Below are 576,716 nucleotides of genomic sequence, written 5' to 3'. Positions count from 1 at the left end.
AAACAACCACCATCTGATGTCTTCTTCCAAATTTTGGGTGGGGTCCCTTTCGCTGCAGGATTGGAGTTGGAGGGGGGTTGGTCGGTGTGGATGGGGGGTTGGGAGCCGTCAAGCGGCAGCTTAAACGAGGCTGAGCAGGGGTTGTTTTGCTGGCCTGACAGTAAACTGTGCATGGGAATTTTGTGACAAGTTGAGAAAATCACACTTCACACGTTACCAGCTGTACAATAAAGGAGTGGGACAGTGTGAAAACATAACATCCTGCACAGCATCTGCTTTCATCCAGAAATTGTCTCCTGGGAAAAAATCTGACTCACACGATAGATCAAATAGTCTCACCCTTCATGCCTGGTTGTTTTGCACTCACTAACCCCTTTTTGCAGATGAGGCTTGATTTCACTGTACTTTTTTTTCTTCCTCTTTTGAGTGATGCCATGGGTAGGCGTGCCCCCACCCTGCAATGAGGGTCACCAGCCACGGCTGCTGTTTATTTCACTGTCACTGTGCATCTATCAGACGAGGACACCATGCTCAACAATGGGTACCCTCAGGGGCTAAACTGAAAATGGCTCTATGCTTGTACAGTATCAATACATTGTTGTCAAGCCTTCAGTGCTTGCTCTTGGTGGAAACTGTAGCAAATAATAAAGACTATGGTATACATCTGCTCTTTATGAAGAGTTCCCACAGATAACTTCTGCTATGATTAGGGGCTATAAAGTGAGTTGACTGTATGTTATGCTGTGTTGTGTTGTGTTGTGTTGTGTTGTGTTGTGTTGTGTTGTTTGGTATTGTGTTGTGTTGTGTCGTCACACAGCTTTGTTAAATACTCAAACTCTTCGGTCAATAATAGCATTCTATCGTCTGTTATTTCTGAATAGCAGACCGTTGCTGTGATTAACAGGCAGGTTGTTATGGGAGCAGTTCTGATCACAGACTCTGGAGGAAAAATAAAATCATTTAAAAATCAATAAAATCATCTTTTAATTAATATTTTGGGACTTCATTTCTTTTTAAAGTAAGTAGCTGTGTAATAAGTACAGGACCCCTTATTTTGCAATAATGAATTGCTCACTGTACACTAGCCCTTACTATGCTATGTTATGTTATGTTGTGCTGTGGAAGACGTATTCACATCCTTTATTTAAACTTTATATAAATAAAATTAGAGCCATATTCTCTGCAAAATGTATGTAAAGTATGAAAAACTAATTTTGTAAAAGGCCCCTTCCAGTATTAAGTTATTATACACATGATATTTTGCATTACTATTAAGACTAACTATATATATATGTGTGTTAGATACTGATATTGGGCAGTTTCATCTTTAACAATATCTTAGAAGCTGATGATAGGCTTTGTTTGGGAATTCATAAACTGCAAGGGCACTAGTAACATAACCGTAGTGGAGTAAGTCAAGGAAAGTAAGTACCTCATAATTGCACTTACATACAATACTTGAATAAATGGATATGTTATGTTACAAATATGTTTATGTTATAATAAAAGTAGAGCTGTATTATCTGCAAAACGTATTTAAAGTCTCAAAGGTAAAAGCATTGGTTTTGCAGATGGCCACTGTTACAGATTTGCATTAGTAACACAGCAGGAATACAGCATTTTAATTTCATTGTTGACTGTGAAAATATGTTAGACAGAAAATCAGAATCTTGGGGATAAAGGTAGCTGTACAAGATAGTGGATTAAAAAAATACAACATATTTATCTCTGAAATGTAGTGGAGTATAAGTATTACTTAGAATAACATGATAACATCCAAGTTAAGTAAAAACTGCAATTGAATAAAAATACTTGAATAAATCTAGTTATTATTATCTGTAATAATATTTCAATGACACGTTTAGACATAAAAAACAAAGAACATAACGTGATGGAACACTGTCATGTAGGCTACTGTATGTGTGACAACTGAATTTGTGAATCTGTTTGTTGCCTTGACAGTACACAACCCATCATCACACAGAACCCCAGTAACTGGGTGGGTACAATCAGTCTATCTCGCAGCAGCTCCCAATCAGCTGAGCTGAGCACTGAAAGCAGTCACATGTCTTATCTGGGTTTGTGTTTTTTCCCCCTACACGTGTCAAGATACACGAAGCAGAAGGCGGGACCAAAACAAACCATCTGATTGGTCCACGGCGTGTCACCAGCTTATGGTCGCGAGGAGGACGGTTCTCTTAAAGGGCCAGTAACATTTTTCTTTTCACCTCAACAACAATACAGTATGAGCTCAACATCAAATGCAGACACCGGTTTAGAGCTACAGTAGCTTTTACTATACATTTCATATTTATTTATTTTTTTATTTTCACTTTAAATGATAAAAGTTAGGCTCCCAAAATGGAAAATATTTGATGAATTTTGCAAAAGATTACATCAACACATTTGCAGTGTTGGGGTTGTAACTTAATATATCAGTACTACACTAAGTACAAATTTGAAGTACTGGTGCTTTACCTGAATATTTACCTTTATATTTGATAGCCTACATTTACCTCTACTCCACTACAACTCAGAGGGAAACATTATACTTTTTCATTTTCTTTTTCATTTGACAAAATGTGATTTTGCACACAAAATGCAAAATGAGCATCTGAGATGCATTACTGTGTATTAAAACACCCAAAAGTATATTAAATACTTGAAATTAGTATCACTTTAATAAACTATAGCAGTAAACTGTTACTTAGTCTACATATTATCAGCTTAGCAAATATGGAGCTTTTCTGCAAAGAGTGCTTTTACTTTTACTTTTACTACCTCAACTGGATTTTGCTAAGAATATTTTACTGCATAATACTCAAGTAGGCTAACATTTCCAATGCAGGAATTGTACTTGTAATTTGTCATGTTTAGTGTGCTATGCAACTTTTACTTAAGTAAATAGGCGTAACACTTGCTCACCCACTGACCATTTGCTAAACATGCCAATTTAAATAGATTTTTAGAGAAATGACTTCATTTTACATCCTTTCGGTGTGTTGTATTTGCATAACACAGTGTAGCTGACTCTCTGTTCCTTTCACATTATTAAGAAGGGGCGGGTCCCAGCCGTCGAGGCGGACCGTTTTGACACAGGGAAAAAAACAACCCCTCTCTAGTCAGCAAACATCGATGAGTGGTTGTAATGCAAAGAGGGATACGATTCGCATCGACACAGTCCGTAGGAAACAAGGTAACAGCAAGTTGTCAAGATACCACCGATCACAACGGAAAACGCGTTTGCTGGCGGTGAGTAACGGTCGTGTGTTTCAGAATTCAAAAAATCGTTCTATTACAACTGTCGCGTGCTTCGCTGTCCGTGGGAGTTTGTCAACAAATGTGCGGGGCAGCTCGGGCATGCCCGGGCAGAGACGGGCTGAGCGGACTTACCGGAGCGTTGGCATATGGAAGGGAGCCTTTGTAGATGTGTTTCTGCCCCGTTCTTCACATTAGCGAGGGTTTCTTTTCGTGTTTCAACGGGCGAAGTGAACAACTGACGGACTGAACGTTCTATCACCCACGTCTCGCGCGTGGAACGTCCCGGCTGATGTTGCCCGGTGTTTGAGATACAACCGTTGGTCTCTAGTTTGTAGTCATTACTCAATATTAGCGTAGTTTAATACTTGGCAGGTATTGCACACATTAAAATGACTTGACTTGTTTGTATTTCATGCATCAGTGACTAATTTACGTTCTGAGTGACTGAATTGTCGAATCTGTTATCTAAGAGGTGTTTGTTTTGGGGGAGAGTTGTCAGGCAAAGTGAGGAGAAAGTGTTAACGGAGGATAATGGAAGCCACGCTGCCGTTACGCTGTCCTAAATATTTGTTACCGCTTTTACGAGTAAAAAAAAAATAGAAAAAAAAGTTGTGCTCACTTGTTTGAAGCGAGATTGTCAGACAGAAAATCCCTGAGTTTAAATCCACAACTTCGGCTGTGGTTATTATTTTTGGTTAGCACCATGTGCCGCATCCAGTTTCGGCTGATTTGTTAGCTAGAAGATGTTGTGGCTGACAGTTTGTGGATGTTTTGTCTCCAGTGATGAGCGGTCGGACCTCCCGTGTTTATGCGCCGAGCTGCCTTGGGCAGGGTGCTTCTGATGCGGATAATGATGCAGCACGTCCCCGGTGGTCCCCCGGAGTTCACTTATAAACAGTTTGAAACCGCATTAAAATGCCAGTTATGACAACTTTTTTTAACAGCAGTTTTGCATTTCAGTGGTAACTTGTAACAACAAAAATGTCAGTCACCCTACAAATACAAAACACTTGACTGGCGCTCGCCCTTTTCCACTGATAGGTTAAGCAGGGTTCATGAGTTTATTGGGGGTACAGTAGGGTTCATGACTTTATTAGAGGTAAAGTAGGGTTCATGACTTTATTGGAGCCTGTCACTTACATGCTGATAGCCACAGGATATATATTCCTAGTTACACGAAGGCAGCAGGAGAAATAGCAGCAGAGCTCACCTTGTGTTTACCCCCACCTCCGGGCCGTGCATGGAGGAGAGCCCGGTGCACAGATGGTGCAGCAGAGGGAGCCACTTTCTGCTGCAGCTTTGAGCCTCTGACCAACACTGTGGTGGCTGCCAGGCCTCCCCTGCTGCCCCAGGCAGTGTGTATCTCTGTGTGTATCTGACTGTTTGTGTGTTATGTGTCTCCCTGTCTGTGTTTGTTTTTTTACGAGTCTGACACTATGGTAATCTTGCCAGTCCTCTGTTGACTGCCAGTGGAAATTCAAGACAGGGCTCGCTTTGCCATTGACACACAACACAAGTGCACATTTGATCTCAGTGAAACTTGCTGCACAGTCTCAAATTGCTTAGCATTAATTACTGTACTGCTTAATTTGCCTAAGGGAAAAGTTAGCACAGATTAGGGCTGTTTTGAATTTCTGCAATGCACAACTAATTAGTGTGCATTGGCGAAACAGATAAATGCCGTTGGAGCAATGGAGGCCAGAGGGTGTGTGATATATTTTTTGTTTATGAAAAAATTAAAACAGACACTCTGATTCAGAGACAAACATCTTACACTAATAATGTGGCCTGGCTGTGTTTTTCCACAGCTGTTCAAAATGTAGTTTCCTCCTTTGACTCCATATGATATGACATCATGCAAAGGGACACTTTCACAAAGAGATACACGGCTGAGGCCGCCTCACTCAGTAAACACAATACCAGTATATCCAGTTTCAACTTTTGCCAGTCAACCCAGCCCATGTCTCTCCACTTACACAAGAAAAGGCTAAGACATGCACCCTCGACAAAAAAGATGAAACAGTTCAGAGCATGACATGTGGCCAAAGAGGAAGAGGGTGTGAGTGTTTGTGTTCAGCGGCAGGCACAGTTGAGGATGGAGTGAAACTCGTTATCTCCCTCATGAAACAGCGGCTGCACACAGCACATGACAGTCTAGCCAGAACTTTGGTTTCACTGAGGTTTCACTCTTTCTGTGTGTGTGTGTGTTAGTGTAGACAGCCAGCTATCCAGTGATTGTGTGGTTGAGAGAGAGAGAGAGAGACAGGGGGACAATGAGCATAGGTCTTAATGTTGAGCTGCAGAATTGTGCAGGAGGAAACTAATCCTCTGACTGTGCTCTGCTCTGTGGCACACTGTTCCAGATTAAGGTAGTTCTGAGGGGGGAAAAAAAAGCCTCGTCGGTGGATCTTTTGGCACTCAATTACAATTTGGCTCATTATCAGGAACAGCTTGGCAAAATCTGCTGCGGGAGGGTGGCAAATCTGGCGTAGCATTTTTAGCCGCCCACTGGGTCCCCCTACACAGGGTGTTTCCATACGTTTGGCTCCTGTTGCTGCTCATCATCACTATATTATAAGAGATAATCGGCTCAGCTACAGCTGGCCTCTTGTATATTTATTACATTTCTTTACATAGAAGTTTATGTTGGCAGATCTGTGCTTCTGAGATGATCCATCTGTTTGTTTTCAGTATTACCTCACACAGCATTAGCCCCTGACTGTGCACTATAATGGCTAATGATTTCCATTTAATGTAGACGGGGTGAGATAGTTTTCTATGTGCCAGAGGGCAAAGTTTCCACTGATAACAGGATGATACTTGGCACTTTTTGTTTGGTCTTGCAACAAATCACACCCAAATTACCTGTGAGGCAAATAGCATAAATACATAGGTATGAGTCACAGTCTTGCAAATACATTTTTATATTTACTCTGACTGCAACTACAGATTATTTTCATCGGAGAATAATTTGTCAGTTACCTTTTTGATTAACCGTTGAGTTGTTTGGTTCGTTAAATTTCAGAAAATGGTGAAAAATCAGGTGACATCTTCAAAATGTTTTGTCCATTACTGAGATATTCAGATTACTGTCATAGAAGAGAAACCATAAAATATTCATATTTAAGAAGCTGGAATTAAAGAATTTTGCCTTTTTTTCTTTAAAAAATACTCAAACTGATTAACCGATTATCAAACTAGATGGCATTTAATAGTTAACACTTAATCGATTTATCCTTGCAGCTCTAATAAGTACCCTCCTAAAACACACTTCAGACACTTGTCATCTTATTCTGACAGTTTCCATCTTGTGTCCACCCTTCTTTTCTACAGGGAGTTTACCGCTGAGGCGTCGGATGGATGATGAGGAGGAGGACATGTCACGGCCCATCTCGCAGCTCTGGGGAACGCCCTTTAGGGACGTCAAATACGAAGACCGAGCCACACAGATCGCAGCTGGACAGGCCCTCGCTGCCGTTACCGCCGCTGCCGCTGCCACCGTGCCCACGCCACAGAGCCACAACAACAACAGCATCGGCATCAACACGCTGCCCTGCAGCTTGTACCGGCAGCCTCGCATACCCTTTCACGGTAAGGAAGGAGGGAGCGAGATAATGTAATGTAAGCCTGCTGAAAGTGACGTGGGCTTATAGTTTTAGAAACTGAATGCACAGCATTGAATGTTGCAGCCTCACACTATTAGTCATTCCTTTTATCTGGTAGATTACTAATTGGGAACGGTCCTCAAAGACTCAGGCGATTAAAACTGTCAATCTGATTTGATAAGTGTCAGATCAGATGAGAAGGGGAGGCTGGTGTTGTCTTTTTTCTTGGGCTGTTACACAAATTCATTTTGAAGAATTACTTCCAAACAGACAAGAAAACCTAGAAATGAATTTTCCTTGATGTTTGGAGTTCCCCCTGTCCTATAATACTCTTGCTAAGAAGTTACGAAACATGCCATTCTAAGAAAGTGCATGTATTTTTATTGAAAGTACTATTACTACTAATATGCTATTAACCCAAACCTGATAAATGCTAAACACATTCTAGCTAGTTTTGTTTTTTAAACAAGCATTTCTTGAAACAAAAAGACAACATTAATTTTATCCACACATAAAGGCACATACCCACACTAATATGTCCCCCAGTTTTAATCCAATATTGTTTTCCCATTTCTAATCAAATCAGTGTGACATCACCCTAATTGAATTGAACGAATGTTGAAGAAGAATGTTGTTTGTTTGTCGACTCAGTGTCAGTGTGTGAGAGGTGCGTTGTTCAGGGTTTAAAGTCATCAATACACAAACACCACTGACTATTATTACCTTGTCATTCATTGTAAACTAACCAGTAATGGATGTCATGCACTTGGACCACTGCCAGTTCCTGTCCAGGCCGGGCGCTCAGTTTCTTAGAGATATTATTATAGTCCTCTGTGAGGCAGAATAGCAGGGCATTCTGCACACATGATAACATAAAAAAAATTGTTTTCCCTACAAGTGGTATGACTGCAGAAGCGCATGCGATGAGTAAACTCAGTGACACATCCCACAGAGAGATTGCAGTTCACTGAGGTTGTTGTTGATTTAATAAGGTGTTTGAGTTTTTCACTTACCAACACTCTTGTTTGTGGACTCTTCAGTCGTATGTTGAGTGCCTACCTTGTAATTTGTCCATCTGAGAAGATGTGATAAAATGTGTTTGTGTTTCAGAAAGCAATATAGCAGCAGTATAAAGTAGATACTGTATATTTGACTTAGCTGTTCAGACACAGCTGTGTTTGAGACCATTAATAAATAACTGGGCTTATCTTAAAGGCATAGTTTGGATTATTTGATATAGGGTTGAGTGAGGTACTTATCAAGAGTCAGTGTATTTGCTTCAGTAGATGTTGGTTGGCACGCCCCTAGTTGGGAAAAGCAGAGAGGAGTACCTGCATGGAAGGTAAGCAATGAACTGTGGACAGGGTCAACAACAAAAGCTTTTTCGGCCACTTAAAAAAAAAATCCATCTGAAAAAAATCAACTAGTTTAAGTGTACACTATATTTAGAATATTTTTACCACTTAACTTTGCCATCAGAAGGCTTTTTTTTATGGGAAACTGAGGTTATATAACCTAAATATCACTTTCTCCATACCAACCAAAGTCCATAAACAAAATCAGTAATTTTATCTTACGGAACAAAGCAGTTGCTGGTCATCTGCTTGATACTGATTGGTTAGTTAGTTTGTGTTATTGTGTGACTTTTGGAACTATCCTTTTAAAATGCAGATGTCACACAATAACACAAACAAACAGATAGAGGCATCGGTAGGCCATCAACTAGTGTGTTCTGCGAGGTAAAATGACTATGACTTTGCCTTTGGAGTTTGGTTGGTTTGGAAAGCGATATTTGACTAACATAACGATGGTTTCCCATCAAAAAAAAGCTTTCTGAAGGTAAAGTAAAGCGCTGAAAATATTTTAAATAAAGCGTACGCTTAAACTAACACTAAATTAACTTTTTTAAGTGGACCATTTTATAAGTGGTTAAAATCCATTTTGTTGCTTAGCATCCGTGCTGCCCTCTCTTTGACTGACTGCCATCTACTATTGCTAATGCACTGACTATCAGTATGTACCTCGTACAACCCCACATAAAATAATCCGAACTATCCCTTCAAGGCTGTCTGCAAAATGTTTTCTGAGGCTTTATTCACTGTGTTACTGAACTGATATCAGTAATGTCTTTTTGCCTCATATTCGTCTTGGCACTGACACTTACATCAGCCTCTTGGTATTTTCAAGATCCAACAACAACACAAGTTTTTAAGAAGCTTGATGTTTTCCTTTTAGGCAACGCTGGATTACGCTCACATTTCCCCGCGCGCTTTGAGCCCATGGAGGACCGGGGAGAGAGGCAGATTGAAGAGGAGGAGGAGGAGGGCAGAGGGGAGGAAGATGACAGGATGGCACAGGGGCCAGAGGAGCAGGCAGGGGTGAGCGTGGAGGCTCAGATCGGTCGTAAACTCCGGGAGATCGGAGACAAGTTCCAACAGGATCACGTTGAACTGGTAAGCCTCACTCCCCAAGCAGTGAAGTGGATCCTTAAATGACCTCCCACTGCAGAGCCTGCATGCAAAACTTTTCAGAGTGTAAACTATATGAGCACAAGCAAACTTGGATTGCTTCAAAGAAGAAATGGATGCTACCTAACTAAATGCTGTATTTGCCTGTTGATCATCTATTTGTTGAGACAAGTCTGTAGCAAGGGACAGTGGATTTCATGGGCTGCTAGGACTTAAACTACATGTTGTTGACGCCAAACAAAAAGTTTGTGTTTGTGTGTTACATGTGAACTATTTACGCATGTCAGCATTTACTTGATTAGAGACACAAAGCTACCTTGTGCCAACTTGTGGTTCACTCTTGGGAAGAAAGGGGCTGAACATTTTGCCAGCTGGATTGGCCACAACCCACACTGGATAAAAATAGCCTGCGTAGTGATTCAACCACTTTCTTGGCATTGCTGAAGGAAAAAATCCCAAATCACTAATAAGGCACGATTTAGTAACTTCATACAGGATGCTAAACCTACAATACCAATATGTATTCAGTCTTTGGCTGCTAGACAACTGATACTGACATAGACACCCACTTTCTCCTAAATCTAATCTAAATATTGATTCTTAGTTTGGCACTGTGGTCGAGGTCAACTTTGTCGTCTAAACTACTGAAACAGCACCCTAGTCTGAGCAGAGGATTATAGACTACGCTGCCAGTACTGTGTCGGTGGCACTGATACCATGTCATTACAGTCAATAAGAGTATTAGGGATATGTTTCCTGGTCTACAAAGACTGAAGAAAAGAAAACAAACTAGTGAAATCCATGCCCTCATTGCATGAGTTTCAGGAGAGCAGATTAAATGACACCCTCCCATTTCTGACCAATTATCCCTTTGTCTCCACTCTGTCATTTAAAGACAAAGTCAGCCCTCTGTTTACTACTTGTGGCCTTTACCTGAATGTAGACAAACCTCTTTTTGCTCAAACGAGTTCTTTAGTCTTAACACACCACATAAAAAGAGCTGCACAATTAAAATTATATCAAGCTTCTTAAACGTAAGGATTATTGCTTTTCTTTTACATTTGTGATAGTACATGAAGATTCCCTGGGTTTTGGACTGTCACAATTTCAATAGTAAAAAAATAGATCAAAATAAGCTTTAAATTTCAGTAACTGGATCAAAAAGACAGAATCAGCAATTCTCCAAATATTTTTTTCCCCACTTACTTGCAGCGCCTGGCGCATATCCGAAGGAACACACAACACTTAAAAGACAACACAGTGTAGCTTACCGCCCATTGTATCACACTTGATACCATATGAGCTTTGTTTTAAAGAATTTGGAAATGTAAATGGTAGTTGTCAGGGTGTGAAATCAATGATCCGCTGATCTTTACCAATCAAGACTCGGTAGCCCAACAATGTTGTATGTTTAAGTTAAAAAACTGAATTGAATTGTCATCTTAAAATCAAAAGTCAAATTGAAGTATGGGGATTTAGTTGCAGCCCTGCACTTGAAGCATGAAACAATTTGAGACTAGTGAAGCCTTTAGAGATGATGAAGGGAACTGAGCGTGGAGGCTCGCTGTTTGCAAAGCTCCCAAGGGAACAGTTGAACACACATACCGCATGTAGTTCATGATATGTAGTTAATTGTGCGTGTTAAGAAATGAAATCCACATGGAAATGTGTCACCGTCTTACAGATGTCTTAATACTTATAGGCTAAGTGACAACATGTTCCACCTCCAGTCTGCTCTCACACAAGATTCAGTGTCAGTGTACTTAATAACAGGTCACAGGGTTTCTTGTATCAGTGTTTGTAAAGCGGTTACTGCTCTGACTGAGAGTTTACAGGAGTCACATGACCCTGAACTTAGTTAATAAGTACAAATATCCTGGGAGGGGTTTCTTATTTGCTGCTGCGGCTGTTTTGCCACAGGGGAGAAGAAAAAGAGACATAAAACAAGAAAAGAGAAGTAGAGAGTGAGAGAAAGAATGAAAAGAAAGTGATATATTGTGAGAGACTTTGATAAAGCAGGTGAGATCGATGCGACTGTCACAAGCAGGAGTGAGCCGCATGTCTGTGTCTGGGTAGACTTGGCCGGCTGTTTATACACTCGTCTAAAAATAGAGTCTGACTCACGGCTACCCACAATACCTCAGTTGTCCCGCTGACTGCCTCAGTGTGTGTGTGTCTTTGTGTGTGTTTTTTTGGTTTGCGTGTGTAACTCTGTGACAGAGAGATAAGAGCAAACGTTTTCTTCTTTGTCTGCTGTCTGCACTCGAGCTGGTTTTTATCCTGCAGGATCTGATACTGCTGTTGTAGGAATATTCCAAAGGGAGAGAGAATAATCACAAGTGATGCTTTATGATATCCACACTAACTCTGTATTGTCTCTGCTGCTATTGTTAGACTTTTTCACTCGCTTCTCCAAGCAGAAGTTGCCGGCGTGGGCTAACGTGTGGGTTTTTGTTTATGTGGAGTGGATTGTATTTGTGGTTTGAGTCTTTTCCGTCAGTTTTGACTACTTATGTGGACAATAAAATGCTCATGCTTTCAGGGAAATGTATGAGGTTTTTATCTATAGTCAGGGCAATACCTACAGTAGCTTGGAGATGCAGAGAGGAGTACCTGCACAAAAGTTAAAGAATGCATTGCTGAACAGAATCAGCAGCAGAACAAATTGTAGCCACTTCATAAAAGTCCACCTAAAAAAATCAGTTCAAGTGTACACTATATATAGAATATTTTAACTGCTCTTCTTTCCAGTCAGACAGCTTTTTTGATGATCCATCCTAGGGCTGTAACTAATGGTTGTTTTCGTTATTGATTAATCTGTGGATTGTTTCTTGATTAACAATTAGCTGTTTTGGTCTATAAAATACCAGAAAATGGTGAAAAATGTAAATCAGTGTTTCCTAAAGCCCAAGATGACATCCTCAAATGTCTTGTTTTGACCACAGCCCAAATATAGTTTGTTTACTGTCATAATGGAGTAAAGAAACCACAAAATATTCACATTTAGGAAGCTGGGATTTAAGAATTTTGACCTTTTTTCTTAAAAAAAGTATTTAGTAAAAAAAAGTTATCAGAATTGTTGCCAATTAATTTAATAATAGATTCATAAATTAATAATCAATGCAGCCAGATATCGCTCTCTCTAAACCAACCAAACTCCACTGGAAAAATCAGTAATTTTATTTTGCAGAACACAGGAGCTGCTGGTCTACCACTTCCTTGATTAGTTAGTTAGTTTGTCTTATTGTGTGACTTTGGTGTTTGAAAAGGATAGTTTGGATTCACCAAAGACCACAAACAAACTAACAGATGGAGGCAGCGGTAGATGAGCACCTCAACAAAATTACTGATTTTGTCCGCGGTGTTGGATTGGTTTGGAGAGAGAGATATTTGGCTTATATAACACAGGTTTCCATCTGAAAAGACGCTGTATTGGAAAGGTAAAGTGGTGTAAATACTCTAAATAATAGCATAGCTGATTCTGTCCACAGCTGTACATTGCTTAACTTTGATGCTGTTGCCCCTCTCTGCTTCTCCAAACTGGGAGCAGCCCAACCAGCATCTACTGTAGGAAATACACTATCAGCAAGTACCTCGTACAACCCCACGTCAACTTATCCAAACTTCTTCAAGTGAAGGAGAAGTTTTCTTAATTGTTTGTATGCATTAACCTAAAAAGGGCAAACAAAGTACACACCATTCTCCACTACCCATGCAAATGACAGCACAAAGATGAGCCTCATGCGGAACAAACCAGGGTACTGTTTAAATAAGCCTGGCAGTGTAGAATTAAGGCAATTAAAGACAATTAGGGTTACATTTAGCGGTGCTGGTTCAATTCAGTTCAGCCTGCTAGTTCTGCATCAAATAGCCTGTGGCAGGCTCTGATTGCTGGGCTGGTAGGGACCTTGGTGGAGCAGGAGCAGGGAGGGAGATCGAAACAAGAGTGCTTATGCAACAGGCTGCAATATCTGAGCGCGGCTGTTCAGAAAGCCGGTGGGGAGCTGTGCGGGATCAGAGATGAGGAGGGGGAGAGAGGAGATTGCAGGCTGCAGCGGGAACCCCTTCATCTGTCTGTGGTGCACGCAGGCTGCACACCCCAGTAGAACATGACAGAGCCGGGAGAAGGCAGCTCCATAGGAGGGAGCAGTTTCTGTTTCCTCCTGCTTTGTTTTTGATAATTATTCAGCTGACTTTTCTGTTACAAGAGAGCTGTGATGAAATAGGCAGCGAGTTCTCTGAAAGCATTTCACTTTGAGCTTCTTGTTTAGAAGTCAACAGTGCAACGTTTAATAAGAGGGACTGTTTTGAACCTGAGGGAGGAGGGATACAGTGGTATTGTTAGGATGAGTGGCAGCTCCTGGGGGTTAAAAATGTCTTGTTTTACAGTTGCTACCGTGGCCATTTTCGTCCTTTCAACAACTTTATTTTACTTAAGAAAACAAGTAAATTAAAGGGATGGTTCACCCCAAGACCTTGCCTGTAGTGTTATTTATCCATCTAGATTGTTTAGGTTCAAGATGTAGAGTTTTGGCGATATTGTTCATAGTGATATCTTCGTTTTTCTTGGATATAATGGAACAAGATGGCACTGGGCTTGTGGTACATTTAAAAAATACATTTAAAAACTCAACAGAAATGATGACCTGATTACTCCGCAAAGAGAGCAGTTTTATGTAGGAACTATTTTCTTTCTACTGAACTACAACCGCCAGCTGCATCACTGCCCAGAAGTAAAGTGTGCATCTACTCATGGACGAGAGGTTACAGCTCAGGGGAGGAGGATGCCATCAGCGTTTACACCCTGCTCTGTCTGTTGTCCAAAATATCAATACTTAAATACTTTTTCAATACCATTTTTTTGGGGTGAACCATCCCTTTAAGTATTACAGTTATAACTGATGTCTGGGAAAAAGAGTAACAAAGAAATCAGAGATCCACTGCGCCTGATACCGTACACTCTGCTGTGGTATCGGGTAGGATGTGCGTGTGACGGACATGTTTTCTAGACACAGGCTCGTGTTGTGGAAACACTCAGTCTACTTGTTTGAGCTCACAGGGTTTACCACAGTTCACACAAGGCTTCACCTCAATAACCCGCTATGATAGAATCAGTTAATTAATCATTAGTTTCTGTGACTGAATTGATGAAATGACAAACATGATTCTGATTTAACATGCTCCCCTGATGGTAACAACCTAACTTGTATTTCTTTTGCTTTGTTGCAGTTCATGAGGCATCAGAGACAAAACCTGCCTGCCTGGATGCGCCTTACCATGGCCCTGTTCGGCTTTCTGTTCCCAAGAGAGGCTCTGTTCCCTCGCCTGAGAGGAGAGCAGAGATGAAGGGACTTCCTCGACGTCCTTGCCTCAGCCCTTGCCCCCCCACTCCCCCACCCCCCACTCCCAACGGGGACAAGGGACCAGACTTTTAAGAGATGGCACTGTAAGATGGAACACGGGTTTGGATTTTGTTTTCTAATTGAATATGAAGATGAGATGAAGAAAACACTGGTCACCGCTGGACGGAGACTGATTACAATTTTTTTGTTCTTTGTTTTTTTTGTTTTTGTTTTTTCGTCTTTCCAAGAAGGAGCCATTGTGTTTGAAGAGATATTTTCGAAATATTTGTAAGATTAACCTATTTTGTACAGTAAACTGCTCTTTTTATTTGGTATTTCAAGTCTTGAAGGACCTCCATCAGTCCAGGGAATGCCTTATTCTCTCCTGCCACAGTACAACTCTTTTTGCATCAAGGAAACATGAGAAAGACATCAATTTTTATGATTAGGCCGCTGTTTTTTTGGCAACAAACTGTGGACATGGACATTTCTGTGCTGAAGTTACTGACTTAAAACCTTGAGGACTTGAGGCACATTTCTAATTTATTCTCAGAAAAACAATAAGCCCTGAACTTTATCCTTTCCTGTTCCACACTGGCTAAGTTGAAAATGGTTGTCATGACGTTCTGGCGGTGTTACGCACCGGTGTTGCACTGTTGGTCAGTTTAATGCGTGTTTTACCAGCTTCCACTGTAGACGTAGGGACATTATAGCAACCTGTGTCATCCCACCTCCAGTACCACTCATGTTGTTCAAACGAGCCACTGTGTAGACTCAGATCCTGTTGATTTAAAGGATGAACACGTGCATACTTGAATTTAGATGTACTGAAGATATTTTAGTCAAGAAACATCAAGATTGTGCTTTCAATTTGTGATCATGTGTATGTAGGAGTGTGTGCTTACTGTTTCTAAAATCTGCAGTAATTTTGAAGCCAAATAAGCACAAAGTCAAACAAATCTCCTTCGCGGGATTACGATCAGGGAACTGGAAAACAATCAAGACACCTGAAAAGCTTTGGATAGATTTCATCATTTTCTGAAGCTTTTCAGGATTTCTTTCTTTGGCTGGATTGACAATCGCAATCTCGCCCTTTGTGGGACGCCTGCGAGAGAGATCAGCTTTTTTAGGCGTGAGCAATATTCAAGCCAGTGGAATGGAAGTAAAATCTTAGGGATCTGTTGTATTTGCAATCAAACTGACATCCATAGACGGACATTTCCCAGAATATGGCTGTGTTCTCAATGAAATACAAATATCTGTGTTACAGAAACATTTTGGGTTAAAGTTACAGAGATGCATTTTTATTTTATTTCACTCCACGTCTGAATTTTAATGTCTCGAGCACTGATTCAGTCCTCATTTGCTGATACATGCAAGTATCAACCTTTCATTCAAGTGCTTTCTTTCACCAAACTGCCGGTGGTACATTGAGCTTCACTGAGAACTTTGTGAGAACAGCTTCTGTACAGTTCAAAAGACCATTTTTATTAACCACACAGACACATCTGGAAAGCTTATACATCCTCATGCGACACCTGCTACATTAGCACACAGCCACTGCTTCTCAACATTAAGGTTTATCAAGTAAAACGTCTGTAAGGACTTTAAATAAGATGTTAAAAATTCATCATTTGATGTATTATTTCAGTCTGTTGCAGATTCATATGAACTTTTGAAGACACTGATGGGTTTATTCTCCTTTACGTTTTCTTCAGGGAGTAGTTAATATCCGTGTTAATTACCTGATGCTTATTACGAGTTGCTGAAATTCTGCCTTTGAGTGAGGACCGCATGCATCGATGCTGTTAGTCCTTCATGGATGTAGACGACGCTGAACAAGCAAAGACGTTAATTTTTTTTGTTTGTTTTTCCATTTTCACTCAACATCAACATTACAGATTGTTACACGGTTTTTCTTTCTGTAATTTCACAAGGAGCTGTACCAAACGTTTGTTTCCTGCAAACACTGAACGCTGAGCCAATTCAGACAGTTGTGACGCACTCTTCAGTCCAAAGTTTCATACTTCTTTCGCCGAAGGTCACGTTTAACTACTCCCTGTCCTCACTGAGGACAAGTTTAATTTTGTTTTGGTTTCTTTTTAGATAATTTATTCTAATTTATTTTGTGTATATTTGCTCAGTGCTACTGTATAGATGCTATCTCAGTGTGTACAGTCCTTTTCTGCTCATCGTTGACGTGCATTCAGTTGTGTGTTTGATGCCTGTGTGTGTGGGGAGGTTGGACTAAAGCCATGTGCCTCGTGCGTTCTCACACAAATGGTGTGAGTCTTTACAAATCACGTGAACAACAGACAATCAAATGTACAAAATGTGCCTTGTGAGTAACAGACCTGCCACATCATCATTGACACTTGGCATAATTACCCCAAAGTCACTGGCCACTTGTTTCACTTGGGCTCTGTGAGATCAACACACTCTCATAGAAAAGAGTTGGCACAAACAGTACAGCGTTGTGCCTTTGAAAAAAAAAATCATCAGTTTGGTTCCTCGCATCTGCTCACGAGGCACAGGCTCAACCTTTGACATCTCTCAGCACGAACGGCGAGTTTCACCACGCAAAACCTTCTCAATACCAGAAACGACTGTTTGCAATCAATGTGCACTGTAAAAAAAAAAAAAAACCCAACAATTTCTTACCTGTATACTGTATTCTGCGCCTCTCTCTTTCTACTCCTGCGCTGAACTTCCCCTCTAGATTCCTGACACTTTTTAAAGATCTGTCATATGCTGGATCGGCCCAGCTCATCTGGGTTTTTGTGCTTTATTATCTACAATCTAGTAGGGCTGTGGGTTTACATTTGAAGGAGGAATGAGCCACCATGGTGCCCAGTATTATTTGTACGTGAGATGGGTTGAACCGCCACTCTGTCCGTGTGTGGCGTTGATCTGAGCCTGTCGTTACCAACCACTGTTGTAACCCTGACTCAAGTGAAACATTTTTTTATTTGTTCAACCTTCAGTGTCTTTAATATCAAATTTATTCGATCCGTTTTTTGAATATCCAAGAACGAGTGCATCTTTACTGTCAAGTGCTGTGATTTGGTGTTTTTTATACATTAGACATGAATTTGACACGGCTATCGTTGCTATCTTTATAAAACTTTTTAGAAGATATTTTCCATATCTTTTTCTAAGAAGACGAAGAAAGAAATACAACAACAACACAACGTTTTTTGCTTTTCTATGATTGCTTTTTTTTTTCCAATGTTGTGGCATTTTTCATTTTGGATATTGCCAAGTCTGCTGTGTCACTCTCAGTTCAAGGGCTTTTTTCGATATATGTAAATGGAGTAAAAATGCATGTCCAACATTCCTGAAAAAAATCTGTATCTTAAGGGTTTGAATGTAATTTAATGGAGTGAAAACCACAATATCTCTTTTAATACATGAACTGAACAGTGGAACTTATTTCAGACTCCTGTGTGGTGTGCACAGGGAGTTTGTATTGTCTTCACATTGCTTTCTTTATGTTCAGAGTGGTCTCAAGGATTTCACATTCATGTGTCCTTTTGAAGTGAGACCCAGGCCAGATGTAGCAGTTTTTTTTTGTTAAAGCATTGGCTGTGTTATCGTTGGGACTGCTCTGTGTCTGCCGCACAGTTTTCAAACAGCGCAGGACATGGAGCAATGGAGGGAACCAGAGGAGGAGGAGGACGGGGGATGTTTGTTCTTTTTCTAGTGCAATATGCTGTACATAAGAGCTTGGCTCTCGAAATCTTACAATTTCTCTTAATTTCTTTTGTTGTTCAATGGGTACATTGCTGTTTTTTTTTCATTAAAACTTTATGGACAATTGAAATGGTTTGTGCTTCATTTATTTTACTAACTACAAACAGCAAGAAAACCACAGTAATAATTCCGTCTTGACTATGAAACTCTATGAGAATTATCTGGGACTGGTTATATGTTTTCACAGTTTTATAGACTTGGAGTATTCCAATACTGTGGCATATAAATACCTTATCCTGAGCTTAATGGTCATTCTTTGCCATGTTTGCAGGTCTGTCACTGATGGAAGTTTCATAGACGATAGTCATTGATAGTAAAAACAAACAAAACATATAACGATGAACAATGTAATGATGGTCTAAGTTATGAAAGTCTGATAGTGGCAGAGGAATTTTTTTTCATCTCTTGGGTCTCTTCTCTTACTAATGATTAGATGGAGTAATTAATCCCCAAGTGTGGTAAATTAAATCCAGGTAGCCAGAAGTTAAAGCAAGTTCATACCCTTGTTTTTAATATCTCAGTCCATGCATAAGTTATTTATGTATATAGCTCGGTGTGAAAGAGTCAGAGACATGCCTGTACAGCAACACAATCAAAAACACAAATACTCTTATAATCAGATAGGGAGCTGAATAATCAGCTTTCCAAATATGATCAAAACCTGGCCTAAGATTTCAAATTATGATACTAATGCATGTAATCATACTCAATGCAGCAGCAAGATAACATAAGTAAATGTCTGAGTCATGAAGTAACCTTAGTTGTTTTGTAGACATCCAGTAAGAAGAGAGTCTAGAGCCAAGCTAGCAGCTCTGTGAGGCTACACATAGGCACAGCTGTGCTTTAAACTTAATACTAATGCATCTTAGGTTAGTGTGTGAGCATGCTAAGAAACACACCAGATGAAAATTCAAGAGGTCACACTTATTAAAATGCATCCTGATTTGAATGTCTGACAAATTTCATGGCAATCCACTCAGTAGTTGTTGAGACCTTCAGTCAAAACCACAACTGTCAATCTCATAGTGGCACTAGACTGGGCTTGTCAGTGGGTGTTACTGGTGTTATAGTGTTTGGGCATCAATTGCCCACTGACCACATCATCTAATCCTGTTATCAATACTTAGTGGGACGACAGATGCTACAATTATAAACTAGCAGCATCAGATTTCACACATAACACTGTAAGCTATTCACAGGTCTTGCTTGTTTGTCAAAACCTCTTGTCATTTTCAACAGAAGTTGGCGACATGAAAGCAGAAACTGATGTTCGACATTTGTTGCTGCATGTTGGGTGTGAGGCGCCACAAATCAAAGTTGAGCTGACCTCAGCTTTTTTCAGCATTCCAATGATGCGGTGATGCGTCAACCAATCATATGTTTCACCACTTTGCTTCCAGAAAAACAAGCACTAAGCATCTCGTCTCCTGTGACTCGTTGACTGTGAAGCTGGCCAACATACTGTACGGTCAGGCTAACTTGGCTAAACCAAGCTAGCCTTGACAAAGAGCTGACATTACAACTAGCATGTACTTAACAGTAGCGTTACTTTTATAACTGGCTTGTGGACGTCAGCTTCAGCTGTTTGGGTCAGAGTGGGGGGATGTTTGATAGACCTGACAACTCGAAATTTACTGAACCAACATTTGAAGCATTTGGGGGGTAGATCTAAACATCTAACATTAAAATATCAAAGTATGTGCTCTAAAGTTATAGAGGAGCATCTTTTCCTGTGAATTGTATCATGTAATTAGTAACGTACGTTTTTTTTAACTAGTTGTGGGAAATTTTCCTGAGGATTCATCCTCTGAGACTTAAAGTAAAGGTTGAGATATTTCTTAGGATGAGTGAAAACTCTGGCCTGCTGATGGCACTATAGAAAAAAGTCAGGGGATCACCAAAGTCTTTATGGTTCATGCTCTGGAGACCATGAATGTCTTTACATTTTTTTTAAATCTCAGTCGATCCAACAATTGTTCAAATATTTCAGTCTGGAACAAAGTTGACATCCTCAGAGCCATTCTGCTAGCAGAGCTAAAAATCCCTCAGGATCGTGTTAATCAGTCACGTGTGCATCACCTCACAAACTTCTGCTGCCACAATGAGACACAAACTCAAAAAAAAAATTGCAGTCACTGTATAAAAATGTCTTCTGACTAGACACCAGTGATTTAACCGCTGAAAATCCCTAAAAAGTTAATTTAGCATGAACAAGAAACATTTCATAAGCCCTGGAGGCAAAGTTGGAGCTCAGCACATTTTTTTTTCTTTTGCATTCTCAACCCTCTGCAGGGTTCAGGTGTAACCTTACATAAACAGTGATTCACTTTTCTGTCACCGGCTTTCTAAAGCAGTCTCCCTCAGGCAGCAGCTTTGTGTAGACGGGGGCAATGAGGAGCATTAAAAGGAGTGTAATATGTGTGTGTGTGTGTGTGTGTGTGTGTGTGTGTGTGCGTGTGTGTGTGTGTGTGTGTGTGTGTGTGTGTGTGTGTTAGGGTCGTGCAGAAACACATGGCCTCAGGAAAGTAGGAGTCCTGACCTGAACCCCATAAAGATCAACACATCACAGTGTGTCATGCTGCAGGGCAATCTGATATCAGTTGATATATTAATGCTTCAAAAGCAGTTACAGATGTCACGTTTTGGGGCAATGTCATATTTCTGTTTTTATTTCTTAAACAGAAAAGTTCATGCTTGTTTGAGTTAGAGACCCTGTTTGTTTAAAGGGACAGTTCATGCCAAAATAAAACATTTTCTCTCAGGTCTGTGGTCCTATATATATATGTATGTATATATATATATATATATATATATATATATATATATAAAAAAAAAATCTAGATGGATAAGCAGCACCACAGGCACATATGTTTTTGTTTTGTTTTGTTTTAATTTTGGAGTGAACTGTCCATTTAAACATAGACACTCAACAAAAATCATTGCAGACAAGCTGCCTGCCCTTGATCTGCACACAAAAGTGTGCTTAAGAACATTTTGGTACAAATGACTAATTTTAGAAGTCAAATACTTCAATAATGCCATTCGATTGTATTGCCAGAACAATACACTACACTGTGCATGGGCCTTATGAGATGCTGAGGTGTTTTAATTTTCAGAATAATTTGAAGTCCTGATTAATGTAAAACATCTTCATTTTGCCTGAGCAGTAAATAAATCAGGACTCATTCAAATCAGTTTTTGTTTTGTTTTCTGTGCACTCTTGGCACAATTTCACTGTGAAAATTGCAAGCAGACCACTAAACACAGAGTGTGTTGTGCACAAAATGTAAGTTATTTTAATCCTCATAATGCTTTAGAGATGAAGAGCAGACATGATGCCAGACAAAAAGACATTTCTCTCAAAGCAGATTGAACTTTAAACCCAGACGAGTGAGAAACTCCTTGCAGCAGGTTATATTAAAGCTTAACTATGCATCCCAGAATGCAATGCTAACATATCCAGTTTTAACCACAAAACAGGCTCTGTTCCCCTCCTTATAACCTCCCACCAGCTGAAGTGAAAGCCTCGTCCCCTGGGACCACTGGTAAATACAGACAAGTGTGTGTATAAGCATCTGAGTGTGTGTGTGTGTGTGTGTGTGTGTGTGTGTGTGTGTGTGTGTGTCTTCAGGGAGAAAGAAAAAAAAACGTCGGGGTTGGAGGGGAGGAGGGGGGAGGAAGGGGGTGAGGGCCTGCTTGGCTCAGCACTTTTTCGCACACAGCCCTGACAAAGGCCTCTCTGTTCTCCCGGCCAGTCACTCTGGGAGACGCCCTCATGATAGCCCGGTGCCTATCTCAAGGGTCACGCCTCAACTTAAGCAGCAGGGAGAAGCTCCAGTCCCTCGTTCTTTTTGTTTACTTCTGCCTCTCTGCCTGGGAGCGCCACAGATTAACCCTTCGGTGTCTGACTGTGTCCTGAGCGGTGCAGCAACAAGGACAGACTCGGCGTTTGATTTGGAGGTTATCTGTTCAATAATGTAATATTACAACCCTGGGCTGAGTCATAGCTAATCAAGCTAAGAGCAGTTAGCTGTTGGCTAATTTACTTTGGAAACAAGTAAAGCTATATTTCCATCAGGAAACTTTTTAAATGACCTTAGTACTGTATTACCTGTTGGTTTTGCAGGTTGTGTTCATCCCTGTGAGCAGCTGTGATCATTGGGAGGCTGATTAAGCCTGGTTCTGTTGCCTGGTAACAGCAGCCACCAGCCTACAGTTAGCTGCTTTAGCAAGAGGTATGCTAAAGCTATCAGTCCATCTGTAAATAAATAACCACCAGTTGTGTTTGAGCAGCTGGATGACATCAGAGGGGAAAGCAGATTTTTTTCCTCATAAAACATAATCTAGTTTCACTCTAATCAGTGAATAAAGTTAGAAAGCTGTGCTTTTGTACAGACTGGCCCATTCCCCAGAAACACTTTGTTGCACTCTAGTGAACAGATATATTCTCCTTCCATGTTCTGCTGTGTCATAAGTGAGAAAGCGTTTAATTGGACACAAATTTAGTATTTCCCCTAAGTGCAGTTTTTAATCATTTTCCAGAAAAAGACAAATTTTGAAATACCATTAAAAATACCCAGGAATATCTACAACACAACTTTTTTGCTGTTGGGCCAGTTAATGGCATATAGGTAATATATCATGCAAAACACGTGACAAAAACACTTAGACATGAATTTCATGGGAATGACTTGTGTTTAATAAATGGTTTGTATTTGTGTCTAATTAGCAATACACCTTTGGCAATTTGGGTAAGCCAATTAGCCAGCTTGTTAGCTGAACTAACAAGGAAGTCAGGTCAAATTTTATTTATATAGTCCAGAATCACAAATCGCACTTTACCTCAAGGGGCTTTATAATTTGTACAGTGTACAACACATTCTGTCCTTAAAGTTAGACCCCCATTGGCATGACAGACCACATTAGCGTGACAAAACTGAACTGAAGGCGCTCATTCATATTAGACTTGGAGTGTTTTGATGCAGAAGGCAGCTTGGTTGACCTTCTTGACCATGTCGGCAGAATGCTCTTCTATATTCCTGACACAGTCCCAGCTGTGCATCTTCTCATGTGTGGAGGGTGGCAGGTACAATGCGTGCATACCATTAATTGTTGCTAAAGTAAGGTAGCTAACCACTAACTGCTGTTAGCTTGGATCTGGCCTGCTGGGAGCCAAACCCAGCAAGAAAACCACCTCATATAGCCTATTTCCTGTTGTCAAACTGGTCTCATTGGTGTCTGAGGCTGTTTTAGTCCTGGTCTGGCTGAGTTCATTGGGAACTCTCAGACTAAGAAGAGTCAGCCAATAGGACTGCTCTCCGTTGTAGCGTCACATCCCTGGACAGCTTTAGCTGTATGGCAGGGGGTTGTCAGTTGTGCTGGCCACTGTACACGGCAATCGATGTCTGCAACACGTTCCTCACTGGCCGCTGCCTGTTTTACAGGAAACACCTAACTAATAAGCACCCTGTCAGCCATTTCAGAAGAACTTTAAAGACAGTTTTGGGGATACCACCAATTACTCCCCAACCCTGTGTGGTATCTAGGAGTCACATTCAAGCTTCTGTCATGTCTCTGTGTAATTTTTTTTCTTATCACTTTGCTATACAGTCTGGTTTTATCATAACATTTCTTCACCCTATTTCTTTGTTCAGTTGTTCCATGTTTTCCCATTTGTTTTTGTGCTGCTGCCGTAAAGACAATGAGCTTACAATATCTGCTTGGTTTATGAATCCACAGACCAATCCCATGACATGTATCATAGAGTGATGACATTTCAATTATCACCTTCTAAAAGTTGTCTGTGCTGCTGTCACAGAAACAGGTCAAGGGAGGTGCATCTTTCTGCACTGTGAATGTCAGAAACATCCATTTTCACTAGAAGAAATAATCGATCTCGAATCTTTGTCAACGCCTACAAGGCTGTTCTCAGTTTGTATTGATGCATATGCTCCTCAGCTTCAGCTACATTATGCAGAAAGAGATAAAAACATTAAAGTTCAGTGGGTTCAGAAACACAGCAGAAAAAGAACAGAAATAGGCTTCATTTGAGGGGAAAAAATAATAAAATGGCATTATAAAATTCAATAGGTGTGGCTCCATCCTCTGAGGAAATGAACTTCCCGTCCACAGAGAATAGGTCCTGCCGCTCTGAAAGGGCACACATGTCAGGTGTAGCACTTCAGCGGGGTGTTGGGTCAAAACACGTTGGTGCAGCTGCAGCTGAGGGGCAGCTCTGGGGAATAGCATGACTTCCTTCATGAGTCTCTGCTCTCTGGACCATGTTATAATAACTGACTCGCATCCAAACACCTACCTGTGTTTTGGAGGTGACAATTTATTTGTGTGTGAAAAAAAAAATCCTGAAGATTAGTAGATAAAAAGCAATGGGATTAAAGACCAGTCAGACAATCTCACAATTTAACATGTTGTGAATGCAGTTATACAATGCCAGGAATAACTACATAAGTAGTATCTACAAATAAGTACATATTTGGTCAAAATTGAGCAGAATCTGACATTTTGGCAACCGTTTTACCAAATTAAAACTAATTATGGCATAAAAATGGACAATTCTTTTGTGAAAACAGCATGTAAAATCTGCAGTGACTACAAAACAGATCTAAAAACCAAACACTGCAATTGCAGCTCTGTGGATTGGGGGTTCTTAATACCCAAAGTTGAATTTATTGCACCGTCTCTCATAGAGAAAATCAACTACTGCTACAACAAAATAGCCTGATCAAGTCAAAGCTAGCAGGGGCGGTATCCACAGCTAACCTGAGCTAAAGTTTTTCTTTTTCTTTTTTCTTTTTAAGTTCTTTATGTTTTTGAAAAACAATCTATTTGGTTAATCAACATGGTGACAATTAATGACAGTAACTAAATCCTGTCAAGTTTAAGAAAAAACACCAACACACCACATATTTGAATGTATTAAAGATAGCTATATATTTTATTGATTTAAATATAAATTTTAATAGTAGGTAGACAGAAAGACAAAGTAAAAGATACATATTTTATGTTACAACAATAAGCTATATGTTATAACATGAAACTTCTCATACTATAATAAGATAGTATATTGTTATAACAAGAGAGGTTTCTTGTTAAAATGTGATGAGAAACATCTTGTTAATGTTTCATGGATCCATATTTCTTTTACTGACATGGCAGCAACACACATTCATAGATTTTTTTTTTTTTTTTAGAAAACTCTTTTGCACTTAAAGGTCAATAAAATTCATCTTGTTCAGGGACCCTTGCATACAGTGTGGTAGGTATATGTTTACCAATATTGCATTTTGGTTCCCCCAACTGTCTTACCCTGGGCTTTAGAGATGCACATATCACCTTTTCCCAAACCTGCAGAGCCACAAGTTGCTGTATCATGACAGAATTAAAGAGTATACAAAAATAAGAACACAAAAACAAAATTAGCCATGAGTCATCCTTTCTCGAAGAGCAGTTTTTCCAAATTGGTGGCAGGGCTCCTCAGTTACCTGGCTCCGCTCAGACTGCATCACGCTGCCTTCACTTTACAATCACGGCCCCTCGTATACACACACCGCACCACCAAATAAGGGTGGGGAGCAGCCAATCCATCTCCTTGGGTAATAAAAGTTAAATGCAGCCTGTGAGTCGAGACATGCCTCCAGGGGGACTTGGTGCAGTGGGCGTCCACTATTGTCTCTGTCATCTCAGGCCTGTATCATGGGAGGATAAACTACTGAGATGATAAGTGGGTATTTATATGATGGTTACTGCTGTCTAATTCAAGACAGATGAGAGGACGGGAGCAGCTGGCCAAACAGTCTGTGGAGGCTAAAGAAAAACCTCTTTCTCTTGTTTTCTAGGTCTCTTTGGGTTAAAGGGAAGATATGATAATATAGAATAAAATTAGAATATTTTCTACATTGTGTATAACCATCAGACAGTGTCTATTCATATTGAAAATCAAATTCAGCGCTGTTTAGGGGGCGTTGAGTGGGTACCACACCCTGTACTTTTAAGGGTAGCCTGGCATAGGTCAATACTGCTGAGCAATCATAAAGCCACCTAAAAAGCCTAAAAATGGTTGATCGTTGAGTCTCATCAGAGTTAGGTTTCATTTTCTCCATCCTCAAGCCCTCCCACCAGACAAGCAGTGCACACTTCATGCACACACACAACACTTTACCAAGACAATCGTGAGCCAGCGTGAACTGACAGACATCAATTACGTGTGATAAAGCAGATACCTGAAAGTACAAACAGCGACAGAAGAAAGAAACTACATTTCAAAGCATAAAGATTCAGTGTAAAGCTACAGAAGTACTGAGAGCTGAATATAAAGAGACCTTTTTCTCTTTGCTTTCCTGCTCACACAAGCTCAGTTCGAGGGGGAGAAAAGCAAGCTCATAATGGTTTGGCTCCAGTTGGCGAGACGTTACCACAGTCCGCTTGGAAGCGAGTAGGGCTCACTTTGCCCTCGCTCCAGAGTCACTTGACCTTGGGCGCAGCCTGGCATGATAAGTGGTAATGGAATTGAAAGACTCTAGTCTACATCCGACCCTCTTTGATTTAAAATATGCTAAAAGCTTATTATGAAATTATTTCTCAATGATGCCAAAATAATGTTGCCTACTCCAGATTTAAATCAGTTGGTACCAAATTTTGGTACCTGAGAGCACAGCTGGGTCCAGTTGTGCCATGTGATTTTATTCATTAGTCATTATTATTGCAATATACAACTATACAAAAAGTTAAGCATGTAATTTACTATATCAGTACTTTGTATACACTCATGCCATTACTGCCTTAACTTTTTTCACCACCTGCACTCCAGAAACTTTGCTTCAGTTTGGCTAGTATTCGTTGTCTCCATTGGTTAGGTTGGTTATCAAAGCCATTTTAAATGGATATGAATTCTGCCATGGTCTGTCAGGTCTGCCGTGAGATTTTAGATTGGCCTGTAGTGTGACTTGGGCCCAAACACTTTGAAAACCACACTGTTAAAATAGACAGAAAAAGACAGAGAATGACATTACTCCTGCAGCTTGTTTCAGTCACATTGAGTCAGGGCAATGGTGAGCCAAAAATGGTCACAAGTGTGGTTACACTTTTAAAAACTTGACACTGACATCACTCACTGCAGTATTTTTAATGCGAAATGCAAATCTAATGAGGGCAACACGTCTAACCTGAGGAAACACCTGGTCAAACACAACAAATTTAAAAGCTGAAGAGTAGGAATATACTGTGTTTGATAGCCTGAAAGGCAAGTCGCCCACAGCAGCCCCAGATAACGATCAATACATGGGACACGGACATGAGATGTCATGTAGGCAGAGTGAAGCAGGGTTTCTTTTTACCTGTTACACTGAACTCAGTCTTTAGTGTGTGTGGTTTTGTGCCAGCTGTGCTTTCTGAGGGGATTTTAAGTAGGATACTCATAATGATGCAATTAGTTAGGCAGGGTTTGGAAACGTAGGCTTTATTAACTGGTACTGAATTAATCAACAAGATTGTTTTATTTCCAGGATCATGGATATACATTTGTATTTGATTTGACTGATCAATTTTAATGTGCAAAGTATAAACACTCATAAGGTGTCTCCACTGCATTTCATTGCCTCGGGCAGAAAGAGATATTTAATTTAATCATTTTAGACAGATTGTACTTGTGTGTAGTTTTTACTTGTTTTACAATTTTGACAAGTTTGTATTAATTCATGTTGAGTTGAACAAACCTTTGTTTTATAGACATGTCTAAAATAATTCCTCTGTGACCTGAATGGAAACGTTGGGGATATTATAATCAGTTAAGGTTAAGCTGTCAGCTGTCAGTCAGTGAGCCGACATAGTGACCAGACACCGCTAATATTGACTTATCGGCTATTGTGAGGCTTAATGTTGTCTGTAAATAACAAAACCTCCATCCTCCTGGCCCCGGAGATCCAGAACCAGAGATCATGATGGGTTTGTATGTTTATTGATTATAAAACCTGCTACACAGCAGCTATTTCAGCATTTTCTCATCTCTCCCATTATATGAAACCGTGAGTTGTCCCACAGAAGGGGGCGGTGCCTTGCCGACTCCAGCTGGATGACGTATTGCTGGTGTGATGTATCTATCTCAACTTAGAGTGAAAAAAAGGTACCGTTGGGTCTTATTTGCCAACCTTGCCAATTTTCCCGGTAGACTGCTGTTTTTCTTCCCTCTCACAGATTTCTCTGGGGATCACACTTCTCCCGCATTTCTCCATCTTATGACAGATTTTCACACCTTTTCTTTCTTTCCCTTATCACATCTTGTTTCTGGCACTATATCGTGTGTAATCCCTACAACTATGAAAGTCCTGTTTTTTTCCTCAAGAAAAGTTGCAGCCCTGTAAATTTCATTTCATTAGTTTTAAATGTTAAATTGAGTTAATTAGGTTACAAACATGTTACCAGAGGTAACACAACGCTAAAGTAACGCACTTCTGTATCACTACTTTTTCCACCTGCACACACGGCGAATAATGTAACACTACAGTACTTGAATTATAGCTATTATTACCTGCAGGTTATTACCTCTATGGGTGTTTATGCTGCTATGGCCATGTTAGGTTTGAAATAGTTGTTATTATTTTAAGAAACAAGTAATCTTCTAGTTTTTGTTTTTGTAAGCTATACCCCAGCACTGTGTGTTTCAAGGCAATCTTTCAGAAATCGGTTCAGTAAATAATTGCTGAGCATGTTAATTCTGTGTGTTTGATTTCATTTAGTGAAAATATTTTGTCTCATTTTAAGACTGACAAGCTAATGATAACAACCCTTGAATTAAGAATTTTTTATTTATTTATTTATTTTTTTTAAGTAGCTCTGTTTTTTAAAGGCCCAATGTGAAATATGTATGGAGATATATTTGTAGAGTTTGGCAAAAATGGACATAATATTCATAAATATGTTTTCAATAATGTAGAATCATCTGAAAATAAGAGCTGTTGTGTTCTCGTTAGCTTTGAGTGAGCATTTCATATCTACAGGGGGCAGATGTTCTTCCATGGAAACTGCCATGCTAACAGGTTCTACATACTTGTGAGGGGAGGCTGAGGCGAGGTGTTTGCAATCTGACAGTTCACTGCTAGATGTCACTAAATCCTGCACACTGGTTCTTTAAATGTCTGTTCACTCAAACTAAAGAAACAAAATTAAAGAACTGAGAACCAAGATATTTCTCATTTTTATTATTTATTTTAACAGTGCCAGTTAACCGAAGCTCCACACAGTCAGGTGCAGCTTTCCAAGTGGCCTCTGAGGCTGCTTTCAGGCCGCTCCCATCCATGTAAGGTGACAGTGCTAACCACTGCACCGCAGTGATGACCTGTCCGCCCTCTTGTTTAATCTTCTCCTACTTCGCATTCCTCAGGATTCTCTCCAGCTGACATCAATGACCTGATGCTATGATGGGCCAGTCCCTGGTGGATGAAATGTCCAGGAGCCTGTAGAGAAATATACTTCTTATTTAGCACTTAAGTGTACGAAGCTAGTAGTTAGATAGTTAGATAGACTATCTAGACTATCTAGACTAGATAGTTATTTGCATATCCATCAATCCATTACATACTGGTTTAGGACAAAGCACAAACTGAACAAAGAGAATAGAGAAAACCCAGAAATAAGAAATAAGCATGTCAGTACTTCCAGCTCCCTCATTCCAGTGTCAATGGGTTTTTCATTAAATGCCTGAAATAAGGTCTGTGGTTCACACAAACAGATTTTCATGAAGCTTTTACATATCTTTAAAAAGGTGGTTGCTAAAGAGTGGCTAAATGAGACCACAATGTTTGTTGTGAACATTAACATACTCCAAGTTCATGTATGGCCTCATGTCAGCTTTTTACGTCTGGCGATTGCATTTACACTTCAAAAATCATAAGGTGATGTTCATTTGTGAGGATTATTTTGTTGAACAATGTATTATAAACTTTTGTTTGTCATAGGGCTTTTTTACCGCACAAATCCAAAATCCAATGGATGTAGCGATGCTAACTTCCTTAAAAAATTCGTCATCGCTGCAGAACTCCATTTTTCACAGGAGACACAAACAAGACAATCATTACATCATACAGTTCTGAATCGTGCAAACTGAATGCACAGTTTGATAACTTACCTGACTTCAGCAGCTGCATCCAGAGACATCCTGCTGACAGCGATAAGGAAGCGCTGGGTGGACGCCTTCCCTGCTGTTAGGAGTGAATCTGCTCCTAATATGTCAGCCAGTAGGTGGAGCTGCTGAGCAGTGCTGGCCCTCACTGCAGCGCTTTTGTGGCTACCATTCCTACCAAGCCGGAACACACCAGGCTCGACTCATTTAATCAACTGATTTCAGACTTCAAACAGCTGATTAGTCGAATCAGGGGTGCTGTAAACTGGTTGGAACAAAAACCTGCAGCCACTTGGCCCTTTATGGAATAGTTTGGACATGCCTGCTATAGAGAGACAAACAAACAAATGCATTGTCTCTGTCTCATTTCATTTTCCACTGAATGCTGCTGCTACTAAACTTCACCTCAGTCCTGTATTCAGCAGAGTGTTCAGGACTCGACCTGGGCTGCAGTTCTGCACCATGGCCTGCAGGGAAACGTTGGCCTGCTGCTGCATGTAGACGTTTGCAAATGCCTGTGCGATTCTCAGCAGCAGAGCACGTCCTGTCCTCTCTACCTGAGTGTCCATGTCCCTCTTCAGGTAGGCATACAGATAAACCATAAGAAGTTATTGCCTTCAGAACTCAGATTTTAGCCTAATCATTGTTAAAGCACAAGTTGTTGGCACTGCAGATCCTGGGTCCTGGATGTTTGGTCATTGTCGGTATAAGCAGGTTCATGTTCAATAGGTCTGAGCTTCCTTCCTCGGACAGAAGACTCAGGCCTTCGTCTGGGATGAGCTGGTGGCTGAGGTGAAAGGAGGGGGTTCTGCTGGATGGACAGCTTCTCTGTTTGACGGATCAGAGCCTCTCTCTCAGTCCTCTGTATGTCCAGGATCCTGGACTCACTGCTGCATATACTAGGAGTCTCTTGTTCATGGTCGTTCTCAGTACTCTGTGATTTAAAAAAAAAAAAAAAAAGTCTTTTCAGCATTGAAGTCAGTTGAGTTCAGTTAATAATTTAGTCCCTTGGGAAAGTTGCAATTGTGCGATTGTAACATTTAATGCAAATTCAACCAACCTCAGTGAATTCTGCATGACCTTGTAATTTTGTCCTAACACTGCGCTCCTTTCAGTGCTGGAAATTCAGTATTTTCCTACTGAAATCAGAAAAGAGCTCTAACATGACTGCATAATGTAAAGCTTTTAAATCCTTTTTAAATACTCAATGTCAAACCCAAGGAAACAGGTAAGTTAATGTAACTGCAAAATAAAGTTGAGAGATTTGGTTTAAATATTATTTATTTTCTATTATATGTTTTTAGGCCTTTCCAGCTGTATTACATTTCTTAAAAAACACTTAGAAAATAATTAAAAAATAAACAATAACATTGAGTAATTAAAATAATTACATTTATTCTAACATTTTAACAGGGTAACAGATTTTCTTGCAAGTATAACATGTTAGTTTCATGTGTAAGTACCCTCAAATTCCTAATAGCATTAAACATCGCAATTCATCTTGTTTGTCTTGTTGTTGTTGAGATATTTCAGTCTGGACGATTACACTGACGAGGCCACAGGCTCAGGCTACACTGCTCGCATAAATAACAGTTTTTTTACACAGATATTTTAACTGATTCCCTCCTATATGTATTATGTGAAAGAAAGAAATGAGGACTGTTTTGAATTTCACTGTGTACTGTGGGTAACTCTGCCCACCAGGCAAACACCAGTAATACTGTGATGGTAAAACGTCCTGTTGCTCAGTCCGTAAATATTCAAATACTACTCACTTTCTACAATCATTACATCTCAATTGCGCTACTTTCTAGTGTCCAAACACAGGTTTCTTTGAATCTGATATGTCTCCACTCTCTCATGCTATCTGAACGAGCATCTTTTTCTTTCTGGTGTTTATAACAAATCTCTGGCGTGTTCCTTCCCGGAAGGTTTTGTTTATGACAGTCTGTCGGCTGGATGAGGGTCAAACTCTGATGATTGTGTTTGTTGACTCTGCAAACAACCATGAATACTTCCAGAAACTTGAGTTGGTGGCAGTATCAGTTTACACAGTCACATAATGAGTTAGTGACACGACGCCCTGCGTGTCAGGTACATGTGTGATATGTAACTAATTATGTAAGAGCAGCGGAGTAACAATATCCAGCCTGCAGTCAGCCTTTGAATTGTGGACGTGACAAATTAGCTTTGTAAATGACAGAAAACAATTACATGTGTGTTCACAGAGGTGAATTATGTGCAGGTAGTGAAAACACCACATAGATTTTGCCTTGCTTTCAAGCGGCGCATGTTGACAGACAAGATATTTATAGAAAGCCTCATGGAGAGGTTGAACTATGGAATCAGAACAAAGGCACTGACCAGTTGACTTATCGCAGGATAAACAAATATCCACGGATTCTCTTTATTGTATACGGTAGTTTTTTCCTCCATTCCAAGTATACTTGTGTAGAAGATTAACATAGAATAGTTTTGTATGAACATGTTTGTACGTCCTTAAATTGTAAAGACATAAGATTCAGGCTTGTTTGTGCTTCGCTCTTCTGCTATTTTTGTTTATTAAAGGAGCACTTTACACAAGAAGATATGTTTATTTGTCATGGTGGGTACAAGTCTGAGAAAACAACCCTGATGATGTCATAGTGATGTCAATAGCCTTTCCTTGGTGGGGATGCGTGAAATTTGAATTCACTATTACCACTGAGGTGCCCCTGAGCAAGGCCCTTAACCCCAACTGCTCTAGTGGAGCTGTGTAGAAAATTTAGTGCTTATTGGTTATGTGTTTTCTGTAAAAGAGGCAGATGAGGAGGGATTTGTCACAGACCTTGGTTTGTGTTTACAGTAGACAATAGCACTATGCTTTACACACCCCAGCATGCTGCTAAAGCGGCCCACAGATGTAATGCTAGGAAGGAAAGTGGCCCTATTAGCTGATTCTTCCTGTACTGAGCATCCAGTGATGGTCGGACTGGGACCAAAACAGCCTCAGAGACCAACAGAGGCCAGTTTGACGACAGGGAATAGGCTACATGAGGTGGTTTTCTGTTCTGTAGCTAATTTAAAAAACTGAGAATTGAAGCTGAGGAGCTGTAGGACATCAGAGCGGAAACCAGAAAATGTTTTTTCCATAAAATGTGATCCAGTTTCACTCAAATCAGTGCATAAAGTTGTGCTTTCGTACAGTGAGGCTCACTCCCCAGAAACACTGCAGTCTGGTCCAATGAACAAATGTATTGTTCCATGCCTCACTGCATCATAAGCAAGAAACTATTTCATTGTACGCAAATTAATTAACATCCCAAAGTGCAGGAAGAGTCACCACCAGTTTTTAATTGTTTAACAAAGTGAGGTTTTCCCAAATCTGATCAGTGGTTCAACTAATATATTGCACATAAAGGACAGATGGATAAAGAAGACACCAAAACAGCTGTGAAGGCATTAAAAGAAATAATCAAATCTGTAATCCTTTTAAATAGATCTAAAGAGCATTTATTTCTTACTGTATAGCTCTCCTCCACTGCCAGCTGGAACAGAAGAGGTCTATTAATACTGTAATATGATGTGAAGGGCAAACAGCATGAACAGCCATTATGTCTTCCCTTAAAACACAGATCCTTTTCCTCTCAGTGTTTTCATTTCAATTACTCAGCCCCAGTATAATTTCCTCTGAGTGCCCTGAAAAATCTAAGGTCCCCGCATTAACTGCGGCCTTAAGAAGTCCATTGTAAACTTAAAAGAAAATAAATTGGACTCTCTCCTTGTTTGGAGCAGTGAACGGATATGAAATGTAACTTCAGTTCTCAGGGGAATGTGTAGAAAAAAGAGCTGAAACGTCTGGGAGGAGTAACCGGTGAACTCTCAGGCCAAGTTATTGTGTTTTATCAGTGTTTATATCACAAGGTAGGTGAATGTAGCAATGGGTGAAGACAGAGTACATTAGAGTACATCAAAGTACAAAATTACTGAGCTCTTAAGCTAACATGAACTAAGCATTTGCTCACTAACTGTAGTTGTTGCGTCTCCATCTGTAATTTTTTGGGGGGGGTTTTCCAACTGGTGCTCAGTAACGCTTAACTTAAGGTTGTCCCAACTCTGAGAAACAGCCCGTAACCTTAAGGGAGACCTTAAAATACAACTTACAACGCACGTAGCGCTACGAAGGCTCTGGGAAGCGGGGCCCAGGATGACGAGTGTTTTAAAAAATTTAACAGTAAGTAATAAGACCAGACTGGCCTTTTTTTTTATTTTATATGTCTCTCGACTTTAAAAGAAAACTTAATTAATAAGGAAAATAGGTGTGACAATCTTTCCCTTTTTTTTGACATTTTGTGAGTTCATTTTGTTTATTTTGCCACAGGTTGCAGACATTTTCCAGCTTTCATCTTATCATGTTTAATAGTCGTCTCTGGGGGGGTTTTGACTGGCAGTGGCAGCTGGTATGAATCTGATAAAACTTGAGCCATTACTGCTTCGATTCTGGCACCCAATAACACAGCAAGAGGACATTTTAGCTTGGTAATGTGGCGTACTACTCCGAGGTGATTTGTGTTTGCTTCCAGTTTTTCCTTTGTTAAAAAAAATGTAAATTATGAGCCTTACCATGAAGGTAGTCTTGCTGCTTGTGTTTTGAGTTGTGGTGAGGTGTCGAATTCATGTTGACACATATTCTGAAAATCTTACTTTGCCCGAGAGTGAAAATCAAACCCAGAAAGAGTGTGAAAGAGGTTAGGAGTTCACACATACTGCTATTACCAGCAGCTCGCCCCCTGAACACAAGCCTGGATGTTTTGTGTGTCCGCACACCCCGCTCTGCAGCTGGAAGAACACGGGATAGAGGCATTGTTTTGTATGTTAACACAGTCTATCCCGCTGAGGTAAAAATAGTTCCCAGCTCTATTCTATCGCAGCAGCGCCAGCGATGGCTCAGCCAAAAACAATATTTGGACATGGCAGCAGATGTCCCCAAACAAGCCCAGGAGGACAGGCCTGCGAAGGGAACTTTTGGCATCGGCCGACTCCAGGGAGAGGGGAGAATAAGCTGGAAACAATGTTGTTTTATGAGGACACTTGAGGGAGAGCATAAGTGCTAGCTTGTGTCTCAACTCGAGACACTCAATGGGAGGCTCAGATTTATAGATGATGAAGAACCTGCCTCTTTAAATGAAGTGTGGTTCACAGAGTTTGCCAACTTATTCCTGGCCATGTGTGTCTGCACTCAGTCAGGGAATCTTTGATTTGAAGGCTGAGAAAGAGGTCTCTACATCTTTATTTTGCTCGTGTGATTGCTTTGGTTTTATGTGGTGTGATATCTGTGCGCTGAAACAGAAAATTACAGGAAATTAGCACTAATGCACAGATAGGCTGATCGCTGTCAGTTTTCCCAGGCAATGAAGTCCTTCACCGGCTCTTTTTGCTGTTTATTTATCTGTGCTCTTAAGAACTTCATTTGCCATGGTGTTTCTCCACTAGAAGATCATTAAATAGTGTAGCCTTACATGCAAAAAAAAAACTGCTCCACAGATTTCATGGAAAAACAAAGTAGAGCCAAGACAGACTTCCCAACCCAGAGGATCTGACAAGTAAATCACTTTCATACATTTGAAAAGTATAAAAACACACTTTTGTCCCAAATATACTGGCCACTAGTTCTAGTGATCTGCTTAATGTAATGCTCATATCTTTTTCCTTATGAGGACGAACTTTGTTCTTTCTAAGTTAAAACACTTAATTAAAACTTCACAGAAATCTATATGAGAACTTACATATACTATACAATAAAAAAAAAAATTTGGACTGGATTGGACTGGAATGGATTGCATCACTCTTTTGGTTTTTAATTTGAAACACAATTGCTGCTTGGAGTACGGTTACTGGTAACATTTTGTTGAGTGAAGGAAGTGCTAAATTTTTTTTTAACCATATGCAAGTAACAGCAGGACTCAGGCCAGGCTTCACATCCCGAGTCTTGCTTGTGGTGAGGTTTAGGCAACAAAAGCACTTTGGTAGTGAAAGATTATGGTTTCAGTTGTTTGTCTCCTGCTTCAAGTCACTTTCGCCTTTCACCAAGACCACAATCTTTTCCTAACCTTAACCGAGCGTTGTGAGCGCCAAAACATAACCATAAACACATTTTTATTAATGCTTCAGCTGCTGCAAGCCAGTATGGTTTTGCATGAGATGACATTGTGCAAAAACAAATTAAAGATTGAGACTTGGAACATTCAGTCATTAACAACATTTAACAGCATTATGTTTCTCTCAGTGTATTATCTGTAGCAAATTAGTATTGCATAAATGTAATTTCTAAGATAGGTGTTGATCTTGGCCAGTTTTCAATTTTCTACTGTGAACTAAAGTGTGACCTTGGAGGATTTCTTACAGTATCTGATCTGATAATGATACATTGTATTCATGGAGAACTTTTCTAGATTATCAGTTGCTCTTTAAAGAAGAAAAACAAAGCAGTTAATCAGTAGCAATTCAATGGGAAAATGGTTGGAGGTCTAAAACAAATGTATCTCATTTCTCCATCTAGCCTTAACACATCACACAAAGGCCCTGTTTTATGTACACAAAACCAACTCAGTGGTAATTTAGTATTTAATGCCAATACATAAACAGTTTTGGTTGCACGTTCAGCTACTGTAGATAACAGAAAGTGATATCCAGTGAAGGTCAAGATGGATTCCAGACATGCAGCCGGATCCTTCTTTACGTACAGCTTCATCCACCATTTGTCACGTCTTTTCTCATGGACTCTGGAGATACTTCAACACCCGTACGAGCAGCGATGCTGATTTTCCATCTCAATCAGCAGTATCAGTGTGAGAGGAAAACCTACACCACCTCCAGAGACCCTCAGACAATGGCCCTCACATCAGTTTCTACTTCCCCTCCTCAACCAGGCTAACAAACTGTGACCTGGATCTGGCACTCTGACATGGAAGCGAGTCAAATCGACAAGCTAGGAGACACGAGTGCTACATGATCCTGTTTTACTCTGGCAAGCTCATAATGCCTTCAACGCCGTGGCCGAACTGCAGAGACAACAGGGACTGTAGGTTTCATTCGCCTACAGATACTGGTGGACTCTGGAGGGGAGCACGAAGGAGGGGGGTTTACCTTCTTGGTGCCCCCGTGCTTGTAAAAATGCTGCAAAAGTGCCCTCCTGGATGCCCTTGTGTAGTAATTGCAGTTTAAGTCACTTAATCAAACTACTTTAACTAAAGCAAGGATCGGGACTGCTCACTATAAATGCATCATGACTTTCGGCACCCTGGTACCCCACCACATACAGCTGGTGCTCCTTTTATTTTTTCACCCCTGCCCCTCAGAAAGCCTGCATCCACCACTGGTTAAAGACATATAATATCCAGTGGCTTTTTTTCAGTTTTCAGGGCTTTTGTTCTTCAAAGAATAAACACCTTAATCACATGAATGTTACTTATCTGCTTATACAACATGTTAATGATAAACCGTTAAATCAGTGTTTACCTTTGTCATTACCAAGGCAATAAAAACACCTGAGTGTATATGTTCTGGCCCTAATGAGCCTGTTTTGTAACATGGGTTTGCGTGACATGAAGGGTAACAGAGCTGTTTTTCAGTCATCAACAGATCTAACCAGCTGAACCAGAAATACATGAGGGTATATTTGAGGTTTTAAAATTTTGCCCAAATGACATAACACAGCACAATGATCCTGTCGTGCAAGATTGTGACAAGTAACACAATGCAGGGCCAGCATAGGTGGGTTCTCCCCACAGCAGTTACATTTAATTACACGGCTGTAAAACCGACAACAGGGGTTGAAACACAATGTAGTCCTGTTCCACAGCTGTGTCCTACAGTGGCATCAGGAGAAAGGGAGAGAGCGGAGGGGAAGGAAAAAGGCGGCGGAGCAGCAGCTCTCATTGTCACCATGCCTGGTTATTGTTCACACTCCTCCACATGCGACCGTCCGCCTCGGGCTTTTTTATCATGTTGTGGCACGTGAGCAACAGCTGAGAGGTCCTTTCTCTATCTGAGGAAAACGCCACTTGGCTGCCGCTGAATGAAGGTGAGGAAGGAAACGGTGACAGAATGGTCATGCGTTGGACTTCCTTAGATAGAGTTGGCTGCGTATTGAGTTTTTTAAGGACAGATGAAGGCTATAAAATGTATGATCAACTGGGTTATAAAATGTATAATGTACTTAGACAACTACACTGTGATGTCCCAGAGCATTTAAATATGATTAATGGTGGTATAACATTTAAATAATTATGAAACAGTCACTTTGCATTAAATATTTTGGAAAAAATATGACACTTGTCAACAGCGAGAGACAAATATTTTTAAAGGGGTGGGTCCACAGACAGGCCAGCGCTACCATTCATAGAGCCCTGCCACCGGTGCAGCTAAATAGCTAATGGTTTGGTGTTGCTGTGAGTAAGAATTATTTTATAACCCAGCTGATCAGATTTTAGTGCAGAGCCACAAATCACCCAAGTCATATGAAATTAACTCACCTCCATCTCTCTCCACAGTTGACAGTCCTGCTGTTCTCAACCCTCCACCCAACATATCATCCAAATCTAGTAAATTGACGAAATTAATGGGAAGGAAAAAACTTTTTTGATGCCTGTCCATTTCTTACATTCAAATGCATGTGATACCTCTGGATTTCAGGGCTGACCAGGTCAGTGATCCCCAACTTTTTTGCCTTGTGACTTTTAAAACAGTACAAATTCAACTCACACACCTTTATCAAACGTTAGATATTTGTATGAGGTGTGAGCTCTTCAACCAAACACAGATTTTAACTCTCTCAGATTAGTTTAACTTTTTTTAGAGGCCTGAAGAGGTAAAACTATTCAGTATTACCTGATCTGATTATTAAGACTATTAAGACTGCATGTTTTCATGAATATTTGTGTTGTTTCAGGTTTTTAGTCTGATTTTAAGTTTCTGCTCTTTGAAGTTATTTTTCAACCTTTTTGTTTGGTGTTTTATGCAACTTTTGGAGACCATCCACCAAGTTGTACTGCATTTTTCTGACTGTAGTGGAAGAGTAGCAACACCATGGAATTAAAGCATAGTTCAGTTTATTAGGGTTAGCTGATTGATTGATTGATTTGATTTATTTAAGTGTCATGCACTAAGTGATGCCCAGCCCATATGAGCTTGCAAGACAACTAATGTTAATAATAGTGGTAGATGGTGATTTGGACGGCCCGATTTAAACGCGACACATCATTATTAGATTCATTCTGTTTCCGTGGGCCGCAACTGAACCGTCACTTCACGTGAGACTTTTCTGAAAGACGCCACATTGCTGGGAATACAATCCTTGTTATGATCTCCAAAAGTTAGAGCCATTAACAATAATCTACCAGATGAATTCAGAATGGTCCAACCACTGGCCCAGATGTTGACAGTCATACAGCACATCACAGCTCTGGTTTGTTTCAGAGGAGACACAGTAGTTTGGCCTGCCTCCAGAGGAAACAACATCTGGATTTTTGCTCTTAATGGGCTTTTCTTAATGGTAAAAGCACCAAGTGTGATGGACTGTGTCTCCTTGAAAACCTAAATCTCAGTCTAGTGTCCATCAGCTGTGTAGTGTTACAGTTTTAAGATTGGACATGCTGTAATAAAAGCCTGTGAAATTGTTCCATCACACTTTGGAAATTAATTTACTTGATATCCGTGTTTTTGTTTTGTTTTGTTTAGTTTTTTCAGCTTTTTCCTCTTAATTTTGTGTGGTGTCACCAGTTCTGTGAATAACACTTCTAAGAAACACCCGTGGGTTTTTGTGTACCTCCGTGTGGCTTCTCTCAGTGGTTAGTGTGTCTCTCAGATGATTGAAAGACTCATGTCTCTCATTATTCACACCGCTGTTGTTTTAGTCAGGGATTATACTGTAGTTTAAAAGCCAAACTGAGCAGAAACACAATGCAACCAGGAAGAAACATGACTGTAGACTGTAGTGTAGAAAACTACCACACAGGCTAAGGGCAAAATTGCATTTACAGTAAAATAAATCAACAGTCCCACACTGGGCATCAATTCATTTGCATAATTTCTGTGTGATGCAGTCTGATCTTTGAAGAATATGGTTTACTGAAAACATTTGCCCTACATAGCACTGTGCCTTGAGCTCTGTATAATGAACCATGCAAATTAATTTCTTGTTACACCAATATTTATTAGAAACAGAGCAGCTGTGGAGGCAAAAGTTGCTATTATTGCTTTGAATTTCACTGGATGGAGAGAGAAAACAACAGTTCTTCAGAGCTCAAGTTGTTTAAACACTGCTCTAATCAATATTTTTATACACTGTAAAAAAAAAAAAAAAGAAAAAGAAAAAGAAAAGTTGACAAAAAGTAGCTAAGGTTTAAGGTCTAACTTGTTGTGTCAACTTAGGTTAAGAAGTTCACTCAAAGTGCTTTCATAAGTTTGTCAAACTTAACATTACTATTAAGAGATGTCTCAACAGCTGGTGGATTCAAACCCGCAATGTTTTCTTATTGTGAGGAGACAAATAAATCAAATATGGATTTTTATGCAATGTCTTTAATGTATGTTTTCTCTATAAGTACAAATCTTAAAAAGGCTTTGCTACTTGGTGTTTTGCTTTTTTAAATCTCCACTTTTCTCTCTCTCCTCTTTCTTCATTTTTACAGTGTACTGACAATGAATCAAATTACTTATGTGTAAAGTTAAAGTGATAAAACTACGGGTGTGTTTAAGCATCTTGAGCTCATTGTTTTGGTTTTATGTCCCACAACTTTACTGCTATGTTTCACTCTCACCACTCTCACTCTCATCAGCATTGCTTTCAGCTGAAGCAGGCAGCTGTTTTCTAAGAAAAAAAACAAAAAAAAGGTGTGATAAACACACTGTACTCTACCTGCTCAGCACCAAACAGCAGACAGATACTGTTAGCATCTAAATGGTGAGTTTAGTGGAGCATTCAGCTGCTAATGAACTAGACATTTCCTTCAGGAGCTGCTACCAATACCAGCTGGAACCCAACACAGAGGTGAAATAACTTATTTTGAACCTTTCTGTTCTTTATATGGTGATAATGCATCAATGTTGTGTGGCAACAGTTTACAGTTTGTTGGGCTGCCACCTAGGGGCAAAGAAAATAATAATTAATGCAGTACAATGACTTGAAGCATTATTGTTTAAGCTGCATTAAGCCAGTCTTGTCCATTAGTTTCCACGCCTATTAATCACTGCCCACTTCAAACAGGGCTGGTGTTGCTCTAACTGTTACAGTCTGTGTGCTAAGCTAGGCTGGAACATGTCCCGATCATTTACTGCATTTAAAGATGGACGACATAAGAGCTCCCTTAAAGTGAAGCCAAAACATCTTGGTTGCCCCCTGGTGGCTGGCTGCAGTAGAGGTCATAAACACCGCCCCCTCCATGTTAGCAAATGGGACATGGGCCAAATCAATTCCCAAAGAGGTTTTCTGTTATTTTAGTTACTTCCTGACACACTGATGTATGTTCAAGTGTTCACTTCTTTGATAAGTTTGTTTTAATTAGCTATTGGATGCTATAAAAAAAAAGGGCTTTCGTGTCATGACTGACAGCTGAGCCCTGTTCACGACTGAGCTGGTCAGCTCTATGGCTGCACAAACCTTTGTAGACAAAATGATACAGTTGTTGTGTTATTCACCCACTCATAGTAAGTCTTATCTTTTGACCTCTTGTTTACCGTGACTAGAAGATGGCAACAGACATTTCATCAATATTATCTGAGTCTCATGATCTTTGAGATAAGGCCTCTTTCACACTGAGGATGTGTGGTCATAATTAGAGTGTGAATTGCCGTTCCCATCAGACACTTTCCCACAGCTTGACAGACATGGCAACCTCGTGTCAGACGCTGACTGCTGTTGATAATGCTGTGGTTTAAGACATTAGCGTCTATAGGGATACAGATATGGTTAAAATAAACCCACATGCACTGCACATGTCCTTGCACATGTTGTTCTGATCATTTTCACACACACGCAGATAACAAACAACACAGGCATTGGTTTCACTACCAGTCTGGGTCTTCTCTTTCCTCTTCGAGGAAATGTTTGTTTCTGTTTCATGAATGTTCCCCTGTTTGGTTATGTACTGTTATATCATCAAATCTAATGAGAACAACATACTGCATGCAAAGGAAATATGTTAAATAGTTATGTTAAATAATGTGATGTAAAATTAAGATGACATGTTTGTTTATTAAGTATTTTACTTTCACAGCTTCAGGGCATAATTAATATAAATGCATCAGAATGTAAACTGTAACCATCACAACCTCTTTGACCCTATGTCTTATCTAATACCTTTTTTAATCATGCTAGCAGCATAGTTATGTCGGTCTGGGTAGACTGAAATATCCCATCAATTACGGGATAGACGTTATGAACATTTGCATCAACACTCATGGTGCCCAGAGGACAAATCCTTATGATTTTGGTGTTGCACTGACTCTTCCTCGAGCACCGCCAGTAGGTTAACAGTTGTGTGTCAGAGTGAAATGTCTGACATCACTGGACCAATTTGCAAATGTGAATTAGTCTGGAACCCCTCAGTTCATTCAGGGGCATTACCAATGGATGCAGACCAACGTGCCACCAGCTGCAGTTGAATAGACTGAGAATAAAATGTTACATAGCATAGTTGGTAAATTAAACTCAAAAAGTCCCGCTGGAAGTACGTCAAGCACATCTTTCTTATCAGCAAAAGCGTTGCAGTTGTTTGTTCCACGTCAGTGGCTGTCATTGTGTTTTGTGTATTAAAATGCCTCAGAGGCTAATAAGGTTGTGCTTCCCAGAACGGTCATCATATCAACCCCATGTCATATTAGATAAACAGTTGGCTGGATATTTGTCTGAGTGGGAGGGGGCTCTATCTTGCATCATCATTAGGTCAGGATTTAAATAATTAGTCCAATAAAGAGGCAAAGTCCCTCCTCTTTCAGAGTGCCTCATGGAATCTTAAAAAGTATGAACAGTGGTTAACAGCGAGAGGCAAATAAATATTTGTTCCCACTTAAATTATGCCATGAATTACACATATGTTTGTCAACCTTAAAGATAATTTTACATGACAGTAAAGTGTGTTGTAGGTTTTCTGATAGGACCATTTAGTTTTGTGTGAGACCACTCAGTGATCTACATCTCTCTTCACACCATAAGTGTTTTCTCCAGCGACTCCTGGTGCTGTTATCAGCCTGGAAGAGACAGAATGAGCAAGACCTGTTGCTTGTGTGATGCAACCAGGTCTGAAAACACACAGACATCTTTGCTTCAGATGTTATCGTTAGCTTGTGGAGATCATGATGTCGCCTACCCGACTGCTGGGTGCGTAGTCTTCCTGTTAACGTATCTTAACAGTCTTAAGGTTAATTTATGGTTACTGCAGTGTGTGTGCAAATTTCATGGCAGAACCATTCTCTTTGCAGATGTAAAGCATTTTATGGTAAATGCGGCATCAGTGTGGAATTGCGTGAAACCGCTGGAACCGCTGGAACAAAATTGTTGTGCATCACCTGTGTCATAGAGCAAGAGACACAAACAGAGTGGCAATCCAGTCATGAAGGCGTTGCTCCATAGGACCACAGGTGGGCAAACTTCGACCTTAGGGGCCTCCATGGCGTGGTTAAGGAATGGACTGGTTATACTGCAAAACCACTACGAGATCATTGATTTTCTCGCCTTTATTTTCACTTGCACTACATGAACCTCACACATAATTGGTTAAGAAGTTTCCAAGGTCATAAACAGTCTTGTCAAAAACTGGACATCTTCCTCATATGTAACTTTTTAATAACCCCCACGGTTCTTTTCTGACAGCTGACAAACACAGAGCTCCTGATTTGAAGGATTTCATTTTCAATCTAAAATACACCAAAGCCAGTTTTTCCCAGTGTGAGTCGGCTTTATTAAAAATTTGCCCTGACTGTCACGACACTGAGTGATGGGGAGCTTGTTCATTTTGGCACAGACTTAATTTCGTGTGGAGAACATTAAAACTTCTGGTTGCTCAGCAGTGCACAGGGAAACAGCATTTTGGCTCCACAGACACTTACAAAAGGCCAAAAGGGGAGCTGAGCTGAGCACACGCAAACATGAATAATGACATCCAGCTGCTGGCGCACACACTCACACACGCACTGTTAGTGAAGCAACACAATTCAGTAGCCTGTAGATTCAAGAAACAACATTATGATAGCTTTAGTCTGGGCTGCACCAACGAGGATTAACATTTAAACCCAGTTAAATCAAGGCTTAACTTCAATTATGAGCCACCAAAACTTAAAACTCTAATTTAAAATGTGATCCAGTCTTAACTTTACACTTAAGGAGGTATAACTTTTGAGATGGCTGCCTTTTTTAGATGCATTGAAAAAAAAAATCAAGTTAATTGAAGAAAGCTTAAGGATAAACTCAACCCAGTTGAGTTTTATGACACGTCTCCTCTTTCTTTCAGCTGATATATTAAAACAGTCTGCCAGTTGCTGCCAGGCAGTCTCTTTTTTCCTTCTTTACATAATCTTTTGTAAACTTTTTTGTTAGCAGAAATGTAATATTTTGTTGACTTTTGGCTAGCTAGCAATATAACATTTTGTTATGGAATACAGAGAATTAAAAAGTTAAGGGTTTTAATGGGTAAGCAAGCATTAACTTTGGTTCACCTAAAAAAAAAACCTTGGCTCTACTAAAATAAGAAGTCAGATTTTTTTAGTTAAAACTAAACTGTACTTTAAAGAGAGGTTTAAAAATAAACTTTATTAATTTAAACCTAGTTTTGTGCAACCTAATTTAAAGTTAAACCATGATTTAATCAGGGTTAACCAGCCTTATAAAACCAGGCCATTTCTTGTGTGTGACAATACTGATACTGAGTACTGTTTTGCTTTACTTCTTATGTGTCGTGAGACACAAGACAGTCACGTACCCAACACCTTTTTTAACCTCTTTATTTTCCCACACTCACTCAACTTCGCGCATTAAAGACTATCTGCAAATGCAGACACCACAGCCTTCCTCATCTGGTTGAAAGTTGTGGGTGGTGAGGTTTTTCTGTGCAGATGCTGTGCTGGGCCCATGTTGTGGTTGCTAATGATCACACTCATCTCTGCATTGAAAACAGACATATGAGAAACTTGAAGCCATTGCTCTAGTGACTCAGGTTAATGTTCTGTTTACACACAGTGGTTTAGAAAGAGGTGGGGCACTAAAAGGCCGTATGCAAGCAAATTTCATTTCAAGGAAGCAGCAGCCAGTGTGATAGTGTGTGTGTGCGTGTGTGTGTGCGTGCGTGCGCGCGTTTGTTTGCTTTCAAAAGATGACTACAAACAGGAGCAAGAGGAGTTTTCTTGATAAGAGCCCTCACTTAACCAGTTTCATAAATGAGCTCGGACAGTCACGCACAGGGGACTTTCCAGGCTCTTATCTAACGCTTGGAGAGGTGACATCACTGTCCGTGGAGACTGTCCTAACAGTGACGCTTATAGCACAGCATGACACTTAAAGAGTTTGTTATGAGCTCGCCAGAGTCTTAAAGTTTGCGAAGTGAAAGCTGAAATGTATATATATTAACCTGCTTTTTCTTTAATAAGATATTTCAGTATTGGTCAATGTGGGTGTTACTCTCCTATTTTTATCCATTATGGGCTTTAACTCAGTACCTCTGTACCTCTGAGACACTGGCTCCAGCAACAGTGTGAGCCTCCTGCAGCTTAAAAGAAATATTTCCAGCAGCGACAACAGAAAAATCACTTTGTCAAAACTTGTTTTTGAGTCTGAGCGTAAACACAGAACGTAGTCCCCTGGAAATCCCTGTAATTATTGTAGAAAACTGCATGACATATTAAATCCACTTCTTGGAATATATGCACACATGCTAGACTGATTAAATTAGTGTGTGGCTGCGGCTGTTTTTCAATGTAGCTTGTGTGCATGTTAGAGAGAAATAATAGCAACCCAAGAAACCCCAGGAACAGGACGATTTTAGCTTAATGCCACAGTTTGAACTGCAGGTCACATGATGCCCACCTCCCCAAAAGACTCTTTACCAATACACCAACATTACAGAAGAAATGTCTGTGAAACAATGATCTGTTTGAACCATTAGGTCAAATAAAAATTCAAAACTTCAAAACACATTTTTTGCACTGCACAATAATTCCATAATAACCTGTAAATCAGTCCGAGAGAAAACTTGATTTCTGCACCTCCTCGTCTCTGTTTTGAGGCTTTAGGAAATCTGGCCCATGACGGGAGACTCTGACCAATCGCAGGTCATCTCAGAGACTGGGCATTATATAAAAAAATGACAGAAGTAATCATGCAAAGATTTGAAAAAAGAGGAGAGAAGTTCAAATCCTGACCCATTAGCTCCACCTGGCCAATCGCTGTGTGAAGTGGGTGTGATTGATGGACTGACCCACCCAATTCCAGCGTTGGTAAGACATCAGGGAAGGGTTTCAAATGCTTTTCAACCATATGAAAACACAGTGGTTAGTGAATATTAACACCTTAAAGGAGCAGTCAGTAGGATTTACTGGCATTTAGCAGTGAACTTGCAGACTGCTCACTCTGAAGCCGAAGCTGAAGATTTTTATTTTCAGGTGATTACACACTAATGAAAACATACTTATGAATAATATATTCAATTTCTGCCATGTTTTGCCAATAGATGAGCCACAAATCTTACGCATTAGACCTTTTAGGTGCACACTGTTGCACTGTGCACCATGCCGCTGCACAATCAAGGGAGACTCCAATCATAGCTAACTGCTGTGGAACTGTAATGTAGTTTGTTGAGACAGCTACAGTGACTTATGTTTTCTCCTCAAACTCTGGCGTACAACATTATTTCAGTGAAATTAAAGTTTTTTTGGAAAGCTCTTAGGAAGCTCGTGTTCCTTACTCTTGGGAAAGTCTGTTTTTCTCAGATCTCCAAAAAAGAACTGGTGAGATAAGACTGAAAAAAAAGCTTGAATTTTGGTTCAAGTGTTGAAGGACAGACTTTATCCCAGTGTACGTTTGTTGAAAAACCTTTGGAGAAGTCAGCAGTTCATCACAGGACACATCATCATCTTGGGTGTATATTAGCTTTAAGTGCCAGAAACTAGGCCAAAACCATCATGCATCAATTTTTGATTGTCCTTGTGCTCTGCTTTCTTGAAGTATTTACAGTGTTTACAGTCCAACAATATAAAACTACAGACATTCAGCATGTACAGGACCAGGGTTTGTTTAGATAACATGATCTCTCCTATCTGTATAGTGAAAAAATATGGGAATCAGGTGGGAGCAGCTGTCAGATTCTGCAAATCTGTAGTGCTAAAAGTACAAACAACATATTATAAGACCGTCACCAAACCGTGTTCATGATTCACATTCAAAAAGCACTTAAAGTCTGATTCTGCAGCTCACATAAAAAGGCTGTGGCAGGTTATAATTTCTGTGTCAGCTGAGGGAAACACTTTGGGGTTTGGGGGCACCAGCTGTGTCTCCCTGTCCAGGCCAAAGAAGTCTCAGCTGGGAATTTTTCTCTTTTACAAAGCTGACAGCAAAACACAGAGTCACCGTAACCTGAGATCAGAGATGGAGGGAGCGAGATGGAGGGAACGTGGAAAAACAAATCCTTTCAATGCTGCCAGTGTGTGTTAAAGAGAGAGAGGGATGGATTAGTGCAGGGCGGGGTGGTGGTGGAGGAGCACCCCCCCCCTCCTCCTTGACAGATTACTCCACACTTGCACAGAGAGGGAGACACAAAGGAGGAGGGAGGAGGTGAAAAAAGAAGAGAAGAAATATGCCATGATGATAAAAAACACATAATAACACGTTACAGAAATGAAAGCTCAAAATGGGCTGAAAACTAAATAACTGATGTGATTTGTGATAACGTCAGGGAACATTGTGGTGCCATGACTGTTTGGTCCGTCTGCATTATGAAAAAAATTTGTTGAGGACTTCAAGCTTGAAAAACTAGAACAAAACTCATTTTGTTCTTTAACTCAACACCATTCATTATTTCGTGCTTAAATACAGATAATAATAATCAGTCCCTGTACGTGAGGCAACTGACAATCAGCAAGCAATTTAGAAAAGTACACTATGAGGATACTTGATAAGTACTGTGAGAGAAGTTTCATTAAAGGTCCAGCATGTAAGATTTAGGGGATCTGTTGGCAGGAATGGACTATAATAGTCATAAGTATGTTTTCATTGGAGTCATTAGAATCATTATATTTTATTACCTCAGAATGAACCAGTTTTATCTACAGAGGGAGCAGGTGCTCTTGCAAGGAGGCCCAGAATGGACTAAGCAAAAACACCGGCACATTTCAGAGTCACCGTAGTTTTTTCTACACACGTGAAGTGAGCAGTATTCAGCCACTTGCAAATTTAAAACCTCATCACTAGATGCCACTAAATCCTACAAACTGACCCTTCAAATAAAATGTCAGCAACACTTTACAATAAGGGTCCTTTTATTAATATTAGTCAATGCAGTAATAAGCAATAATAACAGGTAATTAATAGTTAACTAATGTTTCTAGCACTCATTTACTAATGGTATTCAAGTTAATCATGGTGTTAATTCAAACATTATTTAATGGTTTAAAAAAGAAGCTATTAACATTAGTTAATCATCATAAGAATTTATTAACAGTTAATTAGCGCTACAATAAGCAGTAATATTTACAAATGTCTCTTTATTAAAGTTTTACATGTTAATCAGGGTATTAACTAATATTAGCACATGGTTGAGAAAAATCTTAATTATTGTGTGTATCATGAAGATTCCAGTCAAGCCATTAAGAGAACATTTGGTAAATAGGCAAGTTAAAAATACAGGACTTGTTCAGAGTTATGTGATGTTGATTATTGATGCAAATAATTGAGCTTTAGAGGTGAATGTAGAATTTTTCAACCAAGCTTGCTGTTAATGCTAAGATACAGGAATACTGATCCTCCAAAAGTAAATAAGTGTATTTCCAAAAATGTCAAACTATTTCTTTGAAGGACCAGTGTGCAGGATTTACTGGCATCTATCTGTGAGCTTGCAGATTGCAAACACCTGGTCTCACTGTTCCCTTCCAAGCGTGTAGGAGAATCTATGGTGGCTGCCACACTCATAAAAGACGGGCAATGCCCTCTTCAGAGCCAGTGTTTGGTTTGTCTCCTCTGGGATGCTGTAGGAACATGGCAGTGTGACCTGAAGAACTCCATGGAAGAGGATCCACAGTCCACATAAAGGACTGATCCTAAGGTAACGAAAACACCGTTATTATTTTCAGGCGATTACACAGTAATGAAAACATGCCCATGAATATTATATTCCATTTCTGCCATATTTTGACAATAAATTAATCTTATACAGTGTACCTTTAATTGCCAACAAGTCTTCGTATGATGTAGCTGAGCACAGACACTGATGTTTGCATCAGAGTTAGCAGTGTGCAGGGCAAAGTACAACGGAGAATCCAGGATATCACAGGTTCAAGAAAAAATCTGACGTACCAGATGTGTGAATTCCTTTGAAACCAACACTAGCATTGCAAAATGACAACAGCATGAACAAAAAACCCGCCAAGATCATTAACAGCATCTCGCAAATTGCCTAAAACATCAGATTCTCAAAGTTTAATGCTCCAGTCAACTGATTTTACTTGCTAACATAGTTGTTAGTTGAATCCAGCAAATCTAAATTCACTTAATCTGTGTATTTGTCTTTTATTCTGCTCTTTCTTTCTCTGAGGCTTACCTTTGATCTCAAAGAGTAGTATATAAATAAAGATTCACATATTTACTTGGTTCCATAATTCTCATGAGGCTGTGAGGAGAGAGATTTCTTCATATAGACATCGAGAGCAGCAGCTGTAACCCCAGGCTTGACCCCTATAACCCTCTGACCTACATCCCAATCTGCTGACAAGGCAGGGTGAAAAAATGTGCAGTAAGAAATGTGACTGTATGATACAACCCATCGCTATCACTAAGAAAGCTAAAACCAAAAAAAAAGAAAAAATATTGTTGTAAAGACATATAAAAAAGATTAAAAATTTGTTCTGCACAAAACAACTAACACCAAACCAAAACAAAGGGGGGTATCCTGTTTTTCCAGAACCCACTCCTCCCAGAATAGCACAGCATGGCAGGGAGGTTGTTATCGCTCTTATCACAGCCTGCATTATAATGGTCTGTGTGGCAAGGAAACATCCCTTATTGTTTTCTCACAGGCTTCCTCTCAGATGAGGGCTTGAAGTGGCCGAAAGGGCCCCATACTAATGGTATCACTGTGGCTCTCCTCCTGCCCCACTCCCCTCATTAAGACATCATATCTCCATTAGTATTTTCAACTAATGTTGCACAGCCCTCCTCGTCACCTACCTTATCTTAAGTTGCTGGAGCATATGGAGGTAATGTATAACACAATCTCATCGTCTCCCATTTTTACTGCTACAGTGGCATGCAGAGTTAAGACCAAGTCATTGTTTTGCAAGTCACAAGTAAGTCACAAATACAGATGTGGAAATATAAATACTCTGAACTTAAACTACTACAACAAACTTTCGTATTGTGTTGATTTTAGATGCCCCTGTTGACAAAATGGATATATATAATATATATAATGTGAAAATTAAAATTATCATTTTAAAGTACCTGTACCTTTTCACTTTTACTTGAGTAAAGAAGCTGAGTCAGTACTTTTTTTTTACTTTTTATTACACAAGTATCTGTACTTCTACTTGAACCAAGAATGTGTGTACTTTTGCCATCTCACCCAAGTCCCAGGTGATGTCCCAAGTTAAGACTGACAAGTCCCAAGTCAAGTCCCAAGTCCTAAACTTTGAGTTTCATGTCCTAAAAAAGTCATGATGTGCTCAACATCATGTCGAGATCGCACCTGCATGACGACAGCATTCACACCACAGTTAGGCATCTGTCTATAGGCTCCATATTGTCCAGTGGCAAATGAGTAATGCATTTCTCAGTAATATATTACTGTAATATTACTACTTTACCCAGAAATGAGTAGTGTAAGGGATTACAGTTTGACAAATTAAATTATACTACAGTACAGTAAGTAATTAGGGGAGGGAGAGGGAGTGAGGCATACTTTGCATAGGTGGAAGTATTGTCATTATTTTGAGATTGTTTGGATCCTTGAGAGAGAATGAGTAACGTATCTAACGACTTTTAATACAAAGTAATAAATAAAGTAATTTTATTACTTTTTAAAGGAGTAAGTAAAAAGTTATTACATTTCCAAGTAACCTGCCTAACACTGCATATGACAATATCTCTGCTATGGCTACACAACCTCTAAACATTTGACAACCAGTGTACTTGAGTTGCGTCAGCAATGTTTCAGGAGCTATAAGTAAATAGCATAGCAATACACGAACTAACATGCCCCTTGTGTACATGCAGTACATATCTTAGCAAGAATCCCATGCATCTATATGCACTACAGATGGTTGGTCTACCATAAACACACACACACACACGAGACACATTCACACATCAGTTACACCCATATCCCTCCCCTGAGTGTGCCACTTCTCATATCCACACTCACTGATGGTTTGGTATGTGAAAGTATCACAGGCTCATAACAAGCAGCTTTACACAGCAGCTGCTGCTCTGCTGCTGGCACACCTTCCTCCATAAGTAAACCCACGCTCCACGTATTTGTGGCATGCGATCCGGCCCAAGCCAAGGGCATTGTGCACTTGTGCAGGGGTCAAGGCAAACTTCAGCAGGGGTCAGAAAGTCAGCAATTTGAACACCAAGGTTAAAACTTTCAGTTGGAGGGCAGGTTTGGCCGAGTGTTTGTGATGGGATGGTGCTGCAGCTTCATTCCTTCCCAGTGGAGGATCTCTGTTATTAGGATTATTGTGGTCTTGTTAAAATGTGCTGAACATGTTCGAAAAGTACTGATAGAAAGACTGAAATCATTTCATCAAGTTTTATCCTGAAAACCTCTCAATGATTTGAAATTGTATCATAACCTTTGTGATATCAATGTTTTGACTGATATGTAACAACAAACAGTAGCATATATAATTTTGTCATGGTTTATTGTAAAACCGATCATTTTGCCCAAGATGTAATCCATCACCATGGCAACCAGACTGGTCAACATCATTAGCATGGAGAGCAATAGCATGGATATTAGCACAGATAGCAACAGTGATCATTCTAATATAAGTTACAAAGTGGAGCATTTCTCTTAAACTTTTTCACCTGAAACCGAGGACAGTGAGAGGCACCCCGCCTAGAGGAGGTGACTCTCTCTCCATCTGACAGGTGAGATGAATGAGGGGAAGGTGGTGGAAGGTGGGAGGTTCTGGTGTCCTGATCACTGCTATCTTTCGCTCACGGGCAGCTCTAGGACACCCATCAGCAAAGCGAAGGAAAGGAGCAAAGGAAGGACAGCATTGACATTAACAGCTGATTAGCCACTGCCATGATAACATCCCCGGCTGACTCACACAATAACCCTGTTCCACTGTGGCAGGACAGCTTTAAGCATGAAGTGCACTTAAAACTCAAATTTTAATTATTCACCATTAGCACAAAGTCACAAAACACAATTATCCTCATGGTGATTTGCTATCTGGTTTGTGCCATGTCAGCTAAAAAGGTTAAAATTATGACTTCAGTTAGACTCCATAGTTCTCTTTCAGCCGCAGCTTTTTTTTTTAATACTGAGAACAAAATTAAGTTATTTGTCAGAAAATATTTGGTCGGTTGTGTGGTTAATCAACATTGTCATGAAATGACTCAAAAAAATATGAAATATGATTAAAAAATTCTAAAATACACTGCAGTGGGGCTTTAAACTGTGTCACTGTCAAGGTGAAGATGTGTTAGTGGGTTTGTTGTGTTGTTAAGTTAGTTCTGGTGGGACAATAGAGGCTGTAGTGTTTGCTCCATTTGGCTCATATGGTACATTTTCTATTTGTGGTGTTATCTGCCCTCTGGTCTAGTAGAACTGTTGATGCCAAATTGGACTGTTTCCAATGTTCGTATACACACAGTGTCCTCTAACCCTGCGTGCAGACTTGTGCAGCGGAAACACACCACAAACCACAAGTCAAAGTGTCCAAGTATCACTTGTATTTCAAAAACACTTTGTTTTGCTTCAGGTTGGGCTCTGATGGGCTACTTGCATCACTACAACTCAACACAGAAGAAAAAATAGGACAGGATGCTATTTTCCAGCCAGAAGCATCAAACCATAGCACCAGGCAAAGCAGCACTCTCAGCGTGCGTTTTGTTTTTCATTTCAAAAAGCAGCCAGTGATGGTTGATGATTTGATTTGTGGTCTGTAATGTGTTTCAGCTGTAAATGTACGAACATAGAGTGACACATAACCTCATTAATCTAATCCACATACAGGAGCACAGTAAATACTCTTTGTTGTATTTGTCTCTCAGTGCAAAACTGAAGATTCTGAAAAACACACAACAACAGCGAGTGAACGCCTCCACATGCAGACTCTGTACAAACAGACTGGTGTAACGACTGAATATGCTTGTATTTATTTTTCAGTGTAAATATTAGTCAGTTTAACATTAGTGTCTGTAAATGCAGACAGAGAGGTGCTGCCTGCTCATTTATAAGTCAAGGTCATTATGGTGGAGCGACGCTGACACCGAATGCACAGCATAGTGAAAGATGAGCACCTGTCTCGCTAACTGTCAGGGCCAACTGTCGAGGACAGACGGTCGTGGGAAAACTCGGAGCACGCTGTGCTGTGATGTTTTGTTAGTCAGTCTCAGCTGACTGAAGAGATGATTTGCCAGCTTAGGGAGATGAGCTAAATTTACAGTCCAGTGGAGCACTTGACTTGCCAAATGTGCCATAGCAAGAATTATATTCTAATCTACGGAGAGTATTTTTAGAGGAACTAATTTAATCAAAGAAGAGCATCAAAAGAATTACTGATAAGCACGTGTCTTTACAAAGTGTTTTTACCTGCCAAAAGCTATCAGATGATCATTATAAGGATCATATAAGTCTTGAATGAATTAAATGTCTGCACTTTTATTCTCAACTTGAACAATGTTATGTGATGGAAATCCATGTTACTGCACGCTGCATGTCTGTTCACTTCCTTTCAACGTTATAGTAATGTTACCCTTGTTAATGAACTTCGTGGCCAAAATCTCAACGCACGCCTGTATCTATATCCACACAAAATAGCCAGCCTAACCAAAAGAGGTAACAAGTAGCCTACTAGCCAGTCAGGTTCCTCCTCAATCAGTCAAGGCCTTTGATGTGCCACACCTGAAGAATTCCCACCGTCTGGCAACTGCATGAACAGCAAAAACTGGTGTTCAGTTTGACAGGAGTTTTTTAAAGGTATTTTAAGGTATTGAATATTCCTGTGTATACAAAGTACTGATATAGTGAATTAAGAATTAATTTATAACTTTCTGTACAGTTGTCTATTGCGATAACAATGTATGATTGTCAAAAAATCCCACGGCAGACCTGGACTTTCCTCATGGCACAACAGTGTGCACTGTCTTAGATGACTGTTAGCAACCTTAACTAACTAGCTAGCATGGTCATCTTAATTCAAACTCGAGAAAAGACAAAATGAAACTCACCAAAAAAGTCTGGGTTCATCTTTCCATTGCTCCAACAAACACCAACTCTGGTTTGATTGAAATAAACCCCCGAATTCATCGGTGTAGGTGTTAAAATTTGCGAGTGAGAGGGAGAGCAAACATTAAAGAAGTAGCAGAGAGAAACAATATTTACAGCCACGGTATTTTCATATCTAATGCTGTGAGTTGAGGATTTATTTCTTCCAAAGCTGAGTTGGTGACAGTTGAAGCAGTGGAAAGACAAGCAAAAATGTTTTCAGTGAGTTTTATTTTGATGCTAGCTAGCTAGCGAAGGTTATCAGTTTTCTGATGGTGATTATCCAAATGCTCAAAAACACTTTTTAAATAATAATCACTAAGTTTGTAGGCAAAGGTAACATTACCAGAACATTGACAGAAGTGGCAATAAAAAAAGGTTTTGGGTTTTTTTTTTTTTTTTGCACTTTTACTGTCAATGAACTATATGTGAGGAGAATTTCTAATAAATTATAATATAAATGTTGATAAATTATAAGAAAATAAATTATTTAAAGTTTGCCATGCAAAAAGTACCAATGGTGCAACTTCCTGTTGTGTCTGATATTAAGTACTATCTTTGCTGTGGTTCAGAGGAGACAGCTGACATGGTTTGGCACGCCATGTCTCACACATCATCACCCACACTGTCTGAACTCAGGCAGACTGAATCTGGTGGCACGTGGTCCACCAAACTTTCAAGTGAATTGTTTACATCTCAGCAGTGACGCGGTTTGAGGAAGTTAAGAGAAATTTTAAGAGGCTTTTATATTAAGCAACCCGAGCATGCACATGTTTAGGATGTGCAGTACTGTGTGTTTTTAGGGAAGTAACCTATTGTGTGGTCAGCTGTGTGTGGTCATGCATAGTCATTTATTTTTTATCATACTGCACTCGACAGTCTCACTCTCACATTACAGAGCAAGTTATAGTCATTCCTCCACTATAACCAGATTATGTCACTATAGAGTGATTTGACCCGACCCCCTTACTGTTGCTGCACATGTCAATCATTCATATGTGGCTTCACGGTGGCAAATTTACCATTTTAATTCATGGTAAGTTTTCAAACAAAGAGTCTTTAATTTCAGACAGAAGTAGACAAATACAGCTTGTCATTTGTAGCCAGCAACTGTTAATTCTGCCAGCTGAAATGGCAGCTGTTGCCGGCAGATTTGATCAGCTGTAGCTAAGTAGCTAATAAAGCTGATTTAGCTACATAAAGTGGTTGAAAATGCTGCATCTGGCTGAGCTTTAATGTTTCCAGCTGACTCGTTTTAAAATGAGAATCTTGTGCAAGAGTTTTTAAATATGCTGGCAACATGCTAAAGGCTAAGGCTAGGCTAAGTATAATGAGGGAAAAAAAAGATTTAAGTTTGATGTTTGGCTGTTTTTGTTACTAGTACAGAGTATGGTTTCACTACTGTTACAAGAGAAAGGCTTTTAGGATGAGGACTGATGAGCATGAAGGACCAGCTTCCACGCAGTGTGAAAATAAGAGGTCTACAGAGTGGCTGTACTTGTCATGAAGTTGCCACAAACTGTTGTAGTTAATGATGATACTCAATCTGTTACTACTGTAGGTAGTAATTACTACCTGGACCACAGCCTTTTACTATTATATCAAACACACTTGAGCAGATCAGGCCCAGTTATGTTTGATCTCATAGTCTTATTATATATGGACCAGATTTGGGCCAGAGAATCAGGTTTATGGGGTAGAGTAAACAAAAACATGTGGCTCAAACTGGGTCAGATTAATGTTGCCATCTGCGAAGCTGGTTAGCTGGATGTTTGCAGTTTATATTACAATAAATAAACACATACTTAAACGCACAATATGTCATCTCTGCAACCAGGGGTCTCTCTCACATTAAATCAATAGCAAAAGTTGTAGTTTGATGAAGTTGTGAAGTAGTGTGGGACCATGGGAGTTATTGTTGTTGTTGTTCATTGTTTAACAAACTGCCACTGCCGATGAATACCTGACATGACTCAGGCAGACAGCATGTTCACGGATGAGGTAATATTAAAGTTTTATTCAAATTATGTTTAGTCGCATTCACTGACTCCTGTCCTCACTCTCCGATGTATCCCGTGTTGACCTGCAAGTTTTTAGCAACAGCCGACCAGACAAATGCACTACAGATTTTTCTGGGATTGAACATGATTGGAAACATTTGGGATAATACATTAAACAAAATATGTAATGTACCATAAGTCTAGTCATATTATATGTTTAAATCCATTCCTTATGTTGGGCTCTTGTGTTTTTAGTTCTGAAAACTAAAAATACAAAACAAAACATTTTAAATTTGTAATATCACACAACTTCAACATGTGACAAAATCCAAAACTATTGTGGTGATGCTCTGATTGGAAAATTAATGTTCAGGAGAAGAGTTAAGCAAATGGTCAACTGTAAATCCAGTTGTTTGTTTGTTAACGGACCAGTGTGTAGGTTTTAGTGGTATCTAGTGGTGAACTTCCTCACCATCCCCTGGTGATGCAAAAGGCCGTCTCAAGAGCAACATGCCGACCTCCACAGAAGAGGACCCCCACCTTCTGTAGATGTTATCGTTTCATTCTAAGGTAACAAAAACACAACAATACAACACTTTTCTTTACATACAAGGTGAACTAATTGGTCTGAAACTAAAACAGCTTCAGTGACAGTTAAGGTTCAGGCCAGTCTTGCAGCATTTGAGACGCCTGCCTGAGCTAACTTCCTGACTTGCGTCACACTGCTTGCTTTCAATGACACCTGACACCATTTATAACTTTTTTGTGGCGGGAAAATATATTTCTCTAACTTTATGTTAAGTCAGGTCTATTCACAAATCAGTGAGTCAAGGAGTCAGTTCTGGCAGGAAAAAGGTGAGAATTTCAGTAACTATCTATCTAAATAGCTTCATTAACACCAGTTCTCTCCACAGACCAGACTGAAAAAGTTTAATCATCAGAACCAAAGGTTATCACTCTGACGTGGATTCAGATTTTTTTTACAGTATCTCTTAATTGGTCAGGGCGTGGTGCCAGGACTCGATGTGAGAGCGAAGAAGTGAAGCGATGCCAGCGGAATAGCCAGGCCACAGGAGGAAGGAGTATTGTTCTTGGCATGGATTGAAGCGACCAAATCCAAGCACCCAGATGGACTCCAACCGGCTCCAGCAATAATACACACACCGAGAGAGAATAGAGGTCACCTCAGGATACACACACAATAAATTCATTGTGACTGGCTGTCTCTTTTCAAAGATATTTCACTGCTCGCAGACCTTATTTACCTCGGCACACCGAGGAGAACTACTTGGTGAACAATTAGTTTCAAACCAGGCACTTATAAACAGCACAAGTGAAGGTTTTAAAGTGTTAAGTGAGCTGAATGCATCAATGTGCAGAGCCTTCATTTATATGTGCACCACAAACACACAATAACCTCTGCATTTGGGCAATCTATTGCCTTCTTTCACTCTTTGTAAGCATTGTTGAGATTCAGTCATTGTTAGGCTCTTGTCCAAATCTACTTCAGTGCCTCTCACTAAAATTCATTATGTAAGTACACCAGCACTGCACTGTCTGGAGCTGAAAAATGTCTCAGTACACTGTTAAAGGAACTGGTGCATTAAAGAGTCTGTAAAGAAAAGACTAACCAGAAGAGTGCAGTCAGTAGAGTGCAAATCAGGCAACAGATGGTGAAGCATCTACTGCAGAGGCTCCACAATTTCTAAATGCAACCAGCTGAAGTTTTTTTTTTTTTAATATTGTAAGTTTTCTTTTCTAATATTTCCCAAGTGCTGTTACACAGAGCAAGATTTTTTTTTCCAAACATCCTAGTTTTATTTTGGATGCTTACATTATTTTACTTTGCACACAGAAACAAAATAATTTCACAAAAACCAAAAACTACCAGGGTCAAAATTATTGCCCCCCTGATGCTAATAGTCGGTTGTGTATCCTTTTTGCTGGATGACAGCCTGCAGTCGTTTGTTGTAGTTTTCAACAAGTCTCAGACACGTCTCCTGAGGAATCCCAGCCCATTCTTCTTTGGCGAATCTCTCAAGCTCCTCCAGATTTGATGGTCTTCTGGCATGGACCCTGGTCTTCGGTTCACCCCACAGATTTAAATGGGATTCAAGTCAGGGCTTTGTGTAGGCCAGTCAATAATGTTCACTTTGGTCTTCTGGAGGCAGTTCTTTACCAGGAGCGACGTATGTTTTGGGTCATTGTCATGTTGGAAGACGACGACCCAGACCCAGTTTTTCTGCTGACTGCTTGAGATTTTCTTTCAAAATCTTCACATATTCTTCTTTCTTCATGATTCCTTCCACTTTGATGAGATTCCCAGTTCCACAGCATAATACTGCCACCACTGTGTTTCACTGTGGGGACGGTGTTCTTTGGGTTATACGTTTCTCCCTTCTTTCGCCAAACATAAGCAACGTCTCTATGGCCAAAGAGCTCTAGTTTCATCTCATCTGACCAAAGGACACGCTTCCAGAATGGAGCTATTTTTCTCCAGGTTGTCCTTAGCATACTTTGGTTTGGTTTGAAAGTGTCTCTTCTGCAGAAGTGGAGTTTTTCTTGGTCTGCAACCTCGCAGTCCATTCCTGTGTGGGGCTCTAGTAATTGTCTTCCTTGAGACTACAGTTCCCAACTCGGCCAAGTCATTCACTAATGTCTTGGCAGTTGTTAGACACGTCTCTCACTAGTTCTTCTAGTAATCTTCCGCTTCCTACCTCTGCCAGTCTTGTTCTGTACTGTGTGGCTCTCTTTGAATTTCTTGATGATACTTCCAGTTCTTGACATTTGGAAACGCTGTGATAACTTTGTGTATCCTTCTCCTGCTTTGTGAGCATCAACGATTCTTTTTCTTAAGTCTAAACTGATTTCCTTTGTTTTTGCCGTGATGCTTTCTCAAGTGACAGCTGAAACCCTTACTGAAGTTTTTATACTGTGTGTAAATTGGAAGATAACCCTCATTTTTAACTTGATTTTACAAACTTTGAGCATTTCAAAGTTACAGCATATCATTTCACAACAGTGGTTTGTGCTATGGCTCAATTAAAAATCAGTTCTTAAGGGGGCTAATAATTTTGACCCTGGTAATTGTTTTTTCTGAAATAATTTTGTCATTGTGTGCAAATAGAAATAATTTATGCTTCTTCTTAGAAATGCTAGGGGTTTTTTTTCTTCAAAATCAGCTTTGTATCTAATTTTTTGTAATTCCAATACTGTTTATGGACACTGGTGTGCAGAAATATTTAAACACACTATTTTTAGAAGAAGTGAAAATAACACATTTGCACTGCATGCAAAAAGTGGGGATGTGTGTAAAGGGGAGACTCTTGGGAGCCCATAGAGTCCATTTTCATTCAGATAACTTGAGTTGAGAGGTGAAGGGCACCCTTTGAAAATGGCCATGACAGTTTTTACCTCACATAGTATGGCATGACATGGATGCCTTAGGTCATCTAGTTACATATGATACCAGTATCTTCACTCTAACTTTAAAAGTGAGCCCCTTACAGCCTATGAAAGCCAGACTGATATAACACTCAAATACTTATACACGCACAGAACCATGATAAGAACACATGACGTGCCGTAGTCCATATTTGAAATGTCAGTTTGAGTGTATTCTCTGTAGGACACAAATGACGTAAGCCAGTTTAACTTGCAAATCTGACTTTCACCATTAATCCAGTGACTAATTTCACAGTTTATGTGCCATCACTGCAGGTATATACTCTCACACACCAACAACTGCTGCCTCTAATGTGTATCTATGCAAGTAGGACAGTGTGCAAACTCTTAACAGGTTGCTGTTTACTTAGATGACATGTGTATGTCAACACATTAGCAGACTAATGTGATAATAGTCAAATTATCATATCCCACAATATCTACTTGTGGTACTGATGTCTAGACAAATGCAGACGGGCTGACTGACACGTGCATGCAAATAGAAAACCGCAAAATAAGAAAGGTGCCAACACCACCCACAGAAAATCACACGTTTATCCACACGTCATCCTCAAATGTAACTTTCACATTCATGCACAGAGTTTGCTATAAACCAGATTTAACTATACATGTGTGTCTTAAGAGTGCTCAATACTGAGTATTTAGCCTGTGTAAACTGAACTGGACTTGAGAGAAGTGTTTCTTCTCTTTCTCTCTCCATCTCTCTGTCACTCTTCACTCCCTCCATCTCCAGGTTTTTCTCTCAGGAAAACAAAAAAATGCAGCAGCCATAGCGACAGAGAGCAAAGGAAGACCTGGCCCGGGCCTGTCACCTTTGGAGCGTCCTGATTGGTCGAGGCCTGCTGTGTGAGCTTTGTTGCCGTGTGGACGGCGAGGCAGGCAGTTCTCTGAGCGTTGCCGTGGACGCAGAGCTATCTCAGCAGTCCTGTCAGGGTGGATTTACACCGCAGGCTTAAAGCTGATATTTTCACTCCTGTGACACATTTTGTGGCTGGATAAAAGGAAACCTCAGTATAACAGTTCAATTTCACTGACAGACAAAAGATCTGCTGACTTATTGACTGTTTATTGACATAGGAAATGTCAGAAAGCTTTTTAAACCAGAGGAAAATCAGACTTCCTTCTGTTTTTTTCACATAAAAAGCACTGTGTTGTGAAATTGTTGGTCTCGAGAATGCTCTTTATGCACATATGCATGACAATAAACTTAATGAAATGTCATTATTTCAACTTTTATTCTTATTCAGGACGACACTTTTGAGAGACCACATATACACAAGATAACAGTTAGTTAGTCACAAAGCAGTCATCACAAGGACAGACACAATTAAAACAATCAAAAATATTGTTTATTACCAATTAAAGCTTTTAAGTCCCCTTGGGGTGGTGTTTCAGTTCATTCCAGTGGTAAGATACTGTTTTAAAAAAAAGCAGTGACCCTTCGCCAAGCACCATCCTCCTTAGTTACCACTGCATTAGTTACTGTTGCAACGCCTGCCAAGCTTTCCATTCTTGCACAGCATATATGCAGTTTACTGTGATAACAGTGGCAGATTTAACATCAAAGTTGGAAGTAATTTTTTAAACACGAGGTCTTTGATTCCACGGAGAAGTAAACAAAAGCAGATTTCAAATGTAGCTGGCTAATGTAAGCTAGTGCTAATTCCTTTAGTCAGTCGAGAAGTCCTGCTCCAGCTGATGATTTAATGACACATTTTAAACAAGAAACCTGTGAAAGTGTAAATATACCTAGCAGCTGTGTACATGACATGATGTTAATGCTAAAACATTGAAGCTAAGGCTAGCTTATACCTCAGCAAACATTGGCTGGACAGTGAAATGCAGCAGGTATATCTACACAATAGATGACAGAAATACACTTATTAATGTGGAAAAAGGAAGTGCAGGAACTCGGTTAGTGCAGCGGACTTTGAGAGGGTCACAAAGCTAGACCAGCCAGACCAGCCGGACCGTGATCGCCCCAGGAAGAGAGCAGGGATAAGAACTGAGCTAACCCGGCTTAGAACTGAGACAGCGCCACAGAGTGAGATGCACTGTCGTCCTGATTCTGCACGTCCACATCCTCCTCCTCAAACCCCCCACATTACAAATGCAAATGCAGTGGTATCTAACAAGTTTGGCTGGAGGTAAAGTTACTGCAGCTTGTAAGTTAGCATTAGTTAGCCAGACATGCTAACATTTGCAGCCTACGTTAAAGCAGATTTAATCTATTCCTTACACATGTGCAATGAAATGTAGAGTATCACTCTTCTCAGAGCCCCATGCACCCTACTTTAATATGGAGAGATAAGCTAAAAGCCTGACAGGTCTGCAGTGCCCTAGTTGCGCCCAGTTGCTATGCTATGATTTGACAGTTGCTGTTTGGAGGCAGGGCTTAGCGATGGGTCAGCTGACTACTCCTAAGTCCCACACCTGTCTGCTCTGTGCTCCAATAACAGTTGAGCAAGCTTGGTACCTGGCAGAACCTCCTCCTTCCTGTTTCCTTCCTGTTTGAGTGCTAGGCTCATACATGTTCAAAAGAAAAATAAATATTGAAGATTGTTAAAAGATGTCGTTGGGGGACCTGTAAAAGTGACACATAGTCACATCTTAAGTTAGCAAATGTTAGCTCACTATTTAGCTAGTTTTGCTTACATGAGCTGACAGTTGTAACAAGCTGGCTAAGGATTGGTGTAGATAGTGTTTTGCTAACATTAGCTAAATTAAGATGTTATGTTGCTTTTACAGGTTCTCCAGAAAAATCTTGTACGCATTTTCAAAATTTGTTTTTCTTTTCAACATAGACTAACCTAGCTTAGCATAGCATATGTACATACAGGAAACAGGAAAGGAGCAAATTCCCCAAGAGTTCAAAAGGGGCAGAACACCATATTGAAAGTCAATTTTAAAAAATAACAGCTGTTAAATAGACTATAGCTGATTTAATCAACTGATGTGAGAAAACCTAAAAGCTGTATTAAATGGAGCATTGGAGCAAGCTGTAAACTCACAGACATATTATCCCTTGTTAGCAAATAGTTGCTTATTTACACATTCAGCGCATTAGCATTCATTTGGAGTTGTGTTTCATGGCTATTAATATTAACAAACTTCCTCTTTTAGCTCCCTTCACAACTTGCTGGCGAACATATGAAGCACTGTCTGCTGTTTGTTTATGGGACGGTAGCTTCCTGTAAGTTTATCAGAGCTATTTTACAGAAAACAGCTTCGTGTTGTGGCTGAGGTTGAAAACAATAGTGAAACTGAAACAAAATAGTAAAGCTGTGGGAATATATAACCGAAACGATTAGATAAAAGATGATAAAACGCTCTGTGGTGCTGAGGGAGACTACAGAGTTGGGTGATCATTCTCTGAGGGTTCGTCAATACACGCAGTCTTTTTCATGCCACATGGGGTATTTGACCCATTGTTGATTTAAAAATAATGAAGAAAAAATACAAAATTACCCTCAGCCAAACAGCTAACATTAATGCAGTGTCAGACTGAGTGAATTCAGACTGATTATCAGTGGTGAGACTGTAACAGAAACCAATCTTTCCCAGGTCAGTGATGGTATGGAGAACTTTAGCTAACCTATGTTATGTCATGGCATCATAACTTTGAACTGAACAAATGATGTTAAAATATCTATTATATTAGATATTTAACATCATTAACATCATCTAAGACACAGGTATGCTAGTACCTTCTAGATGTCACTCAGTAACTCACGGTGATGACAATAATGACTGACCAATCAAATGGCACCGTGGTAAATACTGTCCAGATGTTTCAATGGAAGCAGTACCAATTTTTCTGTTCTGGTATTAGGAAATAGCAAATTGAATCTTTAGTTTAGTTTCCATCCTTTTTTCATACCTGTGTTTCCTGTTCAGGGTCACAGAGTCTGTTGGTGTTAATCCCAGCATGCACTGTGTCATCAGTTCATCAGTGCTGTCTTTTATTCTCCCTCTCAAGTTCAGGTAGGAAATGGTGCAGATGTGAATCTCCTTTCATTACCATTGTTAGTCATCCTACTCTCATTTGTTATTGCCCTGTGGCAATGTGTTGATAGATGAGGTTAAAATACAGTGAATAACTACCGACAGTTGTTTCCTCCATAGGAAGAAGACGTACAATGAGTTCTCTGATTCTGTTGTTCCCAGACTGGGTCCAGATTGAGGTGATGACTTCCTATGACTCCTCTGACTCACTTTTGTCTGCATCGTGGAGCTACAGTATGTTCGTCCAGACACCATGTGTCTGTGGCAAATAACAGATTGTGGATGAAATGAAAAGAAAACTCAGAACCTTCACCCTGTTTTCACAGTTTTTGTTTTCAACAGTGCAGATATGATGTGTACAAAAAGAACAACTGCTCCATGTTGACTATAAATTCAGAAATGACATTACTGATTAAGTTTTCGTCTTTCGTTTTCGTTCTCACCGCATAAACTTTCCCAGGGACAAGGAACCTTTGCCTTTCCGCTGCATGGACCAGGGCGTAAATAATCCTGTATTCATGTGATGTCAGAATAATCAGTAAAATTAGTTACCAACTGTGAAAATTCAACTGAACTGTAAAGTCGGAACAGCACCTCAGAAAGTTAGAGAAAATTTTGTCACAATTTTGTTAAGATATAGGTTGATAATATGTCAATAAGTTGTAACTGTTACTTGGTGTCCATACAAAGTGACCTAAAAGTCATGCATTAACCCTGATAACAAGTCAGCATAAATAACATATTCTACTCTACATCCTCAGTAAGTTTCTGACTTAAAAACTCATGAACACACTGTAATCAGAAATTTAGGAGGTAAGGTTTGCAGCTCAATCGAGTAGACCATCTTATTTCAGCCACCATTTTAAAAAAATCTGCAGTTGCAAACCAGTTTGTTTTTTGTTCAGTGTGCTTGGACACATCAACATGGTGATACGGAAGAAAGTGTGCAACAGATGGGCTGACAACAACGATCTAATGACATGTAAAAACTGCTGCTCATTTTTCTTACATCAGCAGTCTAATTTCCCTAATCTTTAGACTGTGGTGGAAACAGTCAAAAACAGTCTCAAATAACCTTTTAGTTCCTTGAAAAGTCGTTCCTGGGACGAAATTACCAGGTACCTTGGGTGGAAACATTGCTCTAAATTCATTCTTCCTCTAAAGTCAGTGCTATTTTTGAAATAGGCTGAGGACAAAGGCAAATACAAGCAACACGGCACAAAAAATATGGTCATATGGTGAAGTGAGTAATCCCAGACTGGCTTGGCAGACAAAGCCAAACATGATAAGAACTGAATGTGCAACTTGAAGGCCATATCAAACAACACTTCTCTTTTTACCTTTCTTATCAAAGACCACAAATTACATGTGCACCACTCAAGAATATAGCACATTCGTCCACAGATAGTGTTTGTGTATATGTTTTTGACATATACATCTTTTTGTATTTGTGGAGACGAATGTACACAGGCAACAAATACTCTATTCATGGCCAGTGATAAATGCAGCTGTAATTGTGTGTTTTTGTCTGCATGCACAGGCATGTTTCATACAGCTGCAGAGAACGTGGCCTGTAATTACCTGCTAATGTGTCACAGCATTAGGCAGAGCTGTGACCCCTGATGGTTGTTAGATTCCCCAGAGAACAGCCCGAGGCGTTCTCACACTGCATTCAGGCTGAACTTTAAACTCACATCACTTACACAAAGGATAATGGCCACACACACACACACACACACTCACAGCCATACACACACAGCCATACACAGACACATATATACGGGCATGTACAAAGACTCAAGTACAAAAAGCTAAGTAATTATGGCAATAATAACAAAAATAGTTATTGACTAACTGGCAATAACTGTCTTTGGCCACTGGGGGCAGCAGAAAAAATGTGTGAACACAACATTGACATTGCAAACAGTTGCCTACTAACACATCCAGCAGTTATAAAGCAACTTTATGTCATGTTTATGGCCACCTGGCGAATGTAAGTGCAATAATCACTCTCCTTTACCTCTGTTTTTGGTCTCCACCACCTGAGGAAAATGTCTCTTCAGCTGCTAAATGTTACACTATGTTCAGCTTTTTCTCCATAAATAGCTACCTGCTGCAGCCAAAAATGACACTGTGAAAGCAATGACAGTGACCCAAACAGTAAAGTTACTACTAGACCACGCAACAGCCTGAAAAATGAAGCCAGTGTTGAAGTGCCATAAACTGCAGACCCTCACACGGCCACTTGAGGCAAAAGAGAGTCAGATCCCATGTCAACATTTCCAATTTACAGCAGAAATAAACATGTTTACTGGTGGAAAAAAAAAGTTTAAAGCTTAACTTTAAGCATACTTGAGGGTGTGCCCACTTGGAGTGATAGGTGGGTTCTGTCACAGATGGCTAGCTGCGAGGTAGTCACTTCATTCATCTCCATTCACGCCCCACCTCTAAGCCCATTTTTGGATTAGATGGGAGTTAACTGAGTCATGCACTGCCAAGATGGCAATGACCGAAGCCACCACACTGTGAGCTTCACAATGGTTCTTCAGAAACCTGTGTGTGATGTCACTGAGACTACTTCCATGTTTTATGCAGTCCTTAAGATGGACAATTAGATTATGAAGTGAAACTGCAGATTCGGCTTTAAAAGGATAGTTTGGCACATTTCTTTCATGTAATGAGTTTCACAAATGTACTTGTAAAATCTGGGTCTTGCAGCCAGCTGGTGGTTTGCCAGACAAAACTGAATGGCAGCTACACAGCCCAAGCTGACAGAAATTGAATCATCTTCAAACTCAGCTCTCAAAAATAAGAAATTTGGGCACTTTATGTTTGAAAATAGATCAGTCTGCTTCACCATCACTGTGCGCATACAGTATTTACGTGTGTCCTTTACATTGGCATGGATGTTAATCAGTACATCCACTAGAGAGCGCTGCTCAGAGTCAAAAATTACACCCAAGAAAAAGAAGAAGAGTCAAAAATTTCTGACAGCAACAAACATGGTGACTAAAACATCAACTAACCAAAACATTAAAGTACATATCAGATACATTTCCCCAAAGATGGTTTCTGCAATTTCAGGTTGTTCTGCTGATGTTTATTCAAGTGCCTTTTTCTGATTTTTCTGATCAGTTTGATTTTAATTAGTTATTTGATGATAAAAAAAAAAAATGATTGACAGATGAGCGATTGAGTCACCAGCTGTGTGGGTGGGAATTCAAAAGCGCGTCTCCAACGCTGGTCACTACCATGCAGATTCTGGCTCCAAATAACGTCCCCAGTGCAAGATGGGATATTTTGGCTTCAGTTTTGTACAGTGGGAGGAAGTGGAGCCTTGGTGCCCATATTTAATTTATGTCAATGTTTTTAGAGGCAGCTTGCGTCCAAAATGTTGCATTACCACCTTCAACTGGATTGAAATGAGACTCGGTTCTTTTATTTAATCTAAATTTACAAAACAAAAAGAAAAAAATAAAACTTCTTCCCCATCCCTCATCCCATTCTCTAATACAAAACTAGCCAATTTATGCTCTGAGAGGTCCTGAAAGCCTCTCTCTACAGCCCCCTGCACTTCCTCTACAAGAATTCCCACGATATCCAAAAACTTTCTTGCAGCATCAACAACTATTTCTATTCTCTCTGATTTCTTTTCCCTCTCAGCAACATAGTTAATCACCGTGGCCAGGAACGCTAAGAACTTAATCTTGTCCTTAAAAAAGCATCATTCATCATGCTTCTCACCTGTTTTTTTAACAGTTAAAACCAGAAACACTGATCCACATTTGAACTTTGAATTTAAACATGTAGTATCAAGTGAAAAATTGCATTGTTTTTTTTTTTTCCGCATTCAGAAGGCACCACCCAGTGCCCCCACCAGTGTTGGATGAAAATGTGCTTTGGGAAGCAGTCATAGCTTTGCCTACTAATGAGACACTTTGAATTGCAGCATCTTGCAGTATCTGAACGCAGGCACAACAAAGACATAAAGGATTTCACAGTTCTTAAAATGTTTGCTTGCTGTTTTTCCATTTTCAGACCTGCTGGCTAGCAGATTTCCAATTTAAAGACTTGTGGGCTCAGCTATTATTGTTCATGCTTTGACACCCAAACCAGCGAATAGTATCGCCCTTTTTTTTTTTTAATCTAAAAACTATTACTTTAACATAAGGGGCTTTTAATGCTCTAGCTATCCATATTCAGCCAGAGCAGGTATAATTTATGTTAGAATTACTTGTCACACGCTAATGAAGGAATTCCCCACTGAAGTCCTTTAAATTGATTAAGCTGAAGAAGATTCCTGGGGCCGTCCCCGGGGGATTTCTTTCAGAGCATGAGACCAGGAGCGAGGAATAAGTGCGACATTAGAGGCATATTTCATGGCCCTATATGTTTGATTTTGTTGTTTAGAAGTGGCCCTTTGTAATAAGATTAGAGAAAATGTCAGAGCATATCAAAAATCTGACAGAAAAATCTTAAAAATTGCATTTGCAAAGGGCAGCGTGTATAGTTAGTTTGAGCGTGACATGCTGCCAGGGTAATGGAATATTTTTAAAACATGTCAACAAAAATAGAAAAGATCCAGAGCACAGAGTCATTCTGTGATTAAAACCCTGACAGATTTGAGGTTGTGTCTGTTCATTTGGCTGCATAAAAAGAAATGTCACTTCCCTGTGAAACCATAATTTCTGCTGTTCATTAAAAATAATCACTCACTATTTAAAAGCCTGTTAAAAGCATGACCTCCATCAGGGAGCCAACATCAAATTTGATTAGAAATCCAACTAAACAGCAACTATTTTTTTCCATGTGATATATCAAGTGGAAAAAGAAAACCTTCTATACATGTCATCAGACTCTGTTCCTCATCATTTAGCACCCGTAATCTCCGCAGGCTTGTCTAACCCTCTGAGATAAGTCAAGCTCCTCAGCGTTAGCCTCCCTGCTCCCAGCCGTCAGGTGTAGTGTGTCCGACAGCTTTATTCATGCAGCAACACCAGCAGTGAGGTTCACGCAAAGGTAATTAATCTGGAAACCTAAGGCTGCTCCCCATTCACAGAGCACTCGCTAGATAATTATAGCTACAGGCCTTTGGGGGTACAAGGGCAATGAAAGTGCTGAAAGACAGGCTTAAATGAGAGGCTGAAAAGTTATATTTAAAGTTTTTTTTTTTGTTTTACCCTGCAGAGCTTCATTTGCTCCTTTAACCAGCTGCTCTTTGGGGAATGGGGAATTATCATAGTGCGAGGATAGAATGTAACAAGAAAGCACTAAATGAACATTTTGAATTTATTCAGAACAGAATATAAAATCAATTTTAAAGTCAGGGGGAAGTTAAAAGAGCAACATGTAACAGTTGTACACCCAACAGTTTGCACTGTTGTCCAAATAGTGAACTGGAGCCACAGACCGTACATTAAATAGATTGAAATCCTATTGAATATACAGTCTATGGTTGAAGCAAGTTGTTTCCTCCTGCCCCCTCCTCCCCAGACTTGATTAAGCTCAGGCAGGTTGCAAGAACACTGCAGGAGTGCAAGACAAGCATAACATTGTAATTTGCAGTTTATAATGGCCAGTTGTTTGTGAATGTAAAGTTAAACTGGTTGTTCTGCAAACAAAGGCCCACTGCTCTGAAAAAAATCTACTCCTTCTAAAAGATTATAGAAGGAGATATTCTCTTTCAGGAAACATTCAAGAGTTATCTGATGGCATATCATGGTCATTGTATGATTTATTACAGTAAATATATTACAGGTTTCTTCTTTAATCACCATATTGCTCCTCCTGTCTTTGTGGTGGTGCAGGTGTGGAGCTGTTTAAAGGACAGAGCTGATAGATGAGTTGAGAGGACGAGTTCACAGTTCAAACCTGGAGGCCATGACAGCAAAATAAAGGAACTTGTTGTTTGGACAGTCCACGACATCTGAGGGATTCCAGATCAGCTTAAATCCATCTGAAGAGTCCAGATCTCTCTTCTGATTAGGTAATTGCTTAAATGACTCATTGCAACCATTTCTCCAGCAGAATATAGTACCAATGTTTGTGTTATTGACATCTAGCCATCGCTGCCTTCGCAGCATCTTTCCATCTGCTCTGTCCGTCTGTTTAATGCCCATAAACGTATGGTGAGGCCTGACAGGAGATGATCACTGTGAAACCGCCACTGTACAGCTCTATTAGCTATAAATATTGAATGAATAGAGCTCATCAAATGCTTCTCCCAGTCGCACCAGAAGATATTGGTTTAATTGGATCATGTGGGTTTTTCCTCCATGGTCATGTGTCTACTTGTGGCCAGTATGTTAAATGCTTTTTATTACTACAAGTGGGTAATGAACTTTAACGTAGAGGAGGAAACTGTGTCATGTTTTATGTGAATGCATAATTTATAGGCTACTTCTGAATACATTTATTACACTGAGTGATTTGTCAAACGTGATGCTTTTCTTTTTACATTTCCTCTTATGTTGCCAATCACGCTGGAGGGATCAAATCACAATTCAAGTCACTGCAGCATAAAAATGACATCACATTAAGTGTTGCTGTCACCTTCAGTCGAAATTGCTGCCTTAAAGCGCCACTCTATTTTTTGTTTAATGTTAACAGACCAGGTAAAAACGGAGATATGATCCGATGCATTTAATCAGATTTTATGCATTTTGGGGTTTTACATCCAAATATTATTCACTGCTTTGCTGGCAGAGATCCGCACTCTACCGAGTGACGTCTTCAGGTGCATGTAGTTATAATATACATGCTCTGGCGCTTGGCATAAAACACACGGAAAAGGTGATTATCAGACAAAAAACAGCTACAAACAGCTACATTCAATGTTTCTACAACAATGAAACCATATACTGCTCAGTGTGCACTGCTTCTTGCTCAGTTGTGGAAGTTTGCAGAAATGTCTGTGTATTCACAGTGAGTCACTCGCTCTAAGAAACTTCACACCCACAACTGTCTAAATTAATATTTCCTGTTGCAGGGAAAAGTCCTTCATGTGGGTGTGAAGTGCATCTCCATGTGATTTAGTGTTCAGAGTGTCACAGGTCAGGATGAGCAGATCAGCTGCAAATAAAACATAAATTATAGGACATAATAAACCTGTCAGATGATCCCATCAATTGAAACACAGTAATAATAAGACTAAGAATAAGAATAATAAGAATAATAAGAATGAATCATTTGCCAAACCAGCAACAATGGTCATATTGCAGACAAGAATGATCAGACCCCATACCTTTAACCATGAACTGAAATATAACCATCTGTCTCACAGCTTAATAATGTCTCCTAATGTATTCAAAAGAAACATGTTAATTATTATAAGATTTTCATTGACTATCATATCCAAACATTCATGGGGGAGATTAGTCTTATCATCATCGGTGATAAACGAGCTCTGCAGGGTATCTCATTGTGAAACTTCTTCCTCCTTTGGTCCTCTGATGAAAAGCACAGCTCGGCATCCTGCTAATACTCTAATTAAAGCCAAACAGCCGCACAGCTTGCTCCACCACATAATCAGTCAACCCCCTCACCAAGATTCATTTTCACAATGGCATGCATTATCTCCCTTATTCTGTCTTTATAAGAAGATTATTAGTTAAAATAGCCTGGACGTGATGTGCTTTATAATGTAGGAGAAGGAGGGGGTTTGGGGGGCGACTTTGTTCAAGAAGGTCAGAGAAAACCTTTGGCTTAACATCTCCTGGAAAAATAATCTTAATAGCTACACTAGATGATGATGTTATTGGAATAATTTCTGATGTGTTATTTCAGACTCTTATTTTGTGTGATTTCATAAAATACTGGGAACCTCGGGACCAAATGTCAGGACCTAAGATGAAGAAAAGTGTTATTGAAAGCTGCAGTATAGAGAAAAACAAGGGCTTGAACCTCTTTGCAAACAAAGAGACTCCACATATGTTGTCTATTCAAATGGGAAAATGCACTTGTTGGAGCCAACCAGCTGCAAATGCAATCAGTGGAGGTTGTTACACGACTCGGTGAGGCATGCCAAGATGTGAAGGTTTTTAACAGGCTTCAGCTGAGAAGTGTCTTGAGTAGCTGCAAACTAAACCTGTCATTGCCATTGATTCACACTGCAACATATCCTCAGCAAATGCTCAAGTAACTGTGCAGAAGTCAGGCTTGTAGTGGTGAGACCGGGGTCACGGCAAGTCCCAGAGAGAAGAGCATGTGGAAGGTTAATCGACTTTTAATGCTGTTACAGAGAATCAGAGGCGATCAGTCTGCGTCTTTTGCCAGTAGTGGAAGATGTAATCAGATCCTTTACTGAAGTAAGAGTACTAATAACAGCCTGTGAAAATACTCCACTAAGTAAATATCCCACATTCAGTTTGAAAAAGCTGGGACTCTGTTTAAAATGTAAATAAAAACTTAATGCAATGATTTCTTAATACTTTTCAACTTATATCTGTTCCAAAAAAGTTGGGACAGGGGCGTGTTTACCACTGTGTTACATCACCTTTTCTTTTAACAACACTCAGTAACTGTTTGGGAACTGAAGACACTAATTGTTGAAATCTTGAAAGTGAAATTCTTTCTCATTCTTGCTTGATATGCGACTTGCTCAACAGTGCGGGTTCTCTGCAGGGCCTTTCTGTGCGGAGTTTGCATGTTCTCCTCGTGTCTGCGTGGGTTCTCTCCGGGTTCTCTGGCTTCTCCCCACAGTCCAGAGACATGCATGCTAGGTTAATTGGTGACTCTACATTGCCCGTAGGTGTGAATGTGAGTGTAAGTTGTTGTCTGTCTCTGTGTGTCAGCCCTGCGATGAACTGGCGACTTGTCCAGGGTGAACCCCGCCTCTCGCCCAATGTCAGCTGGGATAGTCTCCAGCAGCCCACGACCCTTCAGGAATAAGCGGTTACAGAAAATGAATGAATGAATGAAAATGCACCACACATTTTCAGTGGGAGACAGATCTGGACTGCAGGCCTGTCAGTCTAGTACCTGAACTCTTTTACTACAAAGCCACAATGCTGTAACACGTGCAGAATGTGTCTCGTCATTGTCTTCCTGAAATAAGCAAAGACGTTCCTGATAAAGACGTTGTCTGCATGGCAGCATATGTTGCTCCAAAATCTGTATGTACCTTTCAGCATTTAATGAAGCCTTCACAGATGTGGCAGTTACCCATGATGCCATGGCACTAACATGACCCCATACCATCACAGGTGCTGGCTTTTGAAGTAAGTGCTGGTAACAATCTGGGTGGTCCTTTTCCTCTTTATCCTCGAGGACATGACGTCCAACGTCTCAGATGAGCTCAGGCTCAGAGAAGTCGGCAGCATCTCTGGACGCCGGCTTTCACTTTGCATGGTAGACTGTTAACTTGCATCTTGCAGTCTTTTAATGACATTATGGATTGAAATTTTGTGTTGAGAAACTGTTGGATTATTTCCTCATGCAGTTTTTCACAGTGGTGATGGGAGCTGTCTGAGTCTGTTGAGGACTCCCCTTCAAAACCCAATCATGATACTATTACCTGTTACCAACAGACCACCTGTTGAATGTACACATTGCAGGCATCAAATTCAAAATTAGCATAAATTAACAAAAAACAATCATGTTAATTGGACTGAACATTAAATATCTTGTCATACTATATTCAATAGAATACAGGTCAAAAGGTTTTGGCAAATCATTGCATTCTGTTTTTATTTATGTTTTACATATGTTTTGTCCCAACTTTTTGGAGTTGGGGTTTTTATTGTTTTTGGATTATTATTATTTCTGCATTAATTTGTATGCTGCATTTTTTGTCAACCAATAAATTAACACTTAATCATTTAGTTTACCACAAACATTCAAAAGCATTACATTTGGAGATACATGGTTTTCACTGGGCAGGATTGGTTTGTAACCTAATGAGTAACTAAAGCTGCAGACAAACGCAGAGTGAGAGAGAGAAAGTAGAGTAGAAAGTCCAATATTTGCCCCTGAGATGTAGTGGAGCATAGAATAGAAACACTTGAGTTAATCTTGAATTTGTACTTATGATTAGTACTTGGGTAAATGTACTCCTTTAAATCCCACTACTGTCTTTTGCAATGAAAAGCTCACAAAGTAATTAAAAAAAAATACAAATTTAGGCATTAACTGATAGAGGGGTGGTCATACCATACAGAGACCCAGACACTGCAAACTTTGAACAACTGTTGTCTATTTTTGGAGAAGCAATAAAAACTGAGAAAACCACATGGTGAGCTTTAACCCACGGGACTCCTCCTCCATTTTCCACACATCTAGGTCAGACAGGATCTTTTGGCTAGGTTTCGATCCTTGTATGCAGTAGGCATTGATATTACTGCTGTCATCAACCAAGATTACACCTTTTTGTTAAAAGATTCATGGTAATATAGACCCTAACTGTCTGCTCCTCAGTTAACAGCAGCAGTCAGCAGAAAGAAAAACAACGGATGGTGAGAAAAATATGTAAAAACGTGGTCTGGTTTCCCATCAAGTCTAATTAACATGTGTACTTAAAATTACCAGAATTTTCACACCCTATTCTTCCACGTAAATATACATGCACCTGATGTTTTCATTTTCACATTCAGACTTGATGTGGGTTGCATCTGTAAACTACTAGATTTACATGAATCAGAGTTGATTTTTACTCTCTGCACTGTTGTGCTCCCACGCATTTCTTTTGACATTTTGTTTGCATGTTTTGCAGACTTTTCATTTGGTATAGATATGTGCTTACATTTTCCTCCTGCACATAAAAGTCTTGATCCATAGCACATAATCTCTCCAAAAATGGTGGTTAAACACATTTTATTGGGCCTGCAGCGTCAACACAAGCCAAGCAATAAAAAGAAAACCACAGATCTATTGTGCAGAAAAAATGGTAAAATCAGAAGATCAGGAGGACACATTTGCTTCACGACAGCTGAGAACTTGCTCTGTAAGCTTCCAGTTTGTTTGGATGTTAAAGGACTAATTCAATATTTTGGGCTAATTCAACTTTCAGTCTTGTGTTAGTTGAGTGCTAGTTAGTTTAGCACAGAAAAAAATGGAAAGGGGGTCAAACAGCTATCCTGGCTCGGCCCAACAAAACCCACATAACCCCTGAAGAATTATGATTATCATGCACATTTTGGTCCTGTTTACAAATCCATCTTGGGTGATCTGATCATAAGCGGATGACTCCAAGTCCAGGTGTGAATGAACCCAAGACACATTTAGGACACACTGTGGTCCCATCACTTACACCACAGTCAGAGGTGGTCTGTGCATGTATGCAGCATGTCCTGGGCCACATTTAAGGACCACCAACTCAACTGATGTCCTCAACTGATTTCCATTTGGATCACTGTAATGCAGGTTACACTCTCTCAAGAATCAGCTGATTTCATCATAATAGCAGCAGCAATATTTCCAGTCTCCCACACAATTTTGAGAGTTGTTGCACCAGAAAAGACTCAATAAAGTTTGGGAAACGTCTAGGCAAACTCTTAATTGTTCATGCCCCCTAAATTCAGCATTAAACATAATTTATTGTTTCTTTCCCTTTAAAAAACATTGTGTCAGCTTGTCCAGAGATTACTCTGTATCTTAAGGATGTCTTACCAGCCAACATTATTACGACTATTACTTCTTACAGCAAGGTGTTTGAACACATTACACTAAATTTCTATTTTATTGATGGTATCATTTTTTTTTTTACATATAAAGTAAACACTGACCGATAAAGGTTACTTTTTAGTTGCAAGTGGAAAAAGTCCCCAGACTTCCTTTAAAAAGTGTGCAGTTATAGTTTAGAGTTCTTGAGTCAGGAGAAACTTTGTAAACTTTATGAAACCCTGTCTATTAAAAATTCTTAATTATTTGAGCCCCCTTGTAAATTCTGCAAATGTTTCACATTTTATTACTTTTTTTTTTTTTGTGTGTGTGTGTGTGTGTGTGTGTGTGTGTGTGTGTGTGTGTGTGTGTGTGTGTGTGTGTGTGTGTGTGTGTGTTTCTTTCTGGTTACTACTGGTTGGCTGCTGGTTAAAAAGAAAAACAATGCATTAGGTCTTTGCAGACAGGAATGATGTAGCTACTTATTTGCATGCAGAGCAGGAAAGTGAGATCAGATTACAAGTGGACACTCAATGTAATGCCAGATGTGAACACACTCAGAGCTGTCCAAAAGACACATTTATACCAGGTGCCAACAGGCTCCAAGTTACCTCTGGGCAGAGGCAGTTTAGCTCTTTCCCCCTGTTTCCAGACTTTCTGCTAAGCTAAGCTAACTGGCTGTTTGTTGTAGTTTCATATTTATCATACAGAAAGTGGTATCAAGCCACACATTAATATGCCTGTATTTCCCCAAATGTCAGAATATTCCTTTAAATAAGTAAAAAAAAAATTTCTCCAAGTCCTCAAGCAACACTCACATCTGTAGTCTGTGTAATACAACGTATGATTTATGTCCTCATATGATGCAGTAAATCCCCTTTTTCTCTGCTCTCAGATCATAATGATGTTAAAGAAGAGACTATGTTGGTTTGTTCTCAACAACCAGCTCATATCTCTTGAAGAAGCTACCAAAACATACCCAGTCTGTGTGGGTGGTTTGTGTGAGTTTAAAAAAAAAAAAAGGAAGAGGGTTCATACGGACAGAAACAAAAATATTCAGTCCTCTCAAATGATGCTGCTCTCCTGAGGGCCAATTAACAATAAATTTCACATATCCCAAAGTTCACATATTACAGGCTGCAGTTCAGAGTTGACAAAGTTCCTTAAAGTAATAGTTTCCAGGTTGTATAATTCTCTGAGTATGCTGTTAAATATAAAATCAAACCTTGACCTGCACTCCTACACAACACAAAGATGATATTTGAAAATGTTTCCAGCTGTGTAACCCGGACTCATCCAGACTCAGTGCCGGAGAGCCTGCAGTGACCCACTGAATCCCTCCACTGAACCTCCAGCAGGTTTGGCAACAGTGATTAGACCAGCTGTAAATCTTAGTATGCTTTCACTTCCCTGCCAGACTAATGAGTGAAAGCTTCACCACTCGAATGTCGTGAATCAAAACTAGGTTAACTGTTTAGCATCTGGGTGTAGTCAAATCTTGTCCTCAGTCAACCTCTCAGGATTTCCTGACTTACTGCACAAAAGATGGTTCAAGGGAAAATAGATACAGTTACACATTTAGTTGATGCAAACAAGCTTTGATTGAACTTGTGACCGATTGCATGTTTTTGTCTTTGCAGCAAACCAACAATTTCACTGGAGTGTTTTTGACATCACATCTGTCTCAGTCTACTCGAGTTGCTCCATTAAGTTAAACAACACATTTTTTTAATCAAAGGAGGAGAAATCAGAGCTTCTCTGCAGAACCATCATGAATAGGTTAACTAGGCTAACTAACTTTTTAGTTAACTCAAAAATAATGCAATATTTTGTTAACTTTTTGGCTAACATTAGCTAGCAAACAATGTAATGTTTTGTTAACTTTTAGGCCAACGTTAATAAACAAACAATGTAGTATTCTGTTAACTTTTTAACTACCATTAGGTAGTGAACCATGTAAGGCTTTGTTAACTTTTAGACTAACATTAGCAAGCAAACAATTTAATGTTTTGGTAACTTTGTAGTTAATGTTAGCTAGCAAACAATGAAACATTTTGTTAACTCTTCAGCTAACATTAGCTAGCAAACAATGAAATGTTTTGTTAAGGAATACAGAGCGGCACTACTCTGTTGTACTTACTATACTTACTAGGTCCCAACAGCGCTCAGATTTGTTTGTTGTTGTTGTTGTTGTTGTTGTTGTTGTTTTTGATTGTTTTGGTAAGCAAGCATTTCAATATTGATATTAACGCAGAGCAATGCTTCATTTTAAACATGGAATTAATACATTTTAAACCTAGTTTTGCAGAACTCTGATTAGAGCTAATGTTAGATTAAGTCAGTCTTTGTTGGTGCAACCCACTCTTAAGTGTTTTTGCACAGAATCTGAGCAGCCATTCCACCGTGTGACTCCATGCAAGTCTTTCTTTCTGTACGAGTGTGTGTGTGTGATATGAAAATGTGATTGTGTGTCAACACCCAGCTGCAGCAGCTTCATTCATGCAGGTGTCATCTTGTGCAGGAAAGCCTGTATTAGGTTTCTGGACATTGTTAGAGCAGGTGCAATGAATTATCTCTCTGTGCACGTCTTTGTTAAAGCCATTTTTTTCTGTGCTCTTCTTCTCTTTCCATCCTTTCTTTTCCCTCTTTCCAGCCTCAAGGCAGGATCTTGACTTATCCAAACTGTAACGTGACACTAAGAGTATTACTTTCCCTAATGGTGGACAGGTTTCAGACGCATAATACAGCAGCGTTTCAGCGTGTCTCTGGGTCAGAGGACTTGGTTGCAGAACTAACGTCACTGCGGCAAATGCGGTTCAAGAATTCACGGAAGTTTATCAGCTGATTCACAACTGAAGTCTCTTAGTTTATGACAACATTTCACAGAAAAGGGAAGTAAAATTACCACAGCGCTCTGTGTAGGTGTGGGGGGAGACCAACGGCAGCCACAAGATAGCAGATTTGCGGTCACATACACACAGTACAGATGTTGACTGAATGTTTTGCAGTTGTAATGAACATCAAATTTCTCAGAAGTGTTTTTCATACTGCATTCTTTTCACGTGTTGTAGCTACAACTGGTATGTTGGCAAAATTTCCATGCAAATGCGATGCTTGTTACCTTGAACACCGAAAGCCAGAGACAAGTACAGAGACAAGGCAGGCGTGCAAAATATGAAATAGTCTTTGAAGTGGTCATACATACAGTATCGAGGTATCAGAAAATGTTTACTGTAGCTGTGAAGTGCAGCACAATCATCCTGTCTTGCTTTTGTTGTTATTTGTACAGAAGATCTACCAGTTGTCATATTTTCAACAGATAATCAGTCAACTTTCTTCCTAAACACTGAATCAAAGTATACTGAATTAAAATTACATATCACAGCACAGATACATACAATAGAGGCAGCTGGGCTTTATTACAGAAACATAGTATTGCAGGTCCTATCTTAAGTCTTTGGTAACCATGGTAGTTAGGGTCATGACCTGATTTTGGTCATCATAACTTCCCAAAATCTTAAACAAACTCTCCCGACTTTAGACTAACCATTAAACTGTCCTAATTTTCTCTTTTTCAACTGTAGTAGCTACTTGCTGATGTAGTAGCTAACACAGTGGCTAATGGTGTTAGCAAGCGGTTGCTAATGGTAGAGTTAGCTAACAGGAGATAACAGCAGGGTTAGCTAAAAGGAACTAACAGTAGTGTTAGCTAACAGTGGTTATTACACAGCATTGTTAAATGCTCAATTCTGATTGGTCAATTACAGAATTCTAATGTCTGTTATTTCTTTATAGCAGACATTGCTATGAATAGCAGACCGTTGCTATGGACACCACTCTGATCAATATGGAACTGGCTCAGTTCCAACTGTAGAAACAGACTAATTTTTCAAGCTGAAGCAATGACATATTTTCTAAATCAATAAAATCATATTTAGATCAACATTTTATGTCAAACTATTGATTTCTTTAGTAAGCAGCTGTGTAATAAGTGGGATAATGTAGAGTAATGCAAGACCCCTCCGCTTCATGTTGAGGTCCTGCATCACCCTGTCGAGGTTTATTTCTCTTTAGCGACACACTCACTCTACATTATCCCTTATCTAATGGTGGTGTTATCTATCAGGAACTAATAGTAGTGTTGGCTATCTGTTCCTAATGGTAGTGTTATTAGTTAACAATAGCTAATAGCAGTGTTAGCTATCAGGAACTAATGGTAGTGTTAACTAACAGGAGTTTTTTTTTTTCTTTTTTCTTTTTTTACACTGTGGATGCTGCTTACAGTTAAGTGCCCTTCATTGTTTTTGGTCAATTTTTTGTTTGTTTCTGTATTATTTAAAAAACGTCATAAAGTTGTTTAGCTCTATGAGATGAGAAAATGAAAGCTGGTTGCTAAGCAATGTTGGATTGATTATTGGGGGGGTGTCTTGTATCTTAGACTCTACCTATCTTGATTTAAAACTTAAAATACATAGATTTATGTAGTCCCCCTGACTCATTAAAATGTGGCTCTAAAGCACCACGAGTGGTCAAAAACTCAGCACGTCGTACCTTTAATCTTATATTTCCATGTCATGTTTTTGTTGTCAAATGTCATGATAGAGCAGCAACACTCAGATGATATTAAGTACAAATGACAAATAGCATTCCTCAGTGACCTGCCACTTGTTAAAGCAATTGTTCAGCATTTTTGGAGCTATAATTGATTACTTTTTTTCAAATGTAATGTGGAAATTGACACCAATCTTATGCCTCTGCAGTAAGTATAATAAGTATGTTTAGACTATAATCCATCCATCCATCCATTTTCTTCTTCTGCGTATTGACTTGTAGTGGCAACGGGCTAAGCAGGGTATTCCAGACGTCCCTCTCCCCAGTAATGCTTCCCAGCTCCTCCTGGGGGATCCTGAGGCACTCCCAGGCCAGATGAAATATGTAATCCCTCCAGTGAGTTCTAGGCCTACTCCAGGATCTCCTCCCAGCTGGACGTGCCCAGAAAACCTCAAAAGGAATGCACCCAGGAGGCCTGTTAATCAGATCCCCAAACTACCTCAGCCAGCTCCTCTCAACATGAAGAAGCGCCTCATCTTTAAGGTAGTGCGCGGCGAGTGTGGTGCTGTTGCACTAACTTTCCTTAATTAATTAGATTGGTGAATTAAGGAGGTCTGACACCAAGAAGGCGCTGGCAGTGTGTGCACTGGTGACAAATCATGTGTGTTTAATTAACTGTCATATGATTTGAAAGGTACACTTTAATGTTGCTGTGTAAGTGTGTATCACAGATGACACTGTAGTAGAGCAAACATAAATTACAAACTAAAGCTCCTCCCTCTAAAGTGTGATGGGTTGGAGCCCTAGAAAACTGCTGAAACTGCAGAAACCTGAGTGCCAACATGAGGGGAGCTCACGATTCATAGCGTATAAAAGAGGACCCCCCGAGATCTTTCTCTTTTGTCTTCTGCTGTCCAGACCAGACCCCAGTTTACTGTCCTTGTTTGAGTCACAGCAAACCGTGCGATTCTCTGTATTTTCTAAATTATTCTAAAAGTGGTTTTGAATAGAGTACAACGTTTTGGAGGACCTGAAGAGATTTTTCTCCAACAACAGTTATGTGCTGTAGCCATTTCTTGACAAACAGATTATCAGGGCGCCCAGTCTGTGCAGCATCTTCAGATACAGCGTGGGTTGCAGAATACCATTGGTGAGCTGAGGCTTACACAATGTCTACACAGCCCACCGAGCAGATCAGAACATAAGCAGAGCCGCAGCAGGTCCCGTCCTACGTCAGTGTCTACACAGGATATGTTCAGGCTCAGTATTGAGTGTGGGTCACCTGTGTTTGGCAGCACTCACACCAACACACAATTATTGTACTTTCTCTTGTTAAATGTAAGAAAATTGTCAGACTTTAAGCTTAAAAGTACACTTTGGTTGACTGCACAGGTGAAACACAAGCATATTGGCAGTCTTTATGAACAGCTGGATTTATTTAATTGAGGTGTATCTTTTCCGTCGGGTGTGCGTGCGATGGATGCTTGACACGACTGACACGACACAACTTGTGTGGGTAAGCTATAAAGTAAAAGGGACAGATCAGACAGAGATGCATCGCTTCAGGTACAGACACATCAAAAACACCTTGGTTAAGTATGTTGGGCAAAATAGTTGTTGCACCTGTAAAGCGGGGGCTGCGTGCACAACCGAATGTTCAAATATGATTACAAACACAAGCACTTGAAAAGTTGAGAATGTTTTAACTTTTATGTCTGCCTAAAAAATGCTAGAAAAGCTTGATGTGTGGTGCAAAAGAGGCAGTCACTGCATTCCATATGAAAACAATGGATCTGCTGGCAACGTGTTTCTAGCCATATATCTTATGATTTTAATTGCTCCTTAAAGCTAATGATGTATCATTTCTATATTAAAATGTCTAAAAATGCTAGACATAAGTTATATTATTCCAATTGTCTTCAACAATGGTCAATTTATTTGAGGCAACAGTGCAATTCCTTACAAGTTGTTAGTTGCTATAACTTCCAGGAAAAGTCTGCAAATGTTACGAAGTGTATCGTGAATAAAACTTTAATATTACCTCATTAATGAACCTGATTTCTGCTGAGTCATGTCAGAGAGATTTTCCATCGCAAGAGGGGAGAAACTAGGTCTTTTGTTTTTGTTTTAATGTGAGCGAAACCTCTAACAGCAGAGCTTACGGACTGCGTGTTGAACGTAGACTTCTCTACAGGCGCAGCAGTAGAAAACAGCACCCAGCTATTAATTTAACAAACAGATGATGATATAGAAATGGTTGTTTTTGTGGTCTGTATAATGATGTCTTATAACTGTACATACAGTATGTAAAAGACCAAAATCACACAGTTATAGTAGTTTAGAGTTGAAAAGGTGAGGTAAGGTAAGTTTCAGGTGAAGTAAGGTAATGTTGAACAAGAGCGTGCACTCGTTGGATGAGTAAAATTCAACACCAGAACACGCAGCAGGGCAGACTGACTGGCGGTGATGGTACTGGACAATGACTGTTTTGACTCCACTGATGGATGTTTTTACCACACTATTGTTAGAGGGGTCTTTCCTCTCCCTTGATCCAATTAAAATAAGAGCAGCAATGATATAGAGCGCCTTTGTGTCCTGAGATGAATTTGTTTCTGTCATACTCCAGAGTTTCTATTGGGGCCATCTGAGGTTCTTTTACACTCTCATTGAAAGCAGATAGAACGTGTCGCCCTCTTTACACCCTCAGACTGATCCACTTCAGTTTCCGCTTGAAGGTAAGTTATGGTGAGGATGACTAATTGCTGAAGTGACCGTTAAGTATCAGTATGTATGCAAAGTTTCCCGGCAGCTCACACGGGCCCCTCACCCATGTGAATTTGAATAAAGGCATTTTAGGTAAAGAGGGTTTGACAATTGTTGATGTCTCTAAATATTCAACACTATGTGCATCAGCTTTGATAGTGTGAACAAAGCAGACAGAGAAACGGACCAGACGGCGGCAGCAGCAGCTGAGAGTGTGTGACGCTTGTCTAGACGGCGAGCAAGATCCTTCCCGTCATTGTTGGTTGGCATTGAGGAGCTGCAAAACAGGAAATAATCTCCGAGGGAAAACATACAGCAACACACATTAGAGAGTCAAAGACGCGCTCTGTAAAAAACTGGAGTGGAGCATTAATTTTAAATTAAATTAAAATTAAATTCTTGACCAAAGCACAACCTGGGCTGATCCATGCCCTTTTTTTTCTTTTCTTTGTTTGTTGATCTCCTGAGTGCCTCTTATGTTACCCATTAAAAACTGAAGAGACTGTCCAGGACAAGAAACAGCAATGATTATGTAAGTTTAACAGACTTAAGACAATAATACAACTTTAATCCTTTAGCTCTGTGTTTTGTTAACCAATCTGTTTTTCAAACTCTGGCTGAACACTATTTGAATTTGGTCTTCAGTGATTCCAGATTTCGGTATGTGAACCAGTTTTTGGTCAGTGTTTAGTGGAGTAGGTCATACATCACTGGACCGTGACATGTCCTTGTGGTGGGACCCCCACCCACCCACACACACACACACAGTGGTGTGAATTTAATGGTCTCTTGCACCATCTGGTGGATGCAGCAGTCAAGTCTGAAATGGTCCAAAGCTGATGAAATCTTAGTTTTGCTTTCTGTCCATGAAGGAATGTTCTCAAATATGAAATTTAATATTATACAAGTCTCTGCTTGTTTATGAAAAATCATGGGCCTCCAGATTCTCATCAGATTCAGATTCAATTTTTCATTATACAGTGCAACTACTAATGCAACAAAAAAATATTGCAGCATCTGACATTAATATTACTCGTTATTTCCTCATTAGGATATTGAGGATCTTGAGAAAACCCTTGAAAAACAACATTAGAAGCTGGAAAACAGTTTGTCCATTCATATAAAATCACATTCAAAAGATCACTTTCTGGGGGAGCTCCCATAGCTCAGTTGGTGGAGCATTCACCCCACGCACTGAGGCTGCTGGTTCGATTCCTGCCTGTGACCCATTTGCTGCATGTCATTACCCCTCTCTCTGCTCCCCTTCCTGTCATGTCTTAAGCTGTCCCTATCCAAAATAAAGGCAAAAGCTCAAAAAATAGTATTTAAAAACATATATATACCACTTTCTTAAATAAATTTGGTTTGTCTGAAGGGAGAAAAACGACAGCAATATATTTAAAATACTGAAGACTGGTTGTTGTCTGATTTTTCATCCTCCTTTTTGACTTCACATGTTGATAATGGTTAAATTAAGAAATATGTTAATGGAGTCTGGCAGACAGTCACCGAAAAACTCAGTGTGTGTTTTCAGAACTGCGAGCTTCTGTTTTCAGAATAATGAACTTAGCTTTATACTGATAGACAGCTGACAGTTAGAAGCAGCTGATCAACTTACAGTGCTGGACTTGTAGTTGCTTAATATTGTCAAATTACAATATTGCTATCACCTTGCACTCCTGAATGGTCCTGCAACTTGCACAAAGTTTCTCAAGTTCCTCAAAGAAAATAAAGTAGTTTGAATTTGAACTGAATTGTTTGACTCATTTTTGTAATTGCTTTAATCTTGTCTCTAAACTGATTGTTAAAGTGATTGTTGTAATATGTGGCTGTGGTGCAAATATGATGTTTCATCTTTTTATCATATGGTGTGAATTTGATGCCTAATGAAGGTTTATGACTGAAACATAGCATTTTTACTGTAATGCTAAACATGTACATCTTAATAGTTTCTTTAGGAATACTAAATGTTGTATTTTACTGCTGCAGATGTTTAAGGCTGAGCTAATTGTGTATACCAGTTCCACTGGTGGCACTCCAGCGCCCTCTAGTGGTACACTGAGAAATGTCTTAAAAATGAATGAAGATGAAATAAATAAGTTTTGCCTATCCTAAAATAATTTTGTTTTAATATCACCCTGCTATGTTGCTGTCCCGTGAAAACCACGTAGCCCTAAAAAGTACTTTACTGACAAGTAGGTTTTCACATATAAGGAATTTGCTGTGTTGTGTTGGTGCATAAACAGTAAGCAAGCATTGCAAACCAGGAAGCATAAATAGAAACAAAACTGACAGTAGTGTACAAACCAAACAAGAAAATCTGTACAATATGGACGTTATTTAAATTAAAGAGCAGCAGAGTTTGTGCAGGATTGTGCAAACGTTCACTTTATAGTATATTTAATTTTCACTGGACAGAATAGGTATGAAAATGCAATCTTAAAATTACCAGTCGCTGAAGCTGTAAAACAAATGTAATGGTATAAAAAGTGATATATACTCTTCTGAGATGTAGTGGAGTAGAAGTACAACGTTGCATAAAATGGAAATAAACAAGTGCTTCAAAGTTGTTCTTAAGGAAAGTACTTGAGAAAATGAACTCTCATCCACCAGTTACATTATGGCACCGAAAATATTATTTAAAAACTTGACATCTTAGCCAAGAATTTAAAACCACTGAAAGAGAGAAAAAAAAATGTAGTAGTAAAATAACTAATTTTGTCCCTGCTCGGCTTCCACCGTCGGTCACGTGACCAAGCGTCATATTTGACCCTGCTGGTTAGCGGTGCAGCTGGAGGAAAAACAGGCGCTTCTTTTGTACCTTTTTTTTTATATAATTAAAAGAAGAAGCATGGAGATTGGTACAGAGATCAGCAAGAAAATCAGGGTGAGTAACATTATGAACTGAATATGAGTGAATTGATCCGGACAGAAAGCCTGGTCAGACGTTAGCCAGCTAGCTAACATTAGCCTGCTAGCGATGTCTCAGTTGGTCAGAATGGTAACAAGGTGTTTATTTTCAAGGCCGAGAAACGGTTCGCCACATTTTACAGACCTTTACACACGTGTTAGTAGTTTTTTGTTTGTTTTTTAAATGTAACTTGTATAGTAACGGCACGTATTGTAAGTGCTATGTTGTCGGTTTTTAGGTAATGCAAATGAATGATATCAGAGCATCTGCATGTCGTCCATAATTTGTTTAGCTAGCTAATATAATGTTCTCTGTAATATTGTGTGTAATATTTTGCTTTTGCTCTGTGTCAGGCTGCTATAAAGGGCAAGCTTCAAGAGCTCGGTGCATATATTGGTAAGTGAAGTAACTACTATTACTATAGCGTGAGCTCCTTAAGGTCATATATACAGGAGAAAAAAGATGTTCTGTGGTTTCAATCTTTTAATTAAAGAAGGTACAAATATTCTAATCTAAGTAAAACCTTTGATGTAAATAGTCATTACACTAGTAAATCTCGTTCATTTTAAAATGAGCTTCTTTCTCCTAAGGTAGAATTGGAAAAGAGGTATGGTGTATATTGTTTAACTGCCATTTTCTTCTGTGAAGAACTTTGTAACCTTGTTAAGAAAAGTTCTATATAAATGAAAATCATATGTGCATGTTTATATTTTCTCTCCTTACTGTTTTAGATGAAGAGCTTCCTGACTATATCATGGTGATGGTAGCAAACAAGAAAACATCCCAGCAGATGGCTGATGATCTTTCCCTTTTCCTTGGAAACAACACTATTAAATTTACAGCCTGGTATGATCACAACAAACAAAAAAATGTGTATTTACCGTTATTAAATCCTACCTTGTTTTGTATCTGCAACAAGAGTTATTCTCAACACTGCTCCATCTATTTTCGCCATAACATGGGTTTATTTGTTTGATTCTAGGCTACAGGGTGTCCTCGAGAAGTTAAGATCTGTTGCAGTGGGTAAGTACACTTTTAAATTAACTGTGGTAGAAATCTATGGATTGAAATGGATGAAATGTTTAATCTGTGCATTGACACGTTAGTTAACCTGCCAAGCCTCCTAAGCACACATGCGTCATGTTGGGAGGCTCTGGTGTCTGGAGTTAAAAATAGGATGCAACCTTGGAGATGTTCCAGACTCCCCTGATAATATTGAATGAGAGACAATGTTTACAGAGGTTTACCCTCATTGTTTTGCTGTGCGATACACTGAGATGAAGTCTAAAATTTTGATATAATGTTGACCTAACTTTAAGGTCAACATTTATGTTCTACAGCTGAGCTCATAACATCTCTATGCTTTGGCCTCTGGTTGATTCAGGAGCACATATTAAATTATGCAAGTTACAGGTTAGGCTTTTAAGCATCTGAAGCACATTAAAAAGATAATTAATTTGAATGCAACTTTCCCAAATCCCACACTAAGTAAATGCAGTGATGAAGAAAAGTTGTCTGGTCAGTCTTCACTTTGATGAACAAATCAATAAACTTAAGGAGCCTCAGTTCTTATTTGAGCATATGAGTTTAATACCATACATATCCGTGCACAGATAAGATCTTTATACAGTGTGTTCATGTAGACACAGTTCATAACAAAAGCTTTTTGGTTATTTCAGCTTACGTCAAAGCAGCCAGTCTTAGTATCTTCTATTTACAAGCCCCACACCAGCGGTGGCTAGTAGGCACACACCACCCTGACACTTCATGCCACTGTCCTAGTTGTATAGTTAGTTGTAGTTGTTGTTCACTTTTCACTGTGGGTTGGTTGAACTGTTTTGCTTGTGCCTGCATCTACGTGGAAAAAAATTAATAAACATTCACTCGCTGCCTGTAGTCTATAACCTGCCCCCCGTAGCGGCTCTTCTTCTCTACTTCTGTGGCAGCTGGACTTCTCCTTTTCCTCTCCTCACCTCTGTCTCTCTGTGTGTGAGTGTGTGTGACAACTGAGAGACTAGCTAGTGTTCGTTTGTTCCTCTGTGACATTAGACTGAATATCTTTGGGTTGTGGGCAAAACAATTTGAGGACCTCATCTTGGGCTTTGAGATCAACATTTTTCACCATTTTCTGACATTTTACATGCCAAACAAATAATCAGGAAATAATCAACACATTGATTGACTATGAAAATAATATAGCCTTTATGAGTAGTTTCCTAGTCGATGTTGTTGCTATATTTCCTTTTCTTTGTGATATTCTCCACCATATATTCTGTCTAAATCTGTAGAGCTTATGACTTTGTGTGACTGTCAGTTTCTCCTGCTGGACATAGGCAGAAAAGATCAGTTAACCTGAACTTGACCCTCTTGTGCACCATTTGATGGACATCAAACACAGCTCTGTAATGGTAGCCTTCCCTGCTTTATTCATTGCCATTTGATGAAGGCCAGATTTTTAGAAAAGTGTCTGTGCTCCTGTTGTTTGACTTTGGGAAAACTAGAGCCAGTGATAATGTGGGACATCGCCTCAGTATGTGGGACGCAGGACAAGGGATTAAAGCCCTGTGCACTGCTACATAAAGCAAGACACCCGATCATCCTGCCACTAATGTCAAATATGTGTTTTAAAAAACTTAGATATTCAACTAAGGACAAATAAGGCTACGTTCACTGCAAGCCTTAGTGCATGATTGTGATTTATTGTGCAGAGAAAGAGCCAATGGCTGCCACTTGCGTGTGGAGGTGTGTGTGGATACAAAATCAGACGCAGGAGTGATGCGATTGCAACATAAATGCACCCAAAATGTCAGGATGACAGCGGCTACTTTTAAGTTTTGCAGAAAGACGCTGCAAAAAATCAGGTCTGTACCTGATTTAGAACCACATATGAAAGTGGCCCAAAACAGAATTGAAAAGATCAGATTCCATGTGATCTATGCTGGTCACACTGCCATGACAAAATCACATCTGATTCACATATGAGCAAGAAAATCTGATTTGGGCCAATTTGCCTGCCGTGTGAACAGAGCCTAAGGCTCATCAAGTTTATTCTTTTATTTATCGAAGTAAAGACCGGCACTTTATTCACCAGCTGAAGGGATAACAGTTTCATACTTGCTGAATACATGTGATCTGTGATTGTAGTGTCTCAAATGAGCTCATGTTTTTTTCCCTCCACTTGTCTCTGTGGTTGTTTCAGAGCCTGCGTCCCTCAGACATCAGCTGCAGTCTGACAGCAGCGTTGCATCTGTGAAGAGCCGATCATCTGTAAGTGAAGACAGCAGAGCAGAGGAGTCGAAGGGGCTGACGGTGTCGAGTTCACGCTCTGACAGGACTGAAGCACGCGTGTCCAGTTCTGCTCATGAAAGCAGGTGCAAAATATAAATCCAGATCTTTATTGTCTTAAACAGCATGTATACCAGATCCTGCAGATGTAAAAACACTTTCTCTGTTTGTCATCAGGAGAAGCAACCTGGAGAAGAGTTCCTCCCGGCTCACCTCCACTGTAAAGCCCCTGATGGAGTTGCTGCCCTCTGAGGCTGTTATTGACATCAAACCAGAGATGGATGATGACCTCATCGCTGACGACCCTGTAGAAATAGGCACCAATCATAGTCGAACACGTGGCGCCGCTACTAGACCCACAGCTGAAATCTACAGGCCAGGTCAGAGCAAGTTTACATCAGTGATCTCTGCAGACACATGTCGAGCCTCAGAGGGATCCTCTCACAGCAGGCAACAGGACATCAGAGGCAGCAGAACCTCCAGAACATCATCCAGTAAGGTACAAAATATGATGATCACTTTCTGTGTATTGAAAAAAAGTGTCAGACTGGTGCAATTAAGGATCAGCAATAATGTTCTGCCGTCTTTATTCAGCAGGAAGAATTGTCACGGAAGCGTAAGGCACCGGTAGCGAGTTCGGTGGTGCGAGTAAACCGAGCGGCAGATGAAGACAGCGATGATGTGGAAGAGGAGGATACAGGATATGGAGGCAGAGGCCTGTCCAGTAGAGTGTCCCTACCCTCTAAACCAGAACGCAAGTCAGTGTTAACACCTCATATGATATTTTGGAACATTTAAATTTATTTATCGAGCACATTTAAACACAACAGAAAACCAAAGGGCTATACAATCAAAAGCCATGAGAACAACACAGTAAAAACTGCATAATTAAACAATACAAAATAAAAACCATTAAAGCAAAATCTAAAACTACACCATAAAGACAATTTTATGGTGAACATTGTTGAATCACAGAGCAAACCAGGATGTAAGTCACTGTTAATAATCACAGATATGTAACAAATGTGATCTGTCTTGGGTTTGTATTTAGTCAGAATCCATATGTGACGCTGGTCTTATTTGACACTGCAGTAATTATTATAATGGGAGATCTTTTTACTGTCACTAAAAAAAAACAACAAAAGAAAATCCAACAGTTTTTCTCAGTCATTTTGGCTCCTTTTACAAAAGGTAACCCACCCAGAATATTTCATCCATACTTCAGTAAATGAGCCAAAGCCCCCAGAATTAAATTGAAAATGAAATTGTGGTCAATCCTTGGAATGTTTCTGATGTACAATCTCTGTTTTGTTCTTTAGTGATGTACAGACAATGTCAGTTTTGTCCAGGTGAATGCTATGGAGTAACTAATTGCACTGAGCATTTTAGCTTTAGATTTCAACTACAAGTAAAAGTCAATACTGCAAAATACTGTAATACACAGACAAAGGATACGCACATGTGTATTTATACAGGAAATGTATTTTGTAGCAATGTGTTACATGTACTGTAAACAGAAAATTCATGAATTCAAGGTATAAATTGTGCAGAGAAAGTTTTGCTACACATGACCCCTATGCCATAAAAGACCCTGTGATTAAAAAACAGTACATTGTACCTCCACAGAGTTTCACACACAAATACACATACACATACACACACACACACACACACACACACAGGTCATTTCTTTAATTGCACAGGATGATTTTTTTCATTCCACATCGACAGATTTTGATAAGTGAAAGTATTTTTTTGCTCAAACAAAGTATATTTAGAAATTATGAAGACTGTTGAGAATCTCACTGAAAATCAACTCATCGGTTTTGATCAGCGAGACATGTCCAAGTGGTGATTGTGCACATTGTTGACAATTGGACTCTTTTGCACACATGCTAAAACATGCAAAAGTTGAGATTTGCTTTAATGGATGAGAAATTCAAATCTGTTGTGAACGACAAACAAATTGTTCAGAAATTCAGACGTCAAATTTTCTTCTTTAACTTTCTTATTTGAGAACTGAGCCAAAGCAAGCGAGAAAAACTGTTAATCATCAGACAGCTGACATTCTCTGCTGGGCTTTAACACGACTGTGGTTTCTGTTGTTTCAGACCTACTCTCCCTCCAGCTAAGCAGGCCAACAGGAATCTGATACTGAAGGCCATTTCTGAAGCTCAAGACTCAATCACCAAAACCACAGCCTACCCTACAAGTACGTTTTAACATGTTACCATGAACGTCTCACTTGTCTTTATCATTTTCTTACATTGTCTCTCCCTCCACCCCTCTCCACAGTACCACAGAGGCAGACTGTTCCTGTGGCACCTCGCACTCGCTTGGCCAGCAGTGAAGAGATGACTGCAGCCATCCAGCTGGTCCAGGAGCACCTCCACAGCCTGGCCCCCCGGGTTCAAGCCTACACCTCCACAGAGCTACCTCCATCCAGAGCGCCTGGTGTGTGAAGTGTATAATTATTATAGCATGTGGGGGGTGTTTTACTGAGTCTGCACAACGCAGTTAATGTTTAGAGAAGTGAACTAATAAACTGTTGTGAAAATATTTCCATTATTTTAAGTCCAGAGTCAGGATAAGAGGGAAATCTCACAGAGCTGAATATGCATAATTCTTAATGTTTTTGGATGTGATGTTTAGAATAAAAATTAACAACTGGAGGGACAAAGGCTGGTCTTATGTTTTATGTTCTTCCTTGTTAATTTTTGTTTTGTGTGACTTTACATTTTCCCCCCAGCTCCAGCGAGATCTTTAGCGTCACGCCTCCAGTTGGACTTGGTAGAAAGTGGCGAGGGAGCAGAGCAGAGCGACTATGGTGAGACAACTTCAGAAAATCCTGACAATAAAAGTTTCTTCTCACAAACGTTCAGTCACCTTAGAACCTTTAAAAGTGTAAACAGTGATAAATATCCCAGAAGATGCCTAATTTATTGTCTCTACCTGTAGGAGTTGAGGTCACTGCAGGCAGTGAAGCGAAGACATTTGACACCCGCTCTTTCATAGTGAGTCGACCACAACTCCAAGAAGCTCCAGCCGTAAGCCAGCAGCGTCTTCAGGTCAAAGAGGACATCCAGTCTGCGCTAGCACGCACTGTCCAGGCCAGGTACACACACACCCATACACACAAAAGATTCTCTCAGATCTGTCCATCTCTAAGCATTAAGTGTGTTCCACTGTTAATTTTGTCACGTTTTATTTTCTCCTCTCTGCTCTGCTGATTTTCTCTCCCACACCAGTAAGGAGAGGAGTGACTCTGCCAGCCCCAAGTTCATAGTGACATTAGACGGCGTACCGAGCCCCCTGGGGAATCTGGCAGACTGTGAGATGGAGCTAGATGATGTCAGACCGCCTACAAAGGTCACAGAAGCAACTGTTCACGTCAACAGGCAGCCCAAAGTCAGCGTCCTTCAGAGGCTACAGGGAGGAGTCACATCATCAGAAGGTGAAGCATCTCAGCAGAATTAAGGGTTATCTGACAATATTTGTTCTTTTCAGTTGATCCTGTTTGCAGCTAACGGTGACTGGCCCCAAAAATCCTGATTAAGAATAAGTCTGTACTGTATTTGTGAATAATACAACATTTCGTAGTAGAGGTTTGTGTTTTTACTGAATTAAGGAGTTTGGTGATGTTTATCCCTTTACATTCTGTCCTCTTCTGGCAGATGAGGTCATGGACTTTGAGATGGCGGAGGAGGACGCCGTCCCTTTAAAGAAACAGAAGGTGCTGGAGCGATGCAAGTTCTGGCCAGTCTGTAAAAGCGGAGATGAGTGTTTGTACCATCACCCGACAACACAGTGCAAGTAAGTATTTGTGTTTTCAAACAGAAGAAAAGATGACACAAGTTTTACTGCTCACCACTTGCTAAATCAAGATTCATCATTTTTCTGTGTTTTGTTTTTCAGGACTTTTCCCAGCTGCAAGTTTGGGGATAAATGCCTTTTTGTCCATCCTAACTGTAAATACGACGCCAGGTGTAGCAAGCCAGACTGTCCTTTCACTCACGTCAGCCGCAGAGGCACAGCGGCTCCTCCGCCCAGGCCAGGTACTCTCTCATGAACACACACTGTAGGGTGGGGGGGCGTCTGACAGATGACACAGAGAGAGGAAGAGAATTAATTTTATTTATCTCTGACTTGACTCTTCATGTTCACAGCAGTGCAGCCAGTGCAAACCACAAGTGTGTGTCGCTTCTTCCCAGAATGCAAGAAGATGGACTGTCCGTTCTATCATCCCAAGGTAAGAAAAACATTCTGAAGTGTAGATGTGAAGCTCTGATTCTGTAATTGTGAATTTTAGTTTTTAATTTAAAGGAGAGGTGCTTTAAAAGCTGCACTAGTTAGTACACATTCTGCACTAATCCTAAGATGCATGTCTAAATGTCATTCCTCTTCTCCACAGCCTTGTCGCTTTGCAGCGCAGTGTAAACGAGCCGGATGTACGTTCTACCACCCAACCACATCTGTGCCTCCGAGACACGCCCTGAAGTGGACAAAAACACAGAGCAGGTGAACAGACGGAGGTCATACAAAGCGAATGTCAACGAGCAAACCGTTTTTAGATCGCAGTGGAAATGTTGTTTGAAATGCTAAAAGTCAACAAATATGGATTGAAGCAGAATATTTTGTTAGATAAAAACGTGTGAGTTTTTTTGGAATGACTGTATTTTTCTCAATAAATTCTGACTTTTATACCTCATAACGCTCTGAAGTTGGAGTTGGAAATGTGCAGATTACACAAACTGGAAACAACCCTACACAGTCACCTCTGGAATCTAATTCTACAGAACAAATAGTATAATACTAATAATATGGCTTTATCAGTAACTGCAGAAATTGCAGGTTTAAACAGATGTGCAAACAGAATTCAGACTTCAACATTATGGACGAAGCTTCCTACTGTTCGGTACAACCTTATGTAAATGCATCTCAGATAATCCACAAAGACTAAGCTCAAATAATAAATGAGGCTGTTCCACCCAATAAAACATTAAAAAACTGTTCAACAAAAGCCACAATTTAAGCACTGCATTATTTGTATCTGATAATTGATATTGTTAATTTCTGATACTAATAATAATTTATTATAAAGACAAATTAAGCTTGAAATGCAGCTTATAAAGAAATGTGGTCATATATTTTGCACCCACTAAATGCTGTCTGTCTTTGTGTCTCACAGCTAATAAAGCCCAGGATTCTGACAGAAGTCTGGCGACGGTTAACACCACCAAGCTCTGGAAGATGTTCTGTATCTGTGTTTATGGATTTTCATTCTCAAATTCATCTGTTGTTTTATTTTATTTTAATGGATCATTTGGACAGATTTTTAAGTGAAGTGTTTTGTAAGATGAACAGTCAGGTTTTTGCCGATGCTGTCAGAATATTAAAATTCTCCACAGTTGAAGTTTACATTGATCTCATCTCGTCATTTGTGTCATGTTCTTAAAAATGTTGGATCAAGCAGATGTTCAACACTGACTGATGATCATTTTAAAACATTTTTGACAAATCAGTGAAGATTGTTCAGTGGAGCTTTTGTTCTCCACCATTGGATAAGATCAGGTGCAAGACACATGTAGTAGCTATAGAACCAAAAACTACAATTTTCAGTTATATTAAAAACAATGTACATAGAATGTATTTTATTCTGGTGAACTCAAGATTTGAGTCCCTGTTAACACTGGAAAATTAAGTAGTTGTCAGACCAGGAGATGCTGACACACTGATGAAACCTTTATGATACTGTGACGTAGGCGGGTTTGGAGTTCCCTTCTAGTTGTAACGGTTGTATTTTTCACGATTAGAAGCTAGAAGCTGCTTACAGCGTGATGATGTCAAGTCCATGTCAAAAACACACTTTTCCATTCACTTCTGTCAGTGTTAACTGTGGTGACAATTTTGTTCTTGCGAGAGTGAAGCAACTGTTCAAATGTTGAAAACACAACACAGAAACATAGAAGGCCTCCATGTTTTACAACAGACAACAAGTACCTGCAGGAGTTAAATGCTGGTCTACCAAAGTAAAATATTCCTTGTTCATATGATTTTGGTTTTAAGACAGTTTCACAACTTCAGCTTCACAATTCAGACAGAAATGTTAAAACAGATCTGCTAGTCACAGTTCAAATTTCCGCAGTTGCAGCATGCGCGCTCCCTGATGACGTCACGTCAGTCCAAGTCAGAAGCCCGATGAGCTCGTGAGTTGCTCGCCGGGTGCGGTGGCGCGCGCCTGTAATCCAAGCTCCCGGGAGGCTGAGGCTGGCGGATCGACTGAGCTCAGGAGCTCTGAGCTGCAGTGGACTGTGCTGATCGGGTGTCCGCGCTAAGTTCGGTATCGATATGGTGATCCTGGGGGAGCCCGGGACCACCAGGTCGTCTAAGGAGGGGTGTACCGGCCCAGGTCGGAGACGGAGCAGGTCAAAGCCCCCGTGTCGCTCAGTAGTGGGATCGCACCTGAGAATAGACGCTGCAGTTCAGCCTGAGTAACTCAGCGGGACCCAGTCTTTATACACTCATTATTAAACTACTGTCACCACACACACACTCAAACATCACACAGCAGCTCTGTCGCTGCTTCTTCATCTTCTTATTCACATGAAAAACCTTCACACACACCTGCTGCTCTGCTGCTTCTACACCGCCTCCACCTGGAGAACACCTGCAACTACAACAACCACACTCAGCACTTCTCATCATGTCCTGCAGGTGGAGCCAAACTACAACTACAAACATTAAACTGCCTCCTTGTGAGAAACTCATGAACACACTTTTCCATTCAGCTTTATCAGTGTTTCTGTGCTGATAGTTTCGTTCTAGTGAAAATGGAGCAACTGTTCAAATGTTGAAAACACAAGACAAAAACATAGAGGGCCTCCAGATGTTACAACAGACAAGTATCTGCAGGGGTTTGATGCTGTTGTACCAAAGTGAAATATTCCTTGTCTGTATGATTTTGGTCTGAAGACAGTTTATATGATGTTTCTGATCTGCTGTCTGAACCCACTGACAGATGATTTTACACGTTCACATTGAAAATCCATCTCATTCTTCAGCTCTGCTCTTTTACCAACATGTTGTTTTCTCTGTAAAGTGTCATCAGGCCGCAGTGTTTCATCCCAACATGGAACTCACGGCTGTTTTTCATTAATTCTGCTCAGAGATAAATAAATTAATTATAACTTTTGTTTAGTTTATAAAGTTTCAGGTGTTAAAACACCTGAACCACACCAGAAAAATACTTTGGTTTATTTTTTTCCCCATCACAGCTTCTTTTCAGTCAGTTGTCACTGCAAAAGGGCAAAAAACCACAAAGTCTCAGCAGCCTAACTTGACTCTGTATGTTCACACCAGCCAAAATGCCAAAACGCAGGATGATTGCTGCTTGTTCCCACACTGTTAGTACATGGACTGTTTGATCTTTAAAAAGGGGTAAAATAATTTTCACTGAGGCTCAGTCACATGCAGTTTAATGGCACGTAAAGAGCTCTTTAAAATCACCGGGTAGAAAATACTTAAAAGTTGGTACACTGGCTGCACGGGGGCTTACATCAGGTCTACAGCAGAGAAAAGTTTCAACCTCTGTGGTGTCTTGTACACGTTTTACTTTTTTGTCAGTTTGTCTGTTGTAACGGGCAAAAAAACAAAGAAAACCACAGAGGCCCATCCTGCTAACTTGTCTTCATGGCACAGAAGGTCCCACAGGTTGATTGTTGCTTCTTCCTACAGATGGATTTTTGAAAGATAAATAAAGAATTTATTGTTTTTATCAAGCTGAAATATTTCTGTCTGAGGCTTTATGGCATAGGAGTTATTCAAATATTTTACTACTTTCTGACAGGAAAACTGCTGTGTAAAATTAGTAAAATGTTTTTGTTTGTTTGAGCTGTTTCACTTTGATAACCCCTTTTTCCTCTCTCTCTCTCTCTCTCTCTCTCTCTCTCTCTTTTTTAACAGATTACAAAGTTGTAAAACAGCCGTGATTTATGGTGTAACTCTAACAGGATGATTTTCTGTTGAGTTGTGATTTTTAATTCTCATATTACTTTGTTATTCTTTTCAGGTTGTCCTGTCAGTGATACTGTGTTTGATTGGATAATGGCCCCTGTCAATTAATAGACCCAATAATCTCAGGCAGTTGATGAATGTGATGGACATGCCATTGATTTGGACAAGTGAGACATTTAGATGTGTTTGTTTCTGATTGTTTTGACTCTGTAGTTGTGTCTGTTGTTGACTTTGACTGATTGACTGCTGACAGTCATTCATGTGACGTTTCATCACACAACCATTAAAACAATTCGGCTGATTTATGATCAGATCAGATCGAATATAACGTGTTAAACTACTGCTGATGCGCGCTCCCTGATGACGTCACGTTAGTCCAACTCAGAAGCCCGATGAGCTCGTGAGTTGATCGCCGGGTGCGGTGGCGCGCGCCTGTAATCCAAGCTCCCGGGAGGCTGAGGCTGGCGGATCGACTGAGCTCAGGAGCTCTGAGCTGCAGTGGACTGTGCTGATCGGGTGTCCGCGCTAAGTTCGGTATCGATATGGTGATCCTGGGGGAGCCCGGGACCACCAGGTCGTCTAATGAGGGGTGTACCGGCCCAGGTCGGAGACGGAGCAGGTCAAAGCCCCCGTGTCGCTCAGTAGTGGGATCGCACCTGAGAATAGACGCTGCAGTTCAGCCTGAGTAACTCAGCGGGACCCAGTCTTTATACACTCATTATTAAACTACTGTCACCACACACACTCAAACATCACACAGCAGCTCTGTCGCTGCTTCTTCATCTTCTTATTCACATGAAAAACCTTCACACACACCTGCTGCTCTGCTGCTTCTACACCGCCTCCACCTGGAGAACACCTGCAACTACAACAACCACACTCAGCACTTCTCATCATGTCCTGCAGGTGGTGAGTCTCAAGATCTTTCTATTAAACTAAACATCAGTTGACATATGCAAACAAACTGGTTCATTCCATTCAAATGTGACACCAACCTGTTGACATTTCCAACATAATTTCTTCATCAGAAAGTTGTCTTGTGTGTGTCCACATTTGCTGTTCACATAAAATAGATCTTTACACATTATGGCTGAGTTGCACCAACAAGAATGATTTTTTTTTTTATTTGATTAAATAGTGGTTTAACTCTCTTTAATAATGTTGAGGGACAGACTCAACCCACCTGAGTTTTATGATTAATCTCTTCTTTCTTTCACACCAGTTGATAATTCAACTAATAGTTTTTTCTCAAAGGAGGAGAAATTGGAGTTTCTCTGCTGAGTCATCATGAGTAGGCTAACTAGGCTAACAGATTTTTAAGCCTGATAACAAACAATTTAATTTTTAATTTGTCTAACTTTTCGACTAGCAAGCAAACGATATCATGTTTAGTCTTTAGCTAGCTAGCACACATTGTAACATTTTTTAACTTTTAGCTATCTAGTAAACAATATAACCTTTTTAGCTAGCAAGCACTTTTTCAAAACTTTTTAGCCATCTAGCACAGTGTAACATTTTGTTAAGGAATTTAGAGCAGCCCAAAGATAACTCTTTCTCAGCTCGTTTATATTTACTAGATCCTGACAGCACTCAAATTTATATTCTTTTTTTATTATTATTATTTTAATGTGGATAAGCAAGCATCCCCATATTGATTAAACTCATTAAACTCTTAAAGAGTTTGAATTTGAGTTTACATCACAAGGCTTGAATTTCCTAAGCTGAGAGTAGTTTTTAATTGTGCAACAAAGCTCTGCTTAATTTTGAATTTGAAATACTGATTTTAAACCTAGATTTACTAAACTCTGATCAGAACTAATCCTAGATTAAATGAATCATTGTTGGTGAAACTCATCTGGTGTTCCAGTACAATTGCTTTTGTCTTCATTTCTTCTCATATAAAACCTTTGTCCACGCCACCTTCTGTGGAATAGAGATGAGATCATCAGAGGTGAGAGTGACATGTGCAAGTCACAAGCAAGCCTTAAATTACTGTAGTGAGAATCAAGCAAGTCAAGCCAAGTCTTCTCAAGTCAAGTCAAGAGTCAAGTCCGATGATCTTCCCCAGTTTCCACATTTAAATCAGTTCAAGGACAGTGGTCATGAAAAGTTGAGTGTTATTTAACTAAAACTGTTGCAGCCTGCTGACATTCTCAAAATCTTACTGATATTTGATGTGTTGTGGTGATTAATAACAAGCCCCTCCAATGAATAACATAGGAGAGTTGGGTTCTGAAATTATCATATATAATTCATATAAATATAGGAATTAAAATATAGCTTTGTGTAATATGTATGTGTGTATATATATATATAATAAGTCATTTCAAGTTAGTTAAGTCTCAAGTCATGAATACCAATTCAAGTTGAGTCTTTTAGTTAAACAAGTTTCAAGTCTTAAAACTTGCAGCGTGAGTCTGACTCGAGTCGAGTCATGTGACCTGAGTCCGCCACCTCTGGTGATCATTGATAATCAGACTAACTGACCTCAGGTGTCAGCTCCCAGCAGCCATCAGAACGTTATGATCTAGGACTTGTTTTCTCATAGAGACCCAGTTATGACAGACTTACAGGTCACTAACTGGATTATTTGTGGATCAAGGATGCTCTCAGTCGATGAGGAAGCGTTGCCTCATATCTAGATTGATGCAACATGCTCGCAATACAACATTTCGGAATAACTTGAAGAGATGTTCCTTAAACGAAACACAGAACAACCTGAAGTGTATTTCTAAACCTAATGTGAAACCATGTAAGGGTGGGAATTTACCACCATGTTGTTTCCCAGATTAGCAGAGACCCATACTCTATTTTTCAAGAGAAACAGGTGACATTTGTGGTTAACCTCAAACTATGCCAGTAGCAATATGATAACCATTATTTCAGTTACAGTTATTGTTTAAATGTCTGAATATTGGTCAAGGATATGTTTCAAATGCCTCTGTTATCCTGTTACAGACTTTTTAAAACAGTGCCAACCTACAATCAAGTTTTGAGATAATTTATTTATCTTCTTTAGATAAACTTGAATCTTTGAGTTTTAGAGGACCTCAAAAAATGGATTTCAAAAGTTGTTCAATGTGAGCTGTGAACCAGCTTTGACATGATCTGGCCGCTTGAAAATTAAATGGCTGCAAGATATTAAATTGTCAACGATTATTCACTCTCACGTCAATGAATTTACTGAACAGTTTTCTTAAATACAAATTTTTTGTGGTTTCTAAAACTAAAAGATTCAAGTTTATCAAAAGGAGAAAAGTAAATTATCTTAACAAAACATTATTTGATGGTGAAACATTTTCAAAACTTTCAAGAGTTTGAGTGGGACTGAAAACTCAAACATCTATTGGGGTGTTTGATATTTGGACAAAATGTTCTTTAACTCAGTTACAGTCATTTTTCCTGACTTGTAATTTTGAATGTATTTACTCTGAAGAATATGTATATTTTTTCACACGATGCAAAATTGGCCTTGCATTTAATTAAACTTAAAAACTTAAACCATAAAAAGTCTTGATACATGTAAACACCCTGCAGTAGACTGGACTTCACACCTTTCTGCGGTGAGTCAGAAATGCTCTTTGTTCTGAAGTGAATATTTCAGTATAATTAAACCCACAATATGCGTACTTGTGTTATTTTTACGGTCATCGGCGTCTACTCAATTCTTCACTTTCCCTCAATAATTTGTTGCTTATTTGAAACCTCCCACAGTCATTTCCAAGGAAGAGAGACCACAAATGAGGGCATCTCTCAGTACTATCTCCATAAATGGCCCTATGGGGGTTTTTCCGAGTGTAACAGAGGTCTGAAGAAGGCCAGTGACTGTTGACAGCAGCAGTTCAAATTCATTCAAACTGTCATGTATGCTATATTTTACTCAGGATTTATGTTGTGTGAACAAGTGTGTCAACCTTGCACTATTTGATAGCTGCTATTGAGCTCGTTTTGCAAGATCTCGCTGCTACCCTGAGCTTGATTGAGTTAAGACACTAAAAGCTCTCTTTGTTTTAATGATCACCAGCATGACTGCACCAACAGCTCACTGAAAAAAAGTCATAATTAAATGGAAAAGCAAAAAAATGCTATTCCTTTTTGCTAAGTGATCAAAATGATCACAATCCACTTAACATTTTCAAGAACTTAAGGTGATTTAAGGTTTAGAAACAAGCTAAATACAGAAATTGGTTAAAGCTGTAGCCTTGTTTTTGTTTTTCTATATTTGTTCTGTATTGTGTCTGTGTCCTGGTTAAAGCAGAATTTGACTAATCAGCTTTCCTCCCTGCATTCTCTCTTTTCTTGTTACAGTCTCAACTCTTTTGGACAGCGTTAAATGCCAAGCATTAGAAATGTCTGCCCTTGCCCAAGCTCTTCAAAATTCCTGTGATGGTGGAACATGTTTTTGTGTGGGAGGGCTGTTCTGCCAAGCAAAGCTGTTTTGGTCCTGATTCTTTTTTTTTTTTCCTCACAAGAAAATCTTGTTCCTGCATCACCAAATGCTACCTCGTGATGGGGGCAAAACAAGAAAATAGTACAGGAGTTCACATATGCAGGTACACTCTGGTCACTCCTGAGTTTAAAGGGATAGTTTGGATTATTTGAAGTGTGACTGTATGAGGTACTTATCCGTAGTCAGTGTATTACCAACTAATCTGTGGACAGAGTCAGCAGAAAATCGCATTTTAGCCACCTAAATCTAGAAAAATCAATCTCAGTTCAGGTGTACACAATATTTACAACATTTTTACTGCTTTATCTTCCCACCAGACAGCCTTTTACATCAGGAAACCACCATTATTTAAGTAAAATATTGTTCTCTCCAAAACTACCAGACTCCTTTGGCAGAAACAGTAATTTTACCTCACAGAACAAAACAGAGTTGCTGGTCTGCTGCTGCCTCGATCTGTTAGTTTATTTGTGTTATTGTGTGACTTTGGTGTTTTAAAAGGATTGTTCAGATCCACCAGAGGTCCACAATAACACAAACAAACTCATAGATCAACACGGCGGCAGAACAGCAGCTCCTTTGTTCTGTGGGGTAAAATTACTGGTTTCATCAATGGAGTCTGGTCAGTTTGGAGCGATACTTGGCTTATGTAACAACAGTATCCAGTCAGAAAAGGCTGTCTGATGGCAAGGTAAAGCAGTGAAAATGCGGTGAAACATGGATTTTTATTGGACATTAAAGGGATAGTTCACCCAAAAATGAAAATTCAGTCATTATCTTCTCATCCTCATGCTGACTGAAGGTTGGATTTAGTTTTTTAGTCCACAAAAAACTGCTTGAGTTTCACAGGAAAACAGCGCTGCAGAATCTCCCAAACAACTGAATTGAATGGTGACCAGTTTTCAAATGTAAAAAAAAACAGGAAAAAAACCCCCAAAAAACTATAAAATGCTTCACCTGAGCACACACTCAGTCACGCCACACACACCCAGTTCAAATGGTGTGCACGCACACGTGAACGTGGCTTCAAGCTAAAGATCTACAGCAAAGATTTAGGCTACAAGTATGGTGTGATTGACGTCTTTCAATTCAACTTGGCATGTCGGGGCTTTAGGAGACTTGGCTTACACCAGGAAGCAGGACGGCGGCATTTATGGGTTTTTTTTGTTTGTTTGTTTGGTTGTTTGTTTTTTCAGTTTGACAACTGCTCACTATTCACTTAAATTGTTTGGGAGATTCTGCAACACAGTTTCCTGTGAAACTCCAGCGATGTTTTTGGACTAAAAAACTAAACCCAACCTTCAGTCAGCATGAGCGTGAGTAGATATCGACTGAATTTTCATTTGTGGGTGAACTATACCTTTAAAGCTGCAGTATGTGTCAGACATATACAAATCTTTCTTTTTTTAGGCGCTCTCTAAAGTCATAGGGTAAAAACACAAAAATTTAATTAATTTCCAGCATGTATGTTCCCCATAACCACTGGGCACATTCAGTGAATTTAACCTACTCAAACTGTACATTATTTAGAAGATTCCCGACATCTTCAGAGTCATTTACAGTGAAAGGCAATGAGGGACTTCTGTGTGGGGGTTTGGGGAGCCCCTTAAAAATTTCTCAATGCTCAAAGCCCTTGACGTTGCTTCACTTTATCGCAGCTGGTGTGTTGCAAAGTAAGGAAACGTGGTAGAGTTCTGGAAATCACCATGAAGCGTGTGTAAATATTCACGAGCCAGTCATCCAAGTGGAGCTTTAGGATGTGCTGTCTCTTGAGGATTTAGTCGAAACGTGATATCAAGCGTGGCTGCTAAAAAAAGAGGAAGAGGGAATACCCACGATCAAACACTCGCACCCGGACAACCCACTAACACCCTCCCCCTTTTGGAAAGTTATTTTTTCTTTAGTTTCAATTGTGCAGCTACCAAACACTAATTTCTTATAGGTTCCAACACATACTTGATTTTTTGGGCCGATGCTAATACTGATACTAGGGAGTTAAATTTTTTTGAAATTGATATGTTAGCTAATATTTAGTGTATGGAATATTAAACACATTTTCTTGCAATGATCCCAACACTCATGACAAGTATAGGCAGGATATTTTACAGTTCAATAATTAACTATATATATATGCGTGTATATATACATATATAGTTAGCCTATAAAGCTAACACTTAGTTAGCTTTATAGGCTAGCCAATCTGCATTTTGTTCTGTTTAAAAAAAAATCATATCGGACAACATAAATGCCAATACTTTTATAGACCGACTGAGCTGTGATAGGCCAATATCAAGCAGATAATATTGGTCGACCATTATATCGGTCGGGCTCGGGTCTGACTTTAAGGGATGTAACGTTACCAAAAAACGTAGATACGATAATACCATGATAAAAGTCCATGATATGATATTAATTGCAATATTTAAAAAAAAACAAGAAACTTGACGACCCGAAAAAAAGTCCTTTATTAAATAGTGATTTTTACGTGTACTGCAGTTTTGTTTGTGAAATTTGTTTTGTCTTTTAACTTAAAGTACTTCTGCTTTCTGTCTTTATTAAAATAAAATAAAATGGCCATCCATGACCTAAGCAGGATTGTCTTGGCAGCGGTTGTTTGACTTATGTATGTACCATTGCAAAACAAAAACAACACAGTGGTCAGTAGCAATGACTTTAAAATATAAAATAAAAATGATAAAAAATAGACAACAATTAGCCGTGGAATATCCAGTATCCAATATCCATTATGGTATTGAGACATTTTTTAATTGTGATATCACAATGGTTAATATATTGTTACATCCCTATTCTAATTTCTACATAGAATTGGTATTTATTTACATTTACATTTACTGGTTTGTAAGTATTTGAAAGAAACCTGAAACTACCAATATCCGCCCATATTTACTGAAATTGTAAATTAACCCCCCAGTGTGTTATTTTTCTGGAGTTTACACGATTACCTTATGTGCTTTAACTTTCCACTAGACATGTGACTTCCAGTCTAATGCAACTTACCCAGATTCTTACCAGAAGCCACATCAGATACAGCTAATTAGACAGACAGCTAGTCTGTCTCACAGGGTGTGTGTGTGAGCGTGTGTGTGTGTCAGAGAGAAAGAGAGAGAGATAAAGGAAGAGAGCGTCAGTGAGAGAGTGAAAGAGAAGGAGGAGTGACAGAAAGGGAAAGAAAAGAGGGAAGAAAGAGACTCATTAAGCCAAGTTCTTCTCAGCACTCGTTCTGCTACACGGACTCTCTCTTTCTCTCTCTCTCTCTCTCTCTCACACACACACACACACATACTCAAAAAACACAAAGCAGAAGTGGACAAACACACACGGTTTCAGTCGCCGCGGTTGGCTATGGCTCAGGGCTCTGACAGCAATGACACAAGTTACAAGTCCCCATCGCCTGGAAGCAGACCGGTAAGTGTGTTCCTCCATCTACTGTCTCTATAATGTGCTCATTTTATGTCTTTACATCCTTTTTTGAATTATAGATATACTCAAATGTTCATTTTAAGGACAAATCCTAAATTAAACGGTTCATATTTCTTCTAAATCCTTGACTGGATGGTGTTTCATGCATATTTTAGTGGGCAGCAGCACAGCCTATCAGACACACTCGTTCTGGCTCTTTTCACAGTTCCTCAGAGTGTTTCACTTGCACACATGGGCTGCAGGCATGACTCGCTTCAAGTGTAGGCTTTTGTGAATTGCAAAACGTTATCACTTGTCCAAGCCGTGGGAATCCTTTGTTTTTGCAAGTCCTTCAAACTGTGAATGATTTGAGAGCTGTCAGGAACAGGCAGTGTGTGGTAAATACAGTACATACTGTACTGTTGCTGTGCATGTGCATCCTCACTGCTGCTCACTGCTTTCACGTGTGCCAGTCCTCCAGCACACCGCTGCTCCTTTTCACTGTGGAACTAAATCTGTTTTTCATTCACGTTGTAAGCTGGGAGCATCACTTTAAAGGCATAATACGCAACATTTTACTTAAAAAGAATGTATAGACTCATATAAATATAATCCTATTTAACTATAACCTGCTACAAGTGTGTGGTGGTATCTGTGTCTGCAGAGACTCTGCCCTCGATTTCCTTATTTTCTCATTATTTTGCTGTGCCCTGGACAGTTTACCAACCTAAAATGTCAATATTTAACATCCTGGCAGTGAGACTCAACAATTAACCATCTTTGTGGTGCATTTATGAACAGTTATTATGGATAAAGCAGTTTCCAGCAGCAGTATCAGTTGTTTGGGGTTTTTCAGTGTGTTAACGGACGTTAGATAATTAATTACTTATCTCTTTGATGTTCAACTGACTCAGCATTTTGAAATGAGATTAGTTATTACGATACCAAGAAAATCGAGGACGTGAAACAGGGTGTGCGTTGTACCTAACCGATGACTCAGCCACTCCCCGACCCTGCCCTCCACATCACTGTTGAGCCCATCTTCTGTCAAACTGTCATTAAAACACGAAAGACTTCCATTTCGCACCTAAAGCCACCAGCCTGATCTTCAGCAAATTCACGTCGATGTTTATGTCTCTCTGCACACGTTAACTGTGGACATCTGTTTCTCAGAGCTCCTCAGATGATGCAAAGAAGGTGATGCGGCGGGAGAAGAACAGGATCGCTGCTCAGAAGAGCAGGATGAGGCAAACTCAGAAAGCTGACAGCCTACACTTGGTGAGGAGACTTTTCTCTTCGGCACACACTCTGTTCTCATGCTCATATATCAAAAGCAACACTGTCTTTTGCTTTTTAAGACATCTGCCAAGCAAAAACTTAGAAAATATTACATGGTATTAAATATAAAACCACTGTTGAAGGAAAATTGAAGGGTTAATCTGAGCACAAGCCAAACTCATTAATAGCCTTACTGGACTGTGATGCTGGTGTAAATCAGATTATATGTACAGTAGGAGTTGCTCTCTGAAGAATGTTTTTGCGATTGCAGCATTAGTTCAGGTATCTTTGCAAAGTACTGTTGAGTAATGGAATGAAATTCACATCCTCATCTCAACATTTTGCCATTAATAATAATTTAAAAAAAAAACGATGTTTGTGCTAAATGATCAATTTCCAGTCGCTTCGTGGAAATCAACTAACAGTAACTGGCAGAAATGCTTTTTATTAACAGCACTCTCAAGCCTGTGCTTGTACTATATTTACAAAATGCTACCTGACCATGTGGCGAGTGTGTCATGGCTTCTGTTTGGCTGCACACTTGGACGCTGCTCTGTGTGTTTGCAGAAGCTTAAGGAATAAATTAGCACGTGTGGGCATTTGCTCCCTTTTGCAGCAGAATCCAGCACCAGGGAGTGCAACGCTGAACACCATGCTGGACAGACGCTTTGTTTATTGCCCCCATTGTTCTTTTACGCAACAGTCGATCATCAGTTTAGCTCACTTTTCGTCATTTCAGCTTGTACTTGTTTGATTTGCTAGGGGATATTTCCTCTGCTCTACATCTGAACATCTGGATTTCTTGTCACATCCTCAGTCACCCAGCCTGTGCATGCAGCAGAACATGTCTTCTCCAGTAATTGTGTAATTATCTCATGAATCATTCTTCTTTCTAACTCTACTACCTCTTGCATCAACACACATTTCAACACACTGACCACACATCTCTCAGTGTCACTTCCTCGTTCACGATGATTTATGGTGTACTCTACTATGTCACCATGATGTTTTCTGCGAACTTTATCAGATGAACCGACAAGAGTTTGACCTTCAGAGAAGCCACAGTGTAGGCAGTAGTAGATCCATCTGTTTGAATGCATGAGAATTCTTCCCGTGAATTATGGTGTTGTGTATCATCAATCTCTTTAAAGCCTCTCAGAGTCGCAGACAGGACCACAGAGTTAATTCTGTGGTTTTGCTTTCATCGTCTCGCTAGATAAACAGGAAGGCGAATTTTCCCTCTCTATGACACAGTAGCGTGTTTCCTGTTTCTTCAGTAGTATTTTTTTCTTCTGTGTAAATGAGCTTGAAATTGTATGTCGTGGGCAGGAGGGGAGAAAAAGGCAGTCACTTCTTGTAAAGACTCAATAGCAGTGGGCTGTATTTGGCTAAGTGACGCAAGTGCAGGGGTTTGCCCAAAGGTTCTGTGACAGTAAGGAGCTACAGCTCAGTGTTATGATCTGACGGTCATGGCGTGATGACCTTTTCATTAGAGCGGAAGATTTCTCCCCTTCTATTCCCACACCAAAGAGAAAAACATTGTGACGTGCAGTTTGCTCTGCTTATGTTATCTCAAAGATGATGATTGGCATGAAAGAGCTTGTTTTGAAAAATGTACTTACATCAGCCAAAATATTAGAATGGCAACTTTCGATGCTTAGTGAGCTACAGGCAGGTTATATTTTACTGCATTGAATCGCTGTCTTAAAGGAGCAATATGTTACAATTGTGGTCCAAATAGCAAGCTAGAGTCAGACTGTTTATTGAATAGGTTGAATCTGTATTTGATATACAGTCTATGATTTAAGTGAGTCGATTTCCCCCACCCTCCTCCTCCCCAGACTTGAGGAAGCTCAGGCAGCTGCAGAAACACTGCAGGAACACAAAACGAACACAACGTTGTAAATTAACAAGTGACAATGAGTCCTACACTGTAAGCTGATCAGCTGTTTATAACTTTCAGTTTTATGCCGATGTAAAGTTAAGCCGGTTATCCTCAAAAACAAAAGCCCACTGCTCTGAAAATATGGACTCTGGAGTTTGAGTTCAATGACTGCCTGCCAGACTGCATGTTCTTATTTCTCAATTAAACAGTTCATCTTTGATGAAGGGAAAAAAACATCAGATGAAGTACTCTATTTGTATCAGTGTGACTTTAATGGTATTGGTACTGGTATTGAATTTTTTAAACAATACGTTGCTCTAATGCTAACACATTTACTATGGCAATGCTAACATGCTAATGCTTATGAGGCATAGGATAGCACGAATTCACCGTTTCATTTTAGTGTGTCAGCAGCTAACATTTGCTAAACACAAAGCACAGGTGGAGCTGATGAGAGTTTCACTAGTTCTGCAGGTATTTGGTCATAAACCAAAGATTTGACCTGATGAGGACCATCAGAGTTTCAAGTCATGCTGAAGGAGACATGTTTGTACCAAATTTCATGGCCAACCATCCAATAGGTGTGGTGACATTTCACTCAAAACCACAAATGTCAATGTCATGTTGGTGCTTGATTGTAGAATTTGACCTCTGAGGATCATGATAGTGTGTAAAAAATTCTGAGGCAATACATTTAATAGTTGTTAAAGTGCAACTTCACCCCCAGTCTGAGCCTAACTAGACTCACTGAATATTTTTTTAAAATCATATAAAGTGGAAAAGGGGGGGGCATCCATCTCTGATTAGAGGGTTTTTATGTTAGTTTTTATATAAATCCAAACTGGTCGACTCTAGGCAAGTATTGGCCTCGCAGTGTTCAGGGCTGATTTAAAACAGATGGTGTGTTGAACATTTTTCAACTCATGAAATGCAGATTTTTATAAATTTGGCAAGAAACAGACAGACTTGGTCACCCATAGAGTGAATACATTCAAATTGTCTTAAAAAAAATGTATTATTCTTTGTGGTTAAAGCACTAAAACAAGCAAAAATACCTGCATGGAAACAGAATATAATTATTCAGATTTGGCTTCTCATTGATCTGACAGTAAAACAAGTTTTATGAGTAATAAAAGACAAGTTTACTCACATATCCTGTCTCTGCTTCGTCCTCAGGAGAGTGAGAACTTGGAGAAGGAGAACGCCGCCCTGAGGAAGGAGGTGAAGCAGCTGACAGAGGAGGCCAAGTATCTGTCGTCCGTGCTGAGCAGCCACGAACCTCTGTGCACCGGCCTGACTCCCCAGACCCCCGAGCTCCTCTACCCTCCTCATCACAGCAGCTACCACCACCAGCACATCACTGTACCACACTACCAGCACTGACCTGTACACGTACGACTACTGAGACGGCCGGAGACGTGCTGCGAACAGATGACTGACCTCAAAGGAGAGAGAGACTGACTGGAACTGGAGAGATGTGTCTATAGGTGTTAACCATTCATCAAGGAGTAAAGTGACAGGCTGAAATGTCTGCCAAACAATGACAGTATGGAGTCCAAACTGTACCATGCAGTATTCAAAACTATTTATTTTGCTTCTGCTCATCATCTCTTTGCTTTTATATGATTAATAGCAGCTCAATGAGTAGAACCAGTCTATGTTTACATTGGGAGGAAAAAAAAACAACCTACTGTATGTTCAGGAGACTCAGATGATGCGGTATTTTTTGTAAATTGCTTATTTTAAGTGTCACTGGGAGAGCACCTCTGTCATCCTATTATGTTTTGAGTTTCTTGTGTTTATTGAAGGGACAGTTCAGATTATTTCATGTGTGGTTATACGAGGTATCCATAGTCGTCAGTGTGTTACCTACAGTAGATAGCAGATATCTAAGAAGATCTTTAAGTTTACACCGCTTATATCGGACAGCCTTTTCTGATGGAAACTGCTGTTATAGAAGTGAGAAATGCCGCTTTCTTAAAATCCACCAGACTCCTTTATCAAAATGTAATGGGAGTTGCTGGTCTGACACTGCCGCAATGTTTATGTATTTGTTTAACTTTGGTGTGTTAAAAGTTCAGTTCACATTCCCTAATGTCACACAATAACACAAAAAACAAACAGATCGAGGCAGCGGTAGACCAGCAGCTCCTGTGTTCTGTGACTTATAACTTATATTTCCAATGGAGTCTGGTTGGTTTGTCTTATACAAGGGCATCAGAAAGGGGTGTTTAATGGCAAAGTAAAGAGGTGAAAATGTTCTAAATATAGTGTACACTTAAATTGATATTGATTTTTTTTTAGGTGGCTAAGATACATTTTGCCACTGACCCTGTCCACAGCAGTACATTGTTAAACTTCCTACACAGGTACTGATGTTGCCTCTCCAAGCTGTGGGCGTGTCCACCTCCATCTATTGTAGCTAATACACCAGCTGTCAATGAGTACCTCATACAACTTCAAATAATCCCAACAATCCCTTTAATGTGTTTCAGTGTGTAAATGTAGATTGAAAATGCTCAGGAGCTTATTTTGACAGATTTGATTGTGGACAACCAAGAATGTAAATGTCAAGATCCTAGAAAATGCTTTGATGTACCAAAAAGAAAATGTCTGACAGTGAGGAGTGGGCATTGAAAGGGGTCTTGACTTGTGTATTGGTGATAATGATGCTGGTGTGTTAGAGGATCCAACTAAGATATTTATTAAATGTGATTCCTTTTAAGTGACCGTTTCTGACCTCCAGAGGGTTCTTATTCATGCCTCCATGCAGTCTGAATTGCTTGTCGAAGTTATTCTAGTTAAATGCACTAGAGGGAATTTTTAACTTGCTATGAAACCATCTCGCTTTATTACTGAAGCCTCTATATGACCTGCATAAGTAACCATGGCACCAGCCAGCAGATATTTCTATATAGTTATTCTTAATGGCGGCCACTGAGTCAGATTCTCTTTGAAATCAGATGAAACAAGCCTGTGTTTACATTTTCCTAGGCAAAATTACAGTGAGTATCCAGCTAAAAGGAAGCGAGAGGAGATGTTATTTAGATTATTTTATCTCTACGTTATATTTTTGTGGTTATGGTGCTAGAAAAACTGCTGCTTTTGCCCACAGGGGCTACAAAATCAACAAAATATGAAAGCTCCTTGGAAGTAAGTTAAGTAAACCTGAACTAAAACTAAAACTGGGAGTGAAAAACATTTTTGTGGTGCATAATGAGACTGGGATTTCTACATGACTGTGGGTCAAATGCCCTCACAAAGTGTGTTTGGAATTGTAAAACCAATTCTGAACCTCTTAAAGGTACAATCAGTGGGATTTCTCTGAGCTGTTCATGAATGCACCAGAAAGATTGTTTTGATTGATAAGTCTTTTTTCTCAGGAAGTCAAATACTGACAGTTTGGGTTGGTAAAGCATTTAGAGCACAGCAAAATAATGGGAAAATATGAACATACAGGCAGAGGGCAGAGTCTCTGCAGATACAGACACCACCACACACTTCTAGTGTAAGTCATAAGTGGTGATTAACAAGGATCGTGTTCGTATGTGTGTGTACGTTGTTTTGTGTAGGACAATGTTGTGTATTATTCCTTTAAATCTTGCCCCTGACAAATACCCACCATATTATAATAATAAAAAACTAAAACAAGTGCTGAAACTAATACACAACTAAACTAAAACTAAACACTTTTAAAAAGTAGATACAAAACTGAAGCAAGCAAAGATCCACCAGCTGAATTTAAACTCAGTTGAAAACATAAAATACAAATGAAATAGAATATAAAAAAATAACTGGTGAAAAATATGCTACAAAACTGCATTAACTCTGGTGCTTATGACAGGGGACATATGACAAACCACTTTCATGTGTTACTTCTTAAATTGAGGAAGTCTCTAGATGGCACTGTTCACCATAATGAGAGAAGAAGCTTGTGTTGTTATGCACAAAAATAATCATTCATAGCCTGATCCTGCTGTGTGGTGTATGAATTAACTTTTGTCCTTGAACACAACTGAGGCACTCAGGCCATTCACCATTTCTGTAAGCATTTTATTATTATTGTCAGGTTAGAGGTGAAAACAAATGATCTGGTGTGTAGCCTACAGTTAGGTAGTACCAAGACTAGGAAGTAAAGTTGTAATAAAGTTTATAGTGGGAATATTCTACACATCCCACAATACACATGTTATGTCTGAGAAAAAATATCAAACAAAAGACATTTAAAGACGTCACTCTGAGATATCTCAGTGTAACAGACTGTTCAGATAACACAAAGAACAGTGTATTAAACTCCGCCCTTCATCCCAGCGTTCACCGACTCGATTCAAGATCCTGGAGCGGTTTTTAGGTCCGGGTGGAGGGTCACAGTGGGGACTCCTACACGTGTTGACACTCGGAAACCTCGACCTGAAAGAAAAGGATCACATTCATTCATGAAACTGTCTTTAACTTGATGAAGTTGTGTAAGCTTTTGGGCGTAAAGTTCGGCTCCTGAACTAACTTCAACACGGGCTGGCGGGGAGGAAATGAATTTATGGACCAGACAGTGAGTGAGTGGGAGTTGTGGAGCCGCTACTACTTTCTTGTTAACTCTTTACAGCAACAAACTGAAACATATGCTTTGGTGTAACTTCTCCTTGTAGCTGGAAACATGCAGCTGTAGTGCGATTTTTGGTTAACTTGACGCGCTGGATGTTCAGTATTCACCCATGAAACAAGACGACTTTCAGCTGCTCTCTGTGTAGTTTAACTCTCAGTAAGAGTTGTGTGGAAACTTTATGCTTGATGAATATATTGAGGAGTTTAATATGAACGAGAAACAAGCGTTAGGAGACACTAAACTAAACGAGGATCAGGCCAAGCCGGACTTGGAGAACCATGTGAAGGAGAAGGCGGGTGACTGTGCGCTGAACGCCGACGATCAGGCTCAGCTGGACGGTCACGACGCGCCTCGACCCACCCGTCTGTACAAGAGACGCTGGATGATCGTCCTCCTGTTCAGCTCCTACTCTCTGTGCAACTCCTACCAATGGATCCAGTACGGCATCATCAACAACATCTTCATGAAGTTCTACCAGGTGGACAACTTCACCATAGACTGGATGTCCATGATCTACATGCTCACATACATTCCCTTCATCTTCCCGGTCACCTGGCTGCTGGACAAGAAGGGGCTCCGGGTCGTCGCGCTGGTGGCCACTGCGCTCAACTGCGCCGGGACGTGGATCAAGGTGGCCAGCGCCAGACCCAACCTGTTCGCCGTCACCTTCCTGGGACAGTTCTCCTGCTCCTTCGCACAAGTCTTCATCCTCGGGATGCCGTCGAGGATTGCATCTGTGTGGTTCGGTTCAGACGAGGTGTCCACCGCTTGCGCCATCGGAGTCTTTGGGAATCAGGTACATACTGTCCTCTGGTCACTAATTACTAGGGCAAGTTAGCTGTTCACCTACTCGATCACTGATTTACACCATGTCAACATAACTAACCACTGATCATTTGAACAGCCACACATCTATCTGGAACGCGTGCGTAATTACGCACCACAGTGCATCTCCTGTGCGTTCAAGCCACAACATACTGCCTGCTGAGATCGTGAGAGCATGAATGACAGTAATATGTGAAGAAGAGGAATACATTTACAGCTGTAAAATCAACCACTGTGTAGCTTATTATATGATATTTCCTGAAGATATTGTAGGTCATTGTAAATAACTGACACATTCTCTTTAAAGTGCCAAGAGAGAAATGGAGAAAACATCTCTGATGAAACTGTGTCAACTCAAAGCCACTTATTATTCATCAGCATGAAACAAATCACTGTGTCCCTGAAAACAGCCCCTCTTTTCAACATGGAAAACCATAAGCCAGAAGAGTAAGCACAGAAAGGGTAATACAAAGAAAAGAACTGTATTAATAAGTTGTCGGAAAGAAACAGACTAATAAAGGATACAAATTTATGTAAATCCCCAATATAATAGTGAAAGTTAAAAGGAAACAAAAGAGAAATATCTGATTGAATGGAGATGAGTCTGTCTGTCCTAAATAAGTTTAATGAAATTGAGAGTAATAAAAGTCAGACAAGATCAAGTGAAAATGAATCTAGTTTGTATCATTATGTCAGTGCTACAGTGATAAAGTCAGTCTTGAAGCTGTGAGCAGATTCAGATGCCCTCAGGTCCTCTGGTAAAGCTGCTGTGCCATAGATTTTGGTCCTGGTCCAGGCAACACCTGAATGAGAGTTAGAAAAACTGCGAGATATAGATAGGAAATAAGATACAATCATATCTAATATGTCTTCAGGTACTGACACATTGTCTAATAGAAAAGACGGCAAAATGACAAACTAACCCGTTTATTCAAGGATTTCTGTGTGATACAAAAGAAAAGAGCAGTTTACAGTTTCTAAAGGGCTTTTCACACTGCTTATTCTTATCTTAGAATTGACCCTTTGGTAACTTAGCCCCTTTTCAAACAGACAGACATACACACATGCTGTTAGTGCAGGGTTAACCTTCACAGAGGGCTATATGATTCACTCTGCACTTTTATTAGCCCTGGTTTAAACGTTCATGGCAATGACGACTAATGTTTACATTGAAGAAGAACACGTGTTAACTCTTCAGCAGCCTTTTGGCCTCGTTTCTCACTGGCACTTTTTAGCCCTGTGTTTAGTCGATTTTCAGGGGATAACCCCTCAAACTCTGGGCTAACAAGATGAGGGCCAACAAGCCCTTGGCTAGAGTCAGGATTTGCCAACTCTGGAAAGTGCCAGTGTTAAAGCTTTCTGAGTCTGGGGAGAGAGAGAGAGAAGGTTCTAAGAATATTTTTCCTCTTACCTGTAGTGCTGTTTATCCATCTAGATTGTTTTGGTGTGAGTTGCTCCCTTCTGGAGACATCAGCCATAGAGATGTCTGCCTTCTCTCCAGTAGTTTAGGCCTACATAAACTTCAGTTATGTACAGAGAAACAGATTAAAGCTGTAAATGCATACAGAATACCACTAGACCATTTATTCCATGTTAAACAATCAGTGCTGAACGACATTACTCGTGGAAATTGTTTTCTGTATCTTTGACTTAACATAAGCAACACAACACAGAATTCTTCATATATGATGTTTATTTTACTTAATATGAAAATATATCCACTCATATACAACTGTTAGTGTGTTGCTGTTGTATTCTGTTTATCTAAATTAGCAGCAGCAGAGCAGTTTAAAATCCACATCAGCAGACAGGAGTGTAAATTTCAGCACTGTGCCGTTGTTGATATAAGCTCACAAGCATCAGTTTTAACACTTTAAGATTCTGAACAAGCAACACTTGAGTCAATTTACAGTGCATCAACTTCAAGTAAATGTCACTGAAAAGTCATCGCTCGGTGCTGTGGGCAACACAGCACAAGCTGGATTTTTGGATGCATTTTCAATAAGTAAGGACAAACATTTGTTGGCTTTCAAAAATACTTAAATGAGGATGTTGACTTTTAACAGATCTTCTGGACAGAACTTGCAGCCTTTGTGTGGACTCCTGCACAGAGCCAGTGGAGATATGTGTTTTATTTTCTTAACATCAGAAGCCTTTTCTATCATTTGATAATTGACTGTACTGCATATTCTGCTGTGCTGATGTGAGGATGGGTGAAGATCTCCAGTTCACAAAACACTCCCGGAGCTTCAGCAGAAAACAGTGTTGCAGCCAAATCCAGTACAACTGAAGTGAATGGTGACCAGCTCCGGGAGTGTTTTGTGAACTGGAGATCTTCACCCATCCTCACACCAGCACAGGGGTGAGTAGATACTGAGTGAAATTTAATTTTTGGGCAAACTATCGCTTTAAGATGTGACTATATGTCATTCATACAGGTCCCCCAGCAACATCTTTTAACCGTCTTCAAAATTAGTTTTACTTTTGAACATAGATGAGCCGAGCACATAGCACATCTAAGTATGGGAAACAGGAAAGAAGAAAACTGACCAAGGCTCCACCAGGTACCAAGCCTGCTCACCTGCTACAGGGCTTACACACTAGAGGTGTAATAATACATCGACGTGGATTGATATATCAATTCGATGTTCAACAATCCAATATTATTGATGCAAACTGAAAATATCGATCTATATCATCACACCTTTATTTTGAAATTCCAATGGCATGTCTGAGTCACAAATGTCTGGAAGAGTTAAGTCATAAAATTGTTGAATCATAATTTAGTTGTTTTTTGTGACTTGATTTAAATCTAACTGAATGTGCTGAATGGAGATATGATATTGTCTGATATTGAATCAAAGTGAATCAAAATTGAATCATGACTGCTTGTGCTTTACACCCCTATTACACACCTGTACTTAGAGCTTTCCACTTGTGATTTGATCACCCAGGATGCATGATAATACCACATGTAAACAGGCTCTGAGTCATATCACAAAGACATCATATTGCAAGATTACTTGCCACGTCATTGTCCTTCCATTTACAAGGTCTCTAAAGGCTTGAATATCAGTGTCAGAACTAACAAGTTATACTTTTATAAACATAAAACATCATATAAAAAGTCAAGTAAAATCTAAATTTTAAACCGCATGCATCCAGAATAATCAAAGGAAGATTTTCTATGTGCTGTATTATCCTGAATAATACAGGTAGCCTTATCTGTAGGTGATCAATAACAAAGACTTGGAAATATTAACCTGTTTTAGCAACCCCAAAATCCTCCACACAATCCTCAAATGAGTCAACCTTCACAAGAGACTTAATTAAAATTCAACAGAGAAATGTGTCTGTTGTTTGGACAGTTAACTAACAAGATCTGAGTTGGTAGGAGTGGCCTGTGTAGAATAGGAAGGTTTCCTATATTAACGTCACATGTCAGGGCTGCAGATATGTGCATTGTGAATGGACCTCAGTAACTCCAGCTGTGCTCGCTCTCTGTCTTCTCTGAGAAAAGCATCTTTCTGCACTGTGCAGTTTGCACTCAGGACAGCGAGCTGTTGAGGACACAAGCTCTTTTAAGCAATTTTAAGACCTCTCACCTCTCACGCTCCAGGGGCCCGCTTCAGGACCGTTTGAAAATGCCACAAAACAATACTTTGAAAGGCAACCATGAAAATTCTGACCTCGCTGGCGGAGAGTGGCCGCGCTCCAAGGCTGTAAAGAATGTCGCTCCGGCCCTCGCCTCGCTTCAGTGGAGTCCCGGACCTTTGGGCAAAGCCATCTCCATTGGTTCACGGTTAGATGTGGAGACTTTGCACAGTGACCAGGTGCAGCTGGTCCCCAAGGCTGAGACCAAACTTTACCATCGTCGCTGGCTCATGCTGTTCCTCTTCAGCTCCGTCTCAGCCAGCAATGCCTTCATGTGGCTTCAGTATGGCATCATTAGCAACATATTCATGCGCTTCTACACTATTGACTCTCTGGCCATCGACTGGCTGTCAATGATCTACCTGCTCACCTACATCCCGCTCATCCTACCCGTCTTGTGGCTGCTGGACAACAGGGGGATCCGGGATGTGGTCCTCGTTGGCTCGGCCTTTAACTGCATTGGTGCTTGGATCAAAATTGGTAGTGCCAGTCCCAATATGTTCCCAGTCACCTTTTTTGGCCAGTTTGTGTGCTCAGTAGCCACTGTGTTTGTCCTTGGTATCCCGTCTTACCTTGCCTCAGTGTGGTTTGGAGAGAAAGAGGTTTCCACTGCTTGTTCCATAGGAGTTCTGGGAAACCAGGTTTGTCTGAATATCTAATTAATCCCCGTTTAATTTCTTCTTCTGGGGCAGCAGTGTCCCTATAGCCAGGCTGTCTGACGGCTGTCTGCAGATTATGCAGGGCTACACTGGATGCCAGAGTCACATAAGGCTTCTAGTGTCCTGGTGCGAGAGTCCTGAGGAAATTGTGTTAACTGTTCGCTGAAACCTCCTTGTCATACTTAGTGTTTAGCCATTTAAATGTATAAAACACTATTTCCCAATTGGGAAGTATTTATTAATCTGTGGATAATTTTCTTGAGTAATTTGTAAGTTGTCCATAAACTGTCTGAAAATGGTGAAAAATGTTGATCAAGCCAAAGGCGATGTCCTTAAATGTCTTATTTTGTTACTGTCATAGAGGACTAAAGAAACCAGAAAATGTTCACATCTGAGTAGCTAAAATTATGCTAAAATTTGGACTCTTAAAAAAAAAATGCTCAAAACGACTAATCAATTATCAAAACTGTTGGCAAACAGTTACTTATTGTAGCAGAGCTTGGTTGAGTGGTTGAAAATTAAAAAATCAGTTGATGATTAAAAATCATTTGAAATAATCATTCATTTTAATAATTAATATTTAACATCTGTCAACACGTGTGTGTCCTTATACTGTAGATGACACTGCTCCCGTCTACCTTTAAAGATCTATTGGGTCTTAAAGTTATTAAATTTACATTTAATTTCATTTCATTCTGTCAAAACTGTTTTTTTCAGCCTCCTTGACTTGATAGTACTTCAAAAATCAGAATCAGAAATACTTTGATCCCAAGGAGGAAACTGAATGATGCTGCAGTTGGTCCCATTCAAGAATAGAAAAATATATTAACGTAGAGACCTATAAGGTCCATAATGAACTGTGTACATAAAACCATTTATAAGTAAGTGTGTTAAATAGCAAGAATATTATAAATAGGAATATTATATGAAATGGACAGTATTGATGCCAGTGTATATCAGACTACACTGTAAAATTATTGCACAAAATTATTGTAATTTTAAATCAGTATTTCATGATTGAAGATCATCAAATCTATTATTTATTATATTATCTTATATTATCTTATATATTAAATGCAAGAAAAGAATAACGTGACACTTGGTGAGTTCATGTCTGAACTTTTAATTTGTGTTATTTGTGCTCATTGTCTAACAGCTGGGTATTGCCATCGGGTTCCTCGTGCCTCCCATCCTGGTGCCTAATGTGGACGACATGGACGAGCTGGCTCACCACATCCAGGTCATGTTCTACATCACAGCTGGAGTGGCCACTCTACTCTTCGTCCTGGTTGTCTTTGGTAAGACTTGTCAGGTAGCATGTAAATGGTCGGTCCACACCAATAACAAAAAGAAATACTGTCTTCTTTCTCACTTCTAGTGTTATCGTGCCATGCAGGTAGTTTTTGTTTTTATGTGACAAAGTTTTGAGACGTGCATCTCTGGAACATCTCCTGCCACCCCAGTATAACAGAAGTAGATGTATTTTGTTATATGTATGTTGTTATGTATGTTGTTATGTGTGAATGTGAATGTGTTAGGCAGAAGGCTTTCCTGTGGGGGAGAGCGGTTTGGATCACGACCCGCGAGACTAAGATTTGACAGAAATATGAAATTATATATCAGTGGTACCTGTCAGTTACACTTTTTTAAAAAAAGTATTATTTCTGGTTTACCATCTCAGTTTGGTTTGGTTCAGGCAACAAAACTACATGGTTAGATTTGGGGAAAGATCAAGGTTTGTCTCCGCCATGCAGGTCTTTATTTACACCTTGGTTGCAAATACCATTGTTGGCTACGTGAACCTGCATTCTTGTCTCTGCCATACTAAACTATATACACCTGTGTGCAAAAAGCATCTGTCTCAATTATTTCATTTTTCAAGCAAAGATGTCAAACATTTGCTGCAGCTTCTTAAATGTGGATATTGCTGCTTTTCTTTGTCATTTATGATAGTAAAAGAAGAGTCTTTGGGTTTTGGACTGTTGGTTGGACAAAAGAGGCAATTTTAATGGGGAATTGTGATGAGCAGTTTTTACAACTTTTTGGCATTTTATAGACTAAACGATTAATCATGGAAATAATTGGCGGATTAATCGATAATGAAAATAATTGACAGTTGCAGCCCTACTCAATGTTCTGTGCAACTCAAAAATAATTTTCCCTCACCTCCGTGTTGTTGGAGTGGCAGTAGTTTTCTCAGAGCCAGAAATCTTAAAACCTCTGCAGATAAAACTGAGGCATTATGCATGAGTGGACACCATGAAGGCCACTGTGGTTTCTGCCAGTTTCAGCAGTTTTTGAATTTGCATAAAATGTAGATTAACTGGGCATAAATGCCATTTTAAAACTGATCTTACTGTACCGTGCAACCAGCGATTTTTGTTTAGTGAATGGATGAAAGAGGTGAAGTGGTCAGTGAAGCAGTCAAGTGAGTAAAATGAACGATTGTCCTCACCTCAGTTGCAAAACTTTTCTACTTTCCCACATTTTATGCTTTCCCGGAGACATACTGTCTCACGTATGTATTGTCTCTCCCTTTTTCACACAGTCCAGTAGGACACTCTTGAGCTACCTGATGATGCTTTTAATTCACACGACTGAGTCTCTTAACGAGAAGCACCATACAGAGGACAAGAAAAGTGCTGACCTGCATGTTCGCACCAACACAAAAACCTCCCTGAAGGGGAGATGGACCAAAAAGGACACTATTGTGGCACAAGTAAGGTCAGGAGAAATGTCACGGGAACAGGCACAAAAGTATTGCTTTGTGAAGTGTGTGCTTGCTATTGGTATGTTAGAAATAGAACTGTGATCACAGAAGGAGTGAACACTTTCTGGAAGAAGGAAGTGGCGTGACCTGACATGTCAAACAGGATATGAGTAGTCAGAAAAAATGCTTACTTGTAGTCTGCCTTATATCTGCTCTGTTCACTTAACAGTGATTTCAGTTTTAAGCGTACTTGCATATTTAGCAGCTCACATGTAGTGATCACGTGACGCCTATTTTTGTCATGGAGAAGCTAGAATCACGTGCCGTGTCATTTCAGGTCAAGGTAGATTAAAAACGGAAGTGGTTAGTCAGAATACAGTAACTAACAATATTGTAATGTAGCAGTCATCTATAGAGAATGCTGCCCGGGTAGTTGCAGTTGTTAGAGGAATGAGTTGTATGAACAAGCTGTTGTCCTGTCAGGCCAGGGGAGAGGCGGGGGGGGGGGGACCCGTAACTCTGCTTTCAGAAACACAAAAGGATGCTTGTGAAGGCATTCCATAGTAGCACCAAGTACAACATTCACAATGACTAAACTGGCAGCGTTGGTAGTATTTTGACTATAGTCTGCTGTTGTTAATAAAGTGCCTTTAAATGCAGACGTGACTATTTGGATGCCATGTGCATTTTTAAATCATTTTTATTTTCATTTTGTATTTGTCAAGTCATCTTTAGTTATATTGCACATTTCATACAACAGGTGTTGACACAATTTCCAAGTAAAAAATAAAAGTTCAGTTCCAGGGGGTATAATAGCAGAATAAATGATTATTCGCACATCGGTTTTCTAAACCAGTTTTTGTTTAGTGTAACCTTTTATTTGCTTTCTTGCCTATAGAGAAAGATGAAAAAATGAATACCATTCTCATGTCTGTGCGGTATGTATGAATCTATATATCTATAGAGTTAGCTTAGCTTAGCATTAAGACTGGAAACTGGGGAAACGCATTCAAAGGTCGCAGCACCTCCAAGCCCATTAATTAACACATTATACCTTGAAGTGAAAAGTTGTTTTACTAGGGCTGGAGGCAGTGATTTCATTTGAGCTTTTGTATGGATTAAACACACCACATATTACATGTTGAATGGTGAGCTTTATAGACTCTAGAAGGCAGATTTTTTTTAGCTTTTTACAGAGCTAAGCTAAGCTAACAGGCGGTTAGCTATAGCCTCATGTTACTCTACAGACATGAGTGGTACCTTCTTATCTAACTCTTGGTAAGAAAGCAAATACATTTGAGCTGCAACTAATTATTATTTTCATTTTCAATTAATCTGTTGATTTTCTCAATGAATTAGTTGTTTCGTCCATAAAATGGCAGAACGTAGTGGAAACTGTTGATCACTCTTAGTCAAAAACCGAGGTGATGTCTTTAAATGTCTTGTTTCGGCCACAACCTAAAGATATTCAGTTAACTGTCTTAGAAGACTAAAGAACCAAACATTTACATCTGAGAATCTAAAATGAGAGAATCTAGACATTTTTTCTTCAAAAATAACCCAAAAAGTGTATAAAATGTCAAACTATTCCATCATCACTCTGCTTGTCTCTGAGTTGTTGCTTTAAATAAAGAGGGACTTTCCCCTCTCAGACCGCTTCATTTGAATAATTTTAGGTGCATGAAAATCAAAAACAAAAGTCTCAAGAAAGAAAAGATTAGAGAAATTAAGTCAAAAGTATTGTTGCAGAACTTTGCTTTTTCTTACTTCATACCCTGGTAATCATCTTGTGACTCTTTATATTCATCCTGGTGGACCCAGCCCACATGTTGGCAATCACATGTTGGGCTTGAAAGATAGATATTCCAGATATGAAGCCTGATGGTTTTGAATGGAACCACATCATATAACTTGATAAGGGCACTGATTCTGTACAAAACGTTCAGACCTTCCTTCTCTTCTGGTCATGTGGTCGACGGTACCAGGTGATGGATGTGACTTATGCTGCTCTTGGTTACTCCAGCGAGATAATTCACACCAGTTGGCCACAGTAGTTTCATGATATGACACATATACTCACACACATAGCACACCCTCACACATACATGCAAGATGCCATGTGTGAGGGTTGTCCTGCTGGCAGGGCCATCTGTAGCCCTGCAACAGGCCCATGAGTCAGCAGGGCAGACAAAGTCCCAGGATTTGCATAAACTGTGTGCAGAGTGAGGTGAGAGAAGAAGTTTGGCCGCTACTTTCCTCTAAACAAATTGTCGGCCAGAGTTCACCACAGAGAGAACCTGCATTAAGATTTAACGTGAGTGGATCTGCTTCACTGAATGAGGGGAATCCCTCAGGCTGTTGAAGGAGAATTAGCATTCACAAACTGTTTTACTAATTATCACTGTGGCCACAAAGACCATTTGAATAACACCTTGTGTTTCATTTGAATAACAATAAGTGTAGTAAAATGCAGCTGAGGTCATTCTCTTAGGTTTCAGACGTCTCAAAGAGCAGGTTAGTTTCTTAGGATTAATGAGAAGTAGTTGCTGAACTCAAGTCCTCGGGTCAGATGTACTTGGGGGAGAAAAGGCTGGCTCACCTCCAAGAACCACAAAGACAGACATCTGTGTTTCCCCATGTGGCCTGGGGACATGTGCTTTCACCCAGGAAAAGGACTGAGGCAGGTCACATCACAGTTATCGCCCCGCAAGATCCCTGTCCTTAATCTATGCATCACGCATCTCATTATGTGGAGATGTGCTTAGGGACCTGTACGTGTATTGACCTGTCCGACTGTGTCTGGATTCGTCTGGAATTTTTGCAGCTGTTCAGAGTAATGCTTGACACAAAATAAGGACAGCTCATCTGTGCCGTGGCGCAGCTCCATTCACCTCTCAGACATGTCTGTGGTGGACATTTAGAAGGTTTTCAGGCTTGTTTGCTTATGTAAAGAAGAAGGACATAATGTCTAACTGTTGTTGTTTTAGCCAGTTAAACCCTCACATGCAACACATTTTCCTTAAACTTCCTTTTTAGCAAAGGTAACAAAGTTTTGAGTTCATCAGTCTGCATGTCTGCATAAATCATCCACCCATACAACATATTATTTTCTCCACTTTAGAGATGAGCACCTGCACCTCTACCCATCCCTGTAGGCTATATTACCTTGTAAACGATGATAAAAAGTGAGAGCTTTCCGGGTGATTTTTTTATGGTATGTTGTACAACACGCTGAGTGTTTTCTTTAAAGGTTTAATGTAATGATTAGAGAAGCTGCTTTCATTTCCCTGGCTGCAGTAACAACACCGCAGCAAATATGTGGGAAGCTCAAGCAGTAAGATAATCAAAGAAGTTATGGCGCTGTCTTTTCGTATGTAAAGATGCACATAGCCTCTCTCTCTCTCTCGCTCTCTCTTGCTCTCGCTTTCTACCTACCACAGGGGAAAATTGAATGTCCGAAAGTTGTAGCTGCAGTCCACACATCACTATTAAATACAGCTTTACAATCATGTTTCTGGTTGTTAATGCCCTCCTGCAGGCTTTTCACACTGCACATAGCCCAGGACTAAGGCCACGTTCAGTAAGATTCAGGTGTAGCAGCGAAAACGTATTCATTTTGAATGGGGGCAGTGTGTTTAGGCTGTGGTGGTGGAGGGAATGCCTGAAAAAGACACAGTGGTGTGTGACAGAAATATGTTGAAACAGAGTCGACTTTTTAGAGAAACAGAACCTGATGTCATACTGGAGTGGCCAATCACGAGCCGGGGATCAGACTTCACCACAGTCAGCCTGATACATGTCTGAAAGTGGGCACTATTCAGGCGGCATTTATGGACTAAATAATGATAATAAACTGACTTGGTTTATTTTGTGTACCCAGCTTCGACTTCTGGGTCTGGCTTGCAGTTTATTTAGCAAAATTGTGATACAGTAGCTGCCTTTAGTTTGTGTCCATTTGTTTTTTTTTAAGATTATTTTTGGGGCTTTTTGCCTTTATTATGATAGGACAGCTGAAGATATGACAGGAAAGTGGGCAGAGAGAGAGAGAGGGGATGACGCACAGCAAATGGGCTGCAGGTGGCAGCCGCTGCAGAGGACCATCAGCCTCAATACATGGTGCGCACACGCTACCAATTGAGCTATAGGGGCAGCCTGTGTGTTTGTTTGAGAGAGAAAGAGAGAGAGCGCAGCTGTGGTCGCACAAGGCAGAGGCCGAAAGGGAAGAGAACCCGCTGATGACGAGAAACGAATCAGTGAAACGGAAGTTTATTTCCTGATTGTTTCACTGCGTTTGTGGTCAAAGTACACATTAACGCCCCTGCACACCCACCACACCACAGAACAACCCTGAGACTAATTGCCACAGTGCCTGATTGTGTTTGAATGTGGCCTAAAAGCCTTCTTGGAAGCTTTCACACTGGCACATTCAAAAGTGGGCTAACCCCACACGGCTTGCTGCTCTGAAGCAGAGTAAGCCTTGAGTTTGTACTGATGTATACTGAGGTCTCTAGATGACCTACATGAGCAAACATGACGAGATGATTGACTACTTCTACATAGTTATTCTTAATGTCGGCCATGAAATCCATGAAATCAGATGTTCCAACTTGTATTTTTTTACACAAATCACACACTTATGTTATAATTTTTTGTTACTACAGTATTGTGTAAATCTCTGCTTTTTATCATTTCATCATGTTGACTTTGTTGTTATTTGTTGTTTTTTACTGTGTTTAACATGAATTCTGGTCTCTCTGTACGTTAGTCTTCCAGGAGCGTCCTAAACTCCCTCCGACTCAGGCCCAGGCCACAGCTCGCAGCATCCCACCCGAACAGTACTCCTACACTGCCTCCATCCTCAGGCTGCTCCGCAACAGGCCCTTCATCCTCCTCATCATCACTTATGGTTGGTCATCACTACTCTCCAACGCACTGTTTTATTAGATTGGAACAGTCACACTTTTGCAGACTATGTCAAACAATGTTTTAGAAACCATTTTAATGTGTTTAAATGCTTGAAAGCTTGAAAAAGTCGAGAAAATTACTTTTTATTTGTTCAGCATCTGTCAGACTTTATTTATAGAGCACTTTTCATGCAAACAGAATGCAACACAAAGTGCTTCACACAATATGTCAATAGATAAATCTTCATAGGTATCAAAGTGTTTCCCAGATTCAGATAGTCATCGATCCTCCTTGATAATTTCCGTTATATTATCAGGAAATCACTAAATGATCACCAATAAAGCCTCAAGAACCCTCCCTTTATATCTTATCACTGAATCTTCAAAATGCACACGGTCATTAGTGATTCAAAGGCTCACGGGGACTTGAGTGAGTTTGTCCCGGAGGGGTTCAAAGTTTTTGTTTATGGTCTAACAATGTTTAACAAATGTGTCTGATCGATGCGATGAAGTGAAGGCGCTCCGGGACATTAAGTTTCTTTGCAGTCCGTGTGCAGCTGTGAGCAGTTTAAGGAAACTCTTTCACCTTGCTTGACCTCACCGTGTCGTTTCATGTGACACAATTCATGTAACTATTATTAGCACGTGTGTCTCTGTGTCCCTCTCTGTCTCTGCATGTGTTCCTCTGGGCGGCCAGATAAGTATGTAGAGATCACTTGGTTTCAGATTTACCTGTGATCACCAGCTCCACCTGTCCCTGTCTGTTTAACTGAGCGATAGCTGCTGTTCCTGAACGTCCAGTTATATTCACAAAAGGGGCTCATTTATTCAGCAGTATTTGCTAATAGTACAAAATAAAAATATATGTGAATCGTTACTTTTACCATTTGCATCCTAACAGTTACACAAATCTTGTGTTTTTTATGCAGGTGCATTTTCTGTGTAGTTTGTGTCTTAATCTAAAACCTTTGTTCAAGAAAAAAAAACACTCAGTGCAGACGTTTAATCCTTTTATAGAAATCTTTGGTTTGGGACAGCTCTCTGTTTAGGAAACTAGTCTGATGAGGTTCATTTGCCATGAAAACTCCTCAACATTGCTGCAGTGTCTCGTTAACCTTAATCTTTCCGAAGGTGGTACGCACACACCCCATCATCTCCTGTTCCTAATGACTTTATGCCATTGTTTTCTGTTTCGATTAATACATATTATTTTTGTTCTTTCACTATCAATGTATTGGGTCCTCATTTAAAGAATCACGCACTATCAGAGGGCTAGGGACACTCTGTTAGTCAAAGATGACGGAGACAAACGCAGTAGATTTCCTCGTGTGCCGTCTCTATTTTAGTTTGATGCAATATGTAAATAACTTTCATAAAATAAGAATCTTTTTTTCTCCATATGACATTAATTACAAAAATAACAATGTTATAAGACAGAAAAGTTACCATTCAGTTTTTACAGCAATTTACTCTTCGGGTCCTCAGGGACTCTATTCTGTAGTAGTTGAATATGTTTGTAGGATGAGGATTAATATGGTGAAAAGTTTCCTGACAGATATTTTTGTCCAGTGATTTGTGGTGTGCAGACTTTGTTTAACTGTAATATTTCCCATCTCATAGGTTTGAATGTGGGTTGTTTCTATGCTGTTGGCACCCTGCTGAACCGCATGATCATCGAGCATTACCCTGTAAGTTCTGCCTGCTCTGTGCTTCCTCTGTATTGACCCCTGATTTTCTACTTTCTCACTGTAGTGTGACTCATGTATGTTTACTTCATGTCAACTCTACAGTAATGTTACGACTCCAGCTTTAATGATTACATTCCAGTGCATTTATTAGTGCTTTTAAACATCTTTATAATCTCCTCCCATTAGCAAAGTTAGCTCGTCTGTCAGTGTAGCACCAACGATTTTCAGACTTTAACTACCATTAGGTTGCTATGGCTCTTTTTTATATACTGTGCTTCGAAGAGCTGCCAAAAATGAAAGCGACTGATGCACAATGTCTTGCAAAAGTGAGCAGTAAATCTAAGACCTCTTTGGTGGATAAGAGGTTTAAATTGCGTCCAGCTAACTTAAACTTTCGCCGACATTGTTGCATTAATGTTAGCTAGCTACCATGGACAGATGACACGTGAACACTGACAAATTATTGGTGGCTTTCAGAATCTTTCATATAAGCTCACATTATACTCTTCTAATCTTATTTTGTGTTTGGACGGTCTTGAACAAAGACAAGCTGTCACGGGAAGTCAGCTTGAGAGCCTGTTGCTAAGAAGAAAAAGAAGCTGCACAGTTTGAGAGTAAGATAAAAAAAATCTGCAGTGTTTGTTGCTCTGAGGAAGTCTGTGTTGGAAGTCAGATTTTTATATCTGAGTTTAAAAAAGAGCCAGAGCGATCTAACGTTAGTCGAGCTTTGGAAATCAGGCTAATGATGGTGCTACACGTACAGCGAACGTTCCTAACTGACAGACAATGAGGTGATTATCAAAATGTTCACAAACATTTAATTACTGTTATGACAAGTGAGACTATAATTAATATTGAAATGGCTTTTCATGTGCTGCTAATATATGTGTACAGTTTTATGAAACAGTGTTGCCTGCTGAAGCTTTTAATTTATTTTTACTGTCCCTGAATATGAGGTCTGGAGAAAAGAGTCGACGTGACACCAGATTACTGAAAGAAGAAACTCCCTCAAATTGCTGTCTGGCCTGTTCTTCGTATGTAAGGCCACAAGGTCACTAATCTAAGCCCCTGTCTTCCTTGACTTTTTAGGGAGAAGAGGTGAATGCTGGGAGGATTGGTCTCACTATTGTGATTGCAGGGATGGTCGGCTCCCTGATCTGTGGCATCTGGTTGGACAAAACTAAAACCTACAAGTAAGCGTGGAAAGTTTGTGGTTCGACTTTTATTTCACACCTGTATTTCTACCACACATTTGGCAGCTACGCCTGTTTTTTTCAGTTGTGTTTATTGTCATTCGTCTTTTCATCTGGCTGTAGATCTTGTTTGGTGTTTGCGTGTTGGCTGTCGGGGCTCTGTGTGTGTTTATCCAGGTGCAGCATGCTGCTCCAACACTGATCTTTATGACCTCCTGCTCCTGCCTCATTGGTGCTCTGGCTGTGTAGTGACAGCAGTGTCCACCCCCTCTGTCTTATTTACAGCAGTCCGGGTGTGTTTGTGACATACGCGCTCAGTCCCACAAATCCAGACATTTCAGTGATAATCTGGCTGACCATTCTCAAATACAGCTCTGTTAATTTAATGATTTCAGTATTGTTATGATTTAAATTGTTTTTTCTTTCAATACATTTCATAATAATATTTCTTTTGATCCTCTATATAAAGTTTTGATACCACAGGGGAAAATTGACTAAATATTGAAGGCATAAAAATGTAGACTTTTATTAAAAGATAAATGTGGCTCTGACATGACAGTGGATATAACAGATGTGATGAGTGACGAGAAGAAAAGAGGACTGTGAGTAAGTGAGAGAAGGCGGGACTATGTGGGCACTGCAGTGATGTGTTTGAACTCACTGTCAGAGAGAGAAAGACAAAGCGAGAAAGTGCAGCTGGTACCAAAGTATCGATGAGTATTTAATTTTCAGATATTCAGTATTGATATTTATCGATATATCCACATTTCTGGTATCTACATTCTTATTTCCAAGCTGTCAGTCATATTTCTTTTTCGCTGGCTTTGTTGTTGCACTGTTGTGTTTCTTGTCACATTACTGCCATCTGTTGGTCAGTGGGACAGTGTGAGACCAATGGCAGGGATGTAAAAGTGTGTCTTTTTGTGTGTGCACAAAGCAAACTCCATAGCTGTGTGAAATGCTGCATTAGATTGTTTTAAATCTTATTCTCATTTTACAGTCACTTGAGAAAATGCTGCCTGTCTGTTACACTACAGCATCTACAGTAACGTGAAGAGTTTATCCACACCAGTGTTTCTCAAATGGGGGCACTAGTACACCTTGGTGGTACTTTATAGTACTGAAGGTAGTACGTGGAAAATAATTGCACTACAAGAAGTTAAATAAAAATGTAAATTTGATAAAACCACATTTTATGTTCAGTTTTGCTATTTTCACTGCCATCGTTAACTGCTGAAAACTGTCAACGAACGTAAAACTTCACAGAAGAAGAAGAAAGCAACAAACACCGTCATGCTCACTGTGAGCTGTGAGTACTCTGAGTTTATGATTACACCGTTCAGTGTCGTGTCCTTCTCTTGTGTTTTTCCAGGCAGACAACCCTCGCAGTTTACTTCATGTCTCTGGTGGGGATGATCGTCTATGCTGCTACACTGAGCCTAGGACACCTGTGGGTGGTCTTCATCACTGCTGGAGCTCTTGGGTATTCTTTCATTCATTCATTCATTCTCTTTTTGCTTGAGGGGTATAGAAGCTGGGTGACAGTATGCTGTATTGTCTGGTACACCTCACCACAAAAGATTCTGAAAAGAGGGGACAGCAGCTGCTTGCTGGAACCTACATACAGCAATCGCATCACGATCGTATTTCCAACACGAAAACACATCTGATAACATTATGTCAACGCGAAAAACAGTTTGGTGTCTTATAAATAATTGCTTCTAAATTGTTCCAGTGTCTTTATGCCCAGTACTGACCTTCGTATTTTTAATCCATGCTGGAGGGAACTCCACTGCCTTTTCCAGAACAGTTGAGTTTCTGCTGGTGAGCATCACGTTCTGCTGCAGCTGACCGTCTGATATCGAGGCTCTGGGGGTTTGGCAGGCAGGCGTTTCTTCCAAGTAGAATGACCAAAAAAAAAACAAAAAAACATTGCGATGTATTGCGATGTTCAGTTTTACTCCAACAAAACAGACAGCAGGTCAAAAAAAACAATGTGACTTTCAGCCTGGAAGGGTGTGTTCGATTCGTTGTTTCTGTACTTCAGTTTTTTCCACAACCAAACCAACACCAAAGTTTTGATCACAACGAAAATGCTTAGAAGTTAGTTAAAGTTTTAATGTGACTGTAAGACACATTTTGAGATGCTTTTTTTTTTTTTATCATCATCTCTTCTTTCAGTCATGTTCTGCAGTTTGTTTTGCAGTTTGTAAAAACACAATTCAAGCATTCAATGACAAAGACAGTTAAGTTTTTTTTTTTTCATGCTCAGGTCAAGGCTGGATACTTCAGTTTTATTTGATTGAAGAGGGAAAGCAGAAACACTTTTAGGTTAGAAGCTGGGTTACATATTTTGTGCCTTTCCCTGAACTGATAGTTGAAAACATTAACTATCAAGTAGTCAATACAAAATTTATGTTTTTTCTAATTCTTTCCCTCATCTTTATTTTTATTCTCCCTTTTCTTGCTTTCATTGTTTCCTCATTCAACAAGTGACTCTGCCAGACAAAATTCTGTCAAATGAGGCACAATTACTGCCATTTCTAGTTAGAGTAAACACAGTGATATCCTATTTTAACTGTTTTCACATTCCTTGTACAGTGGCTGTATCTGCCTACTGAATTCTGTTATGGCCATTTCTCCAAGTGCATATTTCTGTCAACATCTGCAACAATAATTTACAGCCGTGTTTGCTGAGCAGTCAGCTTTGGCTTGATAAGGTCTGCACATATTTTACCTTTGTACACACTGACACAGTGCTCAAACCCAGGATATACAGAGCAGAGGCGAGACAGCCTCGTGTTCCTGCGAAGACAAACACATGTGGAAATATGGTGAAATATGTGAAGATGATCTACGAGGCTACATTCTCTCTCCTCTTTTTGGGGAAACAAAGAAATTGTTTTCCAGATGCAGGAGTCATGTTACGTTCAGTTTTAACCTTCATGTGGCTGAAATCATTACACCTCTTCAGTTGCACAGATCGGTCTTCCAGATTGTGTTCTGTGAAGGAACACCTACATAATATAGCATACATGCACACATGCACGCCCGACAGTGTACATGATTCATGTGACTCAGGCTGAATTGTCAAATAACTCACAGAAGGCCTAATTTCTTAATGGAGAATAAATGAGCTTCACATTCCTGCTGGAATTCCTGGTATTCAATTGATAAAGTTCAAAATTCCTTTAGTCTTTTTTCAGTATGTACAACCATCGTCCCAAGTATTTTTCTTGTTTTTTTTCCTCCGATACAGGAGTATCTTTATATCCATAGTAGTATCTATACGTTTCTATTTTTAATAACAGTTGTCTAGCTGTGTAAAAGCATCATCATTTATAGGCAGAGGAGTCCAACGTCAATGTCAAAGAAATGTGTGCGTAAATACAGAGTTCACTGACTCAGGCTGAGGTGTTTAGTTGCTGTTGCCATGTCAGAAACCTGTCATTGAGTTTCATTTGGTGTCACTTCAGTGGAAGGACGACGTGGTGCCATTGAGTGAGAGATCATCTGCTCTGAAAACCTGTTGTTCCTGTATAACACCGGCGGTGTCATTAAGCTATAGTCATGGGCGTTAGCTTTAAATTCCTGAAAGGGCTGTGACACGTTGTAGGTACAAAGTTTTCATCCCCTTGTGAGGTATCATGATGAGGGAGCGGCAGTTCACATCACTGGACAGTGAGGTGTGTTTTTGTGACAGTGTTAATTTTAACAGCAACTCCTGATTCAGTTTTAGTCATAGTTGTTTGACTAAAGTGGCAGTTAGTTTTAGTCGTGAGTTCTAGTTTTAACTGGCTAAATATCACAAGACTTTGGTCTAAAATCTGAAGGTTTTAGTGCGAGTGCAATGTATACTACATTTCTTTAAACTTGAATTCTTCTTTTTACATATTTATTTCAATTTGAGGACTTTTTTTATATCAAATATTTTTATTGCTTTTTTTAACACATTGCATCACTTTTTCCACAGTGAGTTTGATACGACCTTTAGTTGTTCTTCGCTCCCTCCCACGCCCACCCACTCATGAACTCTGAACCATGAATATAGGTAAAACAATAATCATAGTTAACAAAATTATATCAGTAATAAAATAAGTGATTAGTTACAGTTACATTGTCAGATCCTGATTCAAAAGAAGAAGAAATTGATCCCATATTTTATGGCAGTTATTGCTGTATTGTTTGATTGGGTATATAAGCCTTTCAATCGCTTATCAAGAAGAGAGCTTGTTAAACCAAAGGTTTACAGACGGACAGTAAACACGTCTTCAGCGCCCAGCAATAAGACAGTTTGCTTATATAAGATAAAGTTTCATGAATTCTCGGGGCCAGTGCTCTGCCTGTCAAACTTGACACGGATTATCTTTAGCGTGTCAATCAATCTTTTTATTTACAATCTAAGATTAACAGCTGGAGGTCATTCACTGCTCTGATCAGTACAGGACAGAACTGGTTTCTTTTAGTTTGTACTGTGCTTCAAGTTAAGTGGAAACTGTCCAGCTCAGGTTCACTGATAAAATGACATCAGCTTTGAAAAAATAAATGAAGCGTGTTTAATGCTACCTTTGCATGAATTTGGAATGACTTGTCTGCTGATGTCACTTCAAGTCAGAGGTGGACAGTGTAAACGGTAGAGAAAGCACACTGGTATAAATGGACATACATTCAAAATGTTGATATACCGTAAAGTGTACCGTTAATGTTCATGCTTCAGATAAATTTTAGGCCATGCCGCCCAGCGCTTCTTCAGGTTTGTTGTGTTTTTACCGGTGATTGTTGCTCCACACGTTTTACAAAGGGTCCTTGAATTATCCAAATTATCCATATGTCTGTCAAACTTTTTTTTTTTTTACTGTTTATAGACATGTAGTAAGCGCATGCTAGTCGACTCCCTACCACTCAGAAATTAGTTCAGATTGGATCTTTTCCCAAATCGTCCCTCCCTCCCTCCCTCGTCCACATTTTTCCTTGTTTTTACTCTTTGAATAAATGAGTTGTAGATTGTCAGTGAAAAATATGTTGACGCAAACTATGATGATAATTACTTGTCGATGAAGTGAACTCTGAATCCTACACAAGCAAAATCCAGCCTATGTAATTCAGATTTAGATCAAAACAGGACCGTATACCTTCAGCAGAAAAAGACCTGCATTTAAGTCCTGTTGTTTTATATAATTAATGACGTGCTCCTGTGTGTGTCCAGATTCTTCATGACGGGTTACCTGCCGCTGGGCTTTGAGTTTGCGGTGGAGCTGACGTACCCAGAGTCGGAGGGAACCTCATCAGGACTCCTCAACTGTTCAGCACAGGTACGACCTGCTGGTCCGCTCTCAGTGTAAAGATGCAGAAAAGCCCCTCACTTCAGCACAGAGGCAGCATGAGAGCCAATGAAGGGTTCATTTGCAAAACCAGACATCTCTGTATATGTAATATCTCAATATTTATTTACATATATAGTTTTTTGTGCACTGCAAGGAATGTCAGACAGGTGGGTTGGGTTGCCTTGATAAAATATCTTTTATGTATTTTTTTTATTTTCATAAATCATATATTTTTAAATTGTGCACTCGGGGGAATAGCAATCAAACTGGTCTTGGTTTGTTCATTTTGATCATGGTCGTTATCTGTTTTTGCAAATGAATTCCTCAAATGATGAAGTGTGTTGTTACTGCCTGCAGAGAAAGAAAGTGAGTCATTCATCTTCTTTACTCAGTATCAATGCAGGTTTCCAAGAAGAACAGGGTGCAAATGTTAAAACCAAACATAACCTAAAAAAAAAATTAATACCAGTAACGGTCTGCTGGCTCTTGTCATTCAAATGTGCAACATTTGAATTTGCACTTGAAAGCTTGTTCGTTCCTTGTGCCCCTGTAGCCTGTTTAATCACATTTGCAACGTGGAAGCTATGATTTACAGCATGAGACAAAACAAACATCAGACTTAAAAATCATAGAAAAGCACTGTAAGGGTCACATTTTTTTAAATTTCCGAGCAACAACAATTTATGAAACATGACACCAGGGCTGCACATTTAATCAAAATATTACTGAAGTTCCAATTGGACCAAGTTCCATATCCAAATCACAGAAGCTACATGATGCTTCTACCATGTACAGTTTCCATGTAAGCAGAAATGACAAAAGAGTTGTGTGACACAGGCCTCTGCAGAGCTGGCTGCAGGATTCTCTTGAATGTGGCATTTTTGGCTGCAGGGAACTCTGATGGCACTTCTGATAGACCACAGCTTCTTACATTCCTCAGCTGCTGAGTGATTAAAGTGAGGATAAGCACATTTGTTTTGCATTGTTCTGTTTTTGTGGCTGTGGGGGTGTTTGTGTTTGTCCGTGCAAAAAACCCGCCTTGTTCCTAACTGCTGCATGTTCTGCATTCACAGGTGTTTGGCATTATATTCACCATCTGCCAGGGGAAGATCATCGACCACTTCGGCACGCTAGCAGGAAACATCTTCCTCTGTGTCTTTCTTCTAATCGGCACAATAATGACAGGTAAGACCTCTGTGGACGCCGCACAGAGTCATAGCAAGATACTGATTTCATATCACACAGGGCTGTGCGGCAGAATTTGTCTTTGACTGTCTCTGTTTCTGTTGTGATTTTACTAATGTTCCTGTGGGAAAATCTTATATTCCAAGAATGTAGGTGATGGTTACTGTATAACTTGAACAATGTTTTGTGATGCAGACAAAATATTTCTAGCAAAATGACAAATGTGTTTTTATTGTTTAAAAAATAACTTAGTCACCTCCTTAGTGGAAACCTGTTTGTTCCTGGGAGCAGCTCAGGCGTTAGAGTTCTTAGAAATCCTTTCATTTCCTCAAAGGAGAAATCCGTAATATGTTTATGATTTATGTATTAAATACATCATAAAAAGACCGCAATGCGTCATCAGAGATTTAGGAAACATGCACAGTTGAAATACGTGCCACAAAAATGCTACCGCCGCGGCGTCCTCCCTTTGAAGTTTCTATTCTGGTCTATAACTTGCGTTATTGTTTGCCAACTTCACATTTATTAGATTTCAAATTGATACCGAATGTTCACCAAATGAGTTACTGTACGTTTATGAGTTGTAAGAAATCACTGATACTCTTGTGGAAGCAGTAGATAGAGTTTATAACAGTTAAATGTGAGCAATATGTTAATGGAGTCTGGTAGACAGTCACTGAACTCCCACTCTAGGGTGTGTATTTTCAGAGCAGTGGGCTTTTGTTTTCAGGATAACAGGCTGAACTTTACACTGACATACAGTTAGCAGTTCTAAACAGCTGATCAACTTACAGTGTAGGACTTATCGACACTTGTCATTCTCAAATTACATGTACAACAATTGTTGTAATACAACAATTACATATGTTGTGCTTGTCTTGCATCCTGCAGTGTTCCTGCAGAGAACCAGAACCATAGACTGTATAGTAAATAGGATTTCAATCTATTTAATACACAGTTAATGGCTCCAGCTCACTATTTGGACTGGGCGTGCAATTATTACATAATGCCTCTGTAAGATGTTAAATAAAAACTTATTGTGTTTAACTAATGTTTGAGCAAGACAGTTTGTAACCAGAGGCTTTGTCTTGTTCCAGCCTCCTCACTCAAAAGTGACTGTTTTTCATTAAACAAAGTTTCTAGAAAAACAAGTCAGAGGGTGGAGCGGTAAACATATTGTTGTCCATTGACTGAGTAATGGAAAATTCTGCATCACTCAGAAGGTGATCAGCGCACTGTGAGAGGTGCTGCACATACATACTGACACAGAGCAGCAGTTTGGTTTCAGGTATTAAATGTGACTCTTCATGCTTCAGTCAGTGCGGAGGCACTTAGGTTGATTTGCATGGCTCATTGAACAATGTATAACTTTTTAAAAATGCTTTAGCCACCGAAGCGCTAAACCTTGTGCACACTGGAGAAACACTGCAAGGCTATTTAATGAGACTTCTGTGCTCATAAAGGTCAGCTGACTGATTCACTGTGTTTTGTAACTAACTCAGCGTTTAGACATATGAGTGGACTCCTTGTTGTGGGCATTGTGCCACCGTTTTTATAAGAAAAAGAGCAGCTTTGTGAGAAAACCACAAACTGAACTCCCACTTCTTTGATTTGTCATAGAGTTCTGTGTGAAGCTGCCTTCAAAATCCACGTACAGCATTGACCCTCTGTAATATATTCAGTTACAAAGGTTATGATTTGTTGTGAAACATTCCCTTCACTGTGAGTTGGAATTTGGGTTAATGATTAAGTCGCAATCAAGCTGTTGTCATAATTTTGCAATGCAAATTTTTGTGATAAATTAGATCCTCAGTGAGTCAGACTGTGTTTTGTTTAGATTTGGATAGTTACCACACAGTCTTGGGAAATACTTTAAAGAGTATATTATACTTTAATAGAGCCACATGGTTATGATTGTAATGTGTCTGTGCTTTGGAGCCCTCTACTGGATCGTCGCCTTTATTACATCATGTCATTGACCCACACTTGTTTTTCTAATCCAAATCTTCTGTTTCTGATTTTCTCTTGCTGTGTTATAAGTGTTTACTTTTGTTTGATTTCATTGAGTTGTGTCTGAGGAAAAAAGCTGTAATATTCATGCTCAATACAAAGTTTATCGATGAAATATAAAAAGGGGGTAGTGACTCAGTGTTCACTTCTTTCTACTCCTTGTCATGAATTAGTTATTGTGAGTTTGCTTAAGTTCAGTTCAATAAATCATGTTGAAACACAGAACAGACACTTAGAATTATTTTTGTTGCTCTGTTAAAAGTTATGTAAGTTATGTGTCATGTCTCATGCAGGCCTTACCTGTTCTGTGTCTTTATTTCCCTGCAGGCTTAATAAAATCTGACCTGCGGAGACAAAACGCAAACATGTTGGCCAAAGCAGCAGTAAGTGTTCAAACAAAGTTGTTTTGTTAGTTCCTTTTGTTTGTACGTATGTTTGTTGTGGTGGTGGTATAATGTGGAATAGACATTTTGACATGTCACAGCAGGAGAAGCACAATTATAAATGTTAAACTGAATGATAGCTGTTTTCAGCCATTGTCATTGTTTTTAGTAACGTGCTTTTCCGTCATGACCAGTGAAAATGTCTGTTATGTGTTATTTGTTTGCTTGTTATATGTTTGTGTGGAGGGTGTGTAATCAAAGTCACGCATGCGTCTTGTGTTGATCCCGAAATAACACACTCTCTGCTCCCTATTGTGTCTATTTTTGCTGCTTTCTTGAGTCAGCCTGCATGTCTCCACCACTGACCATCAATAAAGATGGATGACACATCTCCACTTCCCCACACTGTGCAAAAATGAAGCCAAAATATCCCAGATATGAGCGCTGCCACTTTGTGCTGGTGACATCATCTGGAGCCAGAATCTGTGTAATAGTGATCAGGGTTGGAGCCGCAGTGTCGAGGTCCAACCCACACAGCCGGCCGATTCAACCAGCTGTCAGTAATGACGTGAAACCCTTTTTGTACCATCAGTTAACAAATTAAAACCAAACTGATCAGAAAAATTAACACTTGAACAAACATCAGTGTGATTTAAAACTACCCTAAAATGACAAACCATCTTTGGGGGCCATGTCCTATCTGCTGGTTTATGACTTATACAGCCAGCCACCAGGGGGCGATAGAGATGTCATGTCATTGATCGTTATATCTATCAGTGGTCTGTAGCAGTTCTGCATTTTCTGAAAATCTCTGTCTCTGCTGCATGATGATGGTGTCTGCATGTTGTAAATTACAGCATGTGTCTGCTTGCATATGGTTACATGTTAAGAAATGTACTGAAAAACTGATTGAATTTGTCTGGATAGCACCAACAGTTAATGTTTTATGGCTGTGAGTTTCCCCACTGTATAATATAATGCATTTCTTCCTATTTCATTACTGCACAACTTGCCAAAATCTTTAGTAGCAGGTTGCTTTAGCAAAATTAAGACGATGTTTAAATATGACACAAAACCGTGGACAAAATCTTGGTTATTGATGCCTGGGTGGGTCCTCAAGCATCCCAGACTTGGAGACTCACACCTCTGTAAACGCTGAATGAGAAGTGATCAGTAGGTGTTGTTTTAGGCGGAGGGGCAGATGTTGGGACAGGACTACGGAGCCACGGCGCTAATCTCCCAGCCGCAGACTCCTCCTCCTCAAGCCTGATCAATAAACCTTTCTGCTTCCACAAAACAAATCTGCTCAAATCTTAGCTCAACATGCAGATGCGCAAAGGTAGGAGCACAGAGCAATCAACACACACGATAATCTGGAAAATCACTGCACATCCTTCCACCTGTCACTGTTACACCTGACTTTTCTGTCTCTCTTCTTACGATCATGCTGAATAATATTCATGCAATCATGTAAATATGACATTTTCTGACCACATCTATTGCAATTCCATCTTAATTTAAATACCTTAACGGGACAGTTCACCCCAAAATCAAAAATATATATCTTCCCCCTGGCCTGTAGAGCTGTTTATACATCTCAAGTTTTTTGGTGTGAAATGCAAAGTTTTGGAGACATCTGCCATAGAGATGTCTTCCTTCTCTCCAATATAATGGGACTAAATGTCACTTGGCTGGTAGGGCTCAAAGCAGAAAAAAATGGTTAAAAACCTTCTCCCTCTCTTCCTAGAAATCATGACGCGGTTACTCAAAACAGTCCACTGACATTGTTGTGAGCAGTTATAAGTTGGAACTACTTTCTTTCTGCAGTAGAATCTACTGAAACTACTTTCTTTCTACTAGAAAAAAAAAGTATTGCCTATATGAACGTGATCACAACAAGGTCTGTGGCTTATATCTTTAGTGACTGGGTCATGACTTTTGGAAAGAGACACTGGTTCAGAATTTTTGCTTTTGAGTACCACATGCTGAGTCCTATTTAGCCCCATTATATTGGAAAAAAGGCAGACATCTCTATGGCAGAGAAACAGCTCTACAGGCCAGGGGGAAGATATGTATTTTTGATTTTGGTCTAAACTGTCCCCTTAACTGAGCTCAGGTAGTGATTGATCCTATCACAGCCCGAAATGTATTTGACAATCACCATATAATGATAAAAAGAAACTGTGTGTTTTGCGTTCACATGGGAGTTTGCCTGGGTTAATACCATCTGCCAGAGAGTAGTTTTACTGTGAGAAACTTTTTTTTAGAGTTTTATGTGTAGTGCTTTTTCAAAGAGGAGAGTTTGACATGTGAAGCACAGGTATAAATAGTAAAATTAATGATGGTTGAATTCCTTTTAGCTGTTCCAGTTTCAGGGGCCTGATATTGACATGTTTTAGAGGGTAGAAAAAAGAAACTTCATGACTGAGAGCTTTTGAGAAGATCAACAGCTGAAGTTGTGCTTTAAACTGGTCAAGAAGGAAACGTCTCCTCTAACACAGAGTTCAGGAGTAGCTGTTAGCCACAGTGAGTCGGTCAGAGGTCACATTTTTATAAATGTGGTCGATGGTTTTCAAGTAAAACTGATTGTAAAATTTATATTCTTTTCCAGACAAAATATGCAGAGTCTTTTAATAGTCCTGTGTGGCTGCTAAATACAGATTAAATCCTGTGTAGATATAGTTTGTTATGGGTGAAGCTCTGCCTGTTTACACCTATTATGGCTATGTTTCCTGTGTCTTTTGTATTTTAAGGAAACAGCAGGATTTTCACATATGGTAATTTTATGAAAAACCAGAATGAGTGCATCTGCGCTCCTAACCTGTGCAGCCGTTATTTCATGTTAATGTCATTAAATGTCAGCTCTCATTGTAGAGCTAACCTTGTGTAGGCTGTGCGAGCATTATAATGGCTACTACTTAACATTTCTCACTGGAACATCGCACCTGTAGGTGTAATCAGTGTTGTGACACCCGCACTTTCACAGGAACATGATTCCATTCCCCCCCACTTTTTCTGGAGGTAGTCATTAATAAAACTGAAATGTGAGAAAAACAGTACTTAGGAGAATGAGTCCCCTAAATGAAAACCTGTTGGTCATGTTAGATTGACCATCCAGCCGATCAGAGTCATTTGGCGATACAGCAGGTCAGGGAAGGTAAACAGATAAAGTACACGTGTGCATTCAGAAACGGGCTTTACAAATTAGAGATATGAAGGTTATTTAACTACACAGTGGTTTCGATTTTTCTTTTGTAACTGTCGTCTTACTTTTCACACAACACAGCGAACAAAAATTGACAATACAATATAGTACAGTGCTGTCCAATGTAATTAGGTCCCAGTATGACGCCTCTTCCTCCTAATATGATCAATAAGCTGTTTTTTTAAAGCAGGGAGAGGAAACAGATCGGTAACTTTGTCTTCTTATGTGATGTGTCAGCTGACAGTCATTGAACATAAAATGATACAGGCCTTGCTGGTTGTGCTTCCTCAAGCGTCCTTAATACAAGCCAGCTAACCAACACACTTAATGCAAGCTAATGACAGGTGACATTAGAAGAAAGACGTCTGCCCTCCTTTAAACTGTGACTTTAGTTACTGTGAGTCTTATAAATGTGATTTTTTTTAACCTATTGTTGGAAAATGTCTTGTATGAGTGAAATAAGAAAAAAAAAAAGATAATTGAAGTCTCATGAGTGATGCTTATGTCCCATGCCTAACCCCATTTCATCAAGAATTTAGTTAATTTGTTTAAGTTTAGTTTTAAGTTTAAGGAACTACATGGATGCAGTCACACTGAAGATGTGGCATCATTATTCATTTTGGTCCTTTCTTTTATCCTTTGCAAAGATGGTACCCTTCAAATTAAAAGTGTTCTGCACATAAAGTTTATCATTACGTGTAGAAAAAGCATGTAGACATGCACTGTAGTGTGCTGCCATGTTTAGCTTAACATGCTGTCTTTGATTAAGTCTAGTCTTTAGGATGAAGTTAGACCAATCAGCCTAAAATCTACTTGTGTGTTGAATCCATAAAACCTTTGAATTAACATGCCTGTTCTGATTGATAGGGACCCTCTGACTGCCCCAGTGGGAGCCTGGCTGCACCTTCTGTCCTCAGAGATACCCAGTTTTAGACACACACACACACACACACACACACACACACACACACACACACACACACACACACACCTAACATGAAAGCCTTAAAAATGACAACATTGTCCTTCCTGTTGCTGTGTAATGTACTGAGATAAAAACCACACGGTCAGGAAGTCTTTAGATCCATGTCCCTTCTAAGAAGAGTTAGATGTACAGTGTTGTATTAACTATTTATAAAAAAATGATAAAACTCTGAATGAAATCTCATATTTAATGCATTATCTTGAGCATAAAAATTCACTGTTGATAAATATTTTTTTATGTAAGTGTAAATTCAGTGCTTTCACTAAATCTTCAAGACAAATCTGTGAATGTTTGTACCTCAACAATTTTACCTGTCAGTATTTTAAACATGTACAGTTGATTATGTGCAGTATAAATAAGTACAGTTGCCATAATGAATTGACACTAATTTTGTTATTCCATTATACATGTGACAGTTAACCATGTAAATACACTATTCACATTTTTTATGAGTGATTTTGGTAGAAGATCCTTGAGATTTAAGTAATTTATACAGCAGCAGTGTATTGAAGAGTTTCTAATCCATGGCAGTCCACAGTAAGGGATAAAATACCGATGACACACAGTGGTGAAATACTTGTAACACTATTCATGTTTACTTGTTTAACATGAAATAAACATCTTTTTGTAAAGTGTCTTTTGTTCATTTGGTGTCATGCTTTCCATCACTGTCTATCTTATGGTGAAACTATTGACCGAACGTCTTAGATGAATGTAAAACCATAACCCAGTAAACACAGGCACGACGCCCAAAACAAGCCAGGGTTCAGGGACATGTTGTGTATTATCTTACAGTACTGACTGAGACATTTGTCACAATACACATGCCATTGATTACAGTGTCAGGCATGTTTAAAGCTTTCTGTTTTTCTTGTTCTGTGAAGAAAAAAAAAACATCAAGCAGGTGTGGATAATGTTTAAGTCATTTTGCTTTTTAACAGCGTTTATAGAACTGAACCAAGACACAGACAATTAAAAGCTGTCTGATAAAGGTGAGGTGCAGTCTGGACTGAAATTCAATTCATTTCCGATGCCCACCAGTAGACATTGGAAGTTGATAAACCCTGGTAGCTATTTAACAAGATGTTATGAATGCTGAATGAGTGGATCCAACTCTCATATCCAACAGCTGTGATGATGACTGCACCTCCAAATCCATTTCTATAGTTTGTTGCTGTCATTGTCATGTTAGCTGTTATTATAATGATTAATAGCTCAGTATTGATGTTTACTAACTAGAAAAAAATAATACTTGATTGAAATGACAAAGCATTTTTGTGCCAACAATAGCGAAGAAAAGGTCACAATATGCCTGTATTACAACTAATATTTTATTTAGGAAAATGTCCCCCTTTATTTTTTTAAATTTATCTATTTTATTTTATTTTTTTACACTCTCACAAGGCCATAAATGGAAAAAGCACAAAGCTTGACACTGATAATGGGACAGCCCATCTGATTCAGGGGTCACTACCTATATTGTAACCTAGGTGCCGGAAGTGGTACTGTCACCTCCCCCCTCCCTCCTCAAGTGGATCAGTCCATCCAGGTCAGAGGTCAAGAAGCAGGAAATAATCAAATAAAATCATGAAAGAGACAGCGGAGTTTGAGAGTGGATGTACTAAGAAGTCGAAAATACTTTAGTCATTTCTAGTTTAATGTATAAAGTACCTAAAAAAGTAAGAAGACAGTGGAAGCTAATGCTGCAACACATCTTTGCTACGTGTATTTTTTTTTTACCATCAGTCCTGTGTGAACGTTATGGCTGCTTGTTCCACATAAAAGCAGCTGTAGACAAATAAACTGGGCGATTTTGGCTGAGAATCTTTTCTTTTTTCTTTTTTTTAATTAAAAATGAACCGAGGACTATGACACAAAAGGCCTCAAGACAACTTTTCTGTCATGGCTGAACTGACCAGCACAGTGGGCGTCGATGATATCAAGGATGATTTCACACGCAGCTTACGGTAAGACTGTTTAATGTTCATGTGTTTCTGTTTATATTAGCGGTGGCCTTAAAAGGTTTTCTCAATTGTGGTTGAGTAGTATATTTTTGTTAGTAAGCTGGTGGTTTTAATTGAGTGTATGTGCAGTTCCGTAAATTCTGTGTTGTTGAGATGCAGTTGTTGAGATCCTGTACTGTACAGCCTGTTGAGGTGCAGGTGTGTCTTAGTTAATATGTTTATATTATTGTATGTATCAGAGTTATTATGGCTCTGTATTTTTCAGCAGTTTTTATTTCCATTTTGTTTTTATTTTTTGGTTTCATTTCAGTTTAGTGTCAGATTGCAGAGTGGGTTTGCTCGTTTTAGTTTAGTTTTTATTGCTTAAAATATTATTATTTATTATTATTATTATTAGCCTCATACCGGGTACAGTGACAATCATGTAGACTGAAACTAAAGACATGTATACTTTTATTTTAGTTTTGTAAGTGCACAATATTGTTTCAGTGTAGTTTTAATTTTTACTTAGTTAACTTTTTTCCATACCTAGTGTTAGTTTTCATTTTAGTTGTAGTTTGATTGAGCTGTAAATCTTCTTCAGATGCAGGTGAATATAGTAATTGTGCTGTTTGTTATAAGTCGGTGTACCAGTCAGTGACCATTCCTGTGAGCTTGCAGTGAAACCATAACTTCATACACTTCACATCCTGAATACTGGCTACAGGACTGTGTGTACCCGTCTTGGCCACATGGTGGCAGCATTGTTACACAGAAACAGCATCATGACGCCTCAAATGAACCAGAGGGCCCAGATGGATTCAAGTGAGAAGCAATAGAGAAAAAAAAAACATAATTAAAGTACATTGTTGATATTTCTTAGTGTCTAATTAATGTTTTATACTGTGACTGAATCAACGTTATGCTGCAGAGTAGCCTGAATAAAGATCTGCTGCTCTAAAGTATTGGTCTGAATAAATGACCACATTAAACATCTCATTGGCATAAATAGAGATAAATTTGACTCCGAGCAGCTCTGTTATGAGATCATCCTGACTGTAGGCCAGTACTCGGAGAGCAGCTCCCATTTGACTGATTCTCTGATGATCTCATTGTTCTCTAGTTAGCTAATGACTGATCCTTGGCATAGATTGGTTGTTAAAGTTTCTGTCAGGGTTTTTTCCTGGTACTACAGGTTCATTAGCACGTAGATCTGTGGAAACACTATCCATTAATGCAAAATCCAGCTGAGAGGATAACATAAAAACACAGCTTCTTTACTCTTATCTAACTCACTATATTCTAACAGCTGTCACACATCAATCAGACCATTATTGGACTTTACTTTTATTTAATGCTTTCATTCTGAGAAGTAAATAAAAAAAAAGAGATAAAGAGAGATAAATAAAAAGAAGAGATTTCTGTTTTGTTTTATCGAGGAGGTACAAGGCTGACATCGTGTCCAAGCAACACTGCCCTTTTTAGTCATTTGTTGTGTCAACACTATTTTTACTGTATACTGCCACACAGCGGAGTTCCTTCTTTTTATGACCTTTTATTAATGTGGAATATATGAACTGTAGAGAGGAAGGTCACCAAAAGACGAGGACGAGCAGGGTGTGACCTCAGGCTTGCTGACGGCCTGCCCACCCACATGTAGAGATGATGTTTGAATAAGGTCCCTTGTATACATATGACATTTCAGAGCTGCATGGAAGAACTTACTGTACATGCAAAATGTTAGGTCACTTGGTTCTTACTGAGAGCTTTTGCTTGTTTGTTGTCATTTCTTTGGTTCCTTGATTTTTCTGCTTTGAAACAAGTGTGTCTCTTAAAGGGACAGTTCACCCCATATCAAAAAAATCTTACCTGTAGTTCCTGTACCTGTCTATCCATCTAGATTGTTTTAGTGTGAGCTGCAGAGTTTTGGAGATATTGGCTGTAGAGGTGTTTGTCTTCTCTCGAATGTTATGGAACAAAATGGCTTGTGGTGCTCAAAGCACCAAAAAATACATTTGAAAAACTCATCATCAGTGTCTTTTTACACAAATCATGACCCGTGTATTCAAGACAATCCATTGACCTTGTTGTGAGCAGATTCATGTCGGAACTCTTTTCTTTCCACCAAACTACACCTGCCATAGCATTACTGTTCAGAAGGAAGCGTGCAGCAAAGGGTTGCAGGTGGGAGTCGAACCCACGGCCATTGCAGAGGACCCACAGCCTCTGCACATGGGGCGAACGCTCCACCAACCAAGCTAGCAAAAACTGAGAACTTTGTTGGAACTGTTCTTTGTTTTTGTTGGCAGAGTGATGTGAGTCAGATTTGTCAGTCAGAGCTGTTTTGCACTTTTGCTCACCACATCTGAGCCCTTCTTATTCTCAAGTGTGCATAAACTACAGGTTATATTAACTTCTTTTTTAAGTACTTGCAACTTTCCTTGTAAACTATAATAATAATAGAACATTGGCTGTCAGATAAGTTGTCCATTTTCTCCAAAAGTGCCTCCAGGTTACAGCCAGATGTTAATATATTATTATATTAAGATTTTGTACTAGAGGAGCACAATCTTGCGGGCATGATTTCGTGTGATCTCAGATGTAAACAAACTGGAGAATGACATGATGCAACATTTTCCTGTAGTATAACTTTGCAGTGAGAAAAACAGAAGCAGAAGTTTAACAAGTCTGGATGAGAAAATGTTTGAGGACATGCATCAACACAGGTTGTTTATTCCTCAGCCAGAACAGGAGGTGATATTTTAACTCTTTGTGAACAGCAGTCTGCTGCTGGCAAATATTAGTCTGAACCACTGGAAGGTTTACTGTTGTTCAGCGACACAATCAGCTGCATCGTCTCCTTATACACTGTCTGTCTTCTCTTTATCCTGATCTTGGAATCTATCGCTTCATGCAAGTGTGTGTATTGAGTCTCCATTGGCTGTCAGACAGTCTGTGTCGCTGCACGCTTGACGTGACCATTGTGCGGAGCATGTGTGTGAATATGACCAGCACAGAATTGGATATGTGGCGCTGACTGGCCTGTCACTGGTCAGCGCTGGTCATGCTGGAAACCATCTGGTTCTGGTCTCTGGCCAATCAGTCAGTGCATCCCTAAAGTAGACGTAGAGCTAGAGGTACATGTAGTAATATATTCAGACCGAAGACAGAACCATGCTACCTGTTTCACCTTTCAGTCTTTATGATGAAGTAAGCTACAGTGATCCATCCTAAACCAGGTTCCATAGTTAAAGCTCGAGCATGAGAGTGGCATCAGTTTTCTCTTTAAACTCTTGGCAAGAAATTAACTTAGAGTATATCCTAAAATATCAAACTGTTCTTTAAAAGTGGAATCAGACAACTTAGCAGCTCTTCCACTAGAATTTCCTGGTGGTATTATTGTTTCTGCTGCTGTCACAAAGACAACACTTGCACTGAACAACACCTGATGGCTTTCTGTTTCCTCAGAGCCTAGCTCCATGGAGAAATGATTGACAACAATATGGAAATAAAGAAGCAGAAAGTATGTTCACTCAAGAGGTACATTGAAAGCTATAATGATGTACTTGCTACACTACTTGCTACTCCATAGTAATAACATTGTTTGAATAACAATAGTCTATAGCTGCACACAAACAAGTATCTACAGGATGTGGAGGGGCGGAGGGGGAAGTAAAAAAAAAAAACAGAAGAAAAAAACATGGATTTGTTCATTGATTTTGTCCATAAGGGCAACATCTTTCTGAGAAAAATACTGCCCGGTGGCAGACAGATGAAAGCGAGTCTTATAGGGAACCAATCTAAACGCGGATGATGTCATCATTCTCCATCCATGACACTGTGCAATCAACAGTTACTTGATAATGATAAGCTAAAGCAAAAAATGTTGTTTATTTGCACTTAAACACTATATATCACCAAATTACTCTCCAAGACATGGGTGCATTCAGCTTAAATTGTAATGTGGCAGATTACCAGTATGACCAGCATCACCACAGGATGGGTGATGGTGTACCTCATTCTCATGGCGTGCAGCCCATGAGCTCAAACACTGAATACTCCTCTGTGAGGATCCACAGCATGGTGATTTACTGTATTCTGCAATGCTGTTGCATGATGGTCACATACGTCACTGCTCTACGGGTGGATGATCCTATCTGCCTGCTGGCGCTTGAGATATTATCAACCATCCACACCAGGATCCATCCTGCACCCACAAACCCACAGCCTAAAATACACAACTGAAATTACGACCACTTTATTTAGTTTGTTTAGAGACGTGGGAGGAAAACAACATTGTGCAATCAGTTGTATTTTGTTTATGTCAAATGAGGTTTAGGGATTGGATCGTCGACCTTTTCATGACCACTGAGAAACTAGATCTAAACCATCAATTTGCTAATGACAACAGTAGTTAGTGTAGGAGTACAGATAGCGATCGGACTCATAAAGCATGAATTGGAGGGAGAAATGTGGAGGGAGGAGGCTGACGTGAACACAGCATGACGCAGTGCCTCCTGTTTGTGTTGACTGTTCAAACAGCACCAGAGATTGATGGTGTTGGCCACGTACAGCACACAGTAGTAAAGAGGGAGCTGCTCTGTGTGCATCCGAGCACAGACACACGGGCGGGAATAAGAGAAACAGATAAACCTCATAGCATTTCACAGAGATGAGAGAAGCAGAAACAGGTCTAGCTGACAAGGAGGAAATCAAAACAACTGCAGCGCACAAAGCACTCCAAAGAAAGGAGATGAAAGTATTATAGGACTGAGAGTGAAATACAAGTAGGTGCGGGGAAGACGCTGTCATACACAGATGGCCGCTTGGTGTATTTTGGAGAGGCTGCTGAGCGAGCACCTCATCCATGCACATTGTGGAGGAATAAAACTGACTCACAGATGGACTGCAGAGAAGAGAAGGGAGGTGCTGCAATGAAGTCAAACTGTAAACTGAATCTTGATATTCAACGCTGGCTAGCCGCCAGAGGAGCTGTGCTTGGTACCAGTGTTTTCTTCTTCCTCACTCCACAGAGAAGATAAAGACTTCTTTCATTTTCCTCCTTCAGTCAGTCTGTTTTTGTATGTGTGTCTGTGTGTGTGTGTGTGTGGCCTCCGTCAGTCGTTAGATAATGAATGAAATACCAAACACACAAAATTTATATTTGGTTTTCTATTCTGAAAAAAACAAAAACACATGTGCCTGCTTGGTATTCTTGGTATTGTTTTGCTAGTTACAAGTAAGTCTCAAGTCTTTGCAATGTAGACCCAAGTCAAGTCTCAATTCAGGACAGGCACTTCACAAGTCAAGTCCCAAGTAGGTTCTAAACAAGTCATAATGTGCTCTTCATGTAATCTCATTTTAACAGCGCATCGACTTATTGTCCTTCGGGCCGTTTCAAATGTTGAAGAAAGCTGGAACTTGTTGCCTCCCTGTCTCTGATTTTTGACCTGCCTGTTTTGCATGCTGCAGTTTGGTTTTGGTTGACCACCGGAGCAGCTCAGTAACATAACATTAATTCTTCATGGTTCTCTCCTGCAACTTGATTTGATATCCTCATCGGATTGGTTCAAACAGGACTGATCTGGGTAATTAAGTGTTGATTTGCTGAGAATGAACAGTGATGTCAGTTGATTCAAAATGAAGGGACCTGAAGTAATTTTTTGTGGATTTGCACTTCCAAATAACACAGTTTTAATCTTTGGACTTGAGGGGAAGGTTTGAAGTGTTTTCAAATCAAAAGGCTCAGGTCCAAGTGAAATCACGAGTAGGGCTGGATATCATTCAGAGTGTCTGATACCGGTAGCGATACCTTTACATTGATACCTGTTCCTGAACGACACTTTTTTTGATGCCAATTTTATAAAACCCATTTTAGCATAATGAAAATTACATTACACATTATGGTACAAATCTGTAATTTAATTCGTAGCTCCTTTTGACACACTTTTGTGTTTCAGCATCTTGACATTTTTCCACTTAAAGCAATTTTACAATAGAAAAAATAAACCACAACTTGAAGATTCACTCCTAAAGAGTTGAAATTTGGTATAGAGTGACAAGACATTTTTCTACACTTGACAGTATTGAAACTATTCGGTTGGTGCCTTAAAATTATTGAAGCTTGGTTCCCAGTCCCTGAGTCATTGGTTTTAAAGTCCATGTTGAGTCATCAAGTTTGTGGCTTGAGTCTGACTTAGATCCAAGTCATGTGACTCTAGTCCACACCAGTCTTGTAGTCAAGACCACCTTGATTTTATCATGTAAGATTTGACTGACATGTCATTTCAGACACCCACGGCTTCTTCTCCTGTCTCACATTCACTTTCTTGGTGAGCGTTTGAAAGGGAGCAAGGAGAGTGACAGCTGATACCAATAAACCATTATCCATCAATACCAATATCAACAATTTCAAATTAGAAATTAGTCATGTTATTGGTTGCATTTAAATCAGGAAGTTCTAAATCCAATCACAGTAATGATGTTAACAAATTTATCAAACAGTCTTTACCGGTCTTGAAATAAAATCCATTGTTCTCTTTGTCTGAGATGAGACCTTGAAACCAAGACCAGTCCTGAGTACTATCACACCAGTATTATCTTTGAGTATTACTTTAGCATATGCCTTTAGTATTTGCTAATGATGGTAGCAGAAGATTTCAGGTGGGGCAGAAAATAAAAAAATCCTCCAATAGTGAAGAGGAAGAAGCCGCTTGTCCTGTTGTACAAACCAGTAGAGATTGTTATATTACATCTCAGTCTCATAAAGATGATTTACATTTTATGCCGACTGCCCTTGTCAAAAACTAGTTTGACATTCATTAAATCTGTTTTTTTTCTCAGTGTCATTAAACATCCCTCCTCTTTAATTATCTACAGTTTTAAATAAATTGATGTCATGCTGAGCTTCATGTGGTTCACCATGATTACAACACAAAAACTTTGGGTGCCACACTACTATTCGCCTTCAATGCTGTCACACAAAAAGGGCGTCATGGTATGTGTTGTGGCTGTGTTGATTAGCTACTGCAGTTGGGGACTAATTTCTTCCAGTGTTCCCCAAGGCTTAAGTGTTGTTTTCATTTTATTGTTCATGGGAAAAATAGCTCAGCTCGGTAAAAATGGAAAAATCACTTAATTTTCCCCCACTGCTGAGCTACTGTTCTGGCTTTTAGAGCGCAGTCCTCCGCCTACGCAACTGCTCAAGAGACTGGATCTCCATTAAATGGCTTATGTTTATGGGCATGTGGAGGTAAAGGTGCTACCAAATCCTGTCAGTGACACATTGCAATGACCAGCAGTACTGTGAAACATATGAAACATTTTTTATGGTACAGCACACACTTTTTTATGTGGAAGCCCATTTCTGCCAAAGTAGTGAAAGAAAAATATCTTATAAGTCAATATAATGAGAAACTTGCTTGAAATAAAGACTTTGTGTCTCAAAATAATGAGTTACTGTCTCTAAATAATGGGAAATTTTCACAAAATAAGGACTTTAATCTCAAAATAATGGGAAGCCTTCTCAAAATTAGAAGACTTCTTAATGATCCAGAATCTTGAAATGTTGAAAAGTTTCTCAAACATAATGGATTAGTACCTAAGTAATTATTAAGATACTAAGTAATTCATTTAAGACACCAAGTCATTATTTTGAGAGACTATGTCATTATTTTGTGATACTAAGTCATTATTTTGAGATTAATGTCATTATTTTGTTATACTAATTCATCATTTTGAGATACTAAGTCATTATTTTTGTGATTAAAGTCATATTGAGATTGTAAGTCATTATTTCAAGGTAAGCAAGTCATTATTTTGGAAACTTCTTATTGTTTTGAGATCCTAGGTCATCATTTTGAGATACTAAGTTACTGTTGGTTTTTGCAAGTTATTAGGATAACTCAAGTCCTGCACCAACCTATTGGGTCTTATTTTGAAATAATGACCTGCTTACTGTACATTATCCTGTATATAAGTCTTTTTGCGAATGTTTCTCATTATAATGATTTACAGGATCTTTTTTTTTCATCACATTGGCTGAAATAGGCTTCCACATATTTACAAGCAAGGTATTCATGCAATAGTTTGCAGAAAAAAAGGAACTTATTTACCTTGATTTACCTTTAAATTTTCTTCTGAGCTGGTGAGGCCTGGGCTGTAGCTTTTCGGAGGAGGTTTCTCTCTGGTCGCCTCAGGTTTCAAAGCTGGCAGGCTGATCAGAGTGCAGAAGGTTTGTGAGCCTTGGCACTAACACACAGCACCAGGCTTTGAGGACCCAGATTAACCTGCACAGTAGTTAAATAAACACACATCCATGCGTGGCCGCATGAATGGACGTTTCATCACCGCTCGCCACATTTCCGTGATCGTGCTGGACTCACACTCGACTGCACTCCATGATGCAATTAAAAATAACAGTTAAAACACTAAAACATATGTGGAATGGCAGAGAAGTATAGGTATGGGTATAGTGTGCCCGGCAGTGAAAGCTCCTTCACTTTTTGAGCTTTTTCCATGACTTTTTGGAAGATTTCGTCTAGATGTTAGTTGTTAGCTGCCTCCTGCGTTCGCTGATCAAACCCTGCATTGTGCACTTTAGTCCCAGTAAAATTACCTAAAGAGCAAATTGGCTTGACACCAGTGTGTGTTTGAGTATGTGGTGGAGTGGGGGCTGACTTTCAGACAACTGCAGGACGAGAGCTTAGTGGGGTGTGAGGTAAACCCCCATGGCGGCGAGTCGCATTAAAACAGCAGAGGTAGTGGGGGGGCAGGGCTTGTGTTTGTACACAGGGAACCCCGTGCAGCTCAGTAAAAAGAGCTTTATTATTTAGGCCTCTGCCAAGGAGAGATCAGGGTGGAAAATACACAGGATCCCCGGCGCCAAGTCCCTTGCTCTCGGAAAATCCGCCCCAGAAGCGTCCAAGCGAAGGGCCTGGCTTTAATCACCCACTGCGGCATTTGTCCTCAGTCTAAAGAAAGAGCTACAATCAATCTACATCAGTGTGACTCTCAATCCCTCCACCAGCAGTCATATTAAAAAGACACATTCTCTATTGTGTGAGTAACCCTCAATTATAATTCTGGACATGGATTCAGAAATGACTGATGTCTGTTAATAGAAACTGTCTAACTGTTACTTGTTCTGGCAAAAAGTTGTACCTCTTTAACTTCATGTCCATTGATAATATACACACTCGTGCAGTACGTCATAATGACATAATACTTACTGCACTGTAAATAGAGATATGTGTTTGCAAAAGAGAAAATATGCCATGCACTGTATCTCAACTTAATTCTGCTGAACGATCTTAATTTTACCATTTTTTCCTTACAACTTAAGAACTGGGAAATACAGCAGCAGAGTTTTCCCTCATTTCAAACTGGGGTTGGACTCCAGTGAACCAGAAGGATGTGTAATGATGAAAATGGCCAGCATGGATGGATTTGAGCTCTCAGACCCAGTGGATCTGTCACTGTTCCCATTTGCTCTTGGACAAATCCAATAGGAGAGCATTCAGTCAGAGTCAGAGTAGTCATTAGTGCAGAGAGAACTTGGATATTCCATATTATAAAGTTCAATATAATTGCTGAAGTAGAGTAATAAAAGAGTCAATAGATGGATGAATGGCATCAAGCCATATGTGCTGCTTTTGTTGGGGTTGTGGGTTTGTTTGGTGATGGAAACTTCAGCACCATGACAGGCAGTTTGACAATTTGTACAACTCTCTTTCAGTAGTGGAATGTAATTAAGTATATTTACTCAAGTACTGTACTTAAGTGCAGTTTTGATGTACTTGTACTTTATGTAAGTACTTCCATATCGTGCTACTTCCTGCAGGGTTCAATGTCGGTGTTTTTTTGTTTTTCTTTTTTGTCATTTGCCCAGTTAGGCAAGTGGATCAGAAATCTTGCCCTTGGTCAGTGTTTATGTGCCCCTATACAAATTGTTTTAATTAACAGCCTTTATCCAATAACACTAAATACTTAATTGTCATGTTTAGTCATGGGCTGCAATGTCTATAAAATGTCAGAAAATAGAAAAAAATGTCCATCACAGATTTTCAGAGTTCAAGATGATGGCTTTAAATGTCATGTTTTTCCAGTCCAAAAACCAAAGATACTCAATGTAATGTTAAAAATGGAGGAAAGGAGGAAATATCTATATTTGAGAGATTGAAAACAGCATTTCTGCATTAAAAATTACTTAATTCTTTGCTCTTGCTGACATGACATTTTACTTGCCCCATGCAAGCCTTATTGTTGAGCCCTGTCCTGCTTCTATCTCCACTATATGTTGGAGGTAAATATAGTACTTTTACTCTACTATATGTATTTTGAAAATTTACTTACTAGTTACTTTGCAGATTTAGATTATTAATTCAAAATATAACTCAACTAATAAATTATCATATCATATATTTTTAAGCTACCAAGCAGTACATAGTAGGTATTTAATATGAGCCCCACCTTCACCAGGTGCAACTTTTAAGAACATGATGAACATGTTAAAGCCTGGGTAGACAGTTTATTTTTAGCGTCATTGGGCAAAAGTTCCACACTAACCTTTAAGCATAATATGGTTCAATTGGCCTGAAAGAAAACTAGACGACTCCTCCTGTTGGCTCTGTTTTCATGCTTTAGAAAATCTAGATTCACAGGTCAGTATGGTTAATTGTTGAGTCTCAAAAATGCAAGTATTTGACAACCTGGGAATGAGATTCAACAATCAAATCTATTTTGGTTAATACACCTTTAATGAATCAATGTTTATGATTAAGTAATATGATAGTAAATGTAATATATGATTATAAAATAGGCCATTCATTTGTATTTAAGTATATTTTGATGCCAGTACTTCTGTTACTTTACTCAAGTAGGGTTTTTTTAAGTTGTTCAGTATTTTACTTTCTTACTTCTTACTCTTCGACTACTGCTTGTGTTATCTACAAACACATCAGAAGTCAAACAGTACACATTAGAAAGAATCAGAAGGAATAATATCTCATCACTGTGAAAGCCATTTCAAAACTCTGCTAGCTTTCAAGAAATCACTGTGAGCTGATACTAACTTTGTAAGGCAGCTGGTTTCGGAGAGATCACATGAAAATCCATTTTCTGACTTGTCTCAAATAAACAATGGCAGCTCCTGACAAGTTTAGCATATATACTGTGATAGCATCAGTTATATCACAACTGGAGAGTTGTTCATCATTGAAAGAAGAGCAAAGAAATGCACTGAAGGCTTTTCTTGATGGAAAATATGTTTTCACTCTTCTCCCAACCAGCTTCAGGAAGAGTTTGATCCGACTGGTTGAAGTTAGCCTGTGATAGACAGATGATTTATCCAATCACCTGGCAAGAGTTTTTTTGAAAGTGGCTGCCTTTTTCTAAGCAGTTTCTAACAACGACTTCCCAGATGTTTCTGTGTAACAAACCATCTGGCATGGCAGGTTAAGCTAATATAGTTTTGGTCAATAACCTCTCCCTGGGTTGACAAATTCTCTATCAGACTCCATGCTTCATAACATCAACACTAACATTTTTGGCAGGAAAACATGAGGACAAATTAGAGGCCTAACTGAGGAAATCCTCGGTTTCTGTTGTTTTCTAGCATCTCATCTCACACCCTGCCCATAGGCAAAGTCCTATCTGCTTCAAATCATCCACCTTCAGTCTTCTGCCCAGAAAGGACAAGGTTGCCTGCCTCCCTGACTGCAAGCCAGAGACAATGACCTCAATCCTAATGAAGAGCAGTGAGAGCCTGGTTTCGTCCTTCACTAAATGTGTCACACACCCTTTCATTTTTTGATTCTGTTCAGTTTGCCTGCATGAGAGTCAGAATGACGTGGACTGCACCTGGGACCTGGAACACTTAGTTTGCTAAGTTGCTGGTTATTGTTCACCCCAAAAATTCCCACTTAAAAGCATGGATGACTGTATCTAGGAGAGGTGAGATGTCATTTCTCAACAACTTGTGCATCAATAAATAAGCTTTCCTGCTCAACAGTTAAAACATTTAATTGATTCATAACAGTTCAACCTTTATGGCTGCCACAGACACAATTTAATACCCGAATTTCCATCATCTTGATCAATATCACACTGACACTCAGCAGTTGTTCTCGTCTTTTCAGTCTTGTTATGCACACAGCCACTATTCCATAGCTTTAGCATCTCACCACCCATGCCACTAACCTCGTAAACACTTGCTACAAAGCCAAAGCCATAAAAGTTAATGCAGTTGTGGTAGAGAGAGAGACACCCAGCTATAATTCCAAAAACAGCTTGTTTTTTTTGGAGGTTAAGACTATAGGCTTATATCACTGGAGAAAACACAAGAGCTACGGTTTATCAACTGCCGGCATAGTTAGTGGGGAGGGGAACTGTTATGTCGCCTTCAAATGGAACTTGTGAGCTTGTGGTCATGACATGGGAAGTTGTGTACAAGATATGCTTCGTATTTCAAGTAGTTGTGAGAACACCGCTGCTAGGGAATGGCAACATGGAAACTAGAAACCACTGTGGATAACAATTTAGCAAGCTAGCTAATATATTGCATGTTTGGTTGTTGTGTGTTTTGTGGGTGATCTACTAAGAATAATTACATAAATGACAACAGGTGCAAACACTGTGCAGCAGTATGTAAATGAGGGTTTTGCGTGTTTTACAGAATTCCGCCACAGGGAGTTTGGACGAAAAACAGAATGACTGCAACCACGAAATGAAATTTGATCCCATGGAAGTGTTAGTGTAAGAGGCAAACAAACATTTTGTTGAGCTACAGCAAAAAAAAAAGTCAAGAACAACAGATGAAATTAAGAGAAGATGGCAAGATATAAAGTGAAGAACAAAGGAAAAATTGCCTTACAACAAAACTTCAGCTGTCTTCAATAAATAAATAAATACATGAATAAATAAATAAATAATAAGAATAATGAATCCATTGTGCACGAGGTGCGAGCTGTGTCCACTGTGGCCCAAGTGTTCAGGTGGGACACCTCAGGTAGCTCGTCGTCCACATCAGGTAGCTAGTCAGCACTGTATCCAGTCTGACAATGGCCATGAATGCCCTGACAAGAGGGAATGAACACAGGATACAGGTCCAAGAGAGAGAAGAGAGAGGAAGAAGAGGTGGACGCTGTTGGAGAGAAGAGCAATGGAGCAGAGGAGCATCCTGAGGGCAGAGACAGACAACCTGCCAAAAAACCCAGTTCAAAATGTAATGTTGGCAAAAAGAAGGAAATAGGAGGATATAATAAATGCTGGTGTTAATTTTCTTTAGGCTGCAGTGGCTGTGAATATTCAGTTTTATTTGGCTGCAAATAAGCTGCAATAAATATATGTTTAATCATGATGTTTTTCTGTGTTAAGGATTATTGAATGAAAATAAAAATGAATGCATACCCCAAACAGTTCATGAGAAATGACTTTAAATCAAAGTGTCTCCTCCTCACCACAATAACAGCAGCCATCTGTGTGCACCGCTGTGCCAATTAGCACCTTCCTTATAAACATATTAAATACGGACGCCGTCACAGTCAGCGCAAATTGTTTTCAGGCTTGGTAAATCACAGTGCGTGTGCTAAATTAAACTGTTTGCATTTTCTCCTCCTGGTATTTTACACACTAGTGTAGAAACCCCCCACATTGTATATTCATTAAGGCAAATGTACTAAATGAAATTTGAAAGACGCAATCTTCAGCGCACACTGTTAGTAGATTAGCTTGCACTTCGTTTGCGAGTGATATCAAAGTTGTACATGTTTTTACACATGCAAACCTGTAGTAAATCAGTGTTATCTGGGCAGCCCTAGAAAGATGAATACCAGCTATGCAGCCTCCTGAGAAAAATAACACCAAACAATCAGTGAAGAGGCTCCTGGCATGGGAACTACTCATTGTTCTGACGGCCCATTATTTTGAAAAAAAAAACCAAAACAAACAATAGTTTGAAAATTGTCCCATTGGACTGAAAGACCAGTCGTCTGACAGCCCATAACCCTAAAAACAAATGCCCATTGCTCCGAAAATAGACACTCTCCTTGCAGTTGTTACTGGATTAGGGTTTGTTGGTTTATGTTACTGCACAGACTGTGTGTATTTTTGGAATAATGCACATTTGTTTTCAAGGTAACAGGCTGTCTAACAAATGGGCTTTCAGTAGTTCTGTAGTCAACCAGTGGAAATCTTGATCGACTGAAATTCTACTTACCAATTAAGCAGTCGATTGGTCAATGGGGGAAATAATCTGCATGTTATCTCCAGATTAATTACATCAGCCACAGTGAACTGAGTGCACCCTACCTGGTAGTCTAAATGGTGCTGATCAAAGTTACACTGTGTTGCCAAGCACATACATTGAACATTTCTTTTTCTCATGTAGCTATATCGTTACCTTTAGGACATGTCTATCAAGTAAATTTGCATACAGCACAAAGACACACACACTGGCAACAAGGGTCACACTAGCCTCCATATACAAATAAAGCGAAGTGCTAACAGAACTCATACTGCAATGTAATGGAAAAGTAAAATAAAAAAACAATTACCAGCATGTGACTCGTGACTCTTGTTAATTAGTTAGCTTCAAATGAGGCTTAACTTTAACACAGTTTCTTTTGAGTGCTCCACAATGTTACATTAGTCCAAAATCACCCCAACCTGTTAGCCTTGCAACATGCTCACACCAAAGAAACACTCAAACTTTTAAAATATAGGTCCAATTGCTCAAAGTCTTGAGTTTTTTTTAGTGACATCTCTCCATAATTACTTTGCTGAGTACACTAGCAGAAAGAAACAACAGTCAAACCAACAAAAATAAAACCAAGGATGTAATAAACCAGAAAATTGTCTCTGACACTGCACATCCGGTCCCCTGTTCCAGAGATGATGCTGATTTATTGAGGCGAAGATCCCCTGCCAGGAGCTGTCACCTTTCTCTGTATTGCTGCACAGGTTTGCTTGTGTACTGGCACAGCTCATTACACAAATCACTGCTCTCTCTTCCACGTTATCCTCAGAAAACATGTCTACGAACCATAATAATCAGAACGCATTTTTCTTTTTGTTCTCAGTATAACTACATCATGCTACACTGTTCCAAAGCACTGTTGGACAGCAACACCCACCAGCATGTGTTCAAAGAGAATCTCTCCTTGGACAAATACTCCAGAGACCAATCACCTGCCATAAAAAGGGAAAATTTAGCCGCATCACCTCCGTGTCCACTTTGATCCACCAAACAGGTTCTGAGATCACAAGAAAACTGAATTCTTCAACTGACAATCATCATCTGGATGAAGATGTTAGAGAGTTAAGACAGAGTTACATTCACAACACACCCTGTTTGTGATTCACCAAACAAACACAGCTGCTGTTGGATGATGGCGTCCAGGCAGAAATCCAGTATTAACACTGTTGTAAAGTACAGTAAGTACAACTCCAAAAACACACAGATTTTCTTCTCTAAACATTTCCCATGTAATTTTAAGGCCCTTTAATTAATCACTATTAATAACCCCCTTTCATACTAAAGACACTGATATCATGTGAAACTAGATGGCATCCATGGTTATCATATCATACTAGCTTGTTGGAAATAGGGATAAATAATGCTCCAATGTTACGTTAAATTTTGGTGATGGAAAAACTGTCAAGGTCATTTTCAAAGGGGTCCCTTGACCACTCACCACAAGATATGTGAATGAAAATTAGGTCTATGGTCTCCCCTTTAGGCACATCCCCAATTTATGCTAATCCCATGCAGTTAAGTTAATTCTGCATACTGGGGTCTTTAATATTATAAATAGTGTATCACGGGGAAAATTTGACTCTTTTGGATTCAGTATGCACAATTGTATCCATGTGTTATTGATCTTTGTCCCCATAGCCATTTCATCGTAGTGAGTGTTTTGAAATTTTAGCATAATACTGTTTACTTCTTGGAATTAAATTCAGTTACTTGGGACAATCGAATCAGCTCTTTGCCAAAACACTGACCTTCTGAGACATGCAGGCTCTGATCTATAAATAGGCACCATCAAGTGAAAATTATTCCCAAAATCTATCCTGAACTGTAGATTTCTGTAGCTATTATATTGTTATAAAGGCGCCTGATTGCTTGTAATGTTCTAAGTAAATAACAAAATGGTTTAAAGAAATGACTAAGTTTAAACTGAGAAATTTGGACTTATTGTCTATTTATGAAGTTTATACTGGAAAGAGAACCCAGGATGCTCTGTTACAATGTTAGTGTGCACATATACATAACATAAATCGCGGATAAAAATGTATTTCTCACTACTTTAAAAGTGTGTAAATAAAGATGAACAAAGAAGAATTACTGAAATAAATCTGTAAAGCACCTGCTCTTGTGGTTTATGGTGCACAGTCTTTGTCCTCTTTGATTTACTCTGTTTCACAAACCTGGTGTTGAGTCATTGTCTGGCCCCCTTAGGCCGGACTGGATCCAGGATCCTCTGGCCGGCTCTCATTTGTTCGCCTCACTATTGGACAGAGCAGGTGTATGAATCACCACACAGATCCCTGATTGGCTGCATCAGCCGTCCGTCTGTTTGCCTTTTTGCCCTTCTGGCTGAATATCATGTAAACTCTTCATGTTTGGATTTTAGTGAGGTAAGAAAACGCCATTCCTCTGGAAAAGATCCCCTGGCAAGAAAAGGTCAACTGTGAATGTGATCACTGAGAGTGAAAAGGGAAGTTACATCAGCCCTCCAATAAGCCAGGTTAGTGAATTATGATCAATCATAGTCTGAGGCTTCCACAAAAGCCCAATGAAAGTGTAGCAACGGTAAAAGCTGGCTTTGGCTTGTTAAAAGTCAACTACCGAACCAACCGTCTCTACAGCCTTGGATTTATTCTGAGAATTCATCACAAAAAGACATATTTCAAACACACCCAGTGTTTAGCTAGCTAGCTAGCTTGCACAGTGGGATCTGTGCTGCACTTAACAGCATTATACTTTGGTCAAGTGAGGATATTTTCTTGTGGGTAAGAATACATGTGTGTCTGCTTGCATTCTTGTATTTTTTAAGTCAGCAGCTAAAGGCTCACAGGGTCAAACAGGCTCCTGGCAGCTGTTAAAACCCGTTTTTGAGTCTATAAGCCCCCTTTATCCCAGTTTCCCCTCTGCCTCAGTGTAAGGGAAGTTACTTAAGTTATTATTGTAATCCCACACAGCAATTAGGCCTCACTTTTGTCTTGGCCTTTTTGTATTCCTTTCAAAACATCAGTCACCACACAAAAATGTGTGAGTGATGCAACAGACATCGTTCTTAGAGAAATACAGGCTGACGATGCATCACATATACAACTGTAGCTGCTTGTTGGGGTTTTCCCCCCACTCACTGCTGAGCTTGTTGGAAGCAAAACTAAAGTTAATCACAAGCTAAAATGAAGCTTTAATGATCCATGAGGGGAACTTTGGTTGCTCTATCAGCAAATAGCAGAAGGATATAATAGAGAATGATCTGCACTTTTCTAGCAGGACAAAGCCTTCATAATGTTTCTCATTCACCCATTCACATACAGTCCTGCTCAAGGAGACTTTGACATGTGGCCATGCCACAAACCACAGACGACCTGCTCTACCTCCTGAGCTATAACTGAAAATTATCTAATATGAAAAAACTGTAATAAATACACTGTATTACAGTGCAGATGTGGAAAAACTACACCTAAATAACAGGGAATGGTACAGTGGGGCACTGTGGGCCAACGCTGCCATTTTTGGAAGATAATGTATATAACTGTCATTATTTGTCACCATCGCAGGTGATTTGTCTTGTGCCATCTGTCGATCTTTCATCATCAGAAGTGCCTGTTTGCTGGTGCTAGTTTTGTGCTTTGACTGTCTGCAAAGATGTTCAGCAAAACAACACGGGATCTGACAGCTAATTTAAAGTTACATTCACAGAGAGAGTGCAGAGGAAAGAGCTTACATTATATGCTTACATTAGTGTCTGTTACGGCCCACAGTGCAACACTGTTTACTGCCCATGTTGAAATTTAAGTTTGACATAGTTACACTGAGGTGAGACTATCTAAATAGATGGCTGGTGATGAATGGTGTACAGATCATGCTTAGTAGCTTCCAAACATGGCCCACTGCTGTGAATATATCCCCAAAATAAAGATGAGTAGTAGAAGAAAGCAGATAAAATTTTCAGATATTGTTGGGACAAAGCAGTGAAGGCAGGGGCGCAAGCTTAATTTTAGAACATTAAGGCTTTATTTAGCCAAATCAATCATTCTGTCAATAGTAAAACAAATGTTTAAAATACATAAGCAAAAGATAAGTATCAATAAAAATAGTCTGTGCTCTCTAACTAAATTGAGATCAACAAAACAATACAGCAACAGAAGACTGAACTGAACAAACCTGACCTCCTGAAAGACAAAATAAAGTGTGTGCATATATACATATACATATATATAAGACAAAAAACAACCAAAACTTAGAAATACTAAATACTTATACCACCCAAAACCCAAAAAGAAATGCCCACATGCCGCTTTCTTGAAGTTTCTGTAGTTCACAGCTCCCCATGCTCAGCACTGGGAGTTGGCACCTTCCACTTCCTGTCTTTCAGCATAAAAGGCTGCCTTAAGCTCCGCCTCCCCCTTTGGCTCGGCAGCTCAGCAGCAGCATGTGGAGAACAAAGAGAAAACAGGTACCATACATTTGCAACTCAAAACCTCTTATAAACCCATGACCGCTAAATCTTAACCAAAACGAGTGCGGTGGGGGGGGGTGACGGGTGGAAGGGCTGAAAAAAAGTGTCTGATATCAGATAACGCAGTATAGAGAGGAAAAAAAAGTCTGTGTACGGAGAAAGTCAGGTTGTTGGATGATGGAAACAAACACAGGACTTTCATCCAAGAGGCTGAAGTTTATGTTAAAATGTAAACGTTATTTGAGGCTTTAAGTTACAGAATGTTATGTGTGTCATTTGCCATATAAAATACTAATTTTAACTTTAAGCCTATTGTTTTGTTGTCTGAACCTAACCAAGCTCACGTTAAACCACGTTTATTTTTGTTACCATGACAACACAGATCACCTGACTATAGCTAACAGCCACGGTTAACTATAGATCTGCTCTCTATACAAGTAAATGGGAATGATTGGCATATGACCTACGTGTAAAGTTGGACTTTGGTGTATGTATGGCATGCAATTTGAAAGCGTGAAGTCATGTTATTTGTTCAGATTGAAGAGGCCCGGTTTCAGTTACAGTTGAAAAGAAATGTTATTTTCTCAGGACCAGGATAAAAGTAATAACAATAGTGTTGTTTAGTTATGACGCTGGATATTCAGATATGGAAAATAGTGACACAACACAATTTAAAGCCCACTATTTCATAATAAGCATTATGTTACCACTCAATATGAACACATTTAAATTTATACAGTTCTCTCAATCTTTTGGAACAAGTGTTTAATCCTTCCTGTGACTCTGTTTCCTATAGTCTTGGCCACCATTGCTCTCTTGAGATGACGTAAAATGTTTTTGTGGTTTAAAACTAATATTGTTCTATGGGATTTGCAAGGAAATTAGGGTTTTGCTTGAAGCCTACAGGGCCCTTCGGCAAGCTGTTCCCAGTGAAAAGTGATCTGACAGAGGCTCCAATCTTCTTTATGCCTTTTAAAATGAACTCTAGTTTGTTTTCCATAAAAAAGAGATTGCTAGTTTAAGAAAATACATATAAGAATGTCTTCCTTCAGTAAAAATCCTTTGTAACGTTCTTTGCAATCAGAACATGATTGATTTTAAAGTACAATTTCTTTGCCCTCTACATTGACAAAATAGATGTGAATCACACAGTGCAGATTGTTGTGGTTTTATGTTGATATATGCTGTCAGCGTTCAAAGTCACTAGTGGTTATATTGCTCATTTGCTTCTAAAACCTCGCATTATAGAGTGGCTGCTACTTGCACTGAATCCTGGTGTCTGTTTTCGCAACAGCACAAGAAAAACACTGCGCTGCCATGATCTCTCACTCTACTCTCCACATCAATCCCCAGTGTGGACTGCTGATGCCTTTTACTCTCCATATGACTCTTATTAGTTTGATATGAAAACCCGGCTTCATCTTTATTCTCATGGTCGAGTGCCATTCTCACTGTGTGTAATTTTCAACCTCCCATCTGTAGACTGTGCTGCCTCAAATCAGTCCCTGACCGACAGGCCACAAAAAGACTTATTTGTTTTGGATGTACAGTAGAGTGGTTCTGCACAACCCTGGTGTTCAACTGAAGCCTGTTTGATAGTTATAGTGTGAAAGCTGGACCAGATTTCTGTCTATAATAACAACAGTAAATTGAAACTTAGGAGGTCATTTCCATTCATGCTATTGCCCTTTTCTTCCAGGTCAGAATTCCACTTACATTACAGCGTACTACCAATGAATGTTTCTCATAGTGCTCGCATTAAACTGAATGACTCGCACTTCTTTTGAAGTCTTTGTTATACAGTATTGGGAGCTGCTCAAGGAGCCACTGGGAGAGAGGTTTCTGGATAAGGTGTCCTTGCACTGTCAACACTTTAGGAAATCAAAGCCTCCTTATCCCATCCTGTGTGAATACGCCCTCATGTTTTCAATTTCCCAGCGAGTGGTGGACTTTTGACTCTTTTCACACAAAAAAAACCCCTAATGTAGGAGTCTAATGCGGTATGTTAAAGCCTGCAGAGCTGCTGACATCTGCGCCAGCTTTAGCTTTCACAGCTAACAGCATCCTGCCATCACTGGTGATGATTTAGCAGCAGGAGTGAAAGACCACTGTGGTGACCTTCTGTGTTATGTTATCTGCTGGTAATTAAAGGCTGATGTTTTCTTATTCAAAATATAGAATTATTGAGGTCAGCAAAAGTGTTTTTATTGTATATCATTGTCTAGTTAACAAAGGGGGTTGCTCAAAGAAGGTGAAATACTGATGGTTTTCAGTTTGAATGTCCACTTTGGTTTAACCCAAAATCACAAAACTGTGAAAGGTCCTCTCTAGAGCCAGCCCTCACCCAGAATGGGTGATTGGATATTGCTTATTGACGATAGCTGATTCCATCTCCGATTGTTTTTGCGGGCAATTTTTGGGGTGATATTTGTTATCAGTTTCTGGGTCAGATGTGTCATGTCCCGTTACCCCTTTTACATCTCACTCTATGGCAATATTAGCTTTGTCAGTTTGAGCGGTTAGCTATCGTGAGATTTAAAATCTCCCCAGTTTGTATCATTGTTGAACGGTTTGGGTCAGATGCTTTAACCACGTCCTGTCACCATTTGTCTTCTCACTCTAAACCTGCCATGTATTGGCAAAGTACTGTTAGCTTTGTCAATTTGTTCAGTTAACTATAGTGTTATTTAAGATCTTTCAGGTTTACATTGTTATCGAAGACCATTTTGATCATGTTTCAGGACAAATTGACCATGTCCCACTATCCATTTTATTTCTAACTCTAAACCTGTCATGTATTAGCTGTCTTAGCTATGTCAGTTTGAGCAGTTATCTGTAGCAGTTATTGAGTGTAAATATTTAGAAATTGCTCATCTATGCATAAAAAATTGTTTTTGTGGTGTGACTCATATTATTTTAGTAATTTGTGAATCTCTACTTAATAAACCAGGCCAAGCTTGAACTTAGGAACAGCTGTAATAACTGGTCTGGGATCCATGAAAATGCTAACTGAATTGGTTTATTAATGGTACTGTCAGAGAGGATTAGACATCAGTATCTGTGTGTATTCTAATGGACTTCTTTCTGCATTATTATTGAGCACTAGTGACTCTAGAATAAAAACTTTTCCACTGAATTTACTCTGGGAATGTCATCTGAATTTGTTGAGTAATATGCAGGAATACAAACACCACTAAGCCACAAATGGATCAAAAAAATAGATAGTACATTGATAATAACTGTTATAAAGACTGATGATAGGATGCTTAACTTTCTGTCATTTTTTGCTCACACATACACACAAAGAGCTAATAAAACATCTTCATCTTGTGGTTTTGCCTCGTGCAAAGACTTTTCTCCCTCCTTAACAGATTTAACAGACGTGTGTCCAGGCTTGAATTTTCTTTACAATGAAATGTGCGATCCACCCACATCTACGGCACCATTTAATATCTCTACAGCTCCCCACCTTCATAAGGACCACATGGCTGCATGGTTATTGTGTGATATATGTTCAGGCTGCAGCTGACCATTTGAAGTTGCCTGTATATCTGTACCAGATGGGGCTGAGCCAGGCGATGCAGACTTCGTGGCTGTTGACTTCCCTTAAATGCAATGTGCAAGTTGAGACATTTCAGAATGAGAATGATGGATGCGTTTTCCCCACTGATGCTTAATGTGACACAACTGTTAAAAAAAAAAAAAAAACTCGCAGAATCACATTTCTGTGGTGAACATAATAATCCCCTACACTTGACTTTTAGGAGACAGTGTAGAGAGGATGCAGATTCTTCTACTGTTTGTGGGCTGATGTTGTCACCTTTCATCTTGATTCATGTCTAATAAAAACCGTGGTCTAATTTTGTCAAAGACAGCAAAGAGCGGCTTATGACTGAGGAAAATGTCAGTGCGAGGAGAAAGGTGATGCTGAAAGGTGACTCCATGTGTGTGGTCTCCCCGTATCAGATGCCCTATAGGGAGACATGCACGCACCATGTTGATATTCAAAAGCCTTGGATGTTTGTTTAAAGTGAGTAATTGATACTTGCCACTGGAAGAATTTCCCCCAATTTGGCACAGAGTGTGAGAACAAGGAGAGTCCAGTTTGCCATGTCTGCCTGCTGTCGGCATGTGTTATGCTACGGGAAATACGCTGGCCCAGGTCCTCCTGCTTCTTTGGAGTTCACTGCAATGGCAGCACCAGACCACACATACTGCCACTTTTATGGTTTTCGGCTGAGGATTCCTGCTGTTGCTGCCAAATTGCCTATTATTGAAACTTTCAATAAACAAGCAAAGAAATGTAATGCCTTTGTTTGGTTTGGAACTGCAGTTGAAACACTTTAAGACCAGTTTTTAGGACACCAAAGAATGAACTATTTGAGGAGAGCGCAGACATCTCGAATTGAAAATATGAGTTCTTACTGGAAGGCCCTGGAAGATTAGCAGCATTCCCAGGCAGTGCTCCCTAACTGAATTACTTTCTGAATTCATCTTTTGAATTGCTCCCGCTGCTTCTGCTCCTCCAGAGACAAACTGTATTCCCAGCCTATTCTCTACTTGCACAATGTAGTGTGTCATGTATGCATGTATCTGTTTACTTTCTGTCAACACTACATAATGTTACCTTTGCTTACAACCTTAGTGATTTTTTTTATCCTGAAGTTAGTAACTTAACTTTTCAGATATTCTTAGTAGTATTAACCTTTTTTGTATTTTATTGTACTTGTGTTTTTGAGCATTTTGAGAATCACCTCAATCTCTTAGATAACTTTTTGCAATATTAGCTACAGTGTTTCCTCTAGGATTTTTTCAGCAGCGGGGGCAGGCGTTATGTCTACCTCTTCTCCGGCCGGTAATTCGCTGCTTTATTGTTTATTTGTAATTCGGGAATTCGCTCCTCTGACTCTGCCCTAGGTGCTTGACGTGCTTGATGACCGCCCCCCCAAACAACGCTAGCATCATGCAAATGAGCACGCGCAAGTATATTTCCATACTGAGCAAGATAGTTATCTGCAGTTTACCTTAGTGCTCGCAAGTACCCGACAGGAGTCTGTTTTGAAGGTGGAGAGATGCGGCGGTGGTGTATTTGCGTCAACAATAAAAAAAAAAAAAAAAAAGAAAGAAATTTGAAGGAGTGGCAGCTAGGATTTAGGAGTGGCGGCCCGCCACTCCTAAATGAATGTAGAGGAAACACTGTAGCTAGCTAGCCAACATCATCTTCTTCATTCAGGCTCAACAGAAACAAAATAAAACATCTTGGCTCATCTTTCCACTGTTCCAACAATCAAACAATCGCCAATCGGTTTGGTTAAAATAAATCCTTAATTTGTGATATTAGATGTGAAAATATCACCGGGGGAGGACTGAGAGGAGGTCAGACAGGGGGAACGGCATGTTGAGGTGGAATATTTTCACATCTAACTCAGTGAATTAAGGTTTCATTTTGACCAAATCAGAATTTGGGATTATTGGGGCAGTGGAAAGACGAGCCGAAATGGTTGTGGTTGGTTTCATTTTGTTTCTGTCGAGTTTCAATGAAGAAGATGATATTAGGAAACAAGCTAACATTGCTAACGGTTATTTAAGACACTGAGGTGCTTATCAAAATGCTCAAAAACGCTATATCCAAAACGAATGGTAAATACTATGAACAATAACTGTGATAAAGATTAAAAATCACTAAGGTTGAAGGTGAAGGTAGCGCTACTATAGCATTGACAGGACATATAGTTTGTAAAATGGACAACACTATGTTGTGCCAGTAGAGAATTAAGAATTTGTTGATCAATGCTCCATTTAAAGCGACACTAAAGTGGCCACGGCTTCTTTGATCTCAGCCTCTTTGACACCTTAAAACACGACATGAAAAAGTGCACTAAAGGGGGCTTAGCCACGGCAGGATTCCACCTCAGCTGTTATCTTTGCCAGGATGGCGTTGCCTCAGAAAAGGGAGGATCTTTGCACTTTGTTTTGATTGCCGCTACTTACACCGCCAGCATCTCCTCTCATGCGCAAAATGGTGCTTGAATATCATTTTGATCATTTCATTCTTCTCCTTTCAGCTGCCCTCATTCTTGTGTCAGTACAAAGTGTGGGCCCTAATCCTTTAATGAATGTCTTCTTCTGGGGCTTCACATTCCAACCTCGGGACAGTGAACAGCTGGATGACTGCAGCACGGGGTGTTTTATTTTATCCCGCATTGTCAGATGTTCATGTTTGCAAAGCACAATTTATCTACGTACACATCAGGGATGACAGCTGAACTGGGATGAATGGAGGAGACGCAAACTGGAGCCTCACACACAAAATTAAATCAGTTACTGGACAGACATCAGTTTAGCAACTCACTCATTTCTTTCTTTTTTTCTTTTGTTAAGACATATTTTTATCAAACTTGTTTTTGCAAAGTAGAAAAAAATGCAATTCACTGACAACCAAACAAAAAAAGGAGACAAAACAAACCAAAGTAAATACAAGAACAAAAAAAAAAGTGGGAGTCCACAGTGGACGGCCATTCTGACATCTTGAAAGCCTGATACACTTTGCACTTGGGCACAAGTTGCATTTTTTTTCTTTGTATAATTTGTAAACCGCACTCTGTTCTGAGTTTTAAGCAACCTTACCAAAAAGGCTCAGAGTTTCAAAAATTCTAACAAAATATGCTTTATTTGTAAATGAAGAACTGCACCTCAAGGGTATAAGTCAAATCTTTTTGGTGCACAAACAAAGTCAAAACAGCAAGCACAAAATTATAAAATATAAAAGTGCATAGAGCATTGATGAATGTCAATAACAAATGTGCTGTTTTCAGCACCTGTGATAAAAAAAAGAAGTAAATAAAACATTGAGTCAGTTCATTGAGATGTACACGTATGACGTTTGTGTGGGGGAATGCTATGATTGGTGGAACTTGCAGGGGGCTGTAATGATTGATCAAATTTGCAGAAAAGTTGCAGTGACTGGAAAAAATTGCAAGGTCTAGAGGGACAGCAATATCTATCCAAATTATGCTTCCACACCCTTTCCCCAGGCCAGTTCTATCAGTCCCGACTGCATCCCAGTACTTCCCAGGTATCCAGAGGACTTTCGGATCTGGTACACATTAAAAGAGGTTTGTCCTTTAAGGCTGTGGAAAAAGATTCAAAAGGGATGATTCTTGTCACAGTATGCAGCCACTGATAAGTGACTCATTGCTGATCATAAGACCTACACTGGAAATTTCCTTTTTGTCTTTGTGGTTTTGGGTGACTTTCAAAATGTTTGACAGTTTCATTTGAGAGTGTGCAGGCCTTCATTTGAAGATTTGGATAAATTAATGTAGTCAGAGATGAAAAAAGTACCATCATACTCAACTCAAGCTGAATAATTGGTTCCCAGTTGTGGCGACACAAGTCAGGGTAAAAGTAATTGTCTACAACAGTGCTGCAGTAAATGTAAATCATTTGTACATTTTTTTGTACTGGGATCCCCATTAGCTGACACTTCAGTGGCCACAAATCATTTCCATGTCCATTTTTTGGACACTGCAGTATAATTTTTTCAATTTAGGCCTTTGAAAATCATTTGATGCATCGTTATCAACTCAGGGTTCGGAAATGTTTAATTTTTACTTAATCAATAAAGCTCAAGTATTAATATTTGAGTGTAATGTCCAGAATAAAGGCTTTACTTTAGTTGTCAGATCTTACTGTACTCACTGTCTGAAAAATACAAGAATATTCTGTCAAAAGAAAATACAAATATAACTATATAATTTGAATTTCAGCACTGTACACTACCTGTAATTTATGCTGTGAGTATTTTCATGCACGTGGAGGTTTTTCCTCTCAAAACCTTAAGCAGTGACTTAGTGAGACCAACTATCCTGAGTCCCTATCTTCTCTCCACCATGGCATCCAACAAGGGTTTTTATGTTTTTTCGACACACAGGTGAAAACAATGGTTTCCATAATCAGCAGAGAGTATGTATTTTCCACATTCTTCTCACTCTCCTAAACACTTCACCCTGAAATTAGTGGTCCTCAGGGTCATCAAATCTGTGAAAAACCAGCTATTTCCCTTTCATCTCCCTCTGTGTCTATCGCTCCATCATACACTATGTGTCCATGACCTACAGGATGGATGCTGTTGTACGATGATACAGCCGAGTCCTGCAGAGCCGATCACAAGGATAAAACTGCAATTAATTACATCATCCTCACAGGCTAAACAGGCCAGATAATTGTCCCCTCACTGCAAAATTTCAGCCCAATAATAGCTCCCAAGGTAGTGTTAGTGATGCCAAATAACACAATCACAGAGTCTCACGGTCCAGGGGGACACGCATTTTGTGTTTGTTCAGTTCCAGTTGTAGATAAGATGGTGGGAAATTCATGGTGCATGGACAAGGTTAGAAATACAGCAGATTGCTTATGGCAGTCACCCCCAGCATTTAATAATACCTCATCAGAAAGACAAGAGTCTGAAGACTTTCTGTGACTCAGAAAATTACTGAGCAGGCTTGTCTGTAACAGATAATGTCAAACATTTCAAAAAGATCGGTAATTGAACCTGGCAAGGTAAAGCATTCTCAGACAAACAATATTTTCAGCTGATGATACTCAAGGGTTTAGTGTGCTTGAAACGATCTATGTCATATGAAAGGCTAAAGAAGTGCATACCTGTTCTGAATGACCACACTTCTAGTTGGGTCGAAAAGCCTGCTGTTGAAGCTTCCTCCTGCACGGCTGCATCCCACTGCCTCCCAGATTTCTCCCCAACCCTGTCTTTCAGATGTCTTTGGGCTTAATGCAGTTAAATGTACAAAAGTGGATAATGGTGGGTACTTTTGGACAATTTCTTGACTATGGTACTAATGGTGTTGCTCTCAGATGCACGCTACACGTGAAAAGTGGGAGTCATTTAGGATTAGGGGTTTCTGGCACAACTTCACCTGCCTTCAAGGTGCATGAAGAAGAAAAAAATAGGTAAAAACTCCAGCAACACTTATAGTATCAAACAACAACGTTGTTAGACCAAAGCATTTCAGCTTGTGGCCTTCATCACGTTCATGAAACACATAATAAACAACATTTAAGGGAACAACTGGCATTCTGGTGCAATGATTGGCCTGAAACCACATGACTATATACCCAATCCATCTTCATAGGTGCCCTTCACATGTATAACGTTGTGCGTCTGAGTGACGGCTGCTGCTCTGCGACGTGCTCTCATCCAGCAGCACAGTACACACTCACTCAGCCAGAGCCGAGTGATCTGTGCTGGGTGAGCAGTGAGAGGAAAACAGCCTGTAGAGCCCGACTCTTTAAACATCTAATACGGTTAATTAAGGGTATATTTCAACCAAACCAGAGCTGGTGGTTGTTGGGACAGTGGAAAGACTAACAAAGATGAGTTTTACATGCTTTTCTGTTGAGTTTGAATCAACTGTGCTTTATGAGGAGTTAACGAGCCAATTAAGCTCGTCTTAGTTTGTTAAAAGAAAGAAGCCTGAATTCAGAAGGTGTACAGTTGTATTTTTCTGTTTAATAAGGAAAATAGGTGTGAGAATGCTTCACTTCTTTACACTTTGTGGGTTTATTTTGTTTACTGGTCATAGTGAACATAATTAGTATACATAATGTAGTGCATTTGCTGATTGTTTTACGTCTCCCAGCTAAGAATCAGAGGGACAGGATGAGGTTGGTGGACAAATATATCGCCAGTTGCTGGTTGATGGGCTGATGGTGGCCAAATTAAAATTTGAACATGGCAATATTGGTTAGTTTTTACCATTTTGATTTTTTTTTCTGCTTCATACCTACCCTATTTCAATCTTAGTAATATGTTTAAAGTTAAAGTTGTTTTGTGTCATAAGTGTTGCTGGAGTTTTACCTCTTAAACCTTTGTTGGATTGTCTGTTTTGGAAAATTACATTGAATTAAAGTCTGATCAGAAAAGTGTGGGCAGGGAGGCTTTCCAAAGCTGTTTGCCAGTCTGACAAGCTCTCTTTGAAGCATGCTGACACACAAAAATATCCAGTTTCGGGGTTGAGAAGATTATAGGCATTTCACATTAAGCAGTTCATTTTAGGCATACTGAGGCCTTTAGATTAACATAAGAAATATTTACACTATTTTTTCTCACGAGTTATGACTTTATTAGGTGATATTCTTACATCACTGGTTAAAAATTGTATACTTGTTTAGTTGCTGGTTTGGGTTTTTCTGAAAGCTCCCTAAAAGTCAAGTCAGTTTTTATTTACACAAGGCAAAAATGGAAGAAGCCTCAGGAAGAGCAACAGAGGAGGGATCCCTCTCCCAGGAAGGACTGGCATGCAATACTGTAGATGTTGTGTATACATAATAGAGCAACAGAAAAATCACAGTATATACAAATTATGATGATAAAAATACAAATATATGCAGAATGTAAAACAAAATAAAATATGGTCATATGAGACCCAGCTGGCTTTAATGTTTTGTATGATTATAGCTAAAAGGGTTATTTTGAAAGAACAGAAATCTCTCTCCCTGAGTTTTAGGAGACTCAGTGATGGGGTGTCCTGTCCTCATCTGACTCATACTCTAAACTGTATTGTCTTGTATGTTGATTTACGTGCCCCTAACCAAGAGTCAACGCTGACTGCTTTGTACAACGTTACATAACCTACGTAACTTACAAATGTAAGGCATGTAATGTTACATTACATTATGTACATAAGAACGTAACCTAAACTCTGGTTTGCTTGAAATAAACCCTTAAATCTCTGTGTTAGGTGTGAAAATATAATGAGAGAAGTGAGAGGGAGGTTGGAGAGATGTATTATAATTATATTACAGTATTTTCACATCCAGCTCAGTGAACAAAGGATTTATTTCAACCAAACGACCAGAGTAGGTTGAGAGATGAGCCAAGATGTTTTTGGTGAGTTTCATTTTCTATCTGTCAAGTTTAAATGAAGACGATGATGAGAATGTTAAAATTACAGTTCTGAAAAGGGACTGGTTAGTTTGGCCGGGGCATTACCACAGCTGTTTCTGGTATAACCAAACATATCTCACTCTTTTAAAAAAAGATCTTTTTGCAGCGGGATTATGTTGTAGCTCAGTTTCGCTTCACTTCGCTTCGCTTCTGAATGCAGTTTCAATATTAAATCAAAAATTGATCATGAAAAAAAATGATGAGCGTAACTGAATCAAAATCAAAGGCAGACTAATGATTCTCCCAGCTCTCAGCTCCCAGCTTCCTCTCTTCCGCCACCTATTTGCATTATTTGGCACATGTCAGAGAAGACAACAAAGCATAGCTTATCAGCCATTATAACACTCTGGATACCATTTACACTGTTTTTCAAAAGGAGAATTTGACAGGTGTCAGGGCATAAAACCAATGATCTGTTGATTTTTAATAATCAAGACTCAAATTGAAGCGAATTGTAACCTTATTCGATACGAATCATGGATTTGGAGAATTGTGATACCTTAAGAAAAAAGTATTCTACAGTATATATGTGGACTTGTATGTAAATAATATGCTTATTTGAACCCAAACCATGATCTTTTCCTAAATTTACCAAAGTAGTTTTGTTTCCTACCCCTACCCAAGTAGTTATTATGCCTTTATTTTGAAAGTCCATGCGGTCATTTTGTATTAATTATTGCTAACATGACCACAGAGCCCTGCACACGCAAGGCTAAAACTAGAGGGATGCGTACAGCATCATGATTTGAAGCATCGGGCCTCTGACCAAGCTGCTGTGTTTGAGGAGTTGGGAGTGAGAACATGTTGGTTTATTATGAAGGGAGCAGTGAATGATTGAATATGGGAGTGATTTCAAGCCGGGTTTTGTGATCTATGAGGGGCATCTTATTACAGTTTCACAAGACATTAATCAGCAGAAGATACATCATCAAATACTACGAAGCATTTGTCAAAATTCAGGATTATCTGGGTATTATGGCTTTACAAAGTGCCCTACCTCACATCTTGGTGTAAAAAAAATATATATTTCTTTATCCAACATTAACCTCCTGACATCAGAAAAACATGTTGGCCTCCTCCTCAGCATTCCTTTTCTCTGATACCTCCCAGATGACTGCTTGCACCTGTGAGACGCCCACCAAGTCATTGGTAAATAGGCCCAGGGAGTAATTGTCATGCTACCAGTGTTTTATAATCCTCACCACTGACAGATGTGCGGAATACAGCAGCCATATTTACTGTAATACCGGCGCCTTTAAGTGCAGCTCGTGCTTACTGATTCTTGGAAGAGCTACTATCAAAATCTTGGCCTTTAACCACGTTGGAGTGAGATTTCTTTATTGTTTTACATGCTGTCACAAATGTCACGATATGAATGCAGTTATTTTCCATTTCCACAGTAATACCTGCACGAATTATGCCTTTACAGTATGTTCCACCTGCACTATTGGCTCTATAAAAATGTAAATACTGGCCACAGGAGCAGTGAATACAGCCTTTAATTTGAGCCGTCCGTTCTCAGATGCGCAATGAATCCAAACCGGCGAGACACTAAACTCCTACGGCTTCTGTAAAAGTCAGCGGTTTGAATGTGCTCTATCAAAATACTGTACGACTTCAGACATACCACAGTGTGTATTCGCAGTAAAAACGATAATGGAGAGAACAGAAGTACATGCTCCGTCTCTTCCGTTATCAATCTGTCATCCACCGCTCATTGTCCTCCAGCCCAACCATGTCTTTACCAGTTAGCCATGCAGTCATTCTTTCCCCCAGTGAATTATCGCTTTACATTTACAGCGCGGCGTCTTCGAGGCATTGCGATCTCATGGAAACTCGCAACAGAAGCCAACAAGGAAGACGGGGTTGGACAGAGAGAGATACAAAGACAATTTTACAGCTGGTCAGGGAGGATTGCTTGTAGTAAGACATTTTAAGAACCATGTCTCCTAATCTTATACCCCCAGTCTACAATAACCAGCCATTCCCAGAGTGCTATATATCCTGTTTGGATTAGCTCATGAGCTATAAAGATATTCTCTCAGTCTATGTGAAATGCAGACGTTTAGCTGCAGCGCAACTGCGAGGCTCGAGAATTATAATCTATTTTTCAGTCTGATTGTATCAGCTGTGGTGGTAAAGGCAAACACCCCTCTGGTATGAAATGAAAAAGTTCTTTAGGCCGACATTCACGATAAGATATGATTCAACACACGGGCACAGCGCTGCTCTTATTGATGTCATGTTACTGAAAATATATCTTCTCAGCCCCTTCAGCCAAGCCCAGATCATCACTTGAGGCCAATGTTTTCTTTGCTTTTCAGGCTCGCAGCCAACATAATGTAGTGTAACGCCAGCGGGTTGCTAGGCAGACATCTTAATGACCTTCTATAATGGTGTTCACTCCTGAGAAAAGACAGAAGAGCATCAAAGCAAAAAGCCCCTCGCTCCTGTATCTTCTCCATGTGGAGTAAAGTTGAACCACACTGTTTCAAAGAAAGGTTCTAACTAGAACCACGGAGAGTTCTTTGACTTGTCCCCATAGGAAAACGCTTTTTGGTTCGCGGGAGAACCTTTTATAAAAGCTCCATGGGGAGGAATGACTCCCCCTGTTCTATGGTGGAATGGTTCCACTCAGAACCCTAACCGTGGAATCTGGAGAATCCATCTACGCTCAAAAGATACTTACCAAAACCCACCCAGGAGGCTCTACCGAGAACCATTTTATGTTTCAAGGGTTTCATCTTCCAAGGGTTTCTTCTAGAACCTACTCATAAGGTTCCACCGCAAACCCTTTTATTTTCCAAGTGTTCCATGTAGAACCCATCCAGGGTTTCCTACTGAGAGCCCTTTTATATTCCAAGGGTTTCATCTAGAACCCACCCAGGGGGTTCTACTGAGAACCCTTTTATATTCCAAGGGATTTATCTAGGACCCACTTGGTGCATTCTACTGAGAACCCTTTTATGTTCCAAGGGTTCCATGTAGAACCCATCCAGTGGTTTCTAATAAGAACCCATTTTAACCACAAAAGTTTCATCTATGACCCAACCAAGTACAAAGAATCCTGTCTTCCAAAAAGGGTTCTTTGGATGAAAACGGTTCTTAACGGAAGACCCCTTGACTATCCCCTTTCTTCAAAAAAGGGTTCTTGAGAGGCATCTGATTCTGGGTAGAACCTCAGCCCTTCAGGAAGAACCTTTTTGGAACCCTCATTTCTCAGGGTGTGGTGTGTTTTTCGGTGTGTTTGTGGTTGTGGTCATAACCCTGTAGCTTCCTGGACTGAAACTGTATCTTTACAGACGTAGCCACAATAATGACCTCTCCCAGTGAGCTTTTTCTGAGATCTCTATACTCCCGCAGGGACACCAACATTTAACTGGCAAATTAACAATGGGAAGATCAACTTTCCTTGTAATTAATTTCTGTGGCATTTTTATGGGCACTTACTTTGGGCTATTGGGTCACAGTTAGTAAAACTTAAAGGTAAGTGTAATAGTCTCAGCGGGGTCTTTAGTGAGGGGAAAAAACTGATACAATCTTTGGAAATGGAAAGTTTTTGAAACGTTGTGCAGCTTCTTGGTTTTGTTTGTTTTTTTCACGAGCTTTCCCTCAAACGTTTTTCTCTTTATCTGGACTCTGAACCCATATTTACATTTGCATTTTAGGTATTTATCTGGTCATTCTGTCTACCACAACTTGTAATGAGCAGAATAAGCTTAAAATTATAGATTGTAACATATTACATGCAATAAATGGCATGCAGTGTAATGCTCAAAGTCAGAGCGCCCATAATAGATGTACTTGGTCTCAGGAATGAATATGAGAAGGGAGCAAAAATGTGGGATGTGACCTTGGTAGGAATTTGTGGGTAATATTAGGACAGTACCAGCATGACGATGTCAATTACTGGATTATAATAGATCCAGTAATACAGTAAATCCAATATAACATGTCAGATAAAGTCAAAGGAATGAGTCCAGTAAATGAAATGAAAAATCCATGAATATGTTTTTCCTACCCAGTATGGCAAAACTGAGGGAATCCACTTTGACTTTCACCTTTCAATTTCAGCTTTTATTGAATTTATAACCTTAACTTTTAATGTTACACAGTAGTAGGAAAAGGTATGACTCAAACTCTCTTCAGGTTGGACCTGCAAAATTATTATACCTACTGCAAATCTGCTATTTGGCAAATATTTCCACCATTCATAAAAAGAGAGGTCAACTGTACTAAGCAATAAATGCTTTTGCAGACTTCAGACTTTTTCAGATGCAGGCTTTTTAACTTTCTTATCCAGAGTTAGATGAGAAGATCGATTCTATTCACATGTACTCTACTGTAAATATGTAGATAGAGCCAGGGAGTGATTAGAGGGAAACAGCTAGCATGGCTGCATCCAAACTTCCAAAATCCACCTGCCAGCACCTCCTAAACTGTTGTTTTTACATTTCTGTTTTAACACAGATTCAACAAGACAGTGTGAAATAGTGAGCTTTAGAAATGTTGATAGCAAGTTATTTATTTTACCTTTGGACAAAGCCAAGCTAGCTATTTTTGCCCTGCTTCCAGTCCTTATCCTAAGCTAAGATAGGATTCAGGCAGACAGTAGGTGGCAAAGTGGATATCGTTTTAATGGACTCAGAGACAAAGAGAGTGCATTTTATAGCTATATGCAACAATAACTACATAAAATTAATTTATTTCATTCTTTGTAAATGATACATCATCGTAGCAACATGTAGTTATGCGTGTTTTGTTCTGCAGTTCTGTCAGTCTGGTTGTTTTTTCCCATGCTGTCAAGAAGTTTCATCCATCTGCCATCTGCCTACTGTCAGCCCTCTCCCTGAATCCATGTGAAAGCAGCATCAGCATTTCCCAAAACATTGAACTAATCCTTTAAGAATGAAATTATGGTTTGGTACATTATGCTAAAGTCTGTATGTATTGAAAATGTGCATATAAAGTTAAACACAACCACTTGGACACCATCCTACCATATTTTCAGGCTTTGATTTATGAGACTAATCTCATTGTTTTTGCGTAAATATAGTTTTAAAATGCCCTACGATTTTTGTAGTAAAGGTCGAGTTTAAGATTAACATCTAATCTGATTTCAGCCAGAAGAATCCTAACATAGGTCTGTTATAAATCTGTTCTCCATCCACATCTGTAGATATACTTGATCATAATAGAGAGGCTTCAATGGATCCGCCATGTGGAGCTAACCAACAACATACCTGAACAACCTCCAAATTTCCCTGGTGTCTATTTTTAACTCCAGGTCCTGCTGGATGTGCTTTTGCAAAAAGTAATTTTTGGAACATATGGTACAATTTAAAATGGGGATCATAAGAGCAGTTTTAAAAATGGGAGTGCAAACAGGAAATTTGGCTCTAGTTAGAATAAAATACTTTTCATTTCTGCTGTGTCAATTTTTAGGACTTTATTCTCTGAGCAAAACTCTTATTGGTCCATCAAAGATTCAGACAGGGAAAAAACAATCCAGTAAGAATTCAAGATACCGAGTGAGGGGCTCAAATAAAGATGAAAATAAGAAACAGGAGAAAAATGGGTAATTTCTCATCGGGTTATTCTTAGTTCCTCAAAGCAATACATTAATCATGTGTGCTGTCACATAATCCTGTACAGTTGACTTTTATATACAGTAATAGATCTTCTCTGAAGAAGAAAGCTGGACATGAAATTTAATTCTTTTTTCTTTTCTTTGTTGTAAATTCCTGGCAGCAAGCAGTGATTAAATTGGCAATTGCGCGGTTGAGTTCATGTACCCTCCTTTAAGTGAAAGCGTCCAAAATGCTGACAGTCCAAGAAAGCTAATTGAGAAGCTGGAATGAGAAAGAGTGCCGAAATAAAAAAGAACTCCTTCCCACCTTCATTCTGATAAATCAGAGCCAGATGAGGAGCTGTGCACCTCTGATCCCCCCGAGGTAAGACAATCATAGTTAGCAGCAGCGGTGGAGGAGGTATTCAGATTCTTTACTTAAATAAAAAAAACTAATACTGCACTATGAAAAAAACTCAGTTACAAGGAAAATACGAAAGAAAATGTGAAAATGTTCTTAAGGTTTTAAAAGTAAAAGTACTGTAGGTACAACATGATCCAGAGGAACCCCCCTGAAGGACTTATTTTTCTGCAGGGCATCAATGGCGTTCACTGCACACCTCCCCTGAAATACAACTACATTTTGTGTGAGGGGACTGTGATTAGTCCGTTACATCGTCTATGTCTCTCAGTGGTCAGACAAGCATTGATTCTCTTTTCTGCATTTCTGTGATGTAACTGCTGTTTAACATCTATGAGCTGAAAATAGTGAGAATGGTCCTCGCAGTTTTGTTCGACTAACTGTCCGAACTTCAACATAAATGACTAAATGGATCAAATTAATAAAATAATTAAAAGGAAAAGCAATGCATTGTCACATTTGAGAAACTGAAATGATGACATTGTACATAGAAAATTATTTAAAGACCAGTGTGTTTGCAAATTGCAAACATCTCGTCTCACTCTCCCCTTCCGAGCGTATAGGAGAAACCATACGGTGGCTGCATAAACTTGCGCAAAATGCAAAAGGCCGTATCTAGAGCCACCGCTTGGTTTTTCCATTCTGGGCTATTGTAGAAACATGCGGTGAAACATGGCGGCTTCTGTTGAAGAGGACTTGCACCCTCTTCAGATATAAACGGGTCGTATTAAGGGAATGAAAACAGTTCCTATTTTCAGGTAATTATACATCATTAATACACTATATATACACTATACAACATCTATGCCATATTTATTCCTGTATATTTTGCACACAATTATCAGAATAGTTGCCAATAAACTTTTTTGTCATGTTATTTTTAAAGTAACTAGTACAGAGTAGTCGAGATTATGGTAGTAAACAGTAGTCATTTACTTTGGCCCTTAGAAATAAAGATGTCAGATAAATATAGTTGAGTAAAAATAACAATGTTTGCCTTGGTAGAAAGTGTCATGAGAAGAAATACTCAGCGAAGTAAATTTGTTCTTGTGTACAGCAGTTGAGTAAATGTACTTACATTGGTGAGCAGCTACACGCTAATGACAGCCCAGAGACACTGTTACGCAGCCTGCAGGGGCGATTATTCCAGGCAGAAACAAACCTGCACCCCCTCACTGTTTCTCAGGCTGGGCAACAGCTCTGCTCCCAGCAGCTCTGTCTCTGTGCTCTGTTGTTGTCAATGTCTCAGTCTGAAGTTGCAATCTTTATGTGGGATCCTCTCCCAGTTACATTTGAATAGCTGTGATTGATCCACGCTGAGGGGCTGATATTATGCAAGACAGTGGTTTTATTTTCTTTGATATTTTAGCTCGTATTAGTGAGATGACACATTTTTGACTCAAACATATCAGTAAAACCACACACCACGCTTGCATTTGATTGCCTCCAAGCACAGCACTCTGTGTGAGGCCTAACATTTGGAAAGAGAAGTCGTGCCTTGGGATTAATTTATCAAATTCATCTGATAAATGTTGTTTGATAGCAGTAGTAAGCAAACGATCAGTGAACCAGCAGACGCCTGACTGTCACAGCCACCCAGCATGTATGTGACACCGACCACTGCTGCGAAAATTCATTACAGATACTGTTTACTTTCTGACTCACGCTTTACAATGTGTGGGGTAGGGTGAGGCCTGGATTTCATGGCACTATTCGGTTGGCTCTACATCTATAGATTAAAGAGTTAAAATGGTTTTCTTTAAGAAGGGGCCTGGGTTTATCGTTCAGGAAATAACAGAGTGATTTAAAATTGCCAGTCAGCTCCCAGAATCAATTTTAAAATGAGGTACCAGTCTCTTTCACCGTACAGTTTGTAATTTCCTCGGTGTTTGATGGTTGACCTGCAGGCACAATAGTTTGAAGGCTGGTGAATCAGCACAGTGTGTGCTGGTTTCTCCTAAGTGGAGGTATGGATGAATTCTGAACCCCGCATTATAACATTATGTCATTAAAAGTAAAAAATGATAACAGATGTTGTTGCAGCCCCTCCGAGAAAGAGGGCACTAAAGACTGTACATCTTACAGTAATTCAGGCTGGTTAAAGAGTTGAAACGCAGACCTCGATTTTCGTATGAAGTCGAAACACTTCTAAGGAAAAGCAGACTCCGTGTCCAAAGTGGTTTTGAGTCTTTGACTGGATTACTATTTAATCTGAGATTAGTGCCAATCAGACTTCGGCAAAAATAGGTTTAAAACGAGTAAATCCAGATTTAAAGTTAAGCAGAGCTCTGTGCACAATTAAAAACTGATCTCAATTTAGTTAATATAGTTTAATTAATAAGGAGATGCTTGCTTTCCCAAGTAATGAATGTGATTGTTGTTGGGACCGAGTAAGTATACAAGAGGGGAGAACTTCTCTGTACTCCTTAACAAAATGTTGCACTCTTTGTGAGTTAGTTCAAGAATTAACAAAATGGTACTTTGTTTGCTAGATTGCTAAGAAGTAAAATAAATAAATAAAAAAGTAAAAATGTTTTATTGTTTGCTATCTAGGCAAAAATAAAAATGACAACAAGAAAAACTGTACATTGTTGCTAGATAGCTAAAAAAAAAAGAAAGAAAAAAGTTTTGTTGTTTCCTAGCTAACTAAAAAGTTAACAAAATGTTAACTAGCTAGCTTAAAAGTTAAGTAAAGGTTATATTGTATGCTAGCCAGCTAGAAAGGTAGTTAGCAGTTGGCAGAGAAACTCTAATTTCTCCTCCTTCGTTCTTTGAGAAAAAAATTATCAGCCAAATTATCAGCTGGAATGGGAAAAGGAGGGGACGCATCATAAAACTCAGCTTGGTTGAAAACTTTATTTTTCTCAGTGCACCTCAAAAAGGCAGCTATTTTAAAAGTTAAGTGCAAGTTTATAGTTTTTACTGGGTGACATTTTAAACAGTAGTGTAAAGTTTTGGTGCAACAGAATTTAATTTAGGTAAGATTTAGAGTCAAAACTAAACTGAGGTTTTAAGGGAAGATTAAATTGAAACTTTATTTTAAGATATTTTGAAAGTGTGGCGCAACATAATTTAAGTTATACCATGATTTAATAGGTTTAAAGATAAACCCTTATTGGTGCAATGTCCTTGATTAATGTTTTGCAAAATAATAAAATGTGAAAATCTTATCTTAAACATTTCTTGGCAAAGAACACATGATTTTAGGATAAGCTAAAAGGATAGGGGGATTCTTTTCGGGAAATTCCCTCGTACATTTCACCAGCAACTCATTTTTTAAGTGCCTCTGGACAGCTTTATTTCCTGAAAAGAAAGAGGGCTGCTCTTAGATCTCTATCTTTTTGTTTATCAGATTGTAATGGATGGAGTGAAATCTAAGCCAGAAATAGAGATTATGGGTGTCATGGGACTTTAAAATTGTCAGACCCTGGGGTTTCTGCTTACGTTTACAGCACTGATGAAAGACAAGTCTCTATGACCAATCTGATGTAATCAAGGGAGACACGGTGTAATTGTCAGGACTGAAAAGAAAGTACCGCTGAAGCATAAAGTAATGCTTCTTTACTGAAATGGTGCTGAAAAATAGAGCTGCCTTTAAAATGCATTCATGGAAACGTCGTAATTATCCAAATTGTCAAAAAACACCTAAAAGAGGAAGCTTTGGGTAACTTAATTGCTAGTGTACAGTAAACCATGTATAATGATGGAAAGTAAATTAACGAAAAGAGGCCATGTGAGACTGTGGTGGGTAATGGCAGGTTTTATTCTGTGCTATTGAGATTGTAGAGGCTTAAGTCTCATCCTGAACTACGATAAACTTCTGTCATTACTGAAAATGCACAGTTAAAGTTGGAAATGTTTCACAGATGGTACTCAGAAAGTTTTAAATCTAGGGATTCATATCAGAACTTAATGTGTAATAAACACAAAATCAACTCTAAAAACTGTATGTATTTGTATGAAATGTACAGTATTCAAAAATATCTGCTGCTTCTTTACATTACCATGTGGACAACTCACAGTCAGTGGTTCCAGTGGAGTCCCTGCATCTTAAATTCACTGTGGACAAAGTCCCTGTGCAGTTTGACTTACTGTGACAAAGTGTTGCTTATCTTTAGCTGGTGTACATATGTGGTGGCATATATTTTCTCTGTCATGTCTCATGTATAAACTCAAATGAGCTGTTCTGAGATGATAAATATACTGCTGAAGAGTAGAAGGGAGCAAAGAGGCTGCTGGTGTGGACATTTAAAGCTTTCTGGAAACTTGTGAGACAGATTTATTCAGGTCTAGGATATTATAAATGGGTGTGGTCCAAGTAAGGGTGGTGGGAAGTATTCAATCATTCACATTTATTTTAAGTCTTGGATCATCCATTCTAACCTGTTGATTCCACTGGGCACATCTGTGCTGTTGTTTTGATCATCCTCTACACGGCTTCATTCCCCCATCAGCAGCATTTCAGAAGCAAGCAGCTGAGCGTTTTGCTGACTTGATTATGTTGACTTCCTTTCTTTTTGTGCTTCTACCATGGATAAGTAGGTTACATAGTTACACAGTCTTTTCTGACTTTATAATGGCGAGTCCACACTGGGTCTTTTATTTTGAAAGTTGATTCTCTGCGTCTGACTTCCTGCCTGCTCTGTCTGCTCTGTGCTGACTGACATCCATTAAAATAGACTCAGTGTGGAGAGCTGCTTCTGGGACACTCCAAGGGTCTGTTGGTGGAATCACAAGCATTGTGTAGAACGGCAGTGGTCAGTTCTGGCTAACGTAGCACAATTATGATGTGACCCAGCCACGCCTGGTGGAATGTGTGTTAAGATGGCAAAATGTTGTCCTGGCGATACCAACTGTGGGGGGACTTACAGGTGTGTAGCTGACATCAAAACTAAGGCCAAGTTCCAGGATGGATGTGGATCAACCCATGAGTACTGAGTACTCATGTAATAATGCAGTTATGACTGCTTAGTACTCAAGAGTTGGAATGTCAACATATTGGCGGGCGCTGTGGCTGATCTCATCACGAGAAGGTCTCTATAGTGAATTACGTAGTATAGCCACAGAGACGAGTCGGCTTGAAATCTTCCAAGACAAACAAGACACGTATTTTAACTAGAGGTACCTTCTGACTTGGTGCTTATCAGTGATAAATGGATTCTGTGGTTCAAGAACTCTACACAACCAGGCGTGTTTAAACTGATATTTTACAGCAACTAGTAGCTCAGTGGTTCTCTAGCTCTCATGGTTAGATAGACTCCACAACTGTTTTTGGATGTCCGAGAGAGGAGGAAAAGTTTATTTTGGGTAATCATAAGTTAGCTCATGAAGGTTTCCTTCCAACATGGCTGTCCAGCTATTATGCTAACAAGCTACAACTGGAAAGATGCAAACATGTTGTGCTGCTGGACAAATGGCAGCTTGGCCCCTGTTGTGTTGTTATTATCACCGATCAATTTGAGCGTGGTGTTACTGCCAGGGGAAATATTATCACATCAATATGCTTAGCAGGTTTGCAGTGTACATTTGGCAAATCTGTGTTCTAGAGGTTAATGGATCATATGCAAATGTGCCAAAGAGTAAGTGAAAACATAACGCCATAAAAATAAAATTACTGACTTGAGAAATTAATTAAAATAGCAGAATTACTCAATAAAGCTTCCCAAGTGGAAATGTTATTTGTTGCTCCATCTTTGGAAATTTAAATAGTAAAACGATTGTTTTTAATGCAGGGTGGGTTTCTGTTTCCTATTACACTGATTATGTTTGTGGTGCTGAAAAGATAAAACTGAATTTAAATCTTAATCCGTGTAATAAAAGAAACATGTTAGTCACTGGGCTGGAGAAGTGGACCGTTGGACGGCCCACAGCTTGACTACAAGGATGTTTGTTATTTGCCTTTTGCAAACATAACCAAACACAGCTGATCGGCTCAGTTTACAGCCACAGTGAAACCACTATTTCATTTGGAAGGGAATACAAAGGGAAATCGGATTGGGGTCCAGAGACGGAGGGGTGAACAGCAGTGACAAAGGAAGAAGACATCTTATTTTGTATGTTTACAGATCCGATTTGGCCATCTGGACAAATTAGATTATCTGAGCATTAGAGAACAGAGAAACCAAAGCAGCAACAGTTTGTTTAGAGGCATTTAATTTCACTGCAAACACCTTCATTAGACAAAAAAACACTCATTCAGCTCCTTGTGGGGCCATCTCCATCAGGACGTCAGTGACTATTTAACAGGGCAGTTTGCCAAGTCCAGAACTTATTGTGGTGTGTTGGAGCATGTAGGGGGAAAATGAGAGGGGACTGCCCATATTAGTTTTTGTTTACAGTGACGACAGGATGTGGCTTGAAAACTATGCAATGTTTGTGTAAGTATCATAGTGACTTACAGATGATAAATCCTACATGCGTGAGCCAAAGAATCACTCTCACACAGGCAGTCTTATTTTGCTACCACATAACTTAGAAAAACCTCCAGAGGGCCCACTGTTCTGGTGTCAGGGTGTAAATTATAGAGACAAAACCAGGTTGCAGGCAGAAGTAGACAAACTGCCGTTACTGCAGTCACACCTCACTTCCAAACACTCGTATAACATTGTAATTTAAAGGATTTCATGTTTTCTAAGTGCCTTTGCCAGGAAATGTGTCCAGCAGATCCTGTGGGGCCGGTTATATTGAAAATATAGACATCAAATGCCATTAAAATAAAGATTATAATCTAATAAAATGGAAACTTTAACAGAATTTAGTCTGTAATGGACAACTAGATGTATTTTTCTAGCAGAAGGGCTCCATGAAATACACTTTAGTTTAATAAATCTCCATTAAATGTAAGGATTGGGGGCCAGGCTGTACTGGCAACCCCAAATGTGTCTGTCCAGTGAGAGGTGGGACCCGAGTTTGAACCAACTGTTTGAGTATTTTTAAATGTGCATTGATTTCTTTTGTGTGTAGCCTACTTTTTTTTTTTTTTTTACAAGCTTATTTATTAAAACAATAAATCAGAAAAACAAACATATTTTTCATGATACAATACAATAATTCAGCAGTAATATTAATGCAGAAACATCTGATACAATAGTACACCACCAATTTTGACATTAATTTTGCTATATGAAATTACCTTTACTTTAGTAAAGTTTAGAATACAGAAATGTTACTTACTCTAGTAGAGTATTTTCAGTGTGCAGTGTTTATACTTTGGCTTTCAAAGTGTTACACTTACACTGTGGCCTCTGTGTTAACAGCCGAGCCTTCCCCTTTAGGAGGGTGGACTTGTGGGTAACCTGTGTGATGGAAGTTGGAGAGGTTTGTTGTGACAGTGAGATAGCTAATTAGCTGCTACAAGTCAGGCTAAAGACAATTAAAATGGCCTAAAATCGGAGGTCTTCCAGTTACTTTTTGGGGCTGGAGGCTGCAGGTAGAGTAGCAAACTAGATCAGATGATTGATTGTGTTTATGTTTGATTTTTTTTCCCCCTGCCACGGTGAAAAATATCACAATTACTCATAGCAACTAACTAGCTAATATAGCTTTTAGAGAACCAGGCTGCTGCTAAGAGTAAAGGAAGATGCTGTAATAATGTTACATGAACAGGGCAGCAAATGCAACACATAGTGTTTCAGTAGCCATTATACTGCAACCTGAGCTGATCTATACACTTCATGGCTGACAGAATTGAAATAACTGCTTCTCAGCAGCGACCAGTGGAAACACTGAAAACTCAAGCATTACAATATTGCCATCTGCTATATTGCACATTAATTCATCCTCAAATATAACAAATCCAGCCCTAAGTCGACTAATCACACACATCCCTAATCATTCTCGGTGGCCTGATGGACCAACCTGAACTAGCAAGAATGTGACTTTACTCCAGGCTGCTCTGTCACTATACTTGATATTTTGTTTCCTGACAGAAATTCTATTTTTACGGTATCATATGTTTACTTTTTATATTTTCTCCTTTGTTTACAAAGCAAGGATTCGTGGATTTTGATAATCAGTGTAAATATATAACTAGCAAGTAATTTCTGCTACTGTAAGTTTAATTAGCTCCTCCACACAGCAAGTCAAAGCAGACTGTGGAGGTTGGACAGGAAGAAGTACAGTAAGTTAATGTTAATGTTCTCCAAGCCTGTGTCATAATTAATTTCAGACTAAATAACTTCCACATTCACCCAAACGTCTCCTCTTCCACTGTCCATGTAAGTGTGTGTGCGGTTCTCTGCCACCACAGTAACACAAATCAGCTGCTGGATTCGTCTATTCAGGAAACAGCCAGAGACAAGGCCTGTCTTCTCACATGGGTCAGTGTCAAAAAGATGTATGTCTGAACACAAAGAAATATAATATAATCAAGGAAAAGCTATGAACAGTATATTTAAGTTGTACTAACGCACTCAATTTTTTTTTTTGTGCACAGTCCTCATGTTGTATACAACATGTTACTAATACAATTACCTTTTGACATGTAGAATAGTGTTGTTATTTTAGTAAAGTGGTCCGCCTAGGTTTGGTATGTGGGACTTATAAATGAAGTTGAACCGTTATGTATAAAGGCCTGTGCACATACGTACACATGTATAGGTACAAACCTCCATGAAGTATTTTAGGACTGCTGTACATTACCACACTCACACACACACACACACACACACAGACATTATGTGAGACGTAGTGCAGCCAGTCGCCTATGGAGTGCTGCCAGCCAAAGGAGTCATGAGGTCTCGTGCAGATTAATGGGGAGGCACAAACCAAACATGTTTCTCATTGACTTTGTGGACGAACAGCATGTCTTTGCTTCTGCTGGTTACGTGGCAACACTGAGGCTGAAATATCTTGTTACTAATAGAAGAGTAATTACAGTGCTATTAGAGATGTACAAATTTTACTTTTTCCACTTTTGTTGCGTAATCTTGGCATTTAGTTGTGTATGTTAATGGACAAATGTCCAGCAGTGCAGTTTCCTGTATCCAGGAGTAACTGATGGTTATTTCATGTTTGAAGCAGCTGGACATTCCAACAGTTAAGTTATTGTTAAAACTGAAATACTCTTCTTTACTCGGGAAACCTCAGTGCACATTTAAAGAGCCCGTCCGCTCAAAAAAAAATGTGCTTCTCTTGTGTTTATGTTCCCTAAAATATCTGACATTGACTTCACTGGTATCTGTGCAAAGTCTGTCACTTGAGAGGTGTTTTCACATTCTTCTACTGAAGGAGGAGGTGTCTGTGTGCTTCCCTTAAATCTGAGATTCAAACGTACCCGGGCAAGCAAGATTTTGTAAACAGCAATTGGGAAAGACAATCCTTGTCATCCAGGGAAAGGAATACTAGATTGGACTTGTCAGTACAGAGAGCATTAGCATTAGTTGTGTAAGCCACTGCCAGTTCCAAAATAACAAGCTAACAAACAACATAAACAAATAAAAGATGCTAACCACACTCACCATTCTGATATGTCTGGTAGCCATCACTGATTTTGGTGGTTAACAGATGTCTCATCTGAATCTAGGTCTGACTGAGGCTCAAACATGTATGGTTGAATCTCTCTTATGTTTTTGGTTAACGTTAATGCTAGCCATCTTGTTCTTTCACTGATCGAACTAGCACAAGTAGTGGTAGTGGGTGAGACACAAAGCCAGATCCAGAGGAGAAGGAGAGAGAGTAGCATTTTTTTAAGGTACTTTTTGCATGAGAAGACCATGTTAAACAGATTATTAGTCATTAATTAATTAATTAAAGTATTAAACCATGCCTGGAGGTGAACTTTGTGATTGTTGCTTTTGTCAAACTGTACAAGATCAAACATAGGCCTTTCTAACTTTTGCTAAACAGATGTTCTGGTTTGTTCAGGATTGTGCAGGTTTTGAGCTGTGTGTCCCGAGTCCGGACAAATATCTGTAAAACACTAAAATGTCCCAGTTTTCAACACGGACTAACAAACAGTATGGATGCTGCAACAGTCAGCTGTCAAGCGTCTATAGTCCAATTACAGGCCACGTAGTTGAATCTACACTGTCCAGATTTAAAATGTAGATTATGATGATTGGGCTGGAAATGACACATTACACCTATAGTATGTGTTCAAACAAATGTGCAGCTCACAGAGTCATATTCCAAACTCTACAGTATATGAAACACCTGCAGTCTTTCCTTTGTATGGACCAAAATTAGGTGCAGTACATTTTAATTATCCATAACTACACACAGCACAGCGCTATGCTGTATCTGTGCCTGTGTTTGGACTGTTGGTATGTCCAGTATTTTCTAAAGCAAGGCTGAATGACGAAAGCCTTTTATTTTCAGCATTTCTTACATGTGCTGGGGCCTCTTGCAGCTCATTGACTTGGTGACTTTAAGCTTTGTGTTCCTTAGCCTTTATCCAAGTGGCATAAATCTCTGGTTCTTTGTGGAGAAACCGCTGCATAGCTCTTTTCACCAGTTTGATCCCCAGTAACTGTGAGAACATACAGTATGCCCAGACAGGCAGAAAGATAATAAACTCAGCAAAAACCACTTAAGTCCTCATTGTGGAGCTTGTGCAGGAGAAAGCGCCCCGCTGACACTGTCTACGTTACCTGTTTGAGTGGACGCAGCTGTATAAGAGGCTGTTAAGGATCTGACCTCCCTCATCAATCTCGTTTGCACGTCTGGCATGAGAAAGTTGGTCTTACCGTTACCTAGAGGGTAATCTAACAAGAATTACTGCTCAGGTGTCCACATGATTTAAGATCCCCTTTCTCTCACAGCTCATATATGTGCATGCTGAACACACACACCGTGCACGCAGGACGCTTTAAATGCCACACAGACGTCCTGCTTTATCCTCAGTCCTCATGTTCCTCTGAGAGCTCATATAGTAGTAGGTAAAACATCAGGATCTATAACTTGTTGTAAATGGAGAAGGTGTTTACAGCTACAGAGAGAAAACATAAATGAGCTCAAGGAAACCTAAACCGCACTACTGGCAGTGCTACACAGATTCCTTAAACAAAGGAGTCCTTTTTGTCGTGTTATTGTCAGGATGTTGTACAGTCTGAGTGTTTGTGTATGTGACTGCGTCTTCCTGTGTGTCTCATGGTGAGACTAAAAGTCTTCAGTTCAGTTTCTTTTTTCAGTTTCTTCATGATTCTTTCAAGGTTGACAGCTGTTAAACAACAGTATTGTATTTTAGATGAAAGAAAAAAAAAAGATCAACACCAGACTTAACATTTATACTATTAATTTCAAGAAATGCAGAACTGTTATTAAACCAAGGAGACAGTCTTTCTTTCACCTTAAAGGTGGGGAATGTGATTCTGACAAAAAAAGTGTTGATATTGGAACTCAACAGCCAAACAAATACACCCCTCCTGTTAGTGCTCCTTCACAAGATTTCCCCTCCCTTTGACTCTGCCTCCCATCTCCCCTCCCTCTGTCCTTCCTCTTGTCCTATGCATGACCATGAACGCGACCTGTTGCTGACCGGCTGCAATAGTGTTATGTGGCTCCCAGACCCTTTTTGTTTCCCATTTAAAGAGCCAAGGCTGTGTAGAAATAGCGGATGTTTTTTGTTTCTTCTTTCCAGATATTTTCTGAATTTAAAAAAAGTGCACTGGATTAAAACCACAGGCATTCTATTTCTGCAAGCTAATGTTGTAGAGAAAGCAAATTAAATATGTTGTCAACCAATGTTTTTTGAATACATGTATGTATTTCCTATTGAAAACATGAATAGTAGGAATATAGACTCTTCTATAAACATAAACTCTAGGAGAAACAGCCACAAGTGACAATAGCACAGTAGCACAAGTGGCGAAAAATCATAAAATTGAATTCAACAATGTAATTTTTGTTAAATAGCAAAATATCTGTCTCAAGGTTGTTGGAACTGAAGTGAGCGGTAACTGCTGGCTGATTTGGACTGAAAGAGTCGCTAAAAGTATATTTGTCACTGACCACTGACCAGCATGTCATCAAGGTTTCAGGTCTGCCCAAAAAATCCTGAACACATCCTGAAATTGTGAACACCAGTTTAATGGTGTAACTCCACAATTCAGTTCTATATAGTTTCACATGTTTTCTGCAACTTTTTGGTAACATATCGACTGTGTTTAGAAGAAAATAAGTTTAGAGGATTTTGCTCTACACACATTTTAAATAACACACCCCTACCACACCACCCCTGCACTGTTTTAACACAGGGCTGTTTTCAGTCTGAATTCCCACTTGATAGGTTTGTTTCTGCAGACTCGATCAAGGCTGAAATTCAACTTTTCTTTTGTAAAATTGCAGAATGTGTTTCTATTCTTACAGTGCAAGCACTTTAAGGGACACACTTAAGCCTTTCCTGCATCTTTGTTTTTGCATCTCTGTATCTCTAAACCAGCAGTGCTTTATGTAATATGAACTTATGAACTTGGGCCTCTCCTCCCCGGAGCAATAAATTTTACATAATGTTGTCTCCTGATTTAAAGGGTGTGCAAATTATAATCTCACACTGTCTGCCTCCCTCCCTTTCTCACACAGTCTCTATTTTCCCTCCCTCTCTGTCCACATGCACACACCATCCCTCTATTATTGGAATAGTGTCACGGAAACACACACTCTGCTGTAATATAATGCTGTAGTTTGATCCAGACCTCCCATTCATTTGTTTAGCTATAAAGGTCTATGAAGTTGATATGTGTTTACATATTTGTTCACCCCTTCACTTTTTTCCAGTAACTATGGCCTCTGGCTTGACTTGTATGTGTGTGTGTGTGTGTGAGCATGCGTGCATGCGTGTGTGTGTGTGTGTGTGTACGTGTGCTTGTGTGTTTCTATGTGTGTGTGCGCGCGTGCTCTTCCCATTGCTGAATTACACAACTCTTTCCACCCTGGGTCCTGAGAACTGGTCTGATGTGACCTGATGATTTTATTGCAGCAACAGTCTTTTTGAGGACTCTCTCTCTCTCACTCACTCACACACACACACCATCCACACACACACACACACACACACACACACACACACACACACACACACACACACACACACACACACACACACACACTCTGTCTCTCACTTCCCCCTCTCAGTTTTTTCTGCCTCCACATCTGTTAATCTGCTCAGGGAATAGCAGCAGACAGAGTTTTCCAAACCTCTGTGCATTTACGTGTCATGCAATTCATCATTGGTAAGTCTTGGACGAGCACAAGTTCTGAGAAAGTCAGACTCCAACCCAGAAATGGACCCTGAACTCCAATCAGATTATGGCTTGCTCATCCAGTAGCCGGGAGCTGGAAATAGGTTTATTGCAGGTTTGGGGTTGAGGTGGTCAGCTTGTCCCCAAATGGAGCAGACAATATTCTTATCTGCATCTTCAAATCATTCCTAAGTGTCCTCCCACTATGAAAAGGAAAAGTCCAGAGTCAGCAGAATTCACATCACTTTTACTCCCTTTTCTTTGCTGAAACTGTTACCTGCTGAGGTTCCTTTTGGATCCATTTAGGGTTCGCAACTTCATACACCTTGACTGAACCAAATACTGAATATTAAAGGGACAGTTCCAAAATTGGAAAAACATATTTCCCCTCTTACCCGTAGTGCTATTGACTTGCAGATTTTTGGAGATGTTGGCCGTATGGATTTCTCCCTTCTCTCAAATATAATGTCACTTGGCTTGGTGCTTGGAAAAGATTGAGAACTAACTAAAATTATATTGTGTGCTTAAATGAAATAAAAAAATATACAGGAAATGTCTTTAGTTTCAGTCTTTGTTAATGTGGTCAAATTTGTCAACACAACAAGCATGAGGAGGCAGTGGACTTGAACGTCAACATGACTGTGAGTCAACTGCCTTTACAAACGTTTGTGTTTGTTTCTTATTCTGAACCTCTTGAGCAACCAGGTCATGATTTCTGGAAAGTAAGGCTGCACTGTAATAGCAGACTAAGTGGTTAGTTGTCAGAAGAGTCTTAGTCATCCATGTTTTCATTTATTCATTAGTCGCAGAAAGCAAAAATCTACTATTCAGGAGCTGCACTGTGCCGTTAGGCCTGGGGGTTTGTTGCAACACTGAAGTCACCAACCAAGACAACCACGTTAGTCCCATCACTGCAGCGTAATCTTTACTGTATGTCTCACACAGCGACTGTGCAGTGTTTTGCTGAACAATGAGGCGAGCCACTACGTAGGCCAAAATGACTCCTTGCATGAATAGGAAAACTGAAGCCAAGCTACCACCTCTGCAAGAGACGCCTTGTCATCGCTAACCCCTCAGCCTGCTTCCATCACACTGACATGGGAAAAGAATCTCTGGAAGCATCAGATGTATTATTTCACTCCTACTACAAGTCCACCGAGTGAACACACCACCCAGTTTTGGTTGCATTTACTGACTTGCGGAAATAAACAGTGATATAGCTGCAGAGCAGATGGTGTGTGTGATGTTGAGTTGTATTACTGAATGTTTCTGGCAGGGACAAATGGTGAACTTAAATGCAAGTAAGTGGCATGACCTCTCTGTGCTTTGCTGAAGGTTAGAAGTCAATCATGCATGGGGCACGGCTGCTCTTTACCGGTAATGTGTGTTTGTTAGTACAGGGCTGTCTGGAAAGCCATTAAAGCCCCAACTCCTGTTTTTAGTCCTCGTCATGCCCTCTGGTCTTTGTGTTCCCATCATGGTTCATCTCTGATTGATCGTGACAGGGAACAATAACGGGCACACAGAGAAAGGGAATTCTCTCTGGCTACTTGTCAGTCCATATTAGCTCAACCCAACCAACCCCCAAATCTGTGCGACTGATTGCCAACACAGTAGCAGAAGATGATATAAAAAAAGGCCACCCTTTATAAAGGTTTTAGAATTTGTAAATCAGTGGCTCCCAAACTTCATCTGGCATGCCCTTCTTGAGAAGCTGAAAAAAGTTCACACCTCCTTCCCCGTGATTATTAGCAATCATTAACAGTAATCAGGGAAGTAACTGATTAAAAATGATTCAAGCTGAATTGTAGTTAAATAAAGGGCAGCATGGTAGCATCAGCAAACTCTTGTTTGTTTATTTCCCCTACATAATTTATATCAATTTAACTTGGCGTCACTATATTTCCTCCCTGGTCATTCACACCCCCCTGCAGTGGCTCTACACCTTCCCAATGGCTTTACTATTAACATTATTTAGCATTATTTAACAACTTTTGGGTTAGGGTTAGGGTTAGGTAGGAGCAGGCTGTTTTTCCTTCTCATTACTTAAGGATATGTCCACATATACCATCATTTCTACAGTTACAAATGTTATAAAAAGTTCACACTTTAAAACTACTTTTTGACTAAAGTATAATGGGTTCAACTTTTTTATAAACCATATTTTTTTTAAATCTTAATACATTAAAGTAACATTATGTAACGGCTCCACCTTAAAAATAACAGCTTCAAAGTTTTGACATTTTGATGCTACACTGACTTGTAATCTCACTCTACGTCCTGTATGCCTGGTCTCACACTATGTAACTTTGGTGAATGGGCCAGGACAAGTGCGTAATGCTTTATGGCACTAAGTCACATATTACATTACTGATTTCGGTGAAACTGGATCATATTTTATTTTGAAAATGTTTTCTGGTTTTCTCTCAAATGTCCTGTGGCTTCTCTGGCTCAACTCTTGGTGATTTAGTTTCCTGATGGACAGATAGCCTTACTTGTTGCTAAAGTAACCACTAACTGCTGTTAACTGTAGGCACATGGAAGAAGTTGGCCTTCAGGCCTTTCTGGCAGCAAACCCTTTCTGGCAGATATCTTGCAGTTTTTAAGTTTTAAGTTTTGAAGTTAGCCTTGAAGGCTAACCTCTCTCAACAGCTAACTGTAGCTGCCATTGGCCAGTTAGACCTAGTAAGACCTAGTTAGACTATTACCAGTGTTGTTCCAGAAATAGAGCCTGACGGTGGAATAATGTAACTCGGCTCAGCCTCATGGCAGAGGTGAAGAGACAAAGAACTGATGGAGGAAGTTAAGAAAAGAAAAAAAACAAGAGTGACCGAGCTGTTGGCAAGAGCTTTGTATAATAAAAGGCTGCAATACAGATGCTGAGCTGTCTTCTTGCTGCTGGACTAGTTGGTGATATCAGCTGACTTGCTATAACTTGTGTTAGCAAAATTGTCAACTTGCTACCTTTTTGTAATCTCAGCAAATGCACGTGCACAGCTGTCCACATTTTTCACAGTGCATGAATGAATTGCACTCTGTAACTGGGGGCACCACATCACAAAAACAGCAAATCTGACAAAACGCTGCTCTAAGGAATAATACATTTATTTTGCAGATGCTCTGCAGCTCCTTTTCAGAAGGTCAAAGAGTCCATCGGAGTGGTCGTCCTGATGAATTAAAGCACTAAAAAGACAAAGAAATGCTGGAGGAGCATTAATATTTAGAAGGTGGTACCAAATGTATAATATATCTCTCAGGTTTATGTGTGATTTATACTAACCACTTTATGAAAAATAGGAGACTAAAGAGATGTCTGCACATTAATGTGTACTGAAAATAAGAGTAATTGCTTTTTGCCTGGGAAAGCTGTTAAGCAACAATCCCTGAGAAAGAGAAGTTGAATTTATTACTCCGGTAGAAAAAAAGCCTCTGCATGTGCCTGCAGGAAACAGGTGGGACTGGTGAGATTCAAGTAAGAAAAATTATGTTCGTTTGGAACCAAAACATTATGAGAAAATAGCATTTTAAATGGCATTTCAACATGGCAGACAAGACCAGTGGGTAAATTCATCATCTCCTAATTTGGAGTTAAATGTTTTTACAGGTCTATTTCATTTGATTATTCAATGCTGGAGTGATTCATAAGACTTAAAAAGAGTTCATACAGGTTTCTGCATGTTGTGTTTTTAATAATAATCACGATCAACAAGTCAACCAAACAATATTACTGCCACCTACATGTCATCTAAAGGCAAGATGACTCCGACTGGGTGAATGTCAAACAGTACAGGGATTCAGAATCGTCCTCCTGACTCGGAGAAAAATGAGGTCTAACTGTACATCCAGCCACTATGACTTTTCCCCCTCCCTCTTCATTTTTTTTTGTTCCATTAGGGCTTCGCGCTGTAAAAGAGCACCAAAACAAACAGAGACGGAGCAGAGGGAATGAAAGACTGCTGTGTTTTTGGAACGCCGGACTCTTGACTACACATCCTTGTCAGCCGGCTGGAGTGAAGGGCGACAGGTGAGTTGATAGGAGAGAAAAGGAAGTAAACAGCTGCATTTTAAATCACATGACATTTCCTGTTAGTGCTGTAGAAAAGTGCTCTCGTTTAACTTCAGGGATAGTCACTTTTTCATACAATAAGGCTGGGTTGGACCAACAAGGATTAATTTTTAAACCTGACTGAATCATGGTTTAACTTAACTAAATTATGTTGCAATAAACATTTAAACTTACTTAAAATTAACAAAGATTAAGTTTAAACCTCCCTTGTGATCCAGTATTAACTTAACACTTAGACTTGAAGAGGCTGTACTTTTAAAAAGGTTGCCTTTTCAGATGGTTTGAGCAAAATTCAGTTAAGGGACAAACTCAACTCAAAGTTGAGTTTTATGAAAAGTCTCTTCTTTCTTTCACTCCAGTTGATAATTCAGCCAACGAGTTTTTCCTCAAAGGAGAAATTTTCTTCTCTGCCAAGCCATCGTTAGTAGGCTAACTAGGCTAACTAACTTTTTAGCTAGCAGCAAACAATATTAATATTTTGTTTTGTTTTCCTTATTTACCCTTTTAGCTAGAAAGCAAACAATATAATATTGTTAACTTTTTAGCTAGCTAATAAACAACAAAATATCTTTATTGCTTTTTACCAAGCTAGCAAACAGTATAACATTTTATTAACCTTGTAGCTACCTAGCAAACATTGTTACAGTTTATTAACCATTTAGCTGGCCAGCAAACAATGTAATGTTTTATTTTTTCTTTACTTATTTTAATTTGGGTAAGCAAGCATGTCCATATCAATTAAATTCCTAAATTAAACAATTAAACACTAAACCTGGATTTACTTAACGAAGATGAGATTTTAATTGTGCAACAGCGCTCTGCTTCATTTTAAATCTGGATTTACCACCTTTAACTCAAGTTTTGCTTAGGTCTGATTGGGACTAATCTTGGATTAAATTAATCTTTGTTGGTACGAGACAACCCAGTCTAAGATCTATACTGGATCACATACATCAGGTCAAACTAAATCATATACGGACACAGAAGTTGCATATTCTCTCTAAATCACAAGAAAATGTAACAGTACCCACAGTTAAACATCAAAGTGTTTCCACGGTGGATAACGGGAGATACATGTCAATTCTTATCCCAGTTAGTGAAACAATCTCTATATCACAAGTTGCATAACAGACCAAATCTGCTATTAATGTAAAAAGAAATCTCATAAAAACCTGTTGCGTAACACATGTTCTTTTCCAGTATATTCTTTGATGTCCCAGAAATAATTTGAACCTGTTAAGGATGAGGACTTCCAGTGAATGGCAGTGTGCTCATGGCCAGTTTCCATCACAGTTCTTCTCTTCCATACAGGTCCCCTCTTCCTCTTCTTCTTCTTCTTCTTCTTCTTCCATCCATTCTAATAGATGCACTGCAAAAAAAAAGAGGCCATTGCTGCTGGCTGGCCAAAAAAAGAAAAGCTTGGCTCAACTTCTTTGTTCATTCACTTTCCATTGCAAATCCAACAGGCATTCTCTCAGCTCTCCTTTTCCCCTGACCACAGCTATGGCTTTGGATACAGCAGCAAGTCTGTCCTTTCTCCTTTTGTGTTTGAAGATAATGTCCACTGTTTGAAGGGAAGGGAACTCAAGTTCAAGGTAAAATCCAGCCTGAATGGACTCTTCGACCATTCAGCAGAGTATGGTCTGTATTTGTGACCACTGGACAATGAAAGAGAATTACTTTGTGGTATATTTTCTAAAATATATTAAAAAAAAAAAAAATTACAGCTTCCACATTGTCAGGAGAGCAGCTTTCCTGTTTCTAGAGTTGGGATGATAAAGTTAAAGGGAAACTTGGGCACTTTTCATGAGGATGTCCAGTCAGGGTTGATGGTAAATGTAGACAATTGAAGCAATTAATTCCTCAGTGTGTGCTGCATTGACTGAGAAAGCAGAGTTCTGCTTGCAGAGCTGTGCTGGCAGTGCCTGTATATACTAGGATGCATTGCACGTAAGCTTTTAACACTCATGCCCCATGCTCATGTCCATGTATCAGAGTCCTGCACAGGTCTAGTTTTGCAACCTCATTATCCCCAACCCATTACCTGCAGTTATCGCAAAGTCAAATCAGTACTCACCCAAAAACATAAACATAAGTCCCCGCAACCTGACCGCCGCCTGCGATCAAACACACACAGTCACCTTCTTGTCACTTGCATTCTCAATTGGTGCAGGACCTGTCCTACTGCAGCTGTCGATGTGTTCATGAGCAACAATTTGCTTAGCTTGCGGCTATCAACAGCTAATACTTTATGGAACTTTTTACAAGCAGCAAAGCCACTGTCTCTGCTGCTGCTGAATTAGTCTCAAACATTCAGCTTAGCTTTTGACGATGAACTGTCCAAAAAGTGGTATTCTCCACTGGTTATAATGGCCTTCATGTCAACCATTTTAGCTGCGTCGCTCTCAGATCAAAAGGTGAAATCCTGTTATTTGGCTAAATGTGGGGTCAAAGGTTGTGATATAGGCTTTTACAATAAAATCCAGACAGCTGATTAGACTCTATTAGTGGATTTAAATGTAAGCATTCTGTAATAATTTTCATTTATGATTTCTCTAAGAAAAAAAAACACATTGTATGTGTTGCGTTATTTTCACTCACTGCAATCAGTTCATTTTTACCCGTGCTTGTCCCAGTGAATTTACGTTAATATATCTTTTATTTTTATTGGCCACAACATAGCATTAGATGACAAAAACACTCATTCAGCCTGCCTCCTGCCTTGCCAGAACAGATCTCAGCTTTCTGCATCCATATAGCAGCACTGAGAAATGTTCTCCTTCCATTGATTACTGAACATCAACACCGACTAGACATCCACATGACAAGTACCAAATTATTCCTTTAACAATATCATCCCAAGGACAGAAACATGAAAGCACTCTGTACTGAGTAGAGACTGTAATTCTGTGGAATATGTTGAAGAAAATACACCATAAAAAAAAAAAAATCCCTTTCATTCGTTGTCCATGAAGCAGCTCCTGGTGGCTTTTTCTCTTTGTCACAGTCAGATTTGTACAGGACTCTCTGCAATCTAACTTTAGGAATGTGTTGTCCACCTTCACAAATACAGAAGGAAATGTTTTAAGATTATAATTAGATTGGCTTGGTTTGGACCTTGTAAGGTGAAAATTACTACTTGTCATCCAGAACTGAGTAAGGATGGGGAAACAAAACAAGAAAAAAAATTATGACCTCAGGTTTTTACGACAATGTGCATCCTTAAAGATGTGTGACCTCCAAAGTGGTGTTCAGATCTAAGCCGCAAGGTCACAGGGTCAGTTTAAGTATTTGTCACAGCTAAGAGTCCAATGGGTTTCGTCAGTACCTAGTAAAATCCTGCCACACTACTGCGTCTTCCACGTCTTCTCAGCTACACTTGCAAGACTTGACGATCATGTTGGAAAGCTGCTCCACTTTGGGGGTTCGTCCAGAGTAGTAGAGTATAGTGAGGGGTTCCAAGTCTTGAGGGACACAGCAGGGGGAGGCCGATGCCTCCGGATTCAGAGTGTTGTACAGGCTCAGCAGCTATTGGAAAGCACAAAGGAAAGATAACAACTCACTTTCAGATTGTATTTACAGTTGTGTTATACTCGGTATCTAATGAATGATATATGTATGTAGATTAAGGTCTACAAAATATTATCTGCTTGTCTAAAAGTATTTGCTGGACACATGGCAGCGCATGTATGCGCATAGGAACCAAAAAGTTCATCTAAAAGTTACCCTTGTTACCAAGATCAAGAATAATCACTATCAGCAGTTTGTATGGGGACAATTTCTTTTTTAAGATTATTATTTATTGGCCTTTTTGTCTTTATTTGATAGAGAGAGAGGGGATGACATGCAGCAAAGGGTCGAGGTGGGAGTCCAACCGGCAGCCGCTGCAGAGGACTGACAGCCTCAGTACGGGGACTATGGGGACTATTTCTTCAGTAAATAGTAGCTCCAAAGCCAAAGAAAACTGCGTGGATTATCCAGAATAATCAAGATATTGTTTACAATGCATGTCAACACGTCTAAAGGGCCGTCCACACCAAGAACAATAATGGATGAACAATAACGTTCTGTAACCAGTGTCACCAAACACACGCTGTGTACTAAAGCCATGTCAGCAACTTTGAAAAATTGATGACCTGTTACTGCTGGACGTTGCTCAGTGAAAGAAAAAGAAAACCAGAGGGATATCAAAGACAAGATGAGTTAAGAGAATTAAACACTGTTACAAGATTTGTCGTCTTTTTAAGACAAATTTTATTCATACTTTAATTTGAGTCACATCAATTTGATGGCGTCCTGGCAATTGTCAAAGAGGACATTAGTAAGGACCGAAGAAACTTAAGAGAGCCCATCAGCGTATGTCTTAGTTAAAATGACATTATTTTATTGCAGCCTAATATTATGTTATACAGGTGTTTAATAAGTAAGTTTTATACCACAGTATTTTATGGATCTTGACTGACATCGTTTATTAAGTAGCTCTGAAAGTGACCCTAACAATAATACGGTTGTTATCATTATAGTTGTGGTGTGAACTTGTTAAAATTATATTTTTACAGTTATTGTTATAATTATCATTTTGGGTGGGTTGGGGTTGAATGCATTTTGGATTGAGTGTAATTATCCACTGGTGCATTTTTGGATCCGAGCTCTTTTTGTTTTGCATATTAAATGACAGTATGCGCTTTAGGTTCAAGTATGTTTTCCACTAGTCTCTCTCAGATTGAATCCAAATATTTGGTCCCGTCAAGACCTCTAGGTGGAGACAGAGCTTTCAGAGGTGGATATCTCAAAAGCTGGGCAAATAAAACTAGAAGTACTGCATAGATAATTTACCACTAAAATAAAGAAAAAAACATGTTTTGTTGTAATTTTCAATGTAGGAAAGTCTCTCCTGCTCCGTATCCCTGTTAGGTCCTTCTTACCGAGCTGTGTGTTGTATCTGAGCTCCTCAGGTAAGGGCAGGGCCCGGAGCAGTAGTTAGCATCATAACCACTGGGCTCATGAATCCACTTCCAGTCCAAGTCACGCCGGAAATCAATGTGGAGCCGGCGAACACAGCAGCTCTCCTCCGTGTTTCTGTGATAAAGGAGGCACAACAACAGTGTGATAACAATAATGTTGCCCTTAATAAGCAATACCTTCTTGGTCACATGGGGTTTATCACATACAGCGTGTTGTAGCATTTATTTGGCATATTACAATTTGCGTATAACATGATGCATGTGAACACAGTAGGACTGTAACAACCTCACAAAAGGTCAAAGAAAAGACTGAGAAAATCTGAATAATTTGATGAACTGATCCAAAGACTGAAGGTGTGAGTATGTATGATGTATGTGTTCCTTACGAGAAACAGTAGTTTGTGTCCAGTGCTCTCTTGCGTCGGCGTGAGGGCTGCGTGTCCAGGCGGTGGGGTGGGATCATCATGAGGATGAGGTGTGGCAGGTACTGCTCCCTGTTCTTGCTCAGGTGATCCAGATCCAAGCGTTTTTGCTCCTCATCTCCATCTACTCAAACATGGGCATCACCGGTAAAGCGCACTCCTGGTTTGAATCCTACCTCACAGGGCGGTCGTTCAAAGTGTCCTGGCTAGGTCACACATCTGCACAACACTACCTTGTCACAGGGGTGCCCCAAGGATCTGTGCTGGGCCCTCTCTTGTTCACCATATATACCACCTCGCTGGGCCAGATCATCCACTCACATGGCTTCTCATATCACTGCTATGCTGATGACTCCCAGCTCTATCTATCGTTTCCACCTGGTGACTCAACTATCTCGGCACGAATTTCAGATTGTCTCTCTGACATATCTGCATGGATGAGAGCCCATCATCTCCAGCTTAACCTCTCAAAAACCGAATTGCTGGTTTTCCCTGCCAAGCCAACCATACATCATAACATCTGCATCAAAATTGACTCCCTATCCCTTGCTCCTACCAAAGTAGCAAGAAATCTAGGTGTCATGATTGATGACCAGCTGACCTTTAAGGATCATGTTGCCTCTGTCACCCGGTCCTGCCGCTTTGCTTTATTCAATATCAGGAAGGTCAGGCCATACCTAACCCAACAAGCTGCCCAACTGCTAATACAAACCATGGTTATCTCTCGCCTGGACTACTGCAATGCACTTCAAACAGGCCTCCCGGCCTGTGCTGTGAAACCGCTACAGATGATCCAGAATGCGGCGGTGCGTCTGGTCTACAATCAGCCTAAAAGGGCACATCACCCCTCTGTTCATTGAGCTACATTGGCTACCCCTGGCTGCCCGCATCAAATTCAAATCACTAATGCTAGCCTACAAAGTACTCAAAGGTTCTGCACCTACCTACTTAAATGCTCTCTAATTAAAGCTCATGTTACCCCTCTGAAACTCCGGTCATCAAAGGAAAGCCGCCTGGCTGTCCCAGCACCTCGCACAAGACAATCCAGACTCTTTTCATGCGTTGTGCCACGCTGGTGGAATGACCTACCAAGTGCTACCAGAGCAGGGGCATCCCTCTCTGCCTTCAAAAAGCTCCTGAAGACCCAGCTCTTCAGAGAGCATCTCCTGTCCTGATCTAGCGATACTCTTCTAGGGCCTCTTCTATGTAGCTTGATTGTTAATCCTCTTTTTGTAAGTCGCTTTGGATAAAGGCGTCTGCTAAATGCATAAATGTAAATGTAAATGTAATGTAAATCTACGCCTAAATTATAGACGTGATCGAGGTATATGGAAACCAGGGGTCGCGTTAACCGAATATTTTCCGTCATTGACGGGTTTTTTAAAACCGTGACAGAAAAATCTGAAGGTCATCTGTCATTTTGACAGGTTGCAATTCACACTCCTGACCACTTGGTGGCGAGTGAGCATATCAATTAGCTATTAGGTTCGTTCGAGATGAACTGCGCCTCGTCTGGAGATTAGACGAGATCAGGCGGCCACAGCAGGAGGTGGAGACAAAAAGCTGCAGTCAAGTCGGACAGTTTTCAACAGACTTACAAGAGAGTAGAGGAAGAGACGTGAACATTCTGTTAGATCACCTGTAGGTCACCTGTAGTCTGCAGATCATGATCATAGCTGAAGAAATACAGTGCGTTCTTGATCGTTGATTGAAGTTAAAATAGAAGAGATCCTCCTTTTGACACATGTAACATCTGTTCTTTTATCTGCCTTGTAAAACACTAAACTGTTCTTTTGATAAATCATATATATAACCTTATTATTATCAGACAAAAAATATCTGCTTGCTGACAGATTAAAACTTCATTGCACAACAGAAGACTGATATGTCCAGCATTATATATTACAATTACACAGAAAATTAGTATTTTATACAACACGTGGTGTTTGTTGTCAAAATTAAGAGCCAATCAGAGCCTGTCAGCTTGTCAATCAGGTGACAGCCAGGCGTTTGCAGTCGGTGGAGGGCAGCTGCAGCGCCTGGCCCTACAAACTGTGGCCACCTCGATCTCGTGAGGTTATCGTTGCCCACATGTGCATGACGTCAGAGCAAGTCGGGATCAAGTCGGACACAAATCTAACCGGCATGCACTATGCGGCAATCACCGCTGATCAATTCTGCGCAGGCCTGGATCATCTCAAACGCACCTAGTGTCACGGCAGCTGAGTGTCAGCAGCTGAAGTTTCTTCAAAAAGCCCAATAACCATGACGGTGTTGATAAAAGAGGTATGGTGTGGATTCTCTGTTCAGCTTGTTCGGACTGAATATTAATTAAAAATGAATGAAAAGTAAATGCTATTGAATATGTAATTATTATCATTTTTTTAAAAAAGTGATGGGTAAAAATAGATTATGACGGGATTTTTATGACCCTGTCAGTCAAAATGACAGACAACAAAAAAGTCTAGCGCAACCTGTGATGGAAACCAACCATTTAGTGGCTTTTTTCTTTTGCAATTTTCCCCAATCTGAGCATACAATTTGCAAAATTATTGACTGTGAAACTGCCATCCCTGTAATTCTTTTTACACGATGCAGAGATGAGACCACAAAGGAGAAAAAAAAGTAGAAAAAACTGCCTTTTTCTCTGACACGTCATAGTATATACATTTATCCTTAGTCTTCTGAGGCAAAAGTTCACCATGAGTGTAAAAACAGTCTTCAGCACTAACTTTACTTAAACAATATTGTACCAAACTACTCAAACTGAGAAATATACAAATTATCTGGCATTATTTACCAGAACTAAGGCAGATTTAAAAATATATATCTTGTAAATTGTAGGATTATATGTATACAAACTAACTATAGGATTGATGGTGAGATGGCAAGAAGACATTAACATTTACAGATATGAAGATCAAATGAACAACTAACACCTGCCATAAATAATTATATAACAAAATGTTGTTGAAACCCACCTTTAAACTTGACCTCCAGCACCTCGTTCTCATTGTCAATAATGTCCCCATTTGGGTTGAAGGTGTGGCAGGGACAGTGCACGCTGATTTCCAAACCCAGATTAGTTCCTGAAGGCAAACAATTATGGGAAAAAAAGACTGTCGATTTATTTATTTAAAAAGAATCTCCTGCTTTGAAACACAAAACTTGTATAATAAATGTGAGTCACATTTCTGAGTTCAAACATGAGTTGATCATTAGGATCAATAAAAGTGTCGGTGTCAGTCTCACCTCTGTTCATGAGCCATTCTCGCACTGTTTCAGTCACATCGAAGGAGACCCACTCTGGAGTACCTTTGGTCAGCACGTTCTTGGCTGCAAGGTAGCGTTGTTTCCTGATGTGTTCGTTTGGTCTCACAATCTGTAAAGAAATAACAAACGGTCGCTCTGAAAAAATTTCTCTCAATACTGAAACAGATTTAACAAAATTATTTGCAGAAGACACTGGAGCAGGGTTGCAACAGTATTAGATTTTAATGGTACGATAACCATCTCAGAAAATATCATGGTTTCATAGTGTACAGTATTACAAAATTATTATGATTATTATTATTTATTACTCTTAAAGGAGTGAAAACAACAAACACTTTATTGTGATTTCACAAAATATTATGTGCTGACATGAAACTAATCAGGGTAGAAGCATACAGACAGATCATATAGAGAAAAGTTAAATAGAATTGTATCATACAGGTCACATTAGACTCAAACTAGAATAAGACTCAAGGTTTGCAGCCATGCTAGTGGCTTTCTGAGGACGTACTTGGGCATAACAGTGCTTTGAGTAAATGCTAATGTCAGCATGCTAACATGCTCATGATGATAACGCCGACATGTTGATGTTAAGAAGGTTTACTATGTTTATCATATTACCATGCTAACAGTTGCTAATTAGCACAAAACACAAAGTAGGTTTATTTGATCATAAAGGACAAGTCAGGGGATGACCAGAGAGTTACCATGTCATCAGGAGTTATTGTCTGGGAATCTTGAATATGTGCACCAAATTCTGTTATTTAAAAGATGTTGACATATTTCAGTAAAGCAGAGACGGCAACCCTCTGGTGGTAGGAGAGGAAAACGTCACCAAAAGGATCAGCAAAGTCAGCCGACTGACAGACAGAAATTGTTCCTGTTCCTGTTCCTTTTTTTAATTTGTTATTATTATATCCGTGTAGTGCATTAGAAAGTACGGGTTAGTGGATGTTTGTTCAAAGGACGCATAATGCACCCTAACAGGTGATTTCACTGTGATTTCACTTATTTTGGCTGATTAGACCTGTTCTTACTGTCAGTGTGTTTAGACAGAGCTGGAGTGACATCTCTTTCACGTTAGCTTTGTAGCATCTGTTTTGCGGGACTGTTTAAACCTTTATCATTCCTGATTGGTTCATGGGGTCTAATGACATCACTTACTACCCCCTCCTTCAACCTGAGCAGAGCACTAATTAGCCAAAATAACACAAATTACCTTGTGGTTGGTGCAGGGCTTTTAAATCTGTACTTCTTTATGATGACATCTCATAAAACAAGCATGCTTTGGCAGTACTTTGATCTAGAGAATTAGAATAAGGTAGCATGGAGGCTGTGTCAGAATAAACTGGCATATAATCACTCGACAGAAGATTCCATGCTTTTAAGGATAATGATGGACGGCACAAAGTACCACACATTTCAGCTGCATTTAAAATCTGACTTCAAGGGTTTCAAATGTCTCTTAAATATACTCAATATTTTTGGGAATTCATTGATTAAACTGGGTTTGATTTTTGTGTTCTTGCTTGTTATTTCCATTAAATCAACAGAGAAATTTGTCTTGTATTGGATCGTTAATGCCAAGGACGTTACAACTAAAAAACAGGCACCCAAAGACGCTGACTACAACCTATAGACGTATGTTGCATCATTTCATCCCTCAGCACACCAGAGCTCCCTTTTTAACAGTTTAATAATTGTTGCATACTGTTTTGAGGACTAGATGCGACAGACCTCCACATAACCAAAATGAGGCCTTTGTTAGATGTGGGCTGCCAGCGCTGCACTAACAGGACCCCGTCCCGGTTCTGCAAACATTCTGCAGGCCTTTGGAGCTTTTTGGCTTTTGGTCTGGCTGTTACCCACGCCTGCAACCACAATCTGGTTATTGTTGGCTCTCTTTGTCAATTAGGGCTTGAAATCATGTGGTGAAGTACAACTAACCAGCTTATGTAAGATGCATTCTTCAGAGGCAAGAATTGAACTACCTAGCGACAAAAATTACATGAAAGAAAAGAGACTTTGCAGCCCCCCGTTGCCTTGACTGTGAGGTTTGCCTTTGATCTTGGTAGAAGGACAAGAAAACGGTACCTTTACGCACCTGGTAGAGCTCAATCCGCTGTTCGTTCCTCTTGGCGCTGGAGTTTGGCACCCTCAGAGCTCGAAACTCTGCTCTGAAGAGGTTGGTCGAGTTCCTTTCCATGGCGGAGACGTTGAAGCGGAAAACCTTGGAGGTGATACCTTTTGGGCAGTAGAGCAGATCGTCTGGAACAGAGAGAATAAAATAAAAGTTTTTGGGGGGAACAGGCTTAGAAACTGTTATCAGGATCTGATGGAATACAAGCTGCATGTGTCTGAGCACAGACCTCAACTGCAATAAAATATCACATACTCTTGCTTTGTAATCTGTTTTGACTTGTCAAACTGGGAAAAGCACAGGCGTTACTAGCATTATGATAGCTCTGTTCTATTCAAGTGTCCCAGTAAACCATGACAGAGAGGCAGTGAGGTATCACTAGAAGCCTAAAAATAAGTTAAATGGAATTCAGCCATCAGTCACTATACTGTTTCTGACATGAAATCAGTCAGGTCAAACAGAGTCAAGGTGCTGTTGTGGTGGATGTTGGCTCACTGGAAAGGCTCTGCTACACTAAATGGTGTTGTGCTGTTGTGAAAAAAAAGGTCTATTGAGAAACTGAACTTGTCAATTTTAGGTATTTTTTGCTTGAAAAATTACGTAAACAGTTGTTTATCTGCATAGTTGCAGATTAAGCTTTTCTGATTGACTAATCCCTTAAAGTTCCAGCATCACTCCACTAAGCCCCTCCCACCAAACCTATCATCACCAAACATCTCCACAGCGTGAGCCTCACCAAACCGGGCCTTGTTCACACATGTTTTGAACGATACGCTGAACGATGCCCTTGAATCAGGCTTTCACCATCTAAAAGGAATGTGTGCACATCTGCACGTGTAAAACTCTGAAATGACCTGTGATTGGCCAAAGTCCCCCATCACAGGGTAGATTTTCTGATGCAGAAGTCTCTCAAATCACTTGAATTATATAATGCTTGCAGGTTATTGTGGAATTTTTGCCCAATGATGGCAAAAATAAACTGCCTACCAGAGCTTTAATTGATGATTCATGTCAGCTTTTCTTAATAACACTCACTGTTTTAGCCTTCATTTTTTTAGCTTTTAGTCTCCATCCACTGCACAATTTTGAATAATAATAATAACATTCTGGCTGAGTGATTTAGTGAGGGGAGAGTGGATTGGGGGGGAGGTGTGTGTTTGGATCAAACTTTTATCCACTTGATGCCAGTGTAATTTCAGTCATGCTCCAGAGAGGTACAGTACTTTTGTTAACTGAATTGGCAGCAAGGTAGTAATTTCAAACTCTAGATGGCAACGCAGTGTGTACTTTTTTTCTTTTTTGACGTATCATATTGCTTCAGACGTGTTGAAATAAAACAATACTTTAATGTGAAAATAATAGCATGGATTTAAGCAGGGTTTTTTATGTGCTGGAAGCCATTCACACCTGAAATATGATGTTATGTTTACTGACACTTTAATGGCTGGCACTACGTTTATCAGCCCACAGTGAATGATTAGTGTGGTTTCCTGCCTTATCAAGATTCCTCAGTATTTCTCCAACACATTTTGTCTATATTTGGTGGAAATGAAAATGTTGTAATTGAAATAGCAATATTATTGAGCTGAGTATGACTTCACCTCCCTGGTATCTGCGTATCAAAACCCTGCTATCCTCGGTCCCACTGACAACTTTTTGGACCCAAACCCCTCTCTGACCATGATGACTTCTCCACAACCCAACCTCAGTCATTGACATACGCCAGATTCTGTATGCGTACCATGCTATAAAAGGAAATCTTTCCGATGTTTGCAGGCCAGCCTCTCAATGCAGTAATTTGCCAGTCTTCCAGCAGCTTTCTGCTTCATTTGCACCTGTCACGGATTTGTGTTGGTTCACAGTGCTGCCTCAGATCCACCAAAGGTCAACAGTTTACCTTCAAACACCGTCAAAAAGTGAGTGTGTGTTTGCCCACATTTACTGAGGGAAAGAGAGTGATGTCCCCTGGCTCAGAGTCCAAATCTTTTTCCACAAAGTCAGACTTCTGGTCCTGTTATACCACAGGGGCTAACACCCTAAGGTGTCTTTATGACACCGGTTTCACTCACAGTCTGCTGTTTCTACCTGATCTAAAAGGAATAGTCACTTTAGAGTTAAATGAGAACATTGATATAACTCATATGGTAAATATGAAGCTACAGACAGCAGCCAGGTAGCTTAACCTTGTGCAAAGACTGAGAGCAGGGGGAAACAGCTTGCCTGGCTCTGTCCAAAGGTAACACAATCAGTCTACCAGCACCTGGTAGAGAGAGATGCCTTTAAGTATTTGTCAAAACATTTTGTTGTACTTGGCAAATTAGACTCTAAGACAAAATATATGTTATTCCTACCGTGGAATCAGTATCTCTAGAGTCAAGTAGGGACTGTTAGACTGTTTGCTACATAAGCATACTGCTAATCAGAGCACATGGACGACATCAGTCATTTCGGCAAGTGCCCCAAAATGACATGTGTTTATGTCCAAGTGACAAGCGCCCATATTAATTTTGACAGATGCAAAGGGGGAAATAATGTGAAGGTATTTTAGAGCAACAAAGGTTGTGCAGTAGAATTTGACATGTCTAACAAATCACTGGACTTTAAACGTCCATAGTGTGGGGTTTAGTGGCATCTCTGGGTGAGCTTGCATATTGCAAACAATCAATCTCCACTCTCGAGTGTGTACGAGAACCTATGGTGGATGCAAAACCTGCAAAAAACACAATTTGTTGTATCTAAAGCCAATATTTGTTTTGTCCCTACTGGGCCACTATAGAAACATGGCAGTGCGGTGTTTTTACCAAGATTGTTCTGCCTATATCCACCCTACTGTGCTGTGAATGGCTAGTTCTTTTTGCCTCAACGATGTGTATTTGTGATTTCCAGAGAGCCTTTCTAATGATGTGAAAGGGTCTATTTTAACCATAAACCATTATTTTTTGTAAAGCTACCCAACTAGTTTTGGTTCCTAAACCTACCCAAGTAGTTTTCTTGCCTAAACTTTTTGTACCTAAGCCAAGCTGTGACTGCAAACTGAAAATAATAAGTGTAAAAAAAAAAAAAAAAAAAAAAAAAAAAAGGTAAAAGTGACATTTAGCTTTACATGAGACACAGGAGGAGTCTCCTTTGGTAAGTCCCATCCATGTCCTGTTCATCTACATCAGAGTACAGGATTAGCGGTAGCCAATCACAGCACAGTAGGGCAAGACAAGGCAGAACATTCTTGGGGCGGGGGATAATGTGGCGGTGCACCATTGAAGCGGTCCCCTGCAAGGAAACTAAAAAAGAGCAAGTTTCGTTGGACCTGTTCTATTAACAGCACACTGGAGATCATGGTTTGTTTACAAGTTCAACATACGGTCAGCATTGTTTTTGGTTTTTTTGTTGTTTTTTTTAAGGATGGTACCTGGATTGTTCCCTAAACTTAACCAAGTGTTACCATAACAAACAAACCCCATCTTATCGAAGTAGTTATTTTAACCCAAGTCACTTTCTTTTCCAAGCTTAAGATAGTCATTATCTTAACCCAAACTGTCATCTATTCTTAAACCCAGTCAAGACAGGTTTGTGCGTAAACCAAACCTGAACCATAGTTTTGTCACATCATGAAAGGTATTTAAAAGGGATTTATTTTCCAGCAGTGATTTGTCACTCTTTTTGAGACAACTGATCTCCTGCTGATCGGGGCGTCAGATCAGATTGGATGGACACACTACATATCGTTTCATTTGGATCAGTCACCATCTTCACATTTCAGACACTTGTTTTGTTGCTTCAGCTGATGTTAAGAGAACTAAAAGCAGCACTGGACAAATTTTTCGTGTAAACGTACACCTGTCATCAGAGCTTCCCATCTACACTAATATAATAAAAACTCATATGTTCTGAGTGCTGATCTGAAAGCTGTAGAAAGTTTTAGAAACTTAGCTTCCTAGGAGAAACTGCAAACATGATAAAGATGCAAAATATAATTTCTGTATTGTTTCTGTAATATATTGTGTTAGTCTGTTGGCAGGTTATGTCTCTTCATTACAATTCATCTGAAGAAAATCGTCCCCCACCAGAGTCAAATCAGTTCAGCACAACAAATCTATGAAATTACTTGTCTTGCCTGTGCCAGCGTATGAAAATCACATTAACCAGTCCCAGTGAACAGGCTCATTGCATGTGGATGTACATGGTACTGACAAAATCCATATTTCTGAGTATGAGATCATCTTGGACACATAAAAAACCTGTGCCATGCCAATACCACAGTTTTAGAAATGACAAAGTAAAAATTTGAGAATATTATGAGCTTGTCGACATTTTAAGTACCTGAGAAGTAGAGATGTTAACTAGGGCGCCCTCTCATACACAGGGGCTTATGTGTAAGTACATCCCTTATGCTGCTATACTGATTTTCTCCCATTTTGCCTGTTTTTCAACTAAAATCAAACAGGAAGACCATAGGATTACAGTAAAAAAAAAAAAAAAAGTAGTTTTAACCAGTTGTACATATATGTATATCTGTCGTACATCTTTTTATGTAAAGGTCATCTGTGGTTCTGAATGCACCACACCAACTCAAAGCACCTACTGCCTGGCGTTTTTGTCAAAACCATTTTGCGAGATTCAAAACAGAACATTGCTGAGGGAAAATAGGTCTTTTGAGAAACACCTGTTGATTTCAAAGGGACTGTGATGCAATGGTCTTGGCTTTGCTTTAGACCATGAGGCCCTCTTTGGCTCCTCCACACGCACAGCATTTATCCTATTCTACTCTCTCAGTAATCCAGACTTAGTCGAACCACATGCTGGACGAATCTCCCTCAAGTGCTGACACATGTCGCTCTCTGCACTGGTTTTCCACTTCCAGTTCATAGCTTTTAATTCTATAGGGGGAAACGGTTGTGCCAAACGGAGGTTCAGCACAAATCACTGGGAGTAAAAACAATGTGAGCCTGACAGGGCTTTACTGACAATCTTAAAGGGATAGTTCAGATTATTTGAAGTGGGACTGCATGACGCACTGGTCCATAATCAGTGCAAGAGCTGGAAAAGGTACACACATTCTCTGACTCAAGTAGAAGTGCAGATGCTTGCATAGATAAATACTGGTAAAAGTAGAAGTACTGAGTCAGTTTCTTTAATCAAGTAAAAGTGAAAAAGTACAGGCTTTTAAGTATAAACGTAATATTAAACTGCTGACCAACATTTCTACTGGCTGTGTCTGTGTAAAGCTGATTGAACCTCACCAGTTGAGTCTCCTCTCTTGTCTGTTTCGTCTTGTTACGTCTGTTGTGTGTGACATGCACTGATGGATACACCATCACCAACATTCATGTAGGTTAAAATTGGTTTTCTTGTTAGGAAGGTGGGTGCGCAATAATGCAAAATGAAAATTGTAAATAATTTCTCTGAAATGCATTAAAACTAGCCTGTTTTGAAAATATAAGGAATAGAAAGTCAAGGTCTCCCTGGGAAACGAGATTTCAGGTTCAAGGGACTTCCTGGTTAAATAAATAAAATCGTAAAGTACATGTAAAGAACCAACATGCAAAGTACAGATACCTAAAAACTCTGAGATTTTGTCTTCCATACTTAAGTAAAGTCATTAAGTATTTGTACTTGGTTGCTTTCCATCTCTGATTACCCACAGTAGATAGTGGTTGGTACCACCACAGCTGGGAGAAGCAGCAGGAGTACTGGTGTATAAAGCTCAGCAATGTACTGCTGTGGACAGGGTCAACAACAAAACTTATTTTAGCCATCTAAAAAAAAAAAAAAATCAAGGAAAGGTAGACCAGCTTCCTTTGGCAAAAACAGTGATTTTACCTTGCAGAACACTAGAGTGCTTTGATCAGTTAGCTTGTTTGTGCCATTGTGTGATTTCAGTGTTTTAAAAGATAAGTTCAGTTTCACCAAAGTCAGCTGTGAAAATATTCTAAATATAGTGTACATTTAAACTGATATTGATTTTTTTAGGTGTCTAAAATAAGTTTTGTTGCTGATCCTGTCCATAGCAGTTGATTGCTTAGCTTCTTACACCTGTATTGCTGCCACTTCTTCAAACTGGGGGTGTGCTGACCGCCATCTATGTAGTACACCGACTGTAGATAAGTACCTCATACAACCCCACTTCAAATCATCCAAACTATCCCTTTAAAAAACATTTCACAAGCAAAATGCAGCTTGTTATTAACCAAGAAGTTAAATGTTGCCTAATGTTACCTTGCAGCAATAAAATGACGGCACAATGGAATCATTCAGGTTTAAAGGGATGAACGACGGCTCAGTTTCACACTCAATTTAACAAAGTTAAACCTGAGCAGTGCAGCGAGTGATCTCATGCTCATGGGCCACCCATGTGGGTGATTTACTGGCCAAGACAGGCAGTGGGGTCACCTCAAGCTCCATCTCAATGTGGAGGTGGGTGGTTGTGATATGTATCCTCCTCCTCCTCCAGAGGAGAGAGGGTCCCTCTCTAATCCAGATGGACGGGGAGGTCCTTCCATCATCTAACTTTTCCTGTCCACCTCTGTTAACTTTTCCTACTCCTTCTCCTAAAGGCATCCCCATCCGCCTGGGCAGATGTCGCTCTCATTTGGGCCTGACTGGAAAGGAAGTGGGAACATCTGGGGAGAAGGACAGGATCCATGGAGGAAAAAAACAAGAGGAGGAAGAGTGGAGTCAGGAGGAGGAGGAAAGTGACTTTTCCTGGGACACTGGTGCAGGTTAAAACAGGTTGGTGAGCACGACAGTAACACAGCACATCCTCCAACTGTACTGCGCCTTCAACTTTCAGTTTTTTTTACAAAGACAAGAACTCTGAACCGTCCGTGTCAGTGTTGGTTCACAGATGTTTATTATAAAAGTTCCCATCATCTCAAAAATGTGTTTTGTTTCTTGTTACTTCACTTGGATGTTTGAGCTCTACTGTGCAGAATGATGCTTGTGCACACGCCAGAAGACTTTCACTTTCATCTGCTGAAGTTTAGCACACGTACATACAAAATGATTAGGTGACATCACAAGTACTCTGGAGGTGGTCCAGAGGGCAGCTTAAACAAGTGAGATGTGGAAACTTGAAGCCTCCAGCACACACACATACACACACAGGATGGACTTAAGCAGCTCAACCTTTTTGTGTGTTCATTGTTTATCTATTTTTCATTGAGAGAAAGGGAGAGGATGAAATTTGATTATTCTATAACTAGGTTATTGAACTCTTTTGTGGAAAAATATGAGACATACATTATTATTCAAAGCAGAGTGGCTTTTTTTGTCTTAAAAATAAAGTGGTTTTCAAACTGGGGTCCAACAGAGGTCCTTGAGTGGGTTGTAGTGGGTCCTGAGCAAAAAGAAGTATAAAAATACATTCAAAATTGTATCACATTTTTTGGGAAATTGGAACAACAACGAAGACTGACTGACTGACTGATTATCAAAGCTAAAAGTAATCTAAAGAAAGACTTAGACCACAGAGCCCCAGTTTTAGAGGATGTTGTCCTAAGGCATTCCCTCTAATATGTACATCTGTTGTGAAAACATTTGGGAACCCCTGCCTTAACACATGTCTGGGGGGGATCTTAAGATTATATTCATCACTGATAAATCTGTCAGTCATTTTGATGAACCGATTAGTTGTTTGGTCCATAAGATATCAGAAAATGCTGAAAAATATTGATCACTGTTTCCCAAAAGCCCAATGTGGCATCCTCAAATGTCTTGTTTAGTCCACAACCCAAAGATATTTGGTTTACTGTCGTAGAGGACTAAAGAAACCAGAAAATATTCACATTTTAGAAGCTGAAATCACAGAATTTGGCATCTTTTTCTTATAAAAACTCAAAACAATTATTATCAAAATAGTTAGATTCATTTGATAGCTGACAACTAATTGACTAATCGCTGCAGCGCTACAACAGACCAAAAGGTCAGTGATATAGAGCTGCTGAACTACAAGCCATAAACACCACTGATATTTATCAGTGACACCCAGCTGTACACTGGTGCGTCTGGCTGGCACTGACTCTTCATTTGGTGCGTAATTACGCACTACGGACCTGTTGATTTGTGGCATTAAAAGCGGGAAGAAAGCGAAACTTGGCTGCCTAAAGAACTGTAATACTTACTGCTTTCTGACGACCTGTAAACCATGTTGAATTTGTATATCTCCTTGGCATAGTACTCTGTCTCAGTGTTGTCCTGACCGCAGCTCTGCTGGCGATCCCTCCGGAGCTCTTCCAGTAGCTCCTTGGTGCTGTTATACAACGCTTGGATCTGATAAGGGATTTTACTCGGTCCCAGGGAGTGAGGAGGACTCGTCAACCGGAGTTTGCTCAGAATCTGACCTCGTATCGCCTCGACCCTCTTCCTCTTCACATGGTCGATATCCACGGTGGCACAAGTTGACAGAGACGAGCTCAAAGTCGCACAGTTGAGGAGGAGGACGAACAGTAAAGCCTTACCCAAATGCATCTTTCTGTCTGCATCTGGTTTGGTCCGTAGTTGAAATATGTTGGAGATTCAGAGGTCAGTGACAATCAGCCTTGAAATCAAACTGTTCCTTTAACTTCCCCGGGAGCTGATGGTGGAAAACTCCTCACTTAGTTCGTTTTGTGGTGGCAGCGGTCCCTTTTGTTATCTGCAGAAATCCAGGTTTGTGTTTGCCCATTAGATATTACGCACGGCAGAAACTCTCCCGCATATATGACATTTATCCGGCGCAAATGTATCTGTGTATGTAGGGGCAAACTGACTTTTCTTTTGCATTCTTGTGCGCAATCCAGCAAGTTTAAGTCGCCCCGCAGTTTGGCATATTCCTCCTCCTTTCTGTCTCATTAAGATCTATAGTCCCCTCTGTACAGTCTGTGAGGAGGCAGACCGCAGGCTGGCAGGTTAACGAGGTATATGCGACAGACAGACTGACTTTGAGCGGTCTGCGCGGCCTCACGTGTGTTTTATACCGCAGCTTTCTGACGTTTGATGGAGGAGGGACCGCAGGCAGGCAGCCGGCCGGGAGAGCCACAGTCCTAGCAGCGCTCACTCACCGCCGTACACCAGACTGTCAAGTGTGACATACACCAAGAAACACGTCAAATACAGCTGAGCCTTTACTGTTTGATTTTCTGATCAGGTTAGTCACACGCAGCTGTAAAGTTTTAGCTTTGTTTATATTTAATATTTTAATACTCGCTATTTCTTCATTTGAAGTGGTGTAAACGTCAGGTCCTGTGGTCCTTTTTTGGTGCTAAAATGTGCGTAAAATTAGTCCACCATTAACTGTGATCTTCAGAGGTCTCTGTTATTGTTACTTCTGGTTGTCTTCATCACAGTAGGTGCGTTCAAGGCCCGGGTCCGGCTCCCTCTAGTGGTAAGTTGTGGTACTCGCAGGTGCTCACCTAAAAGGAGAAATCTGTGATATATTTACTGTAATAAATCATAAAATGACCGTGATGTGTCATCAGACATAAGGGAAACCTGCTAAGTTGAAATACTCACCTCTTTGACAACAACACTGAAGCTGCCAGTCCTTAACTTGTGTTATTGTGTTACATCGTTAAAATTAATGCAGAATGAGTAAGTGTCTGTTTGAGTCACAAGAAATCATTAAAATCTTTTAGACGGAGTAAATGTTTGTAGTGATTAAAGTGAAGAATATGTTAATGGAGTCTGGTGGGCAGATGGCAGGCAGTGACTGCCTACATTGTTAAGATGTTTGTTAACTAGGGCTGCAACTAATGATTATTTTTATTATTGATTGATCTGTGGATCATTTTCACGGTTAATCGATTACGTGTTTGGTCCATAAAGTGCCAGAAAATGGTGAAACATGTCAGTCGGTGTTTCTCAAAGCCCAAGGTAACGTCCTCACACGTCTTGTTTTGTCCACAAATCAAAGAAATTCAGGTTACTGTCATAGAGGAGTAAAGAAACCAGAAAGTATTGACATTTAAGAAGCTGCAATCAGAGAATTTGGCTTTTTCTAAAAATACAAAACAAAAAAAGATTACTCAAAACAAATAATTGTCAGAATAGTTGACAATTAATTTAATCATTGACAACTCATCAATTAATCATTGCAGCTCTAATCATAACATCTGCTTTCGAGGCTGATTCATGAACAGCTGTTTAAAGGCAAATGTTAGACCAGACCAGAGGTTTAGGACTTTAAACAAGTTTATACATTGTTTCTTAAACTTGCCTTGGAAAAAAAGAGAATTTAAAACAAGTATTTTTTGGAGATATTTCTGTGGTAGCAAAAATAAAAATGACAATAACTTTGTTTGGGTAAGGTAAGGTAGCAGCTACTCGTCCTGGGGTCCAAACACAACAAAACATAAAAACCAATACATGTAATACATGTAATAAGCATCAATATGTCTGCACATGTTCCACACGAGTAAAAGTAAAAAGCTAAACATCACATCAAATTGAGTTCCACCATACGGTTGTTGTTAAGGCTGGTTAATTAACATTCATATTTGTTTTTTTAGTAGTTTTTTCAAACTTGCCTTGCTGGATACTTCAATCATCATAACTGGTAACCTGTTCCACATCGTCAGATGGCTCTATGTATTACTGATCTGCACACTGTGTCTGTGAGTTTTAGTGTAATTAGATAATCCCTAGACTACCTGGTGGTGTGACTGTGTTGGTCTCCCTCATAATTTATGTGTGAGAACAGACAATTTAGTTCAGATTATTTCTTTAGATAATTTCTGATAGTTCACAGTCGGGTCCTTTGTCTTCTCCTCTTTTGCTGGAGTCTTCCTACAAAGACCCACACAACACACATCCCGTTGTCAGAAGCTGCTCTCACGTTACAGAAATCCTTTCAGACTTCACATTCTGGAAACATGATTGCATTACTGTTCAAAAGGACCAGTGCAGATTTTCCCATGCCCTCTGCAAGCCACCATCCACACAAAATTCATTTTTCTGCACTGATGTCTGAAGGTTTATTCGCAGGCCCTTAAGTTATTTTATCTTTTTGATTTTTTTCCACTCTACAGTCTGTTTTATCTCTATTCATAGAGCATATCCACATTCTCAGACCTATTTTAGGTCAAAGCTCACTCAACCACTGGAGGCCCCGTACCCAAACATGGGGTCTGGTATTTCACTATGTTTCTTTTGCCCACCAGTTTGCATAGCAAGAATGATTTTGTAAAATGTCCAAACTTGGTAAATATTTGGCTTTGAGTCATGAATCATATGCCCAGGTGGCTCTGTGGACTATATACAAACACGCTTGATTTGTTCTGCTGGAATTGGAGATGAATATGAGGTATATATTTACAAATATTGTCAGAACAAGTTTGTTTCTTCCTTGGCTCGCCTTGATAAACCCTTTAGACAATACAGTTACTTATTTTATAGTCAGATGTCTTCTTGGAAACTTGTGATGTAATTTATTTTAACATCATCAGTCAACAGCAGATGATTTTCTGTTTAAAGAATGTTAAGTTTCTGTTCACCGTTTCATTTACAGTTGCATGGAAATTCACATATCAGCTGCAAAAAAAAGCTGCATTGTGTTATTTCTGTAGGTCGGCAGTAAAAGCTTTGTTGTTTTTTAATAATCAGGCTTCTCAGAATTTGTTGTCTTCAATGCTTTGGCAATAAGACGAGTGTTGCTTTTCTGTTTATTGTTTGGAATTTTGTTTCCAGCAACGTTGCTCCAAACTCTGCCTGAAATGTCTTCATTCAGGACTTTGGCTCAGTGACGTGTGAGCGATCCAAACCCAAAATGGGTGTTTTGGGCTTTTTTTTGAATGACTCAAAAATGAGCAGGGAACGAGATGTCTTCATAGCTTTTGTGAAACTCTTTTAGGACAAACACTCAGGTCCCTGGTATCCCTCAGCTACTTCCCCACAAGCCAACATGTATAATTTGTTGTATTTCATTATAGCTCATCTTAAAAACCTGAAAATAATTTTAGGGAAGAGTTGAGGAAAATTGTGACACAATGCAAAGTCATGTCTGATGTGTAACACCTTCTTTCTGTCTTTTTTGTGATCATAATCTTGAGAGTGATCTTCTTTTAGTAAATAATTTATTAGTTTGTGTTGCACACCTCAGTTATTATACCTTTACTTGATGAGACTTATTTAAATTTCTGTTATATTTATGAATTCTGGGAGTTCACATGCTAACATTTGTTTGTTTTAGTGGCATAAGAAAGTTTTTTTTGTTCTGCGTCTGTGCTACTGTTTTCTGTCTCCTCCTTTGGCAATTACTTCAGTGTTGGCAGTTCTCCATTAAGCCAGCAGGTGATGCTGCTTAACAAACAATGTCTGCTGTCTGTCTCAGTATTCTGATACAAGAGCAGAGAAACCCCACATGTGAAACATTTTCAGAGAATTAGGCAATATTATATAAAAATGTACACTCAGTGGCTACTTTAGTAGGTACAGCATTAAAATCTAATACAACTCAATACATTAGCTCATAAAATCTACCTTTACAGAGATAATAATGTTCTTGACTAACACTGTCAGAGAGGTTCTCATTTACCGGTGTGCTTACATTTATAAAGTGATCAGGTGGTGTTTATTTAATGTTTAAGGAAAGTCTCCTACATTCAAGAGATCTTACATTTTTTGTTTGTGAGTGAACTAAATTTGTCACTACATCAGTCCTAAAAAATATAGTTTTTTGTTTAATGTCTGGAGTTATTTCTGAAACATTTATGAATGAATGAGTCTCTTAACTGTGTAATAAACAGAGTAACGTGTGAATCAGCATCAGCTGACTAAGGCTTTGTTCAGACAGCAGGCAAAAGTGGCCCAAAACCTTTTTTTCTAATATGTGACTCAGATTTGTGAACAGCACAGATCATATCAAATATGATGTTTTTAGTTATGATCCTATATGTGGTCCTAAATCAGATACAGGTCTAATTCTTTTTAATTGCATTCTCAGCGTGAACAGCCATATCAGAATTAATGCGACATTTACGTCACTCGGCATGGAGTCACTCTGTGAAAACAAACATGGAGGACAGCTGTGATTGAGGGGCTGACAGACGTAGTTAAAAGTAGCCCTCGACTTCCTGAAATTTTGGATCAAATCTGTACAGAAGTAGCCATTGCTTCACTAAAAGCAGTAATTAAACATTTGCCTTTCTTTCTACTCATCCTTGTTATCATCTGCTCACAAATTCTCTGGCTTCCACTGAGCATAAACTTAGAAATTACACCATAAATGCTGACTTTCGTGGCCTCCATGTTTACTTCCATATGAAAACAAAGAGATGCAAAGAGACGTCATTATTTGTATCTGTATCTGCTCAAACAACAAAATTATCTGTCTCTGTATCTGTCTTTGGATAGAAGACCAGAAGTGTGCATGGTTTATACATTAAATTGGGCAAATGTTTTATTATCTATAACTGAAAATTTTTTTATGAATCAAAAGATGTTTTGCTCTGGATAAAGAAACTTGCAGTGGAAAAGTTTGTTTCTCACAATCGTCTTGTCCTTGTTGTATGAGAAATAAATGACATTCTAATGTTGAGCTCCCTCTAAACCCCACCCCTCAGGAGGAAAAAGGGGCAAAAGATAAGGAAAGGAGATCTCATAGGTGTCTCAGACGTTTCTCCTACAAGACTTAAATTTGACCACTGAGACAAATTTAAGATTTCATTTAAAACAACCAAGTTTACCTTTAGATCTTACTGTTATCTCAAGAGCTGATTATTTAAGACTAATTTAAAATCAGTGCAGTGACACAAAAAGGAACATTTTAAAATCTTCAGTCTCCGGCTGAGACGAAACAAAAACTAATTCTCAGGAGCCGAATTTGAGAAAATGGTCAAAGTCTTATATTGGTCTTAATTTTAGCTCATTTATGTTAAGGAGACACAAGCTAGACAAAGACGAGATCTTATGTTAAGGTGCGCAAGTGTATAAAAATATCCTTCAGTTGAGGGGAACAATCTTGGTTTGTTAAATCAGTGATTGATTAAAGTAGATGCAACCTTTTTTTAAAAAAAACTACGCCAAGGTAATCAAGTAGCTGATGTTTTCTTGATCATGATGAGCAACCTCAGATACAAGACAGGTCTGTTTCCATTGCATTACTTGTGCTTTTCTGAATAATGTAGTTGGATTTGAGTGCATCCCCAGTGTTGAATCTCTGTTAGTCTTCTTTTGTGCATGTGGCTCACTTCAGAATGAATCTGATATTGCCCACATTTAAAAAAAAAAATAATTTGACAGCCAAACAAAAAGATCAGATTTAGGCAATAAATCCAAATTGCGGTGTGAATGCAGCCAAACTTGCTATAAATTAGACGACCTATATCAACCTCATTAACACCTCTTGTTGTAAAATACTCATTCTACTTCGCTCTTCCTCTCTGGTCATATCAGAAATGTAAAAACCCAAGGCAGAATTCAGCCATCAGCTTTGCTTCTTTGACTGAGCATCTATTTCCGTTTGTCCTATCAAGTCTGTGTGGAGAGATTCTGTAATGGGTTGCGGGTCTTCATCAGGAGGCCAAACACACACACCAGCAAATGGACTTTGTCTGGTGTACAGAAATTATGTCATCCCGCACACACACATTGTACTAAACTGTCTGGGGATTCCGAGACATGATCCCAGACATCACCATCAAAAGTTCACTTTTACTCCAAGCGTCCGTCCTCCAGTGATTACCTCACTGCTGGGTCAGGTTTTAGTGAGTCATTCTCCGGCAATCTCTCCGTCTCGCACAACACACGGAAAAGGAATGCAGCTACAGACCAGAGGATGAAAACAAAAACACATGCTGGTAGTCATACGGAGGAATATGTCTTCCTTTTTTCCTGTAATGTAGGTTACATTCCTGCTGAGTGTTCACTACAACTGTAGCGCTTAACCTCTTCTAACAAGGCAGCGATCGGATGACTGTTGTGTTTGCAATGTTTCTCATTTTTTCAGATTTTAGTGTAAGATTTTTCCGTAGAGAAGACAGATTTCACCATCTGACCACATGCGCCCAGTCAGACTGTCTAGCTTAAGTCTGGCTAGACAGAGTGAGACAAACCCCAAATACTGAGCAACAGCGTGCTGCCAGATTTCCCTACTACAGCACACTGACAAGCCAGCACAGTAAAGTCTGCTGCGTCTGGGGGTAACAAGCCCATGAGTCATAACTTGGGACTCAGTTGGATAGGAATGCTAACAGGAGACCCCTAAAACCCACACCAGCGGAGACAATGATGTGTATACTAGCCATACAACTGAAATGACTCATTTGATTTGTCCACCATCTGTGTTAGTCATGGCTTGTCTTAATACATGTACATAGGGAAGGAATAACCCACCAGCTAGACGATGACTGAAGGTGAGATCACATGGATCCAGCAAGAGCTTGTCTGTCACTTTGTCATTATTGTGTCTGAGGTTTTATGTCTTTATCTTGCTCTAGTTTTCCACTTAATAAGTACAACGATGAACATCTATCATGTGCTATTTATATGCAGAATTAAATGCTTATCTCTGTGTTGTGTTCATGTTTGAGGCAGTGTGCAACTTTGCTTGTTGGCAGCTCCAAATGGCTTCAAAAGATGAACATTTTAAAAATATTAAATTTTACTTTTAGTATAGTACTCACAGTTTCTGTGTTTGCTACTCTCTGCTCTGTTGTGATGAATTCTGAATGCAGGAGAGTTGCTGCCCATCCTCTGCTGCACGATGAAAACCAACATTTTCAGACATTTTCAAAGTAGTAAATTCACTGCTGAAACGTAGGGATATATTGTCACTTTGTGTAATGTTTACAATTCAGATCATTAACATGAAGTCGAGCAATGTGAGTATTGTAATGCCTCTATACCTAGTACACACAAGTGAAATTAAATGATACTTTTGGGATATCTAAATTTCAAACTGATCCAAATCTTACCCTATTTTCACCGTATTTTGCACTTTAGCCTAGTAACCCCCGCCCCCTAAAAAATAAAAGGGAAAAACTTTAACTAATGCTAGCAAACTTGAGCTAGCACACATTACTAAGTAAGTTGACTTAATGACTCTCCGTGTTTTAGCATTTTCCATTATTCCATAGCCGACTTGCTGCTTGTGTCAACAGTGTAGTACACTGATCAAAAGTCACATTATCATGCTTTAAGTAATGATCTGCAGCACAGAGGCATCCAGCTCCTGTTCCTGTGGAGGTTAAATGCACTAATTATGAGTCACAATTAAAAAAAAGATATACTGTACTGTAGTCCTAAATGTAAGATGCATTTTTCATATTGCAATTTTTGACAAATCTATTTCAAAACTTTTTTTTGTCCACTAGGGGGCAGGAGACTTAAATCCAGCCTAAAGACGCACCTCTGTGATGATGCTAACGTGTTGAGCAAACAGGTGGTCTCTTACAGGAGACATGAAGGGACACTGACACTCTGGCTACCAAACGAATGTAAGTCCAGTATTCGCTTTTTTTTTTCCTACTCATTTTCTACTCATAGGGAAATATTTGGGTCCAAGCATGCTAGTTGTTTGACTTTCTTCACCAACTAACTAGTTACAAGCTAGTTGCTAAAGGAACATAATGTAAAGGAAATAATGTATTTTGCATATAACTGTTTTTTCAAAATTGTTTTTAGCCACTAGGGTGAAGAAGACTGGCTGAGGCTGAGCGACACATCCCAGACATGGCTAACGAGCAAACAGATGCTCACCTGCAGGAGACATGGAGGGACACTGAGTCGTCTTTATGGCTGCCTGATGAATGTAAGTCCAGTGTTCATTTTTTTTTTTTTTTTAATATTTGTTTGGTTTCCAACAAATCATGGGGAAATACCAGAGTGTTAGCATGCTAATTGTTTGACTTTCTTCACTAATTAGCATCTCTGTCAGGCTGCTGTTTGGTGCTGTGTTAGTCAGAGGTGGTTTGCTGAAAACAAGATTGATAAGGGGAAAAAGACAAAACTATGTAGTAAATGTTGACTAAAAAACGAAAATGATGAGCTAAAAGAAGCTTCATATAGTTTTATATTTAAATGTAAAAATGTTTCTTAATGGAGTTTTAAAGAAAAGTGCAGGAAAGACACTTTTTGCCCCAAATGTTGACATTTAATAGTTTGTTTTTCTAACTAAAACTCACCCTTGTCGTTTGTTTTTGGCATTTTGGCTGCCATAGTCTTTGCCAGGCCTCTGCACTTTTTGCAGGTTATTCTTGACAAAAGCATCTGCTAAATAAACACATGGTAAATGTAATGTATATTTTAGCTGATATACTGTTTTACTATTTTTGACAAATCCATCTCAAAATTGTTCTCGGCCACTTGGGGGCAGAAGTCCCTCAAACTAGGTGAGAGATGCAAATCTGTGACATGACTAACATGTTAACAAACCAGTGCTCGCTTCCAGGAGACATGGATGGACACTGACCTCCAATTGAAGTACTTTTTCTGGCCACCTGATCAATCTAAGTCCAATACTCGCGTCCGTTTTATGGCTGTTTTTGTCTGCTAGTAGTTTGACAGTAGTTTGACTTTCTTCACCAGCTAGTTGCTAAATTTATCTGCTGGCTGGTTCTGCATTAATCAGAGGTGGAAGTTGCCTGTAAACAAAAATAAAGATATAAAGGAGATAAATGGATTAAAAAACACTTTTGGCCCCAGATATTTACATTTACTGGTTTCTTATTCCTCCTAAAAATCACTTTTTGTCATTTGTTCTTCTTGGCTTTTTGGCCACCTTGGTTGTAGCCGTGGTCTTTGGCAGGCCTCTGTGACGGTTTGCTCCCATAAGACGGCACATTGTGGCGGTTTGATGTCACAGAGGTGAAGACTGTTCACTTTACATCTGGGTCTAAAGGGGTGCTGATCTGCTGAGTTAAGGCCTTTTCGCGAGGCAGAGGACGAGGTGTCATTGGGGCCCTGCATGAATATGAAATAGCAACGACGTCCATGATGTTGATTCACACTCCAGACAAATACTGTCAAAGCTAAGGCTAAACACACTTAGCATTTTTTGATTAGCACTCGGCGTGAGTAAGACGGCGGGAGAAAGTTGCTGTGCTCAGTGATGTTTGTTGTGATTACTAATGGCAGCGTTTGTGTGAGTGATTGATGGCTGGAGGCTGTCAGCGATTCCAGTTATGATTCAGCTCAGTTTAATCGTGTTACCAAACCATGAAGGATTCTTTTTCAGTGACTTAACTTTCAGTGGTGTTTTCAGGCTAAAGTACACAGCTTTCACCACGGTATTTACTGTTAAAGCTGATCAGCTGTATTTAGGAAAGACAGAGAATAGGGAAGGAAAACAAGAGTCTTTCAGACCTTCTCTCGCTCATCCTTGATCTTTGTGTGGAATTTTAGAGGAAACCACATCAGGCCTTTTTCCACTTTCCCTCCAACTTTAACCCTCCACACCCCCACCTCCGTATTCCCGTAAGCGCTCCGAGTCGGATAATGAGGAAATTGGCTTTTGGAATGGCGGCAGCATTGGCACGCGTGGCAGCAAAAGTGTCAAAATAAAAGAGAAAACAAAAAGGAGCTTTGCTGGAAATTGTCCAATTAAAAACAGACATTGGACAGTAGATATGGAGGGACAGAGGTTAATGTCTGTGTTCTGGTTTGGACGACTACAATCGGAGTGTGTAACAACCCTCTCTGAGACACAGACATAATGTAGGTTTGTGCTCCCAAACACAATTGTAATGTGTATGTATGCATTCACACACCCACACACACCCACCCACCCACACACACACACACACACACACACACACACACACACACACACACACACAGTCACAGCACTGGCCAGGTTAGTGCTGGCCTCCTCATGCAGAGTCTAGACAGGAAGCTGGTCCATGCCAGATTAGGGATTTTCTCCCTCACACCCTCACACCAGTACACACACACACACACAACACACACAACACACACACACACACACACACACACACACACACACACACACACACACACACACACGGTTGCACTGCTGACAGTCATCTTCTTTCAATATGTCTGTGTGTGTATTGTGAGCTTGGATGGGTGTCAGACAGAGAGAAAAAGAAAAAGAAAGGGAGGTAAAAACACAGACTTGGTGACGGAGCCCTGTGTGTTCGCAGGTTTGTGTGTTTATGTGCTTGTCTGTCTTTGTTTGAACAAGTCTCACACAAAATAAAAAAGCCACAAAGAAACAGATTCCATGTCAAAAGCTTTTTTTTTTGACTCTGTTACTCATTTTTCCTCGACTTTCCACCCATCGAAGTGATGAGTCTGAGGCAGTCGCAGTGTGAAAAGTTCAACTTGTCCTTCCCGGGTACAGGGGCGCACTGCATCCTGTAGTGCTTAGCTAAATTAAACCGAGCCCCTACTGTTCTCATCTGCTCACCTGTAGCCCCTGCCAGGCCCGGCCATGACCTTTGAACCCACACAGATGGGTCTGCATAATAAGACACGGGCACACACGGCTAAGTGCCATCTTGGACATGTTTGATGGGTGGCTCTATAGGACCAGGACAGTCTGAATACTGAATGTATTGGAATGCTAATGTGTTGACCTTTGTGGGCAGGTGAGGGCGTGTATGAATGTGTGTGTTTCTATATTTCTCTGTGTGGGTTTAACTGAGCTTTTAAGTGTAAATACAGATGCTAATAGAAGAGTGTGCTTACTGTACACAATCTTTGTCTCTCTGTGCGTTGTTGGCCTGAGGCCAGCGGCCCCCGGTGCCCCGTGTGTGGCAGGCTGGGCTCCACTCTTCACTCTAACTGTATGAATATGCATGACCTCCTGGCTCGTTAGACGTGGCACTATAGACGTGGATTATGAAGAGCTTTCTTAAAAATTTTACATACACCTGAAACTGTACACCTGGCCTCCAAAATACATTTAAAGGGATCATCCGGATTTATTTGAAGTGGTATAGTTGGGCTGAATGATATGAAAAAATAAAAGTATGTATTGAGATTATTTTGCCAGATTGAGCCTCTGATATGATTCACAGTTTTAGTGGGGGTGATAATTTATCATTCTATTTTCACTGAAAAATATGGAAATGATTATGTAATGGTTTTTGCTAGGGTCTGTAAACAAACAAGCATGTTTCCTTAAATCTGGATTAGGACTGGGTAATCTTTGGGGTTTTTTCTGATACCAGTGCTAAAATGACACTTTTAAAATAGTACCAGACCTAAATGGTGCATAAACTTAAGAGAAAAAAAGAAGCACAAAATAGTGTCTTTTTCTTTTAATTGCTAAGGAAAAATTGCACTTGAATTTGAAAAATATATTAACTATTAACTGTTAAAAGTTTACCTAAATAGATAATGCCAGACACTTTGCAAAAAACAAATTCACATAATAAATAGACTATTAATGAATGACTGATTTCAATACTGTAGTCTGATTGGTTAGTAATATTTGACTTATACAGCTGGGATTTCGCATCAGAAAAAAACTGTTTGACAGCAAACTAAAGCAGTGAAAATATCCTAAATACATTGTCCCTTAAACTGATGCTTATGATTGTTTTTTTCATAATTTTAGGTGTGCCTTTTTTTAGGTGGCTAAAATTCATGCTGGTAAACTGTGGGTGTTGTAGGTAATAACACTGGCTGTGGATAAGCATCTCATACAACCCCCACTTTAAATAATCCAAACTATCTCTTTAAATCTGCTGTAGTCAGAGGAAGAAAACTGTCATTTTTCTTTAAGAAGTAGTTGAGTTTTGGGTGAATTTGACTGTTTTTACCAGACACCTTGTTATGACCCTGTGCTTGGATTGAATGTTGAACTACTGTTTTTAAGAGAGGCGGCTGTTTGATCCCATATACTACTTTGAATTCAAATGAGCAAATTTTACACTGACACGAAAAAGCTCTGTCACCAAATAAGTAAGAAAGAAAACATCTAAATTGTCAATTCATGTAGTCAATTCATGAGATCCTTGCTTCAAAAAAATTTATGTATATGTACACAGCATGTTTTAATTCACCCTAAGACATGAAATATTTAATGTTGACACAAAGCAATCTGAATGCCTTTTTCATTATATTAGGTTTAAAGTGCTCTTCTCAGATGGTAGTCATCTCCAGCCAAGTCCTTCTGTTGGACACCGGCTGAATATATGAGCATATTTACACCTTGTCTTAGAGAATATATGACATATGTGTACTGGCCACTGCTGCATTAACAGTATATTTCACCCCCTTCTTGGTTCAGTCTGTGAAATGGTCCTCTTCATTTCCCACATGAGTGGTTTTCTTATCATCCAGGCCCCCTCTCGCCTGCCCCAGGTGCTGAGTTAAAGTCGATAAAACACCCAAATATTCTGTTAAACATGGGCGGCCTCTGCCATGTGGCCGCTCCCTGCAATGCCTCTTGGGTAATTATGGTAATAACTCAGCCGTCAGAGGCGAGGCCAGAGGCCCCGGGATGACGAGGTCAGACCGGAGAGCCTGAGACGAGAGGAGGAGTGGTTGGCGGAGGAAGTGCGGGCGGCAGGGTCAAGGTGAAGCGGGCGGGGCTCTCGCGTTGCTGTCCCATAAACCCTCGCTGTCACATCAGAGGCCGCTGGATGTATGTGGACGTTCCCTCTGATCTGTCCTCCTCAACAATCAAGATGCTGATGAGGGATGATGACAAGTGTTTGAGTAGCTCGGTTATTTGTGCGGCCTTGACTGACAGACGCCTGGTCGGGTGGCCGGTGGGAAGGTCAAAATGTGCCTCTGTTTGGGCTGTTGAAACTAGAGACTGGTTATTGTTGCGAGACATTTTACTGCAATGGCAAATATTGATGTGGTTTTGAGAAGCAGATTGGGCAGTCCACCATATTATTATTACTGTTTTTTCTCTCTTTATTGAGACAGTCAGAAAATTGAGAAAGGCTCAGGACAAAATGTTCTGGCGGAATCTGATCCATTATGGGTACACGTGGTCCCAGAGACGGAGGTGTACACCATCACTTTCAGAAATTAAAATCGACTTCTTTGTATTCTCTGTATTGTCTGACCGCTTGCACACTCTGACGACAGTCTCTTGTATGATGAATAACTGAGAGAGAAACAGAACAGACAAGACTTTTGCATCAATAGATTCATCTGTTCATGTTCGACTTTGAAAGATGATTCAAATGTAAATACAACGTGTAAAAATCAGAATGATCCATATGTCATATACCTCATAGTTTTTACACCTGTTCACATCACTGAAGGTTTCACAAATAATTAAACCTGCCAAAGATCCATAAGGATCAATGGAAAGAGGAGTTTTGGTCTAAGTCAAAGCTCAGGACTATGTTCAAATCAAAGAAAATTATTACACAAAACCCTTAAAAACATTTAATTTTAAGTAGAGGGCAGAGGTCTCTATGTGTCCAGTTAAGAACTGGTACCCAACCACTGGCAACAGATATAAAGGTATTCCTGAAGGGCAGCATTTATGTGTTTTCTTTTTCTGTTTTGGTTGTCTGAAGGTGATACGTTGTGTTGGCCCCTGAATGAGGACATTTTTGTTTTACACCATGTCTTAACTGAATGTAACGTGAGTGATCGTTAGGGCTCGGTGTTATGGCTCATAAATGATATCTCTATTCCACAATATTCTCTGAAATAACATACATCTACACATCTACAGCAGAAAAATGCAATGTACATGTTAATGCAGCATTACATTTAATCTAAAAACATCCTTGTAAAACACTAACAAGGACCATTTTACAGCACAATAACTATTTTAAGTAATTTTTGCTACTTGCACACTTTTATTAAAGTATCGTAATCACTACTGCACAGTCTCTGTCTCCTCATGATGTCACCTGCACAAGATCGCACCGCTTGTATCTGAGATATTTTGTTACATTTTTGTTCAGTGGGAGGAAGTGCAGATGCATCGACCAAGTTAATTTACACTATGTCAAAAAATGAGACACCTGAGAGCAAAATTTACAGAAAATGCATAGCAGTAAAGCATATAATAAGACGTTTATGTCGAGGAAATTGTATGTTTTGAAGTGTTCTCTTCTTTAGTTTGTGGACAGTATATTATGGCCATGTCATGTGAAGTAAAATCAGTGAATTAATCTGCTAATTTTCTGTCATATAGTAATAGAATTCTGTGTCAGTAAATTTATCTTAAGTGCTCTTATTTTGAGACAGTAGAGGGGATAAAAATAGAAACATTACATTCTCATCATTACAAAGTAAAAGCACACAATGACTCACTCACTGTGGTGTGTGTGTGTGTGTCTGTGCGTGTACACTTACATGTGTGGCCCAACTCTCTCTTACATAACCTATATTTAGACTCAAAGTTATGCTAGATGAACAATGACAGAAACACAATATTCCCCCATATTCAGTCCAAATTCTGGTCGGGGGGGCGGCGGGGACCACAGGAAAATGTTACCATTCAATCTCCATTTTGGCTTCTTCAGCATTTCTTCATTTCCGTGAACCCTAAATTTTCCCTTCTTGCGCTGCTCCTTCCTCGCCCAGGCCAAGGCTTTGTCTAGGTCATTCTCGTCCCTTTGCATAGAAATATCCTCTCTAAAGTATAAATTTGATAGGAAGTGGAGTGAAGTGACAAGTGTAATAATTTCCAGTGACACACATCTCCATTCAGACTGAAGTTTAATGTAAAAGTGATCAGTGCCAGGGGCTATTATCACAGGCATCCAGATGTCAGGGAAAATGAGAAAGCTGCATTTGGGGGAAAGTGTGAGTAAAAATCTAACACCACATTGCAATGAATAACCCCGCAAGGCACGAGGAAGCTCTCCACTTACGTTACTGTGAAGCCTAACCAGTATTAGTATTGATAGATATGATCTCAACCTTAATTTGCTCCATAGATCATAATTCTCTGATATATTTTTCTGTTTTAAAGGGACAGTTCAACCCAAAATCAAAAATACAGATTTTTTCCATTTGTATTGCTCTAGATTGTTTTGGTGAGAATTGTTGAGTTTTGGAGATATATATAGAATTAAACTTGTTTTGATAATCAGTCAATGGTGAGAGTAATTTCTCATGAAAAAAATGGCAGGAAGTGCTGTTTTCCACGTCTCGAGTATTTCGATTTCCTGCTTTTCTCCGTTTGTTATCACATTAAATAGAATATCTCTGGGTTTTGAACTAACAAAACGAGATATTTAAAAACATCATCTTGAATTTTGAGAAACTGAGATTATTTTTTTTCTCAATTTGCTGACATTTTATAAACATTGTGGCCCTAGATTAAATTTTTGACAAATGTTGTCGCTTCAAGCCCGACAAGCTGAGCACCATCCAGTACCCTGATATTTGAGAGAGGGCTGACATCTTTATGACCGATATCTCCAAAACTTGGCAACTCGCACCAAAACAATCTCAGTGGGTAAATTGCACTACAGGTAAGAGTCCAAGTAGGTCTTTTTGGTTTGGGTGTGAACTCTCCCTTTATAGCATAAGCAACTGCCAAGCCTTGAATATCATCAGTTTATTCCTGCTCGGCTTTATTGAACCCTTATTCGTGCTTACGTAGTTACATACCAGAGTTTATTCACTGCCATCCACCCTGCGGTTCATTGAGACCCCTGACCTGCAAACAACTATAAATATTTATTTGTGTCGGCTTGTCTAAAAATAACTGTATTACAATGGAGTGTCCTGGAAGAGGTCCAGGAGAGTTGTGCAGCGAGCAGTAGTCAGCATTCAGAGTCCGGCCTCCATGTCCAGAGAGAGATAGGGCAGTGTCAAGAGGCAGACATATTGATAGCTTTGTGGTCAACAGGAAAAAAAGTCACTTAGCCGGGGATCCTTTGGGTCCAAGGATGTATTTCTGGAACGAGCAGACGGAAACAAGGAGCGTTTTGGAGTGAGGCAGTGTGGTTCTCCAGTGACATCCATAAACATTATCCCTGTCCTTTTTACAACATCAAAGTGCTGAATTTTAAATGAATGTAGTGATTCCAAGGTTAGAAATATTAAAAACCATGTAACAGTCCAAGTGTGGACAAAATAGACCCAAGACATCCCCGATGTAGACTGATATTACTGTCGGTTCAACAATAGCCGCTTCATAGGAGAACAACTCATCTATAGATTTATACACAGTCATCATCATGTGAAGATCTAGATACAGACTTCAAATAAAGCTCAGTAGAAAAGAATAAAAGCTGATGGACATGTGGTGGATTGATAATAGAGAGAGTGTTGTTGCAAACATATAATTTGTGGCTACTTGTGATCCTTTTCTGCACCCAAGACACAATAGATATTATCCTGGATAAATACTAAGAGACCTCAGTCATGAAGTGTGACAGTGAAGAACCCCTGATCCATAATCTATTTTTGTTTTTCAGATCAAAATAAAACTGCAGAGGTCTAATCAGTGATTGGTTCTTCTCTCGATTTAGTGAGATCTAAAACTTTATAGTAAATATAAACATTTAGCAGACATGAGGGTCTCTTGTAGGTGAAGGCAAAAAAATGTATTTATCCACTCTCTCTTGTTAAAAAAAAAAAACTTAATAAAAATGTAAATCAAAGTGATGCTGCCTTTATAAAATATATATTAGTCTACAGACTAATACAAAGTCTAGACTCCACAACAAAGTCAGAAAACTATCCAGCCCATTCTGTACCTGCAAACAATTAACAGTGCTTGTTAAGAAGTGATGTCATTCAACTGCATTATTCTACATATTATAACAAAAAGGCCGAAACGCAATAAAAGTGATGACTGACGCACCTCATTTGATTTATGTCAGTTGAGCACTGCAGCTTCAGATCTGAAATACCAACAACACTGAACCAGCAATGTTTTGGAAAAAGGTCATTGTTTATATGCATCACTTTATTTGTTTAGTTTGGTAATCATTGAAAATTCACATTTGTTAATAAAATAATAATAAAATTCTTACCTTTGTTCAGGTCATTCTATGCAATGACTAAATGGTGCATGATATTCATGTTTTCTATATTAGGCAGCCAGGATGTTATTGTTATTAACAACAATGTACAACAGTTTAAGAACGTTTTACACCGGCAAACAAACTGAACACCAACATGCACCGAGGAGGTGAAGAGGGACAGACAGCATCCGGATAGTTCTGCATAGTTTAGAAAAATGCAGTGTAGTGACAGACGTTTCTGTTTGAGACTCCAGCCGGCAGTGTAGTTCGTATTTCACTTGATAAACCACAGAACTGTACAGCAACGTCAGGAGTCATGATCAGAAAGTTTTTAAATCACGTTGACGCACGCCCTCTGCCTCCCTTTCTTCCTCTCTGCTGCGGGTTCACAGACTTTTTTAACCTGGTTTGAGGTGGAGCGGCAGCGCTGTCTGTGCCCACGTCTTGCGTCCATGCTTCTTTTATTCTTTTCACATCTCTCCAGTCAGGTACCATGGCTTTGGAGAAAAAAAGCTTCGGTCCTCAGTTGACGCTTGAAAATTGAAACAATCTAGAGTAGGAGCGTTGAGGCAGTTTGACGCTTTCAGTGCATGTTCTGCCATTTAAAACAGTGGGTGTACTGCAGTGAGTTTGGGCCTGTATATATTTATCACTGGCCAGCAACAGTTTGAGATCAGAGTTTTTGTCGTTTAGAATGGAGAAACATTTTAATATTTAGAAAAGACAATGGTGACTGAGGATATTTAGGCAAACCTTTACAACAGGATGCATGAGAGTTACAGTACAGCAGTCGAAGCTAATCACCTTCTCAAAACTCGCAAGAGGGAGCGTTAACATTGTTCCACAGCAGCCACACTGACAAGGCCACCTGCAGATGTGTATGCGGACATTTTGGTTTATCAGCCTCATGAGGCCAAGGCGGATTATCTTAAAATGCCAGATAATCGGCCCGATTGTCGGCCAACTGATCAATCAGTTGATCACGACTGGACAGTGCAGGTGGCATGTGAAGAATTCAGTGATCCCAGAGCCGCAGCTTAGACTGAGGCATCATGGGCTCAAAGACAAACTGATTCAAACTCAGCTCTGTGGCGGAGAAGTCTATTGTCTTCGTACTGTCTTCATTCTCCGTGCCAACGCTGTATGCTAGTCAATATCAAACTGTCTGCCAGTCTGGTTCAGTATGAGACACAAGTCTCACTCCGCAACTTGTGCCTCTCCTCCCCAATCCCTCCTTCACCCCCAGAATGCAATAAATGTCCGGCCATCATTTATTTTAATTCACTCCCCTCTTGCACAGATGAAATGGATTCGTAACCTTGTAGGACAAGGACGTGCATGCCGTCTGCCGTCAGTTGCTGAGTTATTCTCTATTCTTCTAGCATAGAGAGAGGGAGAGAGCGAGAAAGAGGCCCAATGATGAAGAGAAATAGTCTGGCATGCAAATTGCCGGCTGCCATGTCCAATGAGGAGGCCTGTTGGAGATTGTCACCGTAGAAACTCTGGACAGGGTTAACGAGGCTGAGGGAGAGACAGAGTTTAAAAAGACAGCAGCAGCAGCCAGTGGCGGAGGAAGGGAGGGAAAAGAGTCTGAAAAAACTCCGAGTGTGATTTATTTGCCAAATCAAGGCACGATGAGTGGATTATGGCTAGCCTAATGAGAAAGAGTGTTTAGGGGATAGCTAATTGGACGTGACCAAGGAGGAGAATGCTAAGAGCAGGCTGAGATGGGATTGGGTGGCGTCTGTCATTCAGTCCACAGCAGTTTAAATCTTCGTCTTGAAGTAAAACAGTGAAGCGAGGACAGGTGTGCGGAGCTGCAACGAATAATCGATTAATCTGCGGATTATCTTCCTCATTAATTGTTTCATCCATGAAATGTTGAAAATAGTTTAAAAAAAACAAGGTCATTTATTATCATGATACAACATAGGGTTGTACAACCTGATGTAGCAAATTAAGTACAACATATATAGATAATTTATAAAAAATTTAATGGAATAGAATGAAATATAAAGCAAAATGTACAGTTATTTAATCTACAGTTACCTACAAAAAATCATCTACAACCACGAAGTAATTATGTGGTGCATTTTTTAAATTTATGTCAGGTTGAATATAAACACATGAGATTGTGATGATGATATGGTTGACATCATAAAACGTTCAACATCTGGGAAACATTGTCCATCGACTCTGACTGTGTTTGAGCATGAAGTAGCATCGATGTAAACCCAAAGTGTGCCTCCCCTCGTCATTCCATAGTCTAGCGTGTTGCGTCCCGTCAGCTCGAAGTGTGATACGCCTCCCAGGTGCAACGGCCCGATCCAGGATCCTGTGAAGTAAGTCTCTCTGTGTGGACGCAGCCTCTGATCTCCCATTGTTTGACCAGCCTGAGTCCCATTTCATCCATTTCATTTTCTTCACCAGGCTTTAGGGAAGAACAGCCTTAAAGGTATTCTTCAGCAACAATAAATGTGTTTTCTGAGTTTATTAACCACTCACCCAAACTGCATTGATGTAAAAATGGCGAAGTATATAAAATAAGATCTCAGGATCATGAAAAAATGGCAGTTTTCTTTGTTCTGAAATGCTGGGGGTGTGTCCGCTCTGCGGTCTCAGCATCAAACACCACTACGACCTGAAAACAACCTGAAACATGGACGCTTTGTCTAGCAGCTTTATTGGACATGTCCAGACATGTTTGAGCCACCAGAGCCAGGGGACGGTTACAGGATGGTATTTTTTTTTCTTCTGTGTCGGATTGTTGGAATTGAAGTGAGCTGAAGTGAACTGCTGATTTGGACTGAGAAAGTCACTGAGGTACGTTCATAACTGACTGTTATGGAGGGTGAGAGGAGGGAGAGGTGGTGTCATTCAAGTGTTAGTTCGTTGAGCTTATATAGGGTTGTGGGAGCCATACTCCAGCACGTCACCAAACCATATTTCAGTTCTGCCTAAAAACTCGTATTTCTCAGTTTTTTCACGTTTTCAGCTGCTATGTTCTAATATGTATAATGTGCTTTGAAGAAAAACTCCCTTAGAAGAACTTCAAGTCCAAGCTGTAGCATGGCTCTTATCCGCTCCCCTCCTGTCCTTCTGGGATGTTTGTTAACAATTTCTCTGAGGCCGCGATAATTTCTTCAATCTGCTTGTTTTGTCTGACTGACAGTATAAAACTTGGAGACGTTAAAATCAATGTCTTATATAACAAAGAAAACCGCATATTATCACATGTGAGAGGCTGGAACCAGGGTAAGTCATGAGTTTATGCTTTAGAAATTAAGAAACAATTATGCAGTTATCAAAATAGTTGACAGATGACCAACCTCATTTGAACAGATCAGATCAGACTTGGCACCATGTTTAGCTCCCTGTCTGCATCATGTTCTTTGTATGGTTTATGTAATGACTTTTTGAATTAACAGCTTAACAATCAAGTCATATCATAGTTATTTATTTTAATTTTATTTTTTATTAATAAAGTTGTGCTGAATACAGAAAACAAGAAGCATAAAAAGTTAATTATCATTTTCAGCGCGGCACATATTTGACACGTGACTCTTGTCACATCAGTGGGTTTTTGTATTTATCTCATCTAATTCACTTCAGGTATTTGTTTTAGCGTTTTAATATTCTGTGCAGATCAGCATCATCTGCCTGTGTCGCTCAGCATTTAGTGAATTCAGATATTCGGATTGCAGCTCGAGTCATAAACCTCAGCAATGATCATATTTCTGTTTCTGTTTTGTGTGTGTGTGTGTTTGTTCTGAATTGTATTTGAGTTTATGAAAACAAGGAAATCAAGAAAATCTGTAAAGAACCATCCTCCCTTTTAGGTAATAAAATGCAGCCTCTGCTTCCTCGAGTTGGGTCTTGATCCAGCAGTTGTGTAACGCCCACTAGAGGGTAGTATTTAACTACAGGCAGTATTTAATATTTATTCACACTCTCAGCTATGGATGCTGCATCCATTGCCTGCATGTCTGTCCTCACCGTTTAGTTAAGTTTAAATTTTTGTCTCAACGAGTCAGTTAAAGCATTCAAAGAGTTTTGGTCATGATTTATTTGAATCTAAATGACATGAGAAACAGAAGAACCTCAACTTTTTTCTTGTTACTCATCTCTGTTTGAGCATAGTGGCTCCTAATAAAAGTCAAAGTTTTTAGCATCATCTAAGCTCCAGTAAACAGGAGTCGTGCAGTGGGGGTCACGTATTTTCTTCTCATGATCATGTTGATACATTACATCATCTGAAGTCACATTTTTTTCTCAACTCTCCAACATAAACTTACTAAACTGAAAATGTTGTGGCACTGAAGCCATTTAAAAATATATTGCGTGGTTTTTGAAAGATTTATTTAATGATGTAGGAAAAACAAATTAATTTGAAATTATTTTTAGAAGCAACTATTTGTGTTTGCTGCAGCTGCAACTTTTTAAATTTTAAGATCTTGATGTGGAACCTGATGTGGTTACACTTCATGAAGGATGCCTTTGCCTGTAAGCCCCCTGTTTCTTATTGTAGTTTTTTGTACAAAATAATACACTTTTAATGATTTAATAGAGATTTCTGTCCTCTTACACCTAAATTACACAAGAGCCTTTTAAATTTTATTCAGCATTTGACTTGAACATTTATGGTTTATTAAATCAACCTCTCACTGCTCCACATTTTAAAGCCGCCAGTTTCTTTTCTTTGCGTTGAATGCAGATCCTCTTAGTGATGACATTTCCTTTGTGTGTCCACTGAAGTCCTTGGAAATGTTTGTGTTGCATCCATTTGATCGCCGCAGCGTCTCTCTCATTTCATGAGTGCAGCGGCATGCACATTTGAAATGGGTTAGGACACAAATGGGATTAATGCTTGCAAGACATCTCCTAAAGCGTTTCCACCTGTAATGTTGTTTGCAGATGCACTAAATGAGATGTCTCAGCGGGAGAGAACGTCTCTGTATGCAGAGCTAACGGAGGGAGGCCTGCAGCAGGCTGCACTGTGACCCTCTTGATGCAGCTCCTACGTTCTGGCTCCAATTTGGACAGGACATAGCATATAGGGAAAGAGACAACATGGGAAATGTGATTACACGGTTGCCTAATGTAAGGGAATCTCATTTGTTTTGTCGGCCGTTTGATTGTTCCTTTCTGCACAGGCAAATTCAGGAAAATACGATGCAGATGTGGATGAGGGCGAGCAGACGCTGTTACCACCCAATCTGAAGAAGTGTGTTTTGACTTTGAAAACCTCAAACTTATGTTACTGTAAGACATGCAGGAGGAAAAATGATTTTCAAACAAGCTTCTGTCGATTTATGCGGGATCTTTCCTGACACACAGACGTGTAAACACACACATTTGTCTGAAACTGGCAAGTCAGGGATTGTTTTTCTTTCTTTGTACAGTGCAAAAATACATCATGCTCTAAACATAGCTGCAAAAATAAAATGTGAACGCTGGTCTCAGAGTGCAGACTGTGGCCACAATGCAGGATTATGACGTAAGGTGTCTATTAAAGGAAAAGACTTTCCTAACCAAGATGAATGACTGATATCGAGCTCTGGCATGACAAACGAGGGCTGAAGTGTCGCAAGTGTTTTATGACGGTCTCTAGGGTCCTTATCTCCCATAACCCCTGACCTCTCGACCTTTTAAACCACAAGGGTGATTACAAGTGGCCGGCCAATGAAATAACTGCTATACTATCACCAGTAGAGTACTGTTTCACACAACCTCACACTGTGGTGGAGCCAGTAACGACTTAATGCAGAATTATAGGATTTGTTTCACAAGTACATTGACCGGAAAGAAGAGGACATACTTGTGCATCATATTGAAATGCATAAAATAAACCCACGACTAGGCCTGTGAATAATTTCAAAATTATTTGAGCTGACTGCACTCATTTTGCATAATTGTTAGACTTGTTTTAATTCACCAGAGTAAAAACAGCTGGATGAAACAAACAGAAATGTCATATTTCCATCACTGTTTCTGTGCAGTTTTGAAGTTTGACTGGTGCTCTTTTTTAAGCTCTTTTAACCATGTCATCGCACTTCCTTCTTCTGCTATGGTTTAGGCACCTGAAGGAAAAATCACCACTGTCTTGATAATCTTAATTTCTAATATTTGGATAATAGCAGAGGATGAAAATGCACATTTCTTTTCATTTTCTTTTGCCATTTTTTGTAAATTAGTTTCAAATTTGCACTTCATTGCTTTGGCCATATTACATTATTTATTTTGATTATTATTGATACTTGCCAGTATCTGTAATTTCTTCATATATTTCAGTGATAGACTTTGTATATTTAAAGTCATTTGTAACAGTTTGAACAATAAATGGATCAGTGCAAATTGCAGTGAAAATAGCATGATGCATAAACGTAATAATTTAATTTGTCCCAGAATTCCCCCCGACTCTACGTATTTGTGTCCTGGGTGCTGTTTTTTTTGACCCTGAGACAATGGCAGATTCTGAATTTTGAGTGCTGCCTCCATCTCAGATTTTTCAACATAAAAAGACATGATTTGTGTTATCAGGAGATGTGAGGTATTTATGTATCCAGCGTTAGAGTAGCATACGTCGCCTACAGTCTGCTGCCGCCTTAACCGGTCAGCAGACTGATGAGCAGAGGTCTCACTCACCGCTCATCCGCCACACCTGTCATGTAACCGACTATGATATCTGTTCCCCATGGGATGCATAACTGTGTGACACTGGCATTTTTCACCGCAGGCTCTGACAGCAACAGCAGCACTGACCGTTAAAACCCCGGGGCAGGTAGCAGTTTATTGAACACCACTGAGGGGTGAAAGAGCAGATGTGTAAAGCAGAACAGACATGAGTGGATTTTTCCAGCCTTTGGGTGTAATTTTAGGATAAATTTAACAATTCTATGCGTGATCTCACTGCCACAACCACACAGGAGATAAATAAGTTCTCCGAGTATAATATGAGTTGACTTTTGCCCTGCTGCAGCGTTTGATTAGTTGTTTGTTTACTGACAGGATGAATTTTGGGTGAGGACAGGTAATTGATGTACACATGTGCTTCTGCAGATGCGAGTGTAACTGGCTACTGGAGATGTACATCATTTTCCGTAACATTGCAGTCCGAGATTAGTACGGGGTCCCAGGGGTCCCGCTCGTCACTCCATTTCCTAAATTGACAGCTGGAGAAACTCTATTCCACCGGACGTGATAAACGACACGGGGCGTCGGAGGAGAGTGTCGCAGAAGAGAGAAAGGAGTGATAAATGGGGGAGGTTGGGAGGAATCAGGGCAGATGAAAGTTGTTGGGCACTGAGAAATGACTGACAGCTCATTATGAAAATCCGAGAAGGGAGTCTAACTTGTTCAGCCGAGCTGTTTTCTCTATTTTCTTTTCTTTTTACCAGCATCAAACACGCTGAATACGGACGCTAATGTTCACTAATATCGAGGCCTTTAATTGTCTGTGACTGAGTTCTTTTTAGCTGAGAGTGAGAGAAATTCTGATGCAAGAATAACAAAAATTCAACAATGCTGAAGAAAATAACAAAAGCTGAAATGCAGATCCATTTAAACAGGCTGCAAAGAGTCACTGATACACAAAGCAGTGGGTTTGTCGAAGCTGTTATACTATATGACTGGTTTTCCGTATCATCTGCTATTTATAAAACCAACAGTACATTTGTTCCATAATCACAACTGTTGAAAAGACGTATTTGCTAAATTTGTTCCCTAATGTAAATAATAAAGTAATATTTTTTAATTTTATAGACAGATATTAAACAATTTACATCTAATTTCAAGGGATGCATCAATTGTGAAATTCTTGGCAAGTACCGATTTTAAATTAACATTGTGGCTGATAGCCGTTGCTGATACAGTTTGTTTGTTTGTTTTTTTGTTGTGGTCTTGTTTGTTTTGTTTTTGTTGTTATTTATTTTGTCCCACAGAAAGTACTTGCCAACCTTGGGACCTCAAAAATAAGGACCATTTCTGGGAGTCCTCTGCCAGAAAAATTCTGAGTTTCATAGACTGTTTTCTGCATTCTGGTGACTTTTTAAGAATGAAGATAACAAAATAACAAGTACACGTCTGCAGATGACCTATAACTGAGACTTATTAGCTGGAATACACAAAGGGACCACAGCATTTAGCTTTAACTAGTTCATTTCAAATTTGATTACGATAACACAGAAAATTAATATTTTACAAATGTTTTTCCAAGGGCTGCTCTTACAAAAAATGTGCCCCTTTTCCTAAGAAATGGTAATTCTTCTCTCCGGGACATCTGAAATTTGCTCCAGTTTGCTTTCTTCCTCTCCATGTGTCTGAGGAGGATGAGGGGTGAGCATGTATGTATTAAAGCAGCTCTCTTCTTTGTCACAAAACAACATTTGGTGTGGCTGCATTGCTGTCAGGTGGAAACAGCAGACTTGCCAGAAACAGGTTATGATAACGAAAAGGAAAATTTGACATAATGAAGAAATATGGGACAATGGTGACCAAAAGAGGAAACTGGGAGAGGGCAGGAAAAAAAAGGAAAATCAGGAGGGTTGGCAAGTATCCCAGTTAAATAAAGAAGTTTTCATTTTGTAAAAAATAACTAATTAAGTCAATCAGCCGGTCGTTACGCTACCTTGAAGAAACCAGAGTCATGTTGAGCCAGTGGCTTCCTCTATGAATCAGCAGACGAGTGTGGTAGATATTATCGTCTGAGTCTGACTGCAAATAAGCAACACAACATTTAACCAGCGCAAAATTGATGCAACACAACAGATAAACATCAGCCAGATGAGTGAACATCTTATTTGGCGACAGGTCGATAGCAGTCCGCATGCGTCCCTGCTAATTTTAGTAAAGTTAAATTGAAGTCTTTTTTAAAAACCGTTACTGTGTGGCACAGATGGGGCTTGGTGGCTTCTTCTGATGAGACTGTTCAAAAAATTTGTTACTGATACCTTGATACTGATTCCTGAATGATACTTTTTTTTGACACCAAATCCATTTTTACAAAATGAAAATTACTTTACACATAATGGCTGTTCAAATACCCCGTGGTTAAAAAACAAAACAAGTGTCCCTGTCTCTGGGCGTAATGTGGTTTTTGTCCTGCATGCCTCTACGACATGTAACATCAGAACGTCAATCCGCTACTGTATATTATTAGATGTTAGTACAAGCATGCTGCGTGCTTAATGGTTCACTGATGCTGATGAGATTTTCTGCGTAGGTATCGAAATTCAACATCAAATGTCAAGACATTTTCCAATACTCAGTGGTACTGAAGCAATTTGGTCAGTGTCATAAAAGTATCAAAGTTTGATACCCAGCCCTGAGTTTCAGTGTGGGAAGCAACTTTACTGTGTGAAGCTGCAGGTTTCCACCTTTTGTCAGATGTTTTTCAATTCTATTTTTGACCACTGGTACCTTTTGCACTGGACATAGGTTACTATTTTGGCATGATACCACCAACTTTGTTCATTTTTCATTATCGTTTGCAGTATAACCCCTTTGTCATTTACATTTATAGCGTACACAAAGCTATAAGTCACCCATCAGGACATTAGAAAGCTCATGGAAACCCTTGAGATTGCCAGTTGGCATTGCTTTATTGGGTATTTTCCCTCAGTACTCTTACCAGCTTCTTGCAACCTCACTCAATTTAGTTGTTTTAGCCCCCTATGGCCGTGTTGCTGATTTTGAATAAGTGCTCAGGGCAAGAGGGGTCAGCTGCAATTTCAGCCGTAGCTAAACTGGTCTATTCTAATGTGAGATCTGAGGTGACTTTGACTTTTGATTAATGACAGTTCTCCAAAGGACATATCACCAGGAAAACTTTCCACAGCATGAAAATCACTTCCAGTAAAAGAAGAAAACATCTATATCTTTATGCATAGAGAATTCGGCACTGACTGACTGCATTCATTGAGAAATAATACCCAGGTGCCGTTACAGGAGGCAAACACTGAAAGTGTTTGTTATTAAAATATTTGTACTTCTTGGGCCCCAAAGGCCCACTATGCCTTTTCTCACTTATGCATATTTCCATTATAGTGACATCAAGCAAACAGAGAAATGCTGCTGCTGCCGCCGCCTCTCTGCTGTTCCCTCTCCGTCTCTCTCGAGTGCTTCTCTCACAGGCTGTGAAAACAGCAGCCCCAGGGAGTATTCGTATCCCATGAGCCCTTGGGGCAGAAGGCCCGAGGACACGCTATGGGGATGTATTGAGGGGTGTTGTGGGGGAAAGGGGAGCTGCACGTCTCAATATGAATACTATAGATAAATGTAAAGAAGATAGCAGTTGAATAGAATTGGCCCATTTGGGATTTTAGTTAAAGAGATTTAGAGATAATGAGGAAAAAGCGAGAACAGCTCGTATAAATACTGGGACCACAAACAGATGAGCTACTAGAGTTTTACTGATGTAGACAACAGAAAAAAGTCCCAAAACGACAGAAAGTGGTAAATCTCTCCTTTATCATCCTTTCCATTTTAATGGTTGTTGTCAAACCACAAAACTACCACAGTTAACTGTCAAAGAGTAGAGATTAATAGACTGTTCTACACCTTTACTTATTGATGTGAGTCATATTCACCATGTGGGAAGCTGTTTTCAACATATCAGAAAGGCCAAAACGTCACATGGCAAAGCTTCCTCGGCTGAGAAAGAATTTTGTGAATACAATCACATTGTTAACATCATGCTTCATTACCACACTAACAGGTTACATATAACAGAGTTATGCTATTAGGATACAACAAAGGAAAAGGAATTTTTAACTGGTTATGAAACACTCTCATTTTATTACTGAAGCCTCCCTCTGACCTACTTAAGTTAACAAGACCAACAGCATGAATATTGGCTGTAAAGGTGTTTTTAGTGGCTGCCACCGGGTCAGATTCTCCTTGAAATCAAGTGAAACAATTTTCCGAGGCTTTCCGAGTGCTTTTGTTCACAGAGGCCTCCCTATACACATTTGCCTATAGTAGAATGTGTATAAGTGGAGTCAGACATTTCTCCTGTGCTGAGATCTGGCTGTGTGAGACTACCGTCAATATTGACCTGGCTAGGATTCAAGTTAAGTTAGCAATGATAAATTAAAACTTCACCGATATTATTCGGTCTCGGTCTTTCTATGATTTTCGTCTGCAGTCTCAGCGACAGGGTGTATCTCGAGTGGACGTCACAGCATCTTCCTGACTTCTGTGTTGTAAGAGAAAAGGTTCCTGTGTTAACCGTCCCCCTGATACTTTCATCCTGGCCCTCATGACAAGGTGCAACTCCCAAATGGAGGTTTTGGGTTTTTTTTAAATACAACTAATTGAACAATGAAAACTTGGGCAAGACTCGTCTCACTGACGATTAGTTGACTATTAGGGGACAGCCCTAATATATTTTTGTCAGATTTTGACAAATATTGTTTACCAGAGTGAGTTCTCTTGCTGGTTCAAAAGGGAGGAAAAAGCTTAATTTCAGCAAAGGAAATTCTATTCCTTAATTATGAGATGTGAGTGATGAGGTGTGAGTTGCAGGGTTTTGGAAATGTCTGCCTTCTTCCCAATATAATGAGGCTAATTAGATTTGACTTGTGATGCTCAAAAAGTTAAAACCTAGTGTCTCTTTTCGAAATCATGTCCTGGTTACTCAAGATAATCCACAGACTTTGTTGTGAGCAGTTTCCTGTAGTAACTAGTTTCTTAGAACAGTAGAACTACCATGACTACTTCATTTCTATTAGAAAAGTTTCATGCACAAAGAGGAACCAGGTCATGATTTTTGCAAAAGAGACTGGTTTTGATTTTTTTTTAAATGTAGACTGTTCCTTTAAAGTTTAGCTGAATTTGTTTCCTGTCAGGTGCGCCTGTGTTGTACTCGATGTGCGGTGTGTGTTTGTGATGCAGACCAGGAGCTTTATCAGAAGTAAGACTGTTGGATTGTGGGACAAAGGTCTCTGTGTCTGTACTCTCCTGTATGATCTTATTATCTGTCAGCCAATTTAACAGAGAGGCCTTTGGGGAGTGACAATGAGGATGTAGGGGAGGAGGAGGGGACGCCCTCATACACACACACACACACACACACACATACACCTCTGCTCTAATTCACACTGACCTCTGCGGCCTCTCCACAATGCCTGTTTTCGTATTTGATAGAAAAATCGATAGCCTTGCTGGCAGAGAACAACCTCCATGAAGAATTAAAACAAGGAAAGTGTTGGTAGCGGTCAATCATTTTTCTGTCCACTAACACCACATTTACTGATGCAGTGATGAAGAAATGTCATCTGCCTTTCAGACACATGCAGTCACCGTGAGGCAGGAACAAGAGATGAAACTCAAATTTGAGAGATTCACTGCAAAATCAGTACCATTTTTTACAGTAGTGTATTTTTCAAAAAGTCATTTGGCAGCAGAGTAAAAACACTTTGCTTACGTGGAATATGTTGTATTTTTTATGCTAAGCCAGTGATTCAAAAAAATCTCTAAATTCTTCTATTCAATGTTGTGATCATTATCAAACCATGGAAGCTGCATCTTGCATTAACTTTCCATCATGTTGTGTGTAATTTAAAATTTCGTATTCTTACAGCAAATGATTACATTAATATTTCTCTCTTGTTATGCAGATGATACCTTTACTCTTTGCTGGCTTTTACAGATATTTTAATTTTTTCTTCTTTCCTTCTGACTCCTCAGTCATAACTGATTCTGCTTTGGTTTTGGTGCTCAGTAGTTGGTTCGGAACTGCATATAAAATGAAACTGATGTCTACTAGATCAGAAAAATGATATCTATGCCTTTAAGTTTTTCTCGTTTGAACTACTATAACTCTGTTTACACAGCCATTGGTTGCACAGACTTGCATAGTTTAACCTCTAGTTTTAGTAAAATTTCAAAATATGCTTTGTAGCCCAACCAGTGCTTGATTTTGAGGTTGATACTGATATTCAATATTTCTGAATTTTAAAGGTCCTACATATGAGAGTTTGAGCACTGATATACTGTGTATGTTTGCTATGTAAATATGTAGTGGAGTAACAGGATGAAGTCACACCCCCTCTGTGTGTTTTAATTCTAGCTTCTCTGTTCTTCTGTTTCTGTAGCCGAGTCGTGCTGCGTACACATGTGAGACTCGGCCCTTGAATTTCTTCTTCTTGATATGTAAGTAACTTGATGGTACATAATGTTAATGCTGTTTTCAGTAGGCATGATAACTAACTAGCTGATATTATGAATTTGTTCTACAAATGTTGCAGTCGCTAGATGTCACTGAATGTTGTTTATAGCACTTTTAATATTCTTTGAAAATATATTAGCTGATAATAATCAAAGAATAACAAAATGGGTCCCTTAGATTTTTTTTTAAAGAATTGTAACCTACATACATACAGAATGGAAATTTTACAGTGTAAAAATCAACCTGTCAGTGCTCTCGGGACAAACTTTTTAATGAAGCCACTGTTTTTAAATGACCTCAAACTACAAAATGCTAATATTAGCAGCTAAATCAGTCTGGCCAATTTAGCTCTTTAACTCCACCGTTAAAGTCGAGATTAAAGGAAAAATGCCTTTTAACCCATTTACATCATATCCCTGTTCATATTGTTCACCCATTTAACAATATATGCCCAAAAAAAATCAAAAAATCTATTTTGTTGTATTTTAATATCAAAATCTGATCATGTGTTCTGTCAAACAAAATATGTAATAATAATGATGATAAAATGACACCCACCCATCAATCAATCTTCAACTTTTAGCATCACAGAGATAAATTTCAAGGCAGACACTTTTCAACGTTCAAATCAAATTCCTCCCAACATTATGTCCTGTCCTGTTTCACTTACCAATACATCACGATACAGAAGATAGGTGCTCTCAGAAATACCATTTCATGTGGACTTTAATGAAGATATTAATTTCCCGGCTCAGTCATGCCAAATTACCAAACAGACTCCAATTACATCCTTTTTTTTTTTTTAAAGGAAAAACTCATGTTAGCTGTGAGTGGACTTCATACAGCGTCAGCTCGCAGTAACTGTGGTCACATTTTTCCAAATGTGGCCGTTGATCCAAGGTCAAGCAGCGTAGACGGGCCTCTCTCATGCCAGTCTTGAGGCCATTCTGAACAGATGTTGGCACAGCCAGCTGGACATGGCGACCTTGAGTAAATCTCAGAGGGGTCTTCTTTGGCAGCGTGGGCACCCAACTCTCCCCCCTGGCAATGGAGACCCAGTGCAGCAGGGTATAAGCGAGCGGTGTGTGTGTGTGTGTGACTCTGTGTGTGTGTGTGTGAACGTCTACAAACCAGCATTGTGTGTCATTCAAGCTTCAGTGAAAAGGTACCAGTGAATCAATCACATGCCCTGTGTAACACCGCACTAAATGAAATTCAATGGACTGATTGAGTGAGTGATGGATGATTCACATACATACAGCCAGAATTAAGTGATGGAGAAACACTCAGAAGGAGAGTGGAGGAGGTGAGGGTTGGTTAGACCTCTGAGGACTGCATGTGGTGGGAGTGTGTGCGTGTGCGTGCGCGCGCACACACATGCACATGTTGCTCTGTGTGTGGAAAAAAAAATGTAGACGTAGAGAGTATAGACTCTGAAGGCTGAGCGCCCTGAGGAGTGGCTGTGTTCGTACCCCACATCTGCCATCCCAGGATGCAGCAGAATGTGTGTGTATGTATTTACTTGTGTGTGCTCAAGAGTGTGTGTGGTTACCATCTGGGCAGAACATCAGGGGCACGCCTGGACTGCACGGTGAGCCAGTCCACTTTTAATCTGCCCAGCGCCCTCTCCCCACCAAGGAAGGTCAACGCCTCGGCAAGGACAGCACTGTCACCCCCGTAACACCGACAGTGGGGGTCGGCACTGGCTATCCATAATAGATGGCAGCTGGCTTTAGTGTACGTCTTCACTTTGCCTGGGGCAGCGGTGTTAGCCCATCTTTCATTCCCACTACTCCGCCGAGCTAATGTGCTGTGTTAATGCTTGTGTGAATCAGGAGGAGTGCTCAGTCGTGTGTCTCCCCTGTAGCTACCGCGCGCTCCTGTCATTGCCAAAATAGGACAGAAGGTGCTTCAACAAAGGAAACATTCATCTGGAGGCATCACAGCACGACAACAAAATCAACCTTCATACATTAAGAGTTCACAACACTAGTTAGTAAGAGAAATGGGATGGGATGAACTTTTATGGGACAGCATGCCTTTGGTAAATGCAGCCATGAAGGTCCAGGTACAGAACTTCAAATCATCAGGTCTTTGTGTTAAAGGGATAGTTTGGGATTATTTCATGAGGGTTGTGTTAGGTGCTTATCAGTAGTCAGTGTAGTGGATACAGTAGGAGGCGGCTGGCTCACCCCACAGTTTGGAGAAGCAGAGACAGGCACCTGCACAGAAAGTAAGCAATGTACTGCTTCAGGGTTTAACGATACATCGATTCAGTATCGATATGATCGATGCATAGTGAAAATATTGATCTGTATCGTCATCTTTAAGATTCATCTTTATTTTGAAATTCCCATGGCCAGTCTGTGCCACAAATGTCTGAAAGAGATCAGTCATAAAATTGTCAGATCATAGTGTAGTTGCTTTTTGTGAGTTGACATAAATGTAACTGAATGTGTTAAACAGACCGATAATAACATCTGATGTCGATCACAGGCCCCTGAAGTGAATCATATTCAAAATCATATTGTGTGTGATATCAGCAGATATTGTATCATTGTGCATAAAATCAATATAATATCATGGTGAAATTGTGATTTATACCCCTTGTACTGCTGTGGACAGGGTTAGCATCAAAACCTTTTTAGCAACCTAACAAATATGCACCTAAAAACATCAATATCAGTTTAAGTGTACACTAAATTTAGAATAATTTCACCACTTTATGTTACAGTCAGACATCCTTTATACAAGCCAAATATTGCAAACCAACCAAACTCCACAGGCAGAATCAGTCATTTTTTTTCCTTACAGAACTCAGGAGTCTACTGTTGCCTCAGTCTGTAAGTTTGTTTGTCTTATTGTGTGACTTTGGTGTTTTTAATTTGGATTCACAGAAGAATAAGTCAAATAAATTGTCAGATTGAGACAGCTGGAGACCAGCACCTCCTGCATTTTGGAAGCTAAAATTACTGATTTCCAGTGGAGTTTGGTTGGTGTTGAAGAAGCAATGTGTATATAACAGCAGTTTCTTGTAGGAAAAGGCTGTCTGACAGCAAGGTAAAATGGTGAAATATGGTGCACACAAACGAATATTGATCTTTTTTTTTAGGTAGGCTAAAATACTTCTAGCTGCTGACCTCGTCCACAGTCTTCTATTGCCTCCATGCTGGTGCTCCTCTCTGCCTCACCTAAATGGGATTGTGCAGATCACCATCTGCTGTAACTAATACACTGTCTATCTCTAAATACCTCATACAACCCCATTTAAAATAATCTAAACTATCCCTTTAACTTGATGCTATAATGATGATTATGTCCTATCTTTTCTATGTAGAAAGTGATTCAAAAAGTTCCGTTTTGGACCACGACATTTCACACGAAATGCATCAACCCCAATTTCACAGGCTTTTATGTTAAGTGGCTGTTCAGTCCGACTCGCCCATCAAGCATGATTTCCAAGAGCGCGTGTTTTTTTTTTTTTTAACTTGCCAGAGAGACCAAAACCATTTTAAATGCAAATGACCTAAATAAGATTAGCGAGGTAGGCAGTCCGCTCCCTGTTAATTATCACACGCAGTAGTCAATTAACAACGCTAACGATGGGACACTTAGTGAGCGTTAACCCAATTTACCACAGCTAAGAGCTGGGTGGACACAGTTGCAAGGGGTAACTTCGGGTGGGATCTGGAAGAAGAGGAGGGGGTCACATCTTTGCTGAGCTGCACACCCATTACAAAAGCACAGAAGTTAGAAACAGAGTTTAGCCCTTTACCGTCAAATCCACACAACTGTTCAGTGGTTCTTTCTTTATGCTCTCATCTGGCCCGTTCTTCCCCACCATGATGTGGAGTTGGGCACCATGTGGGCAGAAGGAGGAGCGGCACTCTTTCGGGGGTAATTAGAGTTACCCAGGATGTGTTAGCAGAGATGCTGCTCTGCAGTTAACAGCATTAGCCATGGCCAGGATGAAGGCATGCTCTGATTTAACAGTTGTCACTAGACCTTGGCTGTGAGAGGCATGGGTGACTGACAGGTCGAGACGAGGCCCTCATTTGTGTGTCTGGGCGTGTGCACGTGTGATACGTGTTCACCGCCATGTGTGCGCACAGAAATGTGTGTTGGTTGCACCTGATATGAGGAAAGTATTGGAAGAGTTGTTGTGACTTTTGTCACTGCAGCGTCTGTCATTCTCTCTTAACCTTGTAAACAAGGAACCAAAGTGTTTTGTTCTAAGAGAGATTAGGCGACATAAGCTACACTTTACAGCGAGTGCATGACAACAGTTCATGCATGCAGTGATACACAGTTGTTTTAAATGTAAAACCACAGCTGCAAAACACAAGTGACTTTTGTCTATAGAGTTTTATTGCAGAGCAGAAAAGTAACCCAGGCTTCTGGCTTCACCCATCAAGTGATATATTGTGTGTTTTTTATAAATTAGGGACGTTCCTGGTGACTATTTTCCCTGTTGATTAAACTGAAATTTTATTCTAACAGTAGTCTAGTCTAACAGTAAGAAAACACTTCAAATTGGGCTCATTTTATTAATTGTTAATGTTAAATATTGTTCAAAAATACTATGCGTATTAAAATCATCACCATTAGAAGCTGTTAATCACATTCTACAATAGCCAAATTCTATTTTACTGAAATGTGTGCGCCATGCTTGATGAACATTTAATATTATCCTTCAAAACATGACAACAACTCACTAAATGCTTAATCTTTTCGGACTGAACAGTATCAGGGAGTCTGTGAGTAAACAACGTGTTTATCCGGAGCTCACGTTAGCGCCGAGCCTTCCACACAGTGTGGCTAATGATGCAGCAGCTGCTCTGCTTGCAGGTTAATGCCTGTGTCTGTGCTGAATGTGGTTACACATTGCTCCAGTCGTAACATGCACAACCTTATATTCATTTTTCTATGTAAAATAACTGACAAAATTAGCGAGAGGATGGCAGCCGTCTGCCACGAGTTGGGGCGGAGGCAACATAAATGACTAAAATATTAAGAAATAGTTTAACTGACTAGAAGTTCTGGTGCCAACTAGCAAAGGTGGTGATGTTTAATTGCAAATCCCTAATATAATATGTCATAAAATGTCACAAAATAAAGTGAAATAACTGTTTGGTTTTGAGGCACATGGAGCACACTTATATATCCACTTTATAGTGGATGAATTTAAAAGCCATCTTATTTTTGCTTCGTTTCTTTGAATCATCATCTTGTCTTAAAAAGAAGAAAAGTAATGTAATGTTGACTAATGTTGCTCAGTGAGTCTTAAGACGGTTCTGTAAAGGTTTCAGACTAAAACTGAGTTTAGTGGCAGTTTGTGAAGTTAAAAGTGTGCCTTTTGTTTGAGTTTTTAGAGTGCCAAAACACATCATTCTCAAGTATTTCATCATCTTTCAAAGTGTTTCATCTTAAATCTTGTGTAGTACAGCCACATTTTTACTTCTTCCAAGAAAAAAAAAGCCTCTACAGTGGAGAAACTCTATAACATAAACTGTGATGAAGATACTACAGTATATTTGTAATCTATAATGATAAAATATCATCCATGTTACTGCAGGGAAATGATCTATTACCTTGTTCTTGGTTGCCCGGCCTGTTTGATATTGATTTTGATCTTTTTTGCTATCTTCCCCCTTCAGTTACTGCATCCTCTTCACTGAGTGTCTGCAGAGAAGAGATTTTGGCCTGCAGCAGCACACTTTGGCTGAAATATTAAAAATTGCTTGCCATTACCTGTGAGATAGGCCAAATTAAGCATTTAAGTACTCCTTCTTCTTCTTCTTTGTCAGATATTCAACCTCTCTGGTGACCAATTAGATACTAAAGTGATGAATTTCACTGGATTTTGGATGACAAATTTCATTTGGGCATCCAGTTTAACGTCTACAGCGCTTTTAGCAGCACTGAAGCCTCTTTTATCTCCTGTTCTTAACTGTTGACTATTTTAACAAAGAAGCTATTACTCATAAGCTGCTGAAAGTACTCCTTAGGGTGTTTTCACATCGTTTGTATACTGTGGTCTGAATCAATTGATGAGTTTGTTAACTCAGAATGTTTTTCCCTTGGTTTTGGTCCATAAACGGAAAAATCCAAGCAAACCAAAATGCATCAATAAAAACCAAGCGAGAACATTGATTCTGCTTATTGCTCAGATGCACATCGATGAATTGAAATGTCTTGAAAATGCTAAAGTGCTTCAGACTTTGCAAGACAGCTGAACAGCATCCGGGAGCTAAGCATGTACAATGAGCTGTTAACGTGTTAATGTGCTGGCTTGGTTTAACTCAGCACGTCAACTCAAAACAGCCAAGATTTGCACCACCAAACAGGGTTACCTGCTTGAAGGCGTGTCTTTATTTGATATTGTGCTTATCTTGAGTTTAGCAGCTGTAAAACAATAACTAAAAACATTTCATTTCCTTTAAATTCTTAAAAATAAATTCAGCACTTTTAAAATATTTTATTATGGAGCAGAGAGGAAAGAAACTAAATTTGAGATCACAGAGACTCAGTTAGAAACAACAAAAGCTGAGAGATGAACTTTTTAAAATGCCTTTCTCTCTGGTCTAAATGAACACAGCATAGTTTAGTTTGACTCAGCGCAGCCAAAAGGTACAAAAGCTCCACTCCTCTCAGGGATCTAGGTGCGGTTGTTTTAGTAGTGCAGCCAAGTTAGGGGTGGGAATAAAAATCGATTCTCCTTAAGTATCATGATTTTATTTTATACAATTCCTGAATCATTTTTTGGTTTGGTGAATTATTATTCATGATAAAATTGTCTTAACAAATAGATCCATTTTACTTCACATGCATAACACGTAACAACACGTGTTCAGACTTTCTGTGGAAACAAACAGCTGCTCACTTAACACTGCTAACCAGAGTATCTAATACTCTGGCTTCAACACTCTGCAGCTACAGCAACCTCAAAGGGTCAAAATTTACATTTGTGCTGTACGCAGTTTTCAGGGGCACTCTTCATTCTAGCATAAAATCCTATATATCGTATTTATTATTCTTATAGCAACAGCTTGCTGAGCGGAAACCGCTAGATGTAGTGATTTATTTGATGTAGAAAGTATCATAAGTATTTTATTGACTACTCTTAAATGTAATATAGCAATGATGCTGCTGAAATACAACTCAAAGACTGACATGTGACATATGTGTGCATTGTTTTCTGGAATTATATCATTATATTCAGTCTCTAGAAGTGCATGATTCATCTTTTTCCCATGGTGTAGTGTTAAAAAACATACAAAAAAGACTATAAATGATAATATCTAATTACAATACATGGAGATGTGCAATAGTTCGTATCGAATCAAGAAACCCACCTACCCAAAAGGATTGCACCAAGAGGTAAAACAAACCAGTCAAATTGTACCAAAATAAAAAGCCCAGTTTTGAACACCCTTAATTTCGCTGTGAATTTGTTCCGCTCTCTGGAAGTCATGATTTGTACCAGTAGGTCTTAGTATCAGCCCAGCACCAGTCCATCATAGGTCTGAATGTTTAAGTACTCGCTCACTGTCCAGGCGGTGACATTCAGCCATGTCTATCAGACAGTCTCTCTCCAAAATGAAACATCTGCCCCGCTAACATAAATCATCATCACACTCTGGCCCTGCCCACCCATTTTCATCTGTGTAACCAGAGCTCTGAGCGTCAGCAGGAAGTGTATTGGTGAGAGCGGCCTATTGATCATTGATCTGGCGCCATCGATCCAAACCTTGCCTCTTTCCCTCCCACCCTAACTCTCTCCCTCCCTCACGGGCTGTAGGAGTGTAATCTGTGCAGATTCGCAGGGACACTCCTGTTCATCTTTTGACTGCAGTCTCCCTATGGAATAAACACATAAGCTCAGATAATGAGAATAAATGGCAGTTCTTACTGCAGCTGGTATTTCTAAATGTTTGATTTATCACCTTTAATCAATAATTTTGACTCTAGGTGCAGGAATCACCTTGTGCTGTTGCAGAAATGCCCCCTTTTTGTCTCTCAGAGTGACACTTAAAATCATACTAACAACCAACACTCAAACACTGGTAGAATAAGGCCTAAACTTTTATTAACCTGTGTAACAGTCCTGATTTTATATCAGTTTATCTTATACACCTAAATAATAAACTGTTTTTTTGGTATCTGTCAGCCTCTGTAAATGTTTCTTGCAAGACAAATCAGATTTTTTTGCTGAAGTAATCTAATAATAAGGTGCTGTTGATAATAATCCACGCAAATAATGAAAATGTTACTTTATATATAGTGTATAAATGTAGGTTACCTGATAATACCTTGTAATGTTGGCAGAAAATGGCTCAAGATTTATATTTCAGAGTTCAATCCTGATCTCTTTATCAGCTGCACAAATGGCCAGCAGTAAAAGCCACAGCTGTATGATGAGCAGATCAATATACACGTAATTTACAAACTACAGGGCAGGTAATCAATGAGTATAAAAGTGTATGAAATATACATTACAGGAATTCTGCTATGGCTCTGACCACAGACTTTGATAAATAGTCGAGCCATTTATTTTTGTCAGTATTGATTATTCAATCCGGAGAGTTCACCAGAATCGTCCGTCTTCTCTTCTCCTTTTCACTCGATCTTCTTCTGAAAGCTGATTTATGATCCGTCGGGTCAGATGAGCAGCTGGTGGTTAAAACACCTCAGAGATGAATAAAAGTGATTTGAAGTAAAGAGCCTTTAATGTGATTTTAAAAAGTGGCTTGCCTTGATTGAAATGTGGCTTTAGCTGGACGATATTTTTAATTTTAGCACTCAAAGAGATTGCTTTTGTGTAGTATTTGTGTAGATTAATGTGACATGCTGCTCCAGCATGCCATATGGGCCATATCGTGCTTTCCATATTTATCTAAATGATACTGCTTAAAGGGCCAGTATGTAAGATTCAGGGGCATCTAGCAGTGAGCTTCCAGATTGTAAAGACCTCGTCACACCCTCCCGTAGGAGAACCTACAGTAGCCACCAAACTCACAGAAAATACGAAAGGCCAGCGTATCATTTGTCTTTTCTGGTCTACTTTAGAAACATGGCAACATGGCAATCTCTCTGGAAGAGGACCTGCACCCTCTGTAGACATAAACAGCTCATTCTAAGGTAACAAAAACACAGTCACTTTTATTTTCAGGTGATGATACACTGAATATTATGTTACATTTCTGTCATATTCTGCCAGTAGATCCCCATGAATTTTACACACTACCTTGTGGACTGTCACAGTCTTGGTCTTTTGGAGCCAGAAGTGACCGTAATCAGACATGAGGGTGGGGCAGGGGAGGAGTGAGGAGTGGACAGTGTATGGTTTACACAGGTTAGCAGCCCAGTGGGGTCAGGTACCATTAGCATAACAAACAGCATTATCAGCTAACGCCAGTTTGGTTAGCAGCCCTTAGAGCAGTGGTTGTCAAAACTTTTCACATGAACCATCATGTCCAGTAAGAAGGTTTGGTCGGGGCTGCACTCACTGTTCTTAGGAACTACGTTGTATTTTGGAACCCCTAGACGATCATAAGGCACTCTGGATTTTTTGGTATTGTGTGACTAACTTAACTCTTAATTGGACCATAATTTCTCATAGTCTTCAATACAGTTGGACTTTTTGCAACCAGTGAAGTCGCCCCCTGTTGGCCGTTAGAGTGAACGAGGATTTAAGGCTCATTAGAAGGTTTCCCTTTTCAGAACCAGTGGTTATGTCCACTTCTATTTTACAATCTATGGTCATTCCTCCTTCACACCGTTCCTTGTCTTTATTTTTTGTCTTTTTTCCAGTCTAGTCCTCTCACAGTTTAGGATCTCCCGATCACCCCCCCCCCCCCCCCCCCGCCACCCACCCACCCCACCACCACCACCAAACGTGGCTATTGCTTGTCATTACAATATCAAATGCACTGTGGCTCCTGATTTAGTGTGCCGCTCTGGCCCCTGATGTATATTAATACCACAACACTGCACCTCTTACCCAGGGTTCATCATTCATCCGGGTAAAAGAGGTGGAATTGAAAAGCAGTCCTTGTTTTTGCTGGAACCTGGATCACAGTCATTTATTGTGTCATGAGACAGGGCGGCCCCTCTGCACGTCCTTCACCTCCACGTGCAATGCCAGCTCCTATTAGATACTAAAGTGTGTTTGTGTGTTGTTTTGTGAAACACACAGATGTAAATATTGGATATGACTATATGCAAAAAGCATAGAATAAAGTAAAATATAGTTTATCATCTGGAATATTTTTAGTTTTTCTAATTTTGTACATGCGTGATACCTTTTTTTTTTTTTTTTTTTTTGGTTAAATTGTATCTGTTGTCCTACATTCAGATATTTGAGCTCAATACTAAAGTAAAAGAGTGAAGGATTTGCATTTCATTTCATTTCATGCATTTTAATCATGTCTCTCTCTGGCTCTGCCCAGCGCTCCCATTTAAGTCTGGTGAGGTTCTCATTGAGTGAGTGGTGCAGCTCTGGGCTCAGTTAAGTGATGACTGCTGGTGACAGATTGTCCTCCACCACATTGCTAGCACTTCTTCCAGACAGACCGTCCGTCCCTCTTTCATCTCCTCCTGAGTGGACGTGAGGGCTCACCCGGCAATACAAGACAAATAACACTTCTGCCAGGCCATCAGTCTTTCCAGCAACCAGGCAGCTTACCTTTCAGTTGACTGTAGTCCGTGTAGTAACAGACTCAGCATCACTTCAGCCTCCTCTGTCAGTCCCTGACCGTCCCCACTGGACCGCCGTGAGTCCGGCTAGAATGTGTGAGGCCATCTGATGTGTAAGAAACATCTCTGTATGTTGAGTCAAAGCTGCATGCTGTCTGTTTCTGGTCATTTCTACCTGCAGTGTTTACATGCACTCAAGTAGCATTTTTTTTCCCATTGACACATTTTCTTATTCTTTTGCATCTGTGTGGTGTTAGTTTCGTCAGTGAAAATTATGATAAATAGTCTATAATTTTATTGACAGAGTAAAACTAAGTAAAAAGTACTCTGTGTAAATGAGAACTATGAGGAAATATATTACATTTTCATGAGTGAATAAAAACTAAACAATAATATGAGAGACAGACAAAATATCTAATTATTTTTTAATGAAAAGTCTTATTTGACAAACTGCATGCTTGACCTGTTAATGAGAAGCATCTTGTTTTCAGTAAAATTCTGACTGTAATGTTATCTGACATTAGAAGCTGCAACAAAACAGCTGAGACAAACCATGAAAACATACAGGCAGTGTGATGACTTTTCTAAAAACTGTCTTATCAAGTGCTGTGGATGCAGATGTAAAGTCAGTGTTACTAGGAACTAGCAGAATTAATGCTGAGGGTCAAACTACTAAATCTCCCTTTTGACATTTGCTAAAGAAATATCACTGCATTATCTGATGTTTTAGCTTCTCTCCTCAAGCTAAACACAGACAATGAAAAGTTACATTATTTTAGTGAACAAATGAGTGAATCCAGTTTATTAACAGCTCCTCTTCCTTCTACTAACATTGCGACAGATAAGATTGAAACCTGTAACCATGGTAACTCTACGCTACAAAGATGACAGCAGCTGTATTCTTGAAATGTGCGGACAAACAAATTAAAGATGGATGACAAAAATGAGGTTGAAATGTCACAGATGAAGACTAGATTATAATGTCTGCATCATCCTAGAGTGAACTGTGGTGAACAGAACTTAGCAGTGCCTGATCCTGGATTTTATAGGCCTACACTGCTAGCAATATTTGAGATTTAAAAAACATGATGATGATATAGCCCCAATATTTCTTTTACAAATAGTTAACATATAATATAGACAAACATTTTATTAAGGGTCTATTATAATTGGTTATTAACAAATTGTTTGCTCTCTACTGAACAGGACAAAAAAAAACTCATCAGTGCTCTCTGGTGGACAGATTATGCAACAGTGACACTGTTTTTAAATTACCTAAAACAATTGTTTTGAATTTATGCTCTACAATTTCCACATACCGATGTATCCACATTATTTATAACCCAATAGTGGCTCTTTTTTAAACAAAAAATAAATAAATAAATAAACTACCTTCTGCAATAGAATTACCACAAGTCATTATGCTGTCATGTTTCTGCCTTACAAGTGTCAAAAAAAGATAAACTGTTGTGAGAACTTTTCAACTTTGGCTTCCCTGTTTGTGTTTACCTTCCCACTGGTCACATTAGCAGCGTGGTAGAAGAGGGTTAAGAGAAACCTAGTTAACATGCATGAAGTTTTGATGGAGTGAACAGATTTTTTTTTTTGGCCATACACTGAACGTGGTTTCCAAATGGATTCATACAATGTCCTTGACGAAGACAGGCAAGCACAGGGGAAGTATCGCTGTGACGGCAGTGTGGAGAGATGAAAGGAAAGACTATTACTCAGAGCTGTGTCCAGAATAATTGTAAAAGAAGTCGGACTAAAACTGGAACAAAAATAAATAACTTTAAATATTTTTTTTTTCCACGGCTGAACCTTAGAGTATTTGTAAAATTCTGAGTTAATAAAAACCTTTCATCATTTTTACATTTTATTTTTTATTTTCTGTAAAGCACTTTGTACCCATGTTAAGAAAAGTGCTATATAAATAAAGTTTATTATGTTATTATTATATCTAAAAAGCCAAAACCAGCTATAAAATACTGTTTAAAAAATATTGTGAGGAGAAATCTGATATCTGATAACTGATCTCTGACCAACTGCATCACAGCAGGTTATTTCAGTGCATGTAAACATCTCAATCTGATTCATCCCAGTGTGAAAGTAAAATGAACAATGATGACTGAGCTCAACATTTTAAGCCATTAAAAATTATCCTTGAACAAGGGGAAAAGGAAGAATCTTTTTACAAAAAGGATCATTTCAGGGGTTTTTGCCTGAACTGCAACAAGGCGTGAATGGGGTTGTGTGTAAAGGTGTATGACGACTCTACCTGCCTATTACTCAGGAGGATGTTGGTGTGAATATGCTCGTATGAAAGCCGAGCTTCGGCTGAGTCTAGACTCATGATTCGTTAACTTCACAGGCGCTCTCGGGGAATCCTGAGGCCACGCTCCCCCTGCCACCGCCGCGGGCAATTATGCTCTTTTGAAATGCAAATGATTGGCATGTACATGTGTTAGTGTGTGTGTGCGTGTGTGGGTATACATGCAGGTCTGCGTGTGTCTCCATGCACGTCTGTGTGCGTGTTGCCGTAACTTATCTTAAAAGCACCTAAATCCACTGGCACCCCAGTGCAGCAGCAGTCAAATACAATAACATCTGAAAGCCCTGCTACCTTGTGCTCGCTCGGTCCATAGAAGGGACCCTCCAAAACGCAGAGCCGACAAAGAACATACCTTCAATTAGCCAAACGATTAACATTTTAGAGGAAGTCTGTGTTTGGGTCCCTTGGGCTCCCTGCACTCCCCACCAGTCTCCTTTTCATATTCAAATCCACGACATAAAAGTTAGCCATATCTAATCCTAAAAATGGGTCTTTTACTATTTTGTAAGGAGATAATGCCTGAAGTTTTTGCAGGCGGTATAATTGCCAGGTTATGGAAGAAGGTGTACCATTATGTTTAACAATCATCATGGGCCATAGGTGCTCCTATGAGTCACAGCAGACGGAGCTCTTAGAAGCAGCACAAAGCCGTATGATATTGTCTTTTCTAATTTAGTAGGCGATTAGTCAATCATACTAACCTACATTCATTTAAAGAATCGCCTCTCTGGGGGTAGCCGCAACGCTTGAGTGCATTTGTGGTCATTATCATGTTGTGCTGTGGTTTGGTCTTCTCCATAAGAGACGCCACTATTGATTTGTTTCATTTTTCTGTCTGGCTGCTGTCACTTCACCATGGCATCTTGGTGCTGGGTAGGCAGGGGTTGCCCATCTGCCCGCCTCCATAACAGAGTGTGACAGGGTACAAAGTGGTATTGTGTATTAGCTGTAAACTTTGTGTGAACTTACACCACACCCCTCTGCCGTTAGAACTATATGAAATTCTTCTCAGACACTTAACCCGGGGTCAGGTGAAGTGAATTTCTTCCAAATATGCCACTCACAGGATGCACAGAGGTGTCTGTGCAACCTTTTTTGTGAATTTAGAATCAGCTTTTTCAGACTAAAAATTCATGGCAGTGTGCTGTCAGTTCTTATTAATGCTAGACCTCACAGTCAGTAGAGTCATGCATTTGCATTCATCCACTTGAAACTGTCTTGTATAATCTGCAACAGGTAATGGAATTATAGATAAATCATTATTTATTAACATTTTCATTTTACAATTTGAAATACAAAAGGGGCTTAACTCAAAAAACAACTATCTCACACTGGTGTGAATTGAGATATTGACTCAGTTGAAGGAAACACCCTCTGAAATGTTGAAATTATGTATTGATTTTCCTCCTGTCTTTCGCCCCGATGCCTCTGGGTAATTGCCTCTTTGCTGCTGCTGAACTGAACCATCGGGGTGTCTCGGTGTCTCTGGCCTGTATGTTATATAGAGTCTTACATCAGGAAGACAACACCACTGACTTCTGTTGCATCGCGTGCCTCCACCATCATCAGCTGTCACACTGCAGGACTGTACAGTAGGCTGCACTAATTAATTGTTAAACTTTTTCTTGACCTAATTTAGTCAATTTGTCAAAGCATCAGTAAGTGAAAGATTAAAAGAAACACACACACTTCAATATTGTCCTGTAAATTGTGCAGCATTAGCCATAAAAGCCACTTTTGACTGTATCAGGAAGGCTGCCCCATAGCAGAAAAGTCTGTTTCCTGAAGCACGTAGCAAGAAACCTTACCAGCTCGCCACTGTAGTCAGCACCACTTCCCACTGTCACTCTGACCACTCTTCCCAACTGTCTCACTGAGCAAAGTGTTCAGGCAGGTCAACTGTCCCGTTCCTGCTGAACAAGCATCCCACTCACATCCCCCTGCCAGGATTTAAAAGGTCTTCATCTCTGCGCCACATGTCTGTAGCTTGGCTATGTTCAGCCTCTGAAGCCTGACACAGAGTTAGCTGGCTAGCTATACTAGGGAAGCTAAGCTAAGAAAACAATAGTACATTTTTAAAACAGAAATGAAACACCACTACCACCAATTTAACGGAGCATCTTGAGAAGAAAATGTATGTATAATGTTGACAATAATCAGCAGCAGCTTATTTTTATTTTCTCTCCCACATGTCAAAAACAGAACTTTGCCACCAACTCCTGCCTCACAGCAACACTACCTCAAATACAATAGACTTTTAAATCACAACGTCATGATGGTCAATGAGACCAGTAAGGAGCTCCCCAGAGGATACATTTCCCTCAGTCTTAGTCAGTGATACAGCTGGTTTTCCAAATTAATCCAGAAATAAAACCCAAATTTAAATTTATATTTCAGTACAGACGCTGGCTGCAGAGACAGCGGGTCGCCTCCATAGCATCCCATCTGTGGTGACGTTCAGGGAAAGATTGTGGTTTCAGCAAAATGTTGATAGTCACAATGTGTCTCAAGTCACTGCAGACTTTTTCTATATTAAACCAGATCGAGGTCTTTCCCTGACCTTATTCAACTGCTGCCGGAGCCCAAACAAACCATAAAAAAAAAATCAATAATGCGGGGGTCACTAGGGCTGTGTACTGGCAAGAATGTGGCAACTCAAAAAGTATCACAATGCAGGGGTTACAATTTTCTTATATAGTATACTTATGCTGAACAGAATATTGCAATACTTAAGTGTATTGATATTTTCTTACACCTCTAGTCGTCACTATGAGTAAATATTATATTGCAAGTTTGGATATTTTTAGCTAGAACTGAAACTAATTTAAATATGTTGTCAATGACCATTTGACTGATACATTCAGTGTTTTTGCAGCTTGTCAGATATATTGAACATTTTAAGTGAATAGACAGCCTGATCTAGTCATCATTATGTTTCCTGCAAAATGTAATCACCAATCCATGTTAGTTGTATATAATCATAATTCCTGGGAAACATGTTTGTTTTATGGCTTCACCAAACATGAGCAAAAGTGTGTTAGTGAATTGTTGTAATTGTGGCGTGTCAAAGGCAAACTACCCCACTGCTCCTGTTTGACAGGTGTCAGCTTTGGTGCCACAGAGGGCTTTAATGAGCAGGACCTTTGGCTGAGAGATGACACGAGTGGGTCAAAAACATTTCTGCCTTTGTGTGACAGATTGTGATGGAAGCTTTTGACAGCTGGAACATTATGTTTTGAACCAGGCAGAATAAATTATTATTTTCATACCGGAGGTCTCGTCCCGGCGCCGCACTTTAATTCTGTCAGAATGCTCGACTGCCTCCTGAAAAAGGAAGACAATGAACGGTCTGTATGAAATGTCTTTTTTAGGACAATGAGCCTTGTGGGCTTTAGTGAGAGATGAAGACAAACTGTTGATGACAGACTGCAATTCCCAAGATCTAGAATAAATGTTTTCCTCTTTTTTTGGTCCAGAAAAGAACTCGATCTATCATGTTTTAGGAGCACTCTTTTGTTTCCAGGTCTAGTTGTGGTTCATTTGGATGAAAGGCACCTAGATTAGTTTTTTTAAAGGTTAAACTTAATTCACGTGATTCTTCTGACTCTTTTATGCTACTAAAAGGAGTTTTTAACTTTTTGAAACACTCTCAATTTATTACTGATACCTCTATATGACCCACGTAAGAAAACAAGACCCTCAGCGAAAGGATTGGCCATAGTTATTCTTGATGGCTGCCACCAGGTTGAATTCTCCTTAAAGTCAGATGAAACAAGCCTGTGTTTACATTTTCACATGCAATGTAACAGTTGGCTAGTTAAGAAGAAGCAGGAGGAGATTTTTATTTAGGCAATTGTATTTTTGACGTCATATATTGTGGTTATTGTGCTGCTTTTGTCCACAGAAAAGTTCTTGGTGGTATCTATAAGGTTCATAACGGTTTTCTAAAGTGACACGCGTCTGTGCAGAATCAGCGAGCGTAGCAAACATCAGACACAAAAACGGGTAAAATTGATTGAAATTCCTTCGATGTGGCATTGTCTCACTCACTTGAAACATGGAATGGAGAAAGAGCTGTGGTAAATTGCTCTGTGAATGTGGCTGCTGAAACCAATACTGTTTTCTTTGCTTTGCTAATTATTAATTACCCATCTCCATGCATATGTGTTTATTCCTAATTGTATTTGATGGATGAGTGGCAGCTTTGACACCTCATTAGACCAGATTAATTGAACGACACAATATTTATGTCTCGGCAATGACCAGTTATCCTACCATCTATCATTGAGATGATCTCACTGATTGAAAACCACTGGTCCGTGTAATCCTAATTATTTGGAATTAGAAAAGAATTTATAGCTTCTTGTGGCGTTTTTCTGTGATGACGGCAAATTGGAAACATTAAATGCATAACGAGGGAGAAAATGAGAGGAAGACACAATCATGGAATTAATGGGGGTGAATGTCGGGGAAGGGGGAAGGGCGCATAAAACAAACGAGGTGTATGCCTCATACAGTAGAGCCACGGTTTTTCACTGCACGGCACAGTCGCAGACACAGACACAGTCATGTTTTCTCCAGATTCTGGCATAACATTTGTCTCTTTCTCATAATTTCTAAGAGTGAATGCCCACAGGATGCCTATTTAGAAGAGGGGGCTTCTTTTTTCGCATTTAACTAAACCTGTATATTCTCCAACTCCCCATCCACTCACTTCCAAACATGCTTCTGCAGAACATCTCGATCCATATTCTTGTCTTTTATTAAAAAGTTGGCTGAGTACTCGAAAAACATTTCCACTGAACTTCATATAACCCTCCTCTAACTTCTGCAAAGCTTTGCGCCTCATGGGAGGAGCACAAACTAAAATCCAGCATTTGAGCTCACAGAGAAGCAACAAGGCCCAGAAGAGTGGAGCTTTTACTATCATACAGTATAGGAAAGCCTCAAGGAACAGACTTCTTTCCCAGGTAGTGAGAACTTCCTCAAGCTTATTTTTCCAACTTTTCAAGTTTCTAACACCATTAGCTGGCTCCCTTGTGGTCTTGAAAGCGGTAGCACTGATTGAATTAAGCTGTTTCCTTCTTTGAGACATTGTGACAAGCTTTCTTATACATAAGTCAGTCACTGCAGGAGCTACACAGACCCATACCAATATGCTCATACAGCAGTCGCACACAAATGCTCGTGTATGTATGCACGTGCCCAGATGTGCACACGTGTGTAAATAAAAACCAAATCTGACAAACTATCTGCAGGAAAATCTGCTGACCAGAATCGCTCAATGGGATATAGAGCAAAGACATTCTTAGAAGCTGCTCCATAATGCCATTTACACCATAGTATTTTAATCAATTTAACTGGCCTTTTTAGATATACTTGGCTCACAACGCTCTTTCTAGTTTTAAAAATAGGACAAATGGTCTTTTGGAATCAACTGGGGAGAAGTTTAATCTCATTGAATGGAGCCAAAGCCAGACGTTTAGCTCCACAGTATAGAATACAAGATTATACTGGCCTGATATAGCCCTTCCACCACCCGTTTATTTTTATCCTCTATTAAGGCAGCGATATCCTTAAAGGCTGCCAAAATTATCCTGTAAAAATGCTGACTGGGAAATATGAAAGGTTCCAGGCGGTTCTAGTAAGCAATCTGCGCGCATGGTGGAGCAATGTGACTGCTGTGCTTGCTATACCAACAGGGGTGACCCCAGTTGGATGGAGAGGTGAGACTAAATGAAAGTCATCCCTGGATCTTAGGGGAGCCAAGTCTGGAATGGCGAGCCTCTCTTCAAAATGAGATTTACTGCCAACGGATGCTGCTTTACATAAACGTTTGTTTTTAGTATTATATTCATTAGCAGTGTGTAAACAGGCTGCAGTTTAAAACCCGCTGCACTTTTTTTTCCCCCCTTCATACGCTTGATGCTTTCAAGCGTGTGTGGTCAGTGGCTGTTTAAACTATGCACTGAAATAATTAGATGATTTCTCAGCAGCTAAAATCTGCTCAGATGACTTTTGTTTCACCACCGACTCTGTGAGTATTTTGTCACTCTCGTCCGTGGAGGTGATTTATACAGAAACAGCCTCTTGTATCGTGGGACTGAGACAAGCAAAGAGGATAATTTCCTTATCAAACACACCATAAGTCATTTGAAACAGAAAGTTTTGTACCAAGTTAAGCGTTCCTCAGAGTGCAGCTGGTAATTGAAGAGTTACTAGTGCCCTGTGGGTGTTCTGACACGTTGAAGTCGGTATGAGCCCAACTGGTGGCTTCGTGACGCGAATTCAATGAACTTACAGTTTTTTCCCTCTCTCTTACATTTTTGGTTAAGACTCGCTAATACACAAGTTTTACAACTATTATGCAGATCGGTACATCTCCACATATTAATGAATGTACATATTTCTCATTGTGTTTTCTTTACAGACCTTTTCACACATTGCTTATTCATTTTTGTGTCAGAAATTTACTTGAATATCAAGAAATCTAAATACAATGGAAATTGCGTTTAGTAATCAGATCTGACCAGGTCAAAATGATCACTGTATGTGGATAGTCATTATATCCAGTTTTCTTTTATTTTTCTTTATATTCTATACACAATCGATCGTTCTGCTCCTCCAGTGAAGTCAGTGGAGGTAAAACTTCCCTCAGAAAACATGTACTTGCCAGTTGAGTGATTTAAGTAGCCCTTTGACTTATTATGGCCAAAAAACACCAAACACAAGCGCTATTGTAATAGTGGTCATTAAGCAGAATGCCTCTTTTAATCCTGTGGAGCTATCTATGCTATAACTAATGTTATTAGCTGCTACACAAATGTCTAAAATGTGAAATTAAGTAAGTCATAAAGAGACTGATATTTCATCAGAGATTAAGGAAACAGCAGCAGTGTCCTCCTTTGAAATTTCTATTCCAGTCCGTAACTTGTGTCATTCACATTACCTAAAATTCTAATCAGTGCTGAATGTTCACTGAATGGCTAAGTGTTGTAAGAAATCATTAATAAACTTTTAGAACGAATAGATGTTTATAACGGTCAAATTGAGTCTGACAGGCAGCCATTGAGCTCAAACAGCCGATCAGTTTACAGTGTAGGAGTCGCCGTTGCTTGTTATTGTCAATGTTGTTCTTATCTTGCACTCCTGCAGTGTTCCTGCAGCCTTCTGCAGGAACTGAGCTTTCTTGAGTCTGGGGAGAAGCTGCTGGGGGGAAAAGACCTCGCTTTAACCATAGTCTGTATATTAAATAGGGATACAGACTATTTAATATACAGTGTATGGCTCTTGCTATCTTTTTATTTTTGGATGCACAGTTGTTGCTCCTTTAAGCTAAATATTTTAACAGCACTGATATAGAAATGGTTCTGTCTCCAGCTTTTTGTTCCATAAAAGTGATTGATCACTGGAACCATGATCACTTTGAGCAGTTTCCACTGTATATTATTCTCTGAAGTGTAAACATAAGACATTTTGTTTTGTCAGTCTGTTTGTCCAGCAGCAGACGCTCAAAGCAGCTGTGTAAAGTTACCCACTTCTCTTGGCGCTAGCTGTTTTATCTGCAGGCTCTGAACACCACAGGCCTGCTACGTACGCACAAGCGTCATAAAGCAGTAAAAAGCTGACACCACGAGGGCCGTTTTTGCCAGCTGCCTTATTGGAATGAACTTGAGAGGAATGTATTGATCCCGTTTCTGGATGGCAATGACACAACCTGGCTTCTCTGTAGAGGTGACTCCATCCAGACCCTCCTGTGTTATGCAGGTGATGTAGACGAGTCGCCGAGGATTCGACTGGTGTCAAGGAGCTATTTAAAATTAGCGCATGGCGGTGTGATTGATTTTGTTTATATTTGATGTGATTAGACACAGTGGAGACCAGTGGCTGTTGCTGGAATCACAATCATGGCTTTCACTGGAGCGCAGATGCAACACAGGTTAGAAAAATGTCCTCAGGATAATGTATGCCATTTGGCGATTGCATTTAGCCAAAGTGTCTTCTCATGATTGAACGCATTTTAATAATAAATGGTGCAACAACTATGATAGAGTTGCTGCCACAATACATGACAGCATCAGTGCAAGCAGACAATAATTTAAAGCCACTGGAAAACAAAATCCTAACTGTGATTGAAGATCTCATGTACATATTAATAAACATCTAAAATAATAGAAATTAGTTTTAATCTAAATTGAAAATATTGTCATTTAAAGCTACTACAATGAGTTTTAACAGGTTATGAAACAGTCTTAATTTAATACTGATGCTTCTATATGACCTACATAAGCAAAGAATGTTATTAGTGAGAAGATTGGCTGTTTTTACAATGTTATTCTTAATGGCTTCCACCGGGTTGGATTCTCCTTGAAATCAGAACAAACAAACCCGTGTTTACATTTTCAGAGGCAAAGTTAGAGGAGGAGATTTTGATTTAGATAATTATATTTTGGACATTATATTTTGTGGTTATTACTGTGCTATAATGCTACTGATTTTGTCCACAGAGGCCTCCAACATCAACAAAACATGAAAGTTCTGGTGGCTTCAGTTCCCTGTCGGAAAAGACTGTCAGACAGAAAAATATAGCAGTGAAAATATTATAAATATGAAATAGACTTGGCGAAAATAAATTTCGCTGCTGCCCTTGTCCACAGCAGTACATTGCTAAACTCCCATGCTGATACTCCTGAGGGAGATGTCAATCTTGAGAAATGATTTAAACAGTTATTTGGACAAGATTTTATAATAGTTTTGAGCACTTATTTTCTCTCTTTCTTCTTTGCGGATGCTTAATGAGACTCAGCCTTGTCATATGTGCAGTACTTCCAGAGGTTTCAAGAGCTTGTGAAAAGAATTTCTTTGATTTATGATGAAAGTAAAATATTGCAGTCTCTGATTAAGGCTGCCTTGATGTAAGTATCAATACCTCCTAAACAGCTACAGAGCATGTGCAAACAGACAGGGGTGTCAAACATGTGACCCATTAGGGTCCAGTCCAGTCAGCTGGATGACTTTTCAAAGTGTGAAAACCCCTGATAAATAAATAAACCTTTCCTGATTAGACCACTGGGCTTCATGCCGATAATAAGAGTAGCAGGCTCTATGCTGGATATGCTATTACACATCCCAGGAACAGGCTACTACATGAGACAAAACTGTCGGTTGCTGACTATTGCTCATGCCAGAGCTGCTGGTGGTAAATGTCTCTGTCAAAAAAGAGAAAAGTAGACACAGAATTTTTCAAGAAGAGTGACTGAATGTGGAATAACTGAGACATATTATTGAAATTGCACTCATTTTTCTTTGGACTTTTGAGGCTGTTCAACATCTGGTTCATTAACTGTCAGTGTTTTACACTAAAAACAGGGGAAACATTTGGAGGTGTTGTTATTTATACATTATTATGTACTTGAAATTGGTCTGTATGGGCACATTTGACACCTTTGATTTAGGAGAAGCTAAAAAAAATATTCCTACATGCAGTAGGAGCTGAAAAAGCATGATTTCACATAGCATTGTGGACATATTCCGCCTGTTGCTTACTATCACAGATATCGAATCATTCCACTGCTATAATAAATGATCAAGTGTGAATTGCCCATGTGGATATTTCACACGATGAAGATGAAGTAGAGCCTTTGCTAGAGATTCCAGAATACATTTTTTTTTCCCCTCATTGTGTGAGTCCAGCTTTCCCAATCAAGATATCCGAGTCCTGCTACGAGTCCCTGATTAACACCACTGCTCGTGTAGTTTTGTTTTAACTGTCCTCAGTTAAATGAGAAATTAAGAGGCAAGAGATAGAGGCTAATAGCATTTATTAACCCAGCGTGAACGGGCAGCAGGGCGACCACGGTCCTCCAGCAGCCCTGTCTGGTCCTGGTGGCTGAGCCAGCGAGGCCCAGAGAGGGGAGTAGAACATAATAAAAACCAACAAATGCACCCAGCTGATTAATGCAGCCCTGTGGCTATAGTAATTATCCCTCTCCACACTCCTCCAGCAGACGAGCCAAACAAGTGTGTGGCAGCGAGAGGGAAATGTGCAAATGACAGATCTGACTGTGGGATTCAGGGTCTGTTTAGTGCTTATAGTGTTAGTCGTTGGATAAAGACACGTTTTTGTGGATCTGATTCACTCTGGAGGTGGAGTTGAAGCTTTTACACTTCCATTTTAGAAGTTATTTTGGCCTGCTCTGGAATATCGATGTATGATAGTTAGATAGATGTGGATTAAAACATGATTTGTATCTTCAAAATTATATTTTATTTCATTTATTTACAGATCAATATGTTAAAGTGTTATTATTTTCGACGTGGTCCCAAGATATTAAAAGACAGGCATAAAACATGCAACATAAATAATAGCATCTTAAAATTAGAACTACACCAGTGCAAAGTAAATCAACAAAACAAATACATCTAAACATAACAAGAAAGATTAATAATACAAGTAAAATTTCATTCATAACCCGTCATCTTGACCTCTGTAACTCCCTTTTATTTTTGTCAGCTTTGTATATAACATTTCTGTATCGCTGTAGCTGCTTTATAATTAAATTACTTGACAAAGGTACAACACAGAACGTTATCAGACTCTTTTAATATCTGAATTTGAACCATAGTCTACGTCTTTATTTATTAATTACAGTTAATTTGATAGGGACAGATACAGAATACAGAGACAAACTGAAAACAGCTGTCTGATGCAAATGTCATAATGTTTCACAGACGCTAATTTGAAATTCTTATCTGAAGAAACACTTTTCTGAAAATAACACTTCTCATATTGCTCTGTTTCATTCAGCATAAATATATTATTAGTTAAATAAAAGCAATTAACATGACTATCCCACGCTAATGATAATATTTCTGGCATCTTGTCTTTGCAAGAAAAGAAAAGAAATATGGATCTCCTGCTGGTTTTTCTCCTCACAATTTATTCTACTGAGTTAAGGATAAAATTTCTTATTTTAATGGAAACAGTTTGTTCAGTCATTATTTTCCTTGAGATGAAACTGGTTTGATCAACTCAGTTTTTGATCTGCCATTCATATAAAAACCCAAATTTAGATCTATAACTGATCATCGTAAAAGAAAAGTATGATTAACTAAATATACTTTAAAAAAAAAAACACTTAATTTTAAATATGATACTGCTATAAAAACTTTTCTTAATACATCTTTTTATACCGCAACAAAAAGGAAAAAAGTCCCACACAAGATTTACACAAATTAACAACCTGCAGTGCTGGAAGTGAAAAAGTACACTGACTAATTTTACTGTGCTACAAGCCAAACTTCAGGCAGGACAGTAAAGACTGAAGTGGACTGAGATCTTGAATTAGTACTTTTTTATTATAGTTTCAGCACTTTTGATTCTATAATTATGGAACAATGTATAGATTTAAACACAGAGTATAAGTATTCCTACTTTTGACAACCTCCATCCCACTGATTTTTGTGTTAAGTCTCTGTAATTTGATTAGAACAGTGTAAAGTCATCTGACAAGTTCTTTAAAAGTGGCAAATATTTCATTTGAGTTTGTCAAATAAAACTTTGCAGCTGCGTAAAGAGGCACCTCTTTATAAGCCTCTTTGATAGTCTTTGGTTATTTTTCTGTTATCCAGTTTTTGATAAACTGTTGATGCAGAAAATAATTCACTTCAGTCCGTTTCAGTCTGAGAGATTTTTCCTCATGCGTTCCATCCACAGCAGCTCACAGCAATGAAGCCGTACACAGCGAGCTTCCCGCTGAGCCATCGGGCTGCACGTGGTACAGTGTGTGTTTGGAGAGGTCAGGAGGTCAGACATAAAAGACCAGTTTGCTCATGAATCAGGAATTTAATTACATACAGCCAGTGTGACAGGGAGATTGTGTCCCTCTACTCAACACAATATGTAATTACTATTTATTGACAGATAACGATTGGTTCTTTTTCACTTTTCACACACACGCTGCTGATTTTTTTTTCACAGACAGTTAAATCTCAGAGTTTCTGATCTGCTCTTCCAAATGTTTTGACCAATTTATGACTCGGGTTTTATGTGTTTTTGTTCATGAGTGCACACATTTTCAGTTGTATAAGCCTCAATTTCACTCCAAAAATAAACCTGATTCCTTTCTATCCATCTGTTCTCTGTTAAGTTACGGCTGTATTCCAGCATTCAGAGGCATGGAGAAGGGGAATACATCACTGAGAATAAAAAAACAGCAAACAAGAGCAAAACTAAGATGAAGACAGAAACGGCTGCCTCCAAACGCACAGTGTTAAGGTCTCAGACATGCTGTGATCTGCTTAAAGAAACTCACTGTCTGCCGTAGAGCTGAAAATCTGTTTTGCTTAAATACAGACTTAATGATTGGATTACTGTTTCTTCGTTTGGCGATAGCGTGATCGTGGGATTACAGACTGTGCGCTCAATAGATTTCCTGTCAGATGTCATGAAGCCAGGTGTCCCCTCGCTGTGTAAGCTGGCCAGTTGAGAGGGAGGGAGGCACATGAGCCTCGGACTTATAATACGCCCACCTCAGAAAAAAGTGGCAACACAGACACAAGAGTGGGGTTGCAAAATGAAGTGCAGAGAATATTTTAAATTAAATAAAACCACTCTGGTAGACGACACTGTCAATACTGAGCTCTTTTCAGTTAGAAATGTGTTATTTTCAGCTGCCACTGAAATACAGCGTTTCTCAAAAAATTGATTTAAATGTTTTATTGTTTTGCTTTATTTTTTATAGGTATTTAAACCTAATCATACAGGGCGGGGTTACAAGTTGATGGTTCATGAATAAGCAGCAAATGCATATAGTCACAAATGGCCATGAATAAATTACTAGGAAATTGGCAAGCAACCACTATAAAAGAAAGGAAAAACAACAAAACCCAAAACAGAACAAATAAAAATTAAAAAAGTAAGTAGCATATTGAAAAAAAAAATCACCATTTTATTTTTAGCTTTTCCAGTAGGGATGTAACAATATTAGAAAACAAATTTTTATCATGACTCATATTTATCATGATGTTAAAAACAAAAGAAAAATGGCAACTGTAAAAAAAAAAAGTCCATTAAGTAGTAAATCTTATGTGTACAGCCTTTTTCTGTTTGTATAATATTAATTTTTCCTTCCTTAAAGTGCCTCTGCTTTACTACTAAAATAAAGGTAGGCAGCCATGACCTAAACCTAAAAATAATACAATGAATTAATCAATCATATCTGTAGTCTAGTACAATATTGAGGCATCTTCTTATTGTGATATTCAGTATTATGTTACATCCCTGTTCTCTGGTATTCAGCCCTCATGTGAACAGTCTTCTCTCTCTGCCTCATTAAAAACATAAACATATCTCCTCTATTGATTACGTCTGGATGTCTTAATCAGATCAGTGGGAATATCCTGGTTTTCCTCCGCAGGAAAGTACATTAAATGCCAAAATATTGATCAAAACTTTAATTGAGAATGCACAGCTCCTTTATTAAAGCCAATCGGCCTTTGCTCCTGTGACTTTGATATGGACTGACATGAAAAGCAAAACGTTCAAATTTATAATTCCCTTTTTATTTAAAAAGACTGTTGGGGAAACAGGAGTCTGTCCCGAGGCTTCTGGCGACACAGCAACGCTGTGATCAATAAGAGCGTGTGATGGGTTTTGCATCGATCAGGAAAATGTGGGTTGATGAAGTGGGTTGGAGGGGGCAGTGAAGGGGTGGAGGTGTGTGTGTGTGTGTGTGTATGTGTGTGTGTGTGTGTGTGTGTGTGTGTGTGTGTGTGTGTTGGGGGGGGGTTGGGTTTCCTCTGATGGCTGCCACATTACACAGACTGGAGAGGTAAAGATCCACTCAAACTTGTCTGTCGTCGTCGTCATTATTATCATTCCTGCCGAGGTCATTATCGCTCTCAGTTTCTCTTTCGGGATTGGTAGATCCCCCTCTCTTCACTGTGGGAAGCAGCTGCCATCACGTTAAAGGGATAGTTTGGGTTTTTTGAAGTGGGGTTGTATGAGGTTCTTATCCATAGACAGTGTGTTACTTAGAGTAGATGGCAGTCAACACGCCTCCAGTTTGGAGAAACAGCAGTAGTACTGGTGTAGAAAACTAACCAATGTACTACTGTGGACAGGGTCAGCAGCAAAGCATATTTAAGCCACCTTAAAGGGACTTTTTACCCCAAAATCAAAAATACACATTTTTCCCCTGGTCAGTATTGCTATTCATCCATGTAGACTCTTCTGGTGTGAGTAGCAGAGTTTTGGACATCAGCTGTAGAGATGTCTGCCTCCTCTCTAATTTGATGGGACTAAATGGCACTCAGCTATCTCCAAAACACTGCAACTCACACCAAAAAAATCTACAGTAGATGGATAAACAGCATGACAGGCCAGGGGATAAATACGTGTTTTTTAATTGGGAATGAACTGTCCCTTTAAAAAATTAAAAAATATTTAAGTGTATACTATATTTAGAAGATTTTCCTTTGTTTACCTTCCTGTCAGACAGTCTTTTTGTGATGGGAAAGTGCTATTATTTGGGACAAATATCACTCTTTATAAACCAATCAAATTCCTTTGTCAAAATCAATAAATTTATCTCACACAACATGCAACTTGCTGGTCTACTGCTGCCTTGATATGTGAGTTTGTTTGTGTTAATGTGTAACCTCACTGTTTTGAAGGGTTAGTAAAAATCACACAATAATACAAACAAACTAGTAGATCACGACAACGGTAGTCGAGAAATTCCTGTTCTGAGAGGTAACATTACTGTTTTTGTCAAAGGAATTTGGTTGTTTTGAAGAGAGCGATATTTGTCTTATATGATGACGGTCTTCTGTCAGAAAAGGCTGCCTGAAGTAAAGTGCTGAAAATACTATAAATATAGCATACACTTAAACTGATACTGACTTTTAAAGTTTTTTTAGGTGGTTTTGCTGCTGACCCTATCCACAACAGTACATTGCCATCTACTGTAGGTAATACACTTAGTATTGATAAGTACCTCATACAATCCCACTTCAAAAAAATCAGAACTATCCCTTGAAGGGAGAGCAGGCTGTGGAGAGTCAGATCCATGGTGGTGGAGAGGATAAAAGAGTAAAGAGAACAGTTTAGCTCCATAATCTGGCACTGAGCCTTTTAAAGCACCGTAAACAGAAAAGATCGCCTTCAAGTGAACGTGGTGCTACTTCTGTTGCTTGTCAATTACTCCTGTCCACTTCAGTTTACTTCTGCAAGTGTAAACACAAAAGAAAATCCTCATCTATCTATCCATCTACCTGTCTATCTATCTGTCTGTCTGTCTGTCTGTCTGTCTGTCTGTCTCTTTAGGGGGTCTGCCTGTGTCTCTGTTTTGCAGCGCTCCCTTGTGAATGACTGGACACCGACTGGTCGTCCATTAGCCCGTCCCACCTCGGTAATCTCTCATCCCCATTGGCTGCTCCCTGGACAGCCTTCCTCACGCCGACCAATAGCAGCAGCTCCATATGCACCAAACCACTCCCCCCTCCTCTTAAAGAGCCCACATGTCTTCAATGGAGACTCAATCCCCTCACTGACTTACTCAGCCTGAGTGCGCTCTCACCACTGCTGCTCTCCTCTCATCCATCTGTCTCTTATCTTTTATTCTCCTCTTCCTCTATCCATCACTCCCTTCATCTTCATCCTTTTTCCTCTTCTCCCCCTGTTTCCTCTCTTCATCTCTACCTCAGGTTCTTCCTCCTCTCTCCTCTCTTTCTGTATCACCACCACTCTTCCTCCTCTCTCCACACGTACTCCTGAGCCTGAGTGTGCAGCACCTGTGCAGACTGGAGTTTGTCGGGCCGAGGCAGAAGGTTTTTCTTTTTTTTTTTTTTTTTTTTTTTTTAATTTTGTGTGTGTGTGTGAGTTGAGCAGGGGAGGAGGGAGGGGAGACAACACCCAGGAACACCTGACCAACATTTCATCAAGATATGTGGAGACTTAGGAACTGATCTCCTCCTCCTCCTCCAGCTTTTCCTCCAGCTGTTTGTTGATCTGTTTTTTTTTTTTTTTATTGCAACACCTGGAATGCTTAACGCGGACTGATGGATGTTTCCGAACTGTGCATCCCTGACCCTCTCTGCTACCACAACCAGTAGGTGCTTCTTTTTACACATCTTTTCCCTGTCTTTGTTTATTTTTCATCTCTACTGTAGGTGCCAGAATTTAATTTACTGCATCTACAGTATTTTTATCAAAAAGGAGAGGGGAAAAAAAAAGTCACTGCTTTTAATCATTTGTGCAAAAAAAAAAAAAATCTCAGGCATGAAGTGAACTATTTCAAAAGGAGTTCCTCATACAGCTCCCCCTCCCCGTGTACGGGACAGCAGAGCTCAGTAGTGTCAGTGAGGCTGCAGTAGCGTAGCCCGCAGGGAGTCCAGGTCGGACGGTTGCCTTACAGCTGTCCAGCTCTGCACCAGGATCCGGGCTTTAACCTCAGCCACAGGGAAGAGCCAGAGGCAGATTAATGCGGACGATATCCAGACGACTCTCCTCTGGCAGCAGCCGCTGTCCGGCTGTGTCCCAGGGACAGAAAACTGTGACTGTACTGTCGCCCAGTGTGTGTGTGTGTGTGAGTGTGTGTTCTTGAGAGGCAGATAAGAACGTATTTGACTGCCTGCCTGTGTTTGGTTAAAGCTTTAATCACTTTTAGCTTGGTTTGTGACTTTCCATGTAACTTAATTTATTATTATAAAATGTTGAAATTCTATTTACAGAGAGTGATTTGATAATATCCAAAGTGGCAGTTAATAAAGAAAATGCAGTTAATTCTGTGGTTTAAGGTCTAACTGCAGGGATCAAGTCGCTTTTTTTTTTTTTTTTTTACAGTACCTGAAGAAATCAAAGAAATTAAATGTCAAATGAAGTGCCAGTCAGTCATTAGTATTTAATAAGAACACTCCTTGCATGCCTGGAAAGACGCTCCTCTTTTAACCATGTATGACTGGAAGGGGAAACCCTTTAGGATCCTCTTAAGTTTAAGCTGTAGATGGGATTGGGAAAGTTTAACCTGCTTAGCACTTTTTTACAGGACTGTGATTAAGAGTCCACACAACACTGTCAAATAAAAAAAAAATGTCTAAAGTAAAATTAAACAAGTGTATTCTAATTTAGTACAAACTGTTTCAGAGAGTCCAGATCGATTCAAGCAGAAAAACAGCTATCATCACCATCAACCTGAATTAGTTTAGCAAGAGAGATTATAAAGCATGTTTGCATTCAAAACTAACTGTTTTTATTAGAGGGGATTAGTAACAATTTGTTAAAGGTGGTTGCAGATTTTATACATTCTGCAAGAAGTTCATGCTACATTAAAAATGTAAAAAAAAAAATTCACTGAAGTAATAAATGGAGTGTAAGACTGACAGCATTGACTATTCAAACTGTTTCAACAGTGCAGTGAAATGTGCAGTGCTTGTAAATTTAATTTAATTACAACAATCAAATGAATCTGAAATTTCTCAGTGACTGGATAAGAATTGTTTCATGAGTTTAATGTTTAACCACAAGTGTTTAGATGATTTGTCAGTTGTTTTGATATCTCACATAAAAGTAATAGATCTGGGTTTAATTTCTTTTTAATGTGTTTAAATATATCATTTCCATGTATTGTCTTTTAAGTCTTTGACATTCAATATTGAAATTCCTGTGCAGATTGCAGTGTTGTTGAAAAAACACCCACAACCCTGAGCTCTTCATTTTCGCACAATCATCAATTTCCAGAACCTGTAAAACTGCATTCAGTACACAGTTGTTAAAATCAAGCTATGGGATTAAGTTTTTATATTTATATTACATGTAAAAAAAAAACAACATTTTAGGCTGAATTTTAATTATAAAGGAGACAAAGGCAGGAATATGATGCTATTAACCTATAGTGACCCTGAGCCATGTCTTTGTGTGGACACTGTGTGTGTGTGTGCTGCTGTGTTTGTGGGTCTGTGCATCTGCATGTATACCCTTCATATTTGAACGCACACAAAAATATGCATGTTTTTGGCGAGTCTGGACCTGGTTACGTGCGTGCATGCATATATACACGTGTGAATGGTTTTTTTTTTTTTCAGATTGCCTCCTGTGTTAACTGCAGCACAGATGCTTCACCTCTGACAGGACGGCACGTTTTAATCACTCAAAAAAAAAAAAGTCAAAAATCACCACTCTGCATATTTTACTGGTTATAACTGAGTTCCTCCTGAGATTAATGCTGCTTTTTCTGATCGAGTTAGTTTAACTTGCTCCAGTGTGTTGATTTTATTTTATTTAAGCGGAGCAAACAGTGATAAAACCTTTAAATAAAACACTGTGTCATTAATATAAAGTGAAGGAAACATGCAGACTCTGACAAAAATGTATCGTAACAGAAGCCACACTACGTGATACACGGGGACAACAAGGATAAAATATTAAAGCCATACTGTCATACAGTTTACCACCAGGGAGTGATTCTAGTTGCTCATGTACTTACATACTGTAGATCTGTGTTTTTTTGTGCCACATTAAGCTCTACTTAGTTAAGTTTGTCTTCGGGGAATGCTATTATCCCTTCATGACTTTTTGCCCGACAATCAACCTATTGACCCGGTGAGGAGGTCCCATGACTGTAGGACCCAGCTCTCACATCAGGTCTGTCTAACTAACTAACATTAGCTTATTAGGCACCTCACATTATTTTTTATATTTTATTTAGAAATAATTCATAAATGTACACATATGTGCACAGTTTGCTCCTTTTTGATTCTTTTCAAGGATAACATGAAGTTAGAGGTGTTGTATTGCTCACTGTTTCCTCTGCACAAACAAAGAAAAAAGAGGAAAGAAATAATTAATTGTGCTTTTATATAAAGACCGCAATATGTATAAGATGTTTCCGTGTTCAGATTTTATATTTTAAACTTTAGAAAATGTCCACCAAAACGGACCAAAATTTAGATTAAATTTGATTCGGTGTTTAACGAAAATCCAAACAACCTGCAGCTATAAGTGTGGATTAAAAAACAAAAACTGGACCAGAGTCCATTAAACTGTATAAAACTATAGGATTATAAAAACCTGCTACCTCATGTACTGTCAGGTACTCTGCTTTTAATTTGGTTTTGGAGTTTCTTGAGTTTTTTTTTTTTTTTCATGGCAGATGATCTATTTTTTAAGTACATAATATATTTTTATATCTTCATTGTGAAACATCTGATCTACCTCTTCTTTGAATATTTAACAAGTAATTGTTGATTTTTAAACAGCCAACCTCATTGTGTCTCTCTGGTCTCAGTAGGATTAGTCATGGCAGTTTTGAGAGCTGCACCATTTAGTTTAGTTTAAAAGTTTAAAAGTTGAAACTTATGCTGAGTTTGATCTAATAAATCAGACCCATTTTTCTCTCGTTCCACCTGCTGTCCCCATAGGTGTCCTTCATACAAGCAAACCAACAGGAATGCAAAACCACAAGCGGTCAAATGTATGCACACACACACACACACACACACACACACACACAATCATAGACACATACACACATGTGCGCGCACATACGGATGAGACCAAAGAATCACACACTGACCTGAGGTCTAATTTTAGCGGTGTCATATCGTGGAAACACCTGACCATGTCTGTTAGCAGAAACACATCATCTCATCATGCGTTACATCTGCATTTATTACACCAGTCATGCACGTTGTGTTTATAATGTTCCATGAGTGTCATTAATATCTAAATAAATAAATAAAAACACAGCAGTCCAAACATTTGTCTTATCACAAGTGTCAACATGACGGCGTAATCACATGTCAGAAAGAAGAGATAACAAAAAACTCAGCTGATATTTAATATATAACAGACCTTTTATTTCATAGTTTTCTTCTTGATAAATGAGTGACACATTAAACATTAAATCAATAGAAAATATTTTTAAAAAAGAAAAAAAATTGTGTAGCATTTATTAAAATCAGCGTTACAAAGTGCTTTACACATAAAATACAGCAATAAAATAGTCCTTAATGTATGCTTAAACAGGAACAGCACATCATTAAATAACATAAAAACTGCAGTATCTGAAATATTAATCTTAATTAAATTACAAGGAAATATTTAATTTGTGTATTAAACATATTATGTTTCATGTAGTGTGTTGTGTTTTGCCAAAGTTTTTTTTGTTTTTTTGTTTTTTCACAGCAGCTGGGGTCTGCTGTGCTGTATAACCAAAAAATAGAAAAATAGCACATTGAAATGTTGTGGTGAGAATTTGTTTTTAAAACCACATGAAGTATTTTGACAAGAGGTTTATGAGTTGATATTTGATATGTTACTTATAAATGCAAGTCTTATCGCTACTTCCACATGTTCAAAAGAATTTTTTGTGTGTCAGAAATGGTCAATTTAATTTTTATGTTTAAGTCATGTCATCTTTATTTAAATAGTACATTTCATGTGTCAGGTATAGACTCAATGTGCTTTAAGTCTTGGTAAAATTAACTTTAACATTAACTTATGTCTTGGTTACACTGGAAATGTTGTTTGTGTCTTAAATCTGTTCAGTAACTCCAGTGAGTGGACAAAGTTAGCTGCTCCCAGCACACCTTTCTGCGGTGCATGCAAACAGCCAGTGCACTTTAAGTAACAGGGTCACGGTTGGTTTTTTGTGCCAAAATGGTTGAAAATGATTAAAACGTCGCCGCGGGGTGTGATGTATCCCATCTTTTAAGTTTGACAGTTGGCTGATGGGAAGCCAAGCGGACCTACGAGTCCACTGACGGATGGAGGGAGCAGGTGGTGGGGCAGCTTTCACATTGTGGGAACGAAAATGCCGCTTCCATCCAACTTTTCTCCTAGCACCTGCTTTGAGTTTTCGAGATAAAAACAGTCGAAAACGCCGCTGTATTTCCTCACAAGTGTTCAGACTGACGTGTTTATTAACGGCGATGGCTGCTGCACAAGAAGCTCCGGCCCAGCTCTATGGTAGAGTGGTGCTGTGTGACGGCATGAAGGGAGAAATAACTTCATTACATGTCATGACCCCCTCTTGATATAGATATATCCTTTAGGCAGCCTGTCAAGGACTCTGAATTCATCAGGATGTAGATGCAGCCGCTGTTCAATCAAAGCATGAATGCAGGCAGCAGAGAGGACTTCTTAGAATGAGTTTGTTTTATTGATCAAATGAAATTAACACACACTCAGAGAAGAAGAAGAAGCGGTGCGTCTAATCATGGAGTGTGGGTCAGCCAGCATGTTTAATTTAATGGGCCTCATCGTAGCTTCACGAGGTCTCACATTGTGAACTTAATTCCTCTTCACCACGTTAATTTGCATTGTGTCAATTGACCGGAGCGCTTACTGTATCAGCTTGAGTCGCACTTGAAATTCAGCCCATGCCCTAATACCATTAGGCAAATGCAAAGTTGTGTCATTTACACATTTGGAGGGGAAAAAAAGAGAAGAAGAAGAAGAGAGAGAGGGAGAGAAAAGCCAATTTGCGCCGGACAAGACCGGCTCGTGATTATCAGTGGATGTTATTACTGTGGAGAAGCAGACGTTTGAAGGTTATGTTTCTGGGCAGTAATTGAAATGCAAAATAACATTAGGATCGATGGCCATCTCTGTTTATTTATGAAATCAATATCGTAACTGTCCCTCATGAGTCCCCCTCTGATTCCCAATGACGGCTTAAGTCTCCGCTCGTTTATTCTCTCCTCTCCCCCATAACCTCCTTCTTCTGTCTCTTTTTAAAAGGCAGTTAGGGGTGTGTTTGACTTTGCAGGGGAGAGCAATTTCCTGGAGGTGCTGGACGTGTATGTAGATGGGGGTTGATACTCCAGGTAAGGAGACATCATCCATGTGGGAAATCTATGCAATCTCTCCTCGTGGCAGTGACATTGAAGAGGCCATATGCTGGAAGTTCTGTGTACCTGTGTGTGTGTGTGTGTGTGTGTGTGTGTGCACGTGTGTGTGTGTGTGTGTGTGTTAGAGATAGAGAAGCAGGAACAAAGTATTTTTATACTGCAGTATTAATGTAGTGCTGGGACGTACTGTCCTGGTCAGGAGTGGTAACTTTAAAGTAAGGATTTAATGAAAAAGTAAAAATGAAATTGCAGCAGTTTTTAAAGTCAGCATGTAGAGATTCTTTCTCTTTGGGACAGAAATTTGTAGTAAGTATTCTAAGTAGAGATGCACAATAGTATCATCAAATCAATGGTATTAGCCGATTAAAAACTTTGAAATTAAGTACCATATCGGCCCGAAATTAACATTTCTGCCCATGTGGCAGGCCGATAAGATGGCACAAGTATGTCTGCGGAGAGAAAAGTTATTTGCAACGATTGCTCAGTGCCAAATCACATTCCTTCAACGCTACTAATTAAATTTACCAATTTAAGAGCAGTCATCCTGATCATTATGGCAAATTTGTGAAGAACAAACAGAAACACACTAGCGAAAGAAGCCTGTCATCAGTAGTTTTCTTATTTTGTCCAGTGAACGTGTACATTTTAAAAAGCTTTGTATTTTCTGTCTGCATCTGCCAGTAAACCATCATGATAAGAGCAGCAGTTATAATATGTTAATTCGACTACAGGAGAGAGAGTGGATGTTTTCTGCATTTGGCTGGAAAAAAAAGTATGTGCATATATCAACAATCAGCCAAAACGCAACCAAAAATATTGGCAAAAATCCAATATCGTGCATCCCTAATTCTGTGGTCCACTTAGTTATTCTCAAAGCTTTCAGTGGTATCTCATGGCTTTCTTCGGCTCTGGAACTTGATCAAGTGGCTACACAAGTGGAGCTTTACGTTTAGAATAATTACAGTAGAAAATTGACACAGTCCAGCTTTAAGTTTGCCAGTTTTTTTTATCTGCAAGTATTTTAAAGCAATGATTGCAAAAATTCAGTGTTTCTATGGTCTCAGTTTTTAATATTTTGTGTTTTCCTTTTTCCTGTCATAGAAAATTTCTGTTGGTTTGTTGGTTAAAAAAAAAAGACATAACGCGACAACACACTGATCTCTGGGATGTGAGTATGGATGTTATTTTTTCCACTTTAGGTTTGTTTGGTTTTTTGGTTTGTTTTTTGTACAGCACCCAAGTTAAAGATGCCATAAGCGAAAGCGTTACACCGACGCTTTGGGTTGATCAGTTCAAATCACTTGGTTGCAACTTGGGGATGAGAATCAACAATCAACTCTTACTCCTGAATCACGTACTACACCTTTAAACAATACTCAAGCAATAATCTGCAGATTCGCTGATAATAAAAGTAATCTTCAGTTGCAACCATTAACTTTATTTTCTCAAGAGGGAAATTTATTGTCCAACCAGTGAAACATAAGCGTGCACACATACTCAGTCATAACACGTAAATTCTAACAAAATACATAAATATTGCCACAAAAGAATACAACATCTAAATTAGACCAGGAATAACATTATAAATTAGGAGCAATATTGCATGACCAAAATAGCCCAATAAATAAGAGTCTTGCAAAACTTTATTGTTTAAATGTTTAAATAAATAAGTTTAAATAACAGTTTAAAAGACATCAGATGCTCCCAGTAGACACTGATGAGCAGAACTAAAAGAGCTAAAGATGCTTTATGGACACGAGAATTCAGAAATGTGGGACTTGTTAGGTACTAACTAGAATTTTACGTGTAATATTTTTGTCCAAGAGGCTGTGATTTCGACGCGTTTGCCCTTATCTGAAGCTGCAAGGTTTGAGCGGATGATGAAGGCATGCACAGCTTGCCGAGTAAAATTAACAGATCACCTTAAAATGTGCTTTAAAATACATTTTGACAAATGTCTTTTCTCTATAAACTGCCTCCTCGCAGCAGCGTATGAATCATGCATTTAAATTTTTAGAACACACGTTTTTTGATGACCTTCAGTTGTGCCAGATGCCGTGTCACGCGCATGTTGTTGTTACTACTTAACACTTGGGCGACACGCGCTACCCCATTTTCCCGCTCGCATGACCATTCATTTCCCAGACACCTCGGCGGCAGACTAACAGTGTAATCTATGTGTCAGGCAGGAAGGGGCACTCAGTTTAAAGCTGATAGAGTTTGCCCCAAACAAGGACAGCCTATCATAGAAAGATTAATGAACTAATTTCATGCATGGCTCCTTGCCTCTGTCCTTCTGCGCTTCCATGTTCCACTGTGTGTTCAGCACCGTGATTTACGCCACGTTGCTCGCTACAAGCTTAACCCCATGCTTAACAATAATATTTCCCCTCAGTGGGAAAATACATAGTAAAATATGGAGAACTGGGTTTTTAACCCTTCGTTCTTCAAGGATAGCATGAGGTCATTGTGAGGAGATGTTTTGAATATGCATTTTACATTTTTTTTATTTTTTGTGACTGATGGTGAAATTTTTTTGCGCAGAATTTCGGTGGCTGGAAAACATATTTCATGGTTTAGAGGTGGATGGATTCAGGATTTATGTAGGGAAGCAGGGGATCTGCAACACTGCCAGCATTAGGAGGCATGCCAAAACACACACACAGACATGCACACACACACATTTGAGACTTTAAGCTGCTCTGGTGGGACATTTTCACACCCATCACACTTTGGCTTCAAAATAAAATAAAATAAAAAATAAGTAGGAATAGCAGTTGTCTCTGATCTGAGTGTGTCAGGTCAGTTGTATTAAACATTTTGGACGTTCGTGTGTGGACACTGTCTGTCTTTTTGTGAGGTGGACAGACTAAAACCTGTGTCTGCTGCTCCGAGGCGTCCACTGTGGGACCGTCTGGGCCTGTAAGGACAGCCGAGCAGAGAAGGCAGGTGACCTTCACGTCTGTCTGATGAGTCTTGCTTGTCTGCTCGGTTTGTACCATTTTTCTGCGCGGCGGAGCAAACACTACCCCATTAGATATTAGGTGCAATGCGTGTTTGAGTGTGTGTGTGCGTGCGTGCGTGTGTGTGTTGCCAAGGGAAGCGGGGCAGGTTGAGGAGAGTCAGGCTGCGCTTAGACAACTCTATGTCTCTTTATAATAAGAGGGGGGAAACCAAATTATGAAACTATGAAGCTATTTCTGTCGGCGCGAATTGGTGGCTCGTGCCATTATTTCATTTCGACAGATTTGAAAGGACCCATTAGAAATTTCCATTAAACCTAACAAAAAAACATCTCCCCAGCGTTACTGTGTGCTAAGTGTGGAATGAACTACTTTTTACATATGCCACAACGTACTATCCCACAGGGAATCCCCCCCTATCTGGCTGCGATGATGTATTAACTGTTAGCACGCCGCTCTCTCCAATTCCCTCAGATGGGAGAAAATATACCTTCCAATTGACTATAGGTGCACGCTGATCGCTAACAAGATTTAACATGCGGCCTGTGAATCTTTTATAAAGCGCAGGATGAAGACTTAACGTAATGTTGTATCGCTCCATCTCGCACTATGTTAACAGTCCTGACTGATTAAAAATGCATAAGGAATGTCTGGGACCCGTAAGAGGAGGGTTTATTTTTTCATGCCTCATCTGGAACAGGAAGGAAGCAGAGGATCAATAGATGTGATCTGGGCCCAGGGGTAGAGGCTATCTCCTCCTCCTCCTCCCTCCTCCTCCCTCCAACCGCTACCCGTTAGCAGTTAAAAGGAAGGTTTCATGTTGTCGAGGCCTGATGACTTCATGGCTTTATTTAAATACTTCAAGCAGAGGGGAAAACACAGTCCTAACCACAACGCCAAATTTGAGAGCAGGGGCAGTCCCCCAGCAGCAAGAAGTTCTGAGGAATCTGGTCGGCATTAACTTAGTTTCAGACATTCTTCACATGACTTCCCACTGTTCTCACCCAAAACTCACAACAAGCATGTAGGGCTGAAAGTTGTGTGAGATCAGCAGCGGCTCTTGACAGACAGAGGCAGCAGTTCAGGCCTCATTTCATGCTTTGTTTGAGAGGATATTACCGAAGCTACTGCAAGTACACAGAGGCTCCACTGCCTTGAAGATAAATTATTGTTCAACAATAGCAGCAGGAGTTGTTAGTTATTGTCCCGCATAGGACGACATTTTTCAGCAAAGTACATAACTTTTTACATAAAACTTTACACGGCAAATAAAGAATTTTGTATCCTTTTAAAGTTTTACAATAAAATCTGCCATGAAAAAGTTCCCTTTATAAAATACAAGTCAAGTTTTTTAGCAACACATGCAGCAGTGCTTTGTTAATTATCTGGCAACGGTAACAGTTGCTTTTTGTCTGTTAGTCAGCTCAGTTTTAACAGCAAGGGATATGTATTATTCTATATAGGAATTTGCTGTGGTATGTTGGTGTATAAGAGTAATGGGTGGGCGTGGACGACAAGGGGGAATAACACAGAATGAAACAAAGTTAAATTAATACAGTTTATAGGGAAAATGAACAAACTTGGATTCTTTTTTTATGTGGGGTATTAACTTTTTTCCATCTTATGAAACTGAGCATGACAGAGTTTGAGAACCACTGGTGTGTAACAACATTAGTACAAACAATGTAAATAAAGATTAACGCAACTACTTCAAGTAAAAGCAGCATAAACAGACAATACGATATGACTTATTTAAATATATGAAGGAACTGTGCAGGTTTTGCGGGAATGTGCATTTTGCGTTTTGCACATTCCTGCAAGAAACTGACAAGAAATGTGCAAGTTTACAGTATTAAGTAAGAGAGGCTCAAATATCTGCACAGTATATGACATCCTCTATACTTAGGACCTCGATTCTGAAAAGGAAAAACTCCCAAATAACCTTTTAATGGGCAGGAGGGATTCCTCTTGTAGACATTAAATACATGTTATATGTAACATTTTCCTTAAAGGCATACTTTGCTGGATTTTCCAAAAAACAATGTATAGACTCATATAAAAATAATCCCTCTAAATCATCACCTATGACCCAGTGGAAGTGTGTGGTGGGATCTGTGTCTGCAGAGACCTTGCGGCCCTCTGCTCATATTTTGTTATTTTCTCATTTTTTGCTGTGTTCAGGACAATTTACCAACCATAAAGTCAGTATTTGACTCTCTGGGAATGAGACTACAGCCATTTTTCTGTTGCATTTATGAACAGCAACTGAGAAATCCTACACATTCTACCTTTAACTTCTCCCAAATTTTACAGTGAAATTTGGGAATAGGGAACTTAATCCCAGCAGGTCAGCGCCTCTTCCTCTCGCTGAAGTCCACCGTAACCCGGCACCGTCCTTTGGCTAAACTAACCGGGACTATTGATTGGGTCATGTATTACCCATGATCCTCCATATGCTGAGTGTAACACCTCTCTGTGTCCATTAACAGCCTTCTGAAGTTTCATTCATTCATTTACTTCTGGCAGCCGACCAATTGTGGGCATTGTTTGCAAGATGTATGGGGCATCTGTTGACATGGTCGTTAGTTACCATTTTGCCTGAGAGAAATAAGCCGCTGTAGTATATCACCTGGCATTCCAACACATAAATGGTTGCGTCTGTAACATAATCTATCAAACTCAGATGAGCCGGCGCGCTCCATCACAGCTGATGAATCGCTCGCGCAATGATCAGGCGATGATGGAGGAAAGCAATGCTCGCTACATCGTGGCAGACTTTTTAGTGCTGATAATTTCCTTGATAATGCAGTTTTTTTTACTTCCATGTGAGGATCTTTGGGTCTCTGGAAATCAGTGCTGATTTGCATGTGAGGTAAACAGGCTCTATTTCGATATCGCTGACATGTCCTTTCAGAGTTTTCTTCTAATTTAAGGTTGTCAAAAGTCAAAGTATCGTAAGTTTTAAACAATACATTATCTGTCTATTATATATCAAACAGACTCATTAAAGATCTCAGTTGCCTTTGGTCTGTATTCTGCAGCAAAACCAGACAGTGTTCAATTATTTTTTTCTGTGCCAGCACTATGTGCAGGTTGTGATAAAGAAAATAAAATATTACTATTTTGTGTGCCTACTGGAAATGCACAGTGACATCATTATCTGTATCTGTTCAACCAAAAAAATTATCTGTCTCTGTTTTCAGATAGAAGACCAGAAGTGGGTGTGGTTTATACCAGATGTCACATTATATCAGCAAATGTTTTATTTTCTAGCCTAATATTCATTGGCAATGCAATTGTTGTACTTTCAATGTTTCTCTCTGTCTTTATTTTTTAGCTTAACTAAATTTTATGAACTGTCTGAAACCACTTCCCATTCAATTGGGGGTCAAAAACAATCAAAAGATTATGTTTTGCATCAGAAATAGACAGTCTATAGTAAAGATCTACAAGTATATAAAAATATCCTTCAGTTAAAGGGAATAATCTTGTTTTAAATCAGTGATTGATTATTTGATTGATTGACTTTTGATTGATTAAGGTAGATAAGACTTTTTTTTAACTATGCCAAAGTAATCATGGAGCTGATGGTTTCTGAATAATAATGAGCAACTTCAGATTGAAAAAAATATCCGGGTGCATCCAAAGCGCCTACTGCCTGGGACTGATTTCTTTTTATTGTGATATTGAAAGTGGTATCTATTATCGTTTTCTGTACAATGAGTACTTCAAGATGACATGATCCATGACAAGTTTACTAAATTATGGAATCTCTCCGACCAAGAACAATATTTCTTCTCCTGAATCACGGAGGGTGAAAACAGTGACTGACAAATTGTCCTGTTTGTTTCATTGTCACTTTTGAATTTCAGTTGCTCTATAGTTTGCATTATATTTCCTGTCAGCACCTGAACTGACTTCACCTCTCTCCCTGTGTGTTTTATCCAGGTTGCTAACCAGAATGCCCTCTGAGGACCGACACCTATCCTCGAGCTGTGGTTCTTACGTCAAAACCGAGCCTTCCAGTCCCTCCTCCTCACTAGTAGACACCGGCAGTCACCACAGCCCCAGCGGCAACTCCGACGCCAGCGGCGGCTACATCAACAGCAGCAGCAGACACTCGCACGCCCTGGACTCCCCGCCAATGTTCAACCCAGGCATGCTCGGAGGCGGCGCCGCCTGCCTTCGCCGCTACGAGGAGTGCGCGGGCGGCGTGGCGGACGACTCGCCAATCAAGTGCGAGTACATGCTCAATGCCATTCCCAAGAGGCTGTGCCTGGTGTGTGGCGACATCGCCTCTGGGTACCACTACGGGGTGGCCTCCTGCGAGGCCTGCAAAGCCTTTTTCAAAAGGACAATACAAGGTATTTCCCGCTTCTTCTTCCAACTTTCACTGGCTCACCTGAGCTGAGCTCCAGTGTCTGCAGGCTCCTAGTTAAACCTCAGAATCATAATTTCTGCTTTTTCCCAGGTGGTCCAGTGTTTAGTGTTAATCCAGGTGTGCTGTAACCTTTTTCACAATACAGAATGATTCTAAATCATTTTTATTAGCTTTAAAGTGACAGCTGTGACTGCCTGTGAAAGCATACTGACCTGACGAGGAATCCATTGTCATGTGTTCCACATGTTCCTCAGTGCTGGTGTCCAACCCTGTGCTGTTATGGGACTAATACGAGGTAGTGATTATGAGAGTCCACAGCAGGCATCAGGCCCAGGCTGTAAATCTGCTCTGGTTTGTGATTTTTTTTTTATGCGTTTGCATGTGAATTGTTTGTCTGGCATCGACTCTGCCATGTGTGGGAGCAGTTCCAGAATAATCACTTGGACAGAGATAATATGCCACAAACTGAGATGCAGAATTCTGAATTTTTATCTGCAGGATTTGTGTCTGACAGCAGGTTAAGCGAGACCTTGGCCACGTTAAGGCAGGTAAATTTGAAAAGGGAAATGTTTTGTCTAAACTCCTCTGGAACCTGTTTTTAATTTTATTGGTAGTTGGCAAAAACCATGGTTACTTCACTTGGTCTTCAGGGTAAAGCTCATTGACACTCTCCATAATCTCTTCTTGTGCTTCACTGCAGCCCAGAACGCTGTACAGGTGTTAAACCGTCATGTTTTTGCTGTTAGACACCACCAGGAGAAAATGGTGACTTCACTGACAGCGATAATGTTTTCCTGTTTACCAAGTCTAACAGTATTTCCGGGGCTGCTGCTGCACAGATGCTCCTCATAAACTTGGTAGTTTGTACTTTTTCATAAACAGAAATGTCAATGATATCACCTCCAATGTGATGCGGCCGTATGGACGTACAGAATAAGAAATCTGCCATAATTGTGGAATAAAAAGTCAGAATTTTTAGATAAAAAGTCAAAATTATGAGTTAAAAAGTCAGAATTATGAGATTTAATTATCTCAGTTATGACTTTTGATCTCTTTTTTTGATCATAATTATTACTTATTACATAATTTTGACTTTTTATCTCATAATTTTGACTCTTTATTCAATGTAATGACCCCTGTCATCTGGCAGAGGGTAATGGGGTGATTTGGAGGACCTGTGGCATCCAGTGTGTCTGTATAAGTCCTGGCTGCCTCTGACCCATGTCTCTCTCACCCGCACCTAACACTTTTCACTCATGCACACCACACACCACTCATCTCCCATTTGTTGTGGCCACTTGAGCCAGGTGATGAAAATTAGGGCCTCATCCATAATAATAATAATAAGGATAGTAGTTTCGAATTTTTATCTCATAATTTCGACTTTTTAATCGCATAATTCTGACTTTTTATTTCAAAATTATGACTCATCGTGGAGCTGTTTTTTCTTTTACTGGCAGAAATGGGTTTCCATATGAAACAGACCAAAAAGATGTATTTTAAAATGTCTCAGTCTTATTAGCTTGGACGAGGTTTCACAGTCTTACTGTCTTTCTGACTGATTTAAGCTGCCTGATTACTGGCTGAAGTCATCGTGTTTAAAGGACTTATTCAACATGTTGAAATAAGAATCATCTTTAGGTGCTCAAAATGTTCAAACATCCTATTCAGATTGTTTAAAAGGACAAATACAATGCAAGAATCTAACTTTGGCATTTTATCCACATCTTGAGCACCTCGTAGTGTTTAATTTTTTGGAATTCAAAGGCAGTATGTGTCCCGATCTGACCAGCCACACAGTGAAGTGACTTTGTGGTGTCGTGCACAGATCCCCCTCCTCTTCTTCTTCTTCTTCTTCTTGTTGCTCTCACTCTCCTTCGCGGAGGACAGGCCCATAATGAACCTAATCTGTCCGTCATTCGTCCTGAGCCGCGGGAGTTTCAGTCAATAACAATCAGTGTTGGGTGACTGTAATTAAGAACTAGGCATTTCATTGGGAGAAAGTCGAGGTAGGAGGGTGGGAGGTGTGGATCTGTTCCTTGCCCTCGGGCCCCTCCAGCCCACACCCAAGGGGGAAGGAGATGGGGGGGGTGCAATTAGAAACTCAGGCACGTGTGATCAGGGGGCAATAACAGAGGAAGGGGAGAGACGATGAGGAGTCCTCCAAATAAAAGGCAGGGGGACAGGGGGACAGGGGATGTGGTCATTCTCTGAGAAGAGAAGCCGCTTTAATGGAATGGTAATCAGGGAGGGGGGTCCCGGCCTCGGTAAAGGAGGAGGACAAGGAGAGGTCCAGCTTGAGTGGAGATGAGCGCGTGGATAATAGCATGGCATAACAATATATCAAAATTTAGAGGGAAAATAAGAGAGGTTAAGGAAGGATATTAGAGTGGTTGAAATGTCCTCTGAGAAATAAAGGTGGACACAGGACCTGATTAACTAAGAGGGTATGCCGACAGTGAGCTTTTAGAGGTAGGCAATTTAAGGCTATTGTGGACCCCTAATGCAACCCCCAACATACACACACACACACACACATAATCATGAACACGCACACACACACGCAGATTATATTTGATCCATCAGGTATAAAAAGTTTTCTTTAATAATCATAAAAAATCTAAGACGAATGTGACCTTTTCTCAACTGATGAAAATCTTCTGTATTATATTTGTTAAAATTTTACACAAACAACAAAATATGATGCAGTTAAACCAAAAAGCACTTAAAAACTGCCCCCGTCCACCCTGTACCCTCAGACACTCAGTAGTTTTCATCATCATTATGTGTCATCACTGCCAGGTGTACAGTAGTGTTGCACAGCTGTAAAATGTGACGCAGTGCATTGTGGGATTGTTTGCAGGAAGTTGTGTACGTGTCAAGAACAATACTCTTTCTGTATCATTCTAAAATCTGACAAGTTGGTCTAATTTTTAAAAAATGTAGGAAACCGATTACCTTGAAAATGGTAAATAAATATAACTCTCCAGATATGTTTATGTTTTTTGTGCATTTTTCTTAAGCAATGAAAGTGTTGAAAATGCTAACACATAAAATGAGGCACAGTTATTGCCATTTCTAGACTATGAACTGAATTATTGATTAATACATTTTTAATCTGTGAAATTATTCATTGTGATTAATTATTTAATGATTAATCATAAACATCCGTAGTTATTTAGTTATTTACTCATTTAATTTATATCTACGACTTATGTTTACTTAAAATTTAGTTGCATTTATTTAATTGTGAAGTGTTGCAATTTAAAAATGGCACGTGAAATTAACTGTAGTAAATAATGAGTGATTGAGGATGCAGCCTTATTGATGATGCACACGACGTCCCCACTGAGGTGAGACCAAACAGTTGTATATAGTATGTGCAACATAGTAATTGTCATAGTACTTTTTCACAGTATACTGTAACAAAGAACAGAAAAAGACTGAGCATGTCTCAATACGTAGTATGTTAAATGCATTTTGCCAAAATATCGTTGCATCTTGCAGTGTGCAAGCCGGCCTTCTTTTGCTGCTATTCTGACCCACAATCCTCTGTGCAGCAGAAGATGCGTTGCAACGACTGAGTCACCCAGAGAGCACAGACAGATGACAGTGCTTTAGCTGCGTTCCAAATCGCATACTTTTTCTTTTTACTTCAAACTCTCCACTACAGACTGCGACAGATGTGTGAGCAAGAGGGTCAGTGTTCAAGGCACAGTGCTATGAAGAAGTAGTATGTATCATTTGAATGCAGACTGCATGCAACAGTATATACTTTGTAAATTTGGTATACAATAAGTTTGTAGTGTAGAATTGAAGGTCCGCAGCGTGTTGTCTGTACACACGAGCACTTCACTGTCCCGTATCTTCCCTCTGCTAACGCCGCCCTCTCAGTTTAAAAGACTACACCCACCCTGAAACCAGCAGCAGCCTCTCTGCCAACATCCTGGCGTGGTGCCCCGGGCCCCTCGCTGTGCATGTGACCCTGCTGGCACCATCGATGCCAGAGATCCTGACAAATGTTGGCACCTTCTCCTTGACCAACAGGGGATTGTGTGTGCGTGTTGGGGGAGGGGTGGTGGTGGTGGGGGGGGGGTGCAGCTCTGGCAGATCTGCAACAGACAACACCTGGTTTGCTGTTTTTAGGTACCATTAATACATCTCTGGACTTACGGGACATTGTTTAAACATTCAATCAAGGGATTTGGATACTTGGGAAAGAGGATTTGTCTTTGGATTCTTGGGGTCACATCAACTTTTGAAGTGTAATGATCCTGAAAAAAAAACAAAACTGTTAACCGGAACTTGGTCAGAAAAACAGGCAGCGGTTACATGGCAGCAGATTCAATATGTCTGCATTCTGGCTTTTTTTGGAGCCGAGTGATTAAATTGCATAGGAAATATTTCCATAGTGAGCCAACAACGGCTGAGACGGACTTGAATAATACATCGAGCCTTGCTACATGATATGGGGGCCTTAGATTGAGGAGTCTTAACAGCAGCTCTCGGTCTTTACTGGAGGACATTAATGCAGAGCGCTCGGCTGCGCGTTCGTACATCTCTTAGCCCTCGTGTTGTTGAGGGAGGGCAGCTTTCCCATCATCCTTTAGGTGAAGAAGGATGGGCTGGATGGGGTCGTGGCGAGCGTTTGCACAGAGGACGCTCTGCATTAATGAAGCTAATTTATCTGTGAATCAAAATGGGGGTGGGACTCCGGGGCGGGGAGGTGCTTTTTACATGTCCCATCAAAATGCCACTAAAGCCTCCTCTCCTTCAGGAGTGTCACACGGGGTCACCTTGGGACAGGTGTGTCTGTGTGTGTATGTGTGTGTGTGTCTGTGTGTGTGTATGTATGTATGTATATACACACACACACACGTATTTTAATGTCTTTCCCTGCCTGTTGTTTACCATTTCTGATTCGTCTCCTCTTTTTATGCAATAATTTTAAAACTAATTCCTCCTGGTTGCTGATGTGCATCCTTTGTGCTCACAGAATTAATGTCAACATTTTTTTCCACTTCTTCAGGGAATATCGAGTACAGCTGTCCGGCCACCAACGAGTGCGAGATCACCAAGAGGAGACGCAAGTCGTGCCAGGCCTGCCGCTTCATGAAATGTCTTAAAGTCGGCATGTTGAAAGAAGGTGAGTACTGGATTTAATATCTGCTCATTTATGTTTGTTTACGTTTTTCTTGTTTGTTATTTTAACTTCAGATTAGAGTTTATATTCATTATTGATCAATCTGTCAATCATTTTCACAATTAATCCATTCGTTTTTTGGTTCGTGAAATGTCAAAAAATTGTAAAAGAAAAATGTTGATCAGTGTTACCAAAGCCAAAGATGACGTCCTCAGATGTCTTTTGTTCACAACCCAAAGATATTGAGTTTATTGTCATCGAGGTAACCAGAAAATATTTACATTTGAAAAGATGAAATCTGAGAATTTGACCATTTTTACTTACGATTAATTGTTTATTAATATATTTGCCAATTATCAACAGAAATGGGATGCGGCAGCTATTGAAGTTACATACCCAGCTTCACAAACATGTGACGTGTTGTTGCTTTTCTCTTTCTTTGGATTTCACACATCAAGCATTTGAGCATTTCACCTTAGGTACTCTGGTAGGGATGTAATGATACCAAAAATTTAAGGTACAATAGCACCATGATAAAAAAAAAAAAAAAAAGTCCATGATACAATATTTTATATTAACAAATAAAACAAATGACGACTAAAACAAGTGAAATAATAAACCTAATGTGTACAAGACCTTTTGTTCGTATTAAATTCTTTTTTTCTTTTTCTTCTTTCTTTTTAACTGAAAGTGCTTCTGCTAAGTATGTTCAAAAGAATAGCAGACACTGTCCTGTCTTGGCAATGAATGTTTAGATTATGAATAAGGCTGGAACAATTAATCAATTATTAATTAATTAATTCTCCAATTTCAGCTGCCAAAATGTGAATATTTTCTTTACTCCTTTGTGACAGTAAAATGAATATGTCAACAAGACGAGGACGTCATCATGGGCTCTGACCAACATTTTTCACCATTTTCTGACATTTTATAGACCAAATAATTCATTGATTAATTGAGAAAATAATCAACAGATTAACAGCTAATGAAAATAATTGTTAGACACCTCCCTAATTGTGTATGTACAATTACAAAAAACAAAAACAATGCAGCACTCAGTAGCAGTCCTTTTATGAATAATATAAAAATAATAAAATAATATCGTCACAGCCTGGTATGGTGTTGAGACATTTTTTATTGGGTTGTTGCAGTATTCGATAAATTGTTACGCCCCTGTACCTTGGAAATCTGCACTGTTTTCTGATGTTTTATGGATATTTTTTTCAATAACTGAAGCTGCAGCTTTGGTAAGATTTTAAACAGGGCTTATTGGACTCAATAGTTCAAGAAAATATTTAATGACATAATTTAACATGGAAATTAAAAAACCAAGAAATGTTTCAGCGAAGAGAAAACCTTATATCTCATTCTTCTTATTTCTGCATTTTATTACAAATTAAATAATTAAACTCTCCTGCATGGGACCAAAAAACCTGATGATCGGCTAAATTATAAAACGTTTTTATACCTGTTAGATTTGGTAACCAAGTTTAAAATAAGAATGTTTTTAGCTCATGTAGAGTTGATCGATAGTTTTAACCCAAAAGCTAAAAAATAAAGGCCTGTTATAAAGGGTAGAGCCATCATGATAGAGGAATTATGAACTTGAACCTCTTTTGATACCAAAGCAAAAAGAAAAACATTCTAGGCACACTAAATAGGTTTTGTTTTTGTTTTTTTTTAATTTATTAACAAGTCACTGAACACTGTTTGGTTTTCCTGCAAGCCAAATTTTAGGCGGGACAATAAAGATTGAACTGAACTGAGGTCTTGAATAAGAACTGCGATTTTTTAAATAGTTTTGGTTCTTTTGATCCTATAATTATCATTTTAAACATGTTTTAGATTGTTTCAAACAGTATCAATACTTCTGACAACCATAAATTGGGGTCATGCTGTATACTGAAATAAACAAAAAGGGATTTATGTCTATTTTGAGCTCAGGAGTGAATTTTAAACTTCACCAGTGAATCTGTTGCAGTCTAACTGTGTCACTGGGGGCTGTAAGACTGGTCAGTAACCAGATATTAAAGCCAGCTGTGGCCTCAGGGAGACACCAGTGACATCACCCACCAGCCTTACTTACCTCTCATCACGCCGCCAAGCCGCGCAGCGTTTAACTCAGACGGGTGGAAAAAGCTGCTGAGTTGGATGTTCCTACCAAGACTGACGGAGAAGTGTAACAGTACTCTTGAAAAGCACAGGCTGTTCCCCCGAGACATCCCTCTCCCCTGGGCTCTGGGTGTCTCCCTCCCTCACCCTCTCTGTCTGTCTGTCTCCCTTCCCCTCTCCTGCCTGCCGTATTGATCCGCTAAATGCTTTCCGAACATCCCACCTCACTTCCTGCATGTGTTGTTTCTCCTCCAGCGAGAGACCTCTGGGAGTACAGAGGGAAAATCTAGCTGATAGATTTTTCTTTTTCTTTTTTCCAAGGAAAGAGGGGTGGGGTTTTTTTTGTTTGTTATTTTGCATTTGTGTGTTTAGCTAGAAGACTGTTCCACACTGATGCAGAGAGTCGAGCTGTAAGTTATGATTTTGTACGGAGTATTATAATGTCTGTTTCTGAATTGGGATCTCACTGTACATTATAGGAACTCGACTTTTATGCAGCCAGACCTAAGAAATGCCTTATGTTATGAAAATATGACCTATTTTTTAATGATAACAAATATATCAAATGAAGCTATGTGATAATTGTCCATACATGTTTCAGAGTGTATTTTTATTGTTTTGTATGTAACCATACAAACAGAAAAGCGGGGATGTGGGGTGTACCCAAAAATTTAAAAAAACAAATAAATCCATTATATTAAAATCAAAGATGGCACATAAAGTAACACTATGAGGACCTTTCTATTCACAGTGTTGCATTGATACACTTTAACATCACTGTTACAAGGCAACATTTATATTTAGACATCTGCACTGATACTTAATGTGGAAAAAGTTGCTTTTGCTTAAATGATTTAATGCACACTTTGTTATTGTGGCAGTGTAGCTCTTGAACACTGGTGACAAGTGCAAGCGAGCTAAGAAGCCTGTTGTGTGTTATTTATTTGTTGAATTCCATGTCATTTATTTCACTGTCAGGCATTTTTCTGTCAACTTTTAGTTACTTTAGATCAGGGGATTTCGACCTGTGAGGCGTGGGAGGAGATGTGTGAGACAGAGGTGAATGCTGGTGTTCTGAAAACAACAGTTAGGTAGTTATTATAGTTTGGGCGTTGATTTGGCCCACTTGTCAGCACTTGAAGCTGTAACAGTGGCTGTGACACAGCTCAGGTTCTTTAACATCCTCAGCGCCACCACATCCTCATAATTTATACTCCTTCTTGGAGTCATAACTCAGTCACATCTAAACACACATACCTGATACACATTCAGTGTGACTTACACTCTAAGAGGATATCAGGAAAAACAGATATATGTATAAATAGATGTACATGTATAGACTCATGTATACATCATTTCAATCATGACTGTGACCCACTAGAGGTGTGTGGTGGTCGCGGGATTTGCAGAGACCCTGGCGTGTGCAGCTTTACCAACTCAAAATGTAGGTATTTGACATCCTGGGAATGAGGCTCAGTTATAAACAATCATTCTGGTCCGTTTACAAACAACTCAGACAAATATCCCACTGACAAAATCCATTATACTTTTTTTGTTGTGTTGCAGTGAATTATATATATATATATATATATATATATATATATATATACATAGACGTATATATTTGACATGACTAAGACTCAGAATTTTCCCATCAATGTGAGCTAGGGGTTGATGATACCCGAGGATGGGGTAGGGCTGTTTTCTCAACTTGGGCACAGAGACTGTAAAAACTCCACCGTACCAACAGTAGGACATTAGGTTTGGGTTGGAGCTCTGATGGCATTAACAAACTTAAGACCAGCATGAGACTCCACTAAGTACGGTGTTGTATCCCAGTTTGGAGACACATTACAGTAGGTTAAGTTCTGGACTTCAGCCCGCTGCCATCCACACTGATTGTTTGATATATATCCCAACATAAAAAGGACCATTTAAAGTATTTGTTTATAGGCTCCACTTAGAGACACAAGTCATAAATTTCCTAAAATAAAACCATGGTCATACAGTTTTGTTGTGTTCTGCCAGCACCAAACACGTCTCATAATAGAAGCCGGCAGCAGTTAACTGCAATCTGTGCTGGTAACACAAGATTGTATGTCAGGCTCTTGGTTCACTTCCACTGATACAGCCTCGCTGTGTCCTGACGTAGCTGTGTTTGTTCATCGCACAATGAAGGGTCAACCATTGTATTGCCATTACAGCACTATTTATACATGCGCCCACTCTTGATGTCTTCATCCCGGCCCAAATATCTCACACCGAGGCTTTGACTCTCAGCCAGAAAAAACAACGTTGCTTCAGAAATAAAGCTGAAACTATTAGCGCATGCTTAGAGGAAAAACGGCGGGGTATTGTCTGTGGCGGGCCGAGCTAAGCCGTTGATGTGGACAGTCTGTGTGTGTGTGTGAGTGTGTGTGTGTGTGTGTGTGTGTGTGTGTGTGTGTGTGTGTGTGTGTGTGTGTGTGTGTGTGAGGGGGAATTTGACGCCGTAGCCTCTGCCACCTGCCGCTCCTGAGATGCAGCATCATAGCCACCGCGACATGTGGCACAGTAGGTGATTCTCTGAAAGTAATGGCATTCAATTAAAAGGAAAAAGGACATTTAATGGTGGCGTAGTGCCGTGGCGTGGCCTTTTTCAGACTTGGGGGGGCTTTGATCATGGAATCAGTGGGGGACAGCAGCCTGCCCTACTTCATGTAATGAGATCACCGTATAACAAGTGGCCAAAAGCTGGTCATGGAAAAGGAATAATCACATAATGTCATATGAATGCAGATGTCTTCTGCTCTACAGCTATTAGCATCATACTTGCCAACTTTGACAGTTCAAAAACAGGCAGGGATTTTGAACCAAAGCAGGAAGTCTGGAGATCATTTCATAGACTTTGATTCTTGGATTCTTTTTTTTTTTTTTTTTTTTTTTTTAACAAATGTTTTCTAGCGTTTCACACACTTAGGCTCAGGACCCAAAAATGGGTCGCTGACCAAATGACATTCAACTGCCAACATAAACCAGCCTGTTTTGAACAGAATATGAAGCAAACATTAATAAGAAGTAACATTTGCATTTTTGAACGTGAAACAGCAGGACAAGGCAGTTAAAAAAACAAGTCTCCCGGAAGAATCGGGAACATTGGCAAATATGATAAGCATATAAATGTTGACCAAAATATTGAAGGAGTAATATCTAACAATTGCATACCCAAAAATGAGTACCGCAGTCCAAATAGAAAGTCTGAGCCATAGACTAAATAGGCTGAAATCCTATTTAATATATGATGTATGGTTTAAGCAAGTTGTTTCCTCGCCCCTACCTCCTCAGCCTCGAGGAAGCTCAGGCAGGCTGCAGGAACACTGCAGGAGTGCAAGACAAGTGCAACATTGTTAACTGACAATAACAAGCGATGACAAATCCTACACTGTAAGCTGTCAGTTGTTTGTCAATGTAAAGCTTAGTCCATTAACCTTAAAACAAAAGCCCACTGATCTAAAAAACACGATCAGGCATCATTGGCTGCCTACTCTATTAACATTTTGTTCAATTTAACCATTATAAACATCTACTCCTTCTGAAAGATTATTAATGATTTCTTACGACTCATAAAAAGACAGTTACTCTTTCAGCAAATATTCAGCACGAATTTCAACTCTGATTAACATGAGTAGAAATTTCAAAGGAAGAGATTACAGCTGTAGTGTTGTTGTTAGAGAAGGCAGTATTTAAACTTAGCCTGTTTCCTTAATCTCTGATGACGTATTATGGTCAATTTACGATTTATTACAGTAAATATATTCCAGATTACTCCTTCAACATTTTATAGTTATTTCCTCATGAAAGTAACAAACTTTCTTTGTTCACAGAGTCCCAAAGTTATTTCTTCACCAGTGCAGCAGTATCATAAGAAATGCCTCTGCTCACAGTGCAGAAGATGTTGAGAGAACTTATGCGATCAGTCGTTCTAAATGTGTCTTAATATTTCCACCAGGACCCTCTTCTAAGCTCCGCTCTAAGCATGCCATCCTGAATTATAAAGTGCCAGCTGCTACAGTTATAGAGCAGCACCATTGGTGGGCAGGGGAAACCCCTCCTCCCCGCAACACCTGCCGCTAATCAGCTGACTTCAGTTCTCAGGCCCGCTTTGGTGGCTTCAGGTGTGTTTGGACTCCAGTGTAGGTCCAAATAACTCAACTGCTCTGAAGTAGCGACTCAACACTATTTAGCAAGAAGCGGGGGAAGCAAAATGTGTAAATTGAATAAGCTTTGTGCAGTTTATGTGTGTGAATTCCATTCCTGTTTAGAGTTTGATGTGAGCGAACAGTTTTTAAGACAAGAAATTAACTTTATGTCTTGTGTCTGAGAGGAAAAATATTGTGGTTGACAGGCTTCTCTTCAGATTCTGCTGTACTGGGTGGAAGGTAGCGGCAGGCGTCTGTTTGAGGAAACCAGCCTCGCTCAGTGACCCCTTAAATGTCCAGCTGAGGCTGATAAAAGGTCACAGGTCCAATGGAAAAACTCTCACGTAATTACAACTCGCGGAAGGTATGGTGTCACTCACTACTGCCAGGAGTCAGTGCCTGCAGCTAATAGCAGCGCTAATATCCCCATAGCATTACTGTATGGTGTTAAATGATGCAGGAATCCTCTGGACTGAATTAGCATTTTATTAATTTTGTGATTTGAGCCGCTGTTGTTATTTTCTGCTGATTTATTTTGAGCATTTTTGTAGTTTCAGTGCTGCAAGAAAATCTGCGTAGCTGTTTGATCAAGTAATCATACCATCATGTTAGCAAATTAGCATGTTTAAAAAGTATGTCCTGTTGAAACAGCAGCATTGGCGTCCTGAGTTTCTGTCATTTTTAACAATTTCAATTAAAGACACTTAAGCTTTTTCTCCTCTGAGGTCGATGTTTGCCACTTTTAGTGTTAGCTCAGTGTTTCTGTGGTGTATTCTTTGCTTGTGGGGATTTTCTGACACCGCTGTAATGTGGTGGATGAATACAAGCTGCCAGACTATTTTGGCACCCTACACCGCTGTCTCGCCCTCGCCCGACCACAGATAGGGATCAGCAGTCTTTCCTGAGCGAACGTGGCTACCGGGGTAACGTTACAGCCTTATTTTCCTCCAGCCACATACACAAAAGATTAGTAAAGCCATATCCAATATCACAGACTGTCAGGTCCCTTTCCAATCAATAGGCTTAGATCAGAAACCAATCTATACGCTAAGATTACATCATCAAAATAAAGATATAGCAAAGGTCTATACTGCACAGGTGCCTTTAGAGCCTCAGCCGATACACTGGAAAAATCATACAGGAATTTTCTAACTTAAAGCTTCTACTAGGAGTTTTTAACCAGTTATGAAAAAGTCTAATTTTATGATTTTTTATGATGATGCCTCTACATTAGCAAACGAAGCCATCAGCTAGAAGACGGGATATATCTGTGTAGTTATTCTTAATGGCTGCCACCGGGTCAGATTCTCCCTGAAATCAGATGAAACGAGTCTGTGTTTACATTTTCCCAGAAAAAAATTACAGTGAGTCATACATTAGAAGAAGAGTTGTTGGTCCAACTTAATATTTAAAGCTCATTGAACATGTTTTTCACGGACAACGTAACTATTACCAAGTTTATTTGACTAAAAGAGTTATTTGAAATCATTTCAAAATAGCCTCAACTTGTCTTTTCAATTCAGTCAACTTAAAATTTTAAGGCAGCACAGAAACTATTTTCTTTTATTAAAACAAATCAGTATACATTTAAATAGCATACATCTATGAAGACAGATTCAGTTTAGCCTGTCATGTTCTGTGCATTTATTAAATCACATTCTTGAGAATTTGCACAAATCGTGTCCTTTAAAAATTATTACCGCGAACACACTCATTCCATTTTTTTTGCAAATATTTAATCTTTAAGGATTTGTGAATTATATCTAATTTGTAAAATGTTTTTCACTTCTTTAATTTTTTATTTATTAAAATTATTTAATTAATTAAATTTATTTTTCCATCTTATGGAGATAACCTCAGTGCTCACTGAGGTGATGTAACTGTCAGTTCTCTCTAATAATTGAATAATATGTTTGAAATGAGTGTTCTTGTCAGTTTAATCAAAAATAAATAAATATATAAAGTGGCTTTGGCTGCCCAGTCATAAAAGTCTGGATTGTATTTGATGTCAACTCCTTCAGTTGGCTGTCAGTTCCATCATAGAGAGGTCAAAGATTAGTTTTTTTTTCTGTTATATTTATTAAATATACATTCATAATAATAAAAAAAAAACTCATTGTACACCTAATGTGTGTTCTTTGTGTTATAATTGATTTTGTGTGTCTGACAGAGTTGACAAAATGTAAGTCTGTTTAATAAAAATTAAATTATTAGGAGGTTGGCCCATTACAAAGTTTAAAACCTGAGAGTTTGAGCTTTTAAAATATATTTTCCAGCCATAATTGAAGAGTAAAATCAAACCCCTCTAAAAATTTGTTTTTGTCCCAATTCTCAAGAATGAGTGAAACACAGCTCCTCTGACCCTGAGCCTCTTGGTTTTTCCTCGTAGCACAAACTCGCAGCACATGTACGGGGCCTTGTTTGCGTTTTCGGGTGTCAGATATAGCTGGCAGCCTGCAGCTGAGAGTCAGCGCCCACCCAGAGGCTCTGCACTGGCCTGTCCTCACTGTCTGGCAGGTGATAGATCAGACACGGAGGCTAACACGTGTTCCTCTGAAGAAGGGGATTTAGCTGACCTCTTTACAACCCTCCAATACACACACACACACACACGCACACTCAACAATACACACATTCATGTACACACATGCCAAATGTATATCACCCCTGACAAGTGACATGGAATCGGACCTTGACGTGCACGTTCCCTGCTGACACCTTTCACCCCTCTGTGTGTTTGCCGCTTTCACCCAGAACAATCTGCACAAACCGGACGCCCGCTGCACCAATACACCGGGGATCCTGAATCGACCCGGTCGTCCCCAGCCGTGCAGATGTTTTCGATTACAGCTGCATTTGTGGTCAGTGTGGCTCAGTAATTCACAGTAATACCCCTTGTGGACACGCCGGCTCAGATTTATGAAAAGTGTAAAACATGATAAAGAAAGCGATGCCAGTGTGCGCGGCTCTGGGAGAACAACTCCAGTTTTGTCTTGTCAGCCCATCGGGGGTTACAGCAGGTGGGACACCATCCTGATATGCCCCCCGTCTCTCTCTCCAGCCCACCCAGATTCTGTACAATCAAAAAAAAAGAGCTGCTCGATGCCTTGTTCTTGTCTGCTCTGTGCAGACTCGGCCCTCAGAAGTAGCCCTGGAAGGGCAAGGTCTCTGCGCCTTGTAAAGGGTGTAGGAGGGGGCGCACACTGCATCCCTCTGATTTTTCCCAGCTAAAATAGGGAGCTCCTAATCTCTCTTTGGCAGCGTTAGCCAGCCGGCCAATTCTGACACATTCTCTAGAAAGAAGTGCCTCTGACAGGTGAGGGGCTCAAAATAGTTGCGTGAGATACATGTACACACACACACATGTTCATATAGTAACACACAAGCTTGATACACAATGTATACAAACCACATTTACACGTGTGTGTGATGAAATATGTTTCCTATAGAGCTTCCTTTGTGAAGAATCAACAAATCTCACGTAGTGTATTATTTTTGTTTAGGACTTCTTCTTTTGTCTTTGTCTTTGTTTTGTTTTTGTTTTTGTTTTGTTTATTCTCATTTTTTTTAATTAATGACATTTTTTGGTACATTTTATATTGCTGACCCGTCTTCCTACTTAAAGCTACTACAAGGAATTTTCATATTTTGTTGATTTTGGAGGCCTATGCAAACAAAAACAGGAGTGTTTCCACAGTAAAAAAAAAAACAAACCAAAAAACCCCCACAAAAATAATGTTAAAAATAAATTTTAATTTCTTAATATTAATTGTTAATGCCTGTGGTCTTGATTTGTTCTTCATGTTTCTAGTTTCATGTGTATGCATCCCTGTAGCCACTGAGAGCACAGAAGTCATGTTTAACTGTAATTACAGTTAACACAATAAATAAAACATGACAAACGCAATTAAAATACAACATTGATGTTTGTTAGAGCCCAACCAACACTGGATTTTTGGGGCCAATGCTGATCAAGATATTAGGGAGTAAAAAAAGATTCCAATATGAAAATATCGGCCAACTTCGTAACAATCCCTCAACTGAGACAAAGATCTGAAATGGAGGCAGGATATTTTACAGTTTAATAATTTTATTGTCCAAAATACCATCAGGTCACTGAAACAGTAAACTTTCACCAGTAAATATAAGTAATTTTAATAAAATATATATACAATAAATATATTAAACTTGAATTAAGAAAAATGATTAGATATAGGCTACATAAAATTTTGACTACAAAAATAAAAAATACAAATAATCTGTGTTATGTTCTGGCAGAAAAAAAGTTATAATGTCAGCACGTTGGACAACATATATGCCAGTACTGATGTAGACCGATACAGCTGTGATAGGCCAGTATTGGCTGATAATATTGGCTGATTGATATAAATCTGTCTGACTCTGGTGTTTCTGTTGGTGGAACTTCATTATACCTAAAATCCTGGCAACAAACTTATGGCTCTATGATTTTTAAGTCATTGTCTTTGTGGACATAAAAGCAGGATTGGCAGCTCTTTGTTGAAGTGAATCCGGTTACATGTGAATAATAAAAAATAAACGCATAAAGGGATGAAATAAATCCACCTGACATGCAGACACACACAGCGGCCGCCACATAAAGGAAACCACCGCCGCTTCAATCAGGAATATGCTTTAAGGTTGCGCGAGTCAATAAAGATATTGAATGCGAAAGGGAAGCTGGGGTCAGGTGGCCGTAAAGATTGCTCCTATGCAAACATGCCTCATCGTCTTTCCACACACATGTACACACATGTACATGCGCGCACACACACAGCGAGGATGAGCAGTCAGCCAGAATCTTTGTGTCTCAGGCCGCCTCTCTCATACTCAGTTATGAGCATACTGTAGCATACTGTATGATCTTACCGAGCTCATAACATTCAGCACACACACTTCTACCACCGCCCATTCCCCACGCTCTTCTACCCCATAACCTCACCCCCTGCATCCATATTTTGGCTGCCACACTTTATGAAGGGCCAGCAACCGTAAAAAATGGATCTGGATGCTTTAAAGATGATCTGTGTGCCCGCCTGGCCTCCCATGTCTCAGACTACCAAGACACAGACTGAACCTGATTGTCTTGGAGCATGGAGGCCGCTGTGGTTTTGGGCCTGAGGTGTGGAATGTGGTGCTGACGATGACACAAACCGCCCCCTCCCCTCTACAAGGGGCCTCATCCAGCTGTCTTGTTGTGGTCAGATTCTCGGTACTGTGCCGTATCACATGGGGAGGAGATAATCCCGCGCTGGTCGGATCAGGCGCTGGCTGGGACAGGCAGGGCTGTCAGGGAGATGTACACCCGATGCTGAAAAAGAGACAGACAGAAGGGAAAGTGAGAGAAAGAGAAAAACAGAGATGCTGCAGAAAACTGATACATTCGGCCAAAAAACAGCAGCTTGTTCTGTCTTATTCCCCAACCTGCCTGTTATTCTTCAACATTATCCAACCCTCTTTTTTTTCCTCCTCCTCCTCCTCCTCCCTGTCATTCTCTGTGCCCTCCTGCTTTGGGTCTGTGCCGTTTGCAGCGCTGCTAAGCTGTAAACTGAAACTGGTTAGCGCTGAGCTCTTAATTCTTGTCAGCGTCTATTAATTATGGGCCAGTTGGATGTTCCAGTTCAAACAGCCCCCGCGGATCTTGGAATTCTAACTCCGGCTGTTTGGTCACTTGTCGCTTGTTGCAGCCACATGACCCTGCAGCCTGCAGCAGTGAGAGAACAGTGTGTGTGTGTGTGTGTGTGTGTGTGTGTGTGTGTGTGTGTGTGTGTGTGTGTGTGTGTATGTGTGTGTGTGTGTGTCAGGGTTCATACGTGTGCTGGAAGTCATTGAAAACACTTGAATTTCAATGTAGCGTTTACATCTGCAGTGGGTAATGGAATAATCGAGAAGTGGTCAACTATTAAATTAATCGTCAACTATTTAGATAATCCATTAATTGTTTTGAGTCATTTTTTTAAGGGAAAAAGGGTTTCTTCACTCGTCTGTGACAGTAACTGAATATCTATGGCTTTTTGCTAAAACAAGACATTTAAGTGATCAACATTTTTCACCATTTTATGGACCAAACAATAAATCAAATAATCAAGAAAATAGTTGACAGATTAATCAGCAATTAAAATAATAATTTGTTGCAGTCCTATCAGTGTTTTCAAGGTTTGGAAGATGCGTGGATTTTACATACAGGGCTTGAATTGTAATTGCATTTGCCTTTCAAGCAAAATGAAGACCACTCTGCACATGTGACTACACTTAGTTTGATCTGTCTTTGTTGTCTTTGTGTCCTCTGATAGAACAGTGAGTGGGAGGCTAACAAACAACAACATGTATTGCAAAACTGTTTGAGTGAATGTTTAATATTGGCTCATGCTATCAAGGATGCCAAGTCAACTTACAGAGAGGTGATACATTTTTACACTTCAAACTTTGCTGTTTTTTATAGCACAAGAACATCTGACATAATGTGATGAAGAATGAAATAACCATTTTCTGCATAAATTAGTAATTTACCACAGCTGTAAAGTGCTTGAAAAGCTTGAAGACGTAAGACGTAGGAACAAGAGATGCACAGAAATGTCATTATCTGTTTGCATACGGAGACCAGAAGTGGGCGTGGTTTATCCCAGGGGCGGAGTTCACAGTTAATGTTTTATTTCAGTTGCCCAGACTGGCCAATGGGTCAGAAATCTGTATCCCCGAAGTGGATTTTTACTTGCCCCTGTACAAATTGTATAAAAAATAAACAGCAACAAAGTTTATGCCACTTAGGAGGGGCTGTCGGCTCAGGTAACTGCACGATACGTACTCGGAGTTTCTCATGAGATGATGAGTTTCTCATGATTACTGCACATGTGCAACTCTCAACAGATAAGAAGAAAGTGAGAAGGCTCGCTCCTGAGCTATTTCCATCATCGCTCTGGAAGAAGCAATGTGTTTAATTCTCGTTTTTTTCACTTGCAATTGCGCAAGTGAGGTGCTAGATTTACTAGCCTGCAGTGACATTGTACTGGCCCTGGGCAAGCAGACAATCCTTATTGTTGACCTGTGGAAAGTCATCAGGCAGAATCAGTCAGACCTAATATTCATTGACAGTGCAGTTGTTGTGCCCACAAAGCAGCAAAATGATTCATCTTGGCATGTAATTAATTATGGATCATATTTCCACAGTCGCTTACTGTACTTTTCATCTATCTCTGCTCTCTCTTTTTGTTTTAGTTTTATGAACTGTCTGAAGCCTCCCTGTAACTGGGTATATTGAACAATGGCAAACTGAAAAAATGTTGTATATTTTCAAAGATAGAAACACAGTGTAGATATGCAAGTATATAAAATATCCTTCAGTTGACGGTCATAATCTTGTTGCATAAAATCAGTGGTTGATTAAGGTAGATGTAACTTTTTAAAACTACACTGACGTAATAATGGAGCTGCCTTTTTGCTAATAATAATGAGCAACTTCAAATAGATGAAATATCTGTTTCCACTTAATTATTTGTGCTTTCCTGAACAACATATTCGGATTCAGGTGTGTCTGTGAGTGTGTGTGGTGTGTGTGTGCACACTCATGTGAGGCTGGTCAGGGATAAAACCAGCAACAATTCATTGTCTGACAGCCCTATGGTACATGAATTTAGTGTATACATCTGCTTAATACGTTGTTTTTATTACACACCTTATTGTTGTGAGAGCCTTTACCAACTGTATATGCCTTTATTAGGCCTGTGTGTGCCATTAGATAGAGAGAGGCTACTGAATTGATTTAATATCTGGAGTACATTCGCACAGTTTCCTGAAGCACAATTTATAATTTTAAATCCACCTTAACCAAGAGTAATGGTACGAACACCTACTAAAGCTCCATCTATCGCAGACCCGGTTCCAAGCTGCCTAACTGACTAATTAAAACTGCATCCACATGTGTTCAAAGAACAAGAAGTCTATTTGCAAGCCTTATTGATTACTTTAAGGCGTACAAATGGAAAGCTGTGTTAGGAGAGGGGCTCTCGATTTAGCTTCAATCTGCCAGGCATAAAATGATCTCACTGTGTTTGCTGGGAAGAATGAGCTCCCTCTGGGCACGCTGGGTAATTAGGTTAGTGGATAGTCGGTGTCAGGAAATTGAAAGACCATCCTAATCGGATTCTTTTGTTTCCAGGGGAATCAAAGGAATTTATATGAGTCACTGGGAAATCTCGCACGACTCAATTCCACTTGACCATGTAAAATCTGTTTGCTCTCCCTCAATGCTCAAACAACTTTTAATACGAGAGTGTAAATCCAGCACATAAGGTGCGTCTGATGTGGCCCGTGTCCTCTGAGACGGCGCTCAAGATAATCCCAGATATGTCTGTTTGTATACTAACTAGATACTTACACTCTTCCAGCTGGAACGTGGTGGGACTGAACTGTCCCTCCGTCAGTTAAAAGGTCAAAAATAAAGAAAAGAGACTCTGTTGTCCCAGTTCCAACATATGCATGTACAGTTACTACTGGAGGAATAAATTACCACATGATTAGAAAAGCTTGCTATATCAGTTATGAATATATTGTTACCAGAAAAAAAACATTTTTGGGCAAAGCTTTATATGATACTGAACAAATACTCCAGAGTTATTGTTGTGTACGTATGTGATAATCAATAAAAAAAAAAAAAGAAAAACATTGAAATCTGATGATTCAGCAAAATATATACATGGAGGATGTTATCCAGGGATGCACGATAAATATGGGAAATTTATATTATTAATTATTATTCTAATAATGACAATAAATATCAGCATAATAATATCTGATTTTACAGATTATGTCAAAGTATTTGATATGAATTCTTAGGCAAAATGCTCTATAAAAGTCAAATGTGGGAAGTTTTTGATGAACCTTACTAGAAAGATTAGATGAACATTTTAAGAGTGAGAGCTATTGTTTGTAGTTGTTGTTTTTGTTGTTATAGTGATGTCAGTAAGAGTGGTTTCCATCCATATTTGCTCACTACATCTTTGGAGCCTTTCTTACCCTCAGGTGTCCATAAACTACAGGTTATATCAACTTCTTTCTAAAATTCAAAAATGTAAAAACCAGGTAGTTATCGGTTATCGTAGCGGCTGGAAAAAATCTGTATTGTACATCCCTACTGTTATCATTAGAAGCAATTGTTCACATGCATGACGTTGTTGTTGTTGTTTTGCAGGTGTACGTCTGGACCGGGTGAGAGGGGGGCGACAGAAGTACAAGCGGAGGTTGGACTCGGAGAACAGCGCCTACCTCGGCCTCAGCATCCCCCCTCCAGCCAAGAAGCCATGTGAGTCTCACGCTTTGGTTTGTTCGTGGTTCTGAATTACAGAAAGGCTTCAATTTGTATCCGTATCAAGGCAGAAGTTTCCCAACTTAAGACATTTATAGAAAAATATTGGGACTTGTAATCCTGCAATTAGAAGCGTATTCATCTTATTAAATATCTCTGTGCACAATGACATTTTGTAGATGTATACGTAGAAAGATTTTGACTCTCATGATGGAAAACAAATCTGTGTTCAGTTATCCTGTAGTCAGATTCAGCATCAGGCCAATCTGCCTGATTTATTTTATACTTTGCACAATATATCATGACATCCTCGACTATGTTATAAATCAGTACTTTTCTATGGAATCAGATCAGCCTCAATATTAATGAACGCACACAGAAGGATTCAAAAATGCACTTCAGGATTTATATATAAATGATGATAAATATTAAATATGTTTGAGTTATGAATACTTGCTAAGTTAGCTAGGTAGCTAATGGATGATCCAAGGTTTATATTACATAGCTAGCTTGTAAGCTAACGCTAGAGTAATAGTTCAGCAAACATTCATAACTCAAACATATTTAATCATGCACGTAAAGAGAGTTACCACTTACCTGCGGAGGAGCAGCCACCAAACTCCTGTTGCGGTTGACCTTTGGGTCGATGTAACGCCATGTGATATTAAATGACGCCCTCAAATCTACACTTACATGATTGGCTGAACCATCTCGCTGATCATCTAAGTTCAACAGTTTGTGTATGTGTAGATCAAAATTGCAAATACGTTAATATTTGTGTATTTGTACTACATTTAGTTACAACAAAAAATATTTGTGTGTGCATCAGAAAAGTTTGTGTTGTTGCATGTGCATTTGTTTTACATTTATAAACAACAATAAGTATTTATGTGTGCATTCATTAATATTGAGACTCCATACTTTACAGATGTATAATTTATTAATTTATTTGTTGTCGTCATTTTTGTTTTCCAATATAATGTCGCCTAATTATTTGTTATTTTCTTTAAATAAAAATATGTAGAAGCTGTCACCTGAAATCATCGTACACATTTCTCTCTCCATCTCTGTATGTGTCCTTCCCTCTGTCCAGTGACGAAGACCGTGTCCCATCTGTTGGTGGTGGAGCCAGAGAAGATCTACGCCATGCCTGACCCCACCATGCCCGATGGAGACATCAAGGCCCTGACCACGCTGTGCGACTTGGCCGACCGCGAACTGGTGGTCATCATCGGCTGGGCAAAACATATCCCAGGTAGAGAGACACGACTGCTAATTAATGACTCCGTTGATTGGGATGTGGTTTTGGGAGTTTTTCCATTTCTTAAAAAAAATTAATTTCTAAAGCCATAATATGTGAGTTTTAATAACTGGGTTCATGAAAGGCAAATTCACAGGTCTTATCCTGTTGGTAAAGCAGGGATGTAAACCCACGTTTGTACTTTAATTTGCTAAAATGAATACAGTATGAGATTACTGAAGTAGTTCACTGACTGTTACACACGCATAAACACCCCACCACAGACACACACATTCATGCACACACACAGGATAATTAACATCTGCTACTCATCTGCACCTAAGGGAGAAGCTAGTCCCATATTCTAAAATCTAATCAATAAAGAGCAGCTGAAACCTTTGATTTGACTGGGTAGGGTGGGAGAGTCGGGGGGAGGGGGGTGGGATCCGCCCCCATGTCAATGTATTCCATTTCAATCCCAGACTTAAAGAAAGCAATCCTCTTACTTACTTAAGGAGACTACACAGGGCCAATTGTAAAATTGATTTATTTAGGGAAATACTGATGGATTTCCCCGGCGCTTGTTGACGAATTCTTAAATACGACTTGTGATGCAAATGTGCTAAGATCTTCTTTTCTTTTCATCTGTGTCAGTTGAAACGGACACAGTGTGTTTAAAGGGAGCACAGGTTGGACTCACTGCAGAGGCATCTCATCGATCCAATCAAGTATAGTATGTAGAAAAACTGCACAGCTCAGTTCAACATTTTTTAATCCAGTGTAGCGCTGCAACAATCAATTAACTGCCAGTTATTTCCTCAGTTAAAGTCTAGATTAAATTACATTTCAGTCTACCTGGCTTTCATATTGTGACGTATTACGTTGGGAGGGTGTGTCATAACCAGACATGCTATGCTAGCTAGCTAACTAACGCCTCTAAAAGTTGAAAATTGATTGATGGGAAGATGTGATGATATTATTGGTTCAAGCCTATGAAAGAACATGACATTTTGTCATACAGAAAGAAAATATAATATATATATATCATATAATATATGATATTAGAATACAAAGAAACTGATTAATTTTTGGAATATATTGTTAAATAGGTGCATAATATGACTGGATATGATCTAAAAGGGTTAAAAATGCATTTTTATCTCATTCTGACTTAAGTGTTCATCATAATTTCTCAGAGCACAGTTTAACATCTTTGAAATGTCTTGTTTGTCCCACTAACATTACAAAATCCAAAGATGCTTAATTTACAAGTATATAAAACAAAAAAAAGCAAATCCCAGGGATGGGAATCTATTGGGATCTTGCTCTTCAGTTAGATTTGATTCTAATTCACAGGGCCATGATGCGTTTATCAAATGGTTATCAATACATCTTGATGCATCAAAACTGTTTATTACTATACATGATATTTTTTCACTGTGTGACTTCTTGCTGCTTTTAAAACATAGTGTATTTGGAATTATCAATAATCAGTTTAGTTAGACACAGTTTACACGCTGTGTGGCTCTGGTCCTGTGTCCCTTTAACTTCATAAAGGCTAAAATTCTACTTTTTAAGCCAGGAAGTGCTGGTCAGATAACACTCAGCCAGCCTCACAAGAAACTCAAGAAGTAGCCCAGAACAAGTTTTAGAACATAAAGACAATCCATGATTACGTCACATTTCACCATCCAGTGGCTTTAGCCATAAGGAACGTAGCCACATTTTACAAAATTGTTACAGGCAGTCATAACATTGAGAAACAGGGTTTAAATTTCTGATTGTTGACTTTTGCATTGATTAAAAATCTTTCAAGAGAGAATCGTGATGCATCTAAGAATCGATTATTTTTCTGACACCTAGTATATCCGAATGAGAATGTTTTTGCTTGAAAAAACTACTGAAACAATAAATCAATTATCAGAATAATATAATCAACTATAATCTATATTGCAATGCCAACTAAACATAGATTGTGGATTTATTAACATTCACACAATAATAACCAGCTGCTGATCTCCCTGCTCTGTCCAGGGTTAAACCCAATCAGATTCATTTACATTTGGCACCTTATTTAATCCAGTTTGTGGTGGCTGAAGGTGTGAAATCCCAAACCTGCTCTGGGAACCTCGGAGGACTGACATTTCAAAGACACAGGGGAGCTGTGTGGTCTGATGAGCAGGTTAGTCTTTGGACGGACACCGGGTTGCTGCTCTGAGAAGATGCTTTAACAGGCACAAAAGAAGCATCGCTCACCTGATGTTTTTTGGACAGTGAAACAGAGGTCAGATAGGGTTTCTATAATCAAATCCTTCAATTTAATCATAGCTACAGGGGTGCAGAAATGAATTCAAGAGATTTGCATAAAGTCATATTTTTGCACCTCAATGTCTGCTATATTTTCTGCAGCATGTATGATTATTGATCTTGTGTGGTGTGAAGATCTAAATCCAGACCTGACAGAGTTATTAAAGGGGCATGTGACACTCTGGGGACACTTTACCCGGGGCCACCGGGTCAGGGTGTCACCAAGTAACGATTAAGACAAAAGGGGTCCCTACAGTTTAACAGTCCACTCCCACCATTACACTCATAGCCCACTGAGCAAATGGCCTTAACGATGAGGTAATAAGAGTCATTACTGCAGATCGCTCCATTAATGTAAAAGTCCTTCAACGTCCAGATGTGCAGACCCGGAGGGAAACATGCAACGCTGAGTAGGTTTTTCTGTTACATGTTGTCATTTTAAAGGCTTAAATGTTTGTGTTGAATAGCTGGACTCAGGACAACATATTACGATGTCCTTTAATGTGCATGTCTTTTAATCTAACAGCAAATATTTGCACTAAATATAAATTTAAAGTTTTAAAGCTCTAATTAATAACATTTCTGCGTTAACATGTCTAAAAATGCTAGTTGTGTGATTTCACTTTCATTATCACAATGATGATGACAGTGCTGTACACACACAGCAGTGTGTTGCCACTAAGGGTCTCTCTCACATTAAAACAATTACAGTAGTGTGGGTGTTGTTTTCTTCATCGATAAAAACAATCGCCATTGCTGATGAAAATCTATCTGACATGACTCAGACTGAAACCATGGTCATGGCCAAGGTTGTTTTATTCGTGTTAAGTTTAGTCACATTCGCCAATTTCTTTCCTCAGTCTCCGATGTATCCGATGTAAAGCGTGTTTTACCAGAAGTTATAGCTACCAGCAGCTCGTAGGAAACACACTATTAGTTTGAATACATTTCAGAAACATTTTAGATAATGTAAGTACACAACTCAACAAAATATATAACATAGATTGAGCTTTTTTTTAGATAATTGAATGCAGAAATGTTACATATTATAGCTTTAATGAGACACTCAGTTTTGGTATTATTTATGGATTTTAACTATTTCAAGCCAAACTTCTGGAGACTTTTAAAATAATAATAGTAATAATAATAAAAAAACATTTTGCCCTCAAGAGCAAAACTGTTTGGAGATGTGGTTTTCCTGTGTGTTTCTCGCAGATGTTAAACACGTTTGAGCGGATGGCTGTAACTCATCACCAGGCAGCCCTTGATTGGCTGTTACACACACTGTCATGAAAATGGAATCAGAATCATAGTGCGGCTGTCGGGGGGTCAGAGGTGGCCGCTAATTTGCACGGCTGTTAACACACATGCACCATCTCAAACATGTAAGAGCACACAACATGTGTAGATTTATATTCCAGGCAACAGCATCCAGCACCGTCTGGTGTTTAATGTTCGTTCAGTTCAGCGCTTTCTCCCTCTTTCCTCTCTTTTTCCCGCACACACATACACACACACTGTACCGTCATATCTTTCACACACACTCTCTGGCTTCCTTGTTCTCCTGTTCCCCTGGCTCTCCCCCCTCCTGCTCCTCCTGCTCATATAGGGCCCTCTAGTCTCATTATTACCTCTGTCTTTTTATTAGGCCCATTAGGGCTCTTAGGAGGCCTGTAATGATACTAAATGAATAGAGAGTGAACTGCTGTCTGTTTTAGACCCAGCTCTCAATGACAGCTTCAAGCTTCACTGCCAACCACTCAGTCTCTTCATTGTACTGAATAGGGATTCAATTACTTATCTGATCTGTACCTGTACTGTACTGTTGCATAGCCGGAGAGCTTTCCTTTTCTGCAAACAATCACTAACATCATGCGGTATGTAGAGGATTAGGTACCTTATAGAAATAGACACGTGGTGTAATGTTAAATCATGTGGTACAGTGGTCCAGTAGTAGTTACATCAATGGGTGATATATGTATATTTACAATGCAGTCCTGATATGTACAATTTTATTTCACACAACCCTAGTTTTGCATTACAAAGACCACTTATGGTTCAGTTTCAGTTACAAAAACACTTCAGTTAAGGTTATGGAAAGATTTTTTTGTCAGTTAAATATTAATAATGTAAACATGCTTCATGTCAATTTTGACCATTATTTTTCCCTTATCATACCCAAGTGCCATTAATGTCTGATAATAATGATATTCATAATTTAAAACTCTTTAAAAAGGTTTTTATAATACTTTCGTAGAAAGTGGAAACATGCAGATATTGAAATATGTGGTCAGTCTGGTCATACATTCAGTATCAACTTTTTGCAAATTGGCAAGTATGTAAATTAAGGTTTACTAATAGACTGATAGAGAACGTAGCCAGGCTTCATTACATTTCATGCTGCTGCAAATGAGTTCTGTTTATGCATAATGTACAGTTTGTGTCTGGGTTTATCTCACAATACTGACCTGCTCACTGTACATTATTCTGCTTATTACACATTTGCTTACCAAAATGAACCAATAATTTGTAACAACATATTGATTCAACAATGATTTCCTTGTTCCTCCACAATCTATGAATAGAGGTGCATCCATAGCAACGGTCTGTTCTTCATAGCAACAGTCTGTTATGCACAGCGACAGGCTGCTGTACAGAAAAGCCCTTAGAATGTTGAAACTGACTAATCAGTAATAAATGAAGGTAATGTCTAGAAGAAAGGGTTGCTTTCACCGTTAAAAAAAAAACAAAACAGCCCTCCACTGGAATGCATAATGTAAACAGTACATGAACTTTCTGGAAGTACTTTCTGCAGACACAGAGAATTGGCTAGCTAGACACCTAAGGCAAGATAGCTGCTAGCTGGTGAGATAGCAACTACTAGCTTTAGCTAAAGCTAAACATACTTTCTTTAACCCTGCGTTCTTTTTAATTGGAAATGACCAATTTTGAATTCCCAGTGTTTGGGTGAGGCAGTTTATTATCCAACATGAATATATAAGGTGGTGCTGAAATTCTGTCATGATGGGAAAAAATTGCTAAACTAGTTTAGCTAAATGGTAACTAGCTTAACTAAGCAGAGCATCATTTCAGTTGCATTTCTCCTACCATTTCAGGTTTTCCTCTGGTGAATTCACACAGTTTGAATTAATTCAAAATAAAATTAGCAACAAAACATGAAGAAATAACAGTTTTGAGATTATGTCAAAAACATCCATGTATTGTGTTGCTGAAATATATACTGATGTTAGCATGTCGACTAGCTAGCCTAGCTGAAAAACCTCCTCCTCCCCCATGCACAGCTAATAAGCTATAGTTATCAGCAGTTAGCAGTTATTATTTACAATATTTGTTTGGCGTATTAATTCAACACGTGGTCAGTTCTTATATATTGCACCTTCAAATTACCTGTAAATCACATAATTCAATGTATTAAAAATGTAGATTGATTTTATTTGGATTTCACTATTTATGGAGATATCCTGCATGAAATATGCCACTATAGTTTATTTCCTTAGACAAACTAGTTTGAAATAGACTAGAAGAAATAAGGGCAGGTTGTCCAAAGACAGGGTGCTGTATCGGCATTTTAGGAATCCTACAGTGATTTCTTTATAATCAGCTTTAAGAGGTGTAAAATGAAGGCATTACAACCTTTCTATCTGTTACGCAGTTTGCCTGACAGCCTATAAAATTTAAACTCTTTCTTTAATTTCTCCTTTACTGCTCTCTGCCTTTGCAGGACAGCAGAATAGTAGATAATAATTCATTTTCTTACAGTGCAGTCAAAAGACGAGGTATCCCCTGTCTCTGTTCCTGCTTTTTGTCATCACAAGGGGAGAAAACTGCAGTGACGGAGACACAGACGTTCCCCAGTTTGCTCAATATTGTGTCATGTTTGGTCAAACGGCAGTAAATCAGTAGGGTGACATATTGATATTTCATCAGGGGGAATCACCCTCCACAGCGACACTTAACTCAGCCACCTCCGGGCGACATACCTGAAGCTCCGGGGCGACCCCTGGGGAGCCAGGAAGTCACTCCGCCGCTTCAGTAAATTGAGTGGAAGGGGGAAAAACATGGGCTGGGGAAAAGGAAAGGATGATGAGGAGAAGGAGGAGACAGCTGAACACGGTGACGGTTCTTTCATGAAATATGTAGAGAAAAGTAGTATTGTAAAAAGAAAGGTGCACACACAACAAAAGAAATGGTGCTCCAGGGATAAAGGATGCTATGAAATTGATTTATTTACTGTATGAGAGTGTAATGTAACACTTGTAATGTAAGTAATAAGCCATTAATTTTTTTTGCAAAAGTGTATTTTACGGATGTAAATTCATGAGTTCCTAATGCAGCCTACAGTATCTACATTCAGTGATCCCGCAGTCCCTCCATCCCCCCGCTAAACGTGTACCGGATGTCCTCCATCAGCTGTCTGTTTGTCAGATCTGAGGCTTGGATCGATCCCCCCTTCGCATTTGGTGGACTGATTACAATCTACTAATCAATGACACCCCCAGCACTCTTTTCTCTCTCTCTGCTCGTCGTTTCTCTATTTGCTTGATAAGAACCATCGGGAGGAGTTCTTTTAAGTCAACCTGCGCCATTCCCCGTCCATACAGCCTCAGATTTAAGTAAGCAAGAGTGGTGGGTTCAAGGCCCTGGTCAATACCCCCAATCACCTTGCTATTCACTATAGAGTGGTGAAAGGTATTGTGGTGTGTGAGGTCCTTTCAGATGTCTGTCTGTTTGATGTGGTGTGTGTGTGTGTGTGTGTGTGTGTGTGTGTGTGTGTGTGTGTGTGTGTGTGTGTGTGTGTGTGTGTGTGTGCGTGTGAATGTTAGAGTTGATGGGTTGACCTCCAGATCTTGGATGAATTGTTAACCTGAGTTCAGAAGGTTGAACACAACAAACAAAAGAATCAGGAAGGTGTCTATCAGGTGGAATATAGCATTGTTTTTTCGTTCCCATCATATCAATCAGACTATTTATATAGCACTTTTCACATAAACAGAAACAAAGTGCTTCACACAATAAAAAGCAAAACACTCCCTCCAACCCCACACACATGCACACACACACACAAAGCAAAGACTCTGTAATGGTAAAGACTAAAATAAAAACTGCAGGAAACACTGTCACAAGTGAGGAAACAACAGAGGCAGGATAAAAACTCAAAAGTTAATAATGATCAGTGGATAAAATAAAATGATGTGCCAACTAGGCAATCAGATTAATAAAAGTAAATATTATTACGTATTATTATGATATCAAAATATCATTATGTCATAACTTCACATCATAACCTGTTCAGATCAGTGAGAACTGAAATACTTTAAGTCCATCTTATTTAAAGGGAAAATTCTGCACTGTTCATGTGGATGTCCAGTCAGTGCTGATGGTAAATGTAGTCAATTGAGGCAATAAATCTACTATTAGATTTATTGGTGGCGGTGCCTGCATCTGCAGAGACCCCGCCCTCCACCCATACCTTCTTATTTTCTCGTTATTTTGCCGTGTTCTGTAAACTTTATTAAACCAAAACTTCAGTATTTGATGTTCCGGGAATGAGACTCAAAAATCAGCTATATTTTTTCCAAACAATCAACTGATAAAGCCTACATATTCTACCTTTAAGTTTGATGGATAACTGACTGAGGGCACTTTAATTTCAGCCCATTCATTTGTTCAATTTTAAAATCCAGAATTCATTCTTCTTCACCATGTCAAGAACCAGAGATGGTTAGGTTTACGAGTGGATTTGTCCTCACTAAGCGGCGTCTCATGTGCTTATGTCCCGGGCTGTAGAAAGGACTGACTGTGGACGGTTGACGGTTGGAGCAGCCCTGGCTCATGTTTCAAAGGCCTCTACACTTGACTGATTTATATTCTCTCCTTAAGCCACCACATACAGCCATCGGCCTCCGTTTCATGTTGGACTTCTCCAGGGATTATGCAGCGTTATATACAGTACACAGCCCATAAAACATATGGAGCACTTGAGACGGCCAATTACAGTGCAGCGAGGTTAATGGGTTGGTCTCATGATTTGTCATGTGGTTATAAAGTGTGAGCAGCCTGGCAGAACCTGGAAAGAAAATCTTAAATAAAAACATTTTCTTTTTAATTCTGCAGGTTTTTCCACTCTGTCGCTGGCGGACCAGATGAGTCTACTGCAGAGCGCCTGGATGGAGATTCTGGTGCTGAGCATCGTGTTTCGCTCGCTGCCCTGCGAAGATGAGATCGTGTATGCGGAGGACTACGTGGTGGACGAGGAGCAGGCGAGGATCTCGGGCCTCCTGGACCTGCACGTCGCCATCCTGCCACTGGTGCGACGTTACAAGAAGCTGCGCATGGAGAAGGAGGAATTTGTCACGCTCAAAGCCATCGCACTCGCCAACTCAGGTAGAGTTCTCAATCCCGCTGTAAGTCAGTATGGACTAGGGATGTTTCTGGTGACTAATTTCCATTTAATTTAGACTCGTCACCTAGTCTAATAGATAGATAAGAAATACGAATATGAAAACAGTTTACATTAGCAGTGTTAGCACTTGCAGCCTACTCTTCTTGCAGGTTAATGTCCACAATGTCCTGTGCTGAATATGGTTACACATTCCTCCAGTTGAGTGGTTATATGCCAGTTTATTCTGATACAGCAGACGTATAACCTTATTTTCTAGATCAAAACTTTCTGCTTTCCACTGGTACATTAATAAAATATTAAAAATTAGTTTGACCAACTAGTATTTCTGGTGCTGTCTTGCGATGATAGTGAGATATTTATAGCTCAAGAGGGCGTTAGTCCCCTTCCATGGAGGCCACCATGTGGATAAACCAAACACTGGCTCAAGATACGTCCTTTCACCTTTTTTTGTGAATTTCTCCTAGATGCTTGGAAGGGGAGGGTGAGATGAGGTGCTTGCATTTTGCAGGCTCTCTGCTTGATGCCACTAAATCCTACACAGTGGTCCTTTCAATCCCAGTGGAGATTCCAAAGTTTACAAATATACCAGCTATTTTAGACTGAATTTTGAGTAAATGTGAAAAGTTTGAACAAGATAATAGAGAATAAATACAATATATATGAAACATATAATATGATACAGCCACACGATGTGGACTAAGACTTTTTTGAGCATCTTAATGCTTAGTGGAAATTAAAGGAAAAATAGAAAATATTTCAGATTTTACACCATAAAGTGCTTTAACCACTTGACTCAACAAAAATGATACATTTAAAAGCATCATCAAGAAGTAATTTGACCAAATATCCTTCATTTTGCTCTCCAAACACAAAGGTGCCATGAGGTTGACATGAAGGTACATCTCTATGTTAAATCTTAAATAAATCTAGATAGTTGGCGTTTAATTAAAGCAAACAAAGAAATAAAACAACAAAAATGTCAAGCGATTGTCTATATCTGGTGAGCCGATCACTTCCACAATGAAGGATACCTGATAAGAGGGGACAAAAAGGTCGGACGCACGGTTCTTTAATTTAAACACTCCCGATGTGTGAGTGTGTGTGTGTGCATCTATATTTTAATTTGTGCGCACATACGTGTGTGTGTGTGTGTGTGTGTGTGTGTGTGTGAGAGAGAGAGAGAGAGAGACTGTCAGATTGCGCTCTCATTCTCTCCATCTCCATAACAGTAGCTGCCAGTGCGCCGCAGCCGAGGGAGATATATTTAGCATTTCATTAGGAAAACAGGGGCTGTCAATAAAATGTGTTAAGTGGAGTGGAATGAGCGTTGGGGAGCGACGGGCCTCGTTTGTTCCAATGTGAAGATGCTGCGCCCGTATCGACAGTTTGCTTTTCATGAGGCCGGGCCTGTCCCCCACTAATCAATGCCTGTTAGGAGTCTTTTCTCCTGCCTGACTGAAAAATGAAAAATGCTGAGCCCAGAGCTTTAGTCTTCTGATGACAAACTCTCCATGGGGGAGTGGAAGGGAGGATGGATGGAAGGGGAGGGCTGGAGGGAGGGAGGGAGAGAGGGGATGGAAAGACAGGGATGTGTAAAGGTAAGGGAGAAGTGTGAGAGAGGAAGGCAGGGGTTGAGAGGGAGGCTCAGGGAGGGCGAGAGGGCAGCTCCGGCTCGTTTGAACACAGTCTCGGAGAGCTCCAGGCTCCAGGGGTCCTGTGGGTGTGACAGCTGTGGAAATTCATGGCCATTGATTTTGTAATTAGCGGAGTATCGACGGGATTGACGCCAGGCTGCTGACGGATTACATGGAAATTGTTTCTTCAAAGTTAGTTTTGCATTCCGCCCCTAACCTCCTTCAACACACACACACACACACACACACACAAAAAAAATGCTCGCTGTGCGTTTACACACACTGACACACATTTGAAAACATATTCTTTCTTCCCCTCCTCTCTCAACCTCACATACACACACACACACATGCTCGCACAGCCAAACGAGGATCAGATCAGTATTAACATGAAGGTTTCAAATGAAGAGTGCTGGAACACATGTGCGGTCCACGTAGCCTAGTTAATTTCCCAAGATAGAAACGCAATTTACACAGAAGGCGACTGGTAAAAGAGACTTAATCAGTCAGTTAGGAACATAATTAGCCTTGTACTTTCCTTTTTTCTGCCTCATTTACATGTTTGTACACGGTCTTACTTCACTCCACAACTTTCATGACACATAGCAGAGCCGATCTAATTCACTCACACGCTTCAATCAGCAGCCACGTTCAGTTTAGCTTTAGTAACGCAGTGTGTTTAGGACGAGACAAGTCCATCTCATTCTGTTACATGAACGCCTTTTATTCAGTTAGAATACAGAATTGAATCCAGATTTTTGTTGTGCACAGTTTTGTCTATCAGTTAATGAATTGTGGATATGATATATGCACAGATGAGACCTGACACTGTAAGTCTGTGCCGTGAAATTGGCTGAAAGCAAACCGCTGCTTGTCCATTAAAATGCTCTCTGTCAGCTCGTCCTTTGGAGGACAAGCCTGTTTTTTTTTCTGACTTGTAGACTTACACATAGAGAGCAGTTTTTAATAAGTCTCAACTGGTTTTATTTTAGAGCCTATACATAAGGGGGCCAACTGCTCTTTCTTATGGAAATGAAGGCCATCTGCCGCCATCATTCAGCTGAACGATATCCTAGTAATGCAGCCATCTGAATTCATTAGCAGGGGGGATGTATGTGGTCGCATGATACCAAAAGAAATGAATCTTTTTCCTGTCCCACCATATATTTATACAGACCTACACTACCTCTCCCTCTCCCGCTCCCTCCCTAGAGTCCTGGTCACGCGCAGGCATTTATTTAAGGAGCGTCATTAACCACTAACAAGAGAAAACCTCTCTCCAAAATTGCATGGTTGCAAAGACAGGCTCCAGAATTCAAAGCTGCAAAACACCAAGCTATTGTTACAGCTGCAGATCAGTAGAAAATTTGCGCTTTTAATTAAATATATATGTCATTTAAAGGGAAAATTCACCAGTTTTTATGAGGATGTCCAGTCAGTGTTGATTGTAAATGTAGTCAGTTGAAGCAACTCGAGTTCTCCTGCCCGTGGAGCCATGCAGGCAGTGCCTACACATACCAGGATGCATTGCACTCAACTTCTGATGCCCACATTTCTACATATCACGTCATATCATGTACTTTATAGCTATTACTTTGTTGGCCAAAACATAGAGTGAAGTGACAAAAATTCTCATCCAGCACATTCCCTGGTTAACCAGAGGCGGAGACTATAAATCCAAGCTGAAATAGTCTGTAGTTCCCCCTGAACACCAATGACATCACTGTGTGCAGAAGGAACAACAGATTTTGCAGCAAGAGCATTCAGCTTTCTCTGTCAACATAACATGCACTGAGGAATTTAAGTTCAAGTTTGTTTTATTTGACATTTATTGCTATAACTGCAGTGGTGGAAAGTAACTAAGTACATTTACTCAAATACTCTACTAAAGTGCAGTTTTGACATACACGTTCTTTACTTCTGCATTTCCATTCTATGTCTATTCTTCTGCTCGCCTACATTTCAGAGGTAAATAGTATCCCAAAATATTTCAAATTGACAAACGACAACATAGTGTACCATAGTGATAAGATCAGTATTATGTTCTATAATAACTCTGAAAGCTGCCATTCTTCCTGAGTACTTCTACTTTTGATACTTTCAAGTACATTTTGCTGATAATACCTCTGTTCTTTAAAGCCTCGTTTCCACCTAAAGTAACTGGAACTTTAATTCCCAGGAACCACTTTTCAATAACTAAAAGCTTCCATCAACCCGTTCATGTCTGTTTCCACCGCAGTCTAAAGACAAAAACTGTTTTTACACGTCATGTTTAAACGTGACTATACAACAACAATGACGCAATATAAAGCAGTGAGCAGGCATCATTAATCACTTTGTCATACAGTCCATCTGTTGTATAAAAAAACCCAACTGGTTTGTAGCTGCTGATTTCTAAAAATGCTGTTTGAAATAAAATGCAAGTACTCAGGCAATCAGAAATGTTCAGGACTGCAAGCCCTAGGCTCTGCAGTGGAAACATAAAAGGTTCCTAGTCCCTGGGAAAAACTCCTGTGGTGGAAACACAGCTTTACTTAAGTAATTGAACTTTGTACTTTTAGACCATGGTATTCCTTCTTTTCTTGTATAAAGGATTAGAGTACTTCTTCTAGAAATGATCACTGTTCAGCCGACTACATCTTACATTTGACATCCACATAAAAAGTGTGTAGCCTAAAATTATTAATAATCTGTCCTTCTACCGCCCCTCCCCACCTCCCTCCTTGCTGCAGACTCCATGCACATAGAGAATATCGAGGCCGTCCAAAGGCTCCAGGATTCTCTCCACGAGGCCCTGCAGGACTTTGAGGGCTCCCAACATCCGGAGGACCCGCGGCGGGCGGGCAAGCTGCTAATGACCCTGCCTCTGCTCCGCCAGACCGCCACCAAGGCCGTTCAGCACTTCTACAGCATCAAAATGCAGGGCAAAGTCCCCATGCACAAACTATTCCTCGAGATGCTGGAGGCTAAGGCTTGACACCTCCCGGGGCCAGACGTTTGACAGACAGCTGCATCACCCAATGGGAGGCGAGGGACAGCCCATAAAAAAATAAAGGTGGTGTGCCAATTGACAGAGACAGGATGAAGCTTGGACTACTGAGTCATTTTAACACTTTTAAATGGTAAAAACATAAAAGAAAAAGGGACTTGAGACGGTTTTAAAAAGGGTGAATATCAACCTGATTGACATGGGATCATGATGATGTATATAAAGATGTTGTGTACAGAAATCAGGCAACTGAGGTCTTGTTATAACCAGAGGCCCGTTGCTCTATATCACCTGAAGCTTCTGTGAATTTGTTTCTTATCTTATTTTCATCTCAAAATGAAAGTGTGTTAATATAAATGTCCTAAAGAACTGTACGGCTGCGTAGCCACATTATGTGTTTTTGTTTCTTTCTTTCATATTTTCTAATCTCAGCTGTTAAAGCAATAGTCTCTAACTGGTCTACATATAATATGTGTACTGTATATTGTGTGAAATTGCACTGGGCGGGGGGGAGAATTGTTAGACATATTCTTATATTCGTCATCAAAGGAAGCGATACCCACCAGTGTGGGTGTGTAAGATTCTCGATTTCCTCGTAATATATTTACCTCGTAGTAGCTTCATCGACTCAGCGGTTTTAGTCGACTTGGTGCTTACAGGAGGACGATGGTTGGCCAGTGATCACAGTTCACAAAGAGTTTGCACTAAGCGTCTACTGTACGAAAAGCGCGGCAATAATGGGTATTGTACTAGCAAGCTCTGTCTGGTAGCATCTGAGTGGTTTCTGCTTATAGTGACTAAATCCCCTCCTCACTCCTCTCTGTGTTCAGTGTCACACACAAATATTGGCAACTAAGCATACTGTGAAAATACACATGATAAGCTATCCTCTGTGCTGAGAATTTTTAACCTAAACTGTGTATGGCTTGTTATAAAAGGTTTATTTTATTCAAATACCAGGTAAAGGACGCAAGACCCGCAGTATCTACACAATTTAATGCAATCTGATAGTCCTGCAATAAATACTACCTTTGTGAAGTTTCTAATGTTTAATTTGTGTCACATATGTGCTGATTCAAACCTGTGGTCACAACCATAGTTTGTGATAGTGCTGTATTAGATTGCATTATATTGTGTAGGTTTTGCTTTTTCTAGTGTCCACCCTCATTCACTTAGGTTGTATTCTCAAACAAGTGTCACTATATTGGTAGCATTAGTCCCACAACTTTCCACATTTATCCTTTTGTATTTTATTATATATGATACCATATGTGATACATGTCTGTCCTGCCTTCATGTATCTAAACTTTACACTTTAATATGATCCTGTATTTTGTTCTCAGTGTGGATTACAGGTTTAAAACTCTGTGTCACTGGGCATTAGGAGCAGGGATGGGCATTATGAGGACCCCTGATTTAACCACGTTGAGACAGTTTTAGTTTGGCAGTCCCACCGGCATCGAAGCTGGACGGCTGCATTGAGGATGAATCATTAAGTTGGATGCAGCAGTTGCTTTTGCTAAAACGGCAAACACACTGCACTGAGTGCTATATTTGTGTTATGTTACCCCATTTTTCACACTACTATTTCAACAATATGGACAATATGTGGGCAATATTCAAAGATTGCTAATTGAAATATTGTTAAAACAAAGACTGTTGAAACAAAGATTGAGCAAAAACGGGAACACAATATATTAAAGCAAGCTAAATTCACCTCAAGCAGGTCTGAAAAAATATTTAACAGATTTTTGTAGAAAAGCCAACCAGCATAAACTGTAGGACACATGGCTACTAAAATACGCGGAGCAGAGAGAAAAAAAATTATGAAACCATTGATCATTCATCTCCCAACACTTACCACTTAAACACAGAAATATAGATATAGAAATAAGTAACCTACAATGATAACATTCTGAGTTTGGTGAAAATGTCGTCAGAATTCTGCGGCACAGATTCCACAGCCAATCAGGAGCCGGTATAATTTAGACAGACTATTATACATTCTGATTTCCCAAATAACTTATTCACAAGTCAGACAAAGAAAACACCCTAAACAGGCCTCATGTCATCATGAATTTCTTTGGTAATATTGGGCATAATTTCTCCCATTATGATAATTTACCGCGTGAAGTTTTCCACACTCACCTGTGTCTAAAGAGTCGCCACTGAGTGTTCATAAACAGCCAATAGAGATGCGAGCTTGTAAGAGCTGAAGGTTGACAGATAATATGATTTATCCTTGTGGTCTACCTGACATGTACTTTTCAACTGGGGGTTTTAAGCCTCTTTGTCTCCTCGGTCGTTCAAATTTAACATGGCAGCTTTTAAAAACTATTTTGATGTAACACTCAAACAGATTACTAGAGTTTTAAACATTATTGTGCAACAATATAATGACACTTGTGTTTCTTTGACAAACTTGAATTACCCCCTAAATTGAAACTCAGCAACAATAATGACAGTTGAACAATTTTTTTGCTCATCTTTAATGAAGGTGCTAATGATTCAGACTGACACTGTATGTACATTTCTACACACACTGACACTCTGAAGTGCACAAACTAAGTTTGTAAGTCTGTATATTCCAGAAGTGTTAGTAGATTTTATAGCGTTAATATCTATCAATCGTAAACGAGTTGCCAAATTATTCAAAAAAGCAATCAGAATAATGTGATACAATTATTAACATGTTATCATAGGATCAAAATAATACAATGATAGGTTAATGAGCTGCTCTTAGGACTTTAGTGAGACAGATATTGTCCCTTATGAACACTTTAAAGTGTCTTTAAAGTGTCAAGTGCCATTAGCTTCTGCCCAAACGAGAAGAAGACATAAAGCCAACTAGCGACCAGTAACTACAGACGTACACTTAAAAAGATCCCCACAGGAACAGACGCTATTGATTCACTGTAATGTAATGCATAGATAATTATAACCCAATACAGTAGAGAATACAACTCCCATGATGCACTTCCCTAAATGTGTAACCAGCTAATCCATCCCCAGTTGAAGTGAGGGCTGTATCACCTCTGTACAGTAGCAAACCAAAGCTTATAGAGTCTTCAGATACTTTAAATGAAACACAAGTGAAACATAAAACTGTGTTACGAGCCGGCCACGTAAATATGGATGTTATTTATTTACAGAAGATTATTAATGTTATAACTTCATTCTGCTAATTTGGCTATTTATTTTTAACAGTTCTCTTAACCTACGGTGATAAACAAGATGAAAACCTTTTTTATCTGTCTTTGTTTAATCAATACAAGCATTGATTAAACACCAGTCTCTTTGTCAATATGAGACGCTGTGTGAAGTCTCACCAAGAAATGAAACTACCATAAAAAGTGATGTTTTTTATATTATGATGGTTAAAGGAGAGTTTTTCATGAAGCGCCATCAGCTCATGTTGCGTGAAGTGTTAATGAACACCATCTGGCCAAAAAAAAACAATAAGTTTACAAATCACATGCTTCAGTAACGCTTAACCAGTGTCTCACTTATGATGATTTCATGCATGACTTAATGCAGAGTGTATCAGAAATTTCTGCTGCTCGCCACCAAGAAATGATCATATAACTATGACTTGATTAATTTGTATTTAACACATCATCAGTTGATGAATGTTAATTCACAGTTACTTCATACATTAATTGATCTGCAGTTAAATTAGCTGGATTTCAGATACATAAAAGTTTATTTCAAATCATGTATTAACCTCTGAAACCAGAACAGTACTTGTTCTTATAGAAATGTGAAGCTTATTTTGAATCAAACTGGTGATCAGATGCCAATAATCTTTAATAAACATAAATACAGTTATATAAATAAACTTTTATATAACTGAAATTCAGCTAACTTAATGTGTATCAATTAATGTATGAAGTAGAGGTGCACAGAGACGTCATAATTTATAACTGTATCTGTTCAACTATCAACATAATATGTCTCTGTATCTGTATTCGGATAGAAGACCAGAAGTGGGTGTGGTTTATACCCAAAGTCAAGTTAAACTAGGCCAATATTTTGTTTTCTAATCTAATATCCATTGGCAATGCCACTGTTGTGCCTACAAACTATCAGAATTAATTAATTTTGGCATAAATAATTATGAAATATATTTCCACATCCTCAAACGATATTTTTCATCTATTTTTTATCTCTCTCTAAACTAACTTTTATGAACTGTCTGAAGAAAACCACCACCTCCCCTTTAACTGGGGCATATTGAGAAATCAGAAACTGAAAAAATCTCTCATAAATCAAAAGATTCTGTTTTGCCTTTAAAGTATAAACTCTACAGGGATGATATCCAGACATATATAAAAATATCCTTCAGCTGAAGGGAATAATCTTGGTGCATTAAATTAGTGACTGAAGATAGATGGGACCTTTTTTTTTTTAACTATTCTGAGGTGAATCATTGAGCTGACTTTAACAGAATAATAATGTTCAACTCCTGACAGAAGAAATATTTGTTTCCATCTCATTATTTGTGCTTTCCCATATTTAGTATATAGAAGTAACTGTGAATTAACATTCCTTAACTGATGAGCTCTGAAGTGTGAACAGAAATTCACGATATATCCTGCTTTAATTCCTCTTAAGTCATGCATTAGTTAAGCATTAGTTAAGTATATGATTTGTACCCTGATTGTAAACTGACCTTCTCTCCTCTGACCAGTTTCTTCATTTACTAAAACCTCCTCTGTGCACTTTGAAGACTGATGGCAGATAATTGTTTCCCAACTTTTCCCTTCTTCTCAAATTAATGTAAGAAAATAAAAAGACAAAATGCTTAATTTATTTTTTTCAGAGTTCTAAAACGGTTCTACTGCATCCAATTAATTCTAATTGTCTCCTAAGCTGAAATTCTCAATAGAAATGGAGCAATTAAATTTCTGCTTTGGCTCTACCTTGGGGACAAGGAGACATTTTATTTCGGTTGACGTTGGGGAGGGTTTGTCTAAATCTTTACAAAGGCGATTTCATGGGTGTCTGTAATAGTTTCATAACAGAGCGATCACTGGGCTATGCAAGGCAAATATGGCCACCTATGTTCCTTGTGTTGTGGAGCATCAGACTGACGTTTAGCTGTGCTTTGTTTACAACGTGGACATACTGTACAGTGCTGTACACTGCAAATGTATTGTGCATATTTCACCGTACTGTACTGTAGCTGCTGTGCATTTATATAACGATGATCATTTGTTTAATTTGCCTGAATTTCTCATGATGTTTGCAACCCACCTGAACAGCCGTATAATGTAAATCACTGTATTAAGTCCTCATATTTGGTCTAAGGTGGGAAATTCTCTGATTTTCTTCTTCTATTCTGCGTCTTTGTGTCTCTCGATGCTCATTGATTTTGGTTATCAGCACAGCAGGACATATAGCGGGTGGAGTAGTGTAGACCCTATACCTCAATTCATATTTTGAAAATTACACTGGGTTTGGAAACGGGCCATGGCTTCCTCCTGGGAATCAGTGGCACAGAAATAAAGTGACATCACTGACTGGGTATTAAAAAAAAATGTAGATGAACCTACTGCAATTGGGGAGCACATTCCTCGGAGGAGAAAGCTGCTTATTCGCTGTTCCATTTGCGGACTTATCTTATCTCTGTGCACTCTGAGATGACGAGATTTACATAAAACATGGAGGAACCTCCCTGGCTGTTCTGGTCCGCGGTGTATAGAAGGACCCTACTAGGTGTATGTACCGTAGACATGTGATTACCCAAGAGGTTTACTCCCCTAAAAAGCAATATGTTAGCAATTGTGATATATGAATCAAGTTAAAAGGGAGCTTTGGTTCATTTTAATTATAAACTTACCCTATGCTCAGAAAAAGGACAGGGTAACTATGCACACACACGTTCACAGTCCTGGTGAGACAAAAAAGGGGGGAAAAATGTGAAAATGTTGGTCAACCACAGCTGGGTTTCACTGGACAGTTATTGTGTGGCATTTTCTTGTGTTTTGTTTGTTGTGTTCATGCTGATGTACCCATGTGTAAATATATGCTTTTTTTTTTTGGAGTGAGTCAGATCTAACAGTGCACTGAATGTACAGTGACAATAAAATCACATGGTTTATGTAATCGCTGCAAATAATTTCTTTAAGTGTCTTCGAGTCATGAAAACAATTTGTACCATATTTACTGACAAGCTTCATTTATTAAGGTGCGGTAACTTGATTCTGGAAAATTTTAATTGATTGTTGAGTTTCATTCCCTGGTCATTAATTTTCTGGTGTTTTGGGAATGACACTCAACAATCAACATCTTACCGACCTGTGATTGGCTAAAATCTCCTGTCACCGGCTAGATTTTCTGGCAGCCAAAAAACAGAGCGAAGAGGCGGAGTAGATGTCTAGTTTTCTCTCAGACGACTTTAATTACATACTTAAAGGTTATTGGAACTTTTTCCCAATGACACGAACAATAAACTTCCCGCACCAACTTTAACTCTTCAGGATCACACACTGCTGTCTGGTTTATTTTACATGAACGTGACGTTGTTTCGTCCACAGCGGTTTTCGTCAGATCCTTGCCACAACCCTCAGACCTGAGGAAGACCTTTTGTGATCTAAATGTTGTCATTTTGTTGCAGAGTAAAAGGAAAATTTGGGACAGGAGATCATTATGTGGGTGTTTATTTATTTATTTTTGTTTCTTTTTTTTTTGTGCAGCACCAGCAAAGATATTTGGATGCGTGTACTCACTGATTGATACCTTCAGTGATACTGTTTCCTGAGGTTTAAAGCTTTATGGGCAACTGTTTGATAAACTGTTCAAGATGTGAAGATAATAAACTGACCAATACTGGATTTTTGGGGCTGATGCTAATTTTGATATATATATATTTTTAAAAAAAAAAGATATTTATTTATTTATTCATTTAAAAGGATCACCCGCTTGCTAATGCATTATAGGCCGATATTGCATTGATCTCTCAAATGTGGTTATTAAACATTTGTGACAAGGATATGTAATGAAGACAGGATATTTTACTGTTTAATATTAGTAATTAAGTATTAGTTTGCAAATTGTAAGCACTTTCCTTAATTGATCATTGGTGTCACAACGATCAATTCATCAATTAATTGTTATTTAAAAAAAGATCTTATACCAGATGCACTTTTCTCCCATCAATCAAAGCCTTATTTCTACAGGAACATATTGTATTTTCTCTGACAGCATTACAGCCTATGAAATATATAAAGCCATAAAAGCCTACATATTACACACTTGAATATGAATATGCCTTGAATGCTCATATATAAATTGTCATCATCCCTATATATAACTGTATTTAATTAAGAAAAAATATCAAATATACAAGAAATTCAGCCTATTAAAAAGTATAAACAATCTGTATTATGTTCTGTCAAAAAAAAAGTGGTTAATAATATCAGGCCACCAATATATCTGTTATGTCTGTTAGAAGATACACAATAAGACTGCTGCTGCTTATCAGTAGATAACATTTGAAAGATTCGGTGTATTCACCCGACAGCAATGATACTGACACTATAGTGTAACATCATAGAATTTATTAATATGTACTTTATTTTATTTGCATTTCACCCCAAACCTATTACAAATATGCACTGCATCAACATTACGAAGATGTAAGATGACATTAAAATTAAAGTTGCATATAGATACACACTTTAAGAATAATTATAAATTACAACTATCTAAACTTTCTTAAACAAGTAAGACGTTGTTTTTCCCCTTGACAGTAAGTTATTCTCTCCAAATCAAGAAAGACTGTTAGTTCTTGTGTCCAACTGTATTTAATATAAAGTAACTTTGAAATTATTTGCTGTAAATGTGCTGTTGACTTTAATATCATTCAAATCAGTCACTGTCACATTTTTATTCATTGGATATCAACAAAATAATGTCACTGTAATTTCATGCTCTCATTGCGAGTCACCCGGTGTTCCTGTACAGCCTGATCTCAGGATAAGAAATGTACAGGCAAACGGTGACCAGTCATGTATGTGTGAGTGTGTGTGTGTGTGTGTGTGTGTGTGTATCTGTGTGTGCACTTGTAGGTTTAGGAAGACGGTGCCTTGGGGTGTAACGGCATCCTCCTGCCCCGACTGTCAGTTGGTTAGCTGTCTACACAATGTCCCGTTTGACCTTGCGTTGGCTACAACACTGGCTGAATGCACATCTGACACACTCCCTTCCTTTGTGGTGCAATCCTGTGGAAGTCATTTCATTTACTGGGCTTTCAACTTCAGCCAGCGTGGGGGTTGGGGAAGTAAGTCTGTGTTTAATCAGCCTGCCACAAAGCATTCCCCTAAACAAAATCAACTATGATGTCCAGCGAAAAGATCTCTCAACACAAGATTGAATTAAACATATAAATGGGCTTGTCACTTTTTCATTTTTTATTTATTCTCTTGGCACGGCTACGCCGCCACTCCAGATTATTGCTGCAAATAACAGCTGAGTCCTAACTTGTGGATTGTTCTGGAGTGTGTTACTATGGGTTGGGTAGTAACTGATTGACTATGTAATCAAATAGGTAACTATAATCACACCAGATTACATTTGAAAAATAGTTACATTGCTAAGGATTACTTAATTCCATTTTTGAATATGCAACATTTCTGCATAGGTTATATATTTTTGTTGGGTTGTGCACTGAGATTATCCCAAATGTCTCCAACAGTGGTCAAACCTAGAGAAATCAGTAGTTTATTCAGTTTAATGGTGTGTTTCCTTGCATAGCTACTAGTTGCTATAACATCTGGAAAAACACGTCTACACTGATTCACCAGAGGAAAAATCTGAGGACAGAAGCTGCTTAATGTGACATTATCTAGTCAGTGAACATGACTAATGCCTGAATAATGTTTTCCTCTTCTATGATGGTCGTTTAATCTTGAAGAAAAACAACTTCCATGATCCCTCGCTATTTCAGATACCTCCAAACTATGTGTTTTGTCATTGTTTTAATGTGAGAGAGACCCCTACTAACAGAACTTATCTACTGCACATTTGATATCTGGCAATAATGACCCTTTTTTTCATGATAACCAGTGTTCTTCATAGGGGGTTTAATGTGCGACACAGCAGTTGCAAAGCTACCAAGTTCTCCATAAAATGCCTCATAAACTTACAGTTAAGAAAAAAATGTTTTTTGTTTGTTTGCTTTTTGCTTTTCACTAATTAACTATGTCATAAAAACCCATTTGCTAAAAAGGCATCAAAATGCTGAATTCATGAGTGTCTCAGCTTGGACTATTCAATGATCTTACTGCGCATCTGTGGAAGCTCGTGTAAACAAACAGCTCAGCACGGTGTAAAGGCTACTGAAAAACTGAAGAGTGAAGCTACCCCAGAAATGCTGTAAAAGAGGGCAGCAGGAGGATACTACAAGACAATAGCCACTCCAGATACAGCCTGTTAACCTTGCTGCTGTCTGCCAAGAGATACAGAAGTATCCACTGTGTACCACCAGACTACAGAAAAGCTTCTTTCCTGAGGCTGTGAGACTCCTCAGTTCATCCTCCACACACCACCATAAATAAAAGTTTATTTTTATCACTTACTATTTATTGAAGGAATGAAAAACAGGAGAACAAAGGATGTGGGGGGCCCCGTGCCTGAGTTTGCTCTCTGCCCGAAAAGAACTAAATCCGCCCCTGTATCCACTGACACTCAAGCCCGTTGAGAAATAACCTCCAAGGGGAAAATTTCAGAACAGAGGGAAACACACAATCACTTGTCTCATTATTGCAGCTCCTCTTGTAGGATTGCAAGCTGTTTTTTTTCCTCTGTTTTCAGTCTTGTAGGAGGGAATTAGGGCATGGCCCACTGTCCTCAGAGTGACTTTCTATCTTGTAAACCGTGTTTTATTCTCCTTAAATCGTCACCGGTTGTCGGGCCTGTCTGTACTTAAGAAGGGGCTTTGACACTGTCACACTGCGGTCTGTTAATCAGCCAACCTTGTTGCCTACCTCTTTCAGAAAATCTATGATCACACTGTTAGTGCAACCTTGTACTGTCACCACCGGTGCTGCCGTACGCTCGCACTCCTTCCTTTGACTCGTGTGAGGATTATTCAGTGGCTGAGGTGAGAGTCCACTGAGAATAGGCTGTAAAGTGTCAGTCATGGTTACCCAGAGTGCTGTTGTCTTAGACAATGTAACCAGGTGAAAGTGAGTGAAGGAGATAGGAAACCATCAATATGCTCCCTGTGTAAATTGAAGAAGGTCATGATTTATGGCTCCCGGCTACAGCGTACATACATGCTGAATCTACTCTTTTTTTTCTCCCTCTGTCGCCTGGCTCAAGGACAGGTAAGGGTGCCTTTCTCCGCAGCTCATCCCCACCGCCACTGTGCAGTCTGTGGCACTTTGTGATGGACAGCCCCCGAGAAAGGCCAGCATGCTTTCAAAATGAATTGAGCGCCATCTATAGGTCGCCACGGTGACTGAGTGATCTCTGGTGTGCGGGGAGGAAACAAAACGATCAGATATGCATTAAAGAGCTGCACTCTACTACCTGTGATTCTCCTCATCCACCTGCCTCTTTGCATGTTTCACCACCTCATCAGTCACGTCCGTCTCCCGGTCTCCTTTTACTCGGGGACTCAGACGGAGAGGGGACAGCTGTGGGTTTTCTAAGGCCTCGCGACAGCTGCAAACCCCGCATGGCATTGCATCTGTTCAAGTCTTGCAGCATGATGGCCTGTATCTCAGCTAAAGCAAGTTACATTACAGTTCATAGTGGGGTTCTCTCTGGTCTTAGCCTATTAACCAGCGAGCAGATGGAAATTATATGGGAGCCTGAAAATGGACTTGCAAGCATCTTGCTGTCTCGAGCACGCAGCTTAAAAATGGGACAATTCAAATAAGGCCACACGAGAGAAATCAGGACTTGTCTGTAAATTCATTCAACGTAGCACCGTGAAGTCTTCTATGAATCTTAAAGTTTATTATTTATTTGGATGATTTATTATGTCTGGGTGCCTCCGACGCCGTTACTCTGCCTTTGGTGGGAGCCAGACGTAACAAATGGAGCACTCATTAGCATTTGACCTCCACATTATGCTTTGTTTACCTGCCTCTCCTCACCTCTATATCTCCTCAGACAAAATCAGGGCTTTCGCAGAAGGCTCCGACTGTGACACAGTTTTGTTACTGGGCGGTAAAGGTAAGTACCACATTTGCATTGCAAGATTTCTCAAACAACTTGAGCATGCAGAAACAAGGTGGAGGGGGAAAAAAAAAAAAAGATGCTCTGCTCCTCGGGGACGTAGCCACTCCCAGACGCCGCTGTCGTCGTCTAGGCTCTGGAGTCCTGACAGCTGCTTAAATCCCCAGAGATGTTAGAAAGAAGTATGAACAAAAGTTACAGTAAAGAGTCACAGGCTCATCCTGTTGTGTGTGAGAGAGGAGACAGTAGTGTTTGGATTGGAAGGTATTCACAGCTAATTGCTTATGGCCAGACATGTCATGAAAGCGTGTGATAACATGGATTTTTGGTGTGCATATTAACAGTTTATGCTTGCAAGCATGTTTGCTTTTCTTCACCTATGACAGTGATCACACAATATGGTTGCAAAGCAATTAAAAAAAAAGATTTAGCATTTCCAGATTTCCAATTAAACATTGGCATTAAGAGGTAACTCATTATTTTTCAAACTAGGCCCCATTCTGTTTTGTGTTTAACCGGCTAATGGGTACAACAATTTGTGAGAGCTGTGCAGCCAGTAGAAGCAAAACTGAGCTGCGACGTAATCCCTCCGGACAACTGCACACCATCAAAGTATGTCCAATAAAAGTGTTTTTTTTTTCCACTGACAGGCTCAGATGTGTCTGATAACATTATGGAAAGGATCCCTACAGAGTTACACCTTTTTTTCAAAGAGTAAGATCCTTGTTGTTTAACCATAAACAGACACTACGTCGGTCTGTTCAAAGTGACCAGACTTCAGTCTCCCCATTGGCTGTTCTGCCTGACTGTCAGGCGAGGGGGTGGGCTTACCTGGCCAAAGTAATTAAGTAAGAACGGGAGGCAGCTGTGGGAGAGATGCACAAGGGAAGAGAGTTGCTTGTTCAACTGCTGTGCCAAGAGGAAAGCTTCCCTCTTTTTTTTTGTTTCGAGTTGTTGTCCATGTGTTTAACGTTTACAGAATAATGAGCTGCTGACAGAAAGCAGTGAGAGAGAGTGAGCAGGCCGAGTGATGAATGTCGGATTTCAGAGCTGGAGCACAGAGGAATCAGGTGGGCCTACGCACTTTATTGTTAGCCTGGCAGACAAACGCTCTGTATCTAGTTGTTTAATATATGCAGGTGACCAAGCTCTGGAAACCTAGAGGCGACCATATGCCAGATTTTCCCGGGGTTGTGTTGCCATGACAAAAGTCATACAATGACACAAACAAATGAAGCGACCTAGGCAGTGATGGACCTGAGAGATAAAATGACTGTTTTTTCAGTGGAGTCTGGTGGCTTTGAACAGAACATCCTTACTTTTTAAGAAAAGTTGTGTAGTGAACCTTTTCATAATGTTGTCACACACTGAACAGTCTGAGTGTGTCAGTGGCAAAAAAACAAAACAAAAACAAGCACTTTTAGCGGTCTTACTTTGAAGTTGTGCATTTGCCCATAAGGATTATGTTGTAATTCTGTTTCACTTCTGCCGGCTGCAACTCTATCCCTCAACACTGGACCAATTTCAAAATTGCTGCATTAGTCACTTTGACACAAAACATGGGCAAATAGGGTCGGCTGAAAAACAACAGTTACCTTTTTAAAGTGATTTTAGTCTATGAAAATATTTTGGTGTGCCTCTTGTCATGTTCAATCATCCAGTACAACCATACCAGAAAAGGGGAAAACACTTGATATAAGATACAAGTAATATCAAATCAAATGAAAAAATGAATTAAATGTAGCTGAAAACTTCTCTATAAAAATAAAGAAATAAATACAATTGTAATTATATGCTCTGTGCAATATTAACATTTCCACATTTCATGGTCATGCATACAGTGTGTGTAAAGAGAATCATAAGCAACAAGTAATGGCAAACTGGCAAACATCCAAACACACACACACACACACACACACACACACACACACACACACACACACACACACACCATATAACCAGACCGCGGGGTGTGGCAGGTAGCTGTGTGTGCTGTAGTTAATTGCGCAACGAGAAACTGTTCTCTAATTTATTTCTTGCCTGTCCATACAAGAGTGATCATGAAACCCCATTCATTTCACAGAACACAATTTTCATATTTAATGAGCATGACTCCAATACAATTACAGTAATTAGTCAAATCTCACTCACGGCCAATGGAGCTCGCCACCATTATTAGTGGATCTTATTAATGATGTTGCACATGTGGTGCTCATAGGGTAATTGAGGGCATGTGTGGGTATGGGAACAGGGGTACTGGGGATTGGAAAGCAGTGGTGGTGTCAGTCTGTTTTCTGTCTCTGCTGGGCCTCATGTTAAATGGAGGTCCGCTTGATATTAACTTTGAGATGTTTAAACATGGTGGCAGGCAGCGCTATTGATTTGACAGCATGGTCGACTGTACTGGGTTTACCTGATAGTCTGAAATTGTTTTATATGAAACTTGTAAGTAATATATATGACAGTAAATCTACATACCCTCAGTAGATATACGTAATATCAAGATATGGGCAACAATTAGTGAAACCAAATTCTAGCAAGTATAACAATCTTACATGTAAGATGAATACCAAAAAAGCAACATATATGTAATCATACATATTTATTTATAAAAAAAAACACATGTCTTTATAACTGAGACAATAAAATGATTAAATATTTAATTAAACACTATGCTTCAAATTTTCTGTTCCAGGTTCAAAACATTATATGAAACATACAGAAAACATAATTTGCCCTGTGCTTTATTATAATATATTTTATAAACTTAATGTTTACTTGATTCATATTTAATACTTGTAATTTTGCTGTATGAGAAAAAAGTGAAGCCAAAACAGCAAATCTGATAACCCATTAGCTGCTGCACCTGACATTAGCATTGAGCCGCTTCCTAGCTAACGTTTCTCTTTGATAGTGTTTCATAATACGTTATAAAAGCTGTGAATTAATTCTGAAATATCAATGCAAAGGGCTTAGACATATTTATTTGAGCCTGGACATACAAGTGAAACACATTGATGTAATCAAGCTTGCAGTCTAACGTTAACTAGCTATCTTGCCGTCTCTTCACGTGACTTCAGAAATGTTTTGGTCAAGTCAGAAAAGTTGTGTGACATTTTGCTCACTGGATCTCATATTTCTGTGTAATGTAACATCCTACACAAAAGGGTGTTACAAGTGCTTTAGCAGCGTTTTATGTGGCAGTAATGATGTCGGGTAATGTTAGCTAGGAAGTGGCTCAATGCTAATGCTAGCTATGGTTGGTAATGTGTTATCAAATGTACTGCTGTCCTTCCACATTTTCACAGTCCATTGTCTTTTCAGTAGCTGATCAATTAGGAAGTGGTGAAATTATAACAGTTTGTCTAAATAAACCTGCAACCAGGAACACAGGAGGAAAACATTTGCGCTTCCCACCCGTCAAAGGAAAATGGCTGCTGTGGGAATATGGTAAGTCTGAGACATGTAAGTCTTCTAAGACATATAAGACATAAACATTTACTATTGGAGGCAATGAGACATTTTTATAAGGTTTTTCAATTTATTTTCCATATGGTATAACTTACATAGCTACATAAATTCAATTCTATCATAGACACATCACATTTTTGCTCCATCAGTTGACCTGAGAGTTTGTATATTTTAGAAGCTGCTTTAAATAATTGCATATCAGTTCACAGCATCACCGCTGTGCTCTGGACCCAGGAGGATCGCAACAAAAAAGACAAAGGGAGACGCTTGGAAAAAAAGAAGCCCACTTACTGTGAGTGATGATACTGCAGTGTCTGACATTTTGGAGGTTTGTAGAGCTTCTCTTTCCAGACTGATCCTTATTAAACCTATAGAGCATCTGCAACAAGAACACGCAGTGGCAAGTGATACAGCTCACACCACCGATACGGATGAAGCCGTTGTGTGCAGATTTTTCTTTATGTTGGTATGAACAGCTGTGATGATAAGATTTTATGATGTGCACTTAAGTCAGTGATATTACATTTGAAAATTAGAAAATTAGAAAAATACAACTTTAAACTAATGTCTTTCATAAAAGTAAAGCCAACACAGAAGGCAACCTAGAGCTTTTTATATGAAAGCTTAAGTTTTGAACCAGTTAGTGTCAGGGTTGATGTTTGTAAAGAAGCAGTAATTTTAATCAAAGAAAAGTGACTTAATGGCCTCTTATCCAATTAAGGGCAGTGTCACCGCTGAGTTAATGAGTGTGACGCTGCAACAGAAAAACCTCTATTAACACAACATAATTAGCGGAACATGGTGGAATTAGACAGCAGCAATGACAGTGCTTTGGTGTTTTTATAATTAAACACGGGAAAAGACAACAATTAAGCCAGATCTTAAAACCCCCAGTCTCATTCAAGCCAGAGAGGACATGTATTGTTTTTGGGAAAGCTCCTGAGACGACGCTGCCGTTGTGTGAAGTTTGAATTACAGTTCAAAGAAGAGCTGAAAGTGAGGGAGGTCACGACAACAACGCAGGGGATCATTCGGGGAGGTCGTAAGACGCACACACAGCTCCTGTACGGGAGGTGCCATGTTTGTGATGGAGAACTCAGTGGCATTTATTGTATATTTCACAAAGGCATTTCTGCCTGTGGTTTCCGAGAGAAAACATGAGGGCTTGGATCATATGATTAAACTTGGAACAAATTTTCAGCACAGATTAGAGTTCCATATGGCAGCGTGTTGCTGCCACCATGACAAAATAACACAAAAACAGCATCTATTCCTAACACTGAAGATTTTCTGATGTTAAAGAAAAAATAGATAACGCTAAAGATAAAGATTGGTATTTTGTTGATGGTGAGAATAATATCTTGTTATGACATTTTTTTAAAGTTCTTATTTTTTCAGCAGATTTCACTTATGTTTCACTTTATTTACTTGTAATGATGATTATTTCTAGCCCAGTTGAATGACTCTAAGGATGGCAATGCAGGTCACTAATGTGTGGTGAAATCTTTGCCTGGGAAGGCAGGGAGTGACCTATCAATCTGGCATTTGTCTATATTTAATTAATGCCGCAGTTCAAGTTCAAATGTACACAAGGGTAGACAAAATGTAACCTAAAGGAGTAGGGTAAGAAATCAAGAAATATGCTAACTTGGTGTGTTGGTTACCCTTGTATGACCACAGCTCTTTTTCCCTCATAAGACAATATTGAACATTTTTTCAAGTAAGAAATATCCAAGCTATCTGCACTAAAAAGTGCAAACAGCAGGTTGGAAAAGGCCACAGTCCAGTCTAATCATAAACTGGCAAAATAAAATACAACAAAACTGCACATAATAGCTACATGGTGCCAATCTGTCGCTACAGGTTTTTAAAACCTTGCAACCATCATTACATGACATGTAACTCACAGCACGTGGTCATAACACTCACGCACTGATAGTCGGGAGTGGAAGGGCGCAGTCCATAGCAAAAAGACTGTGAAACTGTGTAAAAATAACTTGTATAAAGTTGTTGCATCAGACTGTCAAGACAAATAATTAGAAAAACTACACATCCAGAATTCATGCGAGTGACATCATGACTTTCTTCCTCCAAAAGCTAACATTAGCTGCTAAAGCTACGTCCAATGCCTTAGTTTTGTTGTTCTGGGATTTAGTCAAACAACAACTGATCTTATTTGTTCTGATAAAAGCACCAGGAGTCCCTGGATAAAACACCTCAGGTAAGATAACATTAAAAGGGGCAGCAAGATTGTATATATACAGGTAGTTCACTGAGCTGTTTCACTTACGACAAACCATTGACAAATTGTGACTTTCTTATTTTATACAATTATGTTTTACATTGAAAAACAACAAATGTAATACGAGGTACAGTTCAAACAAGATAAAATAATGATATGTCTCTGGCTGTAGACTCAAACCAGATATTTATGTCAGGGTGTGGTGGAGACCAAAAACAGCCAAAACCCCCCCCCACCAAAACAGAGTATTTAAATTCGCCAGGTGACCAGACACGCAAATACAAATAAATGTTAATGTTACTAACACATTCGCCAAATATTTATGAGATGATAATATGTCAGTCTTGTTGAACTGCCCCCAAGAGGCCATTATTAAATTACTGCAGGTTTAATTAATTTAATTTAATTTAATTTATTGTAAAAAGAGTTGAATGACCAGTTGACCTGAAACTGTTCATGTGTTCGTTCAGCCTCGTTCAGGACTATCAGCGCTAACAGTGAAGGTTTGTTGGGATGCATCTCAGTCTGAACCCACCGATTATTCTCCCTGCAGCATACTGGAGGGCAGGCCTTATTAGTGATGTGCTAATGTGACATTAATTGCTTTTACTTTTTCACTCCATTAAGAGGCTGCTATCTGTTTCAGGAGCCTGGCCAGATGGTTTATCGGCTCTGCTCTGGCAGCGGTGTTGCTAATGGACTGAAGCGCGGAGCTGTAAAATAACGACAGCAACAGGCGACCACGAGAAATGCCCATATTTGAGCAGCAAGTGTGGAGGTACGGAGCACCTGTCACATTGGGAAGAGCAGGACAGCTGATATTGTGTTTCACTTAAATACTGACAAAAATCAAGGAAAGGAATTTGGAGGGAAAGAATCGCTGAAACCTTTGACCTTAAATAGATCAGGTGTGTTTGTGTAGAGTATCTTTAAGCTTTTCTTGAAGAGCAGTGACAAGTATTCATTCAAAATATTGGCAGGCATTGACTATATGCTGAAAATAAGGCGGCCGCATCGAGCAGTAAAGCCAAGAGCAGGGTCAAATGCTAAATAAGAAGAAACTGGCACTAGAGACGCCCAGGGGAAACCTCTTCCTCTGTGTCCTTATTCTCCCCCTCCTCTGTCCTTACTCTCCCATCCACCACCCCTCCACCTCCCCCCTACCTTGATGCCAAAGCTCCATGACCTAGGCCAAGATCAATAGCACAGTTTAAAGAGGATGGACTGTGTAAATAGAGACGATAGATCCTGCCGATGAGGATGCCTTGACCACTGATGGCCTCTGACTGGTGCGGTAGCATTTGATCAAGTCTAACATTGATGGCTGTCAATACGTTTGGCACAGAGGCGTTTGGACCCCTGTCAGTGGGACGTCAGGATCGTGAAACATTATAGGGGCTGGGTCCAAAGATGACTGGTCAATTTTTAGATAATTTTCTGTTTGAGTGCTACAATCCAGGATGATCTGGGGCCGTTAGGGATCTGGAGTTGCAGGCAGGTATTGGCAAATGGACATCCAATAACAGCATCATCCTGTGGGTGTCCAGTGTGCGCATTCACCTTGTTCAGTTCAGAGTGACTGAAGCATACTTTCATCCTGTTAACATGCCTCTTAATATTCAGAAAAGCTAACATTAATCACAACTAGAGCAGTAACAATTTAGTGGATTAATCGATTAGTTGATTGATAGACAGACAACTATTTTAATAATTGTTTAAAGCTCCAGTGTTTAAGATTGGCAGAATATGGCAGAAATGAAATGATAATATCCATATGTATATTTTCAGTAGTCTCTAAACACCTGAAAATCACAAACACTGTTGCACTAAATTCATAATTGCAGTGTTTTTCTTTGGGTACTTATAACTTTCGAATGAACCATTTATATCTACAGAGGGTGCAGGTCCTTCTACATGGACACTGCCATGTTCAGCCACCATTTTTCTACAGTAGTCCATATGGACAAACCATACACTGGCTCTAGATAGGGACTTGGATGTTTTTCATGAGTTTTGGGGCCACCGTAGGTTCTCCAACATGTTTGGAAGGGAAGGGTGAGGTTAGTCTAATGCCTCACCACTAGATGCCACTAAATCATGGTACTTTATGTTATTTATCAAGTAAAAATGTTGAATATTCAAATTTTCCAGCTTCTCAATTGTGAGGATTTGCTACTTTTCTGTGTTTTATATTGTCTCTATTCACATTTTTAAGTGAATATCTTAAGGTTTTGGACTGTTGGTCAGACAAAACAAGACATTTCAAGGTGTTTCCTTGGGATTTAGGAAACTGTGAGTGGCAATTTTCCACTATTTTGATGTTTGACATTTTATAAACCATACGATTAATCAAATAATTAAGAAATTAATTTGGAGATTAATTGACAATAAAAGTAATCATTTATTGCAGTCCTAATTACAGGTCTCCCTGAGTAAAATTTGTTATTTGCAAAGAAAGAAGAGAATAAAGAAAAATTAATAATAATAATTTGACATAACATTAATACTCCTAAATTGATTATGAGCCGATTATGAGCTGTAATCTGTGTTTAAATCAGTATCTTGTTATTGGTGTGGATGTCCTCTCCATTATGTTTTGATTACAAATGTTTTTCATGTACAAGTGTTATAAAAAATCGGTCCGTAATGTGTGCACACAGCTCTTCATGGGGATTAAATTAACTGTTCCTGTTTTCCACAATAATATTATGCATCAGGTTGGAATTCCCCAAATAAAACCCAGATGGCATGCATTTTCAAAAGTGATTTATTATAAATAAAACATTTTTTCTGCATCTTTGAAGACTTGCATTACCATATCTGTGGCATCAGCTTTTTTCTGCAATATTCTTCTTTGCAGCAGTTTTAATGGACCACATGTATGATTATTTATATAGTTTACAGCTTCTCAGTTAGATGCCATAACATTGACTGGGTGCACCCTTTGGCAAACAGCCTCTAACCTCCAGGTGAATTCGGAAACTGGCACTCAGAGGGTCAAAACTGGGTTTTCCTGAGGTGCCCCTATAGCTCTGTTGGTAGGGCGTGCGCACCATGTGTTGAGGCTATCAGTCCTCTGCAGCGGCTGCCGGTTTGGTTCCCGCCTGCGGCACATTAGCTGCATGTCATCCCCTTTCCTATCATGTCTTCAGCTGTCCTATCTAATTAAAGGCAAAAAAGAACTTAAAAAAATAATTAAGGTCCAACACAGTATGTTATGTAGAGTTTTACATTACTCCTGTAATGCAAACATAATCCTAAATTCTTCAAACATTTGTTTCTGTTGTCTAGTTGAATGTTTTTAGTTGCCAACACGTCCCAATGGAGGCTGCAGGTCAATGTAAGGAGCAGTGTAACATCACAGTAATAAACATCTGTGTATATACTGTGTGTTGTAGGTATTCTCCAAAAGTTTTTCTTTTTTCAAAAGACTTGTTCATCACCTTGTTAGAAAGCTTGTCACTCACTCAAACACAAAAGAACAACAAATATTACATACTATATATAAATTGTTATTTATTTTAGACTAGAAGAAGAGTCTGTGATTTCACTTAAAAGAGTACTGCACCAATGTAGGGCACTTCAATAACATTGTTATATTGTTTTAAAGGACTAAATAGTGAAACTGATGTGGCAAAACCAAAAATATAGTCTTTTTCCCTCCATACATTGTTCTTCTTTGTCAAAACCTGGACCTTACATTACACACAGTGCAACTCAACAGTCAGATATTTGGGTATATTGTGTTAGTAGTGGCTAATGTGGCCTTATGCCTCTAGTTTCAAGGAGAGATGAGGAGCTTACAGACTTCATCCCCAACTGATGTTGAGTTAGGTGACATTTCATGATGTTAGCAACATGCTAACTAACTAACTAGCTCATTTACAAGTACACCAGTTGTTAGCATTGTTTTGACCAGATGTTGTTTAAATAATAAAGTTTTTTTTTAAGTTATGTCACTTTTACAGGATGATTACAGCAACATCTCTTAATCACCTTTAAAATTTGGTTTTCCTTTCAGCATAGACGAGGAGAAAGTTGACTGTGGTTCTAAGCTTGGTGTTTGCTAACTGATGGAGCACAGAAAACACAGAAAGAGGCGGGACATATGAAGGGTCCATTCAACAAAAGTCACAAAAGAGTACTTCCCGAGACATGCAAACGGAATTTCATGTGTAAAATTGATTGAGTTTACCTTTTGTTTCTCTAACAAGAATTTCCTACATATGGAGAAATAGGCTAAATATGATTTAAGCTACAGCAGTGTGTTAAAATGCTGACCCAATACATTGATTGAATAGGTGAAGTTATGGTGTAGGCCTAATCCATTCCTGCAGCGTAACTATGAGCAAGATTTATATGTTTTTTGAATGCGGAAACCAGCCTATTTTACACTTTTATATAGAGCACATGAGCAGATAGCATCTTGCCATCGGAGTTAATATTTCCTCAGTGAAAACAAAAACATTACTCACCTACATTTTGCATATCCTACATTATACTTTGTAAATGCAGAGCGTGCTAGTCATAATTCTGCTTATCTCACATGTGTGACAGCTCACATTTTAGTATATAAACCAGCCCATTACCGCCTGTGTAAGTTATATGCAACAACACAATCTGTTGAACCTGCAGCCAGCCAGCTGCTCATATTAATCAAACAGCCCACTTCCCTTTATGACATAAAGCAAATAGTCATAAATGCTCTTATCAGCCGTTCTAATAGTGTGGACGTTACAATCAGATTCATGGTGGCATAAACTATTACATTTCATCTTTATCATATCGAACGATCACTTCTCTTTCATGAGCGTCGTTTATAACCACCAGACAGCTTGTTGCGTAATGAAATTCAAAGGAGTCTATCGGCTCCAGGGATCTCACACTCTGTTTACTTATATTTACATATATTTATGTGGGTTTTGTTTTTCCACAACAGGCAAACAGGCATGATGAATGTATGGCCGCGGTCCCACTGGGACATGTGGCTCCCTGCAGAAATGAGCCGTGGTCAGGCAACTTCCAGCTTCACTGTGAAGTCTGTGCAACGTTTTATAATAGTGGAGCCTCTTCATCATCTCAACATGTTGTACTGACAAATAAAGACTTCTTCCTCAGAGTAATGTCAAGATGACATTATTGCACCAACGTCTTTGCAAAGTATAGTCACACATTTCTGAACTGTTGTCAAGGCATGTAGATGTTTAATCAAAACAGACTGAGAGACAATTATATGAAAACTCTCTTTTATTTTAATATTCACAGGCAAAACTTCCAAAATTTAATATTAATATTTTAGTCAACAAGGAAATTTAACAGCTAGGGGTTATGGGGGAAATTGTAACACTCAGTTTCTCCAATTAGAAACAAGCTAGAGTGATGACACGTTTTCTGCACATGCTCAGTAGGATTCTCCTTTTGCCTGTGGAAGAACAGGAGCAGGACCATTTCACCGAGGTTGTTTTTTTACTTTTCTTTCTTTCTTTTTTTTTTTTTTTTTTAACAAAAAAATTATTTTCAGGCATGAAAGTTCCTTTTTGGATGTTCATTATTTTCCTGATGCTGTCTAAAGTTTAGATGACCGCAAATGTAATCTCACATTAATCTTATCCCTAGGTTATTGGTTAATGAAAAGCATGAAAAGCTATGCTAATACAGATGTTGTTAGCTAGCATACAAGATTTTCCCATGGCTACAAGATCGGGGCAGTTGTAACACAGTTTTAACCTATTTTTCTGTTTTAAAATGAACATATTTCACTCAGTTTAAATGTGAAATTACTTTAAATCAGTTTAATTAATTAAAATCTAGTTAGTCTAATCTAGTCTTCAGCAAAAATAGAAATAGGTTTCTACTTTGACTGTATACAATATACCAAAAAGAAAAAAACTTTAAACAGTACAGCAGTAATGTGATTACTTTGAGGTGAGTTTCTATTTCAGATACAGTGGATTAATTTGACTTATTTTTTGCAGTGCTACAGTTGCCCCCTTGGTGGAGGCCTGCATTAAATTTTATATTATATTCTTGTCCTTATAAATTAAAATATTTCAATTGTATTATTAATCTATCTTATAAAGATGACTAGCATATTTCAAGTGGACTGTGAGTTATGAAAATGTGAAAACATTACAGCTGCCCCCGGTCTCCTCATATAGTCAGATGTCAGTAAACTGTTTATTGTTTGTCAGATAGGTGACAGACACTGCAGCGTTCTTCACAATCAAATATGAGGCAAATTTTCAAACCTCTGCTTTGTATACTCCCCCTTTAATTTGGAGCACTTTGATTAATCAATTAATATTCCTTTCTCAAGGTCTTTTTATAAACCTCATCATTAATAAAAGCAGACATTCAATTAGCAGCCAAATCTTGATTGCCAATTTTGTCATAACAGTCTCCCTTTCTATGCTTTTTTCTGGTCCGTTATAGTTGGGAGTATGGTGTGGGTAGGAAGAATTAACTAATTTCATTAATCTAATTGTCATCGCTTTCAACCATCCCACTAATAAGTACAAATTAATATGATTAATCAATTTGACGACATAAACTCATTCAATTACAGTTTTTCAAAGGCAAGTGGGTGTGTTGGGGTGATAGGGAGGTGCGGCGAGCGAAGGGAGGCGGGCAGCCGAGCAGCTTGCTCTGTGAGGAACCCAGCCCACAAAATTGAAGTCAAGTCAGGCAATTAGTCATTGTGAATGATAAATAAATGGTGATGAATTGTGGAGGGCAGATACCCCAGTAACTACAGTCTTATTTGATTCAGTGAAATTGAGACCTTTTTATGTAGAAAAATACTTAGAATATAGATTATTGTCTGCTTTTGTTTTTTAGACCAGACTGTGTCCATCTTTTTTTTTTTTTTCTCACACAAAACTGATGAATATTCGGTATGGGTTGAAAAAATTCTTTTGATTTTAGATATGATTTAATGCCAAAGAATACTGCTCTCTTTATGTACAGATAACAGAAACCATTATCAGGTTCAGTTTCATTTCTTTCCATTTTTCTTGCCTTGTTGTACTGCCATGTTTCTACAGTAGCCCAGAACAGACAAGTCAAACACTGTAGATACGGCCTTTCATGTTTTGTGTTAGTTTAGCGGCCAGTGTCATTGTAGTTTTCCCAACATGCAGCCATACCACTAGATGCCACTAAATCCTACACACCGGTCCTTTCATTTGTGATATCAATGTAGATCTTTTTGTATAGCAGTATAGGTAAAATAATAAAAGAACAGCTATCTAACTCGGTAAATTCAATATGTATCTTCTTCACCTTGATGCAAAAATCATATAGAATCCTTTTTATCCAAGAAAGCAGTCCTTACCCCCAGGACCAGTTCAACCATAAAGTATAAATACCACAGCCTAAGCAGTATGGAAAAATCTTAGCTGAAAAACTTCATATTGCCTCACATTAGGTGACAGTAAATTGCTTTATTACATGGCTTTGTTGCTCGATTCTGATTGGTCAATTACAGTATTCTCAGGTCTGTTATTTCTGTATAACAGACTGTTGTTATGAAGAACAAACCGTTGCTATGGTCACAGTTCTAATCACTAGAGACTCGAGACTCTAGAGCAACAATAAAATCACTGTTAAATAATTAAAATAATTTCAGAATGAATATTTTCAAAATATCAAAAATAATGTCAAAATGTTGATTTGATTTTGGTACATAACCATGTAACAAGCAGAATAATGTACAATGATCAGGTCAGTATTTGGAAATAAAGCCATAAAATCATTTTAAAATTAATATTTTGGGTCACTTAAATGTGTGCCATATACATATATATTTTTTGTAAGTAACCATGTAATAAACGGGATAATGTGCAGTGAGCGGTCCGTTTCATGTCAGGGCATCATCCTGTTGGGATTTATTTCACGATAACGACCTGCTCACTGTACATCAACCGTTATGTATAACCCCATGCTTTTAATTTAATACGCTTTTTTCATAGCAAACATTTTGATCTATCCTTGCAGCTTATGCTTACAACAATACCAGGAACCTGAAACTGAAGCAGCTAAATGCAATTTAGCCATTATTCATTTTATTATTTACACCTGTCAAGATGTCTTCTGTGAAAAAGGCCCTTTATAAAGAGGACTATGTTGATTATGTCAGAAAATATATAGAAAAACAAAAACACATTTGAAAATCAAATCTGAGAATATACACGTTTGACTACATAACCTGGGTTTTCAAGGTCAGTGGTTTAAGTGATTTTCCTCACTGTAGTCGTCCTAATTCAAATTAGGCTCCTAACTAAGACTCAGATAGTATGAACTGCTGTAGATTAACGAGTCTGGAGCGTATTTACTTGGAGCAGCTGCTGGGATTTTATTTGTATATTTCAGATCCACTGTGCTGAGAGGAGGATGTGCTGGCGCAGCACTTTGGGTGATGCCCTTTAATGCGCTCTATCTTATCAGCCCAGCATCACCCCTATTCAAACCAGCGTCTGATTGAGCAGTGTGATTCTGTTTGGGTCTTACATTGGGAATAGTTTATAGAGGCACCGTCTCTAATTTGTGAAGTGAGGTATTATAGAGGAGACAATTAGACCGGGGTTCGATTGGCGTAGAGAGGCTTGGATGCTGACAGTCAAGAGAAGGCTTTCAAATGTCATACCAATTAATCTATCCAGCCATCAAACAATATTCTGGAAACAAAGTCAGGGGGGGCGATCAATCCGCATCACTTTTCTCCTCACCGGGTTATGGGAAAATTGATTTGTCAAACAAAGCATTTTGGAAGCAGTGCATGGACTTGTTCGGGATCCATTAGCCTCCATTGAGCATTTTGTTTAACATAGGATTTTCATCACAGAGAAAATGCAGTGTCCTCAATACTGTGAGCTACAACTTTACGATTTCTGATTTCTTTGTTCTTGCTTAGGAAGCTTTAGAAAGTGCTGATGGAGATTGAAAGGGGGATAACTTCTAATGAAAATATTAGGCTTTTGTTTTCTCTCAGAGGCCTTTATTATTATGAAATGGCATTGTTATTAATAGACGCAAATGAACAGATTAACAATCATCCCTTTCATCCAAAAAGCATCATGCATTGGTCCCCAGTATATCAGTATTATTGTGCACTGTGGGGCTATCCTGCCATCCTATACAGCGTGGCTGCCCTAAGCTGTATCATGAATTCCCTGTGCAGTGTATTGTTCTAAGACAGAACTGTATCACATTGTGCCCGTCATGCTGTTTTAGAGGGGAGAGAGCTTCCTCTATGGGATTTCTCCCAGCCCCATCCCCTGATAATGTATCTCTCCCTAAAGGCTAGGCCTCCGTGACCTTGTCTTATTCATCGAGGGCGTCTTAAGCGAAAGAACTGAATCCTGAATGGGCCATTTCCCCTCTTTTAACACCCCTTTAATGTCATCAGTGAAATATGAAGTCATTAGGCGATATTAAAACACTGCTGACAAACTAATTAACGGGAGACATTAAACAGGACGGGCTTGATTAATCCGCTTTAACGATTCTTTTTAAGTGGTTCTGGTCAAAATTAATACAGATTTACTGGTGATCTTAAGAAAAAAATACTCTTATGTGTATCAGACCTCAAGGGCAGCCTAAAGTCACTGGTCTTTTACCTCCCACTGCTCTCCCTCCCTCCCACCCTACCCCCCCTGTTGTTAAACACAGTCTGAACTCACACAGTTGGTCCCAGAGTCTCTGACAACAAACTACTGTAGACTGTATGGACACACATGCTGTGGGCCTATCCTAAGAGGTTTTTCAGCCTATTTTGATTTATTGTATCATCTCTTGTAATCAGAGCAGTTACATCTATTATTGTTGTTAATTTAAATCATTTAATAGTACTTCAGTTAGCAGCCTGACACATTTTATGCTCACTAACAGTTTTAGATCAGAAAATCTGAATAAATTAATGTTTTTTTATTAATATTATGATTAATGTTATTAATGGTGTTACTGTTTCATATGAGGCACAGAGATAATTGCTGTTTTTTTTCTTACAGTCACTGGTTCCATGTTGAGGAGAAATGTGTTTGTGAATGTCTCCCTCTTGTGGTAAAAGCACAGGGCTCAGCTGCTTAGCATCATACTGTAGACCTATTTGCTGCTTGATTTTACCAAAAATGTTTTATTTTATTTTATTTTATTTTATTTTATGAATACTTTTTTGTGTTGCACTTTCACATTACAGGCCTACATTTAAACTTTTTTCTTTATTGTGTGCATGTATTTAGTTGTTTCTTCATGGTATGCATGTATTTAGTAAATCGAATGCAAATAAATGATATTATCATAACATATTCATTGACAGGCTACAGACATCTTACCTGAGACCTTTCTTTAATGCTTAGATAACAGTGACTTTTGGCATTATGTAGAAAATGTGGACATTAAAGTCAAATTATCATTTTAAAACAATTTTTATTGTGCATATAACAAAAACAAACAAGCAAGGCATATTTTCATGCCTCATCCATGAAAGAGCTGTCAGAGGTTGAGCAACAACAACACTTAATGCAAAATGACACAGATAAAAAATAAAATTAAAATTAAAATATATAAATAAAAATCTACACTACTTAATGTATGTGAATGTTCTCATTCATCCAGGTCATTGTAAGATGAGAGGCAAGATGTCTTCAAAGACATAAACAAGTCCAGTTGCCTTTGATTTAATCTTTTCTTGAGATTACACTACTTAAAAAACAAGACTTGTCACAGATTAACTCAAACATATCTAGTAAGGAAAATAACTTAATAGCTTTCTTGTCAATAACAGTCAGTGACTTACTCAAAAGTTTTAGCTCATTCCTGCAATGGTTCAGATTTGGTTTACTCTTGCAGTATCTGCATTTATGTATATATAAAAAACACCTTCCCCAATAACAATGTAATATTGAGAATGACAGTCCAAGTTCAAAGGGAAAATGAATCTTGATACTACTGTAACTACTACTACTGCTACTACTGCTACTACTACTACTACTACTAATAATAATAATAATAATAATAATAATAATAATAATAATAACAATAATAATAACAACATGTTTTAATGTAATTTTAGTAAGTGTGTCAAAACAGGCTATGTAAAGTCTTGAAGAAAAACATTTATTGTGGTATTTCTTAATTTAATTCATACTATTAATTTCAGCATCTCTTTACATGAATCCTAACATTTATTTTTGAATTTATGAGCATAAATCATGACATCATTATTTTTTTATTTCTTAACTTAAATCACGACATTTATTTTGGTAATTTTCTATCATAGTCTAAATCATAACATTGATATTTTTACTATTAAATCATGACATCATTATTTTTTTATTTCTTAACTTCAATCACGACATTTATTTTGGTAATTTTTTTATCATAGTCTAAATCATAACATTGATATTTTTACTATTATTGTTGTTTGAGCTACCGGAAGTGGTCACCGACGACATGTGACGTATTTCCGTAAGCGGTGTGTGTGCCTTACACTGTAGCATCAGCCGCTCGAAGATATCAATGTTTCTGAACGTTTTTGTAACATATCTTATAAGGTTAAACGTAGATATTTAATTCGGTGACGGATGTCGGATTCTTACTGTAGATATGCGGTGTTAATAATCGTTGTTTAATGTGGCCTGGCACCGTCGGCAAATGAAAGTGTAACGTTAGTTATCGATCGGTTGTCTAAAGGTAGGTCAGTTAAGCTAGCTGGTAGCAGTTAGCTTTCATCAGGCTGCATGTGAGCACAAAGGCCGGTTACACCGCCTCGTCTTTGAAACAATGTACCCCTCCTGGGGAAACTTTGGTGGACCCCAGTCGCAGAACTATGGAGGGTCTGGGCCCCGTAATAAGCCTGCTGGGGGCCACACAGGCCAGACAGCGGGAGGGTTCGGCGGCTTCGAGGCCTCATCCAGCGGCTCGCTGTTCTCCAGCCTGCAGGAGCAGCACCTCCAGCAGATGCAGCAGCTGCAGATGCTGCACCAGAAACAGCTCCAGTCGGTGTTACACCACGGTAATAGTGCAAATTCGTACGGTGGAGGGCTCTCAGGTGGACATTCGGGGGCATCATGGCATGCAGAAGGACCAGGATATTCAGACAGCGGTGTTGGAGCTCAGTCGTACTATAAACAAGAAGAGACTCCTGGACAGCCGACGAGAGGTGCCCCTGCTCCTCAGCAGACTCACCCACAGCCTCCTCCACCTCCACCACAACCCACCGAGCCCGAGCCGGTTCCTCCTCCCCCAGAGCCGCCGTCAGTGAAGCCACCGGAGAGCAACGGTGCTCCCAAAGAGGTCAACAAGAAATCTTCATCCACGACAGAAGACGATAAAGCCTTACCTCTGCAGGTAATATCTTGTACCTGTTAGTGTAGAGATGATGTGGTGCTTAGCTGCTGCCAGAACTTACAGCCAAAGAACACCATAGACACCATTTGTAGTGAAGTTACCAGGAATAACCCACCTTAGTTGGCTGTTTGTCACTGATCACGGTTATCAGGTCAGAATCGCTTTAAGAACCGATGTACAAGAAATTTACTTTCTGTGATGGTATTTAAATGTGTTTCTGTAAATGATTGTCTCTGTCTTATTTTGTTTGCATGATATTTCACAAATTATATTGTGTACAAATATCATGCTGCAACTATTGTCTGTGCATGTAAAATGTGGAAGAGAAGCAAGGAAACAAAAACTTCAAATAATGCACACTGCGTAGTATTAATCACATGTCGACCAGTACAACTTGCATTATAGTATTCAGAAGTAGTATAACTCGCACATTGAGACTCAAAGCACATAATGATAATGGGATGTCTCCTCCATCTGCAGAAAGTGGATCAGGACAAATAGGAGTTTTTTTCTTTTGTTGTTTTTTTCCCATCATTGGCTGGTTTATGTACCATCTGTTGAATATTGATTGGACCTGGTACAGTGGATTCAGGATGAAAGGACTTAAATCACAATTAGGCTGATTAAAAAAATCATTTTGGCAGTTTTGTTCCTTCTGATCAAAGACTGACAACATATGATTTCAAAAGCAAAGAGCAGATATTAATATTAAGAGCCTGTAGTATTGGACAGAGGAAAAAATGTAGATATACCTGGCCTCCACAAATCACATTTTGAGAGATGTGTCTTGATGGTCCAGTTAATCATACTAGAAACTAGGGCTGGACTTATAAGTATGGCTTCTAAGTAATATCTCAATATTTTTATGCTATGTTGTGATATGCAATATCCATCCATCCCTCTATTATCTGTAATCGCTTATCCTTTGCAGGGCCTTGGGGGCTTGGAGCCTATCCCAGCTGACATTTTGCTCCATGTCCCACACCTGTGCATACAGGAAGAGTGGAGCATCATCTGTTGTCACAAAACTTAAAATAGACGTTTTTCTGAGCAAACGAAACTTTGATTTATAGATATGGTACTTGTTTCTCACAGGACAGTGACATTACAAACATATGATGATCTTATAGAATATGATGCATTTCTGTGGATTAAACTACCCAACATTTGCACAACTGTAAACATTACAGCGTTAAAATGCAGCATAGACATTAATGCAGCCATATTATTAATCCAAAAAATATTGTATATGATAATAAAACACTGACTGGGAACATTTCACTGCACAGTGACTATTTTTAAGTGTGGTCTGCTGCTATAATACTTAGACCTACATACATCCACTTTTGTTTAACACACTCACAGCCCAACTGAACCCTTGGCCATATTGTGATTTTGATATTATTTCAATTAATTGTTCAGCTCTAGATGGTGTCTAGCAGGTTTGTTGTGAAAGTGATTCTCTCCTAGTGTGTGAGAGGTACCGGCATGTTGCTGCAATAGCTGCCTTATTTAAGTCAGCCACAAAGTGTGTGGATAACCTCAGATTGCAGGATGATAATAGTATTGTAGTATGATAGCTACTGAAAAGCTGTGTGTTGTGTTTGTTACCACAGAAAAGAAATAAAAAGCCCCTGTTTATGGGATGTGACATATGTACAGCCTGAGTTTTCGTACTGACAATCAAGTCCAGAAACAGATATTAGTAATACATTTCAGCTTGTTTACAAATGTTAACTAATGTTTTTTTCAGACTAACTACAACATACAATGTCAGTACATTAAGAACAATCAACTAGGGTTGGGCTGATGGATGATGCCATCATGATTCATGATGGCTGACAATCATCGACCACTGAGCCCTCTTACCACTGTACCATTGTGAACTAAAGGCCTTCTTTTTTGAGGTAGTGTGTCCCCTCAGAGTTGCTATAAGGCAGGTATTGTAAGGGAAGTTCTGCTGTTGACATATGAGAGAAAGAATAAAAAGAAGCTGGGGCTGCTGTTTTTGTGGGCCACTGTTTGAATTGTGTCATCGTTATTTGCGCTCATGTTTTCTTAGCTTAGCTTCCCCAGTATAGATAACCAGCTAACCAACACCTATATCATCTATTGCGATGTTTCACTGTTGACATTGTCGTATGTCAGTTTGGTAGATATCCCTCAACCCTAGAAGTAACTCGAATCGTTATCATCTATTAGAAAATGTTATTAATTTAACTCAACTCTATAGCCTGGTATTGGAGATGACTAATGTGGTTGATATGAAATGTGCGATGTCAAGCATGTCAGTAAGAAAAATAAAATTAATTAAGTCACTTAATAGAATCAGTGTTTGTGTGTGAAATGGATTTTGCCCTGACTGGGTTTACTGTATTTTACTATATTTTAGTTTTCAGAAAAGTGAAATATGTGCAGGTAAAAGAACATTGTTTACTGAGATGTTATTGTCGTACATTGAGCAAGGAATGAGCAGGTAATACAGGGAAAGCAAGTTTCCACAAACACTTTTGGGTGAAAATGAGAACAGAGATTTGTTAGTAACAAACAGGTTTCTTGCTGTTCTATGTCAGGGTTTGTAAAGGTTATGTGTAATACGTTCATGTTTTACTAATAAATTTTCTCCCCTCTGCAATTACAGGTGATGTATGAATGAAGTAAACGAAAAGAGTAAACGTTCCTGCAGTGCATTGTCTGACAGACTTCCTTTAATTGTTTCACGCAGGAGCAACAACAACTTTGGTACAAACAACATCTTCAGAATCTACAGAAGTTAAAGCAAGAAAGAGCCAAACAAAATCAGAAAGAGGGTGATGGGCCTACACCGCCAAGCTCGAGCCAAGGAGCTCCTCCCCCTCCCCCATCAGAACCACCAAAAGGCATGCCTCCTCCACCCCCTCCAAAAGAGGAGCCCCCTGTACCACCTCCACCTCCTGAGGAGAAAAGGGTAAGTTTTCCTAAAATATTTCACAGGTGTGTGTAAGAATTCAAACTCAAATTCAATATTGTATAAAGGTTGTTTAAAGCATTTTGTGACTCTAGAGGAAGCTGCATGAAATGGGTTCATCAGATTATATCCTTGTGGCTAGTAGCTCAAGTCTACAAGCATAACACACCCAAAATCTCTGAACGAACTGTTGGTGGCTAAGTTGGATTGTGGGTGATGTGGGTGCCAGATTTTTAACAAGTCTTTAATCTCTGATTCTGCTGCATTTATTTTTTATTGCCATTTCATGACCCCAAAACCAATACATAGGGAATGAAAGCATCTAATCTGCATTCAACGGTTTAGTAGTACAGGGGGAGGAGTACAGTAGTAAAACTTAGACCTTTATTGCATATGTGATGAAAAATAACGTTTTTCATATTGCCCAAAATGTAGATACATAAAGTACTTTTTTTCTTTCAGATTTCATAACATATTTTTTAATGTTTTGTACCAGTATGTAAAGCTCTGTAACCAGCCATGAATTAAGATTGGTGTTTACTCAAAGGCTGCATGGCAGGTTTGTGACTAAAATATCCTGAATCAGCCTTTGATTGCTTGTGCCAGTGATTTAAAAAAAAAGTTTGTCAAAATTTTAAATTTGAACAGTCACCATCAACAGCAACAACTTAACTTTAACTTAAAGAGCAGTGTAGCAATGTCATATACACAATATGCACAGTGCTACAGATAATTTTGTAAGACAGTTAACAATATTTATTGGCCAATAACAATAACAAAAAAGCACCCAGTCCGTATTTGTGCTTTTGAAGTATTCAGGTTGTCTAGATCAGCCATTCTGGATCACATGGCAACTGGTTGGCCTCAGAGCACCATCTAGGCCACAGAGGCAATGGAACTGACCCATGGTTAGATTACAATATGTTCTTTCCCTTGGTAATTTATAAGGGTAGTTATTTTTATACATAAATATGCTCAAGAGTTCACATAAGTAAAAACATCAAATTAAAATGCATAATTTCAATGTTATGTTTGAATATTACCAGGTCAATCATACACATAATCAGGTAGAGGAAAACATGTTTGTGCTTTGCCACTGTCAGCTAGCTAACATTACTTCAGATACAGTGAGACAAAATGGATCTGTTTTTGAAGTGAAAAAGAGATGTGGCAGACAACCCTGCACCAGTGAAAGCTCCAAAGCATGTGGTGAGGAAATATGACCCTGAATACATCAAGTCTGGATTCACAGTGGCACGCAGCGATGCTGAGTGGTGTGTTGAATGTGGTGAAATCCTGTAACAGCCCTTTTTTTTCTTCCTTTTTTTGTCATGTTATGTTTTTATGAATTTATTTGGGATAATGGTCACAGGAAACTTTTTATCAATCATAAATGGGCCTTAAGTTGCAAGAGGCTAAGAACCTCCGGTCTATATTGGTGAAAATTACCTCCATTTCAGTTTAGAATTTACACTAACCTAACCCTGGTGTTTAAAATATTTTTTGTGCAATGGCATCAATGACAACAGGGTTAATAGCTTTGTTTTGCCGTTTTAAATTCAGTGCATTGGTTTTTTGGTATTTGCAAGTGCTTTTGTAAGTGCTGTATTTGACAGACTTTGAGAACCCACCAAATCCATTTTTAAACTGAGTACACAAGAGATGTAAGATTATTAGTCTAAACATTGTTTATATTGTTTGCATGAATTTACAGAGTGAAAATGTAGGACAATCACCTACATTTCCAGACACAGTAAGTTCCACTGCCCACTCTCCCCTCATCATCATGTCCATAGATATTTAACTCCAATTCTTGTGATGACTGCTATGTCATGAATGTGTGAAATCCACAGGACTCAGGCACATTCATTCATCTTTTCCCTCATAATTGTGACCCTTCCCATTGATTCTAATTCCTAAATGCCCAGTGTAAGTTACAGAGTGTCAGTGTCTAATGACAATGTATGACAGTATAAGAATTTATACCATCATTTTGTGACATTTTGTTTCTGTTCTTGACAGTGGACCAAAGTTACACATTGAATATTTGGCAATAAAGGGTTTTCAGTTGTGCGTTGTCTGTTATCCCATCCATGACACACTACCCTCAGTTATGTCAAAAAAAATATTCTTTGTGAGTTGAAAAGATATACTTCGATATAATAGTGCCTTGTTTATGTTCACAGCCCGAGATCCCCCAAGACCCCGAGGAGGCTGCCCGCCTCCAGCAGTTACAGGCTGCAGCAGCACAGTGGCAACAGGTGCAGCAGCAGAGAGCAGGCTTACAATACCAGGCTCTTATGCAACACCATGAAAAGCTTCAGCAGATCCTGGAACAATACCAACAACTGATTCAGCAACCTGCAAACCTGCAGGTAGGTAAATGGTAGTGTTTGACAGTTACTATGTGGCTGGTTATTTTCCCTGGTCCAAAGACGACCTATACTGAAAATGAAAGATGAAAAGAAAACATAGTATGTTTAGTGGAACCAGAAGAGGTGATAAGTGTGTGTAGGAGTTGTAGCAACTCAGATCTGCAACCTCAGTCTTTGAGAACCCATTTTACATGTAATGTTGCAATGATTACTTTGATCTGCAATCACCAACTGTATATGATAATACCAAAAATTAAAAGCATCTTTTCCCTGATGTCCTTTATTACAGTCGATGTCTGCTGAAATGCAGCTGAGGCACTATGAAATGCAACAGCAGCAGTTCACTCCTTTATTCCAAGACTGGGATCACTCCTTTGTCCTGTGGCAAGAGCAGTTCCAGACCTATCCCCACAAAGACCAACTGCAGGACTATGAGCACCAGTGGAAGCAGTGGCAGGAGCAGATGAATGCCACCAGTACACACCTTCAAGAAAGGGTGGCCACGCTCTCAGCTATGGTGCCATTTGCCTCAAACCAGTATAATAGTGGGGTGATGGGACAGTTTGGCCAGTACCCGGGACAAGATGTGCAAATGCAGCAGCAGTCAGTAAAACCGGGTGTGCAGCAGTCCCCTGTTGCTGCTGGTCCCAGATCTCAGGGTCCGAGGCCCGCTGGCTTTGGGCCACATTCGGAATCACCTGCTGGACCCCCTGTGCGAGGAGGTGGCCCTGTTGGCATAGTCAGACCCCCTGGTCCCCCAACTGTTCAGCCACCAAGCTTCAACAACATTAGAGGTCCACGGTCAGTAGAGATTGTTTTATACAACTGTTATTGGCATTTTTTATTAAAATGGTATATCTGAGAATGAGAATGAGCTTTTCTGAGAGTATTTGACTTCAGGTGGAAATTACAAATTACAGTGCCTCATATTTACAGTGAATAGGTATTGTTTTATATTGTCAGGCTACTTATCTCTAAAAGAAATCTTATATTAATATTAATATTCATTTACAATTTCTGTCGTCCCAGTGCAAACAACCCTAGATTTGACCAACCACAGCAGCGCTTTGATGGTCCCCAGAGGTTCGACCAACCACAGCAGCGATTTGATGGTCCCCAGAGGTTCGACCAACCACAGCAGCGTTTTGATGGTCCCCCAAGGTTTGACCAACCACAGCAGCGCTTTGATGGTCCCCCCAGGTTTGACCAACCCCAACAGCGTTTTGATGGCCCCCCTCGATTTGACCAACCAAGACACCGTTTTGATGGTCCTTCCAGATTTGACCAACCACGGCAACGATTTGATGGTCCCCCCAGGTTCGACCAACCTCGATTTGGGCAGCCGCCTAGGTTTGAACAGCCACCACGGCCCCCTGGTCCCCCGCCTCGGTTCGAACACCCACCTGTGCCCCAGCAAATACAACAGCTAAGTCCCCAAACTAAGGCAGAACCAGCCACTAAACAACCTGCCAGTATGGATTCCAAGACTCCAGGAAAATCAGCTGTTCAGTCTGAAAAAAGCAAAAGTGAACCAGAACCAGATAAAAAGGCCAATGCTGACGACCTGACAGATGACAACTTGCTTGGAAGTGATGGCTTTTTTGTCCAAAATGACCCCATTCCTCAGACATTGCCAACAGACACAAAGGCTGATGAACCTGAGAGCAATAAAGCTTCTAACAATAACGAAAAACCCAAACCAGTCAACAGCAAGCCTTCCGCAACTACCCCATCTACTGTTGGATCCAACAATACTGCTGCAAAAAATCCCCTCAAACCAGGTGGACCATTGACGAACAACAAACCCCCACTGGGTCCAAAGCCCCCTGGAATCCAACAGGAGCCACAAGTGTCTGGCCAAATGCAGGCACGACCAGATCCTCCAAGGCCTCCCCCTGGTAGGGGCCGAGGTCAGCCCCCAGTATCTGCCCGGGGACGTGGGCAGCCAGGGTCTGGAGAGTTCAGGGGACCAAATACTGTATCGCTTGGGGAGAAGATGGGTGAAATGTCTTATGACTACAGGCCACCTGAAGAGGACATGGGAATGCCTGAAGAGCAGGAAGACTATCATTGGCAAGATCCTTCATACGAGGAGTACGGTGGTGGGGAATCAGAGGTGCCCCATGAAGAAATGTGGATGCCAGAGGATCAATACTTCTCAACAGAGGAGGAGTATTATGAAGAGCCAATGGGAGGACCCCATATGGGAAGAGGAGGGCCCCCACTGATGAGAGGAGGGCCCCCTAGGGGAAGAGGTGGCCCACCTATGGGCAGAGGTGGTCCTCCAATGGGAAGAGGAGGTCCACCTATGGGTAGAGGGGGGCTGCCTATGGGTAGAGGGGGACCACCCATGGGTAGAGGAGGTCCCCCTATGGGTAGAGGAGGTCCCCCTATGGCTAGGGGAGGTCCACCCATGGGAAGAGGTGGCCCCCCTATGGGAAGAGGAGGACCCCCCATAGGACGAGGTGGACCACCCCCCATGGGAAGAGGAGAGCCAATGGACAGGCACTGGGAAGAGCCTGAATCAGAGGAGTACCCCCCCGAGGAAGGGGACCCATACTGGGGAGAGAGGAGACCTCCAATGAGAGGTATGAGGCCCCCATTTCCGCCTGGCCGGGGTCGCCCCCCACGTGGTCATCCTGGTTTCATGCACCCAGGACGAGGACGTCCTCCTCACCCAGCTCATGGGCCAATGGACCATGATCCATTAGGCCATGGAATGGATGCTGATGAATCGGAAATGGATCCAGCAATGCACCCAATGTACCATGGCCATGACCCTCATGGCCATCCTATGCATCCTGATGTTGGAAGAGGCAGGCATCGCATGCCACCACCACCTCATGAAATGATGGATCCCATGGAGGAACCATTGTATGAAGAAGGAATGGAGGGAGAATTGGGGTGGCAGCCACCACATGGTAGAGGTCCTCCTCTGCCTCCCCATGAGATGATGGATGCAGGAGGAATGAGGAGGAGACCTATGGGTCGAGGAATGGCCAGAGGCATGTGGCGGGCAGGTCCAACACATGATGAATATGAAGAAGGATATAGGCCTGCTGAGGGTTATGTTGAGGATTATGGTCATGGCGAAGATGGGTATCGCTGGCGGCCACCAGAGGACTATCCTACTGATGACTACCGGCATGAGGCCAAATACTATGAGTCTGAATGGGACAGAGAGCGTGCTCTTCCTCCTGAGAGAGACTATCCTTCCCGCTTGCCACCACCAGATCCCTATAGAGATCGCCACTGGCTAGAGGAAAGAGAACGTGAAAGAGAAAGAGGTCACCCGTATACTTACGATGAGCACAACAGGCCAAGAGGAGAACTTAGAATCCGTGAATATGGGGATGAACCCCCGTACAGGAAGGAAGAGCCACCATACCCACCACCGCCTTCTTCAGAATGGGATAGGCCTTCAAGAATTCCTCCACCGCCAGAGAGAGGGTATCCTGCTGACTATGAGGATCGCAGAGCTCGCTATGATGAGCACAAGGAAGAGCCTCCTTTGGATAGACCTCCACCTATACCTCCTGTTGCACCCGTCACAAACTTGCCAGAGAGCTCAGTTGATCCTGTAACACAAGGAACAAGTGGAGCAAATGTACTTGCCCTCTCCCAACGTCAGCATGAGATCATCTTGAAAGCTGCTCAAGAGCTCAAACTTATAAGGTAATTTCTAGACATTTATCATTGATTGATACATTATATGCTAGGTTCACACAGATTACATTCTGACTAAACTCTAGTGTAATATAGCCATTTGGATTGCAGTGCTGTTAGGATTAGTTTTGGGTGGCGTCTGTATTATACAGTATTACAGTATTATGGCGATATTTATGTAAAACCATTTGACTCTACTCCATTGCAGTATTCTCTCAATGTAACTTGAGCTGATCATCATAGCAACGCTGTTTTCAGTTTGGAAACAACAACTCACCCACTTAAGAAGCTGAAACCTTAATTCTTGGACAAACTCAAACCTACACTGCAAATTTACTACCAGACTGGTGGCATCGCTGCTCACCTTTTGCTCTGCTCAGCATGCACTTAATGCCTCTCTCCCACACAGTCTCACTCACTCACTATACTACTTTGACCAGTCAGTTGTCTGCAGTTTTTGCTGGCTCAACATTATTATTGTGACTAAACCCAAAATACTCCCAAATAGAGACAGAGGCATTTTCCTTTTCTACTAGTTAGTCCTGTAACTAGGCTATGTTTTCAGCTGCACTGACTTGTCCATCAGTGGAGAGACAGACCTCTGGTGGTGTGTGCTGCATACTACAACATGTCACCTCAATACAGCATCACCATGGCAGTAAAATAGAAAGAGGAGCATTTGTATTTTTGACAATATTGAAAATAATACCATCTGGAGTCTTGATACCCTGGTATACTGTAATACCTTGATGCAGCCAAGCCACATCTCTGATTTCTGCCACTACTCAAAATCGGTAGAGATGAATTGAATATTATTTGTAATGCTCAAATCATATTTAAAATTTTGTCTGGCTTGCCTTTAGATGCCTCAGTGATAAGAAGGAAGCTTACTTATTGTAGTGTCAGGACATTTTGCTAGCATAGCAGCTTCTGTACTTTGGGGTCAAATGGATTTTGAAAAACTTAAAGGTGGACCTGACTTCCATTCTTTTGGGTCTTCAGGGAATTGCAGGAGGGAAAGTCACCTGGTACTGAACCTCAGCCTGCACCAACTGAAACCCTGCCTGAGCTTCCCGCTGGTCTTCTCGGTTTGGAGATCCCACCAGAAGTCAGGAATGTTCTAAAGGTAATTTATGTAACCAATACCAATCTTACATTCCTGTAAGCCCTGATTTTCTATTTGTCAACTGTTATTGGAGACGGGAGACAAAAACCCTAGGTCAGAGGCAAAACGGTACTTGCTCCCATGAGTGACATTTGCTATGTGTGAAATGTACAAAGACACAATCCAAGAGCTTGATGCCTTGCAAAAACCCAAAAGACATCAAGCAAGCTAAATAACTCGTTGTATTGGGGATGGTTGGGTATCCATGAACAAGTTACAGCCATTGAGGGCAGACACAGGCTGCTGTCATCCACAGAATCTCTCTGAACCCAGTCTTATCATGCCTGTATCTGTATTGTAGAGGACATAATTATATAGTTTCTATCAGAGTACAATGGTATACACACAAGCTTTTTGGTATTTGTAATCTAGTTGTCTTTGCTGACCCATAATATGAGACAGCTGTATGTTTTCATTACAAAAATATTAATCTCCAGCTCTGTCTACAGAACAGACAGTCTTTTAAACCTGTGTGTATCGATCCTTTCTCTCAAATCAGCGCATAAACGACCCAAACTGCTCATTTCTTTAGGGCATTTCTCACGTGTATTTTTCATGACAAAACATAGTTTTGAGAACAGACAAGCCCATCTGGGATTCCTCCTGGTGTAAGATCATGTATTGTGCAAACCACAACAACATCAAGATTGTGTTTTACAAAACAGAAATTTGTGTAGTGTGAACAATCCAGTGACGTGGCGATGTTGAAAGTCGTGTAGTGTGACTGATGCACAAGGGCTGCATATAGCTGCAATCTAGAGGGTAAACACAAGCCACAATTTTCCATACATTTTCACAAATTTAGTTTTGGTTACATTTTTACATTGGCATTTTGTATGTAACTGTTAAATCTGTATCCTATCCAATCTGTCATCCCTAGGGCATGTCTGCAGCTGCACAATCGGCTGTACCTGAGTCCGTGTCTTGGGATACCAAACCTGTTACAACAGATTACCACTCATCCCTCTCTGCTGCACACACACCTACTGTGATTCCAAAGACTGTGGATTATGGACATGGGCATGGTATGAGCTGCAATGATGAACATTTGATCATTTTAACAGTTGAAACCAGTTTCAGGACTTTGTTGGTGACATTAAAACGCAATGTTTCAGAGCCTGGAACCACCGTTGAGAGGATCTCTTATGGTGAGAGAATTGTGCTGAGGCCTGACCCTATGCCATCAGACAGAGGCTATGAAAAGGGTGAGTTTCAGTCCTGTAAAGCTTATCTTTCTCCACTAAAAAACAGAGGTCGATTTAGCAAATATCTAACCATTGTTCATTGATGAACTATTTGATTCTCCTAGAACCTCTTGGTCCCAGAGATCCTTACAGCAGAGACCCATATTATGAAAGACGATCAGACCCTTACTTGGACCGCCGGGAATACAGCCGAGAGAGGGAATTGTACAGAGAGAAGCTTCCTGAATATGAAAGAGAAAGATATGACAGGGAGCGCTATCCCCTAAGAGAGAGAGATGAAAGGTAACATGTTTCCTCAGTGGCTCTGACGCCCTGTTTCTTTTTCTCTGGGAAGCACACTGCTTCCAAACATATGTAATATTCTTTTCTATTTGTCTGTTTTTGATTCAAGCACACAGTCCATGGTTGAAGAAAGGTACTATATCACATTGTGTCATACATTGTGATTAGTCATCAGTGTGTGCCAGCTTGAAACAAGAAATCACGTTGATGAAATGAAACGTAATAATGCTCCTCCTCTGTGTAGATCTCCACTTGCACATCCTTTACGCTCGGGATACAGAGAGAGAGATCTTCGAGAGAAGGAGCGAAGTGGCAGTCGAGATCGAGATGAATATTATGGAAGGTCTGGCTACGATAGACCTCCATACGAGCGCTCATCACTCGACCGCAGTGGGCCTGACCGTTACGGCCATAGCTCCTCACCTTACGGTATGTTCAGTCTCAACTCTGTTTACAGACGTGTTCATTTTGGCTGTGATGACAACAGCAATACTGCAATCATGTAATGCCTACCAAGGGGTTTAGCTCACTACCATCATTAAAACAAATTTTATTTTGAAGGGTCAATCTCATGTTATTCCATTGTGCAATGTGTTTGAGATCAGAGCTACACACACCACAAGTCAGGAACACAGCTTCTAGTTAGTTGACAGTCTTTCCAAGGCATCATGGGATTGCCAGAGGATGGGTAACAACAACTGTTTTCAGCACTAAAAAATGGATAAATAACCACAGAAGACAATCAGTTTTGGATTTAGCATAATGGAGTTTTTTTTTAGCACGTCTTGAAAAAAGACGCTGCAATTCAGGCCTGTATTTAAAAAAAACTTCTGAAAGGGATGTGATCACATCACAGCTGACGTAAAGGTACAACATTAGCATTACCTTAATGCTAGTCTTTCCTGCTCAGCTTACTCTGTACTGACCCTGTCACTTCTCCAGTAGCTGGGAAATAACAGACGAGACTTTCCTAGGTCTTGAGACGCTGCAGCTCTTATTAACTGAATCACTGTAACCTGTACTGTACATTTGCTACCAGTGTGACAATTTACAGCTAAGTCTTAGTTTGTGCTCTGATATGAGTAGCACTGTCACTCAGTCTGCTGCTCGTTCTCCCTCACTTGCACGCTGCACACACACTACTGAAGGATAAGTGTAGCGTAGCTCTTCTAAGGAATAGGACAGTGTGTAAAGTTCAATAAAATGTAATTATTTGGGTAGTTGCAGTAAACTTCCATCCTGTGGGAATATGTAACTTTTTCACCACACTCAGAAAAAATCCATATTGTCACAGCCCTAGTGTTCACATACATACAGCTGTATTTGGAAACTCTTCACACTTGGGTCACAAGTTTCTCAGTTAATAAAATGAGCTTTGTTGCATGATAGAAGATATGATTGAAAACAATCTGCAACCAGTAAAGTAAATCTATAATGGGAAGAAATAATGCCATTTAGCAAAATACTTTAATTGCAAATAATATCATGCAGTGGACAGACGAAGTTATCCAGATGACAGAGGGCCTCCGACTGCACCACCCCTCCCACCTCCGCCCCAGCCACCCCCACGAGTCGAGAAGAAGCCAGAAATCAAGAATATCGACGATATCCTCAAACCACCTGGCAGATTATCCCGGCCTGAAAGGGTACTAATTACGGCTGCAATGTTTCTTGATGTAACAGTATCACATTGTTAGTTGTATAGAATTGAGTGTTCATTGAGTAATATATAATATTTATAATATTGAGTGATATATTTTAACAGATTGTCATCATAATGAGAGGGCTTCCGGGGAGTGGAAAAAGCCATGTTGCCAAGCTCATACGGGTGAGTGGAGTCATACCAGCAAATCATAGTGTAATGTTTTTATAATGTAATGTAACTAAACTAGAACAATGTGCAACAACAATACTCCCAAACGTTCCCACAATGTTTTTTACATCAATAAATATTATTAATGTTTCTAACAAAGCCAAAAAAAGTAAAACTATGCCATTCAATCTCATTGACATTAATCAGGATAAGGAAGTCGATTGTGGCGGCGCACCTCCAAGAGTTATTGTTTTGGACGACTATTTCATGACGGAGGTGGAGAAAGTTCAGAAAGATCCAGATACGGGGAAAAGGGTAAAAACCAAGGTGAGTCTGTCTTTCCAAGGCATTCCACATTTCAAGTGGTTCATAGTGATGATTTTGTTTATACGAGTCTATGAATATGAAAATGTTGCATGTTATTCCTTTAAAGTCAGCAGGTTCTACGTATTATACTTATAAAACATGACTTAAGTAAGTAACAAGTGTTTATTTAAAATAAATTTGGCTGCAAGTAAGAAAATCATGACGAGGAAATACTTACAGCCTGAACTGCCAATATTGTAAATGTTTATAAAATTATGAAGGATGGAGATGTTGACCTTTTCTTTAAGCAGATTCCAGTCATATTGGGTGAAATGGATACAGTAATTTAACACTATTGAACCTGGTTATTTAAAATTATATTCTTTTAAGGTGTAAATGATGGATTAAATAATGTCCTTGCCATCTTTTTAATCTAACCGAAATCAATAAATGTGAAATGTGTCGTTTTTGCTGTGAACAAGTGGCATTAATTCCAGTTTGTTCCCAATATCTCCTTACCTGTTTTTTCCTCTTTCTTTATTTTTTGAATGTTGTATTACACTTTCTTTTTTTTATAGTTTGTGAATACTTATTTGCAAAAATATGTGAGTAATGATGAGGAAGGTCTATGGTTTAAAATGTAGTGATTTGTGAAATTCTCTTTTAAAAACTTTTAAGTGCAAAAAAATTAATTCAGAGTGAGCAGCATCAGCTGACAGATATATTAATGTTGTTATTGTAAAAATTATAAATAATGTAATACAAAAAAATCTCTGTTGCAGGTTCTTGAGTATGAGTATGAGCCAGAGATGGAGGATACCTACCGGAGCAGCATGCTGAAAACATTCAAGAAAACCTTGGATGACGGCTTTTTCCCCTTCATCATTTTAGACACTATTAACGACAGGGTTAAACATTTTGATCAGTTCTGGAGTGCAGCCAAAACAAAAGGCTTTGAGGTGAGTTGTGCTCCTGAGTGAGTAAAAACAGACAATGTTTAATCAGTCTGCACTGTGCTAAAGAAGTTGTTGTTTTTCTTACCTGAAGGTGTACCTGGCTGAAATCACTGCTGACACTCAGACTTGTGCGAAGAGGAACGTCCATGGCCGCACACTTAAGGATATAATGAAGGTCTGTAAGATCAGTTGGCTCTAGCAGATATATTTCTATTATTTATAATGATAGTAATGTTCATCCATACAACATACACTTCTTAATGGAGCATTCTGTACACAGATGTCTAACAATTGGGAGTCTTCACCACGTCACATGGTTCGCTTGGATGTCCGGTCCCTCCTTCAGGATGCTGCTATAGAAGAGGTGAGATCTTCAACAAATGACAGTTCCCATGATATTATTGTCATGTAACAGTAACTGAGCTAAACTAACATGTGTGTCTTGTTATTAGGTTGAAATGGAAGACTTCAATCCTGATGATGAGCCCAAGGAGCCCAAGAGAGAAGAGGAAGAAGAGGGTGATCTGGTAGGACAAAGAAAGCTTACATTCATAGAATCATTCCCGCTTATTTATATTTCCATCTACCACATAAAGTTTATACAGTAAGTTATTATTAGCCATTAGTCTTTTAATCAACTTTCTTTGTTTTATTGGCAAGGTAAGTTTAAAATAGATGACAAAATGAAATTCATGGAAAATCATAGCTTAATTTCTTCTTATCTGTTTTATGTTGTTATTGAATATTTATGTAATATTAATCAGATTATTCAGTCAAAATGCTGACAGCCCTGAAATGAAATTATAGCTACAACAGGAAAAGCATTTACCAAACTGTGGATGAAACTGGTCCGTTCTGAAAGGTTCAGAATTTCTTTCACAGTAGTGCACAGTTTTGTCAAAAGACTGAAATGAAAACATTTAAATCATGATTGAAAAAATGAATAAACCCAAACATGGCAGTGTTGAAAACAATCTGTTTTTACAACCTGTTGTCGTGGAAAACATTCCTGTGCATAATCAATTGTTCATTCACTTTTATTACAAAATCACTGCAGTTCAAAAATCTGACATGTCAAAATAAATAAATGAATGACATTCATTTTTTGACAAATAAATTTTGCATAGATGAGGTGAATATTGCTTTTGATATGAATGAAAAACGTTCAACAAAAGAATCACTAATCACACACTTGTGTGTTCTTGTGGCTCAGGTTTTGATACATTTTCAAAGCAGATAATATAATTATGTATGTTGTACAAGTATTCTGGTGAAATTTGAACAAACTAAAGAAAAGTTAACATGTTAAATTACCTATACTGTTGTTGATAAAAAAAAAAAAAAACAATAATACAACTTGGTTGTAGTCTAAGATTAACTCAGTTGCATTGAAATTTTGATGAAACCTTTAAAGCTGTAGCACTTAAAGCTCAGTAATGTACTGCCACCAGGGGGATTATCTACATGTTGAATATATACAGAGCTTTGATATAAATGTTTCATGTGGTACCACCTATCGGAGTTTGTCCTCATGTGAGGGATATAAAGTGGACTGCTCAGCAAAATGTCATAAATTTATGACAATGAAAAGTCATTTTCATTAGAAGAAAGAAAGAAGAAAAAAAAAAAAAGTAGAAAGCATCAGCCATCGGTCCTCGGTACACAGTTGTATAATAATCAAACACTCAACAACAAACGATCCCTTGAGTCTGCAGCTCCACTCAGCATTAAGGAGCTTCATAGTGTTTTTCAGATCACTGTTTAACTGTCCGTCCTACAACTATGTCGTTTTGTTTACTCTCATTTTTGTTTCTTATGTGTCCTAAAAATGTTTTAAACAGACAACCAGTTGTTTAAATTTTCCAGTTTCTCTCTGGCTTTTCAAGACAGAGGGCACAGAGGTAAATGAAGATTAATTAATCTGTAGGCATCATTGGTATATGACTATTAATACTCAAGTTTAATGTCCTTCAAGTGAAACTGCAAATCATTACCATGGGCAACAACTCATCTAAAAATAATAAAACTCCAACTGCTGCATGCATATCCAAAAAAATCTATAAAACTGTAGGTAAAAATGCAGCTGCATTTGTTTTGTCTACAGTCTATCTTCTGGACCAATAAAAAACAAGAGGTGTGTTTCAGAATAAACCACCAAATAAAATGTTATTTATACAAAATACTTTGTTATTACTGTATAGTAAATTGATGCATCTTACCATCTTGAAAAAGTATTGTGAATGAAAATGTGTTTTTTTTAATCTTTGAAATGCTTTTGTTCCTAATAGTTCACTTTTGTGTTGAAAAATATTAAAGACATGGGATCCAACCCGTTCATATTCTAGCAGTGCCTCATGGTACAATAAATCTGCTCATATGCTATAGCATCAGTAAAACATCAACTGGAAAATGCTATACAAACATATGATTGCTTTGCTTTGTAGACCATTCCTGCTTGAAAATGACATAGTTAAGCTCTGCACTGAAATTGCATGTCTGCCATGTTTATTACACACCATATTATTGATAAACAATACCCATTTTCTTCAAGCTGACTTGACTGTTAACAAAAAACTTTGTACAAATCCACTGTGGATTCTTAAAATGAAGTGTACTCCTGTAGATTCACTCAATGTATTATTATTATTATTAGTAGTAGTAGTGGTATTAGTATTATTAGTATTATTTTCTATCATTTGAGCAAAGCAGGCAGAGTGACATAAGAAATAAGTTAATTAAGGGAACTTGGGATCCTAGTACCATTTTGTATCTTAACAATACAATAAAATAAGTTTGTTTTTGGCCCGTTGTGTGGGCACCCCTGTATATGAGGAATAAGCTGCAAAACCAGTCCATTTATTGTGGGTCATTTATAGAAATATTTTTTGATACTGCAGTCACCACAACACCGACTCATTGATTCAGTGCAAAATGCCTCTTTGAGGATCTTTAATTTATCTGATTATAATATGAAATTCTGCTTTATACAAAGTTCAAATTAGTGACTGAAATGGTTCAAGATGTGAACTCAGTATTACCTAAGACATCCAGGAAAAAAAAAACTTTATACTGTTCATAGGGCCTCTGAATTAAAATGTAAAGCTGCTTTGATCATTGTTACAATCAGCAAGTTAAGACCTGTCTTTCCACACAGCGTGTGCTTGTCATTTCCCAACACGCCCTTTTTGTTTTGATTGTAGTAGCAGTCAAAGACTGATGTCTCATCCACCCTAATGTTAAACTGAACCCTACCTGTCTAAACTGCAGTTTTCAAACTGTGTCCCTGTATTTAAATCAAACTTGGTGAGACCTGGAATTCACCAAGTTTGATTGCTTATGGCTTCTAATATCCAGATACTTTTAAATAACAGTAATATTTACAGTAATCTAATAACAATCTAATAATCTAGTCTTTTGTTTTAAATCTTTCTTGACACACTAGATGAACTATTCTTGATGAAATCAAGAAACATTTACAACAAAACCTTCCCTAAATCTGGCTTTGTCCACAACAACTATATCCAGAGCCAGCAGGCATGAAACATTTTATTTAATGAGGTTTTCTGTGTATGTTTGTTTTCCCCGGGACAAAACAACACTATAGAGTCAACTTTGACTGGAAGAATTCTCCATTAGTCTTCCTGACAGGAAAAGACACAATATTGTTCCAGCCACTGTATGAGCTCAAAATGAGCTCAAAAAATAATCTCTGTGGAGTTACCACAGCAAGTGTGTTAAATCATTAATGAGATGATTATTGTGTATTGAAAAACACAAAAGTCTTTCTTGGAACAAAGGTGGTGCTGCACCATCTCACTTTGCTGTAGTGCAATCGTCTCATTGTTCTAATTAACCACTGTCTGACATCACTGTCGGATGTTGTCCGGTATTGTCTGCTGCACCTGTGACCACATTTAATGTTGATGTTGTGTTGCACAGGAGCAACAAAGTGTTTTACTACACAGTGTGTGGACAGAACATACAGCCACTGCTACCTGCAAGTACAGTCAATTAATGTAGTTATTGATTTTCAAAAATACTTTTTTTTTTTTTATCGTAGTACTTTTTAGTGAAAGAGAGGCAGTGTGTCTTCAGTGTGTATAATCTGTTAATGAATGATCCAAACAGACCCTGGAGGCTGTTGTCTTGTAACGTGACAAGTTACCAGCTTTTTTCAGCTTTAATCATCCAGCTTCAGTTTTTACTTTAAACTCTGGACTTTAAACTCTGGTCTGGGAACTTGAATTTCCAGACATGTAGTTTCATCATCATCTTTACCATGTGTTGTGTTTTTTTGTCAGAGCAAGACTGGTGCATCCAGCATAATTTTACACACTTTGTCACCAAAAAAAAGAAACCCACTATGGATCTTAAAAATACCAAGTGAAAATACTAACGCTGTTAAAGCACCTACACACCCAACATCCAGCCACACAGCTGTGCCTGATTAAACTTCCTGTCAGGACTAAGTGGGCATGTAAAGACAGTTTGAATTTTGATGTTTTTTATTGTTTGCTTTCTTTTTTACATGTTCAAAATAAAAATCTATCTGTCTATATTTACATCACTGGGACTTGTGAATGTCCCAGTAAAGCTATGCTCATCTAAAACCTGAGCAGAGGTCTCATCAGGAAAAATAAGCACTTGTGTAATTTTTTTTCTTTGAGATTTGCAAAATATTAAAAGGGATAAAAAAAAAAAAGTATATGTTGAATAATGTGGATTACATCCTAAAAGTTAAAGACAACCAAACTGAATAATTAAAAAACAGCACAACAAAAAGTTCAACAATAACAAATGAATAAATATAAATATATTTCAGAAAACATCTTTCATGTTGTATTTAATGATTTTATGATACTCATTAGCATCAGTTACCTAATAGTCTGTGGTCCCTTCCTTCTCAAAACTTTCTTATCTCAGATCTCTTGGTTTGATTGTTGACTGTTTTGGCATGTGCCTTGATGTTTTAGTTCTTAAAAGCTGGTCAAAACTTTATCCAGAGCTGTAAAAACAAGACCTCTCGCTCAAACCTGCACAGCCATTCAAAGCAAGTTTCACTCCTGTTCAACTTGTCTTTGAACAGATGTTTAGATACAAGTATTTTTTTTCTTAGAGAAGCGAGAAAAGACTGATGTTGTTCTAGTGAGACAGCTGTTCTGAACAGAACATGTCGGGCCATTGAGAAATCACTAACATCTTTTTGTGACAGAATGACTCGGGTTTTCACTGCAAAGATTTAACAGAGAATAAGTATTAAAGAGAAAAAAAAATCTCTGAAAGATTGCTATTGTGATTTTATTTCATCAGTTGTTGTGGAAGCGATGTATTACAGAGGGTAAAGATTTTGGCAGGCTTTAATTTCACTGTTAAGCTTGTTTTAGATAAAATTATTTACCTGTTTACTTAAACTGATAAAAACTCATCTGGACAACTAATTATCCTGTCAGATTAAATTGCATTTATTTTGAATACATTGTACTTTCCTGAAAACAAAACAAACAAAAAAGACAGTTTGGTGCAGTTGGCATCTTATCTCTCAAATGTTCTATTCAGCTTCAGTTAGTTTGTCTTAGAGTAAAACAATCAGTGTGTCAAAAGATGGCTCTTTTGTCTCGATCACATGTAAATTACATGGTTAGTGACTGAACTGTTTTTTGTTTGTTTTTTTAATCTTCTGACTTCAGACCATATAGAGGTTTGCTTGACAGTTTTAATGAATTCTTTGGCTCTGAATGTGTGTTCACCAAAGCAGGTCACAGCTGTTGTCCACTACTTTTCTTTTGCATGTAACCAAGAATAAAGGTTTAATATGAACATGTTAGTTTCTCTCAACGTGCAAGACCAAAATATTTGCATGCCAGTGTGACATTAAATGTCTTACCCAGATAAGTCCTCCTGCAGCCTCATCGTTTAGTTGTCTTTGTTGTCTTTGATCTACTGATAAACCAGTCTCCTCTCTTTTCAGCCGACCCCTGCTTTCTGTCTCTCCCTCTCACCCCTCTGCTGTCCCCCTGTGATGTTTAACCACTGCAATGTGTCTTTATATAATTTAGGGCTACATTCCAAAAAGCAAATGGGAGATGGACACATCTGAGGCAAAACTTGGTAGGTATTCCTTTTTGTTGGGCTTTATTTTATGACTGACCTCCCCAGTTTGACTCGTTATGTCTATGATGTCGTATAGCTTTGTGTGTTTTATCTAATTATGTGTACGTCAAGTCCATGAAGAGACATGGTCCCATCATGCAGTGATTTCTGTCGTCATTCTTTACGCTGTCTGTGTGCACACTGCATGACAACAACCCAAACTGTTCAATTTGGGATTGAAATATGCTTCAGATTTCACAAGCTTAAATAAAGTAACAAGTAACACAATAACACAAACTGCCTGATCGAGTCAGTGGTAGACCAGTAACTCCCATGTGCTGCAAAGTAAAATTGCATTAACATTTTACAAAAAGAGTCTAGTTGAGTGTGAGGGCGATATTTGGCTTAGATATGGCAGTTTCCTGTCCAAACAGCACATGTGACAGCAAAGTAAGATGGTGACAATGTTCTAAATACAGTGAACAATTAAAATGATAATGATTTTTTAGATTAAGTGGCTAAAATATGGTTTGCTGCTAACCCTGTCCACAGCAGTACATTGCTTAGGTGTGCCAGCCGCCATTGCCTGTTCTGCTGTGATTAACCTAAAGCACTGAAAGGTTTGGTAGACAGAACGATGTGAGAAGTCGTCCTTGGAAACTGTTTGGAAAAGGACCGACACTTTTTTTTGGGTGATTGAATGAACTGACTATTACAGGCGAACCTCAACCAATCAGATCAGTCAGGAGAAGAGCAAAAAATACCTTTTTCATCGAGAAAAACCTCCTTTTCTCCAGTCAGTCTCCACTTCTGATACATCTGATGCTCAAACAGTATCTTTGCTAAAATCTTTAGGAGCCACCATTGTTGTTTTTAAACAAATGGTCACTCGCTGTGGTTCCACATAAACCCCACCCATAGCTGCCAGTCATTCTTGTGTTTTGTCTGAACCACTGTGGTGCAGCGTAACTTGAAGCCTGACAAGATCGATTCTCATGTGATCTTGCAAATTCAGCTGCCTTGCAAAGTTAAGAGCTGACTTGAACAGAAGTCTTCCATTTATACAGACAAGTTGGACGGTCTTGGAAGCAGTGGGAAGAGGAAACGTGAAGACATGGCAGGCCTGGATGACTACCTTCAGCTGCCAGACGACTATGCCACACGCATGTCAGAACCAGGAAAGAAAAGGGTAAATTTACACTCTGTGTTACAGAGGTGTTGTTTTGGTCACCTTAATGTGTGTGAAAAGTTTTGTATGTGTAATCCTGGTATTGCAGCTTGAAAACACACCATTTGTATAAGAAGGGTTCTTGTGCAGCTGAATCAGGTGCCTCTCAGCTCAAGGACGGCAAACTTCCAGAGAACAAAAGGGATTTGAGCACACTGATTAAATTGAAACCCTTTAATTCTGCAAAATATTTCAACAGTCAAAAGTGTATAATAATATAAATACTAGATGTTAGATGAAGTAACGGATCTTAAACAATGCTCATTGATCCATTTCTTGGTCGTAACACATCACCCTGGTTGCTCTCCTATTTGTTAAGGTTCGATGGGCTGATCTTGAAGAGCAGAAGGACGCCGATCGAAAGCGCGCTATCGGATTTGTGGTGGGTCAAACGGACTGGGAGAGAATAACGGATGAGACGGGCGAGCTGGCACAAAGAGCTCTCAACCGTACCAAGTATTTCTAAGAAGATAATCTTGTCCCCCTTTTTTCCCTTCATTGAAGGTATGTATGTTACTCTTTTGCAAAATGTTTTTAGGATGGCGTAGAAGAGTAATTATGTCTTTTAATGATAAGGGTTCAAATTCTAACATTTAAATATTTTCATGTCAATTCACTTTTGATGACTTGACGAGGGCATGTTTGACGACTTTTCTTATTACATGCCATTACAGTAATTTAAAAAGGTACTTTATGTAGTTTGCAGAATCTTTATTTGATAAGTTTTATTTCACCATTGTTCAGCAAGTAATTCCATCAAAAATATTTGTCTTACATTTCCAGGCATAAGAGCTGTAAATAAAAGTGAATAAAATGTTATAGTTAAAAAATAACCTCACTAAGTGGGTGTATATTTTAACTGATGAAAAATGCCTCTAATGACTTTTTATATATAAATCATAATGTGTGAATATACCAGAATTTATAAATCTTTAATTTATTGGGGAAAAGTTCTCCAACCATCACACATAATAGTTGAACTTTGTTTCTGTATTAATACAGAAACAAACAAATCTTTGGCCAATTCATCAATCATTTCTTTTTCTTTCTGCAGGTGATCAAGAATGTGAAAACACTGAAGCTTACATGAGACTCATCATGGTGAAATCACCAACAGTTATCAAATTCTTAGTTATTTTATTGACAAAGATACAGGATAGTTTATTTCTTATTTTTAAACACGATTCTACATACAAATAAATGATGAGTTTATGATTCTGTGATTCTTCTTCTGGTCATATATTTCCCGTGTTGCCATATTTCTTGTTGTTTTATACGCTTCATGCCTTCTGTACTGTATACATGTAGCACAGTTTCTTGGTCCATGCACACTTGTAAAAAAGACATTAAAAAGTTCACAAATTTACTGACCTTGGGAGTCTTTGTTGAGTTGGTGTTTGGGCTTCTTGTTGTTGAAACTACAAGTGTATTTGCTGACAAAACAGATGCAAAATGTGCCAGAAATCTGCCTGACTGTTTATCTCCTATGACATGTTTTAAAGACTATAATGAGGTTTATTGCTGTATGTGATTAAATTAGAACAATGAAAGTAAGATAGTAAAGGGTGACATGAAATTAGTGTGTTTTCATGCACATGTAAAATGTTCACTCATGTCTGTTAGCTTGGAGAACAGATTTCAGTGTGCAACATGCTAATGCTAATTTATTGCATCCCTTTACAGTTTTACTCCTCCCAGTCACGTAAAGGGATAGTTTGGATTATGTGAAGTACGGTGGTATGAGGTACTCGTCTATAGCCAGCGAATTACCAACAGTAGATGCTGGTCAACATGCTCCCAGTTTGGAGAAGCAGAGAGATTGTAGGAAGCTATGCAGTTTAACAGAAAAACATATTTAAGCCACTTGAAAAAAGGTCCACCTAAAAAAAAAAAAAATCAAGATCAGAATAAATCTGTGCTACATTTAGAATATTTTCACCATGTTACCTTGCTGTCAGACAGCCCTTTGCGATGGGAAGCTGACATTATATAAGCCACCAGTCTCCTTTAGCAAAAACAGTAATTTTACCCTATAGAACATAAGAGGTGACAATCTGCTGCTGCCCCAGTGATTAGTTTGTGTTATTACCCAGAAGTCACACAATAACATAAACTAACTAGCCAGTGAGGTAGCAGTAGACAACCACCATTATCAAGAGGTGAACATTATTTTAAATATAGCACACAATTAAACCAATACAGATTTTTTTTTTGTAGATGCTGACCCTCTCCACAACAGTATGTTATTTAGCTTCTGTGTTACTCCTGCTACTTCTCCAAACTCCCATCAGCTACCATCCTAATGTAAGTCATACACTGACTGGATAATTACCTCATATATCCCCACTTAAAATAATCTAATCTAATCTAGAATTAATCTAGACTATTTCTTTAATGGGTTTTCTGGCCTTGTCTTAATTATTTTTAATTAAAATATTTTAAATATAAAATAAACAGTTCTATGAAACAACGGCACTTACAAAGAAGGTGCAAAATCTTTAGATCAGCTTGTGGTTTGAATGGGGTTTGTGACTGTCAGAAGACGGTGTGTAATTAAAGTACATGACAGAAAAGGAGCACCTCACTGTATTTATAACCTGTAAATATATTCGTAAACTGTATTAGTGTACAGACCCTTTGAAAGGGTTGGTGGGTTGTCCAGAACTCTAAATTTCCAAAGATACCAAATTTGACATAGTAAGGTCAGGAGTACTGGGAACATTGAGGTTCACGTGCTTCAAAGTCTCTTTAATGACAAGTCAAGGTCCACGGTGGACTTTCATGACAAGAATAGTTATTTGAATTATGTCAAATTTGATTTCTGTTTTTTAAAATGTTTTTGCACATTTTCACTCTGCATGCCAAATACAAAAAGGTTACCTGCACCACATTCAGCTGATTTTTACCATATATGGGCTGTAATACACATTATCATAGCCCACAATTAACCATAAATCAAATCAAGTGTTTTTATTTTTGATTACAGGGGTATCCAAAAAGTGTCTCACATGTCAGTTAAACTTGGTAAATGTATCTGTGGACAATCTACAAGTCAAAAAGAAGTTTTACACAAAATAAAAATGACAGCTTATTGTTATAATTGTTAAATATATAGAAGCATACTTGACATGCATTGGAATTTCCCTGTTTTCCCTTGGTCTTATTCGGTGTTGAGAACAAGATAATTTAAAAGAAAATATCACACACCTTAATAAAGTTTCATAGCACTCTCTGGTTGCAGTTGAGTTATCCGAGGAATTTCATTACAAGCTGTGTTCAGTGCAGACGCCTCTGTGCACATTTCATATAGGTATTAAAAGGAACCTAACTCAGCCTCACTGAGTGAGATTATCATGGTGAACAGATGGTTCTGTAAGCACATGTATTCACTTCTTGAAATAACTTTTAACTTTATAAACTTTGCACTTGTAAAGCAAAACTTCCAGAATCTGTACATGAGAAATTTTTCATCTGGATTATCAACAACTGAAGACAAAGCGAGGATCTTCAGTTGTGACCGAACACAGAACCACTGATGAAGACCATGTTTGATTTGGACAGCCAGCCATCGTATATCATTTGGACAGTGGATGTGTCGTTATGGTAAGTATGGAGGAGAGACAGAAACAATAGGGCTGAACAATATGCAAAAAAAATAAAGAAAGAAAAATCATGCTGCAATTGTTTTGATACGGTAATTAGTCACAATTTCAGTGGGGATAGTAATAGTAAAATAGTAATTTTTACAGAAAAAAAAGAATAAATAAAAATGATGATGTACCAAACAAATTTGCCAGCTGGGCTTTATTTATAATGGTATATTCTACTTTTATTTGGGGAAAAAAAGCAGCTCCTGTGGATATCACACTTTGAATAATATGTTGATTAACTGTTCAGCCCAAATAACAACATAATTTGCTGATGCACTAATTTTGCAATGCATGTAATTTCCATTTTATTGTCCTGTACATAATAATGAATTTGGCTGAATATTAAACATTTTTTTATGTTCTGTGGAACTTTGTGTTTATTAAAGACAGCAATGCATCTCAAAAACAGAAAATGTGTCCTCTGTTGCACTTTGACTCGAAGTCTTTCACAGTCACACAAAATATGTATTATTGCTATATATTATGACTGATATAGCAAAATACATATTGTGTTGAATTACCCTATGATGCCTTTGATCAACTTTAACTTCAGTCTGTCATATGTGCAGGCATAAAGTTAACTAAGCTGTTTTACAATATAGTATGATCTTCATGTATTACACCAAATAGTTTGTTAATCAAGGCACGAGTAAGTCCACATTGTGACAGAAACCACTGTGGCACATGATGTCTTCTGCTGTTCTCATCCAGTGTGATAATTTTTGAATTCGGCTGGTACGTCACCGTCCAGTTTACAGATCACCTTGTAGATTGCTTTCTTCCATGATGGATCACGATCCTTTCCCACTGAAATGGCGACGTAAAATTCTCTCAGTGTAATCTCTGCAACCTCCAGGAATCTGTCAGGGACCTGTGAACCCAAGACGTAAACATTAAGATGATTAACCCACGCTGTTCACACTCCAATGCTGTGCGTGTGTGTTTGACATGCAGGGGATGTTGATGACATTACATTTATGATAATTAGAATCAGGCCTGGTAAATCAAAGTAAGGTAGAGATATTGTTGAATTGAAAGGAGCTAGTCTTATTTTTATTCTGAAAATATCCCAACCTATCAGTCCTCCCTGACAACTACAGCCTGACTGATGGAGGATTTCGGCCAACAGGAACTCTGCCACAGCTGGCAGAGAGATAATAACCCATTTCTCAATGTTGTGAGGATGGTCATGGGCTTCCCACCCACCTTCTCTTCACCTGCTACTCATCAACAATACAAATCTGTTGAGTTTCCGGGTACTACCATCATCAACGGCCTGAAATGGGGCACACACATCTAATATCATCAAGCGAGCTCACCAGAGGATATTCTTTCTCAGTCTTCCCCAGAAGATGAACATCACACCGAGTTCCACAGAGCCACTGTCAAGATTTTCCTCATTTCCTCCATCGCTGCACAGTGCCCCGCATTCTTTGGCCACACCAAACACAGGGTGTTGAAGGTGTTATATTATCAGCCAGGCAGCTAAGGCCATGAACAAGTGCCCATGAGTGTTCTGTACTACTCCAGGAACAGGAACAGGGCAATAGGATAGTGGCAGACCCATCACATCTGGCTCACTGCCTCTTCAGAAAGCTTACATCTGGCTGCAGGTTCAACTTCATCAGCACCAGGACCAAGAGGCTGCTCACTGCAGAGCCAGTGGGTGCAGCTTGGCTTAGTCCAGCTCCAGCTTTAAGTTCAGCTGCACCCCAAGACTGACAGGCCAGTTTGACAGCTGGGAATACAGTACTGAGGTGGTTTTCTTGGTGCTTTTGTCTCAGAATACAGTACCAGCATTATTTACAGTTTCCCGATAGACAGATAACTTGTTGCTAAAGTAGTGTAGTTAGTTTCTCATGCTAACTGTAGTGCCATTAGCTACCTATCTTGATTAGCTGTGCAGCTAGTAGACTCAGCTAACAGCACTACAGATAGCAGCAGTTCACCTCTGTACTGTATTCCCTGATTGTCCCTGAGGCTGTGTTCACTGGAAGGCTACCAACACAGGACCTGCACTGTCCCAGTTTGTGAACCTTTTGAACCAGTCAGAGCATTTCCACCAAAAATAAAGTGGTTCAGAACCTGAAAAGTTGGTTCCCACCAATGTGGGCATGCCATATTCTACAGGTTGCTGTGCATTTTGCAGCACCCTCTGAAGAAAAAACAAAGGAAGCGAGAAAGCATTTAACTGGATGCAAAACAACTATACACCCACAAGTGCAGGAAGTTCACTCAGTCCCTATAGGTGAAGCTCAATTAGGTCAAGCTCCACCCATTTGGCTCTGGAGTGAGTATGCAACAGTGCCACGCCTTACTATCATACCCAAGCGTTCTGCCAGGACTGTGCAGTTGTAGCATAATGCAGCATATTTATAATTTTTTTTATCATATATACAACAATGCTAAACAGTATGTAGCATAACACAGTGTACTTCATATGTACCATCTATATAATTGTATTTATTTTTTCTTAACTTTGGACTTAACTTTTAGCTGTAGTTTTGTGTAACTGTACTGTATCACCAAGTCAAATTCCTGTGTACGTTGTACATTTGGCGAATAAAGCGATTGTGTAAAGGAGACCTGTTTGAGACAAAGAGGCAGCATGTGTGTTCATTCCAGCTAACATGCATGTTTGATTGCAGCTCCTGCTGCCAAATGAACACACCAGATAATCACTGCTGGATGTGTTCATCTGTGTGTGATCTGTTTGACAAAACTGACATAATACTACCAAAAACAAAGATATTTGACATGACAGTGACAGTCATAATGACTAGTAGAACCTGGATTAAAAAGGGTTTATTCAGTGCTGTTACACAGAAGAAACCCTGTAGCCCATATTCTCTACAAAAACTGTTCAAAAACCAAACCCAACAGTCAAATGTTAACACTAAAAAACCTAACTTTATGTTTTGGCCTGTTGCTTTTGCTTGATGATTGGTGCTGAACGTAAACATTTCCATTTTTTTCCCATTCCACTGTCACGTAACAAAATTTTGAATTTAATCTAATATACTTAAACAAGGTATCTGCAGGTCAGTGATTCATAATGGAAAAGTGATGACTTAGGCAAAAACTCATCAGTTTTAACTAAATCTATACAGTTTTGTTTTGTTTTTTTGCCACTCACCCAGGTCTAATTCAATTAATACATAATTCAATAATTGTATCATTAGGAATTATTGTCATATACTGCTGCAAAGTATTTGAAAAAAAAAGTATGACTGTGAAACATATTAAATCAAATTCTATGTTGGATTAAAATGTCTTAAATTTAACCTGGTGAATCCTACAGACATCCTGTTTAAACACCACAAGCAGTGGTTAACTGAACACTTCCTGCGTGCACTAAGCTTTTGCCTTTAAAAAAAATATATCGTAGAATTTCCTTACTGATTTTTTTCCTGGGCCATGTCCAGGTCAACTTTTGAAATTCAATCTGCGTGACATTTAATTTCCATATAGATAATAAAAAGTGAAAATACAATATAATGTCCCTGAGAGTTGGTATCATCATAGCACACAGAACTTTGCCTCAGTAGAAGTCGGTCTATATGTTTTCTACTATAAATAAATAATATACTGAACGCAACAAGGTGACAACTAACAAATCAAGGTGGCTTTCTGAATATTATCTTCAAAATTCATACAGTGATTAATATTCTAACTTTACACTTTCTAACGACAAATAATACGTAATACATTTTAAAGATATTTACACATCCCTTGAAATCATTCAGTCTGCATACTGATGCTTAAAATCAGATTGCCTTTAACAGTCCGCGTCTGAACTGTTATCAGTTCCCAGATTATGACAGTGACTCTCACAGTCCTTTGATAACAGCATGTATCTGTGCATATGAATACACACTCTGTGTTGTTCACTGTTCATGCTGTGCCTCAGCCTTTTGAGACATAATAAGATCATGTTTTCTGCCTGTGTTCACTAAAACAATGGAGACTTAACTTGTTACTGGCTTTATGAAGTTATGGTAAACTACAGGCGTATAACGTAAGTATTTTACAAAGCAAAACTATTTACAAAAACACAAAGACATTATGATATCCACAAAGAAAAAGTTATGGTAGACTAAAAGAATGATGTAAGGTTTTTTCTCATTAATATTAATGTTGGTTCACTACTGTTGAGACATCCTAAATGATGGAGCCTATATTTATAATTATTTAATAGAGCGCCCAAAAATAAATGACCCTGAAATCTGTACTGTAAATTTGATGGCACATGTCAAGGTTAAAAAATGAAAATACTGCACATGTGGCACCACCAGATGAATTTTTTTTAACTCTAGAAGCTGTTTCTTTCTTACTTTGATGACAGATTTGTATCTTTGTGTGTTTGCCGTATTTGGTTTATAAAAGTTATGCTGTTGAGTACCGTGACCTGCCATGTTGAAATGTCGTAAAATTCACGTTGGAAAAATAATTAAATGTAGATAATCATAGTAATAACAATTAAAATGAAAAATGACATTTTGAATCTTGTCCACCTTGCAGAAATACATTTCTGTGGTTTGCATAAAGACAATTAAATGCAAAAAACAAATAAATAAATAAATTCAATATTTTAAAAATTATACATTATAAATATTTAAAAAGTTCAAACATTAAATGTAGAAAATTTAGTTTAAAAAGTTGATACAGTTCAAATATTACCCTCCTAACATAAATGAATTTCTGTGGTTTGTGCGTCTTCTCAGACTTACCTGTATGTGTTAACACATCTAATATAACCAACAGTAAACGTGTTTGAAATCTGCCTATAATGAAGTCTTTAATGTCTTTTTGTGTGGTTTTTACGTCTATGCTCAAGTAAACAGTGAACATTTCTGAAACAGTTCACAAATGACTCATATATTTACAAAGCATTAGAAACTCTGTGAAATGAATCTTCTAACTGTCTCATTGATTTGTTTTTCAAAATTACCAACCATCAGTTACAAATCAGAAGATGCAGGGAAGCAGAAGGGTCAGAAAATTATTTTAAGCTTTGATATTTATATTGAGAAATATAAAATACAACACACATCCAGCAGGAGTAAATCGTGTGCTGGGATGCAACTGACACAATAAAATGACTTCAATTAATGAAAAATACATCAAAAATAACTGAGTGATAAAAATCTGCATGTCAGTAAGATCTCGCCAGTATTTCGTCCATTCAGAGTAATAATAATTACAGTGTGTTCCAGTGTCAGTCACCTGGAAGTCGTTGGCCTTGTTGTAGTGCATGTTGAGAGCTCTGAAAAGTTCTGATTCTCTCTCCACAGTCAGATGCCTCACGTCGACCACTCCTTCGATGAGAGCGTGTCGGGCAAACTTCTCCATCTGGATGTAGTAAAACTCCCTGAAGTTACTGAACCACTTGATGAGCTGAGAGGTGATGCAGCGCGTGAACTGAGGATCAAACACAAAAAAAACAGGTAAGTCACATGATCAGAGTCCCTGCTGTGTAATTTGAAATACTGTAATTAATTTTTCTTTATGTTAGAGAGTAACTGTTAAAATGTTTTACTGTGTACATTTAAAAATATAAAGCAAATTAAATATGAATAAACTGTATATTATCACATCTTTGCCGTTAATTTTTGCATAGTTTGTATTTCACAGAAATATAATAGCTATGTGAATTTGTTACTCCTGATCTGATTTTTTGATTACAAAGCTGATGACAAATAAAAAACGGAAGGTATTAACCTGTCTGGAACTGGTTCTTTATTCTGCAGTGACAGAGGTGTATTTTTAAAGCGTAAAACAGGTTTGAAAAAGCTTTCAGTGACCTTGGGATCATAAAACATGCAGCATATTAAAAACCAAACTGATTTTTGAGTTAAGTTGAAGATTTCCTCTCAGAAATGACAAGAAATATGTCTGCTCACATGCAAAATACAGCAACTTTCCCAGTATTGTAAGGGACAGTATAGATCAGTATTTTATTTTATTTTTTACAATAGAATTAAGTCTGGTTTTAGAAATATAATCCGTTTAAATTACACAAATGTGTGGAATATTTGCAGGTGTTTTCTCACCTGGACATCATGGAAGCACATCTTCAGCACCAGTGAGCTCGGGTAGCGAGTGTAGAAGAACATAAGCTTTGCTTTCTTCAGATGGTTTGTAGTCAGACCATCCTAAAGGCACCAGTGTTAAAGATAAAACACACACATCATAGACCTGAGAAACACTATGACTTTTCTTTGCTAATGTGGCTGCAAACAGTTTCTCTCCAAGAAATCATGACAACACAGGACAGATGGTGGGAAGGCAGTTTTCTTGAGAGTTTGAATGGAGTATTTGTTTGAATCTCTAAGACTCGTTTAGTGGCACATACCTGGGGTAATGACCAGGTTTGTGACAGAGCTGGTTGTTATTGTGACCTCAGAATTATGACAGGTATCTAAAGGCAGCTACAATAAGGAAAGAAATACCAGACTTGTGGTTGACTGATATCAGAGGCCGATGCCAATATTTAGAGAACAGGGCGGCCAATGGCAAATAAATAATGCTGATATCAAAACAAATAAAAGTTAAGTACAATTCAATTATTACATGTGTTGTTTTAGGTGTTTTCGTTTTGTTAAATTAATGAAACTGAAAATTACATTGGGTTATGCAATGTGACTGGTATTAAGGGAGAGATGACAGAAGTCAACTGCATTATTTTCGACATTATAACACAGTAGATATTTAACACCAGCCAGTAACTCCTTTAGATAAGATTTGCGGCCATTCAGGATTGGAGAAACATGTTAAAAATTAAAAAAACAATAGTGACTGAACAAACGTTTACAGCAGGATGCGTGAGAGTTTTAGTGCAGGGCTCCAAACTAACTTTCTCACTATCTTTCCAAAACTTACAAAGGGGAGCGCTAACATTGTTCCACAGCAGCCACACTGACAAAGCTGCTTGCATGTGTGTCTGCAAACATTTCTTTGTTTATTGACTTTGTGGTTATATCAAAATGTCAGATAATCTGCTTGGTTAATCAGCCAAACAATTAACGGGTCTACCGCAATATCACACATGATTGCTACATAAAGGCACAAGAAAACATAATAAATGATCAAATATTAGATCCTGTCAATGTATAAACTTGAAAAGGATACATTCAACATGTACAGATTGTTCTTCACCAGGCTATCGGACTCAATCTTCACATGAGGGAGACACAGGCTTCGTAACAGCAAGGGATCCACAGACACAGTACGAGTCTGTGGACTTCTGACAGACCTGGAGTTGACCTTTGATCTCACTTTGACCGAATTCCAATGTGCGTTGATCGTTTCAAACTTTGCTTGACCGACTTCAGAGCATCCATCCCGAAAGCATCTGTGGCCAGTGTTGTGATTCTTCTCTGACGGCTCTTCTTCATGCAGAGCAGAGTCGTAAGTGAAGACTGGAGGTTTGGGACGATGGTGAACTCTCGATCTGGACTGGAGGATGAACTCGACAGCTCTTTCCAGTTGAGGGGGCTTTTGCACGACCAGAGACAGAGCTTCGGTTTGAACATCTGGGACTTCTGCATTTCCACAACATGAAAGTCTGACGTTATTATCTTTGCAAACTGATGGCAGAGGGGACACATCAGTCTCAACGTTCCCCTCGTCATTTAGTGATGTCTGTAGAAGTGGCATGCTTTTGAAAATAGAGTCTACGCTCTTGCTGACGGCCCTGGACAGTTCATACTTTAAGACATCTGCCATGAGCTTTACTCTCTCAGGTTTGGATTGGATGTAGTTCATTAGTTTCACCTTCTTCGATCCTTGATAATTTGTACTGAAGCTGCTCCCAGTCTCACCGTATGAATCTGCACATGTGTGTCTTGGAGATGTCTCAGGGGAATCGTTCCAGGGGGGATATTTCTCTTCCTTACTACTGTCTGTAGAGTCGGTTCTGCCGTCCACGTGGTTGAACTTTGTTCTGAGTTGTCTAAGGTGCTGATGCTGAATCTCAAGCTGCTTTCTTGGAGTCTGGCTGTCAGATCTTTCCTGATGTAAAGGAAGTTCTTGAATCCTTTCATTTTTCTGCATGCCATCTGACTCCTCCTGTGGATTCGGCGTCACATCTGTGCAGTGCATCATGCCGGGAGAGCTGGTCATGCCTTTGATGATGTTTTCCACTCTGGCACGCTTTGCTTGATGACCGCTGTTTAAGTTCCACTCATGGTGACCACAAGAGCTGGATGCAGGTGATGGGTGCCTCCTTGTGTATCTGGATAGATTGAGCTCCAGCTGGCGACCGGAGCAAATCAAACTTGAACCAGAATCACCGCTGCCGTAATAAGCACTCTCCGGTAGAATTTTTATGTTATCGCTGTCTTTGTGTGAGGTCACAGAAGCACCTGGCACATTTGGATTTGACGGTATGTTATCAGATTGAACAGAGGAGAGATGCTCTGCAGTGCCGGTATCAAGGCAAACGTTGCTGGAAGAATACATACCTTTGTTCCAAATGCTTGGATTCATGCTTTTTGGGTTAAAAAAAGACAGCTGTGGAAAAAAAAGCACATATTAATTATATAATCCAATCTGTGTGACTCTGAATTCTTGGAGATGCCTTTGTAAAGTTAAATAAACATTTTTTTTTTCTAGCTATGTGTTATATTCAAGTAAACCGAACTGAAACATGTTTCATCTTCATACGAAAACACAATTATATTGTCCAAATTAAAGATTATTTTAGATTATTTGAGGTTTTTGTACAGTTGACAGCATTTTTCAAATATTTGAAATATTTTTTTGTCTCTGTAGAAAGTTATATCTATACAAAGCTGTTGACTGCCATCAAAGTTTCTCAGCTTCATCCTTTTTTTTAATATAGCTATATTTAAAATGACAGACTTGATATAAGGCTTGAGATAAACATCTTACAATCTACTTTGATCTAACAATATAAAAACTAAAACATGTAGCCTAGATAATAAGAATCATCCACTATTATACAATCATAGATAACCCACCTGTTGCCTGTCGAAAAGGAACAGAGGAGGCTGCAGCAGATCTGGAGCTTGCAGGAGAAGTGACTCAATTTATTTGTACTGGTCCCACTGAGAGCCACACTCCACAAACCAGGAGGTGTGGTCTAATTGCCGACCTATCCCATCCCTACCTGCACATCATAATATTAAATATATTATTCGATCAGGGCAACCCACTGTTAATGGACTAAGAAAGGAATGAATGAGCTCTTAATTCAAAATATAATTCATTTATAATTATAATTAAATATTTTTCTTAACCTTTTTTGGAACCATGTGGTCGTTCCTGTGGTAAAATTAAGGTGATATTTAAAAGTATGAATTGCCACAAAATGCAGTCAGTGGTACAGTCCTGTCACCTTTAAATGAATGATTTTATTTTATGATGTGAAAAATTACTCTTTGTTTCACCCTCTTCATATTGTGTGCCAAGTTCTAGTTCATGGTATTCAGTATGGCTTTTATCCCGTTCCAGCTCCCGCCGTACTGTACCCCGGCGCCCCCCTCCCTGCCAGCCGCGGTGGTTCCTCCCACTCGGACCGCCCCATGCGTCTGGTCGTGCCTAGAAGGGAATCCCAGATCCGCGAAAGATCTCGCGAGAATAATAATTTTAGCCTAAATTATTATATGTTCCTAATCGCAACCAAGTGTTTATTACCCCTAAACCTTGGAAAATTTAAACACAGCACTGTGACGTTATAAGTCATAAACATAGTCAGTACAAGGTACACAATGAAGAAACGTTACAACTCTCGCGAGAGATTTGCATATCAAGGGTTCTCTGTCCAGACACGCCCCGCTGCATGGGAGCAGCGAGCTTCCGTACCGCTCCTGAGATTGCAATCAAATAAGGGACACAGCCGCCAGCTAGCACCATGTTATCAAGATCCAGATGTATCTACCAGACGTTTGGCCGTTCTCTATCAGCGGTGACCCAGGTAGGTTTGAAGTCAGTGAACTGAGCCTGTGTATTCACTCTAAAACGGTTTCGACTCAGTCTTAGTCAGCTAACCGTCAACAGCCGTTAGCTAGCATGTGAGGCAGGGCCTCACCGACCAAGGACAGTCAGACCCTGACAGCTTCAGAGGCTGCTGGGGGGCTCAAGCCTGAGAGGGAGCAGCCAACAGTACCACATCAGTTATTTAACTGTTGAAAATTGGTTTTATTTTAAAATAAAAGCCGCACATAATGTTAGCTTTAGCCAACAAGTCAAAATTGACTGGCTAACAAGCTAAGAAACTATAATCTCTCTCCCCTGTAAGCTATATTATTGTCTATGTTCTCAGTAACTGGTCTGACACTATACGAGGCAGTCAGGTGTGCAGCTGACCTGACCTGACCAGAAATAGCCCATGTTATGTTAGACATGTACGTGCTCTGAGAGAATAACATGGCTTTGCCTGCACAAGTTCTTGTCAAGGCTCCGAGCAGGTAGTAAAACTGAAACATTATTGCGGTGGTAGAAGTTATGTTTCTTGTCTGGGCTGATTTGTACCTCTCCATATTTAACAGGAACTATGATGCTAGTGTTACCAATTGATTAATGTGCTGCATACGGGTCGTTCGCGCGATAAATACACTCAGTTTTTGTGTATTAGGTATACTCGGCTGAAAGTAAAGTAGTCTAAACCAACAGCTCTGCAGTAAGGCCTACGTCCATGAAGGTTATAATGTTACAATTGTTAAAAAAGTCAGAGAGGTGTTGATACAATTTCACAATCATTTGTTTGGCTTGGGGATTGTGTTCAGTTATACTGATCTTTAGCCCACCCTTATTCATTTAGATTGGGTAGATGCAGTCAAGATACTTGTCATTATTATTACATGTGCATGCTGTTTGTGTTGCTGTTGAATTGTACGGCATTATACTGAGTGTTTTTCTATTATTCTGTTGCCCCCATTTATAGTGATGAAGGTAGGCTAAATAAGAGAAACGCCTCTCAGCACCACAGACCAAAGTCAGATTCACCTGTAAGGTCAGTCCGGCTTTGGTTTGTGGTGCGGCTGAACAATACTGCATTATTTACAGAGGTGTTTCTCTCTAAAAAAAAAAAAAAAAAAAGACAAACGTATCTCTAAATGATGCAGTTTTGTTCAACAGCACCACAAACCAAAGCCAGATTGATCATACAGATGAATCACCAACACCTCTGAAAACTAAACAGTGTAATCTTCATAAAGGTACGATTTATTGCCTGGCTTTCTAAACTATTTTTGGCTGATTAGATAATTATTGTATATGCAGAGGTCAGGATTTATTGCCGGGCGGTTGTACTTCAATTAATACTTCAGTTAATTTTTATTTGTATAGTGCCAAGTTATAACAAAGTTATCTCAGGGCACTTTTCAAATAAAGCAGGTCAAGACCATATTATTTATAAACGCAATTGTTCCCACTGAGGTGACTGTGGCAAGGAAAAACTTCTCTTTAACAGGCAGAAAACTTGTATGCAGGCAGTATTGAGGGTGGGTGCCATCCACCAGAACCAGAGAGACACTTTTAATATAGTAATATAAGCATTATTGTATTGCATTACTTTCAGCTACATGGCCTAATACACCTGTCAACTGAGTATCAGTGATGGCTATGGCCATTATCGTTATGTCTATAAAATTGTGAAAAATGCCCCTTCATTTTGTTCAAACAACAGTCCAAAACCCAAAGACTCTTCATTTATTATTATAAATTAAAATAAAAGCAGAAAAGTCTTACATTTAAGAAGCTGGAATTGGCAAATACTTGACATTTGTGCTTGAAAAATGACTCAAGCGATTAATGCATTATCAAAAATATTTGGCAACTAATTGTCTTTCAACCAACTAATTTATGAATCGACAAATCGTTGTTACTCCAGCAATGGCACAAAATACTGTGTGAAAGTCTTATTGAAGAATCCATCTACATGTTTGACTAATCAAACCATTCAAGTGGAACAGATTGAAAAACTTCATGCAAGAATTAGAATTAAACTACATTTGATGGTGAGTCATCAGTCTGTTTGTTGTTGCACTCTTGGCCCTTCCTTGTACTTAATCAACAGCAGCTGTTCTTGTGGGTAAGAACAAATTCAAGGGATTTATGGCTGCATGCCTGCTCATGCTTTCATCCACTGTAGATTATTGGTCCATGTCTGACACTCCACCCTGCTCTGGCATCCCACACCAGTAGTTTTAAATTAAGATTATTCCAGTAGTGAAAGTTCAAACTGTAAAGGGTTGTCCGACTGTTATTTCCTTTGAGAAGAAGAAAATGGTCATTTATGAGGCATTTTCAAAAAAGTAAAGGTTTTCAAAGTTGTTTATTCACATAAGGTTGGTGTCCCACCATACACTACAGTAAGTTTACTCATAAAAAAGTTAGTTAGCAGTTGTGTGAGTTAAGATTTAGCTACTTGAGATCAGTCTTCTACACAATTTGCTCTTTGATTCATAGTAATGAATCAGGGTTCCTTGCAGGACATTGTTCAGCTTTGGTGGTAAGCCACCCAGATCACAGTGCATCTTCTCCTCTCATGATGAATGAAGTTAGTCTGTGACAGCCTTTAACAGGAGCCATGCTCATATGGCATCATAGCACATCTGCTCTTTTCCCACAAATGTTTATGTTTAATTTAATAAAAATGTAACAGCTGCAAGAATCATTTGATTAGTCAAACAACATGAAATTAATTTAAGCCATTTTTGAGCAAAAATGCCAAAGGTTCTCGGGTAAAGATTCTCACTGAATGCAACCCTAATTAAATGAACTGTATAGTGACTTTTAAAAATAGAGTTTCATCTCTTTATTCCATTGTTTTTGTATCCACACAAGCAGAATTTACAGTTTACAAGAGAGGATTAAATAGGCTGAAAACATTTGACCATTAAACCTCAGAACCTCAGTGTCAGACTCAGTGACAGACATTTGCTTTTAACCACAGTATGGAGAGGACAAGTAATGAAAATCACACTAATGTAATTCTAAAAGATAAAAAAAACTGACATGACCAGACTGTATTCACAAACAATAATCAGATACATGTGAAACATGATATTCCTTGTAGCTGGCTTTTTCTCTTAGTTTGTTTTATTGATATTCTTTAAATATTCTTATGTGTGCACAGGCTGTCAAGACACATTTTTTCTTTTTGTACTTCTTATCTTTCAGGCCAATAATGCGCTTGTCCGACAAAGTGCATCAGGTAAGTGTGCTTCTAAGTTGAGAATACTTTTTAGCTGAATTTGTTTTTTGATCTAAGGCTGCAGCCTGATCCAAAGCATCACTGATTCTCAGTAACGCTTGTTGAATGGCTGAGATGCCTCAGGAAGCCACAAGTGGTTTTTAACTGCAGCTTTCAGAGAACTCCACTCATGTCTCATGTTAGAGCCTCAGGAGAGGTTACAGCTTTTGTTGATTTTCTTTCTCCCTTTTCTTTTTTCGTTTTAAGGCCTTTCTGTCTGCAGCCAGCTCGTTTACAGGAATTCTCAGCTGTAAGTGCTTTCTCTCATTCTGTTGTTTGTCTTTGAATGCCACTCAGTAATTACTTCATGTGTACAAACTCCTTAGCACAAAGAATTATCAGTGTAAGATTTGTCTGAAAATAATTTTCTTGTCATTTAGATGTGAATTTCCATCATCAGCAAACGTCTTCCACATCAGATACTTCAGGACATCAGCTGTCCACAGTATGTGTTGCAGCAGTTCTCAGCATTATGAACTAACGTGGACTCTGCTCAGTGTTTAACTCACAACATCTGTTTTGTTTTTCTTCAGGGGATGAGGTAGTCATAGTCAAAACTCCTGCATTTGCAGAATCTGTTACAGAGGGGGATGTGAGGTGGGAGAAAGGTTGGTATAAAGTCAACATATCATGTGAAAAGATACTGTCTGTATTTCAGAGGTGTCACATGTATTATCAATGAACCAAATGTTGAAAAACATGCTCTCTGTCATTGTTTATGTTTTAGCTGTGGGTGACTCAGTGGCAGAAGATGAAGTTGTGTGTGAAATTGAGACTGACAAGGTATGCACAAGTAATACCATCAAAATTATATCATCAGCTTACCTATAAAAGATTATGAGAAAATTATTCAAATCTTCTGTATTTTGTCCTTGCAGACTTCAGTACAAGTCCCCGCTCCAGCAGCTGGTGTCATTGAGGAACTGCTGGTGCCTGATGGAGGGAAAGTAGAGGGAGGGACGCCCCTCTTCAAACTCCGGAAAGGAGGTGTGCTTAACACAAACAGACTTTAAAGTTTTTATATGCTGATATCAGTGATACCAGACTATCATTACAGTTTTGATACTTTGAATATAATAGGGTTTTTTTTTTCTTTTACAAAAATATTTTTCAGTTTTACTACGTAAGTCAAGCTTTTGAGTTGTATCAGTGTGTTCATTCCACAAACTGCCTCACTGTCCCTTAATAACACATAGTATAAAATTATTGCAATTAGTTTTAAATGGGAAACATCTGATGTGATTTTCACATGCCCCTGATTATTATATTAGAGTTCAGTGGTGGCCATACAGGAATGTTTCAGACTTGTGTGATCCAAATATTTCCAATAATAGTAAAGTTCAAAAGTCAAATTAAAAAGATAGATGTGATGCGTTATATAAGTATATATAATAAGTCTAACTATTAAAGACCAATTTGATCCGATGAATCTCTATATTTAAACAAAGTAATTTGTTAAAGGATTTTTTTTTTGATAGGATGACGACTTCTTAAAATGTGGCATACATTTGAAGCTTCATTCAAAAATCTCAATAAACACTAATAAAGTTTAAAAACAGATCTTCATGACAGCCTTGTAAATGTCTATTGATTGAAATGCAGTGTGTTAGTTTTGAAGCTAAGCCAATAGCTCTTTTTTCCAATCACTTTGTAAATTTTACACTGATACTGTAGTTACGTGTCACATATGCTGCTGAGAACCTCTGAATGGATACAAATATATGATTTAAAATGGACAAAATTATGACAGCACCTTTTTACTTGTGTCTTCAGCTGCTGCTGCCAAACCTGCTGCCTCCCCAGCTGCAGAGGCAGCAGCTGCAGCCCCTCCACCTCCTCCGCCTCCACCACCAGCAGCCGCTGCAGCCCCCACTGCCATGCCTCCAGTGCCACCACAGGCTGCTCAGGCCAGACCTGGTGGGTTTCTTTCTCTAATATATAAATCTACATGCCGCAGAAAACATTTTATTATTATTTGCTGTTTTTGGCTCTTGGTGTCACATCCTGTCTTTCCCTCTTCATCAAGTTTCTGCTGTCAAGCCCACCGCCGCAGCTCCAGCACCACCTCCTCCAGCAGCAGGAGCCAGAGGAGAAAACAGGGTAACACTCATATGCACTGATGCTTCATTCACATTTTTTGTTTATTACATCAATATTAAGATATTAAAGCTGGTGGTTCACAAATGGTTTGTTCTGCTTCTGTCCAGGTTAAGATGAATCGCATGAGGTTGAGGATCGCCCAGAGGCTAAAGGAGGCTCAGAACACCTGCGCCATGTTGACTACCTTTAATGAGGTGGATATGAGGTGAGTCGCAGCAGATCAGGAAAAGACTTTTCCAACTTAAGTATTCACATTACTTCAACCAGTTACGACTGCAAGTCTCAGTTCAAGAGAACCTGATTCACATTTTATGGTAGAAATGTGTAATTTGCTTGTCAGTGTCACACTGTGATAAGTGGATATATTTGACCCAAGGGACTTTTTTAAAAGATGTTTTTCTCTAATATTTCAATTTTGCTTCAGCAACATTCAAGGGATGAGGACAGTCCACAAGGATGCTTTTTTAAAGAAACACAACATCAAACTGGGTTTTATGTCTGCGTTTGTGAAGGCTGCAGCACATGCTCTGACTGACCAACCTGCTGTCAATGCAGGTAAGACAACACACTAAACCTTTGTTTTTCGTCATGTTCAAATTTTCAAACAAGCTTTACTCTCTTATTCCATCTTGTGAAGGGCTCATAGCCTTGATGTAACAAGGTCTCAATCAAAAATGTAAAATTAAAGTCTCCTAAAAAAACAAAACAAAGAACGCTGTAAGGTTTGTGGAATTTACTCTCTATTGTGTAGTAGACATAGCCAAATGTTGTACTTTTTATATTTGTCTTTTTCACAAACTTTATTCCCAAAAATGTTTTCAATTACAGTTATTGATGATACAACCAAAGAGATAGTCTACAGGGAATATGTAGACATCAGTGTTGCTGTGGCAACTCCAAAGGTAGGACTTTTAGGTCTATAAAACTCTATTTTTTTTGTATGAAAACTGTTGCTGGTAAATGCTAAGTAAGAAGAATATAGTTGACTAACATGTTTTTGTTTAGGGGCTTGTTGTACCGGTGATCCGTAATGTTGAAACCATGAACTTTGCTGACATTGAAAAAGCCATTAATGCACTGGGAGAAAAGGTAAAAATCTTTGTGCTAGATTATTGTATTTTTAAATCTTTAATTGTGATGAGCAATCAGTTTTAAACATGTAATGTTAGACTGCAATGCAATTTTGAATGAAACCAATATCTTTGTCTGGGCCTCAGGCTCGTAAAAATGAGCTTGCTGTTGAAGATATGGATGGAGGCACCTTTACTATCAGCAACGGCGGTGTATTTGGCTCCATGTTTGGCACGCCCATCATCAACCCCCCACAATCTGCCATCCTGGGCATGCACGGCATCTTCGACCGACCTGTGGCCATCAATGGCAAGGTGAGGATTACTGTCCGTACATACAACAAAAACTTTTCTGCATTTCAAAAGGAAAATTTAAACAAGGCTGTATGATGTATCTTACTTATATTCATTTAGTCTTTGTTAGTGGCTAAAATAAATTCTGTTTTGCTGCTGACTCTGTCCACACCAGTACATTGCTTAGTCTAGAGGTATGTGGGATACTAAGTATCTCACACAACCCCACTTCATATAATCTAAACTCTCTTTAAAAGCGACATGAAATAAATAATAATTACACAGCCATGTCTCTGAGCTACATGTACTTGGTCAGACAATGATCCCGCATACTAATATGTATATTCTGGTTTTCCAAAGTGAAACAATCTTCTTTCTGCTTTTGCAGGTAGAGATCCGGCCCATGATGTATGTGGCACTGACATATGACCACCGACTCATTGACGGCAGAGAAGCAGTCACTTTCTTACGCAAAATCAAAGCGGTCGTGGAAGATCCAAGGGTGCTGCTTCTGGACATGTGATGTTTCTATCGCCACATTACTCTCATTTAAAGATTGCTCAGCTGCATAACATGAACTCCACGATAAAAAGAAACGCACAAGCTGCACAAAATCACCTACACAACCACCACTGTTGTCTTTTTAAATGTTGAGACAGCAGCAAAACATCAAAGTTGTGGTCCAACACTCCATATGGAGCTTAAATACGTGGTATTATCTGTAGAAAAAGACTTTAAGTGTCTGCAATCATATTAATATTGCATAAAATGGGCCTTGGCTGAATCAACAAAGAACGATATGAACTATATCAATAATTCTTTTGCTATATTTGACTTAAGTAAAGAGACAAGTCACATTTACATCACAAATCTTAAAAATTGGCAGAGTGTTGAACTGTTGAAGATAATTCACACATGGGTGTGTTGTTATACCCATGTGCTCTTCAGATGAACATAAGCTGCAGTACAAGAACACTTGCTGCATCCTCGTCACGATTGTGTTATCATGAAACAAAATGGCTTTTCCAGGCAACAGTTGGCTGCATGACTTTCTCCCCTGCTCGTTAGTTGGAGCTCCGGAGACATTTTTTCCACAGCGGGGCCAAGCGGAGCTCACTCAGATTAGTTCAAGATGTTTTTAATGTTAACACAGGATTGAAAAAATTCCTTGGTTTGCTGCTTGTCATTGTTAATACTAGCAACAGTCTGGAAAACAGAACCTGTCTGACAAGCAAGTGTTTGGAGGGGATTGAGTTCAGTTGTGTTCCTGCTTTGCCCACTCATCTGTCTTTATTTTATGTTAAACCTGCCGCTCTGTTGTTATACGTTAAAGTCTAAAAATGTTGATCAAATTTTTGTGAGCTTTTAGTAAAACAGATTAATTCACTGTCCATCTGCAGAAACTACAAAACACAAACCAGACACTATTTGTTTTTTAATATACAGTCTATTGTTAATTTATGGCCAATATGTTGGGAGTAATGTTCAAAACGCACAATTTGGCAGCAGGTTTTTATGTTGAGCTCCACTGTTGGATTTTCATTGTACTATCCTATATATAAGATACTTGTATCTATTTAAAGAAACAATTTTAAACATTAAACATCTCAAGAGTTTTATGTATGAAAACTTGTCTCTCGCATTTACTTTAGACTTTGCATAAAATTGCTGTATTACCATTAGTCCAGTGATTTACTGGAGCTGAAATGATTAGTTTATTTTCCATCAACTGACACGACCGTTAAAGGGATAGTTCGGATTATTTTAAGCGCGGATGTATAAGGGACTTGATTGACAGTGTATTACTTACAGTACATGGTGGTCGACACTCCCCCAGTTTGGAGAAGCAAAGAGGACAGCACAGACGCCAAGCAACATACTGCTGTGGACAGAGTTGACAAAAAGTATTTTAGCCATTTAAAAAGAAATAATAGCAATTTCAGTGTAAACTATATTTAGAATATTTTTACTGCTTTACCTTGCTGTCAGACAGTCTTTTCTGATGGGAAAGCGCTGTTATACAAGCCAAATATTGCTCTCTCTTACTTAACCAGACTCCTTTTATAAAACCAGCAGTTTTACCTTGCAGAACACAGGAGCTGCAGGAGTTTTTTTCATCAATCAGTTCTTTTGTATGTGTTATTGTGCGGCTTTATTGAATCAGAACTCACCCTTTCAAGTCGCACAACACCACAAACTAACCAACTGATCAAGGCAGCAGTACTGAATTCACCAGTGAAATTGGTTGGTTTAGAGAGAGCGAGATTTGGTTTACATGATGGCCCAATGGTTTACTGTCGCACAAGGCTGCCTGCGCCACATCAAAAAATTTCTGGTTCCAGCCTCTGAAATGTGATATTTTTCTGCTTTAGTTTGTCTCATATGATATTAAATTTAATCTCTTTGGTTTTGAATTGTTGTTCACACAAAACAAAACATGATGGGCGTTTCAAACTACTTTCTGAAGTTGAGTAGATCAATAATCAATTACACAGTAATTGATTAACAAGTTAGTTGCAGCCCTATGATGGCTTATGTATTGCCAACTGTACACTGCGCCAGTGAAACCGTTGACAGCACATTTCGCTTTAACTTTCACCTTTTAACAACAGACTTTGTCTTTTTGAAGACGTTTCATGGCCGAAATATGACAACAGCAAAATAAAACATCTTCGTGGTCGATCTTTGCTGGAGCATTTTATCTTGTGCCAGATCTATTTTGCTCCCGAATTCTCTGCTGCAGTTGGATTCTGTGCCAGAGACTGATCTTCAAAGCCTCATTAGCCAGCCTACCGCTCAGCTCTTGAGAAGCTCCAGATAATGGGCTCATCTCTGACAAAGTCTTGAGGGTTGATCGGCCCTTTCTCCCACTTCACAAACACAGGCTCAAGTGTGTGCAGCTGTGTACGATACCCCTTCAGTATTTCTGTTTACTTTAATAATCACAGCAGACAATGGGTCCTAATGTACGTCTTTGTTTCTCTGCCAGCACCTACACAAATGTCTGAACAACACTGTTTGGAGGAAAAACACAGAATTCATTATGAGAACACAAAAAACCCAAACATTAGATTACCATGAGAATACTGGAGCTCCTAATGGGCCTGAATACAGCAAACAATGACACAAGGGTTCCTTTAATTTAATTATTTACTTTTATTACCGCTCAAGATTCCATTAGCGCTTTCGAGATCATGCTAATTGGCAGCGTGTGCCAGTGGGTGCATAGATATCTGAAGGGTTTGTTGGCAGGTTTTTGTCTCGTCTTCAAAATTTGGCCAAATCTGTGAATTTCCAATAGGACTGCTCAATAAGATGTGGGTTTTAAGTCTTTGTGTCCATTCAGATGAAAGATGGCCCATTAGAAATTGGCAGCTTGCTGTTTGTTTTCATTAAGCCACATCAGAGAGATAATTTACCTAAATTATTCTGTTATTTTTTCTATCTTTTTAATAGCTAATTATATCAGTGTCATTATATGAAGAATTACATTTCAGTCCAACAGGAGAAAGTGGGTTTTGAATTTAAGGTGATGTCAATATTAAACAACAATTCATATTTTCATTCTCAAGCATTTTCACTTTCAATTTAATTACCACCTTTGAAGTTTTTCAACATTTTTACTTTGCCAGCTGCAACAAGTAATAAACTGGTGTTTTTATTGTGCAATGATGAATTGCTGAGGTAAAAGAACAGAACACGGCGAGAAACTATAAGTCAAGTCATGGCTACTTTTATACCACATTTTCTTGAGAACTTGGGTGGCGCGACCCCTTGGGGGTGTAGAGCCACTCCAGGGAAGTCATATAAATGGGGTAATGCCAGAAAAGGTTTGAGATCTGTTGTTATACTGCAAGTGTTACTTGTAGCCATTAATTGACAAATTATTTGGTGCGGTCTACAAACCCCCAGTGATTTTCCTATTTGGCGCACTTGCTATTGAAGTTATTCAATCCCAGAAACCGAACATTTGAGTCGAGATTGTTTCTGAGGTAAAGGCCAGTAGGTTTTCATCATTAATAGAAGAATAGACAGACTGTAAAATATCTTGGGACCTTTCTGGCAACCAGTTGCCATCCTCTTAAGACAAATTTTACTGATGAGGAGGGAATCAAATGGCTTGGACCTCAATGCACTGTTTGGAGGATCCAGAAGATGGAGAAGAATGCGATCATGAGGAAGGAGGAAAAATGGAAAGATTCACATGTTGCATCTCTGAGAACCACTACAGCTCTTCAGAAAGTGACACTTGACAGCGTCCACTTTGATGCTGAGGCTGCCATGGAAGTCAACCATCATGCTGAAGAAGAAAAAGAGGGCTGTGTGGAGGATCCAGGAAGAGACCAATAAATACATTTAACTGAAACGGGATGTTGGTTTAAAAGGGTTGTTCTGTGTCCTGATGTGACCCAGCATATTACGGTGTCAGGTCATTTACACCTGACTTAATATAGAAATGCGGGTGAGATGGTGTGTCATCTCATTGTTTCCTCTGTGTTTACCACTGGAGCCACCTGACAGAAGCGGATTGCACAGTTTGATATGACACCTTGAGACAATTCATCAGCACACCCTTAATAATCTGACCCTGCAATGCCTGCATAAGTACTGCAGCACATGCATATTCATAAGAGTGCCGTTTCCTTTCCAGGCCGTTTCATTCAAAGCTAACCACTGTGGCGAAACAACTAGCTTGCATCTGGCCCTATTCTTTCCCTCCTCTCGGTCCTTTGATATGGACGCCAGCTCTGTTTTTCTTCCTCCTCTTGTTCTGTTGTCATACCAGAAGATTATTTTTGGACAGAGAGAATGAGGCGGGGGACCCTATGGCCCAGCGGCGGACACAGCTGGCAGCGCTCAGGTGGGTGCAGCTGGTTGGTGTCAGAGGTTCAAGTATTCACACCGGACAGAATTGGGTTGAGTGAAGAACTACAGTGGAAGGAGAGGGGAGGGGGGTCACTGAGGTCACATGGAGCTGTTAATAAAGTACACCTGTCAGTGATGCACAGTACCAATGGGTTCGTGATGTCAGTTCCTCCCTATTTTGAGAATTTCTGTATTTTATAAATATGTGTAAAGCATATAGAGAACAACATCAAATAGACTCTACTAACTTTTATTTGAATTCGTCTCCTTTGTTATCCCTAATCCTCATCTTAGCGGTGCGGTAAGTCTCTCTATGTATGACCGCTCAACAAACTGCAACAAAGAGAAACAGCTCAAAGAGAAAGTTGGACAAACTTCCTATCTGACATTCAGCAGTTTTCTGAAAGTGCTTATGGCTTGTGCTTATGGATTTGTGTAAAGAGATGCGACTAAAGCACCAGCATGTTCACAAAATCTTGAGAGAAAGAAACCACCATCTCAATTCGGAAAACTATGCACTGAAAAACTTAACAAAAAGAGTGTAGGTGGACCTTGGGTTATGAATATTTTATCTAACTACTATTTTCCAAGTTAAAAAATTAACATCCCAAATCTAAATCCTACCTAAATGTAAATGTGAAACAATCTGAATGGTGGACACCACTATGGCAAATAGGAAAACATTTTTACTTTTAATGTGGATGACCTGGCCCTTTAAAACTAATGTTATGACCCTGGCTCAAATGATACAAATTTTGGTCGCCCACATACCCATTTATTTCCTTTATCAAGTTTCATAAATTACTTCATTACTTCATTCATAAATGCACTGATGTTTGGGTTTCTTCTTGACAAAAATGAATAATCATCCTACACGCCCAACAGCTCACAGACTAACCTGTAGATTATGGTGGCTGTGCAGTTCTTGTCGAACTTCTTGATCAACCACTCAAGCTGTTGCTGATCCAGAGGTACATTAGCTGCCTGCATGCATAACAACATGATTTTCTCTAATACAATAGTGTTCATCTTAAATGGTAACGTGTTTTTTTTCCAACCCCATTCTCCCCATGTTTTCTGTCTAAATGATTCAATTCTTGAAATTTGTCTAGTACTGAGCAAGAGAACTGCAATTGTCAGCCACAAAACAGGCTGAACTTAATCAAAACTTAATTTTTGTTTTTTCGTCCAAGTACATCTGTTGAAAGTGCTCGTTTTGCCACTGACAGGCTGAAATTGCTGTTCTAAGTGTCTCAAAACATTATCGAAAGGATCACCTCAGAGAGACACTTTTCATTTAATAGTAAGATTGATCTGTAGCCTAAACATAGAGACATTATTTATAAGCCATATTGCCCAGCCCTGCACCCTCTACAGAAACAGTAACTTTATCACCATAAAGCACACAATGAGAAACATGACAGAAACAAAACAGAACTCACCAAAACCATCTTAGTTCATCTTTCCGCTGTTCCAACAGTCACCAAATCTGCTTGTTCGGTCGAAATAAATCCTTAACTGTGTTAGATGTGAAAATATTCTGGCTCTACACACCAACTGTTTTCCCCCACTGCTTTCCTGATGTCCAACCTCCTCCTCCTCTCTTGTCTACAGATATTTTACATCTAACTCAGTGAATTAGACCAAACCAGAGTTGGGGGTCGTTGGAACCGTGGAAAGATGAACAAAGATGTTTTTGGTGAGTTTTATTTTTTGTTTCTGCCTGTCATTTGAATGAAGCGTGTTTTATGACAATAACATTACTGTTTCTATAAATGGAGTCTGGTCCAGAAGGATCAAATTACAGCCAGATTCACAGGTGACAACTGCAGCAGTCTCACTCAATTTATTAATTTATTAATTTTTTTTTTTTTGCTAGATTTGTTGTACTGACTAGTGACATTAATGTTTGATGTTTTCAGTGTAATATGAGGAAGTGATGGTCTGACCTTTACAGCCTCCCTGAAGGCAGAGGTGGAGACCTTCGTGGTTCCTTCTTTATCCAAAGCCTGAAAGAAGTCCATGATGCTCTGATTTCTCTCTTCAAGGAACTTCTACAAGAGAATTCAGATCATGTTTCAATTTGGGAGTGTACAAGAGTACATATGCAAAGAAATTATCTTTTTAGTGTACTTGGGCCAATTTTTTTTTGGAAGGATGCAACATAAACATTTAATATTTTGTTAATATCCCAGTCAAATTCCTGTCTCTCACAAGAGAGACCACTGACCTGAAAGATGTGGAGAGCAGATAAGTTCCTGGTGACGGAGGTCATGACGCTGTACCGAAAATCCAGAGCAGGACGCCTCTGACGGGCTTCTTCCAACAGCTCCACAAAGGCCTCGCACACAAACACTGTCTGCACTCACACATTCACACACAAGCACGTTTGTAGCATAGACAACACACTGCAGTCTGATGTAATTGTCACATATTCACGGGATTCACATCTATTCATATGCTAAGGTGAAATTTGTTTTTATTTTGCACTTACAGAAATATCGATCTCTTCCACTGCTGAATTCTTGTTGTTTTTAACCGTCTGGAGCAGCTTCAGAGCTCCAACATCAGTCAGGGTGTTGTGTGAGAGCTGAACAAAACAGACAGACGCCAGAACCTGACATTAAACATAAATTAATCTACAGTCTCTCAGACAATGAAACATTTCCAAGATGATGATCAAGCACAACATAAAATATCAGTGTTCCAGGATTTCACCTTGAGGACCCTGAGGGTGTCGTTGGTGGCCAGGCCCTGGCAGAGCAGTGTCACAGCCCGGTCACCTATGTGGTTACTGTCGAGGTCCAGCAGCACCAGCGAGTGGTTTTGTTTCAGTGCCCGACCCAGTGACTCTGCCTCCATGATGCCAAAACCATTATATGACAGGTAGAGCCGCTTCAGAGTGGTGTTAACCTGAGAAAAGAAAACATGAGTGACAAACAGCTATGACAGAAAACTGACTGTTTAATACACACTGGAGGTTCATGTTTGTGTGTGAAATGTTAGTCACCTTCAGCCCGGCACACAGAGACACTGCACCACACATATGGAGGCGATTCCAGCTCAGATTGAGGACTTCTATACCTTCATTTGTGGCTTTGAAAAAAGGGAAACTATAATGGATCACAATACATTTGAAACTTTAACCCACATATCGTACATCAAGTGTTTTAAAGTCAGACAAAATATAAATCATATTTGCAAGGAAATCAATACACACACTATCCATGGTGATAATTTTGACTTTGGTCCACATTGTATTTGAATGAAATTTAAAGACCATTTTACAAGTTTGATTCTGTTTTAACAGCTCTTAATGCTGAATATATGTCCTAAGCTGTTTTTTATGGTTTCACAGTCTCTTTTCTGCAACTGCTTCCATGGTAAACACACAACCAGTGGCTGGAAACTCACAATATACAATAGCTGTTGAGATTTCAGTTGTAATTTAGCTTCTGTAATGCCTGTGTGCTTTGAGTTTTGTTTACATTAGCTCCAAGTTCATGAGATAAATTAACTACTGTACCTAACACATGACCCAGGTGTTCTCCTCCTGCATCACTGATCTTGTTGTGACTGAGGTCCAGCTCTTTGACCACATAGTCACCCTAAGAAAAAAGAAGACGCTGAATTGAAACTTATTTGCAAATTCAGATGCGACAGTTTCTGAAATCATTCATTAGGATGTGGACACGTTCAAATGCTCTTTCGCAACATTTGCAACAGTCAAAGCTTTGTACTAACCTTTAAAGCATCAGCCAAGTATTTCATAGCAGCATCATCAAAATCATTTCCTGGGAGAAGAAGAAAAAATGAATTTACTTACTAAAAAGGAGCTCCTTTGTCCTTCTAATTTCAGTTCTATTACAGTGGAAGCCCTGAGAGGCAAGTGAGTGAGTAAGTCCAATCTTTAACTGAAAACAAGTTTTGTCAGAATAATTTTTCATTCGGAAACAAATTTTTTAGATTGCTGTTGTTTGTTGTTGTAAAACTTATTTGGGCCACAAGAGGCTGAAGTGAACCACTACCTCATGTTCTAAATAGGACAAAAAGAATTAATATTTCCTTCTGTGTGAGTTTTAATTTATCCATACACTCTAAACACAGTACATTGTGTGCTTGCAAGTTACGTGATTTTACCGTCATGTAGAATGTATTTTTAACACTAATGTCAGATTAGCACAGGTTAAAATACATTTCTGGCCAAAAGAAAGTCATGAAAGTAATGTTACATAACTTGGTAACACACAAGCTAAACACAGGAGAGAAAACATTTCGATCACACTTGGAAAAACATGTTTTTCTTTCTCACTTGCCTCTCAGGGCTTCCATAGTGATGTGCAGAGTTGCACATAAAAATCTTGAGAGGTGAAAGATGCAGTTGATCACCTGAGAGTTTGAGGGATTTGATGTAGTAATTGTCTAACAGCATGTTGTAGATGAGGTTTGCTCCTTCAAAGTGCAGCTGGTTGTTGGACAGATTCTGTAATAAAGACAAAGTAATTTTTTAGATGGAAAAGCATATTGTTTTAGAGTTCAGAACAGTTAAGAACCATCCTATATACCACTTAGAAATACCAAGCAGGTTTTTCAGAATTGATAAATTCAGTGTGACAGCTTCAGAAAAGTTACTAGACTCTGAATGGTGATATTTGTTTGAAGCATCTCCATCAGGTAGCGTGTCCCCTGTGCCCTAAGTCCATTGTCCTCCAGCTCAAGGGTTGTGATGACAATGTCATTCTAAAACACACAAAAAAGATAAATTAACTAATTTAATGAAAGAATACAAATATCCATCCTAATCATTTGAGGAGTAAATGTCGCTTCCATTTAAACCATTTCTTTGTCTACATTTGAAGAGTTAATTTTCAACAACTGATAAACACCATTCTTAAAATGAATAAACCAACACCAGCTTGATTGATATTCCCGAGTGCGCAATAAAATGAAACGAAACTGTTAAAACTAAGCGACTAAGCGACACCCATTCAACTGATATTCCTTGGAGAGCATCAAAAACACAATTTAGGAAGATAAATAAACACAGTTCGATCTGTTTTTACAAATGAGCCCTTCATTTATAAAATACACTGAAAGTTTAGAAAAAGAGAAACTAAACCTCACGTCATCACGACATTATCATCTTAAAAAGGACAACCCCATCCATAACCTTACTTATAAAAATATAATATCTACATAAAAGGTTTGAAGAGCCCTACTTGCAGAGCTATGGCCAGGGCTTCGGCCCCCAGAGGTCCCACACCATAGTGGTTCAGGTTAAGACTGGTTTCACTCAAGTTGCGGAGGAAAGAGGAAACGGGAGAGACTCCTGTCCTCCGACATGCCTCCAGGTACACTACCGCACGGGACAAACTGTATCTCTGATTGTTGACATCTGAGACAAAACAGAAGAAAAGGAAGAAGACGTGACTATGAATTAATTATTTTTTAACTGATTTGGTCACTGTACCTTACCGTCTGTTTCCAGATCTGTGTCCCACTCATCACCACTGTCTCCATCTTTGTCTCGAGTCGGCTGCTCCTTGTCCTCCGTCTGATCCGGGACGGACTGATCAGACGGCTGCTCCTCCTGCTGCTCCTCATTGACTTGGAGAACTGCACTGTCCTCCTCACTCTGATCCATCACTCCTCGCGATCCTGAAGAAACAACGCTGGTGGAAACTTTCTAAGTCCATTTACAATTTTGAGGTACTCGTGTCACAGTCTGTCTTTCTGTCCATCCTCCTCAGCCACTTTCCCAGTTCCCCAGGCCCTTTCAGTGCCATTTTCCAGCCATCCTGCAGATTACCTCGTACTTTCCCTCCTTCCTACATTATCTGGCTGCCTCATTTACACACCTGTTCCCACTTGTCTCATCAGCCCTGCAGTCACCTGACTGTCTCTGCTCACCTCTTTCCACTCTCTCTTGTCAGCCCTGCTGTACTTAACTAGTTCATTCACACTCATCCTAGTAAGTTTGTCGATGTTGCACTGGTGTTTCAAGCCATTGCTTTCAAGCCTGTTATCTGCCTGTTTCATGGTCCCAAACGCCTTGAACCTCTTTTTTTTTTTTGTTAATAAATCATTGATCTACACCTGCTCTGCCACCATTATCTGAATTTTACTTGAGTAATTCCAGTTTCTGCTACACCAAATATTAGTACTGTTTACTCTATTACTACTACTTTTACTTGATAACTTTAGTTATTATAGTTTATTTCCAGTAGAGCTGCACAATTCATTGAAATTTTATCAAAATCCCAATATGGCCAAGTGCAATATTCAAATAACAGAAGCTGCAATTTTTTGATAAAAGAAAAATATGGAACAAAATTGCATAGTAATGAAGCAGTGCTGCAGAGATGCCCTGACCTACAGATCTTGTTTTTCAGATATAAGAAAACATGTTTGTTAATGTAGAGTCCCCACAAATGTCAGATCACCATGATTTTAATATATGTCACAGTATCTTTTGTCCATATCATCTAGCCGTAGATTCAGATTAATAATTATGTAATATTATATATTACGATAAACTTAATTGATCCCCAGAGAGAGAGAATATAAAGCAGGGCTAGGCAATATGGCTTATACATAGTATTATTTAATAATATAATATTTTTAGGTCATGCCGCAATCTACAATATAAACAATTTCTCTAAAATAATATACTATAAATTCTAAATTCTATTTTTTTAACTTTTCTTTTATTTCTCAATTTTTTCAATATTACAACAATATAGCAGGGATGACTATTGGCAAACAATGAGGTCTTTGATAAATACTCATCAGAATATGACTAACTAGGTAAAGGCAGCTAAAAAAGTCTGGTAAGATCAGACTGACATCTCTACTGTAATGCAGCCTTTAAAACCAGGAAAAGACAACACTTGTGTCATATAACAATATTCAAATGATATCTAATCTGATATCTAAGATGGTATCTAATCTAATACAACAATATCGATAATAATATCGATATATCGCCCAGCCCCAATATAGTTAAAATTAGCCCAACCTTTACCAGTTTTATTGTTATAATGATATACACATTAATTCATCAATTATAATACACACTATTCTGAAATGGTCTGTTCTGTACAATAAGTACTTAAGAGTATTTGATACCAATGCTTTTATGCTACTGTACTTTTAAAAAAATGTCATAAAGAGTATCTCTACACTGTGGTGTATTTATACACTGTGGTTGTAGTATTGTCTTGACAGTTAGTAACAGGCTAGTTATGTTAGCTCAATTTATACCCAGTAAGGTTCACTGTAGTTAACATGAGTTTATTTTAAGTTGTTAGGTGACAATGAAAGCCAGAACCTGCCGTTTGTAGCCAGCAGTCACTTATTATTATTGTTTATAACGTTAACTTATTTTGTTTTTTGCATGCGACGGTTAGAACAAACTTCTCTGAAGACGAGACCTTTAAACGGAACCAAAACAAAACTAATTTGGACCAGAAGCCCATTTAAAACAAACATTTTCTGTTTCGCACATCATGTAAATGTCGTTTACCGTTCAGAGTAGAGAAAAACTGCGTCCTACCTGAGACAGTTTTGTCACTTTATGAAGTGTAACGTGGTGAAGACATGGACGTTAAACCGCAGTTGCAAAACCAACGGTTGTTGTTGTATTTCAGTTATTGAAAAAAAAAAAAAAAAAAAAAAATCGGTTGATGACAGTCGATGAAAAATAATGATGAGAGATAAAAACGAGATATGTGGAAAAAAAAATATGAATTAGTTTTGCAGTTGCTGCACACATACCGATCAGTATTTGTCTATAATAATATAATCTTGTTAAGATAAAACGATTCATGGAGTCTACAGCAAATTCTGCAGTTCACGAAATAATCCACTAGATGGAGCTGTTGACCGCAGTCTGAGTCTACCCACAAACACCACACAGCAGATCTAAGTCGTTTTGTAGAGCCACAATGATTAGTTATCAACTATTAAATTAATTGTTTAATTATTTTGATAATCAGTAAATGTTTTGTGTAATTCTTTAAGGAAAATATATTCAAATTTCCTGACTTTGGTTTCTCAAATATGAATATGTTCTGGTTTCTTCAGTCCTCTGTTAACAGTTAACTGAATATCTTTGGGTTGTGGACATCAGTGATCGACATTTCTGGCAATTCATCGACCAAACAACTGATTGATTAACCAAGAAAATGACTGACAGATTAATCGACAGTGACAATGATTATTAGTTGTAGCCCCGTTTTTTTGTGATGCTGTCAGGTGTTGTTATTTAGTCCACCGTCTGTAGTCGTCAGATAAAGAGCGTCATGTTAGAATTTAAGGTCTTGTAGCTATTCAGTGTTTTATGTTCTTAATCACAGAGAGCTCAATAATTAACCCTTTTATGGCTTGTGAAGCAAGTTTGGAGTTAAACCTTTTAAACTCCTGTCCAAAAAATATCAACCACAAATAAATCAGGTGATGAGGGTCTGATGTTCCTTCTTCAGCAACTATTTGACTAGTCTCATTACAATAAGAATTATCATTATACAACAAAATCTAAAAACAAATGCTGTAAAGTATTCTTTAAAATTCTTCAGTAGAAACATTTATTTTCATTGTTTTTACACATTTTAGAATTTATTGATGTATACTGATGCACCCAGATCTTACACACTTATTAGTACTGTTAGTATCTTTATTCCTTTTTATTGCATTACCTTGCAATTCCTTTTTTATTATCCCTTTTTTTCCTTATTTATCTTTGCTGCTGTGAGAATTCGGGGGTAAATAATGAGTTACCTACCTAAAAACAAAGACTGAAGACAAATTTAGGGGGGGTTAAAGAAAGTTAAATAATAACTTAAATAAATAATTATTGTAATACTTAAAGCATAAAATCTGAATTATCATTGTTAAAATGCTGTCAGCAGCTTTCTGTTCAGTCTGCAGAAGGAAGATATTTCTCCTGCTGAGCCCTGAACAAAGGCTGCTGCAATAAACAAGCATGAATGACCTTTTCAAATGTGTGCCAAACAGGTTGCCAAAACATGATTGCGTAACTTTTGTTACTTGATAGTTTCACTGTCATGACTGGGAGCGTAACAGCTGATCAAGTAAAACATAACAAGTCCTGCTCTTTGTTGTAGTTAGAAAATAAAATTTAATCTATTCGGGGTACCAGAGTCATACATAGCAGATACACGTCCAGAACAGACATTGAAATACTGCTCAGCTGAAAACAATTCTGCTTGTTTTCACAGCTGCTGTTTGACAGCGCAACATGACAGACACAGACTGGAAAAGATTGAAAAGACAAAATCACATCAAGTGATTAACAAGCATTTTTCATATATGTTTATGTATACAAAGCAGTATAAAACAAGTACAATAATGGACAGACAACAAGTCCAAAAAATATGGGTGTAAACATTTGTGTATATGTGCTTTTCATGACGCCAGCGTCACCACAAATCGGATCAACCGGTAACTGCCATCGTCAAGGCAGGGTATAGAAATCAACATTAAAAAAAACGAAAACTCTACTCCGTCTGGTGTACTTGTATTGAGTATTGTATACTAAAAACTCTACACCTGTATATTTCGGCTAGAATACAAAGGAAAACTGCAGAACACTAAGCCTCTGCATCGAGACAATGCCACACAATCTACTCAGGGCTTTTGTAACAGAGCACCATATTGATATTAGTGTGTTTTTTCCTCAGCCTTGTTTCCAGTCGTACTCTACTGTTTCCATTGGTCCCTTTACGTAGAGATGGTTGAAGTAACAACGAGGCACAGTGGGTGTCAACAACAACACTTAATGCAGAGATGAAACTGGGTATTTTCCAGTCTTCCAATGGACAGAGCCAGCTCATGTAGCAGTACTAAGGAAGCCGTACAACCTCAGGTCTTTGGGCAAGAGTCTCCAAAAGTCTCTCCGGCTTGGAGCTCAAGTGCTTGTTTAGAAATGTATTGCCAGTCATGTTTTTATTTTAATGGCTAGTCTGGGCGTCAGGGACTCCTCCGCGTCCCTGTTTTCCTGGTTTCACTTGGCGTCGGTGGACAGCTGCTCCAGCAAGGGGTTGGCCTCGCTCTCTGGCGTTTTGACGCTGTCGGTCCTCACGATGCAGGTGGGCCGGTGGAGGTTGAGCATCACCATTAGCTGCTGCCTCTCCAGACGGAGCTCCTCGATCTGGGCCTTCAGCTCGGAGTTCACCATCTCCAGACGCTCCGATTCCTGGACACAGATGTTGAATTATTAGACACTGCTGGATAAATCGTTCAGAGCGCTTCAGAGTTGTTTAACAGACTGTTTTTTGAAGTGGGGTTATATGAGGTACTTATCTACAGCCAGTGTATTATATACAGTAGATGGAGGTTGACATACCATCAGATTGGACCAACAGCAGGACTAAATGTATTTTAGGCACCTAAAAGTAGGCTCACCTATACAAATCAATATCAGTTTAGGTGTAGGCTATATTTAGAATATTTTAATGCTTTTTCTCTGTCTTCAGGCAGCTTTTTTCAGGAGCAAACCATCGTTATATAAGCAAAATATAGCTAAGCAACCAGACTCCTTAAGGAAAAACAGTATGTTATATTTAGAAAATTTCAGTGCTCTTTCCATGCCGTCAGGCAGCCTTTTTCAGCAAAAACCATCATTATATAACCCACATATCACTAAGCAACCAGACTCCTTCAGGAAAAACAATAATTTTATGTAGCAGAAAAAGGGAGTTGCTGGTCTGCCACTGCCTCGATCGGTAAGTTTGTTTGTGTAATTGTGTGACTTTGGTGTTTTTTTAAGGGTTAGTTCAGATTCACTGAATTCACAATATAACACAAACATCTAACCAACTGAGGCAGCGGTAGACCAGCAACTCTCGTCTTCTGCGATGTAAAATTACCATTTTTGCCAAGGGAGTTTCGTTGCTTTGAAGAGAGTGCTATTTGTCTTTTTTAGGTGGCTACAAAACATTTCGCTGGTGACTGCTATCTACTGTTCATAATACACCGACAGTGAACTAGTATTTCATACAACCATGCTTCAAAAATCTGTAAAAATGAGATCCATGACTATACATTCTACAGTTGCAGTGAGGCTTGTATTAACACTGACTCTGTTAGCTGTGACTTGAGCTGAATGGCTCAAACGTGAACCAGTTGTTCAGGTTAACTGAAGTCAGGTTATTCTCAGCCACCAGCCCGAGCAGCTCTATTTCTGCTTCATCAGTATGCAGTGCTGTGTCATGAACTCACCCTTTGAAGGAAGTCAGTCCGTTCCTTCTTTTTGTTTCGGCATCGCGCTGCTGCTACCTTGTTTTTCTCTCGTCTCCGTTTCCTCCTTTCCTCATCTTCATCCATCTGCAAACAGAAAGTATCGTTAATATGAAAAACAGGTAGACTGAATTTCATATTTTTAAAAAATCTGATAATTCCTTTATAAATTACATGAAGCTATAAACAACAATAGTGATCACCAAAAATTAAAATAAAACTTTGTTGTGCAACATCTACAGTAATTCTTGTTGTAAGCACTAGAGGGGGCAAAATTCCATAATTATAAAATAATCATTTTTATCACAGTACTGTGTACAGTATATCTGTATACTTATTTACATGGAATTAATGTCACTGTTTAAAGCTGCTTGAGCACCAGAGTATAAAATTCATTATAAACAGCTCTGTTTTTTATTCTTTCCATCACTCTGAATATTTATCATTGTGGCCAACAAGTGATACTGAAATTCATCTTTTGGGTTTTTTTTTTAGAAAATGATAAAACCTGCCTCGATAGAGGGCTTTGAAACATCCTGACTACAACAGCCTTGTTGGCCTTGTTGCCGTTTATACCTAACGTTTTCATATATATATATATAATACCAGAATTTTAAACTTCATAACAGTACTAGTTACTTATAAAAACTATATCTCTTTTGACAGCAAATTAAAAAGGCACACAAAATAGTATATAATAATAATAATAGATAAATATATATTTTTTTCTTTTCTCATGTGAAACTGCACACAGTCCAGGTGTCTGGTTTTGTTGCTGCAAACTAAATATCAAGCAGAACGATACAAACTGAAGTGAAATGAGGTCTTGAATGAGCACTTTTTGACTCTCTCTCTGACTTGACATACATCTTTCACACGCCCTACTGCTGCACTGTTTCCTCTTTTCCCTTCCCCTCTCTTCCTTCTCACCTCTGTCTTGATAGCGAGCGGCCTCTTCCCCAGCCTCCCCAGGAAGTGCAGTGGGGACAGCATAGTGCCCAGCTGACGGAAGTCAGCCAGCTTGAGTTGATCAGTGAGTGTGGTGGCCGAGATGCCCGCCAGCGGGCCCAGGCTTGGCAGGGAGCCCGCCGCCAGCGAGGGGTCAGGTATCTGTCCCGGCATCATGTCCGACCCGGCCACCGCCGCCGCTACAGAAAGAGAGAAAAGAGGAGAGGGGAGGATTAGCTGGAGAGAATCAGACCTGACAATGAAAACTCAACTCACATAGTGAACAGCAAAGTGTGCACACATCTTTTAAATAATCTAGATTTTATTGTGTATAGCCTAAAATAACAGCCAATTCTGTTTTGCAAAAATGTTTAAAACAAAACAAACAAAAAAAAGTATGTCTCAACTGTGGTTGCCACAGCAGTTAACTACTGAATCTTAATAAAAACTGAATCTTGATTCCGTATGTCAAAAAAAGAAAGAATAGAAATTTGAAATTTAAAGACTTTCACTGTTGGTATTAGGACTGAAACTAGATATTATTATATATATTAACTTGGTATTATTTACACTATCAATCAATTGCTGATCATTTTCATACATAATTGATTAATTGTAAAAATAATCCGCACAATTTAGTTTTTCAAAATTCCTTTAATCTATAAATTGCTGAAAAATTGTGAAAAATGCTCATCATAATATCCAACAGTCCATGTCTTTAAATTTATTATCATAAATTACAAAGAAGCCAAAAAAAGTGTTTGACATTTTTGCTTCAAAATGACTGAAACAATGAATTAATAAAACAAACAAATTTAAAAAACTGAAAGAAAATTACTTGCAAACTTTTTAGTTTTAATCAACTAATTGATTAATCAACTTAACGTTGCAGCTCTACTGAATAACATGTCAAAATTTATGATGCGATGTGAGCGCAGTTTGCGCTGAACATTTTGTATTCTGGTGGGATTTTTGTCAAGATTTACTCTCTGTTGGTAACATGAGCCATACATTCATTCCCTTCTTCCATTATCAAATTGCAGCCATCTGACAGTCTGATTTATCTTGATTATGATCTTATAGGATTGGCATTCTATCCACAAAAAGATTAATTGACTGTCTTCTGTCCTTGTCATCAAACATCTTTCTAAATACGGGTTGCTATGTCCAAGAATGCATTCAAACGTTGACAGCTTTGACAGCTGTGTTATCTTCTTAGTCAGCAGCCAGTGAAAAAACAAACTTCACACTGTCAGCAGCTCGACACTCATCTCTGTAGTTTCACATGCAAAGGGAAGCCTTCAGTATGATCACATAAACTGAGGGCTATCTTCTACACGCCTGCTCCTCGTAATTTACCCAGTGGTTTTCATTTTGAATGTTCATTTGGTTTTCTTAGAGACGATTCGAAGGATATCAAAAACACTCATGTCAAAACAGAGCGGCTAACACTCGTGTGTTCCACTGCCACCCTCTTTCAACAATTTGGGGTAGTTTCGGCGGGTTGACCACAGCACTTTTTAATGCAATCAGGGAGGAATGAGGGACAGAGAGGAGAAAAAGGAGAACTTGTGCAGGCCTAAAGGAAGTGGCTGGAGAATTAAGACGTCTCTCTAATTACGGTAAGACCGAGAGTTGGAAAACTTCTGATGGCCAAATAAAAAACAAATGTTACAGATGGGAACAGTGTAACATGAGCCGAATGTACCCTGCCCATCCCTGCAATCTCTCAGGAGTGAGAGGCAGAGTGAGAAACAGAAACGACGGACAAGAAATTGTTTCTCTTACTGGTCAGTATTCATGTAGGAAAATTAATACCTAAAACACAAAATGTCAGATAAAGAATGGGTAGGCAAACATCCAGCTGCTATTTCATATTTACTGCTGATGAAATGTTATACCAAATAAAGACAGAATCGCTGCATGAATGACATAAACTGATACTTCAATAACTTTGGCGTGCTGACAAACTCTTTGCTCAGATCACCCAAAGCTAAACCCAAAGCATCAAGGAGTTTTAAAAAGCCTGATGATATCAGTGTGACTTCTACATTAGCAGCTTAGTTCACAATTGCCTCCAGAGTATTCAGACTGGAGCTGAACCTCTCCAGGTTGGGCACGAATTGAACAAAGCCCCTCTCATATGGACCCAACAAAGACGTGTATTGTGAGGTGCTGCGGAAACAGCTGACTCTGCTGGTGGGTGACGAGCTGACAGGCCGACTGCATTGTAAGTTAAACCAAGTTTTTCTTTCTTTGCCACTTTTCTTCTGCAGGGCTGAAAGACTCGCTCTATTACAAAGCCATAGAGGAGGTAATGAAAAAAAACAAGGTTATGTAACTCTATTCTAATGTACTCCACCCTGCTTATGGGCTGGTCTTTAAAGTGTTTTCACAGTTGGGCTGGAGTTTACTGTCGAGCATGGTGGAAACCAAATCAGCTCACTTTTAGTAAGAGGAAATCAAATCTGAAGTGCCATAGAGTTGTTCTCTGCTAAACGAATTACACTCTAAGATATAGCTTTCACACAGTGCTTCAAATATATTTTTTACACTGTCTTGTCTACGTTAAGGTTGTCAAAACTATTGATTCAATATGACAATGTTTAACACAGTACAATATTTATTAATAATAACATCAAAATTACCAAAGCTATTAAAAAAATCATAAAGGTGCTCATTCAAGACCACAGTTCAGTTCAGTCTTTATCGTGTATCAGTTACTTTCTCTGTATCGACACTGTATGCAGGTTATTACTGAAGAAAAAAAGAAAGAAAGTGTTAAATGCCACGTGGGGCTAGTAAATATAGCAACTCAAAAAGACCCAAACTATTAAACTATTTTGATAATCAATTAATTGTTCAAGTCATTCCTCATGCCCAAATGGCAGAAAATGCTGTTTTCAGCCTCTCAAATGTGGAGACTTCTGGCTTTTTTCACTTCATTATATTAAACTGAACATTTATGGATTCTGGACTTACAAAACGACATTTAAAGACATCCTCTTCGACTCTGAGAAAATGGGGTGGACGTTGTTTTTTACTATTTTCTGACATTTTATAGACGTTGCAGCCCCAAACTAAACATGACAATTAAGTCTTTTTTTGTAATGTGACAACAGCTAATGAATACAACAATTAGTACAGACACACTGGAGAAAATGAGCTTGGGTAAGTACATTTCTGACCCACCTACCCAACCGCGCAAGTGAAAAAATCATTAGCAATGAACTTCTGCTGGGGCTTTTTGTTCCTTTCTTCTGTCATATTGAAAGAGGTATCAAGTATCACTTTTTTTGTACTAGTATTGTATAGAAGTTTAAAATTCTGGTATCGTGAGAGCTGCAGTCTGCATAAAAATCATCTAAAATTCCTGCATTAATGACCTAAAACATGAAGTATTTCAGTACATCGACTGCGAGTCTCTCAGTTAATCTCCGCACTACTCCTGACCTGTTCTTTACCACCTTCACTCTGCGTGATTTATTCGCTCCAAGGACAAGTTGGTGTGTGGAGCCAGTGTCCAATGAGGCATTTTATTATTTAAATCCCGACTGCTCCCCTCCCTTCCTCCCTCCTTCTCTCCCTCCCTCTCTCTCTCTCCCACTGTATGTATACTCCCATTTACACTGCACTTGGCAGCAGCCTGTTGTTTTTGCTGGAGAGGAAAAGAACAAGACAGCCCTGGTAAAAATCTCTCTCAGACAAAATTCCCTCTCTCTCAAATGTCCCAAGAGAGGTGAAGGAATGGAAGGTGCCAAGGCCTTCTCTTTCTGCAGAGAGGCTGTCTAAGAACAAGGTGAACCATATGGTGGCTAATCCTGGAGTGAATGAGAGTAAAAAATAGCCATACAATAGTACAAATTGTTGGCATGCAGTGACTTTTGAACCCAGTAATCTTACAGAATCAGCGCCTTTGAGATTACACAGTTGAATGTTAGGTTGGGCTGCACCAACAAGGATACATTTTTAAACCAGATTAAATCATGTTTTAACTTTTAAATGTTGTTGCACCAAAGTTCAAAACCATCTTAAAATTGAAAAATATTAAACTTTAACCTCTCTTTAAACCTCAGTTTTTAGTTTTCAACCTAATTTTACTCTAAACCTACATTCAATTTAATTCTGTTTAACCAAAACTTTTAAACTCTAATTTAAAATGTGGTCCAGTATTAACTTTAAACTTACATTTGAGGAGGTTTAACTTTTAAAATAGCTGCTTTTTCAGATGGATTGAGCAAAAATGATCCAGTTCCTCCAGTTAAGGTAAGGTTAGTTTTTTTCCTTAATGTGTTTCTGTCTGTCTTTTAATCTTCTATTATTCGGCCATATTGTCCTGTTAATTTGACAAACAACTTTTCCTCATGGGAGGAGAAATCAGAGCTTCTTTGCTGAGCCTTCATTAGTTGGCTAACTTTTTAGCTAGCTACCAAGCAATGTAACATTTTCTTAAAGAATAAAGAGCAGCTGAAAGTTTGTTCAACTCTTTTATACTTATAGAAATACTTATCATAACTTATGTACTGATAACACCCAAATTGATTTTTAATTTGTTCATTTATTCAAATTTGAGTAATCAAGTATGTCCATAAATTGTATTAATAAAGTTTTATTTACGTTATGTTTAGTCACATGCACAACTTCATTCCTCAATCTGATTTATCTGATGTTTTACTGGAAGTTATAGCAAATAGCACAGCAGCTAGCAAGAAACCCACCATTACCTTGAATAAGTTACAGATTTCTCTGCATTGGAACATTGTTGGAAACATTTGGCATAAGTTCAAAACTCAATAAAGTATATAACAGATTTCTAACATCATTAGACGTTAATGTGGAAATTTTACGTACTATAGCTTTAATTTTAGTTTACGTCAATAAACTTGGATTTACTAATCAGAGATTACGGGGTTTTTGATTGTAAATCTGGAGTTTAGTTTTGCTAAACTCTAATTATAATCTTTGTTGGTGCTAGCCTGTCTCAGATTCCATGTCACATCAAATTTGAAATGTCTCACTCTCCACATGTGTATGTTTTATTGAATCCATTCAGAAATCCCCTAACATTCACTGGCACATTGACTAAAGAGTATGCCATTTTTTCTTACATTGCTCACTGCCGACCAATAACTGTGCTGGAATTCAAAAGATGCAATCCAAACTAACCCCTGGGCTGAGAGAGCAGCCACAGGAACTGAAGCGCCCATTAGGAATGACTGAGCAGATCGCTTTCAGAGCCAAAATGGAGTCCAATATCCAAGTTGGCCAGACACTCAGGACCAGTGTACAGACTCAGATGAGGCTCCATCCTGGACACACACGATTTGTCAGTTGAAATTGACTCTAAAAAAATAAGTCAATTCAGGAATAATCATATTTTATGTCTATTAGACTGGCTCATGTAAAATACACTGTAACGCAACCCTGCTGCAGTCAGACATATTGCAAGGAAAGCCCCCATTCCTTGCTAAGGCTTGTTGAAGCATGCAGTTGAGGCCAGACTATGCCCCCCCCACACACGCACAGAGAAGTACAAATTCAGTACATAAACACACATAAATCTCATATTTGTCTGCATGACATCAGATCACACAAATCAAAAACCCGCAGAGGTGGTTTTGCCAGCAGTGACATGATGTCTGAAGCGAGCTGTCTATCAATTATGAGACATAAAAGTGAGTTACACACCATTCCAGACAATTTATTGTACTGTTGTAAACTCAAACACATAACAGACTCTTGACGTGGCTCGTTTGGAGTTAAACGTGACTTTTAAGTTGACTAAGGGCTGTTTTATCTTTAATCTACTCCGTCTCTTTCAACCTGCCACACAAGTGTCTTAAAATCCCCCTTGCAAATACAACAAGCCTCAAGACATGAAACCCTACAGAAGTCTCATCTTTACAACACAGGGAAAGTTTGCCGATGCGTCTCGCAGTGCTGTAATTACACCCTAAAAGCATGAGTCAAAGTGATTTTACATTTTTTAGAAGAGGGGTATTTTTCTCTCTTCTTTCTGTCAGCAGCAGCCTGCAGCCGAGGATTAGTGGTCAGCGTTTGATGATGCAACGCCGTTACTGTGCTTTTGCAGTCGAGCAGAAAAGCCAGTGCCACAGCTTTTAGGCCCACACTAGCCTCAAACAAAGACACCTACACAGCCCAGCACCGCTGCCTCTCAGGGCTAACTGAGAGGAGACGAGCTGAAGCCAAGGGCGGGGAGCGGAAATGTCATGTATTAGTTATGAAATATAGGACCGTACCCGATGCAGGTTCTGGCTTCAGCCCAAAACTAATCTATGTGAGCCATAGATAGCTGGAGGTGCGTGTGAGGAGTGTGTGTGTGTGTGAGGGTTCCTATATGTGAACGTGCAGGCAGTCAGCATGTCCTATAGCCCATATAGTTACAATCCTCTGGTTTCTTTGCTCACATACTCTATCTGTCTTCAGCTCAACCAAATGTGTCCATTTCCTGAGTCATTCCTGAGAGCAATTAGCAGTGCTGAGGAATTCAGACCCTTACCAATAGCCAGCAGCACAACTGGAGGCCCTATTATCCTCATCCCCTATAGAGACGCTGAAGGAGAGGGATGGGAGGGGGGATACAGGGGCTTTTCAAAGGCGACTCATTACCTTCACATACTATTGCTTTTTAAAAAGGAGCTCACTAACAGTTAATTTCTACCAGCGCAATGAAAACAGTCAAAAGTATTTGCTTGCTAATTTGTCTTTGCCCAGGACACAGAGTTACACTTCTGGGCTGCCATCAGAGGTCAGACTAAGTCATTATTTTGCAAGTCACAATTACATCTCAGGTCTTAACGTTTAAGTCGTAACTCAAGACTGACAAGTCCCAAGTCCTCAAGTGTTGAGTCTCAAGTCCTAAACAAGTCATAAAGAGCCGTTTTAACAACATTCTTTGTGCAACCTCCAATGCTGAACAAAGTTCGAAGTTGTTGGGTCTCTGTAATTTCCAGCCTGCACATGTTGCATACTGCAATTTGTGTTCTGCCGACCATTGCGTAGTTTTTGTGTGAATTAAATTATCTTTGTTATCATCTTTTCCAACTGGAGCTCAGTAATCTACATTTCTCTCCTGCAACTTGACTGGATGCTGTCAGATTGATTCAGACAAAGTAGATCTGGGGAATTAAGTGTTGGCTTGCTGAGAATGGATAGTATCAAAGTTAGATGATTCAGAAAATCAAGGGAAATTAATTGACTTGTGGGACATAGAATACTTTATAATGTTTGGACTAGGGTTGCAAATTTTATGCATTTTCCTTAACTGATAGTTGAACAAATTAACAATCAATCAATTAATCACTAAATGCACATCTTTTTCTGGGTTTGTCTTACTTTCTAGTGACACAGTTATGTGAACATTAATTCATGAGGTATAAACAATTTAAAATGAACAGAATAATCAAACAATACGGTTCGTGTTTGAAACAATTGCTCCTGTCCAGCTGTCCTTACTCAACAAATGGCGTCAAATTACAAGGCAGACCAAACCAAATAGTGAGAAAATGTGTGAGCTCTAGAGAAACGGTACAGAATTAGTTACATTATTAATGGCGATTAATCGATGAATGATCAATCATAAACATCTCTTCTTTGGGCTTGGGGAAAGGTATCCAGCATTTTCAAGTCAAAAGCCTCAAGTCCAAGTGAAGTCATGAATCACTAGTGTTCAAGTCCATGCGGAGTTGCAGTTCTTTTTTTTTTTCCCAATTTGGCAAACTTCAGTGTAAAGTCATCAAATTTGTGACTTCAGACTCAAGTCTAAGTCATGTGACTTGAGCCCACACCTCTGGCTGCCAGACAGCTCAACTTCAAATCACTGGATTATAGCATTACAGGGACGACATTGGCTCTTTCCAAGGTGCTATTTGAACCCACTATGTCAGTGCACTTTATTCAAGTCTAATTTTGGACTAATAAGGCCTTGCACAGCCCACACACCAGCATCTTGCAAAACTCTTGCAAACAGCTTCTACTGCTCTAATGCTACATCAGCGGTGAAAATGAACAATGAGCACAAAGGCCTAGGCCAAGGCACGCTCTCTGGATCTCTGGCCAAGGTCTCAGTGATCATCATTACCGTCTGCACTCAGTCAGGCTGTGTGTTGAGTTACAGCCTTTCGCAATCCTCTGAGGAAACCAGGGAATTTGGCACCGACTTTCCTCGAGGACAGGACAGTCCAAATATACAGTATCAACATTCCTCTAACCCCTCATTATATTTTCATTGGAGGGACGAGACACAGACACGAGTAGGGGAGAGACGCCTTAATCATGGCTGTTGTTCTGATCACGCTGCGGTCATCTCTGGCCATTAAACTCGGTGGTGATAGTGTGTGGGAGTGGGAGTGATTATCACAACAGAAAAAAAAAAAAATAGGATCTCTTTTCATTTCAGCTTTCATTTCTCGTTTGGGCTGAACAGCTGCCACAGATAGTAGGAACCTTTCAAAATTCCTCTTCTGAAGATGACTAAACCTTCCCAAAGCAATTCAAGGCAATTATGAACATTTAACCTCACAACATTGTCAGTTATGATGAGACCCTCGGCTGCAGCAGTAATGAGCAATCTTAATTTCCCCTCACAATCACCGTTTGTGTGTCTCAGCAGTGAGTAAGCCGGGGTTCAGTGCATGTGGCGGTTATCTCTTTTCTTGACAATGAAATTACACAAGAGAGCAGGAAGTTTAACCAACGCACTTTATTGTACACTTCAGCCAAAGAATGAGAAATTTTCCAGGCAATTCATAACACAAAGCACCTGCAGATATGCACGGGGCATGAGCACTGTGGCTGCCTTCATTCAAACATTACGATGTGATCATTGGCTGGATTCCTGCTTGGCCTGCTTCGTGCCATTCAAACAGTCACACATCTATATTCTGCATCTGGGTGGTCCTGCTTGAATTATTATAATGTTACTACTTTTTCCCCACATTGTAAGTCAGGATTAGACTTTGCATGGCACTGAGATTTGGCTTGGCTCAGACATGGATTAAATGAATCAAAGTACAAAATGCAGACAAAAGCCGTTTTAAATGCATGGAGTTCACATCTATGACAAATCCAAGGGACCTTGTGTGTGTGCAATCCCTGACAATGAGATGTTGGCCAACCAAGTCCAGAAAATCAGATTTAATGCCATCTGTTGAGGCAATCACTATCATTGTGTAACATGTGGTTGTCACTTTAATGCCGCTTCATACTTTGTCCTCTGATATTTCCTCATCGGCCCCACGTCAAGCAGACGCTTGCTCTGATTAAACAAGCCCGTGTCTGCACTGCACTAAATGTTCAATCCTTTTCTTGCTCTCGAAGGCTGTGGGCTTAAGGTCAATGTTTGGGTCAACAGTTAGTGACAAGACTGGTTTTTGAGCAAATGGACAGGGTGTCTACACCTTTTCTAAAGTCAAATTCAAGCACTTTTCAAGAATTTTTCAAGGTGCATTTTCAAGATTTTCTAGCACTTTACAGCTGTGTTACATTTATTTATATACATATACTCAAAATTATTATTTAAGATCTTCATCACATTAAATAAGAAGTTACTGAGCAATAAACAATCAAAATGATGTTTTGTTATAGAATTTTACAGAAAGGTAACAAATTAAAGGAAACTACAATGTTTCTTGTTTAAAAATGTGTCGTCTGTCTGTTAGTAGACCAAGTATCCCATATAACCTGTCTGAGCCCATGTCTGCTTTATTTTTTGTCTTATCTTTCTCTAAAAAGCGAACTATTCAGTCAGGTAGCGATTAATTATGAAAGTAATGCAATTACAAATTCAACCAGTGTCAAGCACTTTAAACAAAATCAAAGCACTTTTTAAACATTAAAAACACTGCATTAAAATTCAAGTGTTTTCAAGGTTTTCCAACACCCACACAAAGCCTGAATAGGCAGAAAGTGGCTTCCAGTCCAAAAGAAATTCAGGAAATCTGGAAATCATAACTTTTAAAAAGGAGCTTTTACTGTGCTCTTTCCTAAAAAAAAAAAAAAAAAAAAAAATACTGGCTTTAATGTCTCTTCTCTCGATTACACCGTTGGACATTTGGGTGTTTGCTTCCACAGAGCACGTCTAGTCTAACCTGACACACTGTTTTTACAAACCATGTGGAAAGGCTTATGAGGACTACAATGTGATACTGATAATGTGATACGTACAGCAGTGAATAGCTGCTCCCCCAGCATTAGTATTAGTATCATTGAGCTGAGCTGTTGCATAGTTGGCTCGCTCGCCTGCAATGCGTCTGCTGTCTATTCAGTGTACTGGGGTGCAGCTTGGCAATTCCAGCTCTCCGGAGACGCACTGGAAGGCATTTCTACTTAAAATAAACCCTGTGCGCCCACGTCCAGCCTCTCAGCCCTGTCGGCCCTGCACTGCTTGTCGGCTCGCCAGCCCTTCCCCATTAATCCACTGCAGCGTTCCATTTATGCAGAAACCATCCTACGGATGTGCCCGGGCAGGCGCTGGGGCATTTAAACCCTCTGCAACACACGCTCCGTCACTTAGACACACGCAAACACAGATAAAGACACAAAGGAAACACATATATAAAGAACACACAAATAGTTTCCCCTGCATGGCATTTAGTTAAGCGAGCAAGCACTGCACCAGCTGAGGAACACACACTCACCATATAGGAAAACATTGAACCTATGAACTTAAGCCCACATGCACATGATCCACCCTTATCCATCATATTTCCCATTCCATGATTGGCCTTTAACCTTCAGGCCAACGGGGGCAGATAACTCACGCTACCTCTGGCCTAGATGGAGTTACTGTCACACAGTAAAGTGTGAATCTTTCCAAAGACCCTGATGTGGACGAGAGGATGATATTTATCGACTCATCACAACAGCACAGGGAAAACAAAGAATTGCTGTGGTGGTGATCAAGGGGAGAGTAATATTAGATTAGTATGCAAATTCACGTGTGGGACGTGCTCAAACAAACACAGATTCCCTTATCCAGTACAGAAAAGGTATCATACATACAGAGCATGTGCACTATGATGGGCCAAAGCAAAGATTACTAATATGAGCCTCTCCGAGCACACATACTTGGCTGTACTCACATGCTGCCAAATACACTTCACACTTCATTTACATCACTTATGTTTCAAGGTGAAGCAGCTCTGCCAAGACAAGTTTTTTTAGTGCGGCAGAGGGTGATACTCCAGAGAGCATCACTGATTAATTCAATCTAAAACATGTTTTAAATGTACAATACTTACTCAGAGAATACTTGTCAGTCGTCTTCTGTCAATGATGCAACTGTGTTTGGACGCTGTAGAAACGCAATAAGATATTTATTACTATTACAAAAAGTACTAGTATTGTTAAGAGTAGAGATCAAGAACCGGCATTAAACCAGCACTGGTCAGTACCAAAATACTGATAAGCTCCTGGACAAATGATACTGCTATCATTGTTTATGTAATGTGAGATAAACAGTTAATAGGGCAAAATGTTCAAGTGTAGGCTCACTTTACTACATTTAATGAAAATGCTACTGAATACTGCAAAAAGTAATAATAAAATAACTGCTAAGTCTTTTCAGGTCATATCTTTATGTTCTGCATCAGATTATGGCAAGTAGTATTAATAAGAGTATTGATCATATCTGTATTGATAAATCCTAGCAACACCCATCCCTAGTTATGACACTTGAAAATACTGGTTTACTTATTGGTCAACAGAAAATTAACCAAAAACAATTTTGATAACCGATGAAGTGTTGAAGGTTCCTGTTTTTTAACATTCCATTTTTCCCCTCTAGTTTTCATGTTTTGTGTAAAGAAATTGAATATATTTAAATCTGAAATAGTTTGAATTTAAAGACATCGCTTTGAGCACTAGAAATCTGTGATACACCATTTGATAAATACGGTAACTGATAGCAAAAATAATTATTTGCATTGTTTCCAAGTCATTATTATTTCTTTATACATACTACCAAATAAACACTGTTATCTTAGAGTCATTTTGCAGTTCTGGTGTTCTTTGCATATCTATCTTGCAGCTGCATGCAAATGTGTGGCTTTCAAATGGTAGTAGTGAAAGTAGTTTAAAAAGTTAGACCTTGAGAAGCAAGCCGATAATAATATAACAACGATTTAAACACATGGCATGACTGTGCATCAGCGATTAAATTTAATTCACATATTTCTGCAATCTTAAAAGTAAAACACTCTGCAGATTCCGTGCAATTTGGCGCAGCAGACTAGCTTAGCTAGCAGTTACTGTGAAACCCCCCCAGCGCGTGGCGTGTATAACGTTACATAACTGTCTTCACCAGGCTAACCGACACTTCTCCTGTTTAGCAACACTGACTCCCGGGATGAAAATATCTCCAGTCTGACACAACCTGCTGTGTAATTTAGCTAAACGTGTCTGTAAATAACGAGCTGTAAAGCGACAGTTGCTACAACAGTTGAAACAACAATGTACTTATTACAGGGATCGTGTTTGGAAGGGAACTCCGGTCCAGCGAAAGATCTCGCGAGAGTGATCATTTTAACCCAAACCTTGATGTTTCCCTACCTCTAACAAAACGTTTTTGTCCATTAACCTGCTCAATTGTTAACTAAAGCGTGATCACGTTATAAAACATAATTAATTTGCACAGCGTGCACAACGTATAAACAAGGGGTATACATCTCGCGAGAGTTTCACAAATACGGTTCTCTCTACACACGACCACTAATAGGCTGTGGCAGCAGCAACAACTTCTGCGGTAAGAGCACGGAAAACTTTACAACTATTAATCCTCAGATTTTTTTTTGTCAGCATTTATGTTAATATATATTCTCATATACTGAAATCAAATTACCCAAATACAAAACAAAAACTTATGTAAAAAATAAAATTCAGTGAGTTAAGTCTCTACAACGTGGTGAGAAAATGTGTAAAAAAAAAAAAAAAAAAAATGCAAATATGTCAGACGTGTACTAACATTTAGCTACTGTCCGCATATAAACAGCTACAGCAGGAAACAATAGAAACAAAGCTCGACCGTTCAATCATAGACTTACCTCTTCTGCGTCCAAAATCCGCAGTAGGTAATAATGTGCCGGTGGAGGTGTGAGAGTTACGTGTCGGATGTAGGTTTTGGGACTAGCTGGAGTCGTTGCATCAGCCCGTTTAAGTAGTGCTGGTGTGTGAGTGCTCCGGAATGCGGAACTGCTGCCCCGTACGTAAGCATTGGATGAAAATAATGTCAGAGGAGGGCTGTTTGCTCCACCCATAGCAACCAAAAATCAACATACACAGACCGGAGGAGGAGAGGAAAGTTTCAACTGATGGACAGATAAAGAGATAGACATGAGTAAAACACACGCCCCGAGCCATAAACGAGTCAGTAAATAAAGTTATGGCTACAAACACACACACACACACACACACACACATACACACACACACACACACACACACACATTCTGTCTGAGCTGCAGGTGTTTTATGATTTGACAAAAGGTGGGGGTGAGAAAAGGAACCACCAGCAATAAAATACAAAAATAAACCAGTCCAATTGGTAAATTGTTTTTAAGCTATGATACAGTAATAATAATAATAATAATAATAATAGCATTTCAGCGTTTTGTCGCAACACCACCACCACCAATAAACCTTTCATATTATAATGTGACAGTGATCTTTTCCTTTTTCTTTTTGCCTCGCCATACTTTTCAAAACAAAGTTACAAAGTCGGATACTGTTCATGGCAGAAATGGGATTAAAACATTTCAGGTCTGTGGCACATAAAATCAGACGCCTGAAATAATAACAGATAGACAAGTTGGAAATGGTGGTCAAAGCCAAGTCTATACCTATCTACCCCTCAGATTTATCTTGTGGTCTCTCAGGGTGTCTTGACCCCTGTCCATGCTATCATTTGTTGTCTTTATTAGAGTTAGATAACATTTAAATTCCTCAGAACAGACTGTTTGTGATCATTAAAAGACAGGAGAATGGATGTGGTTCAGTGCTTAATGACTTTCAGAAGATTTTAACAATTTTATTAACTCTGAAACCCAAAAATAAGTCAATTAGCCATTTAGGCACTGACAAGGAATTGAGTTTGTCATTAGCCCACAACAGTTCCTGACATCAAACAACTCTTTCAAGAACTGACATTAAACTGGCAGCCTACAAGTGAACAAAACAACATTAACACCTACTGTGTTGTTCCAAATCAGTGATTTAGGGCACAAATGTTTATGTGATGACATGTTATGGTGTTATTTTCCATTAAAGAGAAGCGTCATCATTTCCTGTTTAGTAATAGGCTGTTAACTGGTAAGACAGATTGCTCTAGAGAAAGTAAAACTGAAAAACTCTTTCTGACAAATTTTCAGTGCTTTTATTTCCCCATGTTTTTCATCCTGTACCTTGCATTCAGATTTATTCCCAGTGTGCCCATTACACGTGTCTATAAGACCGAATGAGACACCCAGTGTCGCTTTTCTCAGACAAATTCACAGAGAGCTAAAGCCTTATTATTTCAGGTGGTAGTGGAGGAAGTTTGATGCCTAAGTAATGCAGTAAATCTTGCAGGGTATTCACACATGTAGCTTTAGCTGCTGTGAAATCCAGTTTTATTTTCTTTAAGCTGTCCTTAATAAAGATGTGTGACTCAATTCATAACACTTAACAGCTAAAACACACATGTACATAATCCTGTCTAAGTATTTTTGATGGAGGTTCCAGAAAATTCCAGAAAAAAACTTTCATCTATGCCTCTTCCTGCTGCTTCCCTCTAGTGTGGACAGCTGTAACTACATCCTAGGATAAATGTATTAGAAAGATATGTATTGAAAAATAATTGCACCTCGCCATCACAGAATACACATAATACACAACAGAAGAGTGTGTTTTACTGTTAGTGATTCAAATAAGTGATTCAAATAAAATGCGGTTTCTGATTATTTTAAATAATATACAATACATAAAATTAAATCAAAACAATACTATACATAAAATAGGCCTGATAAAATTTAAAAAATAAAACAGAAAGAACAGTATTAGTCCTAGCCATGGACATGTTTGTGCAAATGCTATAAGTCTAATCATAAAATAAATGCAGGCCATAATGAAGCATTTTGTAAATAAATAGATTTCTAAACAAATATTTCTTTATTCCATGATAATTTAAAATAATGAATTTGAAGACTTTTCACAGATCACCTGGCAGAGTGCCAAGGACCCTTGGGGTTCCTGGAACCCTGTTTGAGAACCACTATCTTAAATTACTGAAAACAACCTTTGCGAAACTGCCTTTCTATGGAAGCCCATTTTGCCAATGTGATTACAAAAGATCCTGTTAACAAACTTATTGAAGTAAAGACTAAGTGTCTCAAAATAAAGATGTCCATCCATCCATTTTCGGTAACCGCTTATTTCCAAAGGGTCGTGGAGGGCTGGAGCCTATCCCAGCTGACGTTGGGCGAGAGGCAGGGTTCACCCTGGACAAATCGCCAGTTCATCACAGGACTAACACATAGAGACAGACAACCACTCACACTCACATTCAAATTCAAATTTAGAGTCACCAATTAACGTAGCATGCATGTCTGTGGACTGTGGAAGGAAGCCGGAGAACCCAGAGAGAACCCATGCAGACTTGACTTGAATGACTTAGTATCTCACAGTAAGTTAATATATCAAAATATTGAGTTAATGTCTCAAAATAATGACTTGGTAGCTCAAAATAATGAGAAACTTTCTCAAATGACTTAGATCCTAAGTTATTATTATTATTATTATTATTATTATTTTATTTTACTAATATTTCAAGAAAGTTTTTCATTATTTCAAGAAAGTTTCTCATTATAATGATTGGATCTGTTTTTTTTTTCTCATCGGGCTGAAATTGGCTTCCATACCTTTTGAATGTTTAAAGTTGTGCATCTTAAATACATTGTTTGGCTTATATAAATATAAATGAGGCCAAACCATCTCTAACTGAAGATAACTGTACAGAAACCAATTAAAAATCACAATAGGGGCTGCAATATAATATCCAAACAATTAAAATTTTTGCAATAAAATAGTGTGTTTTAGTACGATTTTAATCGACTACATCCGATTCGTCCGGGCATATTTTATTACATCTTTTTATCTTAACCATTATCTGGGGCTCAGTTTGGTTTTACACCATGCCATCTCAACTGTTCCACCCAGAACAAGCAGCTGAGTTATTAGAGGCTCACCAAAATACCCCACTCTGTTCCTTTTTTTAGATTCTAATTTAGTTCTGCTGTGATTTATGTCTCGCATCTGAGGGGAGGTCGAGGGGGGGGGGGAGGGGGGGGCTGTGCGTCACAGTCGCTCTTAACATAGATGACAAATGTTAAGGGAGGCATTTGGGGTTAATAAAGCAGAACTGAACCAACAAGCAGACAGATTTCATAAAATAGGAGGAGGGGGGTCCTGGACGTCTTTAGTTAAGACAGTTCAAGGAGGTTTTCCCTCCGCAGGTATAGACTTTCAGCTGAATTCTTCTGTGCCTGCAGGAAGGCAGCCAGAGATGTCACTCAGTACAGGAACACACATGGTGCAGGCTCATTTGGCACTTTAAGCCTTTAAGAGGGAATTGTTCCCGCCAAGAACAATAAGCCTTGATAATGACATTCTGAATAAATATATCAGTCTGAATATGCAGACCAAGTATGCAAAGCATGTTAATTTGTTCAACAAAAAGTTAACAAAAGTTCATTTTAAGTTGAGAACACATAAGAATATACAGACATGTATGAAAGCTCTCCCAAAAAATCCTGTCATTTTAATAAGGAACATTCTCAACACAATGAGAAACTTTCTTAAACTGATGACTTAGTATCTTTAAAAAAATAAAATTAGTATTGGAAAATAATGAGAAAGTTTTTCATAATAATGATTTAGTATCTGTGAAAAAAAAATGTCATTACCTCATAATAATCATGACCCAGTATCTCAAAGTAATGAAGAGGTTTTGCAAAATAATGAGACTTTCTCAAAATAATGACTTATTTGAAAAAAAAAAAAAAAAAAAAAAAAAACAGCGAGATAGTAACTCAAACTAATGAGAAAGTATTTCAAAATATGACTTCGTATTTTATAAAAATGTCATATCTAAAAATTATGGGCAGATTGTTTAGAATACTGAGTTAGTATCTTTAAACAGTGACTCAGTAACTCAAAATAATGAGAACATTTTTCAAAATGAGTTAGTATCTTTTTTAAAAAGTGACTCAGTAATTCAAAATGGTGAGAAATTTTCTCATAATATTAACTTAATATCTCAAAATAAAGAGAAACTTTGTCAGAAATAATAACTTAGTATCTACATTGTTATATCGACAAAGATTCTAATTATTTTATAATCTAGCTAATTATTTTGAGATACTAACTCATATAATGACTTACAGGATCTTTTTTTCCATCACACTGGCGGAAATGGGCTTCTATAGAAATAACTAGAAACACTGCTGCTACAGAACATCACGGTCCGATTAAGGATGTGATAATGACAAAGAGTTTGTTTTGTCTGTTCCAATCTTGTAGAAAATCTTTGCATTAAAACATAATTTCTGGTGCACTTCTTTCCAGCAGCTGCCCAAGTGATGAATGGAGACGAGGGAGTGCAAGTTTGTGGTTTTGCTGCTTTGCCAACAACGTGCAGAGTTCTTGCTGTGTGGGCGTCAGACGGTAAAAAACAATGAAACTACTTTTTTTTTTTTTTTTGCACAACCAAGTTTTATGTTTTTCTCTGACTTTGTTTATGCACTTTTAGACCAACATTTACACGTGAAAAACACCAGCACCTCCTTTATGCAATTCAATATGCTTTATTGGCGTGAATGTTTTGTAAACAATTGATTAGTGTTGATTAATACAATAAAAAGGGTACAAAATAATTCAGTTCAACTCATACTTTGCATTTGTGGTGACTTGTTAAATAAGTCAGGCATATTTTATAATTCAACCAAGCTGATTAAAATCTGTCGATTGATTTGAGTGTTATGTTGTAATATTATCCAACTCTGAATCTTTGGGAAATACCCAGCAGACCAGACACCTCCAGACATAATCCTGACTCATCATCCACCACACTGCAGACACTATAGACAAACTTTATTTTTACCAGTGCTCCATCTAATTTCCTTCCTTCCTTCCTTTTTTTTTCTTTCAAAATAATCTCAGACCATAGTAGATCACGTCAAAGCTCGTCTGGTAATGTGTACGACAGATGTCCTGCGGTACATTTGTCGGAGACGGATTTGGAAATGGTGTATTACTCCAGAACGATATTCCCCTTCTTCTGACAACAATTGTTTTGGAGTGAATGGAAACTATGATTTTGTCATAGTTTATTCAGTGAGCGCCAGAATCTTGGATGAACTACTCTTATGCATGCATACAAATACTGATGAATACAATCAGTGTCTCAGCTGAAAAAAAATACTTTTGCTATAAAACATTCTCCTTTCCAGTCATATACATGAACATGCCAGCACACTCCCGTGCATCCAGCACAAACACACATGCAGATAAGATCCATGCCGTTCTTCAATGGATTGAACCGTGATGCAGTAACAGACTCCCATCGACTCCATTCACAGAAATCAAATCATTCACTCAGTGCACCAATTGCGTGCTGGCGCTGACTCTGAAACCCTCCCACTCCTTCATCTTCATCTCTCTCTCACAACCACAGGCTGTCAGACATCATGCCAGCACTCCTCTTCACCCCCCCACTGATCCTGTTTCCATTTGAGTAAAAGCTCCCAGTGTTATTAGTGCTGTGAGACATGGATTCACCATTTGATCTTATCCAAGTCTATAAAAAGCACATTCTTTTGTACAAAGAAATGGAATCTTCACAGTTTTATACACATCAGTACTAATTTAATGGTACACTTGTCATGAAAAACAAGTCGGTTATTTCAAAATAAAAGCACAAGCTGTTTTTCTTAGTATTATATCATTGACAATCTCCAGTTGTTTGAATTGATGCACATATCTACACTATCTTTGGCACCGTCACAGCGTAATGTCAGGTGATCCTGTCTTCCCAACCCCGTATGACATTGATTTATCCTTGTAAATATAGCACTTCCCTGGGAATATCACAGCAAGCAGGAAACAGTGTGGTCAGGAGGTGTATGAGGATGAGATAACAGAGGTGGAAACAGTGAACACACAACAAATAATAGAAAGATAGAGATCTGTAACCAAGCAATGTGAGACATATTACAGAGAGCTGGTGCTGCTCTTTGTAATCTCATCGTGAATCATTACTGCAGTAAGTAAGGAGGCCGCCCTTCAAAACTTCTCCATGTTTTGTAATTCAGTCGGGTCAGCTATATTTTACAATTCATATTAGACACATAATGAACACATTAACAACAACACAGGCTTCATATACACAGATTGCCAGTACACAAATGTGCACACACCTGTAAAAATGACAAACAAAACAAAAGCACTAGCAAATGGAAACAACTAAACAACTGTTAAGTTGAGCGACGCTGCCTATTCTATATTGTTTTTACACAGGTTTACATGTGGGAAACCAAAAATGTACTTTGGCCACCAAATTTAGAGGCTTGGTTGCCTGTGGGGCCGACGTTTGTGGTTGTGCAGTCAGTTGATATTGTAGTGCTTGCTCTTTGTGGGAATTGTTGTTTCCCTGGAAATGTTAAGTGTACGGTCTGGACCTGCTCTGTACAAATAAAAGTGACTTGACTTGTGGTCATCAACTATTTATAAGTACACTCTTATCAGCTATTTCCTCATTTCAAAAGTAGTGCACATCAAACTAAGAACAAGCTCCACTTACCAAGGAAAAAGTAACTAATAGAGTCATCTCATGAAAAACGTGTTGAAATGCCGCTGTAGGAAAAACACGAGTTTAAATAATAAAATTAGTGATGGCTGAATTCCATTAAACTGCCTCCAGATCCTGGTGTTGTGCTTGTTGGCTGACTGTCACATTGTCATGGCTTAATGAGACGCTTGAATACAACAGAGTCCTGATTAATATTATTACTAACACCTGCAACTCTCATGCTAAGTCAAAATGGAAGTACTGTACTGTACACCCACACGGGTGTTTTCTGATCGTCTGCTTGAATAGACCTTTGCTCAGATTGAGGTAAGATTGTGTTATAAAGGAGTCATGTAAGGTCACCAAATATCATGACTAAATGACAAAGATAAAGGTGAAAGTTGCCCTGTTCTCATAGGTGCAGCCACTGCAACAGGAGAAAGCAGTAAACAAGATGTTACACAATCCTGAAAGGAGCTTTAATCAGACAGAATAATTGAAAACACTTGTGTTTGTGTAACGTGGGTGTGTAAGGCCTTTTAGTAATGTTGAGCTACTAAAATAGCCTCTAAGTTGCTTATAACATTATAAACATCATAGTTATTTTAAGATATTTACAACCTAAATGAACTCAAATAACTCATAGTATCATAGACACTAATGCGTCAGTAATAATTATCCAGCAGATAACAGAGTAATAGGATACGAGTACTTTTACTCTTTTACTTTTACTTCAAATACATTTTTGTTTTTAGGACTCCTGTACATTTACATGAGTAAAACTCTGAATGTATGATATCATTTGATATCATTATGTTGTTATTTTTACCAAAGATCTGACCTAAACAGACTCATATTTTTATTTATTTATTTATTTATTTTACCTCTGATACCTTTTGAATAGACTACATTTTGGTTACTATGCACATGTACTTGCACCTAAGTACCAATTTGGGTGTTGTACTTAAACCTGAAAGCTACATAATTTATTCCAGAGTAAGAGAAATAAAGTCTTAGGCAATAGTTTTAATCCAAACCTTAAGATAAAATGATTCCCCCTCAGCTCACCTCATACAGTAAGGTTGTGGCCTGATGGCTGGTTATGAACAACTCTAGCTATGTCATATTTTACAACTCTGAAACAGGCTGTGGAGGTAAGAAGCATCACGCTGCAGGAGACACAGTGTTCGATGGAATAAGTGGAGTGGACAGAGAGTGAGTCAGTAGACATCAGAGCTGTTGACAGGTCCATCTATCATCAATCTAAAATAGCCAGGCACCAACACATCACGCACAACACACAGTACGCGAGGGGAAGCTCGGTTGTTTGGTGCTTGACACCATCTTAAACCAAACCAAAAACTAAAACTGGCTGTGAAAAAGACATTTTAGTTAACTGAAATAAAAATTAAAACTAGACTTTCAAAAAAGCAAAACAAAAAATGACTTAGTGCAGTTGACTTACAAAATTAACTAAAATTAAATCAAAATTATTTATATTTATTTAATAGTATTGTATTATTTAGTGTAAATATTAAACAATTAAGAATTTAAAATCTTAAAACATGTCATATATATATATATATATATACACACACATACACACCGCAGTGTAATTGCAGTGTCTTATAAAGCTCCTCTGAAGTGAATTGAGACTAATACTTAAACTGATATCGAATAAAGTAAAAAAAACTAAAATAATTTTTTAACAATAAAAACTAAACTTACAGAAGCAAATCCACTCTGGAAAATGTGGAACTGAAACAAAAATTAAAAACGAAAGAAAAATTATATTTAACAATACTAATGCAATCTTTAACAGAAACACTGACACACACACACACACACACACACACACACACACACACACACACACACACACACATATATATTTTTTTTTTTGTTAGTTTTATTATTGTGTATTTTCTTTTATAACTGCACATTTTTATTTTATTAGTGTATATATATATATTTTTAACTTAATTTACTGTTTTGTTTTGTTTTGTTTTGTTTGTGTTTCTTGTAATGGGGCATTCCAGCCAAAGCTTTTTCATACAAACACTGTATGACTGTGTGACTATAAACATATTGAATCTCGAAAACATCTCTGCAGGACACTGCAGGCGTTGTAGCTCCCCCTGCTGGTGAAAATAGAGACTGTACATCGACATGTCCCGTGTTGTAAAACGTTCAACAAATGTTTGGGGGGTTTTTCAGGCACGTGTAAATGAGTCAGATGGACTCATTCGAGGTGAATGTGATTACATGAAGTGCATCCACTGCGGTGTTATTGCAGCTTTGAAACATTTGCTCGTTGTTGGGGACCGAAACTAATCAGGCTGTGGTCAGTAAATGGCAGGTTAATATTCCGAGAAAGGCTTTGGCATCGTTAAGTCTCTTACTAGAATTAATTATCGCCATGCACGTGATGCCGCCCTGTAATTAACGAGAGGGTTTTTGTCTGTTTACGCTCAAAAACACTCCTCCCGCTCCGCTCGCTCCTGCTTCGACTTTTTCCGGTAACATCCCGAAATATGACACCGTCGCCATGGAAACAAAACAACTGCAATTACCCAAACATGGTCAAGGGAAGTGAAACGACACGGCAATCGCGTGTTGACGTCACGCCCAGCACGCACCGCGCTGCCGCTGCTGCTGTGGAATCGGATTCCCTTGACCGTGACAACAGTGGAGCCGAGAACGAGCTGTGAATAAGTAATTAACCTGCCGCCGTTTGTGCTGCTCCCACTCATTTTAAACACGATTCAGTCCCCGGTGCTTGTACTTCATGTAATCCTGAAGCCAAAAATAGACACGCTGACATCTTTAGATATATATATCCAAACTAGTGAAAGGTGTATAAAGTGTATATAGTCTTTGATGAATTTAGTACTTTTTACATTATATATATATTTTTTTACATTGATTTATATATTTTTTTATTTTATCTTTATGCTGCTGTAATATGTGAATTTCCCCAGTGTGGGCTCAATTAATTTTATCTTATCTGAGCTTGAATTACAGTTTTCATTTTTCAATGAAAAATAAAATAAAATAAAATAATGATGACATGACGTTTGTTGGGGTCTGTACCAAATAAAAATGTTTCCTCACATCTGGAGAACAACATTTGTAGGCCAGCGCACCTCTGCAGCACTACAGTACTTCATTATGACACTGTATTGGCTTACATCTTTCCTTTATCAAAAAGGGGGAAGATTTGAACATCTGCAACATGAAGACGGAGCTGCAACAATTAATCAAATAGTCATAACTATTAAATTAATTGGCATTTATTTTGAACATTGATTGATCATTTTCTTATTTCAGCTTCTCAAATGTGAGTAGAGTTTCTTTAGTTCTCTATGACAGTTAACTGAATACTGTCACCTTGGATTTTGGGAAATGGTTATCAAAAATTTTCATCATTTTCCGAAATTTTATGGACCAAACAATGAATTGATTACCGACAGGTTAATCGTTAATTAAAATCATCATGGTTGGCAGCCCTGGGTGAGACTGTTTCAAATTAAAATTCAAAGGAATGTTCCTGACTGAATGATGACAACAGCAAGAAATTGTTTGTGGTTGTCTTATTTTATTTCCAGCGTTATATTTAATTTTTTGCATCTGATCATTTGTTGATAAGTAAAAAAATAAACTATGTCATAAAATACATCTTGATAAAATACATGACATGATCTGTTTTCTTTTTAATGGAAACACTTGAAGGAAAATGTCAAGTTAGGGGACACCTTACAGCCATATGTTACACCTATACACTACACATTAGTAACCCTGTTATTTTGACTTGTTACAACACAACTTTGTTAACAGTATTACACATACATTAGGCTACTGAGCATGATCTAACTTCACGTCACATTTAGGGATTTTCAGAAACACAAGATACCACCTCTGCTTGGATTACAGATGACTCGTATTTGCATGCATTTTTGTTACCAGCACAAAGTCTAATTGCACCAGCGGTATGGAAGAAGTCAACCCTGCTACAGTCACAAAAACATGTCGTCTACACAACCTTTGATGTTTAGGTTTACACAACATCAAAACTCACACTACAAAAGATTATTTGAGAGAGAGAGATCATAGCTTGCTGGCTGGTTAGAATACAATTACAGTATCATTGCGTTGCATAACTTTTTTTGCATTCACAAGGCCAGAAGTGTTGGAGAGTTAAGACTATCTTTGATTAACTCAGACGCGCCGAGGCTGCCTTTCAGGCTCTCGAAGCCCTCAGCCAAGGAATCAATCTCAGAGTAATTAAAGGAAAACACTGTGCGGTAATTGCTACAAGTGGGACTGGAAGACATGACTGGTGTATTCAAGGATTCAAGGTCATTTGCCACAGACTTGTACAGGGTTTCCCAGTCTGAGAGGCAGAAGGGGCCGCTCAGGTCTATGTCGGGGACGGATACAGCCATCTCAGGAGTCACTGCCATCTCCAGGCTGGGCACCAAGTCATCCAGGTCGTCTCCTTTCAAGTCCTCCAGAGCCTCCTCCTCCGCGCTTGAGCACAGGAGGATGTTGGAGTTGCCCAAAATGGCTGCAGCTGCAGGGATGCAAGGGACAGTGTCCACCATGTCTTGACCAATGGGGGCGTCTCCGATGGTTGTGTTGCTCTCTGGGGTTTTTCCATTCTCTAAGATGGACAGCAGCTGCGGGGAGGCCGGAGGATCCTGCAGCATTGTGTTAACATCATCTCCATTATCCTCCTCATCACCATCATCATCGCCGCCGTCCTCTGCAGGGAGTTTGCAGGACGGTTTGTGGGAGGCTAAGACCTGCTCCAGCCGCTCCTTCTCCTTCAGCAGCTCGTCTATCTCTGTCTGGAGGGCAGACTTCTCGTCCTCGAGCTTGTCAGTTTCCTGAGGTGAGGAGAGACAAGATCATAAAAAATACTTGACGTGAGGGGAGGATGAAAACACTGCTGCCCTGTGGTGCTCTGCAGTCATCCCTGCTGTGCTGCTGTTATCTTTACTGACATGTATACAGAGCATTGTTGCAATATACCGGTATTGACGCTAACCATGATATTTAAGAAAATAAAGACTGATATCATGTTAATAATACACATATGATAATATTGTGTAAATAATGAAATTTCACTCTTTGTACGCTTTTGAACAGTCATGTATACAGACTCTCTAAACAAAAAAATTAATTTGACTGAGTATTATTATTATTATCATTACAATTTTTCCATTGATATCACAATAATATTGTTAACATGAATTTCTTTGCCACAATAATCATGTAGTGAAAATGTGATATCATGACAGCCCTAGCTGGGCACTAACAGATTACATCAGATTACACAATAATATAATCAGCCCAGAGAAGTATGATATATATGGTGAATGTTATACTGTACATCATAATAAGTCTTTCCTCTCAGGTCATCAGTTTATTAACTGGGACTTTTTGTTTGTTTGTTTTGTTGTTGTTGTTTATTTCTACACTGAAAATGGAAGATGAACACAAGCCTCCAAAGCCCTATAGCTAAATGTGGCACATTTACATGGTGGACTTAAGTGAGAATGTTAATTAATGTGCCTTATTAAGTAAAATAAACAGAAACAAAAGATGGATGTTTTGGGTTAGTGCTCATCTTGGCGTTTTTGTTAATCGATTTGAGCCACTGTAAATGTTGAATACACAAGATACATTTTATTTGAATTTTAAAATCTTATCGAGATGTTTAAAGAGTAAACAAGTGGACTGCGTTACTGATTTCAAGAATTGCCATATAATTTGTATTCTGTAACTGGTTATATTTCAAAGTAATCTGACCAAACCCTGCTCATACAGTGCATGTGCAGTGGGAATACTCTCTGTATGTACTTACAGCTTGCAGAGTGTCTATCAGCTCCCTCCGTCTGTTACGACACTTTGCTGCAGCAATTTTGTTCCTCTCCCTCCTGATCCTCCTCCTCTCCTCCTCCTCTTTGGAAGGCTGAAATCAATCACAAATAGACCATTTAAATGCGCATCCTGCTGGGTTTTGCCATATCAGCAGTTGGCTCTTCAGCACCATTTTCTTGCCAAAAAAAAAAATGAGAGAGGAGAAAAAAAAAAGATCTCGGTTGCAGTGTATGCTGGGAATACTGATCTGGTCGGTGCAGACTGTCTGTTCAGTTCAGGCGTTAAAATGCTGCACCACTGGCACGGTCTAGTCAGGCACGTGAACGCGCACTTTTTATGCAATTTCCCATCCATTCATAAACAGCGCTGCGTGCTCTCCTTACTCCACAAGTAATTAACTCTGCACCAATTAGACTTAATCCAATCACCCTCTATATGACACTCCACAGTAATTTATTTGCACCATACTCATACTGTTTCACTTTAACAGTAAAAACAATTGCACCCTCATTCACGTCCTCTTGAAAATATCGCGATAACTCAATTTTCATATCATATTCATATTAACCTCTAGCATTGGGAAAGGAGTCGTGGCTGGGAGGAGGGATGTGATAGGACATTACTGGAGAACAATTTCTTCCAGAACAACTTGATTGCTTGCTTAATGGATAGACTCATTGATTGATTGATTGATTGATTGATTGATTGATTGATTGATTGACTAGCCCTAGTTATTTCTGAACGTGACATTTAATCACCCCCTCCCCTCTCCACCATGTTTTCCTGCATACCTTGTCTTTCAGCCCCTTCCTGTTGGGGGGCTTTGCCTTGTTTGCAGCTGCCGGGGAAGACGACTGGCTCCCGCCGTGAGTTTTGCTCTTTGCACGGCCGGACGACGACGGCGTAGAGACAGATGTGATGACTGTCGGCTGCACCATCCACCTCAGATCCGGCGAGGTTGAGATTGCAGTGACAGTCGGAACAAAGGAGTCTGATGCTGCTGCACTGGTCTCAGTATCCTGGAAAAACCCACATCACACACAGAGACATGCATATGCATGCAGTCAAACACTCATTTAGCTTATCTGATGAATGAGGAAGCACGGTCGTGGCTGACCTTTACATTTGCTTAAATGGTACATCAATCACTTGGCTGAGGAATGCCAAAAAAGACCAAATCAGTTCTGTCTAAAACCAGCTACATGCCCCATCATCACATCCTGATCCCTCATTTTCATCACCATCATCATCATCACTCTATAATGAAAGGTCACGACCAAGACATCATGTCTGCATGAAGTACATTACAAACCTGAAATAAGACTGATCATTATTAACGCATTTCCTGCACATGCATGCAGACTGTATTGTTTCTATAGAATCATTTCAACACGGGTCAGTAGTCCTGTTACAGCTGTCTATGAAATGTACTTGGACATATGTGAACATTTTGTACCTGCACTACATTTTAGCATTTTGCAGCCCATACTAACCTTATGCATGAATTATACTGCAAGATTTCATTTTCAGAGCATTAATTCTTGGATGATTATCTACCTTGGTGCTGTCCACTGGTGATGAAAGCGAGTCAGGAGGATGCTGGCTGCACCCAGGGGTGTCCCCGCCAGGCGATGCTGTGCTACAGCTGGACGATGAGTCGAACTCAGAGCTGGAGTCTGGATGCATGGTTTTCGTTTAAAATCACTGCATACAAAGACAGAATAGTCTATCTAACCTAAGGAGAAAACTGACGCCTGAACGCCTTTTCTATAAATATTCCATTTGCCAGGTTCATAAATGGTAACTGTGCAGATATAGTGGAGAGGCCCGCCTTTTATAGTGAGCTGGAATTTTATGAATGAAATCTGTGTGGTGAGACCGAACCATCTGACAGAGGGAGAGGTAAGAGGGAAAAAAGAGAGCTGATGTTTTTCAAATTAAAAATAAAATCCGTCGAATGTCTGAAGAGTGTTATTAGCAGCCCCTTTAATTTCAATTTATTTTATTTGCTAAAATATCATATAACAGCGAGCATATGTGAAGTGGCACCCCCGCTTGCAAGAGGAACCCATCGCCATGAATGAACGACGTCATTTCACGTATGCAGCATCTGCATCATATACATTATGTTCCCTTTATGTCCTCATATGTTCAGAGATGCATTTTAATGCTGCTGGCAGCAGAAATGGTCTATAATGGGAAGAAAGTTGATAGCAATGCAAAATATTAATAAATCAGTTAAAAGGTCTGGTGTTATATGTCCCCTCCGAATCGTTCATATGAGGACAATGCTGGTGTATTCACTGAGGCTGCAAATTCATATTATAGAAACTGCCCCAATTGATCACTTGGCCCAATATTGTGAAACCCAGCATGATTTAATTAGTGCACACAACTTCCAGCAAACCGGCTGATTATTTATGAGCTGCTAAATGAAGTGTCATCCATTTATATCACACTGCCTTTCTTTCACCTGTCCCTGCATATGAATAGAGCTCCAGCAACAGAATTGTCGCTGTAGTAAAGCAGCCAATCGCCGAGTGGACCGGTCGAGCCATATATGGTGCTTCCTGTAAACGGGGGCGCGCGCTGTGGCGCACAGAGTGCGCTGTGGCAGACGGACGTGTGGCTGTGTGTGGCCCACTCACTCAATCACTCACACGGTCACAAAAGAAAAGTGAAACATGCGCTAAAAGGCTCCCCCGTCATGCATTGTACCTGATAACAGCGTCATTAGCTGACCACAGAGGCGCTGCTTTTAGGACACGAAGAGGAAGGTAAATCCTGCACTTGACCCTCCCTCACACAGCTTTTTTTCCTCTTTTTTGCAGATATAGATCTGTAAATGCATTGCGAATCATTAACACAAGACTGATGACATATTAAAGACACTTAATAATATTAAAGGCACAGGTTAGATGTTTTGAAGTGGGATTACATGAGGTACTTATCAATACATTTAGCCACAATAGATTCTGGTCTTCGCCTACAGTTTGGAGAAAAAACAGGAGTACCAGCGTAGAAGCTAAGCAATGTACTTCTTTGGACAGGGTCAGCAACAAAAGGTGTGGTATGGTAGGTAGGTCCACCTAAAAAAAAAAAAAAGTCAATACCAGTTTAAGTGTACGCTATATTTAGAATATTTTCACTGCTATCAGACAGCTTGTTCTGACGGGAAAATGTTGTTACATAAGCCAAATGTCACTCCCTCCAAACCAACCAAGCTCCAAAGGTGAAATCAGTCATTTTACCTTGCAGAACACAGGAGCTGCTGTCCTACTGCTGCCTCATTTAAAGTGATATTGTGCGACTTCTGTGTTTTAAAACGATAGCTCAGATTCACCAAAGCCACAAAATGACACAAACAAGTTAACAGATCACAAAATTACAGATTTTTAGCTATGAGGTTTGGTCGGTTTGGAGAGAGCAACATTTAGCTTATGTAACAGTGGTTTCCCATCAGAAAAGGCTGTCTGATGGCAAAGTAAAGCAGTGATAATTTTCTGCATATTGTGTAAAACAATATTAATTTGTTGCTGACCCTGTCCACACTTTGCTTGGCTTCTCTACTGGTACTCCTCTCTGCTTCTCCAAACTGGGAGCATTCTGATGGCCATTATACACTCTTGATAATACAACCCCACTTCAAATAATCCACTAACTATCCATTTAAGCCTCTGCTTTTCTAATGTATGCTATAGACTCTTTGCACAGCAATCATATTTATATGAAATAGTAGGGTAAACACAGGTGTTACCAATGATACTAATTATATGTAGTGTGATGTCTATTTAGTGTAGCACAGCCTTTCCAGTGAGCCAACATGCACAATAGCAGCACGCTGACTCCATCTGACCTGAATGGACCAGAACCTTAATTAGTATCACTGGTAACACCTGTGTTAATTCTATTACCTCATGTCAAAATGGCTGCTGTGAAAAAGGGGCTATGATGCTGCTTTTGTTCCTCCACTTTCACACATACTAATCAGTTCAGTTGCAGTAAATCCGCAATTTATTGGCACCAATTATGTAAGCGTTATTCCAGTAATTCTGCTCCTATAAGAAAAGGGATTGTATAGGCTATATTTAGGTCTCAGATGACCTCACAGATCCACTCAAGTGAGAGTGATAGATGGTGAACAGAGGGGGCCTCTCCCCGCTTAGAGGGGCTGTGCTCTGGGCTGTTTCCTGGCAGTCACAGCCCCCTCTGGACGCATTTACTGGCACATCATTAGGTGGTCCGCTTGAGCCTATTCAGTCGCAGGCGGCTCGAGACCAAAAGGGTTCAAAGGTCGGACATAGCTGCAGACACCCCTCACTACAGCTCAAAAGACTTGTTTTCTTCAAAGTAACTTGAGTCTAAATGTGCTGTGACAGAGTTTATTTTTAGACTCAGTGACATCAGTGCACAAAGTTCATGTAAAATTAGGAAAATAGACCATTTAAGTTAACTGTGAATAACACCACTGCTGTTATGAAACTTGACCTAAAATGAAATGTCATATAGATTGTTTGGTAAGATTCTTTATAAAATAGTAACTCACCTAAAATTAAATTATTTTGCAAAATACTTGGCTGGTAGTTTTTGTAGGATTATGTCATTCATGCATACAATAGAGATATAGATTCTGATAACAGATACATAAGTATCTGCTGCCATGCCACCACACTACAGAGCAGTTTCATCCTTAGCAGCAGTCCACCATGCCAATAGTTTGTTTTTATTTATTTATTTTTTAATCACTACTACATATAATTTGAAACATTTTTTTTGTGAGAAGCAGAAAGGAAACTGAAACTCTCAACCCTGTATTGTACAATTCTAAACAAACCTGCCTGGTAAATGACCCCTCTGTGTTGCTGCAAATCAACTGGCTTGACATGGTTATTTTTATTTTACCAATCTATATTTTTATTTTAACCAAGTGGCATACATGCTAATTGTTAATCTGTCTTTTAGAGACTGTAAATTATTTTTATGTGGTTCAACTTAAAAATGCAAGTACCCCTGCTGCCTTGAAAATATGAGTTCTCTGAACATGGGTTGAATAATTGGTTGAGGAAACTTAAGATATTATGTTGAATCAACTAAGACTATGGGGGTAGGGAATTCATTCAGTACTAATCATCGTTGTTTTCATTATTATAAAAAAAATCAACCATAAGTCATTTAACATTAAAGATACAAAGTATTTCTATAATGTATGCTATCCTCAAACTTGCATGCTGGGAAGACTGCTAATATGCTGATCAAGTCTCTTTCAAAACTGAATTTAATGAGTTGAGTGATCTCAGAGTAGTACGATTCAACTCAAGAGGCTTCAAGTCAGAACAACTTAGTTTTTAAGTTATGAAGTAGTCTGAAAATAAAAAAAGAACTTTAAAATTGATTGAACTTACAGGGTTAATACATACATTTATGTTAATTTAACAAGAAAGGATTGCAGTACATGTCTGGCATGTTTTTACAGTGTATTTTTTATTGCATGTCTTCTATTCTCAACTTTAAAGAACTACAAAACTTCGTTCAAAACAAATAGTCTAGGTTAGCATTATTGATGTTGAAGCTGCTTCTCCTGCCAACCAGTCAAACAAAGTAGGCTACTCAAACAATCCACAAGGTAAAGGGGTTGTTTGGTGTCTCGTTTCATTCCGCTGCTCCGCAGACACCACGGAGAGAGCGCGCCGTCTGAGAGCCACAACACAGACAGACCACTCACTCTGACACCGTGTCCTGGAACCAGACATTCCGGTTAATCATCCGAACAGGCGAGACAGAAGAGACGGGTTTCATTTTACTTCGTTGAGTGATCCGTCTCCACAACACAAACGATCGTTGTTGCTATGCAAAATGAGGACGTCACTGACGCGAAGGGGTGGGGTGTTGCTATGCCAACCTGGAGTGTTCACCAAAACACGAGCGCGGGAAACAAAGCACAACTCCTTTAACCTACATTGATGCACTTTGACACAATGACACTATTATTAACACATTATACATTTAGGCATATTAATGGAAAGGTGATGCCTATATGACCTATTCTATTTTTAACAACAGCCCAGCCTGTAGTTTGCACACCGTTTAGAGAAAGTTAGTAAAGAGAGGGGCATTCAAGGACCCCAGGAATGTACAGGAAAATTAATTAACGCAGCTATTGTGAATATAGATTGACTCTTGTGGTTGGGGTTTTTGCTTTTTTCTCTGTTCATGTATAAATGTATAAATGTATAAATCATGCTAAATCAACAAATACAACAACAAAAAAAAAAAAAACACTACCAGCAAAATGTTGCTGACACTAGTGAAACTGGGTGAGGGTCTTTGTGCTCCTACTTCTCCATTAACAGCAATTAACAGAAAAGTGGTGTTGGGCAGGCCTAATCTTGACTAGAGTGTTCATGGGAATGAAAATATGCCAGAGTAACTCAGTTAAACAATTCATGTGGAAGGTAATAAGGTCTGAATATTGCTGCAAAGTCAGACCTGTAGTCCAGTGATTCATATAGTTCATTATGTAAACCACAGAGGATTCCCTTTACCACAATCTTAGGGGAAGACCTTTATGATCGAGCTCAACACCCCTGAGAAAAAAAAGCAAACCGCTGTCGTGGAAAAGTACACACAAGAAACCAGTTATCAACTCACTGTGCAGCTGAACACACCCTCGCTTGGATTGCACACAAAAGGTACAGGTACTGCCTGAGGGCCTGGTGTAACTGCGTGTGCTCTGACATGAATTCATGGTTTTCTTGGTCTATGTTTACATAGTTGTTGTGGAGTGCACGTAAAGGGTTTTTCAGTTAAAAATGGTTGTTCCGGCAGCCCATGGAGTTACATTATTATTTTATCTTCATTTATCTGAGGTAATTTTTACTCTAATTATAATTATTTGTTTTTCCACACAAGTCTAACAATGTACAAAAAACACATAAAACTTAATCTCAAACTGCAGCATTAGCACCTGCAGCAGATCCCTGTAAGCTGATTGGCTTACGTTCTTATAGCATGATTTATTTCATATTAATCAACTGTTCATTGACCTTTCAGCATTATTACAGGTTCATGTGTTTGAAGTGATGTTACTTGTGTGTGTATTTGTTTGAGCAACAATGTGTGTGGTCTGGTGTTTCTGCCTTGTCCTTTTCTGTTTCAAATGGTTTCCCCTGTAAAAACACTACCAGGAAGCCCAGAATGCAAGGCTGAAAAGCAGTTGTGAATCTCTCACAACACAGCGTTGAATGTCACTCCTGACATGGGGGCACTACAGCCTACTGGACTGACCCTGCAAGAATTTCTCATACAACTTAACATTTAAGTGTAAATGTATTTTTCCTTAAAGTGTGTTTGTACTTAAGTAATACCTCTGTAAATGAGATATAAAAATGCATTACTGCATTGATACTATAGTCCTACATGTTCATAGAGATGATAGAAATAATATATAAAATTTAATGAACTATTCAAAAGGATAGTGTTAAAAATTACACCAGCGTTGTGTTTTTTGATGCGTTTGTTTGATACATTCAGTTCAGAACAGAGTAATCTTCATGTTCAAATTTACCTTTTGATGCACTTTGATGTGTGTAGGATGTACTTTTGCTGACCATTATCCCAGTTCTTCAGTTTTCACAACAGCCCTCTGTGTTTGTTGTCTTACATAACGTCATGTCGCTGTCGGCCAATCTCGCATGGTGTATTTCCCAGAAGGACCCGCCCCTTTTACAGGATGCACCATATTTGGAAAATGACGTACTGGGGATCCCGTTTCTGGAATATTCCATTTATGGAGGGTGAGCATAAAATATAATTTTTAAATGTCGCTTTTCGCCTTTAAACATCACAAACTGGCGTTGCACACTCGTCGTTAGGTGTATTTAAATACTGTATGAGTGATATCTGGCGTTAGTATTGCGTTGTCATGTCGTTGTTTGGGTGTTTTTTTCCTCGCGCTGTCGGGTAAGGAGCGTCCCTCGCCGCACACGTCATCGGTCTGCGGCTATAAAAGGGCTCCGAGCTGACAGAGTTGGCATTCAAACTTTCAGTAGCAGAGCAACGATCAGAAGAAAGAGCGAGAGAGAAGCACTTCAGAGTTTCTCACAAACCTCCTGAAAGGATTTCCTCATCTTAAGGGTACATCCCAACTCAGCGGAGTTTGTTTGGATCTTCTTACTTGCCTTTTTTTGGGGAAACGATGATGTTTACCGCTTTCAACACGGAGTGTGACTCTTCCTCCCGCTGCAGCACCGCCTCTCCTTCCACGGACAATCTTGGATATTTTCCATCCCCAGCGGGATCTTACTCCAGCATGGGATCACCCCAGTCTCAGGTATGTCCAGTTACATGTTATTACACTGTTATTACAATGTAGCCTATATGACATTTACATTTATATGTTTTGTTTGGCATGCAAGAATAAAAGAACTTGGGATCATAAAGCTCATTTTAGCATTCACTACATTTTTCTCATAAAACTTAAATATAATAAAGTTTTTAAATAATAAGCTAAATATAGCCTGACTGACAGATAGTAATAGCCCATTGACCTGCACTGCACTAAGTGCAAGAAAGGCAGCTTCATTCATCCACCTGGAAACTCCTCAGAGAGACTGTAACGTCATAGCTGACATCATATGGATATTTTTAACCCACCCAGCTTTTTATAGACCCCCATCTTCATTCATAGACATCCTGCAGTGCTGCACCCCCCACTTCTTCCTCCTCCTGAAAGTATACCAAATGTACTAATGATGTTTTTTTTTTTTTCTTCATTGCCCACAGGATTTCACTGACCTGACAACATCAAGTGCCTCCTTCATTCCCACCGTCACGGCCATCTCGACAAGCCCAGACCTGCAGTGGATGGTCCAGCCTTTGATCTCTTCGGTGGCCCCCTCTCACAACAGAGCTCATCCTTACAGCAGCCCCAGCCCCGCCTACCCCAGACCGGCAATGAGGTCTGCAGGATCCAAATCTCACAACTCTGCCAAGAGGGGCAGAGTGGAACAGGTAATTATCATTTGACCTCACAGTGTTGCATAACAAGTAGTAACTTCCATGTCACAGTAATTATCACAGGGCTGGAGGATTAACTTTTTTTTTTCTTGCATTATGTGCAGGTAACACCCGAGGAAGAGGAGAAGAGGAGAATCCGCAGAGAGAGAAATAAGCAGGCAGCAGCAAAATGCCGCAACAGGAGGCGAGAGCTCACAGATACTCTGCAAGCTGTAAGTATGCCACAGATTTCTCATCAAATTTTTTCTTGAAGCAGCTCACAGCTAATAGCAGTGTGATCCAATGGCTAAGCTAATTCCACTTCCTCTATTTCTTTCCCTCGCAGGAAACTGATCAGCTGGAAGATGAGAAGTCAAGCCTGCAGAACGATATTGCTAATCTTCTGAAGGAGAAGGAGAGACTTGAGTTCATCCTGGCTGCCCATCAACCCATCTGCAAAATCCCCTCAGAGCTGGACTCCTCTGACTTCTCCTTGGTGTCTCACCCTTGCCTCACCGCCGAGGTGTCCTCGCAGCCTCAGACCACCATCCCAGAGGCCTCCGCCATCACCTCCAGCCAACCCACATTCACCTCAACCTCCAACTCCATCTTCTCCTCCAACAGCACTAGCAGCTCTGTCCTCTCCACCACCACCATCTCCAACAGCACGGTTAAGATGACAGACCTGGAATCCTCCGTCCTGGAGGAGTCTCTGGATCTGCTAGCAAAGACGGAGATGGAGACGGCGCGGTCGGTGCCGGAGGTCGACCTGTCCAGCTCCCTCTACACCACTCAGGACTGGGAGGCCCTCCACACCACCGCAGCCCCTACCAGTGACTATGAGCCCCTGTGCACACCTGTGGTGACCTGCACACCCGCCTGCACCACCTTCACGTCTTCTTTCGTGTTTACCTTCCCAGAGGCAGAGACCTTCCCCACCTGCGGTATCGCCCACAGGAGAGGGAGCAACAGCAACGACCAGTCCTCTGATTCGCTCAGCTCGCCCACCCTGCTGGCCCTTTAAAGACTTTTCTTCCAAAAACAATAATACTTCCTATCATGCACATTTTCTTTATCTGGGACAGATGTGCAGATCACAGGGCTATGGAATGGACCGATCTTACCAGAAAAACAAATTATTTATGATTTTATTTGCCTTTATCTATACTTGCCTATTACACCAATGTAGCAAGTTAAAAAGCATGTTTTAACTAATACCACCTAGTCGTTTTATGAGTTCATATATGATTTTAATTGGTGCTAGATGACAAAACTTGTTGTAGTGTTGATGTGTGTTCAGAGCAATAGTTATTATTGATCCAGTTTGTTTTCTGGTTGATGGAATGTGAGAGTAATTGTGAACTTTTTGTGAAACTTAAAAAAACTGACGTGCTTTGTCTTAACCATGGTCTGAGTGGTCTTATCTTAGTATGAAGTTTTCTGTGAAAACATTAGTGGTTTTAATTTATGAAATTTCAATTTATTTTTTTACAGAGAGAGTAAAGAAGAATGTTGTTTGTAAGATATGTAAATAAAAGATAGTGATATTTAAATTCAATTGTTTGTCTGTGGCTCTTTGCTTGTTACATGCACACACATATAAACAAGTGTTTCTGTGTAGAGGGATAAATAGCAGTAAGATAGAATAGCACCAGCATTTTTAACAGCCAATTAAAATAATGTCTAAAATTAGCCTCCATAAGGGAGAGCAGTATTTTTTTCTGCACCTCCTTTTTATTTTAAAGCTGCCTTTTAAGAATACAACACAGATTCAGTATACAAAGAACAATAACAAAAGAGTCGGGGGTATACAACATCCTTCAGGAAAACTACAACAAAATTATTTTTTTCTTGCCTATTAACACCATTATCAAATGTACTATAGAGAAGTAATTGTCCTCTTTTCTTCGGTTTTTGATGAAACATTTTCACATAACAATGTAAAGGCTTTAAAAATATAATCAGTGACAAATCCCTTGTCAGGAATTCTTGGTGCGAGAACAATGCCAAATACAGTAGGTGTAAAACTGTTTCTGAATATTCATCATAGACAAAGCAGCTCGTTTTTTAGGTCTCTTTTAAATTTCTGTTCACATGCATACATCATCTGAACTGGTGTGTGTGGTCTGACCATGTGCACACACAAATGAACACCATGTCGGGACTTTAGGATACTTGGATTACACCAGACAAGCAGGAAGGAGGCATTGTATGTTTTTTTCTGTTTGAAAACTGGGCACCACTCACTTACATTGTTGTGAACTATCCCTTTAGCCTTATTCTCAATCAGGTATTTTTATGAGGAAGTATTCAGACATTATTCCAATATGTGATTCATAAACTGATTCCAATATGCTGTAACATGTGGAATATCTTTAAAATAGGGCACATGTTCCTCTGTTATTATTTTGGGGAGGCAGTGAGAAAAAAGTTTTTTCTTACTGTGGAATCAGCTGGGTTTATGAGAGATGTGTATCAAGGTACATGTTGCAATGGCATCAAAAACTACTGTAAAGTCCTCAGGAATTACCGAGGAAACTCTAAATTAGTTTCCTTGAGGGCTTCACTGGAAAACTGTATGTAGATAAGAAGTCTTTGTCAGTGAACAGCGGCCGCTCCCTATTGAATAACTGACTCAGCAGAATCTGATTCTGAATTCTCCTCTCAAAGAAAAGTGACCTGTTCTTCAACAAAATGTCTCTATTATTCCAAAAAAGATACCTGTGTGCTGAGAAGTTGCGCTTATAATATTGAAGACCAGGCTATAAGGAATGGAATACAGATCATTTCGGGTCTGTCTACATTAATCACAATTTAAAGGCGAGATTAAATGAAAAATGCCATTTTAACCCCTTTAAATCACGTCCAGGATCATTTTTATATGCCAAACAAAATACAATACTTCCAGTAAAACAAAAATATGATATGTGCTTATGTAGGCTTAATCAACCAGTGTCAACCAGTAATGACATCCACCCATCAACCAATGTTCAATTTTTAGAGTGAAAGACCTAAGATTCATTAGATAACTAGCTAGCTTTGATGGAACAGCAGGGATGGAAATAACTTTATTGTGTTATCCCTAACAATGTCATATATGCTCATATGTCTTTGTACTACTGTATTTTAATATTAGCCAACTAAACCAAACTACATATACATATGGATATTTATTCATTTATTTATTTATTTATTTATTTATTCAAATCAAATTCCTTTTTCACTGATGGAAATACTCAAAAAAAATCAAAATGCTGTTTCCTCTGAACTTTAAAATAAAGCTCAGACCACCAAAACAAGAGATAATGTAAAGGGGAATAAAATTCCAGATTTAATTTTTTCTTTTTAGAAAATGCTTAGTCCAGTTAGCTTTAAAAGTTTTATTCAGGGTGGTAAAATCCAGGAACTCAAGTTCTAGATTTGTAATTATTTATATATTTTTATTATAATGTGTATGATTTTTCCAGGTAAAATTAAAGGGCATCTGGTCAAGAGCTTGACTGATTTTACTGTCAAGATGTAAAGAAAGAGCTGCATATGTGAGTCAAGCCTAGTCTTGGTTAGACTCTACCTTTCTTTTGGTGCTTTTTTTTTTTTTTTTTAAAAGTCACTTCAAAATAGTGTGTACATCACAGGTAACAGTTCACATGTATTCATATTCAAGCACCGAGGCCTGAGAAAAATCATCAGTTATATGAAGGGAATAGGTATCTGACTTCATCTTTCAGAACAAAAATTGTTGCATCATCAGCCCATGTCCCTGTCACTTATGGAGATTCCTTGTAAATTTCTGTTAATGATGCAGTTTTGTTTGCACAATTCAAACAAAATCTAGAAGTTGTGCCATGTTTTATTTTTGCTTTTGCTATCAGCGTACAAAGTTTTAATAGCCTTACAGAAAAATGCCAAAGCCTGTCTTCTAGAGTTTAAGATTAATTGATGTTGTACTATTTCAATGGCATTATAGAAATCTATAAACAGGATAAAACTATCTTCATGTACCATTTCAGAATAGTCAGGTATGTCCAAGACAAGTCTAATGTTATTAAACATATGGCTATGTCTCTCCTGACTGTGTCTCATTGATAATCATTTCACAGGACTGTTGTACCTCCGTTGACAATACTTGTTAAAATGTTCATATCAACAACCAATCTATGATCTATGATAATACAGTTGGTAGATTTCCCTACCGGAAACTGAATAGGTCCTTCTTAGAAAATAAAGTGTGGAGGTTAATAAATTAATTAATCAGTTCAGGAATAATGCTAAGACAGAGAAATCCTATAGCACTAACTTGAGACAAGCACATTTTAAGAAGGTGTGGGTTCAATGTCAAGTCTAGAAGAGCTGAGGAAGAAGAGGTGATTGCCAAAATTTCCTGATTTTATCAAAAGCCCCCTGATGACATATTAGAGGAGGAGAGGCCAAGTCTGTTAGACCTTCAGATAGATGACTTGTAGGCAATCTGTGTAGGGCAGAGGGAGCCTTTGTCAGATATAGGTGGCGAGAGGAGGGAGAACAAAATCTGCATTCTTTTTAAGACTTGAAAAATATTCTAAAATTATTCAGCAACTAACATTAATGTTGTCATCTCTGTTAATGCCAAGCTCATTTCAAATTTCTGTTGTAATGTCTGTATTAACCTGAGCAGTTCAAAGTATAATTAACAACTTTATGCAGAAACTCAGGAAAGGATTTGAATTTTTTTTGACACAGTTGATAAAAATCACAGTGAAACCCTTCTTGCCACAGAGGAGGTTGTTCACCCGGTAATAATTTCTGCACAGGTGAAATCTTTTTAATCCCACCAATTTTCATTGTACATTGTCCATGCCTTAACTTTTGTCAGACTTTATTATTGCAGAAGGAGAGGAAATTTTGTCTCTTGAGCTGGCTTGAGGTTTACTTGGAGTGACAGGCAGTGGTGGAAAATCATCCATGTCTTCTACTACAGAAACTGTCAAGAAGGCAGTTGTATAATCACGACAGCTGTATATCAGTACACAACTCCTCCTTTAGGCTGTAGGCAACATCTATGTGCATTACCAGCACTAGCAGCATTAGCTTCATCTATCCTGGCACCTTCACAAACTCTTTTTCTTTCACGTCGGTTCAGCATTTCACCACTTCTCTTATAAGTTCGCTGTACGTGGCTTTCAGGGTGAAAAAAACGAGTGTTGGACAAATTAAAAAATTCTAATCTTTACTGTTTCCTAACTTTAGTTTGTAGAACTCGGTACAAAGCAGCCATCTTGGCACGCGCACCCCCACCCTTCGGCTCTATTTATTGTTCCGTCTGTTGCCAAGGTTAACTATACGTCAGGGCTCTTACGTCAGTGCGTTCTTTCCATTTTTTTACATTTGCAAGCACAGCGCGATGACGTTGTACTTCCGTGCCCAAATATAGAATGCCTCGACGGCTCGTTGCTGCTGTCTGTCAGCAGAAAGCAGACGGGTTCCTCGGTTAGGTATCCTTTTCCGCTAAAATTAACACTTATAAGAATTTGTCTTCGGATTTTCTCTACGGAGACACTTGATTTGGCCATGGGCATGTCTATGGGTTATAGAAAATGCACAGCTTTCCTTACAGAGGCGATTTTCATACGTGCTCGTTGCAAGACAGCCGCTGCACACGTATAGTTACACAAGAGAAGTCGCAAGAGGATCCGAAAGCAGCATTTTAACCACGATCTACGTTGGTTTAATTTATTCTGTTCTCTCCGAAGGTTTGAACTCGCCAAAGTATCACCTCCTCCACACTCAAAGACGCACATTGTGAGTTCCAGCACAATGCAAGAAAAAACTCCCCAGAAATAATTCATGAAGGCACAGACAGAGAGAAGTTTGGACCTCTGCAGATGGACTGGGGGGCATGCAGACAGCTGGACATGAGGTGTAAAGTGGCTGTCTGCAGCAAAGTGGTGTTTTTATTCAGTGTGTTCCAATTTTCCCTCTCAACAGACAGACACTAAATCCACCTCTTGTGGCTGGGCCCAGATTAATACCGATGTGCCAACATCACATCAAAATGGCTTGAATGACAAGTATAGGTCACATGCACATATCTAATTTGGAACATGGTGATTAAGGAAATTAATTCACAAATAGTCTAACATCTTATCTTTTTTTCCATTGGTTGTTGTTGCAGTACAAATCAACACTGGTGGCTGCAGGCAAACAAGTGTAGGTTTTCTTTCCATTCGCAACCAGATCAGAATAACAGACAGATAAGCCTAATGTATTATTTTCCTAAAACAAACACATGACTTGAGTTGTGCATTTAGTGCAAACACAAGTTTTAAATGCAATGATCTTTCTATGCCACTGTTACCATAGTGATTTGTTGTTGTTTTTTCTTTTATACATGGTTTTCATTACATGTCCTTATTTCAACTCAGCCACATGGTTAAAGTGAATTTAAGGTCAAAGGGATAGTTTGGGGTTTGTGAAATGGGGTTGTATGAAGTATTTATCTATAGTCAGTGCAGACCTACAGTAAAAAGTCAATATCAGTTAAAGTTCACACTATGTTTAGAATACTTTCACTACTGTATCATGCTGTCACACAGCTTTTTCCAGTGGGAAATTGCTGTTATATTAGCTAAACATTGCTCTCTCCACAGTAACCAGATACATTTGGAAAAACATTATTTTTAATTTACAGAACACAGGAGTTGGGTGTTTGTGTGATTTTGCTGTTTTAAAGTGTTCAGGTTCACCAAAGTCGCACAATAATACAAACAAACAAAGGCAGCAGTAGGTCAGCAACTCCTGTGTCCTGTGAGGTAAAATGACCTTTTCTGCTTATGAAGTTTGGTTTGGTTTGGCTTATATAATGGTGGTTTCCCATCAGAAAAGGCTGTGTGACAGCAAAGCAAAGCGGTGAAAATATTCCACACATAGCTGATAATCATTTCCTTCTAGGTAGGCTTTTTTAAAAAAATATGTTTTGCTGCTGACCCCGTCTGAAGCAGTACATTGCTTAGCTTGCTACTCTGGTACTCCTGCTGCTTCCCTAAACTGGGGCCATGTCAACCACCATCCCCTGACTATGGGTAAGTATCTCATACAACCCACACATCAAAAAACCTGAACTATCCCTTTAAAGCTGGGAGTTGCATGCATCTGTCTGGCTCTGGATACACTTATGTAATCTTGTCTCATCCTTCCATCCTTCAAAACAGAAAACTGTTATTAAGAAGGCCAATATATGAACATGAAGACAGACAAATTCATCAGTAAAAGTAGAATTTCAAAGAAGAGTAACTGAGTGATGATTGTGTTTTTGTGCAACACTTTATTGTTTCTCAGGTTGTCTTCAAACCTTTCCTACCGCTCCCTTATACTTGTCATCCTTTCACCTCCCTTGCTCATTTCGCCCTTTATCAATATTTCACCATGTAAAGAATCACCGGAAGGCAGATTGCTTAATGGCTTTTCACAGGAAATGCGTGGTGAGTGTGCGCGTATGGGACATGCTGAGTGGAAGACTACCGTCGCACAATAACTAACTTACTCTGACGTTGGAGCCTTTCTAGTGTGGACACACCCTTTTGTGCAACAGAGCCAGGATATCAGCAGTTGTTGCTCTGCTTCCTGAATGGACACAGACCTGCTCCATCAAAGAACTACAAGAAACTAATCAAAAGATTCCATTATTTGATATACTTCCAAGAATTAAAGTTGCAGAAGTATCACCCTAATTCCTTGGTTTTTGCTTTCACACTTTTAAATCGCTTGTGTTTTTACAAAGCGTCTTGTTTTGTTCCCACTGTGCTGTTGTATAACAGCTGAATTCTGAGTACCTGTGTGTTTTCCTTTGCACTTCATCGAAGAGCCTCTTTTTCCTCAATAAAGCCTCTGTGTGCGACCATGCAGCACCTAATAACTCTGTCTATTAATACCTCTTTGCCGGCCCCAGGGAGATGGGGTAGCAGCAGAAATAGCAGGTGCCTATTGCTTCTTTTAACATCAGCATCAACAGCAGTAAAATTAGACCACTATGACGCCAACCTGCGTCGGTGCTGCAACCCAGGGGAGGAACCAGGCAGCGTACGCCTGATAGAAGGAGAGGAGGAAGAGGAAAGGAGAAGATGATGAGTGTATGAGGAGAGCAGAGCAGGGAGGGAGACAGACAGAGATCCCTGCCTGGGTGTAATTGTGAGCACAGTGATGATGAAACAGACGAGTTCGCCTCCATGCCACGACGACAAGAGCTCAGTTTGGCTCGGCTCCATATTCACAGAAAAATCCATCCCCTGATACCTTCCTTCTGTCGAGAGAGGATATGAAAGCTTTAAGAAACCATGAATACTGCAGTGTTTTCCCCCTGTGGCCAAGTGTCTGTCTGAGTGACAGCAGTGCATTTACTATGACTTTTACTGAAGCAGATGACATCTGTTCTCAACATATTTATTTTACAGTCATGAGTGTCAACAGAGTGAGTGAACCAATGCAGATCATCCATAATATTAACTTTCTGTGACACAGTGTGTGTGTTCATCTGTGGGAGTGTGTGACAAATCACATTTAGCTTTGGACTCCGTCTGGATTCTGGGCTCTTATCTGCGTGCGTCTGCTTCTCCTTTGTATTTTCCAGTTTCTAGAGGTGATAACGAGCACGACTCAAAAGACTGACAGCAATTAGTCGCAGGGTGTGTAGACACTTGCGTCAGTCAGCATGCACGCTCGTTTAAGGAAGTAATCAAATCAAGTTGAACTTTCGTAATGACATACAATGCTGAACCAGTGCCCAGAGGTGATAAAAAGGTTAGTTAGGCCATAGCAGGATTATCAGAGTATCTTTCCAAGTAGCTTACAAATCAGGTTGTTCTGATAACAATACCAATATCAGAAAATGCCACCAGTGGTACCTAAAAGGCGGGATTGGAAATACAGGAGTCTGCATTACCATATTATTTATCAGCCCCAAAACCTGACCCTGCTTCCTCCCAGCAGCATCCCGTGCACCATTTTTCCCAAGATGGCAAAGTTGTGTTCTATTGCAGGGGCTGTGCAATTACTAATTCAACTGGGCCAGATTTTATTCTCATAATCATATTCAATTAATATTGATGCATCTACTTAGTTTTAATAGAACAGATCTGAATTGAATAGAAAAGAATAAATCTTTATTGTTCACTGGGGTGGAAATTTGTCTTCAGACCAAATATAGGAAACAACACAGCAGTTAGTAACTTTGGAAAGTTCAGAATACTGATGGCTGGAATGACGGATATCTTAAATACATTTTGGGTTGCCAGAGGGACTCTGCAGCGCCTCCCAGAGCTTAAAGGCTCAAACTGGCCTTCTTCTGTGTCCTCTCTGCAATATGTTGGGTCAAAGGCTTCTGGGGTTTGCCAGTTATCTTAGTCATCATTGACACAATCCTAGAAAGTTTATTCTAAAGTCTACAATTTAGGTGACCATACCAAGCAGGAAGATGAAAGGTTAAAACTCTTTCTGTCTTAATCATTGGATTGTCTGTGAAATCCGAAACAAGACTGTGTTTACATTTTCCCAGGCAAAGTTACAGCAAGTTATATCTGAGATAGTTAAAAAGAGGCAGGAGAGATTTTTATTTAGATAATTTTATTTTTGACATTATATTTTGTAGTTATGGATTTGGAAAAACTAGTGCCTTTATCTACAGGGTTAAGTATAAAAATTCCCTGTGGTAGCTAAACAAATTTGTGAAATAAAACATACTGGTTTAGTGTTTGAAGACTGCAGTAAAATAAACAAGTAAACAATGGTTAAACTGATGTTTTTCATTGTCACACATTTCATTTCAGGGTTGCCAGACACATATTTTCTGTAGAGAACTCCCTGCTTGTGACTGTAGATACCCAGATGTTTTAAAAAGCTGCTAACATTGGTCAGAACTCATGAGGAAATGTAGATTTGTGATGATATGATTGGTGGTGTTGCTGCATCTGTAAACATCTTGCGTGATCGTCATAACTGCACATGTGCAACTCTCAACATCAGATGAGAAGGAAACAAGACAGCCGTAGATAACTCCTAAGCTATTTCCCTACACTGTAGTTTACTTATGTAACACACTAATACAGTACATACATACATATATTTGATAATGGTCCTGGTCCTTTTGCTGACCGGATACTGCAGCTGACTGTGTTAAGAGATGTCTGTGGTTTGGAGGTTTGAGGTTTTTTGTCCTTTGGCCGTATTTCGAGCTAAAACAACCTATTTGATAACCCATCAGTTAGACAACAGCTAACATTAGCATTAACCGCCTCCAAGCTAACAATAACATTTCATAGTGTTACGCAATATGATAGGAAGGGTGTAAATTAATTATAAAAATCGAATGGTCAAATTCATGTCTGCCTTTTGTATTGTATCATGTAACACTATCAAACTGTGCTGTTAGCTAGGAGCTGGTAAAAGCTAACATTTGCTGTTGTCTCACAGTAGCTAATTAATTATCAAAATGTTATTTTAACTTGAAACATGGCCTGATGTTTTACTATCCAATTTCCCTTCAGTTCAATCGATTAGGAAATGGTGACTGGATGACAATTTATCAGATTCTCTACATTTATTCGACTTCCAACTTGGAACCCAGTGGTGCGACAGTTGAGCTTCCCGCTGAGTGTGATGTCAGAAGAAAATGGCTGCCGTCTGAATACGGTGAATGGCATTTGTTCTATAAAGGGATTGACCTGAGCCAGACCATACAATAATGATAGCAACCGTAACACATTCATACAGGATTAACAATATAGAGCTGTTAGAAAATCATTAACACACTGGGATCAGTCCAGTACCTGGTATTGCTGAATACACAAAGTTAGGTATCGGTAAAGAAAAGATGGTATTGAACAGGCTGCAGCTCACTCCTCACTGAATATTGTTCATAATGTACTTGAGAGTGGTTACAAATAAAGCATGGTTTAATTGGCAGATATGACATTCACAATTAAGTATAATTAAAACATGTACAAATGTAGATTACTCACAGGTATGACTATAAAGTTTTATGAATTTCAGTTCTGGCCTAAAACTTCCGTAGCACGGAGGAGTGTGTGACATGCTATTCTTAGAGGTTATTTGACGCAGTAAGCTACAATACTGGAGGGATTTCTCTATCCAATAATTACTGTTCACTTAGTGCCAGACTCCCCACACAGCAGCGTGTCCTCGTCTCGTCTCGTGGGATCAGTAACAAGGATGTTTCCCTGGAAACTGGACAGCTCTATCATATGTAATTGGGTAATCCCTGAGCCGCTGACAGAAAAATAATAGCTTTTGGGATTTTCAAAATACCCCAGCCAACACTGAGCATGATACGTCTGTTTCGTAACCAGGATTTACCAATCAAATACTGGATGGAGTATTATGCAGTTACGGTAATTTTAGAGACATTTTTGAGTGTGAATCTATAGATATCAAGAAGATAAGTGTGAACAGTTAAAGGACTGACATAGCAAAATTAAAAGAGATTATTTCTAATCTTAAAACTGTGATACCAGTATCTTTCTATGGTTCAAACTATGTTTGATGATTGAAGTATATCATTCAATGCTCATTCAGCTTAAACATAATACTGTCCAAGAGAGGTTACATGAAACACGGTCACACATGAATTCCTATTCCATAGACCAACTTGGATTTCATCTCATCTCATGTTACTCATGTTGAGTACCTTAACAGACCAGACTCTAAACTATACAGTAATACAGAAATAAACAAACAGCCCAGCTCTCAGTCCTAAAGACACCTGGCTCCCTGATTGGTGTCAAGGACCTGCAAAGGGCTATTGGTCTATTAAGATTTATATTTTTTATTGTGCCAAATAAATGAAAGTGCCTGATCTTTCCCTGTGATTTTCACTAGCTTGAACTAACATGTTAGGACATGTCTTCCCACACTCTGCCACTATTAATCTTAGGAATATGGCCCTTTTGACCCACTAGGGGGCCCCAGGTCATAAATGTACTGTTGTAAAACTGTGGTTGCCTCAAAGGAGTCTTGTGTTAGTAGATAAGTTGTAAAATTATCTGTTTGCAACTAGAAGTACACCTTAAAATAGAGGAAGTGTTGTTGGACTGTAATAGCTGGTTCTTGGGATGTTCCCTCTGGTGCATTGGTGAGAATATATGTCACAGGACTTGAATATTGATTTACTGCACTTTATTAACTCAAGTTGAAGACACAACAGTTCACAGGGCACTTATTCACAATAGAGAACTTTAACTAGATTTATGAACCTGTGGTTACCACTAAATATTCCATGGAGGTAAATCATGGACGCACATGAGCACAAATACGTAAAGTCCAAACAGGATCGATTATTAGTCCAGTCATAAATGCGTGCATGTGGAACCACAAGGCTTTTAAATCTTACCACTAGAAAAATGCTCTGAGGCTGGGATGTCAAAGTCTGTCATAGGGCTGCCACTTATAATTTCTGGGCTTTTTTACACGCCTGGTGTAAGCACTGCTGTGTGGTAAGCTGCAAAACTCAAGACCACAGAACATATCACCATATGTAAGAAACTAAGCTTAAAGATCCACTTATGAGCTGCCAGAGCTTTCAACTGTCTCTCACTGTATTATTCAAGACAGATGACACACCATACACCAAATGAGAGATCATTTTAAAGACAGTACAGACAAATAGCTGAATGCTGATTTTTTTGTTCTCTGAGCAGGAACTCTGTATCTACGGCTTCATGGCAGGAGTTCAAACTCCCTCTGCAGGAGGCGATCAGGGCAGTCCAATATGGCCTGGGCGTGCATCTGATATAGAGGTCAGGGCTGCACAATTGACTGAAATATTAGCAAAACTGCAACATTGCTAAGTGCGATATCCAAATCGCAGAAGCTGCATTTTTTTGATCAAGAGAAAATGTGTGACAAAAGAGCAATATAATCAAGTACTGTAGTGCTGCAGATGGCCTGGTGTAAATTGTCTTCTCCAAGAAAGAAAACATGTTTGTTTGGTACAGACCCCAGGAAGTGTTACATCATCATCATCATAATAATATTTTTATTTTTACAAGGAAATTGAAAATTGTGACAATTGCAACTGCAACATCTATCAAAGTAATCTGTCATAATATGTTTTTTTTTTTTTTTTTTTTTTTTTTGTCAAACTGTGCAGCCCGAGTAAAGGGAGCAAATAAGCAAAGCAACATAGCTCAGGTGTCATCATGTGTGCAACGTTATTCATGTTATATGTACATGTGGGTAACTTCTATGTTTGTTCAAAGATGGTGTCATGGCATTTGCTGTAAATGTCCTCCCTGATCTTTCTGCAGCGGTCCACAAACTCCTGGACAAAGGCTTTTTAGCCCTTTACCCGTTAATGCTGTGATTCACAGACTGCTAATGTTATCTCTCTGGCGTTCATCCAGGGTCCTTGGTATGGCACTGATGTTGTCAGGGTCCAAAACTAACTGTTTTGTTCATGTGGCTGGGAAATGTTCAAATTCTACCAGCCACTGAATATATTATCATTTTTTTTGGCTGTTGAGTGACACAAATCTACCAGCCACTTGCATATTTTACCAGCATTTGGCTGGTGCTAATTTTTATCCCTAGATGTAGTGTTCCCCACAGATGTTGCACATGTACTGTGCCCCACTTCAGTTTTCCTCTGGGTCCTGTCTTTAGGCTGTAGCCTACCTGCAGAAATCTGTAACAACCAGGTGATGGAGTCCCACTAGATGCTTTTGGTGGTCCCAGCTGAGTTAGTGTTTGTTCTAGTCTTATATTGTGGCAGACCTGCACCTTCCTTTAGCTAACCTCATCCCTACTGACAAGATGTTCTGCTCTGTATTGTGATTTCTCGTGTATGTAAGACCACTTGTTGGTGACATCATGTGACAGCTAAGCCAGCTCTCTTTGTTGATGAAGACAGTGAGATGTGGTTGAAAGTTCTGTTCCCAGGAGCTTCCATGCTCAAATCTCATCACTATCACTTAACAGTCTCTAATCTTTATATTCTGCAAAGGCACTTCCCAGACATCCAGGGGCTCCAGACAGGTTTATCTGGCCATCAGAGGTGGAAGGTTATTAAGTACAATTATGCTGTACTTGATTACAGCATAATTGTACTGTACTTAAGTACAGATTCAAAGTACTTAAGTATTTCGATTTAATGCAACTTTCGGCCTCTCCGCTACATATCAGAGGCAAATATTGACCTCTTTGCTCCTCAACATTTGTCTGACAGTTTTAGTTACTACTTAGGATCTGAAAGACATAGTTCGGAGTGGAGTCGCATGAGGTACTTATCAGTGTATTGCCAATAGTAGATGGCGTTTGGCACACCCCAGTTTGGAGAAGCAGGAGAAATGTACTACCATGGATAGGGTCAGCAGCAAAATCTATTACAGCCATCTAAAAAAAAAAAATCAGTATCAGTTTAAGTGTGTGCTGTATTTAGAATGTTTTGACTATATTAACTTGTGGTCAGACATCCTTTTCCAATGGGAAACCACCATAGAAGCCAAATATCGCTCACTTCAAAGCCACCAGACTCTTTGTCAGAAACAGTAATTTTACCTTGCAGAACACAGGAGTTGCTGGTCTACTACAGCCTTTGATTAAGTCAGTTGTGTTATTGCATGACTTTCTATGAGTCCAAATTATCCCTTTAAAACACAGAAGTCACAAAATAAGACAAGCAACTCTTGTGTTCTGCACGGTTTAAGTACTCTGATGAGTTTGGTTGCTTTTAAGTGAGTGACATTTGGCTCATATACATGTGGTTTCCTGTCAGACAAGGCTGTCTGGTGGTCTTGCTGCTCCGAACTGGGGACGTGCTGACTGCCATCTGCTGTAGATAAAACTCTGAATAGATTAGTACCTCATACAACCCCACACCACAAAACCCATCACTTTAAAAACATATGATGTGTTGCTGTAGATTAAACTACCCAACAGATAATTTTAGCTCAACCTCAAACATCTACAGCACAGAAAGTGCAACATAAACATTGACGCAGCTGTATTATTAATACATTAATTTTAATGTAATTAAAAAACATCAGATATAATAATAACACTGACAAGGACCATTTTACTACATTTTTACTTGCTTACTTTTACTTACTTACTCGCTTACTTACTTTTACTTTTCATACTTTGAGTACACTTAGCTGGTAATGCTGTTAAGTAAGGACTTTTACTTGTAATGAAGTATTATTTTATGGTATTAGTACTTCTTTTAAATAAAAGGTCTGGATTAGGGCTGCACAGTTCATTGCAATCACAATAAAATCGCAGTATGGCCAAGTGCAGTATCCAAATTGCAGAGCCAGAACCCAATAGCAATTTTTGAAGAACGAAAATGTGTGCATTATAATGAGGTACTGTAGTGATGCATAGATGATATATATATTTTTTCCGAAATCGTGCAGCCCTAATCTGAATACCGCTGGCCGTGCACCCCCAGGTTTAACCACCGCATGACAGAAGGGTCGTAGTTCGTCCTCCAGGTCTGCGGGGGCGCTGGAGGCTCCAGTGAAGCCGGTTGTGTGAGCTGGAACTCGGTGTTAAGCTGGTTGGCTGCTGGCAAGGGCTGGTTGGTCGGTTGGTTGAGGGTAGCCATGGCTCGACTCGCTGCGCTACTGCTGCTACCGGTTCTTATTGAATCAGTATTTTCCATTTCTTTCTTTTTACCGGTCAACTCAAGAAAGTGCTTACGAGAGGAGATCCACAAAGACGTGCTGGTGACGGGGGAGTATGAAATAAGCGAACAGCCGAACACCAAAACTAATCTGAAGGTGAGCACAGACCTGAGGCTAGCTGCACTTACAGTTAACGTAACCAGCTTCTCCTGAGGCCGAAACGACTTCAGTCTGTTCACGGCTGTGTTGAAGTAACGTGTGTTAAAAGTTACAACAGAAATTAATCGTTTGTGTTGAAGGTAGTGTGAACTGTTGGTGTAGTGCGGCTGAAATGTGTGACAGCTGTTGTTAGCATTGTAGCTAACCTAGGCCCCGAAAAACTCGTCTTCCTGGTTTTACTAGCTAATTAGCTAGCTAACGTCAGTGCTGGCTAACATCATCTTTAAAAATTCATTTTGACACAAACTCAAATTACTGTGACGCTAATGTACACCCACTGTGTCAGTGATTGTGGGTGTTTATTACACAGTTACTGTGTGTTATATTGAGTGAAGTAAAGCCATATGTGTCATCGGCTCGGCTCTGCTGCTGTTACACGTCAGTCTTACCGTCCATTCAACTACCAGTCACAAGCTAGGTGCAACATTAGCATATTAGCAGCTACTCACATTACATGTCAACGTCAACTTCTAACCGTTATTTAAATGAATGGGCTCTTAAAATTCTCTACATACGTCAAATAGAGGTCTTTATCTTCACACTGATTTTAACCCATTTAATCCTCGTAAAACATAATCCTAATAATGTTCTGTGAAATAGTCATCATGGTTTAAAAGCTGCTGGTAGCAAGAAGGTAATTATTAGGAGTGGAAGTAACTATTTACAAATACTTATTTAGTTTTTTTTTTCAGGTGCTTGTTTTCTTATGAGTAAATTGTCAAGTCTATACTTTTATTCATATTTAGGTATGCATCCCACTGTGGAATCTACTTAGTTACTTTTAAAATCATAATTGAGTACAGTTTGAATGGATATCCAGACCATTCGCCTGCATTGTTGTAGCAAGTAAGGTTAATTGATCAAACAAGCCAAACAGATCAATGAAAACCAACACATGGATGACACACTGCAGCAGAACAGGTCTGGAGTAAGAATGTTATGAATTTAAGCAAAATTCTGGATATTTAATCAGTAGTCTAGAAATTGAACTGATAATTACACCTCATTTGAGACTGATTTGTCTGGCAGAGCCATTGGTTGACTAAAGAAACTTTCACTTTAAATGAGAAAAAAATGTTTTGTCTCCTATAAATTATTACTGATTAATCAGTTGTTTGCATTTTCAACTGTTGGTTAAAGGAAATGTGCAAAATTTGCAATCCTTGGAGAGGTGACTGTGAAATTTAGACCAAAGATTTGGAGAAACAGAAAACCATTTGATAGAAAGCTGCTGTTGATACTGCATTACACATCAGTGGTTGACAACTAAATAATACTCTGAGTAGTTTTTGAGATGAGTACTTCTTACCTATACATAAGTATTTCTCTAACACCAGTACTTTTCTGTAATTGAGTAATATTTTAGTAATGTAACACTACTTGTGCTTGAGCACAGATTTCCACTACTCTTTCCACCACTGGTAATTATTAGCATTCATGAGTGTACCACAATTATTTTAATGCATTTCATTTGGACTTTTGGATTTATTATTGTTTAATCTGTTGATTATTTTTTCAATTAATAGTTCAAACTATAAAATTACAGAAATTAATAATACGCCCATCACAGTTTCCCAGAGGCCAAACTGAAATCCTTCTTATCTTATGTAAGCAATGTTACTTTACTGTAATTTGAAACAGAGAAAAGCAGCAAATCCTCACATTTATGATACTGAATGGATCCAGAAAATATTGACTTTTGTGAGGAGAGTTATGAATTTAGCATGTCAGCATGTCATCGATATTGGCCTATAAAGGCTTTAAACTCAAATAACCTATTGGCTCGAAAAAACATTTCTCCCTGTGTGACAAGCTGAAAAGATGACACTTAAACAATGAACATACGACACAAATGTGTCTGCGCTGTGGAGGTTTTTTTTTTGAATGGATATCAAAGTTGTTTGTAAAAATTGCTTGGTGTCAATCATGTGAGGAGAAGCCGTATCACATACACAACACTGCAAATTTAATGGTCCATCTTAAGAACAGACATCCTGAACATTATGACAATTTGCGAAGAACAAAAAGAAACAGGTACCTATCAGCAGTAGGATTGGATGATGTCTACTAAATTGGCATATGTCGATGTCCACAGTGACACATGATGATCGATGATGATATCAGTGGTTAGGGTGCAAATAACATTGGAACAATTGAAAGGAAACACAGCTGCCACCAATGTAACTGAATGTCTTGGGTTCGCCTATCTTGGCAGATTTAATGAGAAATTAATAAACGGGACATGCAGTAGCAGCTTCTTTTGATTTTGTCTCCCACATGTATTATATTCACCAACAACTCACACAGTGTCACTATGGTAGAGGGATCATTTGATGACTGTCAGCCATCATGATGGATGCCTAACCCTTGTCAGCAGTATTTTTCTTATTTTGCCCAGGAAATGTGTCCATTTTGAAAAGCATTGTATTTTATGCCTGCATCTGCCAATGGGACATCACAATAAGACTAGGCATGATAATAACTGTAATAATAATAATAATAATAATAATAATTATAAATTCCATTGTAGGAGAGACTTGATGTTCTCTGACATTAGGCGAAAAAAAATTTACAGATAGTGGCAGCAGCAAGCAGCCAAACTGAGATCTGTAAAAAAAAAAATCCATTGTCGTGCATTCCTAAATTAAATCTTTTTTTTTTTTATTTTATAGATCACAGATTCCTCCAGCCACACTCTTTACTCGAAGGAAGATGCAACAAAAGGAAAGTTTGCATTCACCACAGAGGACTATGACATGTTTGAGGTGTGCTTTGAGAGCAAATCACCCATGGGTAAGTTTGTCAACCCCCTAAAACCAGGCCGCTCACAGCCACACAATTTTAATTTATTTTGAGACACACTAAACAAAGGCAGTGTCAGTATTTTTCCGTCACTGACAGGTATACATAAAGTCAGTTAGTTCGTCTTTATCAGAGAGCAAAAGCGATGATCTTAAGATCTAATAAAGAAGTAATAATAATCTATACAGAAAAAAAAACAAAAAATGGAATAACAGTGAAAAGTTTCATAGTTGGCTTGTATAGCACAGTGAGTGAACACAGTTTAACTCTAAAATCTCTGCTCCTTTTAATCAGGGACTGGAAGAGTGCCTGATCAGCTTGTCAATCTGGACATGAAGCATGGTGTGGAGGCCAAAAACTATGAAGAGGTGAGTGTTGAAGCCCGAGCTGTAATGATACAGATGCTGCAGATGAAGAAAGTCTGTCTGCAGACTTAGACTAGGTCAGTGGATGTGGGCCACTGGTCTTGCAGCAGGGCTTTCACTACATATATTCACTATTCTGGGTTGAAGAACTACAAAAGCCACAGTTTAATTTTAATCACCAGAAGATGTGAACCTGATGAAAGTGCTGGAGGGCACCCAAATGTCAATCTGGGTTGAATTTCTCCAGTTCAGAATCAAGAGATTCAAGAGACGTATAATGAGTAACAATACACTTTATTTATACAGCACTTTTCAAAACAAAATTACAAAGTGCTTTACATGGTAGACCAAAGATTAAAGTCTTTCTAGAGTGGGACAAGTAAAATCAAGCAGTTAAAACAAGATGGAGCAAAATGGAATAAAAACAGAATAAAAGAGATAAATGGTAATAATAAAGCAAACAGTTAACAAATATGTTGAAGAAGAATGGTGTGCCATTGTTAATAAAAAGCTTTAGAAAAAAAAAAGTTTCAATTTAAAACAAATTACTGATTCAGCAAGCCTCAGATCCTCAGGCAGTGATTTACATAACTGAGGAATCTTGACTGCAGAAGCCCGGTTGCTTTTAGTCTTGAGCTGAAACTCAGGAACAGCCAGCAGATTCCTGCCTCAGGATCTGAGGCTGCGTCCTGGATCCTAAGGAGCATTTCAGTAATGTAACTAGGACCAAAACCATGAAGTGTTTTAAATCAGAAACAGAATCAGAAATGGTTTTTATTGCCAAGTAGGTTTTCACTTACAAGGTATTTGTTGTGGCATGTTGGTGCATATAAACATAATACTAGAAATATAAATAAAGTGCATACACAATAAAGCACCAGAAAAAAACGTACTGGCTAAAAATGTAGAATATAGAAGAAGAACAATATTTACAAATGTTACTGATATTTATATTTCATTTACATTTATTTAAATACTTTGTTTTACTTGTATAGATGCTTTGTGCTACATTAGTGGCAAGGCTGGGTGATTGAAATTTATCAAATCATAAATTTGGCTTCCAGAATTTATGAAAACAAGATCATCAATAGAATGATTGTTATGCCGCCCTCTGTTTTCCAATGGTCCTCTCATCATAGCTCTGTGCTGGTGAGAGCAGTGGTTTTTGTGTTGTGTTCTCATACGTGTGTACGTACGTCTTGGATGAGCTGATCAGATTTTGGTTGGCATGTTCACAGTGACCTCACAAAACATTATTTCTGATCAAAACACAAGAATTCATATGCTAATTATGACAAAATTACACACAAATGACTAAAAAGATGAAATGAGATCAACTTCACTGTGTTATAATGTTCAGCTCTCTCAGTCCTCTGTACTCTTCTGTAGAAATGATCTCTAAGTGAAGACAGCATCTTTCTCACTAGAATATTATTCACTGGTGGAGGCATACAGCCATGGTGCTAATTCTAGTTTTGTCTTGTATTATAAATCCAGTGCTCGCCTTTCCTGTACAGCGGTGCACATTTACCCCTCCCTAGAAGCCCAAATTCGCTCTGAGCCAAGCCGTGGCATGTTCAGTTCAGCTCTAGCCAAGAAGACAAACCAGTTCAGCTGTTAGACAGGAAGATATCACCCATAGCAAGTGCACATATAGCACACACTTGCACACAGTGAACTTATGTTTGGAGAGCAGGCAGGAACTGTCATTAAATTTGTTCAGATAAGTAGGAGAGCCTGAACATGCAACAGCTTGCAGCGTACAAATTGGCTCCCTGCTGTGACGACTGTGTGTGTGTAACGTGCCCTCAGCTGACAGTGTGTTGCTGGTCACCAAGAACTTTCAGTACTGAATGATTTAGAGAAAATTCAGAGAAGTCACAGCCTCCATACATGGGGCAAACGCTCTACCAATTGAGCTACCAGTGCACTGACACGTTTTTTGAAGTAGGGCTGCACAATTTATTTATTTATTTTTTTGGGAAATCATGTTTATCACATATTCACTGAAAAAAAAAATCATGTTAATGTGACATTTGGTGTGGTCTGTATCAAACAAACATGCTGTCTTACATCTGGAGAACAAGATTTGTAGGCCAGGGTATCTCTGCAGTACTTCATTATAATACTGTTTTGTTTACCTTTATTTACCTTTATCAAAAATTTGCAGCTTCTGTGATTTGGATATTGTAATTTTTGCCATTTCGATAAGATTTTTATTAACTGTGCAACACTATTTTAAAAAGCAAATGAGTAAACATCTTAAATAATTGTGATCTCAATAGTGACCAAAATAATCATGACTAAGATTCTTGCCCTCATTAGTGTCATTGCCAAGTGTCCATTGTGTAAACCTGATAATGGCGTCAAGGTGTCCCAGTATAGAAAACAGGGAAATCAGTGGAGGAGGTTCTTTGCCTCCACATCATTCAATACTTTGCCTAAATAGCGTCACATCGTTGTGTATCATCACTATCATTACTTAAGTAGTCCTCCTGAGAATGGATAACACTTCGTACTGTGGCTGCCTGAGGCAACACTTAAAAATAAGCAGAGAAGTGATAAAGCCCTGTTAGCTGAGAATCACCCTCCTGCCCACACATGCTGCACGAACATGACGTCCTCTTCTGCAGAGGGAGTGCGTGTAGGTGGATGATCGGGGAGAGCTCAAGTGGGTATGCCTGTCTGTGAGCCAGAGGGTGGAGCTGAAATTACACATGTATTCACCTACGTCGATGGGTGTTTTACTTAGAAAGTAAATAGAACAAATTTGCAAGCTATTAAGTAAGAGCTGTATTATATTTGTTAAATCTGCTGGAAAGAGTTTCTGTCTGTTACACAGTGTTTGAGAATTTGGACTTGGCAGAAGCAAGCTGCACTATCCAGCATATCTTTGTTCTCTGCTTGTTGGATGGGATTTCCATGCTGCCAGTTCCTAATGGATAAATATCATGACTGGGGCTGCTATGGTTTGGTTAATTTGGTCCAGACCAAAAAGAAAGACAGATACAAAAGTCACATGGGCTGACAGGTCACCTCATTGGACTGTTTTGGTGACCTGTCTTGCATTATCAGTACTAAACCGATCGCATACAAAAATAGCTGTAGCGAGCATTATTAGTTGAGACTGCAACTACTAGACTGCCATAATCTTCAGATAGATCTCGTATGTTAGTTCACTGTAGCAGTTAAGTTTATACACGTCACACAATCATGTCACATGTGGTTATCTGTAGTCGGTCCTTGTAGTGTTTTTACCACAAACTAAACACGCCAGAATTTGTTAAAGATCAGGACGCACTTTCCAGGTGTTGCAGCTGTTCAGTTCACACCACAGTTGAAATGGCAGTTTTCTCATGAGCCTACCTGAACAAGAGTAAATGCCAGTTGTATAAACACAAGAGGCTTGTACACAGCCAAAGAGCAACACCTGCTGGACAAAGTGTATAATGACATGGCTTAAAGACTGGCTTCTCAGGCATCACTTTTCAATGGTTTTAGTGTCTTCTGTTTTGTCCCTCAAGATTGCCAAGGTGGAGAAGCTGAAACCTCTCGAGGTGGAGCTGAGGCGACTGGAGGACCTGTCAGAGTCCATCGTCAATGATTTTGCTTACATGAAGAAGAGGGAGGAGGAGATGAGGGACACCAATGGTAAGAAAATAATGCACATTTGCTGAAACAGCACATAAATGACCATAGAGAAAGGACAATTCATCACCACATGATTGCTGACACTGTCGATGAATGTACATGCCTTGTTGTTTTCTTAAGCCGGGCAGACACTGTGGGGGTCAGGAAGCCTGAATAATAGCCTGAACGATCAACAATCATACTTGATGACTGGATGGATTTCTGCCATGTCCAAAATTTTGGTTCGGCTTGTCTTGCTTGCCTTTTTGTCACACAATCTGATTTTTCCACATAGCTTCTATCAAAATATCAGTTAAATAAACTCTAGTGCCCTTGTTTTAACATTTATTTGGTTAATATTTTAAATGTTGACTTTTGATATAAAACTAAACTTTGCTGCAGAAGAACATACAGATTATATGCAAACCATACTGACTATATCTTCCAGCCATCTGCACTTCTTTTTTCCTCTCACTTCATGTTCATAGCAGAATTGCTCTACAGTAAATAATGCTACCTTCCACTCTCTTTGCCAGCATTGTTGATGACACAGTCATCTTGTTTGAATAAACTTCATTAGAATGTCGATTTGAGGAAATAGAAAGTAATGGGAAATGAATGATAAACGCTAAGAAATAACTGTCATGGTCTGTGCTGCATTTTTCTATGCAGCTGATTTGCTCTTGACAAGGCATGACCGATGTAGTCACAGAGTAGCATGCACAGCAGTACTGCAACACACTAGGACAAACTGACACAATATTGTACATACAAAGGAAAGAATAACTTAATGTATTACATTTGGGGACAGTAATTAAGAATATATTGTAGGCAGCATTCATACTCTAAAGCTGGGCTTGAACTATAGGATTTTCAGTCCCGTGAACCTCTGGTTTAGCCCTCCCAAGAACCGGAGGAATAATCTGGGCCAGACTTAAGTTGGTACTAAAATTTGGCCCAGATTCTCTGGTAATGTGAGGGGTTTACAGATCCAAATCTTAACACCCATGAGCTGCTCCTGGACTCTGTTTGACTCATTTGATATTTCTGAGTTAAAATCTGTATGATTATGTCCGTATGGAAGTGAAAGAGAAGTGTTGCTAAGCAACGGTAACCATTTTAGCCCTTGTGATTAACATTAGCTAGCATAATACTGTTGACATGTATTAAAACTGACAGTTAAGGGGTGCTCCCGTGGCTCAGTTGGTGGAGCATTCGCCCCATGTGCTGAGGCTGTTGGTCCTCTGCAGCGGTTGCTGGTTCGATTCCCGTCGTTCTCCCTCTCTCTGCCTCCTTTCCTGTCATGTCTTCAGCTGTCCCTATCTAAAAAAAAAAATGAACAAACAGTCTAATAATCCTGATAATATCTTGTCATGTCTAATGAGCCAGTATTTTCACATCTTGTAGTACCTTTGGGATTTGAGAGAAGAGAATCTGAAGTCTCTCCTTTTGTGTGATGTAGCCAGATTTCAAAATCATTTGGGATTTTAAAACTCCTGCAGTCTGAGCCCAGAATTACACAACAACTCGCAGATTTCGTAAAAGAATAGAGTCTGTGATGACTTTTTGGGTTCTGAACCAAGTGAAGTGAAATAGTCATAGTTCAGTGCCATATAAATATCTTTTTCAAGATGAAACCGCAACTACATTTTATCGTGGCTTTTTTTATTGTGACCTGTCCAAGGCACACCTGTGTCAGGCTGTTTAATCACCATCTCTGTATGCCACACCTGTCAGGTGGATGGATTATCTTGGCAAAGAGACATGCTCACTAACACTGATCTTAAGAAATTTTTTAACAAAATTTGAGAGAAATAAACCTCTTATGTTCACAGTAAAAGTCTTAGATCTTTTACTTCAACTCATGAAAAATGGGAGCAAAACCAAAAGTGTGTACAAGATTAATAAAAATGCAATGACAACCCAGCTTCATAAAGTGATGGGTTTTAATTTACTAAAAGAAAATGAGCAGAGTTGTCTGTTTTTGTTGACTAACTCAGACTATCCTCTTTTTTTCCCCCCCCATCCCCCCCATCCCTCTCCAGAGTCCACCAACACACGCGTGCTGTACTTCAGCATATTCTCCATGTGCTGTCTCATTGGGCTGGCCACATGGCAGGTCTTCTACTTGCGGCGCTTCTTCAAGGCAAAGAAGCTGATTGAGTAGAGCGGCCCCTGGCTCCTGACCTCAGGGGGAGGAGGAGCTGCCTGCCAAGTCAGCCAACACATCCCAACATCCACCCTCTTTGGACTAGCTTCAGCAAACAACAGCAAGTGGGGTTGAGGGGCTCAAATTCTAGTTTCCACAGCTGTGAGAGAAAGAGTACCAAGGTTGTCCTCTGAAAAATGATCCACCTGCTTATTTAGTGTTTTGAAACATGAAAAGCGCTGTAGGGAGAAATGCACTGTGAGACATGGACGGCGTATGTCACAGCATTAGTGAGATACACCCGTCTCCATGGTACTTCACGCTTCTGTCTGCACTGTTTTGAATGTTGCAGCTTACTGAATAAGAACTTTTTCCTTCAATCAGTTGAACAGTGACATTTGATTTTGAGCTCAGTTTGAATGGATGTGCCATGAGCGAATGTCTTTTGCCCTTCTGTTGACGTACACATTATTTGCCATGCCAAGCAAACTAGATCCTTGGTGCCCTTTTATCAAGTGAAGGCTCTTTGAAAAGTGGTTTGTTGTTACTTTGGTGAGAAAATTGGCAACCACTTAACTTTGGTGTTATGTCACTTAATTTGCATACATGTTCGGTAGCTAAATTTAACCGTGTCTTTAGTTTGTTTTCATATTGTAAATGCTACTTAGTTGCTTCTACAGGTTTATTTTTTGGGTGGGGGGGTTGTGAGTTGTCAGAGTAATATTCTCTTAGTTATAAATTAGGTCACTTCTATGAGCTCTTGCACGTCCTAGTTTTGTTTTTGGAACACCTGAATATTAGTTTGTCACCAATCAAACGTAGCCAGAAACCAAATATACAAGGCTAAGAGTAATTTACCTGCCTGACTTCTGTAATACAATTCATATACGGTATATACTTGTGCAAGTTTCTCTCGTCAGAGTGCAGTGGATAAAGGGGTTCATGGAAAATGTAAAGTAGGCTATCCAACATTTTCCGCTCAGTCATGCAACCTTTCTCTTTACACACTGGTAAATTTAATTATCCTTTTTGTAATTTTCAAAATATCACTTCCCAATTACAGTACTTGCAGATCCATCCAGCGTGCTTCTTTTCTTTAGTAATACTTCTGAGGCTGGGGTTACATGAGAATGTGGGTGGTTGCAAATATTCCAATTGTCTTTGGACAGGGATTAATTGAGGCATCTGTCATGGATACATTTTTAACAATGAACATGCGCACTGTGCGCACTCAATGATTTTTATGTTGACTGATAAATTTTGTAAATTTGTGTTGGGCTTTTATTCAATAAAATATTGGATGGATTTACATTAGTTATGGTGTAATCTAGTGTGTATTTCCCACTTGCAGTGCTAATGTATTGGGTCTGGAAGACTGAACTACTGTAGTATCACAATACTGAGTGTAGGGCTGCAACTAACAGTTATTTTCATTATTTATGAATCTGCTGATTATTTTCACATCACATCATTTAGCTTAGAAAATGCCAAAATTGTGGAAAAAAGCTCATCACAATCTTTTAGAACCCATAGTGATGTCTTCAGATTGCTTATTTTGTTCAACCAACAGTCCAAAACCCAAAGGCTCTTTATTTACTGTCATAAATGATGAAGAAAAGCAACAGAGTCTTTGAATTTAACAAGTTGGAACCAGCAAATGTTTGACACTTTTGTTTAAAAACTACCTGAAAGGATTGATTATTACAAAAAATGGCAATCAGTTTTCTTTTAATTGAGTAATTAATGAATCAAATAATTTTTGCAGCCCTAGTATTTTCCACTTGCAACGCTAATAAATGGGGTTTGAAAGACAATTTTTTGACTTACTTAATACTGTAATGTATCACAGTATTGAGTGCTAGACTCAAATTCCTACAGGAGGAAATATCTCTGTAACCTCCTCGCAGTATAATATTAAGGGTAAAGGCAGCAAATATTGTAATTATTTAAATGACTCAAAACAATAAATGTTATCAGACTATAAATTCAGGTTTAGTGTTTATGTGTGATTCATGATGAACTTGTCCTGAAGAGATCTGAGCAGTTTAATCTGTTTGGTGTCAACGGTCACATGTCCACATCTGTTTATGTCCTGAAGAAGACACCTTCCATAAGTTTATTAATCCCATGAGGGGAAATTTGTAGGAGCAATTTGTTTTACACACAAAAAAACACACATAGTAACACACAAACAAATCATGATACTGAGGACTTAGAATCTATAAATAATACTAATAAATAAACTTACCAATGCACAATTTAAAGGTCATATAAAGTATATATCAACAATGAAAATGGTTTAGAAAACCTACAGATGGGACTTTTATTCAAAGCAACTTCCAATAACAAAATCCACAGTAATAAGAGCTGGATGTCATTAAAAACATCCCTCCCAAACAAACAACTAAGAACATTTATGGCTCAACAGTACAGGAGCTCAGTATGGTTGCAGAAGTCATTAAAGCTCTACAACAAGGTGAGTAAGATTTGTTATTACTTTGAAACAAAGTTTTGTGAGATACAATTTTGAATTCATACATTATTCTGAAATAAAAATCTATGTTGCTTGTTTGTCACAATTGTGACTACTTTAAAAATAAAGAGACTATTATTATATTTACTTAGCAATTCCATTTGTCTCTAATTTAGACTTCAGGCGGGTTTTGGATATGTTGTCAGAATACTTGACATATTGCAGTTATCACACAGGCTGATAATAAAAACTATTAGAGGTGACTGTGACAGACCACGATCATGATGGAGAAACTATTCACTTACCTTCTCAATTCACAGCTGAGGTCTTTACATTTCACAGGCCATACAGTGATTTAATTGAAGAACATCATAGTTGATCACCAGTGAAACTCCCATCACTTCAACAGCATCACTGCATGAGACTATTTCATTAATCCATACATATATTACATTAATACAAGTCAAGTTTGTGCTCAGTACAGTAAATTGTTTTAGTTTTCTTTGACAGCAAAGACATTTTACTAACAGAATACTTGCCTGTTATATGTTTTGTTGATTGTATGTTGCTTGCTTGTGTTAAAAAGTACAGTGAAATATGTTGTCAATAAGTATATAAAAACTTTTCACTGACTTTTCCATACAAAATGTCATTATATAAATTAAAAGTGTATTTAAAAATCTATAACTGAAGTTGGAGCATATCTGGTGAACAAAGACGTTTAATCAGTTGAATTCAATGACTACCAAAGTGAAAGATATGTAGATGATTTTCAGGCAATTCCCGGCCAGCTAACGAAAGGGAACTGATTCTGAGGGGGATACAGAATCTGGCAATACACTGGTCTCGTTATGATTGGCCTGGCTGGTCGCGTTAAACGTAAAAAATCAAAATAAAAGAACAGACAGACACGTTTAAATCACACCAACGCTGTATTTTATTGTGATTTAACAAAATCTCAGAGATTCCGTGGCCTTCATAAAACGCTTCAAGACTAACCTGATCCCACCTGTTTGCTAACGCACTAGATTGGAACGTGTCCAGATGGGAACCTTAATTAGTGAACTCTCGCGATATTTCTACGCGTTGTTCTTAAATTTTGCACGTTGTACAGACTATTTATATGCCATAGCGTGTCAACGCAGTGGTTAAGCTCTGCTTAGGGTTGGGGGCAAACACCACCATGTTATGGCCAGGGAAAGAACATGATTTTAGTTAAAATGATCACTCTCGCGAGATGTTTTACGGGTCTGGGTTTACCATAGACACAACCACTGCAAACCAGTTCGCTGCTGCAAACTTGATGCAATAGCTCGTGAAGCGGTCCACCAATCACATGAAAGCGCAGTCATAATGACCCGGATGCAGTCCTGTAGCATTTCCTTGTCAAAACAGTTGGTCGATAGTAGAAATATCCGAGTTGCCTAGTTTTTACTGTAACAGCATATTGTTTTTATAACAACCATGCCGGGCCCTGACAAAGAAACAGACCTGACGGAGAGAATCGAAGCGTTTCTGTCCGACCTGAAGCGTGGAGGGAGCGGTACGGGGCCGCTGCGGGGCTCGGCGGAGACAGCCCGAGAAACGACAGCTCTGCTCCGCAGGATCACAGCCCAGGCACGGTGGAGCAGCGCAGGTGATTCATGCTGCTATCTTTTTTTTCTTCATTTACAGTTTAACTCAGACATAACAGCAGTGAAGGTAACTTGTATGAAAGCCGTCACTGGACAGAGTGGACACGTGTCAAATATGTTGTGACTGTTGCAGCAGCTGTCAGACGTGTGGTCATAACTTTAATGCTTTATTGTAACTGTTAATTTTACAGATAGAGATAGTGTTTCTAATAAAGATTAAGTAGACTTAGTTTCCAATGTAAGACAGATCACTCAAATTAGATAAGAAGAAAATAGAGCTTTATTCATCTCAAAGGTAATTTTGTGCTCAATATATTATACACTGTAAAATAAGTCTGTATATAGTATTCAAGTTGGACATCTATGTGAAATATATGTGTGGAGGAAAACTATATATGCATACAAAATAAATGTGGGTGCAAAGAAAATCTGATTGCAACACGCGAATAAAAATACAGGTTGACAGTGCAATAAAACTTACTGACATCTTTATCATAAAATGTATGACTGCACTGACATCAAGAAAACATTCATGACACACCTCTAATGGTCTCATGACAGCCATGTCAAAACTACTTATGACAGTGTAAGGTAATGTTAACAAAGTTTGATAATTACACCTCCTCTGACATGTTTATGACAGGTTATGTTGTCTTGATTATAATGATGTCAAGTTGTTTTAACAAAGACATCTCAAACAATGTCCGCTTTCCATTAAAAATGTAATAACTGATTGAATGCCTCTTAATGTCAACAGTCATAAACATTCGTGAAGTCTGTCATGTCACAATTTTTTTTGCTAATTAAAGACAATCAGTAAACTGTACAGGAAGATGCATCTGTGTTACTATGTGTCAAATGTTACTGCTTACAAATTATACACTCATGTACAGTATGAATGAAAAAGAAAAATTAGTATGTCACTTTCAAGATGCTTTGCAGGTTGGAGATGTGATTTGAACAGTAAGAACAGGAGGATGAGTTCAAGGGTCAATTTTATCTTATTTCCACTAAAATTCTTCTCTGTTTCAGGTGATTTGATGGAAATAATCCGGAAAGAGGGGAGAAGAATGACTGCCGCCCAGCCTTCAGAGACCACTGTGGGTAACATGATCAGACGGGTGCTGAAGATCATCAGGGAGGAATATGCCAGGTGAGGAGACAGCTGTTAAAGCCAGTCACTGTACACAAAAGGTTATCGATTCAGGTCGCTGAATATATACACACTCACATGGACCAAGGTCAAAAGTCAGTGTTGTCTTTCTGCAAAAATGTATCAGCTTTGCACAGTTCTTCTGTCTGTGAGCTTGTTTGTTCTCTGTTGTTTTATGCAGATCTCGAGGTAGCAGTGAAGAGACAGACCAGCAGGAATCTCTCCACAAGCTGTTGACCTCCGGAGGACTCAGCGAGGAGAACTTCAGACAGCATTTTGCCCCGCTTAAAGCAAATGTCATTGAGGCCATCAATGAGTTGCTTACCGAGCTGGGTATGATTTCATTTTTCTTTTTAATAAGCAGGTCATTTATTGATCGGCTAAAATTAGATAGTCATCAAATTCGGTGTTTATTCTCTTCTCTTTTTCAGAGGGAACAACTGACAACATTGCGATGCAGGCACTTGAGCACATTCACTCCAATGAGGTCATCATGACTATCGGCCGCTCACGCACTGTCGAGGCCTTCCTCAAAGACGCCGCACGCAAACGCAAGTTCCATGTCATCGTGGCGGAGTGCGCCCCCTTCTGCCAGGTAGCTCAAACACATCACAGATACAAGAAATGTTATTTAACCTTTATTTAATCAGGAGTCTGGCAGCCACATGGTTCAACAACGTGTTCAATAAGAGCAGTTCCAGATTATTTAGATCATTTTTCATGTCATTCCAAGCTGAGGGAGCAGCATATATAAACACCCTCTTTCCCAGTTCGGTATATACAAAAAAAATTATATGTTTGTGCAGGAAAACACAACAGTGTGGTGTAACTGAAATAAAAGATTGTTATAATTTTCAATTTCATTGTTCACCTCAACCAGGGACATGAGATGGCAACCAGTCTCTCAGAAGCCAGCATTGAGACAACTGTGATCGCAGACGCTGCCATATTTGCCGTCATGTCTCGTGTGAATAAGGTATTTGACACCACAGACGACTTTGAAACAGTTGAGTCAGAGCATGTCGGTCAACGTGTGTGTCGGTCTCTTTCTGCAGGTCATCATTGGTACGCAGACGGTCCTGGCAAACGGAGGGCTGAGGGCGGTCAACGGGACGCACACACTGGCCCTTGCAGCCAAGCACCACTCAACACCTCTGATTGTTTGTGCTCCCATGTTCAAACTCTCTCCTCAGGTAAGGGGACTCTCTGATCTGCCAGATACTCATCATTTCTGTAGATACCAAAAAAAAAATAATGAAACTATATTTGTGTATTTAGTTCCCAAATGAAGAAGACACCTTCCATAAGTTTGTCTCTCCACATGAGGTTCTTCCCTTCACTGAAGGTAACTCTGACATTCCTAACAAAATGCTTGATCTTCATCTTTTTAACATCAGCTTTTAACAACATAGTTCAGATTATTTGAAATGGAGTTGTGTGAGGTACTTATTTACAGTCAGTGTATTACCTAGAGTAGATGGAGGTCTGCATGCCCTGAGCTTGGAGAAGGAGTACTGTGGACAGTTTCAGCAGATAAACATATTTTAGCCACTTAAAAAGGACACCTAAAAAAAACACTTTATAATACTCTATATTTAGAATATTTCCATTACTTTACTTTGCTGTGGGACAGTTTTTTGCAGAAGGAAACTGCTATAGTATTATCGCTATCTCCAGCGACACCAGTAATTTTAGAAGTAATTTTACCTTCCAGGACACAGAAGTGGTTGATCTATGGCTGCCTCGTTCGGTTATAACACAAAATAAGACTAACAGAATGAGGCAGCGGTAGACCACCAGCACCTGTGTCCTGTGAGGTAAAATTACTCTTTTTGCAAAAGGACTCTGGTTGAGCGTGAGAGCGATATTTGTCTAAATGTAATGGCCCTTTCCCTTCAGAAAAGGCTGTCTGACGGCAAGGTAAGGTGGTGAAAATTTTGTAAGAATAGCATACACCAATGGTATTATTTTTTTTTAAGTATCTAAAATAGGTTTTGCTGCTGACCCTGTCCACAGCAGTACATTGCTTAGCTTCCTACACAGGCACCCCTGCTGCTTCTCCAAACTGGGGTTTGTACCAATCAACATGTACCATAGTAGGTAATACACTGACTATGGATAAATACCTCATACAACCTCATTTAAAAAAATCAGAACTATCCTTTTAAGCCTTTCAAATGTTCCTCTTTTGGAGAATATTATCCTCAAGGTAATTTTCTGAGGGTTTTACCATTTGCCATTTGTATTTCAGGTGAGATCCTCTCAAAGGTGAATGTGCACTGTCCAGTGTTTGATTATGTCCCACCTGAGCTAATCACACTGTTCATCTCTAACATTGGAGGACACGCACCATCATACATCTACCGACTGATGAGTGAACTTTACCACCCAGAAGACCATGAACTTTAACCAATGTAATTAACAAATAAATGAAATGAAATGATGGATGCAGTGTCCTTTGTGTCTCTTTTTAAGAGGTACAGTATGTTGTTCCTTAGGGAATGTCCCTGAAACTATGGCAAAATTCTTTTTTATTCCATACAACGAATATTTTACAAAATGTTAAAAGATTTCCATGTAATCAAACTGATCAAAAAATCTAAATGCACGATTTTTATTCTCTGCTGTGTTTCCTTCATTTGAACAGTTGCTTCACTTCCACTTGACCAAACTATCAGCACAGAAACACTGATATAAGTAACTGAAAAAGGATTAGTAACTCGGCAAGAGGCTGATCAGTGCTCATGGTACAGATAAATATATAGAAAGAGAGATTTCTTTGATAAGAAGTATTCCACAAAATTATTGTGATGTCAAGCCAGCAGTGTTCAGCTGAATTATCCATGAGAAGTGCTGAGTGTGGTTGTTGTAGTTGCAGGTGTTCTCCAGGTGGAGGCGGTGTAGACGCAGCAGAGCAGCAGGTGTGTGTGAAGGTTTTTCATGTGAATAAGAAGATGAAGAAGCAGCGACAGAGCTGCTGTGTGATGTTTGAGTGTGTGTGTGGTGACAGTAGTTTAATAATGAGTGTATAAAGACTGGGTCCCGCTGAGTTACTCAGGCTGAACTGCAGCGTCTATTCTCAGGTGCGATCCCACTACTGAGCGACACGGGGGCTTTGACCTGCTCCGTCTCCGACCTGGGCCGGTATACCCCTCCTTAGACGACCTGGTGGTCCCGGGCTCCCCCAGGATCACCATATCGATACCGAACTTAGTGCGGACACCCGATCAGCACAGTCCACTGCAGCTCAGAGCTCCTGAGCTCAGTCGATCCGCCAGCCTCAGCCTCCCGGGAGCTTGGATTACAGGCGCGCGCCACCGCACCCGGCGATCAACTCACGAGCTCATCGGGCTTCTGAGTTGGACTAACGTGACGTCATCAGGGAGCGCGCATCAGCAGTAGTTTAACACGTTATATTCGATCTGATCTGATCATAAATCAGCCGAATTGTTTTAATGGTTGTGTGATGAAACGTCACATGAATGACTGTCAGCAGTCAATCAGTCAAAGTCAACAACAGACACAACTACAGAGTCAAAACAATCAGAAACAAACACATCTAAATGTCTCACTTGTCCAAATCAATGTCATGTCCATCACATTCATCAACTGCCTGAGATTATTTGGTCTATTAATTGACAGGGGCCATTATCCAATCAAACACAGTATCACTGACAGGACAACCTGAAAAGAATAACAAAGTAATATGAGAATTAAAAATCACAACTCAACAGAAAATCATCCTGTTAGAGTTACACCATAAATCACAGCTGTTTTACAACTTTGTAATCTGTTACAAAAAAGAGAGAGAGAGAGAGAGAGAGAGAGAGAGAGAGAGAGAAGAAAAAGGGGTTATCAAAGTGAAACAGCTCAAACAAACAAAAACATTTTACTAATTTTACACAGCAGTTTTCCTGTCAGAAAGTAGTAAAATATTTGAACAACTCCTATGCCATAAAGCCTCAGACAGAAATATTTCAGCTTGATAAAAACAATAAATTCTTTATTTATCTTTCAAAAATCCATCTGTAGGAAGAAGCAACAATCAACCTGTGGGACCTTCTGTGCCATGAAGACAAGTTAGCAGGATGGGCCTCTGTGGTTTTCTTTGTTTTTTTGCCCGTTACAACAGGCAAACTGACAAAAAAGTAAAACCTGTACAAGACACCACAGAGGTTGAAACTTTTCTCTGCAGTAGACCTGATGTAAGCCCCCGTGCAGCCAGTGTACCAACTTTTAAGTATTTTCTACCCGGTGATTTTAAAGAGCTGTTTACGTGCCATTAAACTGCATGTGATTGAGCCTCAGTGAAAATTATTTTACCCCTTTTTAATGATCAAACAGTCCATGTACTAACAGTGTGGGAACAAGCAGCAATCATCCTGCGTTTTGGCATTTTGGCTGGTGTGAACATACAGAGTCAAGTTAGGCTGCTGAGACTTTGTGGTTTTTTGCCCTTTTGCAGTGACAACTGACTGAAAAGAAGCAGTGATGGGGAAAAAATCTTTTTCTGGTGTGGTTCAGGTGTTTTAACACCTGAAACTTTATAAACCAAACTAAAGTTATAGTTCATTTATTTATCTCTGAACAGCCGTGAGTTCCATGTTGGGATGAAACACTGCGGCCTGATGACACTTTACAGAGAAAACAACATGTTGGTAAAAGAGCAGAGCTGAAGAATGAGATGGATTTTCAATGTGAATGTGTAAAATCATCTGTCAGTGGGTTCAGACAGCAGATCAGAAACATCATATAAACTGTCTTCAGACCAAAATCATACAGACAAGGAATATTTCACTTTGGTACAACAGCATCAAACCCCTGCAGATACTTGTCTGTTGTAACATCTGGAGGCCCTCTATGTTTTTGTCTTGTGTTTTCAACATTTGAACAGTTGCTCCATTTTCACTAGAACGAAACTATCAGCACAGAAACACTGATAAAGCTGAATGGAAAAGTGTGTTCATGAGTTTCTCACAAGGAGGCAGTTTAATGTTTGTAGTTGTAGTTTGGCTCCACCTGCAGGACATGATGAGAAGTGCTGAGTGTGGTTGTTGTAGTTGCAGGTGTTCTCCAGGTGGAGGCGGTGTAGAAGCAGCAGAGCAGCAGGTGTGTGTGAAGGTTTTTCATGTGAATAAAAAGATGAAGAAGCAGCGACAGAGCTGCTGTGTGATGTTTGAGTGTGTGTGTGGTGACAGTAGTTTAATAATGAGTGTATAAAGACTGGGTCCCGCTGAGTTACTCAGGCTGAACTGCAGCGTCTATTCTCAGGTGCGATCCCACTACTGAGCGACACGGGGGCTTTGACCTGCTCCGTCTCCGACCTGGGCCGGTACACCCCTCATTAGACGACCTGGTGGTCCCGGGCTCCCCCAGGATCACCATATCGATACCGAACTTAGCGCGGACACCCGATCAGCACAGTCCACTGCAGCTCAGAGCTCCTGAGCTCAGTCGATCCGCCAGCCTCAGCCTCCCGGGAGCTTGGATTACAGGCGCGCGCCACCGCACCCGGCGATCAACTCACGAGCTCATCGGGCTTCTGACTTGGACTAACGTGACGTCATCACGCAGCAAGCTGAAACTGCAGAGATGCAGGCTGATCCTGGATCTTTTGTCAATACTAAAACTTTTTAATGTCTGATTTGATCTGACCATAAATCAGACGATTTGTTATCATCTTTGTGTTGAGTGATGAAAGTTCACATGAATGACTTTCAGCAGAGTCAAAGTCAGCAAAAGACAAAACTAAGTAAAAATACAAAACAAACACATCTTTATGTTTCACTTGTTTAGTGGTGGAGTAAGTATTCAGATCCTTTACTTCTGAAAAAGTACTAAAAAAAGTCCTGCACGGAAAATGTTAAGTAATGTGTAAACATTAAAAAGTTCTAAAAGTAGAAACACTCAGAAAAATGTCCCCTGTTACTCCAATAATAATAATACAGATTATTATTATTATACAGATTATGATAATTCAGTATCTCCACCAGATGTAAACCTGGAGGGGATCATGCGATCGCTTGCAAGCATGTGTGTGTGACTATCAGACCTGGAGCTGGTCTGCAGTGAATCTCAAATATTACTGGACCCATCAGCCTGTTTTGCACATACATGACTTCATGAGCCCTGGTATCACTTGTATCACCTGTGTTTTATTTTACATCAGTATGGCTGCTCTGAAGAAGGTCTATTGAACATAAAGATGATGCCCCTTTTGATAAACCTGCATCCTGTCAGCCTCCATCTCTCTATTGTCTTTATTCATCACACCGATAACGGACGAGTAAAGAGATCCTGGAGTTTACTGGAGTGCACAGAAAACCTCAGAACAACTACTAAATGGACCTTGAGGTAAGAATCACACCTCACCTGCTGTTTTCTAGAACAAGAACAAACTTTATGCCCTTTGGTTAAAATAACAGTCTTCTGTTCATCTTCTCTTCAGGCAGTGGAGAATGTACTTTTATACATGTGCTGCACTTAAATACACATGAGATACTTGCACTTGGAGCCTGACTGATATGGGATTTTTCAGACCCAACCCAGTTTTAGAAGGGAAAAATTCACAGATTATCAATATTTGCTCTGAATTGTGCACCAATTTTGCACCGATATGAGTGTGCAAAGTTATTCAGAAGGCTGTTATTTAAAACAAATAACTTTATTGAATATTACATATTCTATTTTCTATTTTTTTTTTAATAAAGAGGTAAAACAAAAAAAGAAAAAACACCAGTACCGTTCATGAATGTTTCTTGCATCATTTTCTACATTGCATGTTTTGTAGAAAAGTATTATTGGTGCATATAGACTGATATTGATTTATCTTCAGTAGGCCCATATCAGGCCAAAATCCTCTACCTGTACTTGACTATTTCCAATTTATGAAACTTTGTACTTCTACTTCACTACATCTCTGAGGTAATTATTGTACTCTTGTACTGGACTACATTTGTCTGACAGCTTTAGTTACTTGTCAGATTACAATTTTTCGTACCCTTCATGTCCAGTGAAAACCACATATCTCCTACTTCTTAAACCACATAAGCCCTTTGGAAAATGCAGCGTCACAAAGCTGAAAACAAGTCTGTTTTTTCTGTCACCATGACAAGTTGATTTTTCAGAGATACATGGTTCTAACTGGACACTGATGCTACAAACATGATCTTGTGAAATATGATGATTTGCTATAGATGAAATTACTCAATAGAATATGAAGTAGTTAAAACTTTGACAGGAACCATTTTATTGCAGAATGGCTACTTGTCCTACTTAAAGTAAATTTATCAAATTATACTTAAATACTTCTACTGAGTATTTTCACAGTGAGTAATACTTTGTATTCAGGTGAATGTGATTAAGGAAGAAGAGTCACTACAGGGATACCAGGAAGGTCTTTTTTATTGAGTTTGATTACACCAAATGTAACAGTGAACTGGTCAAAAGGAGTGGAGGGAGTAAATGAACAAATTATGGATCACATTGTTCACATTTAAGGCAGAGATATCACACTTTCAGGCTATTTTATCTCTTTCATGGAAAGAATAATAACAGTAATTAAAGCATTTTTATATGACAGGACCTGTGCTCATGTATCAGCTCATGTTATCTGTAGAATCATAAGATCCCTTTTCAACGGTGTGATCAGGGCTTTATAAGAGTTGGGTTTTGCATTAAGTGATACTACGAGTGAATGGCAGTAAGGCTACAGTAAAAGAACCACTGGGTGTATGTTAGCTACATCAGTCAGTGTCTAATCAGACAAATAAATAAAACACTCTTAATGGCACTTACTGAAATGTGCATAAATCTTAAGGAGTGGAACAGTCACATGTGATTGTTCTGTTACTGTATGAACTGCAACTGTGTGCATAAATTGAAGAACGTCTCATGAAGGCCAATGCAGAAATGACATTATGATCACAACATATACGCACTATTTAATTTCAATATAAAAATAAAAATGATTCAGCAATTTGCCTCACAGATACTCTTTGATTTTTAGAGACAAGCAATGATTATATGAGCATTAAAAATGTTGTGCTTTCTGTTCTTTCGTCAGCAATAATAAATATTCATTTTAAACTGTTTTAGTCAGGATTCTTGTCTTTACATTTTAATTTCTAGCTACAAACATGTTCATTCATTCATTGTGCTCTGTAAAACATTTCAATGTACTATTTAATGAATACTGACTTCAAACAGAATAATAGATAACACGCGTTACTGTGAAGTAAAATAACCTGCATGTATATGTCTGCATTTCCATGTTGATTGTAACAGTTTTGAATAATAAAAAAAGTTTAGAGTAAGAAAATAAAATTCTACTTATAGTGTTTGGCACAAGTTGAAGTAACTTGTCCTCTGACGTCTGCACATGGTTTGTTCTGTGTGATGTCATATAAATACTGGCTGTTAAAGGGATAGTCAGAATTTTTTGAAGTGGGATTGTATGTGGTATTTATCTATACTCAGTGCATTACCAACAATAGCTAGCATTCGAAATGTTTTGAGAAGTGGAGAGGAGTACCAGCACAGAAGCTAAGCTAAGCTAAAGTGTAGTTTAGATACTTAATGTAATGTAGTATTTGGAATATTTTCACCACTTTACCTTGCTGTCAGACAGCCTTGTCTGATGGGAAACTTCTGTTATTTAAGTCAAATATCGCTCTCTCCAGACCAACCAAACTCCACAGGCAAAATTAGTAATTTTACTTCAAAGAACACAGGAGTAGTTGGTCTACCACTGCTTTGATCTGTTGGTTTGTTTGTGTTATTGAGTGACTTCAGTGTTTTAAAAGGATAGTCTGGTTTCACCAAAGTCACACGGTACCGCAAACAAACTAACAGACCGAGGCAGCAAGAGATTAGCAACTCGCATGATCTGCGAGATAAAATGACTGATTTCACCTATGGAGTTTGGTTGGTTTGGAGAGAGAGCAATACTTCACACATATAAAAAACACATGCTGGTACTCCTTTTTGCGTCACCAAACTGGTGGTCGTGTTGACTGTCATCTACTGTATGTAATACACTGATTATTGATAAGAACCTAATATAACCCCACTTCAATCAGAGTTATCCCTTTAAATACAGTATGCAACAGTCTAAATAAACAGCCTTGAAAGTCTAGCTACTGAAATAATGTCACTCACTCAAACATAATGTATGTGCTAAGCTGCCTGAATAAATTATTCTATAATTTCTCATATACATACATCTAGTCAGAAGGCTACAGATGCCATCTTATCATCAAAGTGCGCTTTACATCCATCTTGTGCGTAATAACCACAGCAGATTAGCTGACTTAAGTAGCTCTCTGCTGTCCGCTAAAAGTGCTCCGTCTTCTACAAATATCTACAGACTCATATCACACACGTAACCACACAAATTACTGCTACAACTCAAGCACACCATCATTCAGTCCGTGCTTTCAGCAGGCCACGGGTAGTCAGCTGCCGGGGCTGGGAGTCTGTGGAGGTGTAGTTCCTGGATGCTCCACCCGGGGGAGCTGCTGCCTCCAGTAGGTGAAGTGGCTGTAGGTGTCAGAGCAGGGGAAGTCCGAGGAGGAGGCTCGCATCTTCAGAGGGAACACGTGGTCCACCACCTCGCCCAAACGGACATAACTGAAGAGAGACAAGGAGGAGACGACGATCAGACGAAACCTTTTCGCTGAAGTTGTTAAGAAGTTTCGTCCTAGGATAGATTCTGTGAGCTGGCTGCAGGACTTACGATGAGATGTTGGTCTTGGCGTGCTCCTGCACCAGCTCGCCTTTAGGGTTGACTGTAAAAATCCTGTTCAGTGGTACTCCTACTTCTTTATATGAATATACATCCTGCAAATACAGATGATAATTGAGTTCAGTGTTGATGTGAGTCATTTTCACACGTTCATATTATCAGTACAGATCTTATTCATTATCTGTGCCTTGTTATCTTTTGTTAGGTTTTGTTTGTGCTTTTCACAAAGTTGTATCCCCTTTGACCCCAATGCTTTACTTGTAAATATTTAAATTCTTATTATTTTTTCTAGTATTTTGTTACTTTTGTATTACTTTGTTACTTTTTTAGTATTTATTTCTCTCCTAGTATTTTTAACTGTTGTAATTGTTTGAGTACTTCTATGTTTACTGGGGGTCTGAGAGAAACAGCGTTTTGATCCTCTATATGTTTTTTATTTCAGAGTTGACATTAAAGTTGACTTCTGGTTAAGACAGATATTATCAATGATGATGATGCACATCTGAATTAAAATTTGCAAAAATAAGATAATTTACAGCACAAATGGCTTTAATTTTTGACCAAAAAACTCCACATGGACAGATTTCTATAATAACTTTATAGTAATTTCTAATTTAATTAATAATAATAACCTTTAAATGAGCCAGCATGTCTGCACTGAGTCAAATAGCATCATGTGTATTGTATATAACATGTGTGTACCGTTGGTCTGTTGCCAAAAGCTGCATAGAACGGCTGTTTGTTGGGGTAGAAGAGATTCTTGATATCGTTGAGGCACTCAACCTTGAATTTCTCTGGTTTCTTCTCGATCACTTCCCTGTCAAACAAACACACCACAGAGACAACAATGTTGTTAAGTGTTAGATGCTGTTAGACAACACTGTTATATTATTTTAGAGTCCTTAATTAGTAAAATGTGTGTGTTTGTGTGTATGAGAGACCTGTGCAGAGCTGAAAAGAGGCTGCTCGGGCTGAGCAGGACAGGGCCCATAGGGAGCATGGTGCCTCTCTCATTGACCCAGTGGAGGTAACCTCTGGTCATGTCAGCCATGCCAATCGCACGAGCTGAACAATAGAGGAACTTGTAGCCATTTCTGATGGACAGAGAGATAAAGAAGAGAGAAAAATGTATTAATAACAATCAACGCTTTTCGCCTGTTTGGTGTCAAACGTGCAGGATTTAAACAGATGCTTACTGGCTGACTTTGTGGTAGAGGTGTGCGATGCCCTGGTGTGTCCAGTCTTTTCCCAGTGTGGGCAGGATGTGACCTAGTGTGTCCGACCTGGAGACAAACACACATAAGTGATATTGGGACATTTGAGTACATGTTTTCTCCACAATATTAAAAATACACAAAATGTACATCCTGGACAAAAAAGTGAAGTCTTGATGGAACGCTTGGGAGTTTACATTAATCAGTGCATTAATGGGAAAGTGCTGCTAACTACCAGTTTACTCTGCTGTTTAGTTAAAGGTTAAATGTTAGCATGCAGGAAGCAGCAAATTTAATCTAAGGCAGATGCTATTAGCAGCCAGGTGTCAGTAGCCAACAATGCTATATGCACCTGTAGTGTAAATAGCAAATGTGGCTATTTACACCCGCATAAAAGGGACAAACCATGAACTTTTCCAAACCTAACCAAGTAGTTTTGTTTCCTAAATCTAACTAAAATGCAAATGAAAACTAAAAATAATACAAATGTTGTAAAAGATGAAAATAATAAGTGAACTTCAGTCTAGACATTACGAGATAACATATTTATAGTGAAACTAGGGGCTCAGGTGTAAATGCCCAAATAGTTACCAGGTGACTACTCTCACCCCCGTCCAAATACACATGCTCAATCTAAACTGCGTCATAACAGTGAATTCATATGACAAATGAAACTGATCATTTCAGATGACTCTGCCATTTTGGGGTCATATCTATATCCATTTTCACTCCAAGTTCAACTCTGTAGTGAAGGTAGACGTAAAAGCACGTTGTATATTCACACTGCGACACACACCTGGTGATGGTTCCATCTATGTCTGAGATGATGATTTTGTCGTCCCAGTTCCACAGGTAGATGGTGCCCTGACAGCGACAGGTTCCCTGGTACTGAGTGGTCACGCTGAACACAACATCGTTAGGACCATCCTGCAGCTGGAGAGACAGCTGTGTGTGTGTGTGTGTGTGTGTGTGTGAGAGAGAGAGAGAGAGAGAGAGAGAGAGAGGGAGAGAGAGAGAGTGAATTTATATAAGGATTACGAGGATGACTATTAATAACTAAAAATGTCAAAGTCAGCAGTGTTTTCAAACCAGACTCCTCACCAGCTGCTCTGACGTGAGTCGCAGTGTTTTCTTATAAGACACGCCTCCTGGTGTGAACCCAGATTCTGACTGGATGGTTGGAGTGCCCTGGTTGGCTGCCCTGTGGTCTTCATCGCTAGAGGACGACTCTTCTTTATGTCTGGCAGTGGACAGGTTAACAGCGGGCCGTTAAGGATATTAACTTAGAGGATATTTTCTGAGCAGAAATGTTTTGATTTTCCTCACCTGCTTGTCATTTCCCCATCCTGGTCAGAAGAGCCACAGGCCCCAGAGACTGAATCCTACAAGACGAAAGAAACTGTGTTCATTTGTTTTACTCACTCATTTACTTAATAACTGATATAGCGAATAAAAAGCAAAAATATTAAGTATGCATGTGAAATAAATTACTGATTTGGCACTGCTGTTTCTGCCTCGCCAGGAGAACCACCACCTTCCTCCTTTCTTGGGCATCTTCTCCTTCATGATGTTCTCCACTGCAGCCTGGAGCGGAGCACACATGCACGTACGCACGCACACACACACACACACACAACACACAAACAACCACAACACAACACCATAAAAACACACTTAAAAACTGAAGCCAAGCCAGACCGTAAATCACAAACAGTAACACAAAAACAACAATGTGTCTGTGGTTGGAATGAGGGACAACAAAGTATGTGCAGGCGGGCGGAGTCTGACTACAAGCATCTGATTTAGGACAAAGAATGAGGAAGGTAGAGAAAGTAAAAACAGGAGGAAGGGACATAAGATGAGAAAATGTGATAGTAAAACTGGGGTACACCAACAAAGATGCATTTAATCTAAGGTTAGTTCAAACTAGAGTTTAGCAAGATCCAAGTTCAGAGATGTAAATCAAACACCAAGAGCCTTTTTTTTATTATTAAGATAATTTTTTGGGAGCTTTTTTCTTCCATTTTGATAGTGAGGACACAGATAGCCTCAGTACATGGTGCGCACGCTGAGTTTAATCAATATGGAGATGCTTGCTTACCCAAATAAAAAAGAATAAATAAATACAGAATAAATAAATAGATTTGAATGCTGTACGGACCTAACCCTTTAAATATCAAGCCTCCTAGAGTGCAAGCTTAAAGCTCATACTGGATCACGTTTTAAATCATAGTTTTGGGTCAAGACATTTACATTTAATATAGGTTTAGAGTAAAACCTAAACTGATGTTTACAGAGATGTCTAAATTTAATCTTTCTTAACTTTAAGCTATCTTAAAAATTTCTTGCAGCATAATTTAAAGTTAAACCATGATTTAAGTGGATTTCAAAATGTGTCTTTGTTGGTGAAACCCAGCCTAAGAAAAGCATTTTGTCTCTGACATACAGAGCTGTAGCCGAGCACACCAGTCAGACAACAGAGCAGAAACTCTAAAGCCGAGTGAATATAACTGAGGCAAGAGGACTAATGGATCGATTGATGGATGGAGTAGAGAAGGAGGGAGTGATTAAATAAGAGGGAGGGGAACAGAGGGGAAGACAAAGTTTAACTTTAATGTTTGTCACACAACATTAAGTCTGTTTGAAGCTGCAATAACAGAGCACTAAGGTTGTAAGTTTGTATATTGCACGTTATGTTTATGCAACATAACGAATGTAAAATGAGTAAAAGTATAAGCTGTACAGGGCTGCAAACATGCAGGGTGCAGTACCAGCTTTGGTCAAAAGGGGGAGTGTTATTCATGTCACACACCATCCTGCAGCTAGAGTCATTAGTATCTGTGCTGTGTATCAATTTCTTACCTTTGGCAGTGGTTTCTGGAAGGCTTGCATAGCCAGCATAAGTGGAGCCGCACTGCTCCAGTTATAGTACCTGAGGGAGAAAACAACATATATTTTTATCAATTCCATAACTGCTGCTTTGTCAGCCAAATGTTTTCACACAAATCTCTTTATGAGCCCAAACAAACCTGCATATACTGCAGTTTTTGCTGCAGCAGTTATATATATGTATAGTTATATTTTTTGCTCCAGTGAGTGTGAATGTCTTACTTGGACCCGATTTTCACGACTAGATTAGGGTCATCGATGATCGAGGGGTTTTCCGCAAACTGCTGGTAAGAGATGATCTTCTCATGGAACTGCTCTGCAAGGACAAACATACACAAACACAAACACAAACACGTTTACTTATTTTATTTACCATTGTTGGGGACATTACACAGAGTGACCCTACCAATAACCACTACTTGTTTAAAGCTAACTCTCATCCTAACCTTAATCCCCAAAATCAGCATTTTTACAAATGAGGACACAGTTTTTGTCCCCAGTTGCTCCAGCTGTTCCCAATTAACTGCTCTCAAGTCAGAAATGTGTCCCTGAAAACAGTTCAAGTCAAATCCACACACAGACACACTCGTGCTGTTTCAGTATTTCATTTCATTTATATGTATGAGACTCTTGCCTTTCGTGATCTCCCTGTTGTCAGTGAGTCCTCCACACAAAGAGATGGTGATGGACGGCAGGTCGGCCATCTGGTCGCAGTAGCTGTCCACTCCGCTGTCTCCTCCAGAGCTGACCGACTGTGGGGACAGACTGGTGCTGTGGAGGCCCGGGTCTGAGATGGTCCTCACTGCTGTGCCACCGTCGCTGCAGCGCAGGGGAGTTCATTAGAAGGGTTGGACAGTGTGCTAAAACTTTAATTGTAAGTTATAACCCCACATACCTCTTAGGGAAATAAAGGGCTGCCACTTCAGGCTCGAGCTCAGTGATGTCATCCAGGTAAATTCCATCAGAGCCAAGATGGCGGCTTCTCTTATCTGCAACAGAGCAACGAAATCCTTGAAATAAACTGTCAGCTTCTTTATATTCACGTTTGTCGTGGGTTTGATCCACAAGAAAATCATTTAACGGCTTGGTTCTGACTAAGTAACAAGTAAAATCCTCTTTTCAACTCAAAACAGTGAAGAAGACTGTGGATAAATTATATCTAACCTGAAGTTATTCTATAAATCATAGGAATTTAAGTTCATGTTTCAATTTCAATTCAAAGTGCTTAACAGATAACTGACATGAGCATAACAGCATAAAAAGACAGAGCAAAAAATAAAACTAAAACTGAAGAGAATATTAGAATAAAATAGATATTATATATATTATAAGTGGATAAGAATTATGTAACATAAAGATAAAGTTAATAATGTCTATAAACCATTCTCAATCAAAAGCCAGGCTGAAAAGGTAAGTTTATAATTCTTCAATAAGCACTTTGGGCAGTACAGTGCGTTTTATGTCTTCACCTGATATTATTTTATCCCGAAACACAATAAAGCTTAGTTTTCATCTAGGCATCCAATTGGTGTTTTTGACTTTTTATCTGGAGCTGCAGCTCATCATAATACTTTGCATGAAAAGATATTTGGTTTGTGGTAAACCAGAAAATGTTTTCTCACAGCACAGTATTTGATTGGACGATAATAAGTAACTGTCATTGTATTTAGAACGACCTTCCAAATGTATTTTCTTGGATTTAAACACCACAAACCAAATGCCATTAAACTGCACTGCATTACAGCTGACAGCTTAAAACCTCAGCATATTAAATGATATAATGATGATAAACAAGAGTTTTAAACATTACCTTTTCTCTTGGATGGAGAGTCCGTCTTGCTCTGTGGACGAGGCATCGTCTCCTCCATGTCAGACATCAGCCGAGCTGCTGCGCCTCCCGCCGTCTGCGTCTCTGCGGTCACTGTCTGCTCCTCCATCCTCATGGACTCTGACTCCATCCCGACCGTGACGACGGTTTCCTCCGTCATGAGCAGTCTGAGTGATGATATTTCAGAGCAGGGTCCGCACTGCTCTGATGACGTCTCATGAGTTATCACACGGAAGTGTGTGCTCTCAGACACGGGGATGGATACTGGGTTGACTGGTGGAGGGTCAGATTTGACTGGGAGGAAGGAGGGCTAGAAAACATGGAAGAAGAGAAAATATAAAACAGACCAAAACCACAATAAATACACACAGAGTGTATGTATTCTGTCTGTGTGTGTATTAACAGTGGACAGTTTGGTTACCTCGGCGGCCTGTGGCAGCTCTCCCCACGCCCAGTGCATGGCTGGATTCTGATTGTCTGCGTCTGACGGCTTGGTCATAAGTTCAGAGTCACTCTTGGGTGAGGTGGGACGAGAGTTTCCAGGGCTGAGAGAGACACGGAAGATAAACAACAATTAAAGGGCTGTTTTTTCTTCGTCTGATGAATAACGTACAGGTTTTCATCATGTGAGTGAATAAAGCACCTCTGAACGGGGCTCCACTCTCCGTCTGAGCGAGTGTAGATGCCATTCTGTTTGAAAGACCCACTGGTCGTCTCATCTCTTAAGACGTCGCGAGATGACGTCCTGAAACACACACAGATACTGTTTATGTATACCATATAACTGCGTATCATTAATCTGAATTTTTATAATGCAAGGAATCTTTTATTTTGTAATATTCTGTAATTTACCTTTTATTTTTCATCAGTTTCTGTATAAGCCATGTTCTAACTGTGTTATCATTGACTGTTTGACTCTGAGGGAATGAAACCAAAACATGATGTGCATATTTTATATAACCTAAATAAATTACATTTAAATTTAGTATAATTTGGTCAGTCAACATGAAAATAAACTTAAAATAATCAAACAACACACAGTAATGGGGCCAGAAATGCAAAACCGATTACTAATAGATTGTTTCCTCAAAGGCGCGCTATGCAGGGTTTTCCTAAAAAAGCCATGTACAGACTTGTATGAACATAATCCCTCTAAATCATCATTTATGACCCACTAGAAGTGTGTGGTGTTGGCTGTATCTGCAGAGAACCTGCCCTCTGCCTGTATTTCCTTATTTTCTCATATTTTTCTACGCTCACAACATTTCTGGACTTCAGCCTGTTTGGCAGTGCTTTGTAGCCCTCGGCCAGTACAGCACACAGGTTTTGAGGTTAGGACTCTACAAAAATGGTTACATCACATTGTCAGTTTCTGTCCTCTGCTTTCTGTCTAAGAGAGGTACAGATACACAAACATCCACACACACAAGCAGAGCAGACTGAAGATCTGAATGTTTTAGTTTTCTAATTCATGTCTTTGTTCTCAGTGCTTCCTCACTTCGTTCACTCTCTGTCTCTCTCTTTGTTGATCTGGGGAGGAGGGGTTAACTTTGAACAGCACATTTACAAACAATGCTGTATACTCTAACTTTAACATGAAAATAAAACATGAAAAACATCAAACAACATATAATAATTGGGCCAGAAATGCAAAGTAGAATACAAAGATAAGAAATTACAGAGTATGATAACAATTTGTTTACACTACATCTACAAGCAGCTTGTTTATTATGGGCCACTAACTGTCCTCACTGGACATGAATGGAAACCATCCTGGTGTTGTTTTACAGTAGTATACAGTAGAGATGACCCAGAACTGGGATGTAATGTATCCTCCACTCACGTGCAGTGATGAAAATAAGTCTGTCATGTGGCCATTATTTACAACTGCAGCTGTATTCATTCACGATAAACGGACTTATAGTATGGGAGACACACGGCTCCTATAGCTGCACGCCTGACATACTTCTAGTCTGTTTTCGATCTGCACACCGAGGGTAAAGTTACATGCCACATACTGTATGCGCATGAAACATGCACTCCTCAAGTTTATGTCGCACATTTCGTACAACAGGCATAAACTCTCACAGTGAACATATTTCCTCTTTTCACATGTAAAGCTCCTTCTTCTTTTCAAGTAAAAATCACATAGCCGAAGTTGCGTTTTCCACATTACCCTGAATGTCTTTTCAGTGTGGATGTGGCACAGCTGGAGGTCTCTCCGCTACAGACGCTGGTCTGTTTATTCTTGCCTGGCAGACTCCAGTTGCATTACAGCTGCTCTCACAGCTCATTTCAGTGATGTATTATACTTTTTTATCTCACTGTCCACCCTCTTCCCCCTCCCTTACTGTCACGTGTACTGCTTTTCCTCTTTGCCTGCACCTCACATGTATCTCATTACTTCTCCACTTTTCTTCCATCTCATCCTTCTTCCTTGCTCCTTCACAACTGCCACATTTGACACTTTCTATGATATGCATTTCCATCATGCATTATGAACACAACATGCATTATGAAAGCATTATAAAGCATTTTATAATGCATACTATCATAATAACTAATGTTTACTCAGTGACTTTTTTTGGGGCAAGTATCATAATGTATTATAATTCTTATAGTTGTTATACATTATAGCCATTTTATAATGCATATAACCACTGCATTTTTGGAGTAACATTACATTAATGGAATGTAAATGTTGATCACTCAATTTTATTAATCATCAAAATGTTGGTGGAGTAATCAATTTACATTATAATGCAGTTATTATAGTGCATTGTAAAACTGTTATAATATAGTACAACTATGATCATTATAATACACTATGATTCTTGCCAAAAAAATGTCTGTGAGTACCCAGCAATTATTAAGCATTATGATATTTGACCTTATAGGTCATTATAAAATGCTTTATATGTAACTATAACTATATTTATACATTACTATAAGCAACATATAACACATTCTAAGTATGTTTGTAAATCATTATAAGGCATCATAGAGACTGTTTCTCACCTGCTGCTCTCCATCTCCGTCCCTTCATCTGAGCTGATGTCTATGGTGAACATGTCTTCGTCCTCTGAGTAGTCCTCGCTCTCCTCCCTCCTCACGCTGTCCGCCCGAGCCTTTCTTCTCCTCTTCCTCCTCTTCTTCATCACCCCGCTGCCATTCTCTCCCGCGCCCGCCGTGGAGCCCAGGGTCTGTATGGGCGGCCCGGAGCTCTTCTTCCCCACCAGGGAGGAGCTCATCAGGATGGCCCCGTCCGACATGATCGGAGAGGTGGCCAGGTAGGAGGGAACCACTTCCTGTTTTGACGAGAAGCAGAAGTGAAACAATGAATGAATTCTTTAAAATTCACAGAGCGTCATGTGACCTGTATAAAAACAGGGAGGTGGTTTCTCAAGTAAACAAGCAAAGAAGTAAAATATTATTATAAAACCAGGGTTAAAATTGCTTACCAATTACAAAAAAGATGATAAAGGCATTTGAATAAACAATTACAGACACAATTATTTAAAGGGCAGGTCCACTATTTTTTGTTTTTGTGAGCTTATGTATTAAAGTCTGAAGACATAATCTGGGTGAAGCATGTATGTTCTAGTTTTTAACTTTCCCAAGCCCTCCTAAAAGCATCTTCCCACGTGATCCGGTGTAGGTTTCTGCATGATGACATTAAAAATCCTGAAAAGAAATCAGATTAAGTCACCCTTAAAGAAATAAGACCAAATCAGGGCAAGGAAGCATAATAATAAGAAAAACATAAAAATGTATAATATCTAATATATTATTAGACAGCTTATTTGTTAGATCCAACTAAGTGGCATAATTTCAACAAACTGTATAAAGGGGGGACAAGTTTGAAGTTATCTATCCCTGATGGCCCATACACCCTTTACATGTTTGTATCCCAGCTTCTCTAATGAAATCATGGAGAGTCCTCCCTTGACCCGGAGTTTATACAAGGCAGGTTTCACTGATTTAAAGTGCAAAAGAATTAGACTCCAGATCAGCAACATTACAAATGCTGTAACGTTTGCCTGGAGAACAGTAAGTTGTTCTTCTGAAGGAGACACCCCGAAGGCAGATATTATAGGAATAAGATTTACTGTTCCACCACAAATGGAGGAGATGACTTTGACAATCTTCACCCAGAGGCTACCTGCTAAATTGCACAACCAGAACATGTGACCTAGCATAGCTGGATTGTGGCAACATCTCTGGCACTCAGGGTTGGTTGGTTGATGCACAAGTTTGATAATATTCCATGAGTGGAATGGAGGGGTCTGTTTTGCACAACTCTGAGGCAATTGTGTAAAACTGCCTTACTGTTTTGCAGCTACCTCTGCTGAGAGGAGAGCCTTTGCCAATCCAAAACTGAATCTGTTCCTCAGTTCTGTGAAAAGAGGGCAGTTTAAAAAAAAAAAGCCTTCTAGGAAAGGAAAAGGCTTTCCAAGAGAGTCTCCTGCTGTCGACACAAGGGAGTATATGAATGTGTGTGTGTGTGTGTGTGTGTGTGTGTGTGTAAGCGTATGTGTCCAGACATATGGGAAAAGAAAGAAAGAGAGGGAAGAAAAAGCTAGTTTATAATCACATGATTTGTGGTCTGACAATACGCGCTCACGTTTTTGCTTCCCTCTGCCAAGAAAAAAAGGGTTCAGCGACACAATCCTCCTCCCCTCCTCGCGCTTCCAAGACTGGGAATCTGACACCACTCCAGGGAGAATAAATCACCCACTTCCCTTGTTGGTGCCTCAGTAGTTCACTGCTTGTTTATGCCGTTCAGCTGCACACATCCTCACGTGCACACAATACCGAAGAAACATTCTATAATGACGCGACTTGGCTCGTTCAACCAACTATTTGGAAAACCAAATGAAAACAGTGATGTTGAAAATGTCTGTTCCCAAAGAAACTGAGAAAAACAGCTGCTTTTTCCACAATTTCCATGAATTTCAACACTGAGTTCTGGTGATTCTTGCGGGCTTATGAAGGTATAACCTTTTTTAGAAAGAAGGAGGTTTCTTACTTCATGCATTGAACTGATCAATATTTAACAACTTCACTAATAATTAAACCAAATTACTAAATTGTTTTAAGCATGTTTCTTTGCCATGAAACTCCAATCCTGGTTTATCTTCGACAGTAGGCAGCAGCTTTTTATGTAGGTCAGGGAGCCTGAGTTTGTAAATGCTGCATTCAGGACCCGCTGATGAACAGAGGAATGCTTTTCAGCCAAAAAGGAAAGGAAGAAATTCCTGGTTGTTGTGCCAACTCTGCACACGGCGTGACCCTGCTCACTACTATGACTGTGCGCGAGGAGGAAGAAGATAGTTTGAGTAAAACTTCTCGATTGTAAACATGGGTGTGTCTGGATTTCAGCACGTGGGGGGGGGGGGAGAATGATGTGTGTTTTCATTTGAATCTTGTTTTTACTTGAATAACTTGAATGTTAACCATTTAACAGACGCCGTATTTCACTTTGGAAACAAAACAGTCTGGAGCATTTTATAAAGCCATTACAGCCATGCATACCTGATCATTCTCTGTTTCTTGCACAAAGAACGCTTCTCCGTTGTCCCCAAGCTTCATATGTAGATCCACTGGTTCTCCATTAATCTCCATGTCCACCTGGAGGAGAGGGGAAAGGGGCAAAAGATGGAGAAAAGGGATGGATGGAAACCAGATTTAGAGTCATACATTTTTTAAGGCATATTTGTCTGACATTTTTTGCAGAAAATAATGCAGTTTTTTCATAGGCAGCATTTTTTTGTATTTTGATCCTTTTTCTTTATTCAAAGTAATCTGTCTATGTTTTTTTATGTAGAAGCTAGTAGTAGTAGTAGTATAATTTCCAGTTATTAAAAGTGAGAGTTTGCTATTTGTACCTTCATGTCATTTTGGGTTTTCTATTTATAAATAAAGAATATCAGCCAATATATCAATATTAGAGTCCATCGAGACCCAGAAGTCCAGTATCAGTTTGGCTCTAAATGTTATATAACTCTTTCAACTGTGCCCTAAGCATTTTCAACTAAAATGCAGTTGTAGGGTTGCTCCCATAGCTCAGTTGGTAGAGCCTTCGCCCCATGTACTGAGGATGTTGGTCCTCTGCAGTGGCTGCTGGTTTCATTCCCGCCTGTGACCCATTTGCTTCATGTCATTCCCACTCTCTCTACCCCCTTTCCAGTCAGTCTTCAGCTGTCTCTATCCAAAATAAAGGCAAAAGATAATCTTAAAAAACAAAACAAAACAAAAATGCAGTATAATATCTGACTCATCTCTCATTCAACTAGGCCTAGTATCAACACATGTGCCAAGTTAATTTATTTAATAAAGTCAGTTCAGTTTTTTGAAAACAAAGAATCTTTAGGAAAGATGACTTACTGACCTTTTATTTATTTATTTTTTCATTTTGTCTTATAAATATTATTTGTTTGTGTTTGTTTATTATCTGGCCTCTTGTCATTTTCCAAAAGTGGCTCCTGGGCAAAGCAAGTTGAGTGTCCCAGGTCAACGGGCCGTAAAATCACCCCTGAGTTTAAGTTTAGATTGTGGGTCATCTAGGAGCTGGGAGCGTTTGGTTTCAGTGGGAGATAAAGCTGAGTATCAAAGGTATGACAGTGGAGGGAAATGGTGCATTTTTTTTAGCATGTAGCTAGAAAACAGAATCGGACCTAGGATGAAACTTTGTGGGACACCTCAGGAGAAGTTAGCTGAGGGACAGGAAAAAATGTCTATGTTGACAGAGAAGCTTCTGTCTCTTGGTTGGATGTAAACCAGTTAAAGGCAATGGCTTCGACCACCGACTCCATACAGACTTATCCTCAGTCTTCAAGCATCTCAAAGATTACAACAAGGTCATGACTCTCTCAATATGAAACTATTTGCCTTAACTACAAGGGGCATTGTTGCATTGTTTTTATCTCCTCACCACTTTCTCTCGGGATCGGAGGACACCCATCTTGCCGAAGCGGACGTGGAAAGGCGAGCACTGCAGGGATCCATCAGGCTGTCTCACTACGATGACGTCAATGCAGCCAGAGAGGGTGGCGGGGTTGAGGCCTCGGTACAGCTCTTTGACCTGGACGAACACCTGGCCTGCCAGCTGGCCCACGTAGTTCATGGTCTGGCGGGTCTGGTGAGGGGGGACAGTGAGGTAGACAAAAGAGGGACAGAAGAAATTATTTAGCATTACAGTTACATACAGTACATACCAAAAGGTCCACTTAAATCACCTACTCATGACCACTAAGTTCCACAATGCTGGATGTAGCCATGCCTCGAACTCAGTCAACCTTCAGTGGAGGAGGTGTTTATGAAGCGACAACTACTGTGCTATTCTTCAGCCTGTCAATCAAACCACTGAAGTCCGTTTTCGAGCTGCACCATAACTAATATGGCTAAGGAAAGAGAGGACTTGGAGGTTGTATCATGTTCAGTACTCTTGTAATTTGTCCCAGGATGGTCTGCGGCCTACATACTGCAGCAAGAACCTGACCTTCCCACCCTCTTCTCCCCGTCTGTTAAGTCTGGCAATCCTCTCCGACGGCTTTCCAGTCAGCAACCGAAGAAACTGAGGTCAAAGGACAAACTAAGTTAGACCAGACTGTACTCATGTGGTGAGGCTGATGTCATAGCCCTCCATGGCGTTTATTGGCTGAGGTAAACTGAAGCGTCATGGGAACTATATAGTTCTTTTAAAGTTATATATAACTGTATAACAGAACACCTAAGCAATGTATTTGGAGACGTGAGAAGGACTGTGAATGTAAACAATGCAACTGTCTTACAAAGGTAACACACACTATTACGCAAGAGCCTGATTGTGAGTGACTGACTGCAGTAGTCTGAGTATGTTGATTGCTCATCTTTGCATTGTTCTCAAACAGCTACAGACCTCTTGGCCAGTCATATGCTTTACACTCCAGTTATTCTATCTGGTTTTATAATAGCAACACGGGAACAAATCTCTGTTTTTTCAAAGAGAAAGTCATTTTCTCAGTCAGCTTTTTAATATGGGTGATGTAAAACCCACACAAAAGCACAATTTTCTGCCTTTTTTTTTTCTTTTTTATAAGTTTTTAATGAGAAAATAAGATTTGTCTTGTTGCCTCATTGAATCTTTATCTGAGATGTTGTTTGGTAACTGTTAATCAAATCTGATCAAACCACACCCACACAGTCCTGATGAGGCAGATTATCTGAGTTTTTCTGGAATAGTCACAGGGAAGGTCAGAGTCATAGTCAGAGAAATACTTAAAGGGACAGGTCACCTCAAAATCAAAAACATATATTTGTCAAAAAATATATATTTTATGTAAGTAGGAAGAAAGCAGTCTCTACATGAAACTTTCCACAACAAGGTTTGTGGATTATAGGAGTTTCACGATTCTGAAAATCCATGGCTGATTTTGATTTTATGCTCGGGATTCGATTCCATTTTCATATTTTTTACACGCGGATGTCTATGCCATTTTTAGACTATCATGTCTTAATTTGTCTTTGTGCCATTAACATTTTCTTTAAAAAGATAGTCCATATGCTATAAAATGTGATATAAGATTCTGCCTTTCAATTCAATTATTGAAACTGAAAGCTTATTTCAATCAATTCTTGATTTAATATTGAAATTGTGACACACCTAGTGGATTAGATGAAGGAAGAGTTTAAAGCGTGCGCTGAATCAGTGCAATTGGAGGTTATTTAAGAGGATGTAGGTCTCTGTTCTGTTTGACTCTGATGAAGACACTGTGTGAAATGTTAGGCCTAGTCAATTAAACTTTGTTGCCTTAGTCCATTGTGCTCCAGTATGTTTGGACCTGTTTTCCAAATCATTCCTGACAAGGTCTGTAGATTATCTTGAGTAACCAGGTCATGACTTCTGTAAACTTCTGTTGCTTTTGAGTTTTTCAGACTGATTTTTTGTCCCTTTGAGCACCACAAGTCGAGTAACGGCCAACTCCATTACATGCAAAAGATCATAGACATCTCCAAAAACTCCAAAACTTGGCAACTCACACCAAAATAATAAAGATGGATAAATGACGCTATATGTACGAGGAAAAATGTATGTATTTTTGATGGTGGGCTGACATGTCTCTTAAGCTTTGAAACCAAGTTTTAAGGGGCTTTAAACCATAACAGACATTTCCTTTAGTCCTGTCACTCTTTACGTGGGCTCAGTCATGGCTCATATATGACCTTCTGTTTGTTAATGTCTAAAACAAGCAAACTTTACTGACCCAAAGCATTAAACATTCCAAAACACCTGGAAAAGAAAAAATCTTCTGTTCCGCCTGATATCCAACAAATATCCATCACTCTTTGACTACTGACACGTGGATTCAACTCCTAATTTCCATTCTAGTATTGATCCTATGTTTATGTGCATGTCTGTCCCTGTTTGTATCCTCTCAATTGATTACATTTTTTCCCCACTAGCTGTGTCAGCTCAACTCTAAAACAAACCACTGCAAAGGAATGCAGACACATACATTCTGTGGTTGGTTAAACATCTTTTTCTGGCAGTAGCTTTGGGATTAAGGAGCATTATTAACATAAAGTGAGGTAAATAAGGTAAATAAAACCATTTCAAGAGTATTTATTCAAGGATAACTGCTGGCACCATGATGACTAGATTATTTAGATTTCTATGATGCAAACACCAAAGGCCAAACATAAGGGAACCCATCTGAAAAGTTTTCAAGACTCCTTGGAGTTCACAGCTGTCTTATAGCAGGGAGGGGGGTCTGACTTTGACTCAGTTGGCAGTGGGCCCCTAAAATGATTGCAGCAACAGGGAAGATTTGGAACAACGCCAACATATCCCCCCTCATTTGAACACGTGACCAGGAGAGGAGGCCCCTTACATCCCTAATTTTAGCTCAGCTCTTATAGATGACCTTCATCGCCTTTAATTATTCATTTCACTTTTCACCGAGGCGTTGAGTTACAGAGCTGCGAGCAGACACAGCTGATTCTCAAAGCAGAGAGCACTTTTGGTGTGTGAATGCTGCTGCACATCCAAAAATAGATTTTCGTGTCTTACAGACAGTGACAAAAAAAAAAGAGGAACAACGTCTCAAAACGCTGACAGCACTGCTTAGTTTCACAAAGGAGTGGTGGTGAATAAAATCATACCCCTCATTTACATGAGAGATCCTGTTTTTAGAAGCCTTGTGAGACTTGTGTTTAACCGTGGTATTCTCATTGGTTTAATGAATTTACAAGCTGCAGTTATTAAGATTTCTTCACAGGCTGGAATCTGGCTGAGCAACTCAGGAGACAGAGAGTCGTTCATTTTCACCAATACTCATTAGTCCCATGTTACACACAGACAAAATAACCTATATGCATCACAAGATATCATTTACACTCTTTCTGATTAATTTCTGAAAATAAAAGCCCTTGTGAACTTATGAATAATAGGGAGGCATCTCCATCCTTACAAATATTTTGGCTCTGCATAAATCAGTGTCAGAGCACATAAGAACCTCTAAGATATTAAAGGACAATCACTGACAAAAATAACCCCCAACACAGGATACTGCAACGTAACCCAGCTTTATTTTTTATTTTATTTTATTTTAACAAGGTTAAGCATTTTACTTTACCTACAAGGACCCTGTCTCTCTGTTCTGTTTATGTAAAAAAAAAAAAAAAAACTACAAAATAAACTAAAAAAAAGATTATAAAAGCCTTAACAAGTGGAAGATGTAAGTCTTAATTCTTAATTCTTAATTAACTAATGCGCCTCACACCAACAGCCAATCAGCTGCAATTTTCCCCAAACACACATATGAAGAGGGGAAAAAAAAAAAAAAAAAAAAATCCAATAGGTGTAGCTATAAATAGCTGACTCATATAACATGACAGTGCACATGGAAAATGTTAGTTATGAATGATAAATGTGTAATCACTATAAAGACACAGTACTGATGAGAAGCAAAAGAAGTAAAAAAAATGTGTGAAAAACAGCATTAATGACCGGACATATCAGGTGCAGTAAAATGCATAATGAAAACAGTCTCATACCTTCTATCGCGGAATATGATGACAGCCTTTATCAACACAGGGAGACCGCAGTTTCCTTAACGATCAATGAGAGCACAGCAGCACATTATAGAGGCGACGTTTCCCGGCAGAGGTGATGTTTGACTGTTTGAGAAAGTCCAAACTGATTGTCATCGACGCACAGCGGGAAAAAAGAAAACGGCTTATTTAAATCAACATGGTACTCGCTTCTCCCCTCCTGACCGTCTCTGCCTCGTTTGGTCGGGCAGGCTCGTCAGGTGATGACATCATCTGCAGCGAAAAGCAAAAACCCGCCTGTTGACCAATCAGCGTCGAGCTGCTGATTTGCCACAGTGGCAACAAAATTACAGCTACTTACAGCGCTGCAGACAGTTGACTGACTGGTGGAGTCGAAATTTTACTCACAAAGCGGAAGTTTTTTTGTGGTTTATCCGTGGTGAAAACAAAAATATGCTAAGTGTATTGAATTTTAGTATACTTGTGTACACTTGCAGACTAATGTGTTAATGATTAGTTCATATATTTTAGTTGTAATGAAATTGCAATTTCAAGTGGATACTTAAAGTATCTGTAGATAGATAGATAGTGTATGTACTAATATAAGCTTGACTGATGAAATTAAAGCTTGTTACTTGTTGCTATTCTTTACACTGAAGTACAACTTTAAATACACTTATGTTGGAGTACACTTTTTGTGAGCATACTTAAATATACTTCTAATCAAGTTAAACTGAAGTTGACTTCAATAAAGCATATAACAGTGTAATACAAAGGACATAAAATAATTGCACTTTTCAAAAGTAAACTAACTTACCACTTTAAGTGTCAGAGTACAGGACAATTTAAAATACATTAAAGCACACTACTCATATATACAATGAAATACCACTTTAAGTATTGCAGAATTAGTACATTGATTTTTCGCATATTGAAGTTGAACTGAACACCTTTGAAGCATCCCTTTTAAAAATACACTATATAAACTTTAAAGTGTGCAACAGTACCAGTATTCTTTATTATTATTATTTTTTTTATATAAAGAGCCTTGAGCTTGTCATATCTTAAAGTTAATGAAATGGGGTGATTAATATATTAAAAATAAAAAAAATACGTGTTATATGTTTTTCATGTGACATGAGTACATGAGTTAAATAATGCCTCAACCTCGCCACATTTCGTCTCATTTTAAAGACGGTCGTGTCTAGACGGGATCCCCTGATTTGCGAAACTCTCGTGAGATTTGTACGCATTGTTTCTTTATAGTGCACTTTGTACAAAGTAATCATATTTAATAACGGGATAACGTTTGTGCTGGGCAGATTCGGTAACAGAAACCACTTGGTTAGGGTTAGGGAAAGATCATGGTTTGTGTTAAAATGGTCACTCTCGCGAGATCTCTTCTAGAGTTTTAAAGGGCACTGAAGGAAACCGTATCCAGCAGCTACTGTGCGCTATGACGGCGGGAAACAGCGGGCGCTACGTCAGCCTTTAAAGTCACCCAGTAGTGAGGTGATCTTTCCAGCCAATCACAGCCCCGCATGAGAACACATGCGATGTTAGACGTTTAACCTGAGACACTGTAGTGAAACTATGAGTCTGACGGATGTGGTTGACTGGTGGCATTTAAGCTGAACTCAGCAGTCACAAAACCTAATATTTAATGTAACAGTTACAAACACAGATTTACACAGGCTTTGATACAAAACGCTGTCCTAATGCAGACCTAGATTTTCCTTACAGTCTAATATCACATAAATGCTTTTATTAGCATGAATGTTAAAGTTACATTATTGCCACACACACACACACACACACACACACACACACACACACACACACACACACACATCATACATACATACATACATACATATGTGTATGTATGTATGATGTATGTATGTGTGTGTATATATACATATATATATTGTCTGTATGTGTGTGTGTGTGTGTGTGTGTGTGTGTGTGTGTGTGCGTGCACTTGCATGTCTGTCTAAGTGGGAATGGAGCCAAAATTTTCTCTCTCTGTTCATGGAAGACCTCACCACAACAGCCCCAAATATTTGATAGACGACACGCTACAACAGGCTCACGTGCAGCTCTTCTACAACAGAAGCCAACATGTGTGGGTATATGTCTACATATGTGTGTGTGTGTGTGTGTGTGTGTGTGTGCAAGGATCTAATTGTTTTTCCACACTGTGAAGCAGCATACTTTCTGGGCAGAAGCAGAAAAGGGAAGAATGTGTAGCTTTGTTTGAGTTTTTTCCACCAAGGCTGCTGAGCTCTGTGTGTTGTTATCTTGTGCATACGGTCGTGTACTTGCGACATGCTCACACTGTCATGCCAGATGAGGCTTTTGTAAGTTAAGTCAATGCAATTAAAGACAAACCCAATCAGATAAAAACAAAGACCCATTCACACATTTGAACTAGTTGATTATTTGTGGAGTAGCAAGCAGTGCATGTCTGCACAGTATCACAGAGCTGCTGTCTCATCTTGTTCTTGCACTCTGGCTGAACGTATGTTTGTGGTTTATAACCTCGCTGGTTCAGTATGTTTAGTTTCAGAACCTGTTTGTTTCCTGTGAGAACTTTGTCTCGTCAAACTGCTGACCCTGTAACAACCTCAGCTGACATTAAGCAGTTTTATGAATGGATAGGTTGTTGTTATTCCTTTTACTGCATATAACAAGTTATGGAAAATGTACAATCATGCGGTTTCAGTCTGCAGTCTGCTTTTGAAAATTTCTCCCTCATGCAGGGTATTTTTTCCTCCTTGTGAATGTTAAATATAACTGTCATGAACATGAAAGAGTCTTTATGAATGTTTATGACTGTTGTCATCATGTTATTTTTAATATAAAGTTGGCATTGTTGGAGATGTTTTTGTTATGACATCTTGATATTATCAAACTTAAAGTCTGGCTTTATGTTTTAACGTTACATTAAACTGCCATATATGGTTGGTTTTGACACTGGCTGTTATGACGCTGCTATATGTGTGTCATGAATACTTTCTTTGCTTACTTTAGCAAGAAGTTAACTTGCTAACCACTATCCACCGAGTAACTCTGTAGGCAAAATCGCTTCAGTACTGTGCTCTGTCGCCAACTGACCTAACAACATTTAATGACATCTTCCAATGACAAGTCCAAACCGAACCATTTCAGTAAAAGTCCAGAAAATGATTCATGATACTATTACAGAAGCATTTGACAGTGTAAGAAAATTTAATGGCATCTTTGTGATGAGGCTAAAATGTACTATTTTACTTGAGGTCAAGGAGAATATTCACGACACACTGTCAAAACCACACATGACAATTTAATGTCACGATAAAACATAAAGCTAAACAGTTTCTTTAAGTTTGATACTGTCAAGCTGTCACAACAAAGACATTCACAGGTTATCAAAGACATTTTTGTCTTGATTTATGTCAAGTTGTCATTAGAAATCTTAAACAGTGTCAACTTTGCATTAAAATGACATGACTGACCAAATGGTACTTAGTGACAGCAGTCATAAACATTCATAAAGGCTCCTTCATGTTCATGAAAGGTGTCATGACATGGTTACGAAAGTGCAATGACAGTCACACCGTTCAGAAAGTGTTACCAATGTAAGCAGTGGAGAAATATTTGCAAAGATTCTCTTCTCCTCTGTGCAGCTAAGGTTCAGTTTCATACATCACAGTATAAATCACTTTGTCTGGGTCCAGTCCATTGAATCCGTCCACTCCACTGAGTTGACTAATTGGAAATTGAGTGTAACGAGTTGACAGTTCAGTCTGATAACAGGTTACAAATCACTGCTGGTGGTAATCTACCATGTAAGTTTCAGCATTTTCATCAAATTTGTTGCTTTGTTCTAAAAAACTCATAAATAGGACTATCTTTTACATTCAATCACAAATGTGATTTTAAATATCCCCATCCCGATTACAAAGCAAATCCAGTAGAGATCCTGTAATAACTAGGCCTGATCAGTGTCAACACTACCAGTTATCAGCCCACTGCTGCAGGCTGTCTACACATCAGTCTTAATGTCAGTGTCACTGGATTCTCCTCAGATACATGAGCCCCTCAGCTGCCCTTGCCGACATATTTCTAAGAACAAGTTGCTTTGCCTGGAAGAGCTGAACTCAGATGATGTACTCTGGACACAAAACAGCACATGATAGCAACGCGTGTGGTCAGTATTCTGACCAGTATATCAGGCTACAGCAAAGAAGTTGACATGACCCTCAGAAATGTTTATCAGCAAAACAAAAAAGCAGATTTTTATTTGCTTGAATTTTCTAAAGCCTTCAAATATGTTAAACCTTCTTTTACACGCTTTGACACAGAATTACAGTGACCTAATTCAGTACCTGTGAGTTGACCTTATCTAGAATTGCATGCAAAACTCACCCTCTCTGCTAAGAGGAGTGTCTTGACTGGTGTGGTCTCACACAGCCAATCACAACTTTGACTATATGTATTTGCAGCTATGAGCTGTCTGCTTCCTGTGCACCAGTCACACTGAAGTAGGGCAACCATTTGTTTACTCTGCATTCCTACACCTGCCAGATATAGTTACGTGATTTTAAAGAACGTTATTTTGAGTCAGTGAGACGGAAAACATAAGCTCCTGTTCACAAAAACAGTGTCAAACCGGCCAACAACTTGCCACATTTACATGTCACACCCACATTTCCAGGTTAAATGTTGCACCACAAACATGCTCCCAAATAATACTGAGCCATCAAAATCATCAAGCACTAGTCATTCTGTTTAGTCGTCATGTCAGTTGACTCAGCAAGGGCACGGCGATTTAACAGATTCATTGCATAATGTTTTTTACATACTTGGTTGATATCAAGGCCTCTGATTGGCTCAGGCTATTCTGGCCTGAGAGTCATGAGACCCGACAGAAAACATTAGCTGGAACTGAACAAACTCTGATACAGTGATTAAAGGGAAAAGCTCTTTGTCCTTTTAATGAGGGAGATTATGAGTGTAAGAAATGAGATTAAACAACTTCATGGACAAAACTTTGTTGACTTTGGGCTGTTAAAGGCAGGAGAAAATGAGATTTAAAATGGGTATATCTGAAAAAGAATATAGGCATCCAAAATATCCTTCAGGTTAACTTTTGCAAATGGCCTCAGTATATATGGGAATTAATCTCATACCATATCCATAAATTGATATATTTACAACAGCTACAACAAAAATCACACAGGAATTTAGTGGAATCAACTAACCTTTTCTGATTAACTTAATGTAAATCTGCAAGGTTTATTTATTCAAGTAAAACTTATCATTTACACTATTTATTTTCATGACAGTTCAGGTAATCATTTAAGTAAACTTGTTAGAATTCACAGTATGTATATTCATTTCAGTCTCTACGTCCTTAAAGTATAATAACTTGACTGGGAACGGTTTCACATGTTGTCTTTGTGTGACGTAATTTCTTTGTGTGAAATGAAGAACTGACTTTTCAAAATGAGAAAAGATGAAAATGTATTTGTGAAGTTATCTGGAGTGATGAAAACTTGGTCCGACATAATATCTTAGATTGACAAACATGTTTTCTCAAGTACAACTGAATTCATATGAAGTTTATGCTACCAGAAAATGTTTTTTTTTGTTTGAATCCTTACAAAAGTACCTCTGTCTTTTCAAATTCAGCCAACTTAAAATCTTAAGGCACTACATTTTTTAAGTTAAAACACATATATGTATATATATATGTACATACAGTATATTTTGTTGTTTATGACTTAAGAATTATTTTCATAATTGATTAATCGACCGACCATATTCACGATTAATTGATTGTTTAGTTTATAAAATGTCAAAAAAAATGTTGGCAACTGATTTTCACTCTACTGACTGATTATTTGACTGTTGCAGTTCTAATGTGTACACAGCTGAAAACAAGTGCCACAGATATTTCCTAACGTTTACCTCACATGAGTGTGAGTTGCAGGCTGTCATTTAGTATGACACATGGTTGTTTTCTTCCAAGATAAAATCCCTTCTTACCAGAAAACCACAGAAGGAGCGAGAAGATCACCTCATTTATCAGGATATCCCTCCACCCTGCTTCAACCCCTGTTCTGCCCCCTTGTCTCCCCTTCACACCCTTTTTGCCTCCTCTCCCTCCAAGTTTCATCTTACAGGGAGGATTACTGAAACAGACACCCGGGTCTAACAGTCTCCGCTGCCCGAAGCAGCTACAGGACCCGTTACTTTAAAACACTATTCCTAACGTTTTATTTAAATTCAGATTTAATACAAACTAAACACAATTTTGAATGGCACAAACTTATTAAGGCTTTAGTCCTGCTCTGCTGTGATATAAAACACAAGTGCTTGCATGTATACATGTATCCAGACTCCTTCATCTGTGTGCATGTCTCTTCATTCATTCTGTAAAAGATGCATGTAAAAGCATAATCCTTCACCTTCTCACTGTTACATCTATGGATCGTGTCCATCAGTATCTACTCTCTTTTACCAATAATGCATGCTTTTATTTTCTTCCACACATGCAGATGATTTACAGATCATTTACCCAGCTCCAGGTGGTGTCAGAGGCATACTGCTCAACAGCCTCATATAACTCTTCATCATCCTCCGCCGATATCATGATTCCATAATGTGTTTGATCCCCAGCTGGAGGTCTCTGGTCTCAGCAGGTGTGTACGTATGAAACTCCTTCTCCAGTCAAGAAGTGGTGTCTTCACTTTGTGACCACGTCAAGTGTCTGACTGCCGGCTGCGAGTGGACAGCGTCTTACTAAATTTACCTGGGCCCCCCGGTCGGAAACCTGAGCCGGTCCTGGAGTGGTCATCTTCCACCAGACCCTCTGACTTCTCAGGCATTTGAAGAGGGGACACCTGTTAGGATTGTTTGTCAGAATGTGGGTCTGAATGGATTTCCTCACATGAGATGATCACACACATCAGTCAGATGAGAAATTACCTTGGCACAGAGCTCCCCCTCCTAATGCATGCCTGACAGTGTTTTCAATGTGTAAATGTCTCATTAGTCAACACACAGCGGCTGTGGCACCTGTTGTTGCTGTTGACCCCCTGCTGGCCATCAATGCTGTCACTGACATTCACATGAGAGCAGAGCACCTGTTGCCTGGGGTGAACTCCAAGTCTCCTGGTACCCAGTGACTCTTCCTGTGACCACTGTAATTAATACACACTGGAGTCACTGATGATGTTGAACCAGTGACCTTTTATACAGGTCAATTGACTGCATGTGACCTTGGCATCCAGCTCTAATGTGAAGCCTTTTCAATAAAAGTCCATACTGCCCTCCAGTGGTCAAAAAAGGTGTATACACACAGATTTGGAATTAAAGGCCTAGAGGTGCGTTCACGTGCTACATTAAAGCTCAGACTTCCAAATACATAGTTAGATGATTGTAGGAATGTTACACTTGATGTGTCTTTGGTACTAAATGATAGCTAAATATGTCTTGAAACAAAACCAGTCATCTTAGTCACACATCTGTCTCATCAACTAACAATATAATGCCTCAGCACGTACAGTCAAGCCACTTGGGTTGGATTATTTTGTTATGTTTTGATTAATTTCAGATTAGATTTTGTCAAACTTAACCTCTATGTACTTGCTTTTCTGGAATTTCAACTACAGGCTTTATAAGTAGAGGGAGTTTGATCAGTTGGTTTAGGTTTGCTTGGTTAGTTAAAGATTTATGGAGTACTGAAACTGCCCGAATAAAAAGAAATAAGTGACTATAATAAATTACAATGCCCTATACTAAAATAATACTAAAATTAAATGTATGCATTAATAAATGTGTGAAATGTGACATCTGTTGATGTTTGTGATTTAATTGCTTCTGTATTTTTAACCTTTGTATTATACACCTATTTTATTTATTTACTTTGCCATTTAATTTTCCATTTTATTTCTTAATTTTTGAATGTAATAATAATAAATAAATGAAACTAATTTAAAAGTGAATGCATAAATTAATAAATAAATTGATAAATAAAATTGGAAATTAAATGGGAACATAAATAAAAAGGGGAGTTAATACAAAAGTAAATAAATACAGAAGCAAATTCAAAAAGAAATATCAATTTATGTCATGTTTTATGAATTGATGAATGTCTACAGGTATTTTTTTAATATTATTTTTTCTGCCTTTAATGGCATGTTAAATTATGGAGGTTTAGATCCGCCATAAAAATTTGGCAAAGGTTATCTGTAGACTGGTTGTGTCCAGATGCACATACTCTTGGTTGTGATATAAAGTAATACAGATTACAGGCTGAATCGTGGTAGTGTCATACATAGTGTCACAAAAATACATTTTTGTATGATCTGCACCAAATAATGACAGTAACCACAACATTAGATAGAAGAACAAAATCTAAAAAACATTATTATTAACTATTTTGATATACTGCTGTACTTCGCTGTCACAATGTTAATCTTTAATTTACCTGGAGCACATGAAGGCAGCATAATACCTCTTGGTGCTTTCACGGTGTCCTCCTCTTGTCGCATATTGATCCAGCAGCTAGCTGATCGTTAGCTTTTGTGTCAGGATGGTGTCAGTGGTGTGTCAATGTTTGTCCGTTGTTTCTGGCTAAAGGTATCCGGCACTTGGTGGCTTTAATGTTCCGTGCAGCTAATCTAAAAACCATCGGCAAAGCGGGAACCGGCTGGTAGGTGGTCTTTGAAATCACTGAGACGTAACATATTGTTCACGTCCACTCAACTCCCGTGAATCCACCGGCTGCTACAGAGCTAAGGCTAGCTGTGCTAACTGGCTAGCAACAAAGCTAATCTGAATATCAAAGGGCTTCTTTGTCGTTTGTTTTCCGACGTCAGTTTTTAATGTTACCACGATTCAAAGCTGCTAGTTTTGGTTCTTAAAGGGTACTCTACTGTCTATAGTAACAGTTGAACGTTTGTTGTAGTTGACATAGCGAGCTAGCAAGAAACCGTTACGCTAGCTAGTTCATAAAGCTAATAACAAGCAAAACAGCTAGAGCTAGCTGACTAAGACTGAGTAATGTCAGTGCTAATTTCAGAGGAGTTTGCAAACGACATCACAGGCTGTTAACGTAAGTATAAACTTATGCAACAAACTCATTGGACTTTGTGTCCAACTTTGCTCGACGGAAAGAGATGTTGTGTAGCTAAAATGTGATATGACTAATTATCTGGCTAATGTGGGTTTCATAGCTGCTCGTAATTAACGTTAACGTTGATGTCGGTTGAGCTATCTCAGCAGAAATTGTCAAGCTAGCTAGAGTAGTTAACGGTACTGCGATTGGATGTCGATCTGTTACGAGTATATGCTGCATATGCTTCCTTCATCCACGACAAATTAGAAATCACGCCTACCTAAACACACAGACTTTTTAACGGCCTACTATGTCAATAAGCATGCCAATAGCACCCATGGCTGTCCTGTACACACCGCTGACAGCTGCAGTAAAATACAAGCTGCATTATCATATTCTTTAAAGCAGCGTTTCCCAAACTTTTTTCCTCCGGGAAGTCACTTTTTAAAAACTGCAAACTATCGCCACCCAGTTAACGGTGGGCCTTATCAGTTAATCTTGGAAAGAGTTCATTTGTGTATGAATGAGCTTTCCTTACCATTTTTACTGCTATTTTCACATCACCTAATGTTATCTTGATATTGAAAACATATACACATGTTATATTGCTGTATTAAAAAGAAATAAACGCATTTAGGCTGATTTAACAGGTAATTTCATTGTTTTTATTGCCCTCCATCAGAAAAACTATATAGGACACTTTGGCCTTCTTCAGAAATGAGATAAAATAAGTGAATTTAGGTGAAATTTACAGGCTCCCATTTTTCCTCTCATCAGTAAAACAATATATACACTTGAAATGCTTTATCAAAGTACTGCAGATATAAATCTTCCATAGTTTTTTCATAGTCTTTTATTCATTTGGTGACCTAAATAAAATCACCTGTGACCCAGTCTCTGGGAATGACTGCTCTAAGGAGGGGTCATTAAACTCATTGTAGTTCATGAGCCACATACAGTCCAGTTTGATCTCAGGTGGGCCAAACTAGTAAAACCATTTCATTATAACTTGTACATAACAACACATCCAATTTATTCTGAAAATAAGTGCAAATTCACCAATATCTGGGTTTACAGATTCAGTCACTCTATTGTCAATTCTTGTACATTACAATTTACAGATCACAGTGGATCTGTAAATGCATGAAACATTTATGTATTTTGGAAATGAACAACACTTAAGTTTTTGACTTCTTTATGATTTTAAAAACATGTCCAGATCTAGACATTCTCTTAATCATCACCAAGACTGATGATATTTGGATAATGTTCAATATATTTAAATACAACAACAAGTATTCATTGTTTTTTCAGAGAATTGTTTTCGGAATTAATGACTGCTCTGCTATTTTTTACATGATGCAAAATCAACCAGTTGGCTGAAATGGGCCCTTTTGCAGGCAGATTTTGGCCCACAGGCTGTACGTTTGAAACCTCTGCTTTAAGATGTCCAGACATGTAACGTAGTGTATAAAATAATATCCCCCTCTTTTCCACTTCAGGCACTTTCGCCGAACGATGGACGAGCTGGTCCATGATCTGGTGTCAGCACTGGAGGAGAGCTCTGAGCAGGCTGCGCGTGGTGGTTTTGGTGATGGAGGAGACCATGCACTAGCCGTGGGCTGTCTGCTGAAGAGACAGGCTCGGAAGCGGAGGGGTAGAAAACGACGGTCAGACAACCCGCACCCACCTTGGGAGACAGGCCACCTCAGTGAGGGTTCCGAGTCCAGTGTGGAAGAACACAAGGTGAGCTGTGGGTGGGGGACAGCAAAACACCTAAACCAGCCTAAATACATCCAGAAAATGTGTTGTCTTGCTAACTGTGCTAAGAAAAACACAGCAAAACTTGTAAAAAAGTATGCCATTATTAGATGAAGGAGGGGGAAGGAATTTGTGTAAACCTCTGCAGTTCTTTTGATGGAATTTGAATTGAATTGTTGGTTTGAATTTTAATCACTGAAACTTGCTCCCTTCATTTTAATAGATATTAAACACTGTTTTGAAGAGCCGTGAAACCTTAATCTGGTCTAATCCCTGGGTAACTGTAATCTACTGGTGTCTGGTGGTGTAGATTATTTGCAGTTTAAATTGCAGTTGTCTTATATAAATCCAGGGTTTATATCAGCCAACATATGCTGTTCTTTCCAGCAGATGAAAATATCAATGGCTAAAATGTCTGGTGGGAAATATGCAAAGTAGACCATATAAAATATCTAAAATAGGGAGCACTAAAAAAGAACTAAACATTAATGTATTTTGGAACAGAACAAGAATATAGTATTTTACTTCTTTATAATTTGAACAACTTATCGAGATCTAGAAATTCTTTCAACTTCATATATATTTCCAGTCTTGTGTAGTAGTGCTGGCATTGCCTCACAGCGCCAACTAAAATGGAAGCTAATGAGGAAGAAGGTAAGTTATCCCCTGCCTTACAAACCATTAACAAATTTTGGCATAGGCATTGGTTTCACATGTACTTGTCTGGCAAATGAAAATATCTATGGCCAAAATGTAGGCGGGAAATATTCTAAATAGACTTTCAAAAAATATCTCAAATAAGAGTAGTGTATTAAATGAATTACTTGTTATTTTCTACTCAGTATTGAAGTTTGCTGAATGCTGAGCAGAGCTGAATTAAACAGTGACATGCAAGAAAGACATTAATCGGCACATCTAGTTGAGTAGCACTATCCACAGCACTGAAAGGAGTGTTGGGAGATTTAATTCTGGCATGTTAAATTACCATTTAACCATTTTGTTTTGTCATAGATGATCACATACCATATGCCCAGATATGGAAAGGGCAAAGAAATTAACCAGACATCATAGGTGTAGTGCTGCTTATCACTAAAGAGTATGACCCTGCTCAGACAGAGCACAGCTATTGTATGTGCGCTTAAAACATATGTCTGGTAGTTGCTTTATATGATCAGAATTCTGGAATATTACTGACCATACTTTCTGTTCAAAAAGAGTCTAAGGTGAAAACTATAACAGCCTTATTTTTAAGTGCTTTGGTTCATAACAATTAATCTCCTTGATAACCATCATGTTTAGATGTGTCAGTGTTAAATACATTTAGCCACTCAAATATCGCTGTGGCCTAATTAACATCCTCCTCGGGTTTGTTTAGAGTTATTTAATTCAGAATCACGGTCTGGTATTTACCACACTGACATTTCTTGCAGGACTACCGTGCCAGTACAGGGGGTGTCTCTGCTGCCAACAGCCATGCTCGTGACAACAGCGACTCAGATGAACAACTTGGACCCAAACGACGTTCCCTCCTAACAGCTGACAATGGACGAAGCAAGCGGCCTCTTTGGCCGGACGACCTGGGTGTCCTGGGTTCCGCAGAGGGAACTCGCAGCCTGAGACGGAGACGTAAGGTCAAACGAATGGCTGTAGACCCACCCGTGGAACCAGAACCCCCCTCCACCACCATGTTAGGGCCGCCACCTGTCCCCAAACCACGTGTTGGTGGCAGGCCACATAGACTTGGTCCAAGTGAGGGCAGGGGTGCCATGGAGCTCTGTGGAGTCGGACTAGTGGGGCCAGGGGGAGGGAAGAACAGGGTGAAGAAGAGGAAACTGGCCACGCACAGGCTGGGGATGGAGGCTGCAGATGAAGGGGTGGTGGTGGAGAGTGAGGACCCCATCTCTTCTCCTACTGAAGGGTCCAAGGACAAGATGGAGTTGGAGGAGCAGAAGGGCTCGGATGAGGACATGAGTGACAGGTGGTTAGTGTTTTGACTTTTGTTTCTTTCATATCCTGTGTTTCCAGACGATGCAACTCCTCCATATCTTCTTCTGTGTGCTGTATTTATGAGTGTGTGCAACACTGTAGGCCAACAGGTAAGGAGGAACTTTGTAGGACTGGGTATCAAACATCAACAACACCTTTCAGAAATGTGTCTAATTTAGCGAATAACGGTCAATCCAAAGCAGTCTTTGATCAGAAAGTTCCTGATTTAAATTGAAATTTGGTCAAACTTTTAGATTTTTGGTGCTTGTGTTTAGACAACATACAGGGTGTCCACAAAGTCTCTTTACAGTTTAAAATGATTATTACAAAAGCAGTTGATGAGATATGTTAATCAGATTTGTTCTATGTACTCAGTGGTTATCAAAGTTTTTAATCACATTCATGCTTCACCTATGAAGCAAAAGATCACTGATGCCATTGCCACCACTGATGAGGCTGTGCTACAGCAAACATGACAAGAAATCAAGTACCGTCTTGATGTGCTTTGTGCAACTAATGGTGCCCATATAGAGGTGTATTAAATAAGGCAAAAAACTTAAATATCTACTTTTCATTTTGTAATAATTTCCACAGATTTGTCTATTTATTTGCTTTTGTAATAAATTTGTTAAATTTTAAAGAGACTTTATGGACACCCTGTATAACTAGGGGTGTAACAATGCATCCGATGCATTGGGCTTCAATGTGTAAGATATGAGTGCATTGGTAAAAAAATGAACATGAATCGGAAACAAATCGATGCAGCACTCGTGTATCAATACAGCTCATTAGGATGTGCATATGTTTCATTTTTGGCAGCAGGGAGCTGCCACTAACTTTCCTCCGTCTTCTCTCTCCTCCTGTCTCTGCCTGCGTCACTCTTACTGGACCTCTGCTTCCCCACGCGCACAAAACAAGCGCTCACTCCTCCCTCTCCTGTGTCTCCTCTTCATTTGCTCAAAACAGACTGTGCAGAAAACAGCAACAGAACTGACACTGTACTGCATTGCACCACCAAACTTTCATAATGCACAAGTGTAGAATAAGATTGGGTTTTATAAGAAAGATGAGAAACACTGCTGCACATCATTTATGCAAAATGTGTCGGACAACAGAGTACAGAGCCGTGAGTCTGACCCACAGAGATGTCATGTCACTGTGAGAGCAGGTAACACGGAGCATCACTGTTCCTCCATACTTATCAAAACCACAGCACTCTTCATATGGAACAGAGCAGAAAATTATCTTACTGATATTTTAAAAAGTTTTAAAGTTAGTTCACAGATTCTCATTTAGGCTACAGTAACTCATTTACTCATGAGACTCATAATATGATGTTAACACCACTGTAATGTCTCCTTCTCTCTGTCTCTGTTATTATATTTAGTAAAACTATCAGGATTTCTTTTTGCAACGAATAGCACAAATGTAGCATTAATTGAATCAAAATGTAAAGATTCACACATTGCATGGTAGCTCAAAAGCTCAAAAAAGCTAAAAAAAAAAAAAAGTAAAAAAACAACTATTATTTTGCTAGTCTTTCATCTAAGACAGTAATTAACCTCTGAATGACCAATCTCTTACATGAAAAAAAAAAAATCTATTTTTAATCTATCTTTTAATCTATTTTTTTTTATCTACTCTTTTCCTCTTCTTTTCAGTGAGACCAGCAGTGTCAGTAACAGCAGTGATGGAGGCCTCTACACCAATGATGAGGGAAGGCAAGGTACAGTACATACATACTAACTATGTTAAAAATGATTGGTCAAACTCGAAGGAAGCATACACTCTGTTGGTATATGTAAGGGAACAAACAGTATCTAAGTAAATGAATAGGCACTTGACACCTGTTATATCAACACGTCACTGAAATAATGGCTGCCATCAAACCTTTGAGACCTGATTCCAGAGATTAATTGTTGATGGGTCTCACCTTTGTGTTTGGCCTGATAATGATTAGTCTTTTAAACTGCATATTATTTGCTTTTAGATAAGAGTGAACACCTGAATTTTCTAGGTTTTTATTAGACATATTCAGACACATTTTTTTCTTTCCTGATGCCAATTATGATACCAGAACCTTGTGCTAGATACCAGTGTGTTAAAAAAAATCCACTTGATTAAGTGTAATCCAATCTGTAAGGTTTTCTTACAACCCCAAATAGTTCAGTCCAATCCAGTTCACAATCACAAAAGAAAGGTAACTCAAGAAGACTGCTCTGGGCAGATTCCCACAAAACCAAACCAAATCAGGGAATAAAGACTGAAATAACATCTGTATTTGCAGTTCAGTGGATAATGTACAATATATACACTGGGTACTCACAGTACCACAAAACAGACAGTAACTTAGTCAGGTTTCCAGCGCCAGCCTTACCTCTGGCAAGATGGGCAGACTAGGATAGACTGGGAAATACAGAATCTGCTCTCCTCCTGACATGGACTTGAGAGATCTTCTGCTTACCAAGAGCTGACTACAATAACACAGATTTTGCAGTGCGAGCTGGTGTGTAGGTAAAACTGGCATGTCTCTCCCCTGCTGATCATATAAAACTTGCTGTATGGGACGCTGCTGGGAAATAGTACTGTCCTGTTTCGGGATAATGAATTACGTGGTATCGGATCGATGCATAGACTTGTGTACTCATAATATCTGATCCCACATTTAAGGCAGTGTCAGTCATTTTCTGATACTGGTATGGGTATCTGAACAGCCCTAGTCACATCAGTTAGTTTTATACAGGTGTAGATATAGTAGCGCTTCCTTAATCAATCCTTAATCAGATCCTGTAAAATGAAATAACAATGCACACATACTGTTCCAAGTTGTAGAAAAGTGTGGCGTCACACTTTATGCCTTTGTCCTCTTCTAGGTGATGACGAGCAGAGCGACTGGTTCTATGAGGGTGAGCCTGGCACCGGTTCAGGACCCGGAGGTGCGTGTGGGATAGCGGGAGTGGTTCCCTGGTGGGAGAGGGAGACAGGATCGGAGGAGCTGGACCTAGCTGACCCAGTTTTCAACAGCATCCTCACAGGATCGTTCCCACTCATGAGCCCTGGAGCTCAGAGAGGTAGGCTGGAAACATACGGAAGGCAGACTTAGAAACAGCAGTATCATTGTTTAGCAATTCCGACACAATAAATGTCTTTTTGAAGATAGATTGCTACAGATTTTGAAATTCAAATGTAGATAATACAACGGGAGTTTATGGTCAGATTTTACATTATAATCACAAAGGTTTGAAAATGAACAGTCATATGAATTTTACAATGATGTTGCAGTCTCACTGATGACCAGCAGGAGGCAAACACTTCACACAGACAGAAATCAAGGCAATGTTCAGCAGTATGGCTGCAAAGTGTTGTCGTAAGGTAAATATAGGGAATAAAATCTCCTACCTATGTCTTTGGTAAGCAGTACTAAACAGAAAAAATAAATTGTACATCAAATAATATATAACCTGATCACTTTTTATCGAAAAGTCCCAGTGCCTCAGTGGTCTCTCTTTTTTGTACCAGTAGGCTTAATATAACAAAGCAGGATTTCGAGCAATCCTGTGCCTCTCTTTAATTAAAGCTGCCACAGGACACCTCCCTGTGTTGTATCCCAGCGAGACTGAGGCGACATATTGGGCTCAGTTGCCTCTCATCCAACGTCAACTGTCTCTTACACTTTGTGTTAAAACGATCAAACTAATCTTATCATTTCAATAATCATGTCCTGAACCCACGCTGTGTTTGTCAGGGTTCCAGGCCAGACTGAGTCGTCTCCATGGAAACCAGCAGGCATCTGAGGCGGGGCTGCAGGGCAGCTCCAGCCAAAGCTTCAACGACAGACTGGGCAGACAGAGCCAGGACTCCCATGAGTGAGTCCCATGTTTTAAATTGCTGTTAGTTCTGACTGCTCTGTTATCTAAGATTTAATTATCTAGTGCACACATGCAATTTGCAGACAACAGCATCAGACAAAACAAAAACACACAATAACATTTCTTTGAATAGGTATTAATATGATATAAAATCAAAGTAAAGTGGAACACGCATCACAGCATCTCCTGTATAGGTACATTATATGACAGTAGACATATGCAAGATCAGACCAGGAGTCCTGTAGGGAGTTTTCTAGAAATATTTTCATATTTGTCACAGTTTTTCAGGTCTAATCAATTAAAAAGTATGAAACTGTAACTAAATTTCTGCAGTCCATGCACAGGTAATTCTTCCAAGTTTAAGTTTAAAAAGGTTCTTAGGTTTCTGTGGTGGACAAGGGCCAACAATTCACTTTCGAAGAGAAATGGTGATGAATAGTACTTTGCTTTCTGTCCCTGGAACGCTGCCTTGATGGGAATTTGAGGGCCTGAATGACAGTTTTATATCTCCAACAGGCCTTGGTTTAGCTCGGGCTCGAGGAGAGAACACGGACAGGTGAGCCATGTTTCTTCACTTCATTTTATTACCTCCACCAAGGCGGTTATTTTTTTGGTGACATTTGCCTGTTCATCAGCAGGATTATGGAAAAACTACTGGCCCGATTTTCATAAAACTTTGTGGTAGAATGAAGCACTGGCCATGGACGAAGCCACTGAAGTTAGGAGCGTATCTGAATCATGGGACAGATACATAAATACTTTTTTGCTGTTGTCAGCATTGTGAGATAGGGCACTTGGCTTCAGTGGAATCAGTGCCACACGTCTTAAAATCCAGTAGGTGGTAGTAAAGTTCAACAGTGATGAAACAGTTGAAACAAAAAGAGGAATCCATATCACAATTTTAACATTGCTAATTTCTCAAATTAGGTGTGCTTATGGACACATATATCATGCAACTAATGCTACTCTTCCACTACTCGCATCCAAATGTGAATTGTCTGCAATAACTCCACCAGAGATATTAATGAAAAATGCTTGAAGTTTTCCTTTTACTAGAATGAGCAATAATATTGACTGTGAAGTCTGCGCTTGCAAAGTTGGATATCATAGAAGAATGGACTATTAGCTTTGGCAGAGGTCTCTGCTCACTGAGTGCCCTTCTAGTTCCCTTTCAGATGGGTTGAAATTAGGTGGCATGATATGGCGATAAAAAAAATCATATTGCCATTATTTTGACAGATATTGTAAATGCAAAATGATTCATGATTCATGGAAATTATCATTTTGCGTTGCAATTTTCACTTAAAAAAAAGCAAAAAAAAAAAAACACATTTTATTTTATGATATTTGTTGGGGTCTGTACAAATCAAACATGTTTTCTTACATCTGGGGAGCAAGATTTGTTGGCCAGCATCTTTGCAGCACTGCAATGCTTAATTATATTGTATTTTTATTCTGTATAACTTACATAAGGTCTACACTTAGGTGACAAAGACAACAGATGTCTAGTTTTTTCCTTGTCTTGTCTTTTTTTTTGCATATATATTTTTTTTTTTGAGTGTTTGAAATTAATCAGATCAAATTATAATTCGCTGTTTTGTCTCACATTTTTCCTTTATCAAAAAATTTAATTTTGATTAATTGTCCAGCCCTAGTGAAAATGCAAAGATTTTTATCTATTACAAGAACCCAGGGTGGTTGGTGTTGACAAATACGTAGCGTTGTGTTTTTGCATGGATTACTTGCTAACTTTTGTTTCCTCTCTCTGCCTCTTCAGTTGCATTGGGACCCACGGTCAGACAGAGGGCATCGGAGGAGCTGTTCAGTAAAAACAGCCAGCAGGTGAGAACAACAATTTAACTTAAAACACTGGTGATTTATGACCAGAGCTCACATTCATTTCCTTTAGTACCCACTTTGTCCCTCTGCTGCATTTGTTTCACAGTGTTTAATGGTATTTTTCAAATGAATAAGAATACTTTGTGCAGTGTTACTTGAAGTAAAACTAATGCTGCCATATTTTGGTCTTGCTTGGCTGGTTTTGCAGACAGACCAGCGGGCACCTCGGCTCTCTATGTACAGGGGATGTCAAGCGGAGGCGAAAAGCAGCCCCCCTCGGCTCTACCGCCCCCTCAGGTATTGGATGCACACCTAGCTACACCTCACACACCATCTGGCACTTTTTACCAACTGGCCCTTTTACTGTATTTTTGGCTCTCACTTTCTCACTTGTTTTCCTCCCCCTCTTGGTCGAGCTCAGTATGTTTGCCCGCCTGCTTCCTCACTGCCGTCTGTCTGGCACGTACACTGATGTAAACACGAGGGACTGGGATGAAAAGTGAGGGTTTCACTACACATTTTTAAAAGAATTAATTGAGGGATGGGAGTCCCTCATCCTTCTCTCCTCCTCTCTCACTATTAAACCCTGCTTTAGCTCTTAACCCCCTTTCCTCCTAAGCTTTGTTGGACAAGAGTCAGCTGGCTAGTCATGCTGTCAGAGCAGAGATACTGGATTAGCTCTTAGCCAGTAACACTTGTGTATCCCCCTCCTCCAAACCACTCTCCTTACCTCTGGGCAAGTTGATGCTTTTGGAGACAGTAAACCCTAATGCTGTTAGGTCAAACTCCCAGTATATTATATTTAGTCTTAAGACATGTCCCATTTTTGATCATCATTTACACCTTGACACCAGTATTGTTTGAACAGTTGAGTGCCAGCTGAAGGACGTTGCAGTTTGGTGTCTGATGTGGCGCTCAGCAATAGGAATTGCCTGGGGCAAGTAAAGTGCCATGTCAGCCAAGTAAATTTGGCAACTCACTTGCCGAAATGGGCCAATGCTAAAATTTTATTTTAGCACATGCGCTGTACTACATCCAACTCCATGTATCAGGCAAAATACACTTTCTGTTTGTATTGGACAGCACTGAACCCTTTTTGTGGACATTGGACAGGAAGACATTTTTTTTTTAACATTGATAGCAATTGGAAATTATATCCTCACCAGTTTCAGTATTTTTCTAGGCTTTCCTCCTCTTGTTTTTTTCCCTTAAGACTGTTCATATGTTATAAATGACATATTTTTCAGACTGGAACATTTAAGAGTTTCTGATGCAATTTGTGTTGGATAATGTTTTAAAAGTATTGCTAGCTGAAAATATAAGAAAAGAAAAAGTAAACATTAAATAAGTATTTGCCAAAACTCTTGTAAATTTCATGTATTATAGATTTCTGAATTTTCTTTGTCCAAAATGACACGATCAGCAGTGCACTGCAAATATCAGACACATTTGATACCTGCTCCAGACACAGGCGCAGCGCTCAGGAACAGCAGGTGCTGACCTCACAGCAGGGTGATGGCGGCGTGGGCCTGCCAAATTCACATCCTGACAATTTGGCTCGAACTCACCTGGGACTCAGCAGTCAGCATGTGTGTAAATGAGCGGGCGGCTTTGCCCAATGCTTCATGCAAATAAAGACAGGATTAAAACGTAACAGGACAGTCTCTGACTGGACTGTGAACTTCCAGGAACGGTGAGGACAGAATGACCACTGTCTGGTCGGGACACAGACCGGAAATGTGGCTAAGTTGATTACATGATTACATTACTTAGATGTAACTTAAAAAAATTTAATGGAGTGATGATGTCAATAGAGGAGAGCTGGCAGTGCAGCAAGTTTTGCAGTCTAGACATTTATATGGAGGCAGACGGTAGATGAGACAAGCATTTTAATCATGAAGTAGCTAAATTACAAACATGAAAACACTGCTACCAGACCTGCAACTAATTCATTACTTTCCTGATCTATTAATCTATTAACATTAAAACATCACAAGTTCCTAGAGTCAAAGTTGATATCAATTAATTTTTAACGTAATTTTTCATGCAAAAATGTACTTTTCATCCCCTGAAATATGGAGTCTATTATCATATATAAACTAAATATCTTTGATTTTAGACCAAAATGATACGTTTATTGATAGAACCTTGGACTTAAAAATTTTGTACTATTGTTTTATAGATGTTACTGAATTATATTAAACATGACAATTAACTTTGGTCTTTGTTGTTATCTGCTACCTGCTAATAAATAAAACATATGACAGTTGACTTTGGCAAGTTGATTTCTGTCACCCTTGCCCAACCTGGCAAGTGAACCTTAGGATGCACATTCATTTTCAAAAATTGGGCTCTCTTTCCCTGTTTGTCATCTGACCCAACAGACAAATTAGCCCAGTTATTGTACCCCAGAAGTTTTTGCATAAATATCATCCTACCAAAAACACCTTTTTCAGTACAGACATTTTGTGAGAAAAACAGGGTTAAGCTCACACAAATTACAACAGAAAACAATTAAAAGGTGATGTATTCAAGCTGCTTGAACTGATGGTGACTAAACCTTAATGTAAGGTAGTTTGTATACTGTATATAACCCTTATGTTCCTGTTTATTATTTCTGTCCTCGGCATGTAGCATTTTTGTGATTTGGTTTTTGACTATTTATTTATAATGGGAGAAATGCATTCCTGACTGTTAAAATTCATGTGGATGCCACCTGAAGTCAGAACAACAACTTAGAAAGTGGGATTTGTTATGTGTGTTGCAAAGTTGTACATGTGCAGAAATATGACAGATGAGACTAAATGTTTTGCTGTTAACTTTTTATTAATTCATATAATGCATATCATTTATTTTATCATATATTTTTTGTCATATACTGTGAAGCTGTAACCATTATTTAGTGTCCACATAGTGATTTAGTGATTTAGATTAAGTAGAAAATGTCATTTATTAACATTAACCCTGATAACAAGACCTGTGCTTGTCTCTTAGTACCCGCTTCTCTTCCACTTTACGACTTAAAAGCACACAAACACGCCAAAGTCGGAATAACAACCTCACATCTCGGAAACTGGGACCATCCAAAGAGCGCATGAATGCACTCTTACACACAAGCTGTTCAAATCTCACTCTTTTCTAACCCGTCACCTCTGTCCTCAGGATTGGTCGGGGAGAACGCACCTCCCATCCCTGACACCAACATGGGGAGCCGAATGTTGCAGAGCATGGGCTGGAGTCCGGGGATGGGCCTGGGTCCAGAGGGCAGGGGCATCACCGAGCCCATCCGGGCCACACAGAGACCCAAAGGCACAGGTCTAGGTTTCAACTGAACAACTGGTTTCTGCATCCTGAACCTGGAGCGGGCTGGGACGAGTCACACCCAAACCAAGAGCTATGAGGAGCCAGGGAGATAAAATGCTGCTCAGTGCAATGAACAATTACCCAGGAATAATCCAGGAATGTGAGTCGTAAGAAGGGAAGGAATGAGGCTCGTCCTAGCAACAGAGTCTGTGATGAAAGAGAAACTTTCCCATATTGGGGAAACTTGAAGAAGCCTGGGATATCCACACAGGCTGTTCCCACAAATGGAGAAAATGACTGAAACTGAGCTGGAGAAAAGACTTTTAGCAAACATGTTCTCTCAAGAGCCTCCATGTTGGAGAAAACACATGACATTGATGCCTCATTGTTAGTGTGTTGAGCTGGCATGCTGCCTCAGCCCCGTTACCTCATATGCCGTCATTACAGGCAAGAAAACTGGGGTAATTTTGACCATATAATGAGCGCGCAAATGATGACGGTGTGTTTTTTTTGTTTTTTTTTTCGGTTAGTGAATTAACGATGAATGGTTTTGTCCGATATTGCACAAGATTTTTGGAATCAAAGATTTTATTAGTAGGCCATACCTCAAGATTCATTCTTCGGTTCTTGCGTAATGCAATGAAGTTAGAGTACACTGTATGGATGTGTGTTGGAATATCTGGATGTTTTTTTTTACCATCCGTTTTATTGTTCATTTAACGGAAGAAGTTGTGTCAGCAGAATGTTTTAATCTATTCAAAAACAAAAACGGATAAAAATCAAAGACACAGTTTTTCCCTTTCATTTAGCACCACTGTGTATGCATGTGCAGCTGATGTTTACTAAGAAAACACACGATTGGACATACAAGGTCAAGTTTCTTAGGTATTTTACCCTGAAATGTGTTTTTACTGATGGCATATGACAAAATGTCATATATGATTGGCACAAGCATTTCAGTGTTTCCATACTTTTTGGAAATCCCAGTGAAAGGGAGAAAATAAATAGGGTTATCTAATTTCAGTGTTTTCTGATATTGAAAAATTGAGGTAATATCGCTACCATGAGCATATTGAGACCCTGTGTGCCCTTTGTTCACAGATGTTTTCACTTTATTGGCCTGATGAGAGCTTTTCTCAGGACTGAAGGGGAGTAAAGACCTGAAGTCTGATCAGACAAGTGAAAACACATGTTTGACTGCAGGACCTTTTAAATCCGTTTCTACAGTAAAAAAAAAAACAACAGAAAAATTTAAATTACATTTTTCAAATCTAGTTTTAGACCCATTGTCTTTTACTAAATTGTGGTATTGTTTCTTTTTATTGGGTAATATAGCAGACCTGCACCCATAGATTGTCCTGAATACAGATTTGAAATCATTTTAAGTGCAGGTAGAGAGATTAATTCTAGAAAAGAATAAAATTGTAAATTAAAAAATGTGCAGGAAGTTGTACTGTAACAATATTTGTTTCTTCTACTCCTTTTCTGTGACCATAGAGCACCAGATGGCTGGTCTTTTACCCCACCGGGCCTATTCAGAGTGTGAGATGAGCTGTCAGTAACACAAACAAATATTAAACTCAGAGACTGCCTCAACTATGTAGTAGTTATTGTCCTGCAAGGCCAAACCAGTCTTATATTTGACTAGAGGCTGATCCATGCTGTTTTTTGAAGACACTATTATAAATATCACAATTGGAAGAGGAAAAAAAAAGAGTTGAAAGCATCTAATCAGTACACATTGACAAATATGTTTTTAATACATGCACAGAGCAAACATTTTTGCATTTAAGTTAAACATTTAAGCACCCCTTAAGGGAATAATTTGAAATTTTTTTAAACTCTCTCATTCTCTTTCTGGCTCATGCTTGGATGAGATGATTGGTACAACTTTCATGACTTTAAATTTGAGGCCAAAACCAGCAGCCGGTTAGCATACAGACTAGAAACATGGAAACAGCTCATTTAGCTCTGTCCAAACGTAACAAAACCCACCTTTTCACACCTTTGAAATTCTCCAATTAACATAATATCTCTTCTTGGTACAATTTTTGGTTTTACGGGCAGTTTTGTGATGAAACGCTGGCTGGCCCAATCGCCTTTTGGATCCTGCACTGGTTGGCTGGCAGCTTTAGAATAAATACAAGAAATAACTCCAGCAAATAAAATAAAATAATAATAACTCCCTATAAGACCACAACTTGTCATTTGTAAATATCGGCTTTTGTTCAGATTGATCAACTTAATTTCTGAGCTTTAGAGGTGGTGTTAACTTTGGTCAGGGCCAGGCCAGCTGTTTCTCTTGTTTTACACTTAGTATTGATTATATTGGTAAATATTGGAACATCATATTGGTATCGATGGACTCTGGTAACTGTGATAAGCATATTTTCAAAAATGTGCTACTCTTTTAAATGTGTTTATTTAACACCAATCTGGTATTTAATACATAAGAAATAATAAGAAATGTGGGCAGCGGTACATTTTTCAGTTGAAAAATAAACTTGACAATACTCAACATTTATGCCAATATTGATTTCACTGTAATAAGCTAAAAGATTTAAAAAAAAAAAAAACAGATCAAATTATATGTAAGATGGCAACTAATGATTATTTTCATTATTGATTAATTTCTTCATTATTTTCTCAATTAATTATTGAGTCTAAACAATGCCAAGAAATTGTGAAATTGTTGTCTTCAGTTTGTTTGAAAGAAAAGCAGCAAATCCTCACATTGAAGAAGCTGGATCTTGGATATGTTTGACATTTTTGCTTGACAACAACTGAAACGACCAATTGATTATCAAAATAGTTGGCAACTTACTTCCTTTCGAGGGACTAATCATTTAATTGTCGAATCATTGCAGCTCTTATAATATCAACCATGCCAATATTTTGGACTCTCAAACATTTCAGTAAATGCTAGATATTTTTAAAGAACTCATTAGTTGCTGACAGATAGCTTTGTTATTGTTTTAAATGAGTTTTTCTCAGTCTGTGGTTATTTATCAAACTGAAATCTGACTGTAAAATCAAACCTGTTGAAATGTATTTGAAGTCCAGTGTGCTCAAAGCTGTTTCGTGGCTTTACACCAACATTCAAACCTCTCACCCCCGACACAAATCAGGAGAACTTTCTAATCCTGATGTTTCTTCAGCAGCACACACACACACAACACAAACCAGCAGCTCCAGCTTTAATCCATAACTTCCCATCGGAACATGCCCTCTAAATATTCCCAACTCTATCAACGCATGCATCACATTCACATGCTGACTCAACATCGCTGAAACATGATGCTCCGGCTCCCTCCCTCCCTCTTTCCTCTCCCTCTCTCTCCCATCTTTGCGTGGCTGCAATAAAAATCCCTCCTCTGTATCTATGGGAATACAGGAGTGCTGTGTGTCCTCTCTACCCTCCCTTCTACTCACCACCTCCCTCTGCATATAAGGGAACGCTGGCTGTGTCCCCCTCCCGCTCCCCTCCTCTCCCACAGTCTGCTGCCCCCCCCCCCTCCTCACCCCTTCCTCTTAGACACACTTTCTGTCTGACACACTCTCTCAGGACTCCCCTGCGAGCAAAGCTAGGCAGGTAGGTAGGTAAACTCAGCACTGGATCAGAGAGGAGGGAGAGGGGAGTGTGTGTGTGTGTGTGTGTGTGTGTGTGTGTGTTTATGTATTTGTGTGTGTGTATGCTGCTGCATCGCTGAGCTACAGAGACCGGAGGCGAGGAGAGCTGGAGCGTTTGTCCTTGAGACTGACTGACTGACTGACTGCAGCTGTAGAGCGGAGGACCAGCCACCCAGCCAGTGGATGAACCTGACAGTGAGTACTGAGCGAAAGGCAATAAGACGAGCGAAAGGGCAGAAGTAGACGCACCCCATAAGGCTTCTTTTAATTGCAGCAAATGTGTTTTTTCTGTCTCTTGTCTGCTTAGAAACAGTCCAGTGTGGTGTTTGAATGGAAACAGAGGTGTGTTTAATATTACATCTGTGTGTGTGTGTGTGTGTGTGTGAGAGAGAGAGAGAGAGCAGGTGAAGGTCTACTCTGCTCCCAGGTGAACTCATCTCTCAGGCTTTTTATTGGCTCCCATCAATACTTGCTTTTCAGCCTGTGTAGGACTTTGTAAGCAGTTTGTCTGCAGCAGCGTCCACTGTGTCTTTGTGTGTGGGGCATCAAGAGAGATGTCACTAAACATAACATTACTGTACATCTCTACAGCTCCTCTCCTCCTCTTCTCCCTTTTCCCCACTGCTCCTGTTGACAGATCGATAGTTATGCATCTATAATTGGAAGTCATCATTTATGGCGACCCTCCAAAGCGAGTCATTATCATGTGTAATCTTGCAGAAAATTACATTTTGACTGGTGTACCTCGGCGTGGCCAAGAATCAGTGGACTGTGCTGAGCAGGGCTAACCGGCTGCAAGCAAAGGGATGACCAGAAGGTAGGGTGACTAGAAGAAGACCCTAAAGCCTGGAGAAGAAGGGTGGTGAAGGGCGAAGTCAGAGATGGGCACAAATACATCAAAAAGTAAATTGTTAGAAATTACAAATACTTGCTCATTAAATGTATTTAAATAAAATACAAAATATTGGTTTGGAAAATGCATGTCATTAAAATACAGATATTTTTTAATCTAAAAATACAACAATATATTCTATCCAAACAGATATGATCACATTTTAGGTATCCTCCACACAGGTCTGACCTGAACCCCTGCACTGAAAGTATGAGCTCTGCTAAATTCCCTCATCACAGACCTGAACTTGGGAGGCTGTGAATTCAGAAAAAAACAGCTGCTGAAGTCCTCTGAGCAAGCAGCTTAGTTATGTTTATTGTTAGGCGGTGACCTCTAGAGGCCGTAGTGATCATGATGGGAGCCGTATAAAAAGTGAGAGCCTGTGAGGGGGTCGAACATAGGACATTCATCCAGGAAAATGGGGTTTGTGTTTGTGTGTGAAAGCAAAAGTCAGCGTCGACTTATTTAAAGTTTTAAGTTACGGAAGTTATGTTTCATAAGTTACACTACTACTCTAACATACTTTTAGCACAACCCATGATCTTTTCCTAAATCTAACCATGTAGTTTTGATGCCTTAACCTAACCTAGTAATTTGGGTGCCCAAACCTATCCAGGTTGTAGTTTTGGTGCTTTAACTAAACCAAGTAGTTTCTGTGCCTAGACCTAACCAAACTGCAACCAAAGTTAACCACATAGCATGACTTGCTTTTAGTATCATTCAGTAAGATTGCTTTAACTAAATATATGATCAGATTTTAATTTCATATATTTATCCGAGGTGAAGTTTGCACCAAACGCCAAAGCAGCTTTCCTCAATCCGCTGGTTCTGAGAAACATAAAGGAAAGTTGGTAGTTCACACTGAGCGTGTTACTGGATTCATTTGATATAGGACTGTGATTAGGCTATTTAAAAAAAAAAACATTTTTCCCTTACAGTTTAAACCTTGGGATAAAAATACATATTTTAAATATATTTATTTACTTGAAATACTCTCCATGTCTGTGTAGTGAGAGGGTGTTAAAGCCATGAGGCAATGGGGCCTGGTGTCACATTTTGCCCGAAAAACAAGGAAGTCCCAGCAGTGCCCCTTGGGTGCATCTGTGTGATCAGATGAGGAGGGACAGGACGGAGTCACAGACAGAAGGAAAGTGTGGCGACACAGTGTGAAGGATTAGAGAGAAGACGAGAAGGAGGTGAAGCAATCAGAAAGAGATGGGCGAGTATTGGCGTGAGACGGTGTCGTGAGCAGAGACTGGCTCACCTGTGGAGCTGCTGACAGGATGTGTTAGGCCACGTTAGAGGGGTGGCTTTTAGATGGATGGGTGGTGAAAAAAAAGAGAGCCGGGAGGCAAATACGTAAAGCTGTGGTGGACTGTTTTTTTTAACTAACATGACAGGATGGCTCTTTTAGTCTTTGTGTATGTCTGTGTTGATTTGTTTATTGTAGACATGCTGACAGTGAGCCAGAGGGCTAAATTTGCCACCTGTGGAGATCAAAGTGATATGATGAGATAGACTGCATGCTGGTTTGTGTGTGTGTGTGGTTATGTATAAGTGTGTATAATAGTTCCTGACATCAGCAGTTGGTGTATGGCGCTGACTCCCAAGATTCTGTGTGTGTGTTGGGCCCGCACCCGCGGCACCTCGCCTCCGACAGGTCTGGGAACCAGGTGTGTGTGTGTGTGTGTGTGTGTGTGTGTGTATTAAAGGGGGGTTAACTAGTGAAAAACCATGCTTGAACCACATCTGTTAAGGTTAAGTCATGGTAAAGACATGGAACAAGTACACTGATAATTTATTTAAATATAAGTACTGATACCACAACGTAAAAATACTGATTTACAAGTCCTGCATTTGAAATCCTACTTAGAGTAGAAGTATTGTCTAAAGCTAAACATACAGGTTTACATTATCAAATTATTGTGCAGCAAAAAGCAAAACGGCAACACAAATCTCTTCTCAGAATTCTAAAAAATATTTAATTAGTCTTTGCTGTTTTTAGCCCTGCCTCTTTGGTCCCGATAGAAACATCTCAACAACTGCTTGGTACAGACTTAATCATGTTCCCCAAATGATGAATTGTATCTTTTGTGTTTTCTGAACCGTTCCTTCAGTGCTGTCATCAGATCAAAATGAGTTTGCCTGATATTTTGTTTTGTGACCTCCAAAGTAAGTACCTGCCGAACAACTGACCCTCTCATCTGTCTCCGTTGCACTTTGTATGCAGGGTTAATTAGCAGATGATAGCACGTTATCCTGCTAAACAAGGATGGTGAATGTAGTGAGCATTACACCTGCTAAAGGACCAGTAAGATTTAGTGACATCTACCAGTAAGTTTACAGATTGCAAACATCTCACCTCACACTCACCTTTCAAGTGTGTAGGAGAACCTGTGATGGCCATGAAAAATGTGCAATGTGTTTAGAGCCAGTGTGTGTCCATTCAGGGCTACTATAGGAATATGCAGCAAGGCAGCCTCCATGAAGAGGACCCTCAACCTCTGCAGATATAAACAGCTCGTTCTAAGGTCATGATAACACAACAGTTCTTATTTTGCAGCAGTTATACACTGATATTCCATTCCTTCCAGTTTCTGCCCATAGATCTCCATAAATCTTATGCACTGGATGCTCAAACATGTGTTTATTGTTATTGTGAGCATGTTTGCATGGTGACTTTAGCTTTCAGCTGTAAGCACCATTCTTCCAAAGTACAGTCTGAAAGAGCTGCTAGATTGCTGTACTGCTGTAGAATCTTTGCAAAATATCTGATCATTTTACCTCTCTGGGCCTCAAACAGTTTTTTAATTAAATAATCTGAGAGGTTAAGAGGGGATTTATATCTGTGGCCGAATTGTTAACAACTCATAGACATGTAAAATATGACAAGGGACCCCAAATACACACTGCTTTTTCATAAGATGACACAGGCCAAACTGGTTTATTCTTTAATAATGCATTGCATTTCCCAAGCTTATGATATGTTTCATGTGTAACATAAAAAGTACTCTCAAATGCAATGGTGTAGAAATGTAAAGTAGCACATAAAACGCAAGTATCTCAAAATTGTACTAAAGTCCAGTACTTGAGTTACTTTCCACCACTACAAAACTATACTTTTTTTTTTTTTTTTTTTTTTTTTGTGGTGTAATCCACATTATGTTGTTAGGAGAAGCTTGGTTACATAATCACCCTAAGAACCTCCAGATGGGCACCTGCCAGAAGACAACATGGTATGATGAAAAACAACAAACGGGACTGTGGGCACGCTCCATAGTCAGGGTTTAACTGTAAACTACAGCCACATTACACATCCATTAGAGTCATGAACAGAGCTTTTAGCTAATCAGCCCTTGTCAAAGCTTGTGGTAAAAGCTACTGTGAATGGCAACAAAAGCTGCCCACTAGGGGGCACTACAGGCCCTAAGTTATTATTAGGGTATGCAAACCAATCATAAGAGCCTGCAGTTTTTCCCTCTGTGCATTTAATCTCAAATATTCATAAAATGATCTTAAATTAGTCCTAATGAAACCCTGTCTGCTGATGGTATGTTTCCCAGCACTGGCTAACTTCCTCCCCAGTGGGACCAGTAGGATCTCCAGATAAGTGAAAACCATTTGAAGACCATTGACCCTCTGAGGATAGCAGCAGCAGCAGCAGCAGCAGCAGCAGCAGAAGCTCTAAATGACATTTCTATGGTTACATTGCTTTAAGTTTCTCCCAGAGGCTTTCTAATGTTTCTGTGTGTGTGTGTGTGTGTGTGTGTGTGTGTGTGTGTGTGTGACCTCTGATCCCTGTACTGTGCGCTAGAGATCAATACAATGAAACTGATCGTATTCCAAGTGCTCATCTGTCAGTCAGTCAGTCCATCATTTCATGTATCATTTCCCTCCCATCCATCTATTTAAAGACATCTTACTGAGAGGCAGATACAGAACAAAGATGTTTCTTCCATTTCTACACTCTGAGAAGTGAGGGTTACAAAAGGGTTCTTCCTGAAGAACTGAGGTTCTACAGAAAACTATTTGCTCCTGTAGATCCTGTTTTTGAAAAAAAAAAAGGTTCTTTGTAAAAACTAAGAGTTGCATTAACTTTTAATCCAAAAACCCTTTTGGAAAGAAACAGTTCTTCAAGGATTGTTGAGAACCTTGAATAACTCTTTCATCATTCGTTGTTCATTGTACCATAATGTAAAAGGGTTCTTTGTAGAGCCCTCTGGGTGGGTTTGAAATAAAACCCTTGAAATATAAAAGGGTTCTCAGTAGAAACTTCGTAAGAACCCCTAGGTGGGTTCTTGCTAGCACTCTTAGAAGATGAGATAGCTCTGGAAATAACCCCCACAGAGGGTTCTAAGTGAAACCTTTCACAGATGGTCTAATTATAATCCATTATGTCGGGTTCTAAGTAGAACTCTGATATCCCTTTTCCACCAACACAGAACTGGTTCTTTTCCAGTTCGTGCACCTAAATTCGAACCGTTCTGAGAATTTCCTCCAAAAATAACATGGTTTGGAACCCAAAAATTCCTATGATTCTCAGCTGGAACCAAAAAATAGCGGGTTTTCCTTGACTGCATGTGAGAACCGAGGTGGGCGTGACACATTCTACAGGTTGTTGTGCATTCTGCAGTGCCCTCCACTGATGATGCACCGAGGTTTCAAGAAGAGCTAATTTTGGTGGAAAAGTGCCTTGAAAGGGTTCCAAGCAGGACCTTTATAAAATGTTATACCAGGAACCAAAAACCCCCCTCATCTTTTTCGTCTTATCCCCCCCCCCTCGCGCCTTCTCTTTGGTAAACCAGTTAAGTGTCTGAGAGGTTCTGTGTGTGTCGGTGCAGCCAGACAATGGTGTTTGCACACAGTGTCAATAGTCTTTCCCTCTGTCTCGGTAATTGATGGATGACTGTGAGTCAGGCATAAACTAAGCAGATTACACTCACTAGATCTGAGGGCTGATGCTAATGTGTGTGCTGTGTGTGTGCGTGTGTGTGTGTGTGTGTGTGTGTGTGTGTGTGGTGGGGGTTGGAGTTGCAGTGACTGTCCAGTTTTGGAAGTCAATCCGACAGCTGTCCCTAGAGGCTGAGATTTGGTGGCTGTGAGTTTAGGGCTGAGGATGAAGGGGTGAACACACACACTCACACACACACACACACACACGTGCGAGGGTGTCCGCTTCACATTTTCTTTTCTTCAGAGAAAACGGGATGCATCTGGTGTGTGTGGGGTCAATAGCTGGCAGCTGGGTGCTCTGTTACAGGCAGCGTCCCCCCGGAGCAGCTATTGAGCTCCTGTCTTCAGCTCAGCCCCAGCAGTGTAAAAATATTTGTTTTTTATGTTTAACTGCAGCCACGTGTGCTCAATTTCATTTGCTGCATTTCGCTTGTTTCCATTTCTTGTTATGTCTGGATTTTATTTTGCTTCATGTCATTTGTCCTCTCTGTTCAGTTTACTTGTCACTCGTCGGCTGTGGTTTTGTCGTTTCTGTTTGAAGTTGACATGTTTTTATAAGCCCCTTAGGTTTTTATTTTGCCTCAACTGTAGAAGCTGCTTTTTTGTGCCTTTTTATTTTTTTTTTTTACTAAATACATTTGTGACATACAGCAGGAGTTTTCAGTGACTCTATAACTCCTTTATAAAAATGACTGATATTAATCAATAGTCATATTTTCATAAAAACAAATTATAAACATTTTTTGAAAACCATCTAGCTTTTCCAAGCCAATAATGATTTACTGACATGTGAAGTTTAATAGTTTAGCTCTCCTTTATGTGTTGTGCAGTTAATTAGATACTTAATTGATTAGTCAATCAACAGAAAATTTATTGGTAGCAATAACAGTTAAAGCTACTTACCGAGCCAGAATATCAACAACTGCAAGGAAAAAAAGGCTCCTCCTATGTGAATATTTCCTGATTTTCTCTGCTTTATTTAATTTTAAATGGAGTGAGTTTTTAAGTTTTATTTGGACAAAACAAGCAAATTGTTTTGTCCAAATAAAACAAGTCCACAATCCTGCTAGCAGCTCTGTGAGGCTGAGGCACAGTGCTGCTTTGAGCTAAACTGTAGTTCAGCTTGTTAGCCTGACTCACAGCAGGTGGGCTGTTGATACCAGACTGTCATTGGATGACTGTTTCAGTAGGCATTCCCCTTCCTCAGCTGTGTGTTACTGTTTTCAGCCTGTTGCTGCGTGAAACAACAATAACAACAACCTCCAAGCTAGCAACCTCCATGCTGCAAAAGCCAAGTTTTGACGAAGACGTTGATCGCACAATAAAGCAGGGCTGCTTGTCCTTGAAATGAGACATGATCATTAGCTAACTGGCACACATGGTCGGTAGAGGAAAGGTCAGAGTATCACCACATGAATGTCTACACCAAATTTCATTGCAATCCATCCAATAGATGTTAAGATATTTAAGTCTGAGTCAAAGTGGGAAACCAACCAGCTGACAAACGTGTCTATTACCAGAGCTACGATGCTAGCATTGCTGAAAATATCATAGATTATTTGACATGTAAATAATCAACATAAATCTGAATTTAATCTATCTGTTTGATGATATGTTCAATCAACCGATTAAGTTCAGTGAGTGCAACTTCTCCTCAGTCTGTCTGTCTGATTTTCTATTTATATTTCCTCAAACTACATCAAACTTTGACACAGAGCCTATGCAAATTTCAAGCTTTTGTAGAGTGGTACAGTAATAAGGAAATTATCAGAGAAAATAAACTACTCTGCCCTTCAGGTGGTTCACTTGACGCCACTCTGGCTTGACTCAAGTGTGCCTCACTATTGTTGTGGTGTGTCCACAGACCACTCAGCTGGTGCCAAGGAAAATATCAACCATTGATACAATTATTAATCTCTGTTTTAATTTCATCGTGTACTTGACTTCTGTATGAATATGTGAAAAAACCCTCCAGCTTTGTTTGAGCAAATAAAGAATCCATTGACGGCAGCTGCCAAACTAAAAGCCACCGCGAGATAAGAGCCACTTCGCCTTAACGTCAACATTCAGTTTCCTAAATGGTTTATAAAAGATAATTTCTCACTGTAGATAATGTTTTATGTGATACATTAACTTGAAACGATAGTAGCACTCAGTGTCTGGCTTTTTGTGTTTTATGGTTGAGATAAAATTATCTGCCATTAGAAATCACACTCTCTTTATCTTTTATGGGTTTTTATATGCACTCACTCCTTTGTGTTTGCATGTGCTTGCGTTCATATGTTTGTTTACACATGTAGCTTGTGTGTGTGTATGTGGCTGCTTTAATGCAGTGCGTGTATTTCAGCTGGCGAGCTGTTTCATGTGGTGCATAATGAGATAAGGCCCACTCCATGCAGTCTGCTGTCTGGCCTTTATCTGAGCGACAGATTAGCGCAGGTGATTTCATTCCAGCACAGATTGGTTTCGGCGAGGGTCAGTTCAGAGCATGAGCACGACTTCGTGTCGACGAAAGGGGAAGAGACAGGCCCAGACTGACGAGAAAAAAAGCACAAATTCTGAGGTTTACAAGCGCCAAACTCCCTTTGATATCTGTGCATTTTTGATGCTCACACATATTTTTTTTGTCTGGAAACTACATTGTCCTTCCTTCACTGTATGTTAAAGGTCTAGTATGTAAGATGTTCAGGGGTTTATAGGCAGAATATGGCAGAAATTGAATATAATATTCAAAAGTAGTTAGTATTTATGTAAGTATGTTTGAAAATAGTAGAGGTTCATGTTCTTAGTACTGGAGGAATTGTCTGTCTGTCTCAATTAAAAGACGAGGTTTTAAGAAAAACTCAGAATCACAGCACTAAAGCAAGTAACAAAAGGGTGAGAAAAAGTACCACCAGATTTAATAAAATGTAAAAAATATAACTAACTAAAATTTTTTGCAGTTGTGGTTTTGGATGTGGTTTATGTTTGCTTATTTAATTTAAAATTTGGTTCAAATTTTTGTCATTACAATGAACTCCAAATTTGGAAGCAGCTAAGCTGCATGCATGAAATTAGTTTTGGAGAGAGATTTAAAGTATAAGGAATGTATTTTATAAGCATGTTTTCATTAGTGCATAATCACCTGAAAATAAGAACCACAGAGGATGCCATGTTGCACTGCCATGTTTCTACAGTGGCCCAGAACAGACAAACCAAACAGTCATTCTAGACACAGCATTTCACGTTTTGTCATTGTAGGTTCTCCTGCATGCTTGGAAGGGGAGGGTGACATGACGTGCAATCTGCAAGCTCGGTGCTACATGCCACTAAATCCTTCAGACTGGCCCTTTAAGAGATACAGGGGGAATTTTCAGCAACCTTTTCTATGTTAAGTGAGGTACTTGATTCATGAGATTGGACAAGAGAACATGATGATTATTATGTTTTGTTGCTTTGAAAAATCAGGATGGGTTTGTTTTTAAATAGCAAGCTGCATTTTCCTGTACTTGTGCGCTGATGAAGAACACTTCATTGCTGCACCAGCCTGATATTGTATAATATATTAATCCAGAAAAACTAGAACAGTGTGGAGATAATGTTTATTTTCTCCACCATATATTGCAATATTACTTGTGTTTATTCAGTGTTCTATGGGAAGCATTCACACTGAGATGGACATATTGGGACCTCTGGGTGCGCCATCATGATTTGAATTTGACTCTTGATTTCTAAACAAGGCTCAAAAATCTGTCGCCACATAGTCAAACACCCTGTAAGGCTTGTTCCCTGTGTGTACAACAAATATGTCTTTTTGTGCCTGCATAGAGAGGGATTTTTGTTGACATGGACTCACGTGTGTGTCAGTCTTTTAAGTGGATTAGGACGTAGTGACAACAGATTGCATAAGACTCTTCTCACCCTGGGCCGCTTCCTGTATCTTCACTCTCACTGGAGAAATGACAGTGTTCATTAGCTGACTGATAAGCTGAATTAAATCTTATATTCAAGTCAAATCAGGTTGCATTGTCATAGCAATTGAAAGTAGCACTTTTTGTTCATAAGGCAAAGAAAATATTAATTCAGACGTTTCTATAGTGACTCAAAGTTTTAACGTTGTTGAACTAAATCTGCACATTTTGTTGTGCTTTTCTCTGTGCTGTTATTTCTGTCCACCTGATTATATCCTGTTGCACCTATTAACCTTTTTTTGAGCGCCAAGCACTACTTACTGTGCTTCTCACTGAGCGTGCACGTGCATGTTGTCTGCGAAAGGCGAAAAGCATCATTTTAGGCACATAGCCATAGCTGATTAGAACAGATAAAAGTAGTGCACTTGCAGTAAGTCAGTTAAGGCTTGGTTACAAACCATTTATTTTGTATGTGTGGATATTCATATCTTTATTCATATCAGTGTGGGAAGATGCTGATTTTATTTTAGACATGACTTTGAATTTAAAAGTGTTGATTTTGAAGGAAAGTATTTGACTTATTGTGTAAGCTGCAGCATTTTGACATTGTCTGGTCTGACCGTTGTTCCCACTTGTATCAGAGATTTTTTTTATGGATATGTGTAATACTACAAGCTTTGTTCCATAGACTTATAATAGAAGTGTGAAATGTAGAAATGTAGATTAGGTAGCTAGTTTTGCTAGTCAGCATTTTCCTAACGTTAGTTGGCTAATTTTAGTTAATATGGTTGGTTTTCTTTTCAACATAGATGAGCCGAGCACACAACATATCTAATCACTGGAAACAAGAAAAAAGAAAGTTGACCAAGATTCTGCTGGGTGCCCGTCTCTTTCAACTGTTATTGGAGCACAGAGTTAAAAGGGACGGGGCATAGGAAGGGTTTATAAAAATGTCAGACAATAATGAAAATCTAGAGCACAAGATAATGTTGGTTTTGTCTAACCAACAGTCCAAAACCCAATGATATTCTAGCTACAGTGATATCAAACAGGAAAAAAACAGCCTATTTTCACATTTAAGAGGCTGGAACCAGATTTTTCTTAACAAATACCTATTAGATGCATTTATTGTGGATTTATTAATCTGCTAATCTGAATTGATTTTACTGTTGGAAACACATTTCTGGTTCTTTTGTCACATTATACCATACAAAACACTGCATAGATATTTATACTCTTGTAAAATTCAAATTTGAATTGAATAAGATCAGACAAATGTGCATCATAGCTAGATGTGTTTTGGGCTGTATAGAAGCAAATGTTTAGTTATCCCTTAATAAATGCTTTATTTTCCTCAATCTGTATGATAAAATCAAAATCTGTTGCTATTGATAACAAATTCACCATCCATATTTCCATATAAAGTTCTTTCTAAGAACTAAATCCTGGGAAGCACCCAACATCTTCTGTTGTCATATCCACCTGCCCCAGTGAGAAGCCGGCCCTCATTGGCTCAGAGGACAGCCAATCAGCTGCGGGCTCAGCGTTCCGGGGGAGGGCCATTCAAATGTTGTGGCTGAGTATTCATGAGGGCCAGCTTTGCTTGGAGACCCTTGTCACACACAGCCAGCTACAGTCACAACAGTCAGGACTTCAAAGGCTGCCAGCGGCCAGAGGCTGTTAGTGAGAAGTGTGAGTGACAGGAAGACAGACGCAGGGACAATGAGAGTTGCTCAGAGTGTGACACAGGGGCAGTAGATGGAGACAAAGTTTGCAGGCGCAATAGAGAGAAAGTGACAAACAGTGCAAGGGAAGGGAGAGACACAGTTTATTAAATCAGTGGAGCAGAGGGAGGAAGAAGATAAAGGGAAGGACATTTTTCTCCTCTGTGGAGCATGGTGGCAGAGTGCACATGGATTTAGTCGACCTCTACCTCCCAGAGTGTTTCACCTACCACTCTGACACAGAGTAAGTACTTTCACTCTGCTAAATGACTGTGTAGGCCTATACTCTCTATATGAACAAGTGTCATACAGGTGTAACAGCAAACTGAGCTCAGATTGTGTGAAAGTTGTGACTGACTGTTTCCTTATTTGATTTGTGGGACGTTATGTGTGTCTGATGACTCATGGATGTCCGCTTGTGCACACTTGTTTGCTAATTTGTGCTTGTCATTTTCAAGTTGATTTGAATACTTTAGAGAATCAGTTTCATTCATGACACATCTGCACGCTTGACATAAAAATTACTTTGCACATGAAGACAATGTGAGAATCATCCATCACACTCGAGAAAATCAGGTGTGACTTTCCTTAAAATCAAAGATGATGTCTTAAAGTAGCTTGTGTTGTCTACCTAACAATTAGATCTGCATCTATTAGTCGATTAAATGATTAGTCACAGTCAGTTTTGGACTGTTGGCTGGACAAAAGAAACAATTGGAAGACGTCACTTTGAGCTCTTTGGAGCAGTTTTCACAAGTGATTGATTGATTGTGAATATAATCAGGAGATTAGAACTGCAACTAAAGATTATTTTCACTGACGATTAATCTGTCGATTATTTTCTTGATCACTAAATTAAGTGTTTGGTTCATAAAATGTCACAAATTGTAAAAAAAATGTTGATCAGTGTTTTCAAAACCCAAAGTGAGGTCCTCAAATGTAGAAAAAAAAGAATATAAAACAAACAAACAAAAAACTGATTAATTGATTATAAAAATAATTGGCAATTAATTTTAATAGTGGACAACTCATCGATTAACCGCTCTACAGGAGACTGAACTATAATGAATATTGCAGTCCTACTAAGAGTCCAAAAACAAAAGATATTCAGTTCACAATAAAACAGAGAAAATCCTCACAATTTACGACAGAAAGAGATTGTCTTGCTTTAAAATTTATTGCTTTCACAAGTTTCTCTTTGATGCATTTTGTTCTGTTGACTAATCAATTGAGTAATCCTTTCAGATGTATTGAGATTTAAGGAAATATTTACTTAAAGTTAGTTTAGTAAAGTTTAGTAAAGTCAACTGGTTTGATAATTGATTAATCTGATCAATAATTTTGAGTTATTAAAAAAAGAAATTCTCCTTTTCTTCTTAAATGTGTCTTTTTCCTGGTTTCTTTACTCATCTATGACATTAACTGAACATCTTCGTGGACAAAACGACGTTTTAGAAAATTCTTCTTGGGCTTTTTGGTGAAACGGTGATCAACATTTTTCACCACTGTCTGAAAATCTTCTGACAACTAATTTGATTAATAGAAACTGATTTACAGATTAATTGATAATGAAAATAATCCTTAATTGCAGCCTTAGAGATTTGTTTGTACATTAGTCATTGTCTGGCTTGTTTGCTGATAGTGAGGGTGAGTAGGTGAGACCAGTTTGGAAGAAACTAGTCCCTGGTGAGGGGGCATCCAAGGCTGGTGAAAATCTTCTCCATCAGGAACAAAGCAGATGAAAGCTACGCTGATGTGCACAGCAGCTGTTTGATTACCCCAAGACTGCTTTTTTGATTGCCTTTCTTTTCTGTAATCATAAAAAAATCATGTTCATTATCATCACTGCTACGCGTTTTTATCAGCTGTGGCATAATCGCTCGGCTCTGAGAACACATCTCATCGAGCATTTTAGGACTGAAATTAACTTTCCCCCCGCAAAGAAAGATAAAGAGAATTCAGACACAGACAGACGGGGACCAGAAAGACAGTGAGGCAGAAGACATGTGGACGTACAGGTTAGCTGATTGCTGGTGACAGAAGCAGCCAGATAAAGAGAGGGAGAAAAGGCGGCGATGGCAGCAGATGATCCCCAGCATGGCACGCTATCCATGTTTTCAGAGCCGGCGGGTCCAAGCTCCAGCCACAGGCACCTCATCTCCAGGCTAACAGCTTCGTCCAAAGCCTGACTAAGGCTCTTACGGCTGGCTGGGGGTGCCACTGATCCCTGCTCATCTCCTATTGGCTCATTAGGAAAAAAAAAAACACACTACTGAGACCCCACTGACCTAAATAACTGCTCCTCAGGGTTGGGGTTAGAGCTGAGAGGTTAGTCGACAGGACCTCAGAAGTGTTTGTGGGGAGAATCTCTGTCGCTTTGTATCTTAATTTTCACTTCCCCAAAGCCTGGACACTTGTAGAAATTATGGTTCCAAAGTGGTTCTTCCTGAAGGGCTGGGGTTCTACCCTGAACCATTTGCTTCTAAAGAACCCTTTTTCGAAGACAGGATTCATCACTGGTTCTTTCTAAGACCAATGTTCCATTGAGAACCCATTTCAGAAGACAGAGTTCTTCAAGGATTGTTGAAGGCATGGGTGTTAAAAGATCTTCACGATCAAATATTCAAATTTTACCCATGTACCACATTTTAAAATATTGATGTATCTAGAATCTCCTTGATTAATTAATTTTACTATTTACTATTTTTTTATTTTTTTTTTATAGCCAAAACCCTTATAAAAGGGGTAATTTTGGATCTTTAGATCCAGAACCCTTTATAAAAGGGTTCTTAGTTCTCAGAGCCCCTTGGGTTGGTTCTTGTTGGCATCCTTAGAAGGTGGAAAGGTTCTGAACAGAACTCCCAGACATGGTTCTGAGTGGAACCATGGCACCATAGAAAGGTTTTTTGTAGAACCTGTTATATAGGCCTTTTTTTTTTTTTTTTACCAACATGGAACTAGCCCCATTCCAGTTCAAGCATATAATTTTTAACCACTCAGAACATTTTCACCCAAAATTAAGTGGTTAACAACCTGCAAAGTTGGTTCCAAGCAGAAACCTCCCCAAAAAACAAAACAAAACAGGTTTTCCTTTGGAAACAACATGGGGAAGGGAACCAACCTTTCATGTTCTAAACCAATTTGTGTTTGGTGGAAAATGCTCTGAACGGTTTAAAACTGGGGGCCAGTTGCATGTTTGTGGAAAAGGGGTATTATCTAAGGCCCTTTTCCATCAAATGACCTCTGGGTTTTGAACCACTTCTGTTCAAGATCCTTGGACCAACTTTGACCAGAAACATTGTAATCAAGGATGTCATCAACAGTATATGACACGGCCCACTTAGGTTCCCAAGGAAAGCCTTTTTTTTTTTTGTTCCAGCTGGGAACCCACTTTTCAGGTTCCAAACCAGTTCAAAATTAGTTGCAGGAACCATGTTGGGTTCCATGTTGGTGGAAAGACCAAAGAACCCTATATGGTTCTAGTTAGCACCTTTATTTATATGAGTGTAGAACTGCCTTTACTCTGTTTTCTTTAAATCACTTGGTCACTTCCCTGTTATTTTTTCTGTTTCCTTCCCTCCCTGTTTTCTTCACCCTCTCACTCCTCCCTCCTTCATCTGTCAGGTCATTGTCTGCATTATGACTCTGCTCATTTGAAAGTGAGTGTTGCCTTCTCTCTTTTCTTTCAACACCCCCAGGTTAATGAGCCACAGGACTGCCCCTTTCTTTCTGTCCCTGTCCGGCCTTTTCACACTCCCTCTATCTGTCTGCCTCTCTTGTAATTTCCTCCCGCCTCTCTTCTTCTTCTTCTTCTTCTTCTTCTTCTTCTCCTTCTTCTCTCTTTTTGTCTCCTTGTCGTTTCACGCTGCATTTTGGCCTTTTGTTGCCAAGGTGCAATTAGAGTTGTTTTGGACACAAAGGGGGGGTAAGGTATGATAACTTTGAGAACCCTCTGACACACACACACATCCGTTTTGATTTATCCCTCCTGCATACCGCTGTAGGAGCTGCACCAACCGTCTTTTGATGGGCTTTTACATGGAGTTGTAGATTAGTAATCTGTCAGAGTGAATATTACATCACATCTGATCACCCCACTTTAATGTCATTTCATTATGAAAGCAAAACACCAACACACCCTCGTCTCCTCCTCCTCCTCCTCCTCCTCGTTCCTGTGATGCATTATAATGGGAGAGCATAGAGAATATCTCACTCTGTGCCTGTCAGAGACTTGACACAGCAATATGGACGCCTGTGATGGATAGCCAATAAGTAAACCAGTGAGTCACTTTAAAAGGAAAGTGAAATCTCCCCACTGTACTGTTTTTATAGTCTTCAAAGTGGATTGAAGAGGGGAGAGACGGTAAGGGGAGGTAAAAACGGCATCCTGTTCATTGGTTAAGGTCAAATTTGAGGGCTAAAGACTAGAGATGGGTATTGTGGGAAATAATTCAATTCTAGGTTACGTTAATGTCAGTACTTATAACAAAATAATATTTTGTATGATACCTTATCTTGAGGGATATTTACATGATTTTCTTCAAAACACTTTTAACAAAAGCATCTCAAATGTATAAATCTGCACTGATTAATATTTTTTATGTTAACAATATATCAGATAACTAGGTGTAATGTGAAAGGTGTCACGTATTGTGACAAACCCGTAGCTACCCCAACTGCTGAGGTTCTTTCCAGTCGTAGATGGAAGCTGTTTTCATTAAAAAAAAAACTTTGATAAACTCACTGTGTGTTATCTACACAGCACCAAGTGGCAGACAGACAAAATTAGCAACTTGCAAGTTACCATAGTGCAGCATTTAGCAGCAAGAGGCAACTTTTTTTAGGAGTTGGTGGAGACAAAACAGAGCTGAAAGCAGATTGAGTATTGGACTTACATTTCTCAGATGGCCAGAAACACGACTCCAAATAAATGCTAATGTTTTAGTGATTCTGCTGGATGTGTTGCTAGTGTGTTCACCATAATACCTTTATAAAGGGGGGAAATATGTTAATTGCTGCATATTGCTCATAAGTGACCAAAAACTGACATGACAGCTAACCGTTAGCATACCGGCAGGTTTTGTCAGATAGAAACGAAAGCGTCATTTGTGTATGACACTTGTCTAATGACTCATAGGTTATAGCAACAGTCTTGACAATGACACATTGATACAGACAAATCAGTGTTGAAATCAGACATGTGGTGGACTGTTTATAAAGGGTTTGGTAATAATGAGTGGGACAGAACATCATAAATCTCTATGCAAGTGCTGAAAACAAGTATAATATTTTAATTGTTATTGTAATTGTGGTGAAAACTGGGACAGTTTGGTAGCGAATGTTGAAAACTGGGACATTTTAGTGTTTTACATATATTTGTCAGGACTCGGGACACCCAGCTTGAAAGTGGGACATCTGGGCACCGTATATTGTGTGCTGTGGACATATTTTTATCTGTACCAAAAAAAGTATTGAGGTTCGATATCCAGACCCACTTCAGACAGCAGATGTTGAGATTTTGTTACAGTTGCTTAGTTTTCTCATAGAAACCTCTTCTGCTGGCTCTCTTGGTATCTCTTCTTGTTGTGAGCGTGTCTCTTACAGTGTGTCTGTGTGTCTGTCTTTGTGGGTTTGTAGAGGGGTCAATAGCGCGTGGCCATGGTTTACTCTGGGGGTGGTTAAAAGCAGCCAGTCTTTTTGCTTACCAAATGACTTGTGGCCCAGAAAACACTGATTTACATGACAGGAAACAGACTGACTTTGATCCACCTCAGCAGGCCAAGACGAGAATGGGAGAGGCGTACGACTGTGTGGACAGCGTGTGTGTGTGTTCTTGTGCATGTGGAGGTGTGCGACACCGAGTGAGACAGCAGAGGGCTTTTTAAAGTTGGCCTGGCGACAAACAGTTGCATGCAAGTATGTGTTGGGGTGTTTATGAAGACACTTGCTTTAAAATGTGTCTGTAAGCGTGCGTTCCTGATCACGTGAATCCGCAGAGTATGTAAAGAAGTGGGAGCCTGTCTATGATTCTTATTTTTACATCCACACACAAACTCCTGACGCCACGATGTGAGCGTGTGTGTGCTTTCAGGATGTGTGTGTGAGCGCAGATCACATGCCTGTGAGCCTACTGTACACTTCAGCTGGTTTCAGATGCTTTTTTCTCCTCACTGTGGTGACAGAGAGTCTGTTGTGGTCACGTTGTAATCCAATAATAAAGTAATGATGCACACTCAAAGATTTATTTTAAGCAGTTGTAACGGTGGTATTCTTAGAGAGTACTTCTTAAAACATCTTAGCAATGCCACGACACAAGACATGTTATGTTTAATGTCATCAGAAAATATTTACAAACAGACGAAGCATATTGTTCTACTTTTTAGTGGTTTTTGGATCATCTTTCCATCCACACATTCAGTTATTGCATTTCAAAACATTAGCGTGTTTAATTGAATAAATTCATCATACCTCCACATTTTTAACAGTTAAAAAAATGTTGTAATAACCTGTTAATTGCTGTAGGCTGCGGAGTGTTTGACACGTCGAGTATGATGAGTAACTGAGAGACACAAAGAGACAATAGAAAGAGGTTAAGAGACAGAAAAATAATACGAGAGAGAAAGACGACATAATGGCGATGATGATGCAGATGATTGCTGGTTTGGCTATTTCCCTAGGTTTGCTTAAGCAATCTCCTTGTTTGAAAACAAAGCAGTGTAATGGACAGCAGCTTTGCATATGTGGGAAATCACAAACGGCTGGTGTAGATAGGACTGTGATGGATGGATGCATGAATGAAGATGATGGGTGGGGATGGAGATGTGGAGGCAGTCGTGGCGTCGGGAAACTCGCCCCAGTTGAACCCTAATTCATTCATAACGCAAAATTTTAATGTCAACAGAAATGTTCGGGACTGTAAAAATGACCCAACTTGACGCCACTAGTGTGAGAGACTGACATAATGTTTAGGTTAAGTCAACAAGTTTTGATTTATGATTGCATATATTTGAGGGCTGAATCAAGTTAAAAAAAAAGTTGTATCAATGTTTTTATGTTCATATCACATATAATTAATTTCCTGAAAATCAATAAACAAATAAAATAAATAAGTTGTGTTCATTTAACATAAGTTATGGTTATTTGTTTTCACAATAACAGTAAAAATAAGCCTCATTTTTTCAGTTTAAAGTCTCAAACTCAAGGTCTTATATTTTGAAAGTAAAACATGGTTTTCTTACCTATAATATTTTGTTGAGATAATTCACGTTTCTTCTTTTGATAAACTTGGATCTTTGAGTTTTAGAAACGCAAAAAATTAAGTATTTTAAAGATTGTTTGTGAGCTGTGAACTCGATTAGTCATTATTTGTGTGCTTGATAATTACATGGTTGCGATTAGAAATATTAAAATATGAACTATTAAACTATTTATTTATTTACATTTCGAAATACATTTTTTTGTTGCTTTAAATAAGAAAGGTAATTTATCTCAATAAAAGATTATATGTTGAATGACATCTTAAAATTATTGAACATGTTTTCTCGAGTTCAGGTAATTTAACTCAGTTTGGTTTGACAAAATTCAAATACGACTGTATATTACTTATTCAACCTAAATTCAATTAACTTACACTTTTAAGTTTAACCATCTCAGGATTATTTACTGTGAACATCAAAACTTTTATGTGCAACCTGTTTACAATAAACGTTTAAAATGAGTAAGCAGATTGGTATTTACAGTGCTGATGAGGGGGAAAAGAATATCTTTGAGAGAAATATGATCATTCTCGGTCTTTGTGGTTCTGCATGTGGTTTGAACACACTATATAATAAATAATATATATGAATCCATAATTTAATGGTAATGATTTTTCCTATCTGCTTATTACAGGATTACTATCTGTGTAAATGATGCCTGACTTAATAAAACTAATCAAAGCCCACAGACTTGAAGGTCAATTACCAGTCATTAATATTAATAACAACACCAAGGTGACTCACAATATAAAGCTGACCTGAAAGTCAAACCTCTCACCACCATGAATATGCATTACAATAAGGTGCATATACAGTCAAATTTAACAGTTTCTTCTCTTTTTCCGTCTCTCCTCTGTTTCTCCAGGCATCTCGGCAGGATGTCAGTGAGGGGCTTGGACCCCACCTGTCCCTCCACGATAAAGCGTGAGCCCTCCAGTCCCAGCCCCAGCTCTCAGGGCGATGTCAGCCCGGCGCAGCCCAGCCCTGGGAGCTCTTCCTCGGACACAAACTCCAGCTACGGGCCGCTGATCAAAGGCCACAATCACAGCAATGGGCTGGACTCGCCAGGCCTCTATGGTCACACAGCGGGGCTGGCCAACAATGTAGGAACAAACAGGTTGGTGTATGACTTATGTCGTCCCTTATTTTGTGTGTTTAACAACACCACAGATGTTAAATACAAGCACTATTACTATTTAAGCTCTTTCTTCCCTTCTTCTCTTTCTCTCCACTTCTATCCAGGAGATTTGGGGAGGAAGAAAGCCCAGTGAAGTGTGAATTCATGCTGGGCACGGTGGCCAAGCGGCTATGTCTGGTGTGCGGTGACGTGGCCTCAGGCTACCACTATGGTGTGGCCTCCTGTGAGGCCTGCAAGGCCTTCTTCAAGAGGACAATCCAGGGTAAGTGTGAGATAAACACACAAAACTCACATTTCAAGCACAGGAATATGCTCCATTTTATACTTAGTAACGGAGTTTATTGTGCGTGGCTGATAATGCCTTCCTGCATCATATAAACCTGTTTTACAAGCAACATGGTGCAGATGCAGTCGTACCCGGAGCATTTGTTTTGGTATAAACAAGCCCTGATCAGTTAGCTCACAGCTTCCACCTCCTGCCTCTCAAACTGCAGAAAGACTTTAAATAAAGACCTGTTTGCAAACAGCTGATATGCGGTTAAACTTACAGCGCATGGTGTATATAGTCAACATGTTTGAGTTTAGGCTTTTAAGCTTCAGATAACATATGGTGCTGAATGTGTGCAGTCACTTCATCCCTGAAATCCGTCAGCGGTGAGAGACAGCGGCATGCAGCGTGGGTGTTTTAAAAGGATGATCATCCTGTGCTGTGTTGGCTCGCGGCCCAGCCAGGTTGAGGACCTGGCAGGCTGCGTTGTGTTTAGGCCTCTAGAAGTTGGCCACGGGTGACGGGTTCAAGGGGCAAACAGGATGAGAGGCTGTCAGATCAAACGGCGAGATCTAATGTCTGGCTCATCAGATACTTCCTGTTTCTGATCGAGGGTGGCAGCTGAGAGTGCTGCAACTGGCTGAGTGCCACCAGACTTAACGTGCACATTTGGCTGCCATGGCTGTTACTCCCAATTAGATTCTGGGAGCATGTTTTTTTGTACATGGATGCACTGATTGTGAGCGAAGCCAAAATGAATGTTTATTCATAAGAATTTATTCAAGACGTTTTGTTTAATCATCATCATGAGGACTATTTGACAACCTGTGAAAAGTTGTTTAATGCTTTTGGTAGCTATGGAGGGAACTTTGTCAAGTCTCAGAAAATAACTTTGATTGTGTCATAATGATGTCATCAGGGTAATCTCAGTTTCTGCGTAACGTTTCAAATGCATTTGACCTTTCTTGTTTTAATCTGTCTCTCACTTTATGGAAGTGCAATACAAAATCTCTGTAGTGTCCCTTAAGATCGCGGACTGCCATTTTTTCCGATGGCCCATTATTCCAAAACCCTAATGATCTGAAAAATGTCTCAGTGGACTGAAAGCCCATTTGTCCTCCAGCGTGTTATCCCGTAAACAAAAGACCATTGCCCTGAAGGTGTGTTGTTAAAGATACAAACAAAAATGGACATTAGATATGTCAGTTAAGCTATGTACGTATGTTCAAAGCAATGGCCATTTGATTTCGGGAGAACTGATTGTTGTACTTTGGTCCAATGGGACAGTGTAAAAAAAAATTGCCTAAAATGCTCTTCAAAATTTCCCAGAGACCAATGTGACATCTTCAGATTCCTTCTTTTGTCCAACCATCAGTCCAAACTCCAAAAACTCATCATTTACAATCATGAATGACAAAGAAAAGCAGCAGACCTTTATATTTAGGAAGCTGAAACCAACAGATATTGACATTTTCTTTGAAAAATGACTGAAACAATTAATCGAATATCAAAATAGTTAGACACTAATTTTCTTTTGATCTAATCTTTTAATTAAATAATGGTTGCAGCTTGAGTAAAATTTGACATTTGACACAAAACTGCACCTAAATCTCAATGAGACTTTTGTCTAAGATAAATGAAGAGATGATAAACGATAATCTTGAGTTATTGCTCCGTTGTCTTTAAAAAATGTGTTTCTTATCTTCTCTCTTCTCCTCCAGGTAACATTGAATACAGCTGCCCAGCGTCCAATGAATGTGAAATCACCAAGAGAAGGAGGAAATCCTGCCAGGCCTGTCGATTTGTGAAATGTCTGGCTGTGGGCATGTTGCGAGAAGGTCAGCTATACACTGAAAATCACTTTAAGACCTGGGTCAAATCATTGTTTGAGCTGCTTTTTTAGGGGATTGATCGGTTGGTGGACTTGGCAGAGGTTCAAACCTCATGCTTCACATGGTTGAGAGGGAGAAAAAGCACCCGGAGAGTGACGGCTAACACAAGTCTGACTGCAGTTTCTTTGTTGTGCGTTCCTGGAAACAATAGGCTGATTACCAGCCGAGATTCTCTCACTGTCTCACCTGATAAACTGGTGATGGCATGTACTGTGGTTCTGCAGTGAAACCTAAGACTTTTGACAGTTAAACTTCAGTCCCTTAGTGCCAGCTGTGGTGTGTGTGTGTGTGTGTGTGTGTGTGTGTGCGTGTGTGTGTGTGTAGGTCTGTATATGGGTGGTAAAAACACGGCTGAACAATGCATCACTGCGTCTTTGGGAGGGAGGAGACGGCTACTAACTGTTCAATTGTGTCAGTCTTTGCTTCACGAGTGCTCCTCCGAAATAGCTTCTGGAAATCTGCCAGAGTGTGTGTGTGTGTGTGTGTGTGTGTTTGTGTGTGTGTGTGTGTGTGTGTGTGTGTGTGTGTGTGTGTGTGTATGTGTGTGTGTGTGTAACACCGCAGCCACTACTGAGATAATGGAGTGAGTTGTTGCTACGGGCTCCTCAAATTAAAATGTAGGGACTTTTTTAAAAGTTTGAAGTGGAGAAATTAATGAGAATGGGACAAGTAATCTACCCAGTGCAGCCTATTGCTTTGTAATAGACAATACAGTTTATTTCTGAGGTTGAATAAATATAAAATATACTAATTAATTTTTTGCCACAAGCTTTCCCATTCCAGCATTTTTGTGCAGCTAATTTCTACCTTACAAATCTTGTTTACGTAGGCTGAAAAATATGGACAGAGTCGTGACATGTATACATACCACACACAGAGAGTCTGTGACAGTGGTCAGGTGCTCCTTTAGTCTGACTGTGTGCCTGTCTGGTGACATATTGTTGTCCAGATTTAGAAGTGACTCAAAAAGGAAAACATTAGCGACCTCCTACTGTACTGGCCACTTGCTGCATGCTGTGTAGGGCCAGGAGATGATAATAAAGAGGGGAGAGCAGATAAACTGTGTGTGTCTGTGTGTGTCTGTGGTGGCCTGAGGGACAGTAAATGTAAGGATGAAGCATTTAATTGCTATTTAATTGTTCTCAGGACACTGTTTCGTTCATTAAAGAGTTATTGAAGAGGAACAAGGGGAGAAAAAACTTGCTTACGGGTTGCTAATGGTCAGATAGCAGCTTGTTAGCTCGGTCGCTAATGGGACAATGTGTTCACACGGTTTATTCAAAAAACATATACCTCAGCTCCCGTCTCATAACCGTCCAGAACAGTGCAGGAGTTCGGGGTAAAGAGGAAACAGTTAGCTAACTTATTACCTTGTTATCTTGGTGGCTAACAAGATAATACATTCACGCTATTTATTCAAAAAATATATTTGAACCCTCTTATAATCTTTTGTAAATGTTTCTTTCTTTGTGGAACAGTTAGAGAAAATTGAACACAAGAAAGTGAGGTGGTGCCCTCCATCTTGGATTCTATGGCTCTTCATTCCCTCAGAGGTTAGCGCTGTCAAGACAGCTAGCAGCTAACTGTCAACTGCGTGAATTTGTGGGTCAAAGTTCTTAAAGTTCAACTTGAAATGAGTTGTTTTTGATGCATACAATTTATAATTTCCTCGCTTTATGAAATAACTAAAATATCCAGTGTTTTCACATAAGTTAGCAACTAGTAGCTAGCCAAAATTGCACCATTACTGAATAAATAAAGGATTTCTCTGGGTTTTAACCATTGTTCGAAAACATTTGGGAAAATGTAAGTAGTGCATAACTCTGCAAAAATAAAACATACCTTTAGCATTTTTAGACATTTTAATGTGAAAATGTGACTTATCATAGCTTCAACTTATTTGGATGAGAAAATAAAAGTCAACATTTAAATTATGACCCAGACTTTTTTTCTGAGCAATTAGGATACTAATCTTGTAGTCACTCACTTTTGGTTTTACCTCCAAATAAAATGATAATGTGACTAAGTGGATGACTTGTTTACATCCTATGTGACTGTCTCTTTTCTTGCCCTGTCAGACTGTTGTAGTGATGTCACCCTGTTCACAGATCTCAGCATTTACTTTCATAAGTAATGTTATCATAACCCATAGAAAAGGTGGCCAAAACTATGAAAATAAGATCCCAGTTGTAATAAACTGGAATGATCCTTTAATGCCCCCTACTCATCTCCCACATCTGTTTATTGCTTTATTGTGTGTGTGTGTGTGTGTGTGTGTTATGGATACACAGAATTATTGCATCTTTACACGCGTATCATTTTGTGTATATGAGTTTGTTTAAAACATGTCACATTTATACACACCTCTGTGTGTTTTTGTGAGCGAGTGTGTGTCGGCCCTTTTTCTAAATTAGCTGCTTTTAATAGGGTGGGGGCATCAACAGCATCCCAGGCCGCCTCTCAACCCCACCTCCTCTCGCCACCCCCTGAGCTTTCCCTCCCCCCTCGTAAATTCCTCCAGATGCCTTGTGGGATTCCTGGACCTCCGTGAAATGCGAACTGCCCCTCGTAACTCCCGTCGTAAGCGCCCTCGTAACGCGCTTCACCGTGTCTCGTAATGCCCCTCTTCCCCGGAGAGGCCGCAGTAAAGGCTGAGACAGAGGAGCTGTGAGGTTTAATGGGCAGAGTCAGAGCCGTATTAAATACACAGCTAAAAGACATATAGACCCCAGGCAGGATTTGATTAAGCCCTGTTTAGTGCTCAGTTGCTGTCGCTTCTAAGGGCAGTAAAAACATGCATGTTAGCAAAATGTGTGCAATATTTTAAAAATACAATATATCATACAGATTTAATTATGTGATCCTATATTTTAATGGTTTATGTTACCGAAGAAATATGGTCAGTGGTGCAGCAGTACGTCTATAAAGCACCCTCCTCGTGTTCTTTGTCTCTTCTTCACTGTCTCGTCCCCACTTCCTCCTGGCTGAAGTTATTTGGTCTCAGGTGTCTTAATCATGCTGTGTTAATCTGTATTCTGAGAAAAGCATCAGAACAGAGCAGAGAGACTGTGTGTGTGTCTCTCTCTGCCAACTTTCCAAATCCTTTGCATTTGTGAATGACATGGGTGGAAGTAACCAATTAACACAACTCAAGTTACTGTAATGAAGTCATGTGTATTTTTTCAACTCTAATTTTACTTTTACTTAAGTATGCATCACGCTATGTAATCTACTACACTACTTTTAAAATCACAGTTCACTGCAGAGTAGGCCAACAATTTGTACTTCCATTTTTTATATTACATTACGTCTTTTACATTACCTTATGTTTTTTGACAAAATGTATCACCTCTAAAAATATTAGACTCTCCAAGTACCACCATTATGACTGATATTAAAATACATTAGCGTAGACCTACCCTGTTCAGCTGTGGACAGTTCATGCAGGAGGCAGGTTTGTCAGTCACAGCCGTGTACCTGTGTGTGACTGAATCAGACGGCGCTTCTGTCGCAGCGCTGCTGCTGCCAGTCCTGTCTTTCTACACTGAATTTGCAGAAGAGTTTTAAAGAGAAGAAAAGTATTGAAAGCAGAAAGCAGTGTGATTGTTCAGTCCCGTCCAGAGAGGGGGAGGGAGCGAGAGAGCAAGAAAAGAGAAAAACAAGAAGAGACAGTGCACTGGAAGAATACTGCTTTTCATTTTTTCATGTTTGTGACATTATTCTGCAGATTAGACATCGAAACAGTAGAGAGACGTGTCATGTTGCTGGTACTTGATGAAATTTGTTATTTTTTATTGTGAATACAATCCCCAGTAGCTGTTTCCAGGGTTTCAACTACGTTTCCATGGGTCCACATATAAAACACAACATGCAACATACATTACACCCCAAACCACCACCCAAATCCACACTACCCACCCCACCAGATCACCCCATACAAAATCATAAGGTAATGTACAGTCTAGTCATTACATTAGAAAGTTGTGTAGTGAAAAAAAAAAAGAAAGATGCCCAGCCAATTTATGGAAAATATACCAACAACAGTGATGATGATTTAAAGAAAACAACTAAATAAACAAACAAAAAATAAAAACAAATAATAATGATTACAAAATATATTACTATACTATCAAGAACTAAAGAAAATAACAACCAACTCCCCAACAGTTGATCAATCAGCTTCCCAAATGCGGTCAATATGACTGTCAACAGTTCATTTTCACATTTTCACTACATCACATGGAAAAAATAGGCGAGACCCCAAAGCTTTAGATGAAGCGAGGAGCACGTGACACAAGTGTAAGCCGCGCTGCTCATGCAGGCTGTTTGCCAGCTCTGATCTGTATGCAGCATATGACATGACAAAACTTACCTTAAATTACATTTCAGTAATCTCATTGTTTAATTTGTAGCATTTTGATTATATGTTTTTAAATTAATTTATTTAATTTTTTTAAATTTTAAGAGAATTCTCAGTGTACCGTTAGAGGGGGGCTTGAATACCACCAATGGTACCAGTGCCACATTTTGAAAATTGAGGCAATAAGGTTATCCGATTGCAAAAACTGGCTAATGAAAACCGTGATGTACGGACAAAATCAAAAAGGGCTGCAGCAGGCACATGCTTAGTGACTGTGGCCACTGACTAGAACAGTGCAGGAACTAGACTGGAGATTTGGAGAAACAGAAACCCTTTACGGTTTAATTCCTGCTACTGATAATACAAGGAACTAACACTCTAAGTAGTTTTTGAGAAAAATACTTTGTTCTTTAATTTAACTATTTTGTAACACCGGTAGTTTTACCTGTAGTTGGGTAACATTTTATTAATTTAACAGTACATCTAACTAAGTAAAGATTTTCCACCACTGTTTTACCAGAAGCAGTGTGCAGGAAATGTAACGCCATGGTGGCGTTGGGGGCAGCCATGTGTACATTTGTCACAATATCTGAGAAGCGTGGGATTGTTTATACTGAACACATGCTGGCGGTGGCAGCGGCAGCAGCAGTGATGGAGGCGTTAGGGGGGAGTGCTGCCACAGGATCATGGTAACATGGATCAGTCCGGATCAGCGGCTGGATGTCCATGTTCCTGATCCTGCTGTACTCACTGTGTGTGTTTTGGGAACCTGTAAAGCCTCTCATGTGAAGATCGAGACACCCTCAAAAGAAGGCTGAGTGATGAAAGCGGCAAAAAATAGATCAATGTCTGAGTAGTCTGTGTTTATCGAACTCTGATGGGCTGTAAGGACAAACAGGGAGGAGGTGTGTGTGTGTCTGTTATCCACCAAAGCTATTCTTGGCCTTTTGGTTGTCAGCACATTCCACCGTGAAGAGTTACACTTAGCTCTCAGATGTGTGTGTTTGAATAACTGTCAGATCCGAACACAAACACACACACACGTGCACGCACGCACGCACGCACGCACGCACACAAATACACTCGTATTAAACACACCTTTCTTACATATTGAACGTCCAGAGTCCTTTGATTTAATCCTGTGTTTGCCAACAGTCTGCAATAAATCTGATGACAACACACATGTAAGCGCCCTCATCCCTCATTTCACACCTCGGAGCGGCACCTGCCAAGTGCTGCAGGATAATCCACACTTACTATTTGCCCCTAATGACAACATGACAGGGTCAGGGGGCATTGAGTTTACCCGACCGATCTCGTCTTTAATGCCCTACTCATCTTCTTGAGCTCTTCACAAGCTCTTCACTTCATCCTCTTAACCCCAACAGTGCCAGCTCGCATCTCAGCCATCCTACCATCGTCGGTGGTTGGTTGAATATTTATTTTTGTTGTACCTTTGAGGTACATTAAATGGGATTCAAACTATTTATTCATTCATTGCTGACTTTTTTCTAGAGCTCTCACCCGTGTTACACCACCTTCTTCAGCAGTTTGTCACGTGGAAAGATCTGTTGACGTCTCACTTTAACACTTTCAGGACTTAATGTCAAAGTTCATTCTAAACCTGTGAAGTAGTTTGACAAAACAATCCCAACTTAAGATTCAGTAATTCAAGTTGGTAATTCAATTAATGCAGTTTATTTCCAAGCCCTAGTTTATGAGTTAGCTATTGCTAATGTTACATTTCTGCATTAAAATGTCAAAAAGACGTAGATTAGAGTAGGCTAGACGTATATTATATATTTAGTTGAGTTGTGTACAAATGTTTCCAAGAAATCCATAATTTATTCAATGTAATGGTGCATTTCCTGCTAGCCAGTTGCTAGTTTCTACATATAACAGAAAAACATGAGATACATCAGAGAGTGAGGAAGGCATTTACACATTTATTATTAGGTGGTAACGTCGAGGGGCTGTAGTGATTATGATAGGAGCAGAGGAGGAAGTCCGGTGACATGGCATAAAGAATGATCATTTTTATTATTGTTATTTCTGTTACGTTACATACACGACTTTCACCTCCATCACGTAACATATATAACATACTGACTAACTAACCAAGTAGTTTAGCATGCCTACTGCTGCCTGTTGCTTGTACTCTCCACTGGTAATAAATGTCATTTTGGCTACTCTGCTCTTGGATATGAGTATGACTTGGATTCAAATATTGTTGAATCCTGACTGGTGCAGGGAAAATATCTGATGTCACTTTTTTCCAATTGAGCCCCACCGACTTGAAATCAGTCAGAGAACCTTGGAAGGTAACCCACAAATCTGTCATGTAAAATATCCAGAGCTCTCCTAAGCTTTGCAGAAGATTTTGACCCCATTGCTCACAGAGTAAGATGCTAATTGATAAAAAAAAGCCTTATATACAGTACTGTGAAACGACCTTTAAGGAGCTTTAATTGTCCACCTTTAAATGTGGACATATACTGCAATACAACACCTGAGCATGATATTTCATAATATCCTTATGGAAGAGCCTGTTGTCTTACAGTGAAGGTCACAGACAGCATTCTCACACCACCGCTTTGTTATGAGTAGTCCTCTCTCTCCATCTTACCTTTCTCATATCTCTGTTCATGGTACATTAACTAATAAAGCAGATTTCTATAAAATTGTTGTAATGGTAATAGCTTCACTATAAAATGACACAAAATAGCTCTACAAACCACTGATGCCAGAACTACTTTTCCATAAACCTATATAAACCTACAGCATATTTTACATGCTTGATTAGGATGATATTATGTTTTTAATGTGGATGTTCATGCATGCTTTCCATAAATATATGCAAAAGCAGGAGTAAGTACAGGAGGCAGCAGTGTTAAGGGATGGAGTATCACTGTGAGGTGTCAAGTGGGCAAATAATACCCTCAGAGTGTCTCTTTCAGACACGAGTGCCATTATAGATCTATCCAGGGCCACTATGGCCGTTTACACTGTGTAGATCAGGTAACCAAACACCACTACTGAAGGCTTCCTGAGTCACGTTCATACAAACACACACACACACACACACACACACACACACACACACACACACACACACACACACACACACACACACACACACATTCCCTAGCCGTTTAGAGGTGCACTTGGTGACTGTTTTCTCCTCCACAAACATGAATCCAATCAGCTTTTCCTTATCTAACTGACCCCTGCACACACACAGACACTGCTAAATCCCCTTCGGCGTGGTGACAAGGTTACCACAATGCTCGTTAAGATGAGCAGTTGTCATCGGCTGCTCTAAACTTGTTGGGTGTCATGTTTCAGGATGCGTGCTGCTGTGCCGGCATTAGACATGTCCCGTTCAGTCTCCTTGGGGTCGTAAAGACATGTGAACAGATGATTGGGCAACGTCCTGCTGGCTGCGGCCTCTTTCTGATAACTGATTATCTGTTTGAAATGTGTCAAATACTCTACTGATGAAAAAAGTAACATCTACTGACTGAAGAGCCGGGTTTGATCGTGGTTGTCTATTTAGATAAGTTTGTTGTTTGGATTAAGTATTTAAAATACTCACGTTTTTACATAATCTGACTACCTTTTAATTACTTTGTTTCCAAAATTCACAGAATTTTAAATCAAACAATAAATAGATTTTTTCAGCAGTGTTTGAAATTCCAGTTACTGTGAGTAACAATGAAATTCTGCACATTTTAAAAACTTTTTCTGCACACACTGTCTTGGTTTAGCACTTCACCCTGTGATATAAGTAAACGCAGGTATGTATATTAACTCTGTGTGACTGTTATGCCAAATGCATCATTAGTGTCCTGTATTTGTGTTTCTGAAGGTGTGCGTCTGGACCGGGTTCGAGGTGGCAGACAGAAGTACAAGAGGAGAATAGATGCAGAGAACAGCCCGTATCTGCACCCACAGAATGCCTTGCCTCAGAAAAGAACATGTAAGTGTACAAACAAAAGCTTCATGAACTTGGGTACGTTGGTGCACAACTGTAGTATATAATGTACAAACGTAGTTAGTCTATGTCAGAGGTCTCCTCATCGGAAGACTCAACAAATGGAAGTGAAAAAATATACATAGCTACAAAAAGGAGATCACATAAAATAGACTAAATGTGTGTGATCTGGTTAAAGAGAGATACAGTATTGGGGAAATGTACTTTTTTATGTATGTGGTTTAGTCTGAAGTTATGTCAAACAGCAATATTTCTATTTCTGTAGCTATCTTGGCTCAATTGATTGGTGTCTACTGGGTCAAATAACATAATCACAATCCGATAGAGATCCAGGAATTGAGTGAAACTGAGTAAATAAACTAAAGGGAGTCTCAGACTTTATGTTAATGAATTCCATTATTTTAGATATGAGAGGCTCTGGTTTCATTTGTGTTGTCGTCAGCAAGTTCAAAACAGTCAAATCATGCAGTCTGTGATATTAGCTGTGATAACTTCTAATCATTTAATCTAATCTAATCTAATCTAATCTAATCTAATCTAATCTAATCTAATCATCTAATAATGAACTTCAATGCTTTCCTGTGAAAACCATATATCACCAAAACCTGAACTTTTCATAAGTTAAGAAAAACAGCCCTGTACTGCAGTGCATTTTTCAGATAATGGAGGAGTGGAGTGGAGTTTTAAATGGCTTAATTATTCTTTATCTGAACCCATAAAGGAACATGTTATAACAAGATGTTTTTATATTTTAACAACATACAAACTGAAAACCAAATCAAGACACTTTTCTTGTTATAACAACATGTTATTTATCTTGTTATTGTTATAAAGAAGTTATCACTTCAAAACGTGACACATTTTACGTTATAACAAGATAAATCTTATGTTGTTATAATGTGTATAATGTGACAATATCTTCTTATAACATGAAAAAACATCCTGTTATTACAATAATTCACATGATAATGTCATACTGATCTGTTTTTCTTTTTCTGTTGTGGTAGCAATACGCATATAGAAAAGAATTACATGATTAAATAGAGGTGGTTCTAATAAAAATCTAATTTAACTCTCTCCATCTCTCTCAGTCACTGTTGGCGGTGTGGTAGAAAACAAGGTGGTGTCTCTGCTGCTGGTTGCTGAGCCAGAGGGCATCTTCGCCATGCCGGACCCCACTGTACCCGAGAGCGACATCAAGGCTCTGACCACGCTGTGTGACCTGGCCGACAGGGAGCTGGTGGTCAACATCGGCTGGGCCAAACACATCCCAGGTACGAGTCGGGCTGAAACCCCCCCAGTCTCAGTCTCACAGTCCGTCAGTGAGTTGTTTGCTCACACGATCCACCGCACACATTAGCTCACATTAAGTCTGTAATCAGATCAGAGGAGGAGGTTGTTGTGACTTGCTGTTGCCAAGACACTCGCTGGATGCCCGGAGGAGTGAGGGCATGTTGGCGCGGCAGTGTGTTATCTGTCAGTCATCCTCCATTTGTGTGTGTGTGTGTCCTTGCTGGCCAGTGTGTGTTCCTAATATATCAACCAGATGACCACCTGGTAATTCATTTCCTGGGCTGCAGCCGCCTCTGAATTACGGAAATCCTCCTGACACTTGGAACACACTTAGCTTCTCCTCTGACATAGGAACAGCAGAAGGGACGTCCAGTTTTTTTTCCTTTGGATGAGAGAGTGGAAAGGAGAGGGGAAGTGCATTCTGACAGATTAGTGGGATTAAAACGCTGGTATGCGGCTACGTTGGCGGTTGTAATCGTACGTGGAGGCAGCAGAGGTTTGCAGGGCTGCTTTTGATCTGTGGTTTTGGAGACATTTATAACATTCACAAATGAAAAACAGCTCTTGTACTTATTCAGAAGCACTTTTCACACCCTGGGACGTGTGTTTTTGGTTACATGTGGTTGTGAGTTGCTCTGAACTAGTTTCTCACAAAACTACAGTTTAATCAAGAGAAGAGAAAGTCACATACTGTTCATGCTGGATAAATGAATTAAACAAATAATTAGAAGTCTAATCAATACTCTCCCTACACGTATGTATCAGTACACTGTAAAAATGAAAAAGTTGAGAAAACTCAAAATTTCAAGGTAATTTTTATAGTTTTTTCTTAAATTTTGATTTTTTCCCAACTAAAAATGTTGAATAATATTGTTTTATTACAAACTTAAACTCATTGAAGCAAAAGCGAATAATAGTTGGTAATTTAATATTTTCAAACTCAGACTGAATTTTATCTAAAGACAAAAGTCAATTATTTCAACAAAAGATTATAAGCATGCAAAACTTTGTCTAGTTTATTAGTTTATTATTTTTAAAAAAATGTTTAAAAATGGGTTTGAATGTTTCAGTGTAAACATTATATAACTTCAGTGAAGAGTTGGTTGACACAGTACACACATAATAGATGTGCTGCAGTCAGACAGGGTGGAAAAAGATCATTTTTTTCAACCTTAAAGCTACTTAAGAGGGAAGTAAAGGGAGAAAACTGGATGTTTAGAGGTTAAACAATTAATCACAAATATACCCAACAATACCCTCGTATGGATCCAGGCTCCAGTAATTATCAGTATACTAAAGTCTTTACTGTGTCGTGTATCTTGATTTTCTTTTTTCCTCTAACTGAAACTCTGACTGCTTTATCAGCCGTGGTTATCCACACCCAAAACATCACCAGGGAAACACCTGGGTTTTTTGTTGATGTCTGGTCTCTGAAATGCTTACAAAACAAACAAAGCAGGTGTGTGTGTGTGTGTGTGTGTGTGCTTGTATCTCTACTATATTTGTCTTCCTAATTCTTCTTACACACGAAGCAACCATTTGTTGGTGTTTGGTGTCTCTCATCAGCATTTCCATTGTTCTGTTAGAAAAAGATGAAGAGCATCACCTCCTCCTCCTCCTCCTCCTCACCCTCCTCACCCCCTCCTCCTTCTCACCCCCCCCCCCCCCCCCCGGGCTGTTACTGTCTCCCTCTTTTCTTGTGTTGTCGGCTCTTTACTGTCAGCACACGAGACAGACGGAGTCCGGCTGATGGGTGTATTTGTAGCCCTTCGCCAGTGGAGGGTTTGGCTGGGAGAGCGGAGCAGCGGTGAGAGGCGGCCGCACACACAGCAGATACCCACCTGAGGGGAGAGACGGAGACACAGAGCCATGTATTCATCCAACTGTCAAGCAAATTTTATGTCAAGTTTTGAAATGCCACAAAAAATGAAAAATGAAATGCAACAAAAGATGAACTTGCATCAGTTAAATAGGCTTCTTACATGAAGCAGTTCACATCCATTTCAAGGGGAAAAGGGGAATTTTAAAGACCTGATCAGTAGCAGGCAGGTTGTTACTGCTCATTATTGTCAGTCAATATTTAATTCTTTCATTTAAAGATTAAAAAGATTAAAAACAAACAAACAAACAAACGTCCAATATTGCTAATAGTCATGGGGCCATGATATACTCCTGTCAGAAAAGCATGGGATTTTTGAAGGATTGTCTATAACATTTCAGGGTGACTACTTTAAGTTACAAGGTAAATTTATTTATCATTATGCAACTCAGGGTTGTATGATAAGATTAAGTTGTAGTTTTCTTTTTGCTCCTCACAAAAACAAACATATATAAGCACCTCATTTCAACACACTCATTTCAGGAAGCGCTGCGACCCAAACATTTTTTTGATATCCACAAAGAGATTAAGATTGCATAAACTAGATCATTTAAAAAAACATCTAATGACACTTTATTTTATGAATCAAAGAAGGATTTCAGTGTAAAGATAATCACATTAAAAGACAATTCATGACATGAACAAAATCAAATGTTATTGTTTTTTTATTTAAAAAAGTATAATAGCATTTATCTTGACTGAAAATAAACTGGAAGTAACAATTGTTCGGGAGAATAAATTGTTAGTTGGACTTTTTGGGAAATGAAATCACACTGAAAAACACTGCCTTTCCAGTGAACACGAATTTTTGTTTGGCATGACTGATAAAAAAAGAACAGAGAGAGGCAGAAAAATGAACTGGGAGATAAAGAGAAAAATGCTAAGAAAAAAAAGATGAGAGTGACTTGAAATGAAACGACAGAGATCATGAGACAGAAGACAAAATTAAATGAGGGGGCAATATCATCATTCAAGGAACAGGTTGAGCAGGTAAGAGAGACCAAAGACAGCTCAATCGGCCGGAGACAAAGACAGAAAGGTAGATTAAAGAGACATACACAGGGAGAATGGATATTTAAAAAACCGACTGCGCCCTCCGAGCAGCGTAATGACCATGTCACATCAGCTCTGGATGAGTGGCAGGCCACACGGCTCCCATCGCTGGGAGAACCAGGGTCCTGGGCAAAGTGGCCTGGGCCATCTGAGTTCTTTGCCCAGGGGGAGGTGAGTGTGATGGGGCTACTGTCCTGGCTGCTCCCCCTCCTCTCTGTCTGCTCCTATCAGGCAGATTGACAGTGATGTGGGCTGAAGTCTGAGGGCCAGACTGGCAGATGAGCTGGCTAAAGACCAACTGCCCTCTTTGCTTTTGGCCTTTTTGAGTCCGTGCTGCAAGTTGGCTGTCAAATGTGTGTGTGAGAATGACTGTGGTGTGACTCGCTGTGTGTTGTTGTTGATATGATACAATTAATAGCAGCAAGACAAATTTCCTCTCCTTAGTGCCCTGTGCTTTGAACAAAAAATTATTTGTCCCTTTAAAATGTGGTCTTTTCTCTTTATTGAGGCTGTAACTTGTATTTGTCCTTAAAATCTATCAATATATTGCCTCAGATTTCATCACACACACTCACACAGGTCTCTCTCCCTGATCAATGATCCAGTGCCAGAATACTGATCCCTATCGACCAATGAAATTGTGCACAGGCAGCGTTTCCAATCAATCAGGGAGCGATAGTGGGGAAAGGGGCGCCACTGATGTCCCCGTGGTGATTGTAAAGAGCAATGGATCCTGATAACAATCACCGATGGTGTCAAAAATACAAACGCCTGCCCCTCCTCCCCTCACTCCGTAAAATCATCTATTTAATTACAGTAAACGTGTGTGTGAGTGTGTGTATGCAGGTTTATGTGGGGGACGTGAGCGGCTTTAATCATGCTCCTGTGGGGTGTAATTGTCAATCAAAGTGGGTGTATCCAACAGAGCGTAATTAAATTCACCACCTATTCACTCCCCCTGTCCTTTGTTATGCCCTTTGCAATGTGGTCGTCATATGAGGGGATCATTCTGCTGCAAGACAATTCTGTATTATCAATGATAGTATTATAATGTATACAAATTATTATTATCATGTAGACCGTCAAACTACCAGTTAAACTTGTTGTAATTTTCATTAAAGGTGCGGTAAGCAATTTTATCTTTATCCAGGATTACCCACTCCAAAAGAGGAATAAATAAAAAAGAAAAAAAAACAAAGTTAAAATTTAGCTATCTAAATCATGAACAATAAAAACATAACAATTAAGGGAATAGTTAAACATTTGGGGAAACATGCTAATTCATTTTCTTGCTAAAGGTTAGGTGAGAGGATCGATACCTTTGTCATATTTGCCCATCAAATTTGAGACAGTTAGCTTAGCATTAAGACTGGAAGCAGGAAAAAATAGCTAGCCTTCCCTTCAAAGGTAGCAATAAACAAAGCAAAAGTAAGGCAAGCTATTCCCCTGTGCTTCCAGTCTTTATGCTACGCTAAACTCTGGCTTCACAGAGTGGTATCGATCTTCTAACAGTCGACGACAATTTAGTAAGTATATTTTACAAAATGGCCCACCAGAATGTAATGCAGCTAGAAAAAGAATTTGCCAACTCTGTAACTGATTCTCCAAACAAACTGGGGGCATATCAGCAGAAGTTTGGGTTGTCCACCCAAGAAACAAGGAAATGTGCAGCCCCTCCTGCACGTCTAATTAAAATAGCTAATTTAGCGAAAAAATTAACCCTGTCAGCAACATTATACAATGAGTTACCTTAGCTACCTTTATATGCTATTGCTAATTATGGTAGCATTATCAGCTATTTACTTACCAGCTAGAAGAAAGATTGCAAGTTCAGCATCAAATCTCTTATCTCTTTATCTCTTTATTCATCAAGCAGTGGGAAGCAACACCAGTGTTAACTGTTGTTTTGCTTCCATTTCTATATTTTCTTTCTTTACCTCAGAGCACAGACTCTTGCAGTTTTGCACCTGAGGACAAACTGGACACTACAGTGACTCACCTCTTGAGTTACAAAGTGGTAGTATGAGACAGGATGGGTCAGGGCTAGCAGGTTAGCAACTTTAGTAGATATCTCTGCAAGACAATACAAAAGATGTCTTCACACTCTGTTGACAATTTTAGTGATTTTTTTTTTTCATTTTAAACTAAAATTAGAAGCTAATTTCTTCTAGACTTTAATGCTCTCTCTCTCTAATGTATGGTATACTGAATGTAAGTTTAGGCGTCTTCCAAAGCATAATAAGGAATGTGGATACAATAACAGGACTGGTTTTACCAAATTATTTAGTTGGGGACTTGTGAGAGACAGAATTGTAGCAGCAGAGGCTGACTTTTGGTCTCTAGTATCGGCCAGTCTTCAAAAATGCTGGACCTTACAATTCCCACGATGCCTGCCCCCAATTTATAAAGCAGGTTTTCTGTCAAATTTTTGTCATCCTCCACTTTAGAAAGCTCCCTCCAAAGCCACAGAAGACATAATACAGCTCTTTTTACTGGCTGAGTAGGACTAACGATGACAAGTAAACTGAACCTTTATGTGAAAAATGTGTCCTTTTGTGAAGTGTCCCTTTAAAATCATTCCTTTCAAAATCTTTCCTTTCAGCATCCCAAGTAACTGATCCATCTTCATCTCCTCTTCTCTCCAGGCTTCCCCTCCCTCTCTCTGGCTGACCAGATGAGTCTACTGCAGAGTGGCTGGATGGAGATTTTGATTCTTCGAGTGGTTTTCCGCTCACTGACCTTGGAGGACAAGCTGGTGTATGCCGAGGACTACATCATGGACGAGGAGCAGTCGAAGCTGGCCGGGCTGCTTGACCTCAACAACGCCATCCTGCAGCTGGTGAAGAAGTATAAAACCATGGGGCTGGAGAAGGAGGAGTTTGTGGTCCTCAAGGCTATTGCGCTCGCTAACTCAGGTATTTAGTTGGTTATTACAGAGATTAGGCTTTTTTTTCTCTATCTGCACAATTTGTAGACATGCTAGCGGCAAGGATGGCAATGTCAGGTCTGTTGATCATCCACTACTTTAGTCCAGACTGAAATATCTCAACAACTATTGGTCCAGTTGCCATGAAATTATGTACAGAGGATGAATCCCAATTACTTTGTTGATAGCCTGACTTTTTCTGCAGTGCCACCAGCAGGTCAAAATTTCAGTTGTCCAGTACTTTGGTTTATGTCTAAGTCATGTCCAAACAAAAGACATTCAGCTTCAGCGTTAGCGATTGGTGTTTATTAAATGTTATCATGCTAACATGTCAAATTTAGATGAGAAACATGGTAAACACTATACCTGCTAAGTATCAGCATTGCTGTTGTGAATATGCTAATTTTAACATTTAGTTAAACACTGTGTCTAATGTAATGTTCACAGACCAACTATCTTACTTGTAGACTCTTGAGCTGTGTCCACAGGACCCATCATTTCCATGCTTCCCATTCATTGTCTATGTAAGCACCCATACAATGCTTTCTGGTAGCAAAGTGGAGTGTTTCGAGATGGGGCATCGTGTTTGACGGTCCTCACATGCATAAAGTTGAGGTCTAGGCTACCTTATGCAAATCAGAGGCATCCAGAAGTGTTTGCACGGGTGTTGGAGGTTGTAATCTGTTGTTGAACCCCTCGTGTCTAAAAATACCTCTGTGGACACTGATTTGTTTCTATTTAGCTCCACTCATGGGTGCAATCAAATTAAATCTGAATTCTGAAATTCTGCCTTGCTTTGTAAAACAGTACAACACTTTTAATCCCTTGAGATATCTTAATTTCTCAATTCCATCTCTCCTTTTAGACTCCATGCAAATTGAGGACTCAGAGGCAGTTCAGAGACTCCAGGATGTCCTCCACGGGGCCCTACAGGACTACGAGGTTACCCACCACCCAGAGGATCCTCGGAGGGCTGGCAAACTGATCATGACCCTCCCTCTCCTCCGTCAGACGGCTGCCCGCGCTGTCCAGCACTTCTGCAGCATCAAACAGGACGGCCGCGTGCCTATGCACAAACTGTTCCTCGAACTGCTGGAGGCCAAAGCCTGACCCGGACATAGACAGCCATTAACTTCGTCCCCTGACCCCCAGCACAGGGGTTAGGATGACAGGAAGTGAAGGATAACGGGTAATGGTGTAGTTTGACACTATATATCTGTCCATTTCAGCTTTGGCAATAAAGTTTTGAATCTGCAGTCGCCAGGAAGTATGTTCTTTAGGCAAGCAGCTGGAACATTTTTAGATCAACACCCTTCCTACTCTCAAAGAAGGTTTGAAAAGAGGTGAATAAAGCAGTTCAATTTGCATTTAGTGTCTTTGACGATGAGGACACTGTCATCTTTGCTGTCTAAGACACTGATTTAAGTGTGATGACCTGCTTCGAAGGTTGAAGACTGATGGACAAACAGCATAAAAGCAGAAGAAATCGCCTTCTAGAGATATTAACAGTTACATGCCAAAAGTAGAGCTTCTTTTGTCAAAAGACCACCTGATACTTGAAGATCCTCGTGGATTATTTCATCCATCTTGAAGCCTGTTAATCTGCATTCTAGTGCGTTTAGAGAGCCTTTCAATTATTTGATTTTCTTTATCCTTTTTGTATAGAAAAGGTAAATGTCTCCTAAGAGGTAAGTCTTGCCAAAGAGTAAAGACTCATACTATTGAATAATACCAGCATATGTCCACAATAATATAATGTGGCCTGTAAGACATTCACATAAACCTGCATCCCTGCTGTGTTGTGTATCGCAAAAGTATCTATTCACTACATTCATATATAAGATTAAAGGGAAGCAACTAAGTGGCCAGATTCTCATAAAACAATTACCGGCCTCCTGATTTTAGAAGAACATTTCAGGGAAAGAGTACTTAATGTCAACTGTACGACAGCAAAGTGATATTTATTTAAAAGTGTCTCTGTTTGTTTGCTGTTTTTTATTTCCTAATGTGGCATTAATGAAGAGTAGATTAAAGCAATTACAGTGGATAATAATTTTTTAAAAAGATTTTTAAATGATATCATTGTAAGATAATTTTTTACTAGCTTCTCTGCTACAGCACTGATACCTACATATGTATACCATATCATGAACTTCAAGACAGCGTGCTTATGACTGACCCGTCCTGAGTCCTGCAACTTTTTGCTCTATGTTCCAATAACAGTTAATCAAGCCAGCGAAGCCTCGTGCAACTTTCTGCTTTCCTGTTTCTTGTTTGTCGATATGCTGTGTGCAAGACTCGCCTGTGTTGAAAAGAAAATCAAATTTTAAATATAGTTAAAAGCTGTTGCTGGGGCACCTATAAAAGCAACATATAGGCCTTGTCACAAGTTAGCTAATTAGCAAAATGTTAGTTAACTAGCTAGCTAACATACTTAAATCATTAGGTAGCTAGTTAGCTAGCATTTAGCTCTGGAGCAAAATGTGAAGTAACTGGCTAGTTACTTGCTACTTACATTTGAAAGCTAATGTTATCAAAATGCTAGTTAAATAACCAGCAAATAACAAAATAAATTGTTAGTTAACTAGTTAGCTAGCATTTTGTGACCATTAGCTAACCTAAGCAGTGAATATATATTGCTTTTACAGGTCCAGAGCAATAATCTTTTGAACATACAATATGTAAATTCTAACGCTAGGTGTCTCTCACACAATAATAAAACAATAACAAAAGATGTAGTTTGATGACATCGTGAAGTAGTAAAGTCACAGATGAGACAATATTAAGGTTTTATTCTCATTATGTTTAGTCACGTTCGCTGACTTCCTTCCTCATTCTCTGAAGTATTGGGACGTATCTTGTGTTACAGCAACTAGCTAGCTAGCAATGGCTAACAGGCAATGCACCATTATCTTGAATAAATTAAAAATTTCATTTGAAAATTAATGAAAACATTTGGGATAATCTAAGTACGCGACTTAACAAAATACTGCATATAAGACATGTCAAGCGTTTTTAGACATTTAAATGCAGAAATGTTATGATAGCATCAACCATCTTCAAAATTTGTTTTTCTTTTCAACATAGAGATAAGCATAGCAAACTTGCTGAATTGTCATTGGAGCACGGAGCGAAAATGGGCGGGACTTAGGATGGGTCAATTGGAGAACGTACTTGAAGATCATAATGTCATAGAGTTGTTGTAGACCCATAGATACAGTATAACTTTATGTAAAATGGCTGCCATACTGTATAATCTGGATTAGGGAGGCATTTGATGTCCTTTCTATGGTAGAAGTCTATGTGTAGGATGAAATTTGTGCACTACTTTTCCTTTTAGCCATAAAGTTTGGGGAAACTGGTGATGGCGCTCTGTTAATCTGTTAGTGTGTTTTTGTGTGAAGAGTAGTTATATCTGAAATTTGTCTTTTTCCGCACACGTGAAATGAAGGGATTAAACTCGGAAGGGATCTCAGTACAGTGAATAAAAAACGCCCAAGTCTTGCTCCTTATTTTACTCAAGGTACTGTGACACTATAATGTGCATATTTTTGTGACAAGATGATGGCAGCAATATGCCGGTTTAAATGTATGTACTGTACGTTTTGCTGTATATACGTCATGTCTTATGCCAACAGAGATGTTTAAAGATGCAAATAAGCTTTGTTTGGATGAGCTGTGCCGTGCTATTTCATTCTCAGGTGGATTCTTGGGCAATAAAGATCATCCCCTTAATGCAACGCTCGTGTCATCTGAGTGTCGTCTTTCTCAATAAAGAGACAGAAAGGCTTTGAAATAAATTCATTAAGATCTGGTAAGTGGCTGCAGTCTATTCTGCACACTCTGACAATGGACTGTCATTTCCAAGTAAGGCCCATTATGGCACATTTAGGCCATCAGAGCCCAGTTGAATGGAGATTTATAATTAACAGCTATAATGTAATGAAGTCTAGCAGTGGCTCTGGGGAGCGCTGGTCATCAGATGCCTGTTGAAGCCGACAGAATCAGAGGCAGTCGACTCATCGTTTCATCATACCATCATCCTGAGACAGACAAACTCCCTCTCAACATGTATTTATTGTTTTAGGTTAAAAGTAACAATATTTTGACAATGTTTTGCTTTAAACTCATGCGCTTAGCAGCATATAAGCACTTAATAATTCTTCATAACACTAAAATGTAGTTGTAGTTGTTATTTTGTTACATTAATATTTTGGTGTTTGTTAATATATTTGTCAACATTTATCATTTCTGAAGCATCCCATTACTGTGTAACTTCATGAATGTATGAATAAACACACAAGAACAACGGCATATATATATTAACTGTCATTCACAATGGCGGGGTTTGAAACTATTTAAATTAATATGTTAAAAATTCATGACAACATGTTGAGCTGCAGGATTTTTCTCGGAAACTGAGCTGTCTTAACTCAAGGTCCATTTACTAGATCTCTTTTCACAAACTTTTCATCTTCATCGATGAATAGAGTTTACTCAGTCGTCATGGAACATGAAGAAGTACGCATAAATGTATTTATATAAATATAATTATGTGACATCCAACTAATCTTTGGTTTATATACTGAAGAACTCCAATAATGAAGCCGACAATGAGTGTGGGTCAAACTCATAACAGTAGTTCAAAGAGTACTGAAAATCTGTGCTCAAGTACAACTACTGTTACATTACTAAAATATTATTCAAATTACAAGTAAAAGTACTTGCAAGAGTTACTTGGGTTGCAAATTCTGTGCATTTTTCCTTGACCAATATTTGTAAAGGCTAACAACTGATGAATCGTTTAATCACTAATAATTTGTAAGCTACAAAACATTTGGGTTTTTTCACATCTTTTCTGATTTATTTATTTATTTTTTATCATTTTAAGTTTAATTTTCCTTATTCAACAAATGGAAAAACAATGTCAAATTGAAGTGCAATTACTGCCATTTCTGGGCAAAGGATTAAATATTGATTAGTTGAGTATCAGTACTCAACCATAATTTTAAAAGTAACTAAGTAGATTACACATTGTAATGCATACTTAAGTACGAGTAAAAGTGCAGACTTGAAAATCTACTCCTAACAGTACAAGAACCCCAAAAACCTACTTAATTACAGTAATCTGAGTATTTATAATTAATAAAGCTGACTCACAAGTTCATTGGCCAAATTGTGCCTGGGTCCTGTTTCACCCTACAACAATTATATAAAGTACTTAATCTTTCAATAAAATTAATAAATACATATTTCATGCTTGCATGATATATAATAACATATTTTATACAGTTACAACTGTATGACATTATACTGTCAATCAGTTATTATGTTAATATACATGTCTCATACACAAAATGCAGTTATTAGCTGCTGAGAAATACATTAAAAATATATTTTAAATGTCCTCAACTTTGCTTGCAACTACAAAATAGAATGTTTATTAAACTAACTAACCAAAACCTATTAAAATAAGACATGAATGAAGAAATAACCCATTGTCACTCTTACAAATGAAGAATAGAATTCGTAATCAATAAATCACACCTTTCTACAACATTCAGAGATTTTGCTGCTACAGTGATACTTGGTCTGGTATGATCGGTGTGGTGGTTAATGTCAGCAAACTTTATAATGCTGTGTAACTGATTTTATAACTCTTGTTCTCTATTTGTGCTACTGTTACACTGTGTGTTTTAGCATTATTAAATTATTGTTACTTGTGAGACTTAAATTGCTTAGATATAGCTTATAAATGCTAAGAGGGTTCAAATAAAGTGTTACCAATACATGTTTTACACTGGCCATTCTGAAAATGTAATTGGAAATTATTGCGGTTATGAGAGACGCTCTGCCTTTGTTAGACTGCTGATGGAACAAGCAGATATTTTGTTGGATTTCATGGTTTTTGATTGAGTTTACAGTCGATAAAGGAAGTACTAACTGGAGAGACGTACAGCTTTCAGCGGCAATCAGTCACGTTTGGTTCTGTAAAATGATGGAGCATGTGATCTTCTTTATATGTACAAGGAGAAGAGAGGAGAGCAGCTGAACCTGAAGAATAAAGATGGATGAACAGATAGACAGACAAATTAAAATCCAAGGGAAGCCATTTGTCCTTTGTTCCTCCTCATCTGTCAGCAGAAACTAAATAATCTCCTTATTTACCTGGTTAAAGCTCAGGAAATGCACAGAGGGGTTTGAAACAAGCTGGAGATGTTTCAGCACATCAGCCGTCAGTAAGTGAGTTAGTGATCTTGAGTGATATATCCCCGTATGTCCCTCTCCTTAAATGAGTTAGTATGTGTCTAGCGGCCGTGTCGCCCAGACACCTTGGTGATGGATGAGGCCCTGAGGAGATGGGCTGTAAAAAAGGCTGATTCTGGCACTCAAGGGTGAGATCACTTCCTCAATAAAAAAGCATTGTCCCGAATCATCACGGCAAGGTATGAATGCTGATTAGGGTATTAGAGGGAGGAGAGCTCGTCTGTAAAAATAAATCAAATGAGCTGTTAGTTAATGTGGGGGCCCCTCTTACACAGAGTGGTGGTGCTGGAAGTGGGGACCAGTAGCTTAAGATTCAGAAGACAGAGTTTTAAGAAATCACCTTGTTTCGGTCGAATCATTATGTATTTCAAACATTAAGTTGCCCTTGTTGTCTTGCAGGAAGTGCATCCTCACACCTGGCAAATCCAGCTAGGTTTCACCTCAAAAAATGGTCCTGAAATAACCACACAGAGCCCAGATTTTTAGGGTGATGTTGTCCTTAAAGACAAAATTATATAACGACCATAATTATCATGACTTGGGAACCTGATGGCTTTGTTTTAATTAACAGCATTTGTGTGAACCAAATGAGTGGTTGCTCAATTTCTTCCCTATAAAGGACTGATGTTATATTTACATTCTAAATCTACAATAAAAGTTCAAAAATAATTCAACACTACATATACTTTCATCTGCTTGCAGTAATTTTATTCATTTGCAGAGATTATTGTCAAAAAATCCATATGCTTTGTTTGGGGTCATAAATTTAAAAGGAAAGACACCTTTCTGACAGAAAGGGCACGCAAATCAAGGTGCTCTAAATTAGGATCAATAGCTATATTGTCTACCTTTGTAATCAAGAGTAGACATTTGTAGCTCCTGTATATCTAAAAGTAAGGACACACAGGACATTTCTTGCTACCAGAGTAGACATCCCTTCACTGGGTCAAGAGTCAGTGAAAATTTGTCATAAAACTGAATTGAAATATATATGAGAATATCAGTTGCATGTTACACCCTTTAAGTATAGCTTGATAATAATTATTTAAAATGAGAATTGGATTTTTCACTAGTTTCTGGAGTCTTATTTACTGCAAGTCACACAGTTCCATTGTGAAGTTCCTCTCCAGACATGTTGTATCGCATAAAAAATACTACTATACTTACAATACCAGTACCCTTAAAATGATACCAATATCAATGGAGTACTTAATTGGATATATTTTCTTGAACGTTTGCAGTGACTGGCAACACCATACAAATTGGTAAATATTTTTTTCTAGATCTGGGTACAAAAAAGGAATCGGTTGAAGGTATAATTTGACTGGAGAACTTTCAATACTACTTGGTGCTGGGCTATTTCAGTCCATAAAGGGCAGAGAAATATCTCCTCAGACGAAGCATGTGTATTTCTTCCTTAAAAGTAACAATGTTAAGATGTTAAGCACACTGCTATTTGTCTTTAAATTCATTTCAGTTTCTTTCTTAAAAAAATATTTATCTAATTTAATTTGTATTTTCTTTCTGTCAATAGCTTTATTCACAAGCTACTCTATATGTTGGCTTACCCCTCTATAAAAATTGCAAGTAATAAAAAAAGCACCCTGCTCTAAAAAAAAACATAATCTATCATATCATAATGAATATGCAAATAGGTTTATTGAAACAAGGTCATCCAAGATGTTCTTTACACTTTTGCTTATTGAACCATGATTATCATGCAGACTGGTTGAAATGAGACTCATACAAACATGTCTTAAACTTAGATTTAAGGTGAACACAGAGAGAAGTGATGAAAGTGAAAACAGCCTTCAAGTGTCAAACTCTGTACATCCATCATTCTGCACAGTGAAGGTCAAACAGCCAATAAAGTCACAAACAAAACACATTTTTACTTTTGCTTTAACATTAATTGGAAATATACATCCTATTCAAATAATGTCTGGGAGGTACAGTCCACCGTGGAGAATCATGTTTAATTTACAAATTCAGAGGTAAAAGAAGAAAACAAGACCACAGAGCAGTAAAGTACAACCAGGCCCTGATCCAGCCTCCTTAAATCATCCCAGGATGCTGCTCACATGTTTAAAAGTTTTATGTCTTCCTGCGGCGCTATCATGAACCCCCCCGACAAACTATTACTAAATCTGCTGCCGTACCTCTCGCCTGTCATTCTCGATCATCGCCCCACAGCAGACGGACAACTGTACATGTACAGATAGAGGTCACACGAGGACAGGACGCAGAGAAAGGTGACTTTTTTTTTTTTTTTTTTGCACATCAGGGCCCTCAGCTCATTGCAACTTTAGTCCTAACAGGGAAGACAAAAGGTTTAGTTGGTGTATTTTTGAGCATGCATGCAGATCAGTTTTGTCAGGTTTGGTCTGGTCAAGCTACTTTAAAAACACTTATTTAAGCATATTAAGGTGTAAATAAATGTACTATATCAATTAAAAGGTGTTTTTTGTTGTTGTTGTTGTTGTTGTTGTTGTTTTAAAGTTTCAAAGTTTTCCCAAAGGCGTACATCAAGATTTTTTGGTGGTAAAATAGTACAAAAAGACATAACATGAAAGAGTTTAATCAGTCAGCTTGAAACTTTAAACCCCCTTGTTTTACTTATCATTTTACTGCTCTCTGTCTTTGTCGGGCCTTAACATGACAACATAATGCATTGATAGCTGGGACTGAGGATAAGGGACACTGCAGCTGTACTTGCATACTGAGTGTCTCCTCTGCTGCTGTTGACTCATAATACTGGACACTGCCTCGCAACAACACAGCCAGCTGCTGCTGCTTAGCGCCATCATGTGGTTACACTGCACATTGCAAGGAACACCATGTACTGAATATTCTTGTGTTAATGGATTTTTTTTTT

General features: G+C 39.2%; 18 protein-coding genes and 2 long non-coding RNA genes across 36 annotated transcripts; 14 read left to right on the top strand and 6 right to left on the bottom strand.

The window, feature by feature from the left end:
• Positions 1-3,120: 3,120 nt before the first annotated feature.
• bmf2 (BCL2 modifying factor 2) lies at positions 3,121-18,499 on the top strand. 2 transcript variants are annotated; one of them, XM_084737927.1, is made up of 4 exons: positions 3,121-3,252; positions 6,595-6,852; positions 9,102-9,319; positions 14,564-18,499. In XM_084737927.1, exons 2-4 carry the CDS (start codon positions 6,618-6,620, stop codon positions 14,678-14,680), a joined length of 570 nt encoding a protein of 189 aa, XP_084594053.1. In that variant the 5' UTR covers positions 3,121-3,252; positions 6,595-6,617; the 3' UTR covers positions 14,681-18,499. The 2 variants fall into 2 exon arrangements, with proteins under 2 accessions (XP_084594053.1, XP_084594054.1); XM_084737928.1 differs by having other exon boundaries at positions 3,136-3,196.
• A 67,866-nt stretch (positions 18,500-86,365) lies between these two features.
• Positions 86,366-95,232, top strand: zc3h14 (zinc finger CCCH-type containing 14). Of its 3 annotated transcripts, none has more exons than XM_084737973.1 (17): positions 86,366-86,505; positions 86,883-86,925; positions 87,261-87,375; positions 87,512-87,552; positions 89,729-89,900; positions 89,992-90,313; positions 90,412-90,572; positions 91,926-92,026; positions 92,110-92,268; positions 92,564-92,641; positions 92,773-92,929; positions 93,063-93,268; positions 93,489-93,627; positions 93,730-93,869; positions 93,981-94,063; positions 94,226-94,332; positions 95,003-95,232. In XM_084737973.1, the coding sequence occupies exons 1-17, from the start codon at positions 86,470-86,472 to the stop codon at positions 95,004-95,006; spliced, it is 2,064 nt and encodes a 687-aa protein (XP_084594099.1). In that variant the 5' UTR covers positions 86,366-86,469; the 3' UTR covers positions 95,007-95,232. The 3 variants fall into 3 exon arrangements, with proteins under 3 accessions (XP_084594099.1, XP_084594100.1, XP_084594098.1); XM_084737974.1 differs by having other exon boundaries at positions 90,409-90,572; positions 93,984-94,063; XM_084737972.1 differs by having other exon boundaries at positions 90,409-90,572.
• Positions 95,233-104,499: 9,267 nt separating this feature from the next.
• batf (basic leucine zipper transcription factor, ATF-like) lies at positions 104,500-111,596 on the top strand. Its single transcript, XM_084738018.1, has 3 exons — positions 104,500-105,700; positions 106,868-106,972; positions 110,034-111,596. Exons 1-3 carry the CDS (start codon positions 105,638-105,640, stop codon positions 110,238-110,240), a joined length of 375 nt encoding a protein of 124 aa, XP_084594144.1. The 5' UTR covers positions 104,500-105,637; the 3' UTR covers positions 110,241-111,596.
• A 1,345-nt stretch (positions 111,597-112,941) lies between these two features.
• Positions 112,942-142,820, top strand: flvcr2b (FLVCR choline and putative heme transporter 2b). Of its 3 annotated transcripts, XR_014771933.1 has the most exons (11): positions 112,948-114,256; positions 119,755-119,896; positions 126,074-126,214; positions 127,833-127,900; positions 128,990-129,093; positions 130,466-130,576; positions 134,300-134,405; positions 135,491-135,602; positions 137,940-137,995; positions 139,185-139,334; positions 142,068-142,820. XR_014771933.1 is itself a non-coding variant. In XM_084737727.1 (10 exons), the coding sequence occupies exons 1-10, from the start codon at positions 113,639-113,641 to the stop codon at positions 142,131-142,133; spliced, it is 1,524 nt and encodes a 507-aa protein (XP_084593853.1). In that variant the 5' UTR covers positions 112,942-113,638; the 3' UTR covers positions 142,134-142,820. The 3 variants fall into 3 exon arrangements, 2 of the variants coding, with proteins under 2 accessions (XP_084593853.1, XP_084593854.1); XM_084737727.1 differs by lacking the exon at positions 139,185-139,334 and having other exon boundaries at positions 112,942-114,256; XM_084737728.1 differs by lacking the exons at positions 112,948-114,256; positions 139,185-139,334 and adding an exon at positions 117,915-118,580.
• Positions 142,821-143,881: 1,061 nt separating this feature from the next.
• Positions 143,882-156,130, top strand: LOC146314271 (uncharacterized). Its single transcript, XR_014771972.1, has 2 exons — positions 143,882-144,152; positions 155,743-156,130. It is a non-coding gene; the product is annotated as an uncharacterized LOC146314271 (long non-coding RNA).
• A 43,303-nt stretch (positions 156,131-199,433) lies between these two features.
• On the bottom strand, positions 199,434-216,723 carry LOC146314270 (transforming growth factor beta-3 proprotein-like). The gene is made up of 8 exons (XM_084737822.1): positions 215,943-216,723; positions 207,790-207,953; positions 205,665-205,794; positions 205,394-205,501; positions 202,705-202,707; positions 202,377-202,539; positions 201,952-202,105; positions 199,434-200,554 (listed from the first exon to the last, which is right to left on the bottom strand). Exons 1-8 carry the CDS (start codon positions 216,286-216,288, stop codon positions 200,396-200,398), a joined length of 1,227 nt encoding a protein of 408 aa, XP_084593948.1. The 5' UTR covers positions 216,289-216,723; the 3' UTR covers positions 199,434-200,395.
• A 58,567-nt stretch (positions 216,724-275,290) lies between these two features.
• Positions 275,291-325,292, top strand: LOC146314269 (steroid hormone receptor ERR2-like). Its single transcript, XM_084737131.1, has 7 exons — positions 275,291-275,976; positions 288,628-289,043; positions 294,090-294,206; positions 309,699-309,809; positions 310,906-311,067; positions 319,495-319,764; positions 324,150-325,292. The coding sequence occupies exons 1-7, from the start codon at positions 275,927-275,929 to the stop codon at positions 324,392-324,394; spliced, it is 1,371 nt and encodes a 456-aa protein (XP_084593257.1). The 5' UTR covers positions 275,291-275,926; the 3' UTR covers positions 324,395-325,292.
• Positions 325,293-339,269: 13,977 nt separating this feature from the next.
• Positions 339,270-344,656, top strand: LOC146314268 (uncharacterized). The gene is made up of 3 exons (XR_014771949.1): positions 339,270-339,359; positions 341,956-342,087; positions 344,601-344,656. It is a non-coding gene; the product is annotated as an uncharacterized LOC146314268 (long non-coding RNA).
• An 8,124-nt stretch (positions 344,657-352,780) lies between these two features.
• Positions 352,781-377,061, top strand: ylpm1 (YLP motif containing 1). Of its 4 annotated transcripts, XM_084736857.1 has the most exons (23): positions 352,781-353,657; positions 356,383-356,604; positions 358,319-358,357; positions 358,791-358,979; positions 359,269-359,780; positions 360,009-362,654; positions 363,648-363,771; positions 364,691-364,835; positions 364,926-365,015; positions 365,120-365,297; positions 365,407-365,430; positions 365,542-365,726; positions 366,789-366,943; positions 367,063-367,125; positions 367,318-367,437; positions 368,199-368,375; positions 368,464-368,547; positions 368,653-368,736; positions 368,825-368,899; positions 374,429-374,480; positions 375,530-375,651; positions 376,010-376,194; positions 376,745-377,061. In XM_084736857.1, exons 1-22 carry the CDS (start codon positions 353,091-353,093, stop codon positions 376,154-376,156), a joined length of 6,000 nt encoding a protein of 1,999 aa, XP_084592983.1. In that variant the 5' UTR covers positions 352,781-353,090; the 3' UTR covers positions 376,157-376,194; positions 376,745-377,061. The 4 variants fall into 4 exon arrangements, with proteins under 4 accessions (XP_084592983.1, XP_084592985.1, XP_084592984.1 ...); XM_084736859.1 differs by lacking the exon at positions 358,319-358,357; XM_084736858.1 differs by lacking the exon at positions 365,407-365,430.
• Positions 377,062-379,714: 2,653 nt separating this feature from the next.
• On the bottom strand, positions 379,715-387,889 carry LOC146314266 (prospero homeobox protein 1-like). Its single transcript, XM_084736861.1, has 4 exons — positions 386,472-387,889; positions 385,394-385,495; positions 384,567-384,761; positions 379,715-380,211 (listed from the first exon to the last, which is right to left on the bottom strand). Exons 1-4 carry the CDS (start codon positions 387,828-387,830, stop codon positions 380,044-380,046), a joined length of 1,824 nt encoding a protein of 607 aa, XP_084592987.1. The 5' UTR covers positions 387,831-387,889; the 3' UTR covers positions 379,715-380,043.
• Positions 387,890-389,121: 1,232 nt separating this feature from the next.
• On the top strand, positions 389,122-397,655 carry LOC146314265 (dihydrolipoyllysine-residue succinyltransferase component of 2-oxoglutarate dehydrogenase complex, mitochondrial-like). Its single transcript, XM_084737567.1, has 15 exons — positions 389,122-389,280; positions 392,490-392,523; positions 392,770-392,812; positions 392,943-393,007; positions 393,096-393,170; positions 393,290-393,345; positions 393,441-393,549; positions 394,336-394,479; positions 394,589-394,662; positions 394,770-394,867; positions 395,087-395,217; positions 395,491-395,564; positions 395,668-395,751; positions 395,880-396,047; positions 396,415-397,655. Exons 1-15 carry the CDS (start codon positions 389,218-389,220, stop codon positions 396,547-396,549), a joined length of 1,353 nt encoding a protein of 450 aa, XP_084593693.1. The 5' UTR covers positions 389,122-389,217; the 3' UTR covers positions 396,550-397,655.
• A 177-nt stretch (positions 397,656-397,832) lies between these two features.
• LOC146314264 (uncharacterized) lies at positions 397,833-406,897 on the bottom strand. Its single transcript, XM_084737071.1, has 13 exons — positions 406,368-406,897; positions 406,112-406,287; positions 405,525-405,632; positions 405,282-405,375; positions 404,637-404,686; positions 404,419-404,500; positions 403,903-403,988; positions 403,611-403,805; positions 403,387-403,482; positions 403,123-403,251; positions 402,842-402,946; positions 401,791-401,876; positions 397,833-397,908 (listed from the first exon to the last, which is right to left on the bottom strand). The coding sequence occupies exons 1-13, from the start codon at positions 406,534-406,536 to the stop codon at positions 397,833-397,835; spliced, it is 1,452 nt and encodes a 483-aa protein (XP_084593197.1). The 5' UTR covers positions 406,537-406,897.
• A 3,977-nt stretch (positions 406,898-410,874) lies between these two features.
• On the bottom strand, positions 410,875-426,307 carry LOC146314263 (jun dimerization protein 2-like). The gene is made up of 5 exons (XM_084737725.1): positions 426,161-426,307; positions 424,361-424,413; positions 413,082-413,299; positions 412,134-412,238; positions 410,875-411,108 (listed from the first exon to the last, which is right to left on the bottom strand). The coding sequence occupies exons 3-5, from the start codon at positions 413,274-413,276 to the stop codon at positions 410,917-410,919; spliced, it is 492 nt and encodes a 163-aa protein (XP_084593851.1). The 5' UTR covers positions 413,277-413,299; positions 424,361-424,413; positions 426,161-426,307; the 3' UTR covers positions 410,875-410,916.
• A 10,207-nt stretch (positions 426,308-436,514) lies between these two features.
• On the bottom strand, positions 436,515-446,710 carry LOC146314262 (protein c-Fos-like). 4 transcript variants are annotated; one of them, XM_084736927.1, is made up of 5 exons: positions 446,387-446,710; positions 440,380-440,526; positions 439,614-439,841; positions 438,806-438,913; positions 436,515-437,825 (listed from the first exon to the last, which is right to left on the bottom strand). In XM_084736927.1, exons 2-5 carry the CDS (start codon positions 440,506-440,508, stop codon positions 437,109-437,111), a joined length of 1,182 nt encoding a protein of 393 aa, XP_084593053.1. In that variant the 5' UTR covers positions 440,509-440,526; positions 446,387-446,710; the 3' UTR covers positions 436,515-437,108. The 4 variants fall into 4 exon arrangements, with proteins under 4 accessions (XP_084593053.1, XP_084593051.1, XP_084593054.1 ...); XM_084736925.1 differs by having other exon boundaries at positions 440,380-440,498; XM_084736928.1 differs by lacking the exon at positions 440,380-440,526.
• Positions 446,711-446,861: 151 nt separating this feature from the next.
• Positions 446,862-449,374, top strand: fosab (Fos proto-oncogene, AP-1 transcription factor subunit b). Its single transcript, XM_084736929.1, has 4 exons — positions 446,862-447,151; positions 447,604-447,831; positions 447,942-448,049; positions 448,163-449,374. The coding sequence occupies exons 1-4, from the start codon at positions 447,017-447,019 to the stop codon at positions 448,838-448,840; spliced, it is 1,149 nt and encodes a 382-aa protein (XP_084593055.1). The 5' UTR covers positions 446,862-447,016; the 3' UTR covers positions 448,841-449,374.
• A 13,979-nt stretch (positions 449,375-463,353) lies between these two features.
• tmed10 (transmembrane p24 trafficking protein 10) lies at positions 463,354-473,903 on the top strand. Its single transcript, XM_084737288.1, has 5 exons — positions 463,354-463,580; positions 466,316-466,436; positions 466,740-466,813; positions 470,335-470,461; positions 472,486-473,903. Exons 1-5 carry the CDS (start codon positions 463,404-463,406, stop codon positions 472,605-472,607), a joined length of 621 nt encoding a protein of 206 aa, XP_084593414.1. The 5' UTR covers positions 463,354-463,403; the 3' UTR covers positions 472,608-473,903.
• A 2,518-nt stretch (positions 473,904-476,421) lies between these two features.
• eif2b2 (eukaryotic translation initiation factor 2B, subunit 2 beta) lies at positions 476,422-480,296 on the top strand. The gene is made up of 8 exons (XM_084737318.1): positions 476,422-476,698; positions 477,729-477,849; positions 478,031-478,182; positions 478,281-478,444; positions 478,730-478,825; positions 478,905-479,042; positions 479,128-479,194; positions 480,101-480,296. The coding sequence occupies exons 1-8, from the start codon at positions 476,527-476,529 to the stop codon at positions 480,256-480,258; spliced, it is 1,068 nt and encodes a 355-aa protein (XP_084593444.1). The 5' UTR covers positions 476,422-476,526; the 3' UTR covers positions 480,259-480,296.
• Positions 480,297-486,811: 6,515 nt separating this feature from the next.
• lpin1b (lipin 1b) lies at positions 486,812-513,177 on the bottom strand. 3 transcript variants are annotated; one of them, XM_084738047.1, is made up of 22 exons: positions 513,039-513,177; positions 511,535-511,749; positions 511,125-511,449; positions 500,460-500,663; positions 499,061-499,156; positions 496,544-496,833; positions 494,169-494,270; positions 493,947-494,070; positions 493,508-493,835; positions 492,593-492,686; positions 492,332-492,516; positions 491,920-492,013; positions 491,671-491,740; positions 490,300-490,392; positions 490,135-490,190; positions 489,910-490,048; positions 489,605-489,753; positions 488,791-488,877; positions 488,536-488,688; positions 488,297-488,411; positions 487,586-487,689; positions 486,812-487,479 (listed from the first exon to the last, which is right to left on the bottom strand). In XM_084738047.1, the coding sequence occupies exons 3-22, from the start codon at positions 511,197-511,199 to the stop codon at positions 487,305-487,307; spliced, it is 2,733 nt and encodes a 910-aa protein (XP_084594173.1). In that variant the 5' UTR covers positions 511,200-511,449; positions 511,535-511,749; positions 513,039-513,177; the 3' UTR covers positions 486,812-487,304. The 3 variants fall into 3 exon arrangements, with proteins under 3 accessions (XP_084594173.1, XP_084594172.1, XP_084594174.1); XM_084738046.1 differs by having other exon boundaries at positions 511,125-511,749; XM_084738048.1 differs by lacking the exons at positions 511,125-511,449; positions 511,535-511,749; positions 513,039-513,177 and adding an exon at positions 504,563-504,813.
• gpatch2 (G patch domain containing 2) lies at positions 513,129-528,022 on the top strand. 4 transcript variants are annotated; one of them, XM_084738050.1, is made up of 10 exons: positions 513,129-513,263; positions 515,171-515,414; positions 516,860-517,407; positions 519,077-519,141; positions 520,289-520,486; positions 521,161-521,281; positions 521,801-521,840; positions 523,062-523,126; positions 523,332-523,420; positions 526,286-528,022. In XM_084738050.1, the coding sequence occupies exons 1-10, from the start codon at positions 513,214-513,216 to the stop codon at positions 526,453-526,455; spliced, it is 1,590 nt and encodes a 529-aa protein (XP_084594176.1). In that variant the 5' UTR covers positions 513,129-513,213; the 3' UTR covers positions 526,456-528,022. The 4 variants fall into 4 exon arrangements, 3 of the variants coding, with proteins under 3 accessions (XP_084594176.1, XP_084594175.1, XP_084594177.1); XM_084738049.1 differs by having other exon boundaries at positions 516,860-517,410; XM_084738051.1 differs by lacking the exon at positions 513,129-513,263 and adding an exon at positions 513,284-513,665 and having other exon boundaries at positions 516,860-517,410.
• Positions 528,023-541,412: 13,390 nt separating this feature from the next.
• Positions 541,413-569,807, top strand: LOC146314256 (estrogen-related receptor gamma-like). The gene is made up of 8 exons (XM_084737435.1): positions 541,413-541,759; positions 549,637-549,888; positions 550,014-550,171; positions 551,899-552,015; positions 560,298-560,408; positions 561,515-561,697; positions 567,294-567,563; positions 568,440-569,807. The coding sequence occupies exons 1-8, from the start codon at positions 541,704-541,706 to the stop codon at positions 568,682-568,684; spliced, it is 1,392 nt and encodes a 463-aa protein (XP_084593561.1). The 5' UTR covers positions 541,413-541,703; the 3' UTR covers positions 568,685-569,807.
• Positions 569,808-576,716: the final 6,909 nt, after the last annotated feature.

This window comes from Lutjanus erythropterus, chromosome 15 (genome assembly GCF_056507025.1).
Source record: "Lutjanus erythropterus isolate fLutEry1 chromosome 15, fLutEry1.hap2, whole genome shotgun sequence".
Taxonomy (NCBI): domain Eukaryota; kingdom Metazoa; phylum Chordata; class Actinopteri; order Lutjaniformes; family Lutjanidae; genus Lutjanus; species Lutjanus erythropterus.
The sequence above is the reverse complement of the archived record's forward strand: the minus strand, read 5'-3'. Positions and strand labels throughout refer to the sequence as shown.

What these genes read in the sequence shown, in the direction of transcription:
- bmf2 (XM_084737928.1), top strand. Translation starts at nt 3,136, where the DNA reads ATGAGTGGTTGTAATGCAAAGAGGGATACGATTCGCATCGACACAGTC. An exon ending in CACAGTCCGTAGGAAACAAG is followed by an intron (nt 3,197 to 6,594) that starts GTAACAGCAAGT and finishes TCTTTTCTACAG; the next exon opens with GGAGTTTACCGCTGAGGCGT. An exon ending in AACAGGATCACGTTGAACTG is followed by an intron (nt 9,320 to 14,563) that starts GTAAGCCTCACT and finishes GCTTTGTTGCAG; the next exon opens with TTCATGAGGCATCAGAGACA.
- zc3h14 (XM_084737972.1), top strand. Translation starts at nt 86,470, where the DNA reads ATGGAGATTGGTACAGAGATCAGCAAGAAAATCAGG. An exon ending in ACTATTAAATTTACAGCCTG is followed by an intron (nt 87,376 to 87,511) that starts GTATGATCACAA and finishes GTTTGATTCTAG; the next exon opens with GCTACAGGGTGTCCTCGAGA. An exon ending in AGGAGTCACATCATCAGAAG is followed by an intron (nt 93,269 to 93,488) that starts GTGAAGCATCTC and finishes CTCTTCTGGCAG; the next exon opens with ATGAGGTCATGGACTTTGAG.
- batf (XM_084738018.1), top strand. Translation starts at nt 105,638, where the DNA reads ATGGCTCAGGGCTCTGACAGCAATGACACAAGTTACAAGTCCCCATCG. An exon ending in CATCGCCTGGAAGCAGACCG is followed by an intron (nt 105,701 to 106,867) that starts GTAAGTGTGTTC and finishes TCTGTTTCTCAG; the next exon opens with AGCTCCTCAGATGATGCAAA. An exon ending in AAGCTGACAGCCTACACTTG is followed by an intron (nt 106,973 to 110,033) that starts GTGAGGAGACTT and finishes CTTCGTCCTCAG; the next exon opens with GAGAGTGAGAACTTGGAGAA.
- flvcr2b (XM_084737728.1), top strand. Translation starts at nt 117,930, where the DNA reads ATGCCACAAAACAATACTTTGAAAGGCAACCATGAAAATTCTGACCTC. An exon ending in CTTCGTCCTGGTTGTCTTTG is followed by an intron (nt 119,897 to 126,073) that starts GTAAGACTTGTC and finishes TCTGTACGTTAG; the next exon opens with TCTTCCAGGAGCGTCCTAAA. An exon ending in ACATGTTGGCCAAAGCAGCA is followed by an intron (nt 137,996 to 142,067) that starts GTAAGTGTTCAA and finishes TCTGATTGATAG; the next exon opens with GGACCCTCTGACTGCCCCAG.
- LOC146314270 (XM_084737822.1), bottom strand. Translation starts at nt 216,288, where the DNA reads ATGCATTTGGGTAAGGCTTTACTGTTCGTCCTCCTCCTCAACTGTGCG. An exon ending in TTACAGGTCGTCAGAAAGCA is followed by an intron (nt 207,954 to 215,942) that starts GTAAGTATTACA and finishes TCTCTGTTCCAG; the next exon opens with ACGATCTGCTCTACTGCCCA. An exon ending in AGAATGGCTCATGAACAGAG is followed by an intron (nt 205,502 to 205,664) that starts GTGAGACTGACA and finishes GTTTGCCTTCAG; the next exon opens with GAACTAATCTGGGTTTGGAA.
- LOC146314269 (XM_084737131.1), top strand. Translation starts at nt 275,927, where the DNA reads ATGGATGTTTCCGAACTGTGCATCCCTGACCCTCTCTGCTACCACAAC. An exon ending in TTTCAAAAGGACAATACAAG is followed by an intron (nt 289,044 to 294,089) that starts GTATTTCCCGCT and finishes CCACTTCTTCAG; the next exon opens with GGAATATCGAGTACAGCTGT. An exon ending in CTGGGCAAAACATATCCCAG is followed by an intron (nt 311,068 to 319,494) that starts GTAGAGAGACAC and finishes TTAATTCTGCAG; the next exon opens with GTTTTTCCACTCTGTCGCTG.
- ylpm1 (XM_084736857.1), top strand. Translation starts at nt 353,091, where the DNA reads ATGTACCCCTCCTGGGGAAACTTTGGTGGACCCCAGTCGCAGAACTAT. An exon ending in CAAGAGCTCAAACTTATAAG is followed by an intron (nt 362,655 to 363,647) that starts GTAATTTCTAGA and finishes TTGGGTCTTCAG; the next exon opens with GGAATTGCAGGAGGGAAAGT. An exon ending in CCATAGCTCCTCACCTTACG is followed by an intron (nt 365,727 to 366,788) that starts GTATGTTCAGTC and finishes AATATCATGCAG; the next exon opens with TGGACAGACGAAGTTATCCA.
- LOC146314266 (XM_084736861.1), bottom strand. Translation starts at nt 387,830, where the DNA reads ATGAATCCAAGCATTTGGAACAAAGGTATGTATTCTTCCAGCAACGTT. An exon ending in TGTGCTTCCATGATGTCCAG is followed by an intron (nt 384,762 to 385,393) that starts GTGAGAAAACAC and finishes TTTGATCCTCAG; the next exon opens with TTCACGCGCTGCATCACCTC. An exon ending in ACAAGGCCAACGACTTCCAG is followed by an intron (nt 380,212 to 384,566) that starts GTGACTGACACT and finishes TTGGGTTCACAG; the next exon opens with GTCCCTGACAGATTCCTGGA.
- LOC146314265 (XM_084737567.1), top strand. Translation starts at nt 389,218, where the DNA reads ATGTTATCAAGATCCAGATGTATCTACCAGACGTTTGGCCGTTCTCTA. An exon ending in GGATGTGAGGTGGGAGAAAG is followed by an intron (nt 393,171 to 393,289) that starts GTTGGTATAAAG and finishes TTTATGTTTTAG; the next exon opens with CTGTGGGTGACTCAGTGGCA. An exon ending in GGCTGCTCAGGCCAGACCTG is followed by an intron (nt 394,480 to 394,588) that starts GTGGGTTTCTTT and finishes CTCTTCATCAAG; the next exon opens with TTTCTGCTGTCAAGCCCACC.
- LOC146314264 (XM_084737071.1), bottom strand. Translation starts at nt 406,536, where the DNA reads ATGGATCAGAGTGAGGAGGACAGTGCAGTTCTCCAAGTCAATGAGGAG. An exon ending in CACAGATCTGGAAACAGACG is followed by an intron (nt 406,288 to 406,367) that starts GTAAGGTACAGT and finishes GTTTTGTCTCAG; the next exon opens with ATGTCAACAATCAGAGATAC. An exon ending in ACAGCCACCATAATCTACAG is followed by an intron (nt 397,909 to 401,790) that starts GTTAGTCTGTGA and finishes CTCTGTCCACAG; the next exon opens with CAGTATGTTGCTTGGCGTCT.
- LOC146314263 (XM_084737725.1), bottom strand. Translation starts at nt 413,276, where the DNA reads ATGATGCCGGGACAGATACCTGACCCCTCGCTGGCGGCGGGCTCCCTG. An exon ending in CGCTCGCTATCAAGACAGAG is followed by an intron (nt 412,239 to 413,081) that starts GTGAGAAGGAAG and finishes TTCTGTTTGCAG; the next exon opens with ATGGATGAAGATGAGGAAAG. An exon ending in GGACTGACTTCCTTCAAAGG is followed by an intron (nt 411,109 to 412,133) that starts GTGAGTTCATGA and finishes ATCTGTGTCCAG; the next exon opens with GAATCGGAGCGTCTGGAGAT.
- LOC146314262 (XM_084736925.1), bottom strand. Translation starts at nt 446,432, where the DNA reads ATGGTCAGCAAAAGTACATCCTACACACATCAAAGTGCATCAAAAG. An exon ending in ACATCAAAGTGCATCAAAAG is followed by an intron (nt 440,499 to 446,386) that starts GTAAATTTGAAC and finishes CCATGCATCCAG; the next exon opens with ACTCCAGCTCTGAGTTCGAC. An exon ending in TGATAGACACTCTGCAAGCT is followed by an intron (nt 437,826 to 438,805) that starts GTAAGTACATAC and finishes TCCTCACCTCAG; the next exon opens with GAAACTGACAAGCTCGAGGA.
- fosab (XM_084736929.1), top strand. Translation starts at nt 447,017, where the DNA reads ATGATGTTTACCGCTTTCAACACGGAGTGTGACTCTTCCTCCCGCTGC. An exon ending in AGAGGGGCAGAGTGGAACAG is followed by an intron (nt 447,832 to 447,941) that starts GTAATTATCATT and finishes CATTATGTGCAG; the next exon opens with GTAACACCCGAGGAAGAGGA. An exon ending in TCACAGATACTCTGCAAGCT is followed by an intron (nt 448,050 to 448,162) that starts GTAAGTATGCCA and finishes TTTCCCTCGCAG; the next exon opens with GAAACTGATCAGCTGGAAGA.
- tmed10 (XM_084737288.1), top strand. Translation starts at nt 463,404, where the DNA reads ATGGCTCGACTCGCTGCGCTACTGCTGCTACCGGTTCTTATTGAATCA. An exon ending in TGAGAGCAAATCACCCATGG is followed by an intron (nt 466,437 to 466,739) that starts GTAAGTTTGTCA and finishes CCTTTTAATCAG; the next exon opens with GGACTGGAAGAGTGCCTGAT. An exon ending in GGAGATGAGGGACACCAATG is followed by an intron (nt 470,462 to 472,485) that starts GTAAGAAAATAA and finishes ATCCCTCTCCAG; the next exon opens with AGTCCACCAACACACGCGTG.
- eif2b2 (XM_084737318.1), top strand. Translation starts at nt 476,527, where the DNA reads ATGCCGGGCCCTGACAAAGAAACAGACCTGACGGAGAGAATCGAAGCG. An exon ending in TGTTCAAACTCTCTCCTCAG is followed by an intron (nt 479,043 to 479,127) that starts GTAAGGGGACTC and finishes TTGTGTATTTAG; the next exon opens with TTCCCAAATGAAGAAGACAC. An exon ending in GGTTCTTCCCTTCACTGAAG is followed by an intron (nt 479,195 to 480,100) that starts GTAACTCTGACA and finishes TTTGTATTTCAG; the next exon opens with GTGAGATCCTCTCAAAGGTG.
- lpin1b (XM_084738046.1), bottom strand. Translation starts at nt 511,199, where the DNA reads ATGATATCGGCGGAGGATGATGAAGAGTTATATGAGGCTGTTGAGCAG. An exon ending in ATAGATGGAACCATCACCAG is followed by an intron (nt 488,878 to 489,604) that starts GTGTGTGTCGCA and finishes GTTTGTCTCCAG; the next exon opens with GTCGGACACACTAGGTCACA. An exon ending in CTTTTGGCAACAGACCAACG is followed by an intron (nt 487,690 to 488,296) that starts GTACACACATGT and finishes CTGTATTTGCAG; the next exon opens with GATGTATATTCATATAAAGA.
- gpatch2 (XM_084738049.1), top strand. Translation starts at nt 513,214, where the DNA reads ATGTTCCGTGCAGCTAATCTAAAAACCATCGGCAAAGCGGGAACCGGC. An exon ending in CCAGTGTGGAAGAACACAAG is followed by an intron (nt 515,415 to 516,859) that starts GTGAGCTGTGGG and finishes CATTTCTTGCAG; the next exon opens with GACTACCGTGCCAGTACAGG. An exon ending in CGGCTCTACCGCCCCCTCAG is followed by an intron (nt 523,421 to 526,285) that starts GTATTGGATGCA and finishes CTCTGTCCTCAG; the next exon opens with GATTGGTCGGGGAGAACGCA.
- LOC146314256 (XM_084737435.1), top strand. Translation starts at nt 541,704, where the DNA reads ATGGATTTAGTCGACCTCTACCTCCCAGAGTGTTTCACCTACCACTCT. An exon ending in CTTCAAGAGGACAATCCAGG is followed by an intron (nt 550,172 to 551,898) that starts GTAAGTGTGAGA and finishes CTTCTCCTCCAG; the next exon opens with GTAACATTGAATACAGCTGC. An exon ending in CTTGCCTCAGAAAAGAACAT is followed by an intron (nt 560,409 to 561,514) that starts GTAAGTGTACAA and finishes CATCTCTCTCAG; the next exon opens with TCACTGTTGGCGGTGTGGTA.